Source organism: Hemibagrus wyckioides, linkage group LG24 (genome assembly GCF_019097595.1).
Source record: "Hemibagrus wyckioides isolate EC202008001 linkage group LG24, SWU_Hwy_1.0, whole genome shotgun sequence".
Lineage (NCBI taxonomy): Eukaryota > Metazoa > Chordata > Actinopteri > Siluriformes > Bagridae > Hemibagrus > Hemibagrus wyckioides.
Genome location: NC_080733.1, coordinates 9260068 through 9789920, shown reverse-complemented (window position 1 = coordinate 9789920; position 529853 = coordinate 9260068). Strand labels below are relative to the sequence as shown.

General features: G+C 37.3%; 1 protein-coding gene across 1 annotated transcript; it reads right to left on the bottom strand.

Annotated features, from left to right (window-relative positions):
* Nucleotides 1-98216: 98216 nt before the first annotated feature.
* Nucleotides 98217-385578, bottom strand: csmd2 (CUB and Sushi multiple domains 2). The gene is made up of 71 exons (XM_058378138.1): nt 384802-385578; nt 362847-363063; nt 342119-342231; nt 299212-299406; nt 291431-291638; nt 251246-251358; nt 248348-248425; nt 243641-243728; nt 241282-241406; nt 235511-235632; nt 231484-231587; nt 230696-230808; nt 226308-226490; nt 224195-224521; nt 219598-219792; nt 217296-217434; nt 216295-216482; nt 214526-214714; nt 214092-214208; nt 213777-213992; nt 213380-213568; nt 212426-212595; nt 211872-212028; nt 210162-210353; nt 200363-200489; nt 190833-191035; nt 188041-188232; nt 187176-187314; nt 186418-186605; nt 183504-183698; nt 182952-183068; nt 181972-182085; nt 178892-178987; nt 177466-177669; nt 175262-175386; nt 171649-171745; nt 168908-169012; nt 167861-167979; nt 167508-167577; nt 165265-165381; nt 163933-164142; nt 162564-162752; nt 158994-159171; nt 156205-156350; nt 156031-156111; nt 154076-154189; nt 146242-146430; nt 140710-140856; nt 138492-138680; nt 136992-137177; nt 136651-136845; nt 136188-136361; nt 135900-136073; nt 134831-135004; nt 128041-128229; nt 127149-127322; nt 125514-125696; nt 123688-123864; nt 122556-122735; nt 121276-121449; nt 120853-121026; nt 120537-120610; nt 120325-120436; nt 119428-119607; nt 118101-118166; nt 117856-118017; nt 117023-117135; nt 111440-111527; nt 109571-109703; nt 109188-109364; nt 98217-102965 (listed from the first exon to the last, which is right to left on the bottom strand). Exons 1-70 carry the CDS (start codon nt 384977-384979, stop codon nt 109205-109207), a joined length of 10809 nt encoding a protein of 3602 aa, XP_058234121.1. The 5' UTR covers nt 384980-385578; the 3' UTR covers nt 98217-102965; nt 109188-109204.
* Nucleotides 385579-529853: the final 144275 nt, after the last annotated feature.

Sequence of the window (529853 nt, the reverse complement as noted above, 5' to 3'; positions counted from 1 at the left end):
GTAATTTATCAACAGAGATATCTGCGGTGGAAATATTTCTGTTAATCCTCACTCTGTTAATTCAGAGTGACCTGGATACACTTTGCTTAATGCAGAGTTGTTGTTGTAGTACTTGTGTGAAGACCCTGGGCATAAAATTCAAAATGTATAACCAATTCCTTGGCCAATCCCTGTGTCAAATCTGGCTCTCTTCTGGGATTTCCTAAATACATAATCTAGAGAGAGAGAGAGAGAGAGAGAGAGAGAGAGATCCAAAAATATGGTCAGTGATATAACACCACCATCCAGAGAACCCATGAGAAAACCTATTGTATTAATGACATTGTCCTTAAAACCTAAATAAGTCAATAGGCAGAATTGTATTTCAGGACACTTCACACAAAGCATGTTTGGAGAAAAGTCACAGGAAGAAGATGATTAAGATGGAAAGAAGCAAACGAAGCAGAGTGAGCTGTTTATACATAACAGGTGTGCGACACATCTGCTCAGCAGAGCCTTGCGGCCATGCTTCAGGTCTCTCATGCTCTGAGTGCTGAGGAAATGAGAAGAATAAGGGAAACAAATTCGCAGTCAAGCAAGTCCAAACTCTTGAACTTGTCTTGAGAGAGGCAGGTGGGAAGTGTATGCACTTACTCGTGCTGATTTTAAGAGGAGGTAAGCATGATAAACAGTGCCTTTGAGGTGTTTAAAACCTCATTTGACCCAAACAGCAGATGTGAAAAGACAGAGCATAAACACTTGTTTCCTAGAATCCCTTTTGAGATTAGCCCTTTTCAGCCAGGACATCTGAAAGCCACTGTGTGTGTGTGTGTGTCTGTGAGAGAGAGAGAGAGAGAGAGAGAGAGAGAGAGAGAGAGAGGAAGAGAGAGAGAAATAAAGAGAGAGAGATGGATATTTGTTGATGTCCAGACCAAACCAATCCATTCACTAGCCACAGCCATGCTAAGACAAGAAGACTGACTCACCCCACATCTGATAAAGGAAATGAAATTTCCAGAAAAAGCTGGAACTTGGTATTTGACCTCTAGATAACCAGGATGTGGATGAGAATGTAGAGCAGATTCTGAGTGTATATGAGCATGTTGAGTAGATCCTGACACAACTCATCCAGAGGTTTCATGGAGCAGCTTGTCAAAGCTCATACAAACCTGAAGGGATTTTAGAGATTTGATATAAACAGCCAGAAAGAGAAGTGGAAGTGCAGCACTACTCATGTCCATGTTTAGTCTGTAGCTACACAAGCAGGTTTGTTTAATTTCAAGTATGAGGTTCACTTTCTTGTGATGTTTCACTTTTGTCTTGAGCTGTTGTCAGTTCCAGGTTCTCTTTATAAACATAATCTGTAAAATCTGATGACTGAATGAATTTCTGTTTACCTTATGATGACTTTAGAATTGGTTTACCAAGTTACTGAGTAACTTTATAACATTCATAATGGTTGCTACTTTACTTATTCCACCCACCTAATGATTCATTCGCATTTTGCCTTCTTCTATCTCAAAGTCATATTAGCCTTAAAAATTATGCATTTTTAAAAATAAACCTTTTATTATTTGTGTGATTCATTTTCAATTATTTCAGTTATTAATAATTGTAACTTTGTTACACGCTTTTATGGTTGATGTATCTGTACACTATTATTGGGTACCAGAATTGTGCTTGTAAACAAATATTAATATTAATAATTAAATATTATAATCTCTGGAATCTGTGAATAGATACAGACTAGTTAGTTAGTAAGTCAGTAAAAGTAGATATTAGGTCAAACAGGCAAGATTGCCTAATAATATTGGCAGAATTATGTTATATATCATAATGTCACATCTCTGTCTGCACCTTTCATTGCTGAAACCATTTCCCACCACACTACACTTCCAATGAACTTCAATCCATGTCACTCACATGAGCAGTATCCTGTTTCTCCAGTCTGCACATTTTTCTGATTATACTCACCTGCTCTCTCTCAGCACAGTCCCTACAAATTACCCAGACTCTCACATTTAGTTTGTAATTCTTTACTTGTTTGTGTATTCTTTTCCTGGTTTGAACGGTATTTTGCCTGAGTATAATCTGTTAGTCGATCATACTTTTGGTTTGTCTCCTCTGATTATCATCAATAAACCGATACTTCAATCCAACCCTACTGTTTGCTAATGCCAAGAATTAATTTGCAATTACAAGTAATTCAGAAACTCTTGCCTTTATCTAACAAGACAATAAAGCAAACAAACAAACAAAAAAACCCAAACAAGTCATTGATTACATTATGCAACAAGGTGTATTTTTTGAAGTATTATAAAACTAGCAATGCAAATCTGGAATATGCCCAAGGCTTTCTAAATGAATTGATGTGAAACCATACACAGCAGATTTCTATTTCTCTTCTTATCAGTGTATAATGGGGCTAATATTTGCACGCTCGCAGCCAGCTGAAAACATTTTTCCTTTTGCTTTCAATTATGGATTAGTTTTGCATTGCTTTCTATCTATGAGGCGGCTGTTTTTCCACAACAATTTCATAGAATTTAGGTGTACAATTGAAATGCATACAATATTTAAATCTGATAAAATAGTCTGTATATACAATTGTAACACATAACACATGCCATTATTACGATCTGAAGCCTATTGATCAAGGTTCGCCTTTGTGAGTCGACTTGTGTGTGAATATAAACAACCTCAGGAACTCCCACAGGATAGGAAGTTTTTTCCTAACTTAGTAGATTTTCATACATTTCTTGTGTAAATGCTCCTGTGAATGATTTACGAATAAATTCTAGGCCTTTTGTTTGCTGACCTACTTTCCCTCTCTGAACATTGCTCAGCTCTATGCCTCCCTATGCCATCTTTGGTATCAGAGAAAGTAAGTCGCCTACATCTGATGTGTGGGATTTCCACCTACCTTGGAAACTCAGTGGAGTGTGTGTTAAATCGAGCAGAAAATAAAAAAAGAGATGCTTTGACCTGTGTGTGTATTTCCAGAAATCAAGACAAAAAGCAAAAGCTCTGTGTGTTTTCTTTGCCCAACATATGTCAGATTTCACAGTCAATTTGTCAGCATAACATTTTTTAAAAAATCTTTCCTGACTTAATATTCTTAAAAAAATTATTATATATATATTCAATTATGTTAAGTGAAATTCAAGAACAGAAAAGATACAGACAGCACAACAGCACACTTACTTATTCTTTAAGATACACTAAGCTGTTGTACACTAATAGGTTAGTGTATCTTAAAGTAGTGAATTTAAAGGTTTACTTTAAAGGTGATTAAAGGTATGCTGGTCAAATTTATCATAATATTTCAAGAGAGCAATACATAAGTCACACAGTGGTGCAGCAGCAAAAAATTTGCCTCCTCACAGCTCCACAGTTCCCAAAGCTTGGGGTACTGTCTGTTTGGGAATGTTCTTATTGTGCCTGTGTCAGTTTCCTTTTGGCTCTGTGGTTTCCGCATAACACATGCAATTATTTACATTTACATTTCTAGCATTTGGCAGACGCCCTTATACAGAGTGGCGTACAAAAGTTCTTTGGAGTCTCTATCAATTAATACATTAACACTGGTTGAATAGGTCATAGACTTAGGATTCCATCAGCCTAACGTGGAGGAGTTTTTTTAAGAGGAGTCTTTTATACATATGACAATACATAAAACAAACTGGGAAAATAAGAGCTAGTTAAGTGTTTCAAGAAGAGGTAGGTCTTCATCCATTTAAAAACAGCCAGTGGCTCAGCTGTCCGGACATCTAGGGGAAGTCCATTCTACCACCTGAACAGAAAAGAATCTTGACATACTGTACCTATGACCCTGAGAGATGGTGGGACCAGTCGAGCAGTGCTTTGAGATCGGAGAAAGCGTGGTGCAGTGTGAGGAGTAATAAGATTTTTTGAGGTAAGAGGGTGCTGGTCCATTCTTGGCTTTGTAGGCAAGCATTAGTAAGCCAGACCGGAAGCCAGTCGAGGGAGCGCAGCAGTGGGGTGGAGTGTGAAAACTTAGGCAGGTTGAAAACAAGTTGTACAGCTGCATTTTGGATTATTTGCAGAGGACAGATTGCATTCAGAGGTAGACACGCCAGGAGAGAGTTGCAGTAGTCCATTCTCGAAGTGACAAGAGACTGAGCAATTATGTAGACTGTCTATGCTGAATTACTGCTAGGAGTGAATGAATGTGCCTCATCTGGGGGTGCATTCACAAACTACACCTAGACTTCCCATGATTCGCCAAGCATCGGGTCCTACAGGACCAGAATACAGTAAAGACAGAATGCTTGACTGAGACATACACATGTAAGAAAAATGCTTGCCAATATATGATGTAAATTTATAATCTCAATGACTTGGTGCTTAGCATGTTTGCCTCGCATGTCAGGAGGTTGAGGATTCAATTCTTGCCTTTGCCTGTGCTGTTGGCTGATATTTTATTTTAGTCTAGGTTGTCAAAATTGTGTGCATGTGTGTGAGTGTGAGTTGAATTGTGTCCGGCACCCCGTCACTGGACAATAAAAACTCTATAGTATCGGCGTGCCTACATATGATATGAAGCTCTCTTAGAGTATGAGGCTGTTTAGGTCATAACATATTTTCTCACACACATTCTGTAATAACCTTGCACGCTGTTTTTCTCTTCAAATGAATGTGTAGCTTAACATTCTTTACTGTATTGGGTGAGTTTTGGGTCATTTTGAATTGTAACCAATTTTCATTCACTCATTCTAACATTTAGTTAAAATACATTGTATTTAATGAGCTAAAATATAATTAAAAACAGAAGGAATCCAATAACAGAAACAGAATAAACAACAACAATAGTCTTACTCAGTAACATTTCTAGAAAAATGATCAAGTTATTTCTGCTTAATAAACTGCGATTCTGCACAGCTGAATTGATCAGAGCTTCCACTATCACTAAAGCATTATACAATTCACTTTAGTCATTTACATTACCATCAAAATCAAAGAGTCAAAATCTCTACCACCACATCTACCATGAATAAATGAATCTAAGCCTCCAAAATGATGATAGGTGATTATCAAGGTCACTGATTCACTCCTTTAATGTCATCTGAATTTTCATTGAAATTGACTGCATGTCTGCAAGTCAGAAGTCTGAGCATATGTGAAATATGAGAAGCTAATAATAAAAAAAAAATGTCAGGACGGATGTGAATATTGATTCCTTAATCTGCAATCAAAGGACGGACACATTGTTCCTGCCTACACTGAACAGGGATTGTATTAAATCCTTCTGAGCTGTGGGAGTAGCTTTAACACAAAGAGATTACCGAACTGAAGTGACTTTGAGCCCTAGTTGCTTAGCCATTCCTTTAATTGAAATTAAAAGACCTTTTACAATTTTACATTGCAATTACCTTCATGAGTCATGATAGTAAAAAATCAGAAGATATTGTGTTGAATATAAGGAACTAATAAAAGTGTTAAGAAGAATGTGATTCCATTTGCACTCAGAAGAAGGGCAGATCTACACCTTCAATATTTTTGGTGGTGGTTATGAACATTGACTTGACTCCCACACCACTGCCTCACCCCCTACTCCTTCCCAATCCCAATCTTTCTGTAAGGAATCTAACAACCCACCAACTTGTGCTATACCGAGGTGATCCGATTAAAGATTATAATTTAAAAGTGATATCTTAAAACAGATTCCAATTGGCATTTTTTAGAAAATGGCAGAATGGCGGAGTGGATTGGCACACGTTCACCCCAAAGATTATTTCCACACTCCTAGAATTGTCAGTATTTTTTATCTGTCAATGCTCTTTTCTTTTTTATTATATTTTTAGTCATAGATGGAGTCTGTAACTCCACAACTGGAGTGTCTGTCAAACAATTCCTAGTGAAAAACCTGACCAATCAGAACTGTGAATTTAACAGTGGTATGGTATTAAAATGACTTGTATTGACAAATCTTTTCAAGTTGTAAAGCTGCATTTAAAGAAATATTGCCAGGACCAGAATCAGGAAACTGAAAATACAAGTTGGTTATTCTGTTAACTGCAGACAAGAGGTAAACTACTCTTTCATGTATTGCCACTGATACCACCATCAGTCAACTGTGTATTTTCCAGAGCAGACTAGATCTTCAGGGACCTGTTAAAGTGCAAACTGAAGCTTTAAAGGATCAATCGCTCTGTATTGCCTGACACCAGACAGATATATTCTCAATCCGTTGCACCTCACTGTCAGCAACAGCTAATGGAATCAGCATGGGTGACGGATATAGCATGGAAAATGAGTTGTCAAAGAGTGCCAAGCCTTTTATCAACGAGCCTGCCACAGCTGATGGTGACCCTCCCAAAGTTTGAGCGAAGATTTATCTGCACATCAAAATTGCACACCGAGTTCCTTGATTTAAGGAACTGGGTGAACTTTTTTGTGAAGGGCAAGAGACTTAAATTTAAATAGCAGTCAAGACTCTTTGAAATTAAACCTAGCCCTAAATATACTTATGTTAAAGAAATGTGACTGATATGTCTGTTCTGATGTGGGTTGAGTTATGTGGGAAATCAAGATTGGATGTGGGAAATCGAGACTAGGATTTTACAAACTAGGCTGGTCCAATGTCTAATATTACCACTGACAACCCTACATTGTGTATTCATTCATTCATATTGAGTAACCATTTTATCCAGTTCAGGGTCTCAATGGATCTGGAGCCTGTCCCAGCCTGGGGTAAGAATACACCCTGTGTAGGATGCCAGTCCATCACAGGTCATAAAACACACACTCATTCACACCTAGGCACATCTATCATAGCCAATTCACCCACCTGCATGTTTCTGAGTGGTGGGAGGAAACTTGACTAGAGTATAAGGGTTCTTTATCTAACTAACAGTAGATAGATAGATAGATAGATAGATAGATAGATAGATAGATAGATAGATAGATAGATAGATAGATAGATGGATGGATAGACAGTTTTGGTCTTGCTTTACTGGGATGGTCTTCATGTGAGCCAGTTTCATCATGGTGCTTAATGGGTTTTGCAAATGCACTTGACAATACTGTTCTTGCAAGAACTATTCCAGAACACCTGACCTTCGTGTCTTAAAATAACAACTGACTGTTTTTTGTTGTCATTACATATGGATTACTTAAGTCCATGTGTGTTATTTCATAGTTTTGAAATCTCCAGTATTGTTCTAGAATGTAGAAAATAAATCCCTATTCAAAAAACATTGAATTAAAAGGTGTGTCCAAACTTTTGACTGGTAGTGTACATCAGTAAATAAGGCTATGTCAGTATGTGCATAGAAAAATATGTGCAAGTTGTATACACACACCCCATATAACATACCAAAATTGCAGTTGAGTTAACATAGTCAGAAGTATGTTATAGCTTATCATATTAATCATATCAATCATAAGGTATCAATCATATGATAAAAGAAATCTAGGTCAGGTGATTCAGGGTTTAAGGACAACTCATACCTATTGGAAGAAGCTAAATATTTATGTTTGTGTCGATAGTCAGGAAATGCTAGAGTAAGTATATTTAGTTTCTGCAATTCTCTATGTTAAGAGTCAATACAATGTCTAACAACTCTGAGTAAATACCAGGCTTGACAAATATCTTGCGGTCATAGAAATAAGTCATTATCTCTAACATAAATGCTGTGGTCATGAGAAGACAGAAAACACGTTTGTTCTAATTTCTGTCAGCTACCTGGTAATTTCTACCAAAAAAAAAGGGGAAAGAAATCGAAACGAAATCTAATCGAATGTCATTACAAAAATGTCACTTGGATGAGCTGCCAGCACAGTCAGTGTTTAAAAGGAATGAGAGGAGCTGATATGAGTCAGCAGCACTTCAGCACACCAAGCCACATCATGGTATATACCTTGTATAATGTATTCATTCCATCACAAGACTTTTACAATTGCAACACTCTGGAAGGTTACCACCTGCACCCATGGTCACACTGAGAATATGTTATATTTATCACGCTGACCTCTGATAACAGCACACTGTTATACTGTTTTTTAGATTTGATTTACGATTATGAAAACAGGACTCACTCTGAGTCCAAATAAATCAGACTGAATCCAGGTCTGCATAAAATCTGTGAATAAAACTCACATGGAGTAATCAGTGTTATTTACAAGTTAGCAGCAAGTAACTATACTACTAGCTTAACCGTAGTGTGTCGGTAATGCAACATGTCCAGTAAAATGCTATTCTTTCTCTAAGTAGCATATAGTGTTTTGCCACACTACACACTTCTTCCTCTTCACATAAGCTTTTTTTTTTTTTTAAATCAAACAAATTACAAACTATTGTAGCTATCAGAAATCTGGTTCAATACTTAGCAATTAGTGTAGCGCATGCATACAGTAGGTGTGTATGGCTTTAGCATCCATAGCAAAGTTTATCTTAGCTAACTAGATAGCTGGTTAAGTTATGAGGGTGATCAAGACACAGTTCTTGTTAAGGATTTTCTGTTAAATTAATGTTATATGGCAGTTAATTACAAAAAATTAGCATGACAGCTGACCTCAGATATATTTGTTGCTTAGCAGTTATGTAATGCTAACTGTTAATAGTGTTTTATACTATAGAAGAACAGTTTCTACTAAACTAAACACATACAGATACTATAACTAATTCTAAAGTTTATTTGCTGTGGCATTTACAATTCAAATAACATTTTAGATTGTGTAATAAATCAGCTACACAATAAAGTGAAAACATCAATTTTCCTCAGTTGGATAAAGTAGCTTTAGTTTAGCTACTTTCTCTTAGCAACTTATGTGGCTAGTTATTAAAAGGCTAATCTGGCTGCATCTTAGCTATTTTAAGCTATGCTTAAAAATGCCTGCAAGTGTTGAGATGCAGTCAATCCCCCTCTATATATCTGAGTAACAGAGGGATAGAAAGCTGTGGTTAGGCTATATCTCTTTACCGCTGAACCTATAGAGCTAGATCAGATATGTTGGATGGTGCTACACTTTCCAAATCCTCCCAGGACTTAACACCTCGTGAGCAGCAGGATTAGTGAGGCAAGCACACAGTATTCTATCGTCTTCATGGGTAGGGAGGCTCTGATTACACTTCAATAATATTTATCTCAAGCCAAAGTGTTAATCATGTACATGATGCAAATGTAAGACTCTAGCTCTAGGGAAATAATCTTTCTCTCAATTACCATGAATCGTTTTATTGTGTAAACGAACATGATGGAAGCGGCTGCCCTTAAAAATATCAATTTGCAAAAACATCGCAAAAACAAATTTGACGAAACATCGGTATTTGTATATGTACGTAAAGAGACTCTCAGGGGAAATAAACTACAACAGTTAAGATTTTTGTTTTATTGTGCCATAAAAATATTATAAATACTAATCGCTTTTCTAAACAGAACTGAGAATATTATATTATTATTTCTGAAAAAGTGATTATCATTTAGAAATGCAAGCAATGCATGCTTCGCCTATTTGTTTTATGTCCATGTCCACACCTACTACAAACTCCAACTCTCACAACCCTCAGCCAGTTCTTATATTACAAGATTCTCCTAAACCTACCCGAGTCCCAATTACTGGACCTCTTATGAGGAACTCTCTTGTACACAAATAATATCGACATCCAGATAGAAGTTACACTAAACTATCTCTAAATAATAAAATAATCAAGACTTCCAGTGAGTCACTGTGGTCAGTTTGACATTTACACTACAGTGATGTTGGCCACTTCTGACGAGGCAGAAAGCTTTTATTACAGTATATCTAATAGCAGGCCTTGATTTTCTGTAACAGCAGCTCTGAGAATAGTGCTGTCCTTAAGGAAAAATTATAGGTTTATATTCATGTGCTTGTGATAATAGGCTATAATTTCTATACTAACAACGTTTTCACAGAGACTTGTAAACAGCTTTAATATGTGTTACTATTTAACAAAAGGGAATATGTTTAACATTCCTAGAGGCAGACTCAGGCATCAGTGCTTTGTAAAAGTAAGTACGGTTTATTGCTACAAGAATGCTAAATGGTGCTTTGTGCTTTCTGGTTTCTTCATAACATGACAAGCTGCATTTTTGGTTTGTGTTGCGTTCAAGACCAAGAACAAAAAATTAAGAAGAATACGAATGAAAATGACTAAACACTGGGGATGTGCTGTTAGTGGAAACTAACTTTCATCCAAAACTTTGCTACGAAACAGATCATAATTGCTGCTACAGTTTCATAGGTAATTAAATTATTTCTAGATTATTCAGTTAACAATTGTGTTTGTCACTGTGCTCCAGCATGCTGCATCCATAACACTCAGCCCTGCCAGCTTTAAATCAAGTGATGAAAAAGAATTAAGTGCCTGTTCAGTTACTTAGCGACATCATATATTTATCCCTCTGTTAGTAGCAGGCACGAATCGTGAATATATTTATTATAATAACAACAACAACAACAACAGGTAGAACTAAATCTCCCTTAGTAACTCTGTTTTTTTGAAATATCTATTTGCATCATGTCTGCAGACTTCCAAATATTAGGGGAGAAACAAGGCTGTAAACTAAGTAGGTCAAGGATTGAAGCTGCATGATGCTTTTTCTACTTGGAATTAACATCCTGGCCACTAGGAGTCCCTGCAGATCCATGAATTCACAGAGTCTGCATCATACCGGAGAAATCAGTCACCCCAAAACAATTACGGTATAATATTATAATAGCTCATTATGATATTGCTGCAGAAGCGAAAAGTATCAGAAATAAAACATAACTTTTTATTGTATTTGTTCAGCAGTATGTTTTTTTTTGACATTTAATGCAGTGGAAGCAAATGAAAAGCAACGGAGGCAGAAGTTTTGCTTTAAGCTGGCAACATATCTGAGCTTACCCCCACTACATAGTACAAATTTAGAAATAATCAATAAAATTGAGATATTGAGTTATGTGCTTTTTAGCTATTTTTCAAGAGCATTATGTAATTCTGTAGGCCCAACTAGTGTGCATTCCATACCATTTTATTATTATTATTATTATTACTACTATTACTACTGGCACTGATGCAGTCTCCATGAAAAATAAGGTTTCTTTACTGCAAAGGAATCTAAAATTAAGTAAATATTTATTTATTTCTTCAAACAGGATAACTAATTATTATTCCAGGCGAAAGCGACATGCTTACAAGGTCAGCAGCCGTGTTCTTGCATTAGTAGTACATGTTTAACAGAGCTAACAAAATGTCATTAATTTATTCTAAATGCAGTGTTTCATCTGTTGTCTGTATGTATAGTTTATTACTTGAGCAACAAAGAGCTAAGATATCAGTAAAGCAGATGATCACGAAGCTGAAAGCAAAATATGAACCAAGTTAGGATATGTGTATATAAAATGCGATGTATTAAGATGTATCAAGGAATAAAACATGATGAAACATGTCTTTAAAATGGAATTTTTCCCTATGACAGCACTTCCTGAACTGTTTTATTTCTCTTATACTACAGCAATTTGCCAATAATTACATTATTTCATTTATTAAGGAATGACACTGCATCATTTTTAACTGTTTATAGTTATGTTTAATGCTGTGGAGACAAGTTGGCTCCTGTTATTGCTTTTGATAAAGCAGTTATAAACAGACGATCACTCAGCAGCCCCTCTCTATTTCTCTGTCTTGAAGTTAGTGAGACAGAAATTGTAGGCATGTTACAGAGAAGTGAAGTCTATACTGACAAGAAATGTAATCTGTACTGAGTTTCCTGTGGTGAAAAAAAAACTGGCTGTTCCAAGGCTCTGACACTGGAGACCCCATCCATTAATGTTAAATAAATGTCAAAAATAACATGTTTTTCTTTGTTAAATACCAACACACTTTCATTATTACAAACCAGCACTCAAGGTCACAGAGGTGTGCTGCAAAAAAACAATTCATCAACACATTTTCACCAATCAGAGCTGGGCATTTAACAGCAATGTTATTAATATTTTTTAATAGGGAATTCACACTTAATTGCATCCTGACAGGTTGACCAGTTAAGCTGCCTGTGAAATAAATGTAAAAAATGAATTCTTACTACTCCTACTAGACCATGCAGCAGCCTGAAGGTACAGGTGATACATCAACTGTCAGCACACTGATAAAAGCCAACAGACATTGTGAAGTGATCAGAGCATGACAGCAGTGTTTACTTTCTGGATTGTCATGGTCATGCCCTCCTTACACCGCAGATCCAGAAAGCCCTACATCCACAAGTGCCTATGACAGGTGGCTTGTTGCAGCAGTAGCCATGACATCTGTCCAGCCTTGGGCAACTCTTAGGCTTCCCTCAGTGACAGAGGTGAACAAGAAGTGAGATGTACCTGACTGCTAACCTTTTCAAGCGCTGTCACAAAAAAGGCAAGTGGCCATTCCAGATCAACCATCAAGTCCATCACCTGTCGCATTTAACATACCTAGACAAGAAAACAAAAACACGACAAACCAAAGTTTTGTTCGAAAGGTCTGCAGGAAACATAGAAAACGGAGCTACTAGCTTTCGAAATGTGTCATCTTTTCGGCAGTCACTTGTTAACTGTCTCCTTCCTTCATTGCTTATGCATCATGCTCTCTTTCACTGTTCAAGAGGATTATGTAGACTCGATTTGACATATGGATGGAACGGGGATGAGTGTTGCTTATGGTTTGCTTTGAAAGAAACATGTGACAGAAAATGACAGAAAACTAGCACTGAAATTCACAGATGCGCTGATCTTGTCGATTTCTTTCTTTCGTAGAACACTGTGTAAAGTTCATCTGAACATTTCATAATCCACTTTATACGTCTTAGAATCATCTTGCCTTTAGTTAATTCAAGACTGCTCACATCGCACAACACCGGCACCCATATTAGAGGTAGAAGTGGTGACAATGCTGCTATTGCTGCTGCTTGCTAGTTGGTGTCGCTGTGACTGACACAAGTGGATGTATTGGAAGGAAAATATAACATGATAGGTTATACCTTTTATGTTCTTGGATGAGTAAACAGTGATGTAGTCAAAAATCAAAGCCTATTAGGAGCTGGGTAAAAGCCAGTGAACTTGAAAGATGTGGTACTAGCAAGGAGAAATGTCGTTTATGTGAATAATGATGAGTTGTGAATTTATGTATGTATTCAGTTGTTTTGCCTGAGCACTGATTATCTCTACACTGTGTGTAAATACATGTAATATGCATATCTGTATGATGGTTTAAATACAGGATATATGCTCAGCATATTTTTTGTGTCATTATGAGGAAAGACAGCCGACAACAAACCAAAATTTGGATTAAAATCTCAGTGTAACCGCTGCTATGAGGCTCGTCTAAAAGCCACCTCGTTCAAATCTATAAAGACAGCTTAAATTGCTTAAATTTATGTTCTGCACTTGACTGAAACATGACATTCACTGTGTCAGGAAATAACGCTTAGCTTGAGGGAAGACTGCTGCAATTCATGCAGTTAAAATCTATTCAAACAGTCTAATCAGCCAATCATGACACAGGAGTGCAATGCAAAAAATCCTGCAGATACAGGTCAATAGCTTCAGTGTGAACTGAAAAATACTCAAGAAAAGCATGGTACAATTACCCACACATAAAGCCTTAATAAATTTAACTAAGCATATTTTAAAGAAAGATTATTTTATTTTCAAGATTTACATAGCACAAAGGGATTATTCTTATCAAAAAAATACATGTACATTTAGCTTTAACAAATTTTACTCAAACTTTACTTAAATTACACAAATAATTTTTTGTTTTGCACTACATAAATCTTAACAATGTATAAAGTACACACACACACACCCTTGACACCTGAAAACCACAAAAAGGGTAAACCACGAACATTACTGAAACCTTGAACACATTATATAACAGTTTTCAGCCTTACAGCCAGCCCAAAAGAAGAAAAATCCTCAGGATTGCACAATTCCACATGGCTATACACTGTTGAAGAAAGGATATTATTTACATTTACATTATTTACTGTCCAGTGTCTCCCATATAAGGATGAGTTCCCTTCTGAGCCTGGTTCCTCTCAAGGTTTCTTCCTCATATCATCTCAGGAAGTTTTTCCTTGCCACGGTCACCTCAGGCTTGCTCATCAGGGATAAATGGTAAAGATAAAAAGAACTTTATACTTTTTATTCTGTTACTATACAAAGATAGTAACTATGTAAAGCTGCTTTGAGACAACATCCATTGTTAAATCCAAATAAAATGAATTGAAAAATAGAAAGCAACCCAACTATAATATTTCCATTTAAAGGTTGATGTTCAGCAAATGCATGTGCAAATTAATAATAATAATAAAAAAAACACACACCCTCACAATAGAAAATGTTCCTTCTTTATTTCCTAATTTTTCTTTTAGCAAAACCGTAATAAGTGTAACCTAGCAGAATAAGTAAAATTATTTCATTAGTTCTGAATCTAAATTAAATTAATTACTAAACTCAAAGCAATAAATTAATTCTAATAATTTTCATTGAATCATTTTTTTTCAGTGTACAGAGAAAATCGAATCATATAGCACAAAGTGAATCAAGTGTTTTATAATCACACCACTTCAGCTAGACACTCTGCTGTGAAGACTTCGAGAGCCTTTCACTGATTCTTAATTAGCATCCTTTTGTTTACTCGACCAGCATGCGTTTAATGATTGGAAGAATTTAATGCCCTCAATCAAGCCCTTGTCGTGCTTTGATTCTGACATCTTCATTCACATGTAATTGACTTTTCATGTTTCCAAGGCAATAAACTTAATGTCTACTTAACAAAACATCAAGCGAGCTGTCTTTTAGCAACTATTAGCCAGGAAAGCCATATTGTAAAATGACAATTAATTGCTTTTTTAAATAATTAAATGAATCTTGCTGTTTACTTTGTACTCAAACCCTTGTTTTTTTGCTCATGGATTCTGCTTTGCATTTTGCAATCTTGTAGTTTTTTTTTTGAGTTTAATTTTTTGTGACAGTTCGTGGTTTTGTTTATAATTATGTCAGTACTGGATTCGTAAATTTGTCTTAAAGGTTGTCATGCTTTTATTACATTGTCAAAGCATTGTAGCAAATTTGCGTTGATTTCTGCTTTATACCACACCATGCAAAGTAAAGAAAGAAAGAAAGAAAGTAAAAAAGAAAGAATTGACCAGTTTTTAATAATAAAATCTACCGAGTTGTAAAAGCTCTTTATATTTAATACTCATTAAACAAATTGCTCTCTTTTTTCAACCACTGTACCTATACTGAAATGTCAGAATTAGATTTAAAGTCATTTTGATTTTATTTTGATCAACCTCATGTTTCTGACATCAGGGAATTAGCTGACAATGAAGCCAATTCTTTCTAGTGGTTTTACAGCTGTTCATTTCTAGTAGTCAACTGGTTTTCTTCTTAATTAAGGCAAAAACTTGCTATTTTAGCCAGTTTTATTCATGCAGTTAAATGCTGATAGACTCCAAAAATGTGTCAAATTACAAAGCTATGAAGAGGCTACAAATGGCATTTTCATTGTCAGTGCTTTTTAGGCTACATTAGAAACGACACAATAAATCAATCAGTGCAACAAATGTCCAAAATTACAAATCAGTGCATCAAATCACACTCATTTAAGAATTCTTAAAATGCAATTGTTTAGATAATTTGGTGGCTGAAAATCTGAAACTATGAGCACACAGCAGGGAAGCTAATGTCCATCAACAGAGCCCTCCTTATAGCTCAATAAGTCTTTCATGGACAAAGGATTTTGTTCTTCTAGCTGATTAAGACCTGGCAGTTAAACCTCTAACATCAACTAAAAAAGTTCATTTAGCCTGCTGTCTTCATCTACCTTGCTGTTATTTTCACTACCCCGACTATCCTTCAGCTTCTCACATCAGCAGCTAGTGTATATATTAGTCGAATAGACTATACAAGCTGTAAGGATTCTACCTGTTCATTAACTGTGTTTTAGCTCAGCAGCATGCAGAAAACTGCAATAGGTGAATATGGACATGCATTCATGCTTTGCATGATTTCTTTGCTTGGGGTGTTTTGCTCTCACATGGAGAGGAATTTGGTGCTGTTCTGTCTGTTTGAGTGACTCATTAATAACCAGAACAGAGGGATGAAAACAGTAGGGCATATTTGATCAAAATATATTCAGCATCATTACTCATTCGACCAAATGCAATTTTTTTTGGTATTATTTTTCTAGTCCAATATATTGTTGGGAGTATTTTTGGTGCATTTGAAATTGGATCGGCTACAGGCATTTTGATGAGCCTAAGATAAATGGCATTGAATCTAAGCTTACTTTATGACTATAGTTCATTGGAGTACAAGGTATTACACTGAACACACCTGTCTCTTTATTATTGGGTTCTAGAGGTATATTTAGAACATGAAACAGAAGAGACCTCTATGTTCACTCATACCTATACCCTTCTATTACTCGTGATGACTTTGTGACAAATTTAGGCATATCGTGCTTTTCTGAAAGAAATTTTATATAATCACTGAACCATGAAAAATTGGCCCTCTTTTGCCCTGAGAGGACCTGCTGCCAAGGTAAAAAGCATAATAATGTCAATTGAAATTAGTTCTGAAACCAGTCTTAAGGATATAGTTAGATTCAATTTGAGTTTTAGTTTTTGTTATTAACTCGTTAGTGTTTAGCAAATTTGTCCATTTATATTTGTCACAAGGTTTAGTATTTTGCGCAACAGCAAAATAAATACAGGTACTTTCTGTGCAGAGCTATCACAGAGTTATATCTGGTATATTGTGAATAGTTAACTAGTTTAAGTTAGAAGATTATGATCTAAGGTTTAATTTAAGCTTAAGCAATCTTTGAATTTTTTTTATTCTTTCCTTTCTTAACAAACCCAGTCCTCACCATACTACCACCTGCCAACAAGCATGGATGGGCTAGAGTAAATCAAATATACAATCCAATATATTTTGACACATGAACTTAAACGCAATAATCTCGCAATTATGTTCACTGGTTTTCAATGAAAGGTGGGCAGGGAAGCAAAATGAAATGCAGGTTTTGCATGTTTCACAAACCATTTCTGTGTTCAGTTTTAATCACACCTGCATTCCCCAGCACTTACAGCTTAACTAGCAAACTAAGTTGACACAGAAGCACAATTGAGCATGCAGTATAATAGTGTTCATCTGTTTTCTGCTGTCAAAGATGTAACTGTGGAGGTGGCGAGCTTCGGCTCTGGACAGAAAGAAGGCGATTCAAACCAACAGGTAATGTGATGATTCTCACCTATGTCTTATTAGAATGAGTTTATTAATGTGTGTCTCTGTGTGTCTTCAGGCTACAGGATAGATGAGAGAGAGAGGGAGATGAGCAGCAGCGTGTGTGTTGGTGAATAGAAATGAACATCCTTTTGAGTTGTCCCAAGCCTGCCTCCCATCTCCTTTGTCCCTATTAAGGAAAGTGTTACAGTAACATATCTTTTACAGCATTACAACAGACTCAATTTCATTGCTATTTTCATGCTGCTCTTTGCACAGTTACTTAGGTATTTGAACAAATATTACCATTTGCACTGTCACTTGTAACGTATAAAATTGCACATCAAGGCTGCACTGCAATTAACCTCATTTTTCTTATTCGTGCCCCCCCCCCTTTTTTAAATTGTGATTTATATACTGTATTTATTTGCTTCTTATATATCTTGTAGTTTTTGCTCTTAACATGCACTAGTAACTTCTGGTCACTTATCACAAGATATACAGTGTGCAATTTACAACCTGTCTTTGGGTTACTGTCTCTGTTGCTGCTTGATATTTGGAATTTCCTTCGGGATCAATAAAGTATCTATCTATCTATCTATCTATCTATCTATCTATCTATCTATCTATCTATCTATCTATCTATCTATCTATCTATCTATCTATCTATCTATCTATCTATCTATCTATCTATCTATCTATCTAAATGATGGTGAAACATTCTGTAGTCAATTGATTTTCATTTATTCATAGATAGGCATTTTCTATTTTCAACATGTAGTCAAGCACTTGTGGACAAGCCAATTTCACATGCCAAATAAAATAATGATAGTTTATATAGGAGGTGGGTAAGACAGGCAGAGCTGTGAGCTTTTTAGCACCTACAAGGTAAAACAGCCCAAATACAAATGGAGTGGTGGTAGCTCAACTGGTTAAAGCTCTGGGTTCGTTCATTCATTCATTCATTCATTCATTCATTGTCTATACCCGCTTATTCCTAGGACTCCTAGGGTCACGGGGGTCTGCTGGAGCCTATCCCAGCGCACATAGGGCGAAAGGCAGGGGTACACCCTGGACAGGTCGCCAGTTCATCACAGGGCCACACAGGCTCTGGGTTGTTAATCAGAAGATTATGGTTCAAGCCACCACCAATCCATTGTTGGGCCCCAAACCCCCCTGCTACAGAAGTGCTGCATCATGGCTGACCCTGCACTCTGACCCCAACCCTCCAAGGGCCCAGGGATATGTGAAGGAAGAATTTCACTGTGCAGTAATCTATATGTGACAGATAAAGGCTACTTAACTTAAATAGGTGAAATTACAAAATGCTGCAACTGAAAAATATATCCAAATAAAAATCTATCGCTGTAAAACCTTTAACCAGTTATATTTTTTTCCATATGCAGGCAAAAACTTAACATATCACAAACACAGCTGATTTCCTGAATAATTGGAATCCAGTTTACTAGCTAGCAAAAAGTGTGTGTGTGTGTGTGTGTAATTTGATTGCGTTACAACAGTACAGAATGTGCCAATGAATGTAATTCTCATGTAATTCACTGCACTAAATGTTGTTGCGCTCTATTTTCCAGGCCGCTTTTTTCTCCTCATCACACTGAACTTCTACTGAAAGCTAATCCATGAGCTCTTCTTTGATCTGTAAAATAAATAGAATTCATAATTCAATGTCTTTGGCCTACTGTTTCCTTATGCAGACTTTAGGGCAGATCTTAGACCCCTGCCCTTTGGTGGTGATGGTGGTGGGGGGATGGGGGTCGATCTCAAATTCAGGTTATATGTATTGAATCATTCATGAAATGCAAGAAGTCATACTTTTTTAGTTTCTCTGGAATGACCTAGAGTCCTTTTTGGCTTTACGGAAAGCAAAGACTCATTCAGGATGTGTGGTCTGAGATATCTTGGTTGCAAAATCAGTGCAAATGTGTAGAGACGGATCTGTTCTGACAGACAGATGGGCAAAACAACTCGAGAAGTCATCACAAAAAATTTCTCTGCCTCAGCATTCATTTCTCTGTGGCTGAGAGCAGAGGAAGGTAAATTCCAAACTCTGAGAACATTGCAGTGTGGAACCTTTCATAATACTTGTATAAATGTGCACTTGTTATTCAGAGATGCTGTCCACCCCATGACAGCGTCTATGGTGGTCCTGAGGAATGAAAGTGTTTACATGGAGAAATTTAGCAATATTGGCTTTGGGATTGTTTACTCACTCATGTATTCATCACGGATCTAGTAGCTGTGAGATGTTGTGTTTTAGATTTCCCTTTGAAATGATAAATCATATAGCTTAAATGATTGAATGCTTTATTATGCTGAATGCTTTAAAGAGGCGGACAGATGACAAAGGATGAGATTTTCACAGAAGCATCAAAGTTCATCGTATAAAGAGCATAACAGAGGACCAGTGAATGAGAACTGATGTGACTGAAATAATGTATTGGCCTGGTTGGTATAGTGATTTCATTTGCTAAAACATGTAACTTCAGAAGACAACAACAAAATAGTTAAATGTGAATGACAAATAAAATCAATGAAAAATGAGTATAAGGTTTCCAAATGCACTGTGAAAGCAATTATCTATTAGACAATCATTCCCATGCTACATGACTTTTTTCAGATTTTTTATAAATGTAAATCTGTCCTGATATTAATTTTTTTTATCTGGCCCTTGTGCTCAAGGTTATCTCTTGAATTTGTTGAGTTGTTTGACTTCAGCTAATGAATTAAGACTTTTTGGCCTAAATACAGATTTCTAACATGTTAAAGGTACAGAAAAATATGCTGTATAAATGCTGTAAAAAAATAACAGAAGAAGCTTTTTAATTCCAAGCACTGTTGGATAAAGCTTGTGTTTGGCCCCTGAACACTTGAATATTATATAATGACTGCAAAAACTCATTCTGCATTGGTGCCAGATGTTAAACAAACAACAAACAAATGAACAAACAAAACAACATATCTTGATGAATTAACTAGATTTCCTTATTTTGTAGAAATATCAAGAGACCATCATTTACCATACACACATACCACACCAGGTTATAGGTTATGTAACCCGGTTCCCTGAGAAGGAAATGAGACGCTGCGTTATGGCTGACGCTGAGGGACCGCTTCTGACGCACCATCGAGTTACCTCTAAAGGGAACCATGCTGAAGAGCTGAATGCTATCGTGTAAGATGCCCGAAAGCTAATCAGATAAAGGTAGCAGTTTTTTTTCCAAAGTAACCCAGTCATCATTACAAATCAGATATATAATCATTACAATGATTCAGGACACCAAATTTCAGCTTTATAGTATTCATGATTTTCTGGGAAACGTTCTTCTGCACAAGCCTTTTAAGTTTAGTGCAAATCCATGAGACTTCCAAAAAGTCTTTCTGTGTACACACATTGTACACTTTAATAAACCCTTGATATACAACTGGTAGACGATTGCAAGCTTGAATCTGGATGATGTCTCCCTGGCTGGTAGCAGATGTGTGATAAGGCAGAGCTGGATAGTGGATGGGAATTGTCAACCGACAGATAAATTATTTATGCAAATGCATTTAAATGTGTTATTAATACTAATTGCATGTTCCTATCCAATAAAATGCCATTAAGAATATTATTACTTTTCTTATTATTGTTTTTATTGTTGATCTTCATTCTCACCTTTGCTTCTCAACTGGGAATGTATGTATTGCGCTCGCAATGAAGGACTTCCACTCAAGTGTGTACATCCTTGATAAATCTGGACCATGCTATCACTAAAGGCCTTTAGTTGGATTGATGCCCTGTCTCTGACAGGGTGAAGTGTTTAAGGATGGGGTAAATCAGATCCAATAAGAGCAGATTTAAATGACTGCTGTGGCCTGTAATTGGTTCAGCAGATGACTCCTTAGCACAGGAGAAGCTGCCAGTGACCTTGGCTATGATTGCGCATCACTCTTTTGTGCCACAACCCACATTACTCTCTGTAAACATATCTAGCCCTGAAAGGGCCCCACTATGTGCCATGTCATTTGTGTAGAGGCCAGAATATTCAATGTACAGCCATTTTTTTATGCGTTTGAAACCAGAAAATGATATTGATGGAAATTTTGCTACTGCTTGATCATGATATTGTCTGGCCCTTGAGCGTGCTAATATTACCTCAGAAATAATGACTTAAAAAGCTAACGGTATATTCGTGCCAAACCTGAAAAAAGAACACATCCTGACCAATTAGCTTTATTTCCTAATCACTTAGCATATGACTTGCTACACATGAGCAATGCTTGGCAAGCATCCTTACTGGCTCCACTGTGAAGCACAGGTTTTATAATTTTTTTATTTTAGGCTCCTTAGTACTAGACAATTTCATCAATAACGCATACAAATGAAGGTTGGAAAGTAATTTGCTAGGTTTTTGCCCCCACAAGTGTAAACACTCAAACACAAGCATAAGCACTTCGGACACACCCCTCGTTGTGGTGTAATTTTCTCTCCCTCTCTTGTGCTGCTTTTCTTATCTTTCTTATACACCTTGCTACGTTAGCATTTTCTGCCAATCACTGTGTGACAGCTAACTTCACTGCATCAAACTGTGATCAAATCAGAGCCTTTTTCGTCTGGCAGTGAGAACAATGTATTCTGTTCTCTAATGAACTCCTGGCAGGAGAGCCACCTGCCTTTTTGCTTTGCCAGCCCATGCAGCAGCAACAGCAGGCAACCTTTACTTAATTACACAATTTTGCATTCAGGATTCAGCAAGGCAAAAAAAAAAAACCTTAGCTTTTAGTTGGAGTGCTGACTTTCTTATTATTGAGAAAGTATGGGGGTAAAGAAGCTGTAAAGTTATTATTGCAAAGAAACTGTGGGTGTGAGAGAGGGGAAAGAACAAAATATAATATTAAAAAAAACCACCTGTGACTATGGAACAAGTGCATATCACATTATTACAGTTTATTTAAATAATTTACCATGTTAATGTTTTAGTGATGTTATAACAACCTTGGCCCAATTGAACCACGGCAACATTTAAATCAATAAGTAAATTAGAAAGTAAAATGGATGAAAAAAATCCACATCATGTGTGCTGATTATGTGTACTTTCATGTTGCAGACAGCTTGGAGGTATATTGATGCTCTGTAGTATAATTCCACATATCAAGTTCAATAAAGTCACAAAATTTTATGGATACGTTTATAACTAGGACAGTTTAAACAAAGCTAGTTTAACACTACTCACATCCTCACAGATACAGGATGATTTGTAAAATGGTTCTCATAAAAAAAAAAAAAGATAGCTTCTTTAATCACATACTGTATGCAGGCCTTCTTTCAGTTTTGCATTTTTATTTAAATCTCTCATGGTGGGTAATGAGTACTTGTGCCTGAGTTGTTAGATTTAGTTCATTGAGGTAATATACCCTGCAATCTTGCCCATGATGAACTCATTTCGGGCTGTCAATGTACTAACTCTGTCTCAGTTTGTGGCAAAAAACGATTTGTCGGCTGCTGAGCTGTTCGGTCAGCATGATGCTTATAGCCATTCCTGCTATAATCCTCAGCACAACACAACAACACAGCTAATTAAGAACTTAAATCGGCTATAAGAATGAGGCTATTAAAAGAAAAAATTACATTATGAAATAGTAGAAAGTGAAGATCCCTTGCTTTTGTTCTCTTGTCCTTTTAGGAAGCTTATGGTGAAATATATAACTAAATAGTTATTGTTTTGTATTATATATTATGGAGTGTAATATTGGAGGGCTTACATTTCATGAATCATAGTTTTCTATTTTTATGGGAGCCATAAGTAGTTGCGCAGCAAGGCACATCTCAGAGCTCCAGGGTCTCCAGGTTCATCCTATTCTTGGGTTACTAGCTGTGTGGAATTTTGCATGTTCTCATCATGACCACATGGGTTTCTTCTGGTTTTTCCAGTTTTCTGCCATTACCCTGGCATCCAATTCAGGGTGCATTCTTTCCTCACACCCAGTGATCCTTGGGTTCTGGATCGTATTATCAAATTTAGTTTGGTAAGAAAGCAACAAACAACATGCTGAAGATTTCCATTAGCAAATATTGTACTTGAATTTATCATTGTTATAAATCTAAGCACAGCAAAGAAATGAATGATGGAAGAACACATTTGTTCATTAAGGAAAACATGTTGAACTGGTCTAGTACACAAGGCAGGATGTTCGAATAAATGCATCTATCAGTGTACAGCCACAGGCAGCTGTATATACAGATATTCTTGTGCCACCCCAGGAGATGGGAGAATGGAATGAGGACACTGGAAGCAGGGTTTGCACAAGGAAGTGATGCTTTGTTACTGTTATCAAAAATGATACATTTCTGCTGCACTATTAGTTTCAAGAAGAATAAAAAACTGTCAGGGTGACACCGTCATAGCTCTGCTTTCAGCTCCCACAGGCATCATTCTCTCTCAGGGCAGGTTCTCTATCGTTCTCTTTAACTTTTAACTTACAGAGTAGATATAAATAGATGTTGGAGGTTATATATATATATATATTTAAAATACATTGAGAAAGTGTATGAAAGTGTGAATCAAAAACAGGCAAATGACTGTCATAAAGGGAAAGGGAAATGAAACAAACCCAAGAGAGAATGGTATTAATAGAGTGTTCATGTGACATGAGCAACAGGTGAGTTCAATCACCAGTCCAGAGATGCAGGGTGAGTGAATGGGTCATATGATCTAGTTTCAGCCTTGTTGTCTTTTAGCTGAGTTTTCCGGGAAATGGAAATGTGACAGCGATTAGGGTTCTTTGTAAGATATTTTCAGTTATTTCAAATGAGCTTTCTATGGGTCAGAAGAAACAATGCGTTTAATGAGATTACTGAACAATTAGTGTCTAGCAATAATGCTGACTGCACATAAAGGTCAACAAGAGTAGTGACAGACACAAGCACATGATAGATTGATGCTTAACTTAAGATTATAAGACCAGATGTTAAAATCAGTGCAATGTAGCCGATCATATCCACTGATGATGATAAACATCAAGAAGCAGACTGATGACTTTTCCTAATGAATGAACACATATCTGTTTCCAAGTTCGTCATTTGTTGCAGGAATGTTCTTTTCTCTAAGCAGATGCCAAACCCAGCTGCCTTATACTACATTTCAGAGAATTGGCTTTGAACTATTGGGATGTGGAAGGGGGGGGGGGGCTTCAGAAAGTGTCAGAGAGCTGAAATTGGGGGAAACAGATACCGCAGATATGAAGAGGACAGCTGTAGAGAATATGAATGAGGAAAATATGGATATTTTTCTGTGACAGCTTGTCATTTCCTGCCTTTCCAGAAAGGGACAAATCTATATTATTAATGTGTACAGCCAAGAACAACAGTCCACCTTTTACCCCTGACTCTTATCCTCAGCCTGCCACCTACACTACATGTGCACATTCTCTAATTACACACTGCTCATGTTTAATTAATCATGTTCAGACCTCTGCAATCACTTATATATTTAAAATGCGTCAAGGAGAGAGAGAGAGAGAGAGAGAGAGAAAGAGAGAGAGAGAGAGAGAGAGAGAGAGAGAGACTAATAGAAGCTTTTCAGGTTTTTAAAGTGCTCTTCAAAAGCCCATTGCACTACATACTGAAGTCCTAAACTGATTGGCGGAGGTGATAGAACATAAAATATGAGTTTTCAAGGGTTTAATTACTTTTCCTTCACAGCTGGATTGTGTCCAGAATTATTACACAGTTGCATGCAGAGACCTCATCCTCTACCAATTTTGTTGCTTAGATGCTTCCTTCAACTAATGAAATATTTTGTATACCGTTATTGCAACTATACAGTTTTCTTATAAATATAATTAACCAGAGAAAGAGAGTGAGAGAGAGAGAGAGAGAGAGAGATTATTTGGCATTATTTAATGATTGACATGCAGGAGCAATCTAGTAGACCACAGTAGTTGAACTATATCACGTACTACAATAAGAACACATTTTTGAACCATTTATACAATATAAAAATACCACTTTATAAATCAATTTACACCTGAATAGTCAACGTTTAGAGAAATGAATACTGTCACATCACACAGCTTCACCTTCACAGTATAATCTACCTTTTTTCTACAAAAAAAACTATTCTGTTTTGCTTCTCATGACCTTTTTATATCCAACTTCATACCATGTCCACATAGTTACTTGTACAATGAGGGAAGATAGAAAATGGTAACAAATGATTGCAGGCACGCTGGCCATTCTGCTGCCTGATACATTATTGATCTGAGCACTTGCAGGAGTGACAGGTGAAGAAGATGGAGAATCAAACTAATTTTGAAGCTGGAACAGAAAAAAGAAAATCTGTTTCAGTCCATTTCTGTGATGATCACTTCATGACTTTATACAAAAAATTGCCACATTGGACTATTGGAGAATAATATGTATTGGATTTCACATTAATGCGGAACAAATTGAATCCTTTCAATAACTGACAGCTTTGTTGCATTAGATAATTAGTGTGTGTTTGTGTGTGTGTGTGTAAGTGTGAAAAAAAGGTGAGGGAGCGTTCTTTGTAGTGTGCAAAACAGATTAATGTATGACATTGTTTTATTTTCCTGATGAATGTAAATAAACTGTCTATTTAATTACTATGTTATTGAAGTTATTTTTTTGTTTTTTGATTTATGGTTAATATTGTATGGATTTGGGATAAATAAAATTGTGCATGATTATTCAGCATACTTTTGTGGTAGAAGATGAAGCTGCTATCATTTTAATATTAGAAGCTCTTGGACAGATATGAGACCAAACTTACACACACACACACACACACACACACAGTAATTATCTATCTATATAATTATTATTATTTAATAAAGTATGTTATTTTTGGTTTATAATGTAAAAAAGAGCTTGTTAAAAATAACATGGGACTATATAACATATTTCTTTAGCAAAGTGCGATCTTTCATCACAAATATCAACAGAATGCAAATGCACTCTCAAAAAACTGGTCTGTTACCAAGGCAAAACACTAGTGTTAACCAGCAAATGTGAAAATAAAACCCTCTCATTCCTGTAAGAATCTTGCATTAACCTTTGACAGTAGTAACTTGTTTCAGTGAAATTACACTGATTTATAAAGAAAAATCCTTGCACATATATACCCACTGCATGCCAGTACTACACATCATCCTTTTTTTTTAAGAGTGCCTTGGAAAATAAATGATTATTATAGATCTAGAATCACTTTCGACTTTAAAAACGAAATACTGCACTTTTAATGCGACTCCTCACATTTCACCACTATTGCTCAGAGCTTGTGATGAGCCAAAAGCCGTTATGTTAGCAGGCCAACTTGCTGTCTGAGATCACTGGCTGGATCGAAGGTAATAGGAACATGTCATGAGCTGAAATCAGTGCTTCACACAGCTGGACATTTGCCTGTAGCTCTGCTAACTGTTAGGAATTCATCACGGTATCTCAGAGGAGAAGTATAATGGCACATATGAGAACTATGGCCTTTATCTTTTCAAGTGTAATATAATAGCACAGCAGGTTCTAACACAGATTGTGCCTCATATCTTTGATTAGCTTTAGGATTTTACCCAGGAAGGACACTGTACATTGTGTTATATGATGAACACTATAGATCCATTGTTGTGGCAGATATTGTAATGCCTGCCATGTCTATAGTCCTGAGTACAAAATGTGCATCAATAACCTCACTGCATCAGTGGGTAGGAAGTATTTGTAATAACTGATAAAAAACTACAAAAGTAGAATTTTGCATTTTAACAGCAATTTTTTGTTTTCAGAATAAAAAAAAAAAAACTTTATAGAAATACTTGAATGAATAAATGCAGCAGTGTGTTTATGTATTTGTCTCCATCTCTATGTATTTTTGCATGTTGCAAAAAATATATATATTATTAAACATTTAATATAGCTGTAGAAGGTTTTACCTGATCATTAAGGTTCTAGATTATTCATAATAATTTTGTTCTAGAAGATGAGGCAGCTAGGATTTTGATATTATTTGCACTTGGAAAGACATGAGATTCAGAATGCTGTAATATTATTTAATTAATGGTATTCAAAATATGGAATTAATATAATACTTTGTTTCTGTTTATGTATGCATTTTCAGGTGCTTCTTGACCCAATTATAATGCCATCTGTTGACATTATTGTTGTTAAACATCTATAACATACAGTATATTTACATTTCTAGCTTTGTTGAGAGGTTATGTGCCATAACCAAGAATTTCATAGTCTGTTTCATACAAATAGACAGATTTTACCACCCAGACAAAACTAATGACCCTAATGATCCTATCTAACTACAAATGAAATTATAGTGCATAGCAAGCTGGAATACTCAAACTCAGACATGTCAGGTTTGTTGTTAATAAACCACTGTGTTTAGTTACTGTTTATTCCTCAAATATTAGCAGTATCTTTATCTGCATATTTGGATTTGAAGTTGAAAAACACTGTAGAAAGAGAAAGAAGCCATTTTTTCATTCACAAAATCTAACATCAAACAATTTACAGAACTTTATTTAAATACTGAATGTGAACAAATTCTCAGCTACACCACTTGAATTTATAACTGGTCTCAACAAGATGTCCCATGGATCTTTTTCTTTCTACTGTTCAGTAAACTGTCCTTCAAAACATCAACGTCTTTCCTAAATTAGTGGACTGTTGTTTAATTGACAATACTAGGCATTTATAATATTTGATCAGATTTTGTTTTGCATTTGTTCCACACAAGATCAGAAAAGTTCTCTGGAATCTGGACCAAAGTCTACCAAGAAGGTGTATGGATAAGCGGATGCTAGATAAACTGGGGTCCTCAAAATTAATATTCATACGAATTTTCTGTGCAATTTTCCAGTGATGCAGTTCATTAAAAGCACAGAATAAAGGTACAAGTTAATAGAAACTGACTACAGATTAAAAAATATTAAACATTCACCTTCTATTAATTTCTGTATATGTGTCTGTTTATCAAATGTTCATTCCAACTAATGTATTTGGTTACATCCCTATGATAGAGATGAAATGTCGACCTCTCTAGTATAAATAGGTTGTGAGAACACAATGAGGTCAAATGTACTTTCAATCAGCTTGTATAGAGTCTCTATATTACAACATCAATCATCTGGCAGCCAACAAAGGCTGGCGTGGCTTCTTTCTCACCTGTCGCCTGAGGTGTTGGTAGAATGATGAAGCAGTCCACAGCCATGGCTATTCGATTACGCATAGTGCTGTTGTTGCACCAGAAAAAAAGAAGTGAGTGAAGGCTCCATGTCTCAGCCTACTCTTATTTCAGTCACTCCTGTAGTTTAATATCACACTATGAACAAAGCCATTTCAAGTGCTGCTCAAATCCCTAAGGAGGAATTGATCCAAACACAGTTTCTTCAAGGCAAAACCCAAACATTTATTTCTGTTTATTATTGGACTCTATGATTAAAAAATCTTAATTGTGATGCCCCATTGAATAAGAGATATCCTTCTCAGAGTTGCCTCATTATGGATTTGTTCATCTAAACAATTTACAAAACATTAAAACATACCATTAAAATGGAAAAGTCTCACACAGCACTAAATGATCCTAGCTAACAGCCTCTTTGTGTTGTGCTTAGCGTTGTTGGTGCTAATTTGTTAGTTGGTATTGTATCATTGTTGTTCCTGTGGGAAGTTATCAGCTGTCTTTCCAGCGACTTTCAACATCAAATTAATGAGAAACCCAACGTATCCAACATTAAGTCTAAATGTAGCTGCTAACTGAGCTATTTATGGGAAACTGTTAAAAATTGGCATGCTTATCCTAATATTAAGACTCTTAATTAATTCAGTGTGAGAATAATTCACAAAGCATTTTAACTCTAAAAGCAGGTCCAAAGAACTAAATGTCTGCTGTCAGCAATTTAAGAGCATAGTCAAGTTAATATGCTAGACATATTTAATGACAATGAGCTTTAAAAACGCATTGTGTCACAGTATTTAAATAACTGTGGCGGAAATGAGGGCAGTGCCTCATTTATTAAGTGATCCATAGTGCCAAAGACGGTAGGAACATTTTCTTGTCCCTTCGCAAAATGTACTTTACTTAAACAGATGAAATGTATAAATGTTACCAATCGAATTTTATTGGTCTACGTGTTGCTTAATTGCTGTCATACAAATTCCCGAACTTCAGGTGAAATTTCTTACACTGGTTAAGAGCGATAGATTAAAAGCGAGAGAGATGGATCACGTCTTATATTCTAAATTAACAGGATTACACATGCAACGGAGATTTGTAAGTAATCCTGCATGCCTCTGCTTGCTAGCACTGTCATGACATTACTTTGAAGCCTCACTTCTCTGACATTTACATTTTAGTACATAGCAGGCAGACAAATATTTCTGTTTAACAACCCTAGCCCATTTTCTTGTTATTTAATTCTGTGTAATCTATAGGAGACTGTTTGCTTGTATATCAGTCCTCTGCCTGTGCTTGTTGCTCCACCCCATAAATATTTCACAAAACATGTGTTCTACCTCCCTGACTGATTTTTATCGGCAGGGTGATTTTAAAAGTGTCTGGTGTGACATGACCAGAGACATTTGCTTTAAATATCCATATGAGGATTTGCACTCTATAAAAGAAAGTAATCAAAATGTTTATGATAAAACTGATACAACAACAATATCTTAAGTTGATGTCTTTATACGATTAAAGATAAGAACCTCTACATTTAGATCATCTGCTCAGGTGTTGTAATCCTTATAATAATAATAATATAATATAATGTTATAACTTTAGTGCGTAAAAGTGACTGGGGTTTGGGCAGAAATGGTGATCAGGGGGTCTCTCTTAGTATTTTCAGTCCTAACAGGTTAACTTTTATACGTAAATATATATATATCAAAAGCTGTTTCTAATTTCTAGGCCTCACTACTGTACAGTGAAAACAAATAAACCTCCTTCCCCTCAGCTAAGCTCACTTCCTTTGTTAAAACTACATTCTGTATGCATGTGTTAGGTCAGGACCCAGAACTAATTTCTGGACCAGAAAAATGTAAATCAAAGCCTGTAAGGTAAAGATACCATTTGGATATGTTTCTTAGCAATAAAAAGTTTTCTTTTATATCTATAGCCAAATTTGAATACATTCTTTGGACTGAACAGATAATACAGGTACAAATAGGAAGCACATTCAGGTCTGGGGTCCTTCAGGGCACAGCAATAAAGCTGTGCAAATAGAAGTTTTGTACTTTTATGTGTTCAAGCAATCAGATACGGTGCTTATGGGCATAGACAGGCATATACAAAGCTTGCAGGACAAAATAGATGACATTCATTAATGTGGAAATGCATTTATATTGTTCATTCATCCTAAGTAACTAACTGGTGAAGATCATAATGGCTTAAATTAGGTTAGTGATTAAAAAACAATAAATGTATAAATAAAAATAATAACCACAAAAAAGAGTGCTGTAAATATCTCTATAAAAAAGAAGCATCCCTCTGGATTAAGCCATGCAATATTTTGGTGTGAAATATAGAGAACATATAGATACAAATATTTAGAGCACTTCCCTAATTATAATAAATTTGTTGATCAAATGCTTCCAATGGTAATGCCAGCATAAGCATCAGCTGCATTTAGACAAAACTTTATTTTGCCAAAAGGTAAAGAGGTAAAATAAGAAAAATCATTAGACATAGAAACATAGAAAACATTATTAGTCCCTTGTCACACAAAGAGATTGAAGAAGTCAGTGAGTGGAACATTCCTGTCTTCCATATGAACAGTCTTGCCTTTTTCTGCTCTTTCCTTTTCCTTCTCATGGGGCTTTGTGCTTGTTCTCTGCCAAAAAGAAAGTTTCCAGACTTTTCCACTTTACAGATTTAGCCCAAAGTAGTAATAAAGGCATGTGGCCAGAACATTAATCTAAAAGAAACTTAAAAAATAGTTTTTTCATAAGTGAACCCTGAAGATGATATGCATAATTATAAAGACTATATGACATACCTGCTAAACATTTCTACCTTTTGTTTCTACTTTTCTGTATTTTTGGACATTGGATTCAGATCCTGTCCTAGAAATGCTTGATTCAAGGCAGGAACACAACACTGATAGGACACCAATCAGGGGTTCGTCCAGACAACTCCAGATAGACAGTATACATTTTCTGTTACCCCAAATCTTGACCATCCTACACTTTCCCCCCCAGATTTATACAATAGAACTACTGTAACATTTAAACAGTTTGAACATGTGTGTGTGGAATATTTCTCACACTGATGTACCAGTCTAGACTTATGTTGTTATGGGAAAATAATCTACAACAGGGTGAGTTGAATTAGCCCAATGCCAAGAAAATGAAATGTGAATTCTACTTGACATCTAACTTTGTGTGCTCATGCAGAATTGGTGATAAATGAGCAGCATTGTTTTAACACTTGTCTGCATAATTTATGTACATCTGGGTGATTAAAAATTACATTTACTAGATGGCATGTCAGAGCAAAAACATCCTTCCAGGTTTTCAAATTAAACTTTAAAATGTTTAGTGATTTCATGCACAGTAACATTGCAGTAATGACTGATGAGCTCGGTCTCTCTTAAAACTTTCTGTTGTGACAGTGACTGTTGTCTGACCCATCTGACCCTTCACCCAGTAGTTACTAATATAGAAAATCCACTAGCCTTGTAGGGACAACAGACATTTCAGTAAATTTGAAGGTGACATAAGAGGTTTTAAAATTCAAACACTGACCATAAAAGAAAAATCAATCAGTTTGTGTTAGTACTCAGTGAAGAGTAGTGTACACAGAGTAGAATAGTGCACAAATATGTGATTTGAGACACACTGCTAATTTGTTTAATGAAGGTAGATTGATGAGAACATGTGTCAGCATTTTTTTCATTGCAGTATGCTAGTGCAGTGCAGAAAAGTGAATTAATTTAATTAAAGTGTGACTTGTTTTGTAGTTTCTTTTGCAATGTATGTAAATCAAGCTGACTTACATGAGGTAGTGATATATATATATATATATATATATATATATATATATATATGGATGATCACACACACACACATATATATGTACACACACACACACCGATCATCCATAACATTATGATCACCTGTCTAATATTGTGTTGTCCCCATCTTTTGCTGCCAAAAGAGCCCTGACATGTGGAGGCATGGACTCCACTAGATCCCTGAAGGTGTGCTGTGATATCTGGCACCAAGATGTTTGCAGCAGATCCTTAAAGTGCTCTAAGTTGCAAGGTGGGGCCTCCATGGATCAGACATGTTTGTTCAGCACATCCCACAGATGCTCGATTGGATTGAGATCTGGGGAATTTGGAGGCCAAGTCAACACCTCAAACTCATTGTTGTGCTCATCAAACCATTCCTGAACCATTTTTGCTTTGCTGCTGAAAGAATCCACAGCCAACAGGGAATGCCGTTTCCATGAAAGGGTGTACATGCTCTTCAACAATGCTTAGGTAGGTGGTACGTGTCAAAGTAACATCCACATGGCCCAAAGCATGACTCTGCCTCTGCCGGCTCACCTTCTTCCCATACTGCACCCTGTTTCCATGGGTTCCCCTGGAAAGCGACACACACACACACACACACACACACACACAACAGGCCATCCACGCAATGTAAAAAAAAGCGTGATTAATCAGACCAGGCTACCTTCTTCCACTGCTCTGTGGTCATCATTTTTGGCACTTTCGGTGGTGCACTGCGGTCAGCATGGGCACCCTGGCAGATCTACAATGCAACAAACTGTGATGCACTGTGTATTCTGACACCTTTCTATCAGAACCAGCATTAATGTCTTCAGCAATTTGAGCAACAGTAGCTGGTCTGTTGGATCGGATCACACAGGCCAGCCTTCACTCCCCACGTGCAACAATTAGCCTTGGCCACCCATGACCCTGTCTCTGGTACACCACTGTTCCTTCCTTTCACCACTTTTGATAGATACTGACCACTGCAGACCGGGAACACCCCATAAGAGCTGCAGTTTTGGAGATCCTCTGATCCAGTTGTCTAGCTCTCACAATTTGGTGGTTGTCAAACTCGCTCAAATCTTTACGCTTGCCCATTTTTCCTGCTTCTAACATTAAATTTGAGGACAAAATGTTCACTTACTGCCTAATATATCCCACCCACTAACAGGTGCCACGATGAGAAGATAATCAGTGTTATTCACTTCACCTCTCACTGCTCAGAATGATCGGTGTATATATATATATACACACTCTATTGCCAAAAGTATTCGCTCACCCATCCAAATAATCAGAATCAGGTGTTCCAATCACTCCCATGGCCACAGGTGTATAAAATCAAGCACCTAGGCATGCAGACTGTTTTTACAAACATTTGTGAAAGAATGGGTCGCTCTCAGGAGCTCAGTGAATTCCAGCGTGGAACTGTGATAGGATGCCACCTGTGCAACAAATCCAGTCGTGAAATTTCCTCGCTCCCAAATATTCCACAGTCAACTGTCAGCTGTATTATAAGAACGTAGAAGTTTTTGGGAACGACAGCAACTCAGCCACGAAGTGGTAGGCCACGTAAACTGACGGAGCGGGGTCAGCGGATGCTGAGGCGCATAGTGCGAAGAGGTCGCCAACTTTCTGCAGAGTCAATCGCTACAGACCTCCAAACTTCATGTGGCCTTCAGATTAGCTCAAGAACAGTGCGCAGAGAGCTTCATGGAATGGGTTTCCATGGCCGAGCAGCTGCATCCAAGCCATACATCACCAAGTGCAATGCAAAGCGTCGGATGCAGTGGTGTAAAGCACGCCGCCACTGGACTCTAGAGCAGTGGAGACGCGTTCTCTGGAGTGACGAATCACGCTTCTCCATCTGGCAATCTGTTGGACGAGTCTGGGTTTGGCGGTTGCCAGGAGAACGGTACTTGTCTGACTGCATTGTGCCAAGTGTAAAGTTTGGTGGAGGGGGGATTATGGTGTGGGGTTGTTTTTCAGGAGCTGGGCTTGGCCCCTTAGTTCCAGTGAAAGGAACTCTGAATGCTTCAGCATACCAAGACATTTTGGACAATTCCATGCTCCCAACTTGGTGGGAACAGTTTGGAGCTGGCCCCTTCCTCTTCCAACATGACTGTGCACCAGTGCACAAAGCAAGGTCCATAAAGACATGGATGACAGAGTCTGGTGTGGATGAACTTGACTGGCCTGCACAGAGTCCTGACCTCAACCCGATAGAACACCTTTGGGATGAATTAGAGCGGAGACTGAGAGCCAGACCTTCTCGTCCAACATCAGTGTGTGACCTCACAAATGCGCTTCTGGAAGAATGGTCAAAAATTCCCATAAACACACTCCTAAACCTTGTGGACAGCCTTCCCAGAAGAGTTGAAGATGTTATAGCTGCAAAGGGTGGACTGACGTCATATTGAACCCTATGGATTAGGAATGGGATGTCACTTAAGTTCATATGTGAGTCAAGGCAGGTGAGCGAATACTTTTGGCAATATAGTGTATATATATATATATATATATATATATATATATATATATATATATATATATATATATATATATATATATATATATTGTGATATGACACACAGTGGCACCAAAGTAAAGAAAAGGGGGATTTTAAGTGTTTAAGTCATTATTAAGAGTTTTGTTTAGCATGCTGCTGCAGTAACCAATTAGATCAGTTTCACTCATTCTCTTTAAGAGCCAGCTGTGTGCAGTGTACTATAGAAGTGTTTAAAAATGACATACAAATAGATTTAAATAAATCTGCTGGCTGACAGATTTCTTGTCTCTGTCATTATATTGTAGTGGTAGTTTAATAAAGTAGTCATTCAAATTTAAGTTTTAATTTTGCAACCTAATAGTACAAATGCTTATAATGCCTAAATATACAGAGGGTTTCATAAGCATAATAAACAGTTCAAGGTAAAAGTTCACAAGCCACACACTTCAGACTGATAAGCACATTTTTTGCACATCAAATAATATCCTGTTATAAACATGAATTACAAAAGTAAATAAGTAAACAGGATTCACTAGTAACTGATGTATATGATCCAAAAGTAACAGCATTCATGATCTTAATTTGGAATGTGCCATCATGAATATGCGAAAACATTTGGATGAATTTGATCTATTTGAATTAATGCATGTTTTTTGGTCTTAATATAAACACTAAATGCTTACCTAGTGTTTTCTTCACAAGGAATCATGAGCATCCATGGATCTGGATGCTCATGAGTTACTACATAGTGTACTAATTTTGTCTGATCACATTACGAGCAAACATATGTTTAATGGGTGGAAAATTCATTTATTTGCAAAACTGCCACATCTGTTTTAACAAATTGCTACCTATAATAGGAAAATCAAAACCCGGTTCCTGAGAGCTTTATGTAGATAATTTGCTTCACACCAGCACTAAATGTAAAAACAATTTCACACTTTAACAGTTTTATATAACTAGACGTATGTACAGTTTTTGGAACTTTCAATACTGTTGAAATTATGCTTTAAGAGTGGGTTTAGATAAGCATAAAAAGAAAATTAAAGTGCAGCAAAAAAAAAAATAAAAATAAAAAATCCAGAGGCGTGATCTGACCTCGTGAACTGACTGTGTGTTAATTGCTGCTTAAGATAAAAACATGTGTGTTTAGCTAAATGATACTTCATTAAATCTTTGTAAGTGAACTGGCTTACAACTGCATTCTTTGTTCTTATTTGTTACAGATATAACAATCTGTTGTAGTCTTTTTCATTCAGCAAATGGGCTGATAAATACTGAACACCCAGAAAACTAGGTCAAGAAGTGATGAGGGGAAAAATGGACAGGGCTTGAATGAATTAGAGTTCAAAGTCAGAAAAACAACAATTCATATAACAATAGAAAAAAAAAAGATTGATCCAATACAATACACTGTGTCTCAATTCTTGAACAAATTCTGCTTTTGTCTTGTTGTATAAAGCAAGAAATATAGTCTAAATATTAGGTGAGAATATCACTGACTTCAAAATGTGTTTTTTCCCCCCAGGCTGAATATAATACGCCAACATGTCCATACACTAATACTAGCACACCAATATCATGATTAGGAAGCTACTTTTTCAGAAACAGGAGTGTGGGATGTTCATTACAGCCCATAAAATATGTATTTGATGAAAAACAGTCTACTTTATTATGCTGTTAAAGGTATCAGTTAATATGCAGATGTACTACATTGAAATCCACATATAGAACAAAACTATATTTGTATGCCGTGTTGTTAAATACCAACTTGTTCCTGTGTCTGTGCTAAGATGGGGTCTTGGGTGGTGGTGACGCATTTTACCACATTTCTGGACCAAAGTGGTTTCAAAATCCCACTGAGAAGATTTTGAATGTCACAACCACTTTCGGCCATTCTAGCCACGTCTGTGCAGTATTAATTTATAGCCACTAAAAGAACAATAGGCCCCAAATGGAGAGGAGGAAATAGGCTTGTGCCCAAACAAAATAGCAGTATGCTGGCATTAGCCATCAAACTTTTGCTTGTACTGGCATGAAAACAGAGCTCAGTGACCAAAGCTCAGGATCAAATGCAGACATTTGGAGCTGTGAGGCATCAACACTACCTGTGCCCTAGCCAACAAGTGATGGTAAAAATAAAGAGACAAATAAAGAATGTAGTATACAATCTTTTTGTGTCAGGCAATCATGTAATTCCAGAAACTCAACATGAGTGCTCTGTGTGATCTTTCAAATCCAACTGTATGAATATTGGATACACAGCATTATATCACTTAGTAAATTCATGTCAAACTTTGTTTTTGTTTGCGTTTGTTAACAGTGGGATATAAGGCACACTTGTAAAGTAGCATACAGAGTACAGGTCTGTGGTGCTCCAACAAACAGCATGCATATCTTGCACAATTTTTCTGTGAAATGGGCAAAAGGCATCGTTTCACTTTTGGCACAGTTTGGAGCCAGCCAAGTCATGTGTAGATCATCGACATTGCTAGCATCCATCAAACAACTCTGAATGGCTTTTCAGTTTTCATTTACAGATTGGAAAATGTCACACTGTAATGTATCATATTCCTACAAGAAGACAAGTTTTGCCTCTATAGGAAAGAGGCAGAAGATTATATGCATTAATTCTTTGTTAGCTCAGACATTTAGTGCTAAATCAAGAATACTATTATATAGTTAGATTATGTGATTTACACCGATCAGGCATAACATTATGAGCACTGAGAGGTAAAGTGAATAACACTGATTATCTCCTCATCATGGCACCTGTTAGTGGGTGGGATATATTAGGCAGCAAGTGAACATTTTGTCCTCAAAGTTGATGTGTTAGAAGAAGAAACAATGGGCAAGAGTAAGGATTTGAGCGAGATTTACAAGGGCCAAATTGCTACACAACTGGATCAGAGCATCTCTAAAACTGCAGCTCTTGTGGGGTGTTCCCGGTCTGCAGTGGTCAGTATCTAGCAAAAGTGGTCAAAAGAAGGAACAGTGGTGAACCGGCGACAGGGTCATGGGTGGTCATTGATGCACGTGGGGAGTGAAGGCTGGCCCGTGTGATCCGATCCGATCCAACAGACCAGCTACTGTTGCTCAAATTGCTGAAGACGTTAATGCTGGTTTTAATAGAAAGGTGTCAGAATACACAGTGCATCTCAATTTGTTGTGTTTTGGCAGCAAAAGGGAGACCAACACAAGATTAAGCAGGGGGTCATAATGTTATGCCTGGTCAGCTTATATAGTACACTTTTAGTGTGTATTATTATTACATCTCCAAAACAGCAGACAGCAACAAAAAAGATTGTGGTTAACTGAGATTTTAACACTCTTCTTGTTTTATATATTGGACTACAGTACCATAATTTCAGCTATTTGCAGGATGAGGGTCAGCTGTTTCACAAGAAACATTTTACTATCGCGAATAAAGTCTGGAATTTGCAGCTGTCGGTAATTAACTATGCACAATAATATGTGCACCACCAAGCCTTGCACTGAGGAAACTACTAACAAAATGGAAATTTCTCAAAATGTTTGAAGGACTCCCAAGTAGTAGCATGTTTAAAAAACAAGTGCATAGACCCTGCTGAGTGAAACTGGGCAGATATATTCAGTAAATATAGTTTTAATTACAATGAGAACTCAGGATGGTACTGCATCCTGCATCCAGCAGCTGCTGTGCTCATTAATCTGGCCTAGTTAGACTGAAAGAAAAAAACCTTCATTCTACTTATTTTGTAGTTGCATTCTGATATTATCATGTAAACATATCTAGCTCTTGGATTCATCAGTTTATCTTCATTCTGATCAGGGTTGTGGTGGATCCAGAGCCAATAACCACACAGACATGGGGAGAAGATGCAAAATTCCAAACAAACAGAAACCTGAGCTTAGGAACAAATCCAAGAGCTTGGGGCTGGAGCAAAAATTATGCTTACTGTGACACAGTGCTGCCAATACCTAGCTAGTAAAAGGCTAATTATAGTAATTATTGTGTGTGGTGTGGTTGTTGGTGCCACACAGGTTGGTTTAAATGATTAACAAACTGATGGTTACCTTAGATTTTCAAAAAGAATGATGTGGGAAAAACATCATCCAAAAAAAACCTAATGAGTGTCAGTTCTTTTTAAAACCCTAACCAATATCAACAGCACACACCCTACTTGGAAATAAAGTTAAAATGATCATTATTTACATTAAAATATTCACTACCCAGCTTCTGTAGGTGCTAAAAGTGCCGTACATCTGTTTACTAAACTTTGATTCCAAATGAAGGTTAATGTCAATGCAAATGTTTGCATGTAATGTAAATCTGACCCTTATTTGATTTCATTTTGTAGTTGAATGTAATATGGCATCTCAGGATTTTTTCAAGAGTGCCCATGCTTGTTTTTTGGCTTCCACAGTAATCTCAGCACAGCTTATTCATGCAATGTAAATTTTAATGAATAAGGTCTAATGGTTAGCTAACCAGGCATGGGTCTTTGTACCCTAGACAGACTTTATCCCCAGGCTTAATGTCCTTGCAGTTGAGTGTAATGTTGAGATGGATGGGCCTGATGTTCTCTCCACACCAGGTCAGGCAGTGAGATTGCATGCCTGATACCGTCCCCCATCTTGCTGGCTGTGACATCGCTCCAATCAATACTGCTCCCAGATGCGCCGTCCTTCAAACTGGCATGCTGAGCAATATGTCCAAAGAGTTTGGAACCAGAATGCGATAGGGATTGGTGGGTACTCACCCACAACACACACCCCACAATATAACAACTCCATGTGGACCACTTATTATAGCTCAGGAAGGCTGTTTGTAAGGAAAGACCTTCCACACTCTTACTGACCCTGTCCAATTCTTCCATCTTTTCTTGACATAATGTGATCTACAGGACACATTCTAGAGTTCAAGCTATGACCTGAACTCTGAGAGACCCCATTTCCATCACCTGCTCTTCTTATTCACTTTTTCTTTCCTTAATCCTGTCTCATCTACAGATTACACACATTTTTAAGGCATGGATTTGGATGACAGGCTCACTCACATTTTCAACATTAAATATAAAGACCAAATTTACTGACTGTTGCCACTACAAACCAGTGTTCAAGCACAGCTTTTAAGTATGAAATCTATTCAAAAGGTCTAATAAACACTTACAGCACTTAACAGATGTTTTCTATAAAGGTTAACTCAGAGGTATGGAAACAAACAGCTCACATTTTAAACTTAAATATATGGGTATATATTTTTATTTAAACACATAACCCAATGCAATTTGCTTTCTTAAACAGGGCATTTTGGACAAATTGCTGGCTTTGACATTACATCTCCTCAACTCCTGTTAACCTTACTGAGAGGAACGTATCTTATAAGGCTGTACAACAGTGACCCGTTGGTACAGGATGCACTAGTCCTTGACTTGCCTCATCATCTACTATATGCTTTCCTTTATTTAGCAGTGGTTCTTCCCACAGGATTCAGCAACTTGCCTATAGAGAACTACTTGTGGCCCTCAAAACAGATAGCAGGACCTTGGTTTCCATTAGTGCTCTCACTGGTGGTCAGAACCCTCTGGTGGATTCTGTACTATCCCAAAGGGATATAGAGATATGGCGCACTCATTTGGGCCACCTCTGCTTGTGGGTTTGACTGCCCACTAGCATAGAACTGTGACCCAGCGGGGCAACACAAGAGTACACCTAGTGCACAAGGCAGGAATAGCTTGGAGATTTCCTTCAAATGGTGCACATGCCACAAGCTGGATTATAGAAACAACAAATGACAAAAGGCAGAAGCACGACAGTGAGGGCTACAAAAACCAGAACTTGGTCCTTATTTTGGGGAAACACAGAACAGGTATTGCTCAGTGTAACAGTGTGACATGGTCATGTGACTTGCAGGGGCTAAAGTGTAATGTAGTCTACCTCCCAAGTTGAAGTCAACATAACCATGACAGGTAGTTACTGTTAGGAACACATATGTAACATTAAACAAACACTACATTACAATGGCAAACACAGCATCATTAAAATGATCTATATACAGTAGTTGCCCTTTTGTTTGATGCAGCTTCTGCTGCCACCTTTTTCCCCTCAAGAATCAGCTAATTTGGCATACATATGCTTCCATCTGTGGAGCGTCTAACAACCACCTCAAATATAACATCTCAAAATTCTCTCTAGGATTGCTTGATAATTTTGCCCTCCCCCACTTTTTTTTTTCTTTTAATTGCCCAATCTCACCCTAGTTAACTAGTTAGAATCCTACATTACACAGACATAGCTCAAAAAAACATTTTGAGACACTGTGAAGCTATATTTACCTGAAAGGCTTGTTCCTTTCTTAAGGTGAAATGCAACTCAAAATGCTGTTTGAGAAATCAGTCTTGAAAGGCGATGAGTTTACAGTCATCCTTGTCATATAAAAATATCACAAACTAATGCAATAAAAAAAAAATCACCCTATTTAGTCTTAGCTTTAAATAAACTGCCAGTGAAGTGGAGCTTATCATGTTAACCTGACTTCTTTTGAAGACCTGAACGCACCACACATTAATCCATCTGCCTTGCCCTAAAGGCAATATATTATGCAAATGCACACTTTGCCAGAGAGGCGGGGGATTTATATTACCACAAATGGCTCTGTATAGCACCATTTACTATGTGCCTATTGTGGGTTAGTGCCATGCCCCAGTTCTCTTCTCCATATGGTGCGTCTCTGAGATTTTCAAAAGTAGAATCTGTCATGCTTATTTACCAGTTCTGGAAATTTAGGAGGTGCTGTGATTTGTTTCTTCTTTTCATAACTAGTGAGTTTTTTGCTATACCAGAATCTCCCTGCTTATGCCAGAATCAAATTAAAGAAGCAAGGTAACCACATAGAATTTATGAAATAACATATTAAATGAAAATAAAAATTGTTTTGCTGTCCTTTGTTTGATGTTTGTTGGTATTAATGTAAAGTGAAATTGTGATCTGTATTAGTAGTTAGAATAAGAACCAACTCCATTTTAGAGGCATACAGTAGACACCAAACTGTCTGCTGAAGGAGACCTACTGGTTAATTTATGTGAGTGTTTCCTGCTTGGAGAGTGATCTAAACTGGTTTCTCTCCAAAGAGATACACTGTGATCCTTTCTGAAAACCTCACAGAAGGCTTTCTTCTTTGGCTTTCATGCATTAATTTATGCCAAATGTGTTGCATTGCTTATGTTTTATGCTGATGTTGCTGATGTCTTGGAACAACAATAAAAAACCCCAGAGAGAAATAGAAAAAAAAAAGTAAAAAAAATGTGGCTCCTGATCAAATGTGCAGGATTTGGGTTGGGGCACTACTTAAATTTTGTGGGATGACCAGATATTAACCAATGATTGTTCTCAGCCACTAAAATCACATTACTGATTGCAGTTAAACTGTTTAAATCAATATGCTAAATTTTAGCATTTATCAAAACCAGCAAAATGACAAAGCATTTTATTAAACATATTGCTTTGTCTATACATGAAAAAGATAAGAAATTTCAATTACCGTTATGGTCCAACTGTAAGTTTTAATCTTGGCAATGTACTTTTATCTTTATTAAGCGGATATTCAAAAAGTAGGCCTAATAAAATATTTTATGAAGTATCCACCTTGTGGGATCATGCCTTCTGGGAGCAGTAGTTACCATATCTACTTTATAGTGGAGCATGGAATTGAATGCTCTTCGTGGTCTATTTGCATTTAAACCTATTTAAAACTATTATGAAGCACAATTCCAACACAACTTATTTACTAATTTAGAAAGCCCAAAGATCAGCCAAGTGAATGATTTTAATACCTTCATACTAAAGTGGTAATGAAATGTGCTCTTATAACACTGTTATCAAGTGCTACATGTGCCTTCTAATAAATGGCTTAAATGTTCTATTATTAAAAACAAATAGCTTGCAATCTAGGGAAAAACAAATGCAGCTCGAACATTCTGCCCTGTATGATAATTGCAGGATGTACTCTCTTCTTTCTTTCATATAAAAAGAGTCACATGAGACCTCTCGAGTTCTATGATGAGTTCAGGCTTAAACCCTTCATAAATTCTCTACTGAAAATGAAAATATTAAAAAATTAAATAAAAACATTGCTGAATAAAAGATCTCTGCAATGATTGTGTTATAAAAGCCTTATATTGGTAATGATGAAATGGTTACTAATTTTATTGGTCATCACTACAGGGAAAATATGGACAACATTCTCCTATGAATAACTATAGATTTTTGTATTTCTGTTTTTCAATCTAGAAATCAACAAAAGGTTAGACTGCCCTGTAGCTAAACTAGATAAATGGACTTGAACTTTTACAAAACTGTTTTTTTTATTGGACTTTATAAAAGTTTTTGTCTATGACCATTTCTTTGTCTACTACAGTATGTTTAATATGTCTTACATCTGGTGGAGGATTCTGGATCTCAGTATCATTTTCTGGACTCTTCCGTCCATCTGACCATCGCTGTCTTTGTGCCATTACTGCCATACTGTCCATGGTTACACCTCAAGCAGCTGGCTGCCAGTGTCTAAAGAAGGAAGTTTGTCCTTCCAGATCACCAATTTTTATTAGTGAACAGTAATCCAGCGGGCCTGTGCAGATTGTGTCCTTTCTTGTGCCTTTCACACTTTCATTGTCATATAAAGATTTCTGTAAAAACTGTAGTATAAAACCTGCTGTTCTGCTTTCTAAATATATAAAGCCCTGGTCCTGTCCTCTCTTCATAAAGGGAAAAGACTCTGCAAGGAGATTTCATATTTGTTGTGCCCGAGATGAATATTTGTAGTACACAAGTTTTGAATATTTTTATTAAATAGAAAATATTTGATATGATTTATTTGACTGTATTTTATTTAATCTTCTTTTTATCATTTGGTTGTTATGGATATGTATATAATTTTTTACATATTTTATTTTAGCTCTTTCATAAAAGAGGATGACTGAGCGATCAGCAAAGAAATGGGATTATGGAAGGCTGAGGTATTGCTTGAATGACATACAACTCCATTCACATAAAATTTCTGTTAAATGGAAGCAAGGCCTCCTGTGGAGCTGGTGTAGTTTTCTCAGATCTGGCATCCCAGGCAATTTTGCAGGCTAGGGAATCAGAGCCTAGGGAACTTCCATAATGTCATATGAAACAGGCCAGACCTGTGAACTTAACACCAAGAATGTATCCCCATCAACAACACTTCAGCCTCAATTAATTGCCAGCAACAATTCTGATGCTGGGATGCTCTTGAGCATCAGAAATATGAAGTCTGTTTTATACTTCTCTGATGCTTGAGTCATGGTTACCTCAAATTACTTGCCATACTTTTAATTAGCAGAAAGGCACTGAAAGCCTGCCACTGCATAATTACATAAAATATCAAAAGAGTGAAAAGAGTCACTTTACAACACTATAAATAGTACAGATATGCAAAAAGCAGCCATCTATCTTTTTTTTTTTTGGAGTTCCATTGTTTTGATGACAGATGAACATCAGTTTGGATTATACTGATACCCGGAAGACATTCTTTTAGCAATGAGGCAGTCAGCATCCAAGTCACAAAGTAAAAAGTAATCCGAAAAAAAAAAGTCTCTGAGCTTCAATAATCAGTCGGAACCTAATGAGCACCACTGCAACAAGTCACATAAATAATAGAATGTTGATTGTGCACATTTACACAATGCACATACTCACATGCATCATGTCACAGTGTGTTGCTACACCCCTAGCATTAACTGAAACATGGATTAGTTCTGTCAGCGTAGTTTGTAGTGTGGTCATGATTTCCTGTCAGGCTGCTTAAAGTGCACCTTGATGCTGATTCTTTCTAGCAGTAAAAAAAAAAAGAAAGTAGGTGCAAGGGCATCCACCAAAACGTTGAAACCAGTACAAATGTCAGTCTTTCCAGAGTAATATGTTGCTTAGTTTACGTGCTGATAGCTCACAAAGATGCCTCAATAACCAAATCTTGTTTCAACTTATTTCTTTACATGTCCCTAATAATTGGTTTGCTTAAAAAATCCACTATTACACAAGACACTTTTCTTTCTGCTAGTATGCTCACATATACGTTGAGTAATGTGTCATGAGAAGATGTGTTAAAACAATGTTGTATAGAAGCCCCTTTAGTGATTAATTTCCTTTGTCCACTGGCTTTACTTTAGTCAGAGGTTAATTTTTTATTAGTATTGTAAGCTGGAGAAGCAAAGGAAAATTGTGCAATCTTCAGTTCTGATGAATCTCATTGCTTTCGAAACCTTCAAAATATTTGGTCTGCTTCCTGAAACTGATTTTATTTTCTGTAATTCATGTGAATTTACATCTGGGCATCTTTTATGGTGTGTGTTCAGGCCCCCATGCACTACTGATGTAAAGCAAGCACCTGTTCTGTCTCTGGCTATTGTGGAACTTTCTCGCACACATGCTGAGGCTTATGACTGAAAAGCAGCTTGACCAATAGTTGTAGGGTGTAGGGTGTGTGCAACATCCAACAACTGCATGTGAAAAGGCAGAACCTGAAGAGATGAGTTAAAGCAATGTACTACACAGAATGTGTGCCAACTGTAGAAGCAAAGGTCAATGTGAAAGCCAACTCAGAACCAAGACATTCTTAATTTCATTTGATTTTATAAATTTCAAAGTCTCAAAAAGAGGACATGTATAGGGAAAAGACGAGGTAAATAAAACCTCGCCAGAAACAAGCCGTGAAACAAGCTGCACTCAGCTGGCTACACTGACTTCATACTGAGATGCTACAGTAGCTTTCTTTAATTTCCTTCATCATTCTTACTTCCTTCTTTTATTCGTGTTTTAAACATTGAAATTAATTAATACTGAAGAGATGATTCTTTACAATAGGTGAGGTGTGGAGCATTGTCCAATGACACCATGACATCACACTCCTGTCTTGCTCTGCCCTGTTTATCCTGCATGCATTTACCATCTCCATTCTGTTAACCAAGGCTCCAGATTGACTCTCCACAGGAGGAAATGTTCCATTACAGCCCAGCTCAGGTCAAGCCACCGCTGCACGTGCAGGGCAATCAAGTACAACGTGTCCTTGTCTGCACCTGAACAGTTTCATTATTTCAACTGTGGCAAAGATGAGATTATCAGTTTTAAAATATATCTGCTAAATTGTGTAGGGTAATGTGATTCTTTTAAAAGAAAATAAAAAAAGATTTGTTTCAGAAATAGTGATTTATGTACAGGTTAATATGATTTTTCTAATGACTGGGGTATTTGACAGCATTAATACATTAAAAACAGAAATGTTTGAATATTCAATCACTAAACAGAAAGGTTCTCATTCTCTGTCTTATCCAGAAACATACTAACAGCACAGTTCACGCATTATGCCGATCTCTGCACAGTCACAGCACTGCTCCTACAATTAAGCTGCACTTTTCCACTGAACACTCAACCCCAAATGCCACTTTAACACCATGAAAGTGTGCGAGTTGTTCAAACGCCAGGATACTCTCCAAACCCCCTACCAATACTCCCAGCTCAGATCCAGCATTTTCACACCTGGCTTTATACTCTACCCCCTGCTACCCAGAGCTGCACTTCCTCAAGCTAGTAAAAAAAAAACTAGAAGGAGAAAACACCCAAACCCCAGTTCCAGAAGAAATGAGGAGAGAGATACTAGTAAGAGAAAGAGATTGACATGCTGACGAGCACCAAGAAGGAAGAGTAGGTGAAATTAATAGTCTGAGAGGAGGTAAGATGTGGCAGAAATGCATATTTCCAGATGTAAAATACAAAACCTAGCCCTTGTTAAAAAGGAAGATCACATTCATGACCTCTGGATTTTTAGATATTTTAATGTTTAATTTTACACATCAAGAAGTTCAGAGCTAGTGAATGTAGCCAAGTTTTTAGTATATGGCTAATCAGCAATTTTACCTGGAACCATAATTTGTATGTTAGTATAAATCTTTTCAGTATACAGGAGATTCATGCATGCAGCAACAGACTGCAGGAAATAAAAAGATCAGTCACAGGAATATGAAAGAATTTTTAAAATAGCATATTATGTATTTGTGTTGATATTTATGGTCAATGTGAAATTATCTAAATATCTATCTCTAATTATATGCATATTTTCCTAGTTTTGCTCTCTTTAAGGGTTCTGTGATTTAAATGGTTTCTACACTCTGAAATAAACTCCATCTGTTGTTCTACAAAAGGCGCTAGATTAAGCCTCGCTTCTCTAAGAAATCTCTGTTCAAAGATAACCCCCTCTCTTCAGCCCAAATCTGCACCCATGCCATTCATTTTCATATATCATGGGATTGCATTCCATGTACCGAATTTCTCTGGCAAGAAGAAAAGGTATTTTTTTCATATTGTCTTTTATTTTGTGTAAATCAAACAATTAAACATGCATTTATGTAAAATATACAAACATTGCTCAATAGATCAAACACTGGTTGAGTAAAATTGGATCGTCTACTATATCTAGGATTTTAGTCAATTTAATAAATAAATAAATGAATAAATAAATTAATAAAGGATTTCTGCCTTTTGAACTCAAGGCTAAAAGAGCACACATTTCTGCTACTGCCAACATGAAGATTAAATAATAAATGCCACCGCTGTTTACAAGAAGACAAATCTAGCATGAATAAAATTTTATGTCTCATTGCTTGTGTGATCTTGCATTTGCTAAGGCATCACATATGCACTGATGCCTATTTAAATATTCCTTCACATATGGCTTCTGAAACGACATCTCATTATTGTCCTTTGGGTAGACCAGAGGAAGAGGTGGAGGAGTCGTGAGAGATGGTGGAAACATCGACTGCTGTGTGTGTCGTAAAAAAGATATTTACTGTAAATCTCCAGCAGATGCGAAGACCGATAAAAATCACAAACACAATCACAAGCAGCTTTATTACAGCCTACACATCTGTTCCAAGAGTTAGCTTGACACTGCATCATTATGCCACACATGACAGTTTTATAATATTTCACTTATTGCATTTTAGTGCGATGGGATAGGTATTATAGTGGTGCTGTGGGACTGTATTTACAGCAAAACAGGAGGTCAGAAAGTAACAAAACTGTAAATTTTACACAATGTTCCCATGTTACTGTAGAGAAATCGGTAGAATCCAAGAGGATGAAATGCACAAACACAATTCAGCACATCAATACTCCAGAATACACAACACTTAATGCTTGTAATGCCTTATGAGTTAAATCAATACAGAAATTACTCAATCAAAATAGCAAATCACCCAATTAGTAATTGTGGCTGTTTTGTAGCACTGGTAACAGGAATCAGTGCAATGCATCAGTACTATGGACTGAAGAGTGTAATAAGTGGAGGGTGCATCAGGCCACATCAGACAAATGGCACTGGGTGCTGATGAAGGTGAGCCTGTGCCATCTATAGCGCTCAGACAAGCTGACAACAATTTCTCACCTCATTGATGATGCACAGGCCCTTAACCCTCTCCCTCATTCACCCACAATATCCCTGGATCTCTTTTCCGCCTCTGTCGCTACACCCCTGTTTCTTATTCTCTCTTGACCTTTCTGTTTATGTTGTAAGCAGTTGATGAGATTTTTTATTCAATCTGCACACTCCAGACTCCTGGAAAAGACATGAGGAAGTATGCAAAAACTAACTGATAACTAACTAAAATATGAATCCATTTTTCTTTCTAAAGGACAAAAACTCCTTAGTGTGTGTACAATCTGTGTTGAAAAATTAGCTAAATAATTAAGCTTGTGATATTCCTAATTCATTTAGATATTGCTGGAAGCCTGGCATCATCTAAGATTTCATTGTAGGCATTTTAGTGTACTACTACTACTACTACTCTTACTACTACTACTACTACAAATAATAAGAAGGATAAGAATTAATAAGAAGCATTTTCTGTGACCAAGAACCCAGACTCTTTGAGCCACACATTCACAGACAAACTACAATTGTTGTTTAAGCAATCACAGGAAAGCAGATAAACAGTTAAGCAGAGCAATCTTTGATTTAAGAGTGATTTGTGGTTTCACTCATGATGTGTATGTCTTCACTTTTGACTCTTCAATAGTTTATAAATTAGTTATAAATTAGTAATTTATAAGTAGAAATTAGTTATAAATTAATAATTTATCAATAGAAATTAGGCCCAAATATGACCCAGTGGTGGTACTAGAGTGCTGGCTTAGTTTTAGGGGATGTGGTGGGATTTTGCAAAGTTCTGCATAATGAGAGAACTATTACCATACATGCTATTAGTATGTATGTTCCATAGACCCTCAACAATCAGTCAAATTTCACAACTTTTTACCAGATGGTCCTATTGGCTGAAATAGGCATCCTATATGAATAGTAGAAAAACAAAAATTAATCATAAGAACAGGTAGAAAGGTAGAGATTGGTACCCTATACTACTTCTACTACTACTACTACTACTACTACTAATAATAATAAAAATAATTATATATTTCGAAGTCACAAGTAAGTGGGAGAAGTTCACTTTCAGAACAAAAGTTTACAAATAATTTCCTCACCCCCTTGTCATCCAAGATGTTCATGTCTTACTTTTTACAGCCGTAAAGAAATGTTTTTTGATGAAAACATTTCAGGATTTTTCTCCATATAGTGGACTTCAAAGATGCCCGAAAGCTTGAACTTCCAAAATGCAGTTTAAATGCAGCTTCAAAGCGCTCTAAACGATCCCAGCCGAGGAAGAGCCATCTTATCTAGCGAAACGATCGGTCACTTTCTTAGAAAAATAAAAAAAAATGTTGTATTCTGTAGTTCTGCCTAAATCACTAATTACCTTTTCGATGTGATTACATAGTACGCAATGTTGTGGACGCGCATCCCAGAGCTAGGGGAGCTTTTGTGGTTAAAAAGTATACAGTTTTTTAGTTTTCTAAGAAAATGACAGATCCTTTCACCAGATAAGAGCCTTCTTCCTCGGCTGGGATCATTTAGAGCACTTTGAAGCTGCATTTAAGCTGCATTTTGGAAGTTCAAACTCGCGGGCACTATAGAAGTCCACTATATGGAGAAAAATCCTGAAAAGTTTTCCTCAAAAAACATCATGTCTTTATGACTGAAGAAAGAAAGTCATGAACATCTTGGATGACAAGGGGGTTAGTAAAGTATTTGTAGATTTTTGTTCAGAAAATGAACTTCTCCTTTAAGGCAGTTGCAGGTGAACTTCCACCAAGGCTGACTGCTGATCAGCACTGAGAGTGTTATTTTATGTTAAGCATTAAACTGTCCACCATGTGATGAGACTTATCTGTACAGTAGACAATTTACTGTAAGATTGTGTAAATGTCAAGGATCCGTACTTTGAAAGGAAGCTACATCCTTCGTTTTTGCTGACGATTCCTCAACATAATTGTGACAACATGCTACATACCAGGGACATTTTACACAAAGAAAAATGTGTGCTATTGACAGTTCAGCTAAACATAGTACTGTGCAAAACAATGTTAAAATAATGTGTAGCCTAAAAATTGTCACTGAGATATTTGTAAGACAATTGAGAAAAGATTATTAAGAATATACCACTTTTCACACATGCACTTTCACAGCTAATACCACAGCTATTTCCTGCTAATCAGTATTATGTAGATTTAATTTGTTTTTATTTTAAGCTACATATTTTTTATTATATATACAAAACTTTATATATATATACATTTTAGAAACACTTTGTGTAACTTTCTTCAAATGGTACTTGTGTATGTTAAAATAAACTAAAAAATGTTGGATGAAAAAAATGTGGCACTGGCACTGGCCCTCTGTGGGCCTTCTGCTGGGAATGCAGACTTGGGGGAAAAAAACAAACAAACCAAAACTGGCACAGGTCCTGCATGGGTTAGACTTTACTGGACCAACATGAACACTGGAATGGGGTTCACAGTTGGCTGATTGTGGGGAGTGTAGGCTTGGATAAAACACACAGAAAAAACCCAGCACAAGCAGCCCACACTGCACCCACACCACTACTCTGTAACACAACAATGGTGTGCTTCTGTTGCCTGCACTCAAAAATCCTACAACAGGCATCATTCGGAATATTAAAATTTTTCTAGAATAAAATATAATCATTAAAATACCAGGTAATACCTTAATGCTTCTCTTTAACTAGTTTTTAATTATTTGTAGTTTTATTATAACTACACACTAGGCTGATTAAATCTTTAGCCCATTTGAAGAGTATGAAGAAACAGAAAAAGAACAGATACATGTGTATATGAAGGATATATGCAGTGAATTGCCTCAGAAACAACTGTGATACATTTAGTGTATTGTTCCTGTAACTGACACATGTTGCTTTGGAAATGTGATAGAATTACATTAGAATAGTTAAATCTAAGACTGCTGTGCCATTCAAAACAGAAATCCAATGTATTTGCAAATTGTCCAAATATGGTAACATTTACTTACAAATGTGTTATGAGATGCCACACATGTATACTGTGCAATGCTCAGTTTTGCCAAATTATTGTTCACTGCATATTTAATGTCCATGTAGTTTTGTTTTTAATTGTGTTTTAGTGCATTTCCAATGTTATTGAGCCTATAATCTTATACAATTAGCACACTATAATCTAATATTACTTTTCTTATTTACTCTTATTTCTTATATTCTAATTGGGGCTGTAAATTATAAATTATTTATACTATTAATGTAAAAATCTGCCATCTTCAACTTGTATACATATTAAATACATGTACTGCACATGCACTTGTGCTGAACGGTGGAGAGACAGGACAGGATGTGGTTCAGGTGCTGTATAAATTATGCATGCTTTGCTGTTCTGAAACCTTGTCTGCTTTGACCCTTTCATTAATCATGTTTTCCATACCAAAGCTAATCTTACGCTATGCCAGATTGTCTGTTTATTGTTTACACCTGCCACATTACATCATTGTAAAACAAGCACTAAGGACATTCTCTTAAATATTTAGGTCCAAGCTGACTGTCTAATGCTCTGTTGTACAAGTCACATTTTAGTAACTCAGGTATTGTTTGGGTCTAGTTTCCATTTAACAAGCAAGCCTTCACCTATGCTAAACTGTGATATATAACAGTGGGTTAGTGAAAAATGAAGCCCAAGCCCATCTTCCAGCAAGACAGGTCCAGACAAACGTTGTAAAGAAAAGAGACGGTGTGCAAATACACATCTGTCACTTGCTCAGGGGGTGATTTAATACAACATACAAAAAGAATGAGGTGTGTTTGCACCCAAAGCCATGTTTCCTCTCATGATAACATCCGTAGCATCACAATAATATTGTATAGTATCTTGTGAGCCATTGCAGTCGGGTAATCTACCAAAATATCTATAATGCCATTAATGTGTTATATGTAAACTAGAAGGTTTATATTTACATTATGCTAAAATTATGGTAGACCACGCTGCATTGAGACTGCATTGCTGACTGCCGTCTAAAAGCCCTGTTCTGTTCATAAATGTTTACCAGATAGAACCTTGGTCCATTAGGCTGTCTCAGAACAATTCCTGTGCTGAACACCCTACACCCACACAGTCTCCAGGAGCAGTGGAAACAATGGCATTGTGTACCATTTCATTGTATTGACTGCCAAAAAAACCTTCTCATATATTCTAAGCCATCTTTGTTGCTCTCAGAGTTGTATAAGCTTTGTATAAATTCTATAGATGTTCTTACAAATATGCAGTCCAGCAGGGTTGCAACAGGATTGTAACAAGGTAGAGAGGATTAGCTCTGGTATGATTCAATGGCTAGCTGTCAGAGGAATAATGGAAGTTGTCATGGAAAGATTGAGGACATTATCAGCATATACAATTTCAAGGACTCCATATTTCCAACAACATATCTTCTCAATGAATTGATTTTTGGCATTTGGCATCCTAGTTTAAGATACTTTTGGCTATGTTCAATTTTATGTTAAAGTTGCTTACCTAGTCCAAGCTTATATTCTGCACTATTGTAAATGTCACCTGAAATGGCCTTGCAATTTTTCGAAGCATTTCTCCCTTTCACATCTTCTGACCTGCCTATCAGTATTTGACCACTTGGCACAGCAGTTCATAAGCTTTTATTCCTATTTAAATATGGCTAAAAATGGTGTTGCATATTTGGAGGAGAAGAGATAAGAGATATGTGACACAAATCTCTCAATTTCTCTCTTGAGTTGCTCTCTGATGGAAAACATCATCCAAAAGTTTAGATCACACAAGAGCTGGGCTGGATTGCATCCAAATGCTTGATTAGGCCAATGATGAGGCAGGTTTCTAATTAAATTAGTGCAAGCATGTGTGCAAAAGATCTAACCTTATTTGGCTCTGTTTAACTTTGTGCTCATGGAAGACCTGATCTTTCATCATGCTACTCTTTTGGTGACTCAGATCACATTAGCAGGTGAGTCTTTGACAATAGATTATAATATGCACTGCTGAAACGGTTTGGAAACTGATGAAATTACAAATGATAGTGGTTAAATCCCCCAGTTTAGCCATTAAGAGGGGCAGAGGCATGTGTGGGAGTGAAGAGAGCAAAAAGTTTTGCACCTAACTTAAGCTGAATATGAATGAGAAACCCATTTAATTTTCCCAGGGTTTCTGGTGAAATTCATAACATATTCTGGTGAATTGCCTTGTGATCTGATGTTCAAAAAAGATGCAAACAATTGTCCCACATTTGCTGCCATTTTTTATCTGCAATCCCAGAAACAAATGTTCCATTGCCCCTTGGCTGTTCAGTACTTGTTACTATTATATGTACAGCATCATTATTTAGGATAATAATTTTGAAGAGTCCAGATGGAAAATCGGTTAAGAAGTACGGGTCTCATTACTACTGCAATCATACTGTCACCTGATGAGTAATGAGCTGTTGCTTTATCAACACAATAACTCACTATTCGCTATTATACAGTGGTAACATTTATTATATTTGAAAGATTCATAGAAAAAAATGGAAACAAAGTCCCTGATTTACAACAATCCCAAACAAGTAGTACTAATTTGTGTGTGCAGGGGTGATTTACAGAGTTTTATAGCACTGGTGATTTACAACTTACAATTTCTTAATGTACAATAAGCAAATTCGGTTCGCAAAGAGACTCTTGGTACACTAAAACTAAAACGAATGCTGACTAGACAAATGATGAGCTGCAGCAACAACAAAAATACAACATGAATGCAAAATATAAGTAATGAAAACTGTATGTGAATCAAAAGCATTTCTAGAGTTCTAGAGATTATGAATATGAAATGAAATTCATGTTAGAATATTGAATCATCACTTTGAGAAAGGTTCAGATTTTGCTAGTAAAACAAATGATAAGGCATTTGTATAAGCTGTCTTACTGTTGAAATTTGGTAGTTTATTTTCACTTCAACTAGTGTCTTAATTTCCCTGTTTGTTGCTGCTTGATCACAGCATAATTATATTATTCAAATAAAACTTCTGACAGTTTGTTTTGAAGGTGATAGTCATGTGCTTCATCCTAGTTGTGCTAAGTGAGAAATTGGATAGTGCCAAGGCCTTGGAGTCATCAAGTTAATAACAGATTACAATCCAAATCCAGATGGCTTCTCCATCTTGTAGATCTTTCTGGCAAGCATGCAACACTCTCCAGTTTTTATAATTCAGAAAAGGCTGGCATGTTTTTCTTTAATTGTAAATATGCAGACTTTTGGCAGCAATACAAAGCCACACATACTGAAAAGAAATTATTCATACATGAGTAAAAAACCCTGAAAATAAACAGTGGGAAGGAAGAATTTTAATTATCTTTCTTGCAGTCCTCCGAAATGCTGCCTTCAGTCATATTCAAGGCACAGATACTTAGCTACATCTGATTATATAAATTTATGTGTTGTGAGATATGGCCAGGTGAGTTAATGACCTCCTGTGTGTTCCTGTGGACATGGCTAATCTACTTTCCTGTGCTAATGCCAATTTTGCAGAGGACAGATGTAGATGTGCTGCTGGAGCTCATTAGGCTGGCTGTGAGTAAATGAGCCTACCAACTTCACAAGGACACCTCTGAACTAACACATTCTCCCAACAGTCCTTAGCTACAGGTTTCTCTGACCAAACAAGCTGTTGTGCTTGCTTTTAGCAATAGAGCCAGCTAAGATTAAAGTTTCATATAAGAGATAGCTTCAAACCAGGGATGGGACGTAACAAGGTCAAAATCTTTAGTGAATTCCAACATTTTCTTTTACATAATTATTGGAAATTATAGAAAATAAATTGTTCATTATTTTGTGTACAATATTTACATTTAAGAAAGAATATTGTTCTTCTTGCACCGAATGTACCGTAATTAACAACGAGAAGGTATACATATAAACTCTTAAAATTTCACAAGTAAACCTTGTACACAAACCCTCTTCAGTTTCCACCACTGTTGGCTTGATCCCAGGTCATAGATCTAGAGTCTAGTGAAAGCTAAACACAAGTGGCAAATCAAAAGCTTCCACCTTGGCGACTCTGAGGTCAGTTGAGAAGCAGTAATCACTGCTTTTTGTCTTGGAATGCAATTCTGCCAAGTATTATCAGGACATAGCTGTATCTGTATTGAATTTGGCAACTGGAAATAGGCTTCATGAAACTAAACCTTTTAAAAGGGTTCCGGATCTCTGTGTCCTCATAGTTATGTCCATGCTTCAAACTAATATCAGGCATCCAGCTGCTTCCATCTTTTCTAGATAATTAGCCTCATGTATTCTAGAGCCAGGTGAATGTTATAAAGGATGAGAGAGGTTTCTGCCTTGTGTCTAAGACACTTTAGCCAGTGAGGGATGAGGGACTATCATACACAGGGCAAAAACGTTTCACATCCTTTGTCATGTGGACTTATATGTCACTTTATGATCACTCTTAATTCAGATATTTCATCAGGCTCTATAGTGATGTTTTCCTCTCTGATGTATATTTATACCATTGACTTTATAGTAATTCAAATATGCATTATAGCATTATCCAAACTGGTCCACTGCTGTATTTTGAAGACCTCAGCTCAGCACTGATCTCTACAAAAACTGAGTAGTACAGGATAATAGGATAGATTGAGGGTGTTTGGATTCTTTCCACAAAACTCATACTCAGTTTTAACTCCATTCAGTTATATTTGATACAGAGCCATCACATCCATTAGACTTCATAAATATTAACCTGGGCATTTGCTAAATCAGTACTTTAAATAGTCTTGAAACTTCATATGTAAAACATGACACCTAAATGTATGCAGTGTCATCCCCCTGAGTTCCCTTTTTTGACATTTTATTCATAAATCCATATAACAGAATGGGATTTAATTTTTTTTTTTACAATTTATTTTCATACATTAGATGGTAATGTTTACCAGTATATCACAAAAGTGGGTATTGTGTGCTGTGGAAATTGCCCCTTGGTATGAATGTATGCACAAATGTTCAGTTTAATTTCATTTGTATAGCATTTTGAACAAAGCAGCTTTAAAGAAAAATGTAAACTGTTATTTATATTTATCCCTAGTGAGCAAGCCAGAGGCAATAATGGCATGGAGAAACTGCCTAAGACAATATTAACAAGAAGAAGCCTTGAGAGGAACTAGACTGAAAAGGCAACCCATCCTCATCTGGGTGACACCGAAATGTTGACTGTCCCATCAGGATCCAGGATAAAGTGGTTAATGAATGAATATGTTTTTTTTTTTTAAATGATCAAATACAATTTAGGTCAGGGGATCCCAAACATTTTGTCTGCAGAGTCCACTCCTATATTATGCACATAAATACCTAAATAATTTGTCTTGAGTAACGCTTGTGACTTTAAGTAGGCTAAAGTTTTGTAATAAATAAATGGCAAAACCTCTTTGTTAAAATAATTTTTATTTTATTTCAGTGTTTTTGTCATTATAATTTGCATTTGAATTTATATTAGTATTATTACATAAGTTATAGTTTTTATTCGTCTTCTGTCGGTTATATGAAACCCCCTAAAATAAAGTCCCTTTTGAAAAAACTTATTTTTTAGGTCATAAATTCATAAATGTCTCACTTATTTGCAAGGTTTTGCATCCACACTACATACTTACTTTCTAATTTTCATTGGTGCAATTACATTTGCAAAGAAGCATGGTTGAAAACCTAAGATTTGGAACCACGTCTACGAAAAGCACCATTGTTTTGGAGTTTTTAGGTCAGCTATGCTTTCAAGTCAGATGGTAATTAAATCTTTTATTGTCAAGGGGTTAAACTGGTGCACTGATTTAATTATCACCCTGAAAATTAAGTACACAGATTCAGCACCATTCCTGTCTGAGTTATCTTTTCCATTAATAACCACAACTTTAATTGTACTATTCAATCAGGGAAATACTTATTCAAGGCCAGGCTCAGGGAACCAAAACATGGGCGATAAAGCAAGCGAAGATCTTACAAGATTCCACTTCTGTTCATTATAGTTTTTAAAGACTGTGATATTTATATTTTCGTGTATTTATATATCTAGGAGATCTTTTATAAAATACATGTGAACAAAAACAGGATATGTAAAGATCATGCAGAAAATTTAATGAGAAGGAAAGGAACTTCAGAATACACAGTAGCTACACTGCAAGAAAATTCACATCATGAATATTGTACATAAGTAAATCCTTAATGAATCATTGACAACTAACAGGTGTATGCTACAGTGAGGAGGAGGGGAAGAGACAGATCAGTATACCAATAAAGCTGAGCCAAGGGCTTAGGAAAACACCCCTGAACCCATGTGGAATATTTTGGATCAGGACACGAACACAATATGTGCCAACAATTTAATGAAATATAATCAATATCACTATTTAATAGTATGGCACAGACCTTTAATACACAATATAATCAACTTTATAGTCTCATGGATAGTTAGATTGTGGCATTTGTCACCTCTATATTTTTAATGCTCCTCTTGTGTGCAAGTATTGTACCTCTATGCTAGTACAGTTTTTGTCCTTTGAAATGAAATATATACATGTTTACATTTGCTTTACCAGGCTCCTTTACTGTGTTAAAATTGAGTGTTTCACATTATTCATCATTACTAATCAAACTATTGAAGGTCAGATCAACAACTTTAAACCACATTCTGGAGGGGGGAAAAAAATCACATTTACATGGTAAATATGTAGTAAGAAAAGCACCAATTTGCAAAGTTATTCATTCATTAACCACATGCACTGAGAATCGTCCATAAGGCCCCTGAGATGCCTGACTCATTTACACAAGCACACTGTGCATACCCTCATGACAAGACCATGCTGAGTGTTGATAGGCTGAGCTAGAACAGCAATACTGGCTTGGCAAATTGCATTAGTATGTAATCAGAAGCCGGGAAAAAAAAAACAACTAAAACAAGTGTATGTGGCCTGCACTGAGATCTAATTGTGTATTCCCAATGGCAGCAATTTTTCACTTTGCATGGCTCAATAATCACTCTACAGTGGTCGCTTGTGGGCGTTCCTGTCTTTAGTTGCTGGTTTCTGTAGTTTCACTGGTAGTGCCAGGTTTGTGAAGTATGCGCACGCTACGGAACCTGCATAAAACCAAGCATTTAATCAGAAATCAGATGCTTGTTTGTCTAAAAATAAAATTAAGGAGGGAAATGCTTGTGTGCAAAATGTATCCATGCAGTGCGTCTGCTAGTCTTTAAATAACCCTAAAATATTTTTTCTGCTTTTCACAATATCTGCCAGCTATTTTGTGGGCCTAAGGGCCTGATGTACCGAAATAGAACAGCAAAGACATTGGCATTGTTCTGTTGTGGGTAAATCAAACACTTAGCAATAGATCAAACATCACCGACTGGCTCTGGAGCCTCAAGTAGAAAAAGAAAACACAAACCAGTAACTTTTCCATCATCTTTCTCTCCTGTTGGTAGTCACCAAATCTATTTGCATCTCATTTGCATAAAGTTAAATTTGCCTCAACTTTGTTGCATCAGTCATCCTGCCCACTTTGCCTTATTAACTGCTGTTGTCTGACATTGCCATCTCTCTTTGTACATCACTTTCAGGCATTTCTCGCCTCACTGCCTGTGTGAGTGCATGGTAAGATTATATCTTGGGCCTTTCAGGCCTCAGACTCACAGATAGAAAGCTGATTACCAACCAACAATCTTCTATACTTAACACTGCAATCTTCTGTTGGGGCTCAACATTACCTCCCAACACTCATTTCTGCAGGCAAACTCATTAGAATAAGATCAGTGAAAAGCACCTGCAACCATTTAACACATTTCACACTTTCACACATAGACTATTTAGTAGATCTGTTTACTCCTGGTGTGCTTCATTTAGGCAGGGATGAACACAGTAATTGTATTTATGTGCGACTCAAAACAACTAGCCTGAAATTGCTTGCAAGATGGTCCCTGAGTGAACTCAAGTGTAATTCAATTACAAGAATACTAACTTAACGAGTCCCTTTCTTATTATTATTATTTTTTTTTACATTTTTGATATTTTTCATTGTATTTCAGTTGAATTACAGAATGAATTAATGATGTCTCAAAAAAAAAATTAAAAAGGTGTCTTTTTGTGCCTTATCAAAAACGAACAAGGCACAGAATGTAGTGGTGCAAGTCTTCATTAACTAAGATTAATATGTGAATAGACTTTTACAAGTGTTTCTTAAAAAAAAACTGTTACCCAATGACTGCATGATGCATTGATCTAATGCATGCTATTATAATAACCAAATGTTGATAGATGTAAAAGCTCCAATAATACATCATGAATTCTGCCAAAATGCTGAGGCTTAGAGAATGACAATTAATAAATTAAATGCTATTTTATTCTACAATTGCTTTTTTAAATGAGCCTCCCCCAAAATGGGACTGCTGAAAGAGACATGCTTGTCTTTTAGGCACGCTGCTTTTTTGTTAAGCAGACCTAAAAATCTGTTTGAACATAAAAACCAGAACTAAAATATATGTTTTGTGCACACTTTCTATGTAAATACAAGCAAACCAGGATTAATTATACAAAGACAATGATAAAAGGATACAGGTGTGAGTGGTAATTAAGGTCTAGTGGCACATGATGGATGGTGGTCAAAGAGATGTAGATAGAGATGGTGTGTTAAGGCATCTAAGATGCATCCCTCATAACAGTGTGAAGTAAACTAAATACTAAGTAAACTAAATCTGGATTCCTTAAGGTTAAAAATTGACCTATTATCCATGGTTCCACATTAGAAAATGAGGGTTTAGTCTTATATTACACATGTATGAAAACTGTTTTCCTGTAAGGACCTGAAAGCTGAAAGCGAGAGTGAACTGTTTAATCCAGGGTGCCTGAGAATGGATCATGAGTGTAGTGATTAAGCTGACACTAATGGCCCTGAGTGGCAGTTTTGCTCTGGCACCAAGCCCATTATCCTGCCCATGGAGAGGAATCATGGCTATATAACTGCCCCAGTGAGGTATGAGGTATGGAGACTCATCAGTTGGAGGTGTTTATCATTAGAGCTACATTTGTTAATCACACAGGGATAGGTAATAGATCAGCACTTATGCACAACTGAGGAGCAGCATGAGTGACAAACTATTATAGAAACCTAAGAGATTAAGGATTCAAGGAATGTTATAATTGTACATAAATGGAATCTGAATCTTTTTGATAGGTTAGAAAAGGATGTAGTAGCCTAGAATGATAAGGTCTGGTGAGCTCCAGCACAGGAGGATATTTGGGGATGGCATAGTTACCCAGTTAGTCACAGGTGGGCACTGAGGTTGGACAGGACATGTTGTAGAGATTAGATGGCAATTATCTACATAAACATTTGTTTACTGGCCTGTTCTCAACCTGCATTGCAGTAAAGGGTCACTGTTTATGTGTCTGCTGCTCCCGTACCTTCGATAAAATTTAATTTAGCAATTTAAAATCTAACTAAATATAAAAGGTGTGTGCCTGGGTAAACATCAGATATACCAAACTATAAACGAATAGATTTTTAAGGCAATGGACAAGAGCATAACTGGCCGTCAAACCAATACCTGCTGAATAAATTTTTGAAGTATTAAAGTATTCAAAAAACCCAGGAAGGTGGAAGGCATTAAGCATATGTTGCCAATATGTGCCTTAAACTACCGTTTAATGTACCTGTCATTATAATTGAAATTTAACAGGGTTACATAAAGAATAAAAAACATCTTTGTTCAGCTTTGTTGAATTCAACCAACTTTTGTCCATCAAAATAGCACTGGCTCAACTAATCTATTCTATCAGAACTTTTGCCAGCTTGTACTCCTGGAATAGTTTACTTCTGTGAACAACCCATGTAATGAATGTTGTTCCCATCATTTTGTGGGCCCTGTTCGTTCAATGTCATTGAACACAGACCTGTCTGTGGAATTAAATGGGACCCATATTAGCTTTCCAGCTTCATACAACAGTCCAGCAGATTAGAAAATTGTAAATTCTGCTCCATTACAGGATGCGGCAGAACATATAATGTTGTTTTGGGACATTTAGAGTTCTGGGAAAATACATGACGTCAAACCAAAAGCATTCCACTTTCCAGTTTTCACCACTCTATGCTGTGCTGGATGAGTCACCTAGTGATACAAGTGTCAGATGTTTATGAACACAGACTGATCTGTCAAGCCAGTAAGGTATATTACATATTCTGTTTCCGGTGGTGTATCCGATTAAGTGCATTTTCAATAAGTAGCATGTCAAATGGCCCATTTCTCAGCATGCTACCTAAACAGCTAGAAAATGACAGTAATAGTAAGAAACATTGTCAATGCTGATAATACTTATAATATTCAGGCTAGCATGCAGATAAAACAAAGGCAAAAACTAAAAGAATGCTGAGGACGTTTTGAAGCTTTTCTTTGTTTATTGGCGTAGATGTCCTGAAGACGTTGTATTTCTGGGCTTCAGGTCTGTCCTCCGGCACATATTACATCAGTTTATGGCTGAATAACAATCACTGAGTTTGACAGTGAAACGTTCAGAGCTAGTGGAGCCTGACACTTGTCAACTCAGATATTAGACATTACCTGAGACTACAAGAATAGAGTGACTATACTGTGTGCTCAAGTGTTTTGTATTCTAAAATAATAACTGACTGTATAGTTCTGAAACATTTTATTTATAATATTATTAAAGTTTTGCAACTTTGCAAGAGGTCATTTACTGTAAAAACAGTAGAGTAATATACAAATACTGTATATTTTGTGGCATTGATTAATCAACATTTTTATTTTATAGATTTATTTCAATTGTGTTGTTTGGACTAGATATTTTTATTTGAGGTGAAAGCATGCTTTCAGTGCAAGTTAAAAAATGAAGTGAAAAAATCAGTATCTTGATTTTAACCTCTGTTCATTTTTTGGCAATTTCTCAAATCCGAAGGCCAAATGCCTATTCTTATTTAATAGTAACCAGATTATTTCCTGTGCAGAATAGTTGTCTGGATTGATCCAGCCAAAGGTATCAACAGAGACTGTTAGTAATTCCATTTCTTCTCTCTTCGTGCCAACATAAAACTAGGCCAAAGCATCCTGCACTCATGCACAAAACAACTATGGCTGTGCCACGAAAATCCATTATAGCACGAGTGTGAAATATCTTTATCAGAATATCTTTTCGTAGGAAAAAAACACGCATCTTAAAGCAAATCTCATTTGTTCAAAATTGACAATATCAAACATGACTATTTTGATTAGCTTTCTGAAAGGAAACTGTGTAAGCAGAACTGTTATTATTCACTTATGTGCATACATTACATTACAATACTATTATTCCCAGTAGTCTATTCTCTACATTTCATAGCTTTTCTCTTAGTTGCGCTGCTTCCAGTAGTGTATATTTATGATAATATGTATCCAAACATATTGTTGTCAGAGTGAAAGAAATCTGCCTTAAGGCCTTCAGAATCAATAGTGCAGGCGCCCGTAGCTTAAAATAAGTGGCAAAGAAATTGTTACCTTAACCAAACAAATTTCGAGTTGGCGTCACTGGGGCCATCTAGCAGGCATATGATTACGTCAGCAATTTCCCGTCCTTTGATTGGATAATTGGAGTAGTCAGAGGCAGTGAACCGCACATATACAGTGTTTCTATATTCGCTGTGCCTCATTTCGGATGCTGCGTCCTCCGGAGATTGCAGTTTGCTGCAGTTAGTTTGTTGATTAGTATCTATTGCCGTGGCGTCCAGGGGTGATTCTAGAATTTTCATTTAAGGGGGGCTCGGCCCCTAATGAGGATATAATAGTAAAAAATAAATAATTAATTAAATAAATAAATTAAATTAAATAAATGTTTGACTAACAAGGTAGGATGGTAAACTTATTGCAGCATTCCACTGTATTGCATAGATGTGTATAACATTTGAGTACTGAACAAGACAAATCTTCCTGATCACACACACACACACTTGTCCTCTGATCCTCGCGCTGCAACGCAGCAGTCACAGTGGATTGAAGAACGTGCTGAAAGACGGGGAGCAGCCGAAGTCTGCTGCCGTTTTCATATGAAGTTTAAACGGGACTAAGGCGACCACGAATTTGTGTACAGTTTATGGAGAATGGCCCATGGTGGCATCATAATGATGGTACAGTATAGAGGTAGATTTATTCAGGAAGGCCTAGGTATGAAATGCACGGCCCGCCACTGTTTTCCTGTGTACATATTTCCAAAATATCAGTTTGCACAAACTTTGCTTTAAAATATTTACCTAGTCATCATTCAGCTCTGAAGTTTGTAAATGGTCTGAGTTTAAAAATCAATAAAGAGAGGTAATTATGCATTATAGGAGAACTTTCCGACAGGCAGAAAGTATTGTTTCTTCCTCATAAAGGAAAATTAATTAGACAGAAGACTCCATAAAATTATTTGCAGAGGTGGACAGTAAAGAAGTACATTTACTTGAGTACTGTACTTAAGTACACTTTTTGAGTATCTGTACTTTACTTGAGTATTATTTTTTCTGGATACTTTTTACTTTAACTTCACTACATTTGAAAGACAAATACTCTACTTTTTACTCCACTACATTTCTGTCAAGGTCATTGAATAGAAAGTAGTTACATTAATCATAGGATGATTTTTTTCACTCTTGTAGCGTCACGTTGTAAAGTTCAGTGGTTTTCCATAATTTTTTTTAACTCAATTGCTCAATTGCTCAATTTCTGACAAAATGGACGAAGATATGCTTTGTATATTATACACCACCAACGCATTGGTAATGATGTTAGTTAACACACAAAAACGTATGCTGAATATGTGTCCAAATTCTCATACTATGTGTCCTAAATAGTATTCAAAAATAGAATTAGTATGCCCCAAATCGTAGTATACTGAAAAGAGTATTCCAAAAATTCCTGGATGGTCTACTACTTCCGGTAGAAATTCAAAGTGCAGAACAATGCACACTCTAACGGGTAATATTGCCCACAACGCATTGCACACAGGAGGGAGGAGCCTGGACAATGGTGTAAATGCATATTAAAATGGTGTAAATGAATTGTGGAAATATATATAACTCTAAAACAGCAGTGTTGCTGTTGGGTGGTTGTACAGCTACAGTTGTGCAGCTGGGTTTTAAAGCAGGTTAGATTTTTTTTTCTGACCAGTCTTCATTTACAGACCATTTGATTGAAATGTGCATGAGTGGATACACATAGATGTGTACAGGTACATCTCAAAATTTAGAATATAATGAAAAAGGTCAATATTTTTTGTCACTCAGTTCAGAAAGTGAAACCCATATATTATATAGATTCATTACACATAGAGTGAAATATTTCAAGCCTTTATTTCTTGAAATTGTGATGATTATGGCTTACAGATAAGGAAAACCCAAAATTCTGTGTCTCAGAGAATTAGAATATTGTGAAAAGTTAAATATTGGAAAGTCATGGTGTCGCACCCTAATCAGCTAATTACTTCAAAACACCTGCAAAGGTTTCCTGAGCTTTTAAATGGTCTCTCAGTCTGGGTCAGTAGGCTACACAATCATGGGGAAGACTGCTGACTTGACAGTTGTCCAGAAGACAGTCATTGACACCCTCCACAAGGAGGGTAAGCCACAAAAGGTAATTGCTAAAGAAGCTGGTTGTTCACAGAGTGCTGTATCCAAGTATATTCATAGAAAGATGGAAGGAAAAAGTGTGGTAGGAGAAGGTGCACCAGCAAAAGGGAGAACTGCAGCCTTGAGAGGATTGTCAGGCAAAATCCATTCAAGAATTTGGGGGAGCTTCAGATGAATCCTAGACACAGCCTACAAATGTCGCATTCCTCTTGTCAAGCCACTCCTGAACCAGAGACAACGTCAGAAGCATCTTATCTGGTCTGTGGAGAAAAAGAACTGGACTGTTGCTCAGTGGTCCAAAGTCCTCTTTTCAGATGAAAGTATGTTTTGCATTTCATTTGGAAATCAAGGTCCCAGAGTCTGGAGTAAGATTGGAGAGGCACAGAATCCATGTTGCTTGAAGTCCAGTGTGAAGTTTCCACAGTCAGTGATGATTTGGGCTGCCATGTCATCTGCTGGTGTTGGTCCACTGTGTTTTCTGAAGACCACAGTCAACGCAGCCATCTACCAGGAAATCTTAGAGCACTTCATGCTTCCTTCTGTTGACAAGCTTTATGGAAATGCTGATTTCATTTTCCAGCAGGACTTGGCACCTGCCCACACTGCTAAAGGTACCATAAGCAGGTTTCAACAATATTCAACAATGCAACAATAATAAAACAATGTGTTGACATTTACTTTTGATACTTAAGTACTTTTAAAAACAAGTACTTCTGTACTTTTACTTAAGTAAAAATCTGTCTTTACAACTTTTACTTGTAATGGAGTAATGTTTGACCAGTAGTATTTGTACTTTCACTCAAGTAAGGAAGTTGTGTACTTCGTCCACCTCTGATTATTTGTAAAAGCTCTGTATATTCCATAGACCCTGATTAATACACAGCCACAGAGCTCTTGTGTATTTTAATGCTGGTTGTTGGTACTAATGACCTGTCTAGGCATATCTGAGAATAAATAAATATTTTTTTCTCTGAAACAATTGTATAGTTTATAAGTTAATATGATAAATCTAAAATAATACTGGCCATTTAGTTTAAAAATAGTGAAATCAAGAGAATTGTTGACTCAAGCATCTTACCATCAGAAAAGACATTTTAGCAGTGGCGAGACACTTCACAGCAATTAACAGCATTAATTTATAACATCTCTTTCACCAATGCTAGTTTCTATGGCAGCAGAAAGAGAAAGCTAAAAGAGAAAGAACTCATCTGCACTTATGGAACTCTAAAACCAAAGTTCAACCAAAGTGGGAAGTTTAGAGATTAGCCCCAGTGCAGTTTGTGGTTAGATAAGGCTGGAAGCAAGTGCAAAAACTTGACCTGAGCTGTAGTAGGGCCATGACTGGTGACAAAACAAAGGCAAATAGCAACACACTAGGATAATCCATATTCAACAATGAACAAGGTCTTAATACCAACTTCACAAACAAATAACAGAAAGGCATAAATAGACCAATTAATTAAAGACTTAAGATGAAACAGATGGACACAATCAAGCAGCACTTTCATAACAGGATGGGGTAGAGACAACAAGCCAAAGCACATACTAATGTAAACAAAAGTACATGACATGAACTCAAACAAAACATGAGGGTGCTCCTGTCCGGCACAGCAGAAATGAGTTCATGCATAGCCACAGCCATCTGTGTTCAGAAGCCCTATAACACTAAATTGTCCATGACAATGAGTAGGGAACATAGCACTCTGTCCACCTGTCAACCAGTGCAACACAAGCTCATCAAGCTGATGTATGCAGAATAGGGCAGTCAGCACTGTGGCCTGAGTGTGTAATGCTGCCTTATGATTCAGCATGAAAAAACTTTGCTTCTTGTGTCTTGGAGGAAGTATGTGTTTGTCTTCAGCCTCCGTGGCTGGAAGCTGATGTGTAACAGTGGATGGCAGATGACTAAAATGGGGAGAAAATGGTGGAAAAATACAATGCAAAAAAAGGGCTAAACAAAATAGCTAAGAAATGCTAACTAGATACATTCTACAAGCTGTAGCAAGAAAACCTCATATCAAGGTTGAATTGTATATAGGAGACCTCTGAATACACAGTAGAAGTTTGATGGTATCCTACAGATTCCTTCCTGTGGGGCCCATATATGTTTTTGCCAGGATTTGGATCCGGAATTTTGACTTGTAATCATGTTCCTCGTCTTTGTCACTCATGCTTTAGATTAGAGATACCACAATACCTTGAATATAAGTCAATATCAATACCCATATATATTTGAAAATGATTAAAAAAAATGATAGAATAGAATGATAAATACATAGCTAAAACATGACTTGCACAAATCAACACCTTTCATTACAAGTGCTACAACTCTGCAATAGATTTTACTCTGGAGTTCCAAAGCTCTGTTAGGGACTTGACCAGTTTCAGTTCAATTGCAGTTGAAATTTTTTTAGCACAAACATGGCAACCAAACTACTCTGGGTACTACCACCTGCCCCACCTTGGATTTATACCATTGTACTGCTTTCAAAAGCAATTTGTTCTTGCAAGAGACATGGTCATGGAGAATTACATCATAAAGACTCTCTGGCCGAGGTTTACCTTTATAGTTTATCTATAATTTAGATCCTACTCACCTTTCTTTAGAAGAGAAACAGTTGATTAAATAGACCTTCTGTCTGTATTTTCTCCTGCTAATTCCACTTCAACTGGAAGAAAACTTACCAAATTTCTACGTTTTTTTCATCTGATATTTAATTGGACATTTCCTCGAAGTTTTCTGCTAGTATATGGATTCACTAAAATAATTTGGTGTCACATAGTCTATACCCATCTCACACCCAGTATGAGACTGGAATAGGCTCAAAATCCACCATAATCTTGACCAGGATAAAGTAAACAATATATATTTACTGTCTTTCATACACTACTCTGTTATGTGGAGAGTGCTTCAAAGAAGTTAAGGGCACAAAAGCCTAGCTCTTCATGTCTAGATGGGTATAGGAATAAAAGATGGGTAAAGGAGATAAACTTTCAAGTTTTCCCATAATATAGTTAGCTAACTCGAAGCATGTAGTTGATGATCAGATCAAATGAAAACAAATGAAACACATACATATTAACATTGGTGCAGTTAGTCCTCTGTTCGGTCCTCAAAGTAGCAGGAATTATACAGCATGATGTCACATGAAACACAAGGATAAACTACTTTACATGGTCATGATACCAGTAATCCATCACTCTGAGGCCAGCAGATTTATTAGAATGGCAAAAGATTCTGATGTTCACTTAATTCATATCATGTCCTTAAGACGGCAACAAACAGAGGTAATCCACATGGTGATGCCTTTCATGCTTCTCAATGACTTTCCTGTATTCCAGGTCTAGTCAAGTCCTCTTTGTCATGCTGCAGCAGTTCAAGATGGGATCTCACTTTAACAGTTTCCAAAACCAGTAGGTTTTCTTTCCTATAGCAAAGTATGCTCTCAGTACTAAATATAAGACATTACCAAGAGATAAAAACAACTGAGTTCATGAGAGATGCATAATTCAGACTCAGTTGAATTCAGTTGAAAATGAAGCCCTTATGACTTGGCCTCAAACTGCCACAGTAGGCAGATAAGACTGTTATTGGGTTAATGATACACAGAAACCTTGCTGTAGATGCAGCAATGAGAGGTTGATTAATCCCCAAATGAAAGGAAAACATATGCACATTATATTCAAAGGATTTTTACATTTATTTTAGATCAGCTATTATTATTTAATTAATTTGAAGAGCATCACATCGCATCACTGGCATTGAACTCCTTAACCCTGAGGATATAATGAATGCCATTTCTAGTCAATTTTCATTAAATATAGTCGGGTTTAGAACTCTGATACAGTTTACTACTGAGCAATGAGCTACAGTTCATTAAAATGTACTGCCTTCTATATTCAAAGTCAATTGTGCAACAAAAGTATCAATGAGTATTTTCGTTTGCAAAAACATAAGGGCATTTAAATGTCTCTTCAAAAACTAGGTTATCATACTTGGTGTTCTCCATGGTTAAAATCCCATGTTGGTACAATCCCTAATGTCTTGATAGATAGATAGATAGATAGATAGATAGATAGATAGATAGATAGATAGATAGATAGATAGATAGATAGATAGATAGATAGATAGATAGATAGATAGATAGATAGATAGATAGATAGATAGATAGATAGATAGATAGATAGATAGATAGATAGATACTTTATTCATCCCAAAGGGAAATTCACAGTAATAAATATATATTTTTTTAGACATAAATCTCATCAGTCTAAGCTAATTTTCTATATGTTAATTTTTAATATTCTAAAAGACAAAAGATAATATATTCAATATTCTCCACTCTGACTATGTCACTTAAGCAAATTTGTTCTATTGGCCATGCTAAATGTCTTTGAGTCTTTTCATTTCTATTCAAGAATGTGTACAAATGACACTGTAATAAATGTGATGTAAATTGAATCATCAGTAAGCTCTATATATAAATTTTACTCTTTACTCAAGTGTTTAGTGATAATATCACTTGTAATGGAAATAAGACACACAGAACTATTTTTTGGATTGTTTATGCTAGTTTGAGCATTTCAGAAATTACTAATCTGTGGTTTTTATAAACAACAGACTCTAAAGTTTACACAAAACTGTGTGAAAATCAAACATGCAAGCAGAAAAGTAGAAATGCCTTGTTGATAGAGAGGTCAGAGTAGAATGATCTAGAATGAGTAGAATGTGTGTGTGTGTGTGTGTGTGTGTGTGTTTTGAGCTGACAGGTAGGTTAAGGTACACTATATTGCCAAAAGTATTCGCTCACCCATCCAAATAATCAGAATCAGGTGTTCCAATCACTTCCATGGCTACAGGTGTATAAAATCAAGCACCTAGGCATGCAGACTGTTTTTACAAACATTTGTGAAAGAATGGGTCGCTCTCAGGAGCTCAGTGAATTCCAGCGTGGAACTGTGATAGGATGCCACCTGTGCAACAAATCCAGTTGTGAAATTTCCTCGCTCCTAAATATTCCACAGTCAACTGTCAGCTCTATTATAAGAACGTGGAAGTTTTTGGGAACGACAGCAACTCAGCCACGAAGTGGTAGGCCATGTAAACTGACGGAGCGGGGTCAGCGGATGCTGAGGCACATAGTGCGAAGAGGTCGCCAACTTTCTGCAGAGTCAATCGCTACAGACCTCCAAACTTCATGTGGCCTTCAGATTAGCTCAAGAACAGTGTGCAGAGAGCTTCATGGAATGGGTTTCCATGGCCGAGCAGCTGCATCCAAGCCATACATCACCAAGTGCAATGCAAAGCGTCGGATGCAGTGGTGTAAAGCACGTCGCCACTGGACTCTAGAGCAGTGGAGACGCGTTCTCTGGAGTGAAGAATCACGCTTCTCCATCTGGCAATCTGATGGACGAGTCTGGGTTTGGCGGTTGCCAGGAGAACGGTACTTGTCTGACTTTGCCAACTTTGACTTGTGCCAAGTGTAAAGTTTGGTGGAGGGGGGATTATGGTGTGGGGTTGTTTTTCAGGAGCTGGGCTTGGCCCCTTAGTTCCAGTGAAAGAAACTCTGAATGCTTCAGCATACCAAGACATTTTGGACAATTCCATGCTCCCAACTTTGTGGGAACAGTTTGGAGCTGGCCCCTTCCTCTTCCAACATGTCTGTGCACCAGTGCACAAAGCAAGGTCCATAAAGACATGGATGACAGAGTCTGGTGTGGATGAACTTGACTGGCCTGCACAGAGTCCTGACCTCAAACCGATAGAACACCTTTGGGATGAATTAGAGCGGAGACTGAGAGCCAGGCCTTCTCGTCCAACATCAGTGTGTGACCTCACAAATGCGCTTCTGGAAGAATGGTCAAAAATTCCTATAAACACACTCCTAAACCTTGTGGACAGCCTTCCCAGAAGAGTTGAAGCTGTTATAGCTGCAAAGGGTGGACCAACATCATATTGAACCCTATGGATTAGGAATGGGATCTCACTTAAGTTCATATGCGAGTCAAGGCAAGTGAGCGAATACTTTTGGCAATATAGTGTATCTCAAAGTCCCCAAAACTGGCTAACTGATTTGGTTGGCTCCAAAAAAAAACTGGTTAGGTTCCACTATACACAGCCTGAACTCTAAGTTAATAACAAGCCATGCTTTATGGCTCATGCTTCTGTAGCAAATTTCTCTTTAAGCTGAGGATGAGTAGCACAACAGTATTTTCCTCCAGTGGATGAGCGGTGGTTTTCTTCTGATTATAGATTTGACAGTTCTCCTCAGGTTCCTAAATACGGTCCTAAATAATATGGTCCCTAAGGTTTGCCTTCGAGGGTCAGGTATTCTATATCAAAATCCTTCTCTTCTGGCTCTCACTAGCACCTTGTATTCTCTAAATGTATGCAGGCAGTTCGGTCACCTAAGATTTCCAGAGGTATGGAGATACTGCAATATTTTGACCACTGTCTTCTAATATGTCCCCACCAAGGATTGGTTCATCTGAGAAGTGACCACCATCCATGCCTGGAGCACTGGGGCATTCCAGTGAACATGGGAGCCTATCTAATTGCATATGACTAATGATAAGGAATACAGATCCTAAGCACTGTTATAAGAATATTACGAAGAGTAAAACATTCTAAGAGTGTCTTGTAATAAATACAAAGTGCCTTTGTAATATAGATGATTACAGTGTTTTCACTATAGCTGCACTATTACTCACGTTCTTCTAAGCTGTGAATAATAAATCTAAAAATGCAGATTCTAGCCAACTACTCCTGATCTTAAATAAGATCTAGTCTCAATAGATTACTTGCAATGGACTGAATCCTAGATCAAAATTGGCATTTTATCTCTCTCTGATTAAAGAAGGGTCCATTAGCCTTGACTGATTAGACAGTTTATTGACATATCAAATGCAGGGGCAGATACTAAAATAAATCATGGTTAGTGAAATGCATGTAAGCCTGAACCTCAACCTTGCAGGTTAATCAGCTGGTAGAGTAAGTAAGACAGTCTAACATACCAGTCATGCAGATACACAAGCCAAGTCAGGATAAGTAATATATAATGACATATATACACTGCAGTATATACTGCAAATGTAGCAAAAAAAAAAAAATACTCTCTATATATGAACCACTGTATCAAACAGAAAACTAGTGGTTTTATAAATGTCAAGCAGACTTTCAGGCAAAATTCAGATTCCAAAGTGAAACGATCTGGTGGGTGATCGAACTGATGATTGTTCAACTGTATTTACTACAGTCTTATCTCTTAAAGGTGAAGGACAAAAGTAAAGAAGAGCAACAATAGTTTATTTTAAATTCATGCTACATTCAAGTTGATTTCAGTTTAATAATATAAATGTCTGTTTTCATTCAATGCACTCATTGTTCAAGTAATTGTAGCTCAGTGTGACTACCCAACACTCCTACCCATCTCCACACCCCCACAGCCCCTTGGCCTTAATAAAGCCAGCATGGCTTGATAAATGGACAGTCAACTCAGTTTATTATGATGAATGGGAATTCTGCAGCAAGGACAGAAACAAGGAAAAGTGCTACCACTGACAAATTGAAAGCTGATGCCTACATGACCCACTGAAATTCTAAGCAGTTTTGCCCATGTATACTTTTAAACTATGGATTGATAAAGCATATCCTATACAGTATGTTGTTTAAAAAAACAAAGGCCATCCTGGATGGCATCTGTGTGAAACTAAAAAGAAAAATATACTATAAATAAATAGAAATCCAAGATATTAAATATTATATGTGGGTGCATAATGCAACAATGCAACAAAGCATAAAAATTGAACATTAAATATTTTGAAACAAGTTTTTCCTGTGAACGTCTTATTACCAGATGGAGTTTTAAATATACAGAATTAATGTGCAAAGAATGGGATAAAAGGGAGTTGTTATTATACAAGGAACATCCAAAAGCTGTTCAGACGATGCAAAAGCAGTTTTCAAATTAATTTAAAATACATCCAGAAAGAAAAATGTAAATCTATCAACTAATTTATAATTTAAATCCTAACACACTAAATATTCTCTTGCTGCAAATAAAATTGCTTTCTCTTGTTCATTTTGAATGTCCTGAGGGTATACAAATGTTCTTGGACTACCGGGGCAATCTGCTTTGCATGACAGGGTCACTCTTTGGATCTGGTGCCAGCACAGACTGATTGGGTGCCACTCTTGCAGGTCATTATTAGTAGGTCACTGTCTACTTGAGCCCAAAAACACAAAGAAATGTTGTGGTGATGAGAATGTGTTTGGTTACTGGATATGTTAAAAAAGGGTATAACCTTTTAAATAGAAATGGCACTGAAGACACACACACACACACACACACACAGTATATATTATATATATATATATACACACACCACACACACACATGACCAGAATATATATAACTTGAATTAAACTAAATTACAAAAAGTGTCAATAAGAATCTTTGGTTTTGTGTTTTAACCCACATTTGTGTTCCCATGGTAGCAGCAAAAAATACTTCAATTTAACCTTGGAATGACTTGTGACAATCTACAAACATAAATGATTATATCAGTGACTGATCTCACTAATGCTCTTATGGCTGAATGAACACAGCCGTGCTTCAACATCTAATAAAAAGCATTCCCAGAAAAGTGAGGATTATTGTAACAGCCAAGTGAAACCAAATCTACAAAGAGATGTTTAAACACACACACACACACAGGTTATCACATAGGTGTGTCCACAAACATTGGCCATGTAGTGTACTGTAGGTGGGGTAACATTTGGTGGATTAGGATGAATGGTCATTACTTTCTGTCAACTCCATCAAACCAGACCTTTCAGTTTCACACACTCTGACTCGAGAACCTATTGATGGTCATGTCATTTCTAGATGCTACCATCACTTCACGCTAAATTGTCTCCTCTAAGCTGCTGTTTCCTTTCAGTGAAACCGCAGGCACCTCTCCCTTTATATGATCTCTCCTTTCTTCCACCAATCAATACATTCTACAAACAAGCCTCTGTTACTGCCACTTCCTGTATTCTTCATGTCTCAACTTCCTCTGTGGTCATGTCTCCAATCCAGCTCAGTCCCTGAAATCCTGGGCGCTTCATGTTCTCAATTCAGAATGAGCAACACTGCAAGGGCCTAAGGTTCTTGGCAAAAATCCAACTCTTACTGTAGACACAGCTGGCTAAGTATCAGTCACAGTTTGTCTTGTTTTCTGCTGCCATTCGAACAGCAAAAACAATTTCTCCTCTAGGATGAGCAGCTGTATCTTTCTGCATACAAATTATTTGTATATGCCACTCGGTCTTCCTTCCATAAGCATGCCTAATAGATTTGGTTAGATTTCACATAAATGTCACTATGCCTAACCTTAGCTATTTACACCTTTATGGCTGCTAATGTTAAATGAAAATGAAATATATTGGAATAGACTGTCATACATGCTTTTCTAAATTATAAATAGAATATATAGTGTAATATACATTTCTCCGTGGGTAATGTGTGTTTCTATTCTGACATTCTAGTATATGAAATACTTAATGAACTGAAATTTAATTCAAGCAAAAGCTTTATAAAATACACATCAGTGACATCCCTACATCAAGCTATCACTTCAAATAAGAGAAATAAGAGTTTAGTGCTGTGTATTAGATTGAACATCCAATCCAGGTGCATAGCTGAGTATTAAGGAGGCAAGATGAGCTTCAGTATCAAATCCACTGTAGACCAGCCCACTACCATAGCAGCTTGTATTCACTTTTTTAGCTTATACATTAAAATTTTTCTGGGCTTTTATCAATATGTCTGCACCAAACTGTTGCAAACTAAGTCTTAGACTGTACCCATTATTCCCAATGGGTATTTAGATTTATCTGATTATTAGGATTTTACACTTGAGCACTGTGAAAATAAATATTTCTTTTGATGTTAGAATTGCTGGAACAGCAGGTAAATTTTGTAGGTAAAGAATAAAATAACAGTGTTATTGAGTGCCATGGTACATACTGTGCAAAAGTCAGAGCCCAGTCTTTTGTTTACACTCAGTTGGTCATCCAGTTGCATACTTATTGTTAATTATTTAATGTGAAAACAATATTTATGTGAAAATTACATTGATTCAGTTTGCACAGTTAGAGAGAGATAGATAGATACACACTGTACAGTTGAAACCAGATATTTACATACACTTCAGAAAACACAAAAACTTTTTTTTCTTTACTGTCAAACATTCAATCAGAGTAAACTTTTTCTGTTTTAGATCAATAAATATTAACATTTTTTTTGCATTTGTTAAATGTCAGAATCGAGTGAGGGAGAATTTTTATATATTTTTTATCACTTTCATCAAAGTCAGAAGTATACATACAATAAGTTTATTGTGTCTTTAAACAAAAAGAAAACTCCAGATGATTCCATTCTGAGCTTAAGAAGCTTCTGATAGGTTAATTGATTCCATTTGAGTTAATTGGTGGCACACGTGTGGATGCATATAAAGGCACACCTCAAACGCAGAGCCTCTTTCTTTGACATCATGGAAAAATCAAGAGAAATCAACCAAGACATCAGGAAAAGAATTGTGGACCTCCACAAGTGTGGCTCATCCTTAGGTGCAATTTCCAGATGCCTGAAGGTCCCACGTTCATCCGTTCAGACAATAATACGCAAGTATAAAAAACATGGGATTGTACAACCATCATACCGTTCAGGAAGGAGACGGATTCTGAGTCCCAGAGAGGAACATTTTTTGGTGCGAAATGTGCGAATCAACCCCAGGACAACAGCAAAAGACCTTGTGAAGATGCTGGCTGAAACTGGTAAGACATCAGTAATGTGTCATTATCCACAGTAAAACAAGTCCTGTACCACCATGAGCTCAAAGGTTACTCTGGGAGGAGAAAGCCATTACTTCAAAACCACCAAAAAAAAGCCAGATTACAGTTTGCAACTGCACATGCTGACAAAAATCTTAATTTCTGGAGACATGTCCTGTGGTCTGGCGAAACAAAAATTGAACTGTTCGGCCATAATGATAAACGATATATTTGGAGGAAAAAGGGCGAAGCTTTGAAGCCTCAGAACACCATCCCAACTGTGAAGTATGGGGGTGGTAGTATAATGTTGTGGGGCTGCTTTGCTGCAGATGGGACTGGTGCACTTGATGCATCATGAGAAAAGAAAATTATGTGGATATATGGAAGTGTATATAAATTTTTGACTGATGAAAGTAATAAAAAAAAATTCACTCGATTCTGACATTTAACAAATGCAAAAAATGTTAATATTTATTGATCTAAAACAGAAAAAGTTTACTCTGAATGTTTGACAGTAAAGAAAAAAAAGTTTGTGTTTTTTTCTGAAGTGTATGTAAATATCTGGTTTCAACTGTATGTATGTCTATCTATCTATATATATATATATATATCTGTATATATATATATATATATATATATATATATATATATATATATATATATATATATATATATATATATATATATATATATATATATACACAGATATATATATATATATATATATATATATATATATATATATATATATATATATATATATATCTGTGTATATATATATATATATATATATATATATATATATATATATATATATATATATATATATATATATCTGTGTATATATATATATATATATATATATATATATATATATATATATATATATATACACAGATATATATATATATATATATATATATATATATATATATATATATATATATCTGTGTATATATATATATATATATATATATATATCTGTATATATATATATATATATATATATATATATATATATATATATATATATACAGTTATATTTATATATATATATATATATATATATATATATATATATATATATATATATATATATACAGATATATATATATATATATATATATATACAGTTATATTTATATATATATATATATATATATATATATATATACAGTTATATTTATATATATATATATATATATATATATATATATATATATATATATATATATATATATATATATAAATATAACTGTATATATATATATATATATTAGTTATATATATATTTTTTTATCATAGTCTAGCACTTGTTTTGTTCTGCTTGAAGAGCCATTTAGTTCTGTTCAATTTTGTGGTTCTAGTGGGAGTGAAGCAAAAGGTTTGGGCAATAAATGCTGAGCTGCTTAAGTTTAATTGCTTGCAGTGGCAGTTGAAGTCAATATCCTGGTCAATGGGCCATGGATCCCACAGGTTCATTTCCCTTAATTGCACTACATGTGCCTGGCCAGTGCATAAGTACCATCATTAAAATAATTTGCAAAAATAAAATAATAAGTGAAAAAGAAGCCAACAATGCAATTAAATGTCAACACACAAGCACCAGGACACCAGTGATCTAAACAGAATATTAGTTGTCAATATGAACTGATGAGTCTTGGTCATTTCTATTTTTAAATATCCTGCTAACCACATAGTGGCACTATTTAACTCAAATTATTGTTGCTAGCCCTTTTTGTTAAGAGCTTTCCTGCTTCTAGGTTATTTGAATGTGAATTTTATTTTAGAAATAAGAGAAAATCTGTAGTTTAGGGTGTTGATTTCTTAACATGTTGATTTTTGGCAACCAAAGCAACTTAGCACAACCCTTGGGATGTAACTGTCGTCGTCAGAGTTGAGTTGGATGCAAAGCCTATTCTAGAAACACTGGGCATGAGGTTGAATCAACCGGGATGTGACATCGAGCCATTGTAGGAAACCTTACACACAGATTCATACCTATAGGCAACATGCAATTTTCTAATGGTCTAGGGAATTGGAGAACCTGGATGAAACCCAGACAGACCCACTCTACACAGGTAATAACCCAAACTCAAGATCAAACCACGGACCTTGGAGCTATAAGGCAGCAATGCTACCCTTTGTTCTACCTCTGGTACAGTGAATTGAAACAAAAACTCCTCATCTTCCTCCACATGTGTGGGTTATTACAAAACTTAAATGCCATATTTTATGTTGAAATTGAGCCAAGAGACATCGCTTTTGATTACAGTTTTTGCTCACAGCTCTAGCAAACACAAAAACATGAAGTGGATCACACATCACATCACATTCTCTCTCCACCTTCACGGTTTCATACAAAATATGTACAATATTAGAATTGGGTACAGCCTTTTGAAAACAACTGAACCTGTGCCTCTTTAAACAACCATGGCATAACTTAACAAGGCATTTGTTTGTTCATTCATTGATCCATTAGTTTGTGTTTGTTCATTCATTCAATCATTCTTTCATTCATTTTTTCCTAGTAAGGATGGATCCAGATCTTATCCCAACACCACTAGGCTCAGGACAGGACCACACCCTGAACTGGAAGTTAGTTCTTTATTAGATTTCTGAAATTATCCTAAGTTAAAATGTCTTCCTGGGCAAAGTACTCTAATGGTCAGCTTTGGCTGACAGCCATTTTAGACAAGCTAATGCACACCTTTTTAGATAGCTGGACACTGGAGAAACACTCTCAAGCTGTTGTTTTGGCCACTTCTATGAACCGTGGAAGATGGCACCACACATCATTAACTATAGACCCAGTACAGGGAGGTCAGGGACAATGTACGAAAACACAGCAGAAAAAGTTTAAGCAAAGAAAAGCTTTTGATGCACTCTTAGTTGTACAAAGGTAATGGCAGTTTAGGTAAACGGCAAATGAGTTGGAAAAAAAGTACAAATCCCAACTGCTCTAAAAAACCTGGATGTGGTCTGTAATTACCAGAGTGACTCTGAAATGTTTGCTATAATTCTGCTAGAAACAAACTGTGTGTATGTGTGTGTGTATGTGCAGAAGACATATTATTCATTGAGCAACAGTGCAGTGGAACTTGAGGCTAAAGAGCCAGTCAACTGTTCACAAGCCTCTCTGTCTCCAAGATTAATATGTTTCCCTAAGGTATATTAAAATCTAGTGTAAAGCTGTTTGAACCATTATTCTTTAATGCTATTGCTGCTATTAATGCTATTTAATGCCATGTATTTGTATATGAAAATGCAACAGTCATGTTAGGACACATATTACAAATATGACATATAACCTAACATCCCTATCTTAAGCAAATGTGTCGTTATGTAGCAAACATAATGACAGGGACATTATGATGGATTAAACAGAGGAAAAGAGCTAGGGAACCATGCAGGAGAGCTGCATCTAAAAAGTGAAGTGAAATGATTCATTAACATTGTTGAATTAGTTTTAGCTTAACATATCTTCTATATTGCCCTCTATTTCTACCTAGCTAGTCAATAATAGCCAACTAACCCCTGTGGTAGAAGTAGTTGCTGCCTTATGCAGTTATGATCACCAAATAAAATTAATTTAGCAAATTTCTGTTCCCAACTACACTTTGACTGTGATAAACATCATTCACCAGTCATCAGTCAGTCTCTCTCTCTCTCTCTCTCTTTCACACACACACACACACACACACCCTGACATTTTAGCAAGAAAACAGAGAAGGAAAGCAGTACAGAGATCGAGATTGCTTCAAACCGACACTTCTTCCATAAATGTTAAATAAACAACACTGAACAAAAACACTTCACCACACATGTTAAAAAGTACTTTGTTCAACAACCCCCTTTTAAAATCCTTTTATTATTAGTCTTAGATTATGTGGAGTGTAAGTCCCTGTGTGTGAGCTGTTACTATAGAAACAATAACACATTAGAGCAAGCACTTTGTTCAGGTGGAACTGCCTGTGCTGTTATATTATAAAACAACGACTGACCAACCATGCTGTGATATAAGCATACTTAAATTTAGATTCAGTCTTTTGAATTGTAATGTACATACTTTATTTTGGTTTTTACAAATAGTTTCGGTATCAGCGTCTGTCTACTCTGTATCCAGAAACATCATCTCTCCTAATTGATGTTTTTTTTCCTATTTCACATAGAGATACATACACTCTAAAATAGCTAAAATGATCCTACTTTAGACTAAAAATAACCTTAATTTTGGTCAATTTAGGAGTATGCACTTCAATATGGACTAACACAGCAGGCTGATTTATCCTAGCAAGGCTAGTGTTTTGACCCAGCAGGGTTTCTGAACCCAACATGTGGGTAATATTTGACTATATTGCTAGCTGGAGACACCCAAGTTAAGTTGAAACTGGAACTACATTTGTGGATCCGAATTGTGAGAAATTGGTCTAACAAAACACACAGCTTTGATTTTATTTACTGAATGCCAACTTCAGGCATGTAGTTCCCATGCATATAGTGTTAGCAGACTTTTTATCAGATGGCTATTGCTAGCCATTAAGTCAAACTACTAATAAAAGAAAAAAAATATTCACATTATCTATGCCTACAATATGTCTAGCTAATACAGAAAAATGATTTACATTTGTTCAACTAAATAATAAAGTTAATTGCAACCAAAATCTGCATTACTTGCAGTTGCAGCTGATTTGTTTTAGACTTTCAGACTTTTCCTGGTTGCTGCTCTGTCCTGACAGATACAGTGCAAGTCTAGAAAAAGAATATTGATGCAGGTCCCTGGTTTGATCCTGAATCTCCTGAGTGTGAATGAGTGTGTGTATAATGTGTTCACAGTGCAATGTGATGGACTAGCAACCCATCTATGTTTTATTCTCTCCTCTTCCAGCATACCCAGGATAGACATGAAGTCCACTATGATTCAGAACTGGAAAAAAGAAAAAAAAAAAAACTTGATGCAACATGTTTCTTTTGAGGTCCACATTTCCAACCAAGTGTGCTGGGTTCCACACCATCAAGCCAATTTGGGCACATCAACCAAACATCCCGACTCTTCAAGCTGAACAAAAATAACCTTGTATTTTCTACAAAGTGCTGTGTGTTATGGTGTATGACTTTTGATTATTGTCAGTTAAAAACCTGGGCTATTGACTAACCTATTATTTTTAATACAGGTTTGAAAGGCTTGTGTAACACTTTTTTATTTAATTTCATTTCACTTCCAAAGAAAGAAAAAAAAAGTTTTTTTTGAAGCACTCAAATTGATTAATTTAATGATAGTTATTTGTGAGAATTGTATTCCAATATTTATAAGATGTGTGCCATGACAAAGCTATCTAGATATAACGGAAATGTAATGCAGGTACTATTTTTCAGCTCGGAGGGATTGCCATGGGTTTAAGAAAATGTCGACTTTGTAGCTGCGTTTAATCTTTGCTGCACTTCTTGTGTATACAATCAGTGCCCCAAGGTTCCCCTTGGCTGCCTGATCGATTCTTTTTGTAGAATTTATCCTCTCTTGTGCATTTCAGTCATGCTGTTAGACAGTTTTGCCCTTAGTGTGAGTGATAGCCTAAGTCAGGCAGGGTTATTAGCTGTTGTGGTTTTAGGCTTAGAGACATTGTTCAGAACCTGGACTGATCATTGGAACATTGAGTATTCTAGCTGCTTTACTATTCCGCTCCACACAGCTGATCTCTGAGATTATGGTATACAGGCTAAAAGGCAGGTATAATCGCATGAAACATATTACAGAATAAGGTGAAGATGATGGGAATGCAGCTTAAAAAATACAGTATATTCATAAGTGTGTATTCTGATAAAACAGTAAGTTATGAGTCAGATGATATAATAATGCTATTGTTGCTTGAGCACTTGACAAGAAGACAGATGTTAAAGTTAATAGCCAAAGTGACAAGCTTTCAGCAATATTTGAGGGGCTATTATACACTACAGAAAGAATGTAAATCTAACGGCAGACTGCCTTTGGAACATCACTGATCTGTTTCTAAGTGTCTCGGGTTGAGTCATTTTCCTTAATTGCTGGGCATTTATTGACTCTTCGTCTTTGTCTTTGCCTGTAGACTCCAAAGACATCCATTTACAGCTCTGTTATGTGCTCATTTAGTGCAACTAAAAGTAGTTAGAACTATCTAACCGATCTTAAATTGACCACATATTAAACACTTTATGCCAAAATGCACATCATTAAAAAAAAAAAAAAACACAAACATGATGTGTTATTGACTAATATTTATCAAGGTATTAGCAATACGAAGATCTTCTGTTCACCATAAAAGGTAAAATGTTGACTATACAGTATGGCTGAGTACATGTATTTGTTTTTCAATCCCGTGATTGCACACTGCACAAACTGATATGGCACAATGAAATTATACTGTCAGGCATTGGGCGTATTAAAAAATGTGCTTTTATTTAAAAAGAGTGGAATGTCAAAAAACAGACAACAGCAACAACAACAGGCTTGGTGCAGGTGATCAACTAACAGTTGTAGGGTAAAAATCACAGAATCAGAGGACAAGAATAAAGTTTAAAAAAAAAAAAAAGTTTAGTGGTAACAACAAAAAGACTTGGTACATCAAGAGAAGATTCACAGAATGATACTTTCACAGTTTGACACAGTTTGTGTCAGTTAAGAGTTTGTTTTTATAGCTTGGGAGGTGATAGGAATCAGGGGTGCTCAATCAGAAGTCAGGGGAGATGGAGAGTAACAAATGGGAGAGATGTAGTCTGAAATGGCCATGGTTGTAGGCATTGACATAACATACACAGTTGCTGTAAAGAATTTGAGCCTAATAGAGCAAGTTATTACTAGAACACATATGTAATTAATTGCACTGACTTCTTGGGAATACAAACTAAACAGCCACCCTAACACAGAAAGCACTTAGCATAATAACAATAATAAAATGCAATAGCAGCAATATGATGGAGTCACACACCCATCATAGTTTAATTGCTTTTCATGAATATAGCTTTGCTTTCACAAGAGGATTTCTTCATAGCCTTGCAGGCTATAATAAGATAATAATGGCAGATAACACCAGAATACCATTGTTTGTGGGGGAGTAATGGGCAAGCTTAATCATCATCATCATCATATTCAGTTTATTTTGATCACGGTCAGAGAGGATACTACTGTCTATACTGGAAACAGTGGAAGGAAAGTGAGACTACATCCTGGGTGGGACATTCAGCTCTGAAACAGAGACAGTGGTGATGAGAGATGGGAATGCTACCCTCTGCACCACCATGACACCCACAATCTTCCCCAAAATCTGTTTAAAAAAATCCGGATTTAGCAATGTGGAGACGAAATTGCATTATGCTCTCTATGAAAACATTTTAAAACCCTCTGCAATGATGTGAAATCATTTCAAATTAATGGGATCTTAGAAATTCATTTTTAAGTAGTAAATTATACACAAGTTATGAAATGTTTTGAGCTTCTGATCTAGAGATTATGTTTCTTAAGCATGTGTATATACGGTTACTAAATGATTGTTAGATTAATTAATTAAGCTTCTTCTTTCTCTGTATTGTACTCGTTTTATTCAAGAAATCAAAGTTGACCTTGGTAATGAGATTCATTAGAACAAGCATTAGATTAAATAGTCCAAGCAATGCAGGTTTATATAGCTGTGTGGTGTGTAGGTGAAATAATTAGAATATTACATTTATTATATTGCAATATTTACTTTCTGCCAGCACTCCACTGGTGAATGCTGTTCTCCACTTACTGTATGTTGCCAGCTTACTCCTTTACAAGAGTCCACCAGACACCCCTGAGTATTAGGCTGTCTAATAAATGGAGCTTTGGCAGTCTAGACTCTGTGGATGATGACTGCAGGAAACTCATGTAATACCCTGTTAGCTGTCTAACATATTGTGGAAACACATGTGGTATGACTGCAGTCTAACAGGGCCAGACAATTTAAAAAAAAACAAAAAAAAAAACCAAACAAATGAAAAAACACAGGTTTGAGACCTGCTGAAAAATATCTGCTCAGACAGCCAAAGTAAATTTCAGCCTTGAAAATCTCTTTAAAAGTGATACCTAAATTAAATAAGTAAAGATTTAAAAAGTCTGCCATTGATGTTGATTACACAAAGTAGGCTTATAGTGAGCGAGTGCTGGCATAATCCCCTTCTTCTATTCGGTTTATATTTGTATGTATATTTTGCTTTGTATATTAATCTTTTCTTTTTCAATTTTCTATGACTCGTGGATTTTTTTATCCAACAAATTTCCCTTGCCCTAAATAAAAGTCCCCTGTTCCACATGAAAGTAATGTGTTTAAACAGACAGTAAAAGGCACAATATGCATTTCAGAAGAAAGGTCAGCTTCATCAGACAAGAGTGTTGTCATGGAGATGGCAGAGGGATGACAAATGAATGTCTGTTCCATAGCTCGCTCGCTGTCGTGACACTGAGCTAACAAGTCATCATAGCCAGAGGCCATGAACAAGTCTTCTCTCCTGTTAGGAGGTGTAATTATGCACGGGATGAGATTAAATATAATTGGCATGTCAGCTAGGAGGATGCAGAGGTGGAGGTAGTGCTTTACAAAATGAAGGTCAACGTCAGTTATCTAGGCATGAATGGGTACATTATTCTTGTTCATAATTAGTAACAGTCAGCTCTGGTTTACTGTATGCTTTATAATTCTTTGGAAAATAATTTTGTCTTCAAAAATTTGCGGCCATCTTGCGTCATTTGCCGATTGAACTATTTTCCCCCCTCGAACTACACTACATCTAAAGTAATAAGAACAATGATCCATGAATTCATTAACCAAGCAACATCAGAAAGTGCAACAGCATATTCCTGAGCATGACAGCAAAACCACAAGCACAACAAGTCGAAACAGAAAGAGTGGGTCCTTATTGAACATTACATGCTTGTTGCTGATTGGCTACAGTGTGTATTTGTCTTCAAGACAGTGGAAAGCTGGATTTTTACATTACAAATTATAACCCTGAATTAAATTGATTCTTTTATTTGTGTGTTGTTGTTTTTTTTAAACCAAGGGCATTCATTTGATGCTGATTATTAGATATGTTGTCAACTTTGCACTGCATTAACTTGTATACAATGAAGACTGAAACCATGCCTTAAAGATTCAGGCTTGTTCCGAAATAAAAATGATTCTTCACTATAATAACCCGACGAACTTCAATTTAATACATTTTCAATGCATTAAAAACCGAATTTATTATTTTTTGTCCTTGTGATGGTCATATTATGTGTCCAGTAAATGAGCATGTGATGCATTTCTGATATTTGCCGTTTTGTATTTGGTGTTGCTGTTGCTTTTTGGAATTTCCTGTTCTGTTCTTGGTTTGGTGATCTAAACCATAAATACAAAATAAACTGGGATACGTTCGTTATTTATTTGTATATCATTGCTAATGTTTAACATTAGTCAGTGTGGCATGAAAGATGCTCTAGATTCTGTCTAATGTTCTACAGCTATTCATCCATCGCATGCTCTTGTCTTGCCCATTTACCTGACCTTCCCATTTTTAGGTATTTGCACTCAGCACTAGCAACATTGTTTTGTTTCTTTACTTTTTTTATGGTAACCATTTCTTTGCTCCTTAATTACTATATTGTTCCCCTGAAATAACCAAATTATCCCCTATTAATTTGCCCAAGCCAACCGCTCAAACCACAGAAATTCTTCAGCACAAGTTGTAGTCTGTAGTTCAGCTCTCACACAGCAGATCCATCTCCATACTCCTCTCATTAAAAGTGCTGTGTGTACCACACTCTAATTAAGTTGATGAATGTTACTGCCTCTCATTGCACCTCTAATAATTTATGGTTGAGGTGACCCAAGTCACTGCCATACACAGAGCATCAAAAAAATGAACACAACACTGGCAACACAATGCATCTTCTATCCACTTGTGCCTATATATAAACTTGGTTAATGTCTCTGCACTTAGGCAGGATTTAAGACAAATAATGGACATCTCACTATCAAAGGCAGTACATATGTCTCAAGTCATTTTTAACCAACTGGCATGAAGATTAGAGCTGATAAAATGATACAGGGTATGTGTGGTTAATATTTCTCTTCAAACTACAGACAGTGACAAATCATAGAGGAATGCAGCGAGATGACAGTTTTATCTCTATTTATACAGGATAAATACCTCTGAAATAAATTCCTTTTTAGCTCTTAAACAACAGAACTATAGATGTCATGTATTAAGACTGATTCATTGCTTTATCATTATTGACCGTTGTATACAGAGCAATGATGCAGCAGATCTTGAACCTATCCCAGTACCACTGTGCATAAGATGGGATTGAAAAAAATTCTTATTTAAAAAGATTTTTGCAAACATGCAAAATATGCAGAACATTATTAAAAATATATTAAAGTTTTCGCATATTCCATGTCTGTGCACTGTTCACTTCAATTCAGACCACAGCGTTTAAAGCCAGAAATTTGCTGCCTGGGACACGTTACAAGATCAATGCAATAGTAATTAATGGAAAAATATGCAAAACCTAAAAATAATATTTCACTGATTTTTGTCCTGAATTGTCCTTCATTCATTAAGCCAAAGGATCTTTCAGGTATAAGTCCACACAAAATTGTCCAGAAAAAACCCCCACACACTTTTACATGTCCACATATATGTGCCACAATTAACTTGACTGTATGGAACTACAATTTTTCTAATTTATTTTGTTCACAACAAGCCACAATTTGGGACACCTTCTGTGATCAATTAGAGGTGTATAACTATCCCAGGCATAAGATTGAATGATTTTGTCTTTACTATTAATTGTTGAGTTTAAAGTCCCATTACAGCCTGGTAGAGGAAAAGAGCATGCTTGTAATAAAAGACTCAGTGAGGCAGAATATATGTACACAAACCTGTTAGGAAAAAAAAAAGTTTCACACAATTGGGTGATTATATATATATATATTAATAGTGGAAATCACTTAAATGTTATATTTATCATTGAGTCTTATAGTTAATCTATTTGACAGGCTACATAAATTAAATAGCTTTAATCCAAATCTCAATTCATAAAAGCGTAGGCTGAGAAATAATGCCAGTTTATTATTGTACACTTAAATATTGATCCTTCAGTATATTCACTCTGTGCTTTTTTTCTGTGGCGTTTATTTCACATTGAAAATGGTCCTGGACTTTACATTATTGTTGTTGCTTTTATTTAAATGATGGTAAAATTAATATGAATTCCACTCCTTTAGACTTTGTAATATCTTACCGATTAAATTAGTATGATTTGTGATGGTGTCCTTGGGATAACACTGAACTACCAAGATATGAACATAAAAATATAGATATTAAATAATACTAACCCAAATTGATGTTATAAGCCAGCATGTTCTCTGCAAAGAGGCATATTTTGGTCTTTCGACAGGAACATCCATTCTCTCTTGCCTGTCAGTGCCACCCCCAACTTTCCCACACTGTCTGGTGAATAGGTCAGACATTAGCTGACAAGATAAAGTGATCCGGATACAACTGATATCTCTAGCCCCTCTGTCTGCGGCCCTTTTCAAACAAGATCATGCTGAAATTGAGGCCCGGGGTGCCAGTGTCAATGCCAAAAAATGAACCAAACAGCAAACTCATTAAGCAGGAGATAAAAAGCATGGTCATGTCATTTCACACATCTACAGGAGAACACACAATCTCTGCACTGCTGCCAGTTACACCTCGATGCTAGCTCACCCAAGTCGAGCCTGTTGCTAGGCAACAATCATTGTGTCAATGATTAAAAAAAGTTTGATTTGTGAAGTGTCATCCAGGAGTGAAATATGCCTTGAAAAATGATTCATGACTGCCAGTGAAATGTTCCAAAATCTTCACGTTAAAGAAAAATCATAAACAGTATAGATAGGATAGGAGAAAGATCTATTAATAAACATGTTATAATAAACATTAGACATTGCCTTTTCAAACTTTCCCAGTTTTGAAACAAATCTATGAAAGAGCAGATAGAAGGGAGGAAAGTGCCCGAGATTCCGCTTCTTGGATTTCCAGCATTAGTTATAATAAAGATAAAGTACTTAGAGGTCAGTGCACAAATCAAATTTCAACAAGGAAATATTCATATATGCATCCATACTAGATGGGATATGGCTCTGTGCACTCTATATGCCCTCGACTGACTCACTGCAGTCCCGATCCCCAATCTTAAAAAAAAAAAAAAAAAACCCTACCCTTGTGCACTCTCGCGCACTTTGTAATATGGCCATTATTGGAAAGTTCCAGTTTATATTGAGTCTGTCTGCTCTACGGGATGACAGAGGGTGGGAGCATATAAGGACAACCCAGAGAGATGTGTCAGCGAGAGAAATTACTGCCTCTGTGTGTGTGCTACTGATATCTATGCAACTATAAAAACCCACTGCAATAATAGCAAGGAGTAATGATGATTTCATGGATTATATTGTGAAAGGAAGAATAAAAAGAAAGGGTCTTCTTAAATTTCAGTACAAAATGTCTTGAGGCCTGATGGAAATAGGTGGGACTGAGATTTTTGCACATTTAAAAAAAAATAAAATAAAAATCCTGTCTGCTGCTTTGTGTAATAGAGTTGTAGAGACAGTGGATGCAAGTGCAGACTTCTTTGTGAAATTAGAACAAACGGTGAATTCAAACCAAAATAGCAAAACACACAGACTATGAGCAAGGCTATGAAAGGCAAAGCGACAAACAAGACAGTGTCAATAAACGCATGACAAAAAGACACTGAAACAGAAACTTTTAAGCATGATCATTAAGGTGAAACTGGATACAAGTGAGGGTGATGCAAGCATGGAGTTATGCAAGGGTTAATGGGTAAAGTACTGATTTACTGTCATAAACATGACTTGATAACTAGTTTGTCGATGTTGTGCTTTGTTGTAATAATAACCTGTGCGTTAAGATTTTTTAGAGTTTTCTAAAATGTAACAACCTCTCAAGAACCATAGATGCAAGACTATCGCAGGCTCCATGCACGCACATTCATATATAAGGTTATCTGAGAACCCAGAGGACAACGTGCAAAACCACATGTAGCGTGTAACCTCAGACCCTCGAGCTGTGCCAACCTGCTGCCCAAGACATTAGGTCTAAATATAACTGAATTATAGAAATTATAGTCTAACATTCAGTTTACAGTAAAGTACAATGCAAGTACTTTGCATGAAAAGATGTTTTTTAGAGTTTTATTTATTTATTTTAGTTTTTTTTTCCAAGTGTAAGACTTTACTCCTTCTTTTTAATCAACTGGTTAGTGGACAGGAATTGGCAAGATTAAATTGGGAGAAAAATGAGTAAACATTTAATTAGTGTTCATGGCCTTGTGCTGCATAAAATCATACACATCTCAGAACCGTTATCACCATCCCTTTTCTTGGAGATGTACCATCCTAGAGATTTCCACAGATTTCCTAATAAACCCAACTGCTCCAGGTAATCCATATACCTGATTATCCAGATTAGATCTGCCGAATTAGGAACTGAATTCTGTAGAAAGGTAAATCTCCAGGAACAAGGTTAATGATTACTGCCTTAGAGGAGCATTAACTTCTGAAGATAAATCTCAAGACATAGGGGCTTCATGTTACAAAAGCTTGCATCACATTTATCCAATTAAGACATACTTAATATGTTATTTCTTCAAAAATTAGAGAATTTTCATACATTCTTATGAAAAACACTCACCCTTCATTGGGTTCTTTGTATAGATAAAAGGTTCTTAGTCTCCTAAACATATTCTAGTGTAGGATTCTACATAAAACCATTAAGGCTTTCCTTAGTGGGACAAATAAATATAACACACCGTGAAAGTAAAAGAACAGCATTTAAACAAGTGTCCTTGGATCACATGCTGCTGGTATATTCAATAAATATTCAATTTGACTAGCAAACAAAGTAAATATGTTGCACTGACAATCTATCACTTACCTTCCTGAATGAATATAGCTTATATTAGAGAGTAGCAGTTCCAGGCACCAGTCAGTCTGGGTCAGCCGAACCTTAATGACCTCTGCCTTAATGAGAATAAAAAAAAAAGAACAAAAGTCTATATAAAAGTAATGAGTGCTGATAGCAATATATCACTTGACCATTAGATGAAGATAAAGTTATTGCTGTTATTACACAGTGCCCTCTAAAAATATTGAGTCCACAGACTTATACATACTATATTAGTTATATGAAAGATGAAGTATTGTGGTTGGAATCCTTGATGACTTTTTTCCATTACTTTCCATCACTCTATTCTCGTTCATTTTATGAATCGGCATTTTTGTTTAGGCAGTGAAGGGTGTGCATTTCTACATTGTCCCTAAACTCTGGAAGATGCACATGATTTAACCAGTGCTAGGAATTTCTTTACATTTGTTTAATTATTGAACATTTGTTTAATTAGGAATATAGACTGCATCTCCATCAAGCACAAAGTCACAAATAAAACAAAACACCACAAAAATACCATTTCTGCTGATGATGAAGCTAAAAGTACTATGGTAATGCTTCCAAACTAGGAAGTGGATTTTTACCTGGTGAACACAGACGTGTGGAGCGACACAACCGGTGAAACATCCCAGTGTGGTTACAGGAAATATAAGCAGTCTTGTAAAAAGCCACTTGACCATTCAAATAAGTACTTAAAACTAACTATTATAAAACAGAGAACAAGACTTGGTAGTCAGTAGACTGTGCACAGAATTAAAAACAGAAGCATATAAATAGACAAACCAATTAAGAGAAACTAGACACAGGTGACCACAATCGGAAACAGCAGGACAAGGACAGAGACTTGAAAAGGAACTGCGAATTATAACAAAAGCAGATGGTATTTTTAACATATAATGTGTTTTTGAAAGGGAGACATTGTGAACCAAAAATTTATAGCTCAAATGGAGAGTCTAAAATACTGTATATGATGCATTACATTTAGTATGTGCTTCATTGTATCTGCACCTATTGTCTACTTTATTGCTATATAGCTAAAAGTATCTGGATACCTGAATATTGAACATTCCATTTCCAAATCCATCAGCATTAATATTTAATTGTTTTCCTTTTGCTGTTATGAAAACCACTACGCTTCTGGGAAGGCTTTTGATTAGAGTTTGGACTGTGGCTATGGGGATTTTTGCCCATTCAGCTACAAGATTACAAGAGCTTGGGCACCAATTTCATGTGAGGATGCCTGGTGTGAAGCTGGCATTCCATTCATCCATCCCAGCAGTGCTTATCCTACTGGGTCATAGGGAACCTGGAGCCTATCCCAGGAGGCACAAGGAATAGTACACCCTGTACAGGATACCAATCTTTTGCAGGGCACCATTGCACATTTTTAGAATGCCAATCAGCGTACAACACATGTCTTTGGACTGGAGAGGAAACCTATGAGGCACAGACAGAACATGCAAACTCCGCACACACAACAGAGGTGGGAATCGAACCCCCGAACCCTGGAGGTGTGAGGCAAACATACTAACCACTAAGCCACCTTGCCCCCCCAAGTTGGAATTCTAATTCATCCAAAAATGTTTAGTTTATATTAGTGTTTAGGTCAGTATTCAGTCAAAGTTGTTCTATAGCAATCTTGGTAAACCATGTCTTTATGAACCTCTGTTTAAGCACACTGTACTGTACAGATACTGTGATGCTGGAACACATTTGGGCAACAAGTAAGTTAAGGAAAATCTTCTTCAGCTCACAAGACATTCCAAACAACTGGCAAAGACATCCTAAACAGCGGAGTGTTTCTAACTTTATGGTAACACTTTGGAGAAAATCATTATGTAGGTGTTACTGTCAGATGTCCACATACTTTTGGCCATCTACTGTACCATATATTGGCACAATTTCCAACTGAATAAACTTATCAGAGAAATCACTGGTAGGTTGAGTCTGTAAACCAAAAATCTCTAACTAACTCTAGAAGTCTGCCCTGAAACTGTTGACAGATCAGACACTGTACAAAAAAATTGCAGTCATTGTTCATAACTAACACCTACAGCATGGACCACCAAGGTATAAATTGCTATAAAGAGATTAAAAAAAAAACACTGCTGTGCCTGATTCAAGCTGAAAAAGAAACCTGGATACTAAGCCAAAAGTTCCTTTTGTAAAGATATAAGGTTTATGCAGCGTGTTTTACTATGTATTGTTCCCTCAGACACACCCTAGGGAGGCTTTGGTCTTGCAATAGTGAATATTAGAATATATCCAAATATATATTTCGGTAAGTGACTTAGTCATCTATATAATTCCATATAAATCTAGTAGTATTCTAGTTCATCCCCTACTTGAGTAATGCAAAAACAGAAAATGCATCACGGAAAAGAAAGATGTGAGTCATCTATGATGATTATACATTTGGCAGGCTTTTTATCCCCCATTTCTGTACTCTGCAACTTAAGCTTGGAGTGCAAGATGACAGAGGTCATCCTGTAAGGTCTACCTATAATGACAGACAGTACAGCATTGGGTTGTTTCCACCAGTTGGACAAAGGCTTTTTGGCAGAGTAAGTGCAAGCCTTGCTGACCTCAAAGAAAGGAGAGAAAATAGATTTTCAGCAGCCTGTCCATTTTCAGCATCCCTGAGTCTGAGAGACCAGTCAGAATTTCATATGATGCAAAATCAACCTCAGAATGGTAAGAGCTCAGGTGGGAGGATAGGCAATATCGTTCAGAAAATAATGTATGCCTTTATTTCATGGGTGAATGAAAACACAATCACTGATATGTGTTCATTTGACACAGTAAAATTAGAAATGTTAAAACATCAACACAGCAAAATAAGTTGGCTTGACAACACTGGAAAAAATAATGCAAAAGAAGGGATACAGAGGAGCCATAGCATTTCACATCATGGCATGAGTAACTCCTATCTGTAAGACAGGGTATATGATTCATAGCATTTGGTTGACAATGGAAAACAAAATAAATCAAATGTATATCGGGAGAAATAACTTTGCTGTAATTGAGGATGTATAAAATGCATTTAAATGTATTAAACAGTCCTGACATTTAATGAATTAATTTGTTGGTGTGGAATCTTACTGCATTGACTGCATTGTTATTATAAATCTTATGTCATATTAGTTTCTGACAGCCTAATTATTGCAAATTTGTATTTCTAGTATGAGAACCACGTCAAATGAAAAGATGCTCCTAGCAGAACATTGCCAGTGCCTCCACTGGCTTGCCTTCTTTCCATACTGCATCCTGGTGCCATGTGTTCCCCAGGTAAGTGATGCACACTCACCTTCTTCCATTGCTCGGTGGTCCAGTTCTGATGCTCACTTGCCCATTGTTGGCACTTTCGGTGGTGAACAGGGGTCAGCATGGGCACCCTGACTGGTCTGCGGCTATGCGTCCCCATACGCAAAACAAACTGCAATGCACTGTGTATTCTGACACCTTTCTATCAGAACCATCAGAACCATCATTAACTTCTTCAGTAACAGTAGCTTGTCTGATGGATCAGATCACACAGGCCAGCCGCCTGTCGATCCTTATGCTTGCCCATTTTTCCTGCTTCTAACACATCAACTGTCCACCAGGTGCTATGATGAGGAGATAATCAGTGTTATTGACTTCATCTGTCAGTGCTCATAATGTTATGGCTGCTCTATCTATCTATCTATCTATCTATCTATCTATCTATCTATCTATCTATCTATCTATCTATCTATCTATATATACACATATATATATATACATGATATTACAACCTTAGTAAGTACTGTCTGCTTAGCTTAGCTCCTGTTGTTAAAATGTTCCAACATAAAATAGAATAACAACAGTTGTAGCACTAAAAGGTTATTTAGAAAAATATGGACTATTTTTAGAATCCAGTGCTCCCACAAATAACTGAAATTGTTGGCAGTTCTCCCTGAACAACAGATCCATGCAGTTACAGAAAAATATATATACTGTATATGAGTTGCAGCACTCAATATTGTGATTGCATTCCTTAGCTGAAAGGTAAACAGTCAAATCAGCTCAAATCAGCTAATACCCAAATTTTAGGCAGTCAAAGATTTTGCTACTCACTGGGATGGAAGCACTGATATTGCTGCATTTATTTCCTGGTTTTTATGAATCCTAATATCCAGAACATTTACACAGAAAGATTATGTGGCATGTCTAGATCACTTTTTGCAGTTGGATCGATTCAGGTTTGAATTGCTTCCTGTCTGCAAATGAACCACACTAGAGTTGTATTGGAGCTGGATCAGTTATTTTTATCTGGACCTCAGTGTGATTACTGTGTTCACTCCTGCCTAAATACACCTCACCAAAAAGAAAACATACACAGGATTGATTCACATGGGCTAAATGCTGCCTATGTGAAAGCACCCCAACTATTTGGCTGGATTCAATTATCTGTGAAGCTATAAAGAGACATATTGTGGCTTACATAAAATGGAAGAAGCAACAATTTTAAAAAGCACTAAGCATGCAACAACCCAAGACATTATTTGGAATAATTTCTTTATTCGTTATGAAGTCCTGGCATCAAAAGGAATGTCACCTGAGATAGAATTAGTAATGAAAGACGTTGTCAAAATTGTCAACTTCATCAAAGGCGGTGCTCTCAACAACCATCTTTTTGAGACCTTGTGTGCACATCACGCACATCTTCTTTTTCATTCTGCTGTCAGATGGCTGTCAAATGGTAAGGTGAACAACCACATGTACAAAAAAACCCCAATATTTTCTCTTGGAGAAGCAGTCACCTCTTGCAAATGCATTTCCTGATGAGAAGTTGGTGTTAATTGTCACATCTTGCTGATGCTTTTTTCTATTCCAAATTAACTGAACCTGAAACTTCGAGGTCAGGACTGAACAAATTCAAGGTTTCCAGCAGTTCTCAAAGCTGTGACAACTGTGATTTAAGACTTATTCAAGAAATCTGCTCTTATTACAGCCACGAGTAAACTCTTCAAAGCAACGTCTACCAAAGAAAGTGGTTTCTTACGTGACTTACATCATCAAGACACATCTGGACAGACTGCAACAACTGCACAACTACAACTTTAGCTGGAGAACTTGATTTGACCCCTGCCACTTTAAACTCTAAGAATCAATAGCATCATTAAACCTAATGCATCCAAGCAGAACAAGCTTTTATTGCTGCTGCTCTTCGCGAGAATAGTAAGTGTGAGTAAGAGGCACACACTTCTTATTAAGTAAGTGTATTTCTCTTTGTGTTTTAGTCATTGTGCAGAGTTTTAAGCATCATTCATACTGACTGAGTCATGACATATCTGACAACAATAACCCTATTTGCCTGAAAATAGTTTGAAAGTCCTAGCCTTAAAATTCAAAGTCATATTTGACTGATATATTGTATGAGTTGCCTACAAAACCTTAGAAGAGTAACTGTTTTAGCTAAAAAAAACCCTGGATATAGTTACTAAAACATCAAATATTTGATTTAAATAGAAAATTATGCAATGCTTTCATTCATTCAGGGTAAAGTTTGGAATGTTTTTCCTACTAAATCTGTAGATTTAGCTAGTAAATCTATGGGGATGTCATAACTTAGTGGTTAAGGCGTTGGGCTACTGATTGGCTACTGAGTTCAAATCCCAGGTCTACCAAGTTGCCTCTGCTGGGACCTTGAGCAAGGCCCTTAACCCTCAGTTGCCTAGAATGAGATAAAAATGTAAGTTGCTTTGGGTAAGGACATATGAGTTCTGCTTTCCTTTCCGGACTGCTGGGTAGTTTCCTTTGGACCTTCTTGTTGAATAAACCTTTTCAGTTTTTCAAGATTTTGGTGATGACATGCAATTTTCCACCCATTCACACATCCAATAACGTCTTCATTTTAAATACTTTTGTATTCTAAGTCATTTGTGTCATTTGTTATGCAAATTCTTGTGAACACCGTAGTCAGCAATTACTCTATCCTTTATGTTGCTGATTAATAAGTGTGATCAAAGCTCCTCATATTCAGTTTACCTATGATTACACTTATTTACTACTTTTATACTCACAAGTAGTACATATTTACACTCATATACCCTTATACACAAGAATAACTTGATAAATGACATTCCATACAATTAAATGTACATATGTACAGTTTATGCACAAAACAATGCATGCACACGGTTGATGAATGAGACCCCTGGACTATTGCTCCTGCAACAGAAGCATCCAGTTTCAGATGTAAATCATAGTGTGGAAACCAATCATCCTTGCTATACAACTAAAGCATTGTGTGGAAACCAATCATCCTTGCCCTATTCCAAATAAGGAACTCATTACAGAACTCAATATACCTGGGTTTATATGTATTTTTTACATTCAGAGTGGAGGTGGAAGCGTCTTCACCATCATGCTTCTGAACCAGATTTCATGGTCAAGAAATCTCTGATTGTGGTTTTAATGATTTGACTGCAAGCAAAAACGTATAAAGGAATGAAAAACAGTTGAACTGTACATCAGAAGGATCCACAGTAACATTTCAGACGTGGGTGAAACAAAGGTATTTTCGGAGTTGCACTTTCTTTAGAAGACACAAGGAGATGAAAGCTTTTTAACCAAAAGCATGAGGGATTTTTTTCAATCATTTATACTGCCGTTGTCACTACTGCAGTGTTGTTTAGATTTGCAGAGCAGAATTCATTTATTGGAACCTAAAAAACATACTATATTGTATTGAAAGATTTGTAAAACATTTTAAATAAAAAAACCATCATTAAGGCATCCATCGTTCTTTTGTCATTTTATTTTAGCACAATGCTTTCTTGTCTATGGATTCTGCCAATTTTTGTGTGACCTTGAAATTTACTAAGTCACTTGTTGTTCCCATTGGTATCACTCCAGGTTAGCTTCAATCTAGGATTATGGAAAAAAAAATGTAAAGGTATTGAAGAAATCCTGAAAAATGCCTAAATTGAGGAAGGAAGAACAGCAGCCACATTGCTTTGTTGTTTGGGTTTCTTGCTTGAGCCAGAGAGCCATTGGCATCTTGACCTCCACCACCTCCATTATCTTTACACTATCCCCAACGGGACTAAAGTAGAATCCAGAAGATCTGAAAGAGATGCCTTGCTAATGGTCTGCAGTTTGTTCGCCCGTGTCTGAGGAAGTAAGGATTTCACCTTATGGAATTAAACCTAGAGAAGCCAAACTGTGCAGAAACTGTGAGTCAGAAAGAGCTGAATGACTCTGTTTTAAAGGCAGAGGGTTCAGGCCACCATTAGTGAAATAGTCATGACCTTTATCTAATACACTGGAGAGAAGCCTTCCCAAACCTTAATAATTGCTGCTATTTCCATTCTATATGACACTGGCCAGTAGAGTGGTCAGATGGTCAGAAAACATTTGCGAGCTGTTAAACTTGATTTTGATAAATAAAGGGAGTAGACATAAAAAATGTTAGTGCAATTGATAAAGATTTTTTGTTGTAATTAATGAGTGCTGTTAAACTCAAGAAGAATAGTGGAGCATAAGAGGATAAATAAATGATGTTCAAAAAAGCTACACTGGAAAATAAAGAGGAGGATGTGCTCTGGCTATACTGCTCCCATGTCATGTACTGACCTGGAGGTGAACTTGATATATTTGCTGAAAAGTGTAAGTAAGAGTAGAAGGCCACACAGTGAATGTGAGGATGCAAATCAAAATGTTATTTGATGTGTAAATGGGTAGGAAATTGTATATCACCAACCTATTGCATAGCTGTACTGGATAATACTGGAATTTCAATGTCGCCATACAATCGCTCTTTATAGTTTTGAGTTGATGTTTATTAAATGTCCATTGTGTGCAGCTGTGTGTATGCCTGTGTGAACTATATACACTTCAGGTGAAAAGTTTGGACACATCTTCTAATTCCATGGTCTTTCCTGATGTTTATTTCTTTCTACATTGTAAAACAATGCTGAAGGCGGCTGAAATACACAATAATGTCCTTTGAACAGTTGATATTGAGATATGTCTGCTACTGATGCTCTGTAAAGCCTTCATAACGGCTCTAATCTGAGGTGCTGTTAATTGGTGATTTCTGAGGCTGGTAACTCTAAATGAACTTCTCTGCAGCAGAGGTAAGTTTTGGTCTTGCTTTACTGGGATGGTCTTCATGTGAGCCAGTTTCATCATGGTGCTTAATGGGTTTTGCAAATGCACTTGACAATACTGTTCTTGCAAGAACTATTCCAGAACACCTGACCTTCCTGTCTTAAAATAACAACTGACTCTTGTTTTTTGTCATTACATATGGATTACATAAATCCATGTGTTATTTCATAGTTTTGAAATCTCCAGTATTGTTCTAGAATGTAGAAAATAAGTCATTAAACAAAAAACATTGAATTAGAAGGTGTGTCCAAACTTTTGACTGGTAGTGTATATGTATGTATGTATGTATGTATGTATGTATGTATCTATCTATGTATCTATCTATCTATCTATCTATCTATCTATCTATCTATCTATCTATCTATACAAACAAAACAGCAATATATTTTCAACGGGGTTTAACACAGTCATTCAAAAATCTCAAAAATTCGAGAATTAAAAGTAGATCACCATGAAAATATACAGTAGAAATAACTGCAAAACAAATGTTTTTATTTTTTTATTCAAAAACCTTCAAAATATGTTTCAGGTTCAAGAAAGTTTAAGCTTAAACACAATGCAAAGCATCATATACAGACGGATAAAATACATTTTATATACTGCAGACGAGCCATGTCGGGGATTACATATGTACAATATGTAAACATGTATATACATTTCTTTTATACATTTACAAAAAAAAAGCTTTGTTTCTATTTTCTCTTTGTATATAGATATTTTTATATTCCCCACTAGCATTTGTACTACAATAATGAAAAACATTTACATATCTGTCAATCAATTTTTCTCTTTTTATATTACAAATGTGTTTCCATAAAAATATATCTCTGTACAAAATATTTTTTTTTTTCATTTATTTGTTCTCCTTTTCCTTGCGTAATTCAGAGTAGGCTAGTCCATTCAAGTCCTTTTTTTTTTTATACACTTGCTTTGCAACACAACCCTTTTGGTCAAAGAGCATAGAACTGCAGTCTGACTGTTGTTCCTTGAGGCTTTGGCTAGACAAAGCAGGTCTACAACTCACTCAAAGTTGGGCATTTCTCTCTTGCAGAACGGAGAGGAATGCATCGCTAGTCTGGGTTCTTTTTTTTTTATTTTTTAAATGAACACTTAAAACAAGAAGAAAGTATGATGAAGGTATGTATTAAATATCACAAGATGTATCTCAATTATTTAGTCCAGTGGCTTTTTAAATGAAATTGTTTGAATATGTACTCTGGGGATAAACACTATTCCAATACACTTTAGCTTATGTACAATTTCAAGATTTTTTAATCAAAGTCATTATTTGATTTCTTTTTTTTTTTCTGTCATGAGCTTGGGAAAAGTTTTTTCTTTATGTATTATGGGAAATATGAAGGGAGAGGGATTTCGATACATTACAGGCAATACAAAATTGAGTTACATTCAATTTAACATGGATATTTCCATATTAAAGTCTCCTTTTTGTCTTCATCCACATGAGGCGTTAGACAAGAGATACGCAAGTGAGGTGTAAAGTGTAGTCATAGCTGGAGTTGAAATATACATGGGATCAAAGGAATGAACTCATTAAATATGTGCTTTCCATTTATACTAATGCCAAATTAAAGCTTCCACATTAACAAAGATATTTCACCAAGCAAAACAGCTGTAACAACAATAATGAGGGATGGACACAAACTCAAATGAGTGTTTCATGAAAGTGAAGCACATCCCTGTTCAGTTCACCAGCGAGAGCCAAGCAAACCTGCTTGTAAGTGATAAAGATGAGTCAGCTTCACTGGCGTTGAGACCATAACTTCAAAACGTTGCTTAGCTCCCTTTTATTTCTGCAGAGCAAAGAACACCTAGAATAATTTCAAAGAACCTAAATGATCATCGGGAAAGATGAATAGTAAAACGGCACAAGGCTTCTATTCATTTATATACGAATATTTGATGGATTTTTTTATTTGTTTGGTGCATTTTATACGCCAAAGTTGTATAAAACCCTGGCAAATGGGAACCACTGATTTTTTTTTTTTAACTATTTCTAAAGAAAAAACAGCAAGAAAGACTTACAATTCAGCAATAATACATGATGTCCAAAGAATTTTTTTTTTTTTAAGCGTGTGAGAATCCCTCAAATCTTTTAATCAGAAACTATGGAGAAACAATTCAAAAGTCTTTAAAACATGGAATTTGTCTCCGTTCACTTTTATAACGTTTCATATTTTCTCTTGGGCTAAGAGTAAGACAAAGGATTAACTCTCAGCCAAACACATCTGAAAGAGGAAGCACTGGCTTTGAAATTCTTCCCAGCTGTTGTTTTTTTAAACAGACCCTTGTACAGTTTCAGCCTGGCAAATAGGGAACTAAGGAATGACTAAATGCTCTGCGAGTCAAAAACATCACAGGGAGGTACCATGAGGCAACATGGTGTTACAACTGTAAAAGAAAGACCTCAAGAAACAACCGAGGTTATCTGAATTGTTCAAAACCTTTTTTTTTCTAGTTTCAGAAGTATAAAATAAAGAGATAACAAAAGAAAAGAAGAGATTGTTTTAGGGAAAAAAAAAAAAAAACTTTCTGCCTGGGGTTCTGTTGTGAAAATAATCAATGATAGAGTAAAAGTGTTTTTATGGGATTTCATGTGAGTAATTTTGTTCAAATTCTAATGCAAAAGCAATAACTCAGTAAAAGCCTTTTTGTCATCTTCTATCCTCTAAAAAATTGTCATTGCATGACTATCAGTAAGTGCTTGAACGTTAGGATTGTAAATGATTGGGGATGCAGAGTAATAACTGATATGTGATGTGCAGGAAACAGAGTATAAGTGAGGGGCCTTCTGCTCTGATGAAGCAATTTGGAATGAAATCATGTAAGGAGAACAAGAAAAAAAAAAACAATAAAAAATATTCTACAAGACAAAGTCAGCGCCAATTGGTTTAGTACAATGTGCCTGGCAACCGTTTTGCCTGTGAAATCACAAGGGAAATACAATCGTTTTTTCCCCTCATCAACTCACAATTGGAACAGGCACTGGGTGATATATTCATGTAGCTGAGATAAGCTACAGATTTAAAAAGTAATAAAATTGTAAAAGCAATTACCAAAAGAGAGATGGAATAGAGAGTGAAGAGACAGTATAGAGATTCATTGCATAAGCTGTTTTCCTTAGGAAATAATAGCAGGGATTTTAAATACTCATTGAAAATGTGGCCCTAATAAAGTATGCAATTGACAATTTGGGGCTTTATGTCAGGGCAAGAACAAACTGAGACATGATGGTCAGAAATATATGCCATTGTTTACCCTAATAGTTATCTCTATAGGCAGATCTTAATGTATCAGTAGCATTTGATGACTCACTAAGCCCAATGAGTATATAAGCACTCCCTCAACACACTGTGGTTAGTCCTTAACCATCCACCCAATTAGAACAAAATCACTGACCTCACTTTGATTTTAATATCTGTGTATTGACTGGCTCTGCATGACAATGAGATTAAAATGTGTGTCATGTTTCTGTCACTGGCCTAAATTCTTTCATTTCTTCATCTTCAGTAAGTGCTTTATCCTATTCAGGTCACATCCTAGGAACACTGGACATGAGGCGTGAATATACTCTGGAATAAAGGTCAGTACATTGCAAGGAATGATGCACAAACATTCACATTTTGGGGCAATTTACCACAGCCAATCCAACAACAAGCATGTTTTGGAGAGGTGGGCAGAATCCAGAGGAAACCCACAGTATCCTGACCACAGGATCAAACCAGGGACTCTGGGTTTCAAAATGATTTCAATAGAAATGGACTCATAACAGACATATGTATTTCTGGTATTCTGGGAATCTGCCTATACCATTTAAATATGTTCTTATCATTTTTCCTGACATTTAACAGTAGGAAAAAATACTTTGTGAGAAAAAGATGCATGCCGTATGAACACTTTGAACAATAGCATTTCGTGCTTGTTTCCTTTACCAAAACCAAAAGAAAAACAGAACCTCCATGACTGCGATCAAAGTTTGCCTTGATGTTGCATACTAGCTACAGTGTAAGGCATTGATACATACAGGAATCCACAGACTCTTCACTTTAGGTAACCTTTCCAAAAAGAAAGTAAAGATATTTAAATATCAGCTGTCACAGCCCTCTAAAGACTCCATCCCACTGACATACAAAGTTAAAGAACCATGCTTTTGCACACTAGCTCCACAGTTCCCCAGACCTGAGCATCCAGAGCATACCTTCATTTTCAAAATATCACTGAATGCAACTGCGCTCTAATGACTGATCAGGTTGTCAAAAGGCTGTTGCCCCACCTTGAGGAATGCAGATACCATCCAAGTATTGAATGTGCATTACCATTCCGTCTGTAGGTAACAACAAAAACAAAAAAAAAGATGAATTGCCTAAACCCATTTTCCCCCAGTGTTCTCCTCAGGGGGCATGTACAACCTGTCCAATCTCAGCCAGGCTGGCAAAATGCTGCACAGAGAACACCCCATCCTCTGGGCTGGAACAAGTAGAGAAAGGTGCTAATGATAGAATCCTTGTCTTCTAATAAGCCTCAAAATCTCATTCCACTTCAATTCAAGGCTCTGTGGCTTCAGGTGAAAATTTCACAGGAATCAATAGTGAAAGTGTCAGCCAGAGAATTCCAGTAATGCGAACAAAGTCTGCACTTATCCGCAATCTTGCAGCTTCAATGTGCAAGAAAGAAAAAAAAAAAAACACCAACCAAAATGCATTCCATGGAGAAAATGTAGAAAATCAAAATGAAGCTCTGACTGTCCAGGATGTTCTTCTCACTAGTTCTGCCCATAGCAAGACTCATCCCAAATCCCTGTTCACCCAGAAGAAATGGCACATGTCAGCCTCTGGCTACTGAAACCCCATCACACTCCATGTCTCTTTCTCTTGTTTTTTTTTTCTGTAAGTGACAGAATCACAAGCATCCTCTCTGCCATGCCAAAGATTCATGAAAGCTCTTCCCAGAAAAAAACAAAAGAGAAACAGCAGACATATAAGAACAGAAGGAGTTTTGGGATAACACACACTGCTGTTTTTGTCACTAAGGGACATATGTGTTTTCTTGTTCAGAATTTTTCCTGCTTCTTCATCAGGGTGTGATCTCTTCTGAGTAATAATTGTTAGAATCTTTTCAGTAAATGAAAATAGGCTACTTGTTTGTCAGCCCACCCACACAGACTGGTCCTGCTTGTGGGGGCACTTGAGTGGGCAGGGGAGAAAATTTGATATCAACCTGTCAAGAAAAAAAGCATATGTAAAGAAAAGATAAGGGCAGAGGTCAAATTAAAAAAAAGGAGAGAAGAACTAAATTTCAGACAAAAAACAGAATGTGATTAAGTAAGGAATAATACATGAAGGAATGTGATGTTGTGTAAGCAATAAAATATTAAACACTGTTACATGAAAATAATTCACATTGAGGTGGTGTGCTGCGCCTGATGTCAAGCAAAGCTACTAACCCGCAGTTGATTATTTTCCTATAACAGCACATCCTGAAGTGTTTAATTCCTCTTAAACCACAGCAATTTGCCACTAATTATATATTTCATTTATTACACAATGACACATCATTCTTTTTAACTATTTAGAATTACATTTCAATTTGTGCATGGCTAGTTCCTATTATCACTTATGTTATAGAAACTACAGAGAGTCAGTCCTACTACAGCCTCTTTCTTTTTCTCAAGGCAAAGAATGCAGCTTGTCATTTTAAGAAATCGGAACGCTGTGACGGAAAACTTCCTGAACATTAACAAAGCCTTGACACTATAGACTCCATCCACAAATTTAAAATAAACGTCTTTCCTATAGATTTTAAGTTTTCTAATTGTCTGATTATCTGAAGTGTCCTCCATTCAAATCCCTGAGATTGAGATGTTTCTGTAGAACATTTAGAATGAGTGAATATGTGACTTGCTTCAGGGATGGCTCTACTCTCAGAGCTGCTCTATAGAAAACAAATCAACATCTTCTGACCAATCAGATTTTAGAATACAACAGTACTCTGGTGTAATAAGAGAAGGAAGTGTTAACATGAGAAATGCATTTAGGGCAAAAACATCAACATCAGTTTTGTAGACAAAAAAAGAATTGTGATTTTTATATAGAAAACCCTTTTTATGGGCATTTTAATTATGACAAATTAATTATATAGTAAAAGTCATATAGTAATAAGGTCCCATTAATCTTTAAACAAAAGGTTGTTGTATACAGAAAGTCAGAGAATGCCTAGACATTCAACATCCAGAAATATAATTATAAACCACTTCAGGATCTTTTGTATATTAAAACTAGTACTTTAAAAGCTTGTTTTCTTTTCATTTTGTCCAAGGGGAAAGCTAGAGCTACAAAGTTAGCCAATGCTTTGGAAATTCAGTGGCTTTAACTTTTTACCCCTCATACAACACAGAGTAATAAAACCCACAGTGAAGAGGCAGTTTGGGAAATTATGGTAGGAATCTTCGGAAAACAGCACGACTGAATTATGCCAAGTGAGTAAAGAAATTGTTCCTGTGCCTTTCCCTCTGGGGTCCTTTATCTAACAGCATACCACAGCGTGTTGTATTTGATGCTATGAAACTCAGTGGCCTTCCCAAATTAAGTCCACACTGGATATGAAAAAGAGGCTGCAGGTGTGTACTCAGATGGCGATGTAAGACAATACTGTATATTACTTTAACTCTTAGAGTGTTTGTGTCATGGGCTTGCCGGCTTCCGCCACACTTCCACATTCCCAATCGCCGGACTTCTGATTATACCACCTGCAACCAATCTTGCCGGCACCTATTTAATGCCCTCACTCGCCAGTGGCAGCGGCGAGTATTATTACTGTTTAAGTGGAACGAGTGACTTGCCTTAGCTATTCTGTTTGTCCTGCATTACCTGCCCCTTTTGACATTTGTTACCTATTGCGTCATCTCCTCCCGCATGCTATCCCCCTGCCACATCCCACGCAAGCGGAGCCCGACGACCTATCGAATAACGACCATCCAAGGTAAACCGCTGGGTCGTGGACTGGTGCAGTGGGTAACCCCAGAAATGACTCTCCGAATCGGCTGTCTGCATGAGGAGACACTCTCTCTCCTGGTGCTAGAGGACTCCCAAGTGGACTGGCTGGCGCTTCACCAACCGTTCCAATCATGCCTTCGAGCACTCCCGATCCCGGTTCCTGAGACAGCCGTGCTGCAACATCACGCTGAGGTGGACCTCCCGGTGGTATTTCGGGACTACCGGGATGTGTTCTGCAAAGTGGCTGTGACGAAACTACCACCACACCGATCGTGGGACTGCACAGTGAACCTTCTGCTCGATGCCAAGATACTCAAAGGGTGCATATATCCTCTGTCTGTCCCGGAGCGAAAGGCCATGGAGGAGTATATCCAGGAGGCATTATGCCAAGGCTTCATATGCCCATCCACCTCCCTGGTGGCTTCCAGCTTCTTCTTTGTGGCCAAGAAGGATGGAGGGCTTCAGCCATGTATAGACTACCGAAACCCTGCCTCTGATACCTGCGGCCCTCGAGGAACTCCGAGGAGCTCGTCTTTTCACAAACCTCGATTTGCGGAGCGCCTACAACTTGATCCGCATTCGAAGAGGAGATGAGTGGAAGACGGCGTTCATAACTCCATCAGGACACTACAAGTACCGCATCATGCCATATGGGCTCTCCAATGTCCCCTCCATTTTTCGAAACTTCATGAATGAGGTCTTCTGGGACATGCTCCACCGGTTTGTGATAGTGTATATTGATGATATCCTGATCTACTCGTCCAACCGGTCGGAGCCCATCCGTCATGTCTGACAGGTACTCGAATGTCTACGCCGTCATCACCTCTACCTGAAACTTGAAAAGTGCGAGTTCCACCAATCCGTCATCCAGTTCCTGGGATACATCATCTCCACAGGTGGCATCCAAATGGATCAGACAAAGGTGGAAGCGGTGAGGAACTGGCCGCCTTTCTGCGCCGTGATCTCCACACCATGCCGTCTGCCAGAAGGCAAGCTTATGCCTCTTCCGATTCCGCGACAACCCTGGTCCCATCTGGGGGTCGACTTCGCCACCGACTTGCCCACATCGGACGGTTACACCACTATACTCATCGTGGTCGATTGGTCCTCCAAGGCATGCAAATTAATACCTCTCAGGGGCCTGCCCACGGCTATGGAAACAGCAGAAGCCCTCTTCCATCATGTTTTCAGGCACGTCGGTATCCCTGAGGACACTGTGTCTGACAGAGTGTGGCGGGGCTTTTGCAAACAGCTGGGAGTAGCGGTAAGCCTGTCGTCTGGTTACCACCCTCAGACTAACGGCCAGCCTGGGCAGAAGATCCAGGAGATCGGGCGATATCTCAGAGCATACTGCCAGACTCGCCAGCACGATTGGAGCCAATACCTCCCTTGGGCCGAGTATGCCCAGAACTCGCTCCGCCAGGAAGCCACCGGACTCACGCCTTTCCAATGCATACTTGGGTTCCAACCGCCTCTGTTCCTGTGGTCAGGAGAGCCATCCGAGGTCCCGTCGGTCGACTACTGGTTTAGAGAGAGTGAGAGGGTTTGGGAGTCGGTTCACCGCCAGAAGAGCCAAGCTGACAGGCCCCGGAGAGACACACTGGAAAACCACCCAGGCGACCAAGTTTGGCTCTCCACTCGGGACATCCGCCTCAAGCTCCTGAGTAAAAAGCTCAGTCCACGCTACATAGGTCCATTCACCGTCCGCCGACCTATCAACGAAGTGACCTATGAGCTCCACCTCCCCGAGCGCTACCTCGCCAGCCTTCCATGTTTCCCTCCTCAAACCATATACTAACCCTGTTCTCCCTCCTTCCACAGAACCCGAGCTGTCTCCACCACCCGAGGTCGATGTGGACGACACTGTCTACCAGGTCCGGGATGTCCTGAACTCCAGACAACGGGGCGGCCGCCTGCAGTATCTAGTCGACTGGGAAGGGTATGGTCTGGAGGAGAGGTCGTGGGTGGACCAGGATGACATCCTCGACCCATCTCTGCTCAGCGACTTCCATCAGCACCGTCTGGATCGTCCTGCTCCCAGAGGCCGTGGTCATCCCCATCGTCGCTCCCGGACGTCTGGGGCCCTCCTTTGGGGGGTGGGAGGGTACTGTCACGGGTATGCCGGCTTCCGCCACACTTCCACGTTCCCAATCGCTGGACTTCTGATTATACCACCTGCAACCAATCTTGAAGGGCACCTATTTAATGCCCTCACTCGCCAGTGGCAGCGGCAAGTATTATTACTGTTTAAGTGGAACGAGTGACTTGCCTTAGCTATTCTGTTTGTCCTGCATTTCCTGCCCCTTTTGACATTTGTTCCCTATTGCGTTGGCATATCCTATGTTTATCATCTTTTCTAGTAAAGCCTTTGTGTTTTCACCCCCAGCTCTCTCTTGTGGTGAATGTGACAGTTTGCCTGTAACACCTCCTAATGCTGATTTTTTTTTTAATTGATACAGTATATCAGGAACTTTGCTTAGTTTAAACCTATTTATTTTAGTATTAGAGATGCATTGATACATTTTTTGCTACTTGATAAAGATACTGCTACCAAAATAAGTAACCTACTTACTCATATTTGTAGTAGTATTCATAAATTGGAGCATTGTGGAACAGATCTGTTTATGCTTACTTTTACAGTGTGTGCTGCTAGCAATGAACTCCATCTTTTAAAGTTTTATGTTTAAGGTGTTATTGCATCTAAAAGTGTCTGTAATAGAAAGCACAATGCTGTCTGAGTGTCTCTGTGGAAAAAGTGACTGCGACCATTAAAATGGGTGCAAGCTGCTGTGAACTCTACCAGACTAATGTGCAAATGTAGATGCTAGTGAGCACATGTACTGTATCTCAGTGCTTGCAGGATTGAACTTTCTCTGCAAGCCTATCACAATGTGTCCTGCATAGGCTTGTGCTCGTTTTTTACAAAGTGGATGACCATGGTTATTATAGTACACTCACATCAGCTATCTTCATGCGCTCTATTAAAGGCGGACTTAGCCCTAAGCGATTCCAGGTATGGGAATCTCGCGCATGTGCAGTACGATAGGAACGTTCCACTATTCACGAATTATGGGGGGGCCCCGCATTTGAAAATATGTAATAATAACGTTAAAATCTTAATGGTTATAGACAGACCATACAATATATGATAGAAAAGTAATAAGTACTATATGATTTATATAGGCTACTTGGTATTGGTCGGGGCCTCCTAATTCCCCGGGGTTAGCTCCTGCTTACCTCGCTTATTGGTTAAGGCCGCCCCAAGAGGAAGTTAGTGAAGTACCTCCTGCTTGAAATTTACAGAGCGCACAGTTCGCAGAATGCTTTGCTTTAATTATAATTAGCACATCTGAATATGCCCAGATCTTTGTCTTTTTATTTTCTGATCAAAAGGGCTGCATTGTATGCTATGTTATGTTAGGCTTATGTCACATAGCATCCTGTAGTATTAGCTGCTGTTACGAAAAAAGTTTTATGCATATGATATGATATACAATATATAATATCTGATACCAGTGCAAGTATGCATGTATCCCTGAACCAGGTCATCATTTTCATTTTAGAGCAACACAGCTACTACATTTTATAAGAATCAATAAATCTTATATTGTTCTAGATTTAAGGAGGCCCTCCTTAGTAGGGACTAAACACACATGAACTTCATTCATCCATAGTCATCCTTATTTCTATTTATTTAGTGTGTGTGTAGTCTTAACGGGTGATTATAACTATATAAAATTGTTAACCATTAAAAAGGAACAATGTAAATGTTAATTACTAAAATGGCTTCAGCAAACCTTTATCCTCTGAAAATAGGTATATAAAAGTTATATTCTACATGATAGCAAGCTTGTTTAAATGATCTCTTTAAAAACACTTTAAATAATTTAAATGTCTGACAAGAAAAAGGCAGAAAAGAATTGAAGAAATGTTTAGTAAAAAGTTTAGTTAATTAAAAGGTTTAGTGAATGGCAGTTTATTAAAAACATCTCAATAAATTTAATTGGAAATGGCTATTAATCACTCAGATTTCTGAATAGACACTTGTAATGCCAATTATTCAGTCAATTCTTCAATTTTTAAATAGTCCCAAAAAAGATTTGCAGTAATCTTTACATTAATGACATGTCATTTGGAAAAATCTTTTTGATATTTACATTAATGATACTGAATTTCCTAATCATGTTTCCTTGTAGCTCATAGTTTCCTTAATAGTAATTTTATTTTCTTTCCTCTAGCTTTTATGTTGAAGTTTTCAAGTTCAAGGTTTATTGGGTATTCAGTATCCCTGGTGATATTCCTTTTCTAAACATAAGTATTTATATGAGTACTGACACATATTAATGAGACTCAGAGGTTACTCAGAGATTCTTGTCTTTGTTAGAGCAGCTTTTGAATATGTAAAACAGGAACATAGTATGTGTTTTGGTAGTGTTTGACCTCTTACCTGTGGAGAAACAGTAGCTATACGGCTGTGCAGACTGTGCTGACTGTGAATTCAGACTCGTTGGGCATGATGTCTGTGGGCTGGATATTACGGTCATACATAGGGTTTTCAAACGTCGCTCTTCCATTGGTGTTTTCATGACCAGCATAGCCATTGAAGGGTACTTTAGGTCTTTTTCTGGTGATGAGACAAGATATAATCTGAACACTGGAACACTTGATGTTGTTGAAGAGGTAAAGACACTGTGTGGAACTAGACTACAGCATGGAAAAGTGCATGGAACCCAATATTACTAATATTGAAAGAAAATAGCACATAATGTATACTATACTGTTCAACTAAAAATGGTACATGATATCACCTGGAACAGTGTGTGGATTTACCTGTGTTTGTAGAGGTACAAAGCAAATCCTGCTATAATCATGGCTATAAAAGGCACTAAGATGGCTGCTGCCACTGAACTGCTGTTGGAGGCAAAATTGTAGCTGAGATTCTCCCCATTTGGGTCCAGTCCCTCTGCAGAATGGAGAAATAAAAAGCAACTTGTAAACATGATAACGTACACTAATAATACTTTAAAAGACTCAGCTATAAAATAACAAACACATTTATTTTTTCCTGGCAAGACTTTTGATAAACTGGACCTTGTCCAATTCCAGCTCAATGGAGAATCCATTATTTATGGCTGACATTATTTCACACTTACCAGGTTTATCACACAAGTGGAAAACTCCATGACAAAGTGTATATTTAATGGAAAAGTAATTAGATTATGAACAAAACCAAACAAATCTAACAAGAATGTGGTTTATAGGAATTTGATCTAACTCAAGAGACAGGTGCGCTTTTGGGAAGCTTCATATTTCATCATCCGAAACAAGGCTTTTTAATTACTGCTATGAAGATGCTATGAAGATGAAGTCATTTGCCGTTCATTTTTCAATTAAGACTACTGTGCATCCCTAAACAACAAGAGAGCAACCATGCACCTGTTCATCAGCCAATGCCAAAAACCCTGCCAATAAGGTAAAAGCAGGAAAGAGTAGAGGATCTGATTATCTTATTCAACTACTAAGGTTGGCTAATCAAACCAATGCTTTATGCCACACGCCCACATGGACACACTTCTTTCACTTTTAATAATAAATGTTTTGTTTGCTCAGTGTGTGTGTGTTAAAATTAATGAATATATTTATTTTTATGGAAGGCCATAAAGTTGCTGATTAGAAATGAAACACGGTTTCATTATGGTGGCACTTTAAAAAAGTACTGTATGCTTTGCCCTCAACATGTCAAGCCCTGCACTGATGAATAGGTCACACTGAAGCCACTTCCATATTAGTGTAATTATGTGTGTCTGCTTTTTGCCTTCACCCATAGTGAATCACTTCAGATATTTATAACAAGGTCCTGTGAAGAAGCAGCACTAGCAGTATCTAATTAACAACTGCCACCAGGGGGGTTTGCTAGGGGAATAGCTGAGCGGCTCCTTTTTTTTATTTAAAGAAGATTACAACTCATTCCTTACACACTAACTCACTGAAAACTCATTCAGCTACAAGTTCGTTTACAACTGTCATTAGCCTCAGCCTGCATGAACTGCATCACACTGTAGACTGAAATGAAAATCTGAAAATGAAGACTGATTTGGTATCGGGACAGAATTAAGCGTCTGCACATACTATAGGTCTGATAATTAACGTTGCCTGGAAATCATCTGCAATGATTATGATCTATTCACATGGGATAAGTGACTTCTGTATGAATCACATAGGTGTTTGACCTTTATTATTGTATACAAGCTGTACTTGAGCATTAGTGGGTGACATGACTGTATGATTTCTTCGGTCTTTGTACTGAAGAAAAAGTGCAAAACATCTTTAAGACGGCAATTTACAGGATATAATGGGATCTTTAGAGAAGGTTAATATAATATTTATAATATATAATAATATTTATAATATAATATATAATATTTCCAGATGTGTGTGCACACAGTCCATAAAAAAACAATGATATCAGACATGTAGATGATGTAACAATTACATTACCCCACCTCCTACTGTAAAAGTAGTCTGCCCAAAATAGGCCTATAGAAGATATGGGGCATGGCATTAATATAAATAACAACAAAAATAAAAGACTTGTTCCCCAGCGGAATAAATTAAAACGAATAGAAGCAGACTACAAAATAAAATCAATTGCTACTTAGCCCCTGAAGATATTAATGCTCTTATGCAACAAATACATACCAAGCCTCTGAAGCCCAAACTGGCCAAATCCTTTTCCTCGTACAAATCCTTGATATACAAAGGAGTTAGATGAAGGCATATATGACACCTGTGACAAGAAAAGAACAAACAATTAAAGACCTCACATTATAAAGTCAATACATTTTCAAAATGTCAAGAATGAGTTGTCGAAAGGTAAAAAGTGTCAGCCACACAGTGTACCTTTTACACTTGACATTTAGTTTTAAACCATTCTTCAATCTAGAGAAGAAAATGCTCATACAGTCAGGTGTACACACCTACGCACACATACACAGTCCTTATGACCCACGCTTTTAATTACATTTTCCCAGCTGCTTGTCTCCAGTGCTTTTGTGGGGAGGAGGGTAAGAGGAGCTCAGACGTCTGGCCCTGATTACTCTGCAATGATTTAACTGACATTTTAATTAAAAGAAAAAAAACACACCTTTCTTAGCTTTTCTATCCCCAGGAGTAATAGCATGTATGTGCAGTTCTCAGTATGCTTTCAGATATGAGATGCTGTGTGTGTGTGTGTGTGTGTGCAGGTGGAAGGAGGGTTCAAAGAGGGGACTAGGGGTAAAGATTAAAAATAACCACAAGTACACAACATCTGTAAGGCTAAATGATTGCAATTCCTACTAATACTATTCTCACAAATTTCAGACAAGCATCAGGGGTGGACAAATCATTTGCTTGGGATTGCAGGGCAAACAAACTAGCCTGGATAATAGGTTAAAAAATTTAAGAAAACTTTCAAAAACAGCTTTCATTTGGTATGAATGTTCAAACGTCATTTTAGCAAAAGAACATAAAGATGATAGTCTCTAATAATATCTTTCAAATGCGAAATATCAGTCCACACATCACAGCTGAAACATTCAGCAAAGACTGTAACGTTTTGTTGAACACGATGTGCTATATTTGAAACTTTAAAAAGACGATAATGATCAAACATACTGACTCTCTATTATTGTAAATGCCAACAACTAGCTTATCACGTGTTATTAAATGACATTAGCCATCAGAGTTTTTACCTTAGTCACTTTCTAGGCAACCAAAATTACGAGACTGAGCAGGTGTCTTGGAGCATATACACGCTCAGCAGGATAGTTAATGACTCTAGAACTCTAGTCCTCTCCTGTATGCCCAGATGAGACATTTCTTTTTCCTTCTTCTGGTGTTTGAACTTGTTGACATTTTCAAGTCCTGCCAACCTTTATGCATTTTGTGAAAGAACCTCACATTTTACCACAGGCTGATACAACCTATCACATCAAAATATGGAAAAAGTGCAGACTTCATTTTGCCCCTCAGAAAAGGCAGATGAGAAAACTGACATGTGAATCTCAATGACTGACAGTTAAACCAGTGTTTTATACTGACACCCTGGAGGATCCATCCCCTTCCCTGTCTCATGTTAATATGAGTTGTCTCGACTTCAGGGTAAATGGAGAATGTTTGAGTTCACTCATGTGAAATAAAATCTACTGACTTTAGATAGCATTAACATTAGACAAGAATATAGTTAGTATCAGATGGCGTCAATATACTATATTCATAAAGGAAAGGAGAGAGAAAAATGTTTGTGATCTGCAAAATTGCAAACATTTTTTTTTTAAATATTACAATATTTTGTTAAATATTATTTTACTGTTACTGATCAGCAGTAAGCAAGTAAAACACTGCTTGCTTTTTTGCTCCCACTTTATTTCTTTATTGTGTTCAAACAGAAAAAAAGTTTACGGTGGTGTAATCACCATAACAAAAAAACAAAAAAAAACAAACCTTGAGTTGCTACAGACATTTGCCATCTAGGTATCGGACAACTATGTATTGTTCGTCTTCAGGGTTGCCAGGTCTCAACATTAGCTCTGTGGTCAAATCTTCCCATCCTCATCTCAGTAACATTTTGCTAAACTTGTCAGTCCTACTGTGCTCCTGATTCCCTCTTCCACCCCCACTGTCTCTAGCTGCCTCAGTTACTGCACTTCCATTTTCACTTCCATTTAGCTGTCCAACTACAGATCCATTTACAAGCTTTACATTGCCTGAATTTTTACCAACACCTGATCCTGACCCAATATTACACATGTACTGGAAAATCTTTACTGATTTACCAAGAACATTTTCACTTTAAAATCTACTTTTTCACTTTATAAAGTCTTCAGCATCCTTCTATCTTTTTGAACTTCTCTTTCCCAACCAACCACTTTACACCCTTCAATCTTTCTTTTATGACCTGTCTTTGAGACCAGGTGAACAAGCCTTTTTGGGGAAGCACTTGAACTACAGAACTCCTTCCTTATAGTCAGATTGTGCCTCACTCTCCAGCTTTGAAATTCTTCATTGACATTTGACTTAAAGAACCCATAACTTGGTTCTCTGTCTTCTTGGTCCTTCTGTCAGTGGTTTAAAATGTTCCAAATGTTGTTGTTTCTTTGTCTGTTCTCTGAGGCACTGCAAGTGTTTTTAGATATTAGTTTACCCTAATACAATTTCAGTAAGTAGCATTTTAAATGAATTTAAAATTATGTAAAGCAATTATTTACATAATTGCAATGCTCCAGGTAAAAAGAAGAAAATATAAATTCTTTCCTTTTTATTTTTATTTATTTTTTAAATATATTTTCATTTATAACTATCAACTGTACGTCAAGTCTCAAGTCTCAGCTGAAAACCTTTCTCACAATATTGCTCTAATATTAATCTTTTCTCTTGCTATTACTTAAAGCCATTTTTCTACTCTATTACACTTCTCTTTCCAATCCTTAGAGCCTTTTGTATACAGTGCCCGTTGGCATATTTATTTACTTTTTATTTAGTTCTGAAAAAATACCAAATTATAACTTTTTAAACATTATAACATTTTCTTGAGGCAGTTTTGGAAAAATATATCAGTTTTCCTATATGTCTATTGTATGATGCACTTAATAAATTTTTCATTACTGTATTTTACTTGTTTACATTATTCTCATAATATAATAATTGAAGTAAATTCTACATAAATTAAATTAAATTAAATTAAATTAAATTAAATTAAAACAAAATAGTGACAAACAAGCTGTGTATTACCACACTATGGTTTTTCACAGTGGAGGGAGAGACCATGAAAGTAAGAGTCAAATCTTTGCTTTGATACTTTATTAATGCATCAAATTAATCAACCCATAGAGATGGTGCATGTGCCCATATGAAGGTCTGCTAAGTTTCTTTTGAATTCCTATGAGACCCTTAGTAAAGTCAAGCAGGTGCACATCAGTGATGAAATGGTCAAAATCATCCTTGATGCTTCAGTACAAAATCAATATTAAGTGTTCACAGTCTCCCGGGAACTCTTCATAGTCTCTCTAAACATCAACCTTGAGAACTTATGGTTTCATCTGTTTAAAGTAGACAGCTGTTAAAAAAATGGAAAGCTGTTACTGAGGTGCTCATTTCCTGACTTGAGTGAACACTGAACTCATCAAAGTGTGGTTAAAAATTTCCTGAAAAAAAAAGAGCACAAAATGACTAGCTTTTTAATCTTTAGCGTTTGTAGCTTGTTCCAAGACTCTTAATGTGAGACACTATAGAGTTCTAAAGGGTTCTTTGAATCTTTAAATGTTTCCCTAGAATACGCTTAAGAGTTTTAGATTGAACCAGGTGTTGAAAGAAAAGCAATTATTTTGTCTCTAATGACACAGGCATGAAACTTACACTACTGTGCAGCAATAAAACATCTACACAGAAAGGAACGCTGATGCTCTGTAGATGCCATGAGAACAATGATGTTTCCTTAATGTGTTCAATGAATTTAGTGAACTCTTTTTGCCTGAATGTAGCACAGTGTAGAAGCAGTATTACTATTCCAAGATAAGATCAGGACTGTCCTATTTTATTTATTATACTAATAATCTCGCTTGATATAATGAGTGCTTTTACAGGAAGGTAGTATTCACGTATAAGACAGATCCTCTGTAAATAATTAGTTTTGTCTCAGCTAACAGATCTGATAATAAATCTCACATACTGTATTACAAAATATATAAATCTGCTTAATTTCACAACGGAAATACTTTGTATATTGTGTGGTTGTCTTTAATTAAAGACCTTCTGCTCCATTAAAATACAGTACCATTCCAGGCCTATGAAACAGGGACAACTCTAGGAGGGAGAAGCTGCTGAGGTGGGGATAGAAAAGTTAATCACTTATCCCTAATGTTGAAAAAGTGAAATGGGAATTTTTAGGAAGTTAACTATGAAGAAGGTTCAGGCATGGGCTTTCTCTTACTTATTCCATACAATAAGAAAGGAATAAAATATGATGCAGCATCTTATAATAAAAAAATATCAATTAGTCAAGTGTAGTTGATTATTTTCCAAGAACTAAACTGCACAAAATGTTTTATTTCATTTATACTAAAGCAATTTTCTGAAGATTACATTATGTTACATTCCCTCATTCAGCTGTTTGTCTCTCATAAAACGAATAAGAGGAAAAACAAAGCTTTTAATGTTAATGAGAAGTGCAAAATCATCTGTCCTGTAGATTTTACTGTGATAAAAAACTTCCTGACCATTAAAAGCACTGTCACATTAGACTCATTCCACATTAAATAAACATCTCGTTACAGAAAACTCCACCATAATAATGAATTCTACATGGTTTGCCGTTTGACTTAGATTATGAGGAGCGTCTGACCTACAATTCTAGGTGAGTACAATTCTCAAGCTGTGGTATCATTTCACATTGATACTGCTCAATACAGTCTCAGCTGGTGGTGGGAGCTGCTGTATTTTACAGTGGAGTTCATCTTCCATCTATTCATGTCTTAGCAACCGCATTCCTTCTCCCCACGCTAGCATCAGCTGAAGGCTTTTAGTTTGCTCCCCAATGTATTCTCTAAGGTAACTTCTGTAAATGCTGTTTGGCTAAAAATAAATGTAGTGGGTGGAAAATACTTCAGTATAATATATTTTATATATTTTGTTTTCTGACTTTTCTTGTTCCTTAAAAGTATGTGTGCTCAGTTTTCATTGCCCCTTCTACAGTATTCTTGTCATTTTTGTTTAAAATTTGTTATTGTGTCAGATTTTTCTAAATATCACTTTTAGATTTTTTGATAATCTTCACTGTGTGTTTAGACGAGAGGCAACATCTGGAATATCCTAACATCTGAGGGGGAAAAAATAAAACATTTCTATATCATACCTATGTACAGTATACAATAGTTTGGATCTGAACCAGATGCTGATTAGTGAATACTTTTTCCCTCCTCAGCCCTACTATGCTCAAAGCAGGCTTTAAGCATATGCCATGTAACCCAAATGATGCACCAGATAAAAATATATAAATATTGATTGTTTAACAGACATGCAGGAAGCACAGTAGTCATGGGGAAGTGTGAAAATGCACAGGTCTGGATATGGAACTTAAGCTAATGAATAAGTCCTTGAAAGCTCCTTTGTAAGTGACACACCTAAGCATCCTTACACCATTGTGTCTGATGAAGGACATAAGTTCTTACAATAAGTTTGCAACATGTTCAAACATCATTTTTATTTACTGGACACCTTCTGAAAAAAAAAAAACGAGTTACGTACATGTCCATCTAGTGCCCAATTGTCAATTTTGAATTTGTTGACAAAGATCTCCACTGGCCCTCGGATCTGATAGACTTGGAGCAACAAATGCGCCTCTTCTCTCTTATAGGTTCCTGCATGGGATAAAACAGCAGTTGATAATAATAAAATAATTAAAAAAAAATAAATAAATAAATGACTACCAGGTAGATTTACTACCAGGATCTATGCAATAACACCTCTTGTCTTTTTTGTGTATTTGAAGCTAAGTACCAAATGCAAAGTGGAAAGAGATCCATTTGGTATCCTTAATGTACTTTTCAAAGCTTGAAGCATATAAGCTTGAAGACTAGCTATTAAATTCTGCATTTATATATTATCTATCACTTTCAATGCATCTCATCACCTTATGTACTGTATCCTGTATACAATAAAAAACTTTGGCTTAGTTTCTTAGAGGAATAGAATATGAATATGAATAGAAGCTTATTCTATCCATATTGTACATTATTGTATTATCATATTGTGTTAATACAATAAGAACTACATTTCTTAACACATTATCTTCAATGCTGAACTTTGCATTTTATTTTTATTTCAGGTTTTTTAAAACCAGACTGATTTGGCATGATGAGCTGCACCTTTACTAAATCAAATGTGAATTTTAGATGCACTGTGAATGCATGTTTTGATGCATGTTGCATCAGATTGTGTTTTGCTCTCCACCTCCTGACCTACGTACACCTGTCTCTCAGTGTGTGAAGCTTATATGCACTAACATCCTTTTGAGCTATGATATCCAAACAACAGTGCACACTTTGTTTGCGTGATGTTTAGGAGTAGGAGATACACACCAGCCAGATTGAGCTGCACTCCACTGTGGTCCATGAGGGTGCCATTGACCCGGTTACTAAATGGTTCAAAAGCAGTTATGCTCAGCATGGCTGGCTGCTTCTTCCCAAGGTATTCATATGAGCCTCTCCACAGTGAGTTCCGAGCAAACACTCCACTAGGCACTGGACGAAAGAGAGAGAGAGAGAGAGGTTAAGGCATCTCTTTGTTAATTTCTAATTCTATTTGTCTTTAAATTAACACTTACCATGAAGTTTGGTGTTAGGGGGCTCTTGCACGTTTCCAACTGTTTTTCCACTTGGTCTGTTATCAGCTATATGAGAGAGAGAGACAGAGAGAGAGAGAGAGAGAGAGAGAGAGAGTGGGAGGAAAGAGATAGAGATAGAGAACATTACTATTATTAAAGCAATGCTAATTATATGTTTTATTTGAGTTTTTAGGTAGATGGATGCACAAAAAAGAAAACATGAGTCATGTTCCAAGTATATACTCTAGATCTACCATCAGCCTGACAAGGATTAAATGTCCACTGAAGATGAATGGATGAATGAATCAATGAATGAATCAATCAATGGCTGGATGGTGGCTCACCGGGTCGAAAGAATACACTGCAATCAAGCAATTTATAATCCGCTTTAGGTGCTAACTTTGATGGTCACCTTACTGAGCCTTAGTAGAAGATAATTTCTTGTAAAAGTATCTTACAAAAGTAATGATTACGTTTCTATTTCCTGTGAGTAAGATACTAGACTTAGACATCTTGATGTAATACTGATGTAATATAAAATGCATTAACATGCACTGTGGCAATCTAGCTTGTAGAATTGTTCGAACCAATTGGTTTTGCTAATGCTGAATCCTTTTCTGAGAGTAGTACTAAAACTAACAGTAAGTAATAAAACCTCTACACACATTCAGGGAAGACAGAGCTTTATTAGCTGTCAGAAGCCTGAACACACACTCTGTCAGCTTTCCCACAGGTACTGTTAATATTCCTCCACTGTGAAAAGCTAGCAGCAACAGTCCTCTCCTCCATCTTTATAGCTTGGCTTTAAAAACTATCAGTGCCATATTTCACCCACTTATGGCTCAAGATCCATCAAAGCCATTATTTGCAAGAACTACTCCTACGTCTTAGGCACACTGAAAAAGACAACTGTCTAAAAGTTTGGCTTCTTTTGTTCTAATTAACCACCTTGCAGGCTGAATGGGATCCATTTATGTGTCAGAGAAGGTGTAGTGCAGTCTGTGTGTGTTCCAAAACCACATTTGCTCCTAACCAAATCAGCACCTTGCACTGGGCTAATCAGAGCTTTAAAGTATGAAATTCCAATGATAGTGTGATGAATTGAGCTCCCTGACAGTGCCAGCCTTTTGAGAGGAAACAGGTGCAGACAGCAATTCATCAGCATTAGCAAGACTGAGAGAAGTACAAAGTGCAGTAAATCTGAACAATTAGTTATTTAATAGTAAAGCAGATGTACATGTGACATGCACATGTACTGAGAGAACACAAAAAACAGGGTTTATAAACAGGGAAAAGACTGAACAAAAACTTTTGTTTTGCATGATACCTGCACATAGTGGTGGCTTGCCAGTCCAGCTGCCATCAGGTCTGCACGTCCGGTGTTCAGAGCCTCCAGCTAAATAAAAACCAGGCTGACAGGTGTAGATGAGAGTGTAACCTAGAGACGGCAGCTCTATGGCTCTAGCATCAGCCTGTGCTGGAAGTTCAGGCTGACTACAGTGATGAGCTGCGGAAAAGAATAAGTAAACTTCAACTGTGTGTATGCTATAAGCATAATGACATTTAAATACAAAGATCCTAGTTCCTCTTCTGAAATAATATTGTTTAGCCATGTTTAGGTGTTGATTCATTTTCAGTAACAGCACAGACTCTGACCATAGTTTACATTAATGCACTCTTTCTCAAACATTATCATTATCATTTAAATGCTGGACATCAGGAGGGATTACTAATCCTAATAATACACCAGTTTCATTTAACAAACGATATGATGAATTTTGGATCTTTTAAAAGAAGTCTCCTATAAGCAATCAGTGTTAAAGCAGTTCTAGTAACTTTTCTGCCAAGGAAAGTCTTGCCGTTTTACAGTTTCTTGATTAACAGAACAAGTATTATTAATTTCCAAAGAGAGTAAAAAATATGATAGATTGGTGTGGGAACAGCTATTGTTATAACGTAATGGATAACAAGAACTAAATAACTTAAATGTAACTATACAAGGATGAAATGCATACTTTGTCACTGATTACTGAATGAAATATTATAAACAATGGGAAACCTTTCTATACGAGGAATAAACAAGATTGCACTTGCTGTTATTGGAAAATAATCAATGATGTTGAACATGTTCAATTACCTTATTGAATGCATGAAAACAAACTAATGGACAGAGTTATTGTATATTAAATATAGGAAATTTTATAGTTGAGAAAATGTTATTTACCAATACACTCTGGTGGCATTCCACTCCAAGTGAGGTTGGGCAAGCAGGTCCGAGAGATGGAGCCAAGGAGCAGGTAACCCTTTCTGCAGCTATAGAACACTGTACTGCCAATCTGTGTTAGTGCAAACCCAAATGTTGTAATGAATCACAGTGTGTTACAAAGAGCAGATATATTAGAGTAAGAGAAACATGTATTTTTTGTGATATGGTACCTGGTAGCCTTGAGTGTTGTTCTGAGATCCAAACAGGGGTGTTCCAGGATCCACACAGCTGGTGTGACTCGGATCTGGAAATACATCACCATTATGCCATTAACCTGATGACCGATGAACGGCTTACAAATACATAAACCCTCATAATTAAATGCATTCAGCACATAAGAATTTTCACAAACCAAATCAAGATCTTTTTTAATTGAGAGCCCCCAGTACAATTTAATCAAAGTCTAGGCTGACCAAAAATTCAGTCCACTAAGTTCTAATAATAATACCAGTCAATCTATGCCTTGAACCTTGTCTAACCTCATACCTATACAAGATGGCTGGGTCCCACTCCAGGTTCCATCATACTGGCAGTACCTCCGTGTGGACCCGACCAATACCAAAGGTGGAAAGCAGGAGAAGAACACAGAGGAAAGGTAAGTGAATCCTTGGTCCTCACGCCGGCCCTGAGCTGGGATCCCCGGATCCCCACAGAACACAGCTGTAGAGGATAAAAGGAACTGTTACATCATTTCATTAAACTTAAAGTGTCTTTGTGCAGTCTTTCATATGTTATACTGTAGTCATGATTTTTGTTTCTGTTGTACATGTTCTTAATGCCTAGTTCCTAGTCCTGGTCTTGTCTGTTTTAAATCTCCCACAAAGAGCAGGGTCTTCTGTACTCTGACTACTGTTAAGGACTTTGATAATAATTTCTGGAAAAGGAACAAGAACACCATTTGAGACTTACGGAAACATTGTGGCCTTTCACCACTCCAGTTGCCAGAGCCCTGACAGGTGAGGACAGTGGGAAGAGAGAGTTGATAGCCCTGGTTACATGTGTAGCTGATGCTAGAGCCCCACTGGAAGTCAGTTCCTACCACCTGGCCATTGGGAATACTGGGTGGTGCTCCACACACAATTGCTGCAAAGAACACAGCATTTATTTGCAAAAATAAATTCATATAAAATAGCTGGTCTGTTTTTCAACAAAAGTAGACAAAATTGTAATCATTATTTAATCACAGCAAAAGTACAAGGGATTTTTGAAGTTAGTATATAATCATATAATTAGGCAGGAAGTGAACATTTTGTCCTCAAAAGCAGGACTTAAACAAGTTTGACAAGGGCCAAATTGTGATGGCTAGACAACTGGATCAGAGCATCTCCAAAAGTGCAGCTCTTGTGGGGTGTTCCCAGTCTGCTGTGGTCAGTATCTATACAAAGTGGTCAAAGGAAGGAACAGTGATAAACCAGCAACAGGGTCATGGGCGGCCAAGGCTCAAGTGGTTAAGGCTCTGGATCGTGGCCTGGAAGATCGGGGGTTCAAACCCCAGCACCGCCAAGTTGCCACTGTTGGGTTCTTGAGCAAGGCCCTTAACCCTCTCTGCTCCAGGGGCGCGGTATCATGCCTGACCCTGTGCTCTGACCCCAACCTCCAAGGCTGGGATACGCGAATAAAGAATTTCACTGTGCTGTAATGTATATGTGACTAATAAAGGCTATTTCATTTCATTGATGCTCCATTTCATGGGGAGCGAAGGCTGGCCCATGTGGTCCGCTCCAACAGAAGAGCTACTGTTGCTCAAATTGCTGAAGCTAATGATGGTTCTAATAAAAGGTGTCAGAATACACAGTGCATGATGGTTCAGGGCTGTTTTGGCAGCAAAAGGGGGACCAACACAACATTAGACAGGTGGTCATAATGTTATGCCTGATCAGTGTATATCAACCATTTTTTAATAGGAAATTTAGATGTGTTTCAGTGGGGACTTTGTCTTTAATTAATGCACTCATTGCTATTATTTATCATCATGACTGCTTTCATATAGTGAGAGAACAATATGGTGAAACTCCTTTTATGACTAATGAAATAATTCAGTTCTTACAGCTCATGTTACTTAACTGAGACTTTAAATTTTGCAACATTCATCTGAATTATCAAGACAAAAGTATCCATGGTTGGGATTGATTACAGTACATACTTAGTACTGTAACTTAAAATACTCCAAGCTTTAAGCTGAAATGTACCTCTACACACTGGTTTGGTGCCATTCCAAGTGCGATCCTTTGTGCAGATGAGCGTGGAGGCACGGTCAGCATCCATGGTGAAGCCTGGGGAACACTGGAAACTAACAGTGCTGCCATATGTGAAGTCGTTGCCCAGTCGCAGGCCATTTGCAGGCACTCCTGGGTCTCCGCAGTTAATAACTGAATATGAAGAGGCAGAGAATGATGGTGTGACAGCAAAGAGAACAATTAGAGAATTACACAATTACATTGACATATTTCTTCATTTTGGGTTTAGGATTAAAATGATTAGATTTCTACCTATTACTATAAATCAATTATATCAAGATAAATTACACTTCTGCATTGCCTCTCAATTAATTAATTTCTTTAGAAATATTTTTCATTTTATATTATCTCAAGAAAAGCCTTCATTATTTGTGTCAGCAATTTAAACAGTATTTGGGATCTTTATTCAGCAGCCTCTGTAAAGTGAAAGCAGTAGTGCCAGGAAACATAATGGCTGCCTGTGACCTCCATTAGCTCTGAGCCCAAGTTGTCTCCATTGTGTTTCAGAAGCCTATGCATGTAAGGCTAATGCTAAGAAGATGGACAGGGCTAATCTTGGTCTCTACAATACAGTTAATGTAGGTTTATCTGATTGGCTCAAGTCCAGGACTGACACAATAAGTTGCAATGAAATCTCCTATTGACTTCCTATGTTACCTGAAAATATTAACATTTAATATAAAATATAGAGTGATGAGAATCCATCTGACAATTCTGAGATGTAAGGATCAATTGGGTAAAAAGAGGGCTTTTTAAATTGAATCAATATTTCTATATACACCATTAACTAATTTAGTCCTCTTTATTATTACTATTATTATTATATTGATTGGTAATAATAATAATAATAATAATAATAATAATAAAGCCAGATAGAACTTTGCAGGAACGTGAAATTCCAAAGGCTTTTTTCATATTTGTTAGCCAAAGCAGTCCACACATGTTGAAAAAAAAAAAATTAGAATTGCCCCAATTTTGATATAAAATGAAAATGGGTTATTTGGACTCCAGGGGGATGCAAGGTTAATGGATGGCGGTGATAGAGAGGTAGTTAGAGAGGTGTTAGTGTTACAGAAGATGATACCTGTGCACTCAGGCATGTCTCCAGTCCATGTTCCGTTGACGGTGCAGTGGCGTGTGAGCAGGCCGGTGGAATAGTAACCCTCTCTGCATGCATATGTAATGGAGCGAGAGAAGACCAGCCCATCATGGAACTGGATCAAAGCGTTCCGAGGAGTGCCGGGATTGCCACAAGACACAACTGAGAGAGAGAGAGAGAGAGAGAGAGAGAGGAAAGAGGAAAGAGAGAGATCTTTCTAGGCTGCTGCACTAAAACTAGAACAAGGGCAAAAAAGGTGGCCATGTTGGGTTTAAAACCCTTGCTCAAGGGCACAATGGCATGGGTGAAAGAAAGGACACAGACTCCGGTAATGAGTCAACACCCTTGGTGCCCTAACTGTGATTAAATCTGGCAGTGCTGTTGTAGGGTCCTAACCTTTTAAACCTGAGCTGCACCCTCTGCCCTACCTTAATAGCTCTTCATTCGTTTAGATTTTAAAACATACTAAGGCTGACTAGAAAAGCATTGAACAACCAGGACTGTCTCCTGTCTGAGACTGACTCGTTTCAGTGGTCATGCAGGATAGATGGACACACATAAAGAGAGCTTTGTATTTTAATTATAAAGACACCTTCAGAATTATTGGCACCATTTATTAAAACAAGCACACATGGTTCTTGGGAACTGCATAGTTTTATATAAACACAATATTTTGCCTACATCATTTTGACAGAAAGATTTATCCTTTTAAAATGGACTTCTAATGATTTTCTTAGATAGACTTAATTAGATCATCCAATTATTTTGAGTAAATCGATTGGATTATTTTTAATGTATAAAATAATGTTTATTATCTAGTTTGGTTGCTCTTTAAAGGGACGCCAATGATATTGGAGTATATCGAGTGCACATTTACACCAATTTAAACTCAAACCATTTTTCACATCTGCATCTAGTTCCATGATATTTAGTCATGTTGCATACTTACGATATTAAATTTCAAGATATGATTGTATCTGAACTTAATGTGGTCTATAGAGAGCAATATTATTTACTATGGAAAGGTATGAATGAATCTTAGGTCTTTAGCAATTGTAACTGCTATTATTGTAAGACTTTGATACATTGCTGAGGATTAAATGGCCAGAGAGTCAAAACGATACAAAGGAATACGCGTGTATTTCAGTATCTATGCTTGATCACGTTTGTGTGTACACGCAAGCCTATAAAAACCCCTGAAAGCAAAGAAGCAGTGAAGCATACAGTTTGTAAGATATTAAAAAAAAAAAAGAATTTTCAAGAGATGCTCTTTGCCATCCTTTTGAATAAAGGACATAGTTAAAGCAGACAGTTGAGAGAAATAGTAGGTGTGTCCCCACGGGTAATTAACTTGGATATTTCTGCTCTTCTGACACCCCTTTCCGTGCAAGTACTTTACCCAGAGGGACATGAGTAGAATGGCAATGCAGCCAGAGAATGAATTGGGGAGAGAGAAATAGTCACAGATGGAAGTGAGAGAGAGAAGGAGTGGGATACACAGGGAACAAGGGCTTCTATGACACACACTGGGATTCACACTGCAGCATGCGCAGTTTGCTGAGGGAAAAGGGCATAAAAACGCAAAGCAAATAGAAGGAGTGAAAAACGTGTACACTCTGAGTGAAGCTTCACCACTAAAAGACTATATTAAACCTTCTCACGTTTAGTGAATAATATGGGGAAAGAAAAGATCCTCTCATGTTCTGTCTTTCCTTCTATTTTTTTCGGGTGCTGCATCCATGATTTAGGTCAGATGAATTTACCGATGCTGCTAAAACCCAGACATGCTGTCCTGTGGACTATACACTTACCCTGGCACTCAGGCTGCATCCCCAGCCAGGTGCCGTTGGCCAGGCAGGTCCGCTCTAAAGAGCCACGCAGCACATATCCTGGCTCGCAGCTGAAGCGCACCACACTGCCTACAGAGAACTGCTCTCCCAGACGGATACCATGCACTGGCACACCAGGATCGCCACATCTGCCACCTGAATCACCTGCAACAAGAGACACAATTTAACACAAATTTACTTATGTGATTAAACTTTAAATGAACACTCTCTCTCTCTCTCTCACACACACACACACACACAAATACTACACTAAAGGACTGTGTCAGGACTGAACTAAAAAGTTGCAGGAGTAGGAGGGAGTATTGCTATTTGAATCTTGCAGGACAATGAACTTCTTTAAATGATTTAACATACTGTAACTAATCCAAAATTTAGTCTATGTCACAGCTACAGCAACACAGTAAGCTTGAAGCCAACAGATGTGCTAAAAACCATCAGCAGTGATCAGTATACCTCAGTAAAAAGGTTCATTAAACGGAACATTTAGACTAGGTTTTCATTCCTCTTCAGTTGCTTTGCCCGAGTGGGTTTGAATGAGTTCTTCATTTATATTTTGTGTAATAGAACCAAATACATTTATTAAAAAAAACATATCAGGAGGAAAAAAAACATGGGAAAGGATTGGCCAGAATGTCTTTGGGAGTGGGATTATACATAGCCACACACACAAACACACACACACACACACATTTGAGACAGTCCTCCCTGCAGAACCATAACCCCCAAAACACTCACCAAAACCACACACGAGAATACACTTATTCAGCCTGTAACACACTGAGTCATTTCTCTCCCATAGACTATTGTTTGTCTCAACTCAGGTAGTAGAAGCTGGATAAGGTCTGACCTCACTCCATGAACGTTTACTTCTCCTGTGCGGGGTTTAAATTTCAATGCATTTTGATATGAACAGAATAAAGAGAACTCTAGGATTCATGTGCCATGATGACAGACTTTGGACAAGAACCTGACGGGGAAAGGAAATTTCCTTCCTTTCATCTGTTCATCATATAAACTGCTCTCTGCTGAGGCATTTACAAATGAACACGAGTCTCATCTGTCCACCTGGTTCTGCTTCACAAACAGCCACAAATGCTGTTGAGAAAATTGAGTAAATATTTTATAGACATCTGTATTTTCCATTTCTGTAGTGCTGAAGTCACTCTTCACATTTGATATTTATCCCAGTGCAATTTGAAATTTTGTAGTAAAACGGCCAATGTGATCCCTGGGAGCAAAGACGCAATTTTTGAGAAATATGAATGCCATGAATTGTGACATTAACCTGTCAGGCTGGTTTTACTGCACAGGATGAGGCTATGTGGTGGCATATCTGAGAGCTGTGTGGGGGCCATGGGTTTATAGTGAAGAAGGACAGCTCATAAGCTGACAGGCGTGTGGGGGTTCATGTAGCAGAGGCTGATAGGAGGAGATTAAAATAGGTTATAGAGGGATGGAGTGCTTGGCCGCTGGAGTGCCATGGCCACTGATTTTCTGGACTTATAATATTCCTGAAACGTAAACAATCTTTTAAATTAAAATTAGTAAAAGTGAAATTAGTAGTTAAACTCGTAAGCATTAGTTAAAAGGCATTACCGGTACAGTGTGGTGGTGATCCACTCCACTGGCCATTTAGCTGGCACACACGGGTGGTGTTGCCTACAATGGTGCGCTGGCCCATGCAGCTATAGCGGATAACTGAACCCACCGTTCTCCTCTCCCCTGAGATCTGTGTGTAAGGTGGCATGCTGGGGTGATCACACAACACCACTGCAGCAGAGGCATGAACAAGAGAAACAGAGAAAGAGGAACAAGAATTAATTGTCAGAGCTGGTACATACTGGTATCACTGGTATCATACTGTAACATCACAAACCAATTCTGGTATATTTGCACCATCAACCTGTATCTCATGAGAAATCCTGATAGATTCAAACATGGGAGGACAATCTGACAATCCCTGCCCCTTAAATCTAGCCGTAATTTGTATGACAGTGCTGTCACAATTATCAGTAGAATGGTTATGGAAATTAAACAGGAATTCGACAACTGTGATGCATGAATAGAACATCATAAAGTATTGTGCAGCCCGTACGGATGTATAGCTGTAAAACATAATGTTAACATGTTGCCATATCATATGTGGCCACTTCAGCTACTTCTACTTTGACTACAGTTACATTCTACTTTGACTACAGTGTCCTGCTTAACCTCTGAATGCTTTGTACAGAATATATTCCTAATCTCCTAAAGCAGTATATCCTACGTTCAGTTCAGGAATGTCTACTGTTACTTAAAGGGGTCACTCAGACAAGATTTTCCTTTGTGTCCTCTACATTTTTCAGCAAACACCTGCTTTTAAAACATTTACTTGTTTAAGCTTGGTTTGAAACCTTCTAGTCTAAATGATCACAGATCTACACTCCATGCTAATTATAAATTAATGCAATCAAAATCAAATGTTGCAAAAGACAAGCAAGAAACTCACAGAGACACTTGGGCAGTGACCGATCCCAGGTGCCATCTCCCTGGCATGTCAGAGTGCTAGTGCCCAGCAGGTAGTATCCTGGATTGCATGTGTAAGAGACTGTAGTCTGGAAGCTGTAGCGATGAGGCCCGCTGGGCAGGACCTGTCTCACACTGTTCTCCACATGCCCAGGCTCTGTGCAGTTCACAACTGAGGAGAAAAAAAAGAAGATGAGAAAAAAGAAGATTACGTGGAATAACAGCACACACTGAGAGGATATAGGTAGTAATAAGAATTAGTGCAAGCTTAAGCATGATGAAATAAAACCCTAAAGCATGCATGTACATATGCAAGCACATAAATACACACATTACGGTTTCACAAATGGCACAACAGATAAATCATTTGCTCTGTTTTCAGAAGATTGCAAATCCTGACAATGTGACAGCCATCTGTGGCTGGGATTCCAAGGCAGAAAATTGGCCATGTTCACTGGTTGTGAGGGATAGCGTCACTCTCTTTCCTGTCAATCAGTGCAACACTAACCAATTGAGGGTTTCTGTGAGCTCATGTATGTGCACGTGAGCAGTTATTGCGTTTCGCCAAACATGCTCGGCTGCACTGTGACACGGCATCAGCAAAAGACACCACGGCTGGCTTCATGTGTCTCGGAGGAAGCACATGCTAGCCTTCACTTCCCCGGTTGCTGTAGCTGTCATAGGGGAACTAGCTAGTGGTAGGACTTGGCAAAATGTTCAAATTGGAAAAAATATTGTTAAAAAAAATGCATATATTATACAAAATTTGAAAGTTAAATAAAGACACTGACTATGATAAATTTTCCTTGACTTCCTTTAAGCACATATGCTAATGTGTGCTCTAATATGCCTTCAATAAATAAATAAAACAACAGCAACCATGGAATAGCAGACACAAATGCACACCTACATCCACATGTGCACAAACAGCTGTTTCAGCAAAGTTTTCCTGAAGATTTGTCACTACTTTTTAAAAAGCGAAAACTTAAAATCCATATGCAGGATGGAGAGAGTGATGGATGGAGGCCTAGTAAAACAGACAGGAGGCAAACCATGAGAGATTAGCATCTGTCAGCTCTGAGCCAAACGAGGAGAGGTAGTGAGCGAGAGGAGTGCACTTGAGTGAAATAGAGGCAGGAATTAGCTGTGTGCTTCTCCCTAATCAATCCGTGCCCTGTGCACCACCAGCCCCATCCCAATACCACCAGCCCCATCCCAATCCCCCCACTTTCAGATACCAACTGTGCCACATCAGATGGCATTGGATCCCATGTCATAATCAATCTGGCATAAGAGGCTGACACTGCGGAGGATGAGGAAGAGCAGGGAGAAAAACAAGCCCCGGCAGTGCAGCTGCTATTAAAATGCATGACGGATATCGTCAACAAGCCATTCGTCCTGCACTTGCACATGGGTGAGGGGGCACTCGCGTCATTTCTACTGCATTGACATGATGATGGAGACATGAGAGAGGAGAGACAGATGGGGCCCTTTTAGAGGAATATGCCCTTCTGCTGAGCAGGTAAGCGGCTTACTGGGGTTTGTCAGGGTAGCACCTGCGCCACTCTACCTCCTCCCAATGCCCGGTGATTTGTTCACTACTTTTAGCTACTTTCACAAGTTCAGCTAATGAGGCTACCCACAAATCATGAGAAGCATAGCAGGGGTAGAGATATTTATTTCCATTAAGTCACTTGGTGTGTAATTCACAAGGCAAATGACAGGTTGTGCCATGAACATAAGCAATGAAATAAATGTAGGATGTCTAAGTGAATTTGCACATACTTCAGTAAATCTGACTCATATATTTGTATCCTTGTTCAGTTGACTGGAAGATTTCAGGCTATTATGCAAACTTGTGGAATAACACATTTCCACTACATTGCTTAATCAGGGTCTACTAGTCAACAGCTAATAAACTTTTCTTCTTCTTCTTTCTTTTTTTATTCATGTTAAATTTTTGTTATAAATGTTTTAGATTGGGAACTGTTATGCTCCATTAGTTTGGTTTTAGACATCCAACCTATATGATGCAATAACCAAAACCAAACGTTTTGATAAAAACAGTAAAAACAAGATTATTGTGACTTACATTTGAAATATATTCCTTTATTTAAATAATATAATGTAATATATGTTGTCATGCAAACCACAATTAAACACTCTTTTGACACAAACACTTTTTTCAGGTATAAATCCAGGATTGGAAAGGGAATGCACACATTTGCACTCATTCAATTTAATTCAATTCACTTTTATTTGTTAATGAAATCTGGGTATAGATTAAGATCTATAATGAGCAAGCCAGAGGTGACAGCAAAGGATTTTCTGCTATGATTGAGCTGTCCTTCCAAACCTCAGCAGCCAGTATGACCCAAACCCTCAAAACCCACCCACTCAAGATCATGTTAAAAGTGCCACCTCGAGAAGAAATAAAAGCACTCTGCGAACAGAAAATCTGGCAGCAAATTAGCAATTGCTTTTAGCAAGACTATTATAATGATACAGCTTCCCATTCACATCATCCTTTTCTCAGTTTGACACACATCTAACCCTGTTTTCATGAGTTACTGAAGAAGAAACCAAATTCTGATAATCATCAATTTAAAAAGGGTGTTCTTGACCTAGAGCATGGTCTCTTGCAATTTAAAATGTAATCATAATACACAAATGGAAATCTGTTCACATTTTCCATTAGCTTATGCTTATCAAGGTCTGCAGTTGCAACAGAGACAGAAACAGACAAAGAGGGAAAGACAAAATCACAATTAAGTGTTAAAAGACATCCGATTTATCTCTTCTTCAGAACAATTGGACATTAGAATTGTTTCAGCCTCTGGCCACTGGCCATTTGGTGAGCAAGATGGATCATTTTTCTGGCGTGGCTGTAGACTTATCAGTGTGGTTTTAAGAGGCCATTTTGAAGATGGCAGTGGCTTGGGCTGACACAAATTGGTGCTGATTAGCAGGGCTATGAGGGGCTCTCTGAATTATTGATGCAGCTCAAAGCTTGTGCCTTTCCAGGCAAGCTCCTCTTCACCCATTAGCTGTGATTCTACTGCTCTCAGTGCTAATGACAGGACACGACATGAGAAGAGAGATGGGTGTAGAACACCAAACCACTTTAAGTTCCCTCAGCCAGAGAACACACACGTGCACATTCACACGTAATAAGATGATGTGGGGAAAGGAAAACAACTTTAAAGCTTATAATTAAAAGGATAAACCTGATGAAACAAACAACAAAGGTGCTAATCCTCTTATGCATCTGTATTTTTTATTACCATCTGTCAACACCTTCCCAATCCATCACACGGGCTCAAACACTGGTGTTATGACAGTGTAGGTATTAAAACAAGGGCAATAGTTTTGAACTTAGTTACGCAGCATCTATCCTATCGTGCATAAAAATAAATTTCTCAAACACCCAGTGGGAAAAAGCCACCTGAATGACAACTTCTTTTTTTATGAAATCTTCAGATTTCTAAAGTTGCTTCAGTGATAGCACTGCTCTCATCTTTGATAGGTCAAGTCATTTAATATGTCAGGAGCCGTCAGTGGCTGTGGCTCAGTGTCTCTCAGTTGTCAGGATTAGGACACGACCCATCTCTGAGCTGCCACCGAGATTCAGCCTGCTGCTTTAAGTGAACAGGTACAGACAGACTGACATGCAGACTGACATACAGATAGTCAGACAGACAGACAAATAGACAGGCAGGCAGGCAGCCAACCAGCCACACAGGCAAGCATATAGACCCACTGTCTGTAGATAGACAGATAGATATATTTATATAGATAGATAGATAGATAAATAGATAGATGAGGAGATCTTGTCACTACGTGAAACCGGAAATATCAAAGCGAGCATCATGAGAAGACATCGCGAGGAGAGAACAAAGTTCGTTGAGAAGACAAACATTTGGCGGGCATCTTGCATAGTTTTTAAAGAGTTTCATTTAAAAGTGGCACAAACTGTGTCTTTTTCTTGTGTTTTTGCAAGCAAATGGCATTGTAAAATGTTGTTAAACTATTTTGTCCAGCACAGTTTCGAATTCACCAACACTTTAAAAAAACACACCCACTGTAGTTGGTAATTAGTTGAATCTGCTGGCCTGTCTGGATTTTGAAGATCCCTGCTGCATATAGTTTCACTTAAATATATTTACTTTATTTTTACATTATAGTTACTCTTTGAATGAACTTAATTAAATCATGGAAAGAATTTCCATGTGATTAAATGGCCTCTTTAGTTGGGAGTGGTGCTGGCTTAGTGGTTAAGGTATTGAACTGTTAATTGGAAGGTTGTGAGTTTGAATCCCAGGTTCACCAAGCTACCACTGCTGTTCCCCTGAGCAAGGCCCTTAATCCTCAATTGCTCAAATGTATAAAATGAGATAAAAATGTAAGTTGCTGTGGATAAGGGCATCTGCTAAAATGCCAGAAATGTAAATTCATTAGGCAATTCTGTTGTGCCAACTAAATTTACTTGGGTTGGATCAACGTCATTTACAACTGTTGAATTTGTTGTACCAACCTTATTCATTTAAGTTGGATCAACCTTAATATGTTAATTCAACACTGTTAAATTATGTTGGACCCAACTGTAGTAAATAAGTTAAATGAAACCTAATTAATTAAGTTGACTGAACCTAAGCACATGATGTTGGGCCAACAAAATTCATTAATGCATTAATTAATGTCTTTAATTTACGTGAAAATTCTTTTCATGATTTAAGTAAGTTCATTCAAAGTGAACTGAGTGTAGACAGACAGAAAATCTAGTTGTTTATCTCACAGGGAGGTTGAGTCAAAAACAGAAGAGGTTCCTCCACTTACGTCCACATAACCTAATCTTACCATTAGCTGCATCTTAAATTGTTTACTATATATTATATATCAGACAGTCTAAGACATGTTTTTTGTATTTAATTGATGTGTTAGATAAAAGCCAGGTGATTTAGCTGTCACTCTAAACCCCAAAGGTCCAATCTCTGTAAAACCCACCCACTCCAGATTATGTCAGAAACTTAGTGAACTCTTCAAGTCTGTTTTCCATTTAAAATAATCTTATATTCTGCTTTATTTTCTTGCCACTTCCACAATGCAGCTCAGCTTTTGAGAGTCTCTGCAAAAGTCAACAGTACCATCATCCAAACCTAACTGTAATGAGCACACAACTCCATAAGTATGTGAAGCATGCCCTTGTGACACCACTATTGACTCAAGGATGATACGAATTTATGAAATAAACACAGTCATATGCATATCCTTAATAGTTACAGGTCTAACTCCAACAAACCCAACTGAGACTGGCCCAATTTAGACCACCACATAACAGATTAAATTACAAAGCTTGACTTTTTTTTAGGTATTCTACATTGGTTTCTCCTGGATTTGCCTGTTAATTTTATTTTGTGGCATGTATTGTTCTCTTTTATCAAGTTACACAATCCTCAGTGGAGCTCATTTAAAGTAACAAACTGAGTTGCAGTTGTCAAATCATTAACAGTGATGGTAAGCATGTACACACACACACACACACACACACACACTGTATATCCAGGGTAACACCTTCTAGACAAAACATCTGAATCCTTTTTGTTAATCTTAGAGAAACTCTGTGCTCTGACGTGCCATGCCTTACTAATATGTCAAGTCAGGTAATTTTCAGGTAAACTTTGTCAATTCTTGGTTTTATTATTGCCTTATGAGTCCTTCTCTATTACAAGTGATAATTCCCTTTCAAATAATTTCTCTCCCAAAGCCGGAGGCTACTGTGCCTAAGTATTTCTGTAGTTAAGTATATCATTCATTTGCTATCCTTCCAAATAATACAGTTAACCAGGTCAGTATGGCATAAAATATAGGCATGATATAATTTTAGATCATGTATAACACCTAAAACTGAATTCCCAGAAAGGAACCAGTGCATGTGCATGATGCTTGAACTAAACTCCTAGGACATAACATTACATTTTACTCCATCTGCCCTCAGCCAGTATCTGCTCTGAAGCAAAATGTCTATTGGTAGCATGTCCTGGAGAAAAAAAAAGCCCAAACTCCCCTCTGCAATGCTGGAAACAAAAGGTACAGTGTTGCTTGATTCTCTTTAAAGTTTGAATTCACAGAGACACACACTTCACCACTGTAGTGTTCAAAAAACACAAAAACACACCTTTGAGCAAACAGCTAAAGACTGAAGCACCAATAAGAACAAGAATCCCTATGTAATTCTGCAGGTAAGTAATACATGTACCATTCATGTTCCTAAATGGTATCACTAACAATGAAGATGTACCAGAAATGTGTAACATAACCATTTTTATGAAAATACTTCATGTGTATGACCAATAATGGCACTGTTTGACTTGACTTGACTGAATCAGTGATATATACAAAGCAAATAATCATTTAAGAAAATAAACGTGAATAAAATTACCACCACCGAAACAACTGAAAAGCAATTTAAGCAAAATAAGTAACTTTTTAACATTTGGTATAATGCCTCTTTATCCTGGTCAGGGTCAAGCTCTTTTTAGAAAGCTAGAATCCTTAAACATCCAAAGAACCACCCAAAGAAAGAAAACACCTTAATCTCCAGGAGCCACCGGCCGATCCAGACTTTCCTCACTCTTGTAACTACGTTCCTTTTCTATTAGGTTTACTACATTTTCTGAATATTTCATAATATAAGTACTAAATAATATGAATGTTAATAATATGAATGAGAAAATAAAGACTTTTAAGAGGTTGAATAACTTGATAGTACTCACTTCTACATCTGGGCAGGGAGTTGCTCCACTGCCCGTTGGACTGGCAATGTGACTTAATGGCCCCCTGTAAGACATAGCCGGTACTGCAGGCAAAGTGAACTACATCATTGAGGTTGAAGTGTGTTCCCTGGGTCAAACCATTGGCAGGATTTCCTGGATGTCCACATGTGATAGCTGCAAAATACCAATATAAAGACTGTAGCTGAATAACATCCCAGTATAACGCAGATTATTGTTTGGAACATAACTAATTTTTTTGCGGATTTTCCCGGTATATCACGGTATCCGCAAACCTTATAGTGAATTGTTTTTATGTTGAAATTGAATAATTATGTTGTAATTTATTAATAAAAATATAATTATTAATTACAAAATATAAACATTAATGAAAATAAAGTAAAATGTTAATAAAATATAAAATACTGTTCAGCGTATTTACTTAAGAGACAAAGAACACGTAGCGTTGTTTAGGAAAGCGCAGTGCGGGGCTGCTGAAAATCAAAATACAGTACGGCTGGAGGAATGAGTCTGGCCAATCGAAATGCCCCATTCATTTAATCATTTAATTTAATTCTCCAGCATCCCATGTCTTAGCGTGTCACTGTCCCGAGTGTTCTGTTCAGTGTTCTGTGTACACTGTTTTTTTCACGGTTATTCTGCAAGCCCTATTAGGTCACCCAAACGCTCTGCACCTTCTAAGGCTTCTGGCAAGGAACATACATACATACAGTACTCACTGAATAAATGTGATATTTCTAGGAATTATCCAAAATTCATTTCGCTATATGCTTGCGAATGTTTTCTGCGTGTGGGCGGGTCATTTACAGCTTAAACAATAATAATAAAAAAAAAGCATTTGGGGGTGGCGTCCATGTATCGCGGATTTTCGTTTATTATGGGTGGTTTTCGAACGTAACCCTCGTGATAAACGGGGGATTACTGTATATCTGATTTGTGTCCTTATTACCCGCATGCTAACATTTGTTATGGACAGCAGACACTGTTGATCAAACATATCATTAAACTTGTAATACATATTGTATATGTATATTTTTAAAGCAATACTTACGGACACAAACAGGTGGTTTTCCAGACCAGCGGTGATCTTGCTCACATATGCGCACTGAAACACCAATGAGCCTGAAGCCAGGGTTACACTGGTAAACCACGCTGCCCCTATAATTATAGTTCTCACCAATTATCTGTCCATTGACTATGGGGTCAGGAGAGCCACAGTGTCCAGCTAAGGAGAGAAACAAGTACATGAAAACAATGGCTGACTTTGACTGCCACAAAATTTGCACAACCTAGTTTCAAAGTATAAAAACGGTTGCTTGATACAGCATCACTGCCTTACCAAGACACTGAACCTCGGATCCACTCCACAAGCCATTGGCCATGCATTCTCTCACCCTGGAGCCCACCAGAGTGTAGCCTGTGTTACAGGAGAAAATAGCTGTTGCTCCAAATACAGTCAGGGTACCAATTTTATTTCCATTGGGTGGAGTTCCAAGGTCTCCACAAGAAATAACTGGGTGAAGAAGAAAAAACATTGTGTTAATGTTTGCAAGCAATCAAAGAATCAAAGAAAGTGTGATTTTTAATAAAGTAATCCTACCTTTGTAGTATTCAATTGGAGTAGGCCGAAATTGAAATTATTCATATATTCCGTATAATGATAATAGTTTTCAGACAGTGTCTGAGATTTTTTTAGACAGATTAAGATTTGATCTTTTATCATTAGATATCATTTATCATTACAGAATCTTTAAGACACGCACTTTACTAAACTACAAACACAAAAGTATAAAAGCACTCACTTTCACATGCAGGTCTTGGTTCAGGGTAATCCCAAGTGCTGTTGGCCTGGCAACGTATGACTCTTTGACCCTTGTAGAAATACCCAGGGTCACAGGTGAGCATCATCATGGCCTCATACTGATTCTGCATGCCATAGATAAGCCTCCATCTCCCGTGTTCAACTGCCGAGTGGCCAATGTCAGGGCAGGTGACAGCTGGAGGGCACACATCAAACTTTACTTTATACATCTGTCACTGGAAGCACTAGCTAATAAAATATAAAGGGCTGCTTTGTAATTCTGGCTTTAAGACTAATTAAATGAGAACTTGCAGACATTTCAGCTGTCTATTTTAGGCTTACGTATGCAGCGGGGTGGCGTCTCCATAGGACTCCACCTCCCTGACTCTTGACAAACAGGTGATACAGGTAAGGTGTTGGCCAGCCGGAAACCTGGATTACATTTGAATGTGACTCTTAAACCAAGAGTGAAATCTTGACCAACCACACTGCCATTCACTGGAGCCATGGGCATCCCACATGATACCACTGAGACAGAGAGAGAGAGAGAGAGAGAGAGAGAGGGAGAGATATTAATACAGTCTGCTGCAGCAACCATGGTTCTACTGCACATTGCAGATGATCAGATATGACAAAGTGAGCAGCCAACTCTAATAGCATCAAAATGTAGAAAGTAGACAGTTTATAATGGGCTGTGTGATGTTATTCAGCAAAGTGTAAAGTATTCAGCACTGTTCTGTTGAAAAGTTTTGATCAAATGTTTTACAAGATCCTGTTTCAAAATGGTTTACTCATCACAGTGACTGTACTCTATGTATATATTAGTGGATGTGAATAAAGATTAATTACGCTAATTTGTTTTTAGATTTCAAAATGCCTAGAAATTTAGACCATTATTTAATAATTAATTAATTAAAATAAATTCATCTTCAGTAAGCACTTAATCATGGTCAGGGTTAAGGTGGATCTGAAACTTATTCTAGGAAGAGAAGCCACTAAGTAGGAATACATCATGGATGGGAGAGCAGTCCATGACAGGGCAGCACATACAGCACCATCAACTCTCAGTCACACCTAGAATAAGTTAGAGCAGCCAATGCACCTTCTGGCAAGTTCTTGGGAGGTATGAGAAAACTGAAGAACGAAGAGGAATCCCACATGGAAAGAGGAAGGATGTACAAAACTCTCAAAACTGTACATAAACAGTGATGTGGGGACAGGACTGGACTTATCTTTCAATTGTATGTGTTTTCCAGGTACTGGTTGTCATCTTTTCTTTAGGTTTAGTGTTTGATTTTAAAACAATATACCATAATTCAGTTATGGGATGGATATAGTTGTATTGAATTATATCTAGGTTTTTGCAGACGCACACACATAGTACACAGACAGGTTATAAAGTATCATGTCAGTACAAGCAGGAGTAGGTGGCAGTTGGATAGTGATGAGTTTAATCCAAAAGTGAGATTACACCTGTATAGAGATTTTAAGCACCTGCTGTTCCCAGTTGCTGTGTTGTAAAGCGGGACAAAGAAGAATTATCCCTGCCTCATTTCGCCTGCCTTACATCACTCTCTTTCTCTCTCTCAGAAAAAGACAGGTGTGTGCACTAAATCTATTATTCTAAATCACTACAGTGACAATCTAAGGTGAAATATCTCATGATTGCTTCCTCACCATAGACAAAAGAGCATAAGCCACAAATATGGGAAACAAAACTACACTTTTGTTAGATTTAAACAGTGAATGGAATTCAAAGACAAAGAGAATAAGTCTAAATAATCATAAATAAATAACCTGGGTATCACAACTAAAGAATCTGGGTGAATAGGATCCACTCACCTTGGCAGAGGGGTACAGGAGCATTCCATTGGTAGATGCCCTCTGAGGTGCGTGTGCAAGTGGCACTGCTCTGGCCAATCAAGCGGAAGCCCTGGTCACAGCTGAAGCGTAATGTACTGCCCAGCTTCGTGCCTGTCTGGCTGTGCACCGAGCCATTCACTGGAGGGTTAGGGGTACTGCAGTAGGCGGCTGTAACAGATACAGATACACACACAAAAAACAACAAGATGATATTTGATGAAAAAGTGTACAGTTTTATCCTTTTAACACCCAAAACCCTATGACAGGTCCGTCTCTCATGATGACTTGCTCAGTCTATTCTACTCAGTAACTGAACAATAACATTAGATTGTAAAATTCTTTAACCTGCAAATCAGATGGATGGAGTCAACAATTAAAGCATTATTAGATGGAAGGAATTATATTATACATAACTGTTATTATGTTATTATACATAAGACAGGAAGTGGGCAAAGTTATCCAATCTATTACATTTAAAATCCCTGCTACACTGAAAAAAGGAAAATATGGTCAGTTTAATTAAAAAATACTAGTAGTTTACAGACACACACACACACACACACACATATATATATATATATATATATATATATATATACATAATTTAAACCAATTTCTAATTACTGTTAGCATGTTAGCATAATAAATTTGCATAGTATTAAGTCAAAACAATCACATTCAATCTCATGAGGATGTTTGTTGGCACTGATGGAAACTATAAATATAGTATTACATTTAGGCCAATAAAACATGCATGGTAGAATAGCAGAGTGGTAATGTAGCTGTTGCAAAACACCAGCATTTTTGGTGAGATGCTCAGGTGCACATTTGGTGTTTGATTTTATTTAGGGCTTTCGAAAATACACGACAAGTCATGTTGGATGCACAAAAACTTTGTATTAATGTTACTCAATTCAATCACATACAATTACCATGTTGCATGCCATAAAAATTCTTATTCTACACATAAAGCTATACCTGACTATAACTTCTGGGACTGAAGAATTGTTATATCCTACAGACAATAAGAGAAGATTTCTCCACTCAAAAAAAAAGTGACAGAAATGAAACAGTAGGCTTTACTTCAGGTTTTATGAGTGGTGTGGCTCTCCAACAAACTGCCCTGTTAAGACAGAAAATGGGAAGGTCTCAAGTGAGCCACTCATCCATTAGCAAAAATGAGTAGGATCTTGGAAATGGGGCCAATTTGCGAAATTACAACTCTAGTGTACAACATTACGTTAAACTCCCCATGGAGTGGTAAAATTGTAGGACTCTATATGCTGCTGGACTTAGAGAGGCAGCTGAGAGGGGCTCTGGCACTCAGCCTCCGACAGTTTGGTAAAAGTAGAGGCTTAAGGCAGCCTTCAGCCTCTCCATTTGCTGTACATCCAGACATGGCTTATTCCTTCACCTAAGCAAAGCGCTAACGCCTCAGGCCTTATGTCCAATAAAATCAAAATGAAAACAAATCTCAATGTCACCTTCATGCCTTTTTTCTCTGTTGGTAGCAAAATCTATCTAGCTATCAATCTCCCTTCTCCATTTTCACCTTTCCTCTCAACACCTTAGGAAAAAAGCTCGAACACTAATCACAGTCAGTCACTCACCACATGAAATGTATTAATGCCCAAGAATGATTGGAAGTAAAGGCACGAAAAAAAAGAAAAGAAAGGAAAAGAAAAGGAAGAGTATTGAGTTAGACAGAGTTTAGGAACTCGCTACAACTGGTGATGGAGAGCCAGCCTGTGGAGATAAAAGATGGATTATTAAAGCAAACAGTAGAAAGTTTAGAATCTGTCTTGCCATCTGTTTTCTTCCCAAGGTACTCCAGCAGGGCGGTCCATATTGAGGATGCAAACCTGTATGCTGGTGCCACTAACTCAGCCTGCCACTGATCTGGCTATCAAAACTCCATCAAGCATGAAAAGAGAGCAGAAAACTAAAGACGCTGTCAGCAGGAGAGAACTGGTCCCACTGTGCGAGAGCAGCAGATGATTAGTCAACCTTCTCAAACTGATAATCATCAGCCTTCTGAAGATAAGGAACATACGGAAACGTTTTAAATATTTACACAACAATACATCATACAGGATTCAGCAGGTTGTCACCAGTACCAATCACTAAATCTCTAGTGTGGGGAATTTGAAATGGATATTTACATTAGCAGCGAGTATCATTAGCATCAGTAGCTCACCTCCGTAGCGGATTCGAAAGCCTTTGTGGCTGGAGGTGTGATCAAATGACCAGTGCAGGTAGACTTTATTGGAGGAGCTGGTGATGCTCAGTGGGGACGAGTAGTTCCCGCTTAGCGTGATGAGAAGAGGACTCTGTCTGGAAGGACCTTTGAAGAAAAAAAATGGATTTGATTACGACACAAGCGATCTGCACTTAATAATAGCAAATTAATAGCAACCTTTTTGCAATGTATTTCTCCTGATTTTTCAGCATAACATAATTTTAAGAATAAGAAATCTATCAGAGACTTTGTGTCTGAGATCATGTCCAATGATATGCCACAACATGAAGCAGACCAGTGTTTAAATCCATTACATATATTTTATACAATAGAACACTTCAGCACAAGTTTACTAAAGAATAAAACATAATGGGGTGTGCTGTTATAAGAAAATAATTGATGACGTGGTGAATTCTGAAATTAATTATTTTACTATCATAGCAAGAATCAAATATTTTATTCTTAATTATCCTTGTTTTATAATTAAGATAAGGACAACTATTCCATTTTAGATTAATTGCAACATGAAGAACATCATACCTTTTATCCATGGATATTCACTCAGGTTAGTTTATAAGTTAGTTACTAGTATGTTATAGCAACATTTTCATTATCTCTCCTGACAAAAAAAGACATAGGAAAGGAAGGAAAGGAAAACAGTAAACGCATGCCTGCCTTGTTACTGAAAAAAAAAAGAAAGCACAAAGATTTCTGTTCTGAACACCTACTGACTGTTAAAAAGCTCTGACGCTCTAGACTCCTTCCACAAACATTACAGAAATGTCTTCTTACAGAAAGCCTATGTATCAATTCTTATATGTTTGTTTATGTTGTCAAATAACATTTTCAGATGTGAGAACTGGACAGCACTGTGGTATAAATTTGCTTATACGCTATATAACCAAAGGTTTTTGGGACACCCCTCTAAATCATAGAATTCAGGTGTTATTTTTCAGGGGTTGTGCCCAGGCCCCTTAGTTCCAGTGAAAGGAACTCTTAATGCTTCAGCATACGAAAACATGGACAATTTCATGCTCCCAACTTTGTGAAAACAGTTTGGGGATGACCCCTTCCTGTTCCAACATAAGGACATGGATGAGAGAGTTTGGTGTGGAGGAACTTGACTGGCCTGCACAGAGTCCTGACCTCAACCTGATAGAACACCTTTGGGATGAATTAGAGTGGAGACTGCGAGCCAGACCTTCTCGTCCAACATCAGTGCCTGACCTCACAAATGCGCTTCTAGAGGAATGGTCAAAAATAAACACACTCCTAAACCTTGTGGAAAGCCTTCCAAGAAGAGCTGAAGCTGTTATAGCTGTAAAGGGCGGGCCAACTCTATATTACATTCATGTGCATGTAAAGGCAGACGTCCCAAAACTTTTGACAATATATTGTACCGTGACCACAATTAAACGTATGTTATGTGTTTTAGTTTCTCATTTCAAAATGATAAAATAGAGAAGGTGATAACATGCCATAAATACAGCCTAGCCTAAAGTCTTATTAATATTTGTGACCAGTATTACATTTCAATCTTGAAATGCTGAGTTTAAGTGTTGTTCTGTCTCTTGTGTTATGTTTCCACATATAAAAGACTTAACTTCTTTGTGCCATTTAGCTTAATCATTAGACTCAATCATAAGGTATTTTATTGTCAGTGTTCATACTTCCCTGTTGCTTAACAACAATGTTTTAATGACTAAATGACTATAACCACTTGAATGCGAAGTCAAAAACACTAATTCACGAGTTCCATTTGAATTCAAAAAATATTATCAAGTGCAGTGATTTAGAACTCTTATTAAAATTGGATGTACTTCAGCGGTGTCCTGTTATATTAATACACACCTGTCAGCTAATCAGAAAATGTTGGACATTTGCAGCATCAAAGCAAAAGCATTTGCACTAACTTTAGCTGTGCATTTTAATATATTAGTTTAATAATCAAATGAAAATTATACACTCCTATACAGCTAGCATCAAGAAACCTTTATCAGATCGTCTACAAGGGTACGTTCATCTCACAGTCCGTAGCTTTCACTGGATTTTCCACTAGCCTTATGTGTGTAAAGTTTAAAATGGCTGGAACTAGACCTCTCTGGCAGGTTAGATTTGGCACTATTTGATGGAAGCCACTATCTCCTCAGCTCTGTGTAATATACAATGCTGTAATCACTGGTAAGCACTCCAGGTCCCCTAAGGTGCAGCCCACACTGTGCCCAAATGCCAAGCAAACACACACAGCAGCTGAGAGGCTTTGTCAGCCATTAAAACAGAGTGTGTTCCTGTTCAGACACAACAATTCATTGAGCCTCACTTAACTCTACCTTTACCCTTTCTTCACTTTTGCTTCTGTATGAAACGCAGCTCATAGATCATTCATGCTTGGTCAGGTTTTAAACAGCACACTCACAGGCACGCACACACACACACACACACACACACACACACAAACACACACACACACACACAGTGTGGCTTGAATACAGAAACATCTGTGAAATTAATGTAAAACGGACGTCAGTGCAAAATCCTTTACTTAAAAGCTATTTAAACCAAAGAGCATTTCAGGTGCAGATCATTCAGTCTGAGGGGTATTTGCAGTGTGCATTTGGATATCTTGCTCATCCCCATGTCAAACTGTTTAAGTCTTCTAGGTTGCTTAAGGTGGGCCTACATGGATTGGACTTGTTTGTCCAGCACATCACACAGATGCTCAATGGGACTAAGCTGTGGGGAATTTGGAGCCCAAGTCAACCTTTTGATTTTTGTCATTTTCCTCAAACCATTCCTCTCACATATTCTACAAATTAGTGAAAAAGGGGGAAAAAGATGGTTCAACATTCCAGAATCAGAATTAGCTTTTTACAGAGTACTGTGGGTTTTACATGTACCAAGGAATTTGCCTTGGTGTATTGGTAAATATAAAGAACCTAAACATAAAAATATAAAAGATGTAAACAAAAAGAAATATTAACTAGTGCAATATCATAGTGTATAAAAGTAAACCAGCGCAAACTCTAAATTGCAAATAGTACATTCAATGCACATTAACTGTACATTAGTGGACCAGTGCAAATGCTCACAGTGAGGTAGAAAGGTAAGATAAGAAGGTGGAGATGCAGGTTCTTGAAATGAAGTCAGTTGACACTTATTAACCCAAATGTACAGTAAATTAATTACAGCACACAATTTAATTTTAGGTTGTATGAAACTAAAACATTTCTGCTCCCTGTCTGATAATGACACCTGACATTTAGACAAATTAGCTTCAACATTATTACATGGCCTGTCTGCAGACTGTCAGACATGTTTCACACACTTTGATAGACACAAATGCACAAATATCACAAACAAGCTTTTTGCTTCCTCACAGCTTTTCAGTTTTTGGTTACTGTCTCTCAGGTTTCCTTTGAGTTAACTGGTTTCTTCCCATTTCCCAAAGACATGAAGTAGGTGCTCTGACCAGTGTAAAATTTCCTCTAGGAGAGAATGAGTGTATGAATATGTGTCTGGTGTAATATGCAGGCACTACTATGACCCTGATGAGGATAACATCAGATACTGAAGAATGCTGAAGAAATAATGCACAAAAGCCTCCATGTGTACACACTTCCATCCACATTTTAATTCCAGTAATGTTTTTGACCGTTGTTATTTCATAGCTTTGAAGTCTAATTAGCCATAAAATCCTTAAAATGTGGAAACTTGTAACAATAGAAAAGAACAGAAAACCAGTGGATCAAATTCAATTTCAGTTGCTTCAGAAGCAAGATAAAAGCTATAGGCACTATGCAATACTGCAATGAGAGAGCTCATGCAGCACTAAACTGGAAGAAATGAACTCAATTCATTTTAACATTTGATACAATCAAAGAAGACAGGAACAAAGAAAAGAAGAACGTTGATTGTGAATCTTTTCCTCTTTGGCCACTAAACAGTGATCTTTTCTTGCGTTAATGGTGCCCATGATGTGCTGACCCTCTGTGTATGTGCATTGACCTGTTGGCTCTCTAATCCACTTTCTAATCTCACCCTAAATGAAAGCATTTTGACCCATAGTGTGGGCCATGACCCACTGGCTGCCCTTGCGCCATTCTTACAGACTAAAGCAATTTCCGCAGCCTTTTCAAGTTTGGATGTCATTGTGTGACTTGTGTGAAAAAGCATGCATCTCTCCTACCTGTCTCTTTTGCATCACAGACACACAACTACACCAGAAATACGCAACGACTTGGCAGATTCACCTAATATGTTTGGTAATTTATTCAGTGAAGATATATGATGCAAATTTAAATCAACCACAATAACGTGGGATGTGTCACCCAGCAGTATTTTGGAAACAACCTAAAACTAGTATATGTAATTAAATGTTTACAGTAGACGTATCCAGCTTTTAAATTCTTGAATCCGAAGGTGTTGATTAGTTTTCTGTAACAGCTTAACTCTGACAATAGGCTCTGATAGGCTCTTGTCAAGAATCCCCCATTCGCACCGAGCACTGTGAGCCAAGCTGTGCAGCCTGCAGCGCTACAGCGTGTTTTCATGTTTTAATGTGTTAATTTTGTTTTCATTGCCACATGCGTTTGTTTTGATTCATGTCCTACCTCTGCCCATTTCTTGTCTTTGGTTGTTTCCCAAATGTGTCCTTATTTTTCCTGCACCTGTTTTCAGTTTACCCCTTGATTAGTTTGTTCATTTAATATCCCAAGTGTCTTCTGTGTAACACAAAGTATATCCATTTTCCTAATAAACTGCCGGACTCTGCACTTCCTTCTCTGAGTTTCAATACATGACATCTCTCTCTCTCTCTCTCTAAAAAAAGGATTCTACTAATGTGCTTTTTTAAAGTCATTATTTCTATACTAACAGCTCACACATGGGGACTGTTGCGCCACATAATACAAGGCTTAAAATAAACAGTTTGCATAGATTGTCATGACATTTAAAAAGAAAACCTGTAATTTTTGATATGATTAATGATGTTTGGTTAGGTAGTTGCTTATTTAAGACGTTTTCAGGACAGATGATCTTTTTTCTTGTAGACTGCATTTCTGACAAGCTGGATTTGAATTTGTGTTGCGTCTCATTGGCTTCAAGAGATAAAAACAGACACTGATGAAGGCATGACTGCACCAGTTATAATAAACTGAAAAGTGTCTTGTCTTGCAGATGTTCCTTAACAGTAAATGTAACTACAAATTGTTCTGTTTGGTAGATTTTTAGATTAGAAATTGTAATTGTGGGTAAACCTCTGTGTGTGGCCTGTGCTATAAGGATACATGGCTTTTATTGCTTTCATATTACCCCACCCCTTATTTATGATTATTTTCCTGTAACATAATAAATATCTTTTATTATTGTACACATGACCTGATTTCCTCCATAATTCAAAATCATGACTTTTGGCAAATGAAGAAGAAGAAGAAGAAGAAGAAGAAGAATATACCATTAGTGATAGGATTGAAACCCACTCAATACACTCACCATCAAAGATTTCAAGCTCATCAAACTGTCTGCTGGTCTGGAAGTACTCAATAGTGAAGGAGATGTTGTAGCCTGGCTCCACTTTCACGACCCAGGAGCAGGACTCAAAGTGTGGGAAGCCGCTGCCTGGGGACTGACTCAGAATCACACCTGTCGAGGCCGTCAGCACCTCATTCATTGGACACAAGACTGGGAGGAGCAAAGAGACAGAGAGTGAGAGAGAGAGAGAGAGAGAGAGAGAAAGAGAGAGAGAGATTACTTACAAACACATGCAAATTGCAAGTCTTGCAAAGGCAATAGTCACAAAGGCAGGTCATCAGTGATGTCTAGACCATTGAGATTAGATACTGTCAGTCTAATTTTAAGTAGCAATAAAACACTTTTATTAAATGATTTGGAAAGCACAAGGAGCAGATTGATGAAAGGATCGATGCTGAATAATGATCTACTGTGAAGATAAATGCAATATTAGTTCTTTTTAAATGTTATTATGAGAAAGCCAGCAGCCAAGCCTCTGTACAACTTAAGAGTCAGTTTAAGTTCCACCACTTTAGCTCTCAAAGCAAGACCCCTGATGTGGAAAAAAAGAAAATAATATTTGACAAATTTATGTCAAGCTCTGTTTGCATCAAGGTGTGTGTGTGTGTGAGAGAGAGAGAGAGAGAGAGTGTGTGTGTTGAGGTTTGAGTATATTTAATTTTAAAAAGGTATAAACTTTTGCAGGTGCTAAACTCAAGTCATTTTGGGAGTCATAAGTCGGATATATATGTGCAGCAGTCGCTGTGAAAAAATACTGCTCAGCCTGTATAATAAGTCTCCCCGCTGTCTGGAGCACTGATGCTTCATTTATCCATTAGCCTGTTTAGTTATAAAAGTGCATAACTTCCCACACATACTTTCAGAAAAGGATTAACTGACATATCAAATGTGGAGGACTTTCTTATGAGTTTCTTCGGCTTGTGATGAAATGGGAGACATGATTGGTTAGAAATCATTGATTATTTTTCTGTAACAACACAGAACGGATTATATTAATGCACTTATTCAAATCTATTTTTTTCTATAGTGATAACATATACAGGGCCTGCATAGTGGACGCAGCATGTAAACAGATAAGAACAAAAACAAGCAAAAAAAAAACACGCTTAATTATTGATATGATTAACTTTTTCCAGTATCAGTCTCCAGTATCAGTGCTTTGTAAGTCAGATCAAAAGCTGTATCTTTTCCGATGCAGGGAAATGTTTAGGACAGAAAGCAATGCAGTTTCTTGGCAACATGACAAGCTGAGCGAGAGAAAGAGAATAGAGAGAGACTAGTGAAGGAACGGCCTTTTTATAGTAGCTATAGTAATAACAGGAACTTACCTCAATGTGTCATCCTTTTATAAGTAAAGAAAAATATAACTGATGGCCAACTGTTTTGTTATAGGAGTAATAAAACACTTCACAGGAAGTGGTGCTATAAATTTGGGGTGGTAACAGCATCATACCATCCCATCATTGATTATTTTCCTACATGATCTGTCATGCTTTATTACTTACATTCCATGCAGCACACCAAACTATAATGTACTGTACAGACATGACACTTGTTCAGTGTACTTGTGAGGCCATGACACTTTCCCACATTTATCTTTTGAATGATCAGGCTTTATGCAGAGCCTGATCTCATTATTTCACATTGGTATTAGCATCTCTCTTATTTACGCTGTGGCTGTCTGAATAAATAACTACATGGAAGGATAAAGCCTCACCTCTGAAATGTTTTTAATATTCCATCTCATTTCTCTTGTCACAGAGGCTCTAAACTATATTCTCTGAAGCGAACTAGAAGCTGGAAAAAATGTTACCATTAAATATTCATGACACCGGGATTTTGGAAATGAACTATGGATTTTCCATTTCTTTACTTTCTAAATAAATCTCCTGGAGCTGCAGAGTGCGGATAGTGTGAGTGTGATTGGGTTACTGCTATGATATCCACATGTTTGGAAAAGGTTTAGGGTAAAATTGAGTCGAATGCTGGCTACTAATTCCTTTCATCTATTTATGTGGGTAATGAAGGAATACAAATATTGATCTCATAAGTTTAGTAGGGGAAGAGACTAAATGCTCCATTAAATCCAGTCACTGACCTGTGCATCATCCTTTCAAATAATCCCCATTCTTTGCATGTTGCACAGAATCAAGTTTCAGGGTAGAGACCTGAACTTATGTTGACAGAAAGACAGCCTGTTTCGCTGGATGGAATAGTGCATACAGCCCAAGCCTTCTGTCCACATGACTGCATGAGGAGGTTTATAAAATATGTATAATATCTATCTATCTATCTATCTATCTATCTATCTATCTATATATATATATATATATATATATATATATATATATATATATATATATATATATATATATATATATATATATATATATATATATATTTAAATGGCAGCATTTGACTTCTCATACTCATCATAATTATGCATAAATAGATTCCGACAATTTTGACAGACTGTACCTAGTTCTAGAATTAGCAAAGTTTGCCATGGATACAAGGTCTATAAAAATAAATATACAGATGAGTTCATGATTGGGGTGCAATTTGCTTCCCACTGAAATTACATTTCACACAAACACACACACACACACACACACCTATCTCTCTCTGTCTCTGTCTCTCTCTCTCTCTTTCGCAAAATATATGCAAAACTATATGCATGTAAAACAAGGCGTAATGTGTACTTCACTGCCTGTGTCACATTAACTTAAAACAACCATAAAACCTCTCTACAGCAGTTAGAAAACAGCACATTATAACTGGATTTCACCTTCACATTTACAGCATTTTGATAACTTTGGTATTACTGTGTGAATCAATTTAACATCTCCTGCTTGAAATATTCTTTTCCAAGAGGCAGCCATTGTAAGGTGAAATGCAAATCATAAATTTTTAAAATAACATTCACTCAAGCCTATTACCCGAACACATTCACCCCCTATAGAAATAATCCAAATATCCCGCGTGTTCAACAAGAAGCGGCATCTATGAATTTCCCGAAGATTACAGGAAGCCAGAAAAGTCATCTGGGTCATTTTTCTGTTCTTTTTCTCACCGTTTTTTTCAATGATATTAAGTGTTGAAAGTACAACTCTGTTAACCAAATTATAGATTGATAAAATATTAATTAAAAATAAATCACTAATTAAATTAATAAATCATTAGATTGCCCTTAATTTGTTCATGTCATTTGAGTGGATGCAGATCAGCCATATTTTGCTGTGATCTTAAAAGTCGTACTTAATTGTAAAATAAGACAATAATAAAAGTAATAAAAAATAAATAAATAAATAAATAGAAGTACAATTAAATTTAGAAATATGTTACATTTAACATTGTACAAACTGAACAATCATTGATTTACTTTGACGCATTTCATTTATGAGAGTAAAATACAGAGGCCTATGAACCTCTGTGAAGCTCAAAGGGATATAAAATGTGCACAATGTTTCATTAAATTACAGAGATAATCATAGTGGCACATGAATGCTCATGCTTGCCCACCATCTCTGCATAAAGAAAGCTGTTTTTCAGGTAAGCATCAGCCACATGATTCAGAACCACAATATTTACTACATACGTAGGTTTGTATGAGTTCAACTGTGCTGTGGACACTGATGTTGTGACTACGCATAAAATTTACTAGATGCAATCCAGGAATTACATAAGCAATGGACACAGTATTGCATAAAATACACAGAAAACATGTACACTAATGACTACTCATTGGATCTCATGCTAATGATTACAGCTGGAAAACTGTTTTCATTTGGAAAACCATATTAAGACTCCGATATTATAATTTGTAAATTATGATTCAGTTATGACCTTGGCCTATAGTAGAGATTTGATAACAGTATTAATAATAATAATAGTATTAATATTCTGATTACAGAATAAATTAAATTTCTTGGAACATAAAATGGTCATCCTTTAGACTTCACTGCATGCACAACTCATCTAGGATGACTGCTAATTAACATTTTCCTCTAAGCAAGGGTCAGCATTTGGGTCATCTCTGATTTGAAAACTGTTGACAGAGAAAAAAAAGAGTTGACAACACAAACAGGGCATGTAAAGACGAATGGACAGGAGTCATTTATTCTCCCAGTGTCAAATTCAAATAAGCTGAGTCTCATCTGGCACTAGTCAAAACATGGCACTAGTCAAAACAAACCTTAAAAAAGTCAACTGATACACATAAACCAATTTATTAAGGTTTAAGCATTAAAAACTAACTGTTTCCACCATTCAGACATTTTATCAAGAGCCCTACGTTAATACATACCACTTTCACCATCACAATGGCCATGTATTAAATATAAAATCTACACATGCGAGTTCGGCCATCTTCAAGGAAATATGTGATTCAGGTTAACAAGGTTTATTAAATTGTAGAACACACCATGCAGCAAACAAACTCCTCACTAAACACATCTTTATTTTTGGAGGTTTCTGCACCAGTGGCATGGATTGCTTTCTATTGATTTCACCACAGGGGGGGCTTTTAGCTCTGTGGTACACTATCTATAAGCTAGATGTTAAGCTCTGAGTAGTGTATGTGATGGCAAAGGGGGAAAAACTAATTCACACACACACACACACACACACACATACACACACACACACACACACACAGCAATACAAACCACATAAATTGGCATATAATTAATATGTATGTCTGTGGTTGTTAACACAAAATTCAGAACCGAAGCACTGAACTGAAAAACGTAAAAAAGTCCCAATATTTATAATTAGAGACCAAGGTTCAGTTAACAATCAGCAGTTAGTAATTAATTTTTTGTTATGTGGGCTTATTTGTTAGCTATGGATTGAATAAGCAGTCAATGCAGGTGTATCTATTTAACCAAAGTAGCATTAAAATAATAATACTCATGCTGAATTGCTTTTTTAGTTACTTAACATTAGTTAGAGGTGTTACTGTGGCTTGTTAATGTTAATTAAATAATGTCAGCATTATTAAAAATCTCCCCGTTTATCCATCGTAGCTCTCTATGTAGCCATCTGCAGTTATGATTTGTCTTCAGCAGATTTGGCCTGAATTTAAGACAAAACCTGGCAAGCCTTAAGCATTCCACTTTTTTCCTCCGTTGCCATGGCAGTGTGACGGCTAGCACTGCTTTGCTGCTCAGTTGAACACCAATCCATGAGTCTGGAGACATTTGGGGGGAGTTTGCATGGGAAAACCTCAGCGTCAGTGTGACTGCAATGCTCATAGGTGGCACAGCTGCATAGAATGCAATTCAGAAACATTCAAGCAATGTTAATTCACAATCCTATCCTCTGGACTTTGCACAATGCTTTACTTTGCACAATGCATTTCCAAGGTTTCTTTGGAAGATACAGGTATCTGGGGCTTTTTGTGTGTGTGTACTATGTGTCAGTAAAAGTGGAGGTCCTTTCTGTTAAGCAGAGATAGCAAACGGAAAGCACTGATGACCTGGAGGAAGATGAGAAATCAGGAGAATGATGAGAGTGTACAGTGAGACACTGTGGAGCGTGATATGGGGGCAGCTGCAGCCTGGCTATCTCTTGCATTTCAATGAGCTGTGCCTCTTTCTCCTCTCACCCCCTTCCTGTTTCTACTCTCCTACTCCCTTTCTGTTTGTGTAGTAGCCTTTTTCCTGTTTGTCTAGACCTTTTCTAAAACCATATGACTTAGCTTGGTAGACTGAGCAATCTTCTTTTATATGCTTTTTTGTCAATGCTTCAAAAAACTAACAACAACTGAAATTCAATATACTCTGTACCCTAAAATTCTTTCAGCAACCAAACCGTGAGCTGAAGAGTCTCTGAAAACATTATAACATTTATATTCACTATATCCCTCCTGCTCTGATGAAACATTGCCTTTATAGAGTGTCTGACAACTGAATAGAATGTGTGTCACATGGCCATGATGCCCTTCGATATAAAGCCCTATTCACATAGCTGGCGTGATTAGCTGTCACTATCCCCTAATTAATGATAAGAAGAATTCCTCAAGTTTAAACCCAGCTCTCTGGAGGGAAGGGTGAGAGGGTCATGTTTGAGACTGCACTAAAGAAAAGCAAATCAGGCACTCCTACACTCCTTCTCTCTTCTCTCTCATTCTCCTGATCCCTTCCACCCTTTGGTCCTTGTAATACCTGCCTATGCTAGAAGTGATAACAATTCATTTGCATTTATTAGGCTGTGTCTCTTATGTAGACCTTCATCAAAGCCTGAAAAAACAGCTGCAATCTTTCCTACGATGCACTGTCAATAAACAGAAAAGACCAATCACTGTTCATGCACATGCTGAATGAGAACAACCACAGGAAGAGAAACTGTGTGTGTGTGTGTGAGTGTATATATATATATATATATATATATATATATATATATGTGTCTGTGTGTGTCTATGGGCATGTTTTTATATCTTAGTGGGAACCAAATGCCCTAACAAACACAGTAATATTGTACAATTTATATTTTAAAGACTTTTTATAGATTTATTTCAAGTTCTTGTCACACAAGTCATAATTTAGTTGGCAAAAAAAAAACCCTTGCATCTTAAAGATTTATAAATCTATCTAAAAACAGCTTACTAGTTCATCTTATGAGAATAAATTGATGCTGAATCACATACAGTAATCCATACATTTAAAAAAAAATGGACTTCACAGCAATCCTCCATTAATTAATCTGAATTATTCATGAGTGCTTCCTATAAATAATTCAGGCTTATTTGGTGTGCTTCGGACAACCGAAGCCAGTTGACAAAAGACTAAGTGAGAAAACAACCGTCTAATTCTAAACACTGAACACTCAAGTGTGCACGGTCATGACACTGAATGCAAGTACTCTTATACATAAAAAGTAATTGTTGTTCAATTAAGTAGAACTTATTCTACTGACATGCTACACCACTGTGAAGAAGCAGTCTAAATTGGCATTTGAATGAATGCTCCAGAGTGAGTACATCATTTTTCCGCTCATCATCTACTGAATTACATGTACAACCAGTGCTGTGGCTGATGCTACTTTACTGAGATAGCAGAAAAGGATGAAAAAAACGAAAATAATACAATGACTCGGTAATCATAGTAAAGTGTTTAGATTTGGATTGTTAATGCTGAAAATAGTATTATTTTGAATCTTCTTTAAAATATTGATTATGAAATACAACACGTTCTCACATTATCTGCACTTAAACTCTGCATAAAAACAAGAATATCCAGAATGTTTTACAATTTATCTCATTTTATACAACTGAGCAATTGAGGATTAAGGGTCTTGCTCAAGAGCCCAGCAGGGGCGGCTTGAAGGACCTGGGATTTGAATTCTCAACCTTCCAATCAATGGTCTAACACCTTAAACCACTAAACTACCACTTCCCTTTTTGAAATGTAGAGGACACAAGAAATAATGCTAATAATAATAATAATAATAATAATAATAATAATAATAATAAGAAGAAGAAGAAGAAGAAGAAGAAGAAGAAGAAGAAGCATGTTCATCAGAAGAACCTCATCAGTAACTAGAACTGCTGCACACATTCATTCACAGATTTTCTGAAGATTTCTCGATGCTGCTCTGCCCTGCAGCTCAACTGGGTTAAGGTCATGTAACTGGGCAGGTCAGTCCATTCAAGATAGCAACATGTCCTTACTCTCTAAACACTTCTTGAAAACCACTGAAGTGTGTTTGTAGTCTACTCAGACTCCTCAGACACTACTCAAAAAGACTAGACAGGCACTGTAAAATGTTTCAAAAATATAACACCAACCCTTACCATCACAAGAAGGTGGCGGTCCTTCAAACTCCAGGTGCGTGCCCAGACGGCAGGTTAAGATGCTGTTCCCGTTGAGGTGGTACCCTGGTAAACATCTGTAGCGCACTATATCACCTGTAGAGAGTGAGAAAATGAAACGTGTTAAAATTCTGGCTTTGAAATTTGATTCGGATCTCAGTGCAAGCCTGGCACCCTTAATAGACAATCAGCTCCACAAATAGATCAGACTGCACAGATCAACAGCAGCAATGACCGGTAATTTCTGTCTTGCCCAAGGCTTAATGAAGTGCATTTCCTATCACTGTCTGATATAATGACCGTAAGGATACTAGGAGGGATAAAAGGACAAAGGGAGACTTGACATGCCTGTGCTGCAGTGTAATTAGGGAAACAGCACAGCACAATTTTCATTCTAACCTCACCTGAGATTGCAGAATAGAGATTATGCATGAAATTAGTAACAGTGACAGAGCAGAAAGAGAAAATAATACACAGGGTCTGTTACACTATTTGTATGCATAAACAAATTGAATGGATTTAGCAGCATATTCATAATATATCGTTTAATTCAGGAAATGATAACAGACTAGCTAACAGACGATAATAGTGTGTGTGCATGTGTGTGTATGTGTGTGTGTGTGTGTTTACTACTAAGACGACCGCCTTTTCTAAAGCAGTGAATTAAGCTAATGTAGTGCATAATCAATGATCAAAACAGCAGAGAATCAGAGCGAGTTAGTGCCAGAGATAGAATGCTGTTTAAACCTCCACGGAGTCCTGATTGCATGATGAATTTGCATCGGCCCTTCCACAGAGTCCCTTACACGAGCCGTTTGTGTCAGAGCAGGGTTATGATCTGGTACCCCACTCTTACAGTCTTATTCTTTCTTTAGTCAGAATAAAATATGTTTGTTGAAGTGATAACTTTTATGTAAAAAAAAACACATTAATTATGCAAATAGAACAAAAAGGATAAAAGTATGTCACTTTGCATATTAAGTGGCACATAAGTAGAATTTTTGCCTTACAGCTTGGGTGATCCTGAGCTCGGGTTAATGCTCAGGTGTCATGCTCAGTGTTCCCAGCATAGGATTCTGATTCACCATGTTACTGACAAGGATAAAGAGGATAATGAAAGATGAATGAGTGAATAAATTTCATATGAAAATAAATAAATAAATATCTAAATAAATAATATATATATATATATATATATATCGGTTTTGTCTTTAATATTTTAATTAATTGTATTCATTTGTTATAATACACACGTGGTTCATCAAAACGTTGTTTCAAGAAACTAAGAAAAAACTCAAAGACTAGTGAACTATTGTGTAAGTCAATTCTGAAGCATTAAACACAATGCCAGTCGTCAACAAACTCCTATGAAACAGTTATCCTCTCAGCATAAATAATTGTCATCTAATGAAACGTCTATGCATAATGCTCCATTTTACTCAATAAGTGCATTCTGTGCAACTGGGATAATCAAAATCAGGCTTATTACCAAAATCAGAGAATAGAAAAAAAAAAAGAAATGAAGAAATATAGGATAATCATGCTGTTTTAAGCAACACAATGAGATCTCCTGTTTTGAATTCGGTATGAACCAATTTGCCAGCTCTGGCAATGAATCAGCATATCAGCACAGCCCTCTGGGATTTGTTGTGTTGGCGGTGAAGCAGCTTTTCCTCCTCAAAGTGAGTTCTGGAGGAGGGAGTGTGTTAGTGCTGAGGGAGGTGTGTGTGTGCGTGAGTGTGTGTGTGTGGCTGCTTCTGCTATTCTGGGAACATTATTAATGAGAGGCGCTCAAGCCTGAAAATGAACTGGCAGTCTGCTTCTATGTTCAAAATGTTCTGCGTACATTGGCAAAGGCCACACACTCATATGCCTCACATGCTCAAGCCTGGCACCCTTAATATTATGGTCTGGATGAGAAAGAGATGAGCACTAACCTATTTTGAACTCTTTGCTGGCCATCAGGATTTCTGCATTGGGGATGATGGGAGGGGGTAAGCAGAACTGGAGTCTGTAGGCTGGAATGAAAGCAAGGGAGAAAAAGCTACAGTGTAAATGCATTGAAAAAAGAAGAAGTCTGCTTTAATGTGAAAGTAGGAATGATGAAATACCTTGGTAGTTGATTTTGAAAAGTCCGCCTTTTTCTGAGTTGCTTCGGAACCGAATGAGGATCTGATTGGATGTGCTGCTGGGTGGGTCATTTGGCTCACCGTCTGTAAACACACCAAGCTTTCGTGCGTTCTCCTGTGGTCCGTCCCTGCGGAGAAAGAAGAGACACGATTCAGTTTTCCTAAGCAGCTGAATTCTCCTAAATTCTCCTAAATTTCAACTCACAATGCTCCATTCTATCTGATATGATATATAGCATTTTTATAAATGGAGTGTGTATCCAGCCACACGGATTTCTCTGCAGATTAACGCCTGCACGTTGAGGGAGTATGCTCTATAGCTTCCAAATTCTCAATCTTGGCTTCTGCTGGCTAGAACTGAACGCTGAATTACTTTAGGAACTTACCCCTATCTTTCACATCTCTCCATGCAGCTGGGGCAATTTGGCCATTTCCCGATCCCAATTTCAACTACAGTCAGTCAGTTTAAAAACCATCTGTTGGTGTCTCTCTGAGTGTGTGCTAGAGATTACACTCTCTACTGTGCATTCAGAAGAGCCTTTCTGGCTGGAGGATTGCTGGGTGGCTGCAGCAGTCATGCTGCCAGGATGAAGCTTTTCCCTGGCTGTATTCACCAACACTTTCAACACTCAGAAAGGGGCATTTAATTACATCACACCTTAGTTTGTTGTAAACATGACTAAGTGCTGTACTGCAAGAAGGTACTACAAGAGCATTGCATTGATAATGTACTCCAGAAAAGCAAGATTAATCAAGTGAGGGCCATAGCTTCCTCGGTTAATAAACAAACCAACAGATATCGTCCCTTGCAGTTTTAGGAAAATGATAGTGTGGCAGTGTTTTATTTCTCTTCCACAGCAATGTGCCAATAATTTTACTTTTTAATAAATCCCCATGTATATTTTAGTGTAGTTTCATTGAAGCAACACACACAATTTACAATTTACTTGACAATTTACAGTTACATTTAATGCTGTGGAATGTTTCTAAGACAAATTAGTTTCTGTTATCACTTAAACTATATGGTCACCTGACCATCACTCCTATATGTGCTTATTGAACATCCTAATCCAAAGCTGTTCACACGTTCCTGTAATAATAACCTCCAGACTCTTTTGGGAAAGCTTTCCACTAGACTTTGGAGTGTAGCTGAAGGGCTTTTTTGCTCATTCAGGTATAAGAGCACTGATGAGTGAGTTTGAGTGAGGAGGCTTGTGGTGCAGCTGTTATTGCAATTCATCCCAGATGTCTTCATTGGGGTTGAGGTCAGGGCTCTGTGTAGGCTACTTGTGTTTTTTCACTCCAACCTTAGCAAACAATGTCTTTATGGACCTCGCTTTGTGCACAGGAGCCTTGTCATGCTGCAACATATTTCAGCTAGGCCTGCGAGTTCAAATTGAAGGCAAATACTGTTGCTACAGCACATGGAAACTTTATAGACAATTGTACACTACGACTTTGTTCTAACAGTTTCTCAGGAAGACGCACATATAGGTATGATGGTCAGGTGTTCACAGAACTGTTGGCTATACAGTGCATAAACTGTCGTTCCCTAGCTAGCTACTCTTTTTTTCTCTTCTTTTTTTGTGAAGTTAATAAGACAATAAAAATGCTCTCTCTCAAGTCTCATAAATGTTTCCTTACGAAAGCTTTCCCATATCAACCATTGTACAACGGTTAATTCCAGTCCACTAATTTCATTGGTCGAACAGTGGGATGTTTCACTGTTTGTGTCTGTGCTCACCACATAAAATACCACTTCCTAGTTGCTTCAAACGGTTACTACAGTATTGTAAGCGACATAAACATATGTTTTGACATAAACTATGAAAGCCATGAAGGGAAGCCAATTTTATTGGATGTGCATTCAGCTAGGACAGCAAAAATAAAATGTTCCTAACTCAAACATTTGAGTCTAAAATATCACTAACTCAATATTAATTTCTTGTTTATAGCACTGTTGTGTATAACAGTTACACTTGTCTCTACACAGAATCAAAGCTACACCAATATTTAGAATCACTGCACTCTCGCTTGTGCAATGTTGCATAATTATATTATTTATCTTTTTATTATTAGGCTTAGATTTTGTCCCACATACAACTCTTTGTGCATGAGCTGTTACAGGAGCAATCTCATTAGTATAAACCAAGGGGACTGAGAATTCAGCAAACACTAATATATGATTTGGATAGTATTCTGGCGCGCCTTAAGACTGTAAGAATGCGCTAATAACCTGTTTCAGAGAAGCTCAGAGGTTAAACATGTGATAGTGCCACAGAGACAGATGTCCTTGAAATTGTTATCTTATACTTTCCACAGGACAAATAGAGAAGCTATGATGGTGATGAATTATCCCCTGAACTAAAGCTTTGGCTGCTCACTTGTCCAGCAACCCATTAAAGCACAAAAGAAAGAAAGGGGGCATGAAAATTGTAGCACTGGAAGCAGCTATGGAAACAAATGTGAGACAAAAATCCTTACCAGCCTTTCAAATACAATTTATTCTCATGGAGAAATTTGTAGTCTGCACTGTTGACTGATTGTTGTGGATGATGAGCATGCCACATAATGCTGTCTTTGTTTATAAGCAGGACAGAGAAAATAGTTATGGACATGACAGCACTATACCATCAGAGCTGTGCGCTGTATCATGACACTGTCTAGTTCTAGTACTAAAGGATTTTAAAACAAGCATAAGCCATGAGTAGTCAAGTCAAGTCAAGTAGTTAAGCCTGAGTAGAGTCACCATCACCCAGCAGGTAGCTCACCATACAGTAATGAAGTCATGGGGCCCGTGGACCTGCAGCAGGGTGAAATTAAGGCGCACGCCCAATCCAGGGGCCACTGTGATTAACCACGTGCAGTCTGCAGAGCTCGGGTACTCCTCCGGATAGCCAGGAGAAAAGATGGTTCCGTTGTCTGATGCAATACTCCCTCCACAAGGCGCTATAGGGCAAGAGGAAAATAAAATAAATAAGACAGCATGAATAAGAAATTCCACAATAGCAAATTCCAAGGGGAATCAGAGAAAAATGGGAGTCTTCTCTTTTTTTTCCCACTCTTTCCCTAATGTGACTCACTGTGGCCTAGGATTAAGTAAGAAAGCCTGTTAGCATGCTAGGTCTGGGTATGTTCTAGGGAGATAAGAAAATAACCTTATCCAGGGGACAGGAGAACCGAGAGAGAGGTGGAATGACATAGATACCGCCTTACACACAAACCCTTCGGGCAACAGAACATGGCTAAGGCAGGGCTCGTTTCCTCTTTCTGCTCATGCCCCATTTCCGACTGCACTTTTAAAATCTCTGTGCCTAAAGCCACACTGCACTTTTCCAGTATTTGAATATCCTGGCCTGCCTGAAATTAAATCCTGATCCTACACCTCAGTCTTGCTGGAGTTGTGGGGAAGCAACCAGTCTGAAAGCAGGACCTGGATTCTTTATAAAATGTACCAGTCTCTTCTACCTCAATACCACTATCTTATTTGTGACTTTTTTTTTTTTTACATTCTTTGTTAATTCCTAATGCAGCATGCTCATGCCCTTTGCCTAGCCTGTTAAATGAAGTATTGATCAGGGCATTGATCAAAAGTACATCAGGCTACTGAGCAAAAACGTGCAGTGATTCTATTGATCAGTGCAAGGCTGTGTAGAGGAGAGGGAAGAGGCCAGAGTTACAGGAAGGCGATTTGCTAACTTTGGTGACTGAGTCATTGCAAATGGAGAGGATAGAGGAAGAGGAAGGGCATGCAGGAGGATGAAGACAGGTGTGAACATGGTGAACATTGATCACACTTGTCATGCGCAGTAGAGGAAGTGCAGTACATGACAGCACACACAGAGCAAGTCCTGAATCTAATCTATTATGGAGAGTGTCCTATTAGGGAGATGTGTCTGTCAAACTAAGTCTGGCAGAGAGAGAGAGAGAGAGAGAGAGAGAGAGAGAAAGTGAGAGATGGAAAAAGGACAAGAGATGGCTTACGTTGACTTATAGCAGCTATCAAAAAAATGTCACTTTCTTCTTAAGTGCTCTCTAAGCATTTTCAGTATGTTTCTGATCAATACGCAAAGACCAAGGGTGAAATGCAATAATGCACAAACTGTGCCAATTGCTATTGATTTGTCCAATGATAAATACTGCAACCTTTCTGGATAGTGGAAAAAAGTTTTAAGTTCAGATGTGCTGAGTGTCATACTACTTCTTTCCATTTTCCTTTTGAGCACACATGGGACATCCAGGACTGACAAAGCAAGTAATTAAACTCTAGAAATCTTAAAGCAAGCACCAAGTTCCTCTCAAAACCTTTTAGTCCAATGAACAAAGAAGACATGAACAGAACCAAGATTCTGTTGAATATAGAACAGGATATCAAAAGTTGAATGTGAGTTTTAAACTGTCTTTTTCAAGACTTGATCTCAATAAAATCGTAGCTGAATTCTATAAAAATACTACGCTAACGTGCTCTCTATGTCGTATTATCTGTAGGTCTGATGAAAGACCTAGAATTAAAGAAAAAGACTGCATTCTGCTAATGCCATCCATTAGCACGATTCAGGTGAATTTTCCTGCTGTCCTGTAAATTTCACATCATCCTACTGTATGCTGGCTTCCTATTGGTGTCTTTTGTTTATTTAGAATTGGTAGCTTCTAGATGAACATCCTAGCTATGGTCACACTTTTAATACATGCCTTTAATACAATGCCTATTTTTGCTTTAAGTGGAACTAAATCAGCCGCTGGTGAGCTTAGAACCTCAGCAAGCATTCATAGTCTGACTCACAGCTCTTATGATGTCTCATTATTGTGTTTAGTGCCTACAAAATTAGGCCAAAAACATACAGTATAAAGTCATGTGCATTATCAATCACATTGCTGATCAGTTTTGTCTCTGTGTTAACAAATATTTCACCCTGGTTGCTGTTGTGGCTTTACATAATCTATAGCACTGGTTACATTTTTTTTTTTTATAAATTTATATTAAAATTACAAAGGTGTAGAGATAAATTTGTAAGTCTGGTGAATAAATGAAATAAATAAAAATCAAAATAACAGTATTGCTATCACACTACTGGGAATATGTGTCAAAAATCTACCCGCTGGGGCAGAAAATGGCCGGACTGTACACTTGACTGTGTTGACATTGAAAAACATCCGTCTGCTCTTTTAAAACTTGCTTTTGCTATGTAAGCACTCAGTCATTCCAGCATGCCTTGAGGTCCTGCACTAGTATCTCAGTGCATGCAGCATCTTCCTGTTTCGTCCAAAAAAATCTGCTGATGTGACTATAGCAAAATATAGTGGGTTTTTATTTATGGATTCCCTGGAGCCCTGGGAAGCATTACTCTACAACTATGCAGTTATATGCACCAAAAGACCCATAAGAGCCACACTACTTTGCTTAAGAGCAGTGTTCATATGGCTGCATGAATCCTGAACAGGCATAACTGACATAAATATGTATAAAATGTATTAAAGGCTTAATTTCATCTGCCAGAAGGGCTGTTTAGATTATTTTGGTGCTGATGTTTAGATTATTTCAGAATTTTTGGTTTTGTTGGGAACAGTTTATGACACTGTGGTCTGTACTAAAAACTGACTTTGTGTAAAAAACGTTGAAATTCACTTTCATTGATAGATATATATAAATAGGATTCCAGTGTAAGTTAGGCCAAATAGGTCATAACACAAGCTTATCTGTCACACAGGTGTTTATGCTAACATGTTTTCAACATGACAAAAGCAAAAAAACATTAACACAAGCAGTTGTTGTGACAGATAATGCTTGCTGGTATACGCCTTTATAAATATGTATAAGATTTATTGCAATTTATCAATAAAGTAAAGTGTTAACACAATCCTAAATCAATAGTTATGATCTGATAGACCTCTTATTACATTTCTGATGAAAACAAGGAAGTGCTATCTAATGTTATGTGCTAGTTTGAATCGAGACAAGCTACTCAACACAGTTGTATCACATCCTGCCTAATGTCTTACGTGGTTTATTGTGTGCATATGTCTTGTTTGTGTGGTTGTGCTCGATGCTAACTAGAACATCGGCAAAGAAAGCATTGGAGGAAGAGTGTAGTACAGGCTGCATTATGAAATCTAGCTTGCAATTGCATTTTTCTACCAGAATCTCACATCCTGTGGTTTTAAATGTGAATACATGTATATAAATAGACCTTACAGTAATTTAAGGTCTATTTATATACATTACAGAAATGTATATTTTAAATTTAATAATCATTGTTAATTCAACCTATTCCAATCTGAAAAGCAAAAGCACATACTATTTTCTTTCTGAAAATTACTATTAAAAGCTGAATAGACTCTACCTTCACATCGAGGAAAGGGATGATCCCAGGTGCGGGTTGTACCATGTTGGCAGGTGAGGATGGACTGACCCATTAGCTGATATCCTGGGTAACACTCAAAGGAGATGGACTGGCCTACGTTGTATCCAGCACCCACCACCACTCCATGGTGAAAAGGCTCGGGGTCTGAACATTCTTGGAGCTCATAGGCTAAAGAACAACGACAAGCAGACATAAAACCAATCTCAGAAGTCCATCAAAAACACAGCTTGTCAGAGTCCAAGATTGGACGGCTAAGCCTATAATAATGTTTTTGTGATTGCAGTCAAGATCGATATGAGCTCGGGCTCTATACACAGCAGATGTCTATTTTTGATAAACTGTAGGGACTGACTGTACAGGAAGTTTAATGCCTTTTCAGAAGTACAATTCAGCCCAAAGTTTTCACAAGGCTCGGACGGACAGGGTGACCGAGGCTCTTAAATAACATTGCACTCTGGTAATGAACCATTTTGGCACTGACTCCAGGCTCAGAAAGGTCACAGAATGATCACATAAAACAGCAACTGGAATTCTTATGGACTGCACACAAATTGTGCATTTTACTTAACAAAATCTAAGGTCACTCAGTGGTTCTATATATCGGCATGCAGAGTTCATTTCAATAGCGCTCCTTAAAGACATTTCATGAAAAACCTAACAGAGACTGATCTGATTCCTACTTCATTTTTCAGAAAAAAAAAAAACCCTGCACACACACACACACCCACCACAACCAATTTAATTTTAAAAGGCCAAATGCTCAAGAATGTATGCAGGGGTGAGAGACAAGCCAGGGATAAAAATCTGACTAAGGAAATTGATTTCAATGGATCAAAGCATCTTTAGTGCGCAATAAGCCATGCGCTGAATATGAAGTCTGATTTATATGATGATGTTCTCATAATTATGTAAATATTGATAGCGCTTTTCAATTCTGCAAATGTTTATTCCAGCGCCGATTACAGTTGCCCTTTCTGGGATACACTTTCATTTCAGAGTTCTTCTAAGTCATGAGACTCACAGACTATATAACTGAAAGAAGGAGTTCAGGTTCACTACATTTTTACAGCTTTATATAAAGAGGTCTATTACTATAAGTGACTGATTAAGGAAGAATATAAATATCAATGACATTCAATTAATTTCTTTTGTTGGAATGTTTTTGCATGCTGTAGGACTACAATGATGAATTGTAACATTTGTAATCCTGTTGGCTTTGATGAAGTACCACGATAAATATAATACCCTTAGCTTGTTGTTCGAGTCAGATGTACAGATTTATGCTTCATAATGTATGATGATTTACAATCGAACAAACTTGGAGCTTTAGACATTTGTATGTTCTTACCTTGATAATCAAATCGAAATCCTGGTTTGTTCTGGGAATGATCACTGTGGAAGTACACTGTGGTTTCATGGGATGTTGTTAGAAGAGATGCCGGGACATCCTGCCCACTGAATCGTCCAATCACGGTGCTAGTGTCAAAAGGGCCGTTCCTGATCTCCAGAAAGTCATGGTTGGCCTCGGTTGAGAAATTAAGAAACTGTATGTGGGCTCCTGTTTAAATGAAACACAAGATGTTACAAATAGTAATAATTAGCACTTTTATATGATCGTTATCTTGCACACGATTGCAACAGCATCCTAAGCTGGTTTGATATCATTTTCTTCAATCCTTAAAGGATTCTTTGTTCTTTCCTTAACGTTCTAACTTTAACTCTTTTTACCAGAGGCCCAAAAATGTAATTTGCTCCTGTTTTGGTGGTGCTCATGTTCAGCAATGGATTTCTTTGTGATGTCACACTCCACAGTGGTGGTTAATAGCTCATATGAAAGTAGACACTCAGGGCTTTAAGAAAGTTATTTTGTTTTTAGCTAGCCCACTAAAGGCGATACAGTCATTGTAGGGTTTTTTTTTTGTACATAAATGTTTATAATTCTAAGTAGATGGTGATATCAAACCCATTTCTGCTCTGTGAGATGCCCCAAGTGTTTGTCCAAAAGCAGCTAAAATGTGCTATTTTAAACCACATAAATTCTGTGTAAGGTTATCCAAACAGAGGAAAAAAACCTCTCACACTGAAATCCAACAGCGTCCTGACTAATCTTTTATCAGACTTGCGGCGATAAAATAATTCATTTGTTTATACTGAATGGAACACCATTGTATTCGTTAAAAGGGATCAGAAAACGTTTCCTGCACTACCCACAATACCGTTTGACTACCTGCTGTGCCATAAATATACTACCTTGCATTCTGGAATATGAATCAACTCTTTGCTTTCAATTCTATATTATTACGATGGCAATGAAGGCCACTGGAAAGTGGTCAGTAAGACCAAAGCCCTTGCTCTTTTGTTTTTACTCGCTCATCATTAAACCTGACCGTTATCCCTTATGGTTGAATGCATTTTTTCCTCTTATTAAACCACCTTGTAACTCCACTAGACAAGCAACCCCTGTGATGTCAAAGTCACTTACGACCAATAACCTCTCATGGCCATTAAAACAAAAAAGAGAGATCCTCTAATCACAAAGATTTCAATTTTAAAACATCTGAATGTTTCTGGCTGGAGTTTTACTTAACAAATGAAAAATCTTTAAAAGAGTTGTTTCAGATGACTTCTTTTAAATTTCCAAACTGTATTTCATGATTGCATTAAGTATCCTTGTCCTTACCATAGCCGACTGGTAAGTAGATCCTCCAGGTGCAGTCGCTGTTGCTAGGGTAGTTTCCAGGGAAACCAGGACTCAGGATGGTTCCTTCCATCTCTTCTCTGATCCCGCCACACTGTGCTGTAAGAATGGAGGACAACAGAGAAAAAAATACATCAGGGGGAATATGCAAAATTAAACCCACTTTAAAACATTTTCATGCAGGACAGCAGTCTGAAGTGACATGCCCTGGTGTTGTCTTAGTCTCTGTCACCCCTTTTTACAGCTTTTTAAAAAAGTGCTTATACTTTTTCGTTATTTGCGCTAGCTGACCTTTAAAAGGCATCAAAGGCTTCAAGCTGCTTTTGTAGTTTTGATTTCAAACCCTGTTTTCTAGTTTCTTTTGGGAGAGTCCCACACCTTCTCACACCATTCTCTTAGTGCTCTGTGTCTAACCCATCGATTGATTCCAACATCACGTTGATTAAAGCCTTGGCAAGGCTCTGTAAATACAATCCATGATCCCTCATGAAGAACAGAAAAGCTCAAACTGTTCCACATGTCTGGACAATCAGAAGCTCTCAGGAAAATGCTTATGCCGGTGTGAGCCACGGCACTCTCCAGCAGTTCCGCCAATCGTAGCGTGAGACGGAACTAATTAGTACAGAGTAGGTCACAGCCATTACTCATGTTTGTCAAAAGCCATGCACAGCGATTGTGACATGGCATTCATGTTCCCTCTTCTCTCTCACTTTATCTTTAACACACACACACACACACATTCACTCATGCAGTGTAGTGTAACTGTATCTATAACGGACATGGTTTGATTAGCGTTTACTGTTGCACAAGGCCTTGATGTTGTTATTGCAGTGCAAAAGGTCCCACCTGAGAGCTGACTGATAGATGAGTGGCCTTGAGGGCTCTTTAATGGCATGCCTGCCATCATGCAACTGAACACTTCTAAACTACGGGATGGCTTCCATTTGAATCAGACAGATGGCAGCAAAAGCAATAAACTCCTTACTGTCAGAAGCTGTCGGTATGTCGGTACAAACATGTTTGCATGAAGAGTGCTTTATTGGAAGAACCTCCATTTATCAATCCTGGGGATTTTAATGAATACCTTACAGCTGAATCCCAAACTTCTGAAGGGGGGAAAGTTAAGAGACGACACTGGTGTAGCCAGCTTAGCGTGAGAGCTATACATTTACTGTATACCGAAGCATTTTGGGTGGATGAAAGGCAGTAAGTAGTACACGCAACTATGGCAAATATTTGTTATTTAATCATTAAATTATCATTGTTAAATGTAATCACTTTTGTATTACCTAGCCTGCTCGGGGCAAAATATTTTAGAAAATAATTTTTATTCAATTCAATTTGTATAGTGCTTTTCACAGTAGCTTCATAGAAATATAAAAATTCAGAATAAGAATTACAAAGTTTAATATTTAAATTTATAATTATTCCTAATTAGCAATCCAAAAGCAACAGTGGCAAAGAAAACATCCCTGAGATGATATGAGGAAGAAACCTCGAGAGGAACCAGACTCAAAAGGGAACCCATTTTCATCTGGGTGACACTGAAAAGTGGCAAATCTATCTCGGACATTTCATCTTGTAAAATAAGATCTGCCATTTTTCTCCTCATCAGCTATCACTAATGGCATAATTAGTGTTCATTCTAGTCAATAAAAGTGGTAGTCAATAAAATGAGATTAAACAAACTAAGCTATATGTTTATTTGAATGCCATCAGTCAACTATGAAATCATATCCTTCATGGAAGATCCAAGGAAGCAAAATTGACCATGCTTTCTGGCTGAGAGATACAGCGTACTCTTCCTCCTCTGATGATCACAACACTAGCATATTGTGGGTATCTGTGAGCTCAGGTATGCAGAAGAGGATAGATAGTGCTTTACTTTGAGTGTGTTACTCTGCACTGTGATGCAGCATGAGCAACACTTGAAAAAGATATGGTTGGCTTCACTCTTGGTAGTATCATGTGATGGAGATGGAACTGGTATCCTGATAGAACTGGCTAATCGCTGGTACTAAAATGGGGAGAAAAAGTTACATAACAGAAAAAATAATGGAATTATAATGATGAGTCTGTTGAACATCGTTATAGCTCAAATTACTGCGGAAAACTGGTTGTGTTGTATGCTAGTTCTGTTGATCATGCTCAAATAAGCATTTGGAAGTGTTATAAAATATTTTGGGCTAAGGGGTTCAAACATGAGGTAACAAAAAGCTTCATACCAATGCAAAGTGGTGGAGGATAATTCCAGCGCCGCACAGTTCCTGGCATGCAGGTGATATGTGACACTCCCTGCCAAGAAAAAGACATGACAATGAATGGATTTCATCATTTGTTGATTAATCCATTAGTTTATTAACACCAGCTCACTTTCACAGCTTTGTAATTTATGTCTTGCTCAGAGTGCACTTTGAACAGAGCTTTGATCTCATTTTTTGGCCATAGAGAAAAAAGAAGTGAGCCTCAAAGTGAGCCTCAAAGCCAAGCCCTCAAAGCATCACACTATCACACAGAGCTTCAGAAATGCTGCTGTTGAGTGGTTATGTATCGAGTGGTAAACACTTAGCGGGTTCACCTGTAAAGTATATCCAGGATCACACTGGAAGGACACGACATTGTTCATCTGTAAACGCTCTCCCACTTTGAAACCATTCATAGGTATAACAGGTTCAGGACAGCTTGTGAGGGACACCGCTGAAAGAAGAAGGGAAGACATATTAGATATTAAAGAGATTATCATATAGCATGTATTTAGCGTTCATAAGAAAGGAACTTGAGTGAAAATCAGATTATGTTTTCCAAATTCTATATTATCACATGACAAAGATTACCAGCAACAATCTACACACACACACACACACACACACACACAGTAATAATATTTTTCATGATGACTTTTTCCGCTGATCATTAAACAAGACAAAACTCCGCAACCTGTACATAGATAGATAGATAGATAGATAGATAGATAGATAGATAGATAGATAGATAGACAGACAGACAGGTAGATTCTGAATAATATTGTTATACAGTGGTACCTCGGTCCTCGACCACCCGTGTTCGAATTTTTGGTATTCGATTCAAATTTTCGAGTCAATTTGACCTTGGTGTACGAAAATCAGGCATCAGTGTTGCCAAGAGGAAAGTTGTGAGATCAACCATCGAGTTGAAACAGATTAATTCGTTTTACATTATTTCCTATGTGGAAAAATAATTCGGTTTTCGACCAAATCGGTATTCGACCAGACTTTTGGAACGAATTAAGGTCAAACACCGAGGTACCACTGTATTGGGAATCCGTGGGATTTTTTGCCTACAACAATCCACTGTAATGTAGTGAACCTTATATCAGTACACACATGCACACACACATGCACACACATACACATATATACATTTAAATGAACATATATGAATTTTAGTATGTCTCATTAAACTTTAATTGATTTTATGGCTCGCTTTACCTTAACAAATATTATTTGTGGCAAAGCAACAGTTTGGTGATGTGATGTGATGTGATGGTCAGATGATCACAAAATTTTAGCCATTCATTCTGTGTATCTGCTTTTCTGTGTTACAGACATGTGGGAGAGATAAGGCTAAGAATGCTCTCTGCTCTTACTCTTGTACTCCAGCCTGAAACCGGCTGCTGACACGCTGATGTCTGAGAAGAAGTGCAGGTACAGCTGGTTGGATGTGCTGTTCAAAAGCCCCGGCACTGAGGTTCCTGGAGAGAAAGAGTATAATATATCCTTGCAGTTAAAGCATAAAGCAGATTTGGGACAATACTGAGACACAGCTGCCTCACAAATTACGGCTAAAAAATATCTAATTATGAATTAAAAATACATTTCTTTAGTATTTAAGGCAGGAATTTTGTACATTTTGTAGGCAGTTAAATTGGTGTAAAATAAATTTTCTGGAAACCCACAGGCCAGATTAATTTTAAGAAAATTGTTAAAATGTGTACAGAAATACATGCCTATTTGCCTATTTATTATAGCCATAGAGTTCTAATTTTATTATTCTTTTCACAGACAGTTCCATATCTAAAAGAGTTTGTGTGTAAAGTAAACCGGGAATTTAAGTGACCAATCAAAAAAGTATAAACTCAATGAGAAATATAAGTTTGATAATGATAGGTTATGATTTTTTATCAATGTAAAAAAATCACAGACCCTCTGGCTGTTTTTCATGAACCCCTGAGGGGTTCCATCAGTAAGACGCGCTGGTGTAAAGTGCCTTAGTTTGCTTTACATGCGGTTTTACTTGTGGAAAGTGTCTAAAACACATGCACATATACACACAATTCTTTATGCATTTAGGTTACAATCTGTTCAGGCCAAAAGAAAATCGCAACCCAAGAAAATCAAGTTCACCCCCTGCACAGCCTCAAAGATGCTTACACACACACACTCTGTCTGAATCTACACTTCCTTTATTCCTTAAGACTGCCGTCTTTATGTAATTGATGTGTTATTTACACATCTCTTTAGGGCACTTCTAACATTTGTCCAAGGTTGTATTCAAGTTAAAAGACTAAACAAAACCTAATTTTTCTCAACATATAATCACATCCTGTAAACTGTAACTTTATTGTAATACTTTATTGTTGCATAGTTAATACTTCACACTGTGCTAACTAAATATTAAATAATACACTTGTTATCACAAACACACACACTGCTTCATTAATAATGGTAATTTCATATTAAGTAATCAAGCAAATACAGGTTGACAAACATATCTGCATGCTTATGCATCCAGGTCTGACTGACCATACTCATATTATATACAGAAATAAATGAATAGCACATTAACTAATTCTTAATTTTTTTTCCCTAATATGAATTGAACATATATGACTAGTGTGTTAAATACTCAAATCTGATTGGTCAGAAGGTGTTTATTAATATTTTGCAGCGCCTGGACTAGCAGAACCTCAAAAAAAACAAAAAAAACATGGTACACACAGAGAAACATATAAAGGGCTAAACACAGTACAGGTGAACACTCTCAGATAACAAAGCAATGACAGAACAGGGGTGGAGACATGACCATATCCAAAACAACAGTGTATTGCAAAATATTAACTGTTTTTCATGCTGGCAATCGTGCTGCTTGCTGAGGGGGAATTCATAACAACTAACTTGTTTTTTTTGTTGTTGTTGTTGTTGTGGTTTGCTTGTTTGATGTTCAACAAACTTAAATATAACTATTGCTAAAATGTATATCATGCCATTATCATCATCATCATCATCATCATTGTCTCCTGCTTATCCGTAGCTGGGTCGCGGGGGCAGCAGTCTAAGAAGGGACACCCATACTTCTGTCCCTAGCCACTTCCTCCAACTCTTCCGGGGGAATTCCAAGGCGTTCCCAGGTCAGCCGAGAGACATAGTCCCTCCAGCGTGTCCTGGGTCTTCCCCAGGGTCTCTTCCCGGTGGGGCATGCCCGGAACACCTCCCCTGGGAGACGTCCAGGAGGCATCCGAAACAGATGCCCAAGCCACCTCAACTGGCCCCTTTCGATGTGGAGGAGCAGCGGCTCTACCCCGAGCTCCTCCCGGGTGACAGAGCTCCTTACCCTATCTCTAAGGGAACGCCCCGCCACCTTACGAAGGAAACTCATTTTGGCCGATTGTATCCGGGATCTTGTTCTTTTCGGTCATGACCCAAAGCTCATGACCATAAGTAAGAGTAGGAACGTAGATTGACTGGGAAATCGAGAGCTTCACCTTTCGGCTCAGCTCCTTCTTCACCAGTACATAGACCGCATTGCTGCTGCTGCTGCACCAATCTGTCTGTCAGTCTCACGCTCCATCCTTCCCTCACTTGTAAACAAAACCCTGAGCTACTTAAACTCCTCCACTTGAGGGAGGAACACCCCTCCAACCTGGAGGGGACAAACCACCATCATGCCATTCAATAATATTTTTTTCCTACAAAAGCACACTTCTTATATATTTTGTCCTTCCATAACACAGTAGCATTTGCATTACTTGACCTCTTCAATTCCCATGACCTTTAGATAAGTCCATACATACACAACATTCCTCATTTTTGTAGCATGTCTTTCCTGTTTATCTCACTATATCAATGAGAAGCTCAATTCAGTTCCTAAATATTAAAGCTTAGAATGAATAACTGAATAATATTCTAAGGTTTTAAAAGGTTAACACTTGATGTAATGTAATGTAAATTTTGGCATGGAACTTCCTTGATAATTGCTGCCAAATGACAATAAAAGAAAAGTTGAATTTTAAAATATTGAATATTGCTAAAAATAGAAATGAGCAGTTATCTCACTAGCTACAGACCTTGACGATAATAAATAAGCCAGCATGTTGAAGGAGAAGCCTACCTGAAAAGCTCCCCAGCATGGCGTCAGTGTTGTCACCCCCGTCAAACACCTCCAGCGAGTCCCAGTTCTGCTCAGTCACAAAGCTGATCACCTGGATCTGCCAGAGACAATAGAGAACACACTCAGGTTCCGTTAGCATGGAGCATCAGCTAATTGGAGGGTGACTCACAGCTCTCAGTGTGAAGCGGAAAAGTTTTGGGTGAGATGACAGACAAATAGCTTTAAACCGCATACTGAGAGCTCTTGAAATCTAAAAACAGATTCCTTCCTCTTCCTGCATTGCATAACCTCGAAAGAAGCCTTTTCACTCACTGAACTGTCAATGTGCAGCCCAGTAAATATTTTGGCAGGTATCTATTTTCACCTCATCCTCAAACTGACTGAAAAAAAGACACACTGGCATTGCTGTGACTACCTCTGGGATATTGTCATGTTTCATCGGTCTGTAGTAAAATGCTGTTTTGGTTTATTTGTGCTAGTCAATTGAAAAGCTTTAATGTAAGAAGTGTTCTAAATGTTTGTTTTCCCCCACAATCTGTCTCGAGTACAGAGCATAGGGAAATACACAAATTTTTATATATTATATTGGGATGGGGGTGAGTGGGTGTCGCATATAAAACATATATTACTAGCAAAAAATAATAAAATATTAATAAATAAATTAATAATATATCATCATCATCATCATCATCATCAATTAATTTACAAAAACTCTACACTATCATCCGAGTATCATCTTTCTTGGAGCATGCTGTAACATTTCAGCAGGCCTGTCTTATCTTCAGCATTAGACCCATATGACTGGCTGCACAAAAAAAAAAAAAAGAAAGATCCTTTTTGCAGACAGGCAACACTGAGGTCAAGCTGAGCTCAGATGGCCTTCCTTACCTTTTTCATATCACCTCTCATCCATCCCTGTCACTCGCTGACATCTTCCACTCCATCAGACTGCCTGCATTTCACTTTCAATCTCTCTTACTGCTTAACCCCTTACTTTCCATCTGTCCTCACCAGTCTCTACGAGGATTACGGACTCTACATGTTTTTTCCTTTCGTCTTAGATATAAACTGTGGTAGAGGGTGTAGATCTCCTAGGAACGGTACATAGGAGAGTAGAAACATTTGCACACCCTCAGTAAAACAGTGTTTCAACTAATATACTGTATTAACAGTGAAACAAATGAATGAGGCTTTAAATACTTTTTCATGTCTACTGCTTGATTTATTTTTCAAATCGCTGGCAGTTTAGTTCTCTGTTATTCTTTGGAAGTGTTCGTGTGTGTTACTTATTTCTGAATAATGGCTTTCACTGTTGATAATAGTATTCCTAAATACTTATTAATATTATTATTATTATTATTATTATTATTATTATTACAATCTTCACTTTCAACTCTTCCCAAAACCTATAATTTGTGCATTAAGCTGTTTTTCTGATCCCATCAACTCTCAAATTCACTGTACCTGCTCAGACCTTTGAGCTTATTTGAACTTTCCATGCATTAATCAAGGCTTAAAGTAAGCATGTTTTATTATATACCTTAACAAAGCATATTTAAATGAACTTGAACATGCTAATGGGGATGCAAACCTTTGAGCTTGTTAACAAAGCTAGCTACTAACCACACTGTGTTTTCAACTGGAAAAACCTGTAAATTAACATGAAGTTCTGTTTTTAAGGACGTGTGAAGCAACGTCAAGTTATTTGATTGTTCTACTCAGAGAGTCAGTAGTTTTTCTTGTAAAGAAAATGTAAATATGTAAACAAAATTCCACACAGACATTTTTTAAATAAACATAATCCTTTGAATCTGGGTACAGGATGTTCTCACGTCTGTACCAGAATTTCCATTCTGCACCATCATTCTATGTGAAGCACGGCATCAAGATTAAATGTATGAAGGTTTACTTTGTCACTTTTATTTAGAAGACCTAGAGGACTTGGTGTACATAAAAGTCACTTTAATAAATAGGTACATAACTGGACCTTAAGGGCTGCTGTTGTACGTTGACAATGTGTAAATGAAAAATGTGCCTTTTTCTCACACAGTGCTAGAGCAAATAACCACCAAACCAACAGTAGCTGGAGTTTGTTTTCTCTTACGTACAGCAGTATGTGAGGAAGATGAGCAAGTAACAGTGTTGCACATTATAGATAATCCAGGCAAGGGGGTAAATGTTTTGTGAAGGGGATAAATGAGTCAGCCTGGCTGCCAAGAAAGATCAGAAAACACTTTATAGCCAAACTGAAGGTGCCACAGAGGCAATATTGGACAGAGTTATGAAGCATGACGGCAGGAATTAAGGGCTTTAGAGATACTGGTTGAAATCCTAGAATGAAGGACATCTGTACCTTGTCTGTGAGATTTTACACTTTCATAACTTGCACTGAAGTAAAAAGAAAACTAAAAGGAAAAAAACGAAAAAAAGAAAAAACCTGAAATACGGCATTGCACTCTATATGAAATGACTAAATGGAGACAAACTTGTTTATTGTTTACTGTAGGTGCGGTCCATTCTGAATTGCCACTTCAAATGTGGAAACGGCCATGACAGCCACTTGCAGGGTCAAAGCATTTACTTGTAAAAGGCCATTGAAAACGAACACTTATGAAGAAAAACAACTGACAGACATTTTGGACACTGATGGACGCTAGAGGAATATGAGATACTCTGTGCTGTCTCACTGTTTAAGCATTAGACTTTACAATAAATTTGTGAATAACTTTAGGGATGTAATGTCTAAAACAGAGGAAGGTTTTAAAAGTTGCTTTACAAAATCAGAGGTTGTGGTGACTGGTAAAAGAAAATAGCAAACAGGGAAGCATTTGCAAACTAAATTTCATTAACTAGTCTAGTTTGCATAAGTATTCAGTACCCTGGTATTAGGCTTTAGAAATGATGCGGCTTTCTAGTCCCATGTAATGAAGTATAAATACATTACTCTGATTAAATAGGTAATGTGTTCTAAACGGACACAAATACAGACACTAATTGGAGATGCATCATTCATCTTTGTTAACTAACATTTGCAAACTTGTAATTGTTTGTAAATATTTGTAAATTGTAATGGAAATTATAATTCACAATCAATTCATGTTACTGCAAACCCTAGATGGCTTCCTAGTGTCCATAGTGCACTGTATTGGTTGAAGAAGCCATTTTGTTGTGCCATGTATTGAACATATATGCAGGGAGCAGGATACCATTTGGGATTCAGCCTACTTTCTGGTTAAATGACATACTTAGCCATCAAATATTTGCCCTGCTTGTTATGGAGAAATGTGCATACAGTCCAGAGCAACCTGAAAAATATGTTTTGGGTTACTAGAGACCATATTTATTATTTACACCATAGGCTTCAGATTTATGGGTCTCTCAGCATTAAAGCAGATAGGAGCCTGGTCTTATATGACTAGAAATAAGTGCTTGGGAGCATTGCCAAGATGGCTGCCGAGTAGACAGGCTTGATAGCATATGGCCAAATCAAAATGGACTACAACATCTTTCATACCCAAAGCTGAGAAATTACTAATATCTGAGTCTGACAAGATCTCATTTCCTTTTTTTGATTGAAAGCTTGGGACGTATTGTTCTTAGCAGAGGGATGTACCTGTATCCCCGATCCCTCAGGCACAGTGATTTTCCACACACAGCTCAAGCTGTTCAGATAGGGCTCAGGGTAACCAGGAGACAGAATGGTGCCTGTTCGCTGGGTCAGATTTCCCCCACAGGGAACTGAAATACAACAAAAAAAAAGTCATTATAAGTAAACGCAGAAATAACACACAAGTACTGGCTTCTCTGCTGGAGCTCTCATGGCCAAACATCTGGCAGCTGCAGTGGAGCGCACAGGTAAGCATCTGTAGTATCAGTGTTATGAGTGTGTGTGAGAAGCAGTGCACAGTGTACCTGCAGCAGCACCTGCACCGTAGTGTGTGTATGGGAACGTGTATGTGTGTGTCTGGAAGTGTGTGCATAGTGCTGGAGGCCATGGCAAGCTTGTTAGACAGGCAGGGGAAGGTGTGTGAGACAGGCCCCTCTCAGGAGGAGAACCCTCCAGCCTATTTGCCATCGCTCTTCTCCCAGAGCGCCACAGATGAAAAGTGTGCCAGCTACAGTGGACCATTTCAATTTCACACACACACACTGAACCAAAAATGCAAGATATCGAATACACTCACACTAGTTTGGTTTACACACTGGAGTTTAGAACATGTAGTATTTAATACAACAAAAATGAATTGTAAGTTACACCCAGAAATTTCCGACTATTCCACGTGATTCTAAAATTTGCTCAGTGGTAACCTCATTATCATGAGGACATTAAATAATGCATGATGCTGCAACGGCAGTGCAACTTTTTAAATTATTCGGTTATGGCAACTGCTAAGACGCTTTTTAAAACAGACTTATTAAGAAGGTTCATTGAATAATTAATTCATTCAAAGTGCATAAATATTGTCCTGATTGATTTCCGCCTGGCATGTTTGTATGTCATGTTGTCTATTTGATCTATTATTTACTAGTCATTCCTTATTCATTATCATATAACATAAAATGTTATGGCGCACTTTGCATACTATTGTGTCATATTAATAAACTACAGAAAAAAATAAAAATGCTGGAGTCAGTCAGATGTAAGATAATATATTACATTTCGTAACAAATGCGATTTCATTGCTTATACTAGACTTAAACAAGTTTTGAGATTCTAATATGTAGACTGAGCATGATAAATTACTGTAGTATTAATGACAAATGACAATTTAAATTAAATAAATTAAACCAATTAAAACATGCATGTTAGAACATAGCTGTGGTAATGCGGCTCTTGCAATTCGACAGCATCATGGGTTCGAGTCTCAGCTCAAGTTTGAGCTTGGTGTTCGATTTCACTCAGGGATTTGATATACACGATCAAATCCTGAAGGAGGTACAAGAGCTAATTGCGTTATCGTTACTCAATTCGATCATGTGAACCGCTTTTTCAGTGTATCACCTACATAATTAGTTCAAATGACTGAAAAGAAGAAATTGTGGATTGTTGGGGAGTAGTAATAGTGGTAGCGCTCTAGGTAGTGAATAGGGCCACCAAAGTCCAGTGGATTAAATGTGTCTAAATAACTGAGACAGCAAGAAGAATGGAACCTGAAATACCAATTTCTGGTGGCCCTGCACTGGTCTTTCTTTTTAAGGACGAATCAAATCATATTCAAAATCCAAATTATTCTCCAAATCCACACAATTATAAAGTAGATTTTGTAAAGGGCTACATGACACTAATGCAAGCAACATCCCTCTATGTGCTATACATTCTCAACATAATTAATTGGTAAGTAGAGATGCCTTCTTGTCCTGAAAATGTCTGTTTTTATCTAGCATTTAAAAAGACAACAGCTCCATGGTGACCTGTGTTTTTCCTCTAAGTTAATATTTATTGTAAGCTTTATTACCAGCTGCTGAAATATAAAGGGTGCTTCACAAAATATTGCAAAAATATGTGCTTAAATATATTACTGACCCAACTTTTATGTTCTGAATTTAAGACATCATCTGAAAGTAACACTGTGACAGTGACGTGGACACAACCTGAAAGTTCTATACACTATATTAGAATCCTGTACTGACAAAATCATGGAATGTCTAAGTGCAAAGGACGCGAAAAATGTACATTAAATATGACACTGCATTTTTTTAACAGACAAGACATACTGTACACTCAGCAAGACTCCTAACTCTGAGTGCTAGTGCCTGGGGCAGAACATGTGTGCAGTCAGGATGAAACCACTGCCAGCCCCAGGGGTGTTTTCTCACCTATGCAGCTGGGGATGGTGTTGTTCCACTGTGCCAGGGCATTGGGTACTGTCAGGCACTCAATGGCACTGGGGCCTTCCAGCACGTAGCCTGCGTTGCATTCGAATCGTACCACAGCTCCTACAGCAAAGTTGTTTCCTGTGCGTCTCCCATGCCTTGGCTCTGGAACCGAGCTGCACTGAGTGGCACTGGTTCTTGGGACGGCTAAGAGAAACACAAGAACATTGTGCAGCTTGTAAATTCATTCAACTTTAAACGAATTTCGCTGACCACATTAGTATATTGTTGTTTAGTTGGGTAATATACCTTGTATTTGCAACAATGCTTGGTACTGGATTTTTTCCTCAGACCCTTGAACTACACAATTTATATTTCCTATCATCTGATTGGTCAGATGGAGTTATTAATTTTCTATAACACTGGTTTTCTCTGTAGTGCTCGCAGTAACTCACAGCAGTTTATATTAATGCATTCATTCTAATCTGTTTTAATTTATATTGTAACAGCACACGTAGGGACTTTTTTGGTGGACGCTTCACATAAACTGATTTTAAAAAATGGTGTAATTATTGGCGGTTTTCTGTGAAGAGATGCTTATTCAGCAGTTTTGGAAGGAGTTTCTTTAGATTTTAGCAGTCAGAGGTACTGTAAAGCATTTACTTTTAGTTTTCTGATACAGAATAGCAGACTTTTGCATTTTTTGCCTTCGAAATGAGGGAAATATTCAATGTTTTTTCCCTTAATACATTAAACCTGTTATCTTTGTTTTATTCTTTATATAATAATCATACCTAGACCAACTTTCGCTGCTAAATAAAATTTTCTAAGGACACTTGAAGATAATAATAACCAGATTTATTGTTTTTAATCTGCATAAATCTGAACAACAATAGAAACTAAACAGTTTATTGGAATATATTTTTATCTATAAAAATTTCTCACTCTAGATATAAATACTAAAGATTATGAATTTTATTTGCTCCTTATGTCTTACATATTTCATTTATTTCTGCATACAATTGATTGTGGACTACTCATCAGTGACCTAGAGACACATCCAAAACAGATGTGTTGTGGTGCAGTGATGCAGGTGCAGGTCTGAAGCACTGAGAAGAAGAGAAACAGTATAATAATCTCACCTCAGACTGTAAAAGCCAGGTCATCTGTTAAAGACTTAGAAAGATTGTGGAGCCATGCTGTGAGGGAAGCCCCAAAGCAACCACTACATTCACTGTGCCATTTGTTAATGTGTGTGTGTGTGTGTGTGTGGCTATGTGGTTGAGAGCATGTTTAAATTATTCAGCTTTTTTTCCCTCACTTTGAGGCCTGCACTCCTAAAAATGGATGGTGATGGGACTCTCTAGTCTCTGTGTGGTAGATATGATAAAGCAGCAACATGCACAGCGGTCAAAAGTGTCATCAGTACCTTGGTAGACAAGATGAAAGCCCCTGGATGAAGAGTGTCCTTTTGAGGTGAAACGGATGAGGATCTGGTTGGAGGTGGCCAGTGGTAGGGACTCACCTGCAAAAGAAGTGGTCACTTTTTATTGATTAGATTAACAAGGTGAACACAGAGAGAATGAGGAGGAACTTCTTCCCACAGGCCATTCGGGGCCTCAACCAGAACACCTAGAACCTGGAGTTTCTGGGCTTTTCTCTGGACTTCCTCACACATAAAGTGACTGTTGCACACACAATATTGCACATATATATGTATATATTTAGAGAGAGAGAGAGAGAGATTTTCGTATTTGATCATATTTTTAAAATATTTTTAGTATTCTGTTAGTTAGTTTTCTATTTCTATTTCCTTAAATCTTTATTTTATTATATCTTTATTTTTTTATGTTTATCCACTTTAAATTTATTCTATTTTTCTTCTCTCTTGTAACAAGGGCAGTCTAAAGCATTATACTACATGATGTACTGTGTATGATTTTGTATGTGATAAATAAAATTAGAATTTGAATGGTCACTATTGAATTAAAATGTTTGTAACACACACAAGGGTGTGCTTAATGCTGCATGTTAACAAACTATTCATTTAATATCTCTATAGAATTTCTCTAAACCAAAGGAAAGTCTTTATTGAGGAATTTTTGTGTTTATATACAGAATATTGCAGGAATACAGCCTAGGTGAGGATACAAAAGTAAATAGAAACATTATTTTAGTGAGCTATAGTTATGGTTTCTTAAAGTTTGCCCAAAATACAATTAAGACATTTTGCCCAACTCTTTTTTTTTTTTTTTGGCCAAACACCTAACAACATCTAACTACCACACACGCTTGTTGGCTTCCATTTGATAAAACATATCAGGAAACAAACCTGGCAGTGTTGTGAAATCATCAAAGATCAGGTACAACAACTGCTGCATGCAATTTATTTCCAGTTTTACAGGAAGCTATAATTTGACAGAGGAAGGAAAAGACTGCAATGCGAAGCCAAAAAATCAAACACAATAATAATTATGATTATTAGGCCAGGGTAAACACATCGCTTTCTCTCTGTAGTATTTTCATATCTCTAAAAGACCTTGCCTTCAGCTACCAGCAGTTAATTTCTCCTTGCCATGAAATCAATTTTCTGTGGCTGAGGAAATTTTTTTGGACACAAATTTATGCATTATATCTTTCATCCTTACATCCTTTCATCCCTTCTCTCTCTGCTCTACCTGTGTATCTCATTATTCAGCATAAGCTCCGTGTTTCAAAATGTGTGTGTGTGTAAGAGAGAGAGAGAGAGAGAGATAGAGAGAGAGAGAGCATAGGATGGGTGAATAGACAACTGCCGTCTACCCACAGTTCCCTGGGGTTTGGTGGGAATTTGGCTGTGCCCAGATTTAGCATTTGCAGGTAGATCACAGATCAGAATATGACGCACCATGTACAGTCATGGCATGTGCTGGGTTACACCAGCAGCATCACCTGAGCCTGGGGCATGCTGGGTAGTTATTAGAACATGGAGCTATGAGCAGCTGTCAGAGTGGCAGCTAATAATCCGGACGGGAGCGAGGTGTAGGGAAGCCCTGGCTGCTTATTTATTTACACCTGCAGCTTATTTCCGCTGTCCTATTATTATTGGCACTGCTGCTGCAATACTGGATTGACACTGAAATCCTTCGTATGAAGAACTTTAATAGATAGGCAGTGATGCCATCTTGGATGACGGCTCCTTCCTGGACGTACTTCATATTTACTTAGAAAGTGTAGTATGTTGAAAAATACCTTGTGTAGTGTTTCATATTTCGTTATAGATATGTTAAGCTGTCTGACAAGCGACTGCAGAAATAGATGTCATTGATGCCAGCATTTGATATTTGTGTGATATTCAACAAATATACAAGAGCTGCCAGAAATATTTTTTCCCTCACAGCCCATATGATGCTTTGTTCACCGTGCATGATAGACTAAGCAAATTTTCACATTCTCCATACACTTCAACTCAAGTTCGTTTGCAGAGCGTGTTCCCTAACCTAAATGTCCTCTGTGAATAAGCAGGCAGTGTTCTTTATTATAATCTAAGCACGATGGATTGCAGGAGGTCCAGCAGGAAAACTAAATGCACAGGAGACACGTCAACAGGGACAAGCAGAATCTCAGGATGAAAACCGCTTGAATGCACTAAGCGCGTCTGCGTTGACGCTAACAAGGTACTGTCAGAAAGGGTTTTTTTTTCTTCTTAAAAACTAAAAGCTTTCTGCATTTAACTCTGCCTGCTTAACTCTGCCTTTATGAGTCATTAAGTCTGTTATGTTAAATACAGAAACTCAGTGTTTTCCTCCTTTCGGCTACAGTGCACTCCGATAATTAAGAATTTGCACACAGTTATTGCTGCTGGTAAAAAGAGCCAGAGAGTAAAGTTTAACAGGCTGTTGGTGTTTATTTCAAATAGCAGCACAACCACTGTCGAAAACGCCAGCAGGGTTTCATAGAACTATGAAATATATACAAGCTTATGAAATGTCTCTTACTTTCGAAACTATGTATTTACTCTCTGACTTACACTATAAAAATATAATCATGTGTGTGGAGAGAGAGAGAGAGAGAGATGCAGTGTATAGTCCAGGGGGCATAGAGAAAAAAAGAAATTCTGCACTGAAATACTGTATAAAATAAAAAATAAAATAAAATAATATAGTCGCATTCATTTATTTGAATTATTTAGCTGAAGTGAAACAAAAAGAGCAATATTAATAGAATGTTTAATGATATAGACAGATAAGTTCAGGTTTTACTCCCTTCATCAGATTAAAAGAAATATCTCTAATAATTTATCTGTTTATCTGGTAACTAGTCTATGGCACTGGCCAAAAGTGTAAATGTGAAGCAGCAATGCAGAAGGAAAATCCTTTGTAATGTAGTAATAATTAATAATTATTAAACGTCAAGTTGTCGATCACTCTGGACTTTAACCTTTGTCAGTTTTAGGTTGCATTTTACTTGAATTCCACTGGTATTGGGAATGGATTGTACCATATCGGGTGGGAGGGGTAGTGATCTGACCTGAGTGAGACCCTGAGAGCGAGCTCAAGACCCGGGCATGTTGCGTTGGACCGTCGTAAACTTCCACCACATCATTCAGAGCCGTCTGGAAGAAGGCAAACTGGCTGAAGACCACTATCAGGAGAAGAATTGAACCGGGAGAGAGAGAAATGACATTTTTTGACAGAAGCACTTGTAAAGATACCAAAATCATGACAAATCATGACTCTACACCCCCACAAACCATAAAAAATATAAAGACACCCAGTTTACGATAACACACACGCATCTTTTTTTTTCCTGCCTTCAAAGCTGTTAGAACATGCCCACAAATGTGCCTTAACTACTGCACATCTATTTCCACAAAAGGTGCCTCAGCCAGTTGAAAATATGTTCCTTTTGGAAGCCAACGATGGTGTGATGCCGCAGGGTTCTCTGAATTGCCCAAATGACCTCTACCTTTTATGACACAGACAACAGCATCATGTGGTCAAGTAGCACCTGCTGGTGTGAAATGAGCTATGGCTGCATTCACAAACCCTCCAGCAGCTACTGAGTTCTCATTTACTCCCTTCATCAGACAGAGGGAGGGAGAAACAGTGAGTGATTCTGTATGATACAATATGTCTGTGAAGGAATTTCAGTCATGCAGGTCATTTTCAATGTTAAAGTAAATGCACAACTTATAGAAACTTCAGAACTGAATTATAGAAAGTTGAATAAAGACTAAAGAGTGACTAATGAGCCAATGAGCTGTTTTCATTGTTAACTAACTCTTGTATTTTTTTTTTCTCAGAGTGTTATTCGTAGCAGAAACTACAAATGATCTTCAAAAGTTCAACAGATTGTAATGAAGTGAAAAGACTACTTTTTTTCTGCTTGGCACATAATGCCACTGATGTTATGGGATTTTGAACAAGAAGTCATATAAGTTAATCAGTACCACTGGTGTATTAGCAGAGGTAAAGCTTATCCATCTTAGACTGAATGATGATGCATACCATAATCATTGGGCACAACCACTGAGTAGAGACATGTTCTCCCACCACTGTAGTTTCCAGGATACCCAGGCGAGAGCACAACTCCCTCCAGCCCAGAGTACTGGCCACCGCACAGGGCTGTGAGACAGGCAGAGAGAGAGAGACACACACACACAGAGAGAGAGAGAGAGTATTAAACACTAATTTTCTGTCTTCCCCATCTCCTCTCCTCTGCTCCTTCATTCCGCTGATCTTAAATTACTTTCCTTGTCTGATTGCAGAGCTGCTCTTGTGGATGTCCCCAGTGTTTGCCAAAGTGAAATTGCAATGTTTTCTAAGAGTCTCTATGGATTAGAAATGTCTTTCCCTCTCTCCAGGGAAACAGTGCACAAGACAGTACAATCTACAAGCGAGCTGGCATACATACAATTTTATTACATCGATTTTTTTAGTATGTATATGTGCTGTCATTTTTTTAATCCGTACTCTTTTTATATTTTCAGCACGAAGGAGAAACATTCATTTACATTCCTTCAAAATGATAAATTTCTAGGTGAAGTGAGTTTTTCTCACCTATGCAAACAGGTTTAGGTTTGTTCCAGGTGGGTTTGCTGTCTGCCCCCATGACACAGGTGAGGACAGCTTCTCCCTCCAGCGTATAGCCGTTATCACAGTAGTAGGTGACTGTTGAACCGAGCTTCAACTCTGTGCCAATTCGAGTCCCGTTCCGGACAAGACCTGGCTCAAAGCAGGACTCTCTGGGATTCTCTGTGTGCGAGAATTAAAATGCAAAAGACATTAGGAAAGTAGAAAAAAGGCAGATGCATTAGCAACAGACAGAAAGGGCAAATATGGATGATTTATTTCCGTTTTTTTTTTTTTTTAAATCAATGATCTTGTAATAGTAGTGAAGGAGTAGTGGGTCCAAAAACAGTCAATGGTCAGTATCAGGACAATTATGTTGATTATCCAAAAAAGAAGTCCCAAGATGTACTCTGTATAAATAAGTGCATATAAATATGTGTACAAGAAGTCGACACACTCACTTTCACACACACACACACACACACACATACACGCAAACCTAGAGACGTTCTTTATGCTCTGATTCCCCCACCCCTTCACTCTATCCTGATGAGGTGCACGTTTGTTCTTGAAGCAGACACAGGAGAGATTGAAAGTGACACTAGGCTGGACAAAGGCCTGCTGACTACACAGAACAGTCACTCACAGATTGGTGTTACATGTACCCGAGTGCACGAGAAGATTTGGAACTAAATTAGAAATCAATTGCCATTTCTATGTGGCCATGTGCAGAGAAAGTGCAACTGATTGTTTTGATGTGCTGTCTGTAAGACGTCTATAAGAAGATGAGTCTATGCTTAACTGGAGCTCGGGTTAACTCGCAAACACTAGCCATGTGAGAGAAACAGGCTTGTGCTCATCATGGCTGAGAGGAGCACTGACGCAGGTCTGCAATCTGCTCCATGCGGCCAAGCACACACAACCTGCAGCCTGACAGCTGACATTAGCAAGCACCTGGCCTCGCTGCACTCCCACACCAAAAGCCTGGCGCTCGCCTGTAATTAAGACTGGACTGCAGCCTTGGCCCTGAGGAGTAGCACAGGTGTATGTGTGTGTGTGAATGTGTATGTGTGTGGGCCTCAGTGTGTGTCTGTTTGTGGCGGTATGCCTGCTTGTGCTTGTGCATTCTAAGTGTTTGATCTGGCAGTGAGCACTGAGATGTAATAGAGTAGTCGTGACTCTGTGTGTGTTTGTGTGTGTGTATGTTTATTTAACTATCGGTCAACCCTGCCGAGTCCCCATATTGCTCCTCAGAGGCCAATCAAACCCAGCTGGAGGCTTGGGAAAATCTGATTGGTCTGTTAAGTGGTTGATGGTGCCTGAAACCTGATCCAAGAACACTGGCTTGAATAGCGGTGACCAACATGAGCCAGGACCAAAGCAGACATACATGACTGTTCAAAAGAAACTGCCCATTAACAAACAAGCTAAAGTGTGCATGTTTTCCTCATTACTGCATCATTACAATTCATTAGTGAAATGATCAGGAGCTGGAGTTGTAGCTTTAAAAGTGGCACAACTGAATACATTTGGTCCAGCAAATTGAGAAAACACTGTTAAATGTTAAACATTCTCACACTGAATGTGGTGCTGTGCCTGCACCCGTGTCTAACTCATTCAGCTCCTAGTGTTGTACTGTTGCTCATTTAGTGTTGAATAATTCTATAGGATAGTAGGATAGCACAAACAAAATTGCATCATTTTTTAGTAGCATGAGTTAAATCAATACCACATATTTATACACACACAAAACACTTCAGGGTATTCTGGCATAGGAAAATAATCACTGCTGTGGCAGGCAAGGCTTTACCACATGGAAGTCCTTTACACCATGGCAATTTCCAGTAATAATGAAACACTATACTTACACTAAACATTTTTACTTCTGTTTAATTATGTGGAACATCTCCTGAACGAGATGTTCATGGTATAACATATATGATTATAGTAGCTATAAACAGTTGATCCCTCTCCCACCTCAATATTTCCTTTCTAATGAAGCTTAAAAAATTAACAAAAACTTCAGCATGTCACACTTCACAGCACTGCTCTCTCTGACTAATGAGTAAATGTGTGGAGCATCTACATTACAAGTCTCTGTCAATAATGTAATGCTATAGAAATCATACCACATTGGAACCAGAATGTAAAAAAATAACCCTGTGATATGATTTAGCTACTGCTGCTGTTAGAAAACTAATCAACACCTTCTGACCAGTCAGACTGAAGAACTCATCAGGGTTTCACAAAAAACAGATCCACAGCTTTTATTCAGATCATCATATTCTGACACACTTAACGAGAGCAAACACTGAGACTGTGATTTCTTACACTTCCAGTCACCAGAGATAATTTATGTAAGACACATCAGAGGACAGATCCATTCTCCTGTTCTACTGTACCTCAATGAGCAGACAAGCTGAATCATGGTCACCGGGAGCACAGAGGGCCAACAAACAAGCATTTGTTCTCATTTATTTGGAGGTATAATTGACCGACTCGCAGCTTTAGCGCGAGCATTACAGCTTTTCTGTACAATTCTAGCACCTCTTTTTATCTTCAGTTACGCTTGGTACCTATCGGTTGATAATTACATAGAGTGTGAAGTGGAGTACAGGGGAATCAAAAGTACATTCAAATAGCCTGTTTGTTAAGAAAACCAATTTACACAGCACTAATATTGTTTCCTTACTCATGCAAAACAAGCAGATGGACAAATTTGATGCATGGTAAATAGGTCAAGCAGGATTTAATAGCTATTTGACCGTTTATTATTCGTATCATTTTATCAGCAGTGTCATATACAGTCAAATTCAATCAGGTGCTCAATACAACAGAGTGCCATCACACAGCTCCTCTATATAATTGATTGCTCCCACCAGGGGGAAGTGCTGGTGCGTACCTGTGTACTGCAAGACAAAGCCGTTGCTGCTGAGTGAGGCATCACTCCGGAAAGCCAGGAAAAGTCTATTGGAGCTACTTTCTATGCGGTCTGGGACATCAGTACCGTAGAAGCTTCCCAGCAGCGGGCTGAGAGAGTCAGGTCCATCGTATATGTGCAGGAAGTCATAGCTGGGCTCTAGGCTAAAGCTAGGGAAAGACAGGAAAATGAATAAGCCTCAAAGTGCTATTGGCTAAGTATTTTGTTGTCTATGCTCATTGTGAATGATTATGGTCCATATTCAGAGTTCAGCACATGCAGTCATATTTTAATATTGAAAATGAGTAGATCTGTATTCATCACTCTAATCTAACACTAGTTATAGTGTAGCCCACAATTTGCTGCCACCAGATAATAGATAATACAACAGGATGTGCTGGATCAAGTACTATTTTATAAGCTGCAGAATAACACCGGGAAATGTTGTAAGATCAAACCATATTTGCATTGTGGCATTTACAGTTTAGATTACTAGACTTCTATTAGATGACAGACTTTTATTATTAAATTCTTTCTTGCTTGTATGTGCTTGTGTTTAAAAGTGGTGGTCTAGACATTATTCAAAACAAGAAAAGATCTGGCAACCTCAGAGGATTGAACTTAAGCGGAGCAGAAAATCAACATAATCACACGTGTAACCTGGCTCTGAACACTCATAATTTTTTCCACAAAAATAAATCTTTTTATACATCATCAGACCAATCAAAATATTTGCATACTGGTTGAAAGTGAGGGAGATGATGTAGTCTTGGGTGACGGTGACTGTCCAGTCACACTCTCTTCCATGAGGGTAGGGCTCAGGGTATTCAGGGGATAAAATCAGGCCACTTGGTCCAGTCAGGTTCCCCCCACACGGAGCTGGAACATACGACATAGAAGCACTTTTTCATTTTAGGAACAAACTGCAAACAATCAATACAACTGCCTTGCCAAAGAAGCACTGAGACAACGATTGATGACCCTCGGCCTCCTGAAGAGTTTAAAAGCTACAGAAATCGAGTCTTACTCAAACATTTATAGTTTACCATCTGCATTTTTGCTACGGCCCATATTGAAAGATAAGCTTCTTTTGACACATCTTTGGAACAAAACTCATAATCAATTGTTCTTTCCTAGTCATCCCACTCTTATTTATCTTGAATTATTTCTCATTTTACATTCTTGCACATTTTATTCAGTTCATTTGCTAACTTTTTTTTGCAAAATGTGCAAAACATCTGTATTGAGCCAGTAGGCAGATTGTGCTGATGTCTGTTGACATCTGGTTCAGGGTTTTTACATATAATCCTTAGAAATGTCCCTGGATTTGTTTGTGTTGTGTCTCAGCTTTCATGTAAACTCAATGTGGCTTTAATCGAACAAGGCAGCTAATTACATGCTCTTAATTGCTGTTGTTAATTACTGTCATTTTCCAAAGTACAAACTAAGAAGCTTTTGCCAAATATATTTTTCACTTATTGTAAAATCTGATTCTAATTAAGCTTATTGAAGTGCAACTATTGCTGGCTAGTTAATAAAATTGAAACGTTTTTCCAAATATCAATTTACCTAAACATTTTTCTGTGTAGTGCAGAAAGAAGTTACCTGAGCAGGTGGGTGGTTCAGGTTGCCAGAAGAAACGGTTGTTGATCTCAGTGCAGGTGATTTTACTGGCTCCCTGAAGCAAGTAACCAGGATCACACTGGAACAGCACATAGTCCCCCGGCTCTTTACTGTCCCCACTGCGTGTGCCATTAGTAGGAAAACCAGGGTCGTTACAGGATGTAGCCGTGGACACTACAAAAGAAACAGGCTCATTAATCCTCCCATGCCATTTACTACTCTGCAATGGATTTCTCAATAATCCAGGCTGTGTGTTTTAATTTTATAGCAATACAAACACAGATCTAGGATCTCTTTGTACTGCTCTAACCGCTGTCGCTAATTATTATCATGCTTCACTGCCCCCGACGCATGAAAACGTTGAGAATGACTCATTACACATGTAATGGTGGAATAAGTATTGAACTGCTAATACCTTTAAAGGATATTTAATGTGAATTCAAACCTATTGTCATCATTTATAAGTGACTTTTAATTGATAACAGTCTCTAGGAACTTTTTTTGCATACCATTTTGATTTAAGATCATTGGGGAAACAATTAAACAAAAAATAAGATACTGATCATTGACTGGAAAATTCAGGTAACTGATATTGATAGCATTTGGATGGATTGATGGATGGTTGGTTGGATGGATGGATGGATGGATGCGTGGATGGATGGATGGATGGATGGATGGGTAAAAGGAAGGAAGGAAGGAAAGAAAGAAAGAAAGAAAGAAAGAAAGAAAGAAAGAAAGAAAGAAAGAAAGAAAGAAAGAAAGAAAGAAAGAAAGAAAGAAAGAAAGGGCACTGGATCAGGATCCAGAGTAAATGAATTGGTGGTCATTTTTAGAGGATCATATCTTAGCAAAGCAGAGAGTTTAGCCTAATGTTGAATTTTGTAAATCTTGGTCATTGCAGCACATGGCTCACATCAGTTCCACTCGGCAGAGCCTTATCCATACTCTTATTTATTCACATCTGTGCACATTCTCCACATATGTGCCTCATGCTAATTCAAGTTAAGATAAACACAGAGGGTCTGAAATAACAAGGACACACACAAACACACACACACACAAACACACACACACACAAACACACACACACACACACACACACACACACACACACAAACACACACACACACCAAAGAGATGCAGCTTCTTCTGCATGTCAGAAGAGTCTGGATGATAAGATAGGAAGACTGGCTGCCGTACAAATGTCTGGTGTAATGTCAGACAAATTGCTAGCTCAGCTGGACAGGACTATAGTGCATTCTCTGTGAGAGAGTCAGAAAAGCAGCCTCAGATTTATTACAACATTTATCATGCTTGTGCTTATATTATATTGATAACTAGAAGATTCTGTGAGCTAGGCGAGTTCACCTCTCCCTCTAACTAGCATCAGCCTTCTCTTTTAGAGGACGATGCAGGATACACGTGCAAAGTGTGAAATCTGTTATTGGCATTGTAGCACGGAACTGAACAGGTGTGGTGTGAAAATTAACAGATGGAAATCCACTGAAGGGGCACAGCGTTGTCACTCAAATCCTTTCACGCCAGTTGTGTTGGCTGAAACCAATCAGATTGCAATCTCCTCCAGACTATGTACAGATTGAGACTGCTTTATTTCCAGCTGTTCCTGCAGAGATCCTTACCACTGGATACGAGAATGCCTGATTAGATAACTCTGTTCCTCCATGGCCTCCTATAGCTACTCTAGAATGTTTTGATATTCAAGAAATTTGAAGCATAGACAATTTTTCATGAGACAATATTCTAGACATTTTGGGACAAGACACTGAGAGATATCTTGATCTTAAAACAAGAATAAAAATTATATATAATAGCAAAATGTAAAATATACATATACAATGCTCTAATTGTATAAAATAAAAAATATCTTTTCTTTTTCGCATGTTTTCAAGTATGATATTTCATCTTTTCTAAAGAAATTCATTAAATAAATAATTGGAATATAGTGGAACCTCAGTATATGAATTTAATTCCTTCTGGAGGTGAGTTCTTAAGGAAAAAGTTGTATTGTGAAACAAATTATCCCATTAAAAAATGTAAATGCAGGTAATCTGTTCCAGCCACCCAAGATATTACCAATATTACCAATACGAAGCATATGTAAACTGTATGGCTGCTTACAAAGAACTGACCCAAGCTAAGCATGTCAAGGGTCCTCAAAGGAAGTCGTGCCACCAAGCTTGGACTAAAAATAGAACAGATCCCTCACGCCACCATACGGTCAAAAAAAAAAAAAAAAACACGCCAGAAAAATCACATAGCTTTTGAATGCATGCTGAAGGCAATGTTGGCATCTGGGGGTTAACTCTCGAAAAAAGCTTTTCGCTGACTGAAAAAATAAACCTGTGAAATTCATAAACTCACTTCGGTTAGCTTCGCTTGGCTTTCCAGACGTATACGTGTATATGCGCAACTTAGCCCGGCATTTAGTTCGGTTCATTTTCTTCGTTTTCCTGAAATACTTCATATGCAAAAAGGGAGGACATTCGTATGCCAAGGTTCCATTATACTAACAGTGTGATTTCAGTTCAGGGAAATTTCCACAAATTATAAAAAAATCTGCTTGATTATTAATAGTGAGACAATTAAAATACAAACAAGCAAACAAATACATAGGTGTTGATTGATTGATTGATTGATTATCTTATGTATGAAAATAAATAAATGAAGGACTGAACAAACATAAAGGGATTTTGAGTTAATGGTTGATTGATTTCCTATCTATTTGGTAGCCATTTTGTTCCTACAAAACAGACCTGAGAACTGCAGAGCGAAGCCCTGCTTGCTGGTGAAGAAGTCAGTAGTGAACTGCAGGCTGATGGAGTTGAAGGTGCTGTGGATGTCCAGAGGCAGCGTGGAGCCGCTCAACTCTTTGAGAAGTACACCTCCGTCCTGAGGCCCATCCCAGATCCGCAACACATCATGCACTTCCTCAGTGTGGAAAACCAGAAAGTGCAGCCTGACCACGCATACACACACACACACACACACACACAAAAGAAGAAGTTCAGAGACATTTACTGAAATTCACAACAATCATCTATCAGCAGCTAAAATGAGATTGCACTGACAGAATGGGGATTGCATCCTTGTTGAAATGACGATGTAACGCAGATTTAGTTCTCTGCAAAGACACTTTCTGAACCTGTTTTCCTGGAATGTTTTATTGCTACACAAATGAAGGTACATAGACAATGATGGCAGCTATGGAACAGCTGGACTCTGAAAGTGACACTTGATCCACTTGGTAAATAGGAAGAGAGAGATTGATGCAGAGGCTGAAGAGAGGTTTCAGTGACAGATGGCAAATGCAAACACGAGGCTGAAATAAATAAAGTGTTGCTGGTGCACAGGAGTTAAAGGAGGCAGATGCTGCTGCTGATGAACCTCAGGTGTAAAGAAAGAAAAAGAGAGCGAGAGAGAGAGAGAGAGAGAGAGAGGGAGGAAGAAATTCATAATTAAAGCATGTGGTTGGATCAGTGAGCCACATGAAACTAAGTCAGGTATATGAGCTAACTGGAGAATACACAAAGTGTGAGAGTGTGTAAATTATTAGTAATGTGTAAATGTGTGACTCATATAGAGAGCGGTTGACTGGAGTTTTACACATGGATCACTTCAGCTGATGAGAAGGCTCCAGTGTCGAGCTCAGAGTGTCATCATGGCTGAATGCATGAGTAACTAGCATATGTACATACAGTATATCGTGTACACGGATTTTTTTTTTTATTATTGGTTATTATTTTTATAATACTACTACTACTACTACTAATAATAATATTTTTATTTTTATAATCATTTTTATATCGTTTTTATTTATTTATTTTTATTTTTGACGTATAGGTTTTCTTTGATCCTCTTGCTCTGCTGTGTCAAGTTGAATTCCCCCTACAGGGGATTAATAACAGTACATCTCATCTCATCTCATCTCTCTCTATAGGTAGCTAAAATATCACAAAATATATGCGTGTATGTGTATGTGTGAGAGAGAGAGAGAGACTGATAAAAGAGCTTGCTTTAACAAGTCTGTATAAAATAAAAACTGCCTTCTGTTTCATCTCCACTGAAGCCCTAAAATTTCCTTTGCTATCGTCCTTTGGTACTTTTTTTTCTTTTTTTGCATACAAAAATGATTGACACTGCCAATTTTGGAATAGGAAATTTGCTCTAACAACTAAAAAAAAACTTGAAAACCTATCCTGCTTTGTTTGTTTTGTTTCTCTCTTTTTTTTTTCAGAAAGGTGTCACCTTTTTGAAACTATGCAATGAGGTGTGACTTCACCTCCGAGTCTTTTCCTGTGTTTAAGAAATAAAATAACTTTAGGGGTCTGCCTGGGCAAGCATTCAGTAAAAATACCCTGAGCTAAGGTTAGTAAGGCAGTAAGATTGTAATGGAAAAGGAGAGCCGTGGCAAAAACACAACAACACAGCTGCTTTGTATTGCTAGAACTTGACACACAGGACATATTGAGTTTAAGCATGCACCTAATTCTAGTGCAAAGGTCTTGGTTGTTTATTGCAACTGATGTCTTTTTTTTAGCGATTTAAAGAGAAGATGCTGCCACGAAGAGTAAAGCATTAGGAGGAGAATAAAAAAATGTCCTTGGCCCCAAGTGCAAAGTTAAGCAGCACGGTGTGGCTGGTGTGTTATTGATAGTCATTTTAATCTATTTTGCTGACAGATTGGTTGGTTATAAAGACCAGCATGTGAGCTGAATCAGCACATCCGAGCTCCTGGGCCCACTTTATCCACACGGCCCAATCTGTAACCTCATCAGGATCTCACAGCTCAGGCCTCTGCTAAAAGCTCTCATGAGACCTAGCAGAGCAGGTGTTTACTTAGGGATCTCCATCACAGTGTCTTCAGTGTGTTTGTTCGTGTGTTAGTGTAACGATGCAGCATGTATTTTGTCCACTTAACTCTGATCTACATCGGTGTATTCGTTACACAACCCGTGAGACAATAAGATGCAAGTGCATTCAAGTACAAAAAGCTCTGGAAAGCACAGCGAGATGGAATGAATGAAAGTTGACATGCACAAGGAGCTCCATTTCTCCAGCAGTAAGCATTAAGTCCTCGTGTGGAAACGCTCTGCCCATCTCGCCAGCTGTCACGTTTATCTGCAGATCAGCACATCCAGCTCATCTCTGCCATGATTCAGACTGTCTGAATCTCAGCGCTACTGTCTAACGCTGTGGATCTGTTTGCGCAGAGAGACAGCAGACAAAACAGCTGTGCTAACACACATCCTGATACCAATGCTCTGAGGGGGTGAGAACAGGCGAGAGAAGAGAAGAGAAGAGAAGAGAAGAGGGGGGAAGGGAAGGGGGGGGGAGAGAAGAGAAGAGAAGAGAGAAGAAAATCTAAGGAGAGGAGAGGAGAGGAGAGGAGAGGAGAGGAGAGGAGAGGAGAGGAGAGGAAAGGTAGGGAGGGAGGGAGGGAGGGAGGGAGGGAGGGAGGGAAGGAAGAAAAGAGAAGAGAAAATCTAAGGAGAGGAGAGGAGAGGAGAGGAGAGGAGAGGAAAGGAAAGGAAAGGAAAGGAAAGGAAAGGAAAGGAAAGGGAGGGAGGGAGGGAGGGAGGGAGGGAGGGAGGGAGGGAGGGAGGGAAGGAAGAGAAGAGAAGAGAAGAGAAGAGAAGAGAAGAGAAGAGAAAAAGGACAGAAGAGAATAGAAAAGAATAAACAGAGGAGAGGAGAGGAGAGGAGCGGAAGAGGTGAAAAAGAAGAGAATTGAAAATAGTATTGTAAAAAGGAGAGAAGAAAAAGAGAACAGAAAAGAAAATCTGAGACGGTGAAAAGAAATCAGAGAATCAGAAATGAAAAAAGGTGAGAAGATAGAGAAGAAAAATATGAGAATAGAAATTAAAAGAAAAAGAAGAGGACAGAAGGTGAATGAGATTTGCTTCACAACTGCCGATGAGCCGCTGGATCCTCTGAGCTCTGACTCAGGCGTACAAAGCCAGTTTTGGTACAGCGGCTTTACCAACTGTCTAATCCTACACGCCTGAGACACACTAGAGCTCAGACGTGTGTGTGTGTGTGTGTGTGTGAGTGTGTGTGTGATAGATACTGTCAGTCAGAAGTAGCTCTTGGAAGTAATTATCACCTTTTGAGAAACACAGGTGGATCAAGGGTGGAGATGAGCCTGTGATGAGAAGATGAAAGAGGGATGAAAGGTGTTCTTCTCCTCCCGTAAGCCCTGGAGTGTGTTGCATCCCCTCGGTGTAACACTCTATACTAATCCTACCACTAAATACCCATAACACCTCCTTATTCATGCTCTTACTCCTTCATCAACTTCATAATACTAAAGGGACATGTCCATTTCTGTGTATTACAAGAAAAAAAAAGTCCCTGCTGTAACTTTGTCTTCTTATATCATAGTTACTTCACAACTGTCATCTCTGTACTGCTGAGCCAAGATCTGTCCTTCTCTGTGTCGTGTGTGTTACTGCCCTCTCTCTCTCACACACACACCTACACCTCAGCGCTCTTCTGTTAGAGCCCTTACATTAGTGTATGAGTTATCCCAGTACTAATGCATTGCAAATGATCTTAAATAATTGATCATGCAAGATGGGATCAAAAGAATGTATGCATACCTTAGAGTCAGGAGCTTAGATAATCATGTAGCCACATATCCACCCAAACTCACACAATCAAACACACACACATACAAAGACGAACACACACCCACAGGGGTGCGCACACAGACACACACACACACAAAATGCAAAGGTACACACACACACACACACAAACACAATGAAATCCATATGTACATGCAGAGACACACACACACACACACACACAAACACGCACATGCACAAACACAATGACACACACACAATGGTGCATGCAGACACACACACACACCATGAAATGCATATCATTTCAGTGGGGCAGTGGTGGCTCAAGTGGTTAAGGCTCTGGGTCGTTGACCGGAAGATCAGGGGTTCAAGCCCCAGCACCGCCAAGTTGCCACTGTTGGGCCCTTGAGCAAGGCCCTTAACCCTCTCTGCTCCAGGGGTGACCCTGCGCTCTGACCCCAACCTCCAAGGATGGGATATGCGAAGAAAGAATTTCACTGTGACAAATAAAGGCTGTTTCATATGTACGCAAACACACAATGACACATATGCACATGTGCATACACAATGACATGCACATGTACACACACACAATCACAAAACCACACTAAATTATACACACACAATGACATGCACATGTACACGCATGCACACAATCACACTGAATCATACAGACACACACACAATGGCACATATATATGCACAATGACATGCACATGTACACAAACACACACACATACAGTTGAATCTATCTATAAAAAGGTACAGCAGTAACAGCAATCAGTGGTCACTCCAGCACTGCTTAACTGGCCCTACCATCTCCCAGGGTAAAAAGAACGGATGCATCAAGACTATTCTCTATTATGGCACCTCGGCGGTGGAATGAACTTCCTCTAGATGCCTGAACAGCCGAAGTCACTGTCTGTCTTAGAACAGCGTCTAAAGATCACCTCTTTTTGAGTATATAAATTAGCACATGCAAACTAGAAAAATAAATAAATAAAACAAAATAAAAGCGCTTGTGTTATCTGTATGCTTTTAACCTCCCAAGAGCCTTCTTAGACACACAGTCCTTGACCTAGCTCACCAGTATCAGCATGTATTCACTGATATAGACTTCAAAGCATTTCTGTAAGTCTCTCTGGATAAAGGCATATGAAATGAAATAAATGTAAATGATGAACCATCCAGTTTCAGTCTAGTCTGCCTATACATTTTACCCGCTAAGAAAACTGCTTTTTATTATTGTATTTTTTTATTTGATTGAAAAGATCACAGCAGGGAAATCATACACTGTATGGCCAAGCATATTCTGGATCTGACCATCACAGCCATATGTGCTTCTTCTCCAAACTTCTGCCACAAGCAGAAGGATGTCTTTGCATGCTGTAGCATTACATTTTCCCTTTTCTAGTATACTTCCATGGTTGACGGCTCGATTCCTGCCTGTGTTCACCGAGTTTGCATGTTCTCTCTGTGCTTCAGTACTTTGGTTTCCTCCTCTTGTCCAGATTCCAATCCAAAAATGCAGTGTAGGCTGACTGGCATCTCTAAATTGTCCATAGAGTGTGTGTGTGTGTATGTGTGTGTGTGTGTGTGTGTGTGTATGTGTGTGTGTGTGTGAGACTTTGCCCTGTAGGGAGGTGTCCCTAACTCTCCTCTGTGATGGACTCCAGGTTCCCTGCGACTCTGTGTACGATAAGCGGTAAAGAGGATGGAAGGATGAAGTGTGATTGTTATCCAGTAATATAAAGCATCTGTCAAAGTGCTACAGTCATCTTGTGTAAATGTAGAGTACAGCTAGTCTGTCAGAGGAGCGTATTTGTGTAATCTTATTTTCTGTGCATTTCTCAGCTCTAGTGACCACATGATGATGAATAACCCTCTCCAACAAAGAAGACAGTTCACTGGAATGTAGCACGGGTAGTAATATGGACTCATCTACTGAACTGATGTGTTGCAGGCTATTTCCCTCCAGCGTTTATTGAAGGCATAATGCATCCTGATCTCCCCTTAACTCCTTTATAATAAACCACTCAACGTCTCTTAGTGTCACTCATTTTCAGTCAATTTCTTGTTGGCAATTTGTGATAAAACTGTAGCTAAATTTCAAGCCAAAAACCTTTGGAGAAAAAGGGAGAAAACACAGGGCAAGAAACTAATGGTGAGTTTGAACTCATCTAAGAGCTACAGAGCCATAATGGCCGACTCCTGAGCTTTAAGTTGTACAAAAGTCTGATGTCTTTTAGGTTAGATTAACCCTGTTTACCAGCACACTGGTGTTTCACATTGAATGGAAATCAGACATTTTAAATCAGTTTAAACAAATGAAATATTTTATAGCCATGAGTCTGATATAAAATGAAGTGAGTTGGCTTTCAGTGTGAGAAGTTTATACGTCTGTTAGGATAAACTTACAGAGAATTTTAATGGCTGAAGGTAACACCTTCAAACAGTAGATGCTCATGAACACTTAATTTTTAGATAGCAGAAATGAAATAACATTTGTGTGGAAAAAAAATCTTACAGTTTATCTTTTTAGTAACTTTTCTAATAGATTGCTCTTAGTAGACCAGATACAAGCAGAAATACTTATGAAAAACAATAAATCTTTGTTGAAAGCTTTGAGTATCTACTTTCATATGTGGTAATAACCCCACTGAAAGATAAATTCAACCTAAAAACAGGTGGAAATTCTATTTTTTGGCCTCTGATGAAAAGAGTTAAAAAGTTCTGGATGCTGAGAGATACAAATGCCTTCATCACAAATGAGGGTTTCATCTTATTGTTTCCGCTTTGAGCATAAACCGGATCGAAGTTGTAAATTTAAATGAAATTGAAGTAAGGTGTCAGATCCAAGGCAAAATGTAAGGCAAAGCAACATCCCTCCTTCATACTGTTTTCCTACTAAGCATCTGTAAATGGTGAAACGAAACCAAAAACAAAAACGCATCCTTCTGGAAATGGCTTCATAATCTTTTCTTTCTCTCTCTCTTTTTTTTTTTGCTGCACACACCAGAATTCATTTACATGCTTTCTCACTATGAGAAAATGTATCAAACAAATCACACATAAAACTTCTTCAATTTAAATGCATCAGATTATTAGAAGCATGTTAAAAGATTGTACACTACTGAATAAAATCGATAAGCTTAACAAAACAAGCTTAATGTGTATAAAGCAGCTTAGCATGTGTGTTCAATCCAGTGTTTAGAGCACTTCAGTGGGCTATTAATTCCACTACTACAGTGTGTGATTGCCTCGTATTTAACAACACATCAAGCAAAAACAAAGGCACGGGCGAAACAAAACCTCCTGTGTTACACAGATAACAGCTAAGGGCTTGAGGCCGTTTTTTGGATTTGGTTAAAAATGCAAACAAAATAGGCTTTAAAATGTTATCAGCTCCTAGGAACTAAAGAACACAGGGTTTGTATGTTAAATATTCATGCTGTGAAAATGACCAAAAAACAGACTTCTATATAGATTCTAATAGAAAAATTAACTGCATGCTTCAAGAGACTTTCTATTGTCTAGGGTTAAACCCATATGAGGGTGTGCTAAAAGGTTAAAATACTGCTGGAGATTAAAGAAAAGAAATTCTGCTTTTGTCTAATAGTAAATAATTTAATAAGTTAATGAGATTCAAACAAGTTCATGACTTCTAACAGTTAACAATGACTTCATTAGGATTAAATATCAAAAAGGCTGTTTACAAATAGTAGTCTATTACTTAATTTCCTTAATGCTATTGTTTTTTTCTCTTTAAAGAAGCCATATCCATGGATATGATACACTGATATTACATATAATACATAAACATTAAAACAGCCAAAATGAAGAAAACTTTTTTAAAATAAAATTATATATATATATATATATATATATATATATATATATATATATACACACATATACATATATAATTTTTATTTTATTTAATTTATTTATTTATTTATTTTAGGCTGCTTTCTGGCCTTGCCTTGGCTGTCTGCCTATAAGGAGTACATTGGGTAAATGAGGAGCCAGGTTAATAAACACAGCAGGAAATACAGTCAACCTACTAACAGATGTCTACAACCTTTTTAAGTTAGTGCTTCTCATGATTTCTTCAGGATTTCTCATGATCAAATTGCCCACGATGCTTCTGTAACATCAACATTTGACCATTTAAAGAGGTTTTCACCAGATACCACACATATACACTAAAAACATATATGCTTGTATCTAACATCGTTGTTCACATATTTTTTCTTGACCGAAGCAGTCAGTTAAAGAAATTCAACTGAGATATGTTTCTGGGATATTTGTCTCTAAACTATGACCAAAACACAGGGTGTTATTTATAAGCATGAAAAAAATGTAAGCCTTTTTTATTTTATCAGCGTAAGTGTTTCACAGACAGGCAGAAAAAGCATAATTTGGTAGATTCTGTGATTATATAGTCTGTATACAACATTCAGAAAAGAAGTACAAAACTGTAATCATGAGGAAAAGGGAAGACTACAATAAGAAATAAAGTGTTTAAGACTTTTACACAGTTCCATTCCGTTTTCAAGGGGATTCCCTAGTGCCTGAAATAGATCAATGTGTGTGAGCCTGCGATAAAAAGCTTGCGAAAAATAAATAAATAAATAAATACATCTTCTAATACAGCACAGTAAATCTAAATTCATTTAAGTACTTTGTTTTGTTCTGCTTACACATTATGGCGCATCTATGATAACAAGATATTGATCTTGTTCTGCAGACGCTACTTCATCCTTATCTAGTCACAACAAAGTGCTCGGTTTTTCACGTCATCTAAAACCCCATGAGAAATGGCTGCTGCTGCATAACAAGAAGAGAGAGGAAATCCAAGGTGAAGTAACCTTCATCATTATTGATATTCCAATGCAACTTTTTGTTTTAAAGAGCAGACTGGCTCTCGAGCACAAAAACACCATAAGATGATAAAACCCCACATTCCCTGACATCCTTAATGGCAGTCATTTGCTGACTAATAAAAATACAGAAGAGCAGCCAGGTTCTCAGGGATAACCTTCTTTACCTTTATGTTAAGTCTGAAGTATGCAATCTGACTCAGAATAGAAAAAAGAAAAAAAAAAAACTGCAGCAGGAAGGAGTCTGGGAGCGGTCCAGAGTGCAGCTGAAGGACAGAGGGAAGCGTCGGATACACAGCGCTGTTAGAGGCACGTTTCAATTAGATACTGCCTGGCGCTGAGATTTCATGCAGAATTACACTGGCAAAACAAGCGGCAATTAAAGAGAGCGCATGTTCATTCATTAGCAGCGATTTACAGGGAAAGGGGAGAGGCCAATGTGTAGGACTGCCAAAACGCTAATGCCCTCCTAACACCCCCCAGCCCTGATGACTAAGATACCAGCCTGGAACAATACTGGCACACACACACACACACACACACACACTGACAGCAACCATACTGAAATCCAATCATGGTTTGAGCTTATGCATAAATCTTGGAATATCAGGCATGCCAGTGGTGACACACTGAGACTGCCGAGACCCGTGCCAGTAAATTCCCACTGAGATTGTTAAAGAGTTAATGGTTTGGAATCCAAGGTCAGATAAGAGATGAGAGTTAGAAACCATGAAGAGCTGATAATGTTGTCAAAAGGAACGAATGAGGTAAAGGGATAGGATAGAAGCGACAGGTGGAGCATGTAATACAGACCCGATGGTGCTTCCAGGTGGAGCCTCGATGGTCCACACGCAGTGCAGATTGTGCTCATAGGGCGCAGGGTAACCTGGAGACAGGATGCGACCTGTGGGCTCGTCCTTGATTGTTCCACCACACTCAGCTAAACATGAAGAAAATAAATTCAGTATTCAGTACAAGTATGACATCATGTACAGTACATTTCCACAACAATGCTTGGCCTCCCTTTTTGAATCATGCTCCTGTTAACAGTTTTATTCGTTGTTGATAGTTTTTAATAAAGAAATAAAATCTCCTGTGATTTCCCAACAGCAGTAAACGGTCACAACAATACTTTCAACTCCCCTGGATTGTGGACAGAAGGCTGACACTATGATCTTGAACAGAGAATTTATTGCTGGTGATTTTATTTTGGTTCGTTGGACTGCTTGTGCTCGGTAACATTTGAAATCAGAGATTTACGGCTCATATTTGTGAAATGTTTGATGAACTTAATAGCAGAAAAAAACAAAGCATTGTCAATTGTTTTTGAAATTAATAAAACACTTGTTAATAAAACAATTCTGGATGTAATGTTATAAAAAAAGTAACATGTGGGTAGTTGATTATTTTCTTATAATAGCACACTATTTTAATTTTCATTTAATCCTTCTTGAAAACACAACATTTTGTTCAAATTGCGTCTCAACAAGGGTACCAGGAATGTGCATACACAAGGAATTCAAAGAAAGTCTAAACAGAGTCTTTTCAACTGTCCATCAGGCACGCTTAGTCTTACACATAACATTACAAAAAGAACAAAAACCTTTTGCACTTCAACATCCAGGGAGTTAAAATAAAACTGTCTGTCCTTTGATATTGTGGGATTTTGAGATCAGAGAGGACAGAGTGTTGCAGCCACAGGCAGACCACGCTGCTGGAAACTCCACATTTCTCTCAGTGGGAATGGGACAAAGCGTACTGAATATGATGCACTGCCATGTGGCCAAGGCCAGTATAACTTCCTGCTTTATAATAATACATTCCACATGGAGCCGAGCTTTATGAGCGATAGGCGGAATGGCGCAGTCGTATATCAAGGCCCGGCATTGAGACATCCCCAGGGAGGGCACATTTCCTTTGGCTAATATCACTGATAGGGTTTCAGTAATATCTCCAGTGCCAGGCCAGGCTATCCATCTTGTGCGAGGAATGGTAGTGGTGTCATGCCACAAAGCACAAATCACTAGTTTGTCTGCAGGTAAGGGCCAGCAGACACCACAGGCAGAGTTTCACGCACCAGGAAGCAGTGAGCTCCACACAGCCTGAGGTGACACGGATCAAACGTGTGCTTCTTTATAGCATACATCTATGTAGACCCAGGCAGTGGGAAGCAGATATACATGTGACTCCTGTAGAGTCAAATGGTTCATGAGTTTGGCAGTGATCTGAGGTGACCTAGACAACCAATTTAGCTTAACCAAATATTTTCTGAACCTATTAATCTATTTTGTTAGAGTATCCTGAGGTTTTAAATTAAAATTATTAACATTCTTTCAAGGTTTTGGCAATATTTTAGCTGTAGAAATGCTAACGCTAGTGGTGTAATACCATAACAATATCTGCCTCTGTGTAGTGCTTTAAATAAGGTGTGAATTTCCCTTTGGGATGAATAAAGTATCTATCTATCTATCTATCTATCTATCTATCTATCTATCTATCTATCTATCTATCTATCTATCTATCTATCTATCTATCTATCTATCTATTTAGGATTTAAATCCAAAGTGGGTGTGGCTTAAACTGGAAAGGGTTTTTGTTGACGTCGCTTTCTTTCTTTTTTTCTTTCTTTTTTTTATAATTTAAAATATGAAACCTATCTCGATGCCCCAGAAAACACTTGAAAGCATGGAAAAAACCCAGAGGTAGAAATGTCAGCACTGTCAGCACTGTCTGGCTCAGTTCCTCAACCTCAGCTAATTCATAACTGGTCTTAGAGATGTGTGTGAAACTGTATGCTAATCCTGCTCACACAAGGTTATATGCAATAATGAATTTAGTTATCTCGACTTTTCTCAATATAAACAAACAGGAAGCCTACCCATATTTGTATTTCTTTAAAACTTATTACATGTTCGTTCAGTATAAGATAATTGTTTTAGGCTACACTGTTACTTTGCATGTTATTTGCTTGGTTTGTGTATAACTGGTAACATGTAAGCAATATTCTATAAACACTTCAAACACATCAGAAGTCAGAAGCTGGGATTCCACTATACACCACCCTGTGCCTCAGAGTGCAGCGTGTCACACTGTACGCCCTTCCAGCGCTAAATGCTAACGATGCCAACGTCTACTCGGTCTGAGAATGTTGACAAGCATGCAGCGCTGTGTTTGTGCTGCTTAAAATTCAGAAGAAAGAAAAACAGGAAGGACACTGTTGCCACTGGTCAATTAGTGTCGTTTCAATTACTGAGTTTTTCATGATCTTCATGTTCCAGTTTGTTGTTGGAGTTAAACTGTTGCGACAAGCCAATCACTTGATGTACACAGCCAACAGAATGTGAATATTACATCACACCAGCAATATGATAGCTAAAGACTTTATCTGATACTGCTATAGGTTTATTACATGAATGCATTATTTATTAGATGTATGTAATTAGAGCAGAGTTCTTGGGTGCTCAATTCTCGGGAAAATCTAAGTTCTAACGTTCTCGTTCTTATACATACGGTTTCTATAATAACAGTTAATAATGTGCCGCATCTAAGACGAATAATAAATAAACAGATTTCAAAAACATGCTGCTGTTTAAAATAGTACAAATTTTAACCTAATGTTGTGATGGGGTTTTTTTTGTTAGGACTGAATAAATTTATTTAATATTCATTGAAGAAGTCTTGGTTGTTAGCACTTTGTAACAGTTATGGTGTGTTGTGAAGTTTCCCAGCACAGCAAAGTCTTCAACACAGAGGATTTTACGGGTTTCTCTGTAAAATGGCAGGCTGCGTTTTTTTTCTGAGAGACAGTGTGAAAGAAAGAGATCTGATCAAGCGAAAACAAAAGAAAGAGAAAACTGAGCAAGGCTGGAGAGGAAACAAGTGTTTAGCATTGCATTGCTATAACCAAAGTGAGAACAGGAATGGTGTTTCTTGGATGTCTTGCATTCAATCTATACAGTAAACTAACATTATACCATGTCTGATTTTCTTAAATTAAACATTGTAATCATTGGTAAATTGGTGAAGTATAAGCAGAATAACACACTCCAGATGCTGTAACAGGAATTTCACACACACCTCCAGTGTTTCTTTTGTATAATAACACAGCCTGTTGGTTCAGAAAATTTTGAAGACCAAGCTTAAATATTAAAGTATAAGATTTAACCTTTAAACCTACTGATTAGTCATAAAGTTTTTTTTTTATTGAGAAGAACTGAGAACTAAGAACTGAGAAGACAGATCTTATGATGTGATCTGCATTGATAATATGACGATAAGATAAAAACAAAAAAAACAAAAAGACTGCTGTAATATTCAAGAGACCAAAGATCAGTGTGATAGTTATGATGTGCCTAAACTGCTGTGAACTGTTATTATCACTGTTACAACCCAGAAACCAGTGGAGTGTCACCAACTGGTTTTGCAGATGCATGTTCTGGGAAGACCATGCCCCTGTAACACCCCTGACCAGTTCCTACGGCTGTGAATTACATGGCTCATTTAACATTTTTGCCATTAGAATGCATTTTCGTGTTGTTTTTATTTGTAGTACATTTTATGATGAATAATCATGAGGAGATAAAAGAAAATGTAATGTTTACAAGCTCTGAGCCTCAATGCCAAGCTGGGCTCCTGCAAAAGGAATTTGTGTTTATGTTTGAATTCGTTTGTCTATATGGTATGCCGTAAAATTCTACTCAACTGATCACCCACTTGGCAAGTAACCTGGTATGGCAACTATGATTCAAACTACATACTTAAATGTACACCAATCAGTCATAACATTATGACCACCTGTCTAATATTGTGTTGGTCCCCCTTTTCTGCCAAAACAGCCCCACTGAGGCTGTGGTATCTGGCACCAAGATGTTAGCAGCAGATCTTTTAAGTCCTGTAAGTTGTGATGTACGGCCTCCATGGATTGGACTTGTTTGTCCAGCACATCCCACAGATGCTCGATTGGCTTGAGATCTGGGGAATTTGGAGGCCAAGTCAACAACTCAAACTCATTGTTGTGCTCATCAAACTATTCCTGAAACATTTTTACTTTGTAGCACGGTGCAATATCCTGCTGAAAGAAGCCACAGCCATCAGGGAATACAGTTTCCATGAAAGGGTGTACATGGTTTGCAACAATGTTTAGGTAGGTGGTACATGGCAAAGTAACATCCACATGGATGGCAGGACCCAAGGTTTCCCAGCAGAACATTGCCTAAAGCATGACACCTCTCCCGGCTTGCCTTCTTATCAAAGCGCCATGTGTTCCCCAGGTAAGCAATGCACACGCACCCGGCCATCCACGTGATTCATCGGACCAGGCCACCTTCTTCCATTGCTCCGTGGTCCAGTTCTGATGCTCACATGTCCATTGTTGGTGGTTTCAGAGGTGTACAGGGGTCAGCATGGGCATCCTGACTGGTCTGCAGCTATGTAGCCCCATACGCAACAAACTGCAATGCACAGTGTATTCTGACACCTTTCTATTAGAACCAGCATTAACTTCCTCAACAATTTGAGCAACAGTAGCTCGTCTGTTGGATCCTGTGGGTCTTGGCCCCCCATGACCCTGTCCCCGGTTCACAGCTGTTCCTTCCTGGACAACTTTTGATAGATACTGACCACTGCAGTTCGGGAACACCCCACAAGAGCTGCAGGTTTGGAGATCACAATTTGGTTCTTGTGAAAACTCACTCAAATCCGTACACTTGCCCATTTGTCCTGCTTTTAACACATCAACTTTGAGGACAAAATGCCACACGCTAACAGGTGCCATGATGAGGAGCTAATCAGTGTTATTCACTTCACCTGTCAGTGGTCATAATGTTGTAGTGTAATACTCTCATGCCACAGTACTGTTGAATGCTCGAATCTGATTGGTCAGAAGGTGTTAATTATTTTTCTGCAACACCAGCTCTGTCTGAAAGGCAAATCACACGATTATATCAATGTGCTTAGTTTAATTACTTATCTTTTCAATTCTATCAACCTGCACATTGACTCACTCCAAGGTCAGTGCTTTGTAATCGTTTAAGGTAAAGCTGTAATTTTATATTTTATGATAGAGGAAACTTCTCTTCTTTCTATTATTAACTTCAACAGACAACAATGAAGGCTTGTAAGAGATACACCTGATAATCATACATAATTGTACATAATTGTATAAAAAATAAAAATAAAATAAATAAATAAATACATTTAAAATAATAATAATAATAATAATAATAATAATAATAAGAAGAAGAAGAAGAAGAAGAAGCTTTTAGTTATTTCTGTGTATTACATCATGTTACCTTTGGTTGAAGTTTCTTTGTGCAATTTGTATTTTTGGCAAATTAATAATCATTTATTGCATCTTGAGATAAATTCAAGGTTCAGTGCTAACGGTTACAGTTCGAAATGTCAGATATTCCACGTATTGCACACAACAGTTTTATCAGCTATAAAACTCTTTACATAAACCAAATGTTCTATTCAACTCAATCAAATCATTCATTTGTCTTCAGTATTCACTTTTATCTTGGTCAGGGTCATGGTGAGTCTGGAAACACTGGGTATCAGGTGAGAATCCACAGTGTACACATTCATTCACACCCTCATTTACACCTAGGGACACTTTAGCATAGTTAAGCTGCCTCCTGGGAGGTGAGAGGAAATGAAAACCTGAAGGAATCCCATGTGGACATGGGAACAACATGGAAATCTCCCCACCCAAGATCCAGATTGAAGCAGGGAACCTAGAGCTGTGAGGTAACAATCAACCCAAAAGTCAATTCAATATCTTTACAAAACACTTTTACAGAAATCAATGTTTAGATTTAGATCCCCAATAAACAAGCCAGGCGAGGAAAAAAATCACTTGAGAAAGAAACATTCAGGTGATCCAGAAGTAATCCATCCTCTTCTAGGTGATACCTGACAATGTAATTATAAATCATTACAGTATATATCAGCAACACTACTACATTAGTTGAAAGGGTTTTGTATGAGTGTATTGTACATAAGTGTTCGGGGTTGAACAGAGACCAGACTTTAACATTAATTTGTCAGGCTGATTTTAACTGGCAGTAAAGCTCTGACACATTTGTTTTTTTGCAGAGGGGATTTAATTGATCTGGCACTCTAGATCTTTGGCAATGACAAGTTTCTGCATATAAGCAGCAGGTTTTTAATCACACTCGTCCACACAACAGAACACGACTGACCTTTGATATCTTTCTAATGCAGTGAACACCGCCTAGTATCTCTCCAAAATGTCATATTTTATTTTAGAATATAATTAATTTACTAAACAGCATAAATCATTCTTTACCTTCGATTACATCACTGGATTAAGGAAGTAGAAAATGGAAGAGCAAACTCAAAACCCTGCATCATTGAAATATCACTCGCTGTATAATATACTGTTTTCCCTCTCTCAGCTTTCTGAACTTTTATTTTCAGATGAATGTTCCCCTAGCGGAGATGGTGTGGTGATAAATCACGATGAAACAAACCCATCTTTTTCAACTCCAGAGATGACCTGTTCCGCAAGTCATGAAACCACACTACTCTCTCTCTCTCTCTCTCTTTCTCTCTGCACATATTTCACCCTCAATGAAATAAGTCTCCTTAGGAAGGAAGGAAGAAAGAAAGAAAGAAAGAAAGAAAGAAAGAAAGAAAGAAAGAAAGAAAGAAAGAAAGAAAGAAAGATCAATCAGTCAATCAATCAATAAATCTCAGGAGTTTGGAATACCCATTTTCTTTAAATGTATACCATGTCATGAAGTTTCCAGGAGCCAACCAGTGTAGCATAACAATCTAAAATTCAACTGCAATGCAGTGTGCTTATAAGTTTCAAAGAATCCTCCTTGTTTTGCTCCCTGCATTCCTGAACCTTTCCAATCTTCCGTTTTCATACACAATCCTCATGACTAGTCTTGTGTATTATTATAGTGTGTATTGTATTTACCTACTTCTATTTGCTTTAGTTTTCTCTATAGTTTTCACCCATGGGTCTCTTGGGAATCTCTTTTCTACTTCTCTAGTCTGGTTTTAACTATCCACTTGACTTCCAATAAAAGATTTAACAATGATGGCCATGTTGGTGACATCAGCTTTGGATTGCAAACATAAAAACCCAGTGCCCTAGTAAACAGACTGCACAGTTTTGCACAACTGCCTGCCTCCTGTGTAAGATAGCACAGTGAGATAGCATTTACATCTTACTCTAGAGATGAGCCTTCGTGAACAAACAGAAAACTTATACACAGGCTTCCACGAGCAAACAAATACACACAAGCTGTGTTTTATGAGTGAAAAAAAAAAAAAAAGCTTGATATTTACAGAGCAATTTCCCAGCAAGCATCAGAGCAGGACACAAGGCACATTTAAAAGTTTGGGAAGGCATATGAAAAAACTTGGCTAGTTGATGTAAGTAAACAAAAATACTGAGGCACTTAATGTTTAAAGTCGGCCTGTTTCATATTTTATGAGACATTCAGAATGCACTAAAGCTTGGGTCACAAAGGATACAGTCTTTTACGATGGTCACGGTGAAGACCATGATAAAAACTTCATGACTGTTTGAGTCACACTGCAAAAGGTAAAGCTGTTACGCATCCTCCATCTGACTGGTAGCAAAACCAAGGCCAAGAAAGCTCAAACTGTGGGAATTACATGTGTTCCTGTTCATTAACTACCAAAATATTAAATCTATGGGCTACTCATTAAAAAAGAAAGTAAGAGGAAGTAAAGCTAGCATTATTTTTACTACATTGATAGCTATGTAATACTTGGAAGCACTCAACCAGAGAAGTCAATGTTCATTTCATCAGTTCAGTGTCATCAGCTAAATGTTTACCTCATAGAATAGAACTAAAAAGAAACATGACCGCATTTTTTCTTCCCAACTGAGAACTTCTTTTTTCAGTTCAGTAAATGCATAAATAAATAAATAAATAAATAAATAAATAAATGCCCTTCCTTCCTTCCTCCCTCCCTCCCTCCCTCCTGATACGTGCACAATTACTGGAAGCCAAATTCCTTGCATAGATCAAAATGCTTAATTAGCAAATAAAACTAGGTGCTAGTGACCCAACATTAAAGAAAAGTGTTAAAGATTATGAGCTGTTTTCTGCACAGTTTAAATCCAAGGAATGCGACTGTCCTAAAGCCCTTAACACTTTAAACTTTCAACGTATTAGTCAATATCTCATCCTATATAACAATCATTTATTGTAATTGCAATGAATTATTCAGCAACTGAATTGAAACTAAAAGGATGCATGTCTGGACCTTCAACCAAGACTCAGGACTATGAAGAAATTTGACTCCAACTTGCTTATTTGAATTATCCACAACCCACAAAAACGTCAGCTCCAGCAACCCACAACTTAGCATCATTTTCATCACTAGCTGGCTAACTAACACAAGAAAATTCTGTACTGGATTGAATCCATCCATATAACCTGCTATTAATAATTAAGAGGTCATTTCTGTGTAGAGCATTATTGCTCAGTTTAGAATTTACATTTGTATTTGAATTGAATATTTTGTAACTGGTGCAGGCATAGTTAGAGATGGATATTTTTAATATTCGCTGTCAAGACACTGGTGCTGTCTGTAAGACACGATGTTCCCTGAAACTCTGTGCATTTTAACGATGGGGGGTTTGTCAGTCGATCAATCATATCAGTCAGTCAGTAAGGAAGATTGACTATTCTTGGCTGTGTGGAACGGCATACAGTAATCATAGCTTGATTTCTTCCGTAGCGGCAGTGCCCACAGCTATCAAGGTGAGAACTCCAATCTGTTAGTCTACACAACTAAATTTTCAGACTCACAGAAAGAAAGAGTATTAAACTAAACTGGGGATGTGGAAGCTTGGTTGTTACAGTATTGAGAGTAAATTCATGAATTAATATCTTGACCCAGCTGCCATACCCCAGTCCTTTTGCAACACCATTAACCTTCTTCTGCTTAGCTGTATTCTGTCCCAGATGTAAGTCACTTCGGATTAAATTGTCAGCCATATGAACTAAATATATATTGCCTTGTTATTGAGGTGGTACCCTCAAAGGTATGCATGTTTGACCTTTAGTGTATATAAATTACCTGGCAGTGTGAACATAAAAAATGATTTACGGTACATAACTGGACCTTAAGTACAATGCTTGTACCTTTAGCTTTTAGAGTAATACATTAAAGGTATGATACACGTACCTTTCCAGGTAAAATATAGGCAAGGTACAACTGAGTACCTTATTGTCACTGAACATATATGACGTCATTCAGCAGTGATTTATCCTGTCCCATAACCCATTTCACTATCAAAAGACAGAAAATAAAACTCATGACCTCCGAACATCTGCTCAAGATGGAAATTTTGTCTGTGACTGAGAAACCCGCACAGACTGACCCAGTTCTTAGCGATTTCACATCATATTTCCTCTAGATTTTCCATTTCACTTCATTATTACCCTACTTCCCAGACTTTTTAAATTTTATATATATATTTAAATAATCTCTGTATCAGATTGAATCACCCTGTTTGGAACATATGGAAAGAGGCAGGTTGGCTTGGTCAGCAATCATAAAGGCTGCATGTATAGTCAGTGACATCTATAGAGCTTACCTATGCACTGTGGTAGAGGACTGTCCCAGGCTCTTCTCTCTCCTCTGAGACATGTCAGCACCTCATTACCCTTTAAGGTATAACCAGGATCACAGCTGTATGACACGGTGCTTCCTGCAAAGTGACCTTTATCCTCCAGCTTATAGCCAAACTGAGGCATGCCTGGATCCTCACATTTCACCAGATCAAAACCTGAGAGAGACAGAGAGAGAGAGAGAGAGAGAGAATGAAACAGCAATTCAGTTATCTTCCTACCAGAAACACAGCCTCTGCTATTATGTGGTAAGATTAAAACCTGTTACAGGAAATGAGGGAGAACTTAAAAAGATCTATTCACAACAGAATCACTCACAGCGGATCTCACTCAAGCGTCAGTTAATATGTGTTCTTCCGCTAGTGAGCCCTCTATTATTTATGCTGACCTGAAGGTGCTATATAGAGAAGGCGAGAGGGTTTATATGAGTTTGAACAGATGTGTGAACCTATGGCACTGAGGACACTTTAAATGATGCTACACTAATAATTAACACAACAGGTTCATGACACTGTGTGTACATCTGGATTAGACTGTAGAATATTTGTATGTGAATAGAGATGTTTTCAGCATTTCCATTCCAGACAGGAAATCAGTTCAAAGGCCAGAGGAACATGTTTGGTTGCATGGTTATGCTTTACATTAAGGTAACAATTTATGACCTTCATGTTTTCGCCAACAACAGGTTGGTGTTATGCCACAAAGAAGCTCTATTTCTTCTAATAATAGCACTTCTTGAAGGGTTAGGGGTTAGGGCTAGGGTTTAGGGTTAGGATTTTAATGTTCTTACACCAAAACAATTTGCCAGTACTAACTTTTTAAAAAAAATTATATTTAATTATAGAACAGCGTGGTTTTCTTTATACCCCTTTATAGTTAGGTTTAATGCAGCAGCACATCCACAAAACATGTTAGCTCCTGTTATCAAATATTATTCAGCCATTCTCTTACAAGCCTTCATTGTTGTCTGTTGAAGTTAATAATAGAAAAAAAGAAAAGTTTCCTCTATCATAAAATATAAAATTACAGCTTTACCTTAAACGATTACAAAGCACTGACCTTGGAGTGAGTCAATGTGCAGGTTGATAGAATTGAAATGATAAGTAATTAAACTAAGCACATTGATATAATCGTGTGATTTGCCTTTCAGACAGAGCTGGTGTTGCAGAAAAAATAATTAACACCTTCTGACCAATCAGATTCGAACATTCAACAGTACTGTGGCATGAGAGTATAACACTACACTGATTATAATATATGATTATAATGCAACACATGCAACAGATGTCTAAATAGCAACTCCGCATATAGGTTTAATGAGCAAATAATAAAAATAAGTCTATAATATTACTAGAAATTTAATTACTAAAAAATAACTGAACTAATCCTAACCCTAACTCTGGCACTCATATAATTCATTGTACTATTAATACATGAATGAATTACTATTTGTCATATTTGTTACTTTTATATTAATTACTTTACCATTTATTGAATCCAAAATACAAATGGTTAATAATTACATGCTAGTTTTAAATAATGCAACTAATTTAAATGACACCCACAAAAGAGTGCAATGTTTCATGTATGACATTTTACATTTCATCATTGATGATATAAGGAAATGTGTCTGGTTTTGCATAATAATTATTCAGAGCACATCTGCTCCCACTCACTGGTGAAGTGCAGCTCGAAGCCTTTGCTGGTGTTCTCACTGTTGCTGATAAACTCCAGCCACATACTGCTGGACGTACTGTTCAGCGTCACCTCCATTAGCTCTGTGCCCATGAAGACTCCAAGCATACGAGCACGGTTACTGCTGCCATCATACACCTGAAAAACACATATATAGAGTCAAGAGGAAAGTGTTAGGATGATGTGAAAGAATGAAAACAAAAACAAAAAAGGTAAGTGATACAGATAATCAAACATTATACTGTAAAAAAAATAAAAGAAACCTCAGGCTAATGACAAATCTTGATGACATTCAATGGTTTTCTAAATTGTAAATAAACATATTTTCTTTGATTCAAAAACATAGGGGTGTCAGAACTTTTGCACTCTATGTGTTGCTCATATTGACTTCTTTAGTTACAAATTTGAAATGCTTCTTGATAAATTTGCATCCAAAATCTTTATAGACTTACTTACAAATGCACATCCACACATACACACACACACACACACACACACGTGCACGTTCTATGCACTGCACACACGCTCCACACACCATTAGCATGTCGTCGTCCTCCAGGCGGAAGTCTCGAGCCCGAAGCTGAATGCCTTTGCCAGGCTGGGTCTGGATGGAATAGATGCACTCATGATTGTTGCCATAGTAGCCAGGGTAGTTTGGAGACAGGAGGACGCCTTGTTTCCCAGTTACAGAGGAACCGCATTCAGCTGAACACAAGAGAGGTCAAATGATACACGATCCTGGAATAGGACTAGATCTGAACTAATACAACCCAAACATGCATGCAGAAAATTCCTGCTAAAAAATGAGACTGGAAACTGATAGCGCTTTTGAATATTTAAATCATAGTCCATAGTAAGTTTTAGCTCACAGTGCATTTTGATCTTATTATACCAACTTGTACATAATGAAATATTCTGATTATCAGTTTTCATTAGTGTGGTGAGATAAAGTCTAACATAATGACTTACAAGGGGACAGAATAACTAATTAAATCAGTTGACAATTCATCTGACATTACTTGACCTCCTTTCACAAGCAATATAAAGAAATCAGCAAAAATCACCATCCATATATTTGCCAAAAAAAAATACCATATCTCTATTAAAACGTCAAAATCCTAATAGAAACCAATTACTTTCTAGGTTTAACACCACCAGACATTCTATTCTGCAAATGGAACATAGCAGTTGTTACAAGTAGGTTTCCTTTTTTATTTTTAGATCAAATCAAGCCATTCTTAGCTCTTTAACTCCCCTGCACTTGCTTAGAATAAACTTCTACCTCTGTGAGCATATCTGATATCACGTTACTGCTTTTTCAGAAATTCCAGGTTTGTGGTTTGGTATGTGTGTGAACAATAACTAGTGATACAAGATAAACATTATATATTTTTGCTCACTAAACTAGTGCTTCTGTTTAAGGGAAAGTGACAGAATGCATGCAGATAATTAGTGAATTAAGCAAAATAAAAAGCATGTGACCACCTACCAACACACCTTGGGAGAGGGGAACTCCAGACCCGGCGCCGCCCCCCTAAACACACCACCTTCGCTGGCCCCTCCAACCGGTACCCAGGAAAGCAGGAGAAGAAGAGCGCATCCCCTACGCCAAACTGCAGCCCCTTACGAGTACTGAATGGAGGCACACCCGGGTCCTCACATGGCTCTAGATCATATTCTGAAGAAATGGAAAAGGACAAGATGTTAACTTACTCACTCATTTTTAGTACACGGCTTATCATAGTCAGAATCAAGCCTATCCCTTGAATCCTAGGGTTGAGACAGGATGAGATGATTTAATTCAGGGAAAATAACAAATACATATATCTATTACTTTGTTTCTGCAGTCTCGTTCTACCAGGTATTTTTTACTGTCAGCTCAATACCTGAGAATGTGATGTTAAAGCCCTCGTAAGACACCGAAAAATCTGAGAGGAAGCGGATCTGAGCAGTGTAGTTCCCAAACAGCCCTGCACTGAGAGGAGGAGGCAGGATGGAGCCAGTCAGCCTCCAGAGTGGCTGAGAAAAACTACCATTCTCTGTCACCAAAAGATAGTCATGAGGACTCTCCAGATGAAAGGTGTGGAAGGTGAACTGGACACCTGGTGATAAAAGAATGCAGTAAAGGTATTGTCTAATAAGTAGCAATTACACCCTTTTTTAATTAACAAAGATTCACCCAAAGCTAAAAGGAGAGTTACCTTTGCCATGCGAGGTCTCAATCATCCATGTACAATTGAGGTTGTGAGGGTAGAAGTCTGGAAAGCCAGGAGACAAAATAGTGCCAGAGTTTCCTTGAATAAACCCGCCGCAGAGTGCTGTGGAGAATGGGAATATTGTGTAAAATACAGCACCTCTCTCAGCTTTCACAATGCACTAAAACCAAGTTTACAAGTCATGCCCTTCTAAAGGACATAACCATATGGAGGCAAATTATTCCTATCATTACCCAAAGGGAAAAATCAATAATGGCCTTAAAGCATTTACGGTCGTATAAGAGCAAAGGTGGTGGAAAGGCTAGCTCCAATAGCTTTCTAGCATGGAAGCAATGATGCTGCTGAAATAAATGACCTGTCTTTAATGTGTCCTTTTCTTATGTGTGTAGCTGTTTTATATGACTGAAACCAGACTGTACCATCACAGCTAGGAAGGGGGTGATTCCACTGGAAGTTGGGCTCGCATTCGAGAGGCTCAGGGTCACTGAGGGTGTATCCTGCGTCACAGCTAAAGGTCACAAGTGCGCCTACGTAGAAATCATTGCCATGGCGTTGACCATTTACTGGAATCCCAGGATCAACACAGTGGTCAGACTGCAGCTGCAAGGCTAAAGGAGAGATTTCACAAGCAACATTATTGAAATGGTCAAAAGGCCTGCAGCTGATAAGATTTCTTCCTGTTAGAAATAAAAGTCTAATGAATTCAACTGTTGGATAATCACATTACACTCAGACATATGCATTATATATATTATATAAATCATGTCTTTTTTATCAGAGATGTTGTCCCCTTATAAACACACTAAACACACTCTTTAATGAACACAACGTCTCTGTGTAATATGATCAACTCAGCGATTCTCAATAATTGAACTCAAGCTGAGATTTATGGAGCGACAATGACAACAACAATAGGCTAAACCACATGAGTCACGCAGAAAATGCCAGCTTATGATTTTAGCTTCAAATACACTGCAGATTTTGTAAGTATTCATGTATGAACTGTTGTAAATCCACATTTGCACATCAGCAGTTTGAGGGCTTTGGTGGCTCGTTGGTCAAGGCTCCGGGTTACTGATCAGTCGGTCTGGGGTTCAAGCGCTAAAGCTGCCACTGTTAGGTTCTGGAGCAAGGTCCTTAACTCTATCTGCTCTGTATCACGGTTGACCCTGTGCTCTGAGTCCAACTTTCTGACAAACTGGATTGTGTGAAGTATAGGTGGCAAATAAAGGTTCTCTCTGACGACTAGAAAAATCTTAAATATAATCAAGATGCTATTACTTTATAATTTGCAGTCCTTGGTTGAAGGCTAATAGTATAACATGTAGTGATCAAAATAATTAAATTGCTTTGATAACATAACACTTTGTGTTTCAATTATCATTTTACCAAGAAACAAGTATTTTGTGTGAAAATTGAATGAATCATATTTTAACAAATTCAATCTAGAAGTCCACACTCTGAATAGAATTACTTTTTTAGTACTGCAGTGCTTTTGTGGAATTTATTTACAGATTTCTATTCTTCCATGATTATATGATTCCATGAATAAAAATAAATGATTGAATTACTCATGATGTATACATGTCTGTTGTTTATCCACTCATGATATCTTTGCTATTGCTCGTGTTTTCCTATTTTTCTGTTGTTTTTTGTTTTTTTTGCCATGAGCATTATCTATATGGTCTTGAGTGTGTCCTTTGCAGCTCAGTATAAAAGACTGTTTCCAATTTATGTTTAGACTATGTGCCGAGGCTGATTATACCCTGGCTCTTAGTCTTCTGGTTCTTCAGTGTTTTGATTATCCAGGAATATTTACAGCAGGTTTGAATGCTCAGTTTTGGTCATTTTCTATAAAAGCATGTCAGAGACAGTACACTGAAAAACGAAATATCTAGTCGATTACTTTAAAGGAACATATTATGTGTAGTTTATATGAAATCTATTTTATTGAAATTTAGTTTATATGAAAAATGTTTTTATTTCTATTAGTAAATTTAATTTAAGTTTCTATTTTTTAGAGCAACTTACGCAGGGTGAGTGTGATCAACAATACTGAAGGTATTTTTGAACATAAAAAAGTTGTATTTGTTATTGGTGAGTATGCTCAGTTAACAAAAGCAAACCATGTTAATGTAAATCCAATGAGCATTGAATTTTTTTCAGTGTAGTTTAATAAATTTCTTACTCTCATATCGGATCCGGAAGCCGATGTCTGAATGGCTCTTGTCCGTCGTGAAGAGCAGGTACAGAAAGTTGGAGGTGCTAATGAGAAACTGGGGTACTTGGGTACCTTGGTAACTACCAATCAGGGGCGAGGAGGGATAGCGCCCATCCCGCACCTCCAGCACGTCATAGTTAACCTCTGTCCGAAACCTGCAGACATGAAAATATTTATTATATTTTACGTTTAGAAAGCTATAGCTATATCACATGTAAAGCAATATCAATACGATTCCACTAATGCTAGTAATGCTCAAACATGGATCACACTGAGCATGTGTGATTCTTCTGGAGCCCTGCTGATCGCCACATTCACATGCAGGCAGAGCAGCTTCAGATCTAAGCCTGAGGATCCTGGTGTCAGATGAATAAATAATCAACAGAGGCACATACGTGCATGCGGATATTCATTTGTGTTCATGAGAGAGCCTGAGGCTGCAATAGTTCTCACCCCAGCATATTGAAAATGTGCTTCACTCCACTGGGAGTATACCATTTACAAGGCGCGAGAATTAGTTTGTATGACTATATCAGTCTGTTTGCTGTAGTTGTGTATTTCATTAGCCCAGCCTGCCAGTACACTTGCTTGTGCACTAATCAGTGTAATGAATAAAATGTGCTATTTCAGAGAGAAGCCAGCCAAATGGAGCAGAACGCTATGTTTTATTGATGCTACATAAAATCAAAGAACAACCATTTTTGTTGTATTCATTTTACATGGAGAGCTGTCAATCATGCTAATGGGAGCTTTGAGTAAAAATTGTTCCACGGCACAGAGGATTTGTGTACAGTTTTTCAAATGCTCATTTTTTAAATCATTTTTATTTATTTATTTTTTTGCAGTTTTCTGCGGAAGATGTTGTGAAATAAAAGCTGTGTATTGTAGCACTGATAGAATGACAGTATTTTAAATCATTTAAAAACAATCCAATATTTAAGCACCGGCAAAGCTCATCCGAGTCTTACTTGTCAAAGATGATCTTGATCGGGTATCCAGGTGGAGCCTCAATGATCCACTCGCAGTTGAGAGCCTCTTTATAGAGCTCGGGCCATCCGGGGGACAGGATGATGCCGCTGGGAGCTTTCAAATCTCCACCACATGGAGCTGCAAAATGGACAGACAGAAACCAAGCTGCTGCTTTGTAAAACAACCTTAATTAACCTTCAGCAATTCCAATCGAGCCTCGGAGAAATTCTAAGAAAAAACAAGTCACTGGCATCTTCTTTGCAGCATACGTTGAATATGAATGTTCTGGAACAGGTATACAATGCATAGCAACATATCAAACATTCACTCAAAAAATAACTCCATATTTCAGATTCTGCAATCTAACCTCTACCTCTACACTATTCACTTTTTTCAACACCCGGCCAACTTCTTAAAGTTTTTCCTTTTCCCAACATCTGATTAGGCTCATGAAATAAGCCTTACTTCTCCTCTGACACACCGCCATGTTGTTAATATTTTTCTTTAACAGCACAACCCTAAATGTTTTATTCTATATATAAATGGTCCATACTGATAAACTCATTTCAGTTAATTAGCCTGATGACTTTAGTGTCACAGAGGGGAAAAAAAATCTCTTTCTCAAAGAACAGAGAAGCAGTGGTGCTCTAAAAGCAGTGATTATGTCAGTCCACTGCCATACAGTAATGACTGCAGAAAAGAGTTATGTTGCTATATAACAGAAAATTTGCATCTTACAAAGACAGCATGAAAAGGATCGGCTCCTGCTGCCTTTCAGGTGGATAATTTTATCGGATCTCACTGAAGGGCATCTATGACATTGCGCCATGCCTGGCCTCAAATAATTTACAGTCGCCACAGTGGTGGATTTCATTTGATGAGAAGACATTTATTTTACTATCTACACACTTTTCATCACATAAAACAAAAGCATGAAAACAACCCATGGCTGAGTTGCATAAAATATGGCAAACAGGATTTTTTTGACTCTCTCCTACGCCAACTCATAATCTTAACACCTCTGCAGCAGACGGAGCTTCTTAAATAAAAGTAAAGCCATTTCAGAGGCGGATTTACACGGCATATATCTCCTGCACATCTGGAAGACATTTTATCCCCCAGATATTCCTGGTGAACTGTTACTGCAGTAGCAAGTAAAAAATATGGTTTATATGTGTGAGCATCTTCCTATACATTATGCAGATATATGCCTCATGAGAGATATTTACAGGGTGTATCAAGACTCCTTTTATTATCAGGATGAAAAATGTACATTTTTTAGAGAATTAAGAATAGCAAGAAATATGTATCACCAATACCTAAAAATAAAAATAAACACTAGCAGTCAGTATGGGATTAATAAATTATGCCTTAGTTATATAAAATGGTAACAACGACCACACGTGAATAATTCTGCACTGATAACTATAACTATAACACTTACCTAAATATCAACTAATAATGAGGCAATGTAAAGGCATGTACTAATCACAAACTAAGAGCTAAACTTAACTATGACAAGTCTTCATTCTGAATTCATGTGTGAATATCGACATGCTCAGTGTATGTTAGTTGGTGAGTTAATGTATTAATGTAACATGCTCTTTAATGCTCTTTAAGGAAACATATGAATGGATGTGCATCACTTCACATTGTTTATATAATCTGCATTATGCTGCTGCGTACTCAAACATCAATGGATTGTGCTGGAGTGCTTCCATAATTTACATTGATCCTCCTTATTGAACACAGTAAGACGCAATAATAATAAAATCATTTCATCTCAACCTGCTTTGTGGTGTTCTACATCACCGTAGTATGAGTACCTGCTCTGGGCAGCTTGAGCCTGGGGCATTGATCCTTACCCACAATTTGATCCATTTTTAAGTCATATATTTTCACACAAATTCTGTTTTATTTAGTTTATTTCTACATGCTAGTTAATACGTAAACACATGTAACTTCATGTCATGTCAAGACTTATGTCACAGTTAAGGTTAGCGCTTCATTAGTTTGTGATTAGTACATGCCTTAAATCATCATTAGTTCATATTTAAATATTAATTCAGGTATTAATGTGGAGTTATTCATGTACTGTTTTGTAAAGTGCTAAAATGGCATGTTAGCTTACACAGGGTGAAATATGTTCAGATTTTCTTTCTAAAAGATTATATTGTTTTTGTAACAATGACTTAAAAATGAAAGATTAGCAGTTTATACAGTGTTTATTAACAGTTTCAGTATTGAGACTATTACATAGGCAAAGGCTGACTCCTGTTTAAATTCATTTAGAGCACTGACCTTCACAGCGTGGCACAGCATTGTCCCACACTACATTGCCATCTTTGAGGATGCAGGAAATAGTCTGGGAGCCATGGGTCTTTACAAAGCCCTCCTCGCACAGGAAAGAGATGGAACTACCTAGCTGCAAATTCTCCCCGAAGCGCTTCCCATTGACTGGAACTCCAGGATCGGGGCACTCATTGTGGCGAAATGCTGAAGAAGAGAGAGAAGGTCAACTAAAATAGAAGAAGAATTTAAAAAACAGGCATATGTTTAGGCGAAAATTTTGTAGACATATAGCATATAAGTATAAGTAGAGCTGCAGACTATAGACAGCTCATGCAGATTTGGCAGAATGACCAACCGCCTGTCTTTGCAGAATGTGATTTTGCTTGACAAACTGATGCATGAGTAAATAGTATCATTAGCCCCTTCAGCTGAAAACATCATTACGACAGGGATTGTATTCCAAAGTCATACATAAAGGTGACAGAATGGTCTTTTGTATATAAAAATCCTGTGATTTCATGCTCAATGTGCAAAGATGCATTACTCTACTCAGTAATAGACTGAATCTAAAAGAAATGTGATGCTTGTATGATTAGTAGTTTTCTTATAAGTAGGGCTAGTGCGAATATTTGTCTGAGAAAACCTGTCACATGCCCAGATTTTCTATTATATATTTCTGGAAAATTCTGAACCGAAATCTGTCTCTCCTTTTGGGTGTTCTGCTGAAAAAAGCTCCACCTACATTTACCTAAAATTTATAACCAAAACCTATGGCAAACATTACATTCCTTTATCATTTAAAAGCACAATTAATTTGAGGAATGAGTTCTCATGTTGATTATCAACATCATCCACACCAGACTCTGCCTCATTACCTGAGTTAAAAGTCGCTCCCAGAATTTAAGCCTCATCATCTCGAGTTATTCATATTTGAGCTGATTTTAGTATATGCTAAAATCAGCTAGGAATATTCAACTGCTGAACAATTTCTTCAGTTCTGTTGGACATATTTCTTAGCATTGTCTTTTTTAATGAATGATCGAGTCTCATGTGTAAAGTGTGCACTCTTCTCTGTTTTGATCATGATTATAGTGCAGGAGAATTTTCAGAGCAACTGGAATGTCAACACAAACTGAACTGATTAGGTTTCTGTCTATGTCAATATTTATTTAATGATCCAAGTCATTTGATCAAACCATGAGATAATCACACTTAGCTAGCACTTAGCTTAGGCTTTAGACATCTTCATGTAGATTGACAGTTTTTACAGCTGGGTTAATAAACAGGCTCCTTACCCAGCATGATCTTTGCAGGCAGACAGCCTAGGTAGGGTTAGAAAGTAATCTAAACAAAAAAAAATGTCCAATATTGTTTTGATAAAATTTAATCATTATGTATACTGTATGTTACCGAAATACTGTACATTCAACACTGGAATTTTTGCTTTCATACATGCATAATGTTTAGCACAGCTGGAATGTTCATCCATATATCAAACCAACTAAGGAAGTAAACTTTGAAAGAAAAAAAGCACTGTTTTAGTCTTGTATTTATATTATTATTTAATTACTAATGTTGCACTCTCTCTGTTTTTTCATGCTTGCTTGATTTGCTGAAGGGTTGTTTACCCTTTTTCTATTGTGTTTTCTATTTCTGTGTGTACAAGAATGTTTTTAGCCCAGGCCATGTGAAACTCTGCCAAAGATATCAGATTCAGGCTTGTTAAACAGACTGATAGGTGAGAAAGCATATTTAGATTTGCTAATTATATTTTTAAAAAAAATTGTTGGCAATTTTCCCTTAAACTGTGTCAGATTCTAATTTTAGCTTACGCTCTAAAGTATTTTTAACACCAAATTTTAACTTTCAATACCAACAAATCAGCCTTATTAAACAATTAGGCAATGTAGATTTTCACACATTCAGTAATAATTACTACAGTAATAATTTATACCCCAAGCTTACGAAATCTCCAGATGACAGATATTGTCTTAACAAGGACACAATTGATTTCTAACTGCGAAATATTAAACCAGCTCCCATTTTCTGGACAAAAGAATCCCTCAGTTGAACTGTCACTTAAGAGACTGTCAGTCTGAAGTAAAGGAGGAAAATTAAAAACTACGAAGCATTTTTAAAAAAAATTAAGATTGAGAATCTGTAACACTGTTTAAACTTGAGGTCAATGAACAACATCCAACCAACCTGAAGAAGCTGGTGTAAATTCCCAAACAGCATGCAGAGCTGCTAGCTCAACAGACCTAAAGCTGTTACTGCAGCTAAATTTATTATTATTATTATTATTATTATTATTATTATTATTAATAATAATAATAATTATTATTATTATTGTTATTATTATTATTATTATTATTATTATTATTTATTCTGTGGACAAATAATGGATTCTAACTTAGAAAAGTTTATTAATGATTACATTTTAGTCATGTTTATTCCATTAAAGATGTTAGTTCCTGTCCTCAGTCAACACACCAGCTCTATGCACCACCAATGTGTCTTTAATCAAGTTCTGATCTCATTCTTGGCTATACCTCTGAAAATCAATCCACATTTCTCTTTCTGATAGCACATAAAAATGCACACATATCTTTCACATATTGATCTGCATTTAATTCAGGTAGTGTTGGAGCTGCACGAAAAGGTTACATTTTTGTAAAGCTGCCAAATTCTGTGTATCCACAGGCTCTTAATAAATTAAACAAAGAAACTTCCAAGAAAACTTTTTTGCTTGTCATTCTTGTTTCTGAGATCAATTCATTTCACATAGCACATACCACTGATTTATGTGCCGCAGGAAGTTGGTTGATTGCACATCTTGGAAACACTTACTTTATGAAGATGGCATCTACTGTTCTCTCTCTTAATTCTCTCTCTCCACCTGTCCGTCTGTCTTCACATCACAAGTTAGAAATGTGGTGGATCCTTAGTCTGATTTGCTTCACCCAAACAGGCGTTGTATCTCATCCATCACGATCACTCAGTTTATTAAACTGCCAGCTAGCCTTTCACTAGAATTTGCCATCCTCTTAATTAGCATGAGTGATGTTATCCACCCACGTCTCCCCCAAAAAAGTGCCAAAAAGGGGAGTTGTGTGATGTTGGATCACCTTTTGACATCTTTAATGAACTAAATCTGCTTAATTTCTTTATATGCAACATCTACATGGAAGTAGTTTATTAGACATACACACACATATCTGCTACTTAATCATCTCAATATTAATTATTAATCAAACTAATAAACCTACATCTAAACTCCTACAACAGCTGCTACTCTGAATGTAATGAGGACAGTGATGGTGAAGAAATATCCAGAAGATTCTGATGATTAAGTGCACATACAAGTTAGAATGGAAAGTAGTAAAACTGCAATAAAGCTTCTTTGGGAAGTCAGACAAATTCAGGGCAAGGCAGCCTCTTGATCTGAAAATAACAACACCAACACACGAAGAAGAAAAAAAGCTCAAACGTTCAAATGTTTCTCGGTATGTTACTGCAGTACAAATGCAAATGTACACTGACTGAACCCATTGGGGGCAGGATTTAGAGAATGTTGTTCATTGTGCAATGGTTAAAAAGCTGAAAACAACAGCACAAGTAAAATCATATTCTCAAACAAAAGAACAGAGTGACAGAATGACAGAACGCATCACCAGTTTTCAGCTTAGACAGGACGCACATAACTAAATACAATAAAGATATCAATCCAAATCATAATAGCCGTTATTATGCCAACTGTCCTCAAACAGTTATTATTAAACTAATAAAATACAGAAAAATGCTTTTCAGTATGCAGAAGACACTTTACATAAGCTACAATGGATTTCACTGTAGGGTTGCCATGTACAACCTGCACATTCACATCATAGAAAAAAAAATCTCTATATATCCATTTTCTGAACCACCTCCACAGGTTTGTGAGGAGTCTGGAGCCTATACCAGGGGACTCTGGGCACAAGATGGGGGACAGATTTTGAGATGCCAATCCGCATGTCTTTGGACTGAGGGAGGAAACTGAAGTACCTGGAGGAAACCCTTGAAGCACAGGGATAGCATGCACACAGAGCAGGAATCAAACCCACAACCTCTGTAGCTGCATGGCAAACATGCCACCTACTAAGCCACCATGTCCACCATTTCAGAAAAAAAACAAATAAAACATTAATACAGCTGCTGTACAGTACTTTTTATCTATAACTATAACTACACTTTACGATGAATTTGAATCATTTATATCTTCCGTTTTTCCATTAACATGTGCATCCATTTAAGATCTCACTCTTAAGACATCCTCTTTCGTGGTTCATCCAATGTAGACTATGCACTTTATAGTTCTATACTAAAAACCCAACCCTGATACTTTCAACCCTGTTCCTCAAAGAACAGCAAAATGTAGCCACTGTTAGCAAAGAAAACTTGCATAACAATTGTTTGTAGATTTAAAGCAGCATTGTTCATAGATTTAACATTTAGAAACGATTAAAAAATAAATAAATAAATGAATAACACAGGGTAAATGACACCCCTTCTGTTAAAGTACCACAAGAAAAGAAGAAGAGAAACAGCAGGATGAACCAGAACTTACTCGTAAAGGTGATGTTGAAGCCACGATCAGTATAGGTGTGGTCAGTGAGAAACTCCAGCCGTGCTACGTGTCCACTCGTGGTGATGGGCGATGGCAGAACATCTCCGGAAAAACTGCCCAAAATGGGTGACTCTGCCTTTCCCCCATCTTTAATGGACAGGAAGTCAAACTGCTTTTCCATGCTCAGGTCGTTAAAAGCCAGGTTGATCCTGCTCTCAGGTTTAGCAATGATCAGCCACACACAGTGCATGTTGTTCCCATACTCCTGAGGGTAGTTGGGTGAGAGCAGAACTCCAGATGGTGTAGTGAAGTTAAAAAAGCAGGAGACTGAGAAATGAGAAAATGATCATTTTGTTTTTGAGAAATTTCTTTCTATTGCATTAACACCAGTGACAAATTGCAACGATCTCAATACTATTCATTTAGAAAAAAAAATAATATTAGTTATTACTATGCTACTTGGTGTATATTTAGCTTGTATAAAAAAGTCTATCCTATACCACCCTTTGTTGATAATCAATTTCTTAAACAAGAACATGTAGATATAATAGCACCAAATTACAAAAATTCTTTGACTAAACAAAGGTAAAAAATATAAACATTTTTCCAGCTTAGCTAATGTTTTTATTAATCAATAGCTAACTTAGCTAACATTAGCTGACAAGTTATCTGTTGTAAAGAACTGTAATAAGAACTGCGAGCTAACTCAGCTAACCTACACTAGCTAATTAAAATACCTAGCATAGCTATGTAATAACTACTATCTTGTTAGCTAATTAGAACTGCTAGCTAACTTAGCTAGCTAAGGTTTTCTCAAAACAATGTTTCATTGTTAACCAACTTAAAACTAAGCTAAGTAAAATTAATCAACAGAAAATTATTGGCTAGTAATTAACTAACAAGTACTGAAATACAAACATTTTAATAGCTAGCTAAAGTGCTAGTCAGATATTTTATATTAATGTTAGGTGGCAGTTAATGAAAATAAAATGCATGGCATTTTGTATTGAGGAATTGATTTGAGTCACATTAATTGAATTAATTAATTGAAGTCACAGGATAGATCAGATATGAAGCTGTGTCACAATCTGAGAGGTCAACTTTAAATAAGTCCACTTAAACCATCTCCATACTCTTATACTTCCAGAGGCACATCCACAGACAGATGCTAGTTTCTAGGTCTTTATCTCTTCCTCCATTACTCCTAGAGATGTCTAAAAATATCCTTTTTATAAATGTGGATATATGTATGCAGGTCTCATCATCACTGTGTACCAAATGTACTGTAATAGTCTGTTAATGAATTCGACTTTTTTCCCCCTGCCTTTCCCTCAACTTTCTACCTGTCCTAGAACATCACGACTCATTTGCATGACCTAATTGCTGATGCTGCAATTACTAACATTATTCATTTGACACTAAGGACCAAATATAGTGCAGGCGATGAATATTTCAATTAAATTTGAAAGTGTAACATGGATTAAATGCGAGTTTGTTCAAAAGTCACTGACTGAAGGTGAAATTTTGTCAGATGTTTAAGTGCAGAGACATTCATTGACATTTGCAGACTAACTCATGGCACTCAACAGGCAAGTTGAACAGATGTAAATGATTCGTGATGAAGTGTTAATTGAATGTATTAGGCTCCTTTTACACCTAAGACCTCTTTTATAGAGACAAAAATGCAGGGCAGACCACTCTTAAGATGAAAATATCAGGTTATAGGCTGGGTATATGCTAATCATAACAATGCTGTTAGCTAGTAAGCTAGATTTATTAACTATGAAGATTAGATTAGATTGATTGCGTTCAACTTTGACAAGGAGGAGGTGTTCTTCAATTTGACAAAATATTCAATGTCTTAAAAATCCTTCTTTCACTCCCTAACAAGACCACCATCTCCATCTCCACTACCTCCATGTTTGTTTTCCTCACTTGCTGCCCACGCTACGACCTCACTGGATGGCTGATGAAAAATGTTTGATATCACGTTGTGTTTTCTCTAGAGGTGTGCACTTGTAGAAAAAAAAATGAAAGCATTCAACCGTGAAAAAATCCCATAGGTTTACATGTAAAATAAAACTTAGAATGAAAGCAAAATTGCAGTACTTACACACACAGCTGGGCTTCTTGGCTGACCACTGATTGTTCTTTTGACAGGTGATGTTCTTCTTCCCCACCAGCTCAAAGGCAGGTAGACATTCAAAATACAGTCTGTCCCCATGCCTGAAACCTGTGCCTTCTCGCTTGCCGTAGGCTGGAATTCCAGGGTCTCCACATCCTCCCTGGTCGATTTCTAATAATCAAGGGAAAAAACTAATTGAAATTGTGTTTAGGAAGCAAAAATACAAGTCAATAAAGCACAATCTAAGCAACTGTCTCTAAGAGACTGAAAGCCTTCTTATGGCACCTGAACTTGAGTAAAGGTCAGGAGACTGAACTGTGCTTTGATAGAGACTACCCTTATAGTGCGATCCGTTCTCACCAAAGAGGAAGTCAAGTGGAAATGATAACTTCTATAATGTCAGAGCAGTGAGCTGGGAGGTGACAGACAGAGCACGAGTAAGGGAAGGAGGTGAAGAGAGGGGAATTATAGGTAGACAGTCATGTCAAAACCTTTTTTGTGTGCTGTGATTTTGCTTCCTTATAGCTGCACTTGAGAGTTTTTAACAAAGAAATATTACAAAATAAATGCAAGCAATATGTCTAGACAGGTCACATAGCTAACCTTTAGTAGCCTGGCACTGCATGTGAGGTTTATGAATTCCTGTACAGGGAAAAGGTATGCAGGAATCTCATTAGGAACTTAACCTGAACTTGTTCTTGATGCTGTATGAATAGAAGGACTGGTTTGTTTGGCCGAAGCAGTATGCAATTATGTCCTGTCTGTATCCTCAAAAAGAATGTCTCAGCATGCACCTAATTTAGAAAGTCGAGGAAGTGGACGTGATTTATTCTAAGCCATTCTGTCAACATGCACACCCAGCACAATCTACATTTATGAGACTGTCATGTTTGTGGAGGTATCTCGGAAGTCAGTTTCCAAAGTGTTGAGTTTTGTCTCTCTCTCTATTTATCTCTCTCTCTTTCTCTTGTTTCTCTCATGCCAAGAGCATGTCACATGCATGCAAACTGGCCATGTCGTTACTGTTGTCTCTGACTGGCCCACACTCTTAATGAATTCCTTTTTCTCTCTCTCTTTTCACCTCTTCCTTCTACCTGTCTTGGCATGCCAGGCCTCATTTGTGAGCAGAAGGCAACAGTAAAATAGAGGGAAAGCACTGAGAAATTAAAGGAGAGAAATGTGTGAGAGAGTCTTGTCTCAATGGAGAAAAAAAAGAATAACACCATACTGAAAAATGTGTGCCAGAGGTGAATATGAATGGTTGTCTCCATAACAGATCCCATTTGAAGGGCTTCTCCCTTCAGTCTCCTCTTCAGGAGGTGAAATGCTGCTCAGTTGGGTTAAGGTCTGGTGGTGATTGACTTGGCCGGTCTGAAACCTTTTCTTTTCCCCCCAGATGAAGTTCTTTGTTTGTGAATTTTTTTGCAGTGTGTTTTGGGTCATTGCCTTACTGCATGATGTACTTCCTCCCAAATAGATCGGATGCATTTTTCTGTAGGTTTCTATAGACTTCTAAATCCATTCTGCTGCTCCCGGCATAAGTTACACCATCAATAAAGATTAGTGAGGCTTCTGGTTTTCATGTAGATTTGTCCTTTTCTTTAACAACAAATGCAATCTTCACAGATGAAACTAATTACACAGATTCAAGCCACTGACAATTCAGCCCTATTAATTGTTAAACACTAGAAGCTCCTTGGATATTAAGTGGTTCAAGCTATTTATACAGGATTTATGTAATATATTTTAAATGCACTACAGGTCAATGTAGTACGTAGTACATCTCAGGTGTTCTCCTATGTCATATTTTATCAGTATCTTCTAAACAACTTGCAGCAATGTAGGAGTGTGTGACAATTTTCGGCAGCTCTGCTTTTCTAACATGGGCTACACTAATGGAGACTCTACATATATATGGTCACAGCAGGCAGGCAAGACAGAAGGCCTCTGACAGCTCTACACAATCTCTCTCTCTCTCTCTCTCTCTCTCGTCATGGACTGTGTACACATACCCTACATGTCAGAGCTGCTGCAGATGTCCTCTGTCTAGTACAAAATGCTGTCTCTTGCACTAGGAGCTGACATGTGCACTTTCATAAGGCCAGATATTTCTTATTTACTCATTTCAATTTTTCACTGATTTATTTTCCTGTCACTTTCCTCTTTTTTTTCCCTTTTGCAAATCCAGATGGAAGTCACTGACTTCCTAGTGAAGGATTACTAATAATGCAGGAAGGCAAGAGTCCAAATAAATTCACCCAGCCTTGCAAAATGTGGAAATGCTTTCCTAAATGCAACTGCAGTCACCATTCAGTCGAGTTCAGACTTCACATATATGCACGTGTGTAGGTGTTTTTGCCATGTACTGTAGGAAGCATGTCATTTACAATCTTGTGATAAATATTTAAATGTAAACACTGTGACAATCGGAAATCAGTACGATCAAATACTTTAGCAGCAATAAAACGATTAGGATACAAATTAAGAAGGCACATACATTGATACAGATGCTCTAACCAGAAACAGTGAGCATACTGAATTCATTTTGCACACGGAAATTCAGAAGCCCTGTCATGCATGCCAAATTAGAGCTTGTGCCCCCTTTGGGGCTGTGCAGTTAGAATATCTAGGGAAGATGGGATGAAAATAATGGAAGAGGGAGAGATTAGAAGCTCAACGTCTCAAAGCCTGAAGTGGTTATAAAGGAGAAGCCTGTGGCACGTGTCTCTTTGCACTTGCCTTAATAGAAGATCAGATCATAAATGCGCCAGTGGCAGTAATGAGGCATTTGCTGTCTCTTTAATACCCTGCAGTCATTCTCAGAAATCCCTTATTCTTAATGTCAAATATAATTCCGTATAATTTTCAGTATATGCAGGCATCTCTCAACACGGACATTTATTTCCAAGCAAGTGAGATAGAGTTAGAGACAGTGATAAAGAAAGCACCTGCATTTGAGCACTATGAATGCAACAATTATGCTAAAACTATGGAAATAAGAATTAAAATAATTTGGGGAAACATTTCCAAAGGAAGGAGATTAAAAGAGATTCTTCATCTTCAACTTCATTAAGTCTGTCTCATTGTTTTAATTATGCTGGGGTGTGTACAGTACTCTGCTCTACTTTCCTGTTATTTTGCAGATTAAAAAAAAAAAAAAAAGAGCCTCAAGGCTCAGAGCAAATCTCAAAGTAGAAGCTAGATGCATTCCCAGCATGTAGCTCGATACAGTTGTTAAAATAAATAAATAAATAAATAAATAAATAAATAAATAAATAAATAAATAAATAAATAAATAAATAAAACAAAAACTAAGGTGTTTATAGACTCCCATTAAATTTTTTAACATCTTTTTTTAACATAATTTTTTAAAGACAAGGGGAACTTTCTGAAGAACCTGGTGTCCGCACTTGACCCTTTGACATCTTAAGAGAGAAACATTATGCAGAGGAATTATGAAAAATTGAGTAAGTGGGATAGAGAACATCATGCTGTGCTGTCATGGTAGACAAATACACACAGATTTTGGCAAGCAGCATCATTACAGAGTCAGAGGGAACTGAGGGGAGACGCTTCTAACAATGCAAAGGGGAGAATAAGCCCCTTAGAAAGAGTGTGCATTATTAAACAAGAGCCTCTCTTTCCTCTCATCTAAAGATGAAGAAATATTTAATAAGAGGTAGGCTGAGGAAGAAGAACAAAGCTTTGGAAATACTAGTAGGAGTTATGATGACAATTGTGGTGGCTTTTTAAGTAAGATGAAAGGTTACATTTTCACCACAATTAAAGGAAAACCCAATGCAGAAGTGGAAAAATAAAAGAACGAACAGAGATGAGATGGCAGAGTGAAAATATCTGTGAAAAGATCAGCACTTTTAGGTCAACTGTCCTGTCTGCTTCACTGACTAATGTCCTCTTTACCCGGTCATTGACTGCTGGTGGACAGGCTCCTTCAAGGAAGTCACAGTATGCCTTTTTTTTTTTGCCATATTCAGATTTATCATTTTCTAAAACTTTTTTTCTGGATATTTTCTTAATAGCTTCATGATTTATGCCTTTTCTTTAGAAATAACAAACTCCAGACCTTTTCTATTTAAATTGAAATCATGTATACACATTTAATACTATTAATACATAAATACTTATGCCAGGAGCTGTTTGTACTATATTTTTAAATGTAGTTTTAAAAATGGATTTCAGGTATTGTACATACATTTGTGTGCACACAAGTAACCATACACAAAAACCAAAAATGCCAAACCAGAACCAATGCATTATGTTTACGTCTCCCATAAGAAGTCCACTAGCCCATGCCAATAAACAACTGGACCACAATATATTCCTTTTTTTTGTCTGTGTATTCTGAACTGACTTACCCTCATAAGATACCTTGAATCCCAAGGACCCACTGGTGTCATCTGTCTTGAAATTAAGCCACATCTGATGACTGGTGCTTACCACCAGGTCTGGAGTATTAGTTCCTGAAAGCCTGCAAATAGAAATAGGATTCAGAAAACATATCTCATTTGGTAAGTTTAGAGCACAGCCTGATCCTAATGTACTCTATACCAAAAGCCTTGGCTGATTACGAAGTTTCTCTGGCTCTGGGATTATGGGGCTCACTAATTGAGCGCATTAGGCCATTTGAGGTTTTGAGCACCCAGGAAGAGCGTGAGAGTGAGAGAGAGAGAGAGAGAGAGAGAGAGAGAGAGCACCCAGGGATGCTATAATCGTGCTCAGCGACTGCACGAGCACTCTCAAGGCTCTGCCAGAGAGTGCACATAAAGCAGCATCAATAAAACTTTATGTACACCATAAATTTCAGCACAATTAATAACAACACTCTGAGAAACATTCCAGAGCATCTGGTAAGGCAAACTGCATTACGGGCATCAATATGCAGCAAGCTTTTTTTTTTTCTGGAGGCGTGATCTTCTTGTAACTTTGAGAGCCAAAGTGATTGGCACTTAAGCATGGGGTATTTCTCCCATCCCCTGTTACATAGAGGGCTGATGAAACGAGGAGAAACAGAGTGAGAGGAGGAGGAGGAGGAGGAGGAAGAATAGAGAATGTGAGGGTTAAAAGATGAGAACAGCAAGGAGAGAAAAAGAAAAAAGCAATAGAGAGTATCAAGTACAAACGTGCTAGAGACAAAAGTACTCACACATGAAAGACAGTCCTTTGGTCCCCAATTACGGCTCCATCGCCCACAGTTAGAGTGTCATAGCCACGCTCCAAGTCAAAGTCTTCAAAGGTCAACTTTATTACCTGCACACAAGCCCATCAGCTTCAATTACTGCACAGATCAGCAGCGAGTCTATAACACCCCCACTATCCGTTTATTCATTTACGCTTTCATCTACCAAGCTCATCAGCAGTCCAATTTCACGATCGCAGAATGCAATTGAACCTGAACTACTTCCTGTTTCTGTATTACTGTAGCTGAGTTTATGCTCAGAAAAAAAAGTATGAAACTATGAACAGTAGGTAAAATGTGGATTTATCATACCATACTACTGGCAAGTGGATGAGGCTGGTGATCAAGGGCAACGTCATGCAAGTGTAAAAAAAGTGAAATAATACGGCAAAGTTGAGAAAAACAAGCAAAAAGCACACAGCAGAGAATGATCTGAGTGGCACACAATGAAAATCACTTCCTACTCTGTTTTTTGCTTTCATATAGGAACAGAAAATAGGTTTTAGCAAACCATCTGTTGAAGAATGATGGGTCAATGGTGCTATAATCAACTGGATGCTAAAATGGTGAAAATGATTGATTAAATATAGATGTTTTGCTTTCTCTCTGATTGTGCAGTTTGAGCTAAATTTAGAGTTACAAAATGAAATCAATATTTAGTTGAGGTAGTTTTACCCAACTGACCCTAGTAGATTTTCTAAGACCTCCATTCAGGTTATGTAAATCACCTGTGTGTAGTTTGCCAATTTTATTTCGCCAATCATTCTCCTTACATTGTTGTCTTAGACAATTCCCACTCACCAGCCAGTTCTTCCTTCTCATACAACATCATTGGATGGAAAAATCGAACACATGCTTCCTTTAAAAGAAGCTGTCCAGCCAGTGGTGAAACTCATGGTCCTGGAGAAAGGTTTCATTTCACTATGGCCTGCATCACCTATATATGGTTGAAATGACAATTAAAGCTTCTTGACTTGACATGACATGACCATGACCATGACACTTGATGAAAATACAGAGCACCACAAATGAAGCACTGCCATTTTTTTTATTGATATGCTGGAGAACTGCTTGTGGAAACAAGTCACACAAATGATGGTAGAATGCTGTAATCTTTTCTCTCAAAGCCAAACCAAAACATGCTTCCTTTAGGAGAAGCTGTCCAGTTAGTGGCCTAACTCATGGACCCTGAGAAATGTTTCATTTCACTATATTTTAGTGATATTTCACTATATCCTGCTTTCCTGGACTCTCTGCTATGGACAGCTGAATCATCATTATTCCAACTACTAATCTCCAGATAAATGGGTGAACACTTTTCTATTTCATTACTCAGGAGGATCACTTTCGTGGAAACATAAAAAAAAGAAAAAGAAACTGGGGAAAATCTGGGTTGCTGGATAGTCTCTACCACTTCCTTTGAACCAAACCCTTGCCTTTAACACTGAAAACAATGTAAAGGATACAAAATGTGGAGTAAAAAGGAAAGCTTTTTCTTTCCTGCTGAATGTAATATAATGGAGTTTAAAACCAAGAGACAATCGATGATTTAGAGTAAAATGATAGCAAGCACTCAAATGCCATGCATGCAAACTTTGCCATGCATGCACAAATCCTGCAAAACTGTTCAAGCAGTCAGTCTGTCTAAGTTCTGAATACTGATGTGTAGTATTCAGTATTGACTCCTCACTACATGTATTGAACTCAACTCTGAACATGGCCCATGGTCAGTAAACATGGCTGTGCACCGGAAAAACACCACAACATGTAAGGAGAAAAAAACGTGCTGTCTAATCTACTGTTTCAAATTGTCTGCCACATTTCTGCCAAATTCTTAATGTTTGGGAGCCAACTCCTAATGAAAAAGCTTATATAAATGCAAATTGCATTCTGTCCTATGGTAAACACCTATGGTAATGAAAATTGCCAGGGGTGAGGAAGCAGCATTCTGGGTCAGATCTTAGATAAATGGATCTTCATCTCGCTTGTTCTCCTCCCCTCATACGTTTTTTCCAGGCTCTGTTATTCCTCACCATGTCGTCCTCAGTAAGTAAGGCCTGCACCATTCTTGCAGTCTCATGGGAAACAGTAGGTGTGGTATTGATTGGCAGTTTTATGGGCAGACAGTAAACATAGTAGACTCTCTGTGGGTTTCTGAGAGCTTGTAATCTCCTGAGCTCTAATCTTCTTTCATAGAGTACAAAATGCTGGGAGCAAATATGAACTTATGGAATGATATGAAGGTCGGCACTGATCTGCAGCCTGGGAACTCAGAGCACTGGGGCAAATCGGTTCTGCTGAATAAATGAACCTCAGGAGCAACACAATGATGGCTAGTGAGAGGTTAAGATTTATCAAGTAATGGTTTGAATTCACCAAACTCAGTTTTACTCAAAATGCATAGCTAGTCATGTGACAAGTGGCAGTACTTTTTTTTTCTAACCCAAAACCTATCCCTAACCCTAACCCAGTAGACACTATGGTTATAGGTAAATACTTACCATGGTTATAGGTAAATACTTACCTTATTACCTTATTAAACTACTTGCTGCAGATTAGTTTTGTGTAAATGTTTTCTTCTGTGAGATTTTGTTGTGTTACCAATTCAGTTTTTTAAAAGTGTTGGCTTGTGTAAGCTCTAAGGAGAAGATATTCAAATTTCATACTATGCTTCAAACATTATGTTAAACAAAATGAAATTCACAGAAACTCAAAATTGAGCCTAAAGTGAATTTTAGACAAATGGGATTCGTCAGTATTGCACTTAATACCAGAAGAATAAAGATAAAAATACAAAACAAACAAACAAACACTGCTAATTAAAGTGGAAAGAATCTGCCTCTGCTGTCTGGGAGCACATAATTTCATCTTTTCCTGCTTCCATGGGATTCGTTCATCTAGAACAGAAAGTCTTGACTCACATATTGACTCTGTTTGGGAGAATCATTTCCAAAAATGTCCTGCCACTCCAAAATTGATGCATCCTGCTTTCTCTCATTTTCTGCTTATGAATGCACACATTTCTCTAGGTACTCAACAGATGCTCGGTACAGCCTCATACGACCTGATCTGTTCATTTTACTCATTTTCTTTGCTGGCTTGGGTTTCGATCTCTAACCGTTTGCTAAAACGTGCTCTACATATAATTGTACAGAACACTTTAGTCTCTATGTAAAAATGTTTCACAGAGAAATTGACAAATTAGTTTCACACATTTTCAGCCTCAACCACTTTTCCAGTGATCAAATGGAAAATTTATTTTAAGTTTACTCTTACTGTGACAAAGAGTTATTATAGCTTAATGTTTCCATTATTTCTAACATAAAAGCTGCATATAATTAATGTTAGCAGTCACTATAAGAGGCAATGTCAAACTGGCTGATGTCTGCACAGCCTCCTGTGAGTGTGGGGGTTTGGGCACTGGCTCAGTGTAGCAAATACAGTTTTCATTGTCAGGTACATTTCACATAGCCCTAGTTTCGCTTCAATATCATGGCTGACCTCACGTCTCCTCTAGGCGCCATTGTGGACGACACAAAAATAGAATGTCATTACGATTAGAAAGAGTAAGAACAGCCATGCTCCATCTTCATCTGCACCACTCTCCCAGAGCCCAGGCAGTGTCGAGTCTCCTCCCCGTTTCTACCCACTGAGCTGGCGTGATAAGAGTAGAGATTTGTAAAACCATTTGTTTGAGCCCAGAGAAAGAAATTTGGCAAGCGAGCCCAAGCGTGGCCTTGAACTAGGCTCCAAAGTCAACACCATAGCTTTGTCCCTCCTGTAATAGCATACTCAAAGTGACACCAGTGTCCTCCTTTAGTTCTCTTATTCCTTTACTCTTTCTCTTCCCTCAGCTTCAATCATGTGATCGATATTCTATCAACATCAATATTTATAGACCATGAAGGAAAGATCTTTCACAAATCAAAACTAATAGAGGGGTCCACAAGAGCGATCATGTGAGAAAGCAAATGGTGGTTCTTAGAGGACGTACCTTGGAAGGGTCTGAAGCAGTGATGATCCAAGTGCAGTTGGCATTGTTATCATATTGGACTGGGAAGTTGGGAGAAGTAATCACACCACTGGGGCCTCGAAGTTGGCCTCCACACATGGGTGCTGAATGTGAGAGAGAGAGAAAGAGAGAGAGAGAGAGAGAGAGAGAGATTACTGTATATAAGTCAATTTATCTGTTTTATTATTGACCAGGCTCAAAACCAACAGTTGTTGCCCCAAAAAATGTATTTATATAGCAGCCTGCATTTTGTATTTATTTATTTATTTTGGAATTTCTATATTTCTGAAAATTACAGTCATTCCTGAACTGAAATACGTTTTCCTTTGCATGTATCCTAACCGCAAGTAAAGTATTATCACTTTAAAATCTGGTCAACCCACGAAGTGAAAATATATTTTATCGTTTTATGTATATATTTTAAATCTTCATTTTATGATTTAGTATAATTGCACCGAAAGGCCTACAGTTCTACAGTTACATATATCGGTCCCTCCAGGATTTTTGTTTTTTATTTGTTGCATCCAAAAATATGTGAATTTGCTTAATTTGTTTTGTTCATTATTTTTTTTTTTATTGTATTTTTTTTCTTTTGTTTTTTTTTCTTTTTTTTTTAATTGGTGATTTTTCAATCACAGGATTCTTATTTTAACCTCCTACCAGTGAAGACACTGTGACAGCTGTACTCATGTTTGATGTACATGAATTTAAGAGGGCTGTAGATGAATGTGTGTTGTGATAATATCAGATTTACGGAAATTCTGCAGAAATTTTCACTCACATGGCAAGAATCGCTCACAGCATTTAATCTCAAGCCTCATTCTGGTTCCTTTACTCAACTAAACTCAATTCATGCTAACATCAGTGGAAGAATAATCGCAAATTACTTCAGTCAATTCTGTTCTGTTATGTTCTCTTATTATTAATGGAAAAGTAAGTCATCTAAACCTTTTTAAAACTTCTGCTGTCTTCTGTACAGAGTTTATAAGCACTCTTCTCGATTTTGATGATAATATGATTGAGCAGAAGAATCACAGACATTTTGACAGTTGGTATTTCATTACAAACTGAGCTGATCTTTATGCAGACTGACTGTGTTCACTACTGCATTTGTTAAACTGGTATGATCTACACATTTATAGCTTACCAGGGTTTGAAATTTACACCGATTAAATTAAACTAAAACACAATATAGCCTCTGTAATTCAACTGCACAAATTTAACATTGTTGATTTGTATTGAATTAATTTCTTAAAACTTGTATTGTTAGTTTAACAAAGGTTGTGAGTTTTTGTATGAGTATTTTATGAAATAAAATAAGTGATTTGTATGCATTTACATAACTGTCACTCATCTATTGGAGGCAATTTTTTATTCTTCCTGGAACACAAAACCAAGCAAAAACCTCCTAATGTAAGCTAGAGAGAACAACACATCGTTGGGCATTTTTGCAGGGATTTATGCGCTCCCAGTATTTTTGAAAATGTGCTCTTCTAAATGAGTTCACTTAAGTGCAATTACCTGTTTGCCCGCACAGCCTATAAACTAGTGCATCATGGTTGCATGCTCAGTGATTTAAGAAGGCAATTATAGTAGTACAGGCTTGGATTAAGGCCAATATTTGACAAATACAGTAAAAATTGTTTTCCAAGTCGCCAAAAAGTGGTGTATATCGGGATGATGTTTTTGACCACAACAACAGGTGCTGTTTGAGGTTTATATGTGTTTGATGACAAAATGACTTTTCTGTGACTTTCCATATTTTTGTAGTTTCAGATTTGAGTAGAGTCTTTTAAGTAACTTTAGTGTCCTCTAGGAGGACTTTAAAGCCCTCCCAAATGAAAGTGCTCGCTGCTTAATGAGGAAGGAGGGCATAGTCAGTGTTTGCAGTAAATGAACAAGTCTGCAGGTCTGGGACTAGCTGCAGCTCTTTAATGAGCTATGTATGAGGTGAGCTCCTCAGGGGGCTAGACACACACACACACACATACACACACACACACACAAACCCGAACACGCACACACACACACACACACGTCCTCACATACTTAAAGGTGAGTTGACAAGTTGACATTAAAGAATAAGTCTTTTATAAAGTTAATTAGCACCATGGCCCACTGACCACAGTTTTCACCTTCATATTATAATACATATAATCTCTGCTCTTTGGTATTTTACTTAATTTCTGTTATGGGTCATTTCCTCAAGATTTCTTTTTCTTTTTCAGTATAGCTACTGCTATCGGTAGTGGTGATCTTGATCTAGAAGTGTATATAGCTGGAAATTTAAGAAAAAATATTTTTATATAGTATAGTCTTTATAATTAACTGTGTGACATCCAGTTTCAATGGATAGATCCATGCTGGTCTATTGTCATTTTTTCACTAGTTAAAGGTTTTCTTCAGTTCCCAAATTCTCTTTGACAAACTAATGCTTGGGATTAAGCTTTTGATTCATTTCTAGCAAGCGATGAAGTAGCACTCTACTCATTTATTCCAACATCAGTGGCCTTGTGCTTACTGACATGTACGCTGCTCAGTTGAGTATCTCAGTGCAACAGTATCATAAAGCTGAAGTGCATTCTGTAACTCTGACTCTAGCGTTTCTATTCATTCAATGTCAGATTTCTCATTAATATGAAACTGAACATTGCTGGAAAATGAAAAGAGCTTGCTCTTTTGTTGTTAAGCGTTAACAGCAATCCATTCTCAGAGACACAATCGTTAACACTTATGTCTGAAATCACTGATTTATTCTTTACCAAATACCACTCTAACTGTGCTAGCAATGTCTTCCGTTGGTGTCAGTATGACACATCCCTGACCTTAACACAGGAATAATGAGGTAAAAGTGGAAATTACTTTCTGTGTTTTAGGGTGGAGTTTACCTGTAATGCCCTAGCAAGCAACTGACCTATAGTTTCCCCTACTTAGCTTCTTTGAAACTGCTTTCTTTTCCTTTTTTATTCAGTCTCTGTAAATTTGCTGGTCATAACCATGACTAATGTGGCACATTTTGATAATGAATTAGTCAAAGTAAAGTAGAATTTTAATAGCCAATATGACCCATTAGCTAGAATGTGCCTTCGTACCTTGCTAATCATATTAGCTACTGGAATCTGTGCTAGTATAAACAGTCATTGATGAAGAAAATATGCATACTTAGGTAAATATAGCCATATTATGTTAGCAAAAAAGAGAAAATGATCTCAGCATGCTGGGGAGCTCATCCTCAGTTTCCACACTGCAGTAATATAAGTTATTTATATTCAATTAGATGAACCATATTTTCCACATACAACATATAAGCTATGATACAATAACCTGCAGGTAGGAATCACTTAAGCAGGAAAAAAAACCTCTCAAATGTACAAGTAAAGCAAATTAGTTTCGATAATTAGATAATCACCTTTACTCTATGGAGGTGTTTCCAGACCATTTTGGCTGAATTGAATCAGTGTGAAATTTAGCACCAGGGTTCCTAAGTCAGAGCTAGGTGTTTTAACACTAGAAGGCAGAGAAGTATGAGAAAGTAGCCTAGATAAAGACGCCTTGGATAAAGAAGATGAGATTGACTTGAACCTACTGAGACTTACTGCCAAAGAGCCATTTTAGACCACTGAAGGTTTCACTAACTGGGCAAAATATCATAGCTTGTATAGGGTATTGCTCTTTTTGAAACGTCTCATTATTGTTATTTCTTATGTATTGTACAGTTTGTGTTGATGTGATCAGTTAGACTAAATCCTGCAAAATTTATCACTTTGCAACTAATCAACATCCCAAAGTTCAGCCACCTAATTTATTTGTGGAAAAACAGAATAACCCTGTCCTCAAGCATCTCTAAATAATTGAAACAACCTTTTTATTTTGTGTTCATAAGGACAAACTGGATGCTTAGTCTGACATTAAGTTTCTTTTATCAGTGTCTTTCTTTTCTGGTGGTTTTTGAGTAACTTGGCATTTACGACAAAAGTTTTCAAATGAAACAAGATAAATAATTCCTGGAAAAGAGACAATTGATTGGAACAGGTTTTAAAATGCATAAGCCAAATATCACCACTCTTCGCATAACTAATGGGGCTGTAGTGCAGAGCAGTAGGGTGTCTCTGCTAGTAAATACCTTCTCCATCTGAGATCTATTCCTCTTTTTCTTGCACAAGGGCACAGTCCAATACTCTGTGTGAGCTAACCAACCAAAAACTGATCATTAAACAATCAAAAACAAAACTGCAACTGCAGTCTTCCATCTTAGAGCTGTCTAACTAAGTTTCCCCAGCAGTCTGCTGTAGCATGGTATCTGCTGTGCCGAGGCTGTTGGAGTAACAGAGGGGATGTAGTGTGCTAATGAAAGACTAATAGTCCACAGTGTGATGAATGATATTACAGAAATAAATCAATATCACAAGGCCAAGGAGCACATATTAACTATTGTGTATGTATCTGTGTGTATTAGTATATGCTGTGTGTGTATTTATGTGTGTGTGTGTGTCTCAGCGAGCAGTAGAGGACACACTGTAACCTAGACAAGAAAATTGGAATGTGAGGAATCTGTAGGCTGCAGGGCAGACAGCAATGCACTGTGGGTTACCTGAAGATAAAGTGTATTAACCTGTATGACATCTTTTACCATACTCACATCTGTTTCAGGATAATCCCTACTGGCCTAATGTATGATGTAAAGAGAGAAAAAAATACACAAATATACACCTTACACAGGAAGCTGCTGAAAAGTTTTTAGCCTTCTCGAAGTTAGAACATTTTATATGTACTTCTGCAACACTTCACTTCAGTAGATATGCATATTATATACGAAGTTCATGTAAATGGGACAAATGGCCTCTCTACACTTCATCTACACTCTAATTAACAATTGTGGAAAGTGCAAATGTCCTCTCTCTTTTTCCTGTTCTTAACAGCTAGCCAGCTAGGTGAATAGTAAAACTAGTGCACGTGTGACAGACTTCAGTGGTTTCAGCATTTGAATTGCAATTCATATGGTCATCTTTTAAGCACTTTTCAGTAGCTGAATTTCTTCAACTACAACATAAAATTAAAGACTTCGATCATCTCTACCATCTGTGTACGTAGCAGGCTAGCTACCAGCTAGTAAACTAGTCTGTAGTCTCTAGCCAAACCTGTAATCATCAGAACAGTTGCTATTATTACTAACATTAGATAAGTTATATACAGTAGCTAGATTAGTATACAGGTTCTGTAGCTAAAGATTTTTGGATGTAATTGGTTGAAACCTGAAAACAAGATGAGTGAGTGACAAGGTTTGGTAACATAAAATAACATATGATCTGTGTAAGATTCCATAATTTTAGCTGATTTTTAGTTGCATTCATATTGCCTAGCATTTTTTTTTTTGGAAAAGGTTCTGTTGTTGGCCTTGGACATGGTATTCACAGCATTGAAAACACCACTGTGAAGAGGAAACAATTGCAGCAGAAAAGCAACTCAGCAAAGAACTCTTGAGGACAATCACAATCAGAAAATTAGTAAAGCTTAATAAAGTCATTAATCAGTGCTGAGTGTGGTTAAATAAGCTGATTAGTAAAGAGATAGGCATCTTATCCCTCCTAGGAAATCTGCTATACAGATTGTCTGCTCTCTTAGTTAGCTTCTCTTTCCTCATTCACGCTGTGTCCTTTCTCTATTATATAACCCATATAAAACACATATATAGCATGTGCGATGTTTTCTAAATGATAGAAATTTGACATTGAGCACGTGAGCATGAGTAGTACCTCTACAGATGGGTCGGTCATCACTCCAGCCTACGTAGTTGTCAGTTACACGCATGCAGGTTATGCTCTTGGAACCCTGCAGCTCATAACCTTCATCACAGGAGAAGTGCACTGTGGCCCCGCGTCTGCAAATCAAACAGGCATAAAAACTCAGATAATTATTAACATCTTTTTCATTATTCTGCAATAATGAAGAAAACTGATTTACACTATACATGAATGCTAAATTTATAATGCATTATAAATACATTTCCGTTATTTGATATAGCAAATACAGTATAAGAAATGACTAGATCTGGCTTAAATGATACCTTAAAGGTGAAAAAAAAAAGATATTTAATGTTATGTAACATAGCTCGGCAACATAGATTGTTAAGTCTGTTAATATAGATTAAAGAAAATAAACCAGCATTTTATTTCCTGTAGAGGGGATGACTGTATAACTGTAATCCTTTTGCACGTTGTGTTTGTGACCTCAACAAAAAGTCATTAGTGAACATTTCTTCTATGAGCTATGGTGCTCTCTCCTCACATCGCAAGTTAATTATTCCAATCTGGCTTGCGTCCATGTTTTCTCCCGATATGCTTAACTGCGAGGTGACACACTGTGTTTATTGTGCTAGCAGGAGAGTTACTGTATATACAACAGCTTTGCACTGTACTTTGTTTTGCACAGTTTTATCAGTGTTCCCACAATGCTGATAGCTGAGCATTTCTGATTAAAAAATAAAATAAAATAAATAAATAAATATATTAATAAATCACTTGTCATTTGTGCATGCTAATCAATCCACCTAGTAAAAAAACAATCTACTGCCAGCCAGATTGGCCAGTTTGGAAGCATGCACTTGCTGGAGCATCGAGGTGTGTCGCGAAACTGAAGCACATATGTTCAAACATAAACACCAAATGAAAAACAAATGCAAAGTCGGCAGGAAGCAGAGTTTATTTTCTTTCTCTAGTTCTTGAATCTACTTTCCACTGGCCAACTACAAAAAAAAAAAAAAAGATTATCCCAGGAGATCTGTATGCTGCTGATTTGTCCGCCTCTCTTTATGAACACCTCTAATTCAGAAAGCCTGTAAAAATTCTTACAAGCAATTACAGTTACATAGATTACGCTTTATAACGCATGAGGATATGAATTCATAATATTGACTATAAAATATCTGTTTATATGAACGTTATACAGAGAATGTACTAAAACACAGGTCTAGAGTCCGGGTTTAATGTTCTTACGAACAGATATAATAATGCTTTATGTATCCTGACATCATGGAGTCAAACTCATTCTTTCGAAAGTGCTGAGCGTGTAACTATATCAACTGGTGTTATTGGTATTAAATGAATAAAAGAGTTGACTAAATTAGACCATTCCTTGTCACTGAGGTTGTACCGTCAAGGGTACAAGGGTTGTTTGTACCTTTAATATGTACTGGGTCTTTTTTTAAATCATTATTTTTGTGCTTTAAAGATAATAAATGCACCTTTCAAAACATGTAAACAAAAAAAAATAAACATACAGGTTATTATCATCTTTTTCCGAGACAGTGTGGAAGACTCATAACCATATTATGTAATTAATGCATCTAAAATGCATTACAAATATATGATTCATAGAAAGTGTTACTACTATCGATTCCAGTAGGATGGGAACATCAGTTTTTAATGGCAGATGTTCATTCAAAGGGTTTAATCTTACACAGAAAGCTGGAACACAGTGCTGCTAAAAATTTCAGGTGCTATCAGTCACTATCAGTCCTCCAGAGTGTCCCTGCTTCATTCATTCTCCTCACTTACACACTGAACTCTTCGGCACCTGCTGTCTAAAACCCTTCGCACACGTGTGAGTGTGTGATAGCCAGAACCCCTCCAGGGAGAAAAAAATCTGCCACCTCCAGGTCGGTGTTGGACTTGTTTGACCTATGTGGGTGACTCACTCTTTTTTGACAAGTGGACAAGAGCTTGTGTTGGTACAGAGGCAGCAGTGTGTGTGTGTTATCCATTACTGATCACTTGAGAGAGGAGCGTTCAGGTAGCAGAGAACAATCGGGTAAAAATGGAGGTAGAACGTGTGAAATTGATCGTCCCTATTCATCTGTGTTACAATTCTCAGAGTCTGTCTGTCTGAGTCTTTGTCATCTCCTACGCTCTCCTTTTCACACTCTCTTCCCACTGTTTGACCTTTGAGATCTCAAAGTCCATGTTTATTCAGATCAAATATCAGCAATGAGACTTCAGAATTAAAAGGCCAATGAGAAATTAAGCAGGTGCTAACCCTCAGCATTTCATGCCTTTTTGTCAAGCAGACAGAAAAAACCCACTAAATTACATGCATTTTCTTTTTGTCATCTCACACCTGAAGTCTGAGCCTTTTCTCTTTCCCCTGTCTGGGATCCCAGGGTCCAGGCACATGTTGTGTCCTTGCGCCACACCCATCTGGGACACTGCAAAAGAAATGAAGATTTTAATGGACTATTTTAAAAACGTATACAACAAGACACTGGACATTGACCACTTACGTTTATAAATGTACACCAATTGATATATAATGAATGTCATGTGCTCGTTCTTGTTCAAGAGGGTGCTAAATTTGATTTTCTGGAAGATCTATTTAAATGACTGAAATTACCTGAGTGCAGTTCATGCATCCAAGGTTGCCAATTATTTCTTATGTACTACTTTAAGAGCATGAGGTGGTCAATAAAACACTAGCAATTAAGGCTAATATAATATGAACAGAAGTGTTACAGTTGGAAATTTTCACAGGATAATGAACCAGTTTGAGGAAAACGATTAACATTACGTTGTTAATCATTTAAAAAAAAAAGAATAGTGATGAAACTAAAAAAGAAGTACTATTTTATGATGAAATTGTGTGCCAAGGTGCCTTTGTCATGCCAATGCCCGAAATGGTATTGTTTTCCCACATTGTGTTTTACAGAATGGCCTACAAACATATCCACCAACTATAGCTACCAGACCAGAGAGCAACCTATAAACATCCCCACCAAGGACTTCAACTCCCAGCCATCACAAACTCTCCCTCACATTTATGTTCAAGCTCATTCTGGTTGCAATACACGATTATAGCCACTGTATAAGGACGCTAATTCCACCAGTTCAGTGTAAAGTATATGCTCAGTATCATGTACCTTTTTATACCAAGCCTTATGATTTCTCGTTTATGATCACAGCTAGTTTTCTAGTTCCTGATTTATGTCCTTGATTCTTTTTCCAGATAGCTCTGTTAGTATATCACCTGACTTCTGCCTGTTTGCTGACTTTGATTCTGCTTCGTGTTCTGGGTTTGTTTTTCATTGTTAAAATAAAGAATCTTAACCTGCAACTGTCATTGTCTCTGCCTCCTTATGGTCTTTACACATGATTGTAGAAATAATGAAAAAGTAAACAAATCGAACAAATCCCCTATAATTGCTTTCTTTCTGAGAAATATCATTTTGAGAATGAGAATTTTCTGTGTAATGTTGACTTTTACTGATAATCCTAAATTGTCAGTGTTTATTTCACTGACATTATAAACTGAAAGAGACAGTGGCTTTGAGGAAAGGCAAGTCAATGAATTCACAAACAAACAAAAATAAATATATAAATTCTAACTAGCAAGGCGGTGTGTAGTGCAGCGTTCCATATTCTTCGTCTGTGTGATCGACAGCAGTCAAGTATGATGAAGGTACGAATATATAGGAGTGACTGCTACCTACAGAGGTGGCAATATGACGTTTTCACAAAAGTAGAGGATTACGTAGCCGAAGGGTTTTTATTGCAGTGTATGTCCTCTCTGCAGAGAAATGGAGGTTAATGTAATATGAATTAGGGTGAGTCCAGAGGGACAGGGTTTTGAAATCTTTAGGGAGTCACAGCTGGACAAAAAAGACATGAGAACAAATGGAGTAAAGTAACTCAAGCAAGGAAAAACGTGAATGCGAAGACTGTAATAGATGGAAATGCATTTTAATCAGAATAAAAAAAAAAAAATGTAGCAGTGAGGTGACTGTCCAATCATACGCTGTGACTAACCCTGAAACCATGACACCGTAACAACCCTTGACAAGGTAATTTACAATCTCTGCAAATTTGTCTCTTTGCAGCACTCTGGGATCCGCCCACATGGTTTTGCTGCCAGCCTATAAAACGGTATTTTGTATTTTACTAGTGTTCAGCAGATACTAAAAATAATGGATAAGAAGTGCACACTGGCTAGATCTTTAGAAAGGCTGAAGTACTGCTTGATACCGATAGCACAGAAGGCATATTAGTACAATTTGGAAAAGGTAAAAAAAAAAAAAAAGCTGTGTCGTTTATTTGATAATGCGATATTTATATGCGTTATTACTGCTGATATAAACCTGTGCTGACACTAGGGCATTGTTAAAAAAAGGACTGGCTGTAGCATTTTCTATTCTAATATGAAAATAAATCAGAGTATACTATTATTAAGAATGTGAGGTACAGGTAGTATTCTTATCTGCTGAAATAAAGATTCCTATGGCTTTGGAGGTAAGAGTGAAAAAAAGTGGTGGAGCTGTTTGAGTGACTTGACTTGACTTGACTTGAAGTGAGACCTCACATCATGTACCAGTGATTATCCATAAATCAGCTATGTTGGATTTTTCTCTTCAATCTGGCCAATTCCACCAGCCAGCTCTCCTCTATTATACAGCAGCTACAAACTGGGGAAGGTGAAGGCTAACAAATGCTTCGTCCAAGACACATGATGCCAGCCAGCACCATCTTTTTTTAGCTCACACAGAAGCACAATACACAAAGTGCTTTCTACCCTCCGCCACATACATGGATGGCCAAGTGACAGGTGTGAGAGCAGATCACATTTGGCTCTCTAGACTTGTTGCCATGAATGACTGTGGCATTGTCAGGATTTACATTTGCCTTTATGCCATTTGGCAAACACACTTAACCAGAGTGACTTATATATATATATATATCTCATTTTATATATCTGAGTAGCTGAGGGTTAAGGAAAGGCCCCAACGTGGCAATTTGGCTTCCGATCAGTAGTCTAAAGTCTTAACCACTGAGCTACCAGTTCTCAAAGGATTTAAATTCACAGTCTCCAGATGACAGAACAAGTGATTTTTTCTTGTACCACTTGAGAACCTACAGTTATTTTTGATGCAACATGTAATAAATCTTCTTGTATTCACTTGGTATGTCTTTTTTTTTTCTCACCATGCCCTGATTGATCTGGAGATGAACAAAAATAACTTAGTATTATCTCAGCATCTTTTTACTTAGCACCTTCACACCAACTTACCATTATGTCCATGGAACTGTAGTCTTTATATTTTGTCATTTAATATTTAAAATTATACTAGAACAAAATTGTATTACACTGTGTAACAAGAAAACAAAACTATTCCTTTTTTTGCATGTATTTAATATTGCTGTCAATGAATTTCTGGGTGTAATATTATGACATGATGACATGACATAATACAAGACAAGACAACAATGACATAATTTCTAAGACTAAATATCAAATAACTAAGATTTGTATTCCACCCCATATCATTACATAACTGCACTGCCCTCTTTCAGACAAGCAAAGCTTCCACTGGACAGACTTATCCATTCCAGATTGATAGTGAAAATGACATTACGGATCAATGAGTGTGCCCAGGGAGTCTGGGCTGTAGTGATGTGTGGCTCTGAAGGCTGATGGTGGCAGGCAAGACTGAAATGACACAAACTGATTGGCCAAGGCATCTGTGTGCCAGGTTTCATACATATTGATGTGGGACAAAAGGCCACAATTGTCAGAGCTGCCACTGAGTACTGTGATGAAGCTTATGGCTCTCACACACACACACACACACAGAGAGAGAGGAAGGTGACGTTTTCTCTTGATGGTGCTAAGGTAATAGAAAGGTAAATAAGGAATCAATGTTGGCAGCCTGAAAGAAGACAGAAGTCTGATGAGAGCTCATGGCAAAAAGTACAATTACTGATGCTCTCTTTGCCTATTCCTCAAGACTAAGTTTCTCCAGTAATGTTTCTTTTCTTCAGGAAAGAGTTAACACACACAATGAATACATATTGTCAAGGCTAAGTTTTGTAGTAACGGCAGTACAGCAGTGGATGTAGATTTGGACAAAACCTAAATATTTATTCATTTGCTAAACCTATTTTATCCAAAGTGACTTACATGTAATGCAAATGTAATCTAGCTACAGTGTTCAATGGCCTATGCTTCCTTCTAAACAAGCTTTCCATGCAACCAGGGGGCTTGAAAGGCATTTCTCTGCTGCTCAGCAACCTCCTCAGTGATAAGCCACTAGCGACATGTGAATGAATGTGGGAGTGGAAACTGGCGAAGGCTCCGATTCTGAATCTCTGAATGTCCAGCCCCCTCTACTCCTCAAACGTGTTGATCACAGACAGTGACTATGAATACATTATGTGGATTGAATACATAATTTGTTTTAAATGGACACACATACAGAGTTGTTTCATAGGGAATCAGAGCTTTGAATATGTTAATGTGTAGCTTACAATCTAATTGCTTTCCTGCTTCCCACACTTATCTATTCATATCATAATATGGGCTAAGTGGGAAATGAGTCGCACATAAAATGCACATTAGTTGAATTATGACATGTGATATACATGTGAATTTAGAACATCTTTTCAAATGAGTTACTTCTTCCAGAGTCTTAAAAATGGCTACCTCGTTATCTAATGTGGTTCTATGTCCATTGCTAATTGTTTGAAGGATAGCTAAGATCCACCTTATGAAAAAAACATGAACACTCACAGAATTCTGAAGGTACTTTTCAAAAGCACTTGTCACAGACCATAAGAGCCTAATCTGGCATAAAGGTCATGGTTAAAAACCTCGAAATAGCACTTCTGGACAGTTATGAGAGTTAAACACACAACCATCCATTCACTAGCACTGGGCTTTAATCGCAATATCAGTGTTCTGGTGTATTTAGTTAACAAAATGGATTCACGTATAAGGAACACAGATTTGCTGTGGGCTAATGTGGAGAAAGGGCACAAATGAAAAAGTACAAACACCTACACACTGAAATCTTGCTGTGGTTGTCTTTACTTGGAAGCATCTTCACTCCTCTGGACTTCAGCTCTGTCATCTTCTTTACTACAAGACAAAAAGACACACAGTGCATCATGGCATTTTGAGGACAACGATGATGCACAGTGTGTGTGTGAGTAAATAGTAATTACAATCTTAGATTATTTTTAGACTCGGAGTAAACAGGTGTTGCCGCCATCATGTTCTGCATCAATCGCAGTGAGAATGAAGAACAACTAGCCAGAATTTCAGGCACTGACACTTCATGTATTCGAACCAAATTCTCCAAATATTTTGTGTGCTACTTGTAACAGATTTATTTGTCCGCAGCTGAATATGTAACTGCTTATTATTCTATTAGCAAATCAATTTCCACATCCTCCATTTTCAAAATTGTCTACATTATGTATTCTTACTTTTACTACTCATGACATTATATTAAAAAAAAAATGTAATTGTAAAATGTAAAATGTTATTACCTTATTAGATATTTATTTGCTTAAAGCCCCAACGGGTAGTAAATTGGGTATAAAAATCAATTTAGTGCTAGAGTTATCAATATTAAACTCTCATTTAATATTTAAGATGTCAAATGTAGCATAGAGTACACTTTTAGAAAAATGTGTCCCTTCAAGTTTCCTCGGATAGTTCCCTGTTCTTTAAACACTTGCAGGGTTCAAATAAAACTCTCTAATAGGAAAACCTTCTGGTGTGAGGTTCTACTAGAACTCAAGGACATGATCATGGTCTTTGATTTGAGTCGTGTTTTTTAACATCATGTGTTGGAAGATGCATCCAGCTAAGACCTGGACTTAGCTCACTAAATATGGTTTCGATCTCATCTAATAGCTTATAAAAATAATCTTTGTGTTGTCTTTTTTCTTATATGAAGGGTTTGAGAAGAAATAATTTCGCATTAAATAAATGCATAATGTTTGGTATGTAAAAATGAAATGAGTTAAAATTACTGATTTGATTGTTTTGTTTTGATCTTGTGATCTCTGTTTTGTGACGTTATCGTGACTTGCTCTTCCCAGACTTGGTATTGTTGTCTCGATCACAGTTAGTCCTGGACAAGGATTGTGTGGACTATAAAAGCAAAAATCCAGAGTGACTTTCTTGGATATCAATATTTATAATTAATATGCAATATTCAAGTGATGTCCAAGTAATTTTTTTTTTTAATGCATTTGTTTTAGTTCTTTCGTCAGCATAGTCTTTCACTTTGGTTAATGGTTTCTTTCATTACAGACAATTCTGTCTGACTACCTGCTGACAGTAGCAGTAGCAGACCACCTTCTCATAATAATAACAATAAAGCCCCATCAAATTTAAGGATTTCCACACTTCAATCTACACTTCATAAAGACTTTAAGGAGTATTATCTTTAACCATGTCACTTCAACGGTTTAAATTATATTAAAGTCATCAAACTGTATGCCATATTTTCTATATATTCAAATAATAAATTTGAGAGGATATGCTTCCTCCATAATAAACCCCTTAAGTCTCTAGGAGACTCTCTATGACGTGGAGAGACTCAGACATTTTACTCATCAAAGACAAAACAGAAGTCTAAGTGGCTTATTATGTTAAGAGTATCTACTCATTGGAAATTAGCCATAAACACACTTGTGCTGAAAGAAAGAATGAGATGAAGAAGAGGAGCAGGAGGGGGGTCAATTGGAAATCTAATTAAGGGCTTAGCCCTCCTTTCTCCTCTCCCTGACAGTATTTATTTATCAAACTGCAGACCTGTAATCCTATCCAATCGCTCTGATCTGCTTACAGAGGTGAAATTCCTCCAGATTTTGCCTTTGTTTTTTTTCAGCTGAGCCAGCTAATCCCGCTTTTCAGCTCATCCCCTTTGAACGCAGACCTTTGAACTTTGGAATGTGATGAGAATGCAGGCAGGGCAGTAGTGTGGTACATGATGGGCTAGAAGCAGCAGTGGGCAATGGGCAGTGGTGGGCTCTGGGCTACTGATCAGAAGGTTGGGAAATCAAGCCCCCGCACGAGCACTGTCACTTTTAGGCCCTTGAGCAAGGCCCTTAATCCTCTTGACCAAATTACGGTAGATGATATGCTCTAAGCCCAGCTTACTAACAATCTAGAATATGTGATGGGGATCAAAAAAATAATCATTGTATTGTATCTTTTTCTTCACAAGTGCTATAATAGATTGCTTAATAATGAACACTCTAACACTAAAAATAGCAGGGTATTTCTTGGTTTAACTTGTGAGGTCAGGTAGTCAGCATGAAACAAATTGAGTTGAAAATTGCCAGTAAGCTTTTAGAATCAAAATTTAGAATCTTTACCCTGTGCCTGTCAATACAGATCAGCAAGCATGACTTAATTTATAATTTAATTTAGTAAAAATACATTATAATTTCTAAATGACTTATAAATATACATTTTTACTTTTAGTTTAATTTCTAAATAATGAATTATTAATAATTAAATGTACATTACTACTTCTAGTTTAAGTTCTAAATAATTAATTATTAATTTCTAAATTATGTTTTTAATATGTCGCTTGATAACATTAAACTTCTGAAAAAATCATATCTTATTTGACTCAAAAATGGGGAATATTTGCCAGCAAATGCAATTATTTATTTATTTATTTATTTTTTTTTTTTTTTAGAAAAGATTTAAAGATTAAATTATATTTTCAGTTGTCCTACCCCAACTTCCCTGGGATAAAACACCTGGATTTACCAACTGAACCAAACCTGACTCTTTTTGAAGTGAAAGCATTTTTAAAAATAAATATCAAATTAAGAATGTAGTTTATCATGGAGCTGTTGTCAGCTGTCCAGCTAATCTATTATTCATAATTTTTTGTATACAGTAATGGAAACAAAACATATTTTGTCCTACCTTGGTACTGAGCACTGAATCCCCTTAGCTTGTGGTTGCCATCAGTGGTAAAGTGGATACGCAGCCAGTTCTTGCTGCTAATAATAGGTGATGGGAGATTTGGACCCGTGAACCTGCAACACAAAATCAACAGACATTGTTTAGAAAGCAGTACAACAATAAAATTCGTAATGAACCCTTCAGTCACCAAAAATAATGCCACTAACTCTGCTAATGTGAGAATTGTATGAAATAATCTAATCTAATGAATGCATAAACTCCATTAAATCCAGCTTTATACCAGTGAGCAGGTTCTCGGGATGACAAGAATTAGCTCTTATTATTAAGACAAAGCTGTTCGCATTATTGTTCCACATTGGGACCCATTGAGGCATTGCAGAGAATGCTAAGCACATAAGCTGAAGAAAAATCTGAATCTTCCTGACAGAGAGGCAGAGGCTGAGCCTCACCGTGTGTACCAAATGTCACATTTGGCTCAACGGACCCTTTGATGAGAACGAGTAAGAAAGCAGACTAGAGAGGGCATTGGCAAGGGAAAGAATGAAATAGAGCGGTAAGACTGTGGCTTGTCTCTGAGTTTTGTCGCCAATTGTTTCTGCTGATGGTGTGGGTTTCTAATCAGTCTCTCAGCCCTGACTTATTCTCATTAGCCAGTATTGTGACTCCACCAACACTGACGATGACAGTAATGAGAGGGGTCTCTGAATCACAGACACAAAGACAGACTTTATCAGCCCAGAAGTGCTGCCATACCCACAGAATCAGTGATGAGAGGGAAGAATAGATATGTCTTTTGAAATTCTGATGGAAGCTCAGCCTAATTAAGTGCAGGATGGATATTATAGTACTTATGGAATCAGTGACATTGTCATCTACCATAGTGTGCTTTTACTGAGAGATATAAAACATATAACTATGGATCATTCCAGCAATACTAATGCCTTGTATACAGTATATGCCTTAAACAACTGCAAAGAAGATTGATAACAGTTGGCTACTTCATTTCAATTTCAATAATCAGAATACATGGAAACATCATAAAAGTAGCTACAGACAACAACAAGTAAACATTCATTCATTTATTTTCAGTAAGCTCTTTATCCTGCTCAGGGTTGTGGGAGATCTGAAGCCTATCCAGGGATCACTGAATTTTAGGCAGACAACCTACTTGACACGTTTTTGGGAGGATGGAAGAAACCGGAAAGCCCACAGTAAAGAGATATTAAAGCAAAAAAGCAAACGTGAAAGACAAAGATCCATTCTGCTTGATGGTTTTAAAAACAACTGTGGGACTCCTGTGGAAGACATGACACTCACATGGCAGTTATGAAGGACTGCTGTTTAGATAGAGCCTGCGGCACATGAGCGCAATGATGGTGAACAAAATGTTCCCTGGACACTAGCACCAAAATGGTGTCATGCTGGGATGCTCTCACAACAGGAAATTCATTGACAGCAGTGTCATTTCAACACACATTAGCAGAATTTGGCTTATTAAATAATACACCCCGTGCTTTTATGGGAAATGAGTTGCAACAAAGCTTCTCCAGAGAATAAAACAGGGATTCTCTTCTGTGCTCACATCTAAAGTATATCATAACTGTGGCCCCAGTGGTGGTGGTGTGAGTGATGCATTGTAGGCATGAGCAATACCAAACATCTGGGGATGAAGTTTGTCTCCACGGCAATTCACTTGACAGACAGATTTACAACATCAGCCATCGATATGACATAATCACGCTCTGAGAGTTCTCATAGCTGTCTCACAGGTTAAAGTTCAACCTTTCACAGATTGTCCCCATCTCATTTTTTGTGCACTCTCTGAAGCACTGGAAAAAAAAATCGTTCATACAATAACTGGCGGCCATGGAGATGGTGAGAACAAGATTAATCCCTTCCACAAAATCAATCACCCACAGGTCCGCCTTTACTGAAATTAGTTTTCTTCTTCAAGTCCACCCTTTATTTATTTATTTTATGCTCTACCCTCTCCTCTCCTTTGAGGGCTGCTAAAATAATGGAAGTGGCATTGAGTTCTGACAACTTGTCACATGATATTAGTCATGATTTACAATGCCAGCAACTGGACAGATAAAGTGAATTTTGGCTCAGATTGTTTTATTTCTTTATAATCAGACCATATAAGATGCTGGACATCCAAAGCCAAACAGCATGTAATGTAACATGATTTTGTGCGATATTTTCCTTATGTGTTATTTTTATAATAAAATGAAGGAGTAATATTATTCACATATTCATAATGTTTCTTGTTTGGATCTCTCTCTCTCTCTCTCTCTCTGTCTCTCTCTCTCTCTCCATATTATAACAGGCTAGTGCCTGTCATTTTGCTAGATTGAATTAAAAAATTATTATTAACTATTTGATGTTTTTTCAGTCTATTTTCTATCTAACGTGGGGTTACTGGCAGAGCAGATGAAATAGACATTGGGTAGATGCCCTTATCCAGAGCAACTTACATTTTATGTCATTTTATTCAACTAAGAAAATTAATGATTAAGGGTCTTGCTCAACAGGTAGATAGCTTCTATATGACAATGGCATTTTAAAGACAAATGGTCAGAGAAGTATATGTTTAATCTTCACTTCAGGTTCTGTTAAGTCAGTGGTGCTAGACAGATAATGGTGACAGATGGTGACATGAAGCATAAGTCCACTTGAAACTGATGTCATTTGTAGCCAGGACTACATAAGGTATCATTAAAATTCTTTTAAAAGCTGGTTGTTGTTATCATTATTACATGTTTTATCCAACTAGATCTTTACATTTTTGTAATATATTGATCTATTATACATTATATACAAACATCTACTAATATTGCCCTCATTAAAGAATCCTTATGAAGAAGTTCCTCTGACCCACCACAAATTGTACAATGAAAGTTGCCAGCTGAAGACACCAGAATGGCTTCTAGGGTTTCCTTTTAAAGAACACAAGAAACACAAAAGGTCATTTCACTTAGGAACTTAAAGCACATTTATCTGTGTGCACCTTTAGATAAAATGTTCTAAAGAATCAGTCCCGTCCTCCTAATGTCCATGTCACCATGCACTTATTGAGATGTCTATTTGAGTTAAAAAGCAATTTAAGCCCAAATCACTCCCCATTATTATGTAGTGATTATTCCAGGGAACAGTCTCTGAATCTGATAAGTTACACAAGAGAAGGAATATCGAAAATGTCATTACAGATTACAGCACTCATAAATATGCTATTAGAGAAAGGTGTAAAAAAAAAAAGTGTTGTCACCCCTGCACCTCTCCTTCCATTCACTTTACTTTCTTCCTTCCTAAAAGAAATTATTTGCACTCAACAAAGAGTCCTGAAAGTCAAAGAGGGGCCTACATGGTTTGATGAAGCACTCTTTAAGGGCATTATTGCAAGTTCAATACCCTCCCTTCACCCTCGTCCTCGGTATTAGATTTTGCTCGGACAAGCCTCAGGAGTGCAGCTGTAAATGAGTTCTTGATCCCAGTCCAATGAACTTCCTAGATTAATCGAAAAATATCTCAGGCATTAGAGAGAAATACGCAAGGGCATACTAGTCTATACGCCCTACATCCAAATGTTCAAGTACGTGCAACCTATTAGCACTTTGTCCAAATAAACATCATTGCAAAGATTAATTGTATGAAATTGACCGAGACAAACAAGCAAGCATTTATGTCAGCTTTGGACACTTAAAAAAAAGAAAGAAAACACTGTTTTCCATTTTGTTGGACTAACTTTGAATACCAGTTAATGTTGGTTATTGACCCCATTTCTTTCTTGTTGAAAAAATGCAACATGACTACGATTGAAGATTAAGGAGCTATAATGAAAGTCTTAGTGATTCCAATGTGACCTTGTATATTTCTGCTGGTAAATACATGGGCATTGGAGTTAAAAGTTGGCATGTGGGCTGCAGAACATGTGTCTTTCAAACAGAACCAAGCTTACATGTAACCGCAGCTACTTAAGCAGATCAGTTGGTCTCCTGCTTTGAATTTGATGGAGGCCCTATGGTGAGGTGCACAGGTCATGAAGATTTTAGAACCACAAAGTTCCAGGATTAAATGACTGTGAATCTTTGAGCAATGCAATGGCCTTCTTTTACTCTCTGAAGTGACAGAACAAATCAGGCTTCCTGGGCAATGAGTTCAGTTGTGGGAATTAGAACTGAGGAGAGAAGAGCAGAGACACTGGCAAAAGCTTTGACCTTCACTTTCACATCGCTCAACAACAAGCAGTGCCATTAAACTCACTTAGAGCTTCCTATAACTGGTGAGGCAGCTTTGAGCTAAGTGCTATGTGACTTATGGCTTTGAAAAAGTTTTATGACTTTGCAAACATTTAAAACTGTGTCGACTGTGCAGGAAGGATGGAGTTAGGGCAAGGAAACTGTACTCGCTATAACAAGAAGGGTAGAAGGGAAATCCAACCTGATTAATAAACTGTCTGTTTCGTGACATGCCACACCGCAGGTGTACAGAGCGGCTTGCATTAGAGCATGGCCAAAGCTCAAGAGCCGTCTGAGAATTCAGTTTGGTGAGGAACTGATTTCCATCGAGCTGCCATCCATAATTCATGAGCTGCCCTTTGGCTTCACAACAATCACTTGTTAAATCTTATGGAGGTTTTTTCCCCCCCTGAAAAATTGACTCTGAAAAAATTTAAATAAACAGAAAGTCCTCGGGAAGAAAAATGTATTAATTTATTCATTTACCTACAAACTAGATAGACAGATAGACAGATAGATAGATAGATAGATAGATAGATAGATAGATAGATAGATAGATAGATAGATAGATAGATAGATTCATTTATTCATTTTCTCTCTAAAAATAGGCATTACAAATGGAAAATAATAATAACGAATCCACAAGAGGGATTTTATAATTCAAAAGCGTTTTTTTAAGAGAAAAGCCATGTCTTCACCTATGTAGAAAGGAATATTGGTGTCTACTTGACTAATAATTTCTGAACACTTCAAAAGAGCATGCTTTAATCTCTTCATTCATCTCACTTTCTTTATATATTCTCTGTTAGTGCTCATAACACTCTATATGATCATCCCTTACTTCAGGTCCTTTTATCTTTCTGTGAAATGTAATGTCTTCACTCATGTATGCATGCCAATATGTATGACATAGTTCGTGCTGATGGAATGAAATGAAATAATTGAGATTATTTTTCACCCAAAGTTGACAAAATGAATGACGATGCAGGGAAGTTGAGCTATAAAATGAACGGGGCTCTAATCGATTAGCTGTAAAAGTTAAAAGGCTAATGAATAATAGATAAATTCAAGTTCAAACAGAAGACACTGTCGCATAAGTAACCACATGGTTTTATTGCTAGTTTTTTTTTTTTTTTTTCTTGTTGCAGAAAATTCGAGAGACAATTACAAGACAAAGATACTGGTTGGCGCCTGCTGGGGAAAGTATCTGATTAAACTTCAGCCTGGCATAAGTGATTACAGCATGCACATATGCTGTATAACTGTAGAGTGCTAAAATGCACCCTAGGTAGCAAGAGAGCAAACAACAACCCGGAAACATCATCAACCATGGCACACAAAGACCTGATAAACCAACACACCAGACAATGCTAGATATTAACATGAATAAATATTTTAGGTCTGTGCAACACAAAAAAAGGGAACAAGGAAGTAGGAAAGCAAGGAGAAAAACAACTCTCTCTCTCACTGTCTCTTTTTCTTTTGCTATATCTTAACCATGGCACCTTTATTTACCCTTCTTCACCCCACCTGTGTTAACTGAAGATGAAAACAAATAAATGACTGAATACATAACAAGCATTCCTTTATCACACCAACCATTATGGCCCATTACATTGGATTTATAGTTAATGGGGGAAAAACAAATTAGTTTCCAAGGTCACTTGGATATGGTAATTGAGCCTCCCAAACGGATCCATAAAATATGCCCATAAAAAAAGATCTATTGCTATTCAACACCACATAGAATCATGGTTAGGTTTTAGGTCGATGAACAAGGTGAGGGTCTCATATATGTGTGTTTGCATTAGTGAAGGAGGGAATATCCAGAAAGAACTTGTTATTTATAAACCAAACTTCTAAATAATTGGTAATGGTTACTACTGAGATTGACTTTTGCTGTAGACAATCACAAAGATGGATTCCGCACAAAAATAATTATTTGTGATGGCTAGCTTTGATATGAGATGGGAAGCAAAAATGTAATATTTATCAACAGCTTGACAATGAAATGATTCTGGTTGAATCATGAGGTCTCTGATGGCTTAATAAGGATGATGTGACGCGCACATACGCACACACACACACACACAGACACACACACACACACACCTAAATAGCAGACAGAAAGCAGCATGAGTCATTTCAATTAAAAAAAAGGCTTTCATAATGCTTTACAGGGTTCACGCCATGTTTCCTCCAAACAGCAAACACACTCCGTAACCCATTCTTTCACACCAAACACACAAGACAAGTTCAAGTTCCTTCAATCTAAAAACAGCAAGTGACAGTGGCGTCAGATTCTTGTACACATATTTAGTTTTGGTATCCATACAAATTTTAGTTTTATACAGATTTGGTTAGATGTTTCAAATCAAATTCAATGGCATTATCAAATACTACATCGGTATCATCTCTATTTGAGATTTAAAAAATTTAACTGGCTTCTCACTCCCCTTCTGAACCTTTAACAGACTTAGAAATGCTTCTGAATACATGCCCAGTGCATCTTGAAAAAGTGCTAGTAGCATGTGATAATAGAAGAACCTTAAACCTTGACACTGGTAAATGATGATAATAGTGAGAATATGTACATAAGAAGTGCATGAGATGCTACATGGATTTCTGACTTGCCTTACTAAACTGTAGCTATAGCCACTACAGCTGAATTCCCACTAATAACCATTTAACTAAAGAAAGAGAGAGAGAGAGAGAGAGAGAGAGAGAGAGAGAGAGAAAGTTTGGATTTTAATACCCCTTTATAAAGTACTGAAATTAATATTGGGGGCAACAAAAATATGAATCCATTACTTTATATAGTATGTTGTGACAATAAAAACATATATAATTAAAAGAGTACAAAAGAAAGGGGAGAAAAATCTACTTAAGCCATTATTAATATAGTAGAAAATAACAAATAAACCATCAGGGACATGGGCATCATGTCTGGATGAATTCCTGACTTGCCCCAGTGTTACTACTGGTACTGGATGCACTGCAACACTGGCCAGGAAGAAGCTTTTACTGAAGATAAATGAACAGTAAGACACCATTTTCATCATCAGTGCTTCAGGCAGGATTTCACAAAACTGCCACTAGTGCACATCCACTGCTGGCTGCACTGACATCTGGTTCTTCCTCTTTTTCCAAATGTCTAATTTTGCTTGTTAAGCCCAGCATTTGTCTACGTCCAAGCACTGTTTACTCTTACTGCCATTATTTGCTTTGACCATTGCTTTGCCTATTGTTTGCTTTTTGGATTTGTCATCTGATCTGGACAAAAAATCCATTCCTCATTTTTTATGACTCTTGCTACCATTGGATTGTGTTTTGACTCTGCACATAGCCCCCCCTGTGTTTGGATCTCTCGAATTCATGTATGTTACAACCACAAAAAAGGTTTAGCAGGACTGCGACACATTTTCACCCTACTGAAGGCCAAAATTGAATGGAAAAAATAATTCCCATAAAGATGTGTAGACTTTTTATTTATGTTCACCAAACAAAATGGTGAAACCGTGATACAATCTCTGAACATAAAGGACAACCTTCTTTTCCTCAAACACTAGCATGATGGTGCACCAAACTAGCACAAACATGCGCCAGCTCACTGCCCAGTCAACTTGAATTCTATTTCTACAAAAAAAAAGGCTGAGAGTTACTGTAGGAAGGTTGTACCCTGTTTCCACTGTCCAATAGCAGATGGGTAATTTAGAAATTCATGATAGATGGTGGGCAATGACTTACATGACTCGACTGTAATCTGATCCAGTACTGGAATCCATCATGATCCAGTTCTTCTCACCCAGGGCTGCCAAATGAGTCCTCACAAAATGACCCAGCTTTGTATACTCAGCAACCGTTGGACAGAGAACAGACTCAAAAGACAAATGCCTTGATTGTAAAAGAGGGCTATAAAACAAAGGCACTGCAGACATTGCCACCTTTATTTTAAGAAAGAAAAGAAAAGAAATGAAAAGAAAAGAAACTGTTTTCTGTTTACAGACAAAAGACCAGAGATACAGTAACAGCCAGGTCTAGTCATAATCCTGGATTTGATATGTACCAGGTGCTGTCCCCAGTATAGTATACTACAAAGCCAATCTTATGCTGGCAATAAATAAATATATCAAATAAATAAACAAAATAAATAAACAAAACAAACAAACAAATAAATAATAAATAAATAAATAATAAATAAATATTATTATTATTGATTAATACCACTGTAATACCTCTCTTCCCTGTTGGACAACTTCAATAACAACAATTTCCACATAGATAATTTGGTGTGCCTTTTATTCCTGTTCTTCAAAATCCACTCCTCTTCATATTCCCTGGTAATTGTGGCAGGCAGTCCACCAGTGCCTCAGTTTTATCCGAAATGATTTTGGTAGATGAAGTCTTGGGATATATATCTTGAGAGCCTTAAATAGAGCTTAACTGTCCTGCCTATGATTAATGAAAACTGAAACATAATCAGCATAAATAGAAATGGCAACCCTTTGGACCCTTGAACTTGAAATCCAGCTAATCTCTCTCGGAGATATGAAACAGCAGAGGTTCAATAGCTACGCTGTGCAACAACGTGACAAAAGACAGCCTTGTCTGATCCCTCTTGACACTGAGATTGGCCAGCTTAACTCAACCCCATGCCCCCCCTTTATAACTGTGATGAACCATAAGTACTTGGGTTTGCAGTGTACTGCTGACAAAAAAAGCTTTACAACCCAACCAGTGTTCCCAGAGACACACACACAAAATGTCCAAAAAAAAAAAAACTAGCACCCTGCAACCACCTTATATTAAATGTATAGATAATGTGTGCAATAATAAAGCGTGATGATGGAAGCTAGATGATGTTTACAAATTGCTACTGGAGAAATAAATCAATTACTCATTCTACTGTGAAAATGTTTAGACCATTTTGACATTTATCATTCTGCTTTATCTTACTGCTTATGGTAGAACATGACTACTGCTTTATTCATGCAGCAGATGCAATGCTCTATTTGGTTTCCATCTGCCAGGAGAAGCACCACCATTTTGACATCGTCCTCAGGTCCCCACCTGAACAGATGGTCAAGAGATAACCATTGCATCACTATGCAATAACTGCCAAACTTCACCAAAGTACAACTCCAGCAAGTACACAGGTAGCAAACTCTCACCAGCAGAGTATCAACCTACACACCTTTAACCCAACTCCCTGAATGCCACAGAATAAACAGAGAGAGAGAGAGAGAGAGAGAGAGAATGAATGATTTGTAACAACATGTACATAACAAAAACTATGTAGACACCTGACTATATGTGGGCTTTTCCCAAACTTTGTGTCACTAATTTGTCTATAATATTTGTCTATAATGTCTTTGTATGCTGTAGCTTTAAGAACTCCCTTCAGTGGAACCAAGGGGTCATGACAAAACCTGTTTGAGCATGGCAATATCCCTGAGCACAAAAAGAAGTCTGTAAAAACATGGTTTGCCCAAGTTGGAATGGAAAAACTTGAGTGGCTTGCGCAGACCCCTTGACCCCTGAAGTTCTGAACAACTTTGGGATGAACTGTGACCCTGACTGCACTAGGCCTCCTCACCTGGCATCAGTGCCTGACAGCTCTTGTGGATGAATAGGCAAATCCCTACAGCCATGTTCCAAAATCTTGAGGAAATGCTTGCCAGAAGAGTGGAGGTTATTATAATAACAATGGTGGGACTGTCTGGAATAGGATGTTCAGCAAGCACATATGAATGTACCAGGTACCCTGTTATTTGCTCCCTGATACTCAAACCATTCAGAATTTTCAAATGTTTACTGCATGTGTATTTTTGAATGCATCACATGCTGAAAGCCTGGTTTTAAAATAATGACAAGTGTGCCTTAAAAGCCTGACTGCAGCCTGTTGCAATGCACATTTTATCCATTAGTGGAAAGGAAGCACCTTAGGAACATCACTGATGGGCAATTCTCAGCACAGCCGTGATACTGACAGGGTCTGGCATTGGTACAAGTGTATTAGTCAGCATTGTTTAGAAATAATAGCTGTGTGTTCACTTGCTGTATACATTATTAAACGCATAACTTGTAGGTGTACACTTAGAAACTATTGCCCATTTTTTTCCACCATGTTTATTAGTATAATTTTCACAAGAATGTTTTTGCATTGTTACACATCATACAATAGGACCAAATGGTGCAATTGGTTATGTTCAGTAAATACGGATAGACTATAAGAGGGTACACCTCACAAACTTGTAACTAAGAGCGCTTCAGTGTTTTGCTTTTTATTTATTTAAACAAGCTCAGTACAGGAAAGTTACATCAAATTCAAGTGGATTTGTTATTAGTAGAATTGCATAAAAAATGTATAACATTAAACTAATATTAACATTTCAGCTAACATGAATAAATGCATATGGTGTGTTAATAGTACAGTACGTGTATGTTTTTCATTACCTCAAAAAAGCTTTGGTGTTCACACAAAAGACACACACCAAGGGCATTAGTAGGGCATAGAACAGTCAACTCAGCTATGTCAACTGCTATGAAAAATGATTAGCGAGATATTAATACACAGGCTCTTTTCTTTGTGTTTACCATTCACCAATATCAGCTTCTGTTCTGCTTGACTGTGTGCTAAACAAATCTTAGCTAGCATATTAAGGCTATAGTCACCTTCAATGTGACACTTTACTCCTCCCAATTAGTAGAAGTGCCTGGATTGGGGAAAATCGGCTTAGAATAATGGCACACTTTATTTGGAGGGTTTGGCTGATTAATATACTTACAGCATGCAGACCAGATCTGCTAGGCGTCTGTAAATAATGTGGTCATAACAAGAATGGTTTATAAATGTTAATAATGTTAATGCAACAATGAGCAAAATGAGCAGCACAGCAAATCAGTAACATACCCTTAGTATCAGGCACATTGGGGATGGGGGGAATAGCAAAGCACAAACTAGCCAGGGGCCCAGTGTGTTGTTTGTGTTTCGGGGAGAGCTGAAAAAGAGGCTAGAAGCGTGTTATTTTGGTTTTACAGATAATGAGAGTCATAAATAAACTATAATTTAGAGAAAAATAGACTGAAATGCTGAACTTTCCATCCATCAAATATATTGGAAGCTCACTGGAGGCTTATCTCACTTCTCAAATCATTTAGTTTGCCTCACACACAGAGTCATTATTTTATCAAAGATTCATTATTTAAATATGGTTAACAATTTTCTTTCACAATGCAGCTGAGCTGATCAAGCTATGGGTTTAATATTCGTATCAGCCCAGGCTCTTAGGAAAATGTTCACGCACAAATTACGTGCAAGGAATATGAACATTCTCTCACAAGCACCTGACGCATATTAACATATCAAACTTTCACCTTCAGACTGCAGAATAATAAAGTAAATTACATATCAAATTTATTGAACTATCGTAGCAGAATGTGGGTGTGGTTACCAAATTATGATGGAACAAAATATAAAAGTGAAAGATGCATTTGAAATTTATTAGTAAGTAGTTAATAAAGCAATCCTTTGATAACACTGATAGATAGTAAAACAATACACAAAACAATAACAATAAAACAATTAATAATCTTGCCAGTCACGCCCTACTCATTAAGAGAAACAGCAGTAATTAAGAAGAAGCTAGTAATAAGTACAATATCATTCATAGCAATATATAATATATGAGAACAGTAAACTTTTTCTCGGACACAAGAAACAACTATGTGTTGATAATCACCACAATAATCAGCTTCATAAATGCCCACAGTGTACATATAAACAGGTTCAGTGCAATGTTGCTGCTCGCAATGTACAATACACAGCTAGCAGAGCCATTATCCATTAGCAGAGCAGTTTAATAAACCAGCGGTTCACAATAAAAGCTCACTCTGAATGGAGAAAACCTCAAACCAGCCTCTGATTAATGAAGAGTTAAACAAATATTTATACTGAAATACTTAGGTAATCACATACTTTCTCAGCTGGTTTAAGAGACCTTGTCCACTATCTTCCATTCATACATTTGCACTTTGCTACCACTTCCATTTTAGCCCCTTGCAGTTTAATCAACATGAATAATATGTGTTTAACAGTGTGTCAGAGACCCCCTGTGGCAAAGCATTTGACAACGTCTCATCCCAAGCCCATCTCCTAGCCATCTTGAAGAAGTGGATATCAAATTATAAGAGAGGAAAAAATTAAATGTTCAGTAATATTGTAAGAGGTCAAGGCTTACTTTGTGAATATGTTACTAAATTCCAGTCTAACAGACCAGCACCCTTACTAAACTCTTGTTAATCCTGAGCTTACATTTCTCAAGTAGTGTCTTAGTATATCAAACATTTGATTGTTTTTTTTCACTAACCAGTGGTCTAGTAGTGATATGGTAGTAGTGTACCCTGGTGGAGACTGAATTCTGAATAAATCTTCTCAACAGCCACTAAGTGCACACAAATTTGAAATTATAAATGTAAATAAAAAAGTAAAGCTCCCAAGTGGTGCAACAGAAAAGTGCCCTCTCATGCAATGAAAACAAGTCTGAATTCTGATGAATGACATAGCCATTAGTGGTTGGGAGTCAAAGAAAGCAAAATTGTCCATGCTCTTAGCTGGGAGGGAAGGAATACTCTCTCTCCCATGTCAATTACATCAACACTAGCCAATCATGAGCATCTGTGAGCTCATGTATGAGGAAGGGGGAAGACAATGCTTTTCTCTGAGTATGTTACACTGCCATATGACACAACAGGAGGAGCAGTTTGAAAAGGTGTGAATGGCTGGCTTCACAAGTCTCAGAGGATGCATGTGATAGCCTTCACCCTCCTGTATTGGTAGCTGTCATATGACCTAACAGGTGGGTTGGAACAGGTCAATTTATATGTGCATAGTCTATATGTGTTCTGCTATCTCAACCATCTCCTTGTAATCCTGTGAGTTTGGTTTCAATTCAACAACAAATCACAATATTGATAGTGTGTGATCCCCAGTCATTTGAGTGTGAATCTCAGTCATTTATTGTGTGATCCCCAGTTATTCTTCAATCCCCATACAAATCTATGAAAAAGTATGCCCTGCTCAGTCTTCTAACATTTTCCTATTATTCATAGCCTAACCTTTTTCATGGCAAAATTTGAACCTGCTCAACAGATGGATTCCCCTTGGCAGTGCCATATCAACACATTCCTGCTTGTCGTTCTCCCTGAGAGAGCCGGACAGATCGCTGTGCCAGGATGCTCTGGCCCATGACTGGCCTTATCACCTATTATAAGCCTGTTTGTGGCCTGGAGATGGCCGGTAAGACCTTAGTTTCCACTACAGATCTCAGTAGTGGTTGGAACACCTTGGCAAATTCCTTCCCAAACAGATCTCCTGATGTCATCCTCAGCCAGGACACCTGTGTCTGTTGATCTGGCATCTCAGGCCCAACTGAGGACTGAAAGCAAGCAGTCTAGGAAACAATCCTCAGCCCCTAGCTTAAAGCCCTTGTATAGCCTTAACTGGAAGCTGTTCTGAGAATGGTGCTCATCTCATCATTAGAGCTGGCACATTACCAGATTCTCAAGATCCTGACTGTTCTTCAGGGACTGCAAGCCAGTAGCAAGTGTCCGTCTAGACTAAAAGTACACGTGGCAGCCACTGCAATGCATCACAGATGGAATCCCTCTGGGATCTGACAGGCTCCTCAGTATCTTTCTGAAAGGAGCGAGGTGAAATAGGTATTTCTGAAAACTCTTTTTGCTAGTAATAACTAAAAAAAAAAGAAAGTTACATGCTAAATGCTCTGGTGATAAGTTTTCTTTGCTAGTACTGGTGGCCATATGTGTCTGGGATGACTATGTGGTGTACATTTTCGCATAAGGTCACATACCCTAGCTTTGTGAATTGGTCAAGTAACCTTTCAATGAAAGAGAGCCTACAGAGCATTCCTTGTTGTGTCCAATATAATACTGTTATTTAGACCAGATGGTGGCTATTTGAGCCTCAGATCAATAATCATCAGCCACAGAGAAAAGTCAGTTGTCTTTCTCCAAGCAAACACAAGTAAACTGTGTGCTGGATGTTATCCCTATCTACAGGCTGATGGGCTGGACACCCAGACCCACTTTGACATGCCACCTTACATCTCCTCCTAATGATTATTATTTACTTGTGTTGTGAGCCACTTGAGGTTTTCCACTTCAACCTAGGAAAACCAGTCTTCATGGACCTTGCTTTGTGTTTGGGGTTAGTGCATTAGTTTCTACAATACATACAAAAACATCCTACAAAATTGCTTCCAATTTTATGGTAAAAATTGAGGTAAACCCACATACTATAAGGCGTCCACAAACTTTAGCGTAACATATATAAAATAGCACAGTAGTATAGAATAGTGGGGATGAAAAGTTACAAATGATGTCTGACAATGTAAGAGTGCACATACTGATATTATAACTGCCACAGGAATAAAGTATAATGGCGTATGTATCCATTATAGTATAATTTTCATAGATAAATTATTCAGTCATTCCAAACATTTACCTCAAGCAGTTCAGCCACTGTGTATGTGTAGTTGTTCTTTTGTGTAGACATGTACCAGACACTCAGGAGGACTAGGATGGAAAGATATTTCTCAAAACAATTACACGAATTGTCAGGAAATAAATGCATGTTCCGACTTTTGTATGCCATGCTGTGAAATCATGCTGGTACAGCTGTAATCTTGCTGTTGAAGAAATATGAGCTCTCCTTGATTGATGCTCCTCTTTGCCTGTCTCCTTGACCATCCCCGACAATGTATCTGTTCTCCAGAGTTTAGAAGTGATGATTGAGGAAGAAGAAAGTGTTTGCTTGCACAGGGTCATTTCCTCCGAGTCGTTATGCAGCAGTGCTACCGGATTCTTTTGCATGGTAAAGTGGCCATTGACACTGTTGTACTTGCTGGTTCAGATGCTGTACTTTTCATGTCTCCTTTCTTTGTGTTATTTCAGAAGCCCACAGTAAGGCTGCCTCTTCTGGGACTTGGCATGGGTTTATGTTTACACTCTGAGCTAACCCAGCCCAGCTCTCAGTGGATGAGAAGAACTGCAGCAACAGGAGAGCAACTTCAGATCACAAACCACAGGAAACATGCAGATTCCACCTGCATTCCTGTTTGTATCCCTCCGGCCTCGGATCCGACTGAGTGAAGATAACTTGTTTGTTTACTTGTGAGCGAGCACAGAGGGGAGCCAGACAGTTGAAGAAAACTCACAAATACAACTCTGCATCGCACAAAAGCCCTGGCTCACCAGAAGACTGACAATTATAGTGTGTGCATCGTAATTTTCCTACTTAGTGCAAATTTCATATTTGGGGTGAGTGATTCCACTCTGTCACCTCCCTGTGATGTGCTGCTGTAATTAAGATGGATTTGGGATGACATGCTGGATTGAGGGGATGTCTCACAGAGCAACCTGCTGAGAAACAGCTGGGCCTGGTAGCATGAGCATTTAATGTTCCTAAAGCTCTCAAAACCTTGGCTGTGATGATAAACGTCTAGGACATAACGCAAATGTCAAATAAAAAGAGGGCGGACTGGAAAGACATTAACCTGCTGTTTACAAAGGTTAGCCCATGCTAACATGCTATCACAGTCCTGCAAATGTCTTCTTACAAATCTGCGGTTAAAAGAGGAGGCTCTGCATGATGGACCACATATCATCTCTTTGTCAATATACACAGCACTTAAAATGATCTTTTCCAACTATCAGACTATTTGCACACACTCATGTAATAAAACCGAAATGAGGTGTCTCTTTATATTATGTGCCCCATCAATACCAACAGATAGCATCACAAACAAATAAAGTCTATCATCATATATACTAGGCTTCACTTTCAGAGCCATAAAGCATGCGTTATTCTTCAGAGTCAAGAACTGAGAAACAAACAATCTGGGATTCTCAGAATGTCTTTAAAAAGTACATAAGGCTTTATACAATGTGTGATTGTGCTAAATAGGTCATGTATCACAAGCTTTGTGTATCCATATAAGAGCAGAAAAGAGATCCACAGCTCAACTTCACAGTCACAACACACAAGGTCATGTTGTTTTCCCTGGGATATTCTTTTAGCACATTTTGTTTAGAAATTCATATATAGAGAATCATCATATAGAAATATAAATTAAACAGAAATTTCAGCAACTAGCAGTGATCCCCCCATTTGTTTTTTCATACATTTATATTTTAGGAATGATGCATCATCTTTTATCTCTTACTCTGAGGAACAGGAACAAGAGCTGAGTTGAATCAACTGAAGTACATATTAAAACAATCAATCACACAGAATCTAGCAACTGCATGAACCCAGTGTGAGAAAAAGGGAATGTGTGTGTGTGTGTCTATGGGGGGGAGAAAAGGAGGAAGAGAAGTACAATGAAGGAGTCAAGTGAGGCTTTGTGCAGAATTCCACTTTATGGTTATTGTTAAGTCTGCGATGCAGTAAGTAATGTTGTGATATAGTAGCTATTATAAGCAGCGTAGTCCAGTTGCACACTATATATGGATTGCTAAATTTGTTCATAATATTCATTCATCTTCACTATTTACTTTTTCATGATCAGGATTGCGATGGATCCGGAAGAAATAGAAGAAATATTAGGTGTGAGGTATGAATACATCCTGGATGGGATGTGGATCCTTTGTAGTACACATGCACACACTCATTCACACCTAGGGACAATTTAGTCTAAACAATCTGCCTCCCTGCTTGTTTTTGGAAGGTTGGAAGAAACCAGAGGAGCCAAGGACAGTAAGGACAGTAACCCAAGCTCAGGATCAAACTGCAAGCAGTGCTGCCTGCTGTGCCGTTTACAATAATCAAGTATGTGTAATCAGAGTCGGAAACATTCGAAAATGCATGTAATCAAATGACAAATCCTTTTTATGTATCACTTGTTTATTTACTACCACTGACAACATCGGTTGTTTTCTGTTGGCTAATTTAGTTTCACAAGAACTTTGAGGAGATTGTGTGTAGTTCCATCAGTTGTGACAGAAGGTCACACAAGAGCATCATCAGAGATGGTAAATAGAAAATTCAGACAGTCTAAAAAGCTTTCAGTACATGATGGTGGACCTTGACTTGACCTGACCTTCTAAATACCAACAAACAACCAAGAAACCACTATGATGCAGACTATTTGTAGGAATTGGGAAGATGAGGAAGAAGTATGAGGGTCTGATGGATCTCATAGACAAGATTTGGGTATTTGGTAATAGAGGTACAATGTAAAGACCTTGACAGTCTAATCCGGGCTCAGTATCAGAGAAGAAAGGAATCAACATGGATGTAATAAGTAGTGCTGCCACAATGGTTCTGAATCAAGAACATGAGTAAAGCTTTGAAAGACTCTAAATACTTGAAAAACACAGGCTGCATCATTGCTTCCTATTCAGTGGTATTATTACAGCATTACAGAGTTTGTAAAACCATTCTTATTCCAACTGCATAGGCTTTTTTGTGGGAAAAAAATGGCACAACAAAAAAGTAAGTAACCTGACTGGAACCTCTGTAGCCAGAAGCCAAGGAAGTAAATTAAGCCATATTCTCTAGGTGAGAGGGATGGCATACTCTCTCCTCTCTGCCAATCACACCAATCAATGGCATATACTAGCTCAAAGACCCACATTTATAAAAGCAGGTGTTTTATTTTTGCTTTCATTAAACCAGTATAATATAATACTACACTGATGTCTATGAATCCATATTAAATCAGTTTGATCAAAAAAAGCTGAAAGTAATCCAAACATAATCAGATTAAATCTTTTTAACTAATCTAAAAGATTGTATCACTGATTACAGCTTTAGTCATGCAAATTCTAAGTAATCTCTTCAGTAATCTACCCAATACTGATTAGAAAGCTATTGCATAACGAACATTAATCAGCAGATTGGGCAACCGAATTTACTAATATATTACAGGGCGAAAAAAATCAAGGTGTTCATGAAAGAAAAAAAATAAATAAATAAATAGAAAATAATCCTATAGGTCTCTTTAATTGATCACAATTTGGTATAGAATGCAGACTTTACCCACATTAGGCATGCAATATGCATAATGCATGAGGAACAGAAAACCATTTCTTATCATAGATGAATTGGTGGCTCTTTCTATTTTCACCCTAGCCCTTCTTGGTGCTTCATAATGATCCTCATCCCTCACTGCTTAGTTTTCCTGCTTAATTACCGCATACCTATATTCCACTTAGTTTTTACAGATTTGGCTATGTACTGAAGCACTGAGGCTAGTGTTTCCTTTCTAAACTCTCCTACTTATGGATAGCTACCGTGAGTTAAATATTATCTTTATTAGATTTTTTTTTTCTATATGGAAAAGGTATATAAATTATTAAAGTGATAATGTTCTATGAATTATGCAGTAGAGCTATAAATTGTTACTCATGTTTTGAGGTTCTCTTGTGTTTTTGTTTGTGTATTGCCTTGATCCCAGAGACCCCTGGGACAGGCTCCAGGTTTCTAGTGAGCCTATATATAGCAAAAGCAGAACACAAAATGGATGGATGGATGGATGGATGGACGGATGGATGGATAGATAGATAGAATATTGTGCAGTCCTACTTCAAATTAGTGTAACTATAAATTAAATTCCCTTGCTAGTCACAGGTAGTACTCATATATCATCATTGTCTGAGAACACTGCAATCAAATGTGCTCAGTGCTCCCTATTTATTGTCCAGCTAAAGAATCACATGGCAACAAGTGAGAGGCATATGCAATCAGTAACATACTTTTGGTGTTAAAAAAGGGTTTAAGAAATACAATAAAATACATTCACTTGATGCACTCTGTTTCTTTATTCATAAAGATGTGCTTTCAGACACCACCTGATTGACTTGCCACCATCAGCACCATTTGTCGTTTCCTCTAAGGCTTTGCAAGCGGACAACGGGAAAAGGTAAAAGCACTCTCCTCCCGACCTACACACACATAAGCACAAAATGCAGCCTTTTACCAGCCAGACGACATCAAGGTAAAATTAGTTTGCCGAAAGCACGGCAACAGCATTGTTAGTGAGCACTACAGAGATTTCCCTAAAGGCCTTTCCTCCATTAAAACTTGCTGACAGCTTTGTTATCCATAACACCACCACCACCACCACCATCATGCAGCAGCCCACTTCTAGCCCTCCCCCTCCCAATCTCATCGTGCATTGACGTTGCCAGCAGGGCAAAAACATTACAGCTATTGCCAAGATGTTTCCCTTTATACCACTAAGGCTCTGATATCCGTGCTTAGCCATCTGTCTGCATTCAATCAGCCTGACAAAGCCTTTCACTCAGCAAGCTACAGGTACTTCCTTTTACTGAGAACACACCTTTTTCTTTGACTTTATTTAAGTCTGAGTACCAGAGGAGGCAGGCGATAATTGTGTATAGAATAACGAGTCAGGCTTTACATACAGCTAAAGCAAATGATGTCCTATTATAATATTCAGGGGGGCAGATGGTTCCAAATATTTTCTTTTAAGAAAATCAGTACCAAATCTAAGTGTTATTACATGAACATGAAGAGGATTAATTTACTGAATGGAATGCAATTAATGTTATTGTATGTGATTTACACCGACATCATTAGTGAGTGGTGCAACATAACAGCACTAGTCCAGGTACCAGGAGAGGTACTGTTTATTCTCTCTAAGAGGGAGGAATAGTGTGAATCCCCTATTTAACCAGAGTGGTACAGCGAAATACAATACATTTGACAGCAACATTCAAATGAGCATCAGGCAATTCTTCAGTATTTATGTTGCTGCATCTGATTTAAACTTACATCACTAATCCAGGAAATAGAAGAAAGTCGATAAGTAGCACATAGCACAATACAAATGACAGCAACACTCTAATGAGCATCAGTCCAAGATTAGACAACACCAGCCTTGTTTTTAATGTTACTTCATGCAAGTCTTCAGACGAAAATGAGAAAAGCGCATGAAAAAGTGTGATGAGGTATACTTATATTCTATTCATTTAACTGTACAGGATAAGAAGAAAAAAACTATTGTGATGGCCATTGAATAATGATGCATGGGAATCAAATAAAGGCACAGAGCATTCAGTTTGTCGGTCATGCTGTTGTAATGACACAGAAAGGAGAAAACAACTGTGAAACAGAACATAAGCGCAGGATGCAGCATAACATTTGCTTAATTACAACCCTCAGAGGAATATGCGTAAGTGTGGATATGTGTGTGTGTGTGTGTGTGTCTGTGTATGTGTCTGTGTGTATATTTTGCATGTTTGCATTGGAAGACTTGTGATTAGCTTAAGTGGTAATCTACACAGTGCATCCTCAATGAGACACAAATAAGAACAAAACTGTGCTCTGATATTGCTTTTCAGCTTCCCATGCATGGCTAATATTTAAAGAAATCCATCCTTCTGGAGCTCAGCAGCTTCGATTGCATGCACACACTTCCTCACCATGATTAATGATGATCCCATGGCAAAATGAATCTGTGTCCATGTGAGCTTAAATGGAGTCTGTAAATGTGATTTCAATATCAGATGCTAATTTAACACCAGAGAACTTCGCTTCATGAGCCGTAATCTGTAGGGCTTCCAGAAACTGGTATAGCTTTCAATTCACTAAAAAATATTCCAGACAGTTAATTCAAGGAAAAATGAAATCATTTATAAACAGCAAATATATCTACAAATGGCCATACATAAATAAATCAGATCTAATGCAGCTGCTATTGATTATTTATGCAGAGCTAACTGAACCATATTATGGTAAGATTGCTGAGCTCAAATGATCCATGTCTGGATTTAGGGCACTTTAAGTGGTCACTGACTCATACTAAAAAAAAAAAGAAAAAGAAAAAAGACAGCTGGACAAACATCAGCACCAGCGTGTAATCATCCACTCTATGCCTATGTTCACTGTTTCACCGTTTATTAGCATACACTGATCAGACATGACATTAAAACCTACCAAAATATCGTATAGATAAATCAGCCAAATCAGCTATGACCTGCTGAGGCATGGACTCCACCAGGTCTCTGAAGGTGTGGTGTGGTATAAGGCACCAAAATATTAACAGCAGGTCGTTTACGTCCTGTAAGTTGGATTCATGGATCGGACCTGTATGCCCAGCACATCCCACAGAATGAAGTCCACTCAACACTTTGCTCTTTGTCCTCAATTCATTCCTGAATAACATTTCCAGTGAGGCTGAGCACATTATCCAGCTTTAAGAGCCTACATCCATTAGGGAATAATATTGCCATGAAGGGGTGAACCTTGATCTGCACCAGTATTTAGGTTGGAGGTACATGTCAAAGTCCAGGACCCTAGGTTTTCCAGAAGAACATTGCACAGTGCATTACACTGCATCCACCAGCTTGCCTTCTTCCTATAGAGCATGCTGGTGCTATCTCTTTACCAGATGAGTGACTCACACTCACCACATGATGAAAAAGAATACATGATTCATCAGATCAGGCCTCTTTTCTTCACTGGTCCAGTTCTGATGCTCGCATCCTCATTGTAGGTGCTTTCAGCAGTGGTCAAGTGTGACTACACAGCCTTATATACAGCAATCTGCAATGCACTGTGTTCTAACACCTTACTATCACAGCCAGCAATAACTTTTTCAGCAGTCTGGGTGCCCATGATCCTGTCGCTAGATCACTGGTTGTCCTCCCTTAGACCATTTTTGCTAGTTATACTGAAAAACACCACACAAGACCTGTTGTTTTACAAATGCTCTGACCTAATCATCTAGCCATCACAATTTGGCCCTTGTCAAAGTCACTCAGATCCTTACCCTTGCTCATTTTTCCTTCTACCAACACATCCACTTCGAGAACTGACAGTTTGCTTGCAACCTAATATATTTCAGCTCTTGACAGGTGCCAGTGTAACAAGATAATCAATATTATTCATGTCACCTGTCAGTGGTTTTAATGTTAAGGCTGATGGATATAAGGAGGAATTAAATTTAGAGCATTTAGCAGGATAATTTACCCAGCATGACTTGTGCATTGTTGCTGCCATCAAAAACGTCATCATGTTAAGTTGGAATGATTTGGTCAGCTGAAAATGTTCATTTTCCCTGTAAAGATTTTAAGTAAAAAAAAATAAATAAATAAATAAAATAATAATAATAATAATAAATAATAAATAACAAACAACAAACAAACAAACAAACAAATAAATCCCCCTGCATTCATTCTGCCCCTGAGTTTACTTTTAAGAGGTCTACAAAAAAAAAAATATGTGACTGAATGTAGTCATCCTCATCACTCCTGTCTATCAGATTTATTCAAGTACTCTAGAGGGAATGGCTTAGCTATTAAAGGTCTACAGAAAAAAAGGCCCTACATAATTCTTTTATGTGATATAAATGCCACTGAGATGCAACTGGGCTCCACTTTTCCTTTCCCTATCATTCTCAGTATTCTAGTGGGAATAAAACCCCACATGCATCATGGTGGTGCAAGTTAAACAACTGAAGAGCCTTTGGTGTGATAACAACCATTTTAGAGCCAAAACATTCAGCCAAGTACCCTACAACATGTGGTAAAATTACAAGTGAAATGTTTACTGGTGTGACTAACACAGGGAGAGGATTAACTTTGTGAATGATCATCCAAGCAAGAGGTCAGAATGAAGTGGTAAAGGTTCTTATTTATTTATTTGTTGGATTTGTACTGTACTTTTTGAAGCAAGAGGAAAATCACTGGGTGAATTTGAAGCATTCTCAGAAAGATGGATGTGGAGGGCTGAAAACTGTTATATACTTTGGAGATTATTATCATCGGTATGAAATACACAGGCCCAGATTTAGTAATATCTTCAGTAAACTGAGTGGTAACTTGCTTGTGCAATTTATGTACACTTACAGTATATATAAATTGCTAGAGATTTTCAAAATAACTAGCTAACTAAGTAACTAACTAACAAAATATTGTGCACATAACATCACAGGAATATGGGGTGAAAATATTTACACTGGATTTATGCATGGTTTGGTTCATATCTAAGTGAAACTGAAAGTTGCAGTAAAATACAATATAACACTGTTTAAAGGCAGTTGAATTTATATATTATACTGAATTTAATAATAATAATAATAATAATAATAATAATAATAATAATAATAATAATAATAATAATATTTCTGTTCTTAAAATACTGATAGTTAATTATATTTTTTTATTTTATTTTGCTCTTAAACCAGCCACTTGTTCCAATTTATTTGATGTAACTTTTATAAGGTTTACTGAATTACATTCAAGGTTGAAAAAATTCCTGCCATTCTGATCTGCATTCCAACAAGGTCTTACAACAAATCATACAGATATGTCTGAAAGATTAGCCAGCAGATTTGTAAGACTTGTAGAACTAGTGGGACTTTTTAAAGTCATTAACTTGAACATATAAAATGGGCAAGACCTGGTGTTTTGTTAATTTGAAAGACACTATCCTCTGTAGACCCTCTTAATATATCAGCTTTCAGGAAACAGGCTAGACTGGCAGGAAACCTGGGAGGAAAAAAAAATTAGCTGTTTCTTCTTTTGACCCAAAGATCAGCTATTAGCACAAACAGACAAACAGCATTTCTGGGCTTCAGCTCAGTAACTCTAAGTACTCAGGCCTTCTTTACAGAGATGAAAGTGAGCCATATGATGGATAAAAGGAACAAGGCATAGCAGCAAATAAATTAAATCAGCTGGGTTGTTAGATCTTCTTCTCAACCAAACAAAAAGGCCTTTAAAAACAGGATGTTTTGGAGAAGGATGGAGGTGGAAGGAGATTTAAAGGCTTAAATTAAAATGAAAGCACACTTCTGCAGGAAGAGTTGAGGTGAATAAGCCAGTTTGGCATCATTCCCACCCTGCTCTGGTCCTGACCCATCTGAGCACTCCACTGAAAAAGAGCCTCCTGATCCACGTGCAATTCATCATCCACTTTTACAGACCTCCTATTTATAGTGTGTCTCTGAGAAAGAAAAAAAAAACCTCACTGTTTTATTACCACCAATAAAACACATTACTAAACTAAATTTTTAGTGTTACATGGAGTATATTTATGTCAAAACATATCAGGCAAACTTTACACATTGCAAACACACTTTTTGATGAAGCCAGCGGTAGAATCTGATGTATTGGATTAAATCTGTTTGGTACCGAAGAGCTGTTGTGTACAGTGTAATTATTTTGTCATAACACAGCAGCTGCTGGTGACTAAACTTGCTGCAAGTCTGCAGGTTTCTACATTAGAGACAAAGCCTCAATACATTTTTTATGCTGTTCCTCTTTGCCACTATGAAAGGCAATGGGATGCTTCATAGAATTAACAGTGACCTCCATTTGCCCTCAATTACTTTGCCTTCCACATGCTGCTGGTTTCCCATAGAGGAAAGATGTCAAATTATGGGCCGTGGTCTGGACTCAGACTCAACAAAGTATTTCAGTGGACAGAACCAGCTACCCAAAAAAAATACTGTAGCAAAGCTGAATAGCGTGATGTTAAATTTAGCTGTTGTTCAGCTATGATGTAAATGATACATATTTAAAGTGAACTGATGATTTGGTTTGTGTAAAAAAAAAAACTTTGTCAGCAAGTAATTTTACATTAATATATTTCATACACCAACCAGGCATAACATTATGAGCACTAAGAGGTGAAGTGAATAACACTGATGATCTCCTCATCATGGTACCTGTTAGTGGGTGGGATATATTAGGCAGCAAGTGAACATTTTGTCCTCAAAGTTGATGTGTTAGAAGCAGGAAAAATGGGCAAGCACAAGCGATATGAGCGAGTTTGACGAAGGGCCAAATTGTGATGGCTAGACGACTGGATCAGAGCGTCTCCAAAACTGCAGCTCTTGTGGGGTGTTCCCAGTCTGCAGTGGTCAGTATCTATCAAAAGTGGTCCAAGGAAGGAACAGTGGTGAACCGGCGACAGGGTCATGGGCGGCCAAGGCTCATTTATGCATGTGGGGAGTGAAGGCTGGCCCGTGTGATCCGATCTAACAGGCGAGCTACTGTTGCTCATAATGCTGGTTCTGATAAAAAGGTGTCAGAATACAAAGTGCATGATGGGTCAGGGCTGTTTTGGCAGCAAAAGGGGGACCAACACAATATTAGGCAGGTGATTATGATGTTATGCCTATTTCATAATAACAGTTAAATTTAGAGATATGTACTATGTGTCTTAAATTGCCTATATTCATTTATTATTTATTTTGTTTGAGAATTTCTTCTGATCAGCTATATTAGGTTTAGTAGACCAAAAACAATGCTAAGGAATTTCCAAGCTCATCTCTTAAAGAATAATTTGTGTGTTTATTTTCAGAATAAATTTAGATAAATTAGATAAATTAAATAAATTTTACAATAACAGTGACAGAAGAAAATGTATCTTTCTGTTAATCTCCTGTTACTCAAACCACAGGAGCCACCACTAGCCCCATCATGCTCTGTTGTTGTGGTCATATTGGCATGGATTTTGCTGTCCATTCTTAAGGCCTGTGCTGCCATATCATCCACCACAACCCAACTAGCATCATGCCAAGCCAGCATGTCTCAGGTGGCTGTGAGGCAGCAATCAGTGTAAACAGAATACTGAAGGACCAGAGCAGACTGAAGTTCTACACTTTCAACAACCAGACTTCAGAATGCAATTAGCTCATGCCAGGCAGACACACTAGTTTCAGAAAACTATGAAAAGTCTGCATAAGTGGTGACTGGAACATGGATTCAATCACCAATCAGACCGAGTTCACTCAAGATTTCGTTCCTATTTTGCCATTACAGGTGTATACCTATTGTTTCCAGGTTTTTTGAAGCCCTCGGTTAAAAAGTAGAAAAAATGCTGCAATTGTTGAAATAAAAATGTAGTATTTTACTTTTTGTTTCAGGATAAAAAACACTGATGACACACACACACACACACACACACAAACCTATTGCTGAATTACACAAAGTATGGTAGATAAAAAAAAAACAACATATTTTTGTCATTTGTTAAAATGTTTGAAAGAAGTGATTGCTGTTTTTAAAACAATTTTTTTCTATGAAAATTGAAAAGTGAATAAGCAAAAGAACCAAAACCTTCACACCGTAAAGATTTTTTAAAATCGAAACAAAACAAAAAAACTTTTATTTTTATAGCTGAATTGTGAAATTATACATCATCAAGCCATGGATCTCTGATTATTACAGATTTGTATGAGTTTAAATGGAAAACAAGCACAGAAATCAGAGAAATAGAATAGGGGAAAAAACACCAATGTGAAGCGACAGGACGACATATTAGATAAGATTGATGACAGATGTTCACACACAAACACACTCATCTATACACATACACTAGCCCGCATGCACACTTGCAGCTTGCGATGGCTTGCCTCCAGCCAGATGGATCAAAGTTAACATGACCTAACTAGAGTGAGCAATATGGCAGCACTCCATGGGTAACTGAGGCTCTGAAATCATGGAGCATAAGATGCCCTTCTTCCTACAGACTCATGTCACAGTTCAGACTAACAGAATTGAGTGACACAGCTAGAGTAACCTCAATAACTCCCACCCACGCTGGTTCCAGTGACCTGGAGTTTGTTTTTACTTATTTACATACATGTACAGTATGTGTATGTTTACCCAGCTCTCTATCCAATATTTGTGTCGTAATACCAAGCTGCCTACTGAGAGCACGAAGGTACTTATAGCCTGAGCATGATAGCATGCGTATCTTTTCTGCTTTGTCTCCTGGAGCCTAAGTCCCTTCTAATCCCTTCTTTAATTTTCCTCTCTCCTGATTTTCTAATCGCCACATCTAATTAAAAATGTGCCAGGAATCCCTGGTAGCCTGATCCCTATCTGCCTGCTCCACACCAACCACATCACATGGGTTAGTTGGCAGTATGTAAAGCCCTCTTGTCACTGCTGGGGAGTGAAGAAAGACAAATTGGTCAGCAAGTCAATCAATAAACAACACAAATCTTTCTAGTGTGATAGAAAAAGCCCAGCACAACCTTCCCTCTGACCCCACAATCTGTTCCACCTAGCACTCAATCTGCACACACACACACACACACACACACACACACACACGCTTTCTTTTTCCATATTCCAGCATACCCAATAACCTTTTAAGTGCTGGAGCATGCACTTAAGAAATGAAGAAACTTTTTAATTGCACACATTCACTATGGAGTTCAGAAAGGTTTCTGCATAAAGAGAGATATATATATATATAAGGAGTATGACTCGTTCAGTCCAAACAGGAAGAACCACATGAACAATATACAAAACAATCAATCAATAAATAAATAAATAAATAAATAAAAGCAACAAGAAAACATAGACTATATGTACAAATGTATCTGGACACCTATTCATAACTTTCAATATGAATGTTAAACACACACCAGTGGCAGATAAAATGGGAAAAAATTTACCTCTTATAATACATGGTGGTGGATCACATGTTATGACTAGTGACCAGGAGCTCTTGCAAAGACTGATGGACTGTTGGAAAGACTCATCACAAATTCCACAAAATACCACAAAATCTGATTGCTTCAGGTCATTACTTCTTAGACTGAGCATGATTATGACCCCACACATTCACTCAAAATAAAATGCTTTGCAATGCTTATCCATTTTCTATTCCTTATTGAAAGCCTGTGATCCGAATTGAATTAGATGTCTACACTCCAAAACCTATACCTATAAATTGGATTGAAATTTCCTGTTCAGATAAATAGACCAACAACTGTCTCAGACATATGCAAGATGTAGAACACTGGTGCAGTGTTGTTGCCTCACCAGTATTTCTGGTTTCACACAGAACACGGGTTCCTTGTATATGAAACTGAATTAGCCATGCTGAGATATATTATTCAGAAATGGTAACAACAATCAAGTCTAAAAGTGAAAAATTCTGCATTCTTCCATCACTCCCTGAACACAGTTTCACAAAATGAACATTTACCAAGCAGCAACACATTTTACATTTTAACATTCGGCTTTGAAAAGAATTTGTGCCTGACGTCTGAAGATGTTTAATGGAATCAAATTTGCATTAATGTTCACCTTTCCATTTAAACAAAACCCTAAAATTATTTGACAAATAAATCTCTAATACCTCCTTTCATTGTGAGTAAAGGCAACATTTCTAGTTTGTAGCGCTCACAGAAACAATTTTAAGTTGAAAAGTATTTTCACCTAGGTAATATCCTCTGCTGGTATGCTTTAATAGAGTATTAGCCATAAACAGTTTCAGAAAAAGCATTAAGCATTATGTATGAGTATTGTAATATGCACACACTCAGGTCCATTTTGTGCCATAAACCAGCGTCTAAACATTTTCATGATGCAAACAGGAAGAGGATTATATTGTATAAGCTCTGTATAATGCAATAAAAACAGTACTAAGTATAGCAACAGCCATATATGAAAAGGCAACCAGTGACAGACATATTAAAAAGGTAAACTTGCACAATCATATGTTAGTTGTAAAATGTAAGCTACAATATGAAAAATCTGACGTTGCATATGATTCAGTATTATAGCGAAGGTATAAAAGGTATTAAACAGTCCGTGGCTAAACAGTGCATCCGGACGCTATAAAGTAACAAATCCGAGAGGCTTTATGTTCAGATAGTGTCCTTGTTTGTCATTATACAGGATAAAAACTGCACAGTGGCAAACATGCTTACACAAACACTTACATTAGGCAGCTATACTCTCAATCCATAACCACAGTATATTGCAGCATGGGCCTGTTGCTGTGCAAGCAGTGATTGTGGAACTAAATGGACCAAAGAGGCCAGTAGAATAAGTACGAGGCCAGAATCAATAGCTTCACAGCTCACCTTCACACCATGAGACAATGTATATGTGCTCCACAAATCTTACATTATTTGCACGGACAAATGGCCTGTGCTGTGTGCATATAGTTAAACCAGTTCTTATTATTGCACTGATAGACAAAACAAACAAAAAAAGAAGGCACCAAATTATTGAGTCCACTGAAGAAACTGCTAAGGTAGCCAGATGCATTCATAGCAACAGATGCTGACATTGCACCACACTCTGGGTGGTTTTAAAACAAGTAGATGCTGGTTCGCTACACTCCAAGTCCAGCTAAGCAAAGTTCATCCATGCAATTTTGATGGATAGCACGGTGCGAATTGAGACGGTAAGCCGAGGCAGGTCTAAATAAAACCTGACTCGCACAACTAGACTTTGAGGAGTGCCTCGGGGTAAATAAAAAGACAGCTATTGATTTCGCAATGTCCTGGATGAGAGGGCAAAATATAATTTCAAGCCTAAGTCTGCAGCTTCAGCAGGTGATGAAAAGAGGAAGCGATAGAGGAAGAGAGATAGAGAGCAACTTGTATACAATATTTTACTAACAATTCTACATGCAAAATTTGCAGACATTTCTCTTGAACACTGGTATAAATGTCTATCCATATCTATCACCATAAGTTCTAAATGACAGCTGATGTCAGATGGTAAATCCCCAAAGACACACTCTACAATCTAGTGAAAAACCTTCCTAGAAGTGTGGAGGTTATTATAACAGGTTATTATAAAGCCGGAACTAAGTCTGGATTGGGATGTTTAAGCACATATGGGTGTGAGTGGACATGTATCCATATTTCTTTGGCCATACAGTGTATCTGTTGATGGCCACGAGCTTCAGGATCTTGAAGGTTGCAATCTGACAAGCTCCCCACAAAACCCATTCTGTATACAGATATTTCTATACACCAAAACAGAATTTTGTGACACACAGTGTCAGGATATTCTAGCAAGTTGGCCAGTGTGTTCTGGAACAGCTACAGTATGAATCTGGCCTTACGCTGGTCAGCTGTCAGTCAATGCGTGCCTGTTGGATTTTAGACATGTTTTGTGATGAAATGTAACAGAAGACTTTCTTGCAAAAAAAAGACTTCCAAAACCATGCAGCAGTGAATTTGATCTGGGGCCAAACACACACACACACACACACACACATACATTAATTAATTATGGATACCACTTTTCAGTGAACACTTATTGTATTGCATTGTTTGAAATTCAAAGAACAATATTTTGTTATGTGCTCTACCTAGGATATAACACAATAATCTTATACATGTTACTCTTTTATTTTTCCCCCGAAGCTTTTTCAGTCTAATAGCTAATGCCAGCACTGTTTTTGGCCGTTTACATGTTCATGAATTGGTACGGGTAATATACTATAATTAGAGTAGAGCTTCTACTCTCTCAGTCTATGAGAGATTTCCAATATGTAGTTATACATTTTAGAGGTCTATTTGGAAGGACAGTTTTTAACCCTTGCGCTTTTTTTTTTTTTTTTTTAAACATTATTCTGCAGAGATGCGTTTGTTCTGCATTGCTCCTAACTGACTCTGTCATTTTGCAGTAATTGAGATCTAGACCTCAGGGGGATGAACAAAAGTTCAGTGCTAGCCTGTTGAAATGTTTTTCATTAAAGCCACTCAAAATTAATGGTATGATGTCAGTCTTCAAAACATCTATGAATCTGTTAACCTCTGCAATTGCCTTTCGTCTGTTAACCTGTCATGTTAACCTGAAAGACCTGATATCAATTCACAATGTTGACATTAGAACTAATATAATAATTATAGGGTTAGGATTGCATTATGTTACAGTGACAAATTACATACCAGATTAATCCTATCAATGTAGTATATACTGTATTTTACTGATACAAATGTATGTTGTGGCCTGGGAAAATTATGAAATCTTACAGACTATCTCATTCTAAAACCTACAGATTTTCCTAAGATTAAAATATCTTGACACATGATCATAAAAACATTGCCAATCTAATCATTGCCAAGGTTATTTATCCTGCAGTCAAATCATCTTTAGTTAAATAAATAAATAAATAAATAAATAAATTTTGTTTTATTTTATTTGGTTTCATCAGAAATAAAGCTCACAGACTATTACATTTCACTGTATGTCTATATACATTATAAAGTATATTTTGCGTCCTCACTGCTGCTGTCTCAATATTATCTCAGTTGCACTGATCTTAACCTGATTTAATATTCTTCTATAGGAAGCAAATGACCTGCAAATGCAATCCATTTTTCCATAAATAAAGGTAATCTAATGGTGTTTATGAACAACATTAGGACACATTATCGAATACTGCACATTTACATGGAAAAGAGGTTTATGTAAATGAGGATAATGATGTCTCGTCACCTCAGATATAATTCAGTAATGGTACTGGCAATTTTGAGCCACATGAACCACCACACAATCTTATAACTATGTTACATAGCATTAGCGGTTACTATTTATGATTACTATTTTTAAGTGAACTGCATTTCACAAATTCTATAATGAGACAAGGGGAAGACATAAAAGACACGGAAACTTTCCTGCAGAGAAAATAACCTTGCCTCTTGAAAGAGGATGGCAAAAATAAACAAGAATGTGTTAAATGAGGAAGTGCTTAAGAAGAGAAATGACACCGATATCACCTAGCATTGGAGGATGCTGGCCTGCTTTTCTCATTTGATATAATTATCTGTGGTGTTTATCTGGAAAAGGCAACATTTGCAATACTTTCTCTTTGCTGCCCATGTACCATGCAACTTTGTTCACCATTTGTCTTGGCAGCGCTTCATCCCATTTTAGAAATGAAGAGTCTAAAGTGGTAGAGAACAGGAATCTGCACTCACGGCAAATGACTTTGGAATGAAACTCTTTCATCAGATAATTAGGGAGGGCAGAGCGCATCCAGATGTTTTATGGCATCTCAATAAGCAGGGCAGTGAATGAAAGAAAGAAAGAGAGAGAGAGAGAGAGGAGAGAAGGGGGGGTGACATGATAAATTGGATGAGTCACAGACAGAATATAAGACAGGAGGGAGAGCAAGGTGAAAGAAAGTGACAGAGAGACAGGAACAAAGAGTGTGTCCAAAAGAAGAAGGAGCCAGGTGTCTTGCTATCTTGCTGCCCCTCATAACGCAGTGTCTTAGAAGGCAGGGACTTGATTGCTATAGCTATAGGGAAGCAGTTTGAACTTCAAAAGCAGCAAACATCAATTCATTTCCAAAATACCAATCTAACAGGTACTAGCCTCAAACATCTATAGGCTGGACCGAATACTGCTGCGGAAAATCTTCTGTACCTATACCAACTAGGATTATTGATATGTAGGACAGTGAAAGCAGCAACTTTCAGTTCAGACATAACTGTGTGACTTCTTACTTCCAAATACAGACACAGGTGGCAGTATTTGTTATATTTTAAACACACCAGGAAAGAGAGAGAGAGAGAGAGAGAGATGAAAGAGAGAGATCATTGCATTACCCTTTTTTTTCCCTTGCTATCTCATACCCTTGGGCAGATTGAGCATGATTCATCTGTACTAATTGCTTGAAAGACATCATCTACTCATCAATTTAAGTGCAGAGACTTCCCCCTTCTCTAATACTCTTGAGAATGTGATATTTGTACCATTGTGTGATGAGAAAATTGTTTGAAAAAATTATAATAATTATGACCAATCAAGAGGCATGTCAACTTTTCATAAACCAATCAAATTCGGAGGTATCACATCCTGTCAGGGAAATATGTTTCCCTTTGAAATCCACCATGTTGTAAAAGAAAAATGTATTCAAAGACCTGAACAATCATCTTCTGTGGATCTAATAGAGAGACATGTGATTATACTTCACAAAGCAGGAAAAGATTGTGACTGATGGGTAATATCATGGAATGACAGCTGCGTGGAGAAACAGGATCAGGCCAATAACAATAACAATAAAAGAAGCAGCACAGGTAAGAATGAGGAACAGGAAGTAGTTTGTCAGCAGCCAATAACAGTGCAAGGGTAGACTGCCGAGAGATGAAGTCGTTCTCAGTGGAACATGAAGATGAATGAGTGTATAGAGCTCTGAAGGTATGTGACATTTCCTCTGCTGTCTAGAACAAATGTGCCGTCAGTGAATAATTGTCCAACGTCAAATGATCTGCAAACACAATAAATTCCTAAATATCACATACAGTAAATAAGATGTCTATTCAAAACTAATTAATGCTCCTATAATCATAAAGGTATAAACATATATCATTTTATTTTGTTCTATATTTAAATCTATCCATCTTGGCTGGAGACAATCAATAGGGACTTCAGTCAAATTCAAATGCAACATTAACAATGGATCAAACTGCTGAATCAAAAAAAAAGAAGAAAAAGAAGAAGAAGAAAAAAAATATTGTGCATGCATGTTCACTGCAGAGGAGTCCAGTTGCTCGAGGCTGTTATTTTCTCTCTATCCTGATGCCCTAAAAAGAGTAGAAGAGGAGGCTATGACAAAGATGGTTTGTCTTAGATCAGATATAAAAGGTAATAAAATACTAAAGGGCCTCTGATGCTCATTTGCTCAATTGTGAACAGTTCCATCTCAGAGGAGTTAGAGAAGTCGTAAATGTCAGAATAACATCTGCAGCGGTAATATGTTGAAATTACAAGGCTTTATTAGAAAGAAACCTCCTCTGCACTCATTCATGAAAGCAATTCAGTTTTTTTTCTTGATGTTTAAAGACATCCCAGTGAATTCTGCCAGCAAAATGAAGTTGCCAGAGACTCACACAATTAGGAGCCATCTTTTTTTTTTTTTTTGTCTAAGAGGACAATTATGTCCTCTTAGAAAATACCTTCTTCGACAATATCCTTTGCTCAGAGATTTCAAAATGTGTCAAGGATTATTACTCCCACACATGAACTCTGAGACAAGCATCTAACACATTCTTGCTGTGTCCTCAATCTGTGCGCCCTCATTCGAATTTGGATTTATAAAAAACCTTAATTTAAAAACCAAAAACTTCATGTTAAATTACATGGAATGTTGTATCTGGTATTTGAGCGCTGCTGGACTGATCTCAGACCTCAGTATGAGTAAGAAACTCTCAGCCTTTGCATAACATTAAGGGAGTCAAAGCTACTCCAAATAAAAAAAAAACAGACAAGAGAGATAACTCAGCAGCAGGAATAGAATAGAGACAGAGAATAAAAGCAAGCCTGCAGAGAATAAAGGCATGCCTGCTGATGAAAATCATCCCCACACCATAATGCTACCACCATCACGCTTCACTATTCTCAGGGCGATCTTGCCAAATGTAGCCATAAAGTTCAGATATCATCAGACCACAGAACCTTTTCCAACATTTCCACTGAGTCTCCAATACATCTTTTGACAATATCGTCCATACAGCACAGCTTTGTGGACCGTTTCAGCTGTGGTTATCCTATGAACATCTTTTCTCATTTAAGTCATGGATTGATCTAGCCTTTAAGAATTCCTTCACAACATGTGAAAATGGCTCACTGCATTTGCACTGTTTGATGCATTGTCTCTGCTTTTCGTGGCAAGCAATAGATCATCAATCAATAGCTGGGTGCAACTGATTTCAGCATAAGGTCTATTGAACAGCATTAGTTCTACATGGGAAGCAGGGGTAATTTGTTCATTTACAAGTACTGCTGATGCTGGTGTTTTGTTTTCTTCATTTAGCCCAAAATACACAATGCAACAATAACCAAACCTGATATAACTATTAATAATGACAACTCAGAACTCATTTTTAATACTAGCTGGATGGATGTTCCTCTTGTACTGGAAAATATGTTGTGGATTGCTTAAATACTTCTGAAAAGTCTAAAATGTTGCATGGGTTCAATTCTCTTAGTGAGATCTTTCTTTGTATGAAAGCAACAAATTCAATTAAAGGAACAACCTTTTTGAGCCGAAAGAAAGAAAGAAAGAAAGAAAGAAAGAAAGAAAGAAAGAAAGAAAGAAAGAAAGAAAGAAAGAAAGAAAGAAAGAAAGAAAGAAAGCCTAGGGTTAGGAAAACCTTCCCAAATGTGCCCCACTTTAAAAGATGACACTCTGCATGTGCAGTGTTCTGGCCTCTATGTGTGTATGTATATATGCATGTATTTTGAGTGTGTATGTGTGTGTATTTTCATTATATTTAATTTAATTTAACACATATTTCTTGCCTCTGCAAACTCCAGAGCATTTGAAGGTCAAATTACCCTGCCACGCCAGTCCCTTGCTATCCTTCTCTCCGTCTGCTTGCTCAAATCTCTCAGCTAATTGTGTGCTTAATTAAAGGCCCTGCTGTGACCCCATGTGTGGTGACAGAGAGACGACAGGAAGGCTAAGATGAAAGATATAAGGAGTTCAGAGCTACGTATCTGCTGATCTCAATAAGAGGTCTCCTAGTTCTATAGTGACATTTTGTGTGCATTTAATCTGTTCATGAGCGTGTCTAAATACACAGTACATGTGTTCACTGCTGGAGTTAGACAATGAAATATAAATGAAACTAAATATGCATCCATGCATAATAAATGAAGTCCAATATGCATCCTCTTGGTATCTACCAGGAAGTGAAAAGGAGAGACGGTCCAGGAAATTACATTACACAGGTTTACTATTTCTTTCATCACAACACTGCATCTCTTGTAAAAGTGGGAAAAAATGTAAAGTGAGCTCTGTGGTTGTTAAAATTCCATATGAATAATTTCATAACAATATATATAGCTTATAAGACATATGCCATGCCACAAATTAGAAAGCGTGAGTCTGTGATAAATACTGACTACAAAATAGTCAAATGATACCACAATAAAACGACAGCTACAGCTACAGCTGAACATACATTACTGACCCGACTTAGCAGTTCAGAATTTTTTTTTTTTTTTTTGGCCCCAGGGTTCCCTCTGAAGAGCTAACCATAATCATAGTCAAGCCCAAAGTGCACTTGAGAAAGTGCAACTGCAACCTCTTAGAGTTTGTAGTATCCTAATGAATGTGCAGCTGCTCAGAACCTAAGTATGGTTTGGGGAAAAAGCAGTAGAAGGACACATAACAGTTTCAAGATTGAGCCATTTGCAAAAATATCCCATTCCATGATTGAAATGGAGAAATTTCTACTGGCAAAGTTTATCTGCAGGCAAGTAGAACTAAGACTCTGAATCACACCGAGAAGGAAAGTAGAATGAACAGAGAAGTTTAATCTCTGGTCAGTGGAAAGTCCTCATCATTGTGCTCTGAGCCAAATGAACCAAGTCCAAACTCTACCTAGGTGACAGTGCCAGTTCAGAGTATTTTGTCCTTTCTCTCTTCTCTCTCTGTCTCTCTGCTCATCATACAACTGCCCAGTGAAATGACATCGCAATCTGAACTCATATACTAATCAACCTCTCTTCCTGACACTGTCCCCTCAATCACTCACTGTGCTCATGTGCATGCCTGGGTATCTCGCTTTGTGTTTTAAGTTCTGTCTCAGGTTTCAATATGTCTATTGGTGTATTGCTCAGAACTTTGCATAGCTTTCAGTTTAGCTCAGTGTAATATACAGAAGACATTACAGAAGAAATTACATATTAAAAAGCCCAATGAATAAAGTGTACAGAAAATAATGCAGGGTTTCACACAAATCTGAAATGCAGTGCCTTGCATACGTCTTCTCGCAACTTTTTACCAAACTTTTGGTGTTAACTGTGAGCTATGAACTGTAAACTGAAATGAATGTAATTGGATATTAAAAAAAATATGTCTCCCATTTGAATATTCGTTTTTGTGACATAAAGGTTAAGTAAACAAATAAGTAGACATTTACTGGTTGGATGCATATTCACCCCATGGGTCAATAACCACCTTTGCCAGCAATTACAGCTGAACGTCTTCTGAGATACGTCTCCATCAGCTTCGCACATTAAGATCCTGGTATTTTGCCTCTCGCTCAGATTGAGGTCTGGGCTTTGACTGGGCCAGTGTAATGCATTCAGGCTTTTAGATTTGAACCACTCTAATGTAGCTTTGGCAGTATGCTCAGGGTCGTTGTCCTGTTGGAAGCTCAATCTATCCTGCAGACTGAAACAGGGTTTCTTCTTGGATTGCCCTGTATTTGACTTCAAATGTTTTGCACTATACTCTGAATTTCCCGGTCTCTTCTGATAAAAAAAAAGCATCCATACCTTGATGATGGTATTCTTAGAGTGATGAGCAGCAGTGTTGGTATTTCCCTTTACAAAGCAGTGTAGTGGCCCAAGAGATAAATTTTGGTGTCATCAAAGCAGAGAATCTTTTGTCACTTGCTTACAGAGTCTCCAAATTTCATATGGTCTTTTATTAATTGCTTCCACTTGCCAGTTCATAAAGCCTAGCTTTGTGGCATATTGCATTATGGTTGTCCTATGGCTGTGAACAATTTCGAAATGTGGAATCTCTTCAGCTTTAGACTTTTCTTTGACCTCTTGATTGCTTCTCTGAATAAAGTCCTTCTTATTTAGTCAGTGACTTTTGCTGGATGGCCTCCTCTATGCAGAGTCACATTAATTTTTTTTAATAGTGGTGTCTGGTGAATGTTTTCCAGAACCTTGTCCCAAAATACATATGCAAAGCACTGTATACTCAGAGCATGGTGAGGTGCTATTTTAACCCCTTATATAATTTTACATTTCAACAGATACTGAATTGACATTACAAGCAACAAAGATTAAGACTATTTTATTTAATGTCAAATGTCCTTCCACTTGACTGCACTAGGGCTTGTTACCTCAGTGCCATGCTGTCAGTCAACTCGTCTCACTCACTGACTCCTGGGACATTCATTCATCTTCAGTAACTGTTTTGTCCTTGCCAGGGTTACGGTGGATCCGGAGTCAAGCACAGTAACACTCAGCACAAGGCAGGAATACACCAACATTCATCCACTCATTTGCATCTAGTGACAATTTAGTGGCAAATTCCACTGCATATTTTTTTAAATAAGGCAAGGAATCTGAGAACATGAAGGAAACCTACACAGACATGGGGTGAAGTATGCAGAACTCCATGTACACAGTTCAGGATCGAAACAGGAAACCTGCAGCAAAGTTACCCACCGAACCTCTGTGCAGCCAAGTGACACTACAAATGACTGTGATTTTCACACATGAACATTTACATACAATAAAACATTATTTCCATTTCTGTATTTAAGACATCAAGATATTTATTTAGCTTTTGTTCTGAGAATTTCCTGTTTTCAATCACGATGTTTCAGTGTCACTAGAATTCCAAAAACCGTCCGTTTTCCATATAATTCCTGGACACAGGACTTATTACATACAATACAGATTGCTTTAGTCAAAAATGATAACAGATAATAAGCATGTCCCCTGACTGTATTTTAACTAAGATTATTTTAGCACAACAGCTGCAGATCAGACCTGCTTTGTCCCATACGAATGGAATCATGTAACACTGGCCATCGGTGCCATAGTCAAGATGAATCTCTACATATAAATCATGGCTTTCACACAAGAGTAAAAAATCTGATATAACGTTTACAGCATTTGGCAGATGCCCTTATCCAGAGTGACTTACATGTTATACAACTGAGCAATTGAGGCAGCTTGGTGGACCTGGAATTCAAGCTCACAACCTTCTGAGCAGAAGTCCAACACCTTAACCACTAAGCTACTACATCCTTGTAGAGAAAAAAATGCAAAGTTATCACTAATTGTAAGATCTGTTTTCAGCTCCTCATAAAAAGGAGTGCAAGCAGCACAGCACCTCACTAATTGCTCAAGCTCTGCTATAAACAGCTCGAGGCAGCTGAAGGAGCACCCAACATGGCAACTTGAAACAGCGATTTGAATGACCTAATCCTAACCCTGACTTCAGTTTATTTTTCATGTCACTGACAAATTGGATGGTAACCCGTTTTTTTCTCCGAAGGAAGTAATAAAATATACTTAAAGGGTAATCTGTTTACCTTGGAGCACAACCCAGGTACCACCTATGTGTAGGAAGCACCGTAATTAACGGAACACACATAAACTAAGCTCCATGAAACACAAAATACATCAAATAATCTCAATATTTGTATAGTCAATACACCGTAAATAAAACAAGCTCTATCAGTGCTATAGACATGAACACAGACACTTATGGCATTTATTTATGGCATTTAAAAAAAGAAAATATGTTAATGTAATAATAAATAAATGAAAAGAAAATGTTTTTATATAACAGTGCTGCCGAATTCTCAAATCTAACTGGTCAGAAAGTGTTGATTAATTTTCTATAACAGAGCTGTAATGATAGTTCTGGTTGCAAGGTTTATATTAATTACAAGTTAAAGAACAGGTACTGACATGGTAAAAAAAATTGGTAGGAATTTTGGAAAAAAAAACAAAAAACCAACATATTGTTGTTATCTTACTAACTTCCAAGATAGTAAAAGAAAAAAACAGAGGCTTGGGCAGTAATGATTGTTTACAGCTGGTAAATCGTAAGTATGATAATGTCATACTTTAAAAAATAAAAAGATTGTTATTGTTCTGTGATATATGAGGAATAAACATTGTGGGATGTGTTGGTATAGGAAAATAATTATTTGTGCTGGGCCTTAAAACAGCACCATTTACTTTCCTATACTGGTGTGCTCCATCATGTTTTAGAACTTCCATTGCAAAAAAATAAATAAACTAAAACCAACAAACAAATAAATCTCTACTGAAAACAAAATAGAAAATATAATAGAAAACATAATACAAAGTCCTCCTCTCACAATGACTATATCAGGGAATTTTATTATCCTTGGTACAGGGAGTCTGAATTCCAATGTACCTTTTCGGTGCCATTTCTAATGTAATTTAAGACCAAATCTACAATAGGGATACATCTTAAAAGTTTTATGGCTTACTACACAGAGAACCATGCCATCACTGTATCTACTTTTTCTCTTCATATGTCCATATTCACAAGTTCTTCATATGAATGTGTTCTGTGTATGAAAGAGTTTATTACACACCCCGTGGATGAAGAAGTGGTGAATGTAGGGGTGTGTAAGCAGGATAGACAACAGGAAACACTCACCACTGTGAAGAGCCATCTGTACCACTGACTTCCAGGACATCGTAGTCTTCTTCTAGCTGGAAGTCAGTGAAAACAAGAGCGATGGTGTCACCTGGCTCAGCTAGCACTGTCCATGTGCAGTCAGCATTATTGTTATACTCCTGTGGGTAGTTTGGACTTGTGATGACGCCGCTCTGACCTCGCAGTGTTCCCCCACAGCCATCGTCTGCTGCAATTCATACACACATACACACACACAGACAATCAGAGGGTGATTAATTCCATGACAATCTGCTTTAATAGATATGTACTAGCATTGTGGAGTAAATAAGATGGATTCACATAAGAAACTTTTCCATGTTGTTGTTAGCGAGAGGGTTGATGTAATCCGCTGAAACATGTGGTTAATTAATTGAGATAAATTCAGATTTTGGTTAATTTGTGCTCACAATGTGGCTCCCTCTTAAATATTGTTTTACGAAAGCAATCACCCCGACTGCTACGTATGCTTATGCACTGCTATGGAAATCAGTCTCCACAATTTATGCAGTAAGAGTTTCTTCTTGCATTCTCTTTTTGTCTCTCTGTCTCTGTCTGTCTCTCTGCCTGTCTGTTTGTCTGGGAGCTAGTCTTTGAGCTCCGGATAATGAAACTACTTTTTTGAGAGAAGGTGAAGTGGCAGCGTAAATCTCCCTCCCTCTCTCCCTTCTCTCACTCCATTCCTTTCCAGCGCATCTCTCTCCATCCCTCCTTGGGGAAAATCAAAGGGATCAAAACTTTCTGACAGTGAAAAAACCTGAGCCTGAGGATCTGACCTCCTTTTTCAGTAGCACAAATCCCCCTTTCACCTACACACCTGCCAGTCTCTCCCTCCTGGCACGGCATGTGATAGTAGGTGAGCTTAAACAGGGCTGACTCTGTTTATAGACTACTGTCCAGCTTGAAGGCTAGTGATGATTGGTGTGGGCAATTTTCAAATTAAAATTGTGTGTGTGTGAGAGTGAGAGAGAGAGAGAGAGAGAGAGAGAGAGAAGGAGGACATGGAAGGTTTTGAAACAATGATGGCTGAAGGTAGCTGCAAAAATAACTAGAGAAGAACACTCATTGTCATAAGATTCTACACATTTCTGATCTGTTATGATTAATTTTAGGTTCAAAATTCAAAATATAAAAAGAGAAAATCTCTGGTGCAAAGGATTTTCTTCTATACTGTTAATACACAGAGAGATATCCTGAAATAGACTCTTTATAGCTGTTGATGAGTTATGGAAGAATCTTGCAAAAGTGAAAAAGTAATTTTATATGTACTGGAGTTCCCACTATAAAATGCTAGATATTTATTTAAGTAGAATGGAGGATCTTGTAGTGACAGTGAAAATTATTACTGGGCATATACCTATGATTTTGTACAGGAAGGTTAGGTTTGGGGTTGGGGCTAGGAGTTAGGGTCAGGGTTAGAGGTTAGTGGTAAGGGCTAGGGGTTAAGGTTAAGGGTTAGGGTTAGCCTTGACATTAAATCCAAACTCATTCTCGTGAGAAGACAGGTACATTTACATTTATGGCATTTGGCAGATGCCCTTATCCAGAGTGATGTACAAAAATGTTCTGAAGACTCCATCAAGAAACACATAAATTCTGATTCAATAGGACGCAGGCTAAGGAAAGCATCAGTTTAAAAATTCTGATGGGAGGAAATATAGTAAGGAAATACAGGAAGAAAATAAGTAAGGACTAGTCGATCACTAGGTACTTTATCAGACTATAATATTGTATTTGATACAAATGTGGAGGGAAGAGGAAGAGATACACACTAGGTATACTTCAAAAGAGATACACCTTGGTGCTGTGAGGTAGCAACTCTACCCCCTGTGTCAAGGTGTTGATGATGTAGGTCTTTAAAATCATTACATGTATAAATAGGCCCATGGAAATGTAACATTTTCATTATCCCAATGATCATCCTAGCATTCTCAATCCCAGTGATCTGGAAACAAATAACCGTGCATTATTATTACATTATGCTGATGCATGTCCGTTGAGTGGGCACTAATTTGCGTTCCCATGATCCCTTGCATCTGGCCATTACTGTCATAGTAAAGTTAGTGTTTGTGTTTGTTAGAATTAGTCATTACTGTTAGCTAATTAATATATTGTGTGCTTGTCTGTGCCAGTATGTCATACTGCCATGTTGATTCATGTTTGTTTTTTGTAGATTAGTGTTCACTGTGTGTCACTCTTAGCAGTTTTCCTACCTCTAGCCAGTTCTGTGGCTAACCACCGATTTTGTATAGTGTGAGTTAAAACAATAAAAGAGCAAGTGCATGGTCCTGGAGGAATGTTCCTTCATTTTACTGTGTACTGCACTACCTGTATATGGTTGAAATGACAATAAACTGATGTTATTTGACTCTTGACTTGAACTTGGGTTTCTGTCAGACCTTCACTTGCTTGAAGGTGAAACGGCTACTTTAAATTTCCAGTTTAAGCTGCCTTGCACTCAGTGCTCCCGAAATAAGCTCCTGATCCATCGCAACACTGACCAGGATAAAGCATTTACCGAAGACGAATGAATGAATGAATTATTGATAATAGTCATGTCATATAATAAATGACTCAAAAAGTGCTGGTAGATTTACCGGCTGGATCATTTTCAACCTCTCAAGTCAAGCCCTATATGCTCAGAAAGGATAAAATCTGGATAGAGATATGAATGGAGATTTGTGCAGTTGATGTTACAGCAGGTGAGATGTCTCTGAGACGTAGTACATAACATAAGGCAGGTCGAGATTTGTCTGGTGTGTGTGTGTGGGTGTGTGTGTGGGTGTGTGTGTGTGTGCCAGGCAGGCTGAAGGCTGTTGGATTTCTGGCAGCCATGATGCAGGACCTTCATATACTGCCTGAAAACAGCAGTGTGTTCTGACACACTCCCACGCATGGGGAGAAAAAGATAACCGACTATACATCACATCCAGTGTTCGAGGCATAAGCATGTCCCTCCTTTTTAAATGCCTCTATCCTAGCAGCATCACTGAAGCAAGGAATCCTGGGAAGGGGCCAGGTCTATAAGCTTCCTTCTCAGCATGTAAAGAAGTGATGCATAATGAGAGACAGGGATACAGATGGAAAAGTGGTTCTAAATATAAATCATAGTACCACTACTGACCACATCAGATAGATCATAAGACTTTGCTTATGTTAATATACCTGTAAGTGATCTCACTTGTCTTCCCAGGACACTGAGCTCTTCTAGTAATGGTGTCATGGGATTCATTAGCGATGGCTTGCTAATCATATGATTCTTTTCCAGGGAGGAAAAATGCAGTGCGGGGGCCTGTCAATCACCCAGAAGACCTGTCAGTCTCCACAGTCTCTTGGGAGACACTTTACAAACCATGAAGAGAAGGCTGAACAGTAAAGAGGTTGGGAAAAAGGGACTGGATTACTAGCTTATTCACACATGCTGATTAAGGGACAGCATTCAACCTCCCACACAATTCATTTTCCTTTGATGAGGCGTGATCCACTATTTGCTTCTGCCAATGAAAAGGCATTCATTACAGTTCATACTTTGTGAAATATGAAAATTAGATAGCCCGAGCATAAAAAAGCAGTAAACTCATGTTCTATGTGTTTAGAGTTGCCATGATATAAATTATTAAATGACCAGTCTTAGGCAGTTAGTGAATTAATTAAGTGAATTAATCACAGAAATTTACTCATTAACTCTCTAAGGTCCCTCGCCCCCCAAAAGTTCTATATTCTCCTGCACCGATGCTCACAATCTGCTTGCTAAAAACACAGCCTTATGAACATAGTGTGCAGATCTAATCCCTTACAAAAAGAGCGTTGACTTGGCTCGCCTGCCTCTGCTGCCTCTCCTCCGGCTTTGCAGCTACCATGGCAACGTGGCAAAGAGAGAGAAAGAGAGGTGCAAACCAGCACCCCTAGACCTGACAGCGAGGATCGCAGAGAGAAAAAAAAGAAGGGAAAAAAAGAGACAGATTTCTTTTGAGAAGTGATCTGGTCTGATCCTTGTACGGTTATCTTTTTCTCTCCTGTCTCCCCTCTGGAAAGATCGCTCTGGCCGCTCTGCCAGGGTGGGAAGCTGGCAGGCTGCATTGACATTTAGAATGCAGAATGCTGAACATGCTCCCATTGAGATCTGTGATGGAGGAGAGCCCAGAATGGAGAAGAATTCTGAATGTACATGTTTACATATTTGAAGGATGAATCATCTCAGTGTAAAGGACTATTTATGTGGAACAGTGAAGAAAAATAGACAATCACCGTGAGCCAATTATTCTAACAACAGCATTTAAAGGAACAGGCCCAAACAACTGGCACTAAAGAGGGAATGCAACCTTATTATTCTTTGACTTTGGCCGGGGGGAGCAGTCAGGAATCCTGCCCCCTTCTGGCCAACAGAATTTAGTAACATCATAAGCATAATAAAGCGAGGAAACAGAGATCAAATGCAGAGAGAGAGAGACAATGAAAGGGATGATTAGATGTAGAAATGACAGCTACATCCCTTAACACAAATGCATACATAGTACTTATCTTCTATGTTTTCTAAAACATTTGATTATTTATTCTGATTTCCAAAATATTAACAGGGTTATGGCCAACCAATTTTTTTTAAATTTTTGTTTATTCAATCTTCATCTTTGTAGCTTTGCTATGTCTGCACCCATTGCAGCCTTGGATTGCTGTTCTCAACTGACAGGCGATGAACTTCTCTGCTTATGATGGTTATAAAGAGTAGTTATTTGTGTTGCTGTAGCCTTCCTGTCCTTTTGATACAGTCTTTATGTGATTCAATCTATCTGAACTAAATCAGGGGTTCCATAGCAATTGAGGGTGAATACCTATACAATCACAACTTTTACTACAGATTATTTTGTGTATGGTATTTTGTATAGCATTATAAGCAGGTTCTTATGCTATAAAATTAGGAAAAGTGGTGAATGTTTATACATGGCAGTGTTTATATATCTGCATATGTAAGCTTTTAAACAGAACCACAAGACTCCTATTAGTCAATGCCTAAAATGTTAGTTTGTACAGCATTGGAATATAATTAATCATGGAACAATGGCATTTTTATAGCTTTTATGTGTGTGAATGCATTACTGCAAAAATCCAATACAGAATACCAGGGACAGGAGAGTCAGCAGCTTTGAATCGGTTTAAAAAATAATGACAAAAGCAGAGGGCAGAGGCAACAAAACAAAGATGAGTGAAAGATCTGAAAGGCAGCGTGGGTTGGATGCGTGAACACGACGCAAAATCAAGAAAGGGTCCATAATCTCATGGGCCACCTGCAGCGCTTAGAGGATTGCGGGGGGTCCCTTTCTGGCTCTGCATGTCTGAGCATGTGGGACTGGACGTGGGCTTCCTGACTCCTACAGCCTGGGCACAGATGGCATTGCTTTATACCAGCCTGTTCAGAGAACACACACAGCCCAGAGACCACCACCAGCAGCAGCCATTGTCACACACCATTCACACATGGGATGGGAATGTCTCGAGCAAAATCCCAGACTTCAAACCGGAATAAGTTACAGGAAATGAAGTGTGAAGATCAGAGGTGGGTAGAGTAACAAAAAAAAAGGGAAATAAAAGGTGTTTTAAACTGAATTTTAGACAGTTAACATGCTTTGTAGAATAACACAGCGGTAACATGATGGTATCATTTGATTTATATATATATATATATATAATAGAATACATATTCTAATCATGTTGAATGTATGAAACCGATTCAATCACATGGAACAGCTGTACCTGTTTTAATTAAGTAAATTCAACAAGATTTTTGTCAGCGTGTATTCAGTCAGAAGGCTTTGACTCATTTTCTATAACAACAGTCCTGAGAGGACAGCCAACTGTAATTAAAATACAGGTTTATATTACAACTTAAAACACATGCAGTAAACAGTATAATTTCTATATATTTCAACCCCTCTTTAGCAGCAGCTTGCAAACTTGCCATAAGCTAAGGTCAATAATAAAAACATATATATATATATATATATATATATATATACACACACACATAAATATATATATATATATATATATATACATTGAAAACTATTACATAGCACTAACACTAGAGACTCCTTTCTCCATAACCTTTAAATGAGCATCTGTGTATATATATATATATAGGTTAGTGCTATGTAATAGTTTTTAAATGAGAAAGAATTTTTTGGGATATCTGTGACATGAGAAGCAGCTGTTTATATAGGTTTATCTATAACTATAAAAGTATTTAAATGAGTATTCATTGGCTTATTTTGTCATATGAGATGAACAGAACATGACAAAGCATGCATCTCAGAGAATAATCATTGATAGAGTGGTATTGACAGTATGTGCATGCAGCTGTATTTATGTATGTGTACTGCTGTCTACATAAAGAATTACCTTTAAAGGACAATAAAGTAAAGGAAGTAAGTACTTCATATCATACACTATATAGCCAAAAGTTTGAGAACGTCCCATTGTATTGAATGTCCCATTGAAAAGTCATGGCTGCTTATGTGGAGCTGCTATAACAGCTTCCACTATTCTGCTGAAGGTTTTACACTAGATTTGTAACTGTGGTGTGGGGATTTGGCCATTCAGCCACGAAAGCACAAGGCATCAGGCACTGATGGAAGCTGGTGTGATAATTAATCCCAAAAGTGTTCAGTGGGGTTGAGGTCAAGGCTCAGTTGCAAGCCACTCGAGTTCTTCCACTCAAACTTTGGGTTAACTGTGTCTTCATGGACCACACTTTGCACGCAGGACCACTGCCATGCTGGAACATGTTTGGGCTTCTTAGTTCCCGTGATAAGAACTCTTAATGTTACAGCATACTGAGACATCCTATACTGTTATTAATGCTACAGGATACACAGACATCCTAGAGTCGTTTGTTTCCGATTTTGTGGAAACAGATCACAGAAGGCACACATATGGTTGTAATGGTCAGGGGTCCTGAAATGTTTGATCATAAAGTCATCAAACAGACTATATCACTAGCCTTGGATGCTTCAGATAATTGGCTTTTTATATTTGGAAATGCCTGGAGGAGTGTAGCTTTAATAAACTGCTAGCTTTTCCCATACCAAAAGAAGAGAAACAAAAACCCTGCTCCTTATTGCTTTCATAAAACAAAATCTTTAACTGATATGAATGTTCAAAATAATGTGCTCCAAAGGGTTCATGCATTTATTGCTTGTGCTCTAGCTGTAGATTGTGCTCCTCATTCCTGGACTGGAAGAAACAACCAACAAACATTTAAAAAAAAAATCACAAAACTGAACAAAACAGTGAAGAGTGCAGTGCAAAGCTGTGATTGACTCACCTACTCCCCATTAAAACTTCTCTTAAATGTTATGCTTCTTTAAAAACTGTGAACATATACCTGATGGTGAATGTGTGTCAGATCATGTCAAGAGTGCTTAGGATTAGATGATGTGTAAAGTGATTTAAGGCATACTGTATATGTATTCACTTACACTGTCCCAGAGTATAAATGTGGCCTCCAGGCATTGATGTGCTACAGATTTATTCATCCAATAGCAGTGTCCTAAACTTGCCTAAAGTATCTGTTCTTTGTGACTGTGCTGACAAAGCATCCGCCCACGCCTCTGCACCCTGGCAAGTGTCAACACAGCGGGTACCGTTGCTCCCTCTCAAACAGGACAAATGGCTGCACGCATCCCCTTCGCTGATAACATCAGGGTGTCCTTCTGATAAAGACATGTCCTAAACTCTTCTCATGTCTCTCTCATGCAGCTCAGACTCACCTCGGCAGTAGGGCAGGGGGAAGTCCCAAGCAGCCGTGCCCGAGGATGTGGCCAGGCACGAAAGTACCGCGTGACCTTCCAGAACGAAACCCTGGCTGCAGCTGTAGCGGATCTTATCCCCGATGTTAAAAGTGGAGCCCTGCTGGAGGCCATTCTGCAGCTGCCCGGGGTTGCCACAAGTGTAGCTAGGAAGAGCTGTAAGAGAAAGACAGAGGTTAGATTTATACACAACCTTTACGTGTCCACCTTCCAAAAACTATCAGAGCTTCATTCGTTAGAAGGACACTAACAGAAACTAATTAACAGCACTAGAGGCAGAGCAGGTGGCCAATTTACCCCAGATACACAGAGTGTAAATCAAAGACACAATTGCCATAATGTTACCATTGCACCTCTTTCATCCCTGTCTAGTGTATTTGTATGTTTAGTTCAGTTATTAAAAGTGTAAGGTGGCATACATAATTGTGGGTTCATATTACTGCAGGGAACAGAAATAGGCCACGCCCTGTACTAAATAACACAACCTCCTCACTCATCACATAGCTCATTAATTTTAACATTCTTTTTTTCCCCATTCTAATTGTGATACATTTGTTTCAAACATGAAAAAGGAGGAATTTGTCTTCTAATAAGCATGAGGAAACAATGTCCTAATTTTATCATGAAATCAGAAACTTTATTTATTTAGCCACAATATTTATGCTAATCAGCATGCTGTCTTCACACAGGAGTACTTTAAGCTCTTCTAACACATAGCTAGGGAGAACCCCAAATAGCTTCCTTGTCACTTTGGATGCTGTGGCTTAGTAATTAACAGCTCTGTGTTAGTGACCAGAAACTCATAGGGTCAAGCCCCAGAACTGCTACTGTGAGGCCCTTGAACAAGGCCCTTAACCCCTTCTGTTTCAGGAGCACTGTATCATAGCTGTACTCTAACCAGTACTTCATAACAAGCTGAGATATGTGGAGAAAAGCATTTCACTGCTCTGCATTGTATATGTGATGTGTTCTATTCTATATAGAATGTTTCAGAAGCATACTTAAGGCTCAGAAAAACAGACAACGAGGGCATAGTCAAACATAACAAAAATGCACTTAAGAAGGAATGTAATCATTCCAAATTAAACAATATATAACTTTATAAAATAATAATAATAAAAATAATAATAATAATAATAATAATAATAATAATAATAATAATAATAATTTCTGTGTACATTTGCAGCAGTATGATCATTTTACTCCATGTTATTATATATATTTTTATTTTATTTTATTTTATTTTATTTTATTTTATTTTATTTTATTTTATTTTATTTTATTTTATTTTATTATTCTTTGAATATTGCAACATTATGTTAGATAGAATGCCAGGGTTTGGTTCATACAGGATATAAGCAGGACGAGAATAATGATAAAGAAGAGTAGAAAGGTCAGTTAGTGTCAGTTTATGATTCATATAAGAGATTTTTAGGCAGTGTAAGAGGTTTTTAGGCAGTTTGTATGCTTGGATTTATGATCCAGGATCTTTTAAATGCTGTTATTGGGTTTATAATGAAGAACTATTATACTGATGTTGTATGAAAAGCAGGCAAAGAAAACAGAAAGTGGGTGGTGTGAATGAAATATATAGCTAGGCTGTTACACTATGTACTGGGTTTCTTATTTCATTAATCTTAAGTCCCTTTTGGCTTTCCCCAAGATGCTTACACCAGTACACATACAATCCAGTACAACCATGCAGGTTCAAACATTCTGCATTGCACTTATTTGTGCCATTTGTTAGTGATAATTGGTAGAGATTTCTTCTTTGGAATAAAGAAAAATCCTATATGTTAACTGATGTTAAACTAGAGAAGGTAATATAATCTATAGGGAAGGAACTGATGCATATGGCATATTAAATCAGTGTTCTTTGTGATCTTGGAGTTTAAATGGGTTTAATCTAAGCCTCAACAACTCATTATCAACTAGCGATATTGATAATGTAATAAGATCTGTTAGTGGAAATTTATGTATAAAAGTGCTTTGGTTTTAATTACCCAAATGCCTATTGCACTACTTTAAATTATGGGGGGATTTCGCTGTATTCATAAAATAAAACTCATGGTGTTTAATATCATGGTGTTTTTCCCTGATCTAAACCAGAACTAACTGAACACTAATAAGTTCTACAACTTATCTCCCTCATTTTTCACACACTTGCTATAATCTTTCACCTGGAAAAGTTAATATAGTGCACTTTAAAACCACCTTTTCCCCCAAGGAAAGACACACCCATAAGGGTAGCAGTGGTATTAGATTAGATTAGGTCGTCTTCTTCTTTTCTTTCAATGTGGAAAAAAAATCTGACACAAATAAATTAAATTCATATTCATCTAAGAAGGAAGCTAGCTTTCAATGCACAGAGACCTTTATATATCATTCCTTGACCTTTTTTCTCTTTTCTTTGATTCTTCTACTTATTTAATACGTTCTATCCTTTTTTCCTTTTAAGATTTCCATCTTGTCAGTTAAAACATAAAGATGATATACTCAGTGCAGAGATAAGCATCAGCGTATTTCCGCCACATTGCCTTAGGCATGCATTCCTCTGATTAAGATCCAAAAACCTATTTCCTATTTCACAGTATCCACTGCTGTTACATAAAACTCACTATAAAATGCTCTTTACACCCTTATTTTGCAGCCTGACCGAGTGGAACATTCTGCCTCAAAGAGATGTGTGATAAATGTGGTACGATATAACCCCTGTTTCGACCACAGGTACCGGAGTATTAGCATAGGCATGAAGAACATGGAGGTGGTGGCATGTAGCTCCCTGTGCTCCCTTAATGCATACTGTATGCAGTCTCCCTATAGAGCGGACCTGTCAGAGGGTATCAACCCTAGTGAGAGGTGCAAAGAGCAAGCTGTGGATTTATAAAGCACTTGAGGGAAATGTCACGCTAACTTGACATTCATCGTTCACAGACGAAAAGAGGGAGTTACTCAGTTTACCAGTTACTGGGGTGATTAGTTCTAGGCAATGAATTAATCAGTTAAGGACTTGATGTATGAGCAGAATGTTTGAATTTGGCAGAAAATGGAAACCAATGACTTAGCTGACAACAACTCATTCAATGCTAATCAGCGACAACTAAGCTGAAGCTGTGTGTGGTGAAAACGGTTTTGGGGCAAACTGAGGCAGTGAATAGGCAGATAATTGGCTGAAAATCCAATTTCCAAACTGTTCTCTCACATAACAGATGGAGATTAATTAACAGCACCAGAAATCAACAACACGGAGGGAAAAACAGGTGCTCAGGTGGTGCGCTGACATTAAAAGCACAAAGAACATCACAGACAATAACACTGATATTAGTGAATTACTTCTAAGCCTGTATATTTTTACATTTGTCCAAACTTATAGCTGGAGAGTTAGGGGAAAAAAATTCCTTTTTTCAAGAATCCAACTGGATATGAACTCAGAACACTCTCTACAGAAAACTTTTTCTGTCTAATATGTTTCTCAACTTTGTGTCTTTTAGGTATCAACCTTGTAAGCAAATGTTTCTAGTAAATTTGCTTATTTATTATCAAGATTATTTTGAGATTAAAGAGACAAATTTGGACACATGTCTTATAAGCAACATTTGAAACCTGAGATCACCTGATCATATATAGGTCATATATTTTACTGCACATTAAAATGCTTAAAAGATTATTTCACCCACATGCACAAGTTCACAGATGTGCATGACTGGCTAGTGTCACTGTGGTAGTGTTGACTGGAAAGATAGAGTACGTCTTCCCAGGTGTGCATTTTTATTTCCGTTTCATCATACTGCTATACAAGAAATACTACAGAAATGATAAGAAGATATATTTTCAGATGTTTTTTTCCTGTTCATGTCACCCTCACAGGAAGGTTATCAGTTTTCACTTGGCCAAATTTATGCAACAAGAAAAGCTTGTTCAGGAGACTGTGTGAAAGTAGGGATGTACTGATTTCATTTTTTAACACTTTTATCAAAAAAGACCCAAGCTTGATCTTTGTGAATAATGTGATGAGAATAACTAATGCACAAGAGTCGCATTTACACTGTAGCCAAACCTATTTACACCAAATACACAAAGTACATCCAAGACAATAGGCCAGTGCTACTCTCTCGTTTCAGTCCAGTGCATCTGAGCCTTGTGGAGTCAGATTAAACACTCTGTGTGAGCTAGATAAATGGGAGTGCATGTGCTGGGAATGAACAAGAATGCCTTGGCTCAACCCACATTAATGCATCCACCCCACACTCTGCTCTGAGTGTTAGAAGTGACATTGTGAAAGCGATCTTAACACACAAGCGCATTAGGTCAATAAGCAGTTTCTGCTCTGTTGAGCATCAATTCGATCAATGCATCACACTTGCACAACTACAGGGCAATTGCAGGGAAGACTCATCACCTACTGTATCTACACAGCTAAGAGGACATGCAGTGCTTTGGGCTTAGGATAAAGACTGAAAAACAAGTGTAAGAAACCAAAACTACCCTGTATTCAAGCTTTATATTGATTTAAAACACTGTCTATAAAACTCTGCTCTGTCTCTTAACTGGAGGCAGCTGATCATTTTTTTTTATCTGTTTAGTTATCCTGAACCAGACAGTGATTGGAGGAAAGACAGTAATTTTTTTAATTTGAAAATATATTCAAGAACATATTACATTCTATCTATTTCTATTTTTAATTTTGATAATTCTTTACAGAACTGAAACTTTTAAAAACCTAATTGTTGAAAATCACTGACATGCCAAATTGAAGTGAAATTTAGCTCTCAGCGTTTATGAATCCTGCTGTTTTCTTTGGATCTAAAACTTTCCTAAGAAATGATAAATGAAAAAATAAAAAAGAGTTAGATCAGAAAGAAGGAGGCATGTTTGAAAGCAAGGCCCAGAGAAACTCAACTCTGTTCAGCCACCTGTGTAAATGGTATCACTAGAGAACAGGTTTATTTCGAAAGACACTTTCTTTTTCAATCTAAAGGGATATAGATTCATTTTTGCTTTCTGTTTTGGCCTTTATTCAATTTCCTGCCTATGAGCAAAAAAAGAGAATCTGCCAAGGTAACCTTGTCAGAAAATTTTTTATTTTAAATGTATGATTAATTATTATGAACCGCCTCTGGAGTTCCTGTGTGTATAAAAAAAATAAATGCAAATAAATTTCAATATAAGACTAATATTAATCTTGAACCTTTTGTGTAATATTAATCTTGAACTTTTTGTACAATATTCTTTATTGTACTATGTTTTGTAAAGCTGCTTTGAAACAAAGTCCATTGTTAAAAACACTATACAAATAAAATTGAATGGAATTGTGTGTGGAGTTTGAAGGTTCTCCCAGTGTTTGGGGGCTTCCTCATGTTTCCTTTCTGAGTTTCACAAACGTGTTTTAGGCTGATAGGCATTTCTAAATTGTCTGTTGTGTGTATGTGTGTGTGTGTGTGTGTGTGTGTCAGTATGCCCTGTGATGGGTTGGCACCCCTTCCAAATAGTTTCCCAACTAGAGTCCACTGGCATGGCTAAACCTGCATAGGATACACTTTGCAGAAAATGGATGAATATACAATCATATTATACATAATTATAATAAATTCTCTGTAATAGAATAGAAGGTGCATCTTTTATAAATAAAGATGCTGAACTTAACAATTTATTCTGTTAAATTCATGTTATGTTATATTAAATTACAGTACAATAAAACAATAAGAACACTATTCTATTCTTCCAACTAAGCATTTATGTGTAGTAGGTCTCACAAGGGGTGGGCTTTTTCTTATAATAGATAAAACAGCTTATCTTCAGCCAAAGCTCCTGCCAGCTAAAAAAAACATATGCAGGCTATAAAATAACTGTGCTTACTGAGTACTTGTATTTCTATATTTTACTAGTGAAAAGTGAATAAAACTATGATATTTAAATAATAAAAATTGGATATACAAGTTTGACATTGCAGATAGCAGTTTCTTTAATGAAGAAGGTGTGAAATGGGTTCCCTTACGTATGTAAAGTTTTTTTGTGGAAATAAATGAAGCATTTGAAATAATAAATAAATAAATAAATAACACCATAAGTCGTACATGTGAGAAATGAAAATGAGAAAATAATGAGAAAATAAACTGTGTAAGAAAATCAGGTGGACAAATAAAAACTTGCACTAGATCACTACATTAAAAAAAAAAAAAAAAAATTAAATCTTAAATGTGAAGCATTAAAAATAAACAAATAAATAAATAAATAAATAAATAAATAAATAAATACGGTGTAAATTTTACACATGAAATTTGTGTGACATTTCTGTGATAGTCTTGACTTGAGGTACAAGTTGAGACATTTAATCTGAGTTCAAACAATAAAACACCACCTCATAAAATAGAAAAAGTCAACACCATTGCTAATATATAGAACTCTAGTGTGTTCTCTCTTGGGTAAGATTATTGAATTTGCCCCAACACTTAGCTGTCAGCAGAAAATCAGGTGTTAGTGTAGGCTGGACGTCTGCAGAACACATGCGTAATTAAGGAGCCCACTGCACCTGAGACTTAGCGAAGGAGAACACTGTCGGTAACATTATCCGCCTTTAATTGGCTGAACAGCTGCCCAGAGACACACTGCTTTGAGTCTTCATCCATTCATTATGATTTTTCTTTCTTTTTCTGCGTTCAAGCTGTGCTGTTATAAGCCACCTACTGTGTTGTTACAAAGTCAACTGATTACATGCTTGGCTGGCTCATAATCACATTTATTTGTGATGATATCTACATGCGCATGCAGGCAAACTCACGTGTGGGAAGCAGTGTGTAAGGCTAATTATGATTAGGGACAGGTGAAAACAGAAGTCAATTAGTAAAATTGTACTAAATGCACTTCTTTTAACTGTACACCATGCTGTTTACACATTTTAAATTCCTCAGTTATCCTTTAAAAATGCACTCGCTTGAATACTCCCTTAGGGAAGAATAGTAACTGAGAAAGCATGGAAATGATTAGATACTGAATGTCCTTCCTTCGGTTGTTCGGGTGCTGTAGTATATGCCGGGGCAGCTGTTGTAAATGTGTTAAGGCTAAGCCTCAAAGATAAAAAACACATCAATGTAAGGTTTCATTTTTGGCATCCATAACAGCATCACCAATGTTTGTCATAAAAATAGTCAGAAAGGTATGAAGAAATAAGGCTTAGGCTAACCTATTTTAAGCCCAGACTGAGGAATCATGCAGTGACAGCCATCTTAGGTGATCAGTTGGCCTGATACTTTTCATCCCATGTTCATCCCTGACACATCTGTTATCATCATTGATCGAGAAGACGCAGTTGTGCATACAAATGAATGTGAACGAGGTGGATTATTTACTTTATCATCCTTTTTTTCTACCAAAATTGTATATAGTATATTTTGGTTATCGTATAAATAGATAAGTAGATATACATAGCACATAAGTATCTAAATATACAAATAGATATAATAAGCATGCATTGTCCAGTCACAAAACGAATGAAATAGCCTTGAAACATTTCCTCTTTTTAAAACCACACATGCAGCTGCCTGTCTGCCTTTAAATGTATGTAACAGTTTGCTTCATTTCATTCTTAATACACCAGCAATGAGAACTTACAGCACATTGCTGAACCCTAACAGTTTCATTGTTGAGCTACTGATGAATATAAAGTTTTTATTTACTTATTTTTGCTTCCCTGACTAATTATACAGAAGCCGAGAAAGCAGACAAGCTCATAATACCCTGGAAAAATAATAGAAAGCCATACGAGAAGCTAACATTAGTGCATTCTTCTGATGAAGGAATGATACTCTTAACTGTTCACACAAACAGTTGTCCTTGAACTGGAACTTTAGTGTCAATATTCTGTTCTTATACATTCACTCAGATAGGGTCACAATGGGTTGGTGAACACTGGCTGTAAGGCTATAAACACGCACAATGAACCATTTAGGAAAGTCAGTAGGGGGTAACACTGATGCAACGTAGAGCTCCAGGGTCTTGGTTTGATTCTGAGCTTGGATGACTATGTGTGTAGAGTTTCTCTTCAATTTCTCCCTGTGTCCATGTCTCACACATTTTTTCTGTTTGTTAAATATTACAGCTGCTTAAAAAAATTATTCACAGGCCATTGTCAGTTATAAAGGTTGTGCATTATGGTGTTATAATGAATAATGACACTTGTATTAGAACATGATCATCATTTGAAGTTTTAGGTCATTATTTAAAGCACAATATTGGAGCTTTATGTGCTACTAAGATCTTTATAAAAGAGTTTATAAAAATACTTACTTGGATTCATTGCTAGCATACAACTCATTATAAGCAGAGTTATTGAGATTTACGAACATGATGGAAAGTGTTACCAGCCAATCACCCGATAGGCAATATACTTTGGAATTGGAAAAGGAAGTAGGATAACATCATGCATATGGGGGGAATTTAAAAAACTCTGCACAGACAGTAATCCAAGCTCAGGATCGAACCGCAGACTCGGGAGCTATGATGTGTGACCCAATGTGGTGTTTGTAATTCCAAACAACATTTCCAGAACCACATTAATCATATCATTTTAAAACAATGCTGTAAAGTAAAGGAAGTCGCTATGTAATATATCCCAGATTTCTTTTTACAGAAATATATTCTATCCTCTAGCTGCTCTGCTTTGCTACATTTTCCCTGAAAGTAAACCCAGAGGCGGTGGCTTTTTGTTGTTTATTACTGCAATTTCAATTTGGAGGCCAATGGCTCTAAAATTACAAACCAGTCCTTTAATACTCTGGGGCAAGAGTCATGTTACATTAATTATCCTCTGCTGGTACATAACAGAAGAAATAAACAAACAAAGAAACAACAGGTTCTTAAGGTCACCCATGAGTTCCTTGAGGTCACGTTTGATCCACAGACCAACTCTAAACAAGCCTGCTTCTCAACACCATTTCTTCACTTGTGGCTTTAGAGAGTTAACAAGCAGCTAGGTAGGAAAGGTTTATTAAATTCTCTGTTTACTTTGCTTCTGAATAACACCGTTTCACATCCAACAAAATTCCACAGAAGGTGAGCATCTTCAGCAATATAAACAGACCTTGGATCTCAAAAGACACAGAATTACCTGATTTAATCTCCGACATGGTGTGAAAGACCTAAACAAATAAACAGAGAGAGCTGATCTGTGCTCCGCTCTAATGCTGCCCGCCTGGTTGCCAGGGAAACAGACCTAGGCCCACCTGGGAACCTGCTGGACGAGTGGATGAGCTAGAAAAACTGTGTGAGGAGTGTGTGGAATGGAGTGTGGAGGTGAAGTAGTTGTGAGAGTGTGGTGTGAGCCCCTTCAGCTTGTGCCATTTCACACTTTAAAGGAACTCACATCAGCTTGGAGGCCATCTTTATGATGCTTACAGGTTGCAGATCTCAGACTGAAACTTTGCCGTTTCAAGCTTTTTTATAGAGTAAGCATACTCACAGGATGACTCAAACTGCCTACAGTATCATCTTTTTAAGAACAAGGCCCACACGTATCACCTTCTGCACTATGTACGTACATTTTAGGATTTCTATTCAGCCGGGTTAGAAAATAACTCTTTTTCATCTAAATGCCACTCTACATTTCTAAAAAAAAATTTGTATAGCACTTTTAACAATGGACATTGTCTCAAAGCAGCTTCACAGTACATCAGAAATATAGTACGAAAGTTCAAGATTAATATTAGACCAAAAGTTTAAGATTAATATTAGATTTATATTAAAATTTATTTGAATAATCCCTAATCCCTGATAAGCAAACCTGAGGTGACTGTGGCAGGGAAAAACTCCCTTAGACGGTATGAGGAAGAAATTTTGAGAGGAACCAGACTCAAAAGGAAACCCATCCTCATTTGGGTGACAAAGAGTGTGAATTACCATAAACACTAGAGAATGTGATTATGAATTAAAAAATAAATAAATAAAATAATAAAAAATATACCTGAAGTGAGGGGGAGATAATAACTAAGAATAAATGTCCCCTATGTGTGAGAGTGTAGTGCACTACACTTGGTTTGAGTGTGAACATAGTCCTACACTTGTGGTCAGTGCGCTGCTATTACTTTTAAGCATTTGCTCAGTGTTAGTGCTGAAGTTTGGATTAATAATTTATCAAACTGTAATAAATGAACTTTACTTTCTGCACTAATTCACTTAATCGAAAAAGGCTCAATTTTGGGCGAAATCGTGTTTGAATCAGTGACTATAGTGACATTCAATGGGTTTCTAATAATTATAATGTATCATGCTAGATTTTTGTTCTTAATTCAACACATTACTGGAATTTACACTAATGCCTGCACTAAAAGAAATACAGTGTCATTATCTTGCCTTCTTTGTTCTACATTTCTCAATTCCCACTGCTATGCTTTCATTAGTTCAGTTCTTAACGGCGATCACCTTCATCATTGAATTAAATCCTTAGTTAATGGATTAAAACCTTGCCGTACTTGCTGCAAATAATTTGTAACTTGTATATACTCTTTGTCCACTAGGATCACCTGTATACCTGCTTAAATGTGCAATTAGCCAATCATGTAGCAGCAAAACAATGCATAAAATCAAGCAAAACTTCATAAAACATCATTCCCATGAACCATCAAAATGATGAAAAAAAAAAAGTGTCATTTCTGTGACTTTAATGATGGCATTGTTGGATCTGGGATCAGATACAGGCCCCCTCAACAGGCTGGTTTAAGAAATTCAGTAACTTCTGATCACCTGGGGTTTCAACACACAATGGTCTCTAGAGTTTACACAGGGAAAAAAAAACAATGAGAGAGCAAAAGCTCTAGGGTGAGTTCCGCTCCTGTCAGTCAAGAACAGGAATCTGAGGCCGTAATGGGGACAGGCTCATCAAAATAGGACAGTTTAGATTAGAAGATTAGAAAAAAAAAATCATCTGGTCTTTTTTCCAGTATTGAGCTGTCTAGTTACAGTGAATCTGTGCTCAGATTCTTGTTCTTGTCTGCTGTTGTAGGTCATCCACCTCAAGACTTGACATGTTGTGCGTTCTGAGATGCTGTTCTGCTCACCATGATTGTAAAGAGCGCTTATTTGGGTTACTGTAGGCCTGTCAGCTCAAACCAGTCTGGTCATTCTCCTCTCATCTCTCATTCTTCAGCAAGGTGTTTAAGCCTGCAACCAGTTTCTGAAACACTCAAACCAGTCCATCTGGCACCAACAACTGTGCTAGGCATAGAGATCACACATTTTCCTTATTCTGATGTTTGATGTGAACATTAAGTGAAGCTCTTGACCTGTATCTGGATGATCAGCATTGCACTGCTGCCACAGGATTGGCTCATTCGATGCATAAATGAGCAGGTGTATAGGTATTTCTAGTCAAGTGGATGGTGTGTGTGTATGTGAGTGTGTGAGAGAGAGAGAGAGAGAGAGAGAGAGATTTGGCCAGATGGAATAGATATGATTATTTTGAAAGGCACAATTCTCAATACTTCATAAACTAGCAGTAGTTCAGTTTTATTTCCAGGCAGGTTTTCATATGCCTTTATACACATACAAATTATACTTTAGCAATCATGACCTTCCTGTTATTATGAGCTGAGCTGTTCCTAGGAAATTCCATTATTCAGTTTAATAGTGCATACTGCTTTATACAATATCAAAGTCTTTATAGTCTTTATATACTTTTTCTTACAATCGTGTAGCATGGAAAAGAAAGGATTGGAGGAGCTCTATATATATATATATATATAAACTGAAACATCTTTAATAATAGTTCTAAAAAGATATTTTGATATCACTACATTCCAAAACCTTCTAGTTATGTCATATTAACACACACACGTGTGACTGTGTGTGTGTGTGTGTGTGTTTCTACAAAGATTCCCCGGGGAGCTGGAACAGTAAGCTACCCTATGTGACCGTGTGAATTCAGTCCGTGCCTAACAGGGTTCAAAGCCCAAATCAGAGTTAGTGGCTCCTAAATTGCACACAACGGCTGTCATGCATGAGATGAATCTTAAACGGGAAGTGGGGCAGATAAGGTTAGCAGCCAAGTTATTGAATAGAATATCAGAAATAGCAAAATGAGAAATGGGGAGGCAGAGAAAGGCTTGGGGCCTTCTGGTCAGGAAAAACAAGTTAATGAAATTCTTTTGAAAAAGATTGTGCTTGCACAGAAAAAAAGCCCCATGACTGTGAACTGGAGGATCTGCAAAGAAATAGGAAATCTCTGAAAATTTGTAGAAATATTCAATTTCCCAGCCAATTCTATCCTGATATTTTATGCCGGGGTGATTCACCTACCTAGTTATCTATGACGATAACGCTTTCAACAAGATAATGCATTGCAGCAGGAGTGGATAGCAAACTAACAAAGGTCATACATGCACCTGTGGACAAAACACAGCAGAGACATTTCTCTTCCGCCAGCAGCTGCTGCAATCTCCTCCTGCTTCTAGTACCATTGAACTGCCCCATGGAGAAAGCAGAAAACAAAGCATGTGCAACACTGGTATTATGTATTGTGTTCTACTGAGCTAAACACCTCAATCTTATCCTCTTATTCCCCTACAAGATATCAGGGATCATCCTAGTCCCAGTATCATAACTAAACTCGAACACTGAGCCGAGAGGAAGCACCTGATGTACTTGGAGATCTACTCATGAATAATAAAATCTAAACATATTCCACAAATGTCTATACAATTTCAATCCCCAAAGCCATGTGTTCAATTCTCTCATGCATATGCACACAATGATATGCAAATCAGATGTGCAAACATCTGGAGCTCAGTCATTTAACACTTGGAAGTGAAAAATCGCTCCATAGTGGACAAAAGGGCTCAGATCACAAGAACCACAACACACTAATCTTTCCTGTGGAAAAAAAACTCTCATTCAAATTGGCCAGAAAATTAGGAATTTAGGAGCTATTCAAAGTAATATTGTATGAGGAAGAGTGCTAATTAGTGAAAGATTGGATAAACCAATGACTGTATTCATATTATATATATATATATATATCTATATCTATATCTATCTATATCTATCTATCTATCTATCTATCTATCTATCTATATATATATATATATATATATATATAAATGAATATATGTATATATGTATAAATGTGTTTATATTTATATGCTAATAATGCTAATAATTTCATAAACAATTAACTAATATGTGCCAACCAATCAAGTCATGCATTTCTTCATGTGCAGAATTGGAAAAATGGAATCAGTTTTAGGGACAACTCAATCATAAAATTGTATCATAAAATTTCATTATTAATTAAATCAACAATTTTGCAATGTAGCTTATTTCCATGCAATGCAGTGCATATTCTTAGAAAACGTTTTCAGTGGTCCTTAGGATAATTAAAAAATTTTAGCTCTGTAAATTCTGTTCCTATACATGAAAAGACAGTCTTATGTTGTAGTGTTTTTCATAGAACCTCTAATGAATGAAAAAATCCTTTAAGGGACGTTTTTATAATCTACACTTATTCAAAGGTTTTAACTGTTTAACTATATAAACTATTTAAACTACTTTAACTGTGTCTGGTTCAAGGAAAAGGATGGGATTATTTTATATTTTACATAGATCAGGTGAGACTAGAAACAAAGTGCACTCTGTTTAGTTTAAAACACAGATCAAAAAACATATTTGTATCTGTTTACTAGCCTGCCCTCAATGTAAGAAAGCCTGAAAATCACTAAGAACTTTCAGTTATTCTGAAAAAAAAAAAAAAGCTTCCAAGCTCTCAAAGGTTCAAATCGGGAGTCATTGAAAAGCACTATAGACCAAGCACAAACCAGCAACGCTGGTCAATACTCTGGTAAAAGAGCAGAAAAGAGCAAACTCTTAAAGCCTTAAAATGCACACTAACTTTAGTTACTGAGGGTCATTTCAGTGCCCTTAAATTAAACAACAAATTAGCTAAAATTAGCGAAGGTTAACTAACAGCTTAATTCCACCTCAGCTAAAATCTCTTAAATGTTAGCTAGCATGACAATAACACTGATAAACTCATCGAATGCTAATAGCTTGCTTTAACAGTAGAAACTGCTGAAACAGCAGTGACGGTGTTTCGGAAGCTGTCACAGCTGTATTGATAGGAAGTTATATCAAATCAAATCTTTGAAGGTGGCTAATTATATATGAGGAAGGAAGTGAGGCAGTTTTCAAAAAATAAAGTAAGAGGAGAGATAATGTGGAGAGAGGTCAAAGAAAAACCAGAAAAGTAAAAATATTTAACACAGATCCAGAAACTTTGTACACTGTTCCCTGTACTCCCACACCTGCAGCCAGGCTTTACTCATGATGGTGTGTCATGATGACTCAAAAGGGAATAGGAAACAAGTTTAAAGATTCATCCTAATCCTACAACTGCCAACCACTAAACATGGGTTTTTGTTCATAGTCAGTGGTTATTTGTGTGAGACTGAGGCTACAGAGTGGAGTTAAATCAATTAGCATCGAGGCGTACAAAATAAAGACAAACGCTGATTGAGCAGCTACCCAAACTTAAGAACCTCTGAGGGATGTTTGGTAAACAAAGCCCTAATCTGTCTGATTAATGTCACATCAGTCTCTAACTAAAGTAAGTAAACATCCTACTTGATCTACAAGTACACAGAATGACAAGATGCATTGACTGAACTCGGTAATTTTAAACATACCGAGCTTAAGCTCTGAAAATGGTCTTAATTGCTCTTCTTTTGCTTTATGTCTACGCTACAGACTCTTATGCACTGAGTATTGGGGAGAAAATGAGGGGCGATCGATCTTACCGTGTGATGAATGGTATCACACTCTTAAGGTAGAGATTTTCTCAAGCCATCAGCACCAGTGTAAAGGCTGATTTATATCAATTAGGCCTATGACCTGCTACTCTTGTGCTGTGCATTTAGTAGCAAAAGCATTACAGGGATATTCAGTTGTAGTAAAGCTACGCTGTCTGTCTAGCTTGGCTTGGACAGCTAACCTGTGCCTCAGGAGAGGAACACACACTGGGAAGGAATGGACTGTGGCCAAGAAAGGCAGCATGGTCCCTTCACAGACAGACATCTTAGAGAGTGGGCCGTCAGTATGTTTGGCTAATGTGACAGTCTTGTCATCTGAATTCAGTTTATTAACGCCATGTGATCACCTTCTACTGCTTTTCCAGGAGTAGGTGTGGAGATTAGCTGAAACAGTGCATGCAGGAAAAAGAATGGCAGATTGTCAGAGCTGCCGATGTCCCTACTGACAGCATCTCAGCAGGACCATGGGTCACTCGAGGATGCGTGTCTTTTGGTTTCTAATACACACAGACGTTTGCTGCTTGGGAATTAATGATGTTTATTTGTATGAGTTAATAAGCCTCATAAATCCCAGTTTGTCTCTGTGTTTTCAGCCTTCTTTTTTAACTTTCACTCTCAGACTGATGAATTCTGGAATATTGGATGAAAACATTCTCATTTTTCTGTCATGTACAGATTCTGGGGTATCCATTTCTGGGGCATTCATATTTGCAAGGGCAAAAACTGTTCATCAGCCAATATCTACTGTAATAAATTTGGATGTGGGTCATGTTATGCTCAACTGATTTATTTATTATTATTATCATTATTATTATCATTATTATTATTATTATTATTATTATTATTATTATTATTTACAGAATTAGCTTTATCACACAGGGATAGTAATCTTCAATTCAACCTCAATTGAACACAGGAGATGTATTCTTCTCAACGTAAAGGAACTTCTGAAGAATTCATTCAAGTTTAGCGCTGCATTTTGGAGAAGGAACTTGCAGATATGTCGATCTTGATTTCATATATACCTGTGGGTGTGTCTGTGTGGTTGTATTTTCTTGCCTGGCAAACACAGCAGGCAAGGGCAGGTGTAGGATCAGCGCGGGAGCACAGAAAGCAAAAGAGCTCTGATCTTCATCCCTGTAAATCCCCCTCCTGCTGCACTCAGCATCAGCAGAAAAGCACAGCATCCCCATGCTCAGAGCCTCTGCTGGATCCACACTTTCCCTGCCACTTCTTCACCAGCTGCAGATCTCTAAGTGGCACACTGCTCACATTGTCTCTTCCTTAGCCACCTCTGTGCACTCGTTCTTTCAGTCTACAACTATCCTGGACCTCTCAGACTGCATCAACATTCCTCATCATATCATCGCTGTCCAAGTGTATCATGGCTGTCTCATGAAATATGCATATCTCCGAATATTGTTTTTAGGGACAGCAAGACTTGATGGATAATTCTACCAGCCAATGAACATACTAATTATGTAAACTGTGTTATTTATCAGCATTCCACTTCAGTCACTTGCTAAATGGAGATGGAGGGTTTTTTTTTTTTTTTTGCTGGCCGATATTCAACACAGAGAAAAACAAGTGAATATGTGAAAAGTGTATCTCCCAGCAATGATATATTCTCTGGAAATATGACTGTCACGGATAGCACTCACGTTGAGTGCTGTATGCCGAGACGTTCAGCATGCATAGCAGCCTGCAGTGCTACAGCTCACACTTCCTTGTTGCCATGCCTTTGTTTACTACACCATGTGTGTTTTGTTTTGGTTCATGTCCTGTCTCCATCCTTGAATTGTCACTGGTTGTGTCCTTCAGGTTTGCTGATTATTCTCACCTGTTTTTCGATTAGTTTGTGTATTTAAACTGGTGAAGTATTGTTCAGTTTTAACCCACCTGATGTTACTGAGCCCTTTGTTCTGTGTTATGCTGCTGCGGTTCTTGATGGCATTCTGTCCTGTAGTTAGTGTTTTATGGCTCACCCTGCTATTGCTGTTTGCAAATCACCTGACTTCTGCCTTTGAATAGTTTTCTGATTATGATTCATTTTTTTTGTATTTGTATTCCTGCTCATCACAGTGAAAAATGCACCAGTTTGGATAGAAGTGTACTGATAACTGATAGAAATGTACTTTTTGCTCTGGACACTGTTTAATAACACTGACAAAATGTTTTTACTTATTTGTTTGTTCATTATATAATAATAATAATAATAATAATAATAATAATTATTATTATTATTATTATTATTATTATTATTATTATTATTATTATTATTATTATTATTATTATTATATAAATGATATAAATAATAACAATATGAATGAAAGGCACTTTGGGCAACTTATTCCAAATGAAACAAATATAAATAATTTTGCATTTAAATTTCACCAAACACCATCTCTTCACAGCATTTTCATAGCAAATGTAAACACTCTCCTCTTAGTAAAATTCTGTTTGAATGGCATGAAAGCCAGGATATAATTGGCAAAGGTATACTGATGATGTTGCGGGTTTTTGTTGTGAAAACACTACAGATCAAGCAGTTGAATCCTCTCTAATTTCTCAGAGGCAATGAGAACACAGCCAGTTCTGTGCTCATTACATTCAGTGCTTAGCAGCGCAGAGGAGGTCCAGATGCCACCTCACCTACAGCAGCAGATTGCTGGACTAATCCAGCCACAACACTGCTCTAATCCACACAAAACAGTTTGCTGGCATGGTAGAAGAGCCTTTCACCATACAGCACAGCTAATCCTGATCTGTGATACGGAGCTGAGAGACAATGATAACATCCATATCAAAGGAGGAAACAAAAAAGCCTGCTGAGGCTGTGTGCTTCCTCAAAAGTGAACACAAAATGGTGTAAAACACAAAACACACAATAGCTTAAAAGTGCCCCGAAAATTAGAATAGAGCTTTTTTGTACCTGTCTCTTAGTGTTATGAACAACAAATCAATAGTGCATCTGGTGATCTTTATTTTAATGTTATTTGTATTTATTGTATTTTTAATTTTACAGTTTATCACTTCTTTGTGCACCCCCTTTGTTATATTCACATGCGTCACATTAACGCACACAACCCAAGCAGCCATATTGCACCTGCACCTTATCTTACCTTCCTAACTCAAACTGCGGGCTTTGCACTGGTCCAGTTAATGTACAGTTAATGTTTCATCTGCTCTGAATGTAGCATTTGTAATTTCATGTTTGCGATGGTTCACTTTTTACACTTTTTATATTGTACAGGACTATTATTCCTTGCTTGAAATTTTTCTATAGACTTTTCTATTTATTCTCAGACTTTTTCTTAACCCTGCTTTACATTACTATGCACCAATACACCAATGTACATTTCTTGTACATGTAAAACCCACAGTACTTGGCAATAAAGCTGATTCTGATGCCATGAAAAAGTGTGTGTTGCCTCATCTCGTGTTAGTCTTCTGTTCATTCAATTTAACGCTCTCATAAACACGTACGTCCGATACGGTAAATATATATCCTTTATCCTATAAAGAAAAACCCACCTACTGTTGGTTGATCCTGCTCTACGGCAGCAGCTTGTCAGCAGCGAGCATGGTCCGTCACTACATTATTGGCTTTGCTTCTTCCTTCACTCTATTCACTTTTCCAATCACTTCGTTGAGAAAAAAAAAATAGTTGAAAAGGATGCAATTTTGTGTGAGTTGGTGGTTAGTTGACAGGCACTTTTTCTGAAGTCTTGCTACCTCAAACTAAGAACGTAATTCTATTTTTATACACTGCCTGGATTTTATCCTACAGTGAGTAACATCATTTTATGCATCATTTCAATGCCTCACGGTGATGACGCAAGGCTCTCTGTCACCAACCGCACTGCTGACGTTCAACCTCATCATCCTTATTAAAATGAACAATCATGCATAAAGGCAATTTGAGAAACCCCACAGTTTGTTTAGATTCAGGGGTGAGACATATCTCTGTCGCTACTGAATGTTGTGTAAATCGAGCAGTTCAACTTTGGGCCTCTCTGAAGAGAAGAGAACAAGAGAATATAGTAAAAGCAAAACTATGTCTCACCAAATTGGCCCTTTATCCGCAAGAATTATTGTATGCTCCTACTTTTGACAAAATAAAAAGAAAAAAGCCCACACAGGGGGACAAAGTTAAGTGATATAAATATATATAGCTTCACTGAAGGGCTTTCAGTCTATTTGCAGCAACCTGGGATTAAGTTAGAGAATGACAGCTCTCTATTACCATGTTTGACTGTGTTGGAAGAATCAGCTCTCTACAAAAACACATCCAACACACTGTCAATCCTAGCCTCCCACATGGCCAGTGTGTAGACAGACCTCTCCATGCAGACAGAGAAGTGACATAGCCCTCTATTACTCTATATGTACTGAACATGCACCTCTCCACTTATCCAATAATACAAGCCAAACAAAGCTCAATCCACCCTCACACCTCCAGCAACAAAAAAGGCAGGGCAACATGGCGTTCTGTCACTCTTACAAGGGTGCACTACAGGTGGTGCCATGTTTGATAATGATATAGGACAAGACTAACACATGCTTCTGAACCTTACCCCTGGCTAGTCAATACACCAACATCTCATAAAGACAGCAGTCTTTATGGACATTATTATATACCATTTAAGTTCAGCTGAATATAAATACTGTTATATTCACAATATGAACTGTTTTGCTGCAGGACTGAGCATGGTATAATGTAGTTATGGAATAAATTTGGTTGAATTTGAGTCATGTTTTTAATGTTCTCACCCAGTTGCCAGAAGTGAGCATGTACGGCTGCTGACTTGCACAGAAGGCGCAGCATCCAAAATTTGAAGAACATCACTGTTATCGACCAACATTTGTTTGAAATTCTATGTTCATGATCACCTCTAAATCATAGCCCAAACTTTCCTGTCTCATTTTTCCTGTATATTTAGTGAACATGCACTGTTTGAATCCATCATCAATATAAATGTGTTATTTTTGTCTATTGTTTATGTACAAGTGACTTGTAGTATCATCAAAATATGAGGAAGCACCTTTTCCATGGATAGACATAGCTCATAAAGAATCAATCTTTAATAAAAAACAATTAAAAATAGATTGCAAAGAGGACAAAATATTGTATAGATAAAGGTCTAGGTAGATAAGGTTAAAAGAAATAGTTTGGTTAAAGATATTGCTAGGTAAGTGCACTTTCCTCACATAGTTAATGTCAGACTTTGATTATGTTACCTGCCACAGGAAACTGGACATTATTTCCTTTGTTCATTTTATAATCAGATACAAGCTGTTAAAGTGCATCTAAACAGTGGAACTATGGCAAACCATGCTTTGCAGAAATGAATTTCCTCCATCGCTTTCTACAATAACGTCACTCTTCAGCAATGACAAATAAAATTACCAAGACAATTCTTACCACATCTCAGTGGACCAATAACATGACCTTACCTTGGTTTTTGTCCTTAAAAGATCACAACAATTAGTCACTTCTGTCATTACTCTAATTAATCCATTACATTAGCAGCAAACACATAGACTAACTAATCAGATTTAGATTTTAACTGCTCATAACTGCTTTATTGAATTAACATTTTAAATTCTGCATACAGAGTGCAACAATCATACCACCGACTCAAAGAGGTCTTTGTATTGACAAAACCTCATTATGCCTTGTTAATCGAGCTTCATGGCAGGTATGTAAAAGCCAAGCCCTTCTGATATAAAATATTGATATTGATCCAGGTGTTACTGCATCAACATGTACACGTTTGAGGTTCAAAATCGTATACGATGCTAAATCAATATTTAGAGCCCGGGCCTCCATGGGTAATTAAATGAAACACCACAACACATTTGCATAATTGCAATATAGATATGTTTACACACAGGGATATATGCAGTGGCGATTATCATTCAGTCACACAATGTTTCTCCATTTATCAGCATCCTGAAGTGCTGAGGCTACTTCACATTATTAAAATAAATAAAATCTCATACATATAACAGCAGGGGTTGTGTTATCTCACAGTTTTAAAGTTCTCTTAAAGCCTCTAAACCCCATACAGCTTAGCTACCTCTCTTGTAATGTATAAATAATGAATATATGAATTCGTCCAGTATGCTGTTACATGACCTATAGAGATCCTTGATGTGCATTTTAAACTATTATTTAAACCACAAAAATGACATATCAGCAATAGACATTAGTTTATTCTTCTCTTGGCAGATAATTTTGCTCATTCATTTGCTCATTAAGCATTTATTTCTAGAAAGAAGAGACATTTTATGCCAATAAGTAGTGACAGAGACAGAAACTTGCCTTATAATCTTATTAAGCTTATTTGGCGACATTTTGTTGTGAGTGTAAAAACTTGAAATGAAAAGCTGTTCAACCAAAAGCTCCTCTACATACTTCGACAAATTTATCTTATGGAAAGTGTAAGCTTAACTTTTGGAAAATTAACACTCCCGGCAAATTTGACAGAACTAAGATTTCTGTGGGGAAAAATGAGCCCTCACTTAAGTTATCAGAATCATCCAGTCTTCATCAACTGAGTATCTCACAGCAAGTTTCTTCATCCTCAATTTATTCACATGATCTCAGTTCATGACAGGTTTAGTGGAAAAATACTCGCTAATTAATTTAAGTCACTTCTGTTGGCTACATTCCTTCAAGTTTGTTTAGACATTGACTGATCAGACTGTGTGCGCTCTTATGTGTTTTGAAGATGTGATAGCGCAGGAGCATTGCTGACATTTTTCGACAGCCAGTATCTGATCACAAACCGAATTGATTAGGCTGATATCGGTTTTTTTACTGTGGCACTGCGATCCGAGAACTTGATCAAAGATTCACTGCGTGAGGAAATCTTGCTTAGATAACATCTTCAGGCAGACTGACATGTTTTACTGCTGTGTTTGTTAAACCCAACATGATCCTTACCCAACACGAGCTTTATTGCCAGACAGTCAAAGCAAGTATAAGAAGCTACCTAAATAAAACATTTGTTGTTTTGTTGAAAAAAATATTACTGGTGAAAAAATTTAAATTATAACAAAAATTAAAAAATAAAAAAATCTTCCTTATTGTTTTGTCTGTTTTCCAGAATTTAACCACAGGGACATCCAACAGGTTTTCCCAGATCAGCCCATACTGTATATTGTTTTTGTTTTAATCTTTCATTGAGAAATATAAGATCATTTCCTGATATTAAAGATGTTTTCACTTGCTATAAAGTGCAAGTCTGTTATTAAGTCAATGCCTGAGATCTCTTGTGTAAATTTTTTTGCTTATCTTTGGCCTGTTTTTGTTCCTTATTGCTCTTTTGTCTGTGCTCCTCTGTCCAATTTGTTTGTACATGTGGACCTTTACAGTATGGTACATTCTTTGTGTGGCAAGACAAAACAATTCATTGATTTTCAGTAATGATTTTATCCTGGTCAAAGTCACAGTGGACCCGGTGGAGCCGATCCTGGGAGCACTACAGTATGTGTGAAGTAGGAATACATGCTATAGAGGATAGGACAACATGAACAGACACTGGATGCTGTACTCTTTCACAAATGGGCAAGTAGTAGTCGTCTAATCCACCTACTGGCATGTTTTTTGGGAGTTGAGTTGAAACTGGAAAACTCTGGAAAATGGACATACACAGACAATAACCTGAGCTCATAATTTTTTAACCGGGAACAAATGATGAAATCAAATTAAATGATTTTTTAGGATGGAAATCCATCCATTCCATCTTAACAAACTACCTGAATGTGTCTTGTTTCAAAATACAAAAGAGATAAAAAAAAATAAAGTAACAACATCTGAAGGATTTCAACAACAAAAAAATAAATCAACATAATACTGCAGGCTGAAAAGCTATAGATAAATAAAGCTTCCAGTCAGTCTATTGCACCTTTTATTTCTGAGTTGTGGATTTGTGACATAAAGGTAAGCTTATGTCACTGTGTCATTTTTCTTCTATTATAACTGAAGGAGGAGAGGCAGCTGGGAGTTCAGGCTTATAGTAACAAGCTGAGAGCTTGCCTTTCTCCAATCACAGCACAGGCACGGTGACACACACACACACATACAGAGAGAGAGAGAGAGAGAGAGAGAGAGAGAAACACAATTGTTCTAAACACCTATCCCAATCCTGCAAGCCTGAACGCCTTTATATTTTCTTCACCCTCTCTTTCTACAATGCCATCCACTGATTTTGACACTCATCCTAAGTTGCTGTTCCATCTCCTGTCCTGATGTAATGGAGGACGAATGGCACTGAGCTGACAGCCAATCAAACACCAGCGTTCCTCCATACCTGCCCATCTACTGCACAGCAGGCATATTCGCACACACACACACACACACCTTTAACAACTGTTTGTGTCGGTCTTACAGAACAAGCCAATTCACCACTCACTGACCCTCAGAAAAAGCAGAATATAGAAAAAGATGGAAAAAAGTAGCAAAGAAGGTAGAAGTCAAGCACAGTCAGAAGTGCATTAGAGCACTGTCAGAAGAGTGAGTAGCTCACGCCATTTACAAAACCTTCTTTGACAACAAACCTGGAATCAAACTAAAGAATATATGAGAAATAAAACTAGAAAATGAGTGTCCTGACTGTAGCTTCTTATGCTTTCTGGTATATTATGACTAAGGGGACATCATAAATAGGGATGGTGAAATGTTGAAACACTGAGGGCCTTGATTAGTATTGTACTTCCATCCAATGTAAGAATAACAAAAGCAATATAAATAAATTATTTATGTTTTTTTTTATTCAGGCATTATGCTTGATAAAGAATACATTTTAATAAGTGTACATTAATAAATGCAAGATTTGTCTGTAAAAATAATACAACTAAAATAAAACAGAAAACTAGCAGGAGCTCATAGTGCCTTACCACGAAAAATGAAAAATATGAGGGGCCTGAAGCAACTGCTTAGACCTAGAAACAGCCCTGGTCATAATGTTCATGTTCTTTTTCCGGCTAATAGGAATTGACCTAGTGGCATTTTTGCATGCAGGGCCAGAGAAACAAGCAGGCAAGCAGAAAAATCCTCCCTTGTACACAGGCCACAGTAGATTTGAACTCCTTCCCTCCAGCTGGAGATTCAGATCAGTGAGTGAAACCACCAGACACTGAAATGATTCTTTCCACATGAACCGAGACTTATGAACACTTAATTGCCTCACAAACGTGATGACTGTGTCAGCGACAGAATTGAGTCTTGTGTAGAAGACGCAATAACTTTTCTGTACATATCGGCTCAGAGCAAACATGCTGTATTACCTTTGTTGTCTATGTCCATGTCTTTATTATTTATTCTAATGTCAAAGATATATAAGTGCTCAAATTCCTTGAATAGTCTAGTAAAGCATGTTTCTGATTCCAATTACCCTGCTGCTGCCTAACATCATGGCAAAGATGGATGCATGAATTCCCTCTAAATATCTATTGCACACCTTAAACGCAATCAGCAAACTAATTAAAAAAATACCTGCAGACAATTGACACGCACTAAACCTGTCATGCTTCAGTCTTTATTTCATCAGCGTTGTGAACGGTTGAGTAACATTATAAACGAAGGCTGAAAGCATGACTGCACTCTCCAGACTATATTCATTAACTCATCAGAGAATTGTGAACAAAGAAAACAATCAAGAAGTAATTAACTATCAGACATATTTAACCGGTGTCCACTTCCTAATCGCAGCTACAGCGCGCACGTACCGTGATGGTGAGCCTGTAAATAAATAGATAAATAAATAAATAAATAAAGGCAGGCACAACTGTAAAAGTGTAGGCACATATTATCATATTAAAAGTCCATTTATGGATCACAGATAATAAAAGTTATTGATATAGCAGGCTATGTACCGAGGTGCTCATGATGTTTACCACTTAGCTTTGAGCGCACTTCATTACAAGCAGAGAGGCTTGATTAAAAAGAACACAGCATCCAATTAAATGCATTATCACAAAGAACACCAAGAGCAACACATCGAAGGTTAGCTTTTAAACTGATCCTGGGGTTTCAAAAGAATTGCCTGTTTCATGCCAAAGCCATCAGATAAAGACTGCAAAGTTGTGACAAAGGAAATGAGTTTGAATTTCTTTAATATGGAAAATAAAGGTAGGTGTTTGGAAGCCGGAGAGAAACGTCTGCATCCATGATAATGGGAAATTGCTGAATAAATACAAATTCAGGACTATCAAGTAGATTAACCGTCTCAGCCACCTTTAATTAGCTACAAATTTCTTTCAGATTGAGACTGAGCTTGACGGGTTTATGAAATTCAAATGTAGGTGTAGGCATTAATTAGAAGCTATCAGTAAGATTTTGAACATATTATTAGGCTGTACAGAAGCATAGCTAGAGGTAATATCAATCAGAATGTGCTGTAATTAAATAAGAAAGTGACAGCAAAGATACAGTAATATTTGCTAAGATCAGAAAACGAAAAAAAAAATCTAACAGGGAAGATCTGGTGCTTCATTAAAAATGCAGTTTTATGAAAAGAACCCGTATCAAGCTTGTCCATGAAGTGTCTTTTGTCCTGTGCGTCTTTGATCTATAATGTGTCAAAATGAGATGTAACCTATTTAAGTAGGGCAGCTATTCATTGGTTACTCTACAAAATGTCCAGTGTCTGCTGATTAGTGTCCAATCTGCTCCTAGTGCGCTTGCTAAGCTGTCTACAAAGTTGTGTATTTTGTATATAAGCTGTCTCTTAAGTGGTCTACTTTTTCTGCTCACATATTGTTAGTTACCTAAGCAAAACAATTAATAAATGACTTGTAACACACTTTCTGCAACTTTCTACACCTCTTTATAGTGAAACTTCCTTGATTTTGCGATGTTATGGATAAAAGATGATGGACTCCAAGATATCTCAAATCATTACATTAGTATTATAAGGTTCAATCTGCTCTTCCGCTAGGTAATGTCTGTAATATTCAAAATTAGTGTTAACTGATTATATTTTAGCCAAAATATTAGGGATACATAGTAACTTAACTTTAAACTTTATCATTTTTTCCTTTGTTTCCATATTTCTGTGAAGCTGATTTGAGATAATGTCCAATGTTTAACGCACTATACAAATAAATTTAATTGAATTGAATATTAGCTTTCTTGTAAAGGCTTTTTAATGTGCTAGGATATTTCTAAGTTGTTAAATTAGTTAATCATAGTGCATACATTCAACATAAACATCAAAAGTTCCTATCTCTCAGACTGACTGGCCACAAGACTTTCTATGATGTGTTCTTCCTGGATGGTGAAACATAAAGTTATATAAAGTATCACCCAGTGATGAAGACCAGAAAAAAATAAACCATGAGAATAAAAGAAAGTAGAAGATAGCACTTGAAAGTAACATCTTTGTGTGTTTGTGTGAATCACTGGGAGAGAAGGCCTTGCTAAGCACATACTTTTTTACCAGAAATTTATAGTTTAAATAAGGTTATGCTTTCTTTTCCTACTGTTTTTTTTTATAATGATTCATTCTGAACAATGTTTTTAGATAAAAAAAAAAAAATAGCCTGAAAACTGGTCCATTATGTTCCTTTAAGATACAATACTGCTCTTTAGTACTAATGTCTGATCGTAATTAACTGCTGAAGTGGCCTTTCTTTCCAGAAAAATAGAGAATAGGAACCAGATTAATGCAATTACTTCTGGTAGGTTGCTTTATTTATAGTCTGGGAGCTGTGCTGTTCGGGTGCACAAGAGCTGCTGGACATTAAAAGTTTTCTAGTAACTTATAACTTTTGAACAGTAATCTGTTTATAACAGGACCGCTATAACCTGCTATAAAGTTAAAATAGTTTTTCTTCCATTTTATTTTCTTAACATAAAATAATTAACAGTTGAATTGAATGAATTGGTGTAATATAATTATGATGTTGCATGGTTGGAATACTATACTAATACTAACTATAACATGGTACATTTCATAGCACACATTATTTCATGATATAAATAAATAAATAAATAAATAGGAATTCAGACAAAGGTCATGTTAATTAGCATGAATGTACCATTCTGTGTCCTATGAACTGTTCCCTGCTATATTTGGACTGCAGCCATGCAACATCACTGAGATAATTATATTATACCATTTCTATGGAGCTACACTCAATGTACTCAATTTGCTTAAAAAAATTGGTTCTAAGTGAGATTTATGCCCTATACCATAGTAAAAATGGTGAAAACATCCCACTCTTTTATTCTTTTAATTCCTAAAAACAAGAATCCTGTGTACCTTTGAAAAACCACCACAACATTCAAAGGAAGCCTGAAAAAAAGGATTTGACTCCAAACAAAAGCCCAATAGCGTACATCCCGCTGCTCGAAAATTGCTTACTACAACCAGGCCATGACGTCAGGAGTGTGTGTGCGGGGGAACAGCACTTTTGGAAGTCTTCCCAGGCTGTCGTGACGACGTACCACTCACAGTAATGTATAATTAGCCCTCTTCATCCATTCTGCATCTAAGACTGCAGGAGACAGACTTGACTGTGGCAAACCTCAAGAGACGCTTAACAGTAATTTTCACTTTGTAAATTGTGAAATCTTTCTTTCAACATAATCTCTTTTCCACAATGGGGCATTAATGTTTTATATGGGAACTATGGGAGGATTAGCGTGTGCTTTTCCTTACGATGCCGTAGTAATAATACTAAATAATCTGTTAGAAAAGCCTACAGTTTCACCAAGGCACTGTTGAAGAGAATATTTACAGTATGAAAGTGCTTTAACCTACAGACTTCATTACCCAGTTTCAAAAGAGTCCATGGATGCTTGTTTCTTGTTCTTCTATCTATTGTCCTTTCTCTTCAGTTTACACACAAATCTTTTGCCCAGAAGCCAAAAAAGGGAATCTGCGCCTGTTTCAGTGTGTCCATGTCCAGCATTGAATTTCTTTGACATGTCACACTCCACAGTGGTGATTAATGACTCATATGAAAGTAGGCTTTGAGGGCACACAGGACTTTTGTAGTTTTTCATTAAGCATTTTAGTTTTTTTTTTTCCCTAGCCTACTAAGGGGCAACATTTTCCTAGAAAAAGACACACAAATGTTAAACTCTAAGAGAAGTGACAAAAGCCAACTCCTCACTAATTTTATACCAGACGTGAGGTGATAAACTATTTGTTTGTTGATATAAAATGTCTGTCTGATTTCCATTCCACCTGAAGTACAGAAAGCCAGTGTATTGGTGAAAAGGGTTAAAGACAATCTCAGCAGGGATATGGCACTCATGAATAATCATTTTAAATCTTGTATTCCTTAACATAGCTTGTAATACATAAAAAATACATATTCCATAGCTGGTTGACAATTCATATATAAAAAAAAAACAACAGAAAAGTTCCTACACATTTTGTCATCAGATTTTTGTCAAAATTTCATACATTATCATTTTTTTTTTTTTTATTTAATGTTTGAGCCATATTTCTGCTGACTGACATCAGTGCATTAAAAAAATAAAAATAAAATAAAATAAAACTCTTCTTCTGTACAATTATTAACAGGAAATTCTCTTGTAACAAAACAACTCCGTTCAACTACATACTGAACAGCTAATCTGCCACTTATTACCCACTTTAATTAATCACATCACAAATGTTTCAGAAATGTCTTTCATATTTGTTTTTAATACACTGATCCACTGTGGCGACTCTGAACAGGGAGCAGCCGAAAGAACAACAACCGAGTTCACTGTCTGTTGCCGAGTTCAGTCTTTCCATTTGTACAAAAATTGTTTGTGTTGTCTCTTCTCTGCTGTTACCACAGATAAATAATTTTATTACACTCTCAGGAGGACAAACAGTGGCCAAGAATAACAGTTTGGAAATACCAGAGTAATTATTTGAATTCTAGTTTTGTAATAAGATATTCTCCAGATTCTGATTTCTGATTTAATTTCCTGTTCCTTTTTCCCCCAGTTATGTTCAGAGCATTTGGTGTTTATAATAGTCAAGCCCAGTAATTTTATTTCTTCTTTGGTTTCTAAATTTAGCAGCGGAGCAGCATTGCTGCCCAGCCACACAGCTTCTGTTTTATTTTGATCATAGGTAATGCCAATCTCTAACACTGTGCTTCATGATAAATGTGGAAAAGAAAGAAAAAGCATGTCATGGCCTTCAAAAAGTGGCATAATCTTACAGCTCACTGGAGCAGCAAACATGCCTGCAATGAAAATACAAAGGATTTAGGCTAGAGTAAAATATATATATTTGTTGTTTTGATTATTCCTCCTGCAGTTGAATTTGAATAGGTTATTTCAGTAGGAGTGTGTCAGGAACTCTGTGTGACCATGTGGGCTGAAAGACTCACCAATGGCTTAAACTCAGCCTTTAGCAGTTGAACCTTTTGAAGAGGTTTAAAGCCACAACATGACTTTCCTAGTGTTGCATGCAGATATGTATTGTGAGTCAGACTTCAGAGAAAGTACAATGGTAGACTGCTTACCTAAACATTTTACATTTAGCTCATTTGTCTATTGAGTTATGATATAAGGGAACAGTTGAGGGTTAAGGGTATTGCTAAAGGACCCAACAGCAGGTGGTGCTGGGATTTAGACTCACAACCTTTCAGCCAGAAATGCAAAATGATTCAAGACCTGTTTACAACGGCACGCTACTCTAGGCTTAGAACCTTGGAAAGGGAAGGCAGTATATCACAGGACACTATGCACAAACACGCATTGTCACTCTTATGGTGAGAGTCAAGCTAGACTAGCCAATCCACCTAACAGTGCCTTTATTTTTTTGGAAGTTGAATGCAGGGAAACTTTGCGGAAACTCACACAGAGAAGATGTGAGATGGAAACCCAAGCTCAGAAACCACATTAAAACCACATTCCTGCGCTAGCCTTCTTTTGTACTTTGCTAGCTTGTTTGAAAAGAATATAAGCTGAACACGTTGTACTTTTTGTTACTACACCATTTTCTCTCTAATTTGGTCACCAGTCGATTCTTAAACACCAGCAAATTGCCTCCTATAACAAACAGGGACAGCTAACACATGCTGTTTACAATTGCCTAGTGTCTAGTGTGTGATTGACAGGTGGAAAGAGTATGCTTCCAGCCACAGAGCACATACAATCCTGACCACAGATTTAAACTCATAAAATATCCTATTAAATGCTGGACATACAATTGACACATGCACAGCATGCCATGTTTCTCTGAACCTGACTTTTAAGTAATTTATCCAAATAGTTTTTTTTCAACCTGTAGCTCTGTATAACTGCTACAACTGACTGCACTACTGCCTGATAATGAGTAGCCTGTGGCATTTAAACAGCACTTACCAACAACATGTCGCTTAATTCTGCATCACACATCATCTTCGTGTTCAGTCATGTTTAACTATAATTCATGCCTCTAGCTACTGTTCATATTTTATCAAAAACTTTTCAGGGCAACAGTGACACCATAAACCATCAATGCTGATACCTCTAACGCTGATACCTCTAATGCTGATACCTCTAACGCTGATACCTCTAATGCTGATACCTCTAACGCTGGATAACTGATGACGGTGTGACCTGAAGCAGTGTCCCTGATCTAAAATGTTTGTTTTTTCATAAATGCAAAATCTCCCAAATATACACACAAACACACTTTCCTAGCTAAAAACGAAAGCTAAGCACTTGGCCCTCTATGAAAAAAGGGAACATTTAGTACCTGGGAAAAGATCCAAATCTCTCCTAAGATCTTTATGCTTTCATTTGGCAAACCCTTGCATTTAACGAAAGTTCTATTTTTCAATTATAGTCTCCCCTCATGCACCGCAAGCTTTTTACCTTCATATGAGCCATTCGGGTAGAACTGCTAGCTCCTTAGTCACTTATTTAAGATTGATTTTCAACTTGTTATTTTTTTTTTTTTTTTACTTTTAATGAAATACATTTTGGCAGTGATGATCACAAAACGTTGCCAAACACACATTTATGGTTTCACATTTTGGTACAGGAATTTCATGCTGCATATTTTTGTTGTACTGCTGGCTAAAATATTTTTCATCATGACTCAAAGGCACTAAAGAAATAAACACTTAGAGGAGACTAACAAAAATACCACAAATCTTAGATACCACACTCTTAGACACATGGGCTTCCTCAAGAGATTTATTTTTTCTCCATAATCAAGGATTATTAGCTTTCTGAATTGTGTGTGTTTGTGTGTGTGTCTGCGTGCATGTGTGTAAAACACTCTTTAAAAGAAAACCAGCATTGCAAAGGGGTCTCCTATAGAGACAAACTAGGGAACCATTTACCTTTTCTAAGACACATCACAGAGCACAGGGCTATTCAATTTAAAAAAAAAAAGGTAAGGGTACATCAGTTTACTAGCTTATAAAGGTCTGTAATAACCATTTAATTTATGACAACATTTACCTTTTAATTATTAACATAGTGATATGTGACTTTTTAAGGTTGCTAATTAAAGGGATGACAAATAATATAAAACAAAAACAGAAAGTCTGAAAAAACCTCCATTTCTGGCATAATAAGTCTAGCTCAGTAGATAGACGTGGCCTCTGCTCTGATGAGCTATTTTAAGCTAAATCACAGATATAAATGCATGAGATTGGATCAGCCTCAACAGAGCTGGCTCATGTTTAGAAAACTACATACATTATATATTTATCATCTCTGCTGCAGGGGTTTTTTCACTTACTTGTTTCAGTCTGCTAAAATACTATTTAGATTGTGGTCCACCAGTTGATGAGCCCTTCATAGAGCATAGACATCATAGCTACAGAAAGTGCTATTTTCTGTAATGGAACAATTTCAGTTTTAACCTTCCACATTTTCTTTAGTTCCCATTATTTACTATGCATTTTATATTCTTACTTGGTACTGCCATGTCTATCACCAGTGGTATTTCTCTTTATTTCTAATTACTAAGCTTGTTTGGTTCTTTGTTTTTGTTGAAATTAATTCTTATCATTTGGACTGGAATTGTCCAAGACAATGTTCAAACCAGAGTTTGTGAGATCATAAAAGGAGCGTCCTATAAATTCCCATCTACCATTTCATTCTCAACTACTGAAATCATCATGTCCACCACCTCCCTGTCTACTCCCTAGTATACAATAACTAGCAGCCCTTAGTGAGGGTTCTGGCTATGAAGAAAATCAAGCTTAATTTTTCATACTTTTCCTCCTTTACACACTTCTACAATAACTCCAGCACATTTAGTTGGTCTGTGGTCTGTAGTCTCAGTGTTCCTGTACACCAGAGGTGTGCAATCTTATCTGCAGAGGGCCAGGGTCGGTGCAGGTTTTCATACCAATCAAGCATGAGCCATAACTGATTCCACTTGTTTAATCAACTGGTCATGGCTTCCAATAGACTCAGGTTCGGCTTCTGTTTGGTTGGAATGAAAACCTATATCTACCATGGCCCTTTCTGCATAAGTACGGACATCCCTGCTGTACACAGTCCATAATCACTAACACTTGCCTCTCAGTACATGCTCCTACATCATGCCACTATGAATTAGTGTGTCTCTGGGCTTTTTCCAAAATCTATACCTGCAAAATATAACAATCATGTTTTGTACTAGTAACTCATCTATTCCTGCCTTAACAAGACAGTGTTAGGAATTTCTAACATCAGCCACCTCTCCTATCTCTCTATGGTACATGCATTCTGGGGTGTTCATTTTGCCATAACACTGCTCAAACATGGTCACCAAAGGACCTGCTGGTTACTAGAAAGAACACTAAGATTGTGTTGTGTTTGCCAGAAGTGCAATTTCTCAGCATTGTCTTCCACAAAAGACACAAGCCTCTGTTTTAGACAATGGAGAAAGATGCACTGTAAACTATTCCTTTGAAACTTTGTGCTGAAGGATGTTTTCTGAATGAAAAGCATGGCACATTTTCTTCTTGTTTTTTTCTTTTTGCTTAACAGGTTTTGACCTTCTTGAGATCACTGCCAGCCTCATATGGATCATTTGTAAGAGTGGTTTTGTTATTATGGAGTCTTGTTATATGAATGTGAAGACTCAGGCACCTTCAACATACAAATATGGCAAATATGCTATAATTGTTGAAGATACCAAGAATCTGGCCATGGAAAGAAGAGCATGACACGAGCCAAAGCAGTCCATGTCACCTTCTCTGTTCAGTTCTATATCTTGTTGAAAAATTCTATGACATTGGCAAAATGAGCAAATAAACTAACATTTCAAAGGACTGAAGGTAGGTATTGTCTTTTTTTGCAGTAGACTATCAAAGTGCACATTTCAGAGCTCTGTCTACATTCATCATCACTATACTTACATGTATTGTGAAATGTGAAATGGATACTATTATGCACATCTACAGCAGATGGCAAGCTCCAACTTCCAAACAGCCGTTTAGAGCAACTTAGCCATATTCTCGAAAAAGCTGACATACAACATTAAACGTATAGACTCATATAAGGTCATACCACTCCGGCGGCCATTATGGCAGGGCTGTTTGCTGAATCAGAGCAGAATAAAAATAGAGTATAAAGAAGAAAAGGATATGGATGAGAGCGATCAACAAAATGACAGAAAAAATGGACAGTGGTTTCATGCCGGTGTAAAGATTGTGGAGATGTTATTCATGTATTCAATGTTCCTGTGGGACATCAAATACAGATTAATCACTAAAGTGGCAGAGGATATTATTTACTAATCAATACTACATATTTGCCATTATCAATAGTAATTTTGCAAAAATGTTGGACCTCCAATGAAGCACTTTGTTGTCTGTGGTATAAGAATCCTGACCACAGCAGTCACCTGATTTAATGAATGTTAATCAATTTTTAGTCAAAATAATGCAGGCCAAACTTGCTCATGCCAAATCAATGAGTCCGCATTATATGTAGTCTATATATAGGCTATATTGTATTACACATACAGTATAGCCTATATATAGACTACATATAATGCTATATATATAGGCTATATTGAATTACAAGTACAATACATTAGTAAAACACTATATGCAATTTATTTTATGCAATTCTACTGTCTTATCATAGACATGTGGAGCAGGTGCAACAACCAACAGTTCTTAATGCTCTGTAAAAACAAATTTAGCTTTTCTCTAATTCAATGTTCAAAATTTGTACACATAGTGTACACAATTTGTCTTTTTAACCTCACTGCTTTTTTCTAACTATATTCATATTTGAGCTGATTGAACTAAAGTCAATAAATGAGAGCACTTAGCACATATAGCACTTAACAACTGAATGGTCATAAACTGAAGCCTTAAGATTCAAGGGCTCAAGAGATCTGATGAGTTGATAAGTCTGAGTTTAGGGATTATAATGTGATCATTATGAATTCAAACGGATACTCAGTCAGAGATTAGCGTATGTAAAAGTCAAATGTAGTTTCCTTTGTACTATTTTTAGTGGAGTTCAGCTTTTATCACCGCTTAATGTTGACAATGTTAATGTGAATTATAAGATTGAATGAATATTTAAACAAATGCATTGTGGTTTTTGTTCCTGAGAGTAACATAAGCAGTGTAAATAATGTAAAAGAATTCAGGAAATTGGAGTCAACACTTCTATAAATATGAAGAATTATATAAAACACTATGTAAAGGTTACAAAGCTGAATCAGAAGCACCTGTCTGGTAGCAAAAGCAACATGAATAGCTAATATTACACCAATGTTTAACTCTATACACAAACTGCTTCAGAAGTGTGTGTGATGTTAAACTGGCCATTAAAATAATCACTGACTCAAAAAGGTGACATGCATCAGCCACTGTAGGACATCTGACACAACAACAGTTAAAAGCTAACATATACTGTATGTTCTTAGTGAAGATAGACATCTAATTTATTGTACTGCTAAGAAGAGAAATCTGTGGTATGGATGAACACAGACTTTTAATCATTAATGAAATAAAAATAAATACGATGAAATGACTCATGACCATAATTAAATTAGAGAATAAATTAGAGAAGTTGGTTCAAGTCAAGTCAAGTCAAGTAGTTTTGATCTTCACTTTAATATATACAGCAAGTATACAGTATACTGTCCAGCGGCAGGATCCCATGCTCTCATTGTCGCGGCCCAGGTTCAATTACCATGCAGGGAGCTAATTTAGCCACTGAAGAGTTAATTCTCAGTGCTGGTCCCAAGCCTGGATAAAATGAGAGGGTTGCAGTCTCTGGGTATTGAGAGTCACTGTTAAACTGTTACACAGTCTGGTTGTGAAGGCCAGGAAGCTTCGGTACCTTTTCCAGACAGCAGCATCTATACCAAGCATCACTGTGCCACAAAATAAGTAATAAATACCACAAGAAACCAATTTGTTCTTAAATCATGGCTGCAAAGCCAACAGGATAGAACAGAAACGATTCAAATACAATAGAGCAATTAGTTTAGTTATGCATCTCCCATAGTTATATAAGGAACAACTGGAAAAACTCTGACTATTACAAGCTCTGACACTGGAGACTTTCCAAAAGTAGTAAATAAAAATCCACTCAGAGAAATCTTCTGTTTATTATTAGGCTTATATAATATGCAGTGTACTCTCTATAAGTCTGAATCCGATATTTGAGAATCCACGAGTGCTATGGGATTAAGGAAAATAAAAATATATTTTAAATATATGGTTTCATCATTTTGATAAACCATAAGGAACCATTAACACATTCTATTAAAATATTATTACAGACCACCAGAATCACATTAAGACACATTCAGAAACTTTAGTAATGAGGCTTATAATGAGGCTTTCGGTCAACAGGCTATACACAAAAATGCCCCACTACAATAAATGACCGTGTTGTGAACACAATAGATATCATCATGACCTATTATCACTCTTTTAGCTAGAGCTATACAGGAATATATCATGAATCTTGAATATTTATTGATTAACAAGTTGCATATATTAGTTGTTTTCTAATTAGCATCCAGAGTAGTCAGACAATGTATATTTGTTGCTGAAATTGTAAACAAAGTTACTTAGTTGTTAAGTTGTTTTTGCTAGCCAATTAGAGGCTTAGCTTTCTGCATGTGATCTGTTGATACACAGTGATTAAAAGTACTGATGCTCACTCTGAGCCACAGGTGGACTATCCAGATGCTTTATGACCATTAGAGTTAGCATATCTCACGACTCCAAAAGAAAATCTAACTTATTAATGACAGAACTGTTAGCACTGCTAGTTGTTACTGTTGCTACAGCAACAATAATGTGAGGATGCTTAAGATAAAAATATCACCTTTTAAACACCTACAACAGCAAGACATTTAAAAAAATCCCTCTTCTCTTTAAACTGAATTTTTCTTTCTTGATATAGCATGGATCTGCTTGCTACTGATACACCAAAAACAGCCCAGTGTTTTTAAAATACATCCGTAACGCTAAGCTCATTAGTGACACTGTACAGTAATAAATTATAACCTGAATACAGTTCAAGTTTTATTTATGGTATTTCAGTGGTTTCAATCCATCCAATTTAATAACACAGGAGATAAAGGGAATTAGCATAAATTTATTTTCTCGCACGTATCTTTCATTTCAGTCTTTCATAGCAAATCTTAGCATTTGAATAATAATTAAAAGATTATAAAAAAAAAAAAAATAGAAGAGGTGGCATGTCACAGTGTAAATTCACAAAGAGCCGAGAGAGTAAGGGAGAGGAAAATGCCTTAGAGAGAGAGTGAAATTGGATGGCTGAAAAAGAGATTTATATTTGTATTTTATGTACATGTGTGTTCGTGCAAGGCTTTCCCTTCCCACGCGGCCTCTCAGAGGAGAGAGTGGGCGTGTGGTGGAGAACACGGAGCCAAGCTCGGTTTGATGTACGCCTTGGTTCTGAGGCTGAGCTCAGGGAACTGCAGGCTCATTATCTCTCCCCAAGATGGGCCTCCATGATACCAAACCCAGCCAGAAATGTTGCTTATTGAAGAGGGAAAGAGGAAAAGAGGCAAGACGTGAGGGAAGGAGGGATTCTTTGCCCTTCTTAATATACAAGACTCTGTGGCCTTTTCGATATGACATCTGCTCTCAGATTAGTGGGGTTTTGGGGGACTAGATCAGCATGACAAGCAACAGACTGTGGGCCACAGTGCCAATGCTTGTGTGTGTGTGTTATTTGTTTGAATGAGCAAAGTGCAAATGCTGCAATTTGTATATATTTATTCATTTGTGTGAACATGCAAGTACAAATACTATTCCTAAAAAGCATTAAAATGCAAGACTGCCATTTGTTTACTATTGCAATTTATATTCCATTTGCTCCGGTAGCAAGAATACTGTATTCTGGTACCTAAGAACTGCTGCTGTATTCATAAAGCATGTCCTGTGCTTGTTGCAGTTCTGCCATTAACAAGATACTAATAATTGATATGAACATGTTTTCAATGCACAATGCAGTGCTTTATACTATACAGCTGTAGAAGTGTAGAAATCATTTAGAATTTCATTATCCAGTGTTTCATAGTAGAGGATTTCCATTTGTTTCCTCTTAAGGTTTCCTTCACAGGATTTCTGTCTGGGTTTCTGGCCTTTGATTTGCTGACCTCTGGCAGAGATTAGGTAATGCAGCAGACATATAAACAGCTCAGAAATATTTCTTCACATCTGATATGAGACAGATGTCCAACACATACTTTTTAACACATAGCACAGATGTCCAACACTAAATTTAACACATATCTTTTATCTGGTCATTTGATTCACATCTAAAAACTCTTAGCCAATTCTCCTGTTAGTCATCATCACTGTTTTACAGCATTCGGCTATGTGAGTCAAAATTCAACCTTTGGAGCTCAAAAGACAAGGTGACTGTGTGTGTGAATCATTGACGGCAGTACAATCAGTCTGTAACAAGATACAACGGTTCTTTAACTCTGGTGATGATATTTTTTAGACTATCTATCTATCTATCTATCTATCTATCTATCTATCTATCTATCTATCTATCTATCTATCTATCTATCTATCTATCTATCTATCTATCTATCTATCTATCTATCTATCTATCTATCTATCTTCAGCCAAACATGAACTGAATTGAATATAGTTCAAGTACTACATATATCTAAAAATCTGAGCCCTGTCAAAATACTGGAATTGAACATCAAGTCCTACAATGTAAATGCAGTCTTTATCTAAACAGAAATTTCTTGGAGATGATGTCTACTGTTAAAAGCATTACACAAATAATAATAAATCTTTGTGAACTGGTAAAGCCAGCTACGGCTCTGCCTTGCCCACTCAATAACACACTACAGAATTCCATCACATCAGGTCTGGAACACCTTCTTCCACACATACACACACATTCACATCACTTAGATCCCTCCACCATAACCAATTCACTTAACACATTCCCTTCTCTGCAGCACGGGCAGGAGCGAGCAGAGGGCTGCGGGGAGCACTTGTGTCTCACAGGGACATGAGAACACACTCTTTGATTCAGTGCGGGGATCGATTTAAAAACGCAGGGGTTCGTTTCAGCACACTGAGACAGGAGAACATTTAACTGCAAATGCGCATGTGTGTGTGTGTGTGTTAGTGTGTTCTTCTTCATGGGGAGAATATTATGTGAATATTATAGATATAGAAGGTAATAATGTGTGATGATATGCTTAATGAAGAGGCCCAGATGTATAAGTGGATTCCTTCACACAGCATGAAACAAAGATCTAATTCATTAGAGTAAGAGTTGTACTTAAGGGCGGCGCTCACACTGATTTTCGGACCATGCCATTAATTAGCAAGCTGTCATGCAAAACCACATGTCTGTGGGCTGACGGCTTCAACCAGGCAGTGATTGATGACAATTTGCAAAACATGACAGTAAGATGATTTTAAAGGTCCTAGGTGTGTAATAATTTCAGGCATTTTTAAAAGACATTTCTACTCTCAACACTGTGCAGTAATATGTTTTAATAAGCTGATACTGTGCCTTTCTTTGCTTCTTTGGCTCAAACTTTACCTAATAGCTATTAATATTCCTAAGGAAGTGCCTAATGTTGATTAATATTAATTAAACCGGGCTTACTTGACGGCTGATCTGACTACTGCTCTAAAAGGCAAAAAGAATCGCATAGCATAGGTGCTCACACTGTGTCAGTGCCTCTCAATGAGTGGCTGTCAAATCCAAAATTAAATGTCACTTATGCCACTAGTCACCTACGGCTGAAACATGCTGACAACCAGGCAAGACTTAAGCTGTAATGAAACTTAAAGAAACAAAGACACAGGAAAATAGTCATATGAAGGGAGTTGGGGAAACATTTCTATTGCTCTAAACGACTATTCATACTAATTAACGTTCACACAAAACCCATGTAGCCATCGCATATGAATGGTTACTGAGCAACACCTTGCTAATGATTACGATGAAGCCACAGATTAGCTTTAACTTAAGGTGCTGCTTCACTATGACTCTTCTAGTCTTCTCCTCTGTATGGACACTATTCTTTAATTTTCCTGTAACCATATTTCAGATTTTCTTCGTGTTAAACTAGTACAAAAAAACCCAGCACTGCCCCCTGAATTAAAAAAAGATGATGAAGCCCCTCAGTGATTCCAAAAATTAACGTCAATATACCTGAATGAAATTTTAGATTTTGCACTCCAATCTCAAAGTCCATGAGTCATTTTGAAGTCAACAGTATGAAGAAGCTACAACCAAATCAACACATCTGCACTCTAGGAATACTGACTCAATGACATATTTGTAGAACATAGCAAAATTGTTTGTTTGTTTTTTTTTCAGTTGGAGGATGAAAAGCCCTTAATTTGTGCCATATAATATGTCTGTACTCAAAAGCATAAAAGCATAATTTACCAGCAGCATGACCAGCAAGACCAAAAGCATAATTTACCAGCAGCAAGACTAGTGCAGTAATTAATAATTTAGCAGGATATACACAGACAGATGACAAATGACCAAATAAAGCACAAAACAAAATTGGGCCACGAGCCACCAGAAAATGGAAACCCATTCTTCTGAAGGATATTCCCTCCACTGGTGTTTTGATGATGGCTTTGGAGAGCACTGTCTATAAACTCTCCCATAAATGTTCAGTTAGGTTAAAAAGTGGTGACTGAAGGCAATAACATATGATTTACATCATATTCCTATTTTTTTAAACCATTCTCTGAGAAATCATGCCCTTTAGATGAGACATTCTCATACATTCTATATACATTTAACCATGTTTCCCGCATTGGTTTGCAGTAGAGCTGACCGCAATTCAAATCAGGTTAGTGATGACATCATTTGTTAATAAATTGTAATCGTTCACAAATTGCTGTGTTATAGGAGAAATGAAATACTTCTGAGCATGCTGTTATTGGAATATAGTCCAACACTTCAGGGTGGTATGAGTAACTCTATTTCATGTCAGTCCCCATCGCATTTTATTACTTTTATTGTATTCAGAGTTCTACTCCAGCCCCTGATTTTGTTCATATTCTTCGAATACAGGTTAAATCACACCTACTGCAACGGTAGGTTTATCTCTAGTGATTTCATCGCGTCTCTGTTACGGAAATCTGTCCACAAAACCCTGTTTAAAACGTAATTTGTCCCTGCGAATTGGCAATGGGAAAAACCTTAACACATTCACAGCTTAAGGCTCACTATTAAAGAGGCTTTTTGCGGTGAGGAAAAGTATAATTGGACATTCTTAAATTTGCCTTCATGAATTTATCTTTGGCTCTGAGGGACAGAAGGACTGCAGAACACTACGGCTATGTGGGATTGATAAGGTTTCACTGGGTCTCATTATGGCACTGTCTTTAGTTAAAGTCAGACCAGGGGCATGAACTCCATATATCACACTCTCTTATTCAGTGACACATATGTAGGTCATGCGAGAGGAAGTGACACGTAATTACAGTGACTGGGAGACTCAGGTTGATCCATATGGTGCAGATAGAGCCTTATCTAGATTAAAGGAGCTAGGCTTTATACAGTGTGTGTATAGAGAGTGTAGAGGCTCTCTCTATCTCCCACTTGTTCCATCACTTCTTATTGCTTGCCAAGAATGAGGTTTTCAATTACGTTTTCACTTAGCTGTCGGAGTAGGAGAACTCGATATTTCCCAATTACGTAATATCAATAATGATTTGACATCAGTGCCAAATCGAGCCTACTACCTGAAGCACTGATGCTTGTAGCATGGTGAGAGAGTGAAACTAGAAAAAGAAGGTGTGAGAAAGGGTGTGTGTGTGTGTTTGTGTGAGGGAGTGAGAGAGAGAAAACAAATTTAAACAAAACACCAAAGAATTTACCACAATTCAGCAATTACCTGACAAAACCATAAATTCCAAAAATTTGTTTAGATAAATCTAGACAAAAAAGCAAATTTTTTGTTGAATGCAGATATAAATTTTTATTGTATATGCTTCATTTATTTAAACAACATCAAATCTACTCTATCATAGGATAACTGTGATAGCAAATATCTGTTTTCGGATTTGAACTGGACGTGGGCGTCGTCTAGACCAGAAAGTGTGCACAGGGCATGGACTATATGGAGCAGTGGCTCTATAAATAAAAGCATAGCTCAGTAAGGCAGTGTTTAATTCTGGATCTAACTATAGAAAAGAAGAACATGAATTGTTCAGTCTAAATAATGTATTCATTAGTTTTATATATATATATATATATATACATACATGTGTAATGCACACACATACACATTGATAAACTACATGAGAGATTTACTTTGCAGCTCAGAAATGTCTGAGAAGTTTGATCAAATCTTTTTCTTTTCTGAATCTGAAATAGAGGGCAAAGGTAGTCCTAGTAGACTCAAAGCAATGCTGGATATCTGGTAGGTCAGCATTCTATACAACAGGGATAACTAACTAGCAAATGTGAACCCTGAAAGCAAACTCTAAATCGATGTTTTATTTATAGTCATGATATTGCTTATCCAGACCTTTCTAAGACTGAAATTTTATGAAACAAGAACCTTTGAATGTTAAATCCACTTGCTGTACAGAAAAATAGCACTAAGTTCACCTTCAAGTGTGCATCAGCTGTCGTTGAAAAGATTTCTAAGAAGATTTCTAAAGGAAAAATGAAGTTGCTATTTTAACTAATATAATCATTTAGGTGAAAATAAAGTTGTTTCATAACCACTTTTGAGTTTATTATGTTTTATTCAGGCACAAGGGCCAGTGGATTTGTGTGGGGAAAAATATGGTACAATTGCAGAATGCTTGTCAGCTGCTTTTGTCACATTATAAAAGACGGAAAAAAAGTATTAAGCGTGACTCAGGAGCAGCTAGCTATTTTCCCCCACTTCAGGGAATGTCTTCATCAAGATTACTTCACAATTCTTTACATTTCTCCTTTTTTCTTAGAAACAGTGATGTCCATAAAAATACCCATTACATTGACTGAGTAGTTAAGGGATCTAATTCTAACCATTCACTGACTAATGACAATGCCTGCTCTGTTAACCATCAGTGTATTCCGTGACAGATATCCAGTAACTTTTTGACAGCAATCCAATAAATCAGCCATCAGTTATTAAAGTTAAACTGGTGTGAATAGGTGAATGTCGAAAATACTTATCAAAGCTTCTGCTTTATAGCTGACAGGACAGGTCATTAATGCTATGCACAAAGTTTTGCCACAGGGCTTATTCACCTGTCACTCAATCACACCACCAATCAGTAAATGAATGTAATTATCAAAGATTTTCCCTCTTTTGTGCATTTGACGCAAGTGTTTGCAATGATGTGCTCAGATCAATAGGAATATCACAAAAGCTCAGCATGAAATCCACCAAACGTTTGACTCTAGTCTTTAATTTAACTGTGCATATTAATATAATTTGATTCCAATCAGGAAGCAGGATACGTTACTTATTACAGTACAGGGGCAATAGAGCATGCCAAAATACTACTGAGTCATGCAACAGTATGAACAAAGACAGCTAAGATGAGTTGAAATCTTGAATGATTGAATGACGTAACCAGGGGCACAAAAAATACCAGAAAGCGCCAAACTTAAAGAAGAAGAATACAGGCAAATCTGCCCACATGTTTCACTGCACTCCTACCTTCATATATTGCTTTGAAGCCCTGGCCACTCACAGCATAGTCCGATAGTAGCCACAGTGTGAGTCTCGCTCCAGTGCTGACTATTGGGGGAGGAAGCCGGAAGCCTGTTAACCTACAGACACCCAGGAGAAAGAAAATAATAGTTCAATTAAGAGAAGAAAAAAAAAAATCTTCACCACATCATTGTTGAATTCTCAGATCAGATTATTCATATGGTGTTGATTCATTTACTATAAGAGCAGCTGTGATTCAAATTTCAAGGTTATTTTTAATGCACATGTGTTATCGTGAATTAGTAACAACTCATTCACAGGGACTTCTATGGCAGCTCCACATAATCTAAGCCCAATAACTGTGAAAGGGAAATAAATGGAAGCTGCTGAACGAAAGAGCATTTACAGCTACAACATAAACAATAACAGGAACTAGCTTGACTCGAAGACATTCTTTTGAAACTTTCCATTAAACATTCTATTAAATATAACTAGAATTATTCATGAATTTAATCTTGTACATCCTGGAATGTTTCTGAAGTATAACAGGAATAAAACAAGCGACATGTGATATATAATATATTATATAATATAATTAAGTAAATAAGCTTTGCATCAGGCATATAAGACCTTGCATCATTGATTATTTTCTTATAACAGCATGCACAGTTGTGTTTTATTGAAAACACAATGCAAAGAACATAGAGGCAAGAAGCAAAAAGACATGAACAGCATCTCCAGAGCATTTATATTTTAAATCCAACTACTCGGAAACAGCAAAGAACTGCAAGAACAAATGACTAGGACATCAATATTTTGTACTGTATGTATGTATATGTATGTCATATTGTCTTGGTGCTTACAAACAGATCAGTGTAGCTCAGTTGTTGCATTATTTCCAAAGTCAAAGATAAAACATGTTTCGAGTTGTCTGAGCTATTTTTTTTCCAGAGATCAATAAGCACACAATTACTCACAGCTTTTTGACTCTCTATGGCTTTTCATTGTAGTAGCATATTAGAAACATGTTCATACCTGGCATTAAAAAAGAAAAAGAAAAACATACAGGAGAGTAAGAACAATGGAAAGAACTGCAGATTCATTAATGCTGAGATGAAAAGATAATGACATCTACATTCATCAGCTCACACTAAATGTGTAAATGTGTGTTTGTGCACATGCATGGTCCAAATTAATCCATGGTGTTGTGATGGAGATGTGATGATGCTTGCTATAGTCACTGCTTTTTACACAGCTACAACATAGACCCAGTACTCTGGGGGGCTGCAACAAACTTAAACTTGAACAAATGTGGTATTGCTGCTGAAATATATACGCATGTGTGTGTGTGTGTGTGTGTGTGTGTGTGGGTGGGTGGGTGGGAGGGGATTTCCTCCCCACTTCTTTAGATTAGTTGAAAGTTTCACCACACTTCTCTTTTGGAGACTAATTCAACTAAACAAGCTAATTCAATTTCAGCGACGTAACATGTCCAGGCTAATTACACAATAAACTTTGCTGCTTAATTACCACAATAGGACTATTCCAAAAATGTCAAAGAAAAGATTGCTAAAGAGAAAGCCAGTGAAATCAATTATTCATAAAGACCCAAATGATTTAATGGCATAATGAAAGTGAACTCATTCTGTGCTGTGTCAAAAAAAAAATATCCAGGCGTTAAGCAGTACACCTGAAGATTAAAAAATGACTTTTCTTTTTTTCTTTTTTTTTAAGAAGGATAAATAGAGTAGCGGAATGAGAGCATTTGACTTGGATGCTTTGTAACCTAGCAAAGTGACAAAGCGACAGATGACAGTTCATTGTCTATGTAAATAAGCGGCAGAGAGACTTGATTTTTTAAGACAGAGACAAGTGACATGGAGACAGAGTGACAAGCGACATTTGAATTGATATCTCAATTTTATGCAAATTGGTTCCTGACCGAATTCTATGGTTCTGGGCTGAAAAAAGGCCAACAATGTCTAATTTTGGTTCCTATAGGCATTTTCTTAAGTGCTGCCTTATATTCTTCGCATATTACTTACAGAGTAATATACATTTAATGAAAAAAAAAAAGGCTTTACAATAAAGTGTACATTTGGGTACTGGCCAGTATCTGGTATAAGTAACAACTCTGTCATGTATAGCTCTACTTAAAAGTTAAACCATTACAAGATACAAAATCTCAAAACAGTCCATGCCCAAGTCTCGCTCTCGCTTCAGTGTATAATCTCACTTCATACTGTTGATTTTGTCCATAAAACCTGCTAAAGCTTTTCCTGCGCTCAGCCCAGGTTTATTATTCACAATATGTTTCAACACATTTCATACTCTTTGACTTTATATTATACCGTTGTAGAAGAGTAATGGCTTATAATCCTACTATCTTGTAGGTGTCACCCAGAAGAGAATGAATTCCCCTGAGTCAGCTCATGGGGATTTTCCTTGCCACTATCACCTCTGGCTTGTTTATTAGGAATCTAATTCTACATCCTGATTTCTGGAAAGCATGTTTGTGACAATATCTACTGTTAAAAGTTCTACACAGACATAATAGAATCAAACTGAATTATTTGTACACCCTGTAAAGTAAATGAATATAAAGGTGATTTTATATGTCTGAGTCTTCGTGCTTGAGTTATACTGTAGGTATATAAGATGAAGGCCATCCAAACACGATCAGTCACTAAATAAATGGAGGGATGAGAGAGCTGTGCTGTGGTTACACTAGAGAGCTATCTGCTATCATTATCACATGGATGATTCCTTGCCCATTTGGGCCTGGTGCTCCATTAGAAGTGGATCTGTTATGCCTCCAATGATCCCAGGTGCCCCTGAGGGAAGGGCATTAGGACAATGGAGAGTACAAAGCAAACAGGAAGGGGAAAATTCAGGTAAGGAGGGTGGGTGGTTTTGTTAGTGTATCATATGGAAGTGCCAATATGTACAATTGTTTATTGTGTATGATTATCCAATAGGGTGTTTTGATAATTGGGGTTAAGACAAAGGGAATCTAAAGGGTAAAAAAGAGACCCATCCACAGTAACTCATACTGTATGTGCAACACTTTCAAATGAGGGAAAAAATGGCGATGCAAATATACACTGTTAAAAAAATAGAATTAAATATTGATATGTTTTCAAACTCACTTCACCTGAACAAGCGCCCTTGAAAACTTCTGCATCTCTTTTATCACTCCCTAACTTATAAAACATCATCATCATGTGACTAATGTATACATGTGTGTATTTGTATGCAGTAAAAAAAAAAATTGTTCTGTTGCAGAAACTGATTAAAGCGATCTGTAAATGTCACTGCTACCCCCTGCCCGCTGCTCGGTGAGCATTCAGCACATCCACACAGGCATTGATTTACTGGAGGCCAGTGCAGCTCCATAATAAAATGTGATTAAATGGAGTGTCAGCATGTGAATAATGAGTCACACAGTCCATGCACCAGGTTATGTTGTCACCACACACCAGAGGTCGTGACTTTACTGCCATTGCTCACATCAGTCCATCACGGGTTAAATCAATGTCTTCAATTAGCATGGCTCGCTGTGTTTGAGTCTCAGACGTGGCCTTGTGCCAGCAGACATGCACACTGTGTCATGAATCTACACCGTGTATTTTACAGTGGTAAATTCCACACTGAGGAAGAGCAACATAAACACACACATACACACACACACACACACACACATCTTAGCTGAAAAGCTTCTAGCGACTGTTTGCCACATATGGTGCTTCTATAAATTGTGCCGATTCTGTTGAGCAGTGTGAGTACGCTCCATTTCTCTCTTGTTTCTTCTTTAAGGCTCATGCCGAGTTGAGACAAATTGTTTTAAATGAACAAAAGCCCCCTCCACACTTGGGCTACTCTTTCTTAACGTGTAGACCCCAGGAAAGTGAATCAGGTTGTCCTCCCTCTAATCTCATTCCGTAGATGTGCAGCAGTGTTGCTGAAGCAGCTGTTTTTCAGCAATGGGGGGGGTGGGAGAAAAAAAAGCACAGCAGCATGTTTCTGACATGCAAGTAGAGAGGCGACATTGAGGGATAAGTGAGGGAGAGTGCGTGTGTGTTTGTGTGTGTGTGTGTGTAATCACAAGAGCTTAGACTTAAAGACAAGTAAGCAAAAACTGGTTCTTATCCTAGCCTTTTTCTAATTTGTGCTTTTACCTTGTGTGTGTGTGTGTGTGTGTGTGTGTGTGTGTGTGTGTGAATTCTGCTGTGAGTACACTGTTTAATTCTGACTGGTAAAGTTTGTACTTTGTTTATATGTGTTTAAGGAACAAACTGAAAATGAAAAGTACACTAGTTCTCTACTTTAGTAACATGCAAATCTACCAAAATATTACTTAATCACAGTAGTGATGCACAGTACTCAAGTATCTTTCAGCTCTTTTGGCTGAGGCATTTTTGGGGACTGAAGGTTGCTTCTTCAGTATTGCACTGGAGCTACGTGTCTAATATAGCTAAAAAGAAAAGGAGGCCATGTCACCTAGAAAACTGTGACACAGACAATATTAAAAAAGCTAAATTTACCAGTAAACTTGTCCTGGCTGATTGAATTTTCACACTTTTGTTGAAAATGTATTTTTCTATAATGCATTGTACTTTAAATGAGCCTCAAAACAACCTCTTTTGCTGTTTTCTCTGTAGCTGGGGGTCAGTGGAGTCCCCGGTGTTGCATTCACCTGCCTGCTGTGTATCTGTTCACCATCAGCTTCATACCTGCTCGGTGTGGCTGGGTTCTGAGCAGCGTGGTGCTGGAGAGATGCTAGTTTTTGCTCTTGGGTGTTCAACCACACACACTTTGAGGTTGAGTTTGTTGATTGCAGTCTTTTTTTTGGACTGTTAACTTCATCTGTTTACTGTTTGGATTCCTACCAGGGTCTTGATGTCCCCAATAACAGCCTGGGGCATTTAACTGTCATCCTCAACTGGACTTGTGGTGCGTATGGCTGTGGTTGAGCTTTGGGGGATGTTTGATGCCTGCAATACATTTGGCCTCCAGAGTGACTCCAATACTCTTTTCATACAGTATATTATATAACTAATAATAATCTGCCTTTGATGTATAACTAGTAGCTACATTTATTTTGTCATATGTTAATTAGATTTTTTGCTTACTTCTTCTTCCTCTTCTTCATATTATTATTACCATATTTTTTTAGTTGTTATCCATAAACTCCAATTGAAGATGTTTCCCACCACAGTCATCCTCCCCAGCTGTTAGTTGGGTTTGGTTCGATTGATGGTGCTGTCAGTGCAGGCTGCTGCGTTTGACACAATCGTGGCTATAACTCTCGGCTCTCCACGGCCTCGGTGTGGGCCAGGGCAACCTCAAAGCAGCTAAAGTCCTGGGTGAGTGCTACCCAATTATACTCTCCTACCCCATATATCCAGCCTTCAGCCAGCCTCTATAAATACGCACTCGCACATCTCCACTTCCCACACACGCTCGTTCATTCAGGTTATGCATCAGGTTATTTTTGCCACTGCAGCTATGATGGCCGCCCAGTGAATTACAGTCTGTAATGGGCACGATAAGTGATTTTGTGCTAGAGATTGGATTATGGCATATACTGAGTGAAGAGATAATACACACAACCACCGAATGTCCAAACAGAAGCCCAAACCATCTGCCTGCAGCATCTGGGTGAAGCAGTAAACTCCAGACATAGACACTGGAAGTAGTGAACTTACTTCTTACAACTGCATGCTAGAACACTTCATATATTAACTCATAATTTCCTCTGGCACCTTTATATATGTTGCAAATGGTCCACAATTATTTCTTTAAATAAATGGGGTGATGTGTGTGATGAGGCATAGTGGGATTACTTTTTTCACTGAACTGTGTGAAGCCTCTGATCTGAGTTTATCACTGATGGAACATCATTAGCCTGTTTGGATTTTGGACAGTGCCAAACAAATTGAGCCAGCAAAGGCGTCTATCCAAAAACAGCCAGAGCATGGGATTCAAAATGCGCTCCCCTTTCACCTCCACTTCCCTTCACAGTGGTGGATGTCAGCGATCCAGAGCACCATCTTCAGACTTAATGAGGTAATCGGTTCATCTGAAAAATCAGAGCAACGCTTGATTTGCACAGCAAAAAGGGGCCCTTTTAGTAGATGCTACTATAATTTCAGACCGGTTCATGCCCCTCTGCATGAACAATTAGACAGTGGCATCAATTTATGTGCCTCATTTATCAAGCTGGATACAAATAGACTTAATTAAAAAATTGTTTGTAAGAGCATTTAATCTGGTATTTATTATTATTTTTCTTTTGCAAAAATATTGACTTTAAAGACATCAATCCAAAAGAAATGAATAGCTATTTATGCTTCAGGTTGCGTTGCAGTGGATGAGCTGCAGTACTGGAAATTTTTGATTTGCATTTTGCCATTGTTATCTTTATGTGAGACTTGTGGGTGTAACTAAATGTAAATGTTGGGAATGTTCTTTGCACAGTACAATTAATGTATCACCATTTGCATTCATCACCATAAGCTTTGTATAAACTGAAAACCTGGAATTATTTATTATTTTTATTTTAGTTAGCCTTATGAATGATTAAATGAAGCCAAATGTTTCCAAACATTAAATGAGGGTTGATAATATTTTCCTGTTGCTCTCTACTAGAATTCATGATGGCTGGATTTAAAACTGCACTTCATCTCTTAATGTTGAACAAAAACCATATTTAAACTAACCCTTCAGCTTAAGCCCACGTAAGGCAAGCTCTGCCACAGTGGCCAAAGGCAGGGGGGAAATTTCATAAAATAACTTTTAAGGAAATTTCATTAACACAGAGAATGATGGAGAATGCTAGAAAGAGAGAGTGGAAAAAGTGTGGAGGTGATGAGGAAGATGAAGAATAGACACTCAGGCTTGAATTATTGAACGTAGGGAAGCAGTGATATAATACAGCACTCATCATGCAGGGGGAGTTTTGGGCCAGAAAAAGCGCTGAAGAAAGCAGGAATGATGAGTTGTCACAGAGCGAGTGCAATGGCAAAACTCGTCACAAGGGGGATAGATGGCTCCAAATGGCTTCACGTTGCTGCTAATGATCCTCAGCTCTTACTCTGTCATAGCTGAACAACTTGCCTCCTCACTCAGCACACATAAGCACTATGGAGATATATACATTGATGCAGGATTTCTTTCTGACTTGCAGCTAATGAAAACTGACAAGAGCACATAAAAATTAATCCTAAAGTATGTTATAAATTATAAATGCCTACAACATTGACGTAAGTGCATTTTTACAGTAATTAATAGTCATATCTGTGACATTAAAGAGCAATGGATGAATCTATTCAGTACCAAATCATAGATGGGCTACACCCGAGTTTCAAAGTAGCTTGGTCTCTTCCTTTATCTCACATATGAGACTTTATTAAAGCCAGATACCTGTGTGAAAATGTCATATCAGCTCTGACCAGACCTAGACACTTGCATTCTGCCACAACCAGTAAAACAGTAGTGATGTGTTTTACTTTTACTGTAGTGAGGTGGATTCATTTCCATCAGTGTGTCAGCCAAGGAAACACAATTTAAGATAACTTACTGTAGTTTTTAAATGAATCACAGTACAGAGACACCATTTAAACTTACTCAGGAAGACAAGTTGGTGGGAAAAATAAAAAGTTTTTTATATGAATCAGGAATTTTTTACTTCATATTAAAATTTCTTTTTTCATTGGCAGATTCGGATTATACAGTGGAACCTCGACATATGAATTTAATTCGTTCTGCAGGCGACTTCTTAAGGCAAAAATTTGTATTGTGAAACAAATTTTCCCATAAGAAATAATGTAAATGAGGATAATCTGTTCCAGCCACCCAAAAATATTACCAATATTACCAATAGGAAGCGTATGTGAACTGTATGGCTGCTTACAAAGAGCTGACCCAAGCCAAGCATTCCAGGTCAAGGCTTCTCACAGGAACCAGGGTTACTTAAAAAGCAGCTTTTGGTGACTTTTAAAAAAACTGTAAAATTCGCAAACTCGCTTCGGTTGACTTCACTTGGCTTTCCACTGACGCAAACAAATTTTGAACATCTCTCGGACTTACGTGCAACTTCGCTGGCATTTGGTTCAGTTCGATCGTATGCTGAAAATGCTTTGTATGCTTCGTTTTCAGTTTTCGTATTATAGTTTATAATCAAGTAATATTACATATCAAGTAAAATTAATAATATTATCACAAATATTAGTGATTATAGTGTTGGCAGTATAAATTGGCAGATTATTGGAGCATTTCCAAACATTCTTATTCACACATATTAATAGATCAGTTCATTAAATATCACATTGTCCTTGTCCCTTTTTATTAGAGAAAGTAGATGAGTCCTAAATGACCTAAAGAAATCTATTAAAGTGCACTTATGAACTGAACAATAAACACTGACTAAACATTGTTCGACTGTTTCTGACCATCAATACATCAGCAAAATAAACAATGAACTAAACAATTAAACACCAATAAAATGGTGTCAGTGATGTAGCGTTATTGCTGCTGGGAAAGTAATTAGACTGAGCACAATCCATAGTATAAGGTGTTTGTGCCACTGTGATGAGGCGAAAGAGAGAGAATATTGTTTTGCTGAAGTGTTTGGGTGCAAAATGCAGAGTGGTTTTGCAATTACAGCTTAAAGGAAAGCCGTGATTTAAATATGTGTACAATGAGTATAAATTAGACTTGGTGCAAAACTGTTTGCTATAATTACAAAATTGATCCTAGATTTTAAAAAAATACATAAATATCACCCACAGTTGTCCATTTCTCCCTTTTCTCCTTGCTTTGCTTTTTCTTTGACTACATTTCATTCATATTTACTTTTCACTCTATTATCTTTCTCTCTTCCTCTTCTCACTTCCTCATTCCCCTCCTCCCATTCTCTGCCTGAGCTCCAGACCCTGCAGAACCACAGATTAATTATTCAAATGTTGACTTCCTTGCCAGAGAGTGGATCTGGGAGGAGACTGTGGGCTTTCTCCTCCTCTGCTCCCTCCAACCTCATCCAGTCTGTGAGGCGAGTACTGCACTTTTATTACTTGTATATCAGTGTATTTATTTTTATTTCCTCTCCTTTTCATCCCTTGGCACTTTCCTAGAGTTCTAATAAACTTCAACATGTGGTTTAACTGCACATTTGACTTGATACAAAAGGCAGCAGGGAGTGGTTTTTGTGGAGGTTCAATCTTTCTCCCCCTCTTTATTCTTTCTCTTTCACCTGTGCACGGATGCTTCATGTTAAGATGATTGTAGAGGCACAGAGAAAATAATTCTTGTCATTTATTTATAGACACTCAGCACAACGTAACAACAGTGCAACGGGGATTAAAGTAACACCATTACTGATGAAGGCACTAAAATGAAGACACTAATACAATAATGTGCTTTGTAACAAAGCATTAGGGATTTCACTTATATCCTCAAACTTGTAAAACTAACCAGGCAGTGCTAAATAAAGTACTAATTGGACAATAGTGCTTTATTCTTAAGGGCTGATGGGGCAGAGGACCATATATATCAGACAATTCACAGTGTTAATCTTCATAAAGTCCTCATTCACACCTTCTGGTAAAATAATAATTACCAACATTTCAGACTCTCATGCTCATACTCTGTAACTAGAGCGAACAAATGGATGAACACACACACACACACACACACACACACTGCACAATGATTATCCCCACACTCCCCATTAAGGCATTTGTTAAATCTACACCTCACCGTCCACAAGGAATTACTCTAAAAATTCACTACACCGTACTCTATAGCATTAATCTGGTGAGATTGAGTGAATTTTGTTTAAAGCTGTATCATTATTAATGTAGTCACAAGACATTCCTGATATTGTGAGCTTCCTAAAAACCTTCACCAAAGAAGCTCAATTGAATCTTCATTAAAGATCACCTGACCATCAAGCTGGTTTAACTGGTGACTCTTGTTAAGTTGTACTGAGTAACAGAGGAGCGCCAGCAAAACCAGCTGGATAGTACTAATATGCTGTGTGCATTATAAAAAGTCATGCGGGATCTCACTTTACATCTTCATTAAAGAGCACATGACCTCGTCAGCACCACCCTGACTCACCACTGCAATATGACAAGTGCTTTAATTAAAGGAGTTAATTGAAGACACTTCCTCTCGGCTCTTAACGAGCTCGCCACAGACGCCTGCATTAACTTTCCACCCGTACTCATCTCTCTCTCTCTCTTCGCCTCTTCTATATTGGCTTATCGACACGGCACAACCGCTTTGTGCTACATAAACAAAACTATACACAACATTAAACAGGATAAATGGACACTTAAGGTAAATGAGGGTATGAAAAGTTTTACTGGGCGTCAATATCCGACTACAGCGTTTTACTCTTTTAGGCAGATGTAATGTGTTTGCAAACAAATTCCATTCATTCACTCACAATTTTGGTTATTTTTTAAACTGTCATTGCTCACTATCTGAACCATGTAATTAGTTTATTTTAACTAATAGTTCTAGGGCTTGTCTCAGAGCAAAGTTTTCTAATTATGTTTCAGTCCCAGTCCCAGGGCTTTTTTATTAGGACTTGTGGATCGTGGGAAATAAGCACATCCAAGACACATGTACCTCTCCCTAAGCAGTTTGAACTGCACCTTTACAGCTTTATTAAGAAATAAAAAACACATGTATGCATTTTCATGTAATTATTCTCTTAGTAATATACTGCAGTGTCTTTTTAGTTGCTTGTATACATACTTTATAAATATTACTTATTTATTTCTTTAGTGCACACAGGAGCGCCAACATCTCGGTACTGATATTTCATGAAAAAATCAGTTTTATAAAAAAAGTATCAATAACTGCATTCTGCTCAAGTTATCAATGCTGGTTGCATGAACAGAAACATTCTTCATAGTGAGCTTGATATTTCTTTCCCACAGATTAGTAGTTTGGCTTTTATTTTAATGTTGCTATTAAAGAATATGTATTTGTCAGGGGAGTTCTGCATCATCCTATACACCGATCAGGCATAACATAATGACCACCTGTCTAATGTTGTGTTGGTCCCCCTTTTGCTGCCTTGACCCATCCTGCACTGTGTATTCTGTCACCTTTCTATCAGAACCAGAATTAACTTCTTCAACAATTTCAGCAACAGTAGCTCGTCTGTTGGATCGGATCGCACGGGTCAGCCTACGCTCCCCACGTACATCAATGGGCCTTGGCCGCCCATGACCCTGTCACCGGTTCACCACTGTTCTTTCCGTTGACCACTTTTCATAGATAGTGACCACAGCAGACCGGGAACACCCCACAAGAGATGCAGTTTTGGAGATGCTCTCATCCAGTCATCTAGCCATCACAATTTGGTCTTTGTCAAACTCTCTCAAATCCTTACTCTTGTCCATTTTTCCTGCTTCTAACACATCATCTTTGAGGACAAAACGTTCACTTGCTGCCTAATATATCCCACCCACTAACAGGTGCCATGATGAGGAGATAATCAGTGTTATTCACTTTTGGATCCTAGCAATTAAGAAAAATGAGATTTGAATCAAAATTTCCTACACTGTCAGAATTTTGACATCACATCTCAAGTCATGATCTATATATATATATATATATATATATATATATATATATATATATATATATATATATATATATATATATATATATATCTATATAAATAGTATTTGCATACTTATTTATAACTTATACATCATTACAATAAATAAATAAATTGTTTATTAATATTGCCTTGACTGCAGTTGTTTTTATTTTATTATTTCATTTGTTAAAATGGATGTATAGTTTGTACCACATTATATGTGAATTGCACTGTAAGGACTGCTCTAATTTTGCTGTACTCAGTGCAGTGACAATAAAGGAATATTGAATCTTGAATGAAGAAAGAATTCTACCATTTTACAGTGTGTGATTATGTCTATGAGTGTATAAATCCATATGAACCCAGATTTTTGCTGTCTTAAGCACTATGCTGCCCTTAGTCTCAATTTACAGCAGACATGCCTCCTGGAATGATGTGTGGATTTGTTGCAGATACTGTACAAACTGACTCCTTAACACGCCTAGTGTTATTTAATTCATGGCAACAAACAAACAAGCAAAAACCTTTCTCTTAATTAGAACCCTCTGTTGTATGCATTTTCCATGATGACACTGGCTAACAATTTTAATACTTGATCTAATTAATTGTTATTTGCAAATTATAAAATATATATTTTATATTTTGCGGGATGGGAGTTTGTTGCCTTGAGGCAACATTGTACGGTAATGGGAAATATTGAAACAATGGATGTTTTCATAGAATACAAAATAGGTTTCTGATGTACAGTTATTCAAAATACATCTTGACTTTCCAATGGGAATGGATAAAAAACTTTTTAAATGACTAATAATTGGATAGAGTGTCAAATATTGCAAGAGAAAAAATATAGTGCTGTAGCACAGGTGCACACCTGCAGCAATTGCTAATATGCCAATTAAATGACCATCATAATTTTGGCATTTCTTGGTCAGTATTGGGTCCTCCCTTAATGAAGAATGGACTTGGAGAATTGTCTTTTTGTTGTTGTTGTTTTTGTTTTTATTTTATTCTTGCTTTTTTGTTGTTCTTGCTTTTTGTAGTTCCTGGAAACAATATAGTAACATCGAGGATTTAAACATGGACCTTTTCTACTTCATCAAAATGCAAAAGCTGATTCCGGTATTTTCAGGAAGCCAATCAATTTGCCCTTCCTTGCCACACACTGCTGATAAATAGTGCATCATTTTTATTCAAAGCACCAAAAAAATTGCTGAGCTCAGTAATGATGGAAAGACTGTGAACAAAACCGTCGCTCCTCCGACTGAGGCACAGCACCGTCAGCCATCTAGCCATGAACTTCAATCATCTCCAGACAACTCCTACAGGGTCTCATTACTGAAAAACCCAATCAATTAGGCCCATTATCACTTTCTGCTTAAAGAGACGCTCCAGTGGAGCGTCTGGAGGTGTGCACCTAATTTGTTAAAAGTATTTCACACCTTGAGCCTATCTGAGGAGAAGGAGATGGATGAGAAAAAGGGAAAATAACAAATCACAGGAAGGCCACGGGGATGAAGCAATATGCCACATCTCATCACGTTCAAATGTCATCCATGCCATTATTTCTGATTACTAAATATAAACATTCTTCAGCTGGCTTGCCTCATATTTTTCCATACACGTAACCAGAGAGAAGGCTGTGCTTATTGCTATAATGTCAGTTTTTTTATTAAAAAAATATTACATCCCTCCTTCACACAAACTTTCAATAAGGAAGTATCACAAATGGTATGGGATGATATAGAGGAGGAAGCCTTTATTTTGTCACATATAAACAATGAAATAATAGTATACAGCACGGTGAAATAATTTTCTTTGCATATCCCCGCTCAGGAAGTTGGGATCAGAGCGCAGCCTTACTCATGATACAGTGCCTCTGGAGCAAAGAGGGTTAAGGTCCTGGCTCAAGGGCCCAACTGTGGGAGCTATGTATTAGATTGTTACTAATGCAATATGCTGATGACTTTTTTTTTTTATTAATGTAATAAACTATTACAGGGTGTTCTTTTATAGAAAAAAATCCAAGATGCTGGCTTAAATGAAATAAAGTTATTTTTACCACCTTGAAGTGGATTATTTCCCTATAATATCTTGTCCTGAGGTGAGTTATTCCTTTTATGCACACAGTGATTTGCCAGTGATTCCAAATTATTATTTATTACTGAATAACCTGTCAGGCTTTTTAACCATTTATATTTATGTATATTTAAAGTTATACAAGAGATGCTAGTTCCTGGTATCACTTTTGTTATAACAGCTATAAACAGATGTTTCATCAGTTGCCTCTCTTTTCAGGTCTTTCTCAAAGTTAATAAAAGAAAACAAAAAGATAAATGGATAACAAAACAAACAAATAAGCAAGAATACAAAAAAGTGCAATGTTCTCTGACTTAATGACTGTTTCAAAGGTCTGACACTGGAGCCTCATCCATAAAAAGTAAATAAATTTATCCTTACAGAAAGCTTTACCATAACTATGATTCACTGTCCTTCTATGATAAAATAATAACACATTTTTTTCAGTTTATTATTGGGATTAGATTATGGGTTACATAATAACAGCTAAAGCAACTGTCACAGCCATGTGGTGTATAAAATAAATCAGTACTTTCTTCTGACCAATCCGATCCATGAAATCAACAGCACTGTAGTATATAAAAGTCAATAATCAATCAAAATACCAATCAGGAAGCTGCTGGCTCTTAAACAACCTCAGCCACTGATGATTTGGCGGTGGGGGTGGAGGGTGATCATCTCTGTTCGGTTTTTTACGATGCTGTCGATTTTACTGCCACCTATAAGTGGAGAGATCTCCATCAAGAATGTAGGACTAGGAAGAAATAAATCACTGCATTCGACTAGATGGAGACAGGGATGGAGACAGGGAAGTGGGAGAGATGATTTATGGCTCAGAGCTCGAGAAGGTTCCAGTTGTCCAGCTCCAGGATGTAGCCTTTTCTTGTTTACAATCTATCCCACAAGCTGTCAGTTTGAATGCAGTGTGCGTACCACATGTTAGCTAATGGAAAGGCCTATGCTATTGGCTCATCGTACAATTGATCTACTGCTCTAACCTATGCAGCGGTCTTTGAGGGGAAAAAAACTGAAGCATCTTCACACATCTTTTAGCTTTGTTAAATGGAATGCACAGATAGTGGAGAATGTAAAAGGCTAGTAATCAACAGCCTCCCAGCTCATCATCGCCTCGTTCATTCCACTGGCTCCTTAACACAGGCCTGAGCATTCCCCCAGCAATCAATAAGCCCAAAGGAGTGTATTAGCTCATGAGCTACAGCCTGCACTGAAGCCAACAACAGCCTGGTTTCACTGCATTCTCTACTGCCATCGACTCAAAGAGGCAATCAAACACACAGCCTTTGAGTTATTAAACTGTGTTAGTGTATCCTTCAATCAGATGTGTGAAGTAACATCTACATTCATGGCTCCATTTTATTGTTCTTCAATATCTGAAAGAAGATTTTAAAAATGTATTCAAATAATACAATTTTCAAGCAAGATATAGAATAATAATTCAATCTCATACATTATGCAGCTATGAATTTAACACAGTGAAATGTACAAATACACACACATATACTGTATATAATTATGAGATGTTAAAGTTTCTTTAAAACTTAGAAAAGCCCTACCCAGGGGGCATTTTAATATCTTTCAATGCAGTAGTGCAAAGAATAAAAGCCGTGGAATTCTTATGAAGTGAAGCTTTGTTCGTTACGTTCATTTTTTTAATATCATATGAAGTTAGCGAGTCTCATTTGAATTTATAAGAATAGCAGTTCCCTGCAAAGTAGTGTTTCCCATGGTCTAACTTGCTTAACTTCTAATCTGAAAAGATATTAGATGGCTTAAATCTGAGTTAGAAAGCTATAAAATTACACTCCATGGCCCACTAGTGTTTTGTGCTAAGATGTTTAATATAGTCACCTAGACTATAAAGTGAGTCAGTTTTCTCACTCTCGTTTCATGTATTTTTTCCTAAGATCTTAACCACATGCATTTATACTTGCACGTGCATCTCTGAGTGTCCAAACTGAAACGTGACAGGAGGGCTAAAAGATCTTTATTTATGTAGTAATAGTAAGGTTGAGGAAAGTATTAAGTATATGTCAAGGTCTCACTGATGGCATAGTGTGAATGGTGTGCAGCAAACTGTTATATACTTACAGACAGATAGGCTGCTGCATTCATTATATCTTTCAACTCTACTGGTTTCATGCAGTGTTTTCTTCTAATACCAAAAATGGTAAACTAAAAAAAGTTCCCATTAAAAAATAAATAAATAAATAACACACAAAAAAAAAACCCTAACTATACAGCTCTGCCATCTGTCCTCTTGCATAATTTTTACTTTGATTGATTAGCTACCTTTAATTTCTCTACCAAAGGCAATTTGAGTGAGAACAAAAAAGTTTGATAAAGTTATTATTCCACCTTGGTCATGTTTATTACCTGTGATAATATTTCACATGCGCTACATCTGCTAAAGAACTGCTATAGATGTGTCAGAGACATGAGCTGGAAGGAAATCAGGACATACTCTACAGTATATTTTCATTACAAGCATTTGTGTTGCTGTCACACTTGGTTGCACCAAAATGCAGAATCATTTTTCTGACTGGGAAATGATCTGATATAGATGCCAAAAACTTGATGTCTTTTTATCTTTGAAAGACAGACTTTTTTTGTTGCCTGTCCATTTATCCCAGCCCTTGTACCAGCCACCCTGCTGAGAACTGACAACTACGAAAATAAATCACTGAACTAAGCAGTATATAATTGATGAACAATCATGTGCAAATTCACCATGATGTGATGACACTGATATACTGACAAACCCAAAAACACAAACTAATGAGGGAAAAACAGACAAAGGTGAACACAATAAGCAAACCAACCAATGGCAAGATGAAGATGGAAAACACAGAAACTAAAGTAGACAGAAGGATTTGCCGCTGTTGCCATAGGAACCGCAACTAAAATTGGCAGCACAAGACGACAGCAAATCAGCTTCTAACTCTTGACCATGAACTTCCTGTGTTGTTCCTTGCATCTAATTGATTTATGCAATAAATAGCTGGCATTTAGATGTCTTGTACCAATTGCATAATTAAGGAATGAGCTATGATTGGAGTTTTTGGTTGTGAAATGTGGTTCCTACAGAGATTTTTTGTTCTAATATTTGTAAAACTTATGATGACAATATATCATGCATCTCTTGAAGGGCCTTTAGTTAATCAGCTTTCAATCAGTTTTGGATGTAGATAAGACTAGCTGGAGATACTCATAATATGAACGAGGTATGAAAAGATGAAGTATAAACAGCATCAGAGAGAAAAGGAGAGATAAAAAGAGAGAGATGGACAAAAAGAGAACATGGGGGTGGCGGAAAAGAGGATGACACAGTGTGATTTAATGGGATTGGATGGTCCTGGTCCAAGCTATGCTCTTGTGGCTGCTTCAGTAAAAGCTGGCTGAGGAGCAGCTATATATCACCAAGAGACTCTGCCCTGGGGTTAAACAAATAAATAAGAGCAATTAAACAGAGTGGCTACTACTCCTCACCCAGCTCTATATCTCCTCCACACCTCTTCACTAGTTCACATACACACACACACACACACACATGAACACAATGCAGTAGGCCTCATCACTATTTATTGGAAATGTTTTCAACCAGAGAAAGCACTTAGTGGCTACCATGTTTTCAAGGTGCACATATACAGTATAAACAGACATAGATGGCATCATGTATCTGATCAACTGTTCAAATCTTCTTAATTGATGTGATATATTTTAGAAATCTCTGCAGCAAATGCACAAGGAAAGCCCGTGCCATTGCACCCATGCATCTGATAAACCAAGCACTGAGGCACAGCAATGTAACGATGGTCCATTGGCTCCTCATATGGTCTAGTTCCTCAGGATACAAATCTGCCAGCGCTAATCTTGAGCCTCTTGCAAGTCAAAAGCCATTTACACAAACACCACATTGCTTGGGAAAACGACACGGACAAGCATATATATTTCAGGATCATAACTCTGAAAGTGTCGCCAAACGCTGCAGGGATCTAGTGTAATCAGAGCATTCCTGTCTCACCCAACAATGCTGAGCATCTACAGCAGCAGATGTGACACAGCGAGTGCATCGCAGAGCATACCGCACTCGCTCGCTCACAAAATGCCCTCTGGCCTGCTACAGAGTTGGAACTTAAAGACAGAGGGCTTAAAAAAAGCAACCCTTTTAACGTGAGCTGAGTGCTAAAGATTAAAACAACTGTGAGTTCAGCAGACATGCTAAGGCATAACCAAATAAAATCAATAAAAACATGCACATGACCTCACTTTCCTGAAAACACCTACACACACTCACACACACACAAATATACACCACCCCCCACACACACTGTCTTTGTGAGATTTCCATTGACTTGTGTATGACTGTAGCTAAATATATTTATAATTATAATTATTATATAAATTATTGTATAAATAAACAAATGCAAAGAGTAGTGCTGCACTATATGCATTTATATCAAATCTGGAAAGGAGAAAACTCCTAAAAAGGCTATATAAAAATCTTCATAATTTCCCTTAAATAATTCTATTTATTTATTTATTTATTGTGAGCTGTGTACCTAAGATCTAGGTAGGAAGATACCCTCACATCAAAAACCAGCATTGTGTTTACAAAAGAAGCCTCAAAGAGGACCATTTAGGTTACTGGTTGTTTCTCACAATAAATATATTCATACCATCTATTTCTTCCATCTGTTGTGGGAAACAGTTGATTGTCAGAGCTAATTTTCTGTCTTGATGAAAATAAATCTTTCAGCTATAGGCTTGAAGCATTGGATAGTCTGTATAGACCTATTTCAGCAAAAGCTTAACTGCTATCAATCCTGTACTAGTAATACAGGGGATATTAAAATGAATCTCCATGCTTGAATGCTGTTAGGAAATTCTGGAAAATTACAGCATTCAAATATTTAAGTTTAGATAAAAAAAATTCCAACAAGCACTATCAATGGTAATACTCTGTACTCTATAAAATACGCTGAATTCCATAATAACTATATGAAATGAAACAGCCTTTATTTGTCACATATACATTACAGCACAGTGAAATTCTTTCTTCGCATATCCCATCCTTGGAGGTTGGGGTCAGAGCACAGAGTCAGCCATGATACGGCGCCCCTGGAGCAGGGAGGGTTAAGGGCCTTGCTCAAGGGCCCAACAGTGGCAACTTGGGGGTGCTGGGGCTTGAACCCCTGATCTTCCGGTCAACGACCCAGAGCTTTAACCACTTGAGCCACCACTGCCCAGGTATATATATATATATATATATATAAAAGCTCACTGCCTAAGGTATAAAATGATGGCGTTACAGAATCTAAATGCACTTTATGTCCAACCAAACATCATTTTATTATTTAGACACAGCAGAAGAGTGACTCAACTGAATACGTGCAGCATGTTTAATTGGAAGATCAATACATGAAAATGGCACATAGACCACAAATGCAAAAATTACATACATCTATACAGAGACCTTTCTGCAAATGACATGAGTCATCTGCTCAAAAGGTTTAGGACATACCTGTCAATAAACCATTGTGTGGAGAGCATTTAGAGTATGGAATCAGATACACTCTTTTGAATTTTATTTGACCTGGAGCCACCTCAATCACCAGACAGAAAAATAAGGACAGAAAATAATAAAGAAATCATTACTGTGGTGCCTCTTTGCCTTTAGGTATAATTAACACATCCCCTCTGTGTTATATAAATAAGACAACAATATACATATCTAGATAAACAATTGGCTTTATGGCCATATAATAAAATTCCCAGTCTCTAAACGACGCCTTCCTCCTCACACACCCAATTACTGCCACACACGGGCACCTTCACCACCGTCTTCTGTCAAAGATATCAGCTCCCCACGTTCACAGAAATATGTTAGCTCAATGAATATTGAGCAATACAATCCATTTACTATACATCTGTGCAAAGTAAAATGTCTGGAATTTGTACAATGATTTTCCAAGATAGTACAGAGAAGATCAGATTGTGTTTCAGTAATCCAATCAAGCTCTTAAAGCTCTACAGGGTGTAGGAGGGAGGGTTTCCTAAAAGAGCAGACAGCTGACAAGAGGCTTTATAAATAAATCTAATGCTTCTTCTGCCACTCAACAGATGAATAAATGTCAACTTGCAGATATGGCTCAGCCTTACAGAACGCCATGCAGCTCTTTGTTATTATGCTTTATAAACAAATATATATGATTGGCAACAAACAAGCAACTATAGAAAATAAACAATAAGTGAAACCATTGAGGATTTTCTAATGTACAGCAAATGTGTGATATTTCATGAGGAGTGTATTTACTGTGAAAAATATAACTCACTGAGACAGTGGCTTCCTAATGGTATGGCCATGTTTCAGACTACAGACATAATAACATAATGTTTAGGGTTATCATCAGGCTAGGCAGGATGTAGTGATTTGAAAAAATTGGCTATACCCAAGTGGAACTTTTCCAACCAACGAGACAACACCTTAACACTGGAGTCCCCCAGGGTTGTGTTCTGAGCCCTGTGCTGTACTCCTTTCACAGACAGTAATATACTTTTCTAATCCAAACATTTAAATATTTATTTATTGTTTTCAGTCCACTCTAAATTGCAGAGATGATAGGAACATCCTTATATTGTGCCAATAAGTTTACACCATTTCCTCCAAGTGATTTGATCTTGCCAGCAAAGGTGGATGCATTAGCTAAAAAGAATCCTTTTATAGACTGTTAAGGCAGTGAGCACTGAGAGCTTCCGTTTAGAGCAGTACTACGTCTTGCACTGACAAGGACAGTCAAATTAATTAAATGTGTTGGAATCATGTGGCAATCAGGAGGCTATCAGAGCCCAGAAGAAGCCATCAAACATCATTTATTTTATTAAGCCCAAACCTTGTATGCTTTCATTTCATGCAGTATTGTTTTCTAGTAATAAGTATGTGAAGTTATTTAGCTGTTAAGTCATTATAAAGACATCAACTTTTTCTGTTTATGAAAGAGAAATTGTGCTACTCACCGGGTTCGTAGATTTCCAGGACTTGGCTGCCCATCGTAGACAGATAGTATATCAAAGTCCTCTTCTAATGCAAACCCTTGGAAAACCAGCTGTATCCGGTTGTGTTCTTGTGCCACAATCACCCACGTGCAATTGGCATAGTTCGGGTATCCGTAAGGGTATCCAGGGCTTTCTATCGTCCCATTTGGGCTATATAGTGTGTAACTGCAGTTTTGAGCTGAGACAGAAAGACAGAAAAACACAAAGAGAAATAATCAAACAGAGGTTTCCTAATATTGAAATTAACCCCCTACGCCAGTCAAAACAGGCATTTCTCAAGTCTTCTGCCAGAGGTGACATACAGGAACGTACAGTGTAATAGATGGCTGCTATTTAGACCACCAACAGATACACAGCCTGCATGCCTAATGGCATTATCTTCACTGCTTTCTTAAAAAGTAATTACTGAGAACTAATTTTTGTGTGAAGTCATTAGACAGGATGAGCCCTCAACAATTAAGCAAGCCTGTGCGTGTGAAATGCCCATATTGTTGGCTGCGTGTGCTTTGCTGGTCAATAAGCTGTTTCCACAGTAACACATGGAGAAGGGGGAGGGGTGGTGGTTATTAATGCCAGTAATTTTAATAACTTCCCATTGCCCACAGCTTTGACTTCCCTCCATGGTGTTAATTGCACTTCTCTTTTGCGTACTTGTCAATGGCCACTCATAAGTTATCGTACTGCATGTGAAATTTTAATAACTGCATGTCCGTCCATTCATTAAGGAAAAAGCTTCCCTTATATGATTTGTTCTGGTCAGATTTACATCCACACTTTAACTTAATTGCTATTTAATTCAATGATATGCCAGAGTTTCCTATTTTTTAAACAGATTATTCATATCACCTATTCAGAAGTTGTGTCATTGTACTCATTTCTTTATTTCTTTATTAAAGAACAGCACAATTATTGTATATATACTGTATATACACATAAGAATGGCAACACAGTGGATTACCACCATGCTGTCCATGCTGTTTTAATAAGCAATAAAATAAAACAGAACTAAACCAATGCTAAAATGGTGGTATTAAACATTCTAAAACATTAATAATTATAGGAAAATAATCAGCAACAGGGCAAAATGATGCTGGGGTTACTGTTAAAACCCAGAAGTTGACTATTTTTCAATAACCGTTTTAAACCATATTTATAGTTGCATTTAATATCGTGGAATGTCTGTGATGCAAGCTGTCCTTCTATTTATGTCCAGCTATAAACATTTTATTTCTAGCCTCTCTTTTTTCTCTCTTTTAAACATAATACGACAAAAATAACTTCTCAAGTTACAATGAAACTAGAAAACTGTGAAACCCAAGAAAAAATACTGAGATGCTTAGATTATGTAAGCATCTGCCATCCAAATACTTGTGCAAGTTACTGTAGACTAGATAAAAACTGAGTTCATTGGTATAAACCTGTGATTTGCCTTACAGTCAGAACTAATGTCAGAGCCAATTGTCTTGCTGTTATAGAAAATAAACCAGCTATTCTGGTAATATAATATAATGGTATATATATCTGGTATATAATATTTTATATCATTTTATATTCAGTGCAAGTGATGTAGGAGAAAAATGTCCAACCAAACATGATAAAAATACATCAATACTTCAGAAACCCTCAATATAAAGATGCTAGGCAACTGTGTAATACAAAAGTTGTACTTTTTTCTTTCTTCATAAAATGTATTAAATACATGGTTTTAAAATAATATACATAATAGTTAATTATTGTGATAAACTCACAAGGGGGAAAAGGTGTAATTAATAAGCTTTGTCAAACGACATGGTCACGTACCTTGAATACATGAATAATTGGACAATGGAACCATGAAGAAGCCCTTCAAATCTGTGATTAATGATAATACTTCAGTCCTTAATGCTGCCAAATCTAAAATAGACTCTATTTTATTGAAATGAGGTTTAAAATGCACGACACAGTGTGGAGTGAAGAATAAAATAATAGATCCAGAATGTTAAGCCCCTTTTATAATATAATGAAACCCTTTGTTTAGCCCTAAAGTGGACTGGTCTGAATTTCAATAAGGGTTTATCCATGAAAATTAGAAATATATAATTTGAGGACATAACCAGGAAATAAATGGAGGAGACTATTTATACATTTCAAAACAATCTGTCTATGTTCAGATGGTAAAACAGTTTAAAACGCATTTAATATCAGTAAATGTCTGGGTGTATACAATGCTTTCACAAATGTTGCATGAATATTTAACAGATTCAAACAACTCACCAAACAATTTAGAGCAATTAGGTTTGTGCATGTTTTAAAGATAATGACAGCATGGGGGAAACATGCAGATCTGTCTTCTGCTATTTATACATTTATATCCTGAAAATGACACAATTCACATCCTAGAAGAAGCGAGATTCAGACATCCAGAGCTTCCAAGTGTAATCAAGTGAAAAATGTGACCAAATGGAAAACCAGGAGCATTTTTCAATCTGAGAAATTCTCACAAAAACTTCTAGCAAAAAGAAAGGCCCATGGATGGTTTTAGATTTAGATAATCCTCTTTTGCCTGCCAGCGAAATGCTGTGCCCTTTTCTAAACTATGAAAGAACAGATTACAGAATGACACTTGCAAATATTTCAAAAGTCATGGGGACTATGATAAGACACAAACAAATTTAGTTTTTCTCAAGCATGCTATGAAAGACTAAATGCTATTCCGCAGGGAGGACTAGTATTTGTTACAAGGGAAATACGAGTTTAAGCAGAATTTATTAAAGCTATTTCCGAGCCAGTTTCTCTCATCCCAGTCCTACAGGCACAGAGTGCAGCTGATCTCTGACCAGAGCAAAAGGTGGAATCTTTTCCAGGGCCAGAAAACGCGTGCTAGCTCCAAACAATCCATCATGTCTTCACCTGATCCTTGGGGACAGCCTATCTGGAGTAAAGTGAGCATGGACCAGCACCAAAAGAGCATTTGACCTCTGTATTCTGACTTCTTTATGAGTGTATGGAGCTTTGTGGTGGCTATTTTCTCCCTTCACCAACAGAGACTACAGCTTAGCTGAAGAGCAGAAAAATAAGGTCACCTCAGAACACGGGGGTATTTACATTTAGCTTGTATTGACCGTAGTGAAGCAAGACAAATACACCAAATTCCCATTTTTTGAGGTTGGAAATCAAGACTAAATATTTTGGAATGTATTTATATCTTGGAGAGTTTGAGATATATTTGGAAAACTTATGCAAAGCTTAAACTTAAATTTGGGCAATGCAAAAGTTTTATAAAAGTATTATAATATGATCTTTTACATCCAGTCAAAAGAAAGGCTTAGAGGTATTAATGTCTAACTAATTTACATATAGCTTGGTATAAAATATGAATTATTTCCTTTGATAAATGTATTCACATCACATAAAATTAAGATTTTATGCCATTTTGTATTGGAAATGCAAATATGCAAAACAAAACAAACGGAAAAAAAATACATAAAATACTGTTATTAAAAATAATTAAGGCCGGAATGCATAGTTACTTTTACTAAGGTAGTTATTTTCCAGTTGTGTTTTTTTTTTCCAATTAGTAACAAATGTGTGCTTTATACTGTAATGGTCATTGGTCATTTTAATGAGAAACTGGAACCTGTAAACTCTTCTGTACCAGCTGACACTGAAGACTCCTTCCATAAATGTTAAATATAAAACTAGTTATTGCTAAATAAAGCAAATATCAACATTATGCATAACACAAGTCTCTGCTAATGAAGTACGTTAGAAAGAGCTATCGGGTACTAGAAATGCTAATGTACTGGATCGAACATAATAATATAAACGTTTGATTTAAAATACTATTGTAATACTGAAGTGTTATAAAAATTTAATCAACACCTTCAGAGCTTGAGACTTCAACAGCACTGTGGTATAGCAGCACACAATGCAGAGCAGATAATGCTGTGGTAGCTCAAGCAGTGTCTCTGAACGTACGCAATTCTCAAGTGTATTTAGAATGCTACTGTAAGATCAATATTTGGCAGATGAGAAGGGTTTATACATTTGCAACATTCATTCAGAAACTTCCTCAGAAGTGCGAAGCTACAGTGAATAAATAAAGGAATTATGCCTTTGCTGCTGACAACAGGACGTGCTCACAAAGACTTCTGTCTTTTTCGTGACAAATGTATCCAACTTACTGCAGAGCTGACATTTCCTCTGATGACTCAAATGCAACATTTTCCACAGGAACTCACTCTAACAGTGTTTACTTACAAGTTGGAGATGGACAGTGTAACAACACATTGTTGCAAGGAAAAGGAGTCAATAGCAATGAGGTTCTGGGCAGTAAACAGCCAAATAAGAAAAAAAGGTAAAATAAGCTGAAAGAAGACTGTTCAGAACAAAGCATGATGGACCTCGGTATGAAACTGTAGTAAATCTGGAATACATGCACACTTGTTTCTGTGTACACTACCTTACTAATACTACCTTACCACCAGGGTGCAAAAAGTAAGTTTATTCCATTGGCAAAATCTTTCATTCAAAACACACTTATCTAAAGGCCTTCAGGATTAAGAAAGGCATTTCTCCCAAACTGAACAATCACTCACTGGATTATAATCATAGAATAAAAGATAAAAAGAAACTGTAGTGAGTTTAACAATTTCCAATTGATATGTTATAATAAAGGTCTTCCTTCAATTCAGTTTGATTAGTATATTTTATATAATGCCTTTCACAATAATCATTGCCACAAAGCATACTGACAGAGTTTACAGAAAAGTGAAAAGAGAACCTCTTCAAGGTGACACACAACCGTACACTACAACCATATACATCAAACAGCACTAAGTTTGGTGAAGCACCATGCTCCTTACGATTACAGCAAGGTTTTTTTAGCTACAGCTCTACACTACACAGAGGAATGGGTGAATCTTGTTTGTAGTGCAAATGTTAGGTTATCCACATGTATTCACATTAGAGCTTCAACGTTATTGCTGTAGCCTTGCACATATTTTGCTTCTTGAACAAACAGGCCACTAGTCATGCAGCAAAGGCAAATGTCATATATTGGATTGTATTGTCTCTGAATACCAAGAAGATTTTTTCTTTATATGACCCATGTTACTTCTGCCTTTATCAAGCCAGCTGATGAAACTGCGAACCAAAAATAAACTCTCATACACCAACACGTTTATTGATTTTCCTTTTCAAGTCATGTGTCAAAGTGTTTGCAGACATTCATGTGATCTCCTTCTGTGTTCACACAGAAATAAAAGCTAAGGAAAGTTTGTTGATGCCCAGTTATTTATGACTTAATGATTCTGGCATTTTTCATTTAATAATAGTAGGCTCTAACGTAATTTACACCTTGCAGATTATATGTGAAACAGCGATTCAAGTGATTCAAGTATGTTTTCTTATTAATGTAAATGTAAACACTCTGCACAAATATTAAGTATATAAGTAAATATAAGTCCTAGCTATAGACTAGCCTTTTGTTTTGCATCTAAATTATTTCCTAAAGTCTCAACAGCATTTCCATAACACAGTTTCAGGGTCTGGGGTTCAGCGTTCTGTGTGTGAGGAATTTTACATCTTTTCAGCATGTACACAAGAGTTTCCTCTGGGTCTGGCCATGCTAGATTGCCCCCTAGGTGTGAATTAGTTCATGATGTTGTGAGTGTGTGTGAATAGTGTCTCGTGCCCAGAGTTCCTGGAATAGGCTCCAGATCCATTGCGATCCTGCCAGTTCACCAAAGCGGTTACCAAAAATGAATGACTAACTAAAATAAAACTTTATATATCCTCATTTTATCCTCATTTTATCATCTGCCATATTTTTCAAATTTCTCATTTTTATTACTACTTTATTGTCATCAGCACATGTTTAGAAATGTCTTCATTCAGAAGATAGTTATCAGCAGGTTCTGAAAGTCTTTGGGATCTACCCCATAAATATTTTTCTTTTTGCTCAGGTTCCTAACAAACACTGGGTAAAAATTGTTCTAACATGGTTCCTGACCCTGTGCATTTTACATACATCACCTTGACTCAAAAAAGGGACCAATTAGGTACCTGGATAATGGGATCAGGAATGTTAGCGATTAGGGAATGTGTTTTTGGGTTCTTGAAATGTAAATTGCAATGTAAAGGCTACATTACATGGGATGGATGCTTTTATTTGCTTTTCCTGCATATTCAGAACTTCCCACTTTGCCTGGGGTCTTTATTTTCACCTAGAATTACCTACACAAAGTTTTACATAATGCAACACATTAGATTCATGGCCATATTGGCTGCTAGGATACAGTCAGGCTGCACTTTTTTTCTCTAACAGTTCTTTAATGGACATTAGCTTCATAAAGGATTTCTATTAGAATAGGTAAAGGCTCTATTGTTGAGTTATTGTTGAGTCTTTAAGGGTCCTCCAGAGAAACAAACCAAACATCCCTAGAGAGTGTTAGATGGAACCTTGTGCATGACCTTGGAGTTCAATATATTCCAGTTTTCTAAAACTCTAAGACTCCTCTTACACATTCTCACCCACACAACTTTACATAATGCACTGTGTTCACCACATGACCATATTGTTGCTACTGTATAATAATACTCATACTTTATATTCTTGATATCATGCTGCTGCAAAACTAATTTCTTCATGAGGGATAAATAAAACCAAAGAATCCTTAAGAGTGGTATACCATTTCACATGACAATGTTCTCTTATTGTCCACTTTATCTGACTTTTCCATAAAATGAATTCAAGGCACCCCAGTGGGGCCAAGACTTTACCTTGTTGTCTATATTAAAATCTTTGAGCTTAGCAGATGGTTTTGCCAGTCTATCACTCCTTACTTTGTTTTTTATCAGTCTCAGTCGTAAAGTTTGTCTTTACTGGTCCGCACAGCACTACTCTGGTCATAGCTGTCTCCTGATAGTGGTGTCTTCAAGCCACCTGTCAATATACCGATGACCATGGTCCCAGCCTCCAGCTACACTAATTGTACCTGAGGCAAGATGCTTTAAGATATGAGAAGTTAATTATATTGTAATTCAACTAGAGTCTTCTTGACTGATGTTGCCTGGGTTTTCACAATACCAGAGATTTCAAAGGAACTGACCCATCAATATCTCACCTAGTGAAAGCCCTAGGCCAGTCACAGGTGCATTTCTAACAGTTAGGAGTGGATATATCAGCCTGTAGGATTACTGGCATAGCAAAATAATAATAATAATAATAACTCCAACAGAGCTCTTTTGACACCACTCATAATCATTTCATCAAATTATTCCATGTGTTTCAGTAGCAGTTGTGTCAAATGCACTAATTCATTTGGTAGGTACTCTAGCAGGTATCTTTGTTCTGATGCAAACCTTTCCATGTTACTATTCCACCCTTATGCGTCATGATTGCACTTTGGACTGCACCCTAAAGCATTGCATGTCACATTAATCTTCCCTGCCCTCTACATCACCTTGCTCACAATCTCTGCATTCTCCTTCTCATCTGAAGCAGCAATAATCACGTTGCCTGCTTTGACTGCATACCTTAAATGTATCCGGCTGTTCTTTTGGACGACTGCTGGCACATTTGGTGCCAAATTTCAACCACTAAATGAGAGTGTTAAGCTTAAAATGCTCCTGGAGTACATTTTACACACATCACCTTGACTCAAGAAAGGGACCAATTATGTATCTGGTTAATGTGATGGGGATGTTAGTGTAGGGAATGTGTTTTTTATGTTCTCTAAATGTAAATTGCGATGTAAAGGCGACATTACATGGGATGGATGCTTTTATTTGCATTTAGCATATTCGGAGCATCCCACCCTGCCTTGGCTTTTTATTTTCACTTAGAATTACCTACCACTTTAAACCATTAGATGAGTGTGTTAAAATGCTACTTTCTATTCTTTGCATCACCTTTTTCTGAACTCGATCAATTGTTGGTACTGAGTAATGCTAAACATTTACATGTTTAACTTACATGAATTAAGACACATGCTAACTGTACTCATACACATCTACCTGCTCTGTGTTAATCTGTTATTTCTATGATAGTCTTGTCTCCTCTAACTTTATTGGCATGGTGTAAATTCTTTGCTTTTTTAATGAAGTGTATTCTTTATATTGTACAGTAAATGGATTCTTTATATTGTACAGTAAATGGGTTTCAGTATCATGTAGAACCTCTTAAACACTATATTCCTGTGGGCTGCAGTAATTTCTGACTGTCACCAATATTTGCTTTACAGCTTGCTTAATGTGCAGTGGACTGTTAATCTCAAGCGTATTGTACAATTGCATGTTAAGGCACAGATTTTAGCAAATTGTAAGTTGATCATTTTTATACTCAGCTGAAGTCATACAGCAGATTTGTTCCCTCTTGCTCCAGCAGGCTCTGCTATTCCCAATTCGATATGAACAGCAAAATATTTTTAAACTGTTCCATCCTTCTGTCAAAGCAATTAACTTTACATCCACATTGCTAATCTGTGCTGCTGTGCCGTACATATCATCTGTTCTCAGTTGTTGTAAACAACATCTCACTGCTCAAACCTTCCTGACAACATGTTGTGTCTTAGGCATGCAATGAAGAAGCAGACTGACATGCTTAATTAACCCTTTTTACCAGTACACTGGCATTCCTTCCGGCAGGGGAATGGAAATCGACTTATCGGACATTTTCGATCAGTATAAACAAATGAATTATTTATCGCCACATGTCTGACATTAAATTAGTCAAGACACTGTCGGCTTTCGGTGTGAGATGTTTTTTTTTTTTTTACCTCTGTTTGGATAAGCTTACACAGAATTTTAGTGGTTGAAAATAACGCCCTCATATTGTGACGGGCATCTTAGAGAGCAAAAATGGGTTTGATATCTCTATTTACTTTGAAGATACTAAAGATACTAGTACTGCCAAGCTGCCACTGTTGGGCCCCTGAGCAACACCCTTAACCCTCCCCTCTTCAGGGTCCCACATCATCAATATCATCATGGCTGACAGTGTGTTCTGACCCCAGCCTCCAAAGTTGGGATATGTGAAGAAAGAATTGTCACATGTACTGTAAAGTACATGTGACAATATTAAAGGTTTCTTCTTCTTGTTCTTCTTCACTATGGAGTGTGACATGCCAAAAACATTTTTTGGCACTAGTAAAAGGAGTTAAAACCAAGACTTTTATTCAGGTGTATATCAAAAATGCGAAAACTGTTCTAAATCATTTAGTTCCAGTTCAGACGTGTCTTGGTATGGTAATAAAATAAGAACTTGTACTACACAGCAAAAAGAACATTGAAATGCTAATATGCATACTGTATACATTTTACAAGTATATTCAGTGTCAGCATCAGTGAAATCAGTAACTAATAAGTTTTAGTGGAGAAATTCCAAAATGTATTCCTGGATAAAACCTGGATTCCTGGATTCCTGGATAAAACCTGGATTCAAAACCATTTAAAGCATTATTTAAAATCTAGTCATCTCCCACAGCTAATAGAGTGAAACAAAGCATGTGTTAACATCTGATTAAATGCACTTTGCCATATTACTTATGCATTATAAAATGAGATGATGTATTAAAGTGATCTATGCAGAAAAAAATAAATCCAAAATGGTGTTACCGTTCTCCGCTAGCTCAGGTATCTGTGAAATATTGTCTGAATTCAGTGAAGGCTGCATGAAGCACAAAATTATACGATGAATAGAAAATAGAAGAGTGGTGAGCGCTCGCTGCCTACTCATGCGTTCGGATTTCATGCATCGTGTTATAGCTTCAGAAGCGAATGTGCATGGCTACACAGAAACTGATGAAATGCTTTGACCTTGTTAAGCGGGACTACGGAGACCACCTCGAGAATCTAGCCGTGTTTGTTTTGCCTCTGCTGTTGTTTTGTTGCTACAGGGCCGCTGCGCTTCGGCATGACACTTTGATGAATCGATCGCTGCCGTGCCGTACACCGACAGGACAGCAATCCTACAGAGTGTCCACAAGCAGGCCTCAGGAGAGACAGACAAAGAGGAGAGAGAAAGTGAGGGAGTGAAATGAAATGAAATCAAATGAAATTAAACTAAATAAAATGGACCTGACAGCATTGGAGTACTTGGAATATCCATCAGTTTGCATGTGTCCTTTTTGTAGGAAAACATGGCCAACCAATAATGCCATTCATTGTAGAAAAATGCCAGTCCATAATGATGGCATCTTTGTTTGTTGACGAACATAAAGCTTTAAATCCCTGTTTATATACACCAGAATAATCGATTTGTAAAACACAGCTCTTTGGATGTTGACTGTGAATGTGTGCATTCTGCTGTGGGTCTATGAGAGATTTTTTAAGACAAAATTACATTACTATCCATGCAATCCTCTGACTGAGGCAATGTATTAAAGTTATTTTCCTGCCTCACTGTCTGTAGTCTGTTCAGATCCCACTCTGTTATTTCATGTTCCTTTCACTCAGGCTAGACATAAAGAACCAGCATGATCAAGAGGAAGGACTGACTCTGGCAGACTTTCATGGTTGCTAGTAATTCGAGTCCAGCTATCATGCAGAGGGAAGAGGTAAATACACAACGCTGCTGCTTCCAGAAAGCCTTGCTGTCAAAACAATCCATCATTAAGAGATTTGTTGTGTGTAAAGTGGATTAAACAGATACCATGTAATCTGAATCAAAGTTAAAGGCTAACAACATTAGTTTCTTTTTTAAATTTAGCCTATCTAGCTTAACACAGCTCAACAAACTTCATTAGGTCCAGCCAGAACAGCTTTTATTAACTTTATTAATCTGCATTAGCTAAGCCTGCTTACCTTGCGGTGAAGCCTTTGTTAGCTTTGTTACCACAGTTAAATAGTTAGATAACGAAATATTGTTTGCTTTTTTCCTGATACACTTACTTTGTTTACATTATTTAATAATATTGTTTGTATTAGCATCCATATGTGTTTAGCTAAATAGAAATCATTCACAATCACCAGAAATAAAATCATTCCAGCCTGTAAAGGATAGGAAATAAAAACAAATACAAGCATATTGAACACTATTAGCTCGTGAGTTTTTTCAGCTGTAGTTATGCTGTATTACTTACAACTTATAGGGATAGTTTACTCAAGATTTTAGCTACCGTTAAGTTAAACAATAACTTCCAGTTAAACAATAATATCCAGTTCTTATGAGCAGAGGAGGGTATAAGCAGTTCTAGAATTTATACGTAGTTTTGTTTTGTTTTACGTTAATCAGAATTGTTATTATAATTCTCTACTTTTAGAAGAGAATGACTTTCTAAGAAGTAAAGAATGGTGACATTTGGAGGAATTGTTACAACAGGAGAGGCAGGTAAACACAACCCAGAAGTCCAGCATAAATCTTAATTTTTCCACTTTTTTCTGTATTAACGAGTATTATTTCATATTATCATTATCAAGCATTAAGCATATAAAGCATACATGACATTTATAAGCTTAACTGTAACATTCAAGGCACAGCAATATCCCAATCATTTTAATCCTTGATGAAATACCAGCACAAATATTTTAGTATGTTTCCTGAGGTCTGTAGTGGGAGTTTAATGGAATGTGTTTTCAAATACCTGGTTAGCTGATTGATGAGCCAGTATCTGATTACTGACATTGGGTAGTTATTATGCCATTATTCATTATATTATAAAAAAATTTAGTTAAAAAAAAATTCTCAGCAGTTTTTCTGTTCATGCAGATGTGAGTGGGAGGCCAAATATGAAGCCCATGGGACAATAAAATGATAATTCATTTCCAATAATTTCCATTAGAAGCATCAAGTTAAAAAAAAAATGGACAGAAATCAGAGACGGAAGGTTTCCAGAGTCCATTTACACCAGAAGTGACACTACACATGCGGCATGTCTCAACCCGTCCATATCGCTTTTCATTTCACACCAGCCGCTTCTGTTGCCCGGGGCATTCATTTTAATGCACTCACTCACGGGTTTAGTGCATATAACATGCAAATAGCTGTGACCTTAAGATTATGATGAACATGTGTTGCCACTGTGATCACAGGAACACTAGAAAGTCTTTAATCCAATCAGATTCTCAAGCATTTCGCAAATGTCAAAGTGGCTGTAGCCTTTTAAACTCAGTGACAGTTTTTAAAGTTGGAATTTAACTCTGACTCCAGTAAGGCTACAGGCTGAAATATTAAGCTGACATTGACTAAAAGGTTTTATGTTCAATATTTCTCAGCATTATGTCTGTCAAACACATAAACATGTGTGCCAACAATGACAATGGAAACATTTAATTGAACATTTAATCGATATGTGATTACACCATATTAAACACAGCATTGTGCTCTCCTAGTGGTTTACAAAATATCTGTTCATGAACAGATGTAATACAGTTAGGCTCATTTCATTCAAATGGTTAGCATCTACTCAAGCACAAAGGCACTACTGAGTTCTTGCTGCATTTAGAAGTCATCAGAAAACTCCTAATGTGAACCTACAGATTGTTTTTTTTTTCCTTTACACATTCTTTAGTCTTAATGGAGCAACCTTAGTGCACCTCATGAGATCAGCTTACTTAGTTAGCAATAAGGTCTTAATTAGCTCTTTTACTGGATTTAGTTAACATAGCTAGTAGCTAGTTAGCTTATGTGGTTTTAGCAAAATCAATGCATTATCTCATTACATTATGAACTGATGAAGTGCTAGCAGTTTTTAGATAACGGTAGCTATTGATACAAACATTTTATAACATCATATTATTATTATAACATCATAAGAGGATTGTAGCTATGTTGGGGTTCAGCTTCTATCCCCTTTGTGCTATAGATTAACTTTCATTTTTGTTCTCCAAGAGGTTGTGGGCAATGGATTATGGGCAAAGGATTGTGGCCTGAAGCCTTGTTTGCCTTAGTACTCAGGAGTGAAGGAAGCAGTGTCTATAACATGGCTGACAAGGAGGATTTTCTTGGGCATATGACACACTGCCTTTAATCGTTACAATTATTTTAAATCATTTTCTCCATAAATGTTCATGTTATTTTAAACAGAAGGCATGACCATGATATTAGCAGTAAATGTGCATTGAGTCGATCCCTAGCAAGCTACTTCATCAGTGATATACGCTGTCCTTCATCTGTTAAAATAATGTTGGTGACTACAGCAAGTAGGAGTATAAAATGTGTTCACCAGGTAGTTAAATGTCAGAGAAAATAGTTTCTATTAAAATACAGCAATGCCTTGGCAATGCAATGGATGCTAGTGTTATTCTTTTCATAGTTACCGTATTTCAAATACAAGGTAGGATTTTCGAGTTTTATGACTTCTTCAAAAACATTTGGTTATATAACTGGAATATACTACAAGTTGACCTTGAATGTATCCTACAATAAAGAGCAGCATTAATCGTTCTTGCTTGCTTACTCTGGCCTTGTTTATTCAGAGTATTATCTGTGTGCACTGTGCATTTAATGACATCAACAAAATCTTTAAATATCATGACAACTCCTTTCCCATGAAATAGAACATGAAGAATGGTTTGTTTGCCTGTATTAAATACTTCAGTGTATTCAGAAATGATCTGTCTGCACTTCCTCCCTCTATTAATTGCCCTGAGGAAAAGCAAAACTGCTAAGAGGAAAATTTACCAAGAATAGCTGAAGGGTGCGTTATTTCCCTGACTACACTTACAACTCAACAATCAATGAAATTATACATTGACAATCAACATTATACCTTCTGAAAACTCATTCTCATTAAATATATTAAACACATGAACCTGACATTATGCTTCAGCAAGCATTAATTCACACACACACACACACACACACATATATATATATATATATATATATATATATATAGACTTGTTTAGCTGTTTTTAATATATAGTACTCTGCTAGATGTGTTATTTATAGTCATTTGGCTGTGCATCTATTTTTCTCTGCATTTTTTGGATCATGCCACTATTTAAACACCCACAAACATGCATTTACCAAAAAAAGAAAAGCTGTTTTGTTAAAGTGCTCATTTGCATTTTGCAGAATACTTGCATGATATTTTTATTTCAAAGGGCAATCTCTCAGAAAAAAAAAGTGCATGCCTACTTTTCAACAACAGGCCAAACAAGCGAGATTGAAATATGCCAACCCAAAGGGGAAAATTGACCTACTCAGAAACACAAATCTCTGTTGGCACAACTATTTTCCAGCCTAATGTGCCAGGGCATATGCCTCCAAAGTACATCATAGCGGGATTAACCTAAGAATGCCCACCATTAGAAAGGAAATCGCCAAGCTCAGCTTTCCGGAGTGAAGCTATACATTAGCTTAATGTCTTTGTGGGGTGATGGTGTTGGCCATTAATAGCATGGCAAATGCAGTGGAAAGACAAGAACATTGGCCCTACTTCAGTCAGGTGGCATCTTTTGTTTTTCCAGTGGATTGGCCGGTTAATAACGCAAACAAGCAGCAAAGACACAACAATTTAAGCTGTAAAACATTTGTGCTGGACCTAACATATACACTCACACATGTACAGTATTCCCACACATACGCACAACCACTCAGCAGTGGGTTCACATTAATTACGCATCCACAATGTGAGTGACTAATCAGATATGCTGTAACTAACCTGAGGTGAAAACTCAGCTTAAATTTCAGCTTGAATCTCAAACACAAATGATGTCAGTCATATTAAGGTGAGTCACACATACACGTGAGTTGATTTAGACAAGCAGAGGTAGCTTAAAACGGATTGGCCTTCCTCGTTAGTGTCACATTTCAGCAAGGCATGGATCTGTGCTGGAGTGCATAGAATGTGGTATATTTCAGACAGGATCCTGTGTGCACTGAGCCCCATTACCAAGCCACAATGAGCCAGTGTTCGTTGCTGTCGTATGGACTTGCAGAGAAACTGGCTTATTCTGGTGATACGCAACCATGACTTCACATGCCGTATTCTTAAGTTTCTGCACAACAAAGCAATGTTCAATCACTGAGACGCCGTTTGCCGAATAACTGGCCAGCCTCATTCTTCTAAACCTCTATCCTATAGACCTTTTCTTCCAGTCATATGGAGCAAGGTCATGTTTGTGAGTGAGTTTCTCTCTAAGTAATACGCTTTGAAACAGCAAGCTGAAGGGTTCGAGTAGAGGAGGAGAGAAGAGATGTTGAACGACCCATGTAGTCAGTTTGTTTATTGTTCACTGCTCAGGCAAAAGCAGTTTTTATGCCATCCCCATGACAACGAGTATGGAGCGAGGGAGTGAAAGGACAGAATCTCAATAAGAGGATCCCCTCGCTACTTCGACCTCACCAGTCATGCAGCGCTAACTCTATGCTCTTTTCCTCAACAATTATTACTGTAATTTTATCTTCAGAAATTGAAAAAAAAAAAACAGCACAGAAATGCTTAACAACTAAGGACAGATCGGAGATTTCCTCATCACCTGCTTTGTTTACTTTACCTTGTTTTGTTTACTTCCATTTCTTGTTTCAATTTTTAATTTCTACATTTGTCTCACAAGCATCAGTGCTTTCAATATAGTGGAGTGATGTTTTGTCAAACCTTCGGGAAATTTTCAATGTGCTGCAGAATTTCCTAGTAAAATGCTGTATATGATTATATATTCAAGTAGCTCTCATTATAACCAAGAACAAATAATTTTTTACTCTAATCCAGCCAAGCTTTAAAGTATAATAACGTACAAAAGTATTCATCCCTCCATTCTTTGATCGTGATCAGGGTTTCGGTGGATCAAGAGCTTATCCTGGGAACACTGTGTGTGGTGGGATTACACTCTGGATAGCCAAGCAGAACACAGAGAACCTGGAGGAAACCCACATGGACATGGGGAGAACATGGGAAACTGCACAGACAGTAACCCTAGCTTAAGGTTGAACCCAGGAGCTGCACTAAAATGCCACTCATTAAAGAATCTCTGCTAAAACTACACTTATATCACAGTTTATACAGACATAATCTCAGTAATGGAATCCACTCTGTTAGCTTCTGCTTCCAGAGGCACTGTGGTGGTGTGTCCTCTGTTTCCTAGCTCTGTGTCATGCCAATCATGATCATAAAGCTGAAGATTCTCCACTACGCACTAATGATTCTCAGTCATCCTTCATTTGGCTCTATCATTGAGAATATGATGATGGACAAAGCACCTGAAGAGGCATCTACCAGTGATGATTTGCATACATTATGGTATATAATACTTCATACAGTATGTTTTAAAATCCTTTTAGCAATTTAACCCCAGTTTTGTCTGTAAATAAGAGAATAACCTACTTATTGTAGTGCCAGAAAGCATGACATGCCTTAACTATATTTATCCAAACCGATGTGCTCTTTGATTACACATAAATATTCATTACACATAAACATTAAATCTGATTCTTTCTTATTGTGCATGCAGTGTATGTTAACAGGATTGCTTCGGCTTGACATTCTGAGTTGATCTTTTTTGTAAAGAAAATATAATATGTGATCTACATGAGAGCTCACTGATTTCAGAAACACCACTCCATAGCATGCTTATAGCGGTATGATGAAATCACAATAGAAATGATTTACTAGCACACCCTCGTTTCTTTCATCCATTCATTTATCTTCAGTAAGAACTTTCTCCTGGTCAGGGCTGCTGTGAACCCAGAGCCTATCCTGAGGACACTTGGTGGAACACAAGGTTAGATGGAAACACACTGGATGGGATGTCAGTCCATCACAGGGCACCATGCACACACAGACTCAGTCTATCCTTTGGGCAATTTAATGTAGCCAGTTCACCCAGCACATTTTGGAAACTGAAGATCTTGGAATGAACTCATATAGAGAAGGATAAGAAGCAAAGCTCTGCATAGACACTAACCAGAGATCAGGATCAAACCAGGAATCCTGGAAGCATGAAGCAGTAATGTTACCCACTGCACCAACCTGCTGCTCTGATGTTTAGTAGGCCCCTATTAGTGACACTATTAGTAGTCAGAGTTGTAGTAGTAATTGTAGTATTGCACACTGATTAAAGCAATATCCATTAAATATATTTATACAATACTTAGTTCGGGTGCACTAATCTGACAGGATATGTGGCATTTCAAGACTGATAATATCTCATATCTGACTATATTCAGTTACTTAGTTTTAACAAATTGTTTACAGAACTGTGGTATAAAAGCAATTGTGTACAGGGGGACTGTTATTACCTACAGCTGAATCACAGCCTTGCAGTGTCAGTATAACAAAAGTCTAACTATGAAATAAACATAATATAAACATTATAGTGAACTCACCAACCTTTTAAATGTTTTTACATTTAAAAACTGTATATTAAAAAAGGATCACCATATAACTATAATCCAGTGATAATTCAGCAGTAACCAAATGCATGTAAATAAACCTGTTTAGCTGTGTTGCCTACATCCAGCCTATCATCTCAACAGGGTCCTCGGGAACACACCAAAGAATGATGGACACCTGTGCTTAAGTACAACAGCTGTGACAGATCCTCAGCATCGACAGAGATTAGAGCAGCTAACAACCTCCTGCCGTCAGCGGACTAAAACGTGATGGCTGCCCCACTCCTGCTGGCTTTTTGTCCACTCAATTTCTCTATGAACTACTGTTTCTTTTTCTTTATATATTGTTTATATATTGCTTTCGTTTCTTGCAAGGCTTCTATATACCATTTGGTTAAAAAAAACGAAAATATGTGTCTCTGATGTAACTGGTTTCACAAATAACTGGGCATTTTTAAACAATGCAGTAACTAATAGAGCCAATTAGCATGAGCGAGAATTCCAACACTAAAAGAAAGGCTGGAACAACAAAACGATTCTGGTGCTAGAGCCATGAATAGCTAAAATAAGTAGTCTAATCTAATCACAAGAGATCAAAAATAAAAAAGCAGTAATTCTTTGTGCTTAAAAAGCTTAAGGAGGCTGCAGGGCTAATACATATCAATATATTTTCATATTGCCTGATTCTAATCTTGATGGAAATGTCACAAGATCCCAAGCTAAGATGTAAGTGATATGTCACACTGGTAGTAAGACATACCTTTTATTTCCTTGCCAAGAAAAGTAAATGCCTAAATCACAGCAATGAAGACACTCATGGGAATAAAATGACCTTAATCATTTCTGTTCTTCTTAGACACTGTAAACTAATGAAATTAAGCAGGTAAGTTTGTGTATGTAGCTGACTTAGACCTCCTACACCTTATGCCATTATGTAATCTGAGAGATCTGACTGCAATGCGAAATGACAGGAAGAAACATAAACCTGAATAGGGAAAGTACAAGCTGAGGCTATGATGCTATTATCATTAGGAATCCGCCATGAGGTCTGGAAAGGAATGCCCATTGCTTTGAAAGGACGATGCTTGTGTTCACTTATTGCCATTATAAACCCACTTTGGCATAACGACCACATCATCAGCATTTACCTGAAACCACCACAGCAATTACGAGAGAGCCATCAGCACATCCTGTTACCTCATTATGTTAAAGCAGAGCTATGATGCCTGATGTTTTTACCTCCTGTAAGAAACTGAACATGTACATGGTTTGCTCAGTATCTTTCTCAATTTTAATTAACATTTATGAGTACAGCATCCTTCTGTAAAATAAAAATCAAAATAATGGATTTGTTGTGTAATGGTTATTTCTACACTGCCCAACTGGGATTTCCATGTAGACAAGGCTTCATGTGAAGCAATGTATAATATTCCTGTATTAGTTTTCCATATGAGCAGAGGGCTCGATGTTAATCTTCTCAGTAAAGACAACCATTTGTGCATGTCAGGACAGATCGCTGCTGCAGTTTCATGGTGTGGTGTGAAACTCATAAAGCTCCCACTTAAGCCTGCTGGCTTTTCATGTGACTTTGAGCACTCAGGAGCTGTCCGTGGTCCTTAATGCATTGCCGCTAGAGATTGTAGCAGAAAAACCTGTGCTGTCTTCTAAAGCACGTACCTACCATTTGCTCTTTGTACCTCTGTAAATGGAACTCTGAACAAGAGCTACAGTAAGCTCTTCACTGTAGCACTTGAGTGAGCTTGTTGTCTACCTTCGGTGCTAATGCTGAACACCTATTGAGTGGGCTGTGTTTTACTATTTCTTAGGAATAATGACCAGGCCAGTTGACACTGTTGATTGCTTGATTCTTATTGATAAGAATGTGTCAATTTCATTAACAGCACCTCTGACATTAATTCTGTTTGGATATGTAATCATATCTATAGTAAAATCTCATTTTTAGGGTCCTGTATAGTGGATGCTGCTGATAAAAGGATTAAAAATGTGTGGAATCCTTTATATGTTGCCACTTTCAGTGAGGTGACATGTATTTAGCATTTTGAAGGAGACTCTAGTGTCAGCGAATTTAACAGTCATAGCTAAAGCTGTCATTTTCTTTAAAAAGTTTCCTGCTAAAAGAAAAAAAAATTCTGTCTTATTAACTTCAAAAAGAGAAGAAAAAAAGGCTGGTAAAGGAATGACAGTTTATAGCAGCTGTCAATAATAAGACCTAAGTAAACAAAATTGTAAATAGATAAACAGTGTGAATTGACAAATTAAGGAATAAAGGACCTCAAGACCTGTTGTCATTGGACAAAAATCAACTTCAGGGCAGTAAAAGCCATATACAGCAACACCATCATGTTAAGTCTCTAATCATTTATCCTGTTTTTTTTTTATCCTGATAATCGTTATTAAATCAGAAACAGCCAAAAAGTCAGTTCTCTTGGCTGCCTTTTTGACATTATATCAAAATAAACACATCTCAAAGCTCTATTCTCCATGTAGTAGACACTAACATGCTACAAGATGGCATGTTCCATTAGTGTTTTTTTTTAAACACATCACATTTAATATGCAGCTATGCTTTAGTCTCTCTAGTGAAATCTCTGCAGGAGATATTTTAAGCTTTCTTTAAACACCTGTTCTGCAGGGCTGAACTTCTCATATCCCAGGTGATGCATGATAACAAGTATGTTGTATGAAAAAAGCAGCCCTTTTCTAGAAGTACATTAAATATGTTACGCCTCCTGCACTGCTCCATCAGCTCTAGTTTATATCCTAGGGTTAGCTAGCAAATGTGCGACATGCTGCCATTTTACATTGTTAGATATGTAACAACTAAAAAGTGACTCCTTACTCAAAGACTTCTCCAACATGATGAAGAAAGACTGAACTCAGCCTTACAATAAGTTGCATCATGGAGATGCCTGATGTTGCTACTGATTTTACTAAGCCATTTATTATCTATGAGATCTGCAAGATACAATATTTTCTGACTCAGATTTAAGAAAAGTATGATGAAGGCTAAATAAAACAGTGAGCTCAGCACCGTGTGAGTGCCCTAAACAACTTTCACTTTGCCTAATAAACAGCATCAAACCATTGTGGGAACTTAATGACATGGATGAGTGCGTTACTGAATCCTAAATATATTCACAGTATTAGACTTCTAGAGGTCTTCATTCAACATCGTGGAGCTTCAAAATGATATGTGGTCGCATACTGTGGAAATAAAATCCGTAAAACAACGCCATTATCCGAGGGAAGCTGTACGTGGTGCTGTATATTGATTTGCTTTGATCTCCCCCTCTAAATCCTGAATTAGCGGCCGTCAATTCAAAAGTCACCTTAAACATTCCTTCTCATGAAGAATAAAGCTCACTGCCTTTAGCTTTAAGTGTTTAATTAAATAAACTGCGTCGGATTTGGATTAATTTCTGTTTTTGCTGAGATATGGTGAAGCTTTGGTGCCGCTTAATGGGAAAAAAGGGCAACTGCTTGGGGGGCCGTTTTACCGGCGCTGTGCAAACTAAGAAAATCAAGCACTAAAAGCTAAGCAGCAAACTACCCATCGCACCTTAACACAATAAATACCTCACGTTTTTGTTGGGAAGAAATGATAAAAGACGGCAAAGGCAGGCAGCGCTGTAGCCTTTGAGAGATATAAGGAATCTCTATAACTCTTGGACTTTAAACATTTCAGTCCAGAGAAAAAATGAAATGATTATTGTCTGGAGTGATTCACAGCTAGATTACAGTGAATGTGAGAGACAGAACTCATCAGAAATGAAGACTTTTTGGATTTCTGACTTCATAAATTTAAGAGAACAAGTGGCACAATGATGCGCTTTTTAAATCTGATGATCTGCTGCTATTCGTTAAGCCATTAGGCCAACAGTCCATGAGTGAGTTTTAAAAGTTCGCCATGGCACATAACTCCATTCTATTGATAGGTGATGTAATATTGTTTAGCGTATAGAAAATTGGATTTTCAGAAATGCCTTGTGGTGGAGGATTGCGCAGAAATAACGTTTTGTCCACGCGCCAATGCTCATGCCACCCCCGCACACATGCCCCCGTCCTAATAAAAACCCTTATTCTTTCTCGCCCCCTCACACACACACACAAACCCCTCTTATGTCAACAATTTCTATCGGGTACTTTAAGTACGTGTTCGAGTTTGGGATAAAGTGCCAGGGAGGATGTTTTAACAGAAAACGTTAGGTTTCCTTCAACGAATCCGTTTTCCATAGCATGACAGAATGATGCGTTTATATCTACAAATGTCCGCATAGAAACATCTTGTAGGCTCATCGAGGATCCAACATAAAGCAGTCGTGTCGCAATATTTAGCTTGTAATTAGACTGCGAGGAAACTGAACGTGTCGATCATTCCAGTACTCGGCTTATCATGTAACCCGCATTCGCATGGGATCGTCAGCACCAGAAGAAGAAGAATACAGAACCAATACACAGCAGGGTCCAAAAAGCATCATTTTGCTCGCCAACAGAATATAATGTGTGTATAGGGTGAAAGGGGTGCACGGCAGGTGGTCCATAGTGTATACAGTGTATATAGTGTCTATAGCGAGCCGGGGTGCGCATGCATCCCCGCGCATCCACCGCCGCTCTGCGCGCGCCAACTGCAAAACTTACCGTTGCCGTGAACCGAGGCGGTGAGCAGCGCAATGTACAAAAGCAGAAGCCGGTTCCAGGGCTGCGAGGTTACTCCCGTCTTCATTAGTGCGAAAAATTGTATTCTCCCCGATTTCCCTGCGCATTCACAAGCAGTCCGTACAAGTCCCGCTCCTTCCGATTTCAAAGTGGCGCCCATGGCAGGGATTTGCGGTGTTGTTTGGGGGGGTTTTGTTGCGTTTCGGCAGCGGTTCACTATTATCAGACGGTTTTCACGGGAAGATTTGCTTCGCGTTGGCGCTGAGAAAAATCCTCTCGCGTCGGGAGAGGGCTCGCGCAGGCGGACTGAACCATCTCGCGCAGACTGCGGGGTTCGCGGATGCTGCGGGAGGATTTCACAGCAAAACGGGGGAATGGAAGATTATGATAACGAGAGCTCCGTCTTTTTTTCCGTTACAGGCTCCAGACAAACCTTACACGCTGTTTAGAAGGGATAGGATGAGGTTCAGGGTTGAAAAGCCTCTGGCAGGCAGCTGCAACCCGTTCCACGCGCTTCCTCTCTTCCGACTCGGCGTCCGTCCGTTTTGTTTCCAATTAATTAGCGGAACTCTACGTTTCAGCCTCTCTCCGCATGAATCATAGGACACACACACACGCGCGCACACACACCACCTCCGCTCAAAAGTTTGCAGCCTCCGTTCCTGTCTGAATCATTGTGAGGTGTGGACGTGGTCGATAAGGCATTCCCTGGACCGCAGCTCCTTTAGGCGCACTGCATTAGTAGTCTCTCAACGACGCCGAAAGTCCGACTGCGGAGAGCGCATCTCTCTCTCTCTCTCTCTCTCTCTCATTCTCTCTCTCTCTCTCTCTCTCTCTCTCTCTCTCTCTCTCTCTTTCACTCTCTCTCTCTCTCTCTCTCTTTCACTCTCTCACACACACTGGGACTGTGGCCCACAGTCTATTGCTTTGAAGATTTGCGTATAGTGTAGTATAATAAGCAAGTAGTAGTAGTAATAATAATAATAATAATAATTATTATTATTATTATTATTATTATTATTATTATATTACTATTATTATTATAACAATACCATTAAACATCGTCTCTCTCTCTCTTTCTCTCTCTCTCTCTCTCTCTCTCTCTCTCTCTGTATGTGTGTGCGTGTGTGTGTGTGTCAGTGAACTAGTAAAATTAATCCAGTTATATCTGGATTAATCAATGAAACCAGCCAAATAGACTATAAACAGAATAAGTGTATTACACTTACGATACGAAACGAGATACCGACGTCATGCACGTTTGGTCAAAAGCCGTACAATCTATCAGCGTTTTATATAAAATAGCAGTGACACCCGGTATAAAATGTTCTCACCCTCTGGTGTGGAGAGACCGAGATAAAGCCCTAAGCGCGCTTCGTGTTCTACCCTCGGGCTTTTCCCGAGATCAATATGGATCCATCCAGACATTCTCATGGACGAGCTGGACTGAGTGTGCTTTAGAATATGGAGACACTGGGTTTTGGCCCAAAGGTGCATATGACCACGCAGAAAACGTCTTCAAGTTTATGCACGACCCGATAGTAATGGACATCAGCAATAGCAAACAAAAGCGACCTCAGGAGAGCTTAGCTGGAATGTGAGTAGTCATGTGAGTTTGAGTTTGTCCAAGGCATGTCTTGTGCACATGCAACAACAAAACTCGACTAGATCCAATTCATTAATAAGTGAATTCTGTTTATTCTTTAATGGAATTAATCTATTTTTAAAGTTCCTCATCATACCCTTGTGGAAACTGTGCCCTCAGCAGCAGGTGTGGGTACAGGTGGCAATATTACCAGCATGTGCTTAGCAGGTGGCATATTGGATAGGACTAGAGAATGATTTTAATCTACAGATCCAGCATTCTGCTATTTTAATGTGGATTAAGAAGATCTTTAGCACTGCACAGGCTGCCAGTCTCCATGTAAAATGTGGAGCCATGGCTTCTCCTGGAGATTTGGTTTGCTCCATCAGCAGCTGGGCAGCTGAAAGTTTTAACCCTGTATGTGAGTATTCCTCAGGGGAAGGAACACCATGGGTGTTCCTTAGAGCAAACCATTTTCTTCGCTGCTGTGTGGTAACCCTGTCTTTGTTCTGCTTTGGTAAAAGCAACAGGACCTGATTTAGATTTTTTTTATTGCCATGTCTTACTAATTCTTCCTTGTCTTTTACAATGACTATGCTCAGATGATTTTTTTTGTCGATTTATGTAGTTAAAAATGCAATAATGACCTGGTTTTAACACTGTATTGGCAAATTATTGGCACATCCTCAAGCACTGCATGTGACGTTAATGACTCTTCATGATTTAGCAGCGCCAACTCTGAAAGAAACCCAGGCCACTGCGTTAGCTGACTGATTTGGGCTAATTATCAAATGCTTTAATGGGATACACAAAGGCTATGTTCTACAGCTGGGCTTTCAGTTCTTGGGAAATTATCACACTTCTAAGTAGTTTGTCACAAATAGGCCAGCAGGGCTGTATTTGGAGTACTACATTGTTCTTTTTCTGTGGCCAACCACTTTGATAGATTTGTTTCAAGAGGATCTAGTAATTCCCTGTGTCTGTGACTGGTTTATCTATAGGGTGTTTCTGCACTAAGAATTTGACCAGTGTTTCATTGATGAAGTCAACATTTTCACACGTATGCCCAGGTCATGTTATTTGTGTACATGGTCTCTGTTTCAATATTGAAACCTTACCAATGATATATTTTTTTTGCATAATTCAGTCAAAACTGTGGCTAATACCTGTCATTCTGCATCATGCACCTGCCCTTTTGGATGCAGCAGCTTGTATCATTCTGTCCCTCTGGACTGTATAATTGAAGTAGTAGAGAAGCAGATATAGTAGTTTGTCCACTGCTCTTTTCTGTGCTGGCTGCCATTTGCCATACCGCATAATTTTTTGTTTAAGTGATGCAGTGAGCTCTGCTTCTTGTACTGGAATGAGAAGTGTGTCAGGCACAGTAATGCTACGATTATAATATTTTTTTTTTGTCTGTGGGAGGGGGATCTCCATCATAGCAGACATTTTATTTGGGTCAGGCCTGCTACCATCTCCATTACACATATGTCTAATGTGACCGCAGACACCATGTATAACATTATTTCAGTGTTTTTTTTGTTTTTGTTTTTTTAAACATGCCTCTTAAGCTCCAATGATTATGTTTTCTGGAACAGCGTATGTCCCAGGAAAATCTCCAAAGTTTGCAGAGTTCATTTGTTGAAATACTTTTTCTGGCTGACTTGATGCCGAAGGGGAGGCAATGGCAATCTGCCCTACGGTTAAATGTACAGAGGTCATCATATTCACAGATAACCTTTTTCTTCCAGATGCCATCTTTTCGAGGCTAACTGGTAAATATTTGATACGGACATCTAGTGTGTACCTTGTTAAGGTCTCTAGGGTGAAGAGAGATACTGTAGAACCCATCCTTCTTTACAGTAATAACAATTCAGTCATGATATTTACTTTTTAAGTCTATAGATAACCCCTCTCTGTTTCTAAGTCATGCAGTGTCTTATTCAGCTTGTCTGCAGATAGAATCTATCTGCAGCCATGGATTACTGAAGCAATACAGGGATCTGCATATACTATGTGGTGAAGCCCTGGAAAAAACCCAAGTCCTTCAGTATTGCCAGAGTAGCTCCACTTTTCTAGAAAGCACTGGGGCAGAGGGTGAAAGTTTAAGATTCCTGCAATTTGTCTGTTGTCGCTCTGGGCAGAATGTAAACCTTAGCAGCTGTGACCAGCTAAAAATTAACTAGCCATTCTCCAATATTCAGTTTGGAATACCCTGCCCTGAGAGGTGAGCTTGATCACTATGCAATTTGTCAAGGTTTGTTCATAAACAGCACAGTTATACAAGGTCATTTCCAACATGTGGCATGACATAGGCATTGCTTATGTGTTTTCTCAAAGTGATTGAACATCCTGCTTGCCTTTGCATCAACACTGATTGACAAACACAGATTTGCATTGCTACTGAGTCATGAGAACCTTATTAGCTTTAATGGCATGGCTGGATTACTCATTAGCATCAGTGGACATTGTCTTGGCTTAGGGAGTCGTGACATCTCTGGCTGAGAAGATATGTAAAATATGATATGTGATGAGAGTTTTTTCTCTGAGACTGTTGTCTGTAATGCTAAAAAATATTTTGCCTCACTGTATTAACTCAAACATGTCACACCAGCCCATGCAGATCCACAACCCTGCCTATATTTGTGTTTTCCTTTATTTAACTCACAAAATTAACCTCATCCAAGCCTTGGTAATTAGTTGGTCATGTCCTGTCATATAAAGCAACCTTCTGTCTTTTTGCTGCCGGTGTACCAGTCCGGTTAATTAGTGGCGGCATTGAAATATTTAGTAATTCAAAGACAAACAGTTACAAAGCTGGGTTGATTAATGGATTACCCTTAATGCATCCTACACTGGCAGACTATTTTTTACATAGATTAAACAACTGAAGCTTTTAGTCTTCTGACCTCATATTGTGATTTCTCTCTGTCATATATTACAAGTCAGTGCTAATATCAGAACATTTATTTTAGGAACACAAGATCATCAGTTCATACCCTCCAAGTCTTTTATTTTGTCTTCTGGACAATTATATTTAAAGTACTTTAAGTAAGTAGCTGTATTTTGTGGAGGGAAAAATATGTGATTGAGCAGAAGATGAAAAAAAAAACCACCCTACACCCCGAATATACTTGGCCACTTCTCTGGAGCATTCCTGTGACTTGCTTTATATGCTTCGACATTTTGGCCTTCTCTGAATAATTTAGGTTAAGATGGGAATGGTTTACAAATTCAAATTACATCATTAGCACTATACAAATAGATAGTTATTTAAGGAATTTAAATAAGAGCCAACTTGTTCTAGAAAACTAATTGATTGAGTGATTTTATGTGTATACCACGGCAATGCAACCCATTTTAGACTATTAATGAACATGTCTGTTTACAATTAGATTTATTGTTGTGGACCATCCTTGAAAATGTCTTATTTTCTCATAGGCTAATACAGCTCTAAACTATCAGTCCCTCACAAGCCTCTCTTTTTTCTTGAAGTTGGGATAGTCTTCTTGTGTTAGGGGAAGTTAAAGCTGAAGTGACAGCTTTACCTCTGACTGTTACACAGTGCTAATAGAAACATCTTCCAAAATGTATAACTAAGCTCCATGCAGAAAACTTCACCATATCAACAATTTTATATATATATATATATATATATATAGATAGATAGATAGATAGATAGATAGATAGATAGATAGATAGATAGATAGATAGATAGATAGATAGATAGATAGATATAGATAGATATAGATATAGATATATTTAATCTGTTTATTTGGATAGTTCAAGTTGTTGCTACAGAAACAGGGTCATTAATAATATACTTGGAATCTATGGAATTTTATAGCACTAAACATGTCCTTGAACCTCTGGTATAAAGAAGATTAAGGACTACGAATGAAGTCCAAACATGGCTGACTAGCAGTACTAAGGTTTGAAAACATGACTCAACACATTTGTCACTAGCACAGAGTAGTTTAGTGGTTTTTCTCAAGTCTCTTTGTCATTTAATGTAATGTCATAATTTCTGTTTCAAATTGAGAGATTCTGATTAGTAGATGTTTGAGTGACAACTCCAATATGTCATCCAGGCCAGTGAATTATGTATAACCTCTTCATGCATTGGCAAAGTAACTGACTGGCAGAGCAGACCACCTCTTTCCAGAGACATGGCAATATGGACAATATGGAATTTTTTGTTTAGCCTAAGTGTTCTTAAAAATATGGCTTATAGCAGATTTAAGTACCATCAGTTTGGCTCATTCATAACCAGCTGGAAGTTTGCACAGGACTTAAGTCTTTAGTTCATTGTGATAAGAGTAATTCTCCTTTTTATTTAATGCCACATCACATTACGATTTAAATGGGTATAAGGAAAAAAAAGACTTTTATCCAATTTTGCCAATTGCCAATTATCCAATCATTCAACACTGTGGACATACAGCAGATTACTGAGTTTATAAATCCAAAACATTGCGTAATTTATATGCAAATGCATATAATTCATATACATTCGATCACAAAGGTTTACATATGTCATGGTTTTAAGTAAAAAAAGTGTGTTCCTCTATTTTAAAATAATAATCAATAAGTTAAAGAATATACTTGGCTGTGTGGCTGAAATGAGACATATATGAGAATAATAGCATTATTATTAATACTAAGCATTAGGCAAAATTTGAAGAAGACAGTGTATCTGGGAGAATACAAATCATGTATCTTATTTCAAATTCAGATAGGGAAACGCAAGCTTTTGATCTGACATCATTTTATTTATTTTCCAATTATTATCATAAACAGTATTCAAATATTTTAATAGTGAAAAGGAAACATCTGCCAAATCGTACACAGTGCATTTCTACTACAAATCTACTTCAAATAGTATGCAAACTTGCAAACATAACTGTATTACTTTTATATGAACAGAGCATTGCAAATGTGTAGAAAGTTATTCACATGGTTAGATTTCACTCTGGTAGATGTTCCTGTCTGTAGGCCATGGCTCATTGACCAGAGTGTCTCTATTAGCTTATGATGCATCTGCGTGAGATAAATACAGTGTGATCTCTATTCTCAGCCTAGTGGAGCATTCAAGAGAGAAAGAGCCAGATGCCTCAGCATCAGCATGATACCATGGCTCCTGACCCTGGCGTTCTAGCTGAGACCATCATAAGAGTTACAGAAGCAATTCAAAGAAAAATTGAAAGGTTTCTGAAGGATGTCCTTATCCCTGATTATGACAAGAAGAAGGACCATAGCTTTGATGTTCTGTCAATGGAGGATTCCACCCCCCCTACTGCCCAGTGCTGTTGCACCATGGGAACCTGCTCAGAGAGCTCATGCCAAAAAAGACAAGAAGAAGAAGAAGGCTAGCTTTGATGGTATCTCAGTGGAGGGTCTCCCCCACCTCCAAGAGCTGCTGCACCATGGAATCGTGCTGATTATGCTAAAAAAAAAAGATGTTTCCACTATCCAAGCATCGTCATCCAAAATCCAGGCATGAAATCAGATGACAGATCCAAATCCAAGAAGGAACAAAAGGATGAGAAGTTCAAGCATGTGGTACCCACCAAAGTACCCACCAAATCAGCAATAATAAAGGAGATACAAGAACCCCAGGTCTCAAAGAATTTTAATGAGCTGTGCATCTGGCTGCCAAAGATGTTACAGAGCCAGAAGAAGCAAAGGTGTGTGCTGAAGAAGCAATGTCTGATGGTGAGCATAATAAAATGCATGCCTGTTTAAATTCTGGACACAATGGCAGTGATACGACAGCTAACGGGTTAAAATGATATACTACAAATTGTATGGTTGTGAGTTCAAGGCCACCTAGCTGCCAATGTTGGGCCCTTGATCAAGGCCTTTAACCCTCAACTGCTCAGATAAATGTAAAAAAAAGATAAAAAAAAAAAAAGATAAATGTAAGTCACTGTGGTTAAGGTTGTCTGCCAAATGCTGCAAGTGTAAAATGGATACTGGATCAATTTTCTGCAGAGGTTTGCATGTTCTCCCTTTGTCTGTACAGGTCTCCTCTGTCTTCTTCCGCCCACTTCCCAAAAACAAGGCAGTAGATGAATCGGCTCAGCTAAATTGCCCCAAGGTGTGAATGAGTGTGTGAAAGTCTGTGTGCATGGCACCCTGCAATGTACTACTGTCTCATGTAGGGAGTTCTGCTGCTTCATGTTTCTGGTGTTCTTGGGATAAGCTCCGGATCCACCATAGCCTGACCAGGAGAAAGCGATTACTAAAGATGAATGAATGGATAAATTCGTTGTATTCACGCAATACTGCATGAGCATTAATTAGTGGAGTTATACTGAATATCGGCACAGCTGTGGTTGCGAGTGCAATGTTGATTTTATACAATAGGTTTTTAAACATGAAATTAATATCAGGTGACATTTTAGACACAATATGGCCAAATGCTCTGTCTACTTTTGCTCCACTAGAGGAATTATATCCCGAAGAAGCCATTTTAATTATATGGCATGTTGGCTAACTCGCTAGCTAGCTTGCATTGATTTGTACATTTCCATTTAAAGATGTTTCTTGACCTTCTTGTTTCTTGTTTCTTATTATAGCTTATCCTGTATTAAGCCTGCCTGTCTGTCTTCTGACCTTTGCCATGAACTCTGATATTGATTCTTGGATTTGCCCAGTAAGCTTTATAACAAGTTGTGCCTCACTCTCTACTCACTCATAGATAACTGATAGATAATATCAAAATGATGCGCATCTGTCTGCCTCACAAATAGATTTGATGTTTGATCAGTTGTTTAGAATTAGTAGATAGACTACTCAAATGTATGTTCTCATTAGGAATGCATACATACTGTATTATGTTAATGGTCAACGGTGAGAGGGTTGTGCTCAGTAATTTTTGTGTAGGAAGGATTTTGGTGGCAACTTATTCAGCCTTGCAAGATGCAGTGCTTTTTAATGGCATATAGCTTGTGTAAAGATCCCCACTGGCTTCACATTCAAGATATAATCTGCTGCAGAATGGCTGCATTTGCATTATACAGCTTTGTCATTTTACACACATTAACAACACCCATGTGTATATTAAGCTATAATGTTCTAAATTTTTCTAATTATGCATGTTTTGTGGATTATATGAAGTTCTCTTTCTGCTTGATGTCAAAGGGGCTTGGACAACTCACTCAAAATGTCATTCAGTTTACATTTAATACAATTTTATTATTCATTTATAATTGTTAAATGTAATTATTTTATTTCATTTTACAAAAAAGTACACATACACAAAATAGGAGCAATTAGACCAAATTAGTATATAGCTATTTTCCTTTTAAAATAGGGGTTTTTCTTAGAGAGAGAGAAAAAATATATAATAAATCAATTGTTCTCTTACTGTGTCTTTCTACATCCTAAAACTGCACTGAGAGCTGATGGTGGTTGAGTAAAAATACTAACGTAGTGACTAGACATGCTGCTCAGGCTCACTAAGAACATCATCTCTTATATTTATGTTAATCACTACTCTGTGCCACAGGGGTAAACAGTGTCATATGAAAAAGAGCACAGGAAGAGGGTATTCCTTGCGAGTAAAGATTTTTGAACTCATAGTGTAGCTGTAAACTACCCCATTCATGCCCCTACAAACTCAGTATAATCAGTATAACCGTCTACATAATTGTGCATTTTTCACATTCTTCTGTTGTTCAACCTTTCTCTTGTATCTTCCTCAAGGTGGAGGTGGACTGCAGGGCATGAGTGCAGATGGTGCCTATGCACCATACAACCCAGCTGGTGCTGACACTGAGAGCATGAGGAAGGCAGCTGGCACTACTGAAAAAGCCAAAAACCACCTCTTCCAGGAGGATACCACAGTGCTGTGGTGGAAGACCCCAGGTTCAGCCAGTCATAAAGGTGAAATAACACTTTCTGGCCTCCTGCTATCTCTCTCCCACTTTTCTTTCAGTGTGAAAGAACTTTTATGACCTTTGAATGAGTTTCTTCCTCCATCTTTGTGTTACTAAGTTTAATAGGTATGCCAGAAGGACATATGGACAGGGTATAAGAAGTTGAGATGGGGAACAGCAGCAGGTCTATCCCACAGAATGTGGCATTTTTGTGCCCCTGGCATGTTTTACTCAGGTTATACTGCTCCCTGGTTGCACATGCATCACCCACCTGGCTTCACCTAGCCTTAGGTAGACTAAAAACCCAAAACATGCTCTATTTCACTTTGAGCCACATGAGATACATAAGCACATTGGCATTTTTGATGTACACACTGGCATTGCATTATACCAAGCAAACATTTTTGATGGTAGCAAAAGAGTTGCACATGCAGGATGGAGTTAGCAGAAAAAGTCATGTCTTTGTTTGATGCAGTTCTGACCTTAAATGCGCGTTGATTTGCTTACTCAATATTAGCTGAGGAGCAGTGTATAATATAGTGAGGGCCAGTTTAATATCATCCTTCAGACATAAATACAGAAACTTTAATAACGGATTGTTATCTATAAGTCCACAAAAAGGTTTTTCCTGCACAGAGAACATAGAGGGGAGAGCATCCTGATCAGAAACAATGCATATCTCAAGGACTGATGTCTTATATATAAATAAAAATATGAACTGTACTTAACATGAACTATAACCATTTCAGATGAGTGCATGGTTATCTTATATCTTATGCTTAAGTTTTTCATGCTCAGTTTCTACCAAGAAAAAAACCCTGATATGCTAAATCAAGCGCAATTTTTGTCCATGCCTCTAAAAATGTGTCAGATTAATCCAAAATTAAGTGATTAATGTAAGAATTACACCTAGGACCATTAAGGCAATATTAATTGCTTTTCCCTGTTCCCATTCATCACATTAGTCTTCATCATTTATTTACTTATCAATTTATTTAATTGTTTATTTATTTATGTATTTATTTTAATTTAGTCTCCTATATTTAGTGACATCATTTTGCAGGCTCCTTCAGTCCAGATTTTCTTTAATTTAATAAAGATTTCTAGGTTTAAAGGCAAGTACTTATGTTTAATGGGTATGTTCCTAGCCATATTTACTTTCCACAGTGTTTTCTTCCCTCGAGCAATTTTTGAATGGGTCAGATAAGGATGTTATTTATTTATTTATTTATTTATTTATTTATTTATTTATTTATTTATTTTTGCAAAAGTGAGAGATAAAGTAAGAGAAAAATGACAAGAGACTGAGCCAAGGCCAAGGAGACCTTATAAAAGATTTATTTGTGGCAGGAAACAGCTGATGTAAGTGCTTTAAATAAAAGTTAATCATCTGTTTCTCCGAGTGAGCTGTTCTTCCTCTTTTTTTTCTGGATCTCATTTTTATATTATTTACACCTTTACCCAGTGCCCGCCTTAGCTTGCACCTTTATGTAAAGTTTGACCAGCTTGTAAAACATTAATGACCAGGCATCAGCAAGAATATGTGGCGGGCTGTTTTGAGAGCAAAGCTATTTGGTTTTTCACTTATTTTTCTTACAAGGGTTTTACTGGAAATCAGTAGTTATGCATCAGCAAGTGTCTATTTAACCTCCAATGAATCACTTCTGTTTTGCTCGCAGGCTATTTGAAGATATGACGTTATATGCTGTGTTGCAAATACTATATATCCTCTTCCCTCTGGCCTTCAAATCACAATATGCAGATCATTCAATCAGTAAAACTATGCAAAACTATGCAATCAAGAGTTAAAAGGGTCAAACAACCAACAAGATTCAGCTCAGATCTTTGATTATGTAGGAATGGCTAATTTGGGAAAGAAATGGAAGGTGTTGAGAGAGACATTAGAGTTCCTATGCAACAGTTTAATCGAACCCTTCAGCGCATGTAAATGGCGGTCTGCTGTTGCTAGGCTGTACACGTCCCTTATTCTGCAACAATTAACATTTTCATTTGCAGCCATTATGTGAGCATAATCTCAGACTGGACAATCAGTGTAGATATTACTGTATCGTGAATTATTTATTTGCTATGGGGTTTAAGATTCAGTTACTGGGAAAAAAATAGATTTGAATTGAAGATTCTAGATGATTCCTAGGTCATATTTCACAAGTAAAAAGAAAACGACTTGCAGATTGTGCACTAAAAATCACTAACCTTTCTAATATTTATTCAGAGGTGGATGGCAGTGAAGGTTCAATCATTCAGTTGCTGAAGGTGCTGAGTAAGACTTTAGTGGATTGTTTCTTTTTGAAGTATTTCCTGCCAAAGTTTCCATTAAGTGATGTTTTTAGGCCAGAGTGTATTTGCACTGATCCTTTATGTGAACAGGCTTTTCCCTCAGACTTCATGTAAACTTTTTGTCATTTTTTCTATTTATGACAGTGCAGGGCAATTTTAGATATCAGGTCCTGAAAGCCACATACCAAAAGAATAAATCCACCTCACAAAAGTTTTATTGTACATTCCCTTTACCAACTGTTTGTATTTTGGGCCATGTGCAGCAGTCTTCACTCCAGATAATTTACTTCCTCCATAACTGTCATTTTACCCTCTTCATTTCATTCCTAAGCCCCAGATCAGTCTGTTAACTCTGAGCTATTTTCTCATCCTATTATCCATTGTATGATTTTATATGAATGATTTTCTCAACTCATTGAAATCTCAAAGGAAATCCACATTTCCAGCAAACATTATGCTGGTGATCTTGAACATGTAGAAGTAGACACTAACTTTATCAAGATCACTAACAGAGCAGCATGCTTGTGTATCTGTATACATTAGCAATCCTTTGCTGCTCCACTGAGCCTGTCTTTGAAGTGCATTTTTTACTCAGTTATTCATTTAAAGCTATAGGATGTAATATTTCAAAATGTTACCGTCTCTGGAAGAAAAATGCTTTTGAGAGCTCCTTGTGGAAGAACATTTTGTTTCATTTTGTTGCGCTGTGCTGCACTGCTCTCCATCTCATAACTGTGAGTGCCAAGTAGTACACGTTCAGAGAGAATTCAGGGCTGTGTCCCAAATCACATAATATGCACTAGTTTACACACTTTCACTCACATATGATGCATCTCTGATTAGATGCATCATGTAGTTGTATTTATTTCATGCCTAAAGTTGGGGCTTGATGATGTTTGTTGTATCTGATCTGCTGTATGATGCATGCATACGAATTACCCACTACAAATTTCCAGTGCAATGGGACTCATATCAGCTTAAAAATATCATATTATAAATAATTTTTCTTCTGTATATTTCTGTATTATATAAAGTACTATAAACTGCTTTTTGATTTCCAAGAAAAGCAGCTCTCAAATTGGTCTCAGAATTGATGTTCATGCTGTTCAATACAAGGTCTTTTCTTCTGAATATCCAAGCCCACGGGCTTATTAACACTTTCTTGCCCTTGCATGTGAGACTCAGATTTTTTTTTTTATGTCTGTTATCATTTTATTAGACTAACCCCCATCCTTTTTTCATACATGCATTCTCCTTTCTTCTCCTATTAGGCAAGACAACCCTCTGTCCTTTTGAGGTTACTGCCTTTCTACCCTGGTTTGGATAAATCCTGTGTGTGTGTTTGTGTGTGTGTGTGTGTGTGTGTGTGTGTTTGTGTGTGTGTTTGTGTGTTTGTGTGCACGTGAGGCTGAGAGTCCTGCTGTCTCTGTAGGCTTGCTGCTTGCCCAACTCTCTCCCACGCTCAAACGACTCTTTCAGCCCTTGTTCATCCTCACATTCATGTGCCATTAGACTCCCATTAGAGTCTCTAACAGGCAGATGGGTGCTTATCTATTTCTTCATCTTGGTGTGGTCATTTTTTTGCATTTGCTCCCTAGATACACTGCCGTCATAAAAAAGCCAATTTAACACTTGTGGTTTTTGACTGTATTGCTTATTGGTCTTGCAGTAGAATAATGTGGAGATAAAGGAAAGCTGAAAAAAGTGAAGGCCAAATGTGTGTGTGCGCACAGAAATACACAGGTTGACGAGCATGTACATACCCTGCAGGGAGAACTAATTGAATATTGGGGATGCTATTTGTTTGGCTGTCTCTGGTGATGGATGCCCCTCATAAGTGTGTGAAAATTCTGGATCATTCTTTAGTCTTCTGTTATCTGTTCTCACTGTCTGCTTCATTCGCTCCATTCGGCGTCATTTGTTTTCACTCTATATTCAGCATGCTTTTCCTGTTATCTCCTGATCATAGATCAAGCAGGCAGTGTCATGGCGGGTGAGCAGACTCATGCGTCTCTGTCCGGCCGTGATGCATGGTTGAAATGGGAGTAAAGTAGAAAATTCTGGAAGACATGCCCTTGAGACAACCAAATCTATGTCCTTGAGATGAATGTAATGACAATGAATCCCACGATCCCTAGCACTTAAGTAGGTGTGTGTTTTAACATGACCTCGGAGTCCCGTGACTGTGGGATGAATCAGCACTTAGTTCTAGTCTAGCTGTGTTATTTAGCACGGTGCTTAGTCTCGGTGAGTAGGTGTTTAAGGCATGCTGGTTATTGTGAATTATGAGTCCTCTTCTTTCACTCGCACATGGTCATTTGTATTCATAATTTGTATCCATTTATCATACTGAACACTTAGTGGATTGTGTATGTGTGCTGTGTGTTTTTAATAATGTGTGTATGAGAATCTGTCCAATAAATTAGGAACTGAGCTTAATAGAAGTGAGCAAGGCAGGTGTAGTAGAACAATTTGGACAAGCTCAGGTTATATATAAACTGTGCTATAGATTTTATGCTATGTAGAAAACATGATTGTGTGTAAATTTCATAACTGCATTTTCATGAACTGAATTAGACAGTTTGTCTGATTTTGCTAGCTCATAACTAAAATCCAATTAGTTGGTTAATTTAGCTAGTTTGTAGTCTACCCCAAAGGTTTTTTTTTTTTTTTTCATGAGTTCCTCAGCAACAGATTTCTTCAGGTCACTACAATTTTCTACGTCTTAAACCAGAATTCCACCGTTTTCATTTTCTGCTCTGTTGTCTACCTCGCCTACTCATCTTTTTGTAACAGCCAGGAAATGCTGCCCAAAGCAGGGATTGAACCCAGAGGGCTGTGGTCGCATTACAGAGAAGCAGTCCCACATGCAGGAAAAAACTGATGCACTGCTTAAAACGGAACTAACATGACAACAAAACCTGAACATAATACAAAACAAAACAAAACTGTACCACACAAAATAATGACACAAAGACAGGTACAAAAGCTGGTATATAAAGGGCATAACATTAGGGTAAATGGTAAACAGGGAAAGCGGAACAATAGGAAGGGCGTGGCACAACACACGTGGGTATAACACAAACAAAAATCAGGTCATGATGAAACACCTGCCAGCACCCCCTCTGGTGGTCTGGCAGGGAACTGCCCCAATTGCTCCTTGACATTTTTAAATATTTTGCCTATTTTTACCTCATAAACTAAAGTAGTCTGCTAACATTTGATAACTGGTTCAGGTAAATCACACTAATTTGTTAGTTTCCAAGAAAGGGTGTACATGGTCTGCAACATAGTGCATCCTTTTTCCCATAGTGCATCCTGGTGCCATGTGCTCCCCTGGTAAGCGATGAACACACACCCGGCCATCCACATGATGTAAAATAAATTGTGATTCATCAGACCAGGACTCCTTCTTCCATTGCTCCATGGTCCAGTTCTGATGCTCACATGCCCATTGTTGGCACCCTGACTGGTCTGCGGTTATGCAGCCCCATACATAACAAACTGCAATGCACTGTGTATTCTGACACCTTTCTATCAGAAACAGCATTAACTTTTTTGCAGTTTGAGCAACAGTAGCTCGTTTGTTGGATCGGATCACAAGGACCAGCCTTTGCTCTCCACGTGCATCAATGAGCCTTGGCCGCCCATGACCCTGTCGCCGGTTCACCACTGTTCCTTCCTTGGACTACTTTTGATAGATCTCAGAAGAGCTGCAGTTTTGGAGATGCTAGCAAATCACAATTTTGTCCTCGTCAAACTGAAATCCTTACGCTTGCCCATTTTTCCTGCTTCTAACACATCAACTTTGAGGGCAAAATGTTCACTTGCTGCTTAATATATCCCACCCACTAACAGGTGCCATGATGAGGAGATAATCAGTCTTATTCACGTCACCTCTCACTGCTCATAATGTTATGGCTGATCGTTGTATACATAGCGATTAGCATGAATCCATGCTACATTGCCCTTACTGCTGTAGGTAGTCCTTAAAGCTTGTGTTGTGTAAAATAGGTTGTCTTGAAACAAAAGTAAATAATAGTTTCTCAGGAGGAAACTGCCCCATCTTCTTGATTTCCATTGGCTTTCATGCTTTCTGAGTTTCAAAGTTCAAAGTACAAATAGATGACTATGGCATAACATGAAATTAACTCATTTTGTGTGCTTTTCTTCCCCAAGGAAAACATGCCTTTTTTTTTGTTTGACATATTTTACACAAATCCTGTGTGATTGCTGTTAATACTTTCTGTCTCTCAATGTGTGTATTTAAACTTAGTAATACAAATTTCACTCTCCATTTGTATTCTTCTCTGAACAGTTTATTGTACATACAGATACCACTTACCATTGGCAATTTTTACTTGGATTATTATTTTTACATGTATATTTTGCATAAATATAAAAATAAACCTTACATGAACCATCATAAATGTCTTAATGAGTAAGGCATGGGAAGTGGTAGCTGAGTGGTTAAGGCTTTGGATTATTGCTTGGCAGGTTGTGAGTTTGAATCCCAGGACTGTTGGCCCTTGAGCAAGGTCCCTCACCCTCAACTGCTCAGTTGTATAAATGTAAGTCCCTCTGGATAAGGGTGTATACTGTGAATGGAAGGACTCATGATGGAGTGTGTGTTTACATGGATATAAACAATGATGGGGTGTTGTGCTGCAGCATTATGTGACGTTGAGTTACTTTTACCACCTTGAAGGTTTTTTTTCCAATAACAGCACATCCTAAATTTTTTATTACACTTACTTTTCAGTAATATCCCCACAATTAAAAATTATAATTTGTTAAACATGTTGATAATCTCATTTAGCTTTAATAGGCTTGCATACAAGTTCCTGTGAACTTCTATATTTCTAAAAGATAACATACAAGAACAAGGGCATTAGTATACCCTGTTTTTATTAAACTCTTTTTACCTGATGCAAAAAAAATGGAATTTACACCTGTTTTGTCATGTCCATGTTCAGCATGGAATATCTTTGACATGTCACACTCTACAGTGGTGGTTAATTGCTCATATAAAAGTAGACACTCAGGGCTTTAAGAATTTCTACACTTTTTTCTCAGATTTCTGAAGTTTTATTATTGTTATTATTATTATTATTATTATTTATTATTATATGTGCCAAATACAAAATCCCTTGAACCAAACATATAACATAAAAGTAAAAAAAAATAATAATAAGTGCAGAGTGAGACGATATTTACATGTGCCAAATAGAGAGTCCCTTGGAAAAACACATAGAAAACAATGGTTAGTTTTCTTCATACAAATGTTTCTTTGTTATTTTTAAAAGTAAAAGGTGATATCAAACCCATTTCTGCTCTCTGAGATGCGCCAAGTACTTGATCATAAGCATCTAATATGTGAAGGTGTTATGTTCAACCAATAAAATAGTGTGCAAGTTATCTAAGCAGAGGTAAAAACGAGTTATACTGAAAGCCAACAGTGTCCTGATTGTCCTAATTTTATATCCGACTTGCAGAAATAAAATTATTCATTTGTTTACACCAGGGGTTTAGATCGGTGGTGCAAGTTTTCATACCACTCATGCAGAAGCCACACCTGATTCCACCTGTTTAATCAGTTGATCTTGGCTTTCAATAGACTCAGGTGTGGCTTCTGCTCGGTTGGACTGAAAAATGAACTGATCGAAAATGTCTAAATCTATTTTTATTACATGAAACACAAGTGTACTGGTAAAAAGCGTTTAAGCTGCCACTATCGCTGTTATTAAAATATAGACTTGAGAAATAAAATTTCTGTTGTATAATAATAAACCTTTCTGAAACATCATTCATATTAGCATGTTTTCAGTCTTTAGAGAGATAAAATATATTAATATGCACTTTGCCTTGTTTTACCTGGGTGGAAACACTTGAATTATTAATAAACAGATTAAACCAGAGTGATGTCCTTTGTGTAGTAAACAAGTGAAACTATTTTTGGCACTTGAGCACAGCTAACAGCTCACAGCTGGACTGTCCAACCTGTCAAAAGAATAATATGAAGTACATGTATTATGTCTGTTCTACTGAGTCCTTCGTATGAATGCAGTGAAATCTGCATTTCTGTTGCATGATTGATGTGAGAGCAAAAACACAGAGAGTAGAGGGGAAGATTGCCTCCGATCATGCCGCTTTGATGTCATGTCACACATCCATGGCCTTTCATATCAAAAAGGAGGGAAAGAAAATGAATGTGTCACACAGTGTAAAGAACAGAGGGGCACACCATCCTTTTTTCTGGCTGAGAAACAGTTTGGATGAAAAAGTGGAAATAGAGAATGCTTGAGGCGGGAGTGAGGATAGTGGTCTGAAATATGTGATTCTGTTCATTGTTACATGAACATTTCATTACATTTTTATATTGTAGTGGTCAGAATTATTCTGGATGTATACTGGCTCTTTTATCACATTTTGCCATTTTATGTTCTCTCTGTTGTGTGATAAATAAAATGTTCCTCTGACTTTCCAAAGATTTTGTGCTAGTTTCATGCAGCCTTCACAAAAGAAGTGCTATATTTTGTACACTCCACAGATAAACCCAGTGATGGTCTATGCACTACTCATCCATGGCACATTGCCACCAGTGCCTCCCTTCCAGACCTTCCAGATGCCCACTAATGCCTCCTTTCCTCCATAGGTTGTTGTGTTTGTTGTGTCCATTCTCAGCATTAAATGTCTTTGACATGTCACACTCCACAGTGGTGTTTGATGGCTCATATAAAAGTAGACACTCATTGATCTAAGAAATAATGTATTTTCATAAGTATTTAAATTTTTACCTCGTATATTAGGGGTAATCTTCAAAGTAAAAGGTGATATCAAACCCATTTCCGCCCTCTGAGATGCCCTAAGTGCTTGATCATAAGCATCTAAACTGTGAAGGTGTTATATTCAACCACTAAAGTTCTGTGTAAGTTACCTAAACAGAGGTAAAAATGAGTTAAACTATAAGCCAACAGTGTCCTGACTAATTTTAAATCTTGCTATAGAATAGTTCATTTGTGTACACTGCCTGATAAATGCCTGACAAATCTATTCACATTTTAAATGGAACACCAGTGCCTTCCTTCCAGACCTTCCCACTTAATGCCTCATTTCATCCACAGGTAACTATTCTGCTTTTTGCTGACCTTTTTTTTTTTTTTTTGTGAGGTACGTAAGACAGCATCTATGCTCAACAACCCTTGCATTTACATATGTAAAAATCTGTGCATTTATTAGATTTGATTTTAAGAATACAGCAAATGTATTTCAAAATGTCTGAGCTGGATTCTTTTAGGAACTCATTGAATAAGCAGGGCACTGAAGTAAAGCGTAAGGCATCCACTAGTGCACTGAATAAGTAGCTTTATACCACAGTGCTGCTGAATTCTTGAATCTGATTGCTCCGAAGATGCTGATTTTTTTCCCCCATCAGCTAGGACAGCAGTGATGACTGCCATTCATATCAAGGTTTATATTCTTACATGCTTTCTAATAAATTATAATTTCTTATTATAGCTTATTCTTAGGAAATTTAGGAAAGATAAACTCATCTTAATATAGATAGACTGTTGGATGGATGGATGGATGGATGGATGGATGGATGGATAGATAAATGGATCAATAGATAGATGTTATTTATTGATCCCCAAGGGAAAATTAGGAAAATAGAAATAAACAAATTAAAAGGTTAAGAAAAAATATAATTATTGCTATGGGGAAGCTTTCTGCTAGGAGATTCATTCAACATTCATGGAAGGAGCATGTCGTGTCAGCACGTTTTGACAAGCAAGTTTTCTGCCACAGGGGAGTCTTTGTGCTTTTTGGTTTCTCTGTAACATGACAAGCTGCAATTTTGTTGTTGTGGTGGTGGTGGTGGTTGTTGTTGTTTTTAACTTTAAGGGGGAGAATAGGCTGGATGGAGTACAAAATTTGTTATAAACGAATTATAAAAGGTTAAAAAGCATTCGTTAATGCTGTGGGAAACATTTATTAGAAAATAAAATGATGATTTTTTCCTCGAATTGCAAGCCCCTCTGTTGCCCTTCTCTCAAATAAAAGACTGAAATTAACCCAAACCCATGATTGCTTAATAAAACCTGCAATTGTAGATTTTCCAACTCTAATTGATGCAATAAATCAGTTATTTTACAATGAAATGTCACATAACTGTACAAAACATTAATCTTTTAAATAAAATATAACTAGTAATTTGATACCTTGTTTATCTTTTCTTTTCCTTCATGATTATCACAACTCTTTCTCAATAGTTTTTTCAGTTTTCCTTTTTTATTTCTTCTTTTATTCCTTTTATCAGTGCTATTGTTCTTTCTCCTATAGTGGCAGTTTCCCAGGCTTTGTGACGTCACAGGTGATGAAGAGACAGCATTTCCCTGCCTCAACAAGCGAAAACATTGATTAACCTTCTTCTTTGGGGAAAACATTGCACGCAGGCTTGAGTCACCAATAAGGTCAGTATGAGGTGCACTTTTCCCACACACACTCCTCAGGTCACCCAGGTTTCACCAAGAAAGGAAAAAAAAATGTTGTTTTAAAAGGCTGTCAGACTTGACATGCCGTTAAAATTGCTTTGGGGCAGAACAAAGTAGCTACATTTTTAATTCTTCTACTTCAGGGAAAACCAGAGAGCATTTAAAAAATCTCTTAGAGAGTGAGAGTGAGGCTTGCAATTAGCCATAATGGAACAAAATAATAACAAAATTGTGCACATGCTGTAGCAAAATACATTTGGTAAAAGGTCAAATTGACAACCATAGCCATAGGAAATGAAATAAGAGAAGCAATAAAGCTCTTTATAGAAAAATGAAATTCTGAAATGGACATTACTGCACATGTTACCTGGTGCATGAATTTTCTGCCTTAAACCATTATTAGATATTACATATAACACTGAATATGAACTTGTCACATTCAATGTGATAATTCACCCTGACCATCAAGCCGGAGAAAGTTACTGACTACACTAACAATGCTCTGCTTTGTTTATCTAGTAATTTGTAATCACGTAATTTACAAAATCTAAATCAAACCCACTAACTAGATAGCCAATGTAAATGTGCAATTATCATGGTTTCTTTCAGACTGACAGCTTGTTACTAATTGTGCTCACATGCAGCCTGTTAGTTGTCTAAGTAGCTAAATGAGAATTTATTTTAAATGTAAATGTTTTTCTTGGGAATGACAGATACAAATACTGCACACTGACCAGAGGGATTTTGAACCATTTCTCTTTCAAAACAGTGTAAACATCCTCCTCTGCTCCTCCAAAGTGGCTCAATAACATTTAATATTCAGATCTGATGACTGTTCAGGCCATGGGAGATCTTGTTTCGTGTTTATCAAACCACTCTGTCACCACTCTTGCTGTCTGTATGGATGCATTATCATTCTCATTCCTAAAGGCCATCTTCACGGTACAATGTTTGAAACATTGGGTGCACATAGAATGGTTTGGTAGACCTTGGCTGTGATACACCCATCTAGCACAAGTAGTGGACTAAAGGAATGCTATAATATTGCAGTGTAAATCATCACTGATCCACCCCCATGCTTCATTCTGAGCATGCAACAGTCAGGGTGGTAAACAGTTGAACCATCATTGCCCATTAAGTTAAGTTATGTAGCATTTATTTTTCACATATACATTACTGCGCAGAGAAATTCTTTCTTCGCATATCCCATCCTGGTTTCGATGGTTGATGGGGAGCGATGATACAGCGCCCCTGGAGCAGAGGGAGTTGGGGGCCTTGCTCAAGGGCCTAACAGTGGCAGCTTGGCATTGCTGGGTCTTGAACCTCAATTAACAACCCAGAGCCTTAACCACTTGGGCTACCACCGGCCTGTTATTAATATAGAAGCCTCAAGAGATATTTAGCTAGCAACGTATCATGCTTTAAGCCTGCTTTTCTTCAACAAGAACTGGGGCTTTTATCGAGGTGGAGAGAATCATGAATATAATTTATAGTTTTTATATTTTAGTGCACAACCTTCAGGTGTCAGGTGTAGTAATCTGAAGATGAAAAGGATTTTCACCTTTCAGCACAACAATGACCCAAAGCATACATCCACATCAACAAAGGAATGGCTTGACCAAAAGAAGATCAAAGTTTTTGAATGAGCTAGCTAGAGCCGAGACCTGAATCCTACTAAAAAATCTGTGGGGTGACCTGAAGTGGGCTCTGCACAGGAGATGCCTTTAATATTTGATGGATTTAGAATGTTTTTAAAAGGAAGAGTGTGGAAATATTGTCAGGTTAAGATGTACCATGATGATAGACTCTAAATTATAAAGTTATTATAATAAAATAAAAACAAACTGTTAGTTTGGGTTATGCACTCTGGGCTATTGTAAGATTTTTATTTTTCCTTTTTTCTTAAAATTGTTTTTTGATTGTTTTCACTTGATTTTTATATGGTGAAATTTCACACTCGAAGTGTATAAAGTTTTGATATTATTTATGCTAGTTTAATATTTCTTTTTACCTCACAAAGCGTACCATTTTAACAAGGGTGTGTAGAATTTTTACATTCATCGTAAGTGAGCTAGCTATACTGTATATATAATATTTATGCTACTACTTAGGCTTCTTGATTTGAATTATGGAAATGGGGGAAAAAACTGTATGTGTTCAGATTTAAACAACATTTGGTGTGGCCTAAACCAGAAGATCTTTTTGTTCTGACACACTACTCCATATAAATGATATCTATTTAACAATAATGGAAGGAGTCTCCAGTGTCAGCAAACTGTTTGCTTTCCAGTTTCTTGGCAACATGCAAAACTGCAATATTTTGTGCTTGTTCTTTCTGAATGAAAAGTGTATGAATAATGTTTTTGTATACAGTTACACACATTGAATTCCCACATTATCAGCCCCATGAAAGAAACATGAATCCTTCAAAAAAAAACACACTATAATTTACATAGAAACTATAAATTTAAATAGACACTAGTACCCTATACTGTATATTGTATATTCTCCCCATATTTCATTCCTATACACTTCAGGCTGTACAGAAATCTCTGATATTCCCTGATATGAGATGAATTTGCTACTTCTTTTACTTCAGAGAGCTGAGCTTAAATCAGAGAATAAAAACGTAAATCTACTGCAATGAGCTGTCCTGAAGGGCATATGAGAAAATGTGGGGGGGAATGGAGGGAATAAACATGCCATACCAGTATGCAGTACAATAAAAGGAATATATAAGTAAGATATGAGAAATGTTAGACATCAGTAGAAGCTTTGAGCCATTTCTTAGACTAGGGTTTCTTATCCCTCATGTGAATGATGCTCTCCTGCTGTACTATAGTGTGGTGTCATGAGCATGTACAGTGAAGGGAAATAAGTATTTGAACCATTTTGTTTTTGTTATGAAATCTACTTCCAGCTCCAGTCATGTCTTTTGACTCAGTACTTATAAATATGAACAAAAAAGCGTACATCAAAAAGCATAAACAAATATGTCCAAAAAATATGGATCTATTCATGATTCAGGGAAGGGTGTTCTTGGGGTCATATGTGAAACCCTTACTTCTTGAAACATAACAACATGTATATATATGAGTTCTGACCATAGTATATTGTTCCAAAAGAGAACACTAAATTCTTTTATACTTGTATTTCTCTGCTTTTAGCTAGCAGAGGAGTTTGCATGAGGCGCATGGACTGAAGATGGTGCTGCTTATTGTTCTCTGTGTAACTGTTGGTCCTGCCGCTTTCAGGCCGTCCTGCAACTCTTTTCAAGTGAGCGCTGTCTTCTCTCTTAATTTCTTTATTAGTCTAAGAGTGGGTTGTGAAATCTTTGCATGCTACACCTGCCTATAGGGTTGATTTGTTGTGCTTTTCCACCTTTCCACCAGTTCTTTGTGGCTCTGTAGCGTTTCCATTCAAGTGCATTTTAATAGCGTTCCTGAAAACTCCTTTCACTTCGCTACAATTGCTACTTGTGTGAAATCTTCTCAACAATCGTCAGTACCTTTTATAATTACACAAATGGTGTAATTTGCCTGAAAAACATTTTTTAAAGCATTTATATATATACAACCTTTTAAGTAACCTTTATATGTTTATATATTTTAATAAAGAGACTGAATATGTTTTTCGTTAACAAATTCATTTTTTTTATACAGATCTTTGTTTATGCTTATGAATACAAACCTTTGTACATGTCAAGAGATGTAAGGTGTATAAATGTGAAGTGGATATGTGCACAGGAAATATATTAAATAACAAAAACAAATCTGTCTGAATACTTATTTCCCCTCACTGTATGCCACCAGCACTTTATAATTGCTACCTTATGTGTTTGAAAGCAGTGTGTAGGTAGGCAAAGTGCCTTTTCAGTGCACTCCAACTTTAACCCATCTGTTAAATATTTCAATACTTCTTTTGTTATTATCTTTATAGAGTGATGTACAGCTAAAAAAGTAAGATTTTTTTGTATAGTTTTATGACTGTGCTCATAAGTATTTGCGTTTTCTTTCTCACTTTATAGTTGTTAATCTGCCGAAAAATATAACTTATTTTTTTACATTACCAAGAAACCACAAAGCCTGAGGAATTCTGACTGTTACAATGTGCTAACATTTAAAAAATAATAGTTATAGATGATGTACTCTTTGTTAAATAATAACAATAAATTAATATTAAAAAACACAACAATTTGATCTGAGAATTCAGAAGGACTGTATTATTAAGTTCTATAATTTAATTCCATTTTCTTTCTATGTTTAGCATTTCTGGTTAACAAAAAAAAAAAAATCAACAAAAATAAATGTACCCTCCTAAAATGTTTTGTAGTGTGTCCTATAATTCTCCTAGTCATCAATGAACTGATTATAGCACTTTAGAGCAGCTTTATGAGGCATTACTAAATTGTTGAAAAATGCTTAGCAAGTACAGTTGCCAAATTAGAAAGAACTATAAGCACTGTCATAAAGCTTTATGAACACAGAGGGTGTTAGCAAAGTAACACTTGATTACCCCACCTGCTGGCAGGATGTTAACATACAGGGGGTCCAATGGCAGCTCAATGCCAACCATGACAAAATATACTGTGCAATCAATCAATAATATAGTGGCACCGCAGTGCAGTCACACTCTGATCATTTCTCACTGCTGTTCAGTGTCTGAAATATTTGGGCCACTTGAAATCAAATGAATATGCAATTCAAATCAACTACATCTTTGCCCTGTTATCAAGAAGGACAGAAAAAGCTTGAAAGACTGAAGTATGGAAATGTTGATGCACACACACACACACACACACCATCACACACCTGCCATTCAGCTATATTGACATTCACCACTCAATGTTGACATCAGCAGGGCTACTTCAGTGGCCTTTATAGATTCACACTCTATATCTAGTAGTCTTGGTTCTTTAAATGTAGACAGGGCTCTTTCTTAGCAGCTCATGACCTTGTTAAAGAGGCATTGAAATTGATTGTAGTGTAGAAAACACAATTGGAAGTTTTTTCAATGATGTCAATGTTTGGTACACAATGATGTTTACAGACAGGGTTGCCAGTGTGGTGAAAGAAAAAAAAAGCATTGGTTATTTAAAACCTACCTGATGGCAGATGTGTACAAATAATATTAAAAAAAATTGTTTTCTAGAGTAGAGTGGTTTTTACATTTTACATATACCACAATGATATGCTAATGATTTCAATTTTTATTTTTTTAATGACTGACAGCATCTCCTTGCTTTCTGTCTCTCTGTTGCATAAACTATTTTGTCCTGAAGGTTTCCGCATTCTCAGAAATTTTGCAAGGTGCCATGGCTGATACATTGCTCTACAACCCATTTTTAGAAAATTATTTTATTATTAGTTACTATGCAAACAATAATATATTAGAATGAGTGTATTGATATTAAAATTGCATTCATTTTACAGCCAAAATTACTAGCTTTTACTAGTCATTTTTAGTATTACTCGTAATTACGGCGGTATTGTTATACAAAACTAATCCACGGTTGTGATGTTATTAAAAAGTAATCGACACAATCACCAATGACCAATCAGATAAAAGGATTACACTATTCAACCTCCAGGGAAAAAGAAATTCTTAATTATTTGTCATTGAATAAAGAACTCTCTTCGAAAGTACAACCTTGTGACCTAATAACCTGAAATAAATCATTTGAAGTTTTCCACAAAACTTAACTTTAATAGTTAAAAATTGTTTAAAATAGAGGGAAAACAGAGAGGCTAGTAAAGGAACATTTGTATGCATCCATTACTGATCATTTTCCTATATCAGCATGATCTGTCATCTGCACATCTGAAGCAAAAAAAGGAAAAGAAAAATATATAAGAATATTTGTGCAGTCGTATCATGACACCGAATGAAACGTTAAGGGATGTTGCAAATGTATATAGAGAGACAATGGAGAAAATATAGTAGATATGTTTTACTTTCATCATGCAGTGCTCAACTTAATAATATCATTTTAAATAATACTAACAATTTTCTCTGCCTCTCACTTTGTGTGCCCAAGTTCAGAGCTTGTTACAGCATCAGAGGAACCAGACACCTTTTATTGTCCTCGCTCCCGGGAGTGTAGCTCTTACTTTTTTGTTTTTGTATCATCTATCACATAATTGTTATGTATTCTGACTGATTTCAAATGATCACTTCAGATCAGATGTGTATTTTTTTTGTGTGTAAATGTGTTAATTGTTAAATTTTGTTTGTTTTAAAATCTGATTGGCTAAGGCACATTCAAGGCCACTAAAATCATTGACATGTAACTGCATCATTAAATTGTAGATGAATGAATGAAGGAAGATTTGTTTATAGAAATATTGTTGATAAATTAACAGTTAATTATTTATTGTCAACTGTATTTATTCATATTGAATTTTATCACTCGATCCCTGGTAAAATCACTGGAACAACGCCCCTTTTATAGCTTATTTACTTTGTTTGATATACACTTTACACATTTCATTCAATTTCAGAGTAGGTTTTGTCCCATCTGCTAAGATGTCTTTGCTGTTTTTTTTTTTTTGTTTTGTTTTGTTTTTTTAATTTACTTAATACTACAGCATGGTTTCCCAATCTGCTTGGTAAGAAGGTGTGGATTAATTGGATGTAATGTAATATGAACAATATGTGTTAAAATGTACATCAATCCATCCATCAATCCATTAATTTATCCATCCATTTTCTGTACCATTTATCCCTGGTTGCAGGGAGCCTATTCTATGGGACAAGGGACACAAGGCAGGGGATGGGGTTGCAAGCCAACCCATTGCAAGGCACAATCTCACACACCCCATTAACACTATGTACAGTACAATTTAGAGATGCCAATCAGTCTACAATGCATGTCTTTGGACTGGGGCATGAAAGTGGGGTACTGTGACAATCTTTAAGCCACCATGGAGAGGGAAAGATGGTTTAGACCATAAGCAATAATAAAATACTAAGTTGTGGACAGTTCATAATGATACATGTAAATATAAACAGAGAAAAAACAATGTGTTGTTTACAAAAATGATTTTTATATAACAGCATTGTCTGTTTCATAGTTATATTCTGATCTTTGATCAGTAAATTTGCCTGTGTGATAATCAATAGGCAGATGTTTGGGTCAGCAGGCTATGTCATTAGTTCAGAGAGGCTAAGCAAATCTCTGCTCCTTATCTGGCCCACTCTTGGGAAATATACTTCTTAATACCAGACTCTTCTATCTAATCCAGCTAAGTTAACAGGCAAGTTCACCCTGATTGACAGCTTTAATGAAAATGTTTAGTTGAGCCATGTATTTCCAAGCTAGCGTGACTTCATGATAGAATACTTGTTTTTTTGTTTTTTATTTTACAATCGTTTGAAAGATATAAGCTTGGTCAAAAACTGTTACATGTTTTTCTGTTGCCTATAAACTACATCTGTATATAAAGGACATAAAATTGCCTACATTCAAAAACATGGGAGCGTTTGGTATGACGTGTGAATGAAAGGAAAGTAGTCACTGTGTGTTAGCTGCTTTTGCACAGCTTTTAGCACTGGCTCTTGTCTGCTTATAAAAGATAGATCGCAAAAATGACTAATAATCTGTGCAGTGAAGGAAGAGGCTTTTCTCCGTTCATTACTCATCAGCAATCAGTCTCAGCGACAAGCACGAGCATGAAAGAGTGTGTGTATGTGTGGAAGCTTAAAGAGAGTGCAGGGAGAGTCAGGGTGATCTGACTTGCATCTGTAGAGAGCATTCAATTAAGAGTTGAACTGCAGGCGTCATTAAACATGACGAGGCCATGAAAATGAGTAGAGAAATGCTGGAACTCAGAGCACCCTGGACACACTGGCCTTTCTGGGGGATGGTGTAATGACAACATAGAAAACCACTGAGCAGACCACAACTAAGTCCAACACACACTCAGAGATACAGGAAGACAGATATAAAATACTCGACAGTTACAGTCTGCATTATGTATGACTTGGCAACTGAAACCACAAAGATTTTTTCTGCATAAATGCATCACTAAGTACTTCTCACATTTAGTGGCGAAAACCCTTTCATTTATACATGAAACATCATTCTACTTGTCATGAAATACATTTCCCATCATTCCACATGTCCTATTCACTAACACCTGTTTCATGTTACTCCTCATTAGCACCCCAAGTTAAATTCTAGTTTCTGTGTGTATCTTTCTCAAGCTTTTGTTGCTGTATTTGTCATGTGCGCCACCAACTCGCTCATCATTTTTGTTTTTTTCCCTTGTATCCATAGTTTTTGGTTCTTGTTTTTTCACTGTTTTGGATGATTGTTTTGTACCTTGGCCTCCATTTAATGATGCTACTGTGGCAATCAGTGTCCATTAGTCGCACACTAGGTTTATGGTGCACCATGGGTAATTTTGTTGAAGCTTTGGCAAAGAAGCAAAAAGTATTGTAGAAACAATGAACTTTCTTTTGCTGGCAAAAACGCACTTGCAGGCTTGGTGATCAGCCACAGAACTAACTAGCCAGGAAAACCAGCAGGGGGTAAAAACAATGTGCCAGAACTACACTTTTTTATAACAACGATAATCTGATTAAACATAATTTGTCCACTGCGAATTTAGAAGAACCTGCACAATTGCTGCACACCTAGTAGTTCACTATATGGTAAATATTCAGACATGGCAACAATCACCTCACAGTAAAACTCTCAACCAGTTGCACCAGTAGACTATATGATCTATCATAGATTTAAAGTAAATAGCTAATATAATCAAGTTTACTATTAAAAAATATCATAATTATAACATACACTGATCAGGCACAACATTATGACCACCTGCCTAATATTGTGTTGATCCCACTTTTGCTGCCAAAACAAAACAAACTGTGATGCACTGTGTATTCTGTCACCTTTCTATCGGAACCAGCATTAAATTTTTCAGCAATTTCAGCAACAGTAGCTTGTCTGTTGGATCTGAGCCAGCCTTCACTCCCCACGTGCATCATTGAGCCTTGACCGCCCATGACCCTGTCACTGGTTCACCACTGTTCCTTCCTTGAACCACTTTTGATAGATACTGACCACTGCAGACTGGGAACACCCCACAAGAGCTGCAGTCTTGGAGATGCTCTGATCCAGTCATCTAGCTATCACAATTTGGCCCTTGTCAAACTCACTCCTTACGCTTGTCCATTTTTCCTGCTTCTAACACATCAACTTTAAGGACAAAATGTTCACTTGCTGCCTAATATATCCCAACCACTAACAGGTGCCATGCTGAGGAAATAATCAGTATTATTCACTTCACCTGTCACTGCTCATAATGTTATGCTTGTTTGGTGTACATGGTTGCAGCAAGTAGCATATTTTTTAGTGCATGATTGCTGAAAAGAAATACATTTCATTTTGTATGCATGTTATGAACATAATTTTGCCCTTTATGTGCAAAGTTATTTATATGATCTATCTATCACCAGTCATGGCCACCTCACTGCACTAACAGCACTTATAAATGTAAGGGATCATAAAATAAACAACAGGCTATTTTTGAAATATAATATTTCCAGTTCAGATTATTGGAATGGTACATCATGGAACATTTTATGGTTAATTTAGTGTTATACTTTATTCTGCAGTTTAGTGTCTTTCTAGTCTATCTAGTCACTTTATTTTTTTGTTTTCATTACTAAAATGCCATTGTTTAATGAGAGCCCAAGCAGAACAAGCATATAAAAGCAGAAGTACAAGAGATGTATAATTTGAGTGTAAATCAGAGTCTATTTTGATTTTGTTAAACTTGCTAGAAGTAAATTTTACGCTGAAAGTGAGGAGAGAACCACTTCCCTGCAGCTTGAGTTAAGTTGAGTGCATGCAGTGAGGTTTTATACCCTCATTGTGCACATCAATAATCAGATCTCGGATGTAACTGTGGACTTCAGCACTGTAAAGTTATGCACACAGAGTGGAGGCTGAGTAAATCACAAAAGTAAAACATCTCCCATCAACATATGAATTTTGTGTGTGATATCGGCTCAAGCAAGGGCAGATCCACTGGCTGACATAAGCACATCAAACCATATCTTCATGAACCTTGCTTTGTGCACAGAGGTATTTCCATGAATGAAAGCTTATGTTTGGGCCTCTTAGTTCCAGTCAATAGAAATTCTTCATTCTTTAGCATACAACAGACAATATAAATACTTTACAACTGTGTTCTCTCAAATTACATATGGATGTAATGGTTAGGCCTACAAACTTTTGCTTATAAATTGTACATAAGTATGACACAATTATTTACTTCTATCATCCTTTTTAAAGTATAAAGAAATGATAGATAGATAGATAGATAGATAGATAGATAGATAGATAGATAGATAGATAGATAGATAGATAGATAGATAGATAGATAGATAGATAGATAGATAGATAGATAGATAGATAGATACTTTATTAATCCAAATGGGAAATTTACATCCGAATGTGGCTGTTAGTACACGTTAGTCATAAGAATAACTCTTCTGCGTTTTCTTTCTTTCTTTCTTTCTTTCTTTCTTTCTTTCTTTCTTTCTTTCTTTCTTTCTTTCTTTCTTTCTTCCTTTCTGTCTTTCTTAAGGAAGTAGATAAACATATTCCTTAATGTTATGAATTAAAAGCATTTAAATTCAAAACCTTCTTTTTCTCCTTTCTTCATCTCTCACTTTTAGACACTCTATGATATCCATTATTATACATATGCTCCTTACTTGCCCCAGACACATGAACTATCTTTAACTTTCACTCATTTTTTTAGCTCCTGAGTACTCTGTTCCTGTAAGCCTGTCCAGTAAGAATTCTTATCATATTCTAACACATTATCTAACTATTCTGATTCACATTTCCATACCCCTTTCATTTCCTTTACAAATAATAGCTCAGTTAGAATGAATTTGAATGATTAAAATATCTTAAGGGTAAATGTGGAAAGGATAAGAACAATAATACTTGTTTCATCTTAATAAATATAAACAATTTAGAAAGACATCATCTCACAAATTGCAGTTGAATTAGTTGAATGTGGGAGCCAAATTGGTTTGCTTGCATCATGAATATGATACATAGTGAAATATATAATACATTTCTGACTGTGGAGAGCTTACCAAGGTACACACAGTACCAAACACATACACACACACATACACACACACACTTGCTGATTGTAATGGTCCTCAGAGACTTTGTGCTTGAGTGAATCCTTTCAGACATGATTATTCAGATGGAGGAAGATTACATGTGGAGGACAATGTTGGCGCCTGCAAGTTTAGACTATAGGCTCTACTGCTTGAATTCACTTGAAAATAAGTCTGTAATAAGGCCTACTCCTTATGTTTTTTTCTCTGCTGATATGCCAGTATGTCATTTCCAGCTCCTGGATTTTGTGATGTTTAGACTTTAACCTGATTTTTCATATTTCATGTTTTTTATTACTCTTATTGAGAAACACAATTTGAGGTAATTGTGAGGTAACGTCTTCAGATAAAAGCAAACATATCTATGACACTTTAAAACAAGCAACTACATAATAGTAGCAAAGAGTTGATATAGTGAGAAAACAGACCGAAAATTAAAAGAACAAATAAATAAGATTGCTCAGTGACCAACGTCTGTGACCAACTAGTGAAAAACCAATAAACCAAGAGGGGAGGAGAAAATTCATCCCAAAACAACAGCACACAGAGAATTGAGAATGACATGACACTGGGAACTGCAACTCACGCTGAGAGGGGTAATCTGACAGTATTTATAACAGTATGATGGAACCTTGTAATAAATGCTCTCTCATGGGCCCTTCACTTCACCCACATCTTTAGTCTTCAGAAAGAAATGCAGTGCAGAATCCAGTGCTAAAATCCCAAAATGCTGAGATTCCTTTATATACACAAATACACAATCTTCTTCAAGAAACTGCAATGTTCCAAACATAAATAAAATACACTATTACCAGAACAACATGCTAATACAAGATAGACACCAATTACATTATATTTTCTCTAGAATGGTAATGCAAATAATAATGTTATTTATGGTAAACTGCATTAGTTGATACCTTTCTATTACTTAGTGAGCCAATTGGTGTTAAATGGGCTATAAGGTAGGAGCTTGTAAACTAGCCATCTAACTTAAATTAGTAGTAAAGTAAAGAAACCCTTGGGTCTGTGACAGGACTAACACAGTTATGTGATCAATCTAAAAGCAATTCCATTTCAGGCTGAAGTTCCTAAATCTGATTTGGTTACAGTGTCTGGTGTTATACATTTGGTCCTTGCTAGCTAGTTACACATATAACAAAAAAAGGATACAGAAAGTATCCAGACCCATTTAGTTTTTGCACATTATATTTTGTTGGTGTAGTTTACAATCGATTACACTGGCTATTTGGATGTTAAAGTACACATAAAAAATCCTTAGTGACAAAAAAACAACAAGTATTTAGAAATCTGGGCAAATTTCTTACACATAAAAATCCATTACTAATTTAAATAAGTATTCAGACCCTTTATTCAGTACTTTGGAGAAGTATCATTACCATCTAGGAGTCTTCATGGGGTAAATCTCTACAAGCATTGCGCTACTAGATTTGGACAGTTTCTCCCTTTCTTCTTGGCAAATCCTCTGAAGCTCAATCAGATTAGATGGGCCCTGTCCATGACCTGCCATCTTCAGGTCTCTCTATAGTGCCTGAAATAGTTCTTGAAGTTCAGGTCAAAGAGTTTAACTTTTGTCTTATCAGACCGGATGCTTTCAGAATCCTGTAAGTGCCTGATATGCCTTTTATGCAAGAGAGGCTTATATCTGGCCACTCCACCACTCTACCATAAAAGCTGAATTGATGGAGTATTTCTGAGATAGCTGTCCGTCCAACAGGTTCTCACATCTCTGCAGAGGACTTCTAAAGCTCTCTTAGAGTGGCTATTGCATTGTTGGTCCTCTCCCTGACCAAGGCTCTTCTAGCTGGTTACCACATTTGAATAGATGATACTGTACAAAAAATATATCATTTCAGGATATCAGTTTTTAATTTATAAATATTGATTTTCTCATAAAAAGCAAGCCAAAGGTAATGTTGGTCAGGGTTAATATGAATAAGCAACCTTGCAATAATAGCAGATTTCAAGAACTTGGTTGAAGACCAGATAGTCAGACTGCTGTCTGATTTCCATTGTCAAGAGCAAATAGACAACAGATTTAGCAACTCAGTAATAACATGTTGAGGGCTTGATTCCCAGCTGGAGACAGAAGGAATAATTTCCTCATTTGTTCACTTAAAAAAAACCAATTAGACAATTTATAATTCTGTGTTTTTTTTTCTCTTGCTCTTGGATATAATATACATTTGGTGGTAGCTCAAGTGGTTAAGGCTCTGGGTTGTTGATTGGAAGGTCAGGGTTCAAGCCCCAGCACTACCAAGCTGCCACCACTGCAGGCCCTTGAGCAAGGCTCTCAACCACACCCCACCACACCTCACCCCCTGCACCAGAAGCACTGCATCATGGCTAACCCTGTGCTCTGACCCCAACCCTCCGAGGATGGGATATATGCAAAGAAAGAATTTCACTGTGCAGTTATGTATATACTTAACAGTCATGGTCCACTTTATTAGTTCAAGATAGGAAATGTCACCTGATCATCAACTGTCTAATCTTATGGTGAGTATGTGCCCACTGTAGCCTCAGATTTGGCTGAAAGAAATGGAACCTGATAACCTTCTGCAGTTGTAGCCCATCTTCCACAAGGTTTGATTTGTTTTGAGCATTCTGAGATTAGCTCTTGCTAATAACTTTGGTAGTAAAGAGCATTCATTTGAGCATTCATTCTCCTCTAACTTCTTTTATCAACAATGCCAGACTCCCCACAGAACTACTGCTAAATGGATGCTTTTTGGTTATTGCATGATTCTGTGTAAACTCCAGAGAAAGTTTTGCATGAAAATCTCAGGAGATCAGCAGTTTCTGAATAACTTAAACCAGCCCATCTGGCACCAAAATCCATGCCATGGTCACTCACTGAGTTCACATTTCTGATGTGAAAAATAACTGCAGCAATTGTTTTTTTATCTGTACCTTTTTCAAACAAATTTGCAGAATTTTATAATTTGGATTCAGGTCCTTTATTTGCTACTTTGTGAAAGCATATGATGTATATGATATATAAGCAAAATATGCATTTGGCAGTGTTAATTACAAACGTAAGCTGATGATAAGTTTTTTTTCTGTTATTCCTTGTGACTGCCAGGCTGATTCCTCTGGCTTCTGCAGCTATTTGAAATAAGAATCCTAATAAGGAAGCCTATGAGATTTGCTTTGCTTTAATTTATGTTAATCAAAAAGAATTGGTTCATCTAAATGTCTTGCTTCTTCAGATTGTCAAAGATTTATTCAAAAATATTTGATTGTTCTTGTACCTCTCGAAGCATAAACTCAGCCTTTCCCACACAGATACTTTATGAGTCTGATAGCTATATGCAGCTTAACCATGTTATATAAAGAAACTCAAGAAAATGTTGAATAAATCAATTCATGTACAAAACATAACAAAACAGCACTTGCCTAATTTGAAATGTTCTAGCCTATTAATTCAAATACCCGTACACACCCCTATTGCCTATTAGAGGTAACTCTGTGCTCTGTAAATAATTAAAAAAAAATATGTAAGGGCTTATTGAATACATTTAATGGGAAAATTGTTGGTGTACTTTTATGTGTCCACTTCAAAAGGCATTTGTTGGCATCCGGCTGTAAAATGAAAAACTGTAAGCTAATCTAATTTAACACAAGGTCAATGAACTTTTACATAAATGTCCTCAAGCTGGGAAGGCAGCATGGCAAACAATGTAATGGAATGATACCTTTTACAGACGATCTACAAAAGTTGGACAAATGGTGTCCTTGACAAACACTGTCACTGAAAATGTGTAACTAAGGGCACCAGCACTGGTCACTGAAAGCAATGATAGATCTACTGAGGTTAAGGAGTGCACTATGAGGATGGTACTGTAAAACTAGCACTGAGTGATATTAACATTGATTTGGTCGGCTTTTATCAATGCATTCTTGTAAGTAGAATATGAAAAGGCATTTTTATGTCCTTGTATGCAGTTTGCTATCCATTGAAAATGTTTAGTCTCTTTGTTTATTATTAGAGCATCAACTCCTGTGGTAGTGAAAAGCAAATAACAGACATAAATTTCACTTTAGATTCTAATACTATACCTATTTGAACTGCTTGCAACACATAAGAACAGATTATGCCTTAAAAGCTGTTGTACTTTGCATATAATGTACTGTATTTGATGTTTTAATATATAAAAATACCACATTATAATTTCAACAATATCATACTCAATATTTGCCAAAGGATTGTTGATAATCCTAGAAATTTTTTTGCATTACAATTTTTAAATAATTTGCATTTGTCTATGCAAATGAGGCATCGTCAAATTAATTGTGCATATAGTTGAATACCAAAAATGTCTATAGTTATTCGCAAGAAAAAGACTTTTACAGAAATGTTTGTTGGATATCATTTCCTTATTGTCTAATCACAAAACAGCATGCATCGTTGAAAAACTGTGTTAGCGAATTGTACATAAGGTAAAATTAAACTTGCGAATTTTACAACGCTATTGTTCTTTGTGGCAAAGTCATAATAATAGTGCTGGTGATTTAGTTATCTTTCTGACATCTGTTTAATTGGGATCCTTTTAAGCTACGGATTGCAAAAGAAGTTCAAGGTAAATGTATATTTAATCAAACACAGTGTTATTTTTCAAATAATTCCTTTTCATTATAGCTATTATTATGTACAGGCGTTCTAAAGCTGTTTACCAGACTAAGTACAGTAATAGGCTTAAATTAGGTTTCATCATGATAGGTTTCATTATAAGTTTTAATATAGCTAGACGTGTTCAAATGTGTAAGTAAAAGACTCTTGTGACTGCAGGTTTTCATTCAACAAGTAGAAGCTTAAAAGCAAAATAAAACTCTTTGCTGAAAAATTTCAACACCTGTTTCGGCTGAAATTCCTGCATGTGTGGGGAACATGGAGAACATGAATACATGGTACAGAATTTAATAATGACCACATACATGAAGACATTTATTCATTCACTCATTTATTCATCCTCAATAAGCACTTGGTCAAGCCAAGTGGGTTATTATTGTTATTCCCCTTGTATAGTTTGTGTACTTTGGAACAAAATGTTTCTCCAGGACCATGTTGTAGCACAACAATACAGCAAAAATAAAGAGTCTAATAATAGTAAAAGTGTCCCATAGCAACATTAAAGAGTGCAGGTGTGCAGTAATGGTTGTACAATGATGGGTGTTGCGAAGTGTTTGATTAGTCCTGGCATGAATGCTCCAGTACCTTCTGCCAGATGGCAGGAGGGTGAAGAGTCCTTAAGTGCGGTGGTAGGAGTCTTCCACGTTGCTAGTGGCCTTATGGTTGCAACAGTTGTTTTTAAGAGGCATTGATGGTGGGTAGAGAATCCCTGATTATATTCTCAGCTGTTTTCACAACTCACTGTGCAGTCTTAAGGTTTAAAACTATGCAATTCCCATACCAGAGCAATGAGACAGCTGTTCAGGAGGCTCTCTATTTCATCCCTGTAGAAGGTAGTGAAGATGGGAGGTTGGAGGTTTGCTCTTTTCATCCTGTGCAGGAAGTGGAGACAACGCTGGGCTTTCTTGGCTAGGCAGGTGTTGTTGAAAGTCCTCTGTGGTAGGCACATCAAGAAACCTGGAGCTCTTAACTCTCTCTACAGTTGCTCAGTTGATGTTCAGTGGTGAGTGGTCTATGCGGGTCCCCCTGAAATCAGAAATCTTCTCTTTGGTTTTATCATCAAGCTGCTCCACATCCTCCCTGAATGCTGACTCATCAGTGATGCTGATGAGACCCATGAGTTGCTGTGGTATGGGTGTGCTGAATGCAATACTAAAGTCTAGCCTCACATTATTTTCCTTTTTGTTCAGGTGGGTCAGAAAGAGGTGGATAGCAGCAGATATGGTGTTCTCTGTTGAGCAGTTAGAATGTTAGGCATACTGGAATGGGTCCAGTGTAGTGTGACTGCTCTTTGTGTTTCATGATTAACTGTTCAAAGCACTTCATGATGATCGGTGTGAGTGCAATGGGCCAGGAGTCACTGAGGCAGGACACAGTCAATTACATTGGCACAAGAAATTGGTTGAGAAATTGCCACAAGAGGTCATCTTGTGAAGCACATAGAGACAACTTCTTGGCTCAGAGAGATGCTGAAGTTGTCTGTAAGTTGCACTTTGCTTCTATGATACCAAAGGACAGGTGGGTCCTTGCTTTGTGGAGGACTGCCTTGTTATCTGTGAGTGCACTATACTTAGTTATTAAAGGGTTCAGATTTGCACAAATAGTGATGGTCTTAAAGGTGATCATCTATGTGCTTGTAATGGAGCCAATGCATCACTGGTGCTGTGTTTTCCTCCAAATTTGTGGTTTGGTCATATGTAGCAGCTTCTCTGTTTAAGTCTGCATACTACTGCCTTGGATAGTATGCCAGTATATCGATCGCATCATGATACTTAGTATGCATTATGTGGTTAAATGTGTGTAATGTGTTAAATGTGTGTAAATCTTCTTCAAACAAATAGGTTGAAATTACATTTTTTCTACCAGAGAGGATGGAATTCCGTAATCTTACATCCCGTAGCTTTAGTCATCCAACTCACTTGAGACAAATGAGAGAGTGTACCTTTTGCTGGTATTCATTTTTACAGCCACATTCTCCAGATGTGTAGATCATGTCTACCCCTGTGAGACTAGAGTATTAGGGGAATATCATGTGTGTAGGTGCATTTGTTTGTGAGTGTAGGTCTCTGTAAGTCTTCTCTTCAGAGTTCAGACTTTAGACCTAAGTGCTGCTGCTTATTATCCCTAATCCTCAGTGTGCTCTTCAGATAATTATAAAGAAAACAGCATGAAATAAGTTTTCTTCTAAGAAACTGGATGATTACCATAGTAGGTCAAGGTCAACATCTTCTTTCTGTGCATACTAATACACAGCAAGTTTTGGATTGCTTATAAAAAAAATAAAACATGCCATTCATGACCTCCAGGCATATCAGTTGGCTTCTTTCTTTCTTTCTTTCTTTCTTTCTTTCTTTCTTTCTTTCTTTCTTTCTTTCTTTCTTTCTTTCTTTCTTTCTTTCTTTATGTGGAAGATTTCTGTCATGTCTGTCAGAGTTCTCTCTCTCTCTCTCTCTCTCTCTCTCTCTCTCTCTCTCAGGAGAATAGTACACACTATGTCTCACTGTGTAATTAGACACTCTTGACAAACTGGTGGGTTTCTAACAGATGTACACACTCATTACCCTCATCCACTCCATGTGTGATGGATTTCTACCTGCCTCCCACTTGTTCATGTTTTGAGGGATGCCTCTACTGTGAGCAAGCTTAGTATTAGTAAACAAACAGACTATAGTTTATGAATTACAGTAAACAAATGTTCTTTTTCTTCCTTATCATTCCTATAAATGATCACCTCTGAAGGTTAATTAAAGGCTACTGATAAAGCACAATGTAAGCCATATGGTAATGCTATATAAAGCTTAAAGAATGTTTGCTCTAATCACATGTCATAAAAAGCACAAAGCTTAAACATAAAATGGACTAGGCCAAGGCTAAACTGTTCTTAGGCAGAGTAAGTGTGTGAATGTCAGTACATGTTGCCCTACAACAGACTGGTGACTGGGATTCCCATGAGAGGGTCCTGCTTCATAACAACCTAGATTGGGATAAAACAGTTCCTGAAGATGAACAAATAAACAAGCAAACTAATGAATGAATGAGGAAATGAACTAACAAACAAACAAACAAACCTAGAACAAATCAACCAATGAACAAATGTCCTAAAAATATCTAGGAGCTTTGCAGCTTCTCCCTGTATTTGCATAGAATTTATATCTTAATGGAGATGAAATGAATTACAAAAGTAATGCCATGCCCCTGCTTGTGTATGTGTGTATGAATGAATGCATGGATGAATGAATGAATAAAGTTTAATCTCTTTAGTATTATCCCACCATTCATGTGCTTTCACTCTTGAGACACTAATAAGTAGTAGTTATTAACTCCAAGGCTCTGTTTTACTGGCTGTAGTAATATACTCTAGTAATCTGAAAGTTAGCCAAGTACTGATTCAGTGTCTATCCCTTGAGAACGATTGAAATGAGGCCAGTTAACTGGTCTGCAGTTTACAGAGAAAAGCACAGTACTCATTGCCAAGAGAATGTACAGTGGTATAGAATACTGAATCTAACAGCTTGTGGTTAAAGCGTGCATATAAATGAATAAATTATACCCCTATGAACTACTGTCGATGAAATGCTGATTGGGCAATCGCCTTTCTGCATAACGTTTTCACAGCACAAATAAGCCTCTGATCAATATTCCACCTCTGGTACAGTTCTCACTATTTGATCTGGGCTGCATAGAAAGTGAAAATCAAGCCAAAAAAAATAACAAGTTCAAGGATCAAATCCCTGTTTATCAGATTTAACGATTACCTGTCTTATATATTATTAGAAAACATGTGCAGGTGTTTTTGAGGATGGTTTTTAACAAATATACTGTATGTTGAACAAAGGAATTGTAGAAAGAGTAAATAAATATCCTTGTTTATATCCTGTTTTGTTTATATCATATCATCCCCAGACTAAAAGTTTAAAATCAGTCTAAAATGACATTAACATCACACGCGAATGAAATTCTCTTAGAACTTAAATGATCTAAAATAGCTGGGGCTGTATTATGTAAAAAAATAAAAAATAGAGATACATTTACAGCTATTAGTGTCAGTTCAGCCCCAAAGTTCATGTTTTTTAGGTTAATTGCATAATTTAAAATTGTACAGGCAATTTGTGGTGCTACTTTAAAAAAGCACCGTTCCTCCCATCACGAGAACTCCAATCAGTCCTTTTTAGCTGCTTTCTTTTTGAAAAAATGCATGTTAACCAGATGCAGACAATATATTTAATTCAAATAAACAGAACTTAAATCTCAGTCTATACAAATCTCATAAGCACAGCAATGCAAAACATATCCTCAATCTACAGTTCACTTCTACTTGAACCCGAGTCATTATGCTAATCAGTAAATTGTGCAGTATGAAACACAGTGAGATGTAAAGCAGAGAAAGAGCCTATATACAGAATACACCGAATCAAGAACACCACAGCTTATTGTAGTGAATAAATGCATGTAGTCACCATGATTCAGTAAGTAATAAAGCATCTTGGGGTGTATAGTTTTCCTCATTAAATGCTTTTTGAGCTTAGGTTTTGTAGAATGGCTCACAATACAAGTCCACATAAATGAGTTGTTACTATAGAAACACATTATTATAAATTTGTGAAATTTTGATTTCAAATACAGCTGAAAGTACTGCCAGAATGTGTTGTTAGTGTGAGTGTGAATGTGCTGAAAGTAGTCTTGTATATCAATATTTTGCAGAAGTAACTTTTTCACCAAATAAGAATTTTTCAGAGAGGAAATTTAAGCAGATTTTTGTTGTTGTCTTACTAACTTCGAGAGAGAGAGGGAGGAAAAAATTTGACCAAAGAGAGAACAACTGTAACATAAGTGATAATAGGAACAAAACTAAATACTAAATTTTTTTTTTCAAAAATATTATTAAAAAAGCATGATTTGCCATTAAGAAATAAAAAAAATGTATAAGCATTTGTCCCGCACAACGTCAGGGTCTGCTGTTTGTAGCGGATCATTTGATCTGCATGATTTGGCACAGGTTTTATGCCGGATGCCCTCCCTGTCGCAACTCTCCCATTTTTATCCGGGGTTGGGACAGCACTGAGAGTTTTATATATATATATATGTATATATATATATATATATATATAAATTATTTGCAAAATACTTCCAGTGATGTTAAATTAACCCAAAATGATTTGTATAGGGTCATTATCATGCTGAACTGATGATTATGACAGCACAGTCTGTTATGCTTTAGTCATATGTGTGAATGAACAGGCATCACTATGTTAAACAACTTGGCAAATAATTGCATCTACTATGATGTGTATGATGCAGGAATGAAGTGTTCCCCTAATCTGTAGCATTTATTATTTCTTTCCTACACCCCCCCACACACTTCTCTCTCTCTCTCTCTCTCTCTCTCTCTGTGTATTTGTGGGTGTGCTCACAATGCAGAGAAGTCTCTTGACAAATCGTTGTCCTTCTGCTCTGCTTAAACACAGTGACGAATGACATTTTAATGGCCTTTTGCTCTCTCCTGAGGACAATGATGTTTTCAACCTTTCTGTTTCTTCTGTCATTTCTCTGACATACTCAGAGCACCCACTTAGCCCGCTAGCTGATTATCGGCAAGCGGAGCATTCAGGAGCGGAGGCAGCAATTACAGCACCTCAGTTAATGATGATATCAAACAGAACCTGACTGTCCTCTACAAAATACCACTACCTATTAACTTCCAACCACAAGATTCTAGTAATGTGTTTTTTTCTCTCTCTAGATTGGCTACCTGCTATTTCCCACCCACCAGCCTACAAACTAGGGAGGGTGAAGGTTGACACATGCTTCCTACCAGACATGTGAAGCTAACCAACTGCTGATCAGGTTGTATCACAGGGCAGTTTAACACACTCAGAAGAAACATAAAATGCCCTCTTCCACATATATGAACTCACAGACACCCAGGATTTACTAGTCTTGCTGTAACTGTCAAGAGAGTGCAAGTATAACATCCCTCCCACCCAGAGCTCAGGCAAATTTGCTCTCTTGGTTCTTAGCCACAGATGGCTGTGGGATCATCAGGATTCAAATTCACAACCTACATGATAACGTTGCAACAAATGTTTTTTCTGGTCATAAAAATGCTGCAATTTTAAATATACCATATAATGGCATATGGTCAAAATTTCTTTATTTTTTCCTCCTCCCTTATTTATACAGATGGGTGGATAAGCATTTGGACAGTGATAAAATTTTTGCTGTACACAGCCACATTGAATTTAATATGAAGCAATCAGGGTGTGACTGAAGTGTGGATTTTCAGCTTCAATTCAACGGACACAGTAAAAAATATTGCATTAACTGTTTAGGAATTTCAGACATATTTACATCCATAACTGTAACAATTGTGTCACTGTCCAAATACTTATAGACCTGACTGCATATAAATTTTAACATGAACTGTTTCTTTATAAAGAGATAATTGGTGTGAACTTTTACCACATTTCAATAAACAAAATGTGGTCATTTGGGGGTGAATTTATCGCACGATTCATAATTTTATAATCATTTTATACTATTAGCAATAGTGCAAAAGCTGAAATGTTAATTCACATCAGATCGATCTGTGTACACATCAGAGCAATCATTACACGGACAGGACAAAGGCAAACAAAAAACAATTGAAATCTCGTTATTTCTTACTTTTTTTTAAGCACACACTAAACATTTATTTGCATAAGCATACTCATTTTTCTTCCTCCTTTCATCCCTTTTCATACCCTTGCTTCTAAATGACCTTTTTTGCTTATTCTGCTTATTCTAATCCTTATTTTTTTCTTCGTTCTTGTATTTGTTTCTTGTGGCTAGAGCGAGTGATTTTCTTTAGGGCTGGGCCCATAGGGCTTTCCTCCAGCAGCCCCTGGGAAACAATTTCAGTCTATTGCTCTTTCATCTTGCTGTGTCTCACAACAAACAGCTACCTGTGGAGGTTAATACAGCACACATAAGGGCAAACAATATACTCCTTCATAGATATAAGGACACACACACACACACACACACCATATCTTATAACCTCAGTTGTAGTGAAGACTTGAATAATTGCAACACAGGTGCAGGAATATCATCTAAAAATTGAAGGGGAATCTGGCCTTTCTTTCACTTACATGCCTTCTATATTGCAATGTTACCTGCAGAGAATCACTTTTTAGATTCCTGCAAAAGGCAGCAACAATACTGGAAACAAAGAGATCCGAAACAGTGAAACACAGCTCGCTTGCTCGCTCGCTCTCTCTCTCTCTCTCTCTCACACACACACACACACACACACATAGAGAAAGAAAAAGAGAGAGAGTAGCATCAGAGCCAGACTGTTCGTTCTAGCACCAGAGCTAGACTGTTTCTAAGCCACTTTAACACTACTTTTTTTCATGAATCAATAACAGTAATCTAAAGATATTTGAGAAATGGCAGTGAAAATTGCAGTCCTGTCTGACAGAGGAGCTACCAAACTGTCTGACATGAAGTGATTTAGTGTACAATATAATAACAGGAAATTTAAAGAAGCAGAAAGGTCATGGAAAAATCAATAGTGTGGCTAAACGTTATAGCTTACATTAATCCTGAACACTTAAATTAAATGTACATGCAAACTTTGGGAGATTTTACTGCAGCCTTTTTGTTAGAATCCACATTGAGTGCAAACATTTTGCTCATCCCAAATATCTGTAATGTAGATATGCAAGTAGACAAGCTGCCAAAGCCATACACCAGGGGCAGTAAACAGGTATAATGCAGTCTGAACGCAGACCCAGGAAGGTCTTGGCAAGTCCATTTTTTAATTATTTAAAAAAAAGTTCTATAGAAGATTATCAATTGTAATCAGCTATATGCAGTTATGCAAATAATTTACCTTATAGCGGATCATCAGCAAAGAAAAATATTTTTCACAGACTTTGGTAGATTGTTTTAATTTGATTCTCTCTGTTTCCTGTTAATGACAACATGTTTGGACAGAGAGTTAGGTATTAATTTGCAGATATCTGTTCACAGTCCATGTCACTAGTCACAAGTGATAACACAAAATGTCACTATGAACCTAAGTACATCCACTGTACGTAGATGTGCCTTATTTCTACCCATAAAATAATCACTAATGGCTAACCATTAAATGATATCCATTTGATATTAAGTTTGTTTGTTCTTTATCCAGACCTTTATATGCAAAACATGACTTTTTGCCGGACCCTCACTTTAACCAACAAGAAATTAACTAGGGATGTTTCTTGTATTCTCGTGTTCTTGTATGGGGTTGAATAGGATAATATTGAATATTTTGTATTGAATGTAATCTGAAACACCAATACCCTTATGCCTCAACCTCTAAATGGGGGGGGGGGTCATTACATTTATGATATTAAAAAAGACACATCATATTAAGACACAGTGAAGTCAACACAGAGACAAGAGTGACAATCAGTGAGATAGATGAGGTAAATCTGTCACAAAAGAGCATTTTCTGACTGAGTTTTGTGCTCAGAACACTTGAAATGACTGAAAACCAGGATAAAAACAATATATAATAAAAAAAAAACAATAAAAGAAACCACAGAAAGCAGCTGTAGTCTTTTCTGATGAATGCAGAGGACTTGACTATCACTGATAGAATGACTAGCAACAACACATTTAAATTATGGTCCTTAAAATTCATTCGGGTCTGACTGCTTAACATACATCAATAGACAAGTGGGAAGTTATCTGTATCTAGATTGGTGCCTTGCGGGTGCTTGTGTGATTTGCATGGACCATTAGGGGTATTGAAATTACCTGTGTATAGTTAATGAGTCCAAGCCTGTCCTGTTGTTCTTGTGTAGAGCTGTCAGGGAAGAAGATTTTGTAAGTGCATCTAGATGCCACCTTTTAAAAACGAGCACTTGTTAATAATTTAAAAAAAAAAAAATAGAACTGTGTATTGAGGAAGAAGACAAAAGTAAAGGAGTAAAGAAATAATCCAAAACACAACCTGGCAAGTGATTTGCCTAAAAAAGCAAGAGAGACAATTAAAAAGAATAAAAATGGATAAAAAAAACTCATAGGTTTGTGGTTAAATTGAAATCTGCACTGAACTACATCACACATCAGTCACTGAACATCACATGACCATGCCACATGTCCCACAGATCACACACTCCTGTTTCATCTTACTCCAAATTAGCTCTCCGGGTTAAGTTCTGGTTTCTGTGAGTTTCTTTGTCAAGCTTTTGTTGTTGGGTTGCCATACATGCTGTAGTCTCACTTCTAGTCTTGATGTTCATGTCCTCTGTTCAAGGTTAGTTCTTTTTTCACTGTATTTGATTTTTCAATTGTTTTCAATTGTCTCTTGATGAAAACACACAGCTTATTGTCACATCCAGATCCAACAGCAATCCACTGTTACTCTACCAACTCTCACTCATCAGAGAACACACACATTCCTCATTCCTATTCATCAGCTTCTGTGTATATAAACAACACCACAGTCCTTGTACGGTTTTGTAAAATTAAATTTTGAGGTAAATTGAGGTAATGCATGCAGTATTATACACTCTCCAAAAGCTCAATTTAGAGAGGCCATTCAGCCTTTCCAGACATGCCACTGAAGCACAGGGAGAACATGATACACACGCACACAGGGAGGAAGGAACTACAAAGCCATCATGACCCCCAGATCATTTTACAGAAGATAAAATATGGTGAAATCCAGGTCTGTGCACAAACATTTTTTTCTAAATACTCAACTCTGAATCTGATCTTCTATGAATAACTGATCTATGCGAATGTCTGATTTTGCCACCGTTTAGTTCGATCTTATCAAAGTTAAAATGTCTCAAAGGAATTTTGCAGGAACAGATCAGTCCCTTTGTCTAAAACGTCAGAGCATTGATTAGTCTTGTTAAAAGATTACACATTTAGATTAAATAAAAAGGCTGGAAAAAATTCTATGGAAGAGCTTCTCAGCGGTAAGTGGTAGAACATCCAGACTGATATTATCACAAAGAAACCGTGAAACGGAATGATTTTGTTGAATGTTAAACTTCACTGCAGGAACAAAAGCTGTGCCGTGAATCCCTGTTTGCTATTGACCACCTCATCCTGGGTGTCTCACCAAACCCAAAGTGCTGTTCATTGACTGTCTTGCTCCTCAACCAGGAGCAATGTGAACTCCATCCATCAATGCCCGGAAAGTCTGCCCCTCCACCCGATATCACTGTGACCCATCAGCCCTGGCGGCAAGTCTGCCTGATGAACCCAATTATTTCCTGTCACCATGCTTGAAAGCTCACACAGGCACCTATACACACACACACACACACACACACAAAAACTACTTCTGTGCCTGCATATGTTCATCATTGACCTGTTTGCTTAATGTTTCACATTTTGCAATTTGTCAATGTTTCATTCTTACTCATCTGCAACTCTTACACCATGCATCTTTTTTTTCTTTTATTCCATCTCTCTTTCTTGTTTCCACATCCTCTCATTTATCATTCCGTTGGAACACATGACCACATAAGTTCTTTTTAAGGTCAATGTTGTACCTTTCTCCTCTCTCATCTTTTTATGTTTTCCAGACACAATGTTGAGTTCTATAGACCACTGCCCGAATAATTAAGAGAACAAAAAAAAAAACTTTTTCAGAGACTTAATACTGAATGTATAAAAGCAGTGATTTTTCTATCAAATTATGATTAGTGGGAAAATGCAACATGCCCAGACCAACAAATAAGCATCCATTAACATCAAGACTTTTGCATAGTGTCAATAGATGCGTGTGAGCAAATGTAACATAAAACCTGTTCATCAGACTCTAGCACATGTGCAATGGGATAACCATGATATTTCATGGATTATAGTTAATTAGTAAGTACTAACAAATTAGTTTGATTCATCTTAGGCAGTTAAAGTTAGTTGTTGTCAGGAAACTTCTGTTCCAAAACTGATAACAAGAAAATTCTAGCAAGCAGGGACAAAAAGCATTGGATGGTTCCACGCTAAAAATACAAAAAAAAAAAAATATATATATATATATGCACTTTTGGTTTTTCATTAATATCTGTTGTGTAAAGCTAATATTCTGACGTTAATATGAATGTCCATGTGTACATTATTAACCATTTAAATTTTTCTTTTGTTTGGGTTCACATTGAACATTTAAGTGTTAAAAAAACTGAACATCTCAGCACTTGCCTCCTACTATGTCTGGATTAGATTAAATCAAATCTTAAAACTCTTTTGTCTGTCAGTTTTAGTTTCACAGGAAAATCAAAATGCTCAAAAAGGAAACAAAAGCAGAATAAAAATGTGGGCAATATTATTTCTTCATCTCCTCATCATCAGCCATCATTGTGGAAAATGTAGAGGGAATAACAGTCTATGAGGGCTTCATTATGACAATGTATTCAGTTTCTCTAAGAAACATTTACATATGCTAAACTACACACAATTTCAACAGTGGTAGAGGCCAACAACTTTTGCTGCTCTGTTGCAAAATCCTGAAATTACTGGTTTCCTCAAGTGGCTATTTAGCAGCCTCCTTTGAAGCACTTTGAATGCCCAGGAGAATCAAGATGTAAACACACAAGCACAAGTGTGTGTGTGTGTGTGTGTGTGTGTTTCCCCAAATATGGAAATGAGCTACCACAAAGCACTGATAAATAGCCTAATTTTGTTTGCCGGAGGAGATCAAAAAAGTGCTCTACAAGTACAGGAGGTGATGTAAAAAGTGCTGATAAGAGTCTCATTGAAATCTGAGAAAGGGTAAAAAGTCAGAGAGGAATAGCTGATATAGCAGAAAGGTGATTTTTAGCAGGATGATCCAAGCTTTAAAATAAATGGGTTTCCAGGTGAATGTTTGGATAGTGCATACACAGAGCAAAAAGGCCACTACGGGTTATATACACCTATATATTGGTATATTGCTGTAAAAATGCTTGTTCTGTTTTTTTTTTCCAACATGTTCCTTAAAATCCAAACTGATACTTACTCTAGCAGGATTGAAATGGTTTCTGAAACAATGTTCCCTTTCTTACATACATGAATAAAACACAGTAGATACATCCCGGAGTGGCTGATATAAATGAGCTAGCAGGGTTAAGCCCATCCATCTTTCAGAGAGAAAAGACATCTATATAAGGTTTCATTTTTGGCTTCCGTATCACATTATCTGCTGTTAATAAATGTCGTAAGATGGATTATTTTGGATTTCTGTGGAATCAATGCAGCAGTGTCTACAATCTTTACTCAGTGTGTGTGTAGGGGGTGTGGGGTATTGGTAGAAGGAGGATTTAGGAGACTAGTGGACTTCTGTTCGGCAGCTTTGGAACTCGCTTTATTTTCCCCACAAGCGTTTTTCAGCATGCTTTCCACTACTTAATGGAAAATGCAAATAAAACACAGTCTCAATATTTCATGGCTTTTGCCTCTTCAAGTTCAAGTTCAATTTCCCAGCTTACACTCCATTTGTATGTGTATGTAAATTCAGTGTCTCTCTCTCTCTCTCTCTCTCTCTCTGGAGCATTGTATTCAATTAAGAACAGACAAAGCACACTTAAGTAGTTCAACCCACCTTCACTCCAGCAACTACTGAGGCCTGAACACACTCCCACTGCCAGTCACATGGTTGTAAGAAACATACATAAACATTACATGACAATATTAGGCTGGGGCTGACGTTTTTCTAACCCAGACTATAGATTATTGCAGCCTATAAGTGATAGACATGTCAGGTGGTGGTAGCTCAAGTGGTTATGGGTTGCTGATTGGAAGATTGAGGTTCAAGCCCCAGCACTGCCAAGCTGCCACTGTTGGGCCCTTGAGCTTTTGTTGTGCAATAATGTATATGTGACAAATGAAGGCTACTTAACTTAAAGTAATTACAATGTAATCAGCAGTGTTTGAGAAGATTTAATTTAATGAAATTTCCATTGGAGGAGAAATGAAAAGTAAACAGAGACAGTGTCCAAAGTACAACTGCACTATTTGTGTTTTTTGGTTGGAGCAAAAGGGATACAGCTCCAGCTTCTGAAGGAATGCCATGAAACCAGTAATACAGAATTGAAACACTCTTTAAAAAATAGATGTTGCTGCCTACTTTCCTTTGTCTTTGTGTGTGTGAGTGAGTGTGTGTGTAATAGTTTGCTCCATATCATTTTTATTATGCCATTGATAAGACCTAGTCATATAATGCATTGCTCAACCATAATGGTTTCATTGTCTTGCTCTTGATTTAATATCACAACCAGCCATCAGTGGATAGATCAGCGATGGTAGGAAATAGAACAATATTATCCAGGCTACCTGGATTGCTGTCAGATGTGTGTGTCCCTGTGTGCAAGCCTGCCTAATGTTTGGGAAATTGCGTCAATCTCGACAGCTGCCAACTGTCTTCATTTTTTTAAATGAGCGCAGTAAAAGAACTGTCACAGCTCTGAATTAAGATCTTAGCATGAAAGTCACAGTCTTCACTCCATGACTGCTGCCCCGGATAGGAGCGCTAATATCACAATTATGACACTGCTTTCTCTGTTCCTACATGTCGATGAAACCTGCAGCCTCTTTTTTTGCCTTTGACATGATGTATTTTTGGCAGGATGAACGAAAGAGGGAATCTACTGTATGCATTCTGTCACTCCATTCATGGATTGCAATTACTGTTTGTGTAGTCACCTCACATGGAAGGTTGACAGGCATAACCCAGCAATAAATAAATAAAGGCAGAAGAGTCAAGCACTCATCACCAAGCCAGTGATGGAATAATTATCTTTTAGCAAGCCATGCTCAGCCATTATCTGCAGCGATCGATGGGATCAATGGAATACAAACGGGGATGAAACCAAATGAACAGCTGTGTTAAAAGAAGAAAAGAACAAGGTGAATGAAGGGGGTGTTGATGTGGAGAAATGACAGATTTTCTGTTGCGAGGTTGAACTATACACTCTCTGGGTTGCTTAACTTATACAAATAATGTTGTAATAATAATAATAATAATAATAGTAATAATAATAAGTGGAAATGAACAGGTTTGAACATACAAGCATTTAAACTCTATTACTGCTAACTCTCTCGCTCTCTCTCTCACACACACACACACACACACACACTTATCTTATTGAAACTCACTTAAATACACACTATGTATAGCCTCTTTGATCTCTTTGACATTACAGTAAATATTCAGCTTAAATATATTTTAAGGGATATTTATGCAAGGGAAATCCTGTCTAGCAAAAACATTCATACTGATAAATATGAAGAGGTGAATCACACCACACATATACAGATCAATGACAAATTAAAGGAAAATCATTGGCTCTGTTATGCTGTGGGAGCATTTTTGTCAGCATGGTTTATTCTCCACTTATAGGCAAGTGTCACTACAAATCAATACTAAATGATTCTGAGTAATCACATTTAACCCATGATGAAGCATTCTTCATCCAGATTGGAACGGTCTCTTCTAGGATAACAATGAACCATTGAAGTCTGGTGATTTTTAAAATAGGTAACATATCTTTCTGTGCTCTCTATTTTTTTATCTTTGTATTTATTTGGTTTGGGCTCCTGTTTAATTCTCAGACTCGCTTCATAATTATGAGCATCAAAAGACTTCCACAATCAGGCCAACCAAATAATTAGTGTCTGCCATGTCATAATGAAAAGAAGCTAGGCCGCTGACTAGCCAGTTAAATTTTACAGATGAAGGCAGTTAAAAATGACTAGTTAGACTAAAATTTACATTCTTATATAAATATAAGTAATATTTGCCAATTGCATTAATAAAATAGAAAGCAACAATGCTTGTGTAAAGCTTTTATGAATTTGGTTGCTATCCACTACTGCGGCTCTGAGAGCTCTTTCTGACTGGCACTGACATGTTTAAGTTTGAGATGCCCATCATATTCATTACCATGTTAATGATAAGCACTTGGTTACGAGGTTCAGCCACTTTGAGAGATCTTGCAATCATCACATGGATGAGTCAAGTGTTGCAAGAGAGGGCTGTCGAATAATTTTCCTGTTGTCCAAGAAGTGTTAACTTTGCTCCACACATTCTGCTTGAATCTGCTATAGAATTCCACAGTAGCAGTGAGTGGAGCGTCTACAGCCCTCTGTGTAGACTGCGCTGACCACTGAAAACAGCTGCAGAGAGATAGCTGATATTTTGACTTGAGAGATATTTGGTATTTTGATTCATCATAAAAGTGATGAATATTTATGACACATTGGTAAACATATCACTGCTGCAGTTTAAGGAAATTGGAGGAGAGACCAGACTTCCCATGCAGTCTTTAAACCAATTGTCTGTGCTATGCTCCTATTCACAGAGCACTGGGACTCTGAATGATTTAATCAGTGTGAAAATGATATAAATAATATACCATGGCCTTCACAGTCAACAGATCAGAGTCACCACATTGAACACCTATGGGAAATTTTTGGACAATAGTGTTTAGAGAAACTTAGAGAAGTTGTGCCAAAGTGTTTTTTTTTTTTTTGCCCTTTAATTTGTCCCAAGATCTGTACATAAAATAAATTAAGCAGTGATGGTCAATGATGGCTTCTCTACTTTGATAGAAATGTGGATTTTTAAATCAAGCTTTATGCAATCGATGTAAACATGTTACTAGCAAAACCTTGCCAGTGATAAATTACACTAAAGCCTAGAACCTTCAACTTTTCATGATCGGTTGAGTAACATAAAATAGATACTATACTATAAAAACAATATATACAATTCACTGTTAATTTAGTTCAGTCAAAATGATTCGTTTAATCTTACAGACAAGCCTTTGTAAGAAAAGCAGAGCACTGAGTACAATTGTACAGAAAGGTTTGAAGCTTAAAGCTTAAAAACATTCAACCTTGACTATACAAAGAAGACTTGAAGGTTTTTTTCTTTAAGAGTGTAGGTTGTAGAGTGTTTTGCCCCCTGCTAGGCTGATGAGCCAGAAGGGAATTGTCATGGGAATGAACATGGCTCATTATTACCTTCTGTCACATTTGCTGAAAAGCCTTTGCTTTGACAACTGAGCAAGACGACCATATACTGTAGCTTATTAATTAATCTGAGCTTTGAATGTTAAGTTCAATCCACATTAAAAATGACATATCACAGGAATCGTTAACAGCAGTGACTACTCAGTCATATGGGACTGGCGGGAATCCGGTGAAATAAAAATAAAAAAGGAATGAGAGGTCTTGTTTCTTTCCTCCTACATAATTAAAGTGTCTATACACTAATAGTGGATGTTTGTAACATTGTCTAGCAATCGAGCATCAGGGCCTAGTTTTGTAACCCTGCTACAAAGCAGAGCACCAATGAAAAAAAGGTTATTACATTTACTTTTGCTTAATTAAGAATAATAGGAAAATACAAATTAAATGATGGCTAAGCCATTAGCACCATCCTTATTTATACTGCTACTTTAATGGGTTATAATTACCCAGAGTGCAAAGGATTACTTCATCATTGCAGAGGCTGGAAGAAAATGAGGCAGTGTAGCACTGTGGACAATTTCCTGTGTCAGACACTTATAAGAAGATATGCTCGAAATAGCACCTTTAACCCTTCTGATCTGTTTGGAGTGTTGTGTTTTGAAACCCCAGAACCTCATTAACAATTCATAAAACATGCCTAACATCTTAATAAGCTTGATATTTCATGACTTCCTAGTTTTTGTGAGATTTTGTGTTGATATTTGAACATTTATAGTTAAGTTTCTTTGGGCTTGCAGAGAACTTAAGTTATGAAACTTAAGAATCGAATGTAATAGCATACATGCAGGTAGTAGGACATGGACACACACAAAAACGGACACACACACACACACACACCATCAAGACATCAAGACTGTAATATTGTAACTTTATAAGTGCTATGAACCAGAATTTACATGAATTTTTTTCACAGCTGGGAATTTCAAACACACACACACACACACACAGCTGAGAGCATAGCTATAATTTGCAGAACACAGGGGTTGTGCGAGCATATAAAACTGGAAGGACAGAACCTTGTGAAATATTTCTCTTTCTCGTATACTGATTGTTCTATCTCTGCTGTGCTTTGCTTTTTAACACAACATTTGCTGCTTCCAAGGCTCTAGAAATTTGCCTTTATAGCAGTGGTGAGGATGTGTCTGAGATTGATACATACCCTGATTATATGGGATTTTCCTCTAATGACAGTTTTTTTTCTTTTTCTTTCTTTTTTTTTGGTGACCCTTTTGAAGGAGGCTGCTGCTTAATTACACAGATCAGACACCTTCACATCTAAAAATGGAAAACTGTCATGGTGTCTATCCCCACATGAGAGATGGGGCATACTTAATGTGAAAAATATAATCAAAATGCTTCAAGGTCCCACTGCCAGTCATGACATAGACATCAAATCAGCTTTTGAGATGTACATATCACCTCCAATAGGAAACATTGTTCTTGAGAGGACATGGGGGAGGCGGGTATATGGAGAAAAATGGAAAGATATCACTGTGACCATCTGGCAAGGCATTTAATGGGCTGCTAATTCTGCGAGGAGTGTAAAGGTCTAAAGCAAAAGCAACAAGAAGCTATTAGTATACTGATACTGCTAAAGCAATATTTCTTGCTGCACTGTCTCATGAGATGTCCTTCTCCCATGTCTTTGCTTTGATAACAGGGGTATAAGAAGAGAGCATTACAAGCTGGCAGCCATGACGGATGTTTGGAATAGATAGACTCAGCAATTGCCTCTTTTCCATAGCCCACCCCTAAATTACATGACTTTTTTATTGAATGTATTGCTGCTTTCAGAGGAAAATGTCCCTTTGGACAGTATTTACCTACCAAGCCTACGAAATATAATGTAAAGGTAAAGGCATCTGAAATGCAAAATCAATGTTTAGTTGGGGAAAAACTTCATAGTGCTTAAACACAATGTTACGGACACAAAAACAACACAAAAACACACATGCACAAAAAAGGCCTTTCAAAAGAGGCCCAGGAAAAGCAAAAAAAAAGAAAGTGTCCTCTTGATGAATACAATGCTTAAAGATGTGACTGTTTAAAGGAGGGAAGAAAAATGTTGAAATGGATTTGGATGAGAGTCAGACCGCAGGTCAGGTAACAATTTATACAAAGTCACTGATTTGTATAACTGCTGACAAAAGACTGCCTGTTGCCCCATGGTGCTTTCTTTGTTCAATGTATGCACTTAACAGTGCTTTCAGTTTTTATTAAATAAACAGATATGAAAAACAAAGATATGAAAAACAGATTAGCGCACACACACACACACATACACACACCTTTCCCCACTCCAGGTAGACTATTACAATGATAAGGAATTGTGAGATATTGCAGAGGAAGGAGAAGAAAAAGAAAAAATAAAATTCAAACATATCTTAAAATATCAGAAAGAAGCATTTTGAAGTCTCTAATGACTTACCCCATGTATACAAGTTGTTGAGAGCTCAAAAGAAATGATATCCAGCAGATATATGCACTCATATGTGTGGAGGGTTCCAGTGACTAGCATTTTTTTTTTTTGTAGCTGTGAAAGCAGCTAAATGTAACTGTCTCTACACTTAGTGCTTTTGTAATTTAAATCAGTAGAGGTGGGAGAATGAACAGTTGCAGAATGAATCAGATGAGAATTTCCTTGGAGCTTCTTGGCGTCCTCTTTGTCAAACCTTTATTTGTCAGTGAGATCCCGAGCCTGTATGAATCCTCTGACGCTTTGGGAGCACCAGCAGCAGTAGCAGCATTAAAAACATGGAAGCTTCCAGATCTGAACTAGCAATGTGACTGAATATACATGCATTATTAGAAATGAATAGATAATGTACATATGTATATGTGACAAATAAAGGCTAATTATAAATTACTATTATTATTATTACATGCCGATATGGATAGGATGTACATACTTATCCTTCTATTTTCCCCCTATCAACGTGAGAAGCAATGAAAAGTTTAGGTGCAAGGTAAGATATGAAGCTTGAGCAACCAAGAATACTATGTTCATTAACATGCATTTACTGCATTTATTTATGCTTTGTGACAGCCTGGTCAAGGCCACCATGTTTAATCCTTTTAACTACTTACTATAACACTATATTACTATAACAGTAATGAGGTTTTTACTTCTGTTCAGATAAACTTACACAGAATTTTAGTGGTTGAACAGCCTTCAGTTTTTAGATACTTAAAAACAGGCATTTGGGGAATCTCAGAGAGTAGAAAGAGGGTTTGATAACACTATTTACTTTGAAGATTTTTGTGGAAAAAAAACAAACCTTTTTGGTATTTTTGGAACATTCCTATGAATATATTGCTGGGAAATTCTTATGAAAAACTAAAGATTCATGAAGCTCAGAGAGTCTACCTTCACATGAGCCATTAACCACCACTGTGGAGTGACATGACAAAGAAATTCAATGCTGAACATGGACACCTTAAAACCTTTTTTGCCTCTGGTAAATGTGTTAAACTAGACTGCTAGCTTGTTAACAACTGTGCAAGCAAGATTAAGAGACCTTCACATGAAGATGAGACCAATTTTGAAGGTAAGTAGCCTTTATTTGTGACATATACATTACTGCACAGTAAAAATCATTCTTCACATGGCCAATCCTTGGAAGGATGAGCATAGGGATAGCCATAAAGCAGCACTACTGGAGCAGGTGGGGGTTAGGGGCTTGATAGCCTTGCTCAACAACCCATGGCCTTAACCACATGAGCTACCAAAAATGTTGGGGGCTTCAGAGCCTTGCTCAAGGGCTCAACAGTGGCATCTAAGTTAAGTTGTCTTTATTTGTCACATATACATTACTGCACAGTGAAATTCTTTCTTCGCATATCCCATCCTTGGGGGTTGGGGTCAGGGGGCAGCGTCAGCCATGATACAGCACCCCTGGAGCAGGGTGGGTTAAGGGCCTTGCTCAAGGGCCCAACAGTGGCAGCTTGGTGGTGCTGGGGTTTGAACCCCGATCTACCAATCAACAACCCATGGCTTTAACCACATGAGCTACCAAAAATGTTTATGTCATGTATAAATACTGTTAGAACTAAATAAATGCTTTAACACAACTCAAACATCTCAACTATGTTGGTAGGATTTTATGAACTTTCCTGCTGCTACTTCTACTGCAGCATTGCATAAGTACTTTTTTGGTCTTTTTCACTGAACAATACTGTACTTATTTCTCCCTAATTTGGTCACCTGCCAATTTTCTCCCAGCAGCAAGTATTCCATATCATATGACAGCTACCATGAATCCTCTGAGTTGCATGAATCTCGAGACACTTGAATTCTGCTTATGCTGTGTCACATGACAACATGACACACTCGGGAGAAAATGCTGTTTACCCTCTTCTGCATACATGAGCTCACAGATGCAACTGATTGTCAAGTGTAGCTGTGATTGACAGGAGAGAGTGTGTGCTATCCCTCCCTCTCAGAAACATAATTAATGTGTATGTTTATTTAAAGCTTCTATTAAAATACCCATGCTAAGTAGAATAAAGTACTTAATTAACCTGTCATTTATTCATGCAGAACTTTATAGCATCACTTCAAACTACATCATATACACCGATCAGCCATAATATTATGACCAACTGCCTAATATTGTGTTACAGCCCTAACCCATTGAGGCATGGACTCCACTTGATCCCTGAAGGTGTGCTGTGGTATCTGGCACCAAAATGTTAGCAGAACATGCATTAAGTCCTGTAAGTTGTGAGGTGAGGCCCCCATGGATCAGACTTGTTTGTCCAGCACATCCTACAGATGCTTGATTGGATTGAGATCTGGGGTTTTTGAAGGCTAAGTCAACACTGAACTTTGTTGTGCTCATCAAACCATTCCTGAGCCATTTTTTCTTTGTGGGATGGTGCATTATCCTGCTGAAAGAGGCCACAGCCATCAGGGAATACCATTTCCATGCAACAGTGCTTAGGTAGGTGGAACATGTAACATCCATCCTGGCAGGTTTCCCAGCAGAACATTGCCCAAAGCATGACACTGCCTCCACCAGCTTGCCTTCTTCACCTAGTGAATCCTGGTGCCATGTGTTCCCCAGGTAAGCGATGCACACACACCCAGCCATCCATGTAAAATGATTTACATGATGATTTACATGATGTAAAGTGATTCATCAGACCAGGCCACCTTCTTCCATTGCTCCGTGGTCTAGTTCTAATGCTCACGTGCACATTGTTGGTGGTGCACAGGGGTCAGCATGGGCACCCTGACTGGTTTGCAGCCCCATACACACAAAACTGTGATCCACTGTGTATTCTGATACCTTTCTATCAGAACCATCATTAACTTGATGCTCAGCAATTTGAGCAACAGTAGCACGTCTGCTGGATCGCTCAACAGCCTTCGCTCCCGTGCATCAGTGTGCCTTGGCCACCCAGGACCCGGGTCACCACTGTTCCTTCCTCGGACCATTTTTGATAGATACTGACCACTGCAGACTGGGAACACCCCACAAGAGCTGCAGTTTTGGAGATGCTCTGATCCAGTCATCTAGCCATCACAATTTGGCCCTTGTCAAACTCACTCAAATCCTTACGCTTGTCCATTTTTCCTGCTTCTAACACATCAACTCTGAGGACAAAATGTTCACTTGCTGCCTAATATATCCCACCCACTAACAGGTGCCATGATGAGGAGATAATCAGTGTTATTCACTTCACTGCTCATAATGTTATGGCTGATCGGTGTAGCCATCGGATCCTTCTGGGCAAGTCTCACCAACGTTGAGGACTAGAGGTCATTTGATACTACATTTAAGTCCACAATACAGATAACAACTGTCTGTTAAGAAATGATTCAGCGAAGAATAATTATAAATTTGAAAAATTTGCTACAAAATTTGAGGGCATGCCAGAAAAAGACTTGGTATTATGGCTTGTATGTCTGTGTCTCTGTCTCTCTCTCTCTCTCTCTCTCTCTCTCTCTCTCTCCCACACACACACACACACACACACACACACACACACACAGTGACTCATAGAGCACTGACCAAACGGTGTCAAACAATCAATCATACAGATGGGTCTCTACCACTACAACTATCTCAGGCATGAACTAATAATCAACTACATTATAACTGTAAATTGCAGACCTCAGATGTCCCTCCATGATGCTGACCCTTTCTACCCTCTCCTTCCACACACCAATCCATCAAAAATGTTGTGGGCTATGGGAACCTCTGCATTAAAGTTCAGCTGCACAATGGGAGTGACTTTGTTTTAAAAAGTGCTGATGACAAGAATGATGAAGGGGCAAAAAAAAAGCTTGCATAACTTGCATGCCTAATTAGAAACCTGGCCAATTTGTGCCAATTTCATTTTCCTTGTTTGTCTCAAGCATGTCACAGAGAAGAGATACACTTCAATTTTAACTAGCATTTAAATCCACATCAGCTTTTTTCTTCTCTTTAGCTTTCACAGAATGATGGATGCTTTAGAAGTCTTTTACAGTTTAGTTGCTATTGTTTGCAAAAGAGTACAATCCTCCAGGCTGCTCTAACTGGTCAGTTTTATGACAGCTACAGGCAATATGAAGCCTCAATTTATTTTTGAATACAGCTAAATATTACTGAGTGTAGTCTTCTGTAAATAACTCTGTGATGTATGACAAAAATTCTGAAACTTAAGACACTGATAGAAATTCATTTATGTTCTATTTATTTCTAGCTGCAAGACTTTTATCCTAGAATCGGCATTTTATTAGAGACATGACATTTTGTCACCTAATGCCACCAGAATAAACTAACCGATATGTATAGAAAGGTTATATAAGCTATGGTCATCAGTATAAAAATGTTTATTATAGTATAAATTTGCTAATTGGCCTTCATGTATTAATTTATCCACATTTCCCCAGCTTTAGTGAATACATCACATCTTCTCTTTAGACTTTCAGGTCAGTCTCACATAAAGGGTTGTATTTTCCCCAGTGTGATCTCTCACCTTTTTCTTAACAGCATAGTAAGTCAAAAATAATAGGGACTTTAAGCATTGACCCCACAGCTACATTGCTACATTGGCCAAAGGGGAAAATAAAACAATACAGGTGCTGTTATGTACAGGCTTCCTGTCACTCTGCTACAGAAAGGTTTAAAGGTTTAGGAAAGGTTTTACACTGTTACTTTATACTCATTAAAAATTAACTCTAGTTAATGACAATGTGCATTTCATTTAATACAAAACATATATTTGTATATATATAACATATATTTGTATTTTACAGTCATGCCACCTGCTTCCAATGTTACCAACTATTGAGTGAAAACTGTATTGAATTTTTTTAATCTTATGCATAAAGCTGTTCTTCACTTGTTGTTGTGGATTTTATTGCTTCTGTGATGCTTTTTATAGCGTTTTATTCTTTTTAGCATAAATTGTCAAATACTCTTACACCGACTCTGATATCAGTGGCTTGTTTGCTAATGCCAATTCCCAGTTTCTGTAACCACTTCATATTTAAAGTCTCTAACAGTGTATTGTAACCAGGGAAGTGGAGGAAAGGGTCAACCTGGCAGAAGAAACATGGGAGAGTTCTCAATTTGCATAGTCATGCATATTCATCTCTCTCTGCAGACTTTATGAGTGTAATGTATAGAGATGGTCCTTTTTGCTATCTGACAGTAATATGGTCATGGGGATTCCCTAAAGGGAAACAGATATTATATATATATATATATATATATATATATATATATAAATAAAGCCTTGACACAGAGGAAGTGTAGTGCTCAGAGTAGACACTGACGTCAGAAGACTGTATACATACTCGGCTGGGGCTTATGAGGCATGAAATTGAATTTAAGAGTGTTTTCATTTGTCCCTCTCTGATTTCTTCTAAATTATTTATTTGTGTTTTCATTCTGCTTACTGAATGTATAAGAAGATGCCATGAGCCAACAGGAGGGTAATTAGTTATATGGAAACTTGCTTGAGCTCTGTGAATTGACGTGTGTGTGTGTGTGTTTATGGGGTGGGATGAGAGGGGTGTTAGCAGTCTGTATTTAGATGAGCAGAATCACTGAGCTTGATGTGGTGGCACTGTCACACCTGTGATGCCATCTGCACCATCTCACCTGGCCCAGTGTGCCCCTGATGCCACCTGGCAGTGCAGCTGCAGTTAAACACTGCTGATAAACATGTCTCGCTCATTCGTCCTCTACTCTAGGAGAACGTAGAAAACTGGGAATAAAGTGGAACACAACTAGTAACTTCCAAAGAAGAGGTACAGAAAAGTGGTTATGACTATGTGTGTGTATGTGTGTGTGTGTGCTGGACCTGCATCATTCTTATTACATGATTGATGAGACCCTGTCATACAATGCACAGCTCAACACTAATGGTTACTTTGTGAAATTATTGATGAACTTTAGATTTTAGTTTCCCATCTAATGTCATCACCAGTACTGGTCACTGGCGATAGCTTTTATCTATGCACTGGTGGGGGATTCTCAGTAAGGGTGAAGTTTATACAGCTTGGGAGTCATGTCGCCCATGGAATCGGTTACTGGCCTCATGAGTGCGTCTCTTAAATGTGACGCTACGCACTGTCAAAACGTTTTCACTGCATTTTGTGTGATAAAGCTGGGTATTTCTTTCATCACAACTGCATCTAAATGAGCTTGTCAGGCTTGATAATATCCCTATTATTCCACCCTCCTCTTCCATGCGCTCTTTGTCTTCATCTCCAAGTCAGAGATGGATTCACTCTTTAGTGAGACAATTTTCTGGGAATCCAAGCTTCAATCGCTGGTCATGAGCATAATCCAGCACTGGTGAAAAGACACAGAATATGTGTAAAAAGCTTTTGAAATGGATCTGAAAATTCTGATCTGTGTCATAATATTTGCTCTTCTGAGTCATCATTGTTTTTGACCTACTTTGACTTCCCTGGAGAGCTAGTGGGGTGTTGAACCACATGACCGCATTCATCTCATTTATATTTTAAACAAGAGGATCGTTAGGACAGACTGTGCGATGACAATGAGATATGAGAGGCCTTTGAAACATTGTGTTGAGAAAAGAAAAGAAAAGTTTTTTTGTTTTTTTTGTTCTCAAAGAGAAACTACACACTTAGAAAACTGCATAAAAAGCATTTAAGAGCAATTATTTTTTAAGAATACAGATCACATTTGCTGCTCTATACAGTATAAAAAATAACAACAGTTTCACAGAAAAAAAAGATGTTGACTTTGATGACCTATGATTTAAAAAAAATGATGGTGAATTCATAGGGTTTTTTTAAACCATGCCCCAGTGGAAAAATAAATAAATAAATAAATAAATAAACAAACAAAATAACTTAATAATTTTGTCCTAAAAATATCTATCTATCTATCTATCTATCTATCTATCTATCTATCTATCTATCTATCTATCTATCTATCTATCTATCTATCTATCTATCTATCTATCTATCTATCTATCTAATCTGATTACGGCACGCATTCGCATTTTATTTATCGCAACATTTATTCCGGTCCAGAATTGCATTAATTTTTCGCCAAGATCTTGTATTGATGATGGGACAGTCTGGAAAGTCTTCTCCAGCACATCCCAAAGATTCTCAATGGGGTTAAGGTCTTATATGTCTCATGCTCCCTGAAGCACTTTTTCATATTTTGAGTCCGATGAATCCTGGCATTGTCATCTTGGAATATGCCTGTGCCATCAGCGAAGCAAAAATCCATTGATGGAATAACCTGGTCATTCAGTATATTCAAGTAATCAGCTGACCTCATTCTTTGGGCACATAACATTGCTGAACCTAGACCTGACCAACTGCAGCAACCCTAGATCACAGAACACTGCCCCCATAGGCTTGTACTGTAGGCACTAGGCATGATGGGTGCATCACTTCAGCCACCTCTCTTCATATCCCTGATGCGCCCATCACTCTGGAACAGGGTAAATCTGGACTGATCAGACCACATGACTTTCTTCCATTGCTCCAGAGTCCAATCTTTATGCTCCCTAGCAAATTGAAGCCTTTTTTTCCGATAAGCCTCACTGATAAGTGGTTTTCTTAAGGCTACACAGCTATTTAGTCCCAGTCCCTTGAGTTCCCGTCCCATTGTGCATGGAGAAATGGTCTTACTTTCACTATTAAACATAGCCATGAGTTCTACTGTTGTTTTTTTACGATTTGATTTATTCAAAAACATTTAAATGATTGCCGATCATGATCATTCAAGATTTTTTTCAGACCACATTTCTTCCTTGAAGATGATGGTTCCCCACTATCCTTCCAGTTTTTAATAATGCGTTGGACAGTTCTTAAACCAATATATATATATTGCCAAAACAGATCCGTTGAGGCATGGACTCCACTAGATCCCTGAAGGTGTGCTGTGATATCTGGTACCAAGATGTTAGCAGCAGATCCTTAAAATCCTGTGAGTGGTGAGGTGGGATCAGACTTGTTTGTTCAGCACATCCCACAGATGCTCGATTGGATTGAGATCTGGGGAATTTTGGAGGCCAAGTTGACACCTCAAACTCATTGCTGTGAAACCATTCCATTTTTGTTTTGTGGCATGGCGCATTATCCTGCTGAGTCCACAGCCATCAGGGAAAATAACATGCTTAGGTGGTACGTGTCAATGAAGCATCCACATGGATGGCAGGACCCAAGGTTTCCCAGTAGAACATTGACTAAAGCATGACACTGCCTCTGCTGGTTTGCCTTCTTCCCATAGTGCAGCCTGGTGCCATGTGTTCCCCAGGTAAGCGACACACATGGCCATCTATGTGATTTAAAAAAAGACGTGATTCATCAGACCAGGCCACTGTCTTTTATTCCTCTGTGGTCCACTTCTAATGCTCACATGCCCATTGTTGCCACTTTCAGTGATGCACAGGAGTCAGCATGGGCACCCTGACTGGTTTGTGGCTATGCAGCCCCATATGCAACAAACTGTGATGCACGGTCTATTCTGACATCTTTCTATCATAACCATGATTAACTTCTTCAGCAATTTGAGCAACAACTCATCTGTTGGATTGGATCACATGGATGAAATCTGATCTCTAAAGTTTGGGGAAATGCATTTATTACACTGTGTTGGCCTCAGAAATGTATAGATGATTTAACCATGATTTTAATAATGCATTCTGCTCTGAGCTAAATCATGTCTGCATATGCCAAATTTATTTAATGTAAGACCAACATTTGGTACTCTATAAACAATCTATAAACTGTCATAAACCAGGCATATTTCAACATATTTCAAATGTTTCACTAAAGTCGAAGTGAACTGGATAAACAATAAAACACATAACGTAAACAGCAAATCACGCTGATCTATTTAACATCAACTGCCATAAAATGAACCATCTTGGTGATAGATCAGTAGACAGACAAAGATAATGTACAGACAACACTGAGTATAGTAACAAAAGTGTACAATGTGTACTGTCTGTAGAGTGTGAATAAACATCATCAACTATAACCTGTTGTCATTCATCTTTATTTTCAGTAACTGCTTTATTCTGCCGATCCCAGTAAATCTGGGTGCAAGGCAAATTCAGCCTGGATCGAATGCCAGATCATTAAACAGCACCATTCGCACACACACACACACACACACATTTACACCTAGGGGCAATTTAGAGTTCCCAGTATGCTTATGTGCATGTTTTTGGAATGTGGGTGGAAACCAGAGAACCCAGAAGAAACCCAGTTAACACAAGGAGAACATATGAAACTCAGAAAACAGACACTTAGCCAAGCTGAGTCCTTTACTAACTAACTGAAACTTGCAAAAAACTGAAGCTACTGTAGTCGTGAAAGTATCTCAAAATGTTCAGAGCAGTAACTTAGCTGCTTTATCAATGTAACGGATTTATTAAGAGTCTGTGAGCTCTCAGTTTGAGCGGCACCTCAGCCTGGAGTGCGCTACGATCTTCACTGACCTACTCTCTTACACAGATTTTTAGCTTTGATGGCACTGAGGCTTTCCTTTGTGCAGAACAGTATTTTCTCTTGGGTCTGATTTCTTGTTCTGCTTCTGTCCTGGTTTTTCCCAGACTTACGATTAAAGAGATTACATTCTTTACAGGATCCTGGAAACCTCTCTCGATCTCTCTCTCTCTCTCTCACACACACACACACACAAACACACTCACACACACAAAGGTTCCCTGGGGGATGGTTGACGCTGCCCTCCTCCTTTGCTCCTCTTTGTATCTCCGGTCCTGTGTTAGAGCAAGGTGACTGCCTGTGAAGATGGAATTAACAAATGATGTGCCTTGACTTTGTTCAGAACGCACGAGTGGTGTAGCGCAGCACCAACACTGCATGCCTACATTCTGTGCACTCCTTGCTCTGTAGCCTCTTCCTCTATTCAAGGGCTTCGGGCACGGTGTGCATTCGTCTGATTGATAATGAAATAGGAGAGGTGCGAGACTTGCTGTTTAGGGAATACTCAGTTGAGTGTGTGACCCCCAAAGCAGCAGTGAGTCTGACACTTGAGCAGTGGGGTTTAATGAAAGAGCTAAAAATGGAAGGTGCAGGAGGGAGATGTGCTGCAATGGTCAGTGCTGAGTGCCTCTGTGGGATTTTTGATAAAATACGTAGCACAGCACTCAAAGCCAGATGAAGCATCAACATAAGCAAAAGTCAGGGACAAAACTGACAGCTTACTCAGAGTATATTAGTGGCAGTGACCATATGGGATCATATGATCACTTATAACTCCTTTATTATGAGAATATGTTGATGAGAGATAACCTTGCCATTGCAGGGAAGGACACGGGAGGGGGTGAGAGAGAGAGAGAGAGAGAGAGGCAGAATTAGACATAATGAGCCTATTTATAGATCACTAAACCTCTCTGTATAAAAACTTCACCTAATGTGTGATAAGCACAAATAACCATACATAACCATTGTATAGCTTTGTATAAACTTAGAACATACATTTAAGAGAAAGTGCAAGAATTAAATAATTTGGTTGCTAAAATATTTGACTGAAAAGAAGGATCACTCTATGCCCTCCATTAGAGAAAAATCACGCAAACTCACATATTAAATTAAATTAAATATTAAACATTTTCTCAAATAGATGTTTCACAAGTAGTACAAAAGTTTTATATATAGAATTTGTTAAGGATTATTTTACTTCCACATTTTTTTTTCATTTATTTACGAATGATTCCTTTTTCCTTTTTTTTTTTAACACAATTAATTCTTCAATTAATTTAAACTTTTTAATTTTTTTTCCCATTTATTTCCACATGAATTTTGCATGATTAATAAATTCTTTTTCTTTCTTTCTTTCTTTCTTTCTTTCTTTCTTTCTTTCTTTCTTTCTTTCTTTCTTTCTTTCTTTCTCTTCAACATAATGTTAAAATGGTTGTGTAAACTGTAAAAGTTTTGTTATGTTATGTTTTTATGATAACTTTTGGACTACTTAGCAGACATGGTGAGCTAATTGAGTAAGGCAACAACTTTGCACTTCCTATAATCTAAACATACACAGTAACAAAGGGTGTTTTTGGCAAGGCGCCCTTTCATTACACTCTGTCTATTTTGTGTTTAAGACAGATTTCAATCAAAGCCCTTTGTGTTACTCTGTTTCCACAGCATGTGACCAGAATGCACCAAAATGGTCAAACAATCAAACCAAATGCATCTTTATCACAGGACAATAGCAGAATGGAGAGCAGACAGTGCAATCTCCACCGAACACAAACTTTGCTTGTTTTCTCCCTCTAACTAATAATTTAGATAGTTAAGACTTCAATGCAATTTTCTGGCATGTTGTTTTTTCTCTGTAGTCCATTGATGTCTTAAGTTTAGCATTCTAGCCTGTGTAATCTGTTAAACTCCAAAACTAAGGTGTTTTAGAAGTAACACATTAACCACTTCAGGACCAGTATGTTAAGATGCTGGTGGTGACTGAAACCTTGAACCTGTGATGGCCTAGAGTTACAAAAACTACAAGCATTCCTGTACTGAAATGTGGTTCCCTTTTTCATGTATTTCAAGCAGAAAATTCTAGCATTTCAACATTTACTGACCCCAAAAATTGAAAAGGGGAAAATCTTAAGGCTTAAAGATTTTGCTATTATGACAAATAATTTATCAAAGCCTGGCACTGAATGTGTGATCAAACATGTCTAGCAAGGTTTTAGACATATTCAGACCAATTGAAATGGATTGTTTTAACCATTAACTGTTTTACACAGCATAATCGTTGCTGAAAGCATAGACAAGACTGTTCAGCAAAAAAAAAAAAAAAAATGTTGTTGTGAAGTACATTCAAAATTTCTTACACATTATGGGCAGAAAAGCCAAAGTTTGTTCGATTTTATCCTGGGTTTTTTTTTTTTTTTTTTCAGTCACAGTGACATCTGCTAAACAGCTCTTCCCTTGTGCATTCTCATGCACTTTTTATGATGCTCCCAAGCAGGAAAAAAAATAAATCGGTGCAAAATCGCAACAAATAAGTGACAGGAGATTATAGTGCAGTTCAGTGCAGCCACATGCACACTTGACTTTTATAACAGCAGTGCATTTTTCTTAATTTTTGAAAGTCCAAACAGAAATGCATGTCAAACCTGAGACAGTCCTGTTGTCACCCAAATGCAGCCCACAAATAATTTTGAACAGCTACATGAGCTGAGAGCTTAGCAGCAGACGCAATTTAATCACTACCTGTAGGTAACAAAATACACAAACCAGCCCATCACATGCATGCCATGAACAACTAACCCTAACCCAAGGGTTAAGGGAACAAAATCACTTAACCCTAACCCTTTTCGGGTGGATGATGTGAACATTACCCAAAGATGTTGACCTGTATCTACATGATTTTATGCAGTGCACTGCTGTCACATGATTGGCTGATTAGAATATTTCAAGAATGTGTGTGTACAGGTGTTCCTAATAAAGTGTTTGATGAAGGGATAGATAGATAGATAGATAGATAGATAGATAGATAGATAGATAGATAGATAGATAGATAGATAGATAGATAGATAGATAGATAGATAGATAGATAGATACTCACACAGATATCACAGATAGATAGACTCACACATTGCACTAGTGCTTGTTTTATGCATTATTTTCTCCTTGTTAGCACTGTAAGGAATTTTTTTAAAAGAAAGTGCCCTTTCAAAAAACTTTTTCTAAGAGATGTATTACTCATTTATCCATTGGATGATTCACAGTTTATAAAATCCGCTGTTTGAGAATACGTATAAATATGTCCTCATTGGAGAGCAGAAAGGATTTTAATGGGGTTTTATGGATTAATTGATTCAGAGCACTTAATTAAAAGTAAATAAATTGTATAAAAACATTACACTGGCAGAGCTAATGGCCATTTGATGTTTACAGCTGGATGAGTTCGGAGAGTTGAAACAAAGGCCACACATTTAAAAAGCAGGCGGTTATAAACAGGAAGTAAACAATGTAAAGTGATAGTCTGGCCTGTGTGTAGCTTTTAACTGATTATGATTGCATTTGAAGTACCTATTTCACATTTGTGAAATCGCGGCAATGTCTTAGCCTCGTCTCATTTCTCCAGCAGGACAGGTGAAGGTGTGTGTGGTGGAGTGGCTGCGGGAGCATGACTCTGCATTATGTTTGAAATCCTCATTTGTCACTGTTTCATACTGCAATCCATCACTTCTCTCTCCATGCTTTATTTATTCTGCTTACTTACAATGTAGCTCAATCTAGCAGACCCATGTTATTTAACAACCAATTATTTATTTATTTATTTAATTAATTCAGAAGTCTGGAATTTTAAATCAAAATACAGTAGATCAGATAAGAACATATGTACTGTATATCTTTTAAAGGTGTTCACACACACACACACACACACATATATTCTATTAATAATTCCTTTAAATGAAAGAAAGCTTGGCCACCATATTGTTGTAACATGGACATGTGCATGTTTTGAGACTGTCACTTAATTTTGGGACAATGAACAATTAACATTAACATGTCTGTGTGTGTGTGTGTGTGTATGTGTGTGTGTGTGTGTGTTTTGCATATGTTAAACTGTACACTTAAAATAGCTAAAATCCTCATATTTTAAATTTCTCAAGTTTTTATTGTCTTATTTCATGTTTAACATATCAATCTGACATATCATAACATATCAATCCCTTTTGTTTTCAGTTAATCATATTCTCCTGATCTTATTTGTTTGTAAAGGATGGGGATTAATACACTCAAGGAGACAAAAGATTCTAAAACACACAAAAAAGAGCACACAAAGAGATTTCTGGTTTTCATGTTACAAGCCCCAAGCTGCTTCATCCATGGTCTGGTGCATGCTTAGACAAGGAGGAAGATCACTTAGTGCAGATTGGATGAAAATGATCGAGGAGGCCTTCTGAAACAGACAGAAAGAAAGCTCTAAATATGTAAATGCTTTTTCAGAGTGTAATAGCCTCAGTCAACTCATTCACCTGCACCTGTTCTTGTGGGTGTTTTTTTTTTTTTTTGCAACTAATTTCGACCAAATAATGAGAAAACACTCCAAACTCCTTCCCATTCATGCTTCCATGTCTGCTATGAGGCTGCCAAGTCGTGCATTGTCTCGCATCTACTGGCTTAAAAAAGGAGTCTGAGGATGTTATGATAATCCCTTTCACTTCTCCTGCTTTCTCCACCTACCATATTAAATCCATCAATGCATCCGGGTAAATACTCCAGCTAGAAGCACTTGATTATTGACTTACCTACTACCTCCCTGCTTCTTATGGCTTGCTGTGGTTCGATTAACAGCCTTGTGACAGTTGCTTATTCTTGAACTGCTATGTGACCATCGATCATGCCATTTCTCTCATCATATAGGCTGGCCAATATTGCTTATGCTTTTAAAATCTATCCCCTTCCCTCTATATTCTGGCAACCATCTGGCCATTTACCTTGCCAACAAGCACTAAGCAATAAGAGTGGGCAAGAATTTGGAGACATGATGCCTGAAGTACTTGGACACCATCCCTTATCCTTCTTTTGTCCACAGTCTTTCTGTTCCAACTTCTAGCACTTTAACTGCTCTCTCTTTTTGGGCATACTGACTGCTTGTCAAACTTGATTACCTCTGACATCCTTTTTTCAAACATCAACCTATCATAAAAGCCTTTTCAGCCCTTACCTAATTTATTTGGAGACATGAATGGACATGCTTTAATTCATGTCCACTCTTTTATTTCAGCTGCCATGGACATGGAATCTTGGGACACTCCTTAAGGTTAATGTAGCTCCCTCTGCATTTCATCAACACATCCTGGTTTGTGACAGGATCATCCCAGGCTTGATCCAAGTACTGTATACAAGAGATGCAACTGAATACAGGTATGAATACTGTGCCCTCCACTAATACTGCTACAGTTTGAAAATATGAGCAAAGAAGGTTGTAAAAACAAAATCAATACAAAAATGGTTTACTGACCACAAAAACAAGGTCCTGCCATGGCCATTCCAGTCTCCTGACATGATCCCCACAGAAAACCTGTTGGGTGTACTGAAGAGGAGAGTCCACCAGAGTAGACCTCAAAATTTGAAGAATCTGGCAAATTCTGTGGAGGAATGGTCTCAGATCCCTTGTCATGAATTCTCAAACCTCATTAGGCATTATATGTGAAGACCACAGCTGTTATCTTGGCATATATTTGAGAAAGATATATATTTTTTAATTAAATTGCTAATTGCTTGAGCAGAGTATTATATATATATATATATACATATATATATATATATATATATATATATATATATATATATATATATATATATATATATATATATATATATATATATATATATATATTGGGTGAAATTTATGGAAAATGGAAAAAGTTCACACTACAGTGATATTATATCATGAAAATAGGGCATTTAAGTAGAAGCATGCAATGGTGATTTCCTCATCTCAAAATTTATTTGAACAAAAGCCAATGACAGTGGTGGGTATACCACAACAAAAAATGTCAATGTCTCAATAATTTGTCATGTGCCCTTGACCATCAATTACAGCTTGACGACGACGTCTCATGCTGTTCACGAGTCGACTTATTGTCTGCTGAGGCATGGCATTCCACTCTTCTTGAAGGGCGGCCCTCAGGTCATTGAGATCCTGGGGTGCAGGGTTACGAGCCTCTACACGGCGACTCAGGTGATCCCATAAGTTTTCTATGGGATTCAGGTCTGGAGAAAGTGCAGGCCATTCCATTTGAGGTACCCCAGCCTCCAGCAGCCGTTCCCTAATGATGCGACCTCGATGAGCTGGAGCATTGTCATCCATGAAGATGAAATTAGGCCTGTGTTGTTCATGCAGGGGCACAATGACTGGATTAATGATGTTATTCAGGTAGTATTGGCTTGTCACTGTACCATTCACAAGATGTAGGGCAGTTCTGTATTGAGTAGACACACCTGCCCAGACTGTAACACCACCACAACAGTGGCTGATGCATAGCGCTCTCCTTGACATCTCCAACATTGTTGGCGGCCATCATTTCTGCTCAACGTGAATCGACTTTCATCAGAGAACAGCACTGAGGCCCACTGGTCCCTCGTCCAGCGTAAATGCTCCCTGGCCCGACGCCTGTGCCTGGTGGTGTGGTCAGGTACCCTTGCAGGTCATCTAGCACGCAGACCACGTTCATGTAAACGGTTTCGAATGGTCTGACGTGACACTTGGGTGCCTCTCACCTCCCTTAAATGTGCCTGGAGTTGAGTTGCGTTCATCATCAGGTTCCGCAGGGCACTGTTCACAATGAAGCAGTCATTAACGTGGGATGCGGCCAAAGGACGTCCACCTCTATGACTTTCTGTGACTCTTCCAGTCTCTCTGTATCTCTGTCGCAACCTGCTGATTGCTGCAAATAGATATGAATGCTTCAAGCACTAAGGAGAAATAAATAGTGGCATAGTATTACACACTTACTGAATAGACAAATGCATATTCAGAACTTCAGAAATTCTCATCAGAATTTATTAACATTTTCTAGAGATTTATTTATTTATTCTTGAAATCTTTTTTTGCTAGTACTCTTGAGATCCAAAAAAAATTTTTGGAGACTGAAATTGCAAAAATAAAATAAAATAAATTAAAAATTGTACACCAACAAGTTTGACACTATTTCACTCTATTACCAGTATACCAATAGTATATTTTGCACAAGACAGAAACCTCCCATTATTCTAACCCAGGTTCTAGGTTCTTTGCTACTTTTCAAGTTTTGCATTTCACCATGCATCTCAAGGAGGAATGGTGTGCACTTGAAAAAATTAGACTTAACCAGGACAATATCAACATTAGAATGTTTTTGACAAATTGCTTCTAAATATAAATCCTTTGAAACGCAAATACTGGGGATCAGACATCTCATTGCTAATATGCTTCATATTTCTCAGTGTTTTTTCTAAATAGCATTAAGTAGAGTCTGATGCTGGTGTGTCATAACACATGAAAGTTGATTATTCTCTTCAGGAATGTGCGGCCATCAGTCTGTAAGAATGTTGACAGTAAAGAGTCAGCATACACAATAAATCATAATGATGTTTACCTCATCTGTGCAGAGTGGCAAGGAAAGTCATTGCCAGTGTGCTATTTATCTGTGATCCCCAATGCCATTAGAAAAATCTATCCTCGGTGATTTGCATTTCAAATATGAGTAAGTGGTTTAGGAGGAATCCTATGCAGAGAATACCAAACCTTAAACAGCCCCCACATGGCTGCCTGAGCAGACAGATTTAGTCGCACATCAGCATACGGTTCAGAATACCAATGCACAAACTCATTCTCTTTTAGCTGTCAAAGGTCATAGATAGCAGGCGAATGCAATGTGGGTGTGTATGTGACTATGACGGAGAGGATTTTTTAAATCACTGTAGTCTGATAGACAAAGACTCGTTGTAATATGTCCATACCTGAAGTAGCAGATGCTACTGAATGATGACTAAATGAGCAAAACTATGATATGACCATATGCATATACTGTATGATGTGAAGTGAGATTTCGCAAACATGTCCAAAACATTCTACAAATTAATATTTGTGCTAGGAATGTAGGGACTCCAAATTTAACAAGCTGTACATTTCTTTTTTTTTTGGAGAATGTTGGCATAGTCCTCTCTTGCAATGATGGGGTGTGTCACCTTCTCAAAAGTGCAGATTGTCACAGTCTGCTCCTGCCACCTCAAGGGTGCATCTCTATAAATCAGCTCCAAGGCATAACGTGCACTGTATCTTCCCAGAATGCAACATGAGAAGATGAACAAGGCCATTTAGATCTGTAAGGCACTGCCCTGACCCAGTGATGAAAAATATACTTTCTTTGCAAAGTCCTTCTTGCCTGAGTCCCTAGTGTATTTGGCATTACACTTGAAAGTATCATTATCACATGAGATCTACACTGACTGGGTATTTCTCTGACTTTTGCAGCATTCTCTACTATTTGTTTATTAGTTGATGCTGGTGTGCTGCCTCTTGCTATATGCTATGGGCTATAGATGTGTCTCTGTGGATAGTTGGGCGCCAACTACACTGCAATGCCACACTCCACCAATCAAACCCAGTCCTAAAATACATGATTTCTGAGGTGTATGCTCAGACATTAATAAAACGCAAACTAATCAAACCCACAATATTAGAATTACTGGTTTCATAAAAAAGGAACAATTACAGCATATACCACAATATGTAATAATAGATTAACGGCACTGAACATCATTATGTGATGACAAGGTTTGAGAACACTTTTTGAACCATCTTGAAACACTACTATATGCTGATTATTTCAAGTTTCTTTATATTACCAAGTTTTTGCATGTGGACTGCACAGGTTTGATCTCTTATGTTTTAGTTGCCTGGAAACCATACTGACCTGGTATGAAAAAGGTAGTTAGAGAAAAATAATAATAAATGTTGAGTGAGTAAGCTAGTTGCATTAATACAAGCTGATGGAAACCAATGTGTATATACTCATCATGCATGTCTAGCAAAGCTTCTAATGTATTTTCTAATATAAAAGGTTTATTTCTAAGTCAATACGCAAAAGAGGTTTTTCTGCTTGTCCCATGCACCAGGGCTGGTGATTTGTCCACTTCTGTTCATTCATAATGGTCAAAAAGAACAAAAATATTCAACAGAGTTCATAATTTAAAAAGAAATTTATGACTCCAATACATGGAAAACTTCTCCAAAGCAGCAAAGACTTGCCTGCACTATATTTTACAGTAGGTATCAGTTATTTTATCCTGTGTAATTCTCTTTTTTTTACCAGAACTGACATCAAAAAGCTTGATTTTGGTCCACAGACATAGTTCCAAACATGTTTGATGAGGTTCAGAAGCATTTTGTAGGGTTGATCTCAGGAACGGCTTCTTTTGTGCAGCCCTTTTGTAAGAGGAGAAAGGTGAGCAATTTTGCCAACTGCTTGTGTTGAAATTTGAAATCTCTGTGTAAAATGTTTATTTTATTAAATCACTTTTGCACATACTCTCAAAGGATGACAGTCATTTTGGCAGAATTTCGTTTTTAATAAGCACTGAGCAATCAAGATCAATGAAACACTTTGAGTGAACACCACAACAAATCTTTTGCAGTGTAAGAAAATGTGAGCACTGATGCTTTAATATGGGTATTGCTTTGATTACTTAAGATTCCTCATTCTTTATTTCAAGGACTAAATCACTTTCTCAGTGTGTTGACAGCTGCCACGTTTTTTTGTTGCTTGTACACTGAATTAGCCACACATTTATTCCTATCGAATATAAAATAGATAAACACATTAAGAAACATCAGACCTTAGAAGCTTGAAAATTTTGAAATCATACCATCTAACTATCACTCAGAGTGAAGAAATGCCCTCTGGTGGAAGCTAAATACACTGCAATAATTTTCCCTACAGCAGGGACAACTTTTTGTAATGCCAACATTCAGTAAAGAAAGGCAGGAAGGAAGGAAGGAAGAAGTTAGGCATGAAGGAAGGAAGGAAGGAAGGAAGGAAGGAAGGAAGAAGTTAGGCATGAAGGAAGGAAGGAAGGAAGGAAGGAAGGAAGGAAGGAAGGAAGGAAGGAAGGAAGGAAGGAAGGAAGAAGTTAGGCATGAAGGAAGGAAGGAAGGAAGGAAGAAGTTAGGCATGAAGGAAGGAAGGAATAAGTTAGGCATGAAGGAAGTAAGGAAAAGTTAGGCATGAAGGAAGGAAGGAATAAGTTAGGCATGAAGGAAGTAAGGAAAAGTTAGGCATGAAGGAAGGAAGGAAGGAAGGAAGGAAGGATGATCAGTACAGCAGAATATATCATTGCAATGTGATTGAGTATTCTGAATCATATATGATTTATCACCATGGTTCTCAACATGGAGTCTGGAAACCATCACAGGTGCGTAAAGCGTAACCAAAGGCTCATGCATTTCTAATCATGTTACAGTCATAAAAACCCCTGCCTGCTATTATCAAAGTTAATATACCTTTCGGACTCCCAAAAAGCATTCACCCGGTCTTTGACTTGAATCCTGATGATGCCAAAGCCATCTGTGTCCCGAACTTCAAGAGAGCAAAATTGCCTATGCACTCTTCCTTGTCAATCACAGTGACACTAGCCAACCGTGGGCATCTGCGAGCCCATGCATGCGGAAGAGGGCGGATAGCTCTTTCCTCCATGTATACTATGCCACTGTGATGACAGCATGAGCAGCAGTTTGAAAAGATGCGGTTGGATGGATTCACATGTCCTCTTGGAGCATATGTTTGTCTTAACCCTGATCGCTGGGTAGTTGTTGTATGGTAAGGGAACTCTGGCTGGTGAATAAGAATTGACCAAATTAGGAAGAAAATTGTAAGAAATTGTTTGTTTATCTCTAATGACAGGGTCCTGGATGTGATTGATTGATTGATTGATTGATTGATTGATTGATTGATTGATTGATTTATTTTTTACGTTAAAGGGGATCCTGAAAGTAGAAATGTTTGAGAATCTAGAATATAGTACCCCAACTTACTAACTTTTTTCTTGTGCACGTTATGCCTTGGAGCTGACTTGTCATAACTTTTCATGGGAAGGAATTATTTTTCTTATAGAATATTTATTCATATAATATTAACAGTATCCAGTGTGCATTGTGTATATTATCAAATTACTTCTCTGCTGAGGCCAAATGAGAGAAACTGCAACCTTATCATCTTTAAAAAAGCTTAAAATTGTCATCAATAATGGCATCAGATGTATAAATCTTCTATTGCTTACCATTTCCATAACTTCAAATAAATGAAAATGACTTTCACATTGCCTCTTCCTTCAACAGGGACTGATAGCTTGGAACTAAATTTATTAGAACTAACTGTTAACTACAATGAATTACTTCATGTGCTGTGGAGTAATATTGTTTTCCTGCTAAAACAATTTAAAAAATGGATATTATAATAACACTTTTTGAAGTTGAAACTAAGCTCTATAAACCCTACAGAAGATGGATACTTTACATGAAACAGCTGTAATTCTTCCACAAGCTAATGCTCTCCCCACATCTATCAGTACAGAGGCAGCAAGATGTCTTAACTGGAGGTAATGATAATGGGTAAGAGTTATACTTTTGTTCTACAACGATAAACATTGTCATTCACTGGAATACTGGGCATTCTGTGTTGCTGGAGCAGCATAGGCCACGACTGTCCTCTAGTCAAGCCTGAATCAGAGCAGGGAGTGTAAAGTGGAACTACTGTAGCAGGAATGAAATGCTGCAGTGGATTCATGAACTGTTAGTTTTAATTAGGCCTCCAGCAATAGAGCACAGAGCAACAACATCAAAGGTCAGATATACATCAGTAGTGCTGCGGGAAATGTCGGCTTGCTGTGGTGGGCTGGGTCTGTGGGCCTGTGATCCGGGGGGAGGAGGTAGATAGAGTGAACTTTAAACTAGGAACTTCATAATAGGGATGAGCTGAGGCTGCTTAGTTTATCATTCTAATGACCAACATACTGACATGTTATGTAAATGCATGGCACAAAGAGAATGATAGGGGTGGAAAAAGGCAGAAGGAGGAATTTATTAAGGTGTTGTGAGTTTAAAACAGCATGGTACCACCACTGCATTGTCAGGGGTGGACAAACTGCTAGCCTGCTGTTAATGTAATGACCACAAAGGTGAGAGAAAACATCTGGTGAGACAGTGAACAATGACAGCAAATGCAGCCTGCAATAATTTTATTATGTGGGTGTAAATATAATTGTTTAGTATATCACCGGGAGTTGAATGGAGACAGTTTAAATTACATGCTTAGGAAGGGGACAATAAAAGTAAGTACTGGAGGCAATTTATAAGGCGTTATATTAAATGTGATAATCTTAACTGCTTTTTTGTGACGTTACGTATGAGAGTATTGGAAGGTACTATCTGGGTTTAAAAATGAAAAGGGAACTAGTACAAATACTCACGTTTCACAATAAATGATATATAACAGTGTGTTATCCATTTTGATAACATGTATGGTGTGGAATCAGTAATTCAGGATTAAATTAAAGATGCTTGAATTCTAAGTATAACCATAGTATACACTTGGGTATTGGTTTCATGTCAAGTGAAGTGAACAAACGTTTAATGGCATTTCAACCACATACAGCTGGTTTATTTAGTACCATGGTGCTACATAATAGACAGAACTACAGGAGATAACACAGAACTGAGTACACTGCATAACACACACATGTACTGTACTGTATAAAGTGCATGTGTGCATACAGCGCAAGACAGTGCAGTACAAAAATTGACCAGTACATCATTACAGTGCAGACTAGTACACATATTTACAACTAATAAAATGCAAGAGGATAATACACTATAGTAAAATGCAGCAGATGTAAACACAATACTAAATACATTTTTAAATTTTTAATAAATGATTAAGTAAAAGTAAGTTTGGCTAGTGTGCAGCTTTAGTTTCCTGACATCTACCCAAACTGAAGTGTTATGTAGAAGCTGGGGCTAGATGTGCAATGGGTTTGGAGAGGGAAGAAAAAAATCTGCAGTGGATTTGCTATGTATTTGTGCCAGGTTCTCTGTACTTCTCTCCATCTCCAATCCTCTTTGCCTTTGCATAATTCTGCATGTCAACAGAGAATCTATCGCTTTCCCAACTGGGTCCGCCATGCACTCAAATAATTTGCTAACAAATAACTGGCTGCAAATAACTGGCTCAGATGCTTCATTCTACTATCCACTTTTATGATCATCTACTCAATTTCCTTCTGTATTGATCAACACGTAAAACTGTACCAGTTTAGTTTGTGGATATCTTAGTTATTAAATGTGCTTTTGCTGCAGAATATAAGTTTGGTGCTTAGCCAGACAAATAAAATAAACAATAGTTGTTTCAGGACGAGACATTTTAATCCCAGGACAAGACTGCTGTCTCAGTCAGAGGTGTTTCTGTGTGAGTGTGTGTGAGTTTATGAAGTGGAGAGACAATTTTCCCCATGGCTCTTGTATTTGTATTAAGTTGGGAGCAGATGATGAGCCCCACATAGTTACATAAGGGAATTATCTCAAGCCTAGCCCAGTGAGACATAATGTCTCCACTATTTTTCAAGTTTTATACATACTGTTCCATGGCTTAAATGAGAACCCTATAAAAAACTTCACTTTTTAAAGGTCAGTATGTTTTCTACCAAATTGTTCAGAACAGAGTGCTTTTTAATAATTTTTAATAATAATTAAAAATAATTATTTTTAATTATTTATTTCTTAATTTTTTTTAGCTGAATTAGTTTTACGAATCTGAAAAGAGGGGTAAAGAGGTGAGGGTTTGGTGAAGCTAGTGAAGGAGAAATGTTTATTGATGTTATAAGGGATAAAAGATTGTTTTGTGTACTAAAAAAATACAATGCATCATTTTCTAAGAAAATAAAATTATTTTTAATAGTTTAAGAAGAATAAAACATTTTAGGATGTGCTGTTATAGGAACAAATTAGGCTGGTAATAGCCCGAGACAAAGCATAACGTAACCCTATTTTTGATTATTTTCATATAACAGATGCTCTGTTGTGATTAATTACTTAATTAAAACATTTACAGCATTTCATGCTAAATAATCATTTATTATTGGAAAAATAAAATCTTTTAGTAACAAATCTGGGCAGCAACAGAATGTATTTGTGCTAGCGTCAGGAAAATTGTACTTTTACTGGAAAACAAATGGTATTTGATTCATCTTGGTAACATTAGGATAGAATTAGGCAAATGATAAACGTTAAAATCCATCCTTAAGTTTAGAATTCAAAATCTCTTCTCTGTTAAATGTCCTTTCTCATGCCATGTGAGTCCTGGCTGTGATTCTGAGATCAAACTGTGTAGTGGAAAGAGAGAGAGCTCTGGCCATTCATGGGAGAGTGCAGAGATTGAGGTTTGAGCTCCACCATTTGTAAACATCATCTCTCTCACCCTGGAACATTTTAAGTATGGATTTGGCAGACTTTTGTAGGAAAGGACAGTGAGCAGGCTATCGGCAGCAATAATTCAGGAACAGACTCTCACACCTCTGCTCTTTCTGCCTGTCTTCCAGGAGCAAGAAAGGACCATTGATTTATGCTTTTGCTTATGCTCAGATTTCTGTGTGCAATGCCTTTACAAATTAATGTAAGTGTGTGTGTGTGAATGAGAGAGAGAGAATGCCATCGACCTTCGGGTCTCAGTGACCACAAGATAAACTACCTCAGATACGGAAATAGACAAATAAATAGCTTTGGCTCTTTAATGAGTGAGACTCCCTCAATCTCCTAATGGACTGCTTGTAAGAGTCAGTCAATTTGTTTCACTTAGCTCGCACTGTGTTTAAAGGTTAACACAGGTAGAAATGTGTTAATAGAGTGTAAATCTAATTTCAGGTCAAGCCCCCTTCATAAATGATAATCCATTACATAAAACCATGCAGTACCGAAATCAGTTAAATGCTTTTTTGTGAATAAAAACACTCCTGAGACAAATATAAAAACATAATCGATGCAGTATGAACACACTGTGTATCATAGTACCCTAGAGGTTTTTCTCAGACTGAATAATAAACCAGGCTGCAAAGCTACACCTAATGTGTATACCCATGTTTCTGGTCAAATACAATTTAGCATTAAGGGGAAGGCAAGAGAAGGAGAGAGAGAGAGAGAGAGAGAGAGAGAGAGAGAGAGAAAGAGAGAAAGTAAATGAGATTAGGCACTCTGAAGGTGACCTGTGGGTGGCTTACCATAGACAGATGATATCGGTGGTGTCTGTGGTAATCAGAAGCCCTGAGGCCCCTGAGGCTCCAGCATGTGTCAGTCTTCATCAGCACTGAGGCCTTGTTCAGGCCTGCACCTTGCACTTCTTTGTTCTCACAATGATTTTCCGCCAGCCAGATTTCCAGCGACCTTCTACCACCTGTACACATGGAGCGCAACAGCTATTTCCAACAAGAGAGACATGACAGCTGTGGCACAGAGAAGGATAAAGACTTCCCTACACCTACATCTTACAGCTAAACTGTACTGCTTATTCACAAAACAGGAAAATAGAATCTGACCTTAAGATGTATATAATGCCTCACATAAGTAATTTAAACTACATTAAACTGGAGGTTAGGGGTTGAGGCAAAATTATTTCCAAACTAAAAAAAAAAGCTATCAATATCTAACCATTTCAGGGACAATGTTCAGAAAAAGCATCAGTCAAGGTTTGGTAACTTCTGTAGAGCACAGTTTAATCCATTATTTGAAGAAAAAAAAGTAAAGAATACACAACTATGTCTACAGCGTAGGCTGTCTAGTGACTGGATAAGGAGTGCATCAATCAGAGAAGCAACCAAGAGGCCAAGGGCAACTCTGAAGGCACTGGAGAGATTCTACAGCTCAGATGGAGAAAATGTTCACAGGAAACAATAACCTAGTTACTCAACAAAGCCTGGATTTGTGGGGGGTAGTGTTCTGAAGAAAACCATTATTTAAAGAAAAGCACTATAATATCCTATTTAGAAAGGGAAAAAAAGATTATGTGGTTTTCATTGATTCATTGGCTCAAAATTCATCTTTTTAGCCATATTTGGCATAAACCCAATGCTATTGATTATCTTGAGAATCGTATGAACACAGAGATGGTAATATCATGTTGTGGGAGGATTTACATCAGCAAGGACTGGGAAACAGGTCAAGGTTGATGGCAAGCTGTGTGATGCCAAATACAGGGCAAAATCCAATTTTTCTTGAGACAGGGTTCACCTTCCAACAGGACAATAACCATAATCAGACTGCCAAAGCTGAAAGTGGTTCAAAACCAAGAACCTGAATGTGTTTGAATAAAGACATGTACTTTCAAATGTTAGATACACCATGTAAATCAAATGATAATAATCCCAGCTAAGCATATTACTATTAGGCTGATTTCTATTACAGGTTGTGACACTGAAAAATGTGGAAAAATTCAACCTTGCCTCTTTCAAATATTCACATTTGCCCCGAAGGTCCTCTTACAAAAGATGTACATACACAACAGACCTTCTTGAAATTTTAATTTCTAATCATTAAGTATTCACTGGGGTGGTAATTCATCAGAATTAAGATAAATTTACAAAAATGAGAAGTTAATAATGAAATTACACACAATGTAACACACATTTTGTAATGGTAATCTACAAAGCCCTGAAGGGGCCACAATTTCGCTTAATTTCTTGTGGAGATGACTTCAGAGAGATTTTTTCCGTTAAAATTTTTAAAAGTTTTTTTTTTTTTTTCCATTTTATTTTTATATAATTGTAATAACAGTTAAAGTTACATGCTTTAACAATTCATTTTCTATACCCTGCTTTTTGCAAGCTTAAAGATGACTACTTGATTTAAGTGGGGTTGTCTAGACACTATTGAAAATGTTTCAGACAAAAAAAAGAGTCCACACTCTAGTGTTTTTAGCTCCACACACCAACAGCATGTTCTCTATGGTTCTAATCACACACCTGCTGTGAATTACACACCCACACACACACACACAAAAGAGACAGAGACGTAAATGCTCAACAGTTCTTGCTTAAAGCTTTAAATCCTGGTACACTTGGGAAATTGGAGTCAGACCAAAATTTCCTAATCTCTAATCTTTAATCTGACAGTTTTTAGCCTTGCTTTCATCAGCATAGAAGAGACCAGAACATTACATAGAAGAGACTGTGCATGCCCTGGCATGTCTATAAATCTGGACTTTCATGTTATCCATCAACAGGTGAAGTGGTGTGTGTTGTAAGACAGCATATCAGCAGTGAACGGTGTTTGGATATATATTTCTGGTACAGATATTCAAGGAGTTGGTAATATACATGGCATCACCCTTGAAAGTTTGTAACTGAATTTGTTTTTGAAAGATACAAGGGTTCTGGTTGGTGCCATGGTGGCACAGCAGGTAGCTTTACCACCTCACATCTCTGGGGTGTCCAGCTCGATCTTAAGCTTGGATTAGTATCTGTTACTATCTGTGTGGTGTTTCACATGCTCTTCCCCACATCTATACTCCTGAAAACATGCTGGTAAGTTTGGTTATGCTCAAAATTATCCCTAGGTGTTAATAAATGTGTGAACGTCTGTGTACATGGTGCAATACACCTGGGACAGGCTCTAGAGCTGACCTGACCCTAACCAGGATACTAAAAATGGATGAATAAAGAGGTTTGGGTTAAAGTTGGGAGATAAAGTTTATACCTTATCACGTCACTTAATTTGTGTATCCAAGCATATCGTCCTCAAGCATGTGATTTTGTTCCAATTTCTCATGAGTTCATGTTGATTAAACAGGCTCCAGCCCACATCCAAATGAAATATACATCAAGATCATTGCAAAGATTTGCATCACCTTCTGCTTGCTGGTGAAATGAAAAATGCACCTCTATATTGCAATATATTTGAATAAACGATGGTGTTTTTCTATTGAAAATCCTTGAGAATTAATAGTAACCAAGACTAAGCATTTATCTTCAGCTTAAAAGTTTGTACAGTAACCCCCTAGACACACCATATTTAGTTATCTTGAATGTGCCTGATTAAGATGTCTAGAGAGTTTAAAAATGTTTACTCATATTACTTATAGGCATACATAAGGCATAAGAAGATGAAATAAACTCAAAGTTTCAAGCTGCTTCTTGTGAGAAGTCAAGAGTCAACAGCAAATAGCTTTCACAAGACCTGAAACAGAAAACTTTTATATGGCTGGAGAAAAGGAGTGAAAAATAACCGTAAAAAGTGTTTACTTTAGTGTCTACAGTTTAATGACAGTGAAAAATAACTTTCAGAATTGGAACATAAACACAAACATAGACACAAAAATGTGACCAAAGAGTGGAAGAAAGATAAATAACACACACACACACACACACACACACACACACACACTGACAATAGCTTTTTACAAAATTACATTTACATATGTATTCATAACTGAACTGGCATTTTAACTGTTTTGCTTATTTTCTTGCATTTTCATTGCTTTTTTTTTTAATAAATATCTTAACATTTTCTTAATCATTTATGAAATATCTTCTATCTTAAATCTATATGAATATCTTTACGTAGTTTAGTTTATGAAAATATACTGTACCCGATATTGTTTAAAATGCGCTGGCCTTGATTTAAACTTCAGGAACAAATGCAGAAAAACAGTTACAAGTATCACTATGTGCCAAAAAAAACGAACAAACAAAAAACAAATGCACAAACAACACAAACCCAAGTGCTGAGAAACAGTGCATGCAAAAGAAGTGCACTGTCCTCAAGGGAGCTCTGTCTACCCAGCCAGACTTATTCTAAAAAGTTAATAGGGAATCCCAGGAATCAGATTTTTAAAACTTACTTTCTGAGTGACAAGACAGAGTGCAATCCATTTCCATACAGCAGAGTGTGTGTGCAAATCTAGAGGATTCTGGGCTGGAAAGCTCGTAATTGGCTCTCAGACTATTTGAGCTAGAGATCTGTGGAGTTAGAGAACACAGCTGTACCTGAGTGTTTCAGAGGCAGCTGTGTATAAGAACTGTTTATGTGCGGTGCTGTGGTGTGTGTATCCTTGTGGTGTGTGTAATGGGGTGTATAAGTGGGAAAGAATGGTGCTTATGAGGTTAAATGAAATGCTGTGTCTCTCCTCTGGAAGCTGTTCTGATTACCAAGGGCAAAAGAGAAAAGGGAAGGGCAGAGGGCAGCTGTTGGAGCACAGCGGTGACCCTTATAGTAACCGTTTACTATGCTGGTGAGTGTAGGACATACCAGGAACAATAGGTGACAACACAGTTCACAGCAGCTGCTGGAATTACAGCCATACACATATAAGAGACAGAGGAATTGAGCACAGCTGCTCGATCAGTGTTCACAAAAACCAAAGCATTCAGACTTCCTTTGGTTTGGTTTTGTTGTGTGAATGACCGTTTGGGTTTCGGGGTATAATTGTGCTTCATGTTGCCCATGGTGTCATGTTGTGGATGTGAAGTAAAAGGTGTTTTACTTCAGCACACAGACAGAGGTCAGGCGATCTACAAACAACAATATCAAGGTTAATCCAGAAACACAAACTAGGGGACAAAAATAGATCCAGAACCAGAATAGCACAACAAGGAACAAAATGCTTGGTATTGACCAAGCAGGTACACAAAGAACAAAAGCTCACAGAGGACAAAGACACACAGAGGTAATTTTCAATTACAGAGGGAAGCTCTGAAATTCAAATGGTTGATCAGTGGTTAAGGTGCTGGACAGTGATCAGAAGGTTGTGAGTTTGAATCCCAGGTTCAACAAACTATCCCTGGTGGGCCCTTGAAATGAAAATAAAAAAAGAAATGCGATAAATTTAAAAAAGATGAAATGAAATCAATGTAAGTTGCTCTGGATAATGGTGTCTGCTGTAAATGTATGTAATTAAAGGGCTGAAAACAGGTGCAAGTAATCGGGAAATGAAGGAGACAACCAATGATGGAATGGCATTGGTCGGATCAAGACATGAATCAAAATGTAATGTTAATAAACACATCACAGAAGTGTGTGCCAGGGGGAAATCCTGGTGCACTGTGACTCTGATAAAGTGAAAAAATGGGATAATTTAGACTTCCATCTACCAGTTTTTTGGAGGATGGATGAATCCAGAGACATGGGAACAACATGCAACAGGTCTACACAGCTATAAGGCAGCAATACACTACCATGCTTCCATGCCTCAAACTATATATTACTAAAAAGACAGAGGGAGTCCAGCTGTGGGAGTCCAAGATATCAAACCATGAGAAGTTGTTAAAATAAGTGGATGTGTATAGAATGTTAAGCAAAAGACTAGAGTTACTTAGTAAGTGTTTAGGAGTTCCATGTGTTGCTGATAAGAATCTGCATGAGAGAGGGAGAGGTTAAGTGGGAATCAAGGGACTTTAGCCCAGTTGAGTGTGAACCTCTGGCTGGTAATAAATAGAACAGGCTGTACAGAATCAGTCAGACTGTCCAACACGAGCATGTGCATACACTCGTCTGTGTGTGATTGCATTGTGTGCACTGTGTGCTGGTCCATACATTATTCAACATCTTGCTGGATGCCTCGCTGATGAGTCACTCCAGAGCTGAGAGAGAGAGAGAGAGAGAGAGAGAAAGAGTGAAAGAGATAAAGAGAGCTTTAGCCGCAATGACCACTTTATTTCTCCTGCTGAATAAAACAAGCTTCTGACTATTCAGTAAGGCTCAAAGTTTGCTCTTTATTATACAGCTGGCATGGTCTTTATGGCAGGATACTTTTCCTTACAGAGATTATGCTCTGAAATCTTCCTGTCTGTTTTTCCCAGAAAGGCAGGTCAAAAAAGAAAAAAAATACCTCAATATGCAAGTGAAGTTATAAACTATCAAAGTTATCAAAATTAACACGAGAAAATCATGACAGCAGCAGAATATGACACTTAATATCTTATTTCCTTCTTATCTACATCATACATTAACACAAGCTGATGAATGAGGTGCAAAAAGGTTGTTTAATAATAATAATAATAATAATAATAATAATAATAATAATAATAATATTTTTATTTATAAATAATTATTTATAATATTATTTACAACAATAATAATAATTATAATAATACTAATTATTATTATTATTATTATTATTATTATTATTATTATTATTATTATTATTATTATACCATGAGGCTTGCTGATCACTGGCATATTACAGCTATCCACAATATGAATACTGCAAAGATCAATAGTGTGATAACTGTGAGATAAAAAAAACATATTGAAAATTCCCACTGCTGTAGAATAAATCAATGTGAGTAGAATCACCATTCAACAAATATTGCAAACGCACCCCAGCCATCTCCATTCCGACAGCTTAAATATGGACCCTGAACTCAATGATCTGTTAGCTACTTCATTTCTGCCTGAATGGTCACATTTTCAGAAATTGCCCTACCCATTTCTTTTGTACAGAATTTCCTTTTCCTGTTACACACACACACCTGTATGTGAAAGATTTATTACATATTTGCAGATCATAATTAATTTTAACATTTGGCTAATGCAAAAATGTATAAAGGGGTCTGTCTTTTTGGTTGAAAGACAGCAAAATGCATTAAAATAATGATGGGCTAAAAAGGAAATATACTGATTCCCCTTTAATGCCGAGAATGCTGGCAGGTCCTGAAAAATGCTTTTATTGCTCCTCTACTAACTGAGCTAATTAGAGTAGTTTCTGTGATTTCACTCTGACAAATGGAATGTTTTCCATTATATACACATTTTTTCACTCTACTTCACTCTAACTTTCTTCATATAATTTTCCTATTTTGTAAATGACAGGGCAGCTTTTCATCAGTAATAATGTTTCCTGATTTGAGTGCTATATGAGGCTAACACTATTCAATTGAAAACTACTAAACACTTACCACCACCTTTCCCGGGCATTAATTAACCACATACATGTAGGTGATCATTTGAAGCCTGCATCCAGATATCAGGCAGTCTTGGCAATTCAGAAGCCAAGAAATACGGAAACACCATCATGTCAAAAAATAGTTGCTGCTTAGCTTCATTTAGCATTATGCCTCAAGCTTCAGGAAATACTAAAAAATCCAAACATGTACAAAAGACATAATGATAATTCCACTCCAGTCTGCTATAATGTTGATTATACGTAGACTCTGACTATGTGTTTCCATAACAGAGTAGGCAAGCCATTATATTAATAGTCTGGAATGACAGCTATGTGACATTCAGCATGACAAAACTTTCAGACGAACTTTTTCTGCAAAGAAGATTTCACTGCCTCTTCCATGCCCACATTTCTACCTAAACTGGCACCATCCACAGAAACAAGTGTACTTTCTGCAGCACAGACAAAGTTTGACTTAGACTGAATAAAATGTTTATTTTAATGTGTCTTACCTCCGCAGGCCTAATTGCTTCACTTCACATAGTTTGCAAGACAAAACAGATTAACTTAATTTTAGCAAGAACGCCATTATTTCCTTGTGTGATTCAAATTTTCTCTGGTGTCTAAGAGATAGATAGAAAGAGAGAGAGAGAGAGAGAGAAAGAGGTCAGACTATGACGCATCCAAAGCCATTAAACACGTACAGTGCAGGCCCAGCATGCAGACAGTAGAAGAGCAGATTCGGCCAATGACTAAGAGAGCGGCCTGAATGGCACAGGATGGCTTTCCTATTTTAGCATGCTGTGCTTCTGCTGCTTTCTCACTCTCCTGCTTCATCAATCTGAAATAATGGAAGCGTGCAGACAACCCAGGGCTTCTCTATCCCATTACAACACATATATGTGGAACCCACCAAGGGAGAGGTGCTACTAGTGTATGTGTGTGAGCTAGAGCAGAAGAATAATCAACATAGAAAGAAGGGTGGAAGAATGAAGACAACATGTGAGAGAGAGAGAGAGAGAGAGAGAGAGAGAGAGAGATGAGGGGATCATGAACATATCACAGAAAATATTAAAGCTTGTGAGATTTCTCTAAATGGCAAAAATAGGGTTGGCTGCTGGAGTAATAGCTTGGCTAGAGAGCTGCATAAAGCTGCAAGATTGTGTTGAGCGTATGAAAGGCTTCATTAAATACATGAAAGGTCATGGGGGAGGAGAAATTTTGCACTGCTCATATGCTGTTAGAAGAAAGTACTTTCCCATCTAGTGCAAATGGACCAATGGTTCGGCTTAAAAGCCATAATGCCAAATGCATATTGTAGATGCAATTATCAATGTCTATTCACACTGTTCAAGCTGATAACACACTGAAGTAGAACTACACATAGTAAATGTAAAGGTAGATTCGTTTGATATAAACTTTGCAGAAATATTTGTTCTCACTTTCCAAAATTAGTTTGAGTGCTACTTATTCAAAATGTCTTTTTTCATATTTGACCTACTGCTGGAGCATTGGGGTTTTTATTGAATATTTTATGTTCCAGTTACCCCTTTAGCAGAAGCCAAAAAGCCATTTGTCACTTAATCTGTAGTTGTTATGAGTATTTGTGCTTTCACCTAGCCTTCTAGGGGCAATAATTTCATAGAAAAGTGGAAAAAAAAATCCCCACACAAGTACTTATATCTTCAAAGTAAATTTTAATATCAAATCCATTTGCTTCTTTTTAATCATCTAAAATTGGAAGGTGTTATCTTCAACCACTAAAATTCTGTATAAAGTTCACCAAAAAAAATAGCTCACAGAAAGCCAAAAGTGTCCTGACTAATTTTATATCAGATTAGAGGATAAAAAATTCCATTGGAATTGGCCAATGCAATGTCAATGCATGGCTATATTAGATATATAAAATATCTTTCAATTAATCCAGGCCCACTCTTATATGATGCATGAATAGAACAGTATAGCAAGTTCTCAACGAAAGCTGACCAATTGTTTTTAAAGGTCATGTTGGGGATAATATACCTCACATATAATTGAGCATAGGAGCAAGGACCTGAATTGACCTCATCTGTGCATCCCAGAATATATGAATGTAAAATTACCTGTGATATTGTATTTTGTCACTATTTCTATTACCTGTGCTGAAACTGCTTGCTTGTCATGCCCATGTACAATGCAAGCAGAGACTTAAAAATAGTGCAGACCATTTTAAGTAGTCACCTGTCTACCTGCACAAAAGTCTTCAGTAGCATGGTTAGTGTGCCAGCGTTCCATTCAATTTTCAAAAGTTATTTTTTTATGGCAGCTTAAAAAGGCAACGTCACAGTCTTATCTCCTGTGTCCTATTCAAATTCATTCATTTACTCACAGTATTCTTCTAATTATTTAGCTTGACCTTTAGCTTGACACTTCTTACCTGTGGACCAAGTAATTCAGTGTTTTCAAAATAGACCCAATCCCAATTTACCTAATTATTCTACACAGAGTATAACATAATGGTGATGTATGCTATATGTAACGCCTTCAAGCATAGTGTAGGATGACATTTGAGATTTAGCCACAAATGTGTTACTGTATTTTTTACTTTAAAGCATAAAGATAAATATACATTTAAACTCATCTGTATTTTCATTGAAGTGAAACCTTGCATGGAAATAGAAAATTAAACTTGTTTTTTTTTTTTTAACTTATTTATATATTTTCCTAATCATGCATATAACTAGTCACTGCCCAATAACCTGCAAATAACTCCTCCTACTATCATGGGCAATGTTATGTGATGGGATAGTGACACGTGGCCTGGGATTGTATTTGTTAATGAGCTGTGCCAAGCTGCTTTGCTCCAAGATACAACAACGTGTCTGTCATAGGCCTCCATTTACATACAGAAAACTAACCAAAGGCACCAGTTTTGCATTTGGCCATCAGCAGCCTCCCAGTGGGATAAAACAGTTGCTGAGTTGCTGGTGTCTAGAGATTTTTTATAAACCATGCACGTGGAGTAGATGAAGACACATTTGCATTTTTTTGTGTTTTCTGAAGCAATAATATTGCAGTTCTTATTATGAGCTTCTTCTGATTCAGTTAAGTTCACCTACAGCAGTAGATTTGCTGTCACTGCACACATACATTTCAACTTTTTTTGTAAAGGTTTCACACAATATTACATGAATATTCCTTTAGAGAATTACTTCATGTACAAAGAGCGTTAGTATTGAATCTAACGTCTGCTGCCGATAATAGTCTTTAGTTATAATTATAAACAGAAATTGTATCTTTTAATTTTCTTTTTTTTTTTGTAAAGCTTTTAAACATTACTCTAAAACGTTTAAACATTAATTCATGCTCTGAGGGCTATAATGTTGCATCAATATTTGGAATAATAATAAATAATAATCTTCTGATTAAATCTATGTTAGTTAATAGATGTATAGGTGAGATGTAAGCAGTAAGAGATGTATGAACTTTTGTTATATTTAAACCTTACTTGAGTAATATTGAGTGAAATTGAATAAATGTACTTTTGTTTAGATACTTTAAAAACATTTTACTCCTTATACTTTTATTAAGATCTTCAAGGTATCTTCAAATTATCAAAAGTCACAAAGGTCTCATCTTATCTTTTTATTCCTTATAGCAATCCAGTGGGCTTAGTTTAGTGTTTGCTCCCCAATGTAGTTTATGTGATAGTTATCACTATGCTTCTGAGCCTGGATAAACTCCTAGAATGCAGTGTGAAATTTGAGGATGAACACCCTGGCCCTACCTCAGGAAAATGTTTCAATAACCTAAAGTAAGCAAAAGCTTGCATACACTGAGATGTCTCCTGTGCCTCCCATGTCTCCCTACATGAACCTCATATAGTTTGAGAAATGTATTCTGTGGTCAGTTTGTTTGTTTGTTTGTTTGGTTGGTTGGTTTAACCAGTGCTATGCTAGATTAGCATCAACTCTACTAGCTAACATAAAATCATGGCTTGGCGGGAAGTCATGTGAAATATTTGCATATTTTACTTCAGATTAACTGATAATTAAACTACTTCGTGTCAGTCATGTACATAATCAGCAAACTTACAAAGATGATGTTTTCACATTAAATAGTATAGTAGATAAGTAATATAAGCTTTACATAAGTAATAAAAGTGACCATTCACCTGAAAATAATTACATCAATCAAAAACATTCATTTCAAATACTTAACTACATTTTGAAGGAAGAACATTCAGTTATTTTCTTGAGTACATTTTTGGTGGATACTTATTTTAATTGAGTCGGATTTTAACATATTATCTATAATTTTACTTAAGTATTGTTCAGAACCATAATGTTCTTTGCTGAAGCACATGCTGCCAGAAGGGTTTTCCACGCAACATGTAATTGAAGCAGTGATGGTATGACACTATCAAATTAATTAAAATCTGCATTCTCTTGCTTTTAAATAATCTGTTAGATTTGGAACAAGGGGAAAAAAATAACTTTTTAACACAGACTAATGATCTCTTTGGGTAGAGCATCAGTACTCTTTCAGGCACTTATTAAATATCACCAGTTTACAAAGCAGTCAAGGAAGTTAGGCCCAGTAAAAAATCAGATTTTACACAGAATGGGTGGAATGCTCCAAAATTTTAATTTTCTAGGGAAAAAAAAAAGAAAGAAGTCCAACAATATCACTCCTCCTTGCATGAGACTCGAATGGACATTTATAACAGATTTAGACAAAGTTTTCAGTATTTTTCAATTACTGCATCACTGCCACTGTTCCAAAACTCTTCATAGCAACATGAATCTTGGCAACATGATTGTTATTCATTTTGCCATATTCATTAATCTATTTTGATATGAAGTTACCATAAAAAGTGTAGAATTCAACAAGTAACCTCTTTAGTAAGCTTTACTGATTCTATTTATGCACTATTTACAAATTTGACCTTCCTTTCAGCTTTCGAGAGAATACAACCAAATTAATCAGTCAGATTTTTTAGAAAAATACCAAAATAAATAGCTGAGGCAAGAAAAAGCACAATATATCACAACCAGCAGACAAATTCCATGAATAATTAAAAAAATATGAATGGAAATGGAATTATAATTAATGCCATGGTTAATGACTACTTTAATTCTCTTAATTTGTTTTGATTCATATTTGATACTGTTCAGTAATTGTCTTCTATAGCGTTTATAAAATATAGTCAGTACTACAATAATTCTTTTTTCTGTGGCCAGTCTGAAAGACTTGTTCCTTTGTCTGTTATCACTTTTTTGTTCATCTGTGAGTTACAGCATATCAAAGCCTGAACAAAAATTATTACCAGTACCAATAATAATAGATATGTCATAAAGCAGCTTCACAGGAATCCAGAAGTAAATTTAGATAATGAGCAGGCCAGAGGTGACATTGGCCAGGAAAAACTCCTGAAGAAACCTTGAGAGGAACCAGAATAAGAGAACTCATGAATCATTGGTATTTTATAAGTGTATATTATATGGTATTTTATAAAGTCACATAGAATTCCAGTGTGAGCGTGTTATGATAAGGAGTCCTGCGATGAGCAGCAGTTCAGTTCTTTCAAATCTTTTTGGTATGCTTTTAGTAGTGGTAGTGTCTGTGATATACATATACATATTCTAACAGTGTTTTAATATAGGATATCATTAGGCTTTCTTTGACCTTCTTTGTGAACTTTAAAATGTGCATAGTAGTGAAAAAGATGCTAGTTGGTGTTTAAATGCTGCATTGCTCACAAAAAGGTTTATGCTTCAGTTTATGCTCTTTCCTCGGTTGCAGTGGTTCTGCGGCAGCTGCAGTGATTCAGTAAGAGAAAGTAGTCTGCTGGTGTGGCCATCAGTATTCCAGCCCTCCTCTGTGGTTTCTTAATCCTGCCCTGCTGCGCCTTTAATTCCCTCTTAACTCAAATGCAAATACATCTAATGAGGTTAATATTCCGGGGCTTGTGGGTGTGTGTGTGTGTGTGTATGTGTAGGCATGTGAGTGTGTGTATGTGTGTAGGCATGCGTGTTTGTTCAAGTGAAGTACACACACAAATTGAAGTCACAAAGACAATGGGGTCTAGAGTTTTTGGATGTGTTGAGTGTCCCTGCTGATACAGCCCTTTCTACCATTTGCATCCTCTGTGCCTTCTTTAATCATCTACCATAATTACCAGTAATAAGGTGAAAAATGGCACTAGATCACTTAACCGTGTAGGGTATATAGAAGCTTGTATGAATTATTTTGCTTAGAATATGATCCTTCCTTTTGGGAACTTGATAATCCTGGCAAACACTGTACAGGAATAAAATTGTAACTCTGTAGGCTGAATCCATCACTGGGTTTACGTATTTTAGTAACTGTTAAATATGAATAATGATAATTTATTCACTAACAAATTATATATTGCTTATTTTTACAAGGTTTCTGTGCTGACAATTAGCTTCTGTACTAATGACACAAGGACATTAAAGGACATGCTAATAAATTAGATACAGTATTTTTACTAGTATTTTTAAATACTACTAGTACCAATTATTATTATTACTATTATTACTTTTATTATCATTATTATTATTAGTAGTAGTAGTAGTAATAGTAGTAGTAGAAGAAGAAGAATTGATGTAATCTGGGTAACAAATGTTTACTTTAGAAGTCAGTGTCTTTATCAATATTACAATATCACTGAAAATAAATAAAAATAACAATGAGAATTATTCTTTTCCTTATTTTTAGAAAATTTGGACAATAAAACTTCATTTGACTTGTGCAATGTGCCGAATATTTTTATTGAAGATCTGTTTAGGTTAATTTAATTCCTCACAAATTATGATAATAACCATAACCTTTAATATCTTGCGAAAAAAAAATATAATTTATACGTTTATATGGAAATGGAATCATATCAGGGTGTATGGACACATAGTATTTTATTAGTTATGTTTTATAATTTTGAAACTAACTACAGACACATGGTAAACAGGCTGTTAAGATGGAGGTTGGCTGATTTGAGAAGGAAGGGTCATACTTAACAGCCTTATTAAAACATTTAAGAGGCTATAATGTTTTAACATGAGTTTACAATGGGTGATTGCCAGTGTGTCCAGCAAACAAGGGTTTGGCTAAAGCTAGACAAAGCTACTACTAGGCAATGAATGCCATCTGACAGAATTGTATTTAAAAACTATATCTTTTAGTCATGCTCAGGAAATATAATACAGATTTTTTTATCCCTCAATCCAAATGATTGATAGCTATCATAAGAATTAAAGGCTCAACTTTTGAGGTCAAGAAGAAGGATTTTCTGTCAGAGAATCTTTAATAGTCATAGAAAGAGGGAGCTTAGGAGTTATTTCTCTTGAGGATAGACAGGTGATAGGGATGGGAGGGGTTTGGATGAGGGGGGTTCGAAGAGCCAAAGAGGGTTATGGGATTTTTAATCGATATGGTTGGAGATGAGTAGATGATTGGAAAAACAAAACTAATCTAGTGCTCCTTCTTCCTTCTTCCTCTTCCTGTTTGTCTTTTGCTGAAGACCTAGATCTGTTCCTTTCATCAAAGCTTCACAGCTCATTTTGTTTTCCCTTGATCATACATATCACCCATACACTTCTAAAACTGGAAACAGGCTTCATCCAACATGTATTGCATCTTTAAAATACAATACAATGGAGTTGTCACAGGGTTTGCTCAGGAATGGAAAAGGTTTTATTCCCAAGTAAAGAAACAGAGCATATCAGGACAGAGCTATACACCACTGCAGCCATGTTTGTGACACACAGTGATTACAAAAAAGCAGTGGGAATTTATTCTAAGATTAAATCACTTTGTAGACATGAAGGCAGTATTCAGGTAATAAAAAAAATGGTCTGTGTTTTTAAAAATGCAGCGCTTGTTTAAGAGAACAGGTCATAAACTATAAACAAGTTCCCATTCATTTGTTCTAATAAAATATTAACACTTTTCTTTAGCACTGTGTAGTATTTATGACCATTTTGGATCTATTATATCTATCTGTAGTGTTAGTGCTAAACCTCTGTCCCCAAGCCACCTTTAGACCCGCTGCCATTTTTATGCTATAGGTTATACTTCAGGCATTTCTTGCTACGCATTTCTTACCAACCTGAGTTAGTTTGCTTTGCACTTTTCATGAAGTTTCACATCTCTGCAGAGGTGAAGTTCTATGAATACCACAGTTCATAACAACTCTAGACACATGACATAAATTCTAGAAAACTCCAGGATGCAGTGCTTGTACTATGCAGTTACACACATACATGCTGAATGTCTGCTAGAAAATATAAAATAACATAATAAATAATAAATAAAAATAATAAATATAACTATAGAATTGTATGTATGATAAAGTGTAGTATGACAACAAAACATGAAATAATAAGAATAAACTTTAGATGCACCCAGAGGTCATGCCTAAAATTACCTTTTTCTAAATGAAATAAATCATGTCATTTTTTTAGAGAACGGTTCAATTATACATAATCTTGACCTCCAAATGTAATAAAAAAAAACCCTTACATTTAAAAGTTAAATGTTAATAAAATGATACCATAAATTGAATATAAAAAGTTAACACTTGCTGCTAAGATGTGCAGGATTTCGTAATTTAAAACATGAAACCAAGATAATCATATCAGATCTGAGATAAAAATCAATAAATTCAAGTGATTCAAATACAATAACCAGGTTAATTAAATGTGTTACATCTTAACTAGTACTATGTTAAAGCACCTTCTGATAGGACTGGGATCATGGCTCTGGGCCATTCTAGATCATTGATCATCTAGATCTAATTTATTTATTTGTTTGTTTGTTTGTTTAGGCCGTCAATTTGCTTTATCTTGGCTAAACCCTCCGTCCCAGCTCATGCTGCCACCACTATGCTTAAGTTCAGCCTTGGTGTCATAAGATCATAACAAATTTTGCTACATGGTTTTGTCAAACTCAGAAATAATCATAACCTAGACATGTGAAGAAAATGAAAGATAACTTTTTGATATAAACAGGCAATCTCTGTCCTCTCTTCGTTTCTCCATCACTTTTAAAGTTAGTAGGTAAAAAAATCACAGCTTGTCATGTTACAGAGCAACTCTTAAGGCCTTCATCCTATAGACATCCCCATGTCAGAAAATGAAAGCTTTACTTCTGACTGTTCCTAAGTGCTGATACAGAAAATTCCTTCCAAAAATGGCAAAGGCAGACACAATCACACTTGTTACCCAAACAAACCAGTGTAAGTTGATACTACAGAGACAATTAAATATTAATTGAATGCATAATAAAATCATTGCAGCAGTGCCAGAGCAGAAGGTATAGAAATTAATCAACACATGTTGACCAATCAAAATTGAGCATTTATCATAAATGTATTTAGAATGTACTGTAGTTTTACACTATGCTTTACTGTAGGTAAGTTCTGCCTTGGTGTCATCAGACCATAACACATTTGGCTACATGGTTTTGGCAAGCTCAAAAATAACCATAACTTAAAGATATGTGAATAATATGAAAGATTGTTGTCACATGCAGGGAGTGACAGATTTTTGTCAGATATTTCTGTAGCTCCTTGAACATTGCTGTAGGTTTCTTGTCATCCTCCTTGATGACTTTCTGCCTTGGCCTTTTGTCAATAGTGAAGAGATATCCAACACGAACATCCCGTTCTTGGTAATGTCAGTGCCCCATTTTCTCGACTTTTTAATGATGACCTTTATGCTGTTCCATAGGTCATGGTGTTTTATGTAATATTTTGGAAATCCTGTCCTGATTGGACATTTTGTTACATTCATAGATTCATTCATTTTGTTAATTCTAAGCACAATCACCTGCTCTAATATAAAAAGGCCAAATTAGTTTTTTCTCCCCCATGCCAAAAAAAATCTATTCATTTTCAATCAAATTTTGTTTGCTATATCACATTAAACAATGAGAAAGATCTACCATGATTTATTGATTACATATAAAGTAGTTAGTCTAAAGTAGTTTGAATGCAAAGATTTTTTTATATCAACTGTGTGTACTTGGCAGCAAAAAAGATACTATTTTAACAATAACTGATAATCAGTCAACAGATAATCAATAATGTCTGCAACTGATAACCAATAACTTCTGCACACATTTCAGTTCATATAAACATTTAATAAGTCCAGGCTTTCCTCAGAGAATGCTCAGCCACATTTCTTACAGGATGTCCCACAGCTTTTAAAGGCATATCTCCAACCTCCTGATCCAGATCCTTACAAAGCTATTCCCCATTGAGGAAGTTTAAGATCCTGTGCACCTCAGTTCATTACAGTTAGCTGTGTTTACTTCTCCAGATATCTTCTGAACAGCACCATAGCAGCTGCAGGATTGTTATATAAAGTATAAGTATAAGTATATATAGAATAAAACAATATTGTTTAAGATGCTTTGGGAAAATAATTATAATTATAATGATACTGAAGGTCATTATTTTCCAATAACAGCATATCCTGTTTTATTCCACTTATATCACAGAAATGTGCCAATGCTTAACATTTCTTATTCATTTAAGAATGACACACAGGACATTTTATTAGTTATAATTAATGCAATATTTTGGAATGTACACAAATGAAGTCAGTTCCTTTTATAACTTTCTTCTTTTTTGTCCTCTCTTCTTTTCTCTCTCACTGTTAAAGTTAGTAAGTAAAAATATAGCTTGTTACAGAGACACTCTTAAGGCCTTCATCCTATAGACATCCCCATGTCAGAAAATGACAGCTTTACTTCTGACTGTTCCTGAATGCTGATAAAGAAAACTCCTTCCAAAAATGGCAAAGGCAGAAACAATCACACTTGTTACCCAAAGAAACCAGTGTAAGTTGATACTACAGAGACAATTAAATATTAATTGAATGCATAATAAAATCATTGCAGCAATTAATCAACATTAAAATCAAGCATGTAGTATAAAATTATTTAGAATACAGTGTAGTTTTAAAAAAAAAAAGAAAGTATTTTGGGAGTCCAGGTTTGTGTTCTGTGGATTACAGCAGTGCATTAATAAGCACTGTATGCTAATCGACAGTGTTTTTACTTTTACATGTAATGTAATGTAATGCCGTAATCTGACAACAAAGATCCAATGTTTACTGAAATTCTGATATTTGAAAGGACTTTTGACATACAGTGAGGGAAGAAAATATTTGATCCCCTGCTGATTTTGTACGTTTGCCCACTGACAAAGAAATAATCAGTCTGTAATTTTAATGGTAGGTGTATTTGAACAGTGAGAGACAGAATAACAACAAAAAAATTGATTTGCATTTTAATGAGTGAAATAAGTATTTGATCCCCTATCAATCAGAAAGATTTCTGGCTCCCAGGTGTCTTTTATACAGGTAAAGAGCTGAGATTACAGTCGGAGCACTCTCGGGGAGTGTTGTCCACAGAAGGAAGCAATCAATCAGATTCCAAACTCTCCATCATGGCCAAGACCAAAGAGCTGTCCATGGATGTCAGGGACAAGATTGTAGACCTACACAAGGCTGGAATGAGCTACAAGACCATCGCCAAGGAGCTTGGTGAGAAGGTGACAACAGTTGGTGCGATTATTCCCAAATGGAAGAAACACAAAAGGACTGTCAATCTTCCTCGGTCTGGGGCTCCATGCAAGATCTCACCTCATGGAGTTTCAATGATCATGAGAACGGCAAGGAATCAGCCCAGAATTACACTGGAGGATTTTGTCAATGATCTCAAGGCAGCTGGGACCATAGTCACCAAGAAAACAATTGGTAACACATTACGCCGTGAAAGACTGAAATCCAGTAGCGCCCGCAAGGTCCCCCTGCTAAAGAAATCACATGTACAGGCTCATCTGAAGTTTGCCAGTGAACATCTGAATGATTCAGAGGAGAACTGGGTGAAAGTGTTGTGGTCAAATGAGACCAAAATCTAGCTCTTTTGCATCAACTCAACTCATGTTTGGAGGAGGAGGAATGCTGCCTGTGACTCCAAGAAGACCATCCCCAAATGGAAACATTATGATTTGGGGGTGTTTTTCTGCCAAGGTGACAGGACAACTGCACCGCATCAACGGGACGATGGACGGAGCCATGTACAGTCAAATCTTGAGTGAGAACCTCCTTCCCTCAGCCAGGGCATTGAAAATGCCAAGGCAAAACACACGGCCAAGGCAACAAAGGAGTGGTTCAAAAAGAAGCACATTAAGGTCCTATAGTGGCCTAGCCAGTCTCCAGACCTTAATCCCATAGAAAATCTGTGGAGGGAGCTGAAGGGTCAGCCACAAAACCTTAATGACTTGGAGAGGATCTGCAAAGAGGAGTGGGCCCAAATTCCTTGAGATGTGTGCAAACCTGGTGGCCAACTACAAGAAATGTCTGACATCTGTCATTGCCAACAAGGGTTTGCCACCAAGTACTAAGTCATGTTTTGCAAAGGGGTCAAATACTTATTTCACTCAATAAAATGCAAATCAATGTATAACTTTTTTGAAATGTGTTTTTCTGGATTTTTTTGTTGTTATTCTGTCTCTCACTGTTCAGATAAACCTACCATTAAAATTACAGACTGATCATTTCTTTGTCAGTGGGCAAACGTACAAAATCAGCAGGGGATCAAATAATTTTTTCCCTCACTGTACTATTTTTGAAAGATTGAAAAGAACCCATTTAATGAATGAGGTTAGCATGATAGCGTGTTTATAAGTGAATAATGTAATAGGACACTGTGGAGTTAATTCAGCATCATGTCTGGCATGCTTCACAGCTAATAACAAGGTAGCTTTAAACACATGCGGGGGTGTTATTTCTGCCTTGATACATTTATGGTGTAATTACCTGCCTCATTTAAGCTAATTAATTAACCACCCATGTCTACTGAACCCATACATGGCATAGAAAACCAAAGGAATTAAATACAGGACAACTTGTGATTTATTTACTATGCAGCATATGTGATCTAATTCTTACAAAAACATTTGACTTCGTTAGGTCTGAATTTTTATTTATATCATTATATAATTCTTACAGATTGCAATTATGTATATGTTTGTTAATCAAATCAATATTTTGCATATACATTGCTGATTAGGTTGTCGAATTATTTATACGTATTTAATTAGATTCTCTGCTGCTTTTAGTTACTGTTTATCACTGTAAATAAACTAGTTTAAAAGTGATATCCAGTAGCTAGCAATAATTAGAATGTTAAAAGTGTAATAAAATATTTATCCGAACATATGGGAGAAAAATAGCTCCCTTGTGGATAAGCAATCTGAAAAATGTAAAGCAAGGGCTTGCACCAGGGTTAGGAACTAAAAGTCTCATACTAGGCAAGCTTAAATGTGTCTCATGTCCCATGGGACAAAATAATGACCCATGTCTTTCTTAGAGGGTGTGAAATGTATGCTTTGATGAAGTAGAAATAAAAGAAACGGCCCAATACTAAAAAAGGCCTTCACAGCGGCCATCGAGCTTCATTCCCCAATTTTAGATGGAGTCAACTGACCTGGCTAGCCAGACTGTCAAATGTGTTAGATGTCCCTGGGACCATAAATCGAGCCATTGCTTCACTTACACTGTATGAATTTCAATTTTAAAATATTCCAGGATAAATCTGGAATGAGTAGTCAGAAAAAAAAATAAATAGGGACTTGGATTTAAATAGTCAAGCAAAATGTGGCCCTATTCTATGATTAAACTTCATTAATCCGTGTTACAAGTTGGAAAGAAACGTATGACATGGCCTTAGTTGCCTACATTTTATCACTTTTAAGTAGGATCCTCAAAATCCAGTGCCTGGATGACTAAGCCTTAGATAACCCTGTGCAGCGATGTTTGGGTCTTATCTAATGTTTCTTGCAGAGCATGTATAAATGATTGGATGACCTCCAAGCTGGATCATAAATCCTCTGGCTGGATGACTCTGGCCTGAACCTTATTAGTATGAGTGCTGCTGCTGCTTCCTGCTCAGGTAGCAGACATTTCCCATCTCTCGGACTGCACCGCTGAAGGCCTGGGTACTCAACCCTGTCAGCTCCAGAATATCACAGTTGTGTCAGCAATCATTTTTTTAATAACTCCTGAACCATTTGGAAGGTGTCTTGCACTTGAGCCAGGGAGTACAGAAGTGTTTTAGCTTTAGATTTGTCTAAATATCTCAATTAATGAAATGGAAGCAGATGATCTCATTGAGACAATAAACAGACAGAGACACACAGTATTTAATGCTGGAAACGATTACAGTATTAATGGACGACAATTCTGTCACAGGAAAAAGGTGTACAGTGAGGGAATACAACGTGGATGGACTCTAGTTCATTAGGCACCATGCACACACACAATCACACACCTACAGAGGTGAGCTCAATTAATTTTGAAGGAAACTGGTCTGGAAGTCCAGAGCAGGATGTAGGAAGTAGAACCCGTTAGATTAAACATGTTAGATAAAGCAAAACACTTTCAGAACTAAAAACTAGAAAGGACAGAAACAATAAAGGTAAGAAATTCACATGAGTTGAAGAGACACAGAATGAACTGTCTTTGTAATCAGAAAATGATAAGCATACATATATGTATTATTATTTATTATTATCACAGTTATGCTTTTTTTTTCTCCCTACAGCAAGCAAACATAAAGTGACAGTGCTAAAAGCACAGGTAATTGTTGCTATCAGCAGTAAACACATTAAAGTCTATTAAAATGTAATTGCATGTTGCTTTCCCTTTACTTGCATTTCCACAGTCAGAGATAACACTCAAAGTAGCACACGCTCACCTCCCCTCGTTACCAGGTCTGTACAATAGCATTGTTTGTTACCATTGTTAGGATATTGTGAGGAATATGCAATATGAAAAAGGTTTATTGTGCTTCTACAGTCTCTCTGTACAGCGTCCTCCATACAAACGACAGAAAGCACTGTACAGCTTCCATTCTCTCAGGTCATAAAGTTCTCAAACAGATAATAAAGCTATTATGCTTGTGTTTTATCCTTTGTGAGGAGTTTGGTAATCCTCGTGTAGATGTATTTAATCGGCCTGACAGTGAAATGTGCAACCTTGGCATAAGGTCACTGTAGCATGGATTAGCAGCCAGTCTAACCATGTAAGATGGCACTTAGAGATAATTAACTCCTATTAGAGCAGACTGACACCCATGGAGACTCAGTGGGGGAGGGGTAGATTGAGGAGGGGGCTGTTGTGATAACCTTTTGGTCTGAAGGAGGTGAAGTGGAAGTGATATGTATGATTCCTTCCACACTGCAAACTGCATTTTTGACCCTGGACAAGTGCATCTGAATGCTCTGCCAGCTGAGGATTAAAGAAGTGCTGAAAAGTCACAATGCACTATGCATTAAGGGCCTTATTCAGAGGTGAATTAGATGCATGTAGTGAGGAGTCAGTAAAGAAATGGAGAACGTCGGTATTAAGACATAACTATAGCCTTAAGCACTACTCAGACTATTATGTGACAATTAAGCAGACAGGCAAGGTCTGGCGAAAACAGAGGCTTATATCAAGTGTGAGTGATTCTGACCATGAACTAAAAGCACATCAGCTTGAGCAAGAAGCTGTATTAAGTCCAGTTCTTCCGAAGTTCTTTCGTAATTAATATCTTCTATCATCCTAATTGGCTTGAAGCCAATATTTATATTAACATTATTATTAACATTAACATAACATTTTTGTTGGTTATTGGGGTTTTATATATATATATATATATATATATTTTTTTTTTTTTGTTGTTTTTTTAGGAGACTACAGCATGTTAATCAGAGACAGTTCCTGATTACAATACTTGAAAAACACTTAAAATGACCTCTAACTACAGCGGATCAGTGCTCTGTCATCTTATCCTTCAAACCTTCACAGCATTTCTTAACACAGAAACACACTGAAGAAACACAAATACTGGCATTTTTTAAATTTATTTTAAAAGTCAGAAAACAGAAGTAAATGTTAGTAATAAACAATTTCACAACTGTGATTTAGTATTTCTGGCTGCATCATGTTGTCTTCACATTTAATTGTTAGCACTAAATAGATTAAAATAAAACGGAAGAAAAGGAAGTCAACATCCTATTCACAGAGCCATACTTTCATACTAGTCTAGTTTGTTAGTTTTTTTTAATGTTTTTTTATGTTTAAATCATCTCTTGCTTTTTTAGATGTTATATTACATTCGACAACAAAGGACACAAAATATGCTGCAGTGTTTATGGATACAGCATGTGCTGTGTTTGCTGATAAGACCACGATATGGTTTCTTTAATCGAGCTCCTCTGGGCATGCTCAGTGTCAAATAGAGATCACACACACACACACACCCCCATCTCAGTGTATACAGTACTGGAAATCTGTCCCCACAAGCCATTAAATGCTTTGTCACCGTCAAGTGTGGTTGTCATGCAGAAGCTTTGGAAAAGGTATGGGGTACAACACAAGAAATGCTTTGGCGCATTGAATTAATATCAGCAGTAACCTATTTACAAAAGATAGTATCATAAAATTACTTCCACTGCCAATTCAGTCACTAAGTAGTAAAACACAATTCATGCAACTCCCCTCCAAGCGATGAAATAGTCCACTCCACATGTGTGCAGAAATTTAGACAGTCCAATGAAATCTTGGATATTATCCAAAGCAATTTATTTAATGAAGGATTAATTTAATGATTTTATAGCTCTTCATGTTTGTGCTTAATGTAGGCAAAAAAATTTTTTGGAGATTTAAGTATAATTATTCTAGCCTTTGGGCTAGCAACTTGAATAGCATTGATACAGCAAAGCAATCCCAAATCTACTATTTATCTTCATAATCACATACAAGGACTGTATTCAGAGTTGAGAGGTGAGATATTCATATAGAATTTACACACATCTCTATTCAGACCTCAAGATTATGCACAGACAGACTATTACATTTATTTATTCTTTTTTAGTCAGGGTTGAGAAGGAGCCAGAGCCGATCCGAGGAACAGTGGTGCTGAGTCAGGAATACACCCTTGATCCATGCACAAATACACACACATTCATGAGCAATTTATAGCAATTTAGTGTCATCACCTGACCTACCTGCATGTTTTTCGGTAGAAGAATCCAGCGAAAATCTTCACAAACATGAGGAGAATATGTAAAACGGTTTATAAGACGGAGGATAATGGAGCTGTGAGGTAACAATGCTGCCTGCTGTGCCACTATGCTGCCCAGGAGTCTACAGCTACCTGCTATTTGCACAAAGGGTGCAGTTTTTCCAAAACTGAGTGATGATCAATACAGACGTTGATCTTTTTTTCATTTTTCTTCTGCGATATTGACTCAAGTGAGAAGCTGTACAGCACTGTACTCTCTCTCTAGCTCTTTCTCTAACATTATATATATATATATATATATATATATATATATATATATATATATATATATATATATATGAAATATGAAATTAAGTTAAAATTATATACTCGACTTATGTTATGTGAGCTGTAACTACATTAGATAAATTTATGACCTTGCTTTAGTGTCATGGTCTCATGTATTACAAATACATTGTGCACAATGTATAATAAGGTAGTGCATTCAAAAAGTAATAATAATAATTTTATTATAGGTGGAAGTCACATTGTTAAATGAAAAATATTCAGCTTCTATTAGGTATTAATTTTGCTTTTATGCTATAACAGTTATAGCAGTGTAGCTCAACTGATTACAGATAACTTTCCCCTAGTATAAACACTGAAGTGTGTCAAGTTGCCAAATGTTTCACTCCCAATTGTTGTAGGTGCAACTCTTTTTCTCTTACAAGTACACAATTTCATTGCTTAGCTTAAATGGATGTCATCATCTGTGAATTATTTCACTATACTGTAACTCAACGACCATTTTAACCTTCATTCAGAGTCTCTGGCAAAGGCTGCTGGGAAAACCATGTTCTGCATCAGTGAGAATAATTGACAGTCATATTACAAGCAGATCATAGATGCTTATAGATGCAATAAGGTCATAGGATCATACTCTCATGTGCTGCCTCCTGGTGAAGGTGTGCTGCATGTTATTGGCTGAACATGGAAGAGTAAACAAGTTTATATGAATCTAGGTAAAAAAAAATTAAATGCAGTGTGTGTGTGTGTGTGTGTGTGTGTTTGTGTGTTTGACTGAACATGTGCTTGTGAACAGGATTCTGTAGACAGAGTTCAACAGCCTACGTATAAAAATGGTGACCCTTCATCCAGGAAGGCATTTAAGGGTGCCAGAGAGTAGCAAGTGTTATTTTGTAATTGCTTCTCCACAAAGCTGCTTCTCTACTAACCTGTAATCTCTTTCCACAAAGCACTGACTAACAGAAGTGAATGACTGACAGAAAGCAAGAATTTCCCACACCTTTATTGTCTCCTTTTCCTCCTTGAGACAACAAGCCTGAGGGAGGGATTACATAAAACTCTATAAATGTTACAAAGAAAAAAAAAAAACAAAAAAAAAAACAGAAGATCCTTCTTGTGGCACACTACCCTATTAACATAACAATTGTATAATACAGAAGGGGCAGTGTTAAAAATCAGTGGTGAGTGGCCCAAACAAATTTGCATTTGAAGCAGACCCCATAACCTCATCAAATCTCCATTTTGCCAGGGTAGCCTATTGATCTGGTTAATTAAATTTTCCACAGCATTGTGCAGAACATCCGGAGAGTGGGAAGCCAGCTGGACCTGCTCGGTATGTGTATCAGAAGAGGAGTGCAAAAAAAGAAGAAAATCAGAGCAGGCATGAGGATGTCATAACATTCAAATGCATGTCAAATATCCAAAAATGATTGGGCAAACAGTCTCATTAGAGATGAAGGATTGTTTTTTCTAGGTATTGATTCCTACTCATCTCTCAGAACAGGGCTGCTAGAGATCATGTGGGTTGGTGAAAGGTTTTATGACGACAATAAAAGTGTACATTATCGCTTTGACCATGCAGCCTGACAAAAAAACAGTAAATAACTATGCGTATCCTGACATCACACTAGTAAAGGAGGTGATTTAGTGCTATTTGTTTTCGCTTTCTATTTATTTTGCATGATGGTGATATTTACGAGGCTCAGGGACCCTGGGCTGAGAATGCTCTCTGACATGACAGCAAGACGCACAGCCCAACTGAAAGCCAATTTCCAGGTAGACTACTTTAAGTTTTATGACCCTGCATCACCAAACCTAATATAATTACCCAGCAAGGGCACTCCGTCATTCAGCCCTGTGGGCGGGAAGGAGGGAAGAGCCGGGGAATGCGCAGAGATGTGATACACATTATTGCGTCTAAGTATTTTATGTTGTACCCCGCTTGTTAAATGGCCATCCTTTGACAAGAGGGTATGACCTTATGAGTGTTGTTATTAATTACCGTATTACAGTAATTAAGAAATAACACCCCTTGTGAAGTGGACTTGATCAAAATCATTAAGTAGGTGTGTCATTAATACATCGCATGTTGAAGGTCACTTATTAGGGCATCTGTAAAAAATTGTGTCCATGAAGCAGTGGGTTACTTTATGTGTAGAATCTGAAAGAATCTGATCTCAATCAAGTGCTTAGATTTTGTTCGTAGCTTTCTTTCCGAATCTCATGCACATGAAATCCAAATCTCTAAGACGTATTGATTTTTTGTGAAATTGGTTCAGGAAGAAAACACACATATATTGTGTGTCTGTTTTCAGAACAGCCATTCCCTTTCCCTTACAGCTTCCTATTCACATTCTGTTTGGCTGTTCACGAAGCATACAGCTCCTAACTTTTACTGAGCATCTCCATTATTATCCATTCACTTTGTTGAAGCTTCTCTGTCTGCACCAATAGCGGCTGTGGAAAGGTGAGATATAAAGAGGCTAGTGTATGACTGAAACATGTTGACTCCTCGCCATACAGCCACATATATGAGCCGTGGCCTGCAGTCTCTGCATGAACTTACTCATATAATAAGTTCCACAAGGAAAATGTGTGTGTGTGTGTGAATATGAGAACAACACTACATGATTGGCCCTTCTGTGAGTTGAACCAAGTGGTTTAAAAAGGTCTCCACAAGGTTTACATGCTGTAAAGGTAATGCATGTGTCAAAGTATTGGGCTGTGAGATATGTGAACATTATAAATGTCATAAAAATTTTAATGACATTCCATGGAGCAGTGCCTTGATATGAAGGGCAAATAAACAGCACCTTTGGATTCTGAGGGGCGAGGGGATGATGAGCGACAACCACCAGCTATGGGTGAGCTCTTTAGAGGATGAAGTCAAGGACAAAATCTTGTAAAATATATATATTTAGCAGGTAATAAACAAACAAACAAACAAACAAACAACAACAACGTAACAAAAACATCAACAATAATCATCATCATCATCATCATCATCATCATTATTATTATTATTATTATTATTATTATTATTATTATTATTATTATTATTATTATTATTATTGTGTTAACTTGCTCACACTCAAGGTTACTAAAAATTGATTAAGAAAAGGAAGAATTTTCAAGAGAAAAGTAAATTTTAAGGAGATGATTACAAACCTCATTGCATGTGTTTTGCTTTGTAATGCAATAATAACTCAAAAAGAAACGGAATGGTACTTATAAATAATATGTAAATCAAGTTTTATGTGTAAAGATATGTAAGTATGGTGCAAATCACTTCACTGCCTAGTAAGTACTTATATATCCATATCTGGCTGTCTAGCGTAGGCTGGAGTGGGTAATATTGCATTGGATAATTATTCGACATTTTGCTGAAAATTAATGATATGAATAATGCTATTTACAAGCATGCATACTAGCTTTTTTACTGCTGCATATTTGGTATTTTCCTGACATTATACTTATGCAAATATTGAACCATTATATGAAATGCATATGTAGAGAGGTTCGAGTGATTATTGCGCTGTGGAAAGTTCTGCCATAGTTGTTTTTAAGTTATATAATGAATTTTGCATCATCTATAATTGCTATACATGGAATGTGTCTAATACACAGTCATTTCTCTGCTGTAGAATAATGGACTACTGTTCATTTTTTCATTCATGTATAGTGTTTTATATTAAAAATGAGATAAAGAGTGGGAGAGAAAGTGATATAAAGAAGTATAAGGCCAGTATGTCCAGCTGTGCTGTAAATAGTTAATGTCTGTCCAACATCCTACTTTAAAGGTTAATTACCTTCTAATCTGTGTACAAGGGGCACAGCAGAGTAGAGGATATTAATAAGACATGACACAGCAGGGCTCTGCTAGGCCAAGCGTCTGGACAGTTAGAAGGACATTAACTTTAGATGTGTCCATCACTTAAGATACATGATCAAATTGGGTTATCAGTCATCTAGAGAAAAAAAGTCAGGAAATAAAGCTGGGCGGGATACAGTAGTTATATATCTTGCTTTGACAGCCCTATGAATTCAATACAATATAATGTCTGTCTAAAATTAATTTAACCAGATATTTATACAGGGCTCTATATATTTTTTTTGACTCTGGTATTAAAAGTAAATGTCTCCCTCAAGGGGGAAATGGTTAATTTGAAGTGTAAGCTATAATATCCAATTAAAATGTTCATAAATAAAAGTTACACAGTGCTTAAGAGTACCTAATGTGTGTTGAGTACACCCACCTTGTTTGCATTATGCATGAGCGATCTACATCGGTGTTATCTAGTTAAATTCCAATTAAATATAACGCTGGAAAAAGCTGTAAGAGCTCTTTTTCAATTTATGAACATTATGCAATGAACATTATGTCATTTTATTCTAACCCTTCTGAGTGCCGATTTGTATGAACTATGATTTGTATGATTTTTTTTTTTTAAATTATTATAATCTGCAAAGATTTTAGGGTAAAAGTAAATGTTTTTAAAGGCCCAACCATTTACACATTAAGTGATTATCTTGATGGCACCAGCTTCATCAAATGTAAGTGCACAATATAAAGTGTTCCTAGGCATGACAGCTCTTTAGATAGAATGGGAAAAGTGTTCATGGTGCTTTATTTTTCTGGGTATAGTGACCGGGGAAAGGAATTGTGTATTATAACATGACTGCTGGATTCCACATATCTGCAATGTACTGGCTTTTTCTGAATAAAATGCACGGCAATTGTATTCTTATCAGTGTCCAAAGTGTCAGTTATTAGGTTTGAATGGGATGAATATGGGGGCTCAAAATTGTGTGCTTTGAGAGAAAAGTGCTAGATAAAAAGTGAATGAAAATAACATCCTTCTTCCACTTTGTTATGAAAGAGAGGACAAATCACAAGATATAAAATCTAGTGTTCCCTACAGAAAATGTTAGAATATTTGCAGCCTGCCTCATGTGAGCCTCTTTTTCACCCCAGTGCAAACTCTTCTTCAACAAGCTGCCTGAACAAATCTCCCAGCCTTGCCAGTATTTCATGGCCATTTATCAGTCTTTTCTCTTCTATCTACCTCTTTATATGGCATCTAAGGGCCCTCAAGTGTCTCCGAAACACATATCATCTTTTCAATAGAAAAAAAAAATCCGGACACAACAAGCGGCACAAAATCTTTCATCCACCTTTGGCACAGTGGATAGCTGCCTTGGGGATACTCGACATTTGTTTCTAAAAGTTGTTGATGGAGTAGAAAGTGTGATGTTCTGTTTAGCGAAAGAGGTTGCAACAACCCTCTCCACTCCTGAATGTCAAGTGGGCTCACCGCTTCTTCAGTCTTTTAGACTGCTGAAATAAATTGAATTACTAGCGGATTTGCCCAAGGCATTATAACCGTACAGTGCAATGATATACTGCCAAGATGGTTTATCTTGTCTGTCTCTGATGCTTCCGAGCCGACGGAGCATCACCATACAATACATCCAATCAATGTCTAAGACAATGACAGACTTTTAGGAATTCATTTAGCAGGAAGATTGAATGATTTTTATGAAGGTATCAGTTCTCACCGTGTCTTTGTTCTGAAAAATAATTTACAAGTCAGGCTTTGGATGTTATAAATGAGATTTTGGAGATTTTGAGTCCACCCTAATCACAGCTCATTAGTAAACACTGAGAGATCTGATCTCCCCGCCTGTGTAATGGAATTAATATGATTTTATCCTAAGATGCGAAATGGGTGTAAATAACCATAAAAATGAATTTACTTAAAGAGGGACGAAGATTAACTGGAATTCACTGGATTAAATTGGACATGGTTAAAGTCATGGAATGGGTAATATGTCTATATTGCATGCTGTTGGAAAAGGTCAACAAATGAGAATGATTTCCTTTTGCAAGGAGACAGAAACTCACTTTGGCAGATGCGAATGATTTGCATTATCAACAAGTCTATAAATGCTACTTTATGGGACAGAAAATACTAAATTGCAGTGTACATTTATTATGTTTCTTCTCTTGAAAATGTGAGTATAGCATACCTTAAAAAAATTATTTGAGATGCATAAATGTGTCTCTCAGACTCTAAAGTCTTTGCATGGACTTCTCCATGTCTGGAAGAAATCTTCTCTGACATGACATATTGTAAGACTGACCTGTTGTATATCCCTGGAGATGCAGCTCCATGTCAAGATCTTGTGTTCTCCCTGGACAGCTACTCTAAGATCACACCACCTGACACTGCCCACAACCTTGAGGTACTAGAGATGTAGACAATTATCTACCCTTTTTACTTCCCATCGCTAAACTGACTCAGTCATGCAGGTTTCTCCTTTACTACAACATGCCAATGGATCCAGTCATTCTTATCCACAGAGGACACTCAGGTACTTTTTCACTCCCTTGTCATTCCTTGTCATGTCATGTAACTCCAAGACTTGTTTTCAACCTCCCCAAGTTTTCCCACCTGACCCCACTGCTACATTCCCTTCACCGTTTTCCTGTCTGCATCAGATTTAAAACTCTGATGCTTACCTACAAAGGCTGAGACTAACCTAACATCCCTTAAGGAACAAGTAAGACATGCATCAAGACACTTCTCTGTCCTGGCACTGAGGTGGTGGAATGAACTTCCCCTAGCTTTTGTCAGACAAAAGCTAAAGGCCTGCTTCTTCATTAAGCACTTGAAATATCACTTAGTTAATCTATTAAAAACAACTTGTCTTGACAGGGTTTTAGCTGGAATGTATATGTAGTCCCTGACCTACTGAACTTCCTTGTCGAATTTCCCTTCTCAGCATGCACTGCAGCACTCGTTGTGTGACACAGCTTCCAGCACAAATGGTGCTGCTTTCACATTCACTCGTGTCTCTCATCACCCCATGCTTCAGAACTAAATGTTTTTAATAGAGCTTCAGAACTTAATGTTTTTAATAGAGACCTCAAAACCTTTCTGCAGTTCACTCTGAATAAGGCCATCTGCTAAATGTTGTAAATGTAAATGGTCATTTCTAGGTTTTCTTGCAGTGTAAAAAAGTGAAAATTCTGCATCAGTGGCAAAGGGTGGGTTTATTATTTTATTTATTTAATATTTTCAAACAAATAATCACAAAGTCACAACCAAGTCAGCTACTTCTCCTCAGATATCTTTGGGATAACTTTCATGATCTATGCCAGAAACTTAAATCAGAAACATCTAATGGATTTAGTGACAACTTAAAGTAAGAACAACGCACTGAAAATTTAGATAAAGGGGGCCGTCTGACTGAAGTGTAATGATTTCTTTTGCACATGGCTAGTTTACATAATAGCATCTAATTAACCTAGCCTGCATGATGTATTGGCCGATTTGTTACGAGCGATTTTCCCCCGAATTCCATTACCATGTGATGTTCACCCAGCAATTCTTAATCAAACTCATAATGTTATGACTGGAGTCACTTACCCAGCCAATGGAAGTCATTTCTCATAAGAAGCACTTAATGAGACTGAAACGGTCACACTAAGACATCCCTACCAAGGGAGCTGAGGCCTGGACCCTGACAAATGTTAAATTAACTTTGCAGACATTTTCCATTTACTTTCATGCTTGAGAAAGGCACCCTAACTTTCGCTCTTCCATTCAAGACATTATAGACTGACCTTTTCACAGTCTGGAATGGAGGGTGGTCATGTGATGATGGTCTGATAATAATCTCACAAGCTATGTACTGGTGCATAATATTTGTTAAAAGTTATTTGTTATAATTATTTTGACCACAGCATCAAGTTTTGTAAAGCTGAGAGTCACTGTTTCTAATATTGAGCCAGAACAGTGAAGAGTAATGATGTGTTCAATGATGTGATATTTTTCTACAATGTCAAAATGTTCTGAAAAATCTCTGAGTTTAAGGGGACAGAGGAGTGACAGGAAATCTTCACAGATATCCCCATGATAACTAGAAAGCACTTTTGTAGTGCCTTGTCAGCAGTCAAAAAGGTTTTAATAGACTGTGTGCTGGGGACTTTAGATCCTTTAGAAGGCAGTTTGAGCACCGAACGTCAAGCTGTTGAAGGGAAGTGAGATTTGGTTCAGAGATCTACACTGTAGTTTCTTACAGTTCTGATCCCAAGGCAGTGGAGAAGAAAAAGCTTAAATGCTCATGATCAGCGATCACACTGTGGCTGTCTCAGCCAACTATTATAACATGTCATGTTAATTCAGTCCTTGACTATTCATAGAAGAAAATCCCACAGAGTTGGGGCTTTCAACAAACTTTCACCTAATCTAAAATGCTAATTAATACATGGAAGCCTTTTCACCATTCCCTCATGCACCCAGTGGATTCCTAGAAGGTTTGGATTCAACACATACAATACACTGGTGTAATGAGCTGTAATGGGCATAATTGCCATGTCCTGTTTGGCTTCACCAGCAAACAATATCACCAGCAAGAAATATTATCCATGGCAGTGTTAAAGAGTCCCTAGCTACACCTTCTGATACTACTAACTTAACTAGTAGTATTTTTAGTTGTGTAGCAGTAGCTTCATAATATTCTAGCTTTCCCAGTAATGAGCTACTGTAAATCATTAGTTTATGTATTTTCGAGATACAATACAACAGGAGCAAATTTAAGACCACAAATAAAGGTGGGGAGTTTGTTATCTGTTCAGCTGAAATAAAGCAATGAAGCAGTGAAATTATCAAAAGAAGTAACTATTCTGATGGCAATTAACCTAAAGCATGTAGCCTAATAGCTAATGTCAGTCAATATGAAATAACAAGCCAAGTAGATTCAATAGAAAGGAAAAAAAAACAATCAGTGTAATTAATTACTGTTTTTTACTAGTTTGAAGTGCAGCTAAATGCTTTAAAGAAGGTGTAATTTAGCCAAATAGCTTGTAACCAAACAGTTTAAAATTGTAAAGTTGCTTTGCCTCTCCAACACTGAACCCAGGACTATCTACTGTATATCCTAGTTGTCTCCTATTACATAACAAGCCATGAAAGTAGGAGGAGATTTCCTGAAGATTATTAGATATATTTAAAATTCATATAAACATGTTATAGGTGTAACGTCATATGCGGAACCAGAGCACCAGAGGGCACCATCACCTGAGTACTGACATTCTCAAACGGACTTCTGGTCTTACTCAGGTATTTAAGCTGCTTAATGTTTATTGTTCTTTGTGAAGTATTGTTCTCTCTTTGGATTACGTACCGAGCCTTTGATTATTGTTCCTGTTGCCTACGACGTGTAAGATCATTGCCAGTTCCTGCTATTTACGAGTTTTGGTTTTGCGGTTTTGGTTTCTGTTTGCCTAGTGTGTTCGATTTCCCCGTTTTTGACCCTTTTGCTTTTCTGTAACGATACCGATTCTTGCCTGCTGTTTTGGTCTTAATAAAGATCTGCATTATGGATTCTACTACACCTGCATCCAGCGCATCCTTACAGGATACTTTGCCTTCAGAGAATCCAGCGGATTGCCAAGGACACATGATCCGGTTCTACCAAGATCAGGTTGCGGAGTTAGAAGCCACCAACGCGCAGCTACAACAACAACCTCCCGCCACAGCCCCAGCACCCACCCCTTGCAGTGAGTTACCATGCTTCGCGCTGCCGGAGAAGTTTGATGGTGCTGCCGATTGCTGCCGGGGCTTCCTGCGGCAATATGACAACTTCTTCCTGCATCAGTCGGAGGTCTACGGCAGCAAGACTGTCCGATGATCCTTCCTGCTATCTCTGTTGACGGGCAAAGCATTGGACTGGGCTTTGGCCGTGTGGGATTCGGATGCTTGAAGACTTCGGCGAATTACTTCGCGAATCTCATTAAAGAGGTTTTTGAGTATCCGACGGGAGGTAAAGATATTTCTGTGCAACTATTGGAATTACGCCAGGGGACTGACACAGCCGCAGATTTTGCTATTAAGTTCCGCACGCTAGCTGCCCAGTCTGGTTGGAATGAAACAGCACTGATGGCCTGACTGATGGTTCAGGAGGGACCCAATCGGGAGTTGAAAGCTGAAACGTTATGCTATTCCAATACATATCTACAGCTATTTGCCTCGACAACCTACAGCGTCAGCATCACACTCCCACCTCCACACCTTGTTCCACACCCCATCATGTCATGGAATTCCACAGCCAGAGGGAGGAAGCCGCTGAGCCGATGTAGCTGGGGAGGTCTCGCATTTCAGAGAGGGAGCACAAACGCCGTTTTCAACAGCAGCTGTGTTTCTATTGCGGACAACCAGGTCATAGAATCTTCCAGTGTCCAGCGAAACCCAGCACATCCCAGGTAGAGGTCATGAGACTGGCTTCTAAGGTTTCTCTGCCTGTTTACTTATTGTATAATGACTCTCGGTTTCTCGTCACAGTGCTGATTGACTCCGGATCAGCGGTAAACTTGATTGACTGCAGCCTGGTACAGGAGCTCGGTCTGGCTACTATCCTATGTGTCCCACCTCTAAGAGTTACTGCCATTGACGATCAGCCCATTGGGAAAGGCCTCCTCACTCACCACACATCTCTCATGAAAGTGCAGATCGGACTATTTCATCGGGAAAAACTCAAATTCTTCGTCATTTCATCACCATCAAACCCCGTTGTCCTAGGCCTTCCCTGGCTCCAACTTCATGACCTGGACATCTCATGGGAGGAAGGGAACTAAGAAGGTGGTCCACCTTTTGCATTAAGAACTGTTTTTGCAACCAGATAATCTGTCCATGCCTTTTGACCTCCATTGAAAGCCCAGAAGCATCTCTCCAATTCACACTCCCCAAGGAATACCAAGACTACCTAGAAGTAATTAAGTACCAAAGTTACCCAAGCATCAACCCTGGGATTGTGCCATTGACCTCCTTCCAAACACCATACCACCTAAAAATTGCATCTACCTCTTGTCACTTCCTGAAAAGCAAGCTATGGAGGAATATATTGAAGAAGCCCTAGCAGCTGGATACATCTGCCCATCAACATCACCAGCTGCTGCAGGATTCTTCTTCGTAGAAAAGAAAGATGGAACCCTTCTACCCTGCATTGATTTCAGAGGCTTGAACACAGATCACAGTTCCGTATCCATAACCACTTCCCCTGGTGCCCACCGCCCTCAAACAGTTACAAGGAGCAATAATCTTCACCAAGCTTGAGATGCGCAGCACTTACAATTTCATCCGGATAAAGGAGGGCGATGAATGGAAGACAACGTTCCACACAACACACGGACATTACGAGTACATGGTCATGCCATGTGGACTTATGAACGCTCCCGCCGTCTTCCAGTCACTTATTCAGATATATTCAGAGATATGTTAAATAAATTCATCATTGCTTACATTGACGACATCCTCATTTACTCCACCAACCTGGAACAGCACATCTTCCATGTTTGCAGTGTCCTCCAATGCCTCACTGACCACAGCCTCTATGTTAAACTGGAAAAATGTAAGTTTCATCGCACCTCCATTGCTTTTCTAGGATACATAATCTGGCCTGTAGGAGTGGAAATGGATCAAAGTAAAGTGTCCGCCTTTATGTCCTGGCCTGAACCCACCACCATCAAGGGTCTGCAGCGTTTTCTTGGATTTACTAACTTTTATAGAAGATTCATCCAGAACTACAGCACCATCAGTAGCCCATTAACTTCTCTGTTGAAGGACAAGCCCAAGAAATTACAGTGGACTGATCAGGCTAAGGCAGCATTTCTGAAACTAAAAAGAAGCTTTTCTTCCGCCCCGATACTCTGCCACCCAAACCCTGAGCTGCCATTTGTAGTACAGGTGGACGCATCGAATTTTTGGATAGGGGCTGTGCTCTCCCAATGTCAGCAAGAGTCCAAAAAACTTCATCCCTGTGACTTCTTCTCCCATAAGCTCACACCGGCTGAAAGGAGCTATGATGTTGGGAACCGGGAACTACTGTCCATAAAATCTGCCCTGGAAGAATGGAGGCACTGGCTAGAGGGAGCCCGCCACCCATTCCTGGTGCTTACCGATCATAGAAACCTGGCCTATCTTCGTGAAGCCAAGCACCTCAACACTCGTCAGGCGAGGTGGGCCTTATTTTTCACAAGGTTCAAGTTTTCAGTTTCATATCGACCTGGTTCGAAGAACGGTAAAGCAGATGCACTTTCCCGTATCCATAAAACCCTAGAACTACCTGCCAGTCCAGAACCTATCCTCCCACCATCTGTCCGAGTGGCCCCCGTGCAGTGGGACCTGATGAATGACATAGAACGAGCACAGAAACTCCTCCCCAAACCATTCCACAAAACAATTTGTACGTCCCCACAAGTCTCTGCCAGCGAGTTCTACAATGGACCCATGAGAGCCCGAGTTCAGGACACCCCGGCATCCATAGAACCACCCAGCTGGTACGACAACGATTCTGGTGGCCGTCCCTTAACCACGATGTTGAGGAATTTGTCCGTTCGTGCTCGACCTGTACTTAAGCCTGAACCAGCCGTCAGCTACCCGAGGGTCTCCTACAGCCACTGCCCATCCCACGTTGACCATGGTCTCACATCTCCCTGGATTTTCTCACTGACCTCCCTGTCTCACAAGGTTCACCATAGTCATGGTAGTAATCGACCGGTTCTCCAAGTCGTGCAAGTTAATCCCCATGAAGGGTCTACCTACAGCCATGGAAACTGCTACAGCACACTTCCAAGAAGTTTTCCACCACTATGGCCTACCCGAAGACATCATTTCTGTTCACGGCCCACAATTCACATCTCGTGTGTGGTCAGAGTTCTGTAAACAACTTGGGATCAGTGTCAGCCTCAGCTCTGGGCTACCATCCGCAATCCAACGGCCAAGTGGTGCGGCTCAATTAGGAAATAGGAAGGTTTCTCAGAACGTACTGCAGCCGCAAACAACACCGACGGAGTGAGTTCCTCCCCTGGGCCGAGTCTGCCCAAAACTCATTGCGTCACTCATCCACCGGCTTAACTCCCTTCCAGTGCATTTTGGGCTACCAACCCCCGCTCTTCCTTGGTCTGGGGAACCCTCGGATGTGCCCTCAGTTTAGGACTGGTCCAGATGTAGCCAGGAGGTCTGGGAAAGGGCTCATGTGCATCTCCAGAGGGAGATCCGACGACAAGAAATCAACGCTAATCATCATCGGTGTCCCCATCCTGCGTACCAAGTGGGACAGAAAGTGTGGATCTCCACCAAGAACCTGAAACTGAAACTCCCATGCCATAAGCTAAGCCCCAAGTTTGTTGGCCCTTTTAAAATCCTACGTCAAGTAAATCCAGTGTCCTTCCACCTTCAGCTTCCTTCAGCGTACCGCATCTCACCAACCTTCCATGTGTCGTAACTTAAGCCGTTCCACGAACCGCAGACCACCAGCCCCTCACTCACCAAGGAATTCCACCTGAACTTCCTGAACCGACCTGCTTTTCTGAGAAGAAAAGTAAGATCAAGCAAAACTTTGCAGTGGGTAAATGACTAAAATGTATCTGACTATTAAATTACTGTTTAAAATTGCTTAAATTATTTCAGATTGGCAGAAAGGAGACTTTTGAGAAATTTAGTGAGCAGACACAATAGACATACAGTAAACTCCTGCTAAGGAGGTTTGTGGTATTATAGTGAAGAAAAAAAATCTTTTTTGCTGCTGCCTTCAGCAGAATAAACATTAATCAGGATATCTGTGCAGCTGTGTTTAATCAATCGATAACCTGCACAATTTTAGCTCCAAATATGCGTTCGAACTCGGCTCACGTGATACCTGGACAAGAAGGGTAACCAAACTCAATGAAAAAACACCAAGGTAAAGGATTATGGGTGATTCCAAATTAGAGGCATTTTCATTCACAGCTTCTCATCACTTAAACAATATCGCAGAAGCAAGAGTGCAGCTGTGAATTTTCCGTAGCCCACAGGGAGAGTGCCGTAGATAATCACAGCCATGCTGATATTCAGTAAAACCATACAACTGAGTGTGATATTGCTTTTATACAACAGTTATATAAACAAGACATTCATCCAAAGTGACATTTTGGACAAAAAATGGCCAAATGTTCCGTTTATTTTTTCTCCACTAGCAGCTACTCTCACAGCTACATAATGTGTCAGCTATTGTGCTAACTAGCTCACATTGGATTTGTACTGCACATTCCTTTTAAAGGTGTTTCTATTAAAAATGCTTCCTAAAATTGACATCCCTTCTCCATTTTCATGTTCATCTGACAAGCTTTGATATTTTAAGGCAAAACTGGAATTGTACTTGGCGAACATAGATAAGTCAGCTGAAACACTCACTGTAACTGAAACGCACCAATGCTGGAAATTATTAATATATGCACTCTTGAAATGCCACTCACCCACTAAAATTAGTGGACTGGAACTAACTGATGTATAATTAAAAGAGATATGCGGGTTAAAGTCAAAGAATATTCAGAGTTCAGTTAATTGTGCATAGTGAGGATTTAATAAACTGCACACCATATACTTTGCTACTTGGGTGCCGTTTACCAAAATCTAAGGTGTGTCTCAGTTACAGGTGTGTCTCTGTTTCATGTGTGATTTTAGCGCAAGTGAGGAGCGGTAAGTTCAGGGCTACTGTCTGACAGTTTGATGAACCACAACATATCACACCCAGCTGTAATTTTTTAGGCTGAATATAGTCCACAGTCCAAGTTAAACACTGGTGATTTGAGTAATTTGATAAGAAAATCAACTTAAGTATCTAAATAACCCATCTATGTATACAAAGAATTTTACCTTCATAAATGTTGCCGCAGCTGTTGACATTAAACTGACTTAAATCTTACAACTCTGTATACAGGCCTATGATGTAAGTGGATCAGGTATAATTACTGTCAGTGGCAAGCTTTTGATGTTCCTAGTTTATCAGTCACTGTCCCAGAACAAGGACCACCACAGAACCACCACTGGCCATAAAGAACATGATTCTAAATGTACACTTACATGGTAATGGGCATCGTACTAGTAGGAGTTGCGGAAATTTTTAAACACCTCATTAGTGCTGCTGAGAACAACCAAATCAAAAGCATCAGTACTGTGGTCAGAAAGTGAAAGTGATGAAAGGCGATGTTAAAGCATCTTCACACGTTTTCTTGCAGAGACTGTACAGAAATAATGGATTTTCAAAACTTTTTGACCATGACAGGCCTATGAATACGACCATCAAAATACTAAACAAGAATTGAGGCCGTATCTCTGTGACGCTTCTGTTTGTTCACAGCACATTTTATATTTATGTATAATGCATGACTATAACCATTGTTTATAGGTTTACAGTGGGATTATAGTATCTGACACCACTAAGGAAAATGCCTCTGTTTCCCATGCTTTATAAATTTAAGACAAAATGTTTAATTACAAATGACATTATCAACAATTTCTAAACTGAAAAGTACACTGATCAGGCATAACATTATGACCACCTGCCTAATATTGTGTTGGTTCCCCTTTTGCTGCCAAAACAACCCTGACCCATCGAGGCATAGACTCCACTAGATCCCTGAAGTGTGATGTGGTATCTGTCACCAATATGTTAGCAACAGATCCTTTAAGTACTGTAATGGATCGGACTTGTTTGTCCAACACACCCCAAAGATGCTCGATCAAGATCTGGGGAATCTGAAGGCCAAGTCAACACCTCAAACTTGTTGTGCTCATCAAAACATGATTCATCACACCAGGCCACCTTCTTCCATTGCTCCGTGGTCCAGGTCTGATGCTCATGTGCCCATTGTTGGCACTTTGGTCTGCTGCTGTGTAGCCCCATAGGCTGTTGGGCTGTGTATTCTGACACCATTCTATCAGAACCAGCATTAACTTTAGCACATTAATTAGAACATAAATTAATTTAGAACATTAATAGTAGCTTGTCTTTTGGATCGGACCACACTGAACATTTGGCATTTCATTACTTCCATTACTCAAACACACAAATGTTTACACAATTATTTCTATATTTTTTTCCTCTTGAATGTGGACACTAATAATTGGCCATATAATTAGGTAAATATGAAGTAGACTGCAAAAGCTTGATACATATACAGTGGTACACTGTCTGTCATGGGATACCGTATATATCCAATGTAATGTCCAATGTAATTCCATCCCAAATAATGGAATAAAGTTAATATGTATAAAACATTCATTCAAAATTCATACTTTTATTCACAGTAGATATCTCCACTTTAAGATATTTGAAACTAAATAAATAAGAAATGATCAGTGAATAATATGTGTTAGCTAGTGTACAAATCTCTAAATGTTCACAATATGATGAGTAATTCTGCAGCACAGAGGTTGTTCTGTCTAGACACTGCCTCCCCCAGATCACTAATGCACCATTAAGATGGCTTTAAAGTGCAATTCATTTTTATATCACTGTCAGCAGGTAGTGCTTCACATGATGGTAAGTTTATAGAATTTGAAGTTTTTTTTTACTCATTTTGTTCCATAACCAACCACGAATATCAAGCAACAGTAATAACACCTGATCAGTAAGAAACTACACTGCAACCTGCTTTTGTGCTACCAGCATGTAATAAAATAGTGAAATTAGTCAGGCATTGTGAATTATTTCAGGCACTGAAATACAGTACAGTGGGGTCCAAAAGTCTAAGACCACTAAAGAAAATGCTTCTTTATTACAAATTATTTATTACAAATTATATTATCAGCAATAAGTGGAGTGAGTGAAAATAAAATTTTATAGAATATTCATATGAATCTCAAGGAATATCTGACCTTTTTGTTAAAGGAGTTACAAATGTCACAAATAAGATTCAATTTAAACAGTAACCAACAATCAAAACTGTATTTGGAACTTTAATATTTAAGCCTGAAAGGCCCCACAGTTTGTTAAAGAACATCATGAAAACTAATTATTATTATGGTGTGGGTATAAAAAATAACCTTTAAAAATCCCACAGGGTGCCATTAAATTTATTATTAAAAAATGGAAAGAATAAGGCACAACAGCGAATGTGCCTAGAGGAAGCTCTCCACCAAAAGTAAGTGACTAGGTAAGGCAGAAAAAGCAACCCAAAATAACTCTGAAGGTGCTGGAAAGATCCAAAACGCAGATGGGAGAAGCTGTACAAAGCTGTCAGAGACATAATCCCAGAAGATATGCAGCTGTAATTGCAGTCAAAGGAGGTTCTGTCAAGGACTCACCCACTAGTTGAGTACTCATGGCACCAAAAATTTGTCTGCTTTTTGTCTAATTAACCGTCTTATCAAAATAGTTTGTACCTTCATATGTTAGACCTAGTAAAAATCTCCAATTTAGTCAGTAATCAGGGGTGGGTGGGGTGAATACTTCTGCATGGCGCTGCATATTTTATTCTTTATCCCATGAGAGATATTTAGATTCCAAAAAGTGTTGTTGATCACCCAGAAATATTAACTGTTATTAAATATAAAATATATTTTCTCCACTCTGATATCTGACTGAAAAGAGGTTTTGGTTTTCTGAGGAATGAATTATTTGTTCTGCAGTAATGTCAGACAGGACTGATTGCCCTTTTCTTTACCAGTAAAGCACACACAGATGAGTGGCCTATTGATCCTTTCATTAATGAGTGAGAGATGGGACAGCTGAGATGCTTGATTGAATGGAAAAAGCTTTACTCAGGCTGGGGGAGTAATTGACACTGACAACATGGCTTCTTTACATCGAACAGACAGAGAGTGTGTTTAAGTAAAATAGTGATTTAAACTGATGTTAATAATGTCCTGATTCTTTCTCGAGCTTGTTTGTAAAAGCTTAAAGACATTCTGTATGTTTAAGAGAGGAGGAGGAGTAGTTGACCAAACAAAATTATAATCATTCTAATTTCACAATGGCGAAGTCAAGTCTTTATTATCATCACAGCCATATATATAGTGTCGAGTAGACAGTGAGATGAAATAACATTATTCCTGGACCCAAGGTGTGAAATACCTAGAGCTGACAGGACATAAATGGTGTGCATAATGGAATTCATTCAATTATATGACATTATATAAGGACTATGTGTGATCACATTATCATAGTTTTGGTGCAGAGTCATGAAATGAATGTTTAAATATCAAAGTCCTGATATAAGTCAATTTTTCGGATAAAATATACCGTCCCACAGCAGCGTTTTACTGTGTGCAGCATTCAGGAATGAATTTGATGAACACTGGAGACGCATTTAAGAACATGGCTGTGCTCTGTGCTCCAGCCATAAAACTTCCATCAATAGCCATCAATTACAGTGTATGAATGAGATCTCTTCTATTTCTTCAGGAAAAAAGGGATGAATCAATAAGGGTAATCTTTTTGTTATTGTTAAATCTGTGGGTTAGTTAATTAGCAACTTCTTACAAAGGTACAAGCAATGAAGTGCATTAGAGGTTTTGTGTAGAAAGTCGATTTGGACCATCTAGAGGGAAATTACAAATTGGCACTCCAATAAGGTTCCTAAATCCATGATTAACTATAAATTCACTGCCTCCTGAATCCTAACTGTGGCCAAAAAACAATAAATGTAATTTAATGAGCTCATTATTATTATTATTATTATTATTATTATTATTATTATTATTATTGGGGCATGGTGGATTAATGGTTCGCTCCTTTGCTTTTAAACCTCTGGGAATGGATGTTCAAGACCTGCCCCTACTGTTTATCTCTAGGAACTCCAGTTTCCTCCTTCAGTCCAAAGACATGTTGTAGGTTGATTGGCTAAATCTCTAAATTGTCCATAATTTGTGTGCAAGTGTGTGTGATTGTACCTGCAATAAGTTGTCAGCTTGTCCATGGTGTCCCCTGCCTTGGTTCCAGAGTCCCCTGGGATAGGCTCCAGGTTCCCCATCCTGTATAGAATAAGTGATGGAGAATATGGATGGATGGATTATTATTATTACTACTGTTTTGTTTTGTTTTTTACTTTGCTACCAAGCATTTTTTAGTGGCAAGTTTACTTTTTCGAAACTTTTCAAACAGTTAGCACAACAGCACTCTGTGTGGCCCAAACTGTGCATTATTTTTCATTGCTGACTCAAAATGCATTCAGTGAACACACATGTCAAACTTCTGGCATTCACTTTTCACTTGAGCTCTACTTCTGGCAGAAATATGTACTTTTACATCACACTTTCCAAATATTTGTGCACTTCTTTTTCAAAAGTGAAAAATTCAAACTTAAATTTAGACCACTTTAAGTGTTCAAACATATAGCAATGATCTATGTGACAAACATGGATTCAAATCAGAATCAGTATTTTTATGACATTTTTCACACACAGTCAGACTGCACTTTATGTGAACCAAACCGTGAATACATTTTTTCATCGTATTCAGTGCTTTATTACTGTGACACTAATAACTCACATTTCTAACACACATATATTAACTTAGCAGAGTTTTCAAAATGTTGGCATGCATTTCTCAAGCAAATTCTACCAGCATATGTTTGAACACTGGATTTTATTTCCAAATGAATTATATCAATTCAATTCAATGTATTTGTATAGCTCTTTTAACAATGGACATTGTTCCCTGAAATGATATTGGGAAGAAACCTTGAGAGGAACCAGGCTCAGAAGGGAAACTCATCTTCATTTGGGTGACACTGGTCAATAAATAATGTAAATGTAAATAATGTCCTTTCTTCAACAGCAACCAAGAGCTCATATGGAACTATTTGGTCAGTGTAGTTTCTGAGGTCATTATAGATACTGATTCCTTACTGTTGCAAGCTGACAGATGTAACAGCAGATCTGTGATGGTGTGATAGCATCCAAGAGGTTCTGTCCATGGCTGTCTCCTGGTCACAGGCTGTCCACACAGATCTATCCACAGCATCAGTGAGCACCACCATATCCAAACCCAAATGGATGCAGTAGCTAGCAGTAGCAATAAATATTTGCTGAAATTCTGAAGATCATATCTAAGAATAATGTTCTGTTGTGTTCTTTAAGAATTACAGCATTAATCATGTTGAATGTAGGACAGAGTGCCGGTCTGAATCACTTCATTATCAGCTACAACATTATGTTATTTTCTGTATCAGGGTTTAATATGCGTCACCTGTTAGCTGTAACAGTGGATCAGCTTAAAGCTTCAGCAACATATAATAACTCACAGGTTAAATGTAATTTAAATGTACTTCTTAGCTAGCTTATCATTGTTTAAACGATTGTTCTGTCACAGTTTGCTGTCACATAATTAAGTCCCTGTATCTATTCATGAATATTTTATTCATGCACTAAAGAATAAGCACTCAAGCCACATACAAAAGAGAATATGAGAAACAAATAAAGTAAGAAGAGGCAGTGCTTCTGTTTCATTAGTCCGCACAGTGTATGCTTAGGCAGCGGGAATGATTTGTTAATGAGACTGATTTTCTCAAAATGCCACACTTTTGCATTTGTTAAAGGTTCATCCATGTAATGCTTTTCCTTTTGTTACTTTTCCCTAAGCATGCTAGGTGGTTTTAAGACATACAGTGTGCAGTCTACAACCTGTCTTTGTGTTACTGTCTCTATTGCTGCTGGATATCTATCTATCTATCTATCTATCTATCTATCTATCTATCTATCTATCTATCTATCTATCTATCTATCTATCTATCTATCTATCTATCTATCTATCTATCTATCTATCTATCTATCTATCAGACCCAATGAGCTTTATACAATTAGTTTAAAGACCGTTTTAGAGAATTATTCACACAATAGTATGATGCTACAACTCACAAATCACTCAAAAGTGCCTAAAAAGAGCAGTCAGCTTTACTCCCCAGAATAAAACCCTAGGCAGATGAACCAATCAACGTATGAATCTGGAATGAGTGACAGTTTTGAATTCTACAATATTAACTAACACCTCTTGCTTTATTCCACCATTTCACATTAACTGCCTGTGCTGTCTCCATGTTCCAGCATGCCATTTAGCTATATTTATTACGGATCTAAAAAAAAGAAAAATGCCACTTTAATGCTGTACTGAGATTTTTCAACTTAAAAACTGTGCTTTTCAGGCCAAAATAACTTTTTTTCTGTTAAAAGAGACAAAAAAAGGAATAATGCCCCCATGTGCCACTGGGTAGTTTCACTAATTAACTATTGTGCAAAAAAGATGAACATGTATGTGTTCAAATGTTGGTTGTAGTGCTGACCTAGTCAGGAAGTTTAACATAAAGTACCTCAAGCAACAAGTCTACCTTTTTCATCTTATCACAGCTCCCAACAGAGTGCTAATTATCTGGCTCGTGTCTGAGCACAGGTTATGGAACAGGCGAACAAATGGAGCAGGAAATATACAGCATACTGGATTTCTTAATGTTCATACATCAGATGGCAGGATAAGTACCCAAAAATACAGCTGTGTGTATATCACATCCAACACCAAGAGGGTCCGAATCCAGGGGATTTGTTGATATGATATAGTACCAATGATTGAAAGAGCTCTTTTCTTTTCTCTGTCCTATAAATGCTGTTAAAGATTCCAAGATAAAAAAAAATAAACTGCCGTTTAGTGTATTTTATGGTGAAGTGAAGGAATTCAGTCTCAAAACAGGACCAGTGCTATAATGTATCAGTTTAAGCAATGGATTTATAATAATAATAATAATAATAATAATAATAATAATAATAATAATAATAATAATAATAATAATAATAATAAATAAAGATGAGGATAATGAAATTTCATTATTAGAGACCATTTATTTTGTTTGTAGCGCTGCTTGAAACAATTTTACTCCAAATTGCAGCAGCACTGATCTTTAATGTTAATCAAGGTCTACTGTATGTAGTGAAGGTGATACATGCACAAAGCATTTATTTAGTTACTTCAATCAGCCCCATGCACCTTTTACGGACTATAAAAGACTTGTTTGTTCACACACAGTTCACAGTGTGCATGTTCACTTGTTCTTCTTGACTTTACCAAGCCTTGCACTCTGTTTATTGATTGTCTAGTTTTAGTTTCTGTATTACGTCTCACATGTTCTTGTCTAGCTTACAGTGTGTGGCTTACAAATTGCCTGACCTGTGCCTGTTACCTGGTCTTGACCGTGCCTGCTGAGGTGGATTTGTTGTTGTGTGCTCATTAAAATTGACTTACCTACATCTGCATCTGTTTTAGTGTCACTATCCTTACTATTTGAAACCTTCACAATGATTCTGATAAATAATACAAAATAAAACATGACAAATCACGTTTTAGATAAATATGAGTTTGAGTCAAATGAACCTTAAAAGTCTGACATAAATTAGAACTGAATCAAAGTATCAATGTTTTTTTTTTCTTGAGGAACCTGGAACACTTGCATTGAACTATTTTTTTTCATTGACTCACCTTCACAACATAAAACTGTTCCACCTCACTATAACTGCACTTAAAGCATTTGGATGTCATTTAACATCTCATGCTTGAAATATCCTTTTCCCTAAGACATCCGTTATGAATGTAACGAAACATTTGGGATCTTTCCAAAGTGAGTGTTTTCTTAGATTTAATGTTTGAGAAAGATTAGCTTCTGTTCTGTTACTTTAAACTTTAAGAGTTATGTCAGTTGTGGAATCATCCCCATGTTGTTTCACCTTATATCCATATTCTTTGGACAAAGCAAGCAGATGTGTGACAATTAAGAAGATGTTACATAAAAACTATTTTGTGAAGTGACACATGAAGTTTTGAGTTTTCAAAATCAAATAAAGTCTTCACAGAAAGTTTAGCACATGCTATTATCAAAGCTATTAGGGCCTGCAAGAAGCGATGAAAATGCTAATTATATGATCTACACTGAAGCTGTATGAGTTTTTCACGCTGCTTAATAGCCACTTCAAAAATTACAATCACTGTTACAACCATTACATTAAATCCAGTCTTGCGTAAGTATGTGTGTGTGTGTGTGTGTGGGTGGGTGGGTGTGTGTGTGTGGGTGGGTGTGTGTGTGTGTGTGTGTGTGGGTGGGTGGGTGTGTGTGTGTATACTCAAGAAGAGAACAACTGGGTTCAGACTGATCAATAAAACATGTGCTCTCGAGTGGGACCAGCATTTGTGCCAGCATCACTTGGAAATGTCATTGCTTTGTGCGGAGATGAGGTGAACCGTCTTACTGAATTCCCAGCCTTGTCCTTGTGATGCTTCCCAACCCACAATCCCCTGCTGCTGTTGTCTTATTAGAAGTGCCACAAACCAAAGATGTACTGGAGCAAATAGCTGGCTTACTGGTGATATCAAATGCTATTGTGTTTCTGTCAGAAACATTTTAGACGTGAAGGGTAAAATAAATAGAAAACACCAAGTAAATTGCAACAAATTTTTTTTTTTTTCTTGGCATCTATACTACAGTCAGTAATGTGTTTAAAACACTGGATAATACACTGAAAAGTTATCAAAAAAAGAAAATAACCCACAACTCATAAAGACTTTATGGGAGTCAATAAACAATCTTCTTGTACCTTTACTGGATGAAGGGTTTCTTTCCATTTGCTGGCTGTGACCTATGAATGTCACAAATAATTACTAAATATTGGGCATAGGGACATGAAGAAAAAAAATTTGATCAGTCTAGTGGATTCCTTGTAATAGTGTAAACAGATCAATACTGCCATAACCAGATATACAGATATACATATATATGATGTAAGAGCTTGATACAGGGAGCTGTTTTTTACTGGGTCACAAAGGATTACAGACAAAAGATGCTTCTGAACATTCATAATCACATCATTTTAATGTCCATGAACATACCAGCAATGCATTTTTGAATTTAACTAAGGAAATAAGACAACAATTCATAAACGACTCAATATCAAACAATAACTCTTATTGTGTACATACAATAAGGTACAGTCTTTTTTTTCTGTTCTTCTGTAGGCACCTGACTTATGCAGCATAATGAAAGAAAGTAACTATATCTATGCTCAGATTTTCAGGTTAAAATATCCCAAATCATTTTCTGCCTTCATTTGATACACATCTGATTTGTATGCCTCCACCACTCAATTTTGGAATTGATCCAAGCAGGGTCAAGGACAGAACAAGGTTAATTGACTAAAATATTTTTTTTCTTCTTTTAAATAGCATCCTTCTTGTTCGTGTTCAGGATCTAAAGATTTCTGCAGATCTGTCGATCAATCTGTCTCTCAATCCATTAGTAGGAAATCTTGTTAGCACAGCATTAAATCTATAGTTTAAATCTAGGATTCATATGAGTGTACTTTTGGTACCATCAGATGAACTGATTACATTTTGGCATTGATGCAAATATGGTCAAGGTATATTTTAAGGGCATTTCTAATAAATTTATAACAAAAAGGACTTGACTCGTTCATGGTAGATGCAACCCTGACTACAACACTGGCACCAGGTTCTACCTGTTTCAGGATACAAACCTTAACCACTTTTGGATGTGGTGCTAGAGATTCATGATTCCTGACATTAGATTCAAGTGTGTTTTTTACAATGTGCATGCTGTCATCAGTGTCCTCAGCATCCAGTGTCAGCAGTGCAGCAAAACAACAATGGAAAACAGCAACATCACTGACTAAAAGCAGTGGAAAGGTCGTATAAACAGTGATACACTTGATAATTAGGGAAATTACTTGATTGCAACTGAAACTATATACTGATCTAAACCCTTGTACTAGAAATGGCTGAAAATGAACATGGCTACCAGATAAGAGAAAAACTCTACTGTATAAATAGTTTGTGAATTCTTTCACACTGCGGTCCCACTGTTGCTGGCTCCTCTCCCGTACCCACACATCACTTAGCGCGGCAGTGCCAACAACAGCGGCAAAAACAGCAAAAGCTAGCCATCTGGCCTTTTTCGCCTTCTCAACCTGATCATATACAGCTGACAACCTGTTTGCTGACCTCCAGAGTAAATGACTCCAGAATAAATCGTGATGCAGGCTTTGGCTACTGGTGCATTCAGCTGTTGCTTCTACTGAGACTAATATAAATATAATGTGTTTTTTGTTATGGAAAAACTATATCAAATTAAAAAAAAGAACTATAACTCTGAATATTGTTAATTTTTGAAGTATTTCTCATTTTAAGATTACATTGAATAAAATTCCCTAATATCAAGTCTTGCTTTGTGGCAGATATAGTTTAAAATTTAAAGCTTAAAATGGGCAAAAGTATCAACAAACAAACTGAATAATCTAAAATGTTAGATATATTAAATATATTATTATTATTATTATTATTATTATATATTTTTAGTATATTTTTACACATCATTTATTTTGCAGTGGAATTAATATTGATGAATGAATGCTGAGTGTTTTGGAAAAGCTGAAAAGCAAAAAAAATTCAGTGAAGTTGTCACGATTTCGTAGCATAATAGCCAGAGACCTTGCACATATGAGAAAACATTAATTATTAGTATTATTAGTGGAAAATGTAACAGACTTTGTGTGACTGGAAGCTCTTGGCAAGAAATAAAACACAATAGGAGAAATTATGAGTTGTTGTCAATAAAGATACCTAGACCTTATGCACTATATGGCCAGAAGTATGTGGGTACCTGACTAATCTCATGCATATATGCTTTTTGGAGTTCACTCTGCGAAGGCTTTCCACAGTTCACATTCCTGTTCATCTTAAAGGTGGTCAGTGTGGTTGAGGTCAGGGCTCTGTGCAGGACACTCAAGTTCTTCCATGCTTACCTTGGCAAGTCTATACAGTCTGCACAGGGCATTGTCATGCTGGGACAGATATGGGCCTCTTAGTTCCAGTGCAGGGAAATCATAATTGTGCAACATACAAAAACATCCTATAGAATTATTTGTTTCTACTTTTGTGTGGGATCAGTTTGAGGAAGGCCTACATATTGGTGTGTGAGGATCAAGAGTCCACATACTTTTGGCCATAATGTGTAGTTTTATCAAATTATGGTGTTTCTGACTATGTGAAATCCATAAATTAATCCTAATATTCACACAATGGAGACATAAGTTATATATGCTTGCTTATATTTGGTATGTTTCTATCTGTTAGTATAAGAAACAGAGACTGTGGCTTTCCACCATATCCTAGTTGTTCATTCAAATCTCGTTTTAGCTAAAGAGGCTTTCATACATGATAAATCACCTTCAATGTAAATTATTCATCTGCATCTATTGAAAACAGATTGAGATGTAACAACAGAAGGGAGGCTTCTGTTGAGTGTTACATAACATGGGAGGTAATCTGCAACAAAGATGCCCAGGAGGTGTAAGCCTTCACACATATATTAAGAGCAAAGAAATAGACTACAATGTAACGATAAGTAATGGCCACCCTCCCCTGTCTGACGGCGACAGTTAATTTCCCCTCCTTTACCCTTCCCTCCCTTCTTTTGCTCCTTCATCCTCCTTTCATCAGCCTGTCCCTGGCACCTGTGTTCTGGCAAGAAACAGAAGCATCAATGTGCAAGCACATTAGCCTTGCTCTTAAGGCATTAGACACACAGCCGTGGAGAATTGCCTCACACCATTTACCCACTCATCCATGCTGCATGATGAGGCTAAACCGCTTCCCTTTACTTGCCTAGACACTCCCCCCTCCGTACTACAGCCTTGCTACAATCTTTTTCACAGCCAAGGCCTCCAAATTTCCTGCTCACACACCCAGTGACACTTCAAGAGGTGTAGGCATCAGGGCCAGGACTGGCTAAATAAATTACATGCCAGGCTTCTGGAGGAAAGCAGAAACTACTCACACACACAGATCTGAAGTGCTCAACTCACTTGTAAAGTTGAAGTAGGGTTTAACCATGGACACTGCTAGAATCGATTATGACCTGTACACGATAATCTTTAATCCCCATACGCACATCAAGGACTGGCATTTGTACATGCCCGCTTAGCCTATGACTCATAGCTTCAAAATAATAGGATAAAATGTACTTTTTGCTGCTCTCTGAAACCTAAGGGATTGGATCAACATGCTGCATTTCACTTCAATAAAAGAGTGAAATAAGTGTAAATTTATTCAAAGCCTGTCAGCCAGTAAGGCCCCTTGCCCATCTATTTATGCACGTCTCCGTCAGAGAGATAGAGAGAGAAAGAGAGAGAGAGAGAGAGAGAAAGAGAGAGCGAGAGATAGGCAGCGAGAAAAAGAGGGAAGCCCTGGCACACTTGTCAAGTTTTTTTTATTTTTTATTTTCGAGTAGATTGGCATCCATGTTGTTATTCTGAACTGGCACGCAGGAACAGGAAAAGAATGTGTACCACAGGGTGTGAAGAAATACTTCACAAGATACTTACATTTGGTAAACGCACAAATTATAGCATCATATCTATAAAGGTTTACATCGCTGGTGCAGTATATGAAAACATTTTCTTTGAGTGAAGTTTAGTCAAGCTTATTTTAATTTACTAACTGTTTAATTGTTTGTTTGTATGTTTGTTTCATTTATTAATGACATTTGAGCATTCAGTTACATATTGCTTGAATTCATATGCATTATTCTGGCTAGTCATTTATACTACAGTAATGCAAATCTACTATTTTAATAATTACCTCAAGATACAGGATATAATTCACAGTATCAATGTATATAATTATACTGCACAAAGTGAAAGGTGAGGAACAAGACAGCAAGACAGAGACTAAGCACAAGTATTTCAGATATATAGCGTACATCCAGTTAGTCTTCTACACTGTGTGATTTTATGTTTCCAATAAAGTCTTGATCATATTGTGCAACAGGCATGTAAACTTCATTGAAGTGAGCATGCTGTCCAGCTGTATTTGCATGTTTCATTTATGTTTTCGCATTTCCTTCACTGTATTTGGATCTGTCCCAGGAGTTTAATCTAATCTATGTAGTTGCTGTTTCTCTACTTGTGGGATGAGTTTCATAGCAGTGAAGATTTTAACAAAAATTTCCCACACTGTCAGATCTGGTTGTCAGTTGTCTTCAGTTGCAATGACACTTAATCCGGTGAACATGTCCCATTATGCATTCTCAGGCAGCTGATATCAAATCATGACCGAAGAATTCTTTTATGATATGCGATTTTTGTATGTGACAGCAAAATCTGCGCAGAAATTCTACAGTGTAAACATGCCAAACATTCTTTTTCAAAAATATCAAGTGCCACAAAAATATTCCAGGATGTTATTAAAAAACAAAGTACAACTTTTCACATAAAACTCATCATATTTGTCTGAGATTACAAACAGAGACAGAAGAGAACGAGAAAGACGTGGAAAAATCATTGCAATTTCTCCAAGTACAAGAACAATTTCTCCTACCAGCTGATTACCAGTTTTTCCACACGGATCTAGGTCCATATATATGTTACTTTCCGCTTTCTGTGAAGTTCAGTGACCTTTTCACACTGCTTAAGAGCAACTTAATAGCCAATTAAAGCCGCTGTTATAACCACAACTCTAAACCCACCATTCAGTCTTGCAAAAATGTATAAGAATTTTTCAGCCCACAATTCCCCACTGCTGCCTGCTTAATAAACATGCCACAGACCAACGAGTTCTTCTGTGCCACCTTTCAATTCACCTTTCTACACAACATGTGATTCAAATAATGGCTGCCAAAATTTAAAGCATTTATAGGTACAGCTTGGTGTGTGAGAAATTGTACATGAAAGACTAAAATTATTTGCATAAATAGCAATAGGATTATAAATCAGTTGGAGGTGAAATCATACAATAATAATAATTGACTGACTGGGGTCTTAAACCTTTATAAGAAACAGATTCCTAGAAAAAGGAAACAAAACCCAGAAGAAAGATTCATGACTACTTTGCAAAAGTTTAATTCAACCACTTTATGTATGCTATGTGTTTTATATTATTATTATTATTATTATTATTATTATTATTATTATTATTATTATTATATACAATATCTGCAATTCTAGTGCCATGACAGTGAGCACTGGAGTCCCTCAGGGCCGTGTCCTCATTCCACTGCTGTTTTACTCTTCTGACACACACCTGTACTGAAAACCTCAAATCATATCAAGTGAGCTGCTAGCACAACAGTGTGGGGTCTCATCTGTGACAATGATACATCAGCATACAGGAAGCAAGTGACTTGGTTAAGGGCCACGATGTGTCTCTACATTTGGACAGAGCCAAAAGACACTGTAAATTTAGGCTTCACTGGTGATTAGTGTGCATATCATGTCATCGAGAGCTTCATATTATCTGGCATGCACATTGCAAAGATGGACCTTGTGAAAAAAGAAAAAAAATCACATGACAATTTCCTACAGAGATTACAGGACAAAAAGCACCTACACCATCATAATGACCATCGCACTCTATAGGCAGATGATAGAAAACATGCTGTTTAGCTGCACAACACTGTCTGTCAGGGGAATTACTTCTCAGCCCACACAGTCGGACAAAATATTGTCCTGTCATTTGACAAAATATACACGAATGGAAACAGAATACTCTGAAAGAGTTTCCACCCTTAGGCAAATAGACTCTTCCATCTCCCAACACCCACCTGAGCTGATCATACAAGATTATATATATATATATATATGCATGTTAAAATGGCCATATTTTTTGGGCTGAGAGAAGGCAGCTTATGATATACTTATTGGTTTTGATAGTCTGAAGAGAAAACATTGCCTCATTATAAGGCCAGGGTTGCACCATTTGCTATGCACTGAAATCAGTGGTACTTCTCCTGAACCTGCTGCTGTTACTATCTACACCCTTCTTGAATGAACGTCTGAATAAGCAGCTAACATGACTAAATGGTGACAACAGCTAACTATTAATATATAGCCACAATGATTATTTTTGATTTATTACTATAAATAAAATACATGTGATTTGTTTCAGAGTTGTCAGGTCTGGCGAAACCTCCAATTCCCAGACTGCATACTCACGTCCTTGTTCACAGTCACTTCACTTCTGATCAGACTCACCTGTTCCCAATCACACACACACACACACACACACACACACACATTCATGCCTTTAAAGAGACTTTCACACATGCCAGTCGCACTGTATATGTTCAGTTTATGTTACATCCTGACTATACCAAGTCAACATTCACTGTATATGCTTTTGTGGGTTGATCTGGTTTTTGTACCTAGTTACCTGTGTTCTTGCCCAGACCAGTTTGTTCTGTTTGCTTGCCTGACCTGTGCCTGTTCCGTTGTCCTTGAGTTTGTCTTTTGATTTGGATTGAAGCTGCCTCACCTGCAATTGCATCTGTCTCAGCCTCTTTATTCTGACAGTAGTGGCAATTCACAGTGCCACTTACTTTTGACCACTGGCACAGAGCAGATTTTTCATTTCATTTGAATTGAATTGCACTTTTCTGTCCATTCATCATGAGGTTTTATTTAAAAATAAGCCATGTTAGTGCACTAATTAAAAGAAAAATCAGATCTTTGAAGATGTCTCTAAACCTGTGATTAGTTCCTGGTCTGATAAGCTGCCTTCAACTTAATAATTTAATAAAAAAAGTGTAGTGGATAACTCTGGCCTTATAATGATTTAAGCTACTATGGTTCATGTTTAGAAAGCTTGAGTTGCCGAGTTCTTAGCTCTGTCGCACTATTCTTTGAGTAGGTGGTTTGGTCTGATGAAAAATCGACTTGCCATGACAACATTTATGAAACATTGTCACCACCACATTCTTTCCTTCACTATTTTGTATCTACTCTGAAAAGCTGTGTGCAGGGCTTAGTATGTACTTGGTACTTTGTTAGTAAGTCTGGTCCTCTTTTTCCAGCTGATTGGCCCTCCATCAAGCAGTGCGTGACTGAGAAAGGGCTGAATGGAGAGAAGAGAGAGAGGAAAAGAGAAACAGAGAAAATGAGAGGACTCTCATTACATCGTCTCTGTCATTCCCTACCTCGCCTCTCTTTTCTGCTCTCTGGAATTAGCTGCATCAGAAATCTTTTTCGGGGTTTTTTTTTCTTGTCTCTCTCTCTCTCTTTCTCTCTCTCTCTCTCTCTCTCTCTCTTCCTATTTATTCTTCTGCTCATGCTTTTCCTTTTCTTTTTCTGTCAATTTTCTACATATTTTTCTACTTCTCCCACCAACAGCCTCTAATGAACTTGTCTTGAATATAAATAGGGTCTAAATGCATGGAAATATCTTAAAGGGACATTTTTCATATTTATGTTTTATTTGGAAATCATAGACTGAATGCAATGTGAGGATCTGCATACACAATTCTCTGTGCTCTCATTTACAGTACATCGTTTTTTTTATCAGCTGTTTTTACGTATACTTTATTGTTATACTTATTGACTGAACAAGGACGTTATACAAATAGGATATGATTGTAAGTCATACTATCCTTTATGAATGAAAATATGTCTTTTTTTTTAATTCAGTAAGTTTGTGGTCAGAGATGAGAGAACTGCATTTCTATTAAGGACTGTCATGTAGGCAACAAGTACCAGTCAATCAGTAGCCTACAATTCCCTGATTTCCCCATTACACCACAGCAATATGAACGAAGAGCTTGTAAGATATGATTGTGATCCTTTATTCATAACAATCTCTTCATAAATATCCATGACAATCGCTTTATTCATGAGAATGAATTCATAAATAAGCATGAAATGTTCATGAAATCTAGTTGGGGAGCCACTTGCATACATTTTACACTGCAAATCCCTCTTCTTCATCCAAAACATTTCCTCCATCTTTCTATGCCAAACTTTTGATGCAGAAATCCTAAAAGCTTTTTTATAAAGTATGAAGGAGGAGCCCTGGTGAGAGATAGTCAAAAAGCAGCGCGAATGTGCAGGCTGGGTAGTGTTCTAGTTTAATCAAGGCTAAAGATGTATGTTTATCAAAGTGAATTCCTGGCTTTGGTTTTCACAGATTTGACAAGCATTAGAGATGTTCAGATGTTCAAAGCCACATGCCAGGATACTTAATGATGAGCAAACCCTGTGTCATGTAGTTATGGCATTGAGCTTGAGGAAGACATTCAGAGAAAAGGGGAAAACTGCAGAGAATGAAAGCTATTTTATTCCTGTGGTAACTGTATTTGATTGGGAAATTTTAATACCAACTGATGATAGCAAAAGCTCAGTTCACCCAAGCAGTGCATTCTATTACTTGGTTTAGCTCATCACAGGCACTTTCAATTTACGTATTTCCTTTAATAACTACTAGAACAATTTACACAACTGTTCGAGTAAATCAAGTCAGATTTCATGATTTACCTCATATTGAGCAGAAGCATTTTGCAATCTAGACCACTGAGTTTAATATTTATGCAGTTAATAGCTTCATACAACAATAATGTATGAATCATAGGTGATACATGCTGATGATGTGCATGTAAGAAGGATGTGCATGCTTTTGTGCATGTGCATGTTTTTGCCCTTCACATGTATGTCTGGCTAGTTGGGCTAGAATGAATCTCATGATCTTCCAATCTATAAAAATAAGACACGTTTTATTACTCAAATTATCTTTCATGTTAACAAATAGCTTGAAGTCATGGCATGGATTTCTCCTCATGCACTGTGGTTCCTATGGCAATAACTGAAATCTGTTTGTGCAATTTCTTGCTTCTTATATCTCCATCTCTGCTCCATCATTGGCTGATTTCCTCATTGTGTGCACCTGTTTTCTATTAGCTCGTCATTACTTTGTCTATTTATACCCTTCTGTGGCTGCGTCTCATTGTGAAGTCTTATCCTGCAATTTGCATTATTAAGGCTGAGCCTTGGGTTGGGTGTGCTGTGTGTGGTTTGAACCTCAACCCATTTTTTCTTTGTATTGTTATTATAGATATCCCATATTGTTTGTTTATTCTCTGATCCCTGCCTGGAATATTGATTACAAGACATTAAGTTGACACACTTATGTCATGCCTCTCCCTACTGCATATTGCCCCTTGTGGAACCAACAGTAGGTAAAAATATACACAATGGTCTGAACTAGAGGTTAGGGCTGAATTCTTTGAAAGTTGTGTGAAAGATCAGTGAAAGTTGTGATTTTTTTTTTTTCACCATTTAGTCACTAATTTTATTTCAGTCACTAATTTATTCAAGCCTGCTTCACCGACATAACACATCATCAGCAGTTATTAAGAAAACACACGTAATACAATTGTGTGCATCATAAACATGAAGAGGGATGGATTACTTTCTAGATCAGGGAATTTTCAAGCACAGCTTTTCTGTTTACTGTGCTTGATATTCAGAAGAAACACAGCATGATTACAGACTTAAACCCTTGGCTTGAAAAACAGTAATTACAAATGGTGCTGCCTGTCTGTCTTTCAATAAGTGTTTTCCTATGTGTATGAATAATAGTTTTATGCCTATAATGAGACCTTGTGCTAAAAGGCTCAGTCATTATGATTTCATGATAGCAAAGTAAAATGGCAATACGCTATTAATAAGTAATATTTTTTAGCCGTGCCATTCAGTAACATGACCAGCAACCAGTGTAATTGCACACATAATTATTGTAGAATCAAAGGTTTAGGCAGTTCTGTAGTGCAATATTATTTAAAAGCTGTTTTGCTGGAAATATTTTGCATGTTCCTCTGACTCTTTGCTAAACCATCCAATAAAAAGTAATGACACTTCATACAGAAGACAAGCAAAGGAGTTGAATCAATGCTAAAGCAATCCTCGGTGCTTCACTCATCTGTGAGCCATCAGAGGACCAGCATTGATTTTCTGGAGCTGCATGCCCCAGTGTCACTCACACCCCAGAAAGGAAAACATTAATCATTTACTGTCATACTAGAGCAGATGCTTGGTGTGCTACACTGTTAGCTTCACACTGATGATGCAGTATGACAACAAGAACATGATGTGACTGATTGTACTGCTTGTTTTGGCTGGTTGAATGTCTCTAGGGAGAAGAGGATCCTGAGTTAAATTTCAACAAGAAGGTAAATTAATTGGGTTTAGCTACTGTAAAGTATTACAGTGTCAAATCATATCCTATTCCATGAACTCCTGAATGGGATACCATTCCATTGCAGAATTCCATGCACAAACACATTTGCACACTCTTTCACCCCTACTGTTGCCAATTCACCAACTGACTGGGATGTGAATGGAAACTGGAGAATCAGAGGAAGCCAACATACATGGTTAGAACATGCAAAACTCCACATAGAGCCTCCCTTCTATGGTAGCCAGTTAATGCTTCTCATAGTCAAGGGGCATTTGAAAACTATACTGGGATTACTCAGCCCAAGGAGGAAATATACCCTGGATTACTATGTATTATGTTTTTCTGTACTATTATGTATTACTTTATATAATATAGCATTCATATAATCATATACTTATGCAGGTGTCTATAATTCATATAAGTTCTGTATATATTGTTGACTACTCACAAGGCATTCACAACACTTTATGACCAACATTTTACAAACCTCATATTGGAAAATTATGCAGTCCGGTCTTATGTAAAAGCCTTAATATTCTTCATTCCTCACTCATTTACAATCCACTGCAAATATAATGTTCATATGAAATGTTACCAAATGTTAAAGTACAAAAATGTAATGTTCAGAAAGTCCAAATAATCGATACAGCACATCACATCCTAATATAGGTGCCTCACATGAGATCATCTAAATTATTATAATCAGGTCTATAACTGAAAATAAAAAAGATAAAATGTGACTGCTGATTTGCTAACGTTTTGTCGCAGTTTTATATAGCTTAATCTGGCTCAGTATTGTCAGGGTGAAGCAGTTAGCAGTTTATACAGCATGGTTTTGAAAAGCAGGAACGTTCTCACTCCGGAAAAGGACATGGTTCCACTCCCAAAGGGTTCAGAAGGTTAGTAGTCTTAACAGCAGGCATTCTGCCCACTCCATTAGTGCGTTAATTAGATGGGCATGATGCCCGCCGTATGCCCACTGGGGAAAGCATTGCCCTGTGTGCTGATTATTCATGCTGTTAGTTGAGTCGCTGTTTGATAAAGATATGGATGGTGACAGTATTTAATGGGTACAACCTGTGTGCACCTGACCCACCACCATACACTCATGCCTTCTGGACTGTACTCTGGCCCTCAACGGACAATAATGGCTCATTAACAAAGCACTAGTGGTATCTTGTGGGTGGACTTTAGAACAATACTTTATCCTATGTGTAGAAGAAGAGAATACACTGCCCAAAGTACACATTTCTGAGTATATTGAGACATTTCTGGTCTCTTAAAATGAGAGTGACTAGATATTCATTTTTCGATTTATTTTTTTTTTTGACACAACAATTTACTGAAATCTATCTTCATGAAAGCAGGTTGCAAAAGCAAAACAATTTTGCTAACTATGTACAACACGGACAGAAAATGGGAATTGAGACTAGATAAATGAGATCTTGGACGCCCTAACGTGCAGTTGTAATAGTCATTTGGGTAATGGGGGTAATCTAACACATATTTCCATCCATTATCAATGCTCTTAAAGAACGGTAATAAGAGTTGAAAAGCTTATTGTGCTGAAAAAAAATCTGCAGGAGTGTTTAGGTTTCTCAGTATAGCCTGCATGCCAGTATTCTAAGCCATTTCATGTTTGCTGTCCAAAGGCCAATTCCATGAGATTCTATTATTAAAGTGGAATACAAATTAGATCAGTGGTATCTTCTTTATATGGTACTCCACATAAAATGCATTCTGCCTTGTTAACAGCAAGCCTTTTTGACACACATGAAGAATTATTAAATTAGGTCAAGCAACACTGCTTTCATTTAAAGCCCTGGAGCAGATATTACATTTTTCTTATGTTCTAAAAGATTGAAACTTAATGCAATGAATTACAAGTCCTGTTAGTAATTTTAACATTGGTACATTGGTGGGGTTGATATGCTCACTTTGTGCATCGGAGCATTATCATGCTGAAACATGTTTGGTTCCAGTGAAGGGAAATCTTTATACTACAGAAGACATCCTATACAATTATGTGCTTCAAACTTTGTGACAAAAATTTGAAGGTGTCCACATACTTTTGGGCATTCTGTATACTGTGCTAAGCCATGACTGATAAATATATGATGCTGCTGTTGCACACCACAGAAGATAATACCTTTTAACAAGAGGAGAAAGAAGGAATGAAGCAGCAGGGTCCCCAGGGAGCCTTCCTACTAGCTGCCAAGAAAGCAACACACCGGGAGATCCTCATTTTAAAGTAATACAAGGTCTTACACATTTTACTTTGATTTAATTATTTTTTCCCAAGCCAATCATGGAATTCGGCTGCAAATGTCAAAGCAAATGATATGCAGAATTCAACAGCAGGTTTGTTTTTATCTACACAAAAATAATTGTGATACTTCTGGGGCTTAAAATGGGATGGAGAAAAATATTGTAACAGTGTTTCAGGTGGGGAAAATCCTCTCTTTGATAAGAGCGACACTCCGTTTGATTGTCTGTGAAAGCAGAGAAGAGAAATGTAGTGAGGAACAGATCTGGTCTGTGTGAGGAGTACAGACTAACATAGAGACAGGACAGCTGTTCGTGTAGGTTGGATAATGAAAAGGAAAACCTGAGGGGTGCATGTTTATTGGCATCCTGTTTACCCTGATAACAATGCACTCTGTAAGTCTCAGTGATGTGATGCTAAAAAGGGGGAACACAGAAAAAAGAGAGCAAAGGAAAAATGGAGGAGTCTTTGAACAGAAATGCTGTTGGTACTTTTTGTTGTTGTTGTTGTTGTTGCAATGTGACTGTATATAAATCCCAAAACAGCATTATACACTTGACCATTAAAATATTTTATAGCTAGTTAAAAGTTCTGCTCTTTCCTGATCTTTGGCAGAATAATTCTCTCAGCTTTCCCATTTTGTTTGTCAGCTGGCAGGTATAAAATTCACAGTGTGCTCCGGTGTATCTAGGACACACTCTGTCACTCACAGATTTATACTACTGGTATACATAAATATTTTTTGTTTAAAATCTGCACTTGTACCCATACGTTGTTTAGTTAAGGATATATTACACATAAAAATTCTTACAAGTATTTCTTGTGTATTTTTATAAGCCCAATGGTTAGGCAGAGGGTCTGCTTAGCAGGTTCAGCTTTTCTTAGGACTTTGTTTAAAACCCAAAGAAACCTCTTTTAACATCCTCTACATACACTATATTGCCAAAACTTTCGGGACACCCCTCAAAAATCATTGAATTCAGGTTCCAATCACTTCCATGGCCAAAGGTGTGCAAAATGAAGCACCCAGGCATGCAGACTGCTTCTACAAACATTTGGGAAAAGAATGGGTCGCTCTCAGGAGCTCAGTGAATTCAAGTGTGGTAGTGTGATAGGTTGTCACCTGTGCAAGAAGTTCATTTCTTGAAAATTCCTCACTATTAAATATTCTACATAACACGTAAGAAGTTGGGTCAGCACATGCTGATTAGCACACTGTGCAGAAGTTGCCAATTTTCTGCAGAGTCAAGAGCTACAGAGCTCCAAACTTCATGTGGCCTTCAGATTAGCTCAATAACAGTATGTAGAGAGCCTCCTTCTAGAGGAATGGTAAAAATTTCCCATAAACACATTCCTAAACCTTGTGGAAAGCCTCCTCAGAAGAGAAGAGCCAACTCCATATTAAACCTTACGGATTAAGAATAGGATATCAGTAAAGTTCATGTGCATGTAAAGGCAGATGTCCCAAAACTTTTGGCAATATAGTGTATTTTATTTATCTCATATATTCTCATATATATATATATATATATATATATATATATATATATATATATATATATATATATATATATATATATATATTCTCAGATAGATAGATAGATAGATAGATAGATAGATAGATAGATAGATAGATAGATAGATAGACAAAACTGCCTGTAGTCATAGACAAACATTTAGCAATTATTTATTCTTTAGCTCCAGAAAAGGTTGCCGTGTTAAGCGCTGCTTCATCAATAACTTTATAATCTCTGCTCTAATGACTCCATTATGTGAGTTACTTGATAAGTGCTATGTGTGCAAAAATCAAAGGTAAATCATGTTCAGGTTTAGTTAATGGACATGATGACCTGCAGACTTTTAAACAATAAGCAAACATAACGCAAGTGTACACTCAAACTCTGGTATCAAGCCAGTCTAATCACTCCCACGAATGGCCAAGAGAGCTGCAGTGAATGAGATTCTTTCCCACACAGTGCGATAAGAAGGGAATAATACATGCCGGGGCATGTTGTTATAGGAAATTAATAAGCAACCCTGTCAATGAATTCCCAATAACATGCTCCAGTGTATTTTATTTGCTGACACAAACTTTTTAAAATTTATTTATTAAAGAATGACACATTTTAATCCATTTCTAGTTATGTTAAATGGTTTGGAACACCTGCAAAACAATTTCATGTTGTTACTCATATTCAAACAGCTATCATTTCCTTCACCAGCTTTTCTCTTTTTTTTCTGTCTTTTGATGTTAATTAGACAGAAAAACACAAATAGGCATATAAGTGAAAAACGGAGACACCTTCTATTGTGAAATCTTTCTTGTAGTGGGGGAAAAAGAAACAGGGAAACATTCAACAAGCTAACCTGTGATCGTTAAAGTGCCCATCGTAATGATGCTGAGACTGGAGAAGCCTCCTTGCAAAAAAGAGAAATTTTCCACCATATCAAGAATTACAAACGTGTTAAGTGGATCCTCAGCTACACAAATCCATGCTAAAATGCTGTTACTATAGGAATAATGGCACATTAGGACGAGTGCATTAATAAACCTGTGATTACAGCAGGCTCTACTAGAGCTGCATACATCAAATTAATCATCACCTTCTAACCAATCAGATTACAGAATTCTTCAGCACGGTAGTATAAACGATGAATAATATTCGGGTCATTTTATTCTTTGTACATATCTACAATCTAGCTTTTTGGGGTTTTTTTTATCGTCTGCTTGTTTGGGTCTAATTGAGGGCTGATAGTTGGACTCTGAGGACTACATTTCAGATAGTAAGATTTAATAGAGCAAAGGTGCTATGATCTGTGGTTCACTATCACCCATCACGGTCATATGGTTTTAATGAGATCTGGCTTTTTAACCATTGAATCAAACCGCACTTTATAGATGCTAATAAAGTCAAACTCCATTTAATGTGAAAATGCCTCAGAGCAGAGGGGAAGTGGAAGGAGAGAGAGAGAGAGAGAGAGAGCTACTAAAAGGGGTGATGTTTTATTTAGCACTCTTTTCATATTTATTTGTTTCAGTCTTCTGAGGGAATTTTTATGTTTGCTAGTTCAGTGATTTCGAGCATGCATTAATTTTAACATGAAATTAATTATGCGTTCCAGCATGTTTATCTTCCAGATGCCATGAAGTTTAAAGATGAAGGAAGTTACAGTTCTGACCAGTAGTCAATATTAAGCAAGCCAATATGCTGCCATGACAGTAACTTTAAAGGTGCTACTGTTCTGTCAATAAATCTTAAATGACACAATTAAAAAAACTTTTTTTGTGAAGGGGCAATTACTTGTACAATCTCAGTGATTGGAGCAGAGCTGGTAAAAGCACATGCGTGCTTTAATTCCATTAAGCACCACTAATAACAAGGAATATGTGCTCAGCTGAAGCCACTCTGTTTTATTTTAGCACAGCCAAACAAGGCTAGATGGATGTCAGTCGATTCACAGTTGATCAGCCTTGAAGCAACTGCAGCCAACTCTTCATACTCAGTATATGAATCTGATTTGAAAATAGAACATTGGCAGCTTCAGGCGTGCAAATCGTACTCGTATTTTGATGATTTCCTGGCTCTTTTGCCAAGGTTAGGCTAAATCTTCAAGTGTGTTTCAAATATTTTCAGAAAATTACTTTAATGCAGATTGCAAAAAGTTCTAACAATGAACTCCATGTATAAATAAGCTATATTATACACATTTAACAGTTATACTAGTGTAAAGTTCTGTTCCACAGTAGATGTTGTGTCAGACATCCTGCTGTATCAGATGGAATGATATGCTTTAAATGACACTGCATGTGATGTATTGTTCTTGGAATTATTGAAATGGCTTGTTGTTGGGGGCCAAATGTCAGTATTTGCTGTTACCTGCATTAACATATGTCATGTTGGGATTCATGCATAAAAGGATGTGCTGTAATAGAGAAAATAATCAATGATGGGGTGGTGTGTTGCATCCTGATGCAAAGCAAAGTTATTTTTTTCCAACACTGGTGATATCCAAAAATGCAAATAAATCTTTTCGAAGATTATTTTACAGCATCAGTGATTACACACTTTTGTGATCCTTTAAGTCATTTAAGTGAATTAGCTGTTCATAACAATTGTAAGGCAGTATCCTTGAATATGAAAGCATTATTCTTAGTGAACACAGCATTCTAAATAAATATAGTAAAAATACATATCCAAAATGTAGATGTATGTACCTAAGTAAGTATTCTGTAGTTAGTATTCTGGCATTTCTTCCTACAGTTTTCCTAAATTTTGACAACTTTTTTTCTCAGCCTTTTCATGAGAAACAAGTTCCAGTGATGCACATTTCTGATCTGCAGTATGCCGTATATCTGCAATACACAGATATAATACCTGGCAACCCTGCTTTGCAAAGAACTAATTCATCAACATTATATAAATTACAGATGCATTACTCACTTTTTCATTAGTGGTTTCTTTAGTAGTCTGACCTAAACACTTCTCACTTCTCATCAAGGAATGCAACTTAAAATGACACAAGAAGCGTTCCAACTGGTGTTTATCCTGACCCTGATAGAGTTTCTGGCAAACGTTTCTGAGCTTTCTGAAACGTCACAAACTATAGTAAATCTATAAAATGTATTTAATTACAATTTCAGCATAGACCATACCTACATCAAGTTTAAATATAAATACAAAAATTATTTTGAGCACTAAACACTAATAGAAATACAAGATACCAAAAGGCATTGTATTATAACTCTACATCATAGGTGTCAAACCGTATCCACAAAGGGTGTGGCTTCTGCTCGGTTGGAATGAAAACCTGCACCCACACCGGCCAATTTGTGGATACGGTTTGACACCCCTGCTCTACATTATAGCTTATGTTCAGCATTGTGAGTCCTGGATACTGTATATACTGTATATCTGTATTGAGATGAGATGTTGATTCATAACAGTCGTAAAATCTGAACATAGCAGAGACAAATCTTCCTCTTCCCCTCTTTCTATATACACTCACATTACAATGCATAGACATACTCATGGGTATTTGTGTACAGCCCTCAACATCCCTCACTGCAGTAGCCCAGCCAGTGAAATTGATTATTATGATAATGCCATTGCAGGTGAGGACAGTGAGAAGAGATAATGACATCTCTGTAATGAGTGGTCATACCATGGCTTGAATTATTCAGTAGCAAGCCCTTTAAGCTGTGCACATTGAGCATATGTGTCAAAAAAGTCTCATACACTTACAGCAACTTGCTAATTGCTGCCTTCATAGTTGAGAAACCTAGTTTGCAGAATGTTTTCTAATATTTATAGCAGATCATAATACTGTGATAATCTAGATAATCAGGCTGGATTATTAATTGGATCTGATTTGTGGTATTGGTGTTGAAAATAAACGCTGCAGTAGTTGAAAGCTTCATGAAGAAGGGTGGGTCACAGGAGTGTTCATAAATACATTCTGGTTAAGTTCCTTTATGTGAAACTCTAAAGGCTCTATTAAAAAAAGAAAAAAAAAACAAAACAAGGAGCCCTTGCTTAAAGAATAATCCAATTTAATTTCAAGCACACCTGCCATGAAAATATTCCCATGAAAATATCCCCATGAAATTGATTTAGCTGTTTTCCTTAGTTCA

What these genes read in the sequence shown, in the direction of transcription:
- csmd2 (XM_058378138.1), bottom strand. Translation starts at nt 384,979, where the DNA reads ATGGGCGCCACTTTGAAATCGGAAGGAGCGGGACTTGTACGGACTGCT. An exon ending in CTTCAACATCACCTTTACGA is followed by an intron (nt 219,793 to 224,194) that starts GTAAGTTCTGGT and finishes TCTCTTCTTCAG; the next exon opens with CATTTCGCCACAATGAGTGC. An exon ending in CACCAAACCAGTGTGTAGAG is followed by an intron (nt 121,450 to 122,555) that starts GTACATTTCAGC and finishes TGTTCTTTGCAG; the next exon opens with CAATTGTGTGTGGAGCACCA.